Source organism: Panthera pardus, unplaced genomic scaffold (assembly GCF_024362965.1).
Source record: "Panthera pardus isolate Hobbes unplaced genomic scaffold, ASM2436296v1 HiC_scaffold_2, whole genome shotgun sequence".
NCBI lineage: Eukaryota > Metazoa > Chordata > Mammalia > Carnivora > Felidae > Panthera > Panthera pardus.
The window spans coordinates 141,093,882-141,651,054 of NW_026526765.1; the positions used below are offsets into that span (position 1 = coordinate 141,093,882).

Sequence of the window (557,173 nt, forward strand, 5' to 3'; positions counted from 1 at the left end):
ACCCTCTCAACAGTTCTCTGCTGCCCTTCCCCTGTCCAGCTCTCCCTGTTAGATGTATGGGCTACATTCAATTAACTATCCCTTCTCTTTTATCCTCAACCTCTCAAGTTCTATACTTCCCTTGCAAAACATAAAAATGCTAAGATTTTTTAAATGATATGAAATTAAAAATTCTCCAAGGACTCTGCCACCTTCCCTCACTGCCACCCACTTCACTAGGGCCATCTAGACCTGACAGGCCACAGGTGCTAGTGGTAGAAACCATGCAGAATGGCCACTGCCTCCGGGCTTACTTTAGGGGGCTGGGGAAGGGGACTCTACCATCTCAGGCGACTTGCATTACTGTCTTCAGAGAACTACCAGTCTTCCCTTTAACTCTGGCAAACACTTAGGACTCCACCTTATTTCACAGTGTAATAATATTTAGAAATTAACAAAGTAATTCACTTTCCTATCTTACTTGAGCAAATAGACACTTGAATCACTTCACTTTCAGACTAGCTCTTGTATATTTCCAATGTGGGATCATAAAAAAAAAGTATTACAATCTAGGAATCATCTAATCCCTAGTCCATTATTGAGTGCCTATAGTTTTAAATAATTGCAGCTCCATCTAGATTAATGTATCCTCCCAGACCAAAACTCCAACACCCTATAAATCCTATGGATTAGAGACAGCTAGATAGCTGGAAATACTTCTGTGCATACCTGGTTTTGCTTCTGCCCAGCTGAAGGTAGGAACTAACTTTAGACAAATTTGTAAGTTTTCAAAAATTTTCTGATCCAGTTTCTCCTATACTCTTCTCTTTTGTTGGAAGCCCCAACTCTGCTTACTCAGTGCCAGCCTCCTTTTTTCAGTGTAAGAAAATAACTACAAAGAACCATGAAATGTGCAGCAAAAATGTATGCACAGGGGCACCTGGGTGGCTCCGTTGGTTAAGGTCCGACTTCGGCTCAGGTCATGATCTCACGGTTCGTGAGTTTGAGCCCCGAGTCGGGCTCTGGGCTGACAGCTCAGAGCCTGGAACCTGCTTCAGATTCTGTGTCTCCCTCTCTCCCTGCCCCTCCCCCACTCACACTCTGTCACTCTGTCTCAAAAATAAACATTTAAAAAAAAATTAAAAATAAAATGTGTGCACAAATACTCAAAGGAGAGCAGAAGTGACTCACATTCTCAGGATGAATGGAGAAGTTTTCACAAAAGAGCTTCCATCTAAGCAAGTCAAAAAGGATGAATGGAGTTTTCCAGGCAGAGCAAAGAGCACTCCAGGAAGTGTGAAGAGGGGAGTAAGATATGGTCTAACATTTTCCAGCAGACCAAAAGCACTGAAGTGAGATGTGCACCTCAGACGCAGCCATGGGAATACCACCTATGTGTCCTTTGTGCTCTAACTATAATTTCATTTAAGTTTGTCAATGAATGTACCTGATTCAAAACATGGCTACGACTTCACCATCCCCAAAATCATTATCTGACTACCCACTGCTTCAACTCTTTCCAGTCCTATTTCTCTTTTCAAAGCATTATCTTAACATGTAATCTTGTCCTTAAGGTAACAATATGAGTCAAGAGTATGTATGTCTTTCCAAAAAAGAAGTCAAGGAGCAGATTGGGTAGGGTAGGAGAATTGTTCAATATCATGCAGACTAGAAACTCAGGATAGAATAAAAATTGGGGAATCAATGATCTTTCCTATTACTTCCATAGACCACAACCCCCACTCATAGCTAGTACAGATCACTAGTGATTATACCTTCATCACAGAGTATTTTTCACTCTTTATTCGGAATTACTTATCTCCTATAACATAGTAACTAAAACACAGATCTTCTGAAGAAAGCTTGCTAGAACTATTGCCTGCATCAAAGGATGGCTTTTTAAAACAAAAAAATTTTTTTAATGTTTATTTATTTCTGAGACACAGAGAGACAGAGCATGAGTGGGGGAGGAGCAGAGAGAGGGAGACACAGACTCCGAAGCAGGCTCCAGGCTCTGAGCTGTCAGCAGAGCCTGACGCAGGGCTTGAACTCACAAACCGTGATCGTGACCCGAGCCGAAATCGGTCGCTCAACTGGCTGAGCCACCCAGGCGCCCCTCAAAGGATGGCTTTATCCACAATCTCGGTCAATTCAATAAACCACCCTCCCCATGAAAACAAGTTCTCTGCCTGTTCCAGGTGTCCAATTTTTGAGCCATTCTGTACAGAAATAAAACTGCTGCCCCTAGTTAGAACCCATATTTTTCTGTGACTGCACCACTGGACTCCTTGTCTATGTGGGTTCTTCCTCACCTCACTTATTTTCTCCTTTTTGAACGTCTCGAACCTCACTTATGCCTATCCCAAATACTACAAAGGCTTGTTCTGTTTTGTCTTGTCTTTGGCCACACAATTCTACTCTGAAAAGATTCTTTCTACAAATATGGTCTAAAACTCCTGCTCTATTTATGGAGTTCTCGTGTGTACTTACCCATGAAATGTCTAGTCCAAGTTGGCAACCCTGTACTTGATTGTAAACAAGAAAGGATCAGGGTGCCTGGGTGGCTTAGTCCGTTAAGTGCCCGACTTTGGCTCAGGTCATGATCTGACCTGATCATGGGTTCGAGCCCTGTGCCAGCTCTGTCCTGACAGCTCAGAGCCCGGAGCTTGCTTCGGATTCTGTCTCCCTCTCTCCCCTCTCTCTCTCTGTCCCTTCCTCACTCATGCTCTGTCTCAAAAATAAATAAACAACAACAACAAAAAAAAATCAAAAAGGGGCGCCTGGGTGTCTCGGTCAATTAAGTGTCGGAATTCAGTTCAGGTCATGATCTTGCAGTTTGTGGTTTGGAGCCCCACATTGGGCTTTGTGCTGATAGCTTGGAGCCTCAAGCCTGCTTCAGATTCTGGGTCTCCCTCTCTCTGCCTCTCCCCCGCTTGTGCACAACATTAAGCTTAATGTTTAAGTAAACATTAAAAAAAATTAAAATAAATCAAAACAATAAACAGGAAGGCTCCTACCTTACTTCTGGAATACTCCCAGCACAGCACCCTCACCTGGTGGGCTATGACTCCCATGCTGTTCTCCTGCAATCACATCCCTTCTTTCCCTCCAATTACCAATCTGCAGAGAAGAGTTGGTGTGCTAGCTCCTTCTACGTGTGAATTATCTGTGTGTGTGTGCATGCACATATGGGTCTCTCTACCTAACAATGGCTTCATGGTTTTATTTTAAAAAATTATTCAATATTGTTATGAATTACAAGGTTCTCAAGGTAGAGACATAGCCAAAATTCTGTTTACTATGTCATTTTGTTGAGATCTCAGAAAGATTTCAGGGTGTACCATGTAGATCCTTTTTAGGAGATACTGGAATTTCTAAGAATCTTTTCAAAAATTTTTTAATGTTTATTTATTTTTGAGACAGAGAGAGACAGAGCATGAGCAGGGAAGGGGCAGAGAGAGAGAGGGAGACTCAGAATCTGAAGAAGGCTCCAGGCTCTGAGCTGTCAGCACAGAGCCTGACACGGGGCTTGAACTCATCAACTGCGAGATCATGACCTGAGACAAAGTCAGACGCTCAACCGACTGAGCCACCCAGGCGCCCCTGGAGTTTCTAAGAATCTTAATGTGGTATACCACAGCAAATTTGGAGGTAGCTCAAGTAGTTAGGAGGCTGTTTGAGAAAACAGCATGGGTGTGGCTTTCTTATGAGTGTATTACACACAGTTTTTAAAAGCAAATTTACTAGATTCAGCTTAGGGATGGGGATAGCATAAAATGTAAAGAGGACTTTGAACCCTGAAACTTCTCACCAAGAAATAGGCTGACACTCTTTTTCAGTTAAAAACATGGGCTATTTTTAGAAAAAGGCGAACTCAGTGCTTAAACCACCACCACCACCACCACTACCACCACCACCACCACCTCAAAAAACAGCTCATGGTGGAGGCAAGAGCAGTGGAGAATTAATCCCAGGCAAGAGGATTACTCAAGGGACTGGTGACTGGTGCCCATTTACACTTACAAATCTCTATGGACCAGGTACTACTCTGTGAATCCGATTTCCCCTCTTTTAGAATGGGAGATAGCCATATTATCTGTCTCACAATTGTGTTTGGTGTGTGGAAGGCACAGAAAGTGTCTCATTTGTTGATAGGTCTTTAGGCTGAGAAGTACTCTACACAAAGAACCTCATTCAAGGAGCCAAATGCACACTTGGACCTCACTTTGATAATGGGATCCTGGGGCTCAAGCCTGACCTGGAAGCAATAGGATGAAAATACTGGAGTTTTGGGAGGTATTGTGCACGTGGGAGGAATACAGATTTTAAAATGTATTTAACGCTCACTCGGGGCTGATACACTGTAGGGCTTAAGTTCTATTACATAGGTCATACCTATACATTGGGTAGACAATTGCGTACTAGTAAAGCATCTCTAGTGTGCAAATGGGTTGTCACACCAATTGTTTCTATCACCCATCTGTATTTGCTATAGGAGAACCTAAGAAATTTTTCTTTTTTCCAGGAGCTTTGTGAAACCATGTGATACTCTAACTCTGCATTAGCTCCCTGAATTATCGGCCAAATACACATAAGAGACAATGAAGCAAGGGGTGCCTGGGTGGCAGTGGTTGAGCGTCTGACTTCAGCTCAGGTCATGATCTCGCAGTTTGTGAATTAGAGCCCTGCATCGGGCTCTGTGCTGACAGCTCAGAGCCTGGAGGCTACTTTGGATTCTGTGTCTCCCTCTCTCTCTGCCTCTCCCCCACTCACACTGTTTCTCATTCTTAAAAAATAAACATTAAAGAAAAAAAAAAAGACAATGAAGCAAGCAGAAAGGGAAAAAAGTCATGAAAAACTGTTTAGCTTTGTAATTAACTATAGCAAAAGCTATACACATTTCTAAAAGACTGATAGGAACATTTAAATAATGTATGTTCCACTTTTTCTAAGTACTCCAAAGGTTAACATTTTACCCTTTCTACTTTAGTAAATCAAGCATCAAAATATCTCAACAACTCAGAGTGTATTCCTGACAAGAACTTCACTCAACAGAGCAGCTCTCAAAGTCATTAAATACTATATGGTTTAAAGACTGAGCTTTTCTGTCCGGTGTGAGCGCGCACACGCGCGCGCACACACACACACACACACACACACACACACACACACACACACACACACACCTCTCAGGTAATCTGTTGCTCAGTGGGGTTCAAAGGGTTTTTAGGAAAATATTACCTCCTTCTTCCCTTCTCCCATGTTAAACTTTTGTGTATTCTTCCATACATATTTGTCCCTACATACCTATAGGACTAAAAAAACCCTGAAATAATATGGGCTATTATACATTTTACTTAGAAAATTTTCTAACCTCTTTTCAGATCAACAGATACAAATCTGACATGCTTTTAGTGTTAAGAAAATATTGCACTGCAAGAATGTACTAAATTTATCCAACCATCTACCTAATTACCATTTAGATTTCCAGGGTGGGTTTTTTTTCCCTCCAGGTAGTTCACTAAATATCTTTGTACTTACACTTATGTGCAAGGTTGCTTTTATCCTGATAGGATAATTTCTCAAAAGACTGCTTGGTCCAACTGTGTGTATTCAATGTTAACACCAATCTAGGTAACGTTTTTGGAACGTACTTCTAGCAGCCGTGTTTCAGTGCACCCGTTTCCTTGTATCTCCACCAACACTGATGTTGCCACTTGACTTTATATGAATCTGGTTGATGAAAAGCGGTATCATACTGTTGCTTTTCCCCCCCCCCCAACATTCCTTTAACCATTACTGAGGATGAACATATTTTATACTTGCTGGCTTTTTCAGTGTCCTGTTCTGTGAGTTGATTTCTCTAATAATTTATCATCTTAAAGTTCTCTTTGCCCCCATTCATTAAAGTTCTCTTTGTATATATGGACATTAATAATTTCCCTATTACTATACAAATATTTCTTTTAGCCTACCTGTAGTCTCCTGTCATGATATTAAATTTTTTGATTTAGTAAAATATGTCTGTCTGGGTTCCCAGCCCTGTTAAAAAAAAAAAAGTGGTCATCACCACTTTCAGGTCATATAAGGTATTTCTTAAAGTGGGTATGTTTGTATGTGTTTTCACTGTTGAGACCAGTATGAGAAAATCTTGCAAATTTTTTTAAATAATTTAAAAAAAAAAAGGAGAAATGAATTTGGGCAAAATAAAGAGAGCAAGAAAGGAGGAAGGAACTGACCGTCTATAATTCTACAGAAGAAAAATTCTACATTTCAGAAAATGAGACTTGCAATGTTGTGAATTTTTCCATCATTACAAAGCCACATTCTCAGAAAAAACACAATTTAAAAAATGTATTTTGATGTATCCATTCCATTAATGTGGATGAAATTTTACATATATGTGCATCATTTTATATTTAGATACACATTCCAACTTTTTATTCTCCCCATTTTTGAATAACGCTTACCTATTAATTTAAAAAGATTATAAAAAAGGAAGAGCAAGGTATTTAGGAAAATTACTCAATGCTTCCTATATTTTACCAAATATAAATACAGAAATTCTCTATTTTAAAATGTCACATATACTTTAAGTCAACTAAAATTGCATAAATATTACTTAAAATAGTACCATGCTAAAAAAAAAGTCACTGCATGATTGTTTATTTAAAATATTATGACTCTGATGTAAATACATATGGGCTTACACAATTTATTACTCATATAAACCCTCAACGAAAATGCTTAATTGTTCATCCACAATGCCTTTTTTTTTCTATTAAGCATAATAAATCTTCTATCTCATTGAAAGTGTTTAAAGCCGTTTGAATCTTGATTTGTGAAATTACTGAAAAATAACTTAAGCTTAACTGTATCAAACAACGGCATTGTTTGCAATGCTGTCACAGATTTCTCCATGGCAAAATAGTCACATATTGTTATTGCACAATTATAGATACAGGTTATTATGTGCACATGAACTCTCTACATAATTAATGACAGTGTTTTCACTGCAACTAGCTTAACACATTTAAAATTATGAATACAATTTACAAAATCTTTAACAATATACTTTTAAGATAAAAGTATCCTGAGGATATTACAAAATTCATTTTACCAGCCCTTCATTTCTTCACTTTGACTCTTTAATTTCCCAGATAACAGTTGTCCATATTTTGTTACATAAAAATGTTTTTATAGTTCCTATTAACAAAATATATTTAAGCTAAATAGTATATAATTGTCCCTTAAACACTTAGTCCCATCTGCTTCCAGTCTCCTTGGCTAAAATCAAGTATTTATCAAGTTTTCTATAATTTTTAACCAGAAAAGGTATAGCACAGAACAGACAGAAATAGGTTTAGCACATTTAAGTTAAAAGCATTGTGCATTTTTAATATTTTGGTCATATTTTATAGTAAAATAATATATTTTGGCAAAAAATAATAAAATATAAGGTTTAATTTATTTTCTATTAGTGGTAGATCTGGCGGGTATTTTACATTTGTAAATATCATCTATTTAATTTGACTGTCTTCACATTTGTTTCTAAAAACACTGCTATAAGGTGTTCAGAACTTTGAGACTAAAAGCACCTAAAAAGGAAAAAGAAATGTAAGTAAAATGTTTGGTGCTCAAAAATCCTTTGACAAATTTATAAATTTACTTTTAGGTGTCTCTTGTATACCAACACCGAATCGTTATTGCCTGCTAAGACTTAACTGATTCAAGATAATCTTTAAAATAATAATCTTGGATGTCTTCCTGAAATTATTTGAAAATCAGGATGGGAATTCAAAACTTAAGAACAAAAAAACATGAAAAAAAAAAAAAGTTGCAAAGAAAGTTGCTATTCTAGTGGCAGTAATTATTATGGCACAAAAACACATGAAAAGACTTGTAGTTTTCTCTGATATATACACAAACTAAGTTCAAGTAAGATGTATAAGATACATATATACACACACACACTGGGGCTTCAGTAAGGACACTGAGGAGAACTTTATATAATAAGACTAAGGTCCTAATGACAGTTTTTAATGAATATGTTCATTAGGTTTTTTATTCTTACCCAATTATCATTTATCATTAATTAATAGAAGAGTTTGAGATGTTTATGTATGAAAAAGGAAGTAACAGTGGTGAGTCAAGTGATGACTGATGTCAACTGCCTTTACATAAAGGGTATTTTTACTGTTAAATAAATTCATACAGAGATTTCTGCAGAAGAGTTTATCAACAATAAGGAAACGAAAGTCCTTTAACACTACGACATACTCAGCATAACATACTATAAATATGTACTATTACAGTATTACTTATACATTCTACTTTAGGTAATATAGTCTAATTCTGAATGACCTTGTTAGTTTTTAAGGCATCAGTGCATCCAGGGCAAAGCTCCATAAAGTAAGTATGAAACCAAGAAAGCATTAGTTTATCTGTGGCAGAGACAGAGTGATCAGTGGACACTGTATGTGTTGGCCACTTCCAGGGAATAGGTAATCAATTATACACCCTATTGTCAAACTGTCAGAGCATAAATTTCACATCATTTTTCAACACTTCATTTAGTGGGCTAAACTGATCCGGCAGTATCCTCATCTTCATTGTACCATCGGCTCCACATGAGAACACGTGGTTTGCTGGCCCCGTCTCAATCTGCATCACTCCAGTTCCAATGTTCCGGAAAATGGACTGCCGAGCATGTTCATTAATAAAAGTGTGGAGAAGAGTAAAGGTAGACAGACTCCAAATCTAAAAGATATTAGAAACAAAATTAAAAATTGACGTTGATGATTACATTAAAAATCCAAATGAAAATTTTAAGCCGGTTTTCTTGTGCAAAGAAGGAATTTCTAAAACAAATATGGAAAAAAAAAATCTGTGTAGGCCTAAGGTCATAACCTTTGGATACTATGTTGCAATTTCCCAATTCCCTTTGATATTATCACATTCTTCAAAATCTACTCATCAAACAGAAAGGTAATTTAAACCTTGCATTGGAGATGAGAACTTAGGTACTAGGAGGTCAAGTGTACACAGCTAAAGAAACTTGTAATATTGTAGGGTCTACAATTAAGACTTCTTATCTTGGGGCACCTGGGTGGCTCAGTCGGTTGGGCGTCCGACTTCAGCTCAGGTCATGATCTCACAGCTCGTGACTTCGAGCCCCGCGTCAGGCTCTGTGTCAACAACTCAGAGCCTGAAGCCTGCTTGAGATTCTGTGTCTCCCTCTCTCTCTGCCCCTCCCCCACTCATGCTCTGTCTCTGTCTCAAAAATAAATAAAAACATCAAAAAAAATTTAAAAAAAGACTTCTGATCTCTCAGCAAAGCTTGTGCTGTGTAGTTTATAATGGGGTAACCCCTTATAATACCCAGCAAGGGATTAGACCCACTGGAAAGAAGGCCTCAGAAAAGGAAAAACTATGTTCCACCCGCAAGATAAATTATCACATCTTCAGCAAACTTAATTTACTAAGATTTTCTCTTTTTAGCCCCTACCACAATAAATGCAACTATTCCTCAAGTAAGTTACTTACCAAGTAATTTATAAGCATGTTCAAGTATGTGACGGACTTAACTGCTTTTAGGACATCCATTTTAACTTTAGGGAAACCAAAATAGTTCTGATTTTTTGAGATCCCTTTTTTTGGAAAACTTACTTTTTCCTAAGAAATTCATTAGTACCTATTACTCTAGATTTGATTGTTAAGTTGTGATTCCTAAACATGTATTTTTTAAATGTTTATTTGTTTTGAGGGAGAGAGCACACATGTGAGCAGGGAAGGGGCAGAGACAGAGTGGGGGAGAGAGAATCCCAAGCAGGCTCCATGCTCAGTGCAGAGGCTGACTTGGGGCTCGATCTCACAACTGTGAAATCATGACTTGAGCTGAAATCGAGAGTCAGACACTTAACTGACTGAGCCACCCAGGTGCCCCAAGTTGTGACTTCTGAATACTATGCAGTAAACTTTCAAATCTGTTTTTACTTGATTAAATAATAAACCTCCGAATCAGAGCACAAACTAATCTAAAGAACTAATCTAAAACCTAATACAACTTGTTCTAAACTGAAGGCAGTTCAAGAAAGAAACTAGCTTCAAACTGAAGGAAAATAATTATGTATGGAAGTTAGTGTATACATTTGATTTTAGGAAAAGCCTTTTCAGGGCACCTGTATGGTTCAGTTGGTTAAGTGTCCAACTTCAGCTCAGGTCATGATCGTGTGGTTCTTGACTTGGAGACCCACAATGGGCTCTGTGCTGATAGCTCGGAGCCTGGAGCCTGCTCTGGATTCTGTGTCTGCCTCTCTCTCTCTCTGCCCCTCTCCGGCTTGCACTCTCTCTCTCAAAGTAAATAAATAAACATTAAAAAAAAAGCATTTTTAAAATTCCACAATTCTAGTTAATTATTTTTCTGGCTGGCAATTATGAAAACAATATGCATGTTGTAAAAAAAGTAGCCCAACTTATTATTTCTTTTTCTTTCTTTCTTTCTTTCTTTCTTTCTTTCTTTCTTTCTTTCTTTCTTTCTTTCTTTCTTTCTTTCTCCTTCCTCTTATTATTTTAATGTTTGTTTAATTTAAGAGAGAGAGAAACAGAGCGTGAGTGCAGGAGGGGCAAAGACAGAGGGAGACACAGAACCCAAAGCAGGCTCCTGGCTCTGACCTCTCAGCACAGAGCCTGAAGTGGGGCTCAAACTCACCAAGTGACTGAGCTCAAGTTGGTCACTTAGCTGAATGAGCCACCCAGGTACCCCCAAACTTATTCTTACTTAGTAGTCTCACTAGGGGTTAAATTAATGGATTCTAAGAATGTAGACTCCTTCAGTGGGTTGCTGGCCATTACAATAACTTAGGGAGTAGTCTAAACTGACTTACCCCTAGAGATTTTTCCAAGTGTGGCCAGAGGACTCTCCAACAAAACTGTTAGGTATGTACTGTAAAAATGCATACTGGTACCTAGCAATAGTACTTCTGGGATGGGATGCATTTAATAAGCTGCTTAACATTTTAAAAAACCTCTAAGTTTTAAACACGGTGGAGTGTGAGAAGCACAGGGCTTATCTAGGTACGTCCCTAACTTCTGAATCAGGCACTGAGTGGCTGGATGCTAATACTATATAAATGAAAAAATGGACAGTATTCAGGATAAAGGAAAATATTACTGCATTTCACAGTATCTGAAACTGAATTTGGTAACTCTGAAAATGGGAGTCAAGACTAATTCTAATGTTTGAAATATGTTTTATCTGTGGAAAATCAAGTGCTTTTGCACATTAATTAAGCCTATTTGAAAACTGAAAAAGAGACAATTTCAAGTTAAATATTTCATTCATTAAAAGATTTATTAAATAGCAACAAACATACTGCCTACAAAGGAGTTAGTATTTCTACTACGTAAATAGAATGGTATCAATACGAGTAAACACTTAAGGTTTCTGAAGATTTCTCTTCATTTTGTAGACACTGTGGCATTACCATATTTACCTTTATGTTGCCTTCAGCAGATCCTGTAACAAAGTACTCTTCTGTTGGATCAATGGCAATGGCTTTAACAGGAGAATCATGGCTCTGGAAAAGCTGCCTCTGCTGTCGTTGCCGAAGGTCAAATGCACACGTAAAGCCTTTTCTGCCACCTGATATTAGTAGCTGGTGTTTTGGAGCATATGCTAAAACAGTAGCTCCACTATCATGGCAAGTAAAAGCTGAAAATTAAAATTGAAGTAAATCATGAAGTAAAACCCATTTAACAGTGTAAGCAAGAGACTTCTGACTTCTGGCCAAGGTAGAATGATAGATCACCAGATTCACCCACCTACCTCAAACCATTTAAAAAATTAAATGATATACAGGAAACAATGGTTGGAGACAATGGACACCAGGCAAAGAAAAATGATCTCTAAGAGATGGGAAGCAAACTGGGTGAGCCATACGACTGCCCCTGTTATTGCCTATGGAGGGTTTTCTGGCCATGGCGCAAGGGGAACCCGAGCTGGTCTGGGTTCCTGTTTCCACCAGTCATAGTGGAAAACCTCTTAATTCACAAAGGACAAAACAGAATACTCAGAAGGGTTCTGCCTCAGAAGCAGGTAAAATTTGTAATGCCTGGCATCTAATAAAAAACCAAGAGGCATACAAAGGAGAAAAATACAACCCATAATGAGAAGAAACTCCATCCAATGAAACTAACCCAAAAATTACACAGGTGATGGAATTAGTAGATAAAGAAATTAACAAGTCATTAAAAAAGAGATACAAATTAAAAAATCCAGAGATTAAAAACTACAATATTCAAATGAAACATGTACTACATGGGGTTAAGAGCAGATTAAACAATGCAAAAACAAAAATGGTGAAACTTGAAGACATACCAGTATGAGAACTAACAAAAATACAATGAATATTTTTTTCTTAAAAAAGAAGTGGATCTTAATAAATCTTAAAGAAAAAAAAAAGCCTGTCAATAGCTCAAAGACAACATGGCATAATGATGAAGAGTGAAGATTTGGGAGTTAGACTGTCAAGATTTAAATCTTGGTTTTTGCATGGATTTCAATATATACCTTAGGTAATTTTTTTTTTTAACTTACGTCTCAGTTTCATCATTTGTAAAAAAAAAAAAAAAAAAAAAAGGAGAAAACCCAGCCCACCTAATAGGTTTCTGTGAGGATTAAATTAGTTGACATATTTAAAACATGTACAGTTCCTGGCATATACTAAGTACTCAATAAAATTTAGTTACAATTACTCTAAGAATCTAAAGAGAAAATTACAGGGAAAGATTCTTTGAATGTGACCAGCACTTAGAGATATAACTTGCACAGAATAAAATGCTGAAATTCTAACTCGTGATGAAGTTTGACTAATGGATACATCTGTGTAACCATCATGCAGGTCAAGACACAGAATGTTTTCATCATCCCAGATAGTTCCCTCATGCCTTTTTGCAGTCAACCCTCCTCTCCCACAAAGGCAATCACTATTCTAGTTTTACCTCCGTTCTTGAACTTCACATAAATGGAATTTTATAGTACATACTCTTTAGTGACTGGCTTCTTTTCATTCAACATAATGTTTAAGAGATTAATGAATGTTGTCACATATATCAGCAGATTATGCTTTTTTTTTTTTATTGGTTAATAGTATTCTATTACATAAATAGACCACTTTCCTATTGGATGTGTTTGTGTTCCTTCTAGTTTGGGGCTGTTATAAATAAAGCTGCTAAGTTTTATTACATTAATATATTAATATAATTGTATATTATTCCTATACAAGTCCTTTTGTGGATGTGTGCTTTCATTTCTCTTGGGCATATATGTAAAAGTACATACTGCTGGATCATGCTAGGTCCATGTTTAACTCTATTAGAAAATGTCAGTTTTCCATAGTAGCTGTATCATTTTAGACTCAGCAAATCATGAGGGCCCCAGGTTCTTTATACTCTCACCAATACTTGGTATCCCAAAATCATTAATTTTGGACATTTTACTATATAGAGTAGTATCTTATGATGATGTTAACCACATTTCATATGCTTACTTGCCATTAATCATTTTAGACTCAGCAAATCATGAGGGTTCCAGGTTCTTCATACTCTCACCAATACTTGGTATTCCAAAATCATTAATTTTGGACATTTTATTATATAGAGTAGTATCTTATGATCATGTTAACCACCTTTTCATATGCTTACTTGCCATTAATATACTGAGAAGATGGTCATTTTTTAAAGTCTTGAATATATCATTTCTTTCATGGATTATGCTTTAGGTATTGTATCTAAAAACTCAAGACTAAACCCAAGGTCACCTAGATTTTCTTCTCTATTTCCTTCTAGAAATTTTATAGTTTTGAATTTCACATGTAGATAATTCACATTAAATCAATTTTTATGAAAGGGGTGAGGTATGTACCTAGGTTCATTTTCTACATGTTGCCATCCAATTGTTATAGTATATTTTGACCACTATGCCTCCAATGAAGTGCCTTTGTACTTTTATTAATGATCAGTCTATTAAATACGTATGGGTTAATAAATGGGCTCTCTATTCTGTTCCATGATCTCTATTCTAAAGCCAATAACATGTGTTTATTACTGTAGTTTTATAGTAAGTCTTGAAAACAGTAATAGTGTGAGTCCTTCAAGTTTGTTTTTCTTCAGGGGCGCCTGGGTGGTTCAGTCAGTTAAGCATCCAGCTTTGGCTGAGGTCATGATCTCACAGTTCGTGGGTTGGAGCCCCACGTCAGGCTCTGTGCTGACAGCTCAGAGCCTGGAGCCTGCTTCAGATTCGGTGTCTCCCTTTCTCTCTGCCCCTCCCCCACTCATGCTGTTTCTCTGTCTCAAAAATGAATAAACAAAAAAAAAATTTTTAAAGATTGTTTTTCTTCAGTATCCAGTATTTTAGGTCTGTTGCCTCTCTATAGAAATTTTTATTTTTATTATTTTTTTAAATGTTTATTTTGTGTGTATGAGAAACAGAGAGAAACAGAGAAAGAGAGAGACAGAGAGACAGACATACACCAAGCAGGAGAGGGGGAGGGACAGAGAGAAAGGGAGACAGAATCCGAAGCAGACTCCAGGCTCTGAGCTGTCAGCACAGAGCCCAACACGAGGCTTGAAGCCACAAGCCGTGAGATCATAACCTGAGCCAAAGTGAGATGCTTAGCCAACTGAGCCACCTAGGCACCCCCTCTACAGAAATTGTTAGAACCAGTTCGCTGGTATGTACAACATAGTTTCCTGGGATTTTGACTGGGAATGTATTTAATCTATAAAGTTAGGAGGCAGTGGCATCTTAATAACTTTCATTGAGTCTTCCAATATGTGTATATGGGCTATTTCTCCATTTATTTAGATCTTTGATTTATCTTTTTTATAGTTTTCCCCAACAGAAGCTATACATATTTTTTTAGATTTATGCCTCAGTATTTCATTATTTTGGGTGCTGTTATAAATGGTGATTTTTTAAAATTCCAAATGCCAATTGTCCATTGCTGGTATATATGAAAGCAAGGGACTTTAGCATGTTGACCCAATATCCTGTGACTCTACTACACTTACACTTTAGTTTCAAAAGTTTTTATCTTATTTTTGTTTTGTTTTTTTGTATATAGTCTTCAAGATTTTCTACATAATCAGGGTGCCTGTGTAGTTTAGTTGGTTAAGTGGCTAACCAGCTCAGATCATGATCTCACAGTTTGTGAGTTTGAGCCCCATGTTGGGCTCTGGGCTGACAGCTCAGAGCCTAGAGCCTGCTTCAAGTTCTGTATTTCCCTCTCTGACCCTCCCCCGCTCACACTCTGTCTCTCTCTCAAAAAAAAAAAACCCAAACATTTAAAAAAATTAAAAAAAATTTTTTTTCTAAACAATCATGTCCTCTGTGAATAAAGGCAGTTTTATTTCTTCTCCTCCTAATGTACACCTTTTATTTCCTTTTCTTGTCTTACTGCATTAGTTAGGACTCCGAGTACCATTCTGAACAGGAGTGGAGAGAATGGGCATAATACTGTACAATAACTGATGCTCACAAAGATGACCTGTGGCTATCAGATTCAAAGTAAAAACATATGATTTTTATATTATCTATGTTCCACTGTCCTTCATGAAGTACAGTGCAAAGTTAATTATATATGTTGTACTTTTCTGTTTTTAAACTCTACGCCATCATGGGCAAAATAAACCTCACAGGCTAATAAGTTTGTGTCATTAAAGACAAATTCATTAAAAAATTAGTTTATTGATTTTAGTCATTCTTGACTTTCAAAATTTGTAAAATGCTTTCAAAACTTACCATGGACTAAACTATTGGCAGGTGCCACAAGAGTATCCCACAAACATATATTTCTGAAAAAAAAAAAAAAAAAAAAATTACCTTTGAGTGACACAAAAATTTAACAACAGAATAAAAAGTAAGCTTGTTTCATATAGTTACATAACATTCAAACCTTGCTCTAACAAAAAATTCAAATACAAGTAACCAATATATTTATGTATGGTTAATTTTTACACAAAATTTTAAAAACTACTAACTTACAAAACTGATTAACTCTAGATTGACATGTATTTACAAATAATACTGTATGAAGTCTGAACATGGGAAATACCTTTTGTATCTGCTCATTTTGTAACCTAACAGATGGCAAATACCATTAGCAGGATACACTGAATTTCCCCGAACACCAATAAAACTTATTTCTGCTCTGAATGGGAGCACTTTTACTCCGTTCTATGAGTTACAGAAGAGACACAAATATATGTAAGGATTTCTATGGCAGATGGGCTGGAGACTCCATATTCTTACAATCCAATTTCTAGTGCAAAGTGAGGCCTCACAAATAAATGGAAAAACTCAGCAACCTCAGTAGACATTTACCTCAGAACTCAGCTGTGTGAGGGAAGTAAAACACGGGGGTGTGGAGACGGAGGCAGGAGGAGACATTTTCTTACCTATTTAAGGTTTTGGGGGAAATGTGGACAGGCTGCCACTTACTATCTGTCGTACAACTCAAAGAGGTCTTTGAGTTTCTCGTTATCGTGAAACACTGGTAATATCTATCTAAGAGAGCCACTGTGAGGATTAACAGAAGAGCAAGGTCAAGAAATAATGGTTCTTTCCTTTGCCTCAAGCTTTCTTAACACATAAGGAATAATATGGAGAAAAATTAATTTCACTATCAAATCATTTTTCTCTTTAAGTCTTAAAGTAAAAAACATCAGAATATTAAAAATACAGAAGGAACGGATGTTGTTTTTAATGCCACCAGAATTTCCTTGTCCTTACAATTAGAACACTAAAAATGCTCTAAGAAGGAAATCTTTATAATAAAAATATTGAAAAGCACAATTCTGCAAACAATCTTGAGATATAAGAACATAAAGCAAATAAGAAATAAAGCTGAGCTATAGAGACACACACTTACATTTCAGTTACAATCTCTTACCTATTGTCAGTTGAAAGACCAGCTGTAGCTATCAAAGAGGAGGAACTAACGAAGACAAAATCATTGGCTGTTTTGTTATGACACTGCCAGGTCTGGAATGGTTATGAAGAAACAAATGTTATTGCTGTCAGTAACAATTTTATAACCAAGTGGATGCATTCACCAAAAGGGATCATGTAATGTGTGGCTTACTTAAATCCCCTTGTATCTTTTTTTCACCCTGAACTTGTAGACAAGTTTCAAGAGTAAAAGAATTCTCATATATCCTTTACCAAGATTCACCAATTTTTAACATTTTGTCACATTTGTTTTGTCCCTCCTCCTCTTTCCCTCTCTCTCTCTCTCTCACATGCACTTTCCCTGGACCATATAAATAAGCTGCATTATAAATTCTTATGAGACCTTTTGCTTTTGTTCATCTAAAAGTTAAAAAGAAAACAAAAGGAGGTTAAACGTTAAATATTTCTTAGAATATTTGTGAAAATTTGTCTCTTAGAAAAAAACCAGAATTTTAGATTATCTGAGAATGAATTATTTTCAGAAATATTTAAGCTTTTAAATAATTTTTCAAATATGTGAATAAAAACATATTAAGAGTCAACAAATTCAGAAATTTTACATTTCTGAATATTCCAGTAACAGTGACTTAATATGAGAGGTTTAGCAAATTATAAAGTCTTCCAAGTTTTATGTGTTCAGATATTTCTCTTCAATAAAAAATGACTTAAGTATGTCAAAATTATCACATCAAATATTTTTCCTTTGAGTCACTTCCCCATTCCATCTGACCATCACTGGAGCTGGATGATCATAAGTCCTTAAAACAAACAAAATGTACTTTAACCCCACAAAGCCAATAATGTACATTTTCAATCCAATTTATCTTTTTAGATGTTAAAAAAAAAAAAGGCAGCCCCTTAGGGAATGTAAATTTACATATTTAAACCTTATGTTGGTTTTCTTTAAAAAAAAAAAAAAAATTCTTTTCAAATACCTCACCAGCCCTCTCTGCTTTGCTTGCTTTTTTTACTTAGATCGGTACTGTATTCCAGAATCTAACCTTGAGTGAATTACCAGAACCTTAACCCATTTCTTGATTTTTTTTTTAATAGGTACTGCTTAGTCCTATAAAGGGCTTCACTAAAGAATATATTAAATACAAACTCAGTGGGTTTTTTTTGCCCCCAAACTCATTGCTCTGTGAAGCTACAGGAGGTTCATGAAGCTTGTGCAGTCCTGAATAGAGATCATCAGTTGTTTCTTTCTTTCTTTTTTTCCAAAGACATAGACAAGAAAATAATAGTACCAGCTATCACATATCCTTTCCACTTTTTTCACAGGGGACCAACTGCAGAAAAACCACAGACTGATGATCTGATGATCACTCTTTTTAGGTATAATCTTTACTGCAGCTCAGTGAGGCTGGAAAAGGGCTTGAGTAACCCACAGGTCACATGGGTCTCTGGAGGTACCATGTTTGTTCTATACAAGTTAATCTTCCAAGGCACTAGAGACCAAGACCTCACAGATTAATTTTCACATAATACAAGGACAGGAGTTTATAGTAAAGTGACTGAATACACAGAACTACATTTTGGCTTTAATATTTATTGCCTCAAACATATATTCTTGTTTTCCTTAAAATAAAAATTGAAAAAAGTTTAAAGGTAAGAAAATTTGGCTTACCAGGTATGGCTTAGGCATGCTTCCAGTTACTGGACAACATTTCCAGTTTGTCTGATACAGGCTTAAATATCCATCAGCATCAACTATTCCAAACTTAGAGAAAAAAAAAAATTTTAAGTATTAAGTACATATCTACCCATACCTTCACTGTGAATCTCCTATTTTGATCTTAAACATTTAATTGATAAATTGACTTTTACTTCACCTACACATGGATCTAGTCCAGAAAAACATTTAGCTGCTGCTTAAAAAAAGTTCCAGGTGACACAGAAGAAACAAACAGACACATTGTATTATACTAACCAACAGCATAGTCTATATATTCTCTAAAAGTACTCAAAAAATAGGATACTGGATTTACACATTAAGACATGTGACAAACTTTTAGGATATATAAAATAGAAAAGTGTTCATTTTCAAAAAGACAAAATAAGGACTTCTAGAATATTCAGTAAGGAAAACATGCAAACAACAGTAGAAAGTAAAATGAAACACAGATTTTTACAGTAAATGAATTCCTACTATGGAAACTCAAGGTAATTTCAGAGGGAAAATGTCAAAATTATACAATGGGGAAGTATATGTCACAAATCTAGAAGGATGAATAAGAGTAAACATTTTTTTCTTTAGATTACAAAAATAATGTTACTTAACAGTTTATAAAATAAATGTCTATTCTGAACTCCTGCCTTCTCCCATCTCCATATCTGGCAACTATTAACAATCTAAGGTGTTCCATTTCAGATTTATTCTCTGATTATTCAAACATGCACACATATAGGGTTTTTTAAAAAAAAATTAAAATAATAATAAATACACAATTCCACAATTACATTTTTGACTTATTATGGCCATCTTTTCACATCAGTACATTTAATCTACTTCATTCTTGTGCTGTATTACACTATATAGTTGTATTATAACTTTTGAAAACTTCTCCCTTATAGTTTCTAATTTTCCTGATTACAAAGTGCTGCTTTAAATATTCTGATACATATATCTTTGAGTATTTACGTACAATATGTATCTAGAAATGGGAAAGCTTTATCAAATGACATCATTTAAAATTGGCAGATGAAGGGGCACCTGGGTGGCTCAGTTGGTTAGGCATCCAACTTTGGCTCACGTCACGATCTCACAGCTCTTGGGTTTGAGTCTCTCATTGGGCTCTGTGCTGACAGCTCAGAGCCTGGAGCCTGCTTTGGATTCTGTGTCTCCCTCTCTCTCTGCCCCTCCCCTGCTCATGCTCTGTTTCTCTCACTCTCACAAGTAAATAAACATAAAAAAAAAATTTTTTTATTGAATAATAAAAAAGAATGTAGTATCTTCCTGAAAATTGTTTCTCACAGGTCATTTACTCTGCTTAATGCCTATTTTAGGCTCAATGAATTCTGGTGGCCCATTTCTGTTCATAATTGACAAATTGATCAGCATTACTGTCATCTGTTCTATTTACTGTAGTAGCCTTGCCTACTAAGGGAGATAGCATGCTTAGTTGTTATGCTATTTGGCTCCATCATGGCCAAGGTAAATGAATGCTAAGTTGACTGTTAAATATACTCGGGTAGGCAATGGAAAACAGTTTTCTGTGCTTTAAAATAGCGTATGTGGAAGGCTATACTGAGTGTTAAGTGGAAGGCTATACTGAGTATTAAATCTATAGAATAATTCAGACTGTAGAAGGTACTGAACGGCAAGGTAAAGAATATTGGCTTCAGGGGCACATGGGTGGCTCAGTCGGTTAAGCGTCCGACTTCATCTCAGGTGGTAATCTCGCGGTCCGTGAGTTCAAGCCCCGCGTCGGGCTCTGTGCTGACAGCTCAGAACCTGGAGCCTGCTTCTGATTCTGTGTCTCCCTCTCTCTCTGACCCTCCCCCCATTCATGCTCTGTCTCTGTCTCAAAAATAAATAAACGTTAAAAAAATTTTTTTTAACAGAATATTGGTTTCATATATAATAAGGAGCCTTGAAAGGCTCTTGAACAGTCATGTTCATCTCCCTTATAATGTAGTTATATAACTATGTTATTTGTTATGGAACCGTGCTGGCATCATGAAGGATGCCTTAGAAAGGTAAGGGTTGAGGTACAGGGACGAGTTAAGGAGCAATATAATAGTAACAGTAAAAAAGCACGAGCCATACGTTACACAAATGAAATTACAGTAGTACTCTAAAAGCTTCTAGATTAAGTACCCTCAATTTCCCATTAAAGGGTAAAGAACGTTGCTAACTGATATTAAGAATCCACATTCTCTCAAACTTTGTTTCATAGCTACATGAAAAAATTGTCATTGACTTTTGTGAAATGGTAAGAGAGCTAAGTGATGAATATGGTAGGCAAAAAGACTGCAGCGCACCATGATACGAGCAACACACGAGGGGGATTGAAGGTTTGCAAGTTGAGAGGAAAGAAAGGAAAAGCAAGATGTCCCATCTGAGACGCCCCTGTGTGTTTTCCGTGAAGCATGGCTCTGAAGATGAAGAGCAGCCCGACTTCTCCTTTAATTGTTGTTTAAAGGGACAGTGAGATGCAAGGGGAGCAGAGAGGCAGTCAGATGAAAACAGGACTGTGCGAAGTGAAGACAGTACAAGTTCTATAGCAGGGCCGGCAAACTTTTTCTTAAAGGGGCATATAGTAGGCTTGCTATCTATAAAGTCTTTGCTTTCCTGAACTCCACTGTTGTAGTAGAAAAGTAGTCATGAAAACAAATAATGAGTGAGGTAGCTGTGTTCTAGTAAAACTTTATTTACAAAACATATGGCTAGGTCATAATTTGTTGATGCCCTGTTCTAAAGCAGTCCTCAAAAGTTTAATGTAGGTATAAATCACAAAAGAATCTGATTAAAATGCAGATAGCGATTCAGTAGGTCTGCAGTAGAGTAAGTAATCTGTATTTCTAATAAGCCCTCAGATTTTACTCACTACTTGTCCGTACTTTGATTAGGTTCCAGAGGACAAAGAAAGTACAAGTATTTTATAAAAAATGTGTAATATATGGTGGTCCTATAATCATTTGGTCCTTAAGCATCACTTAAGTGAATTTTAATGGATATATATACAGACATACACATACACTCAAACACACACACACACACACACACACACAATGTTGTTCCAGAAAGAACCAACTGAACATTAAGTGTTCTTGGGGAAGAATTTTATAAAACAGAATTCATATGGATTAATACTTTATCGTAAGTTCACTGAGCTGTTCTCTTCAGAAACCCAGACTAGTAACATTTATAAACCTCCAACATAATCAAACCATATTCCCATTTACATTTTCATATGCTACCTTGTTTCCTTGATAGTTAAATCTCATTCTTGTAACTCTTGAATTGCCACCAGATCGAAAACAGGTTATTTGTTGAGAATGGCCCCATTCAAACATTCTGACACTTCCATCTTGAGCTCCTGTCAGATCTGCAAAAAGGACAAATATTGTCAATTTATTACAGGAATCTTTGGTAAGTTAATTTGTGAATCCAATGTGCAAACCTTTATGACAGAGACACCTATGAAATAAATCACAGTCAATTGTTACGAAATTTCAATTGAATATTTTGAATCTTAAAAACAGTTTTATGATGACTTTCATTTGACTAAACACTACATGGCAGAAGCAATTAAATCAGACCTCTAAGGATTTTATTCCTTTTGAAATTATCTCAAAGAGGTTTTAACAGCCTTTAATAAATACTTTGTACAATAACCAGTTAACAAATCCTTGGGTGTACAAATGAGTCATTTCTTATCAGTCATACTATTAATGTTTAAATGTATACATTTTCTGTGGGAAAAAAAAGATTATAGGAAGTCTTGAACGTCATGCATGGTAAAGAAAGATATCACTTCTAATACTTATTCTGATTGACCGGATAGCCCAAATATATGTTGTATGTTTCACTGAGGAATATGAATAAGCTAAATAACTATTAATTCTTTACTTTGCCAATTCCTAATTTGGTGATACTAGGAACCTACTTAATCTCCCTGAGCCTATTTCATATTGTCCTGTAAAAGGGGAATAATGATATATAATTTCATGGACAGCTGTTAGAAGGAAATGAGATAAACCTTATACATCATTTAGAAATATGCCTAACATGTAGGACTCAATTTATGTTAAGTATAATTATCAGTGGTAAGGTGGTATCCAATGTAGTAAAAACACTGATTAATTTTTAGATTATTTTATAACTTTAGTATAAGTAACAAAAGTTACTCTCTTCATTTTAAATATAAACCCTTGAATCCTTTTGTTAGATATGGCATATAATTTGGAAAACAGGTGCTTGTGGCACTTAGAACAGTGAAGAAGAAAAGGACACTGGTTTTGTCAACTGTATGTTATCAGAGTATCCCTCATAAAAAAAAGTAGTAAAATTTTTTTATATGTTATTAAATTGAAGGGACATGAATACCTCTTAATTAACATGCACTATGCTTATTACTATAACTGAAATAATTAACTGAAAATAACATATCCTGCCTGAGTGTATAAGAACTTACGACTAACCATTTCCTATGCTTACTATTAATTAGTGTATCTGATAAAAGGCAAATGGACAAAATATTAATAAAATACAAACTGATTATGATGAGGCAATAAGTGACCACAATATCATTCTAATTTACTTAATAAAATATGGGAGTGATCCTATTAAAATAATAACCAGTAATGTTCAAAAATAAAATGTGCTAACTTAGAAATACGCAGTCAAAATGGTAAAAATTTACTGCATCAAGTTAGCCTTCTCTATTAATTCCAGAAAATATCTTTTTCTATTTTTATCTAATTTTGAAATGAAGATTTTATTTACTAGCACACATTCTCTACAAGAAAAGTAAAATACTTGGGGCGCCTGGGTGGCGCAGTCGGTTAAGCGTCCGACTTCAGCCAGGTCACGATCTCGCGGTCCGTGAGTTCGAGCCCCGCGTCAGGCTCTGGGCTGATGGCTCGGAGCCTGGAGCCTGTTTCCGATTCTGTGTCTCCCTCTCTCTCTGCCCCTCCCCCGTTCATGCTCTGTCTCTCTCTGTCCCAAAAATAAATAAAAAACGTTGAAAAAAAAAATTAAAAAAAAAAAAAAAAAGTAAAATACTTGACTATCTTTCAATTGAAACTAAAAGCTTCCTTTAAACTGCTTAGAACACTGGCTAATTATGATCAACTTACAGTACGGAAGAGTTGGATGAGAAGTCATTCTTCTGACATTATTAATGGCTTTCTTAATCATCTGTTAAGAAAGAAAAATTGTTCTTCTATAGTTATGCCAGAAAGTAGTATTAAAGATACAAATTGTGACAGGAAATTCAAATAACATTTATTTATTTATTTTTATGTGATTCCATAACTACCATTATGGGTGCTAAAAATACCAAGCACGGTTAGCAGAAATTAAACTTAATAGCTCAGCTCTCTTACATTTAAGTATACATACATTTTCTGCATCACTGACAAGGCTCTAAGAACAAATTCACCTTGAGAATTTACTCTTACCTCCTTTCTTGCCAATTCTTTTCTGATCCCATTAAATTTATTGGAATAATCCTGAATAGTATAAGGTTAAAAAGACAGGCAGAAGCATGTGAAAAAAAAAAAGAGGTAAACAGAAATTGTATAAATTTTTAATTGCTAGTTTGGAATTGTTTAGCTATCCATTTTTAAGTCATGCTTTGAATGATTTAAGTAGCCTGTCAAATAAGAATAAATATGCAAAATTAAAGGGATAATTTTAATTAATAGAACAATTCCTATTTATATAGCACCATAAGTATAATTATATGCTATCCTAGGTTTGTAGCATCAGTCTTGAGTAGATTTTTTTGTTGTCTTGTGAATTTTAAACTTCGCATTACACTGAAGTTGCGAGTAAAGTGGGGATTTGGTAGGGAGGGAAGAGAGCAGGACAGCACAAATGGTGAAGGACAAAAACACTGAAAGGTGTTTATGGTTGTAATTATATTCCCAAAGCAGAAGTTGGTCATGACAACTATTCTTTTTTGTTCGAATTTGTAATTGAATAAATCAGTAAAGAAAATATTTTATTAATCCTCCACAAAAAAAGAAAACTTGCTGAATGTTTCTTTTGTTTAGTAAATTTCGTGTTGAAATCTCATGTTCCTTTTAATTAAGAAATGCTTAAATACTCCTGTTCTTTTTCCTTCGACTAAAGTATCCAAGAAAAACCATAAGTAAAAAAATACATAAACAGAGGTTTAAAAAATCTCTCAGAGCATGTACAGAACATTATAAAGGAAATAAATTGTTACTTATTTTAGAAGATCCATATAAAAAACAACCATTGTATTATACTGGGTCTTTTACTTAATGAAATGGGGCTCGTTCAGCTCATTATGCTTACAAATCACGATCATCTCCATTAAAAACATGTCCTTATAAGATGCAGACAGAAAGAAAATTCAGTCCTAACAGGAATGACAAAGGTAAATTTCTGTATTATAATGCTTTGGAGTATAAACAAGTATTTTCTGAGCACTGACTATATGTTAAACACTATTCTGGTTAGAGATCATCAGTGTCTAAGGGAGGCATAATGTAATCTCTCAGGGAACTTACACCATTAAAAAAGACAACGAAAGAAAAGGCTGCTGGGGTGACTCAATGTCCTAAACATCTGACTCTTGATCTTGGCTCAGGTCATGATCGCACGGTTCCTTTGTTCGAGCCCCACGTCAGGCTATGCACTGACACAGCGGAACCTGCTTGGGATTCTCTGTCTTCTTCTCCCCCCCCTCTCTCTGCCTCTCCCCTGTTCACATGCTCACTCTCAAACTAAATAAATAAACGTTACCCAAAAAAGACAACTAAATAATAAACAGATAATATCAAAACTGATAAAGGCCATAAATATGATAAAATGGGATAATATGATACTGAGTGACTACAGGGAGGGGAGAGAGGAGCAGATGCTGTCACTAAGGAAGCAAGGGAAATTTCTGGGAATGTGAGTTGAGATCTGAAAGGTCAAAAAGAAAAAAAGGGTATTTGAAGCAGCAAGCATGGCAAAGGCTGTGGACAGGGCAGTGCACTTCATGCTTCCAGAGATGGAGACAAGGCCACTGTAAGCAGAGCAAAGTGAATCAGGTATAGAGTGAACAGAGGACGAGGCTGCAGAAGCTGGCAGGGGTCGAATCACACAGGACCTTAGCGCCATGTTAGGGACTTGTTTTTTTAAAGCTGTACCAGGAAATTTGAAAGTTTTAAACACCGGAGTAAGAGAGCACGTGACTCTTAATCTCTGGGTCATGAGTTCAAACCCCACAATAGGGATGGAGCCTACTTAAAAATCAATCAAACAAGTAAAATAAACAGTGGAGTGACAACCTAAATGATGCTTAGGAAACACCAACTCTGGCCGCTATATACAGAACAGAGGGAGAAAGTATGGAATCAGAGACCAGCAAGAAATCTGTTACAGGAAAAGCTGTAATACATTGTCTGAAACTGGAGTTGGAAAAATGGTCTTTTATGTCTATATTTTGTATATTCTCTTTAAGTTTCCCTTTAAAAGATGGTAATATCAGTAAGTTTTATAATTAATGTATTTTAATATATCTGTCAGTTGAAACAAATGAACTATAAATGACCAAGTCATTTGATTTGAATAATTACTATATTGCTTTTCAAATTCTTCAATACTTAAAACACTCCTACCTGAAATCCACGAGCTAAGAGGAACAGAAGACTTTAATATAATAAGCTCTACCACAGATTTGAGATAATGACCTAAGTTAAATCACTAGACCTTCTTGGAACTCAACCTTCATCTAAAAAATGGTAAGCAGGAGTAGTTATAACAGCCATCTCAACAGATACCTCAAAGAATAAAAGGGTTATATGACAAAAAATAAGGTTATATGACTGACAGAACTACATGAATATAAAACACTGTCAGGTATTATTAAAGATGATTAAGCCTTTACTTAAATAATTACCCTTAGTAAAAAAGTTTGGTGGGGGAGGCCAAGGAAAGAATACTGTAGGAATTAGGAAACTGAAAATAACCTCACCCCCAGAGAGCCACTGAAAGAATTACTGGTGCTGGGTTTCTCTGACTCTATGTATCATTAAGTATTAATAAAAGAATCTCATGGAGGTTTACACATGGATCACATCTTACTCAGGGCTCAAGAAAATCCTCAGACAAAATATAAACAAATTACTGTGGTTATGTTCCAATAAAACTTTACTTATAGACAATGAAATCTAATTTCATATCATTTTTATGTGTCACAAAATACCACTCTTCTTTTGACTCTTCCTGTGGCACTGAAAAATGTAAACTCTATCCTTAAGCAGGCTGTCTATACAGAAACAGCTGGTAAGCAGGATTTGACCCAGGGGCATCTGGGGGGCTCAGTCGGTTAAGCCACTGACTTCGGCTCAGGTCATGATCTCGCAGTTTGTGACTTCGAGCCCCACATCAGGCTCTGTGCTGACACCTCAGAGCCTGGAGCCTACTTCGGATTCTGTGTCTCCCCCTCTGTGTACCCGTCCCCTGCGTCTCTCTGTCTCTCAATAATAAATAAATGTTTAAAAAAAGTTTTTAAAAAATGTTGAAAAAAAATGTTGAAAAAAAAAAAAAGCAGGATTTGACCCTAGATCTTAGCTTGCTGAGGCTGATGTGTACCAATAAGTTCCAAATAATTACATAAAACGCAACTCCTTGTATTTTAAATTATTTATTTAAAATCATTTTATCTTTTTCAAGAGGAAACATGTTCTTCATAATCAAAATTTATAATTTCCAGTAATTATGACTTACTAAAAAGTTGGGAATTTTTCAAAAATATGTTTAGATCACCCCTACTCTATTAAGCTAGAGGGGAAAAAAGGACATTTATGCACTACATTTTTAACTTGACGTACCACAGAGGCTCCTCTGCCGGTCTGTGTACTTCCAAGCCATGGCATATTGATCGGAGTGCCGGGATTGCTGTGTGTATATGGGGTTGTACCTTGCACAGCTGTTAAATCATCCCGAGCATGTATAACCAAGAAATCTTCTGATCTACAAAAGAATGTCAACCGGAATGAAAGCAATCCCATCAGTTCTTCATTTCTTCTGTTATACATGAAAGCTCTAATATATGATTTTCTATTTCCCTCCAAAATTAATTTTCTTCAGCTCTTAACCCCCAACTCAAAGACAGTAACTTCATATGTGAACAATTTTAGGTCCTCTCACTTTATTCTCTTCTAACTCTCAATTCCTTTCTTTAAAGTTCCTGCCACCCCCTTTGCACTCTTTTGCATATTGGCAACCATTGTATTTACAATCTAGGAATATTCCTCTAAATATCTTTTGAAAGTTACAGTCCTGTGGATATCATCATTTTTAACACAATGTTACTGAATAAAAACAAAGTATAAAAGTACCCTTTGTTTTCCATTTCAGTATCATCATCTACCCAAGTATAGATCTGTGTAGCCAGAATTCCAGAAACATCCAGCTCTTGAACATCATGGCTTGAAGCAATTGCTATGCAGTTTCTATTTGCCTGAAAAACAAATCATATGGTAACTTTTAAATAAAAAAGCATGCATATGCGCTACTTCTGAAAATGGAAACTACAAAATAGCTCCTAGAAATGGTAACTTTAAGATACAGAAAAGATAGCATTTTCACCAACGACTCTATAAAATTAATTCTAATAATTAAATCTTGAGTGTAATAATTTTCAGCTTGATCTTGGAGATATGTTTATGTTCAAAGAATTCAAGAGCATCTAACAGAAAGCCTCCTCTACATGGTAACACATATACTACTTTATTTCTTCTCCCATCATTGTCTTTCCAGTTTGCTAGTATGGTACAATCTCCCCAAGGTTTTGACACAGTTCAGAAATTTGAAGGAGCTGTTGAAAAAAGACAGAAGCTCTAGAAGGTAGAAAAAGGTGAGGGAAATAAGGAACATCACACTAAAATAATGGTGCATTATTCAAATAAGGTAGTAACACTTTCACTTAAAGCTTTTCAGTCCTAGACAAGAAAAACACAATTTGAGAAATGGTCACAAAGAAGAGATGCAGGGAGTAGAAAAAGAGTGGGGACGTATGCCAGAATAAATCATAAATTAAATGCTGGTGAGATTAAATGACCTAAAATTTTAACCATCTATGAACTGAAAATATACACTTCTAAAAGAGAAAATGAAAGGATACTGACAGCAAAGAGAAAACGAGGTTAATATTTCCACTATGTAAAATGCTAATACAAACTAAAACAAAAAAAATGAATATCCCAGACATAAATGGATAAGGAATTCTCCACGGGTCCCTCCATTTCTCCATCTTTTCTGAGCGACTTACTGACTGCTATTTGTTCTGGAGGATGGCTACATACCTACAGTGTCTCTCTCCAGATCAAAGGGCAGGTATATGTAATGTTCATTAGAGAGATTTAGGTTTCCTAAACTCAATGTTCCTTTCCTTACCATACAACCCATTCTGTGCAGTTATCATTTGACCTTCTCCCTGCCACTCTGTGGTAATTTGAACACAGGGAACCAGAGCATAAATGCTAATATTCCTGGATACTACTTCTGCTATTAGTAATAAACTGTAATGGTCTGTGGTCCAAGAGTCTGTGTCTTACAGCATTCGTTAAACTGAAAAGCTAACTTGCTAGCTTGAATGCGGGGAAAAAATGACACAGATAATTCACAACTAAACAAATGGGAAAAAGTTCAATCTCATCAACATTTTAAAATAATGCAATTTAAAGCAAAAGGTATTGTTTCTCAACTACAAATTTAGCAAGATGTAAAACAATAATAAATCAGGAGAAATAAAAATTAAACAGGTACCCTATTCTTATATAGTGGAACACAGATTTTATATATGTGGATGATTGTTCATTTTTTGTTACTTATATACATCCAAAAAAAAAAAGAGGCTGTAATATATCATATTACATAGATATTAGAACTGAGAACTGCCTAGCTAAGGGGCTGTTTCCAAACTTGCTTGTCTTCAACAGAATCAGTCACTGTTTGGGGGTGTGTAGAAGAGAGAAACGAGACAAAAGACACAGGGAAAGATGAGGGCAGAATGACAAAGGAACTACCTAGGAGAAATAGAAAGAAAGACACAGAATAGGATGATGGAGAAACAACTGGTGAAATGATTAATGAAGGGGTAATGCCATAGAATATTTACCTAAATAATATTTAAAACTTATTTTAAAATTAGGAATACTTGAAAAAGAAGATATACATACTTATAAGTATATATATTTGTGTGTGTTGTGCGCGTGTGTATAAATAAAATTGTGCAGTAAAGCATTTAGGTAAGAGAAAAGAAGAAAATGATTAGAGTAATTTTTGACCTACATTACTGTATATCTAAGGTTATATCTCTTCAATAAGTAGCTTACAGACACTTTTGAGGAAGATGTTGAGTAGAAAACTAAGGAATGTAAAAGAAACACTAGTTAGGCAGCTACTACGGTTGTAAGTCAAAGAGAGAGAATTTCTCTAAGTCATATAAAAGCTTAAATTTGATCTAATATTAGTAATCACATTCAACATATTCATATAAGGAAAATAAAAAATCTTTTCTTTGGATTAAATGCTGTAATGTGTTATAAAATTCTCAAGGCTACTGCATATATAAATACTTGATATTCTCTCTGTGTAGTAATTAAACATTATTTTATCTCCTACATATGCAATATATAATTATCAAACAATATAATCATTTTATAAAATAAAATAACTTATTCAGATTGCAATTTAGGCAATGGGAAGTAGCTTTCAGACAGAAAAATACTAATACTGAATAAACTGACAAAACGGGACTTTCTTCAACCATGAATACTTAGTCATCAAAGAAAAAAAGTCTATCTACTTACTTTATTAACAGCAAAGGCAGTAATGATATCAGATTCCTTGTGAATAATCCTTGCTTTACCTCCAGGATATCCCAAGTCTGCTTCTATCTAAACAGAAGGAAATAGAACATAAAAATATAGTAATTTTAATCACAGGAAAAATAATATATGCAAATCTGTCATTTAATACTTGCATAAATTAAAGAAACTTTTTAAATATTTCATATATAAAGGTATTGTTTTACATGATACTCATCCCTAAAATAAAACTCATGTGAACGGGGAAATTTAAACTTTTTCAAGCTTGCCTTTTCATATATAAAAAGACAGATGATACAAAATACAACTTAATTGCTCACGTTCCCAATAAGTTAACTGCAATGAATTAACTTTAAAGGATCAAGACATTCTAATCATTAAAACAAGATTTGTTTACCCTATTTCTTAGTATTATAATCTTTTGATAAATATTAGGTCAGAAAGTAAATATTTTTATATGTTTTGCAAGTCATAGAAGATCACTGTTGTATATTTATCTTTTCTTTTTTTTTTAGAACAACCTTTTAAAAATATAAGGACCATTCTTAGTGTACTGCCTGTAAAAAACAGGTCAAATATGGCCAGCTTACTGAATCCTGGTCTAAAACGGCTTTTATTTATAAAAACAAACAAACAAACAAACAAACAAACAAACAACCTGAAACCCTGAAAGGCACAGTAATTTCCCCAGGGTCAGTAAGTCATTTTAGGTCAGTAGTCATTTTAATAGCTGAATAAACCATAATTCAATGTACTTTAGATGAGGGAACTAATCTGACCTTTAGCTTACCCCAAAGAAGGTATATACAAGGCCTTTGAACTCAGAAGAGAATACTGTATAAATCAGTATTTACTAAAATAAACAGAGGTAAAAAGAGAAGGCAATTATTAAGAATTAAAAATGTTAATATAGGATAGTGTTTCATCTTATTTTATATCCCTAACCTTCATTCTTTAAGATGAATTAGTATAAAATGGTTCACAACTCATTGAGAAGTGCGGACGTTATTAATCTAAGATAAGAATATAACAAATTTAATTCCTGCAAAGTTTAGATAAAAACATCACCAATGCCTGTCCAGTGTTTCACCAACAGAACTGAGTAGAATTAGCAGTATTTTTTAAATGGCAAATATAAAAGACTGTTGAATTGCAAAGGTGAGACGCCTAAGATAAAAACTCAAATAATCCTATGCCAACTAAACTCCTGGTCACTAGATGTAATGATGTCAAAGATGTTCGAATCTAAAATACAATCTGATAACAAACCAAAGATTTTCAGTGTTTGCCAAACATTTTGGTTGATTTGGGGTCAACCTCTTTTCTAACAAAAATCTTATCTCAAATTCTGTAATTTTATGACAAAATCCCAACTTAGTGACCTATCTATGATATCTGGTATCTAAAGTATACTGAGTGTCAGGGCGCCTGAATGGCTCAGTTGGTTAAGCGTCCGGCCTCAGCTTAGGGCGTGATCTCACGATTCCTGAGTTCGGCCCTGCGTTGGGCTCTGGGCTGACTGCTCAGAGCCTGGAGCCTGCTTCAGATTCTGTGTCTCCCTCTGTCTGCCCCTCTGCTGCTTGCACTCTGTCTCTTGCAATATCTCAAAAATAAATAAGCATTTAAAAAAACTAAAAAAATAAAGTATACTAAGTGTCTACTACTAGATTTTGAAGAAATTGGAAAGAGAGACAAATGATGTTTGCAGGCAGTGGAGGAGTATGTTATGTGCTGGTAACCGGTGGGTGGGGGGAAACATACTAGTTTTAGCTGCAGAGCTTTTTCCAACTTTACCTGATGGGGAAAAAGGCTCCTGCAGGCATAAACTTAAAAAGCTTCTTCAATGTGAAAATACATGCCTGTCCTCTCAAAATCTTTATTTAATAAAACATTATTTCTTAATATTGTGGTCCCAAGATCACCTGCTTTAAAATCAAGTGGAGGGAGAGGGAAGGAATGGTATTTAGCATCTCAAAAACTTACGTATTTAATTTAGAAAACAATGACAAGTGGTTGGAGATTGAATACCAGGCAGGATTCAGTTTGCAAAGAGTCTTAAAAGCCACAATGAAGAGTTCAGATTTTATTTTGGAGCTAGGAAGACACTGCAGGGTTTAGACAGTTCTGCAAGTTGTGAGGTAAAGTATAAAGGGTGTGAGAATGGTTGCCAGAAACAGTCAACAGGCTACTTTAGTTGCTGAAGAGGTAAAGGTGGGTTTAATTAGGGTAGTAGCAATGGTGGTAGTGACAGTTGGTTGGAATTAGGGTAAATTTTGCTAATGGAATGAAATTATAGTAAGAGTAAAAAAAAAAAGCAAGTATAACTCCTAGTTTTCAGACCTAAAAACTGGGTAAGTGAAGGTACCATTTAATGAGACAAAAGTGAAGGAAAAGTAAGGATTTAGATAAAGATGAGAAGATAGAAAATTCTACTCTTGACATTCAGGGTGAGGTAGCTATTAGATCAAGAAGTCAAGTCCAGAGTTCAGGAAATGACTGGACTAGAGAGATTTAAGAGTTATCGGCCTATGGAGGATATTTAAACCATGAGATAAACCAAAGAGAAAGTAAAAATAGGGAATAGAAAATGTTACAGAACTAAGTCCTGGTATACCCCATGTTTCAAAAAAGGGGGCAAAAGGTCAATTCGAAATGAAAGTAGTTTTAGGAAAGAGGAATACTGACAGAATAAACAGACAGAACAAGAAACATTTTCCAAGTATGAATACTAAATAATCAAAGATGATGTTAACAGAAACCAAGTGAAGCAAGAGTTTTAAGAAGGTGGCTGTGGTCAACGGTATCAAAAGATACTGAAACACTGAATTAAAGGAAGACAGAACCAACTACTGAATTTAGCATAGTGGGAGTCAAGGGTGACTTTGACTAGTAACATCTCAGTGTAGTGGGCTGGAGATAACACTTAACTAGTTTAAAGAGACACATGGTTAATAGGGAGGTAAATCCATTGGGGAAGATTCACAGAGGCACTCAAATGAATTGATAATATTTTATTTCTTAAACTGGGTGGTTCCTCCAGGGAGTCTCTGCATCATTATTCTTTAAGTCTTCTATAATGACTTTATAGGAAAATTCATTTATAGAATTGCCTATATATATTCCTATATTGCCTATATATATATATTCCCTCATTATAATACTAAAATATCTGCCCAAGGAGGAGCACAAGATAGGGAAATTAAAGCAATGGGATAGTAGACCGATTCAAAGGTAGGTTTTTTGGTTTTTATTTGAAAGAAAGACAATAAAATATATTTGCTTATGTAGAGAGTAATCAGAGAGGTAAATATTTATTAATGAAGACGGAGGTGGGGGAGGAGGGATAACTACTGAAGCAAAGTCCTTGGGTAGGTTAAGAGCCCATACGATCAGCGTACAAATGGAAGATCTGGTTTTGGACAAAAGAGTGACAGTCTATCTACTGTTAGAGAAGTTAATGAAACATCTGCATTTGGAGAAGATTTGGTGGTGGAAAGATTAGTCTACATTCCCGATGACTGCATTTATTTTGATGACAGAACAAGGTCATCGGTGGCAAACAGTCAAGGAGGACTGGAAGTTTGAGGAAAGAGATTAAAAGTGGGGAGAATGAAAAACAAAACAAAACAAAACAAGTACTACAGAGTAATTTATTTTGATCGTTGGGTAATTTGGGAATTGTGGCTATAAATTTTAAGTAAGGCAAACCCCCACTGTTTGTGCTTTTTCTTCATCCACGTTCAGCTCTTGAGGTGAAGATGTCACCAGCTAATCCCCAGGATGTGACCTTTACTATCCACTTGCTTGTATTCACTGACCTTTGTCCTATATTTTCTTCCTTAAGCTCTTCCTTCCAGCTTATCTCTTAACTGAGGCAAACAGAAGTCAACACTGCCCCTCTGGCAGTAGCAACTGCCCTGACAAGACTGGCAGGCCAGTCTGAACTTAACCCCTGACTCCAGACTACACAGATGGACCATAGAGGGATCTCTAGAATGACCCATCACTACCTTTCCCTCATTATAATACTAAAATATCTGCCCAAGGAGGAGCACAAGCCTTATACAATATACAATGTGTGTATAGGCACGTTTCCTTAAGGCACATGTGTGACCTTATACCCGCCCCTACATAGGATGATAAGGCTTCTCTATCTAAATATTCATCCTAATCCCAAATAAAAGGAACCCATCCACTCTTGTGCCAGGAATCATGGCTTTGGAAGCCATTCCTCACAATCTCCTTATTTGCTGCTAATAAAGTTTTCTTTGTGCAAAAATGCAACCTGATGCAGTTTGTGACTCATCAAGGAGTGAACTCATGTTCTATTACAAAGGCACAGAGTAGACAGAGAGTTGCATGTAAAGAGGTTTGGGGATTTTCAAGGCAAATACACCATAGAGAGAATGGCACAAAAGGGTTGAGGATTTTTCAGAATGATGAATCATGAAATCTAAGGTGGGAAAGAAAGGAAGTGGAAACATGATATGCTCAAAACAGAGAAACTGTATGAGCTATGAACATAATTTAATTTGCTAAAGGCCATACAATATAAAACCAAAGTAAAAAAAAAAATCACAATAAATACTATCTTAATGTAAAATTTAATGTATGTTTAATGTAAACCTTAATGAAAGGTTTCAAGCCATGGTTTAAAATCTGGTTGGGCTGCAAATGTCCATCGACAAATGAATGGATAAAGAAGATATGGTATATATACACAATGGAATATTACTCTGCAACAAAAAAGAATGAAATCTTGCCATTTCCAACTACGTGGATAGAACTAGAGGGTACTGTGCTAAGTGAAATTAGTCAGAGAAAGACAAATATCATAGCACTTCACTCACAGGAGGACTTGAACATACAAAACACATGAACATAGGGAAGGGAAGCAAAAATAATATAAAAACAGGGAGGGGGACAAAACATAAGAGACTCATAAATATGGAGAACAAAGAGAGGGTTACTGGACGGGGTGTGGGAGGGGGGATGGGCTAAATCGGTAAGGGGCACTAAGGAATCTACTCCTGAAATCACTGTTGCACTATACGCTAACTTGGATGTAAATTTAAAAATAAATAAAATAAAATCTGATTGGGCTGGATTCATGAGGAAAAAAGAATCCAAATATTAGTACTGGAAGAGATTTTAAGAGATTATACAGATCAAAAAAGAAAGAATTACCACAGATGACAGCAATTCCATTTCTGGGTATGTGTCCAAAAGAACTGAAAGCAGAGACTTAAACAGATATATACATCAATTTTCACAACAACATTACTCACAGCACCCAAAAGATGAAAACAACCCAAATATCCATTGATAGATGACTGGATAAACAATATATGTGACATGTACACAATGGAATACTATTTAGCCTTAAAACGGGAGGAGATTCTGAGACATACTACAACATGGATGAAGCTTGAAGATGTTATGCTAAGTCAAATGAGCCAGTCACAAAACGAAAGATATTATGCTTCCACTTACACAGACACCCAGAGTAGTAAAATTCATAGAGACAGAAAGGAGGACGGGAGTTAGCTGGGGCTAGGCTAAGTGGGATGGAGAAAGTGGAGAGCTACTGCTCCAGTTTGGGAATATGAACAAGTTCTGCAGATGTTTGGTGCTGATGGTCGCAAACAAAGTCAATGTACTTAATGCTACTTAACTATACACTTAAAACAACTAAAATGGTAAATTTTTACGTGTATATTTTACCACAATTTGTAAAAAGAGAACATTTTATACAGGTGATGATCTAAAAAATGTTCGGGTTCTGCAGACCTTCCTTTAAGAACTGAAGAAGAGAGGAACATAACAGACTAACTTCAGGACTTCACTACTATTTTAATTAGAGCAGTTAGCACGTTTAAAATTATCACCCCAGTTTTATACATTAGGGTAAATGAGGCTTCAAGGACGTAAAGAGCCCAAGGTCCCACAACAGAGCTATAGAAAAGCTAAGGTGAGACTCTAGGTCTCATTAGTGATTTTCAGCTACTATCACCTTCTATGATGTAAAGCTGAATGCTTGCACTTCAGCACTGCTCTAATGATATAATTAAATACAGCAGAGTAAAATGAGATCTAAACAATATCAAAGGCATATTGGAAGGAAATGGGAAGCTGGCAAGTGAATACAAAAGAAAACAAATACTCTAAATATTAGGAAATAAAAATACTCAAGAAGTAATTTTGTTTCCAAAATTAGCAGTGAAATGAGAGGTGACATCACCATAAATTTTCTTGTATATTAAAAGAATAGGGGAATATTATGAATAATTTTATACCAATAAATTTGACACCCCAAATGAAGCATATTTCTTAAAGACATGGACTACTAAGGCTCATTCAAGAAGAAATAAATAACCCGACTTGCCCTACATGTTAAAGAAATTGAATTTGGGGGCGCCTGGGTGGCGCAGTCGGTTAAGCGTCCTACTTCAGCTCAGGTCACGATCTCGCGGTCCGTGAGTTCGAGCCCCGCGTCAGGCTCTGGGCTGATGGCTCGGAGCCTGGAGCCTGTTTCCGATTCTGTGTCTCCCTCTCTCTCTGCCCCTCCCCCGTTCATGCTCTGTCTCTCTTTGTCTCAAAAATAAATAAAAAAAAAAGAAATTGAATTTGTAGATAAAAAACTCCAAGCCAAGATGGTTTCTCTGGTGAATTCTACCACTTAAGTAAGAAACAATACTAATTCTACACAATTTTTTTCCCAAAAAATTAAAGAGAGTATTTCCCAACACATTCTGAGTCCAGCTTTAGTTTAAAACCAAAAAAAGAACCCCAAAACATTATAGGAAAACTTATGTTCGTTCATATAAATGCAAAAATCTTAACAAGAATTTTAACAAATATACCAATATATAAAAAAAAAATAACAAATACAGCACGACCAAATGAAGCTTAGCCAGAGAATGCAAGGTTTGTTTAACATCAAACAAATCCATCAACGTATTTAGTCATATTTACAGACTAAAATAAGAAAAACCATACGAACATCTCAGTGGTAACAACAACAGAAAAGAGAGGTGACAAAATTCAGCAACTATTACGATTAAAAATTTTCAACAAGCTAGGAACAGAAAGAAACCTCCTCAATCTTATAAAGGGTATCTATAATAACCCTATAGAATACAGCATACTTAATGACAAAAGACGCAATGCTTTTCTTCAAGATCAGGAACAAGATAAAAATGTCTGCTTTCACCATTTCTGTTCAACATGGGACTGAAAGTTCTAGCCAGTGCAGTAAGACAGTGGGAGATTAGGATAAAGATAAATAGATCAATAGTCCAAAACAGAGTCCCTAACACACATAGGTCAACTGTTTTGTTTTGTTAATTTTTTTTCACCTTTATTTTTGAGAGAGGGAGCCAGAGTGCGAGCAGGGAAGGAAAGAGAGAGAGGGAGACACAGAATTCAAAGCAGGCTCCAGGCTTTCAGTTGTCAGCAAAGAGCAGACGCTTAACCTAACCGACTGAGCCACCCCACCCAGGCACCGTGTCAACTGGTTTTTTTAAAAGGAGGAAAAGGCAATTCAGTGGAGGAAAAGATAACTTTTTCATTAAACAGTGGTGAACAACTGATACACACATGGAAAAAGAAAAAAGCAACTGCAATCTATACTTTCTACTCATATTAAAAAATTGACTCAAAAAAATTTTTTGTAGGATTTAAACACTGCCTTCGTGTTATAATTTCTTTGTAGGGCAGAGTTTTAGATTTGTTTTTAACTGGACAGCTGTGGTAATGGAAGTAGTCTTCACTAATTGTAAAACTAACACTAGAGCAGAGGTGGAGAAAATCTTTGTGATTTTTAGGTTAGGCAAAGACTTCTTAAATATGACACCAAAAAGAACATCCACACACAAAACAAATTTTGATGAGGTTCAATGTATCAATTAAAAACTTCTCAGTTTAAAAGAAATTGTAGAGAATCAAAAGACATGCGAGTAGGAGAAAATATCTGCAAATGTGATACACCACTTATTTAAAAAATAAAAAGAACTGTTAAAACTCTGTCAAGAAAACAACCCAATCAAAAAAAAAAAAGACATTTGAAAACACACTTCAACCAAAAAATTATACAAATGATATAAAAAAGCACACGGAAGATGGTCAAAGTAAATTAAAACTAGTACACACCTACTAGAATGGCTAAAATAAAAAGGCTGACCATACCACGCCCTGGTGAGGAGGTAAAGCAACTGAGATACCATGTACTGCTGCTGGGAATATAAAAGGGTACCATCACCTTGGAAAATACTTGAGTAGTTTCTCAAAAAGTTAACCACACACATACAATAAAATCTGGCCATTCCACTCCTAAGCATTTGCACAAGAGAAATGAAAGCATACGCCCCACCAAAGGGACCTGTATATGACTAATGTGAGCTTTCTTATTTGAAACAGTTCTGAAATGGAAAGAGCTCAAGTGGTCATCCACACATAAAAGAATAAACAAATTATGGTACAGCTATACAATGAACGCACCTCAGCGATAAACAAGAATGAATTAATGAAATATCCAACATGGAGGAATATCAAAATAATTATGCTATGGGAAAAAGCATACATTGTATGATTCCATTTACATAAAATTCCAGAAAATGCAAGCTAATCTATAATATGAAGAAGCAGATTGGTAGCTGCTTGTACAGGAAGAAGGCACAGATGAAAAAAAGAAAGGAGTAAGAAAGAGATTAAAGTTTTGGGAGTGATGACTATATTCATTTTCTTGGTTGTGGTGATGGCTTTACCAGTGTATACATACTCCAAGATTAATCAAACTATACTTTAATAAATATGTGCAGTTATTTTAAGTCAGGTATACACGATAAAGCTATTTAAAACAAAATTATAGCAGATGTTTGGAAAATCCTGGCCAAAAATGGTTGATGTTAACTAAACACACAGAAGGACTACCTTTGAATGTAATGTGATGACTATAGAAATACCACATTCTGATTATATTTATTAAATTTATTAATATAATTATAAATATTTAGTATTTATTAAAATATTTGGATGAGATTTCATGATAATGTACAGACTAGTAATTAATGATAACTTAGGCAAGGAATTATTGTTAACTGATTAAAAGTTTCAACTATATTCTTTCAAAATTGCCAAAGGCCAGTAGACATTTCCAAAGTATGGACTAAATATATTTATTTTGCCAAACTTGAGTTATAATATACACTTGACAGCTAATCAGTCTTTTTTATTAATTATACAGAATTATTTTTCTTATTTTAACTAGAAGAATTTCTTTGGAAAAGAATTAGCAGGGGGAATTAGTAACCTTAAAAAATTATCTTCAAGAAAGTTTTCCTCTAAAAATTACTTTGTTGAGATGGTCTTAAAATCAGAGTAAGAAACACATGAGTGAGTTAAATGTCAATTTAATAAAACTCACATTTGAATATATGATCATAGAACATTTGGGAGATATTTCATGATTACACCAATTCCTACCATTCTTGCTCTGTTCTCAAGTGTTAGCAGAAATTGCTACACACAAGGCAATGTGCTATGTGCTATTCCTACCAGCACAATAAATGCTACATTTAGCATCTGATATATTTTAAGGAACTAACATCACAGAAGACATTGTTAACTTCCAAAATGACACTTGTAAAACAGAACAATACTGCTACAATTCTACAATGGCTATTGTAATACACCTTATTAAGAACTTCAGTAGCATTTACTCAAAAAAATGTGTAGCCAAAACAGGTTACATTCAACTCTCTTTAAAATTGCATTCTCTTATTAACAAAACAGAAACAATTTTTATGATTGCATATTTAAGCTACTGAAATCAAGTAAGAATAATCTGAGGGAACAATAATTTAATTGCACTGGAAACAAAGTCCGGTTCAAAACTCAAATGCAAACAATGTGTTTTTCTTGTGAAAGAATGCAATTTCTCATTTTAGTTGAATGATATTTTGTACCTTATTGATGTTTGGCTCCTCCACCATAGAATTTTTGATGGTTTCACAGTTGTCCTCTAATGACTTCATCAAGAAAGAATAACCACATGACAAAGAGTAAAGACGAGATATAACATGCAAAATACCGGGGATATTTTTATAATATTTTAAACTAAATTTACTAGAAAACAACACTGGACTGAGTTGTTATTTTTCAAGTTCATACATCTTAAAAGAAGCACATGTGGAGGTGCATGGATAAGGCTGGGCAAAACTGAATCCCTCAGAACTCATTAACCACCACCATAAATTTTATTTGCCCTTGCAAGAAATTTTAACTTACTTATTTTGAAATGTTGACATTAAAGCAAAATTGAGCCCCAACTTCTTAATATTACAAATTTCAGAGCTACTGATCCACAGTACTCTCAGCTGAAAATTAAAGTCAAATTGTTCTCTTTCACATATGCTACTATGCCTTGTCTCCATTATGGTACCTCACTCCTCAGGAAAACCTCCTGATTAGAAACTTTTAATTTCTAGGTTTCTAATTCTCTCCTTCTCTTGATTTAGCCAGAAATAATAAACTGCTTGGAGGCACACATCCTGCTAAAAAGGGGATATTAGAAAAAACTGGTTCAAGACCTCTGGTTCTCAGAAAATGAAAGAAAACAGAAATCCAAAGTGGGGACAAAGATGATAGCTGTCAAGTATTTTTTTCTGGCTGGGGATCATTCAGATATAGTTCATTTGCAGCCATCTGTATTCAATTTCCAAGTATAAAAAGGAAAGATCTTTTATTTTAAAAACGCAGTATAGGAAAAGAAAAGATCTGAGCATACACCAGGATTTAAACATCAGATGGAGAAAATTTCATTTTCACACACATAAGGAATAAAGAAACCATCTCAAAATTCTCCCATCCAAAATACAGAGCCTGTCATGTATCTATTTCCTAACTATATGAAAAGTCACAGTGACGTGGACTCAAACTATTTAAATATAATCATCATTTTATAAAAAAAAGACATGGAAGATAATTTTGTTAACATCAAGAACAAGCTAATCAACTTGCCAGTAAAGACTAAACATTATACTAACTTTATAGAGTTAATATTCTATTTAATTCCATCCCATCTGTGGTTCACCATACAAAGTTTTCATTTTCATATTCTCTTTATTAAAATGTCACTATTTTTAAAAAGTGAAGAATAAAACATGAAGAATAAAACAATAATGCAGTAGCAATTAATTTCTAATAACTACCATTAATGATGACAAGTTTTAAGTAAATAAGATCTACCGGTTAAAATATTCCAAATTAACTTTGCAGGAAAAAAACCCCTAAAATTCAGAGAAAATATTTAGCTCACTAATTACAAAGCTTTCTCTCAGTCCAACATTCATAAGCATGCATTTAATTACTAACAAAAAAATTAAAATTTTCTTAAGGTATCATCGAACTCTGAAAGAAAACTCAAAGTAAAACAGCAAAGGAATTTAAAAGGTGTTGTTGTACTCATTTCCCTGCTGTTCTTCCTCATGTATCTGGCTTAGTTATGCTACTCCCCTCCCTTAGTGGTTCTATTTCCGGATTCAACTAGACAATCTGGTGGTGAACAATTTTTTATTTTGTTTTGAGAATTATTTAATTTCCCAAATATATTCCAAATTCCCTATATCAGCAGTAGAGAAATGTTTTTTATATTTACAACTATATTAATCAAATATGGCCATGTTCTTTAAAAAATGATTTTGTACATTTTTTGTACAAAAAATGATTTGGTACATCTATACCTATACAAGGTAGGTCAGAGAAACCCAAGAAATAACAAGCACAGTAAACATACTTTTTCCACAGTAAGCAGGTATAAAGTGTATAAAGAAGGAGGGCTTTATTCACTATTATGGAAATGCTGTAACTTGTAATACATTATTTTATTCAAAGATATATTTAAAATAAAATCAGAAACATTACCTCACAAATGCACACACCCTAATTAATTAGTCTCTGATCCATTACATTTTTAATTTTACTTATCCCAAAATTTTCTTGAACTGTTTAATGGTAATTCATATACTAAATATTTAAGATAGGAAAGTTAAATAAAACTACTTTTATTTATTCTATCTATTTTATCTATTGTTGGCTTAGATTTCAATGTTCTCCTAAGATACATATTTCACAAGTTTTCTAAGTTGCAAAAAATTATGTATTTTGTTTCCTGGCTTGGCTAATTCAAATATATTTACATAACCAGATGAATGCTAAGTATCAGCACCCGCAGTTGCCTCTTATAAAATAGTGCTTAAACCGAGAGCCCATCAGATCTATGTAATTTTTCTGTTTTTCATTAAAGTTATTATATGCCATCTTGCTTTTTGCTAACTTGTCTAGTAAGAAACCACTTTAATGTATAAACATGCTGAGTCACTATGGTGTACACCTGAAATTAATGTAACATTGTATGTTCACTACACTCAAGTAAAAATTTTTTTTTAAAAATCAGGAAAAAAAGCCGTTCTACTTCCTTATTTCTCCAAGTGAAATACCTTCCCCCCCCCCCCCCCCCCCACTTCAAGAACCATACAAAACTTGCTTTCAGACTAGTTCAGTGCTTCTCAAAATACGATCCACACACCAGTTGAGGGTCTTGAGTCCATGAGGACATAAGGAATTAGTGTCATCACTAAGTCCACCACTGAGTTTACCGGGTATTTTTTTAATAGCAATACTGTCACAGAAAAGGAAGCAACATGTTAATCTACTTAGGTGCAAATTCTCCATAGCATCAAAATGGAACTTTTTAAAGCACTGAACTAAATGTGAAAAATAATCATAATGATAACATCAAAGTATAATTAACCACAGTATATTTATAAACTGCACTTACAAAATTCACTAAGAAGCATAATTGAAAGAATAAAAAGAAAATGTACATATTTGAAATGTTCTCAGTATACAAACCTAGTTTCAATAAAACTTCTAAGATAACTTCTTTTAACGATCACATTCTGAAAATCATGGGAAAATTCTACTTTATTTCCTAAAATGGCAATCATAACAACTCAAAGCACACCAAACAAGATACACAATCTTCACTCAAACAGTACCTTTTTAGGAAAAAAAAGTTCCAAATATATCTGAATTAGTTACTTTAAATTGACTTCAGAAAATAGTGACCCGTTCTCTCTCCTTTTCAATTACTGTATCTATTTATTAACTGCATAATATACGTTTATGGTATAAAAGTGGGTTGTAAAATACAACTTATTCTTTATAGGCACATAAAACAAGACTTCAGTAATTAAAAAAAAAGGTTTTAACTTATACAGACCTCATTTAGACATCTTTTCTTCGTGAATATATTTCTGATAAAAGTTTCCTGAATTTCTTCCTGCTTCACCAAATACTGCCAAAGTCTCTTCACAGACAGTGCCAGATGGTGTTTGGATCTACAGAGACAGGATATTTAATTATACACTTTGGAGATTTCTGATTAACTTGACCACATTTCCTTGGTGTTGTAAGAATGTTTATAATAATAAATAAACTAGAATCAGATCACATCATCTAGGCAGCAGTCTGCAAACTTTTTCTTAAAGAACCTGATTGTAAAGATTTTAGGCTTTCAGGCTACATGGTCTTTCAACCACTCAACTCAGCCACTGAAGAAGGAAACCACCCATAGGTAATATTAAAATCAAAGGGTGTGGCTGTAATCCAATAAAATTTTGTTTACAATGCAGGAGGAGGGGTGGATTTGGCTCTAAGCTGCAGTTTCCGACCCCCAGGAACAGAAGATCTACCAAAATAGTTAGACTTCCTGGAAGAGATCTAGAGGCAGAGCTACTCCAAGTGTCTGAGGACACATATCAGCCCACGAACTGTTACTGATGCTCACTATGGTTAAGAACTTGTGAAATAATGTGTATCAACTGTATAACTAAGCCTGTAAGTACAGTTTAATTCAGTTAACATTTGGTAGCAAGACTTTATTGATGAAACAAGCACTGCATCGATTTACCTTTTGGTGCAAATGCTTCATCTCCCCACGGACAGTAAAACAGTTTGCTAACTAAATATTTTGAAGGGCACTGTTCCAGAGTGGGCGGAAGTAAACTATGGCCCACAGGTCAAATTCAGCCTGCCTTTCATTTTCAAAAATAAAATTTATTGGATCACAGCCATGACCATTTGTTTACTTATTGTCTATGGTTGCTTTCACTGTACAATGGCAGTTTAAGAGCTGCAACAAGGATTCCAGGGTCTGCAAAGCCTAAAATATTTACTTTCTAGGACTTTGCAGGAAATGTTTGCTAACCTCTGGCCTACAGTATACATCTAACAAAGACACAGATACGAGCCAAGAACTGCAAATTAGACACAGAAGGCCTTAAGTATTTTTTTTAAATTACTAGTTGATAGCATTCTGATTTAGTAACTCTGACGTAAAAACAGTATCCATAGGGGGCGCCTGGGTGGCTTAGTTGGTTAAGCGTCTGACTCAGCTCACTCAGGTCATGGTCTCGCAGTTGGGGGGTCAAACACCACATAGGACTCTGAGCTGACAGCTTGGACCCTGGAACCTGCTTTGAATTTTGTGTCTCTCTCTCTCTGCCCATCCCCCCTCTACCTGTGCTGTTCTCGCTCTCTCAAAAAGAAGTAAATAAACATTAAAAAAAAAAATTCAAAAACAGGATCTATAGGAAAACCTACCTGAAAGGAGTGTTTGTAGGTTCCAGCAAAGCTTTATGGCGGAGAATTGCAGGGCCTGCAGACACACTCTCTTCAGAGGTATGACTTGAGATATAGTTTTGAGGTGGCCCACCATGGATTTCAAGTCGTCGGAGAAGAACTTGTTCCCAACACTGAAGAGTTTTCAGAACCGCATGACAAAGTGGTGAACTAACTGGAAGTTCTAAAAAGAGAAAATAAAAATGACCCACATTTGTCTTCTGCAGTAAAATGTTACATTCAACTGTAGGAAGGAGAGAAGACACGTTTTGGCAGAGGAGATGTGGAAGAGAGGTGGGCACAGAAACCCACAGGATTCAAAAAAAAAGATGTAATGAATCTTTATTTCAACATTATTAGGTGGCCCTTAGCAACAGAAAAAAAAAGAGAAATCTAAGTTGAAATTATATCATAGCTTTACAAGTATAACTTGGAATAATATTTATGACTTATGATATAAAGTATTGATTGCTATATCAATTACTGCCTCTGGCTTTAATTTCACAAGAAAAAATATACCTGAATATTATAAAAATATATTGGAGAGGAAAAAATAATAGCTTTTAACATTTAATTTCTATATGGTATATATTTCTATACAGTGTATGTGTGTGTTGTGTATGTATGTATATGTACATACATATGTATATGTATACATACATACACAACACACATAGACACACACACACACATACCCAAATCTATATGGGTATATTTAAAACTTGTTTAGAAAATTAAAATAATACACGAAAGTAAAAAAAAAAAACAAAAAACTTAAATAATATTTACCAGTAAATTCAACACTTTCTAGTTCTGTAAACTTTCATTCACATGACTCCTCATTCCCCTCTCAACTTTTATTTTATTAAAATTTTTTTAATGTTTATTTATTTTTGAGAAAGAATGAGACAGTGTGAGCAGGGGAGGAGCCAAGAGAGAGGGGGACACAGAATCTGAAGCAGGCTCGAGACTCTGAACTGTCGGAGCCTGATGTGGGGCTTGAACTCACGAACCGTGAGATCATGACCTGAGCCGAAGTCGGATGCTTAACCAACTGAGCCACCTGGGCAGCCCTACTTTCAACTTTTAGCTATTCCTATTTACCTCTGAAGATCTAAATAACATGATAATACTGTGAATTCATGATTTTTCAATTTTAGAAATGGCGTACTAATTTATTACTATGGAACATAAAAATAAACGGTCTCTCCATCACTGCAATATAGTCACATAATAATTTCTGGTTAAATTGATGTTTTCAGGTTTAACTTGTTATATCTATTTATAAATATAGATCATAGCTGAACCACGTGGTATACTATCATGTACCTTTCTGTACAATCTTTTCTTCCCCTGGAGTTAATAATCACTAAGTTTTTGCACGTGCTTAGTTTTTTTTTTTTTTTTTAATATATGAAATTTATTGTCAAATTAGTTTCCATACAACACCGAGTGCTCATCCCAAAAGGTGCCCTCCTCAATACCCATCACCCACCCTCCCCTCCCTCCCACCCCCCCATCAACCCTCAGTTTGTTCTCAGTTTTTAAGAGTCTCTTATGCTTTGGCTCTCTCCCACGCTAACCTCTTTTTTTTTTTTTTTCCTTCCCCTCCCCCATGGGTTTCTGTTAAGTTTCTCAGGATCCACATAAGAATGAAACCATATGGTATCTGTCTTTCTCTGTATGGCTTATTTCACTTAGCATCACACTCTCCAGTTCCATCCACGTTGCTACAAAAGGCCATATTTCATTCTTTCTCATTGCCACGTAGTATTCCATTGTGTATATAAACCACAATTTCTTTATCCATTCATCAGTTGATGGACATTTAGGCTCTTTCCATAATTTGGCTATTGTTGAGAGTGCTGCGTGCTTAGTTTTCTAAGTGTCTACTGCTATTAAATCCCTCAACACCTGGCTACAGCTATAAATAAAGTCTCAATACAGTCAATCACATCAGGTTCAGATCCCCAGCTTTCTTAGATAATGTCCTCCTAAGGGCACCTATATAAAATATTTATAGATGGTTGGTTTGGTTAAAAGAAACCTATCTTCTACAATAGTAAGTTACTAAAGTTTTTCTCCACTATTTGAAAAAAAATACAAAATAGTAATTCAAAAGCACTGGGAATATTAGTTCATGTTAAGATATTTATTACCTGCAAGATCGTGACCTGCAAAGGGATAGAAAGTCTTCAAATTGTTGAGTACCAACTGCACCATTGCCAAGCGCATCAATGACCAACTAAAAATAAAACAGGAGATGTGTTAAAAACTTACTTAGGGTTTTAGAAGAGTATACCACTCTTTAATCCAACAATTTCACCACCAAGAATCTAGTCTGCAGATATACTTTCCCAAAACCAAAACAATATATGCATGGAGTTACTCATGTCAGTTTTATCTAAAATAGCAAAAGAGCAGAAACAACCAATTATCCACCAAGAAAATACTGGTTCAAACACTATGGTTTTGAACCACAGAAAAAACAGTTGCCATAAAAAAGGAACAAAGAAGGATCTCAAAGTATTAAAATGAAGTGAACTCCAGTATGTATTAATAAATAAGCAAATTATAGAACATTATACACAGTATGTTTTTCCATGTAAGAAAGCAGGGAAATAAGATATTACACACACGCGCGCACACGATTATTTTGCAAAAAGGCAGATAAAACAGAAACTAATAAAAATGGGTGTAGAGGAGGAAATGAGTGGAAGACAGAAATGTGACACTTCCGATTTCACATTTTTATATAGTTTTTGCTTTTTTAATTGAAAAAAGAAATATTAGCTTCTCTTAAAGTGAAACACGTTTATTTCTTAGAGTACTGGCTTTTTACTACTTTAAATTGTGGTAAAATACACATACCACAGAGTTTACCATCTTAACTATTTTTTAGTTCAGTGGCATTAAGTACATTCATATTTTTGTGCAACCATCACCACCACCAATTTCTAGAACTCTTTTCATCTTGCAAAATTACAACTATCTCTATTAAGCAACAATTCCCCCATTTCCCCCTTCTCCTAGTCCCTGGCCACCACCATTCATAGAGACCTTTTGTCTCTATGAATCTGACTACTCTATGATACTCTACTAAGTATCTCATATGTGGGATTATACAGTATTTGTCTTTCTGTGACTGGTTTGTTTCATTTAGCACGCTGTCCTCAAGGTTTATCCATGTTATAACATGTGTTAGAATTTCCATCCTTTTTTAGGTTGAATAATATTCCACTGTAGGTATATACTATTATTTCTATTTATGCATTCATCTGTCAACAGACACTTAGTACTTTTACCCCCTGGCTACTATTAATAATGCTGTCATGAACATGTTTGTACAAATACCTATTCAATACCTTATTTATTTTAATTCTTTAGGGTATATATACTTAGAAATGAAATTGCTGAGTCATGTGGTAATTCTGTTTTTAATTTCTGAAGAACTGCCATAATGTTTTCCACAGTGGTGTCCATTTCACATTTCTACCAATAGGGCACAAAGGGTCCAATTTCTCCACATTCTTGCCAACACTGCTATTTTCTTTTTGAGAGCAGTCATGCTAAGAGGTATGAAGTGAACTCTCACTGTGGCCTCAAATTGCATTTTCCTAATAATCAGTGATAGTGACCACCTTTTCAGGTGCTTATTGGCCATTTATATATCTGCTTTGGAAAAACATCTATTCAAGTCATTTGTGTGCTTTTTAAATTGGGTTGTTTTGTTTTTGTTGTTATTAAATTATACAGTTTGACTTCTGAGCCATGTAAATATTTTGTGTATTCAAAAAACAAAATCAGGTCAACAGGAAATCAACAACAGTATACCAGTAAGGAAAATTCTCATAATTTTTCCTTTCGATAAAGGACTACTTCATTTTCCCTAATATCCTACTTATTGCTTGTGGAAAATTTCTATTTTTCTATCATACCATAACATACAATGTCTTAATAAAATGTATACACCTTTCAGACATATACAACATATCAACAGAGATAAGATAATACACCATTATCCATGCATGTAAGGATAATGCAGCTTCGGAGCCGAGGGTGAACATTTTGAACATTTATGATTTTTATAAAATGGGGAAGACATTTTTAAGACAAAAATCACTGACATGTTAGAGCATTAGTATTACACTGAAAAGATATTGTGTTTTCTAGGCTAAAACAGTGGGATTTGTGTATCTCAGGGAGCAAAGGGCAAGGAATAGTCTGATAGCATTTGTGAGGACTGATTCATACATAATAAATAAACTGTGAAATTATTGTTAAAGAACGGTATCTAACAATTTCATCTAAAGAAATTTGACTTAGGTGTTTTAATTCAATGAGCTATTAATTTTACATGAATTATTTTCAAAAATATTATGTATATAAGCCATGAGAAATTTCTAAAAAGAAACTTAAAATTAAATATTCCATACCTATATGAATTTGAATTAGAATGCTCTTGCAGATGGAAATCAGAAGCTAAAACATCATCATCATCATCATCATCATCACTCTCCAGACTCTCTTCTGAATCATATTCTGCTCTACTTTGGGAAGGAGGGAGAAAAGGCTATATAAAAAAAAAAAAAAAAAAAAAAAGTTACGGGATTTATCATTCAACTCCCTGATTTAAAACATTCAATGACAGAGTCTAATATTAACAATTTATCTCATTTTCAGGTACTTCATTGTAAGAAAGTAAAGTAACCAGTATTTGGCTGCTTCTTTTCTGACATTCTATGCCTCTGACTTCTCTTGACAGTATTCTTTATTAATTCAGCCATTCAACAAAAAATTTATCAAGTATCAACACATCAAAAAGTATACTTGCTATAAGAATTTTTGAGACATATACACAGTCACTGAACTCAAAGAGCTTACATTTTAGGGGGAAAACGGCAAAAAATAGAAAAGGAAGTACAAACTGTATGTAGTTGTGATATATGTATATACACACACACACACACACACACACACACACACACACAAAGGATGGCTGGGATGGAGAAGAGCAACAAGAACAGAGATGAGCTCATCATGAAAGCCCTCTTTGAAAAGTGGCGTGAGACTGCAGGGACAAGAAGTAAGCCACAGATCAGGAGGGAAGAAAAGCTCATTTTGAGCAGCAGAAAGAGTAGGTAGAGAGGTTTTCCTACGGGAAAGAGTTTGGTGTGGAAGGAAAGTAGTTTGACTGAAGGCCACTAATGCAGGAGGGTAAGTGTTGCGATGAACACTCAAGACAATGGTAGGTGACAGGTGGGGCAGGGTGTCTGTAGATCACAGTCAAGAGGGTAATGGAATGTCACTAGTCAGTTTTAAGGAGAGGACAGGTATTGAGATTTACATTCTAAGACTATTACAATGCCCCTCTCTTATGAGACAAAACTCAAAAGGCAAGAGTAGAAACGGAGACAGTAACTAAGGCAAGAGTTGACAGTCTGGATGAAACCACTACAGAAACGTAAAGGCAGATGGGAATTAAGATGGACACACTAGTGCTTCGGCAAGGCTTGCCTTTAAACTGAACAAATTTTTCTCTTCCTCATTCTTGAAGCCTCCCTCTTCCCTTCACGTGTTGTTCTGTAGAATCCTTTGTTCCATGAACTTGGTATCAATGTGGACATCTCCCTGACCTCGGTGCATAGCCAGTAACGAGACTCGGATGGCTGGGCCTGAGGTAGTCAAGAAACATGACCAACCCGCCTGGCATATGTGCCAGATTGTTCTCTAAACTGCCCAGATCCTGTATTTTCCTAAAACCACCCTTAACCTTTTATTACAGGTGGATCTGCAGCTTTGAAGGCATTAGCCTGCTTCAGCCTCCTTTGCCTGGCAAAGCATTAAAACCAGTGTTCCTCTTTATCCCCAAACTCTGTCTTCACGGTATGTTTTGGCTCTAGAGCACAGAGGTCAGGTTTCGACAACGTGGTAACAGGTGATGAAGATGGAGAGAAATAACATACTGATGGTGTATTTGGGGGAAAGCACTGCCAGATGTGCCAATAAATACGGAGAGCAAGGAACAGAGAGAAAAAAGACTATTTCTGGGTTTCTGGCTTGAGCAACTATTAGGATAAAGATGCCATCTACTAAATTGAGGGAGCTCTGGTTGTGAGAGGGAAGTGGTGGACAAAGTGAGTATCAAAAACCCAAATCTTGAGTAAGATTAAGATTATAGATCAGGTAGAAAAGGAAGGACAAAGAAAGGAGACCACAAAAGAATAGTAAATAGTAAATAGTAAATAGTAAGGCTAGGGAAAAAAACAGAAGAGATTGGCATTAAGAGAAGAAGACAAAAAAGTGTTTCAAAGGAGGAAATGGTCATATGTGTTGAATTTTGCTAAGAATTTAATTAGGACGATGATAAAGAAGTTTCAGTTACATGTGACAACAAGGATGCCCCCTGAATCTCAATAACAGCAGCTTCAGAGGGGTAGCTGTGTCAGAAGTCGCACAGTGGGGAACTATGAAAGGGACCTAAGGTAATAGGGAAAAAAATGTGTGTACAGTTTTGAAAAGTTGAATGGTAAGAGGAAGCAGAGAAATGGGGTAATAGCTGAGAAAAGTCTGGGGATCAAAGCAGGACTTGGAATGGGAGACAGAAGAGCACATTTCTGTCCCGATGGGAAGCAGCCTGTAGAGACAAGAGAACTGAAAACATAGTGAAGAGTAGACAGGAAAGCATGACGGGGATTCAGAACAGAAATGGAGCCTGTGACAAGAAGGACTCTTCTTCCATAATAACAGAAGGAAGGAATAAGATGTAGTTATAGCTTCATGATAGGACAGTGACAGTTTTGTGCGATTCTACCTTTCTAATGACTTGTAAGATGAGGGCATTAGTTAAGGGTGAGGACAGAGGAGGAGATGTGGGAAGTCTGAAGTTACTTTGGTCTAGGGCAGCCTGGTGAAGAAATAGCACGGACGGCAGAACTTCTGAAAGAGCTGAGTGAGGAGCTTCGTAAGTCCTCTCACCAGAAAGCAACAGGAAAACTGAACAATGTTGTAAAAAGGTCCTTTAAAAGAAACTGGAAATTGATCAATATATACAACACACAGAGAAGCACCTGGCATTTTGGCCAGGGTCTCTGCGACTCCATCCCTGCCACTCTGTGTGAGAGGGGTCCACTGGAGCCAGCAGGGCATCCGTGAGGATTGAGAACTCTGCTGCATGGCCAGAAGGGCTGACACTTTAATAAAAATCCCACCCCAATGGCACAGTCAAAAATGACAGAGATCTCATTACCAAATAGCTAGGAAAGGCTAACATCTCAATTAGCCTGAGGCTATGATATAAAGTGGGACAAGGGCAGAGCAGCCAGAAATTTAACAAGGTCCAGGAACACAGAGAGCTAAAGAAGGCCGTGCTGATCAAGAATCCTTTATCAACTCAAACTGTGCTTCAGAAATGAAGATGACATATATATATTCCCATAGCAACAATAAACATTTGTTGAATGAATGAATGAATGAATGACTCTGTAAAAGGCAATGAGGAAGAAGGAGATACGGATACCTGTCTTTAGCCCACGCATTGTACAATAAATGAAAAATAAAAGCTAACGCTTAACGTGCCTGAGGGACTGGTGTCACCAGAAAATAGTTCAGTGTCAATTAATACAACAAAATATTAAGAACATCTGGAAGTTGAGAATGTTAGGGATCGGGCTGATCATAGGAAAAGGAGAAGATACATTCAGGCCTTTTCTGCATGTGCATGGTAGCACAGGAATATGAAAACAACCATGCAAGCTGAAGTCACTGTGAGGCAATCTTTAAATTTTTTTCCTTTTTTTGACGTTTCTTCATTTTTTTTTTTAATGTTTATTTTTGAGAGAGAGAGAGAGAGAGAGAGAGAGAGTGCGAGCACTAACGGGGGAGGGGCAGAGAATGAGGGAGACACAAAATCCAAAGCAGACTCCAGGCTCTGAGCTATCAGCACAGAGCCTGATGAGGGGCTCCAACCCACAACGTTGAGAGCATGACCTGAGCCAAAGTCAGATGCCTAACTGACTGAGCCACCCAGGTGCTCCAAGGCGATCTTATTAAACAAAGGAAAAATTACAAATATTCTATGACTATGAAAAATATTTTTCAAAACATTAAAATCACTTATGGTAGGCAATAAATGTATAAGGAAATGAAAAAATAGTAAAAATATTTATTTAGAACACTGTAATTAAAATATTAGAAATATTGAGAATTAAGTGTTTTATGTCTTTATAAAAAATTTATCAAGAGTACTCTGAATAGTCCCTGCCTTCTAACTCTGTAATTTAGGATACAAAGCAAACATCTTTTCTAATCATTGGCAAATCGTCATCATATTTGTTTCCAAGTTTGTATCAGCTTCCAACATTTTCTTCTTCGCACCTTCAACGTCGTGAAATATTACCAGGAGTTACTCTAACATGAAGATTGTTTTTTTTGTTTGTTTTGTTTTTGGCAATTTCACTATCTCTAGAATATGGTCATCTTTTTGTCACACTTTCCTCATTCGTGTTGACAAGTCAGCCTTCCCTAAGTCTTCTGGTTGCACTAGAGTCTCTCGAATGACAGTAATGTCAGAGATCCCACAATTAGCTATTTTTTTCACAACTTCATTTATATTTGATTTGAATTTCACTTATAGTGCTACCACCTTTCACTGTTGTGTTGCACTTTCATCTTTGTGAGCCAGTTCCGTCTTGTGATTATGCAACTTTAGAAAATGTCACTTGAGTTCATCATGGGAGCCAAGACAGCAACACACTTTTCTGTCTGCATATGAACTAACAGGTACTAATCACCAATAGACTTTGAAAGAACTGTTGTGATTGGTCACTGAACATGAGGTACATCTGTTATTTCCATAGTGAACTGTGGACTGAGGAGCCAGCAGGGAGGTTTGTACTTTATGCAGTTATTCACAGTTAATATATTGTGGAAACTTTAAGCCATGTTGTTGAGGGACTCATGTTACTTACTGAAGGACCCAGCAACTATAATGTGTATACGAGAACAGTGCAGGACTGTCTGTAGGACAGAAAAGGAACGACAGCAGGAATGGCCCTGTGGCTTCTAGCAATCTTGATTTCTTAATTACAATCAAGTACATTAGCATTAAGGTGCTGACCAATTTATCTTTCCATCTAGAACTATTTTATCTAAAATAAAGAAATCATAACTTATCAAAGAACTGACTTAACTGATTGGAAATGGCCAAATGTTTTTGAGGGTTTTTTTGTGTTTTTTTTTTGGTTATGCAGCCTGATAAAATGAAAATTTTCTAAATCAGAGTGGGAAAATACTTGGAAGCAGCAGCAATTACAATTATTTTAAACATTTTCATTTCCATTTCACCGCATAAGTGTTGTTCTGGGTGGCACTTTTATTACCTTGGCTATGAAATAGTCCCAGATACTGAGCTCCGGTGGGATGAACTTCTCTTTGACTGTCAGTAAGTCCTGGCTGACTGGTGATGAGGAAGAGGTTGGTGGGGCAGATTCTCTGCAAGACATTTTTGATGGCCTAAAACGTTTGTTCTGTTTCTCTCCTTCTTCCACAAGTGAAGAAACTAATAAAAAGAAAAATAAAGTATTACTCAAGTAAGCACTATTTCCAGTGTACTAACTTCACCTATCTTTATATAAGATTTAAGGTTACAAATAAGCACACACACAAAAGTGAATTATTATAATAGTAAGGTAATAAAATAGAAGTGAGACAAAAATCACCATCAACAGCAATCTTTGCTTTTATCTCAACTTATTTCTCATTCTCTGAATGTTAACTTTTCTATTGCATATGTGGGTAATAGGATATAATATCCACTTATAAATGAGTCCACAATGGAGCTAAGATCATGAAAGAAAATTATCTATATCCCTCTACTTTGTGTTTAAGAATACCATGGAAGACCAAGAATATCATGGGATGTCAATATTAATTAAAAGCAAAAATTCACTTAGGAGGTTCTTTAGTAATCCCTTGGCCTTTTATCTCCATACAAAACTATATGTTTTCACTGAAAATATTAAAAAAATTCAAATATGTAAGAACTTAATTAAGCTGACTCAGACTTCTGGAAATGGGTTGCATATGGAATTTTCTGGTCAGTGGAATAACAAATACGAGGGAGAAAATGCAATCTTTGTTGTTTTAACTTTTAAACATTTAACAGTATTCTTTTAGTATTTTGCTTTAGAGTATTAAGGGCCTTAGTAAAGAAAAACAAGTTACACAAATCTTTGACAAATACTAAGTCAGTCACGAGATGCAAATCACCAGTAGAGAACCAAGGATCTCCCAGAGAAAAGCACAGGTCTAATCAACAGGCAAACAACTCCACAATCAGGCACACCCCAATATTTTCCTTCAGTGGTTTCAGTGAGAATTTACTTACCTCCCAAAGGAATGCAAATATTTGTTCTGTAATACAATTTTGTTTTATTGTTGGAAGCTACTCAGCTTGCATAAACAGCATGCTCATGCATCACATCAAGCTACAGCCAAGCTGAGTTTAACAGACTAATTTCATTATTTCAGATAAAAGGAAACTAAAATGAATAAAATTCCAAAAGATTGCTAAAAAGTGCTATGATTATTACATAACCTTTCAAATGATTTTAAAAGGAACCATCAGATTAAAATGTGTCATTTTTTTGTTTTTATAAGCAATTGATATTCAATGATCATTCTTCTAATATATCTGTTGCATACATTTATATATATTCTAAAGCTTCAACAGTGGTTCTACCAAATTCTGATCAAGTAAAAAATTTAGAATATAAAGGTATTCTTTACCTTTCAAAAAATTAATGCTGTGGTTTAAAATAAATTTATCATTTGACTTTAACATTAGTATTTGGCTTTTAATTTTGTTTTCAGATCAGAAGGCATATAAACATAGAAGCATAAAGGATCTCTAGAAAAATAAAACTTACAAACAATGCTAAATGAACACATTTTTGCCAAGATGGCCACGGGATTAAAAAAAATCAGAGTTTTTAAAGCAAAACCTAAGAAAATTTTTAGAAAGAAAAAACTTTGGAAGTACTGCCTGGGGAGCCCAGATACTGACATGAAAATAAGAAAGTCACCACACACTGGGGGTAAATGTTTAAAGTTACAGACTCAATGCCAGAAGTATAAAACTACTTCTTAAAATATTTTTGATGAACAAGGACAGAAAAAAAATGGCAAACAAATTCACAGTACTGAATGTTATGTTATTTCAAATGCTATAAATGTAAAAGGACCTGAGCAGTGCCTCCCAGCAAACAAGAAATAACCCGTAGCTGGTTCTTAGTGTAGATGCTCCTTCCTTTCCCTTCAATTACAGCAAGACCTAAGGCAACTTTATGCTTAATCACACGAGGTTAGAGCAGTCGTGAAGTACCAAGAGAGACTACCTATAGTGGCTGAGTGCTCGGCTGCTTACTTTTGAAAATGCTAATAAATATCAAGGACGTCTGCCACTCCTTGGATAAAAACTGACTCTACTATTCTATTACTGAGAGAGTAAATGGATACTTTACCAGTAACAGAAGAAAAAAACAACAAAAAACAGTATTAGAATTGAAAACGAAGTTGGATATGGAGTTTATGAATTATAAGAAATACAAAGAGGCTAGAAAGTGGGTAAGGAAAAACTACCATTCATGCACTAACATAAATTTTTAAAATAAATTTCTTAGCTGTTTTGGATTCACAGTACGTTTTAAAAGTATAACAATGGTAATTCAAAGGAGCACATGAACCCCAATGTTCAGAACAGCACTATTCACAATAGCCAAAGTATGGAGAGAGCCCAAATGTTCATCAACTGATGAATGGATAACGATAATATGGTGTGTACATGTGTGTGCGCGCACGCGCGCACACACACACACACACACACACACACACACACACACACACACACACACACCGGAATATTACTCTGCCATCAAAAAGAATGAAATCTTGCTATTTGCAGTATCACGGATGGAGCTAGAGTGTATTATGCTAAGCAAATGCTTAGTTCAGTCAGAAAAAGATAAATACCATATGATTTCACTCATAAGAGGAATTTAGGAAACAAAAAGATGAACACAGAGGAAAGGAAGGAAAAATAATATAAGATAAAAACAGGGAGGCAAACCCTAAGAGCCTAATAACTAGAGGGAACACCTGAGTGTTGCTGGAGGGGAGGTGGGTGGTGGGATGGGATAAATGGGTGATGGGCAATGAAAAGGGCACTTGTTGTGATGGGTACTGGGTATTATATTCAAGCGATGAATCACTAAATTCTACCCCTGAAGCTAATATTACACTATATGTTAACTAATTTGAATTTAAATAAAATCTTGAAAGAAAAAAAGTACTTTTAAAGTCAAGATAGTGGACTAAGCATGCAAATACACTTTCCTTCCCTCTTAAGAACCCCTATCCTCACTCCGCAGGGGTTTTCTTGGAAATATGGAAATGACTCCCAAAAGAATTCACAACAGAACTGGAGAAATGGCTAAAGAAGTTACAGTTGAAGAATGGATCTAGGAGGTACAGAGAAGTAAGAAAGACAACGTTGCTTTTTTCCACAAATTCTTCTGGACTACTAGATTTGCTACCATGCACATATATTGCTTTGATTAAAATCAAAACAGAAGGCGGCTAATAAGATTAACTTTTTTTGTTTGTTTATCAGACACAAAATTAATATTCTAAACCTAGACTTAAATGTTATTTCTTTTAAAACCTGACCTCAAAGTAACCAGGAGGAACGATCTCATTCCTTGCTCCTCAATCTAAGGCAACCTTATCCATGAGACTATTCATGAGTGTGCCAGAGACTGCAACGAAGCTTCAGGAGGCTTGAAGGTCCTGGACCTTCAAATTTAGCTCCAAAGTTTAAGGGGTGGGAGGATGAAGGTAAGTAACTTAAATAATGACTTAAAACATTTCATTGGAAAGAAACAAAGATATGTAGAAGATAAAAGTCATGTACGTTCAAGATAAAATAGATTTCAAATCTATTTGTTACTTTTGGCAAGATAATTCAGTGGAAGAGATCTCCTAAGAGATATGTATTCACTCTCCTTTAGCATCCACTTTAGGCAAAAAGTTTGAGAAGTACAAACATATGCCAACACAAATCAAATATTCTGAAAATTATATGTAAAACTTGATTTTACAGGTAAACTTCAAAGATTCTTAAAAGAAAAAGACCAAAACAGGAGATTAAAAGAATAGTAAATTTAAGGTACTTCTTAATCCTCAAAGAAAAAAAAATTGCTAAAAAAATGTCTGACAGGTGGTATTTTCCATATTTTAGAAAGACTGACTCTCAAGGTCTTCCTCAGATCATTACCTTGCACCTGCTTCATAAGCACCTATAAAAAGAAAACAATGAATGGGGCACCTGAGTGGCTCAGTTGGTTACGCATCCTACTTTGGCTCAGGTCATGATCTCATGGTTTGTGAGTTCAAGCTCTGTGTCGGGGTCTGTGCTGACAGCTCAGAGCCTGGAGCCTGCTTCGGATTCTGTGTCTACCTCTCTTTCTGCCCCTCCCCTGCTCACACTCTGTCTCTGTCTCTCTCTTAAAAATAAATAAACATTAAAAAAAAAAAAAAAAAAAGAAACAACTACCTTAGTAGAAAGTAGTGATCTATCTCCAAATCACAGGGCGAGTAGTCGCCAAGGTGGTTGGTGTCCAAAGTGATTCAATGGAATATGGAAATAAAATCTAAGTAGTAAGTAAATCCACTACTTACATTGAGTTTTTTAAATGAGTAGAGGTGGGAAAAAAAGGAAGAGAAGAGAAACAGGGTAAGAAGAGAAGCAAAAGAAGAAAGGAGTAGAGGGAGAGTGGAGAAGAGTGAGAAGGAGGCTGAGGGAAAGCAGAAGCATTAGGGCAAAGAAAAAAAAAGGAGGGGTGAAAAGGGGAGCAGACACGGGAGGTAAGTGGTAAGGGGAAGAAGAAAACAAAATTTGTTTAATATCTGGATCAAAAAGAGTACATGTACTTTATTTTAATTTTTTTTTTTACATTTATTTATTTTTGAGAAACAGAGTGAGACAAAGCGTGAATGGGGGAGGGGCAGAGAGAGTAGGAGACACAAAATCTGAAGCAGGCTCCGGGCTCTGAGCAAGCGGTCAGCACAGAGCCTGATGCGGGGCTCAAACCCATGAACTGTGAGATCCTGACCTGAGCCGAAGTCGGACACTCAACCGACGAGCCACCCAGGCGCCCCAAAAGAGTACATGTATTTTAAATAAGTAAGTACACACATTGTTGTTAAGCATAACCAAGCAGGACTTAGTTAAGCATGTTTTGTCACTAGGGTTATATAATAAAAAATCTAGAGGTAACTGTCCCATGATACTACTTTTAAACAGTCAATTAAAAGGATTTGGCATATTCACCTATATTTTAAATAGCTGTTTTCTATTTTAAAATGCTTAAGTCTTACCTTTTCTGGTCAAGAAATGCTGCTATTTTGTATATTTTGCTAAAGGAAGGATAGCAATGACATGTATAATCAATCACTAAATACTGAATACAAAACTTTTATTTTGATACAAGTTTGAGGGGAAAAAAGTAAAACATCTGGATTTTCTGATCCGTATTTAACATAAATAATCAAAAGGCAAAAACACACTTTAAAATGTCTAAAACATCATTAGCAGTCTCATAGTTAAAAAAAAAAAAAACAGGCTTACAAATAAAATACTCATTTTTTATTTCATGCCTCAAGCTGGAGACATAAAAAAAATTACTAAAATTTTATCAAGATAAAAATTCACAGTTCTCACAACTGCAAATATTACTACAAAATACAATAAAAATTCTTCAAATAAAAGAGTTTTGCTTTATAATATGCAATAAAAAGCAAAAGTATGGATTTCTAACTGTTAGCATAAAAAAATCATTTTTTGAAATTTGCTATTGCTTACCTGATTGTCTATTTTAAAAATTAACCATAACAAAAAAATTCCAAACTCCATGAACATACATCTACACTAGTTTTAATTACAAAAAAATGAATCTTTAACATATGATGTGGAATTTCCAAAATTAAATTTGATTAAAAAATAAATTACTGATTTATTACATAACATTTTTGTTAAGAATTCTGACCTGCCAAGCTAAACTCTAATAGAAATCATCTACCATGTTCTCACATTACAAAACTTAGTCATAGTTTTAAACTTTGTCGCTAAAAGAATTAGTACATTAAGTATATAAAAGACTTGTACAGAGAAATATAATTTAGTTCATGACACCATTAGTGCAAAGAAAATTAAAGTTAGAATTTAGACCAAAAGAAGGAAAACAAATAGTGACTTTTAAATACCTCTTCTAGTACTAAGCTACATCAATGATTGGTTTATAAGAGTTTCTAGGTTCTCAAAGACAGATGAGCATTACATAATCTGGGTCAGGCTATATCCAGCCCTACTACTAAGTGAACTACATATTTTAAGTATTCTGTGTTATTTGGCTACCAAGTCCCAATGCAAGGGATTAAATATACAGATGCAGATAATTTTTGGTCACCTTACTTACTTACTTACTTACTTACTTCAGTGACTGGTGAAATACAGTTTATGATGGTACCTCTAAGATAATTTAAGTAATGGTATTTGTATACGAAAAACTAAACCTGGTTAAACAATGAACTTATTAGACTTTGAGTAAGGTTCTTTACACATCTGTGCTCAGAAGAACTGGTCGGAATTGAGACATAGTGACTGGTAAGAATATTTTTAATTTTTTACAGGTATTTGGACATTCCATAGCTAGAATTTATTCCTTTTTAACATTTCACATTAATAAGATCAAAGTTTTAAGTAATTTTCTCTTAGAACACATTAAATAAGTTCTGAATTAGTGAACCATTTTTGCTTAATGCTTATCTCAGTAGAGCTCTATCTTATACACCCCTCTTAGACTTTGAAGGTTTTTCTTTAACTGAATTCAGATATCTGAAGTATATATATTCCCAGGCAAGTTTCATGAGAAGTTAAGTCTTTTTCTTTTTTTTGTCCATATAAAAAATAAAGCATGAGAAATTACTCTTTAAAAATTAGAAAACAGGTTATAAAAATTAAAATATTTTTTAAAATTTGAAAACTAAGATTAACACACACAGGCTAATAAATTACAAAAAGAAAACTTAACAGAAAGGTAGAAAGCATTATGAAGATTCTTTTCAGGTCAAGATGCAATATACAGAGTTTTACTATTAGAAAGTTTAGAAATAGGAATATAGTTGTTTAAAATATTTACTTTTCCTGGTATTATGAACACTTAGAAATCCAAATCCCCTAATGGCCAGAATCATAGTATGCAAAACATAAAGCAGCCACTTTGAAATGTTTTCCAGTCATTTCAAGCCATAGTCTGATTTACCATGATTAGCACTGACGTTTATTTCTACACATTTAAAATTATGTTAAGAGTGTAAGGAATAGATAACATCAAAACAAACAATTTAAGAGCAGATTGTGGTTTCTAAAAGGCTAATCATTGTTTTAAATCAAAAATATGGCTTGATTAAATAAAGGAAATTTCTTAATTTTCTACTGTTAAGTGCAAAACAAAATAAAATGGGCCCAAGGTACCCCAACCCCTTCAAAAAAACACAAAGCAAGCTGAACTGTAAAAGCCTATTTCTAAAGCTAGTATCTTGCCTGCAAGACTGGGAGGGCTATGAGAACTGATGGCTGAAAGAGCTTTGGTAAAGCCCACACATTCCATGGAGAATACCACTACCTGGTGGGGGCTAGGCATAGCAAAGTGCCTTCCTGCCAAAGAAAGAAGAGAGAATCTGTATTTGGGATAGAACAAAGACCACAGTTACAGTATATTTCAAAACAAATGATAATTTCAATAGTAAAAGATTTAAGAAAATTACATTAGACAGTTCTAATCAATGGTGCATGAGTATCGTAAAGTTTGGAAACTGCACCAGAAACTTCATACTGCGTTTTCACCATAAAACTATTTGTTCATGCTTTAAGAAAATGGTCTGTAATAAGAATTTTGTGTGAATAAGTTAAAACGTCATTACACTTGACAAAGTTATCATTCAGATGAATAAATAAAGTTCCAGTCTTAAAAATAAATAAATAAATGAAACCAATGAAAAACTAACCAGGTAAAGGTTTTGAGTGTGTCTGTTCTTTGCTGGGAACATGCGCACCTCCACCAAACACAGCAGACCACATTTTTTCATTTAGAGGATGGGCCACAATCCGAAATAGTTCATTACTAGAATGTGTCGCCAGGCCATGGATGAAGAGACTAAGATACACTGCTGTGAGAATCTCACAGAGTAAAACTGTAAGCCCTGACTGGGCTTCCTCGCCAGAAGAATTCAAAAGTCGAATTAGAGAAGTTATGCCTAGGACAAACAACAAACATAGCTACTAATGACAATAAATTAAAAAAAAAAAATCAAATATAAAAAACTTTATTACATCAGAATTAAAAGTTTTTCTTCTGTAGATTCACAGACTAGTAGAGGTTATTACAGTTAATGCACAAACACTGAGATATCTGTTCAAGTTAGAGAAATGATGAAGATCTATAAATCTGAAAGACAAAATTTAATTGCCATGACAAATGATCTCCTATTATAACAAAAGTATAAAAAGTGATAACAAAACATTTGAGTTATCTTAGTAAAATGGCTAAGGAAACACCAATGTTAAGTAACTACATAACTTATAACAAATCGGAAATACTCAAGTGGTATCAATTCTAACAATGTTAACTGTTATGTCAACAGTTACTAACATACAGCAAAACTATGCCAAATGTACTTTTTCCTCATCTAATTCAATAAGGCTGAGAAAAAACTCATATATGTATATTTATATATATTATTTGTTTACATATAAAAATATACATATACAAATTATTTGTACCTGGCCATTGTGCTGGTGCTGTATTAGGAGTTACTGCTTCGTCTAAGCTTCCTGTTTTCAAAGAATGTCGATGGGGAAGCAATACTGTCTGATACATCATTCCAGTAAACTGATTTGTTTGAAATGAACTACAGGAAGAAAACATTTAAATAAGAATAATTTACAATAACAATATAATAAAACAGTAAACATAACATACAATGATCTAAAATGAATTTCATATGTATTATTTCCATATTTTAGATCTAACTTCTAGGGTATCTTAAATATAAATTTATTAGTTATACTGTTATTACTGATCTAAGTACTGTTATCTATAGTCTAGTGTTATGTTAAAACCAAGTATCCTTTGAGGGTAAACGTGCAAATTTTCTAAATTAAAACACATGTGATGTTTTAAGTATTTAGTGAAAGACACAGAATACGTACAAATGAGAAAACTAAATTCCTATTGACCACAAACTACAAGCTATTCAATCAAATTTCAAAACAAGATTATCTAGTTGAAAAGAAAGTCAGTGTAGGTTCAGTGTGATATTTAATGGCTAGTCAGCCCTACATCAGGATAGGTTACGTCAGGTATATGCACCAGGTACCAGGGATATAATTAAAAATGTGGTTTCTGTCTCCATGAAATTTACACTCTGGTGGAGGTATCAGACACAAATCATTTTATTATATTGCTTTTAAAGACAAAATCTACGCATACAGGGCTATAAAAGCAAAACAGAGTAACATGGTACACAATTTGGGAAGTCAGGATAAGTTTCTCCAAGTAAATGGCACTTTAAGCTTAAAACTAAGTAAACAGAGGGGCGCCTGGGTGGCTCAGTTGGTTAAGCGTCCGACTTTGGCTCAGGTCATAATCTCAAAGTTTTTGAGTTTGAGCCCCACATTAGGCTCTGTGCTGACAGCTCAGAGCCTGGAGCCTGCTTCAGATTCTGTGTCTCCCTCTCTCTCTCTGCCCCTCCCTGACTCATGCTCTGTCTCTCCCTCTCTCAAAAATCAACATTTAAAAAAAATTAAACATATACTGATGAAAATAAAGCCACACTCAATGACAAGAAAATGAACTCTTGGAGGACGAAGGCCAAAGATATCAAGTTGAAGCTATCCTGGGAATACATAAGCAGAGTAGTAAGTTTACACTCTCATGAGAGAATTCAAGCACATAAAACAATAAAAAATCAACACAAAGGAAGAGTAACATCATGTAAGAAACAACAAACTCTGTGAATGACCTGCACCTAAGGAAGCAGATATACCAGAACATTACAGAATGTGCTTTATACTCAGAGAGGTTTAAACAATTAAGAAATAAAGACTATAAGTTATAAAAATAAAAGTGGTTATTAAAATCAACAAGGAGATCTTAAAAATGAAAAACAGAATTTCTAAAACACAAACTCAGATAGGCTAAATAAAAGGACATTGCTGAAGAATGAGTTAGTGTCTGGAAAACGAAGCTAGGATTTCTCCTGAAATGAAGGAAAAATGAATAAAATGAAAGCTAAAACAAAAATAAAAGAAACCTCTATGTTCCAATACCTGTCTAATAAGGAACAAAGAAAAGACAAAATATTTAAAGAAATGAAACAAAGCAAAGGATCATAGGAGAAAAAGAAGATGCAAACCAAGAAACAAACTTGTAACCACAGGGAAGGAAGTGATGCTTACTAGAGCGGGGGAGGGGATGGTCATAGGTAATAGGTAATGGGGATTAAGGAGTGCACTTGGCAGGATGAACACCAGATGATGTACAGAAGTGCTGAATCACTATATTGTACACCTAAAACTAATATTACACTGTTTGTTAACTAACTGGAATTTAAATAAAAAAAAAAAAAAAAAAAAAGAAAGAATTTCAAAGCACTAAGGAAAGATACCTAAGTGTCAAACAGTATGTTTTAAAAGTCTAGCTAAATTAGAGTGAAACTTAGGCTATAAAGAGAAAAATCATAAACACATTATTTTCATTTTATTTTTATTTTTATTTTTCATTTTTAATTTCTTTTTAAATTTACATCCAAGTTAGTTAGCATATAGTACAACAATGATTTCAGGAGTAGATTCCTTAATGCCCCTTACCCACTTAGCCCATCCCCCCTTCCACAACCCCTCCAATAACCCTCTGTTTGTTCTCCATATTTAAGCATCTTATGTTTTGTCCCCTCCCTGTTTTTATATTATTTTTGCTTCCTTTCCCTTATGTTCATGTGTTTTGTATCTTAAAGTCCTCATTTGAGTGAAGTCTTATAATACTTGTCTTTCTCTAATATCGCTTGACATAATACCCTCTAGTGCCATTTACATAGTTGCAAATGGCAAGATTTCATTCTTTTTGATCGCTGAGTAACACTCTATTGTATATATATATATACCACATCTTCTTTATCCATTCATCCATCAATGGATATGTGGGCTCTTTCCCTACTTTGGCTATTGTGGATAGTGCTGCTATAAACATTGGGGCGCATGTGTCCTTTCGAAACAGCATACCTGTTGCCTTGGATACATACCTAGTAGTGCAATTGCTGGGTCATAGGGTAGTTCTAGTTTTAATTTTCTGAGAAACTTCCATACTGTTTTCCAGACTGGCTGCACCAGTTTAAATTCCCACCAGCAGTGCAGAAGAGATCCTCTCTCTCGGCATCCTTGTCAACATCTGTTGTTGCCTGAGTTGTTAATGTTAGCCATTCTGACAGGTGTCAGGTGGTATCTCATTGTGGTTTTGATCTGTATTTCCCTGATGATGAGTGATGTGGAGCATTTTTTCATGTGTCAGTTGGCCACCTGGAAGTCTTCTTTGGACAAGTGTCTATTCATGTCTTTTGCCCATTTCTTCACTGGGTTATTTGTTTTTTGGGTTTTGAGTTTGACAAGTTCTTCACAGATTTTGGATACTAACCCTTTATCTGATATGTTGTTTGCAAATATCCTCTCCTATTCCATCATTGCCTTTTAGTTTTTCTGATTGTTTCCTTCACTGTACAGAAGTTTTTTATTTGGATGAGGTCCCAAGAGTTCATGTTTGCTTTTGTTTCCCTTGCCACCGGAGACGTGTTGAGTAAGAAGTTGCTGCGGCCAAGGTCAAAGAGGCTTTTGCCTGCTTTCTCCTCGAGGATTTTGATGGCTTCCTGTCTAACATTTAGGTCTTTCACCCATTTTGAGTTTGTTTTTGTGTATGGTGTAAGAAAGTGGTCCAGGTTCATTCTTCTGCATGTCGTTGTCCAGTTTTCCCAGCACCACTTGCTAAAGAGACTGTCTTTATTCCATTGGATATTCTTTCCTGCTTTGTCAAAGATTAGATGGCCATACATTTGTGGGTCCACTTCTGGGTTCTCTATTGTGTTCCACTGATCTGAGTGTCTGTTTTTGTGCCAACATCACTCTTTTTTGAAGTTTATTTGAGAGAGAGTGTGTGAGTGGGGGAGGGGCAGAGAGACAGAGAGAGAGAATCCCAAGCAGGCTCCATGGTGTCAGCACAGAGCCTGACACGGGGCTCGATCCCATGAATCATGAGACCTGAGCCAAAATCAAGAGTTGGTTGCTTAACCAACTAAGCCACCCAGGTGCCCCAACATCATTCTTCTGTGAAATTTTTCTCAATTCCAAGTCACTTACTCCCTCCTTTGGGCTCCCTGAGCCTTTTACTATCTTACATCATATATACTATAATTGTATGATATACATTACACATAACAGTATGTAGTTATATATAATTGCATATAATGACAATGTAACTATACCATTATACTCATGCCTCAAGTACAATGTCATGCTATATATATCACTTATCAGCTCACATGTATGTCTTTAACTAGAATGATCTTAAGAAAGGAGAACTTATCTCAGTGCACACCATGACTCCTAAGTTAGTTAAATGAGTTATACTGACAAGGGTCTACTTGGTATTCATTTACCAGAAAGGCATATACCAAAATTTCAAAGCTGGGAAAAAAAGTACTCTTCAGTTCAAATGCTTTCTGTGCTATTTAAAACACTGTCATAAACAGTTTTTCTAAATCTAGAGCATATAAATTCTGAAATGTCACCAGTTACTATAAGCATTCCTCAATTTCACAAAGATATTTACCTGCAGTTATGACTACCACAAAGGCACTGATAAATACAAGCAGAAAGTGAGGCTGCTAAAGTATGCATTACATATACCTGGAAAAAAACCACAAAATTACTTTAAGTATAACTTTTAAAAAATCAAACTTGTTTCAAGACCAACTATAATAAGCATTATAAAAAAGTGGAAAAAACTATTCTGTCCTTATGAACTATTTCCTTTTTTTCCTTAACATTCATTTATGCCTATACAGGTCTCACTACAGACAAATTAAAAACACTAAGGCTGTGGGCAGATAACATAAAACACACATAGGCTACCTAATTTCTATTTTAAGAGCAAATGGGAAAAGACATTAGCTATTCAGTAGTGCATCAGCCATGTATTAAAAGAAAATCCTTTGGGGCACCAGGGTGACTCAGTTGGTTAAGCATCCAACTTTGGCTCAGGTCATGATCTCTCAGTTCAAGAGTTCAAAGCCCCATGTTGTGCTGTGTGCTGACAGCTCAGAGCCTGGAGCCTGCTTCAGATTCTGTGTCTCCTTCTCTCTCTGCCCCTCCCCTACTCACGCTCTCTCTCTCTGAAAAATAAACATAAAAAAAATAAAATAAATAAAAAAAGAAAAAGAAAGCCCTTCAAGACTCAACCTTCTTCAAACAAAATATGTAAAAGCTCAGTCTGGTAAATAACAGTTTACCTATGGATAGGTCACTAAGAATATGCTACCACATATTCTAGCTACTAGAGAAAGCAAGGAACCTAAAGAGAGGGAAATTATTTAGGGAAAGAAGAAGGTATGAAAGACAGCAACTGAAGGGCAAACATTTGCACTGAGGAAGAAAAGGCTCTAAACATGGCATGACAAGCAGTAAAAGAAGTAGATCTGACAAGCATAACCCAGGTCAGAAAGCAAACTAGATTAGACTATTAAAAGACTAAGTTCTTCAAATGGAGGGTTGCTGGAACGGAGGAGAGTGGGGATGCACTAGATGCGTGATGGACATTAAGGAGGGCATTTGTGATGAGCACTGAGTATTGTATGTAAGTGATCAGTCACTAAATTCGACTCATGAAACCATTATTACACTATACATCAACTAACTTGGATTTAAATTTAAAAGAGACCAGGTTCTTGATCTAATTATGAAGTAGGACAGTCTTGGATGCAGATAAAAATGGGAGAGTCACAGATTAAAACCAAAAATCAAGGATATCATCATATTAAAAGAAGACAACAAAAACCACATATGGGAAACTGCAAAAATGATCAAAATATTTTTAAGTTTCTCCAATCAAAAAGTGGAGTCTATTTCTCTACTTACTGAACCTGGGCTGGCCTTGTGACTTGCTTTGACCAAGAAGGCAAAGCATTACATGAGTTCTGAACCTAGTCCTCAAGAGGCCTTGCAAATTCTCCTATTGCTGCTCTTTAAACCCTGCAACCACTATGTAAAATAATCTAGGTGGGATGGTTAATTTTATGCATCAACTTAACTGGACCATGGGGTGCCCAGACATTCGGGGAGACATTCTGGGTTATGTCTGTAAGGGTGATGTGGGATGAAATTAACACGGGTAGAAGTGGCAGACTCAGTAAAGCAGACTGCCCTCCCTAATGTGGGCGGGCCTCACCCAATCAGGTGAAGACCTAAACAGAATAAAGCTGAATATAAGGGAACTTCTGCCTGGCTGTACTGAGCTGGAACATTGGTGTTGTCCTGCCTTTAAACACTTGCTCCTCTTGGGTCTCACGCCTACTGGCTCTCACACTGTACCTTATACTACTGGCTTTTCTGGTTGTCAGGTCTCTGGACCCAGACTTGAACTACACAATAGGTCCTGGGTCTCCACCTTGATGACAGCCAATCTTAGGACCTCTCAGCTCCCATAGTTATGTAAGGCAACTGCTCTGTACATATACATACACAAGTCCTATTTGTTCTGTTCTGTTTTTCTAGAGAACCTAGACCAATACGTTAGGCTTGGTTGATAGTGGATGAGACCCGTATGATCCAGATTCTCCTGTCATCCCTGGAAATAGTGTGCCAACCACCCAAAATGCAAATAAGGCCATCCTAATCCAGAATCCAGCCAACGTACCAGCTGACGGAAGACAAATGAAAATATCCAGACATCAGTCAGTCCAGGTGGCCCAAATTAGAACTGAGGAGCCAACCCAGTGAATCATGAGCAAAATAAATGATGGCCATTTGAAGTTACTAATGTTTCAGGGTGGTTCTTAAGCAGCAAAAGCAAACTGATATACCAAGTGTATGCTCATTATTAAAATTAAATATGTGATACAGTTTAGCTAAAATGAGCAAAATCTCAACAAAATTAAATTCCTTACTGTATCATATACCATGTGGGCATTTATACTAGAGGAGGACAGGAAAAGTGGCAAAATTAAATTACAAGGGTTAAGGTTATCAAAGAGGGTAAGGCTGTAGGAAAGGCCAACATCAGGCAAGCAGAATATTGAACTGGTATGATATCGCAGCCTGAGAGGTGGGCGAGAACCAGACGACAGACTATTAAGAGAAAAGGAGTCCAAACTTGGTCATACTTTAAAGGATTTCAGTATGCTTGGAGAGTAAAGATGAAACATGGAATGTGATATTAACTGTACATAAAGTACAGTGGTGATGATGAAAAGATGATGTGCTTGACTAGATAACCATGTGATTACTTATGCATCAGAATCACCTGGGATTAAAAATCTTGGGACTCACTCTCACACACTGATTCAGTAAGTTTGGAGTCAATTTAAGAATCACATATCCTTAAAATATGTAATGTTTTAATATTAATAAAGGAAAACTTTAATTTTATACCATAATACTTAGTTCCTATTTCTAAAAATCAATCAGCTTCTCCCCTAATTGTAATGCTAAAAGAATTACTCATCTATCTGCATACACACCTATTACTCTTATCTTAATAAAGTGGCTAAATAACACTAAATAACTAAATTCAAAATTGAAGTACCCTATTGGGTATGAGAATACAAGTGAGGTCAGCCTGGCCTACAACCCCAAGTTCTCTTTGATCAAAAAATATAAACTTAGTAACGTGACAATCCCTATGTACAGTCTGATGTTTAAAATTGCTTCTAATAAGTGTTTCTTAACACTTAGCTTTCGGTTTTATCATAATATACAGGTAAGTTAAAAGAATGAACCAAGCATACTTACCTTATTGCTCTGGATGTCAGGATGGGGTGGTGAATCAAAGTTTATTATGGCATGCAGAATATCATGTGTGAGGTTACTAAGGTGCAGTAATGGATTGGCAACTACTGTTTTGGCACTGGCAGTACAAGCAAAGAGGAGGGGTACCGAGGTTTGCTCTGACAGAGGGCTAGGAAATATGGGTTCTGATGTTTCCTTAAAAACAATGGGAAAAAAAAGGTTAATCATCTATTTAAAGTGGTAATTCACTACTTTACTATTTCAGAAATCTCTTGGAAAAACTTCAAAATAATTCAAAATTAAAAGCATAACAGATTACAGAATTAGGACCTGAGGAGGTCAACATTCCACCAATTATAGAGGAAAATGAGGGGACAATACCCTTTTATCCTAAGGAGAAGTTCATCACCTCACAAGGCACTCACGTAAGAATGCAGAGTATGAATGCAGCAGATCACAGGGCTTGACGGAGAATGATCCTGAAACCATTATACACACACTACGCTACAAACTCCTAACACAAAACGGTATTCCTTAAAGCAACCATAATGAAGAAAATCAACAACTTTAGTACTTAAAAACCAAAAGAGCAGTATCAAAAACCATTTCTCATGTGTGTACTATTTCAACTGGCCACTGTGTAACTTACATACCTGCTGAGATTCTTGTAAAAGCAAAATCAACTCCATTCTCACAGATGCAAGACCCCCTCCGTGGGATCCATGAAGTATGCAGTAACTCAGAAACATCCTCAAGAGTGACTGATATTTCAAAAGCCACCGTCTTTTTTCCTGAAAATTTTCTCTCAGTTGTTTCACTTTTGTTTGCTGAAGCAAATCTTCAGAATCTTCATTTAATCCAAATCCATCTCCATTTTCGTCCAGGGCAGACTGTAATTCTTCTCCATCTGAACAATAGTCACAGGTCCTCTGAAGAGCTATTACCTCTCTTTCAAGCCAGTGGTAGAGTTGGTAACGCAATTTTCCACCATCTATTTCATAGCCAGTAGATAAAGTACGAAGTTCTACGGTGAGAATCTTTAAACATGCTCTAAATTTTAACTGAACTGCAATTATGTCTTCTGATGGACTCAAAATATCATTTTCATCTAGTGTGCTGAGAGTGTCTGTATAATTAGAACTTGTTTCATCTACTTTTTTCACCGTTTTTCTCTGTAAAGGTTTCAGTTCTTTCATTGAAATAGGGAGATCATCATTTTCTTCATCGTTATCACTGTCCCATTTTAATTCTAAAGAGTCATCCTGAAATACAACGCTTGGTTGGCTCCAGTCGAAAGAAAGAGTGGAGTTTGTCTGCTTCTCTGAGGAACCCTCTGAAGAAGATCCAAAACCATTCATCACTGACTGTGACCAATCAACAGCAGAAGACTTATCTTCCCTTGCATCCAAGTTCACTGGAGAAGAAGGAGAATAGTCTTTACTAGTATCCAGAAAACTCGATGTTCTACAAAAAGGTTTTGTTTTCTTGATTACTTTTGGCATCTTTGATAATACTTCCAAAGCTAACATAGGACAGCCAGCTTTTAAATGAGCACTGGCAGTAGTAAAAAATAATCTTCTTTCACTTAAATTGATTGTTCCTGCCAGTTCACTTTTTCCCGTTAAACTCATGTGTGTAGACAATACATCAGATGATCCAAAATGACGTCTCAGCAACAGAGGATGCGTTCTTAGATAATTGTAGAAATTAAAAACTGCAGGATTACAGGCTGACATCATGACTTGATCTGAAAGTAAATTAAGTTTATCAGCTAAGAAAAATTCAAGAGTTGTACTGCAGTCCTTTTTCTCTATGGCACCTTTACCCACCTGGTCTTTTGACAGAATTTTACTAAGAGATCACACTCACACATGGCACTGAACAGACAAGAACACGTTTGTCATGAAAGTGTTTTAACATAAAAGGAGAACGGAGGTTATACTGATTTCCGCCTCTTCAGGTAATAATTTAAGATTATTTGAACATCCACTTACACACCCATAGTTCGTATTCTCCTCCTTCCCTCAACATCCCTTCCCAGTCTGCTGTGCTAAATCTTCCTCATCTTCTCTACTTGAGGATGTTAAGAGTATCCTAGAGTTCAGTGCTTGGCTTCTTTTCTGTCTACACTCGCTGAGTGAACTCATACAGTGCCAAGGCTTCAAATACCATCTAGACATTGGTAACTTGCACATCTTTTTCAAGCCCAACTTCATCCTGTACATCTAGACTGCTATATCCAAAGGCCTACATTACATTTCCATTTACATGCAGATACTCTTTCCTCAAGGTCTCTTTATCTAGTGTGCTCTTAGCCTAAACCACTCTTTATCCAGATAGCTACTAGATAACTCACTCAGGTCTCTGTTCAAAGGTCAGCTTATCAGAGAGGGATTCTCTATCTAAAACAACACTCCCCCAAACCTGCTCCTGGTTTTCCTCATACCATTTACCTCAAGCTAAAAATCCAGGAGTTATCCTTGACTCTTACTCCCTTCACATCCAATCCTACCTAGTTTACCTGAAAATTATATTCCAAATCCCACCATTTTTCTGAGCCTCCGCTCTTATTATTCCAGTCCAAGCCACTATTACCTTTTAAAATTTTCTTCTAGAATAGAGAATTTGACTCTAAAAGTATGTGATCATTTATTAATCCCAAATCAAAATACACTTTTGACATGAATATGAGTAGGTATAAAAAAGTGACCGGCAAAGGCCTTTTCTTTTCCCCTTTCATTACAGACAAGTCAGTTTGGAAATCTTTAGCTCAGATGGCCAGGACATTTCAACAACTGAACGTGGCTTTCTCACAATTCTCTCACAGTAAGACTCGTGATATTCCTCATTAAATGATGCTATGTAAAAACCTATCAACTAAAATCTTTTCCAATTAGTACTTCAAGTGATATGACTGACACCAAGGATACCAGCTATTACAAATAATTCAATTCTACCTATGGAAAAATATTTGAAAAGCATATCCCATCATTTTTATATGATTTGATACAAAGATTCCATTTTATACTAACCTCTAGAAAAGCTTAAGCAAAAGGGATTTCTAAAACAAAAGGAGATCTTAAAAAAAGTAAATTATAAAAAATTCTCTACCTCACTCATCTCATAAAAAACTAATCCTATCACTTGTCATCTTTCTTTAAAGAATGTATTTTTATTATAAAAATTCCGAAACTAATTAACACACAAACTTGCACCTGAGAAAAATGGATTTTCTATCACTACTTTCCTCAAAATTTATATTCAAATGTTGATAATATTTATGTCGAATACACTGATTTTATAAAAACAGAAAATCCAAAGTTCTTGGTTTTCAAAGGATTTTTCTGAAAAAAGGATTTTCCTAAAAAAAAAAACCAAAAAAAAACTGTATATACATAACTCTGTGTCCCCAACTAAATCTTAAAAGTCTTAGACCATGTTTTCAACTTGCTTTGTATTACCCTTAGCACCCAACAGTGTGTTCTGCACCCAGCAAATACTAAAACAACTCTGTATTATTAACATCTTAGAAATGCAGCTTACCATCATCCTCTCTGACTGGTTGCTTTATTAATGTTTCCAGAGCACCACTATAATCTTCCAAAATCCAATATGCCATACTCCGAAGAAAAGGATCATAATGCATACTTATGTTCAATGAATTGAGTTCACTGACAGGAGAATCAATTCCCAAAATTTTTTTACGTAAAATAGATTTATATGTTGCAGATGTATCAAATTCAGACTCATAGAGTCTTGCTATTACAAGAGCCAACTGAATGTCATTCAGTTTCTCAAGACATACCTTCAAAAAGAGAAATACTGGTTATCAATAAGCAGAAGCATCTTTCATTTTAAGATAAACTCGACTGACTCACTAATAACAGATGAAAAAAAAAAGCACTGTTAGTATCTGAAATTTTTAAAAATATTTATTCTTGAGAGAGAGGGAGACAGAGTGTGAGCAGGGGAGGGGCAGAGAAAGAAGGGAGACACAGAACTGGAAACAGGCTCCAGGCTCTGAGCTGTCAGCACAGAGCCTGATGTGGGGCTTGAACTGTGAGATCGTGACCTGAGCTGAAGTCAGACACTTAACCAACTGAGCCACCCAGGCACCCCTAGATGATAGGATTTTTAAAAGTCACTATTAAATATTACTATGTATTTATTAACCTTATGCAATTTCTGCTATTCTTAAATCAAATTAAAAAATAAAAATTTAAGCCTACATAAAAAGCTTAAAAGGCTGACAATGCTTCTTTTCATGTTTATTTACTTTTGGGAGAGAGAGAGAGAGACAGAGTGCAAGCAGGGGAGGGGCAGAGAGAGAGGGAGACACAGAATCTGAAGCAGGCTCCAGGCTCTGAGCTGCCAGCACAGAGCCTGACGTCCGAAATCATGTCCCAACACACAAACTGCGAAATCACAACCCAAGCCAAAGTCAGACACTCAACAAACTGAGCCATCCAGGCACCCCAACAATGCTTTTATTAAAAAAGTTTCATCATTACCTCAATTGCATCTCTGAGGCAACCAGCTAAAAGAAAAAATGCTGCAGAATGTTCAAATCTTTGTTTGCCTAACAAAGAAAAGGCATTCTTTAAAGCTGCTTTACGCCATCTCTCATCCTCAAAATTGTGTCCAAAAAACTGTGTCATCTTGGTGTCTTTTTGGGATCTATAAAGAAAAAAAATGTATGAAAATTTTGAAGCACAATGTTTCCACAGTCAGAACCAATTTTATAAAGCTAGCCATTTACAAGTTAAGACTCAAAGGAAACACTTGCCCATGTATGGATTACTATACATCTGCCTGCCCACTGGAGGATTACTGGTGATCAAAACCTAAGGAATTTATCCTGATTCAAAACAATCCTAAAAGATCTAGTCTCTGAGAAAACTGACTGGTGCCCATGATTTTCCCCTCAAAGTTGTATTCATATAGATTCACGTGGAACAGAGTGTGAAATAAATGGTGAACTATTTTTAGTAATCATGTTTATCAAGTCTTGCTGAGAACAAGTGAAAGAGAAAATTCCAAGTGATCCTTGCTCAAGAGTGGGGTCAGGGCCCACAGGAGGAGGGTAGTTTGGAGGGATAGCCTGGTCCATGAATCTATAATAGGGCAGAGGGTAGATGCCTGTTCCAGATTCCACCAATTCGTCTTCTTCCCCACTACAGAGACAAGTCTTTGGTTTAGTTCTTTGTTCCAAAGAAGTACCATGAGAAGTTCTTACAATAAGTAAGAAAATGGTTTCCTGGACTGATAAACCTAAAACCTAAAGTGATATCATCAAGATTTTTCTATTCTGGAAAACACTTGGGCTTCTTTCCTATGAATGTCTCCCTAAACACAAAAGTAACTAAGAATGTACATGAATCACAATTAACAAGAACAACAAATCTTGACTTTATTTCATACACTTGTTCCTTACGAAAAGTTTTCCATTTTGAAGCAGTTTTCTTACCTACCTATATAAGCCCCAAATCACAGCTTTCTTTCTCATTGCAAGGTAAAAAATGGCAGCATCTAAAGGATCATTCTTTCTATAAAAGGCTGCTTTAGCTACCTATAATTAGAAAATGTTGGTCAAAATTTCACGGAAACAATTTTTAAACAAACAAAATAACTTCTCTCACATACCACACCGACACACATTATTTCAATGACCAATGAATTAAGAAAATATGTGCACGAATGCATGGATGTTTATGTATACATACGCACACATATACACGTATTTTACACTTGAACGCATGCATTTTTTATAATTTCAAAAGTAATTCAGGGTGGTGGCCTCCAAAGACACAGAGAGGTGGGAACACATCGACAATGCTCTTCAGTACAAGCTCCTCAGTACTATTTTACTTTTCCAAGATGTATACACATCATTTTGTAAAAATCAGACACATACTAAGTAAATGTATCAACTACAATGGAAGAATTAGAATATAAACATTAAAATCCTGTATTAATGAGATATTTTGAAATATCATGGCTATTTCAAAGCATTTTACTGATTCACTTAAAAAACAGAAACAAGAAAGGGAGTAAGGAATGTTCTTTAAAGCAACACCTAAAATACATTAATTACTTCATTTTTCTACCACAATAAAATACAACTTACCTTTTCTATGCACTTGCGTAAGGTGCGGGTGTTCCGGACCCACCACCCCACGCCCATGGCTCTCAGTTCTGACCAGGTGGGATCATCTTTCTGCATGGCCGGCAGCATGCTCAGCAGTTCCTCCTCTGCTACCGAGTGAAACGCCCAGGCAAAATGACTAGTAGACAGGCCTGAATAAATGTCAAAAATAATGTTCATGGGAAATATAAATATGTTTATATAATGATTATCAGAAATGCGTGTGCCATATCTGTCATAAGGAAGTCTCAACTCTTTATGGGACTCACAGAAGCACAATTAAGACTTTAGGGTTGGAGGAAATAGGTTTTTTCTTTCGTTGTTTCTCCTAACAACTCTATCACTTCACTAGTTTTTATAATAAGCACATATTTTCTATGATTAAAACACCTATTTTTAAAAAAGGTAAGAAAAAATGTTTTATGGAAAATGCTATTTTTCTGATTATTTTTGCTCTCTAGCTATTACCCATGATCTTTCCTTAGAAAATGAGAAACATTTAACGTACTATTCTATGCTGGAATGACTGTTATTCACAGCTGATTCTCACTTTCCTTTGGTCAATGTTTGTTTTGTGGATTGAATAACATGGAATTAAAACAGCATCAAGTAGATAGGACACCTCTCTGAAAAGAACTTAACAGGGTAGACTCTGGAATCAGATGATACAATAAACCCAGATCCATCCCTAACTATGTAACTGTGGACAAATTACTTCGACTCCTGATTGCTCAACTGCCTCATTTATAAAATGTGAATAATCACAGCACTACCTTATTACATTGTTGTGAGGATTAAAATACCAGAGTTTAAGCATTTAGAATAGAATCTTAAAGCATTTGAAATATCAGAGTTAAGGCATTTAGAATAATAACTATTATTACCCCTTATCACCACATTAGTCAGACACTTTTTTATGCACACAGTATCATTTACATCAGCAATTCTCTTAACCTACTGGCCCCTACATTTGGGGCTTACTGTTCAGCTTCCATTTGGTCTCTTCAGAGAGTTCATTTTCTTTGGTATTTCTGGGTGAAGTACATGCTTAATTATAAGATGTGGCTTTGAACATATATGGACTCAAAATTTTAATCTGATAGCAAATGCCAAGGAATCTGAAATGCCCACTATACTTTCTTTCCTTGGAAAGAAATATAGAAATTAAAAAAAAGAAAAACACCTATGCAGTAAATGGACTGCTATTCTGAACTGTTTTTAGATGTCTATTATCTCTCAACTAAGTTCAGTAATATTTCACAAATAATTAAACGATTAGATTTAGAATTTTAGTACTTTTCCAAAGCTAAATACAAAATGAAGGGAAGGAGGGAGCAGAAAGACAGAAAGAAAGGAAAAGAGAAAGCAAGAGACAGACAGACATCAATAAGAAGAGGCTAACCTCTGTCCCAATAACACTGTTTAACCCTGTAGCTCCAGTAATGCTGGAACCCAGCTGTACCTCTGAACTTCCTGGGCAATAAGCCAAGAAATACCCTGTTTTAAGTTACCTTAAACTTAAGTCAAATATTTCTGTTAATTTAAGGCCTAAGGTATATGAGAGTATCTGAAAGGTTAATGAACTAACATCTGAAATACACATTAATATTAACAGTAGTTTTGGGGTGAGTGAATTTTCCCTTTCTATGTTCTATACTCTTTATGTAAGACAATTAAAACTATTATTTCTGGAACAAAAATGTTACTCAAATTTTGGGTAGAAAACTGAACTTTGATAAATGTTAAATAGAGCAAAGAAGAAAATCTAAACAAGTTGAAGAGAATAAAACAGTATTAATTGGTCTTAAATGTATGACGCATTTGAAAATGTAACACAGATTATTTAACTGCCCAATACCCATTTCTTCATTAAGTCTTTCCATCTACCAAAAAAATTCCAGTATTTTAAGCAAAGAAAATTAAATGGAAATAAATATTTTTACAAGTAAGTTAAGGACACTTAAAATGTGTCAAATTTTCATTGTCATATCTGGGCAAAATGTTCTCAAGCCTCTCTACTTTTACTCTCTTTCCTTTTAATAGATTACTACCAAAATCACCTTGGTGAAGGAGCTGAGCTCGGTAAGCTGGAAGGGAAGTTGTAAGGAACGTATGAAGTCGAACAGCTAAAAGAAATTTTAACCCACATTCATCGAGAGTTTCTCCACCTATGAACAACAAAAACAATAACAAAGTATTTACTTTTTTGTATTTATAAGAAAACAATTTCATGACCAAACTTCAAGTAAATGTTAATAATTCTGGCATGTGGCATATGTCACAGCACCAAATACAGGAACAAAACATTCTGAAACCAACAAAAGTTACCGGTCTAATTATTATCTAATATTTCCTTTGTCTACACAAACAAACATCACAGACCAAAGTAGTACAGTTAAATATTTTGAAAAATATTAAAGGGAATGAATTGACTCGGGGTTAGCGATATTTTTCATAACTCAACCTCCTCCCAACCTCCTCTGATCTGATCTTGTTTAAATTAAAATGTAACTAAATTTTAAAATAGTTTAACCTTCAGACTGCAATTCCATGTTGATTCAAGCCATAGACCCATCCCAATAATCAACTGCTAACATAGGAAAAAATAGTTACGTATTTTCCTTTCAAACACAGTTCAAGGGGTGCATCCTACTGACCTATGCACAAGGCCAGACTTGTTAATTTCAAATCTTACTGAGATCTGATGGGAATTCTACCTTCCAATTTTTTTTTTTTTGTAACTCAGATTAAGAAGAAAAAAATGCTCTCTGGGTGAGGAAAAGACCTAATTTTATTATACTTATTTTTGTTATGCTAAGCAGGAGTATACATTACTGCTAATTTTAAAGAACCTCAATATTTTAAAAACCCATTAACAGGGGCACCTGGCTGGCTCACTCGGTTAAGTATCCAATTTATGGGTTTCTGCCCAGGTCAGGATCTCAAGGTCTGTGGGATTGAGCCCCGCGTCAGGCTCCACAATGATAGCATGGAGCATGCTTGGGACTCTCTCCCTCTCTCTCTCTCTCTCTCTCTCTGCCCCTCAACCTCTCTACATGCATGCAAACTCTCTTTTAAACTTAAAAAAAAAAAAAATTAACAGTGATTACAACAGGAGAAAAAGCAGAAAGCACCTTTTACTTTCAGGTATTTAAAGTGATTATTTAACAAGAAGGTTAACTTTTGCCAAACTCAAAAGGATTCGATTGGATCTTTAACATTATTAAGCAGACATCAGGCAAAAATGACTGGCATAGTGACTCTCTGCATACTCTCTCAAAGTACTATGATTTACGGAAAAAATAGTATCTATTAAAGTTAAAACTATCATGAAGGTATAGTAATAATGATTTTAAAAAACGTCCTGGGCATAATTTTTATAAAAATTACTTAAGATTATTTTCTGCATAAGTAAGTAGAACGGTGACCAGCTGTTCTGCCACTCCTGTACCTAGTTTAGTTTTACCTTGGCTTCTGTCTCTGCTTTCTCCGATATCAGTGCTGGTAGTTGCGATTGTGTCTGCTAAGGCCATCAGAGACATCTGCTCCATCCGGCTGAGTCCTGGTAAACTAGAATGAAGTAAGTGGCCAGAGAGAACCTGAGCGTGCTCAGGACCAAAGTAAGTTGGACTGTATTGTGAAAGGTCGATAACCCTGGGCTTTGTGTTTTCTTCATCTGTCTCTAACACATGATTATCAGTCATTAAAGTCGGGATCTGAAAAAGCTCATCATAACTTTCTTTTGACAACTGGTTTGAGTTGTTTAAAGTACTTTGATTACTAGATTTCTCTAAAGACGCATAACAGCTATCGTCATCTGCTGCAAGTAAGGCATATAAAGGAAGCGGAGGGACAGAATCTATTTCTGTATAATCTGTATTTTCACTTTTGTTGAAAGCCTGGGGATCTCTGGTAGTGCTTCCACTAGCACTGATGGTGAGAGATCTAAGGCGACGCTCATGGTTGGATTCGGCTTCATTCAGAGCCACAACCTCTCCAGCAATGCACTTGACAAGGTGCGACAAGATGGCCTTTGCTCTCCGAACTTTGCCAAGGTCCATGAGTTCTAAAAGCTGCAAAGGATGGTACTGAGGTAAAGTTGGGGAAAGAACATGAGCTGCTTCAAAAAGACCTGAATCTTCTGTGTCTACAGAAGGATCAAAGGCAGTTCTCTTTCCACAGATTTTCTGTGCAAGACTGGTCATGGATCGAGTCAGAGTTTTCTTTGGAGGATGTAATCCAGAACTTGATGAGTTACTCTGTTTTATTAAACTTATTATAGATGGAGTGCTCCCATTGTAGGACTCTGTGACAACGGGTTCTTGTTTAGAAGATGGCTGCCACTGGGAATATACATGCATTTCACAGTCCATGCCTACCACCAGGATGCCATCCCGGACCCATGACAAAGAAACAGGAAAAGGTGGAGAGCCTTCTACTGAAGAAACCAAATCCATACTTCTTAATAGCACAAATTTAGAAAGAGGCACAGCTTTAGTGCTTTCCCAGAGAGGAAATGCGAGGCTTTCCTTACCAGCCTGTTCTTGTACCTTGCCAGCCAGGGGTCCATACATAAAAAGTTTTGATCCAATTCCTACAGTGAGGATATGAGAACCATCCTCTCTGGACATCCAATCTAAGTGAACTAAATGCTTTGTGTTGGATGTGATACTCTCTTTACTGGAGAAATACACCTCTTGCTTATTGTAAGCCACTAAGTTGCTATCAATACTAATGCCAGAATCTAACACTGTATTTAATTCGTCTAAATGAATTGTCTGTTCAAGGACCCAACAGGAACCTCCTGTAGACTCACATTCAAAAATGCTTACATGCATCAAGAAGTCCTGAGAAGACCTACTATTAGATGCAGGCTGCTTATAAGCTACTGCTAACCGATTTGTATGTGCACAGCTAACTTCTACAGGCCTACCAGGGACGGTTATACTACTATTGCTATGAAGTCCATCCTCAATAAGTAACGGCCATTCTTCCCAAATGTATACAAGATCCATTTTTCCATTCTTCAATGTGGCAGATTCTCCATCTGTTACTCTGCATCTCCAGAATCTTACTTTCTCATCCGAGCATGAAGTTGCCAATAAATAAGGAGCACTGCACACAGGATATATGGAAGAAGAACTCAGATGTCCTAAAACAAAAATGATCTATTAACAAAATGTCAAATTGGATAAGTATTTCTGTTTTCATGTACTAAAGGTTTTAGTCTTTGTACGAACTCCTGTTAACAACGTGACAGCCTATATTTAGTTTAAGAGTCAACAAGATCAGTAAAATGCTTTCAGTGACGTCAAAAAGGTACACATAAAGGGCAATATTACCAAAACTGAGAACTGGAAGAGAACTCTGAGGTGGTCTGCTTCAATTCCTACATTTAATAGGTAAGGACCTTTGACCAAATGTATGATGTATCTTACACTAAATCAAACACAAGCTAGAATGACGCAGTTAGAAAACCTGAAATCTAATGCTGGTTTCTCAAGCCAGTAGTCTTTTCAACTCTGCTCATTTTATATATTAGTATGCATCTCATTTTAAAGATACCAATATATTTTTAAAACTGTGTCAACATTTCCTGGCTCCTTCTCTTTCATCTTTTTCAATACAATTTTGTAAGCAGCCCATGCTTACTGAAGTACTAGGTGAGCCCTCCGTAACTGATGTCTATGTGACATTACTGATGCTGAGAAGATTCTTAAGTGGGACAAAACATTTGCCATCCTTAATGTAATGACACACTCTTTTAATTTCCTAAACCACTGGCAAACTTCTTTTTCTTCAAGATGGTAGTGACTATTTCAGGTTCCTAGCCACAGGGTCTCTGATGCATCTATTCCACTCTAGGAGTCTAGAGCAAAAGCAGGTATACACAAAAGTAGACAAATACGAGTAGCTATGTTCAATCAAACTTATTTACAAAACAGGTAGGTAGCCCATAGTTCGCTAACCCATGAACTAATTACAACATAGAAATGTTATATAAGATATCTATCATATTTTAAAAGCATTTCAACATAATTTTAATAAAGTTTTTTTTAAGTCCTCATGGAGGATAGCAGTGTTGTGAAAGGACACAATTAGCATTGTCCATTGGTATGTCTGAGCTGAGTAGAGAGTAGCTGACCTTAATAGTTTTGATATTAAAAAAAAAAATTAAGACTAGGAAAAACGCTTTTTCTCTATGCTATTTTTTGCCAAACAAAATGAATTTCTCCTTTTTCCCTAGAACTCCTACTCTTCTGCCAAACTCAAGTTGGGCCAAAGTTAAATAAGAGGGCTGTTTTTAGAAATATTTCTCTTAGATTTCCCATATTATTTTAATTGGAGGTCAGTAGTGAAGATCCAACTATTCTGGCTAAGGGAACAGTTCTTAAAATTGTGTCAATACAAACATCATTCTTTTTCAAACTTTTTCTTTGCATTAATGCTTCTTTCAGTAAAATATACAAAGAAACAAAATTACAAGTTATTAAAACAATGTTAATACCCCAGCTCCTAACTTCACCAATGAGAAAAGTATTTGATAATGGCATGGCAAATTGAAAAGCATTCAAAGTCATCAGTTCAAAAAATGACAGAGAAGTAGAAAAGACCAAATGCACACTGTGACTATGAAACTCAAAGAAGTGCGTAATAAAAGGTGATTTTGTCTTGGTTTTCCTGATACCCTAGAATCGTGGTTCTTCATCTATTGTATGAATTAGAATCACCTGGGACCCTTGTTGAACCAGCCTGTGAGGTGCACCAGCATTTGTGATTCAGTACACCTGGGAGGGTGTAGCCCAAGAATTTTTATTTCTAACAAGTTCCCAGATAATGCTGATGCTGCTGGTCTGGAGATCACATTTTGAGAACCACTGCTCTAGATTAAAGATGATAAATATTACGAGGAACGACCCACTCAAAATCCCTCAGAGCACACAGCTCCAGGCAGCCACGACCAACATTATCAAAGTTGGCAAATAAGGCACAAACTTGTAACCATCTCTGCCCTGGAAACGCTCAGTTTTTCTTCATAAAGACATCATGAAAATTTGTTTTGGAAATCACTACTTAATGCTACAACTCGCTGACAAATGTCAGACATCTGAAAACATAATGAGAACCTAAGTTTTCAGTTTAAGGTAAAGAGAGTGTTTCCATTTCTGCTTCCATGTGCATTTAAGAACAGGTAGCTATGCCTCTTTTTAAATACCTTACTGAATATTCATAGATTACAAAGTTTGAGTAGTCTCTTTTTACAAACTTTACAAACCTGCTGATGGCTTAACACTTATTATCTCAACTCCTTCTGGCAAATTCAATTCTTGGCTATAAACCATTTCTGAAGACAGAGTTAACTTGCTGGTACTCTGGAGATTTGCTCTGCAAGCCTGATACTTCTGTGAAAAAGGAGACAGGATCTTCTCTGGAGAAGACGAATAATGTTCTTCTGGTTGCCAAACTGCTTCAGATATTTTTGTATCTACTTTTTCATCTATAAAACATAAGAAAAGAACCAAAAACCAGGGGGAAAGGGGGAATCCCTGTAAGTATTAAAATTACTACATTTTATAATCCAAAAGACTTATAAAAGATTTTAAAACATACTAATATGATTTTTTACAATAAGAAAATGAGAGAATCAGTTTGCTTTTTCAATTAATTGAATAAACTACAGTTACCTTCACTCAATAAGAATAGCTTTAAAAAATATGCAGTGAACTATCTAACCACATATAATTTGTTAATTTAAGCCTAAAGTTCAAAAAAAATTAAAAAGACTCACCTAATGAGACAGGAATGGACTTTAAATGTAAATTCCACATGTGTAACAATGATTGGTTGTCTTGGGTGCACTCTATTACAATTAGGTAGAATTTCTCAGAAAATCCATTAGGTGAGCTGCCTGTTGGTATTAATAATTTTCACCATTAACATGGATAAATGAGACAACTTATTAAATACACCAAGTTAAAATAAGTGAATTAAAAAAAATTAAAACCCTTACCTAAAATTCTACATAGAAAGTAACATTATAGAGTGCAATCAACTTTTTTACCACATGAATTTCTATCAACTTGAAATTTTAACAATTATATGTATGCTATGCTTAAATTTCATCTTTGAATTGACAGGCTTAAAAAATCACATATCACAGTCATCACTGTCACATCATTCACATAGGTTACACTATAATAAGGAAATTTCTGAACAGAGACGATGTGACACATACTTTAAATGAACACATAATGGGGTGCCTGGGTGGCTCAGTCAGTTAAGCATCAGACTTCGGCTCAAGTCATGATCTCACAGTTCCTAGATTCCAGACCTGCCAGGCTCTGTGCTAACAGCTGGGAGCCTGCAGCATGCTTCAGATTCTGTGTCTCCCTCTCTCTCTGTCCCTCCCCTGCCTGTGCTCTGTCTCGCTCTCTCTCAAAATCAAATAAACATTAAAAAAATTTTTTTTAATGAGCACTACTACCATGATTAAAACTGTGTTGCCAAACACAATTCAAAGTAAATAACTTCCATAATGGAATGATCTATTAATGATGTTTATCTAAGAACCAAACCAAAAAAAAGCATTTATTTAATTATTCATCATATTATTTAAGAAAATTTTTCTTGGTCAAAACTCCATGATTTAAGCAGGGCATAAGCTGCTCAAAATAAACCAAAAAACTGCAACTAAAATATAAAATCAGTGACTCATTATTAACTGAAATAAAATGGACCTGGTTTAATGATAAATTTTATCCAAGTCTTCTTGGTTACAAGCTAATCTTCATTATGTACAAAATTATGTAAAGAAAAATTATAGAAACTATTTAAAACCATACAGCATATAAAAATCAGGAAAAAAAACCACACACAAATCATATTGTGTTACAAGACTAAATGAAAAGGTAACTTTGGTAACGTGTTCCAGGTGAGTTAGGCATTTAAAGCACAAGAATTAAGGGGAGGGAAAGGATAAGGGATAATAACTAAAGACAAAAGATCAGAGATCAATCTATTTCTGATAATTTTACTAACAAGAAAGAATGTCCTATTAATGAAAGTATCTGTGAAATATTTCTTCTCTTCTTAACATTATAGCAAAATAAGATGAACATTTTGGGTGTTTTCTAGAAAACTGCAATAATGAAGATAATAGCTTTTGAGTAAAAGTAAGCATTCCCTGAATATTTTAAGAAAAACTAGAAAAAAGACTTAAAGAGAAAAAAAAAAGTTTAAAATTAAAGACTCATAGAAAAGAAAATGCTGGAATAGATTATGATCACAACAAACTCAACCTTAAGCATAAGAGAGTAATTTCTTTTAAAAACCTTAAAGAGATTTGGATCATTACAATATTAATATTATTAATATTTTAATATATGAAAGGAATTATAAAGAACATTTTGTTGATATAAATAACCCTTTATCTTGTACCTGACATCTTTATTTACCAATTTTAGTATCTTTCTATCCTTATATTCAGAACTTACCAAAGCACTGTGTTGTTGCACAGTTCATGAATTCTCAGAGAAAATGACAGACTAAGTGAAAACAGTGGTAAGAAATTAGATATTTGACATAATGGTGCAAAACTCAAAAGAAAAGAAAAATAGAAAAAGGTAGAATGAAGAAATAATGCACAAGAGGAGTAAGACAAATAATCAGAAACAAATATAAAATGAAAATAATATTACTTGAGGCTTAATAATGGACTTTTAAAAGCAACAGGCACAAAAAACCAAAACCAACCAACAAACAAAAAACCTGGAAAACAAAAGCAGCAGGCACAAGCTGTATGTATGGTTCATGTGCAAGGAAAGTCATTTCTGAGTTTGGTTTGGCTCCGTACGTGAAACTGATGACCAAGAAATTTTAGTTTCATTTTGTTCTGTTTTCCTTTATGAAAAGTAACAGTTAATTCTGAGTGTAGGAGTTTAATATAATTTTTTTAAATGTTTAACTTGAAAGTATTAAGACACTTAGTCTTTATAATTTGAAGTTTTAAGCTACTGCTTTAAAATTTTTTGTTTTAATGTTTATTTTTGAGGGAAAGGGGCAGAGAGAGAGGGAGACAGGGAATCCAAAGCAGGCTCTGCGCTTTTTTAATGCAAAGTCCAATGTGGCGCTTGAACTCACCACCATGAGATCATGACCCGAGCCAAAGAAGGACGCTCAACCGACTGAGCCACCCAGGTGCCCCAAAATACTGGTATTTATATGCTAAATAATATCAGAAACCTACATAGGAAAATTTTAAGTTCACATAGATGGTATGAAATACTATATCAACTTATCTTCATTAACTGCTTAATATACTCTAGATAATATTTCTCACTACATAAAAAAATTATTCTTTACCTGCATCAGACAATATTCTGTCTTTTCCCAGACTTTTCTTCTCGAGGTTATTCAAAATGAAATCTTCTTGAAAAACATGAAGCAGCTGGGTTTTTCTGCCTTGCTGAATGTAAATAAATACCAACATATATAAGTTGACATATGTGTTATTTACCTAATGCTAAGTGGCCAGAAAAATAATACTTACAAGTTTGGTAATGGGATCTAATGCGATAATGCATCCTGGCCTGGCTGTTGACTGCTGACTTACTATGTTAAACACTTCACCAACATATTTCTGTTTAAAAAAAAAAAAAAAATGGATATCTCCTTTATTAAACAATTAAATTAAAAAATAATTAACATGAAATTTCAGGCATAGTAGAGAAATAAGTTCAAGTGGGGCTAAATAAGTCCCTAAGTTGCTCTCATCATAAACATTCTGGGACTTTACCTTACCTAATTATGTTGGAATGAATAAGAATTATGGCTCAGTTGGTACAGAGAAAAACAAAAGCAGTGTGCGGTGACTGCTAGGGGAAAGAATATTTCACATCTATAAATATGAAGGACTGACTTCAATCTCATGGAAATATTCTAAGAATCAATGCTTTTCAGGCATTAATTTAAAAAAATTTTTTTTTTTTTCCGTTTATATATTACTGAGAGACCGAGAGAGACAGAGCCTGAGCATGGGAGGGGCAAAGAGAGAGGAGACACAGAATCCGAAGCAGGCTCCAGGCTCTGAGCTGTCAGAACAGAGCCCGGCACGGGGTTCGAACTCATAAACCGCGAGATCATGACCTGAGCTGAAGTTGGACGCTTAACCAACTGAGCCACCCAGGTGTCCCTTCGGGGATTAATTTTGAGGTAAGAAAGATGGAGCTAAAGAAACAAGCTGATATATTATGCCTATATGCTGATTTCTCAAGCTACTTATGTCCTGACTACTCTAGTCAAGGTCACATTGTTAAATTTGATCTTCAACACACTTAATCTATGAGCAGCATTTGATTCTGGTGATCACTCCCTTCTTGAACTGTCTTCACTTGGCTTCCACTATACACCACATTTACCCCACTTTCAACAATGGCATGCTCCAGGGTTCAATCCTATCACTTCTCCTTTTCTTCAGTGATCTCATTCAGCTCCATGCTTTTAAATTTATATTCTGACAACTACTCATTTTATATCTTCAGACTGGGCTTCCCTCTAAACTACAGACTAGCTTACTAGGTCTCCTAGGTGTCAAACAGTCATCTCAACATTAACATGTCCAACACCAGGCTCTCAAAAATCCATGCTCTTCAAAATCTGCTACTTATACATTCTTCTCAACTCAAGGTCATTCTATTCTTCCTTGTGCTCACACACAAATGTGGGGCATCATCCTCTTTTGCTCATACAAGCCCGAATCCAGTTCAGTCTTGCCTATTTGATGTTCAAACCACATCCAGATTTGTCCAATTCTTTTTTTTAAAATATAATTTCTTGTCAAATTGGTTTCCATACAACACCCAGTGCTCATCCCAACAACTGCCCTCTTCCCTGCCCATCACCCACTTTCACCTCCCCTGCACCCCCCAACAACCCTCAGTTTGTTCTCAGAATTTAAGAGTCTCTTACGGTTTGCCTCCCTCTCTCTCTGTAACTTTATTTTTCCCCCTTCCCCTCCCCCCTGGTCTTCTGTTGAGTTTCTCAGGATCCACATATGAGTGAAAACATATGGTATCTGTCTTTCTTTGCCTGGCATATTTCACTTAGCATAATACCCTCCAGTTGTTGCAAATGGCCAGATTTCATTCCTTCTCATTGCCAAGTAGTATTCCTTTGTATACATAAACCACATCTTCTTTATCCATTCGTCAGTTGATGGACATTTAGGCTTTTTCCATAATTTGGTTATTGTTGAAAGTGCTGTTATAAACATTGAGGTACATGTGCCCCTATGCATCAGCACTTCTGTATCTCTGGGTAGATTCCTAGCAGTGCTATTGCTGGGTCATAGGGTAGTTCTACTTTTAATTTTTTGAGGAACCTCCACACCGTTAAGATTTGTCCAAATCTTACCATCTTTATCACTACCACTTGCTACCATTACAAGCCCCTTTGAGACTGTCTCTTGGACTACTATAAAGATTCTTGGATTGGCCTTTCTGATTCCACTTCTGCTCCTATGTCTAATCTATACAACAGCAAGAGAAATCCTTTCAAAACCTAAGATCACATCAATCTGTCAATGGTTTCCATGTTCTTCAGATTAAAAGCCAAAGTTACCAAAATGGGCCATACAGCCCATTGTATGATCTGGCCAGGCTGATTTTCCAACTTTATCCCTGACTACGTTCCACCTCACTTACTCAGCTCCAGTCACAATATCCTCCTTGCTGCTCCTGTACATACTAAACATGCTCTGACCTCAGCATCTTTGCACTAGCTGTTCCTCTTCCTAACATACTCTTTCTCTAAATATTCACATAGCTAGCTCCTTCATCTCCATTAGATCCTTTCTCAAACGGTACCTTCTCTGTAAGGCTTATCCTGACCAGCCCCTTATTTGGCATTCTCTACTACTTCTGCGACATGGTTTCTCTCCACAGTATTTATTAATATATTTTTACCTTTTTTCCTATAGCCCTTCACTAGAATGTAAGCTCAGATTTTTGTCTGCTCTCTTCACATCTAAATTCCTAGCATTTAAATAATACCTGAAAAATAGAAGGCCCTCAATAAATATGCGTGTTTCTCCTATAACACTCTTGTATGTGTTTTGAAAAACCCTGCATTCTGGAAAACCACACATTAAAAATAACTTAGGAAAAAAACAGGATTGGAGCAGACCCGTGACGCTATGCAATTATATAACTAGAACATTAACAAAAACGTTAACTGGTAGCTGAGGAGATGGCTTGAATTCCCTGAACAATAAGCTCAGTGAGGTTGAAGGTTACCTCAGGGTTCATTTAAAAACACCAAACCCAAGAGTGGAAATGCTGGCTTGCTGGTGGGTTGCTATTAGCTGTGTAGAGGAAGAAGCACCACCTATCATAAGACAAAGGCTTTGTGATGAGTTGAAAGGACAATAACTGAACTGCAACGAAGTTGAGAGCTTTTTTCTTTCGTGGTTTAAGATTAAAATTCTACTGCTGCTACTCCAGCTCCCAGTGTCTTGAAAACACTACAGGTGAATCAACAGAACTTCCACATTTATCCTGCCAATCATCCTCATTCATTTCTGAGCAAAGAAGCATTAGAGAAACACATATTGTAGGAAACCAGACTTTACTTTTGGAATGAATAAAAGAAATGGTTTCTTTTTAAAGAAGCTAAGAATCACTATAATGGTACCTTACAAATGTGAAAAAAATGAAATAACTAGAAAATATACATCTATTTACTACAAATTGTATGTCACAATTCTAGAACATGCCCAATAAATATAAATTACTTATCTAAAAACATCATACTATACACTTAATTTTAAAAGCCATTTACTTACAGAAATTTCAGGATTGGAAAGCTCATATAGAAGTTTCTTGGCATCAATAACAGCTTCATATAATCTCAGATACTGCCCATCGCTTGCTACAAAGCATGCACTAGGAGAGTTGCAGTATGCACCTAGAAAGTATTTATGGACACTTACAATTTAACCCTTAAATAATAATGTCAGAAAATCTAAATCTCTTCAATAAGAATTAGAAAGCTCACCTAGACAGTAGCTGGGTATAAGAGTGGGCAGCCACGCCACATTGGAAAATGCAGAAACATGTAGAGAATTAATCCGGGCCAGTTCAGAAACACCTCCAGAAAAAGACAATGGCCCAACGGGATCAACCCTCCAAAGAATAAGCTCACTATAAACTGCATTGGGATCCTGAAATGTCACATCAATGCTGCTTTTATTCTGTTGTGCCACAGAACATTCTTCAATATTTACGGGATCATGAGGTTGCTTTTGGTTATCGACATCCGGTGTCCTTAGTGCATTATGGTGTGACGTCGTCAGCAGTAACGGTAATACTGAATGGCAAGCTAAATCGTTAAGATGAAACCGATGACCACAATATCTGGATTTATGAGAAATACTGAGAACTGTAGAAAAAGCAGATTCTTCAGCAAAACTGACCAGCCACTGATTCAGAGAGCCATCAGCATGCTTTGAGATCATCATAACATTAGGGGTAAAAATACTTAATTTTAAACTATTAGTTGATTTACTGTGACCAGAGGAGATTAGCATTGATGTGGACCGAGTGAGACTAGAAGGTTTTTGTTTTCCTTGCTGAATAGCCAAGTCAACATTCTTGGTGCAGGCATACATCACTATGCTTTTACAGAGAGAGTTTGCATCACCTGTGGGGAAAGCTACAGGAATTCTGGAAACAAAGGACACCTAGAATTAAGAAAGCAAGCATTAGAACATATGAAATAATAAAAAGAGGTATTACAAAACAGTACCCACATTTAACAAGAAGTAGCTCTCCAGAGATTGTAATAATAGTACCTGGACTTGACGAAACATACCAGGCTGGTATTCGTCCAGCCAATCCACATGCCAAACCAGCAAAGAACCATCCATGGGATGAATACTGAATAGCATGTCTGCATTTTTACTCCATTCAGACAGAAGTACTTCAATCTGATGATCAATGGCAGCGGAGGGTAATGGTACAAAACTTGAATTTGGTACCATTTTATCACTGCCCAATTCTTTTTTTTCATGATTTGCTTTCAGATCATCAACACCATCATCCATTTCTATGAGCAAAAGAATTCATGACCCAGTAAATACAATTAAGCTATTACTATAAATTAAGAAACACCTTTGTAAATACATTCAAGATTAAAAACATAACAGCTTTCCTATAAAAAAGAAAGTGGCTCCTTTTTAAAAATAACTTCGCTCCAGGAATATAAGACCATTAGAGTTAACTCTAGAAAGCCTATAGGACTGACTCAGTGGATTAATGGTAGAGTACTAATACTGGACTAGAAAATAGCAAAACTGGTTGTACCACAATTTACTCAGAAGTAAAACATACTACTTGTCTGGACCTTAGTTTTTCTCACAGTAAAATCAAGGAGTTAGAACAGGGGATATAATTCTGGGCTGAAATATATTATTGGAATGCAATTTGTATTTTCTTCATAATATTAGATTTTTAAAAACATGAGTCCACTGTACTAGTGATGCTCTAGGTGTATACACTCATAACTGATAGGACACCTTAAAGAAACTATTTTAAAGGAATACACTTAAAGTGCAATTTCCAGATTTCCTTCAATAACACAGGTAACTAAAACTGCTATACTGAACTATTAAAACAGGTACATATGCATATTGGGTGACCTCTATTTCAAAAATCCTGGCCTCTACTCTTGGTTAGGAAAATAGAGCCGTTCTTAAGAGAGACTCAAAAAATGGTAAGACTGTTTATCAGATTTAAAAAATTTGTTAAGACATACAAATTATTAAGAAAAAAAATTTAGGGGCGCCTGGGTGGCGCAGTCGGTTGAGCGTCCGACTTCAGCCAGGTCACGATCTCGCGGTCCGTGAGTTCGAGCCCCGCGTCAGGCTCTGGGCTGATGGCTCGGAGCCTGGAGCCTGCTTCCGATTCTGTGTCTCCCTCTCTCTCTGCCCCTCCCCCGTTCATGCTCTGTCTCTCTCTGTCCCAAAAATAAATTAAAAACGTTGAAAAAAAAAAAAATTTAAAAAAAGAAAAAAAATTTAACAGAAAAATAGGCAAAAAGCAGGAAGAGGCATACCACAGAAGAGCTAAAATAATTCTATTCAATTTGCCCCAAGAAAATGACATGTAAAACAAGATGCCATTTTCCCCATATCAAGTGGCAAAAATATTATGAAATATAATGAAAAGCTCCAGTGTTGGCAAGGATGTGAAAAAAGATTATGTGGATCTATTAGAAAAGGGTATTATAAACACTTCTGGAGGGTAATTTGGCAAAAGTTATTGAAATCTAAAATGTCCACACTCTCTGGCAATTCTGTATCTGGAAATCCTCTTATGTAAAAATTCACAGGAAGATTAAAAGATGTGTCATTGTACCATGATCAGTATAGTGAAAAATAACTTAAATCAATTTAAATGTCAATCAAAGAGAAAATACTCAAATTTTCTCTTGGTAAGGAATAATCAATAGCTGGTAAAAATCATGAGATGGAAAAGGGCCCATAAGTGAATTTAAAAAGCAAGCTGCAGGTAGATCAGTGTTTTTGTTTAAAAAATGAATACCTACAGCACAACTTAAAACAACAACAACCATATGTATGTTTGTATGAGCACAGAAAAGAATAGATCTTGGAAGTACACTCATACAATATACAATTATTTTCCTAACTGTACTGTTTGATTTCTTTTTTTTTAATGAGCCCATACAACCTTATAATCAAAACAAAACTTTTTGAAAACAGAAATATTTATGAACTACAAACTGTAGCAGAGATGGCTAGCTACCCACCACAAACTCATGCTTCCTAGTCCTCAGTATAGAATGACCACCCAGTCAGGGACTGCATGGGCCTTATGACTAGTCTTTGCCAGTTAAATTAGAATATAAATGTTTGTGATCTGTGCCAATTCTGAGTTAAAGATGTTGAGAAACAGCTAAACCTTATCCCCCTCCGCAGACTCTTCCAGCTCCCAACCTACCTGAGGCTGAATGCAGACTTTAAGGCCCTAGTACAATCACCTGAGGATTTCACTGAATTGCAGATTCTTAAAGATCGTGCATTTCTAACAAGCCTCAGGTAATGTCAATGCTACTAGGCCACACGTAGTCCTTTAAGTAACAAGGCCCTAGGGGCTGACAAGAGCGTAAGTATGGAGAATCCTGAGCCTCTATCATCCCATAAAAGAAAGCCACTTGCAACAGGAATGTTAAATGAGCTGGATTATTAAATGAGCTACTCCAAATCTGTATTACACCACTGAAATTCTGAGTTTCTGACAGGAGCTACTTTTAGCCAAATATAGACAATTTAGCTATTCTCAACAAAACTTGACATTTTTTTTTTTTTTTTTAATCCTTGTTAAAGCTTTACCTTCATCAGATTTTACGTCTGCCTGATTAGAGTCTTCTACACTGGGCTCAGAAGATGGCTGTTCAAAACTTTTTCTAAGTTGCTGTAAAAATACTTCCATGGACAAAGTAAAATGCAACTCTTTGTTGTTCAGCCAGTGTACCACAAAAGGCCCACTCTTCTCATTATTGTCACTTAGACTTAGAGATGTGATAGAAGGAAGAAGTGGAATGTCTATAAAGAACAACAAAACACACACAATATTTCTATCATACACAATATTCAGGTCTCATATTTTTACTATTAACTATTACATTTATCTTTACACTTCTGTAACACATTTTAAATAAGATTCCCAATATAATGTTTGCCACGATTATTAGTAACAACAGCTTTAAATGATAAATTTAACATGCCTATTATAAAGGAAAACAATTATGTATTCTAGGTCCTATAGCATAATTTATATACACATACAGATATTTTATTATCTTTTTTAATATGAAATTTATTGTCAAATTGGTTTCCATACAACACCTAGTGCTCATCCCAACAGGTGCCCTCCTCAATGCCCATCACTCACTTTCCCCTCCCTCCCACCCCCCATCAACCCTCAGTTTATTCTTAGTTTTTAAGAGTCTCCTATGCTTTGGCTCCCTCCCTCTCTAACTTTTTTTCTTTCTTCCCCTCCTCCATGGTCTTAAGTTTCTCAGGATCCACATAAGAGTGAAAACATATGGTATCTGTCTTTTTCTGTATGACTTATTTCACTCAGCATAACACTCTCCAGTTCCATCCACGTTGCTACAAAAGGCCGTATTTCATTCTTTCTCACTGCCACGTAGTATTCCATTGTGTATATAAACCACAATTTCTTTATCTATTCATCAGTTGATGGACATTTTGGCTCGTTCCATAATTTGGCTATTGTTGAAAGTGCTGCTATAAACATTGGGGTACAAGTGCCCCTATGCATCAGCACTCCAGTATCCCTTGGGTAAATTCCTAGCAGTGCTATTGCTGGGTTGTAGGGTAGCTTTATTTTTAATTTTTTGAGGAACCTCCACACTGTTTTCCAGAGCGGCTGCACCAATTTGCATTCCCACCAACAGTGCAAGAGGGTTCCCGTTTCTCCACATCCTCTCCAGCATCTATAGTCTCCTGATTTGTTCATTTGAGCCACTCTGGTGTGAGGTGATATCTCAGTGTGGTTTTGATTTGTATTTCCCCGATGAGGAGTGACGGTGAGCATCTTTTCATGTGCCTGCTGGCCATCTGAATGTCTTCTTTAGAGAAGTGTCTATTCATGTTTTCTGCCCATTTCTTCACTGGATTATTTGTTTTTCAGATATCTTCTTTAATTCAAAAAATATTTTCATTAAGAAATAAATCTGTGATTTGTGGATAGTTAATAGGAAAGTGTCCTTAATTTACATACAAACTGGTAAGAAATCTCTTTTAACCTAATCTACCAAAAAAAAATTCCATCAATATGATGTCAGAGGAACAAGTGATATATTTATCTTGATTTTAACCACTTTTTAATTTAGAGACTGACAGTAACTTTAAATGATGTACCTAACTCTAAGCTAGATAATTCTATTTATTAGCATCAAGATTCAAGTTGTAAAGGAGAAACTGAGATCCCTATCTTGTACTCAAGCAAGGCATTTAAGACAAACGAACTCAGCTAAAAAAAATTCTTTCTTGGTAGTACTTTTCATCTAATTGCTAAATTAAGTATACTGACGTACAAATTCAGAGCAGAATGTGACAAATGATAGTCCCTAATTAATATAAAGGTGAAGAAAAATTTGTCTATCATATTAAATCAAACCTAAATCTAGATCATGCAGATATCTGCTAAACAGTAAAGGCTAGATTGGATTCACAAAAGGTTAACAATTTTCCACAGAACAAATTTATTGATTTTTTTAAGGGAGAGATAAATAATTTGAATTAATGACCTGTGTCAGACACCAATGAAAACAGTATTACAGAGGATGAATGATAAAATGAAGAATAAAAAAAACCTTTCTTCTATCCCTTCTGCTGGAGGCAAATTCTAAGAGTTGACAGATATATCCAATCCAGGAACTCTGTTTATAACTGTACATTCATTACTGTAATTATCTGATTAGCATCTATCTCTTCTCTCCTGATTATATGCTTCATGAAAGCAAGGATCACATCTGTTTCTATTACCACTGTACCTCCAGCTCCTACCATATCTCTGGTTGCTATAATGGCACAGACCAAACACTCAATAAAAGTCTTGAGGTATTATATTGCCAGTTCTACTACCCCTAGGTGCCTATATATTAGTGTCAGGGAATGCGAGAGTGCCCTAAGAATCCTAATGAGTATGATTTTCTGATTTTCAAGCAACAATCAACACAAGAGAGATTGGCAATGCCTCTAGGAGATCACAGACCTAGCTGTTAAACACACAAGAAGGAGAGGCTAATGGAGGCTTTTAACAGAAGCATTCTGGGTTAAGACGAAACTTACATTTCTTCTGTCTCCTGACCTCAAAGAATTTCATAAAGCCATTTTTTTATGAGAGATCTTCAGGGAATGGGTATTAAGAGAACATTCTCTATGAGCTCCTTTCCTTTATCTATGGATGGGCAAATAAGGGAAGCTCTAAGAGTTTGGCCTTGAATAACAAACACAACATCCAGAAAGGTCATTCCAAAAGGTCTAAGGTGGGAAAAGAAGATCTCCATGGTGTCTAATCTAGCTGCTAATAATATTATTTTGCTTTGATTTGTTATATTCATAATGGCTTTTCATTAAGGACCTACACTCTAAAAGAAAGTTTTAGAGTTTTTCTTATTGGAAGGTCATCAAGGAGATGCTACATTGAAACTTAGTGTTTATTTTCTGTAACAACTCAGACTTTTCCATTAAAGCAAGAATCCAAGCTTTCTTTATTCTCAACATGTTGTCCTTCATTCAGAAGAGACTTTCAAAACTATTCCAGTGATCTCAGAGTTGCCTGTGGGTATTACAAGCACTGTCAGTATATGTTTTTTGATAAAGGTAATGGTATTTCCCAAGCCTAGGTAATGTTTTCATAAAACTAGTTCAGTGTCAGGACCCCCAGGTGACTCTGTCGGTTAAACATCTGACTCTTGATTTTAGCTCAGGCATGATCTCATGGTTTATGAGACTGAACCCCACGTGGGGCTCTGGGTTGGGAGCTCAGAACCTGCTTGGGATTTTCTCCCTCTGTCTCTACTGCTCCTGGGCTTGCACATTGTCTCTCTCAAAATGAATCAACATTTAAAAAAAAATTGTTCAATATTGTCCCCTTTCATTTTCTTGGCTCATGAATTATTTTAGAGCTGGGACTGTTGTTAACCAAATTTGCCAGTAAATACTCTTTACTCCTTCTGTAAATATCCCTATATTTAACTTACCAGAGCACTTCTCACTTTGATTCAGGTAACTAATGAACCATATTTATTGCTATTTTTCCTTGAAGAATGCAATGGTACAGCAACAATCCAGTATACTATATGAAAATAGGTTTACTTTATGCATAAGGGTATCTGCAAATATACAAAAACTCAATAGGGTTTATCTATGGCAGACAAGGACTAAGGTACGGCACAGGTGAAAGGAGGCTTTCACTTTTCACTTTCTGTACAGATGGTATTTACTATGCCCAAATACTGTTTTTAATCTTTTTCTCAGTAATATTCTAGTTCTAGTAATATTCTAGTTCTGCTTTAAATGTCCCAACTGTGACCACTTGTTTTTTAAACTCACAGAAAATATTTACTGAAATGATGAGCACTTTAATTTTAAAATTCAAAGATCCAGATACCCTAGATCTTTTAATCTAACAGTGCATTATCTCACTAGTAAGATAAGTTTAATTCCCATTTACAACTTCTATATATTTATGCCCTATTTCTGGAATGTCTCCTAAAATCAAGCATTAGACATAAGGGTTTTATTTTAACAACCATACAATAGTTACAAAATACTACTTTGTGGTGTTAACCTGTTAAGTTTTAGCTCAAATCTCAACTTTTTTTTTAAGCTTTATTTATTTTTGAGAGAGAGAGAGAGACAGAGTGTGAGTGGGGGAGGGGCAGAGAGGGAGACACAGAATCTCAAGCAGGCTCCAGGCTTTGAAGTGTCAGCACAGAGCCTGATGCAGGGCTCGAACGTTCGAACCATGAGATCATGACCTGAGCCAAAGCTGGATGCTTAACCCACTGAGCCATCCAGGCTCCCTGAACATCTCAACTTTTGAATGAACTGATTAAGAATCTCAATGACTAAAAAAAAAAAAATTTTTTTTTCAGAGAGAGGGAGGGGGCGCAAGTGAGCGAGGGGCAGAGAGAGAAAGAGAGAGAAAGAGAGAGAGTGAGAGAATTCCAGGAGGGTCAGAGACAGAGAGAGAAACAGAGATGTGGGGCTCGTGCTAACCCAATGTGGGACACGAATTCATGAAATGCAAGCTCATGACCTGAGCCAAAGTCAGATGCTTAACAACTGAGTCACCCAGTTGAAGCCCTACGACTTCTTAAGATTTTAAATCACAAACCAAGTCATAGCCTTAAAAAGCAAACAAGTAAACAAAAACCTATCCTATGTCATTACTGAGCTGGCTATAACAAAGTTAGGTGAACAAGTCACCTCCAATTTTTTACTTATTCAAAACTAGAAGTATAACTTATTTGTTACCAAATCAACTTACTCAATTCCAGCAACATTTTTGGAACAGTGTTCTCTTACCTGTGGCTGGGTTGATGCTGGCTGCAATATGAAAGTGGCAAAGTGCATTGGCGTGCAGGGGAGCATTCCTGTGGACATGATGAGGGTCCTGCTGGTGTGGCAGGTATCCAGTATGTGCTACAAGAGCAAGTGATCTCCTCCGACCTCTGCGAAAATGTCTCAGGTTGACCTGTGTGAATAAAAACAAAGTAAAACCATCATTAAAAGTAAAACAATCGTTACATAATGATTGCTTGACATTACATATACCCTATTTCATTTTTTAATTCTAATTAACTTTCAATTACAGTATAATTACAGCTATATTAGCTTCAGGTGTACAATATAATGATTCAACAATTCTATTGGTTACTGAGTGCTCCTCATGATTAAGTGTACTTTTAATCCCCTTCAACTAATTCACCCATGCCCCAACCAACTCCCCTCTGGTAACAATCCATTTGTTTTTTTGTCTTTTTTTGTTCATTTCTTGTTTCTTAAATTCACATGAGTGAAATCATATGGTATCTGCCCTTCTGCGACTTATTTCATAATACCCTATTTCAGATGAGTTTGAATGTACAAATATTTTTCAGTACTTCTGTGCAGCAAATTTGAACTTGAAGAATAAGCTTAGAACTTAACTGCCTAATTTCTTTTAACCATCACACAATACTTTGCGATTTTTATTTGGTTTATTTTCTGATAATTAATTAATTTTATAAAACAGAACTTTAACAACGTGTCTGTGGATAATGATGTCTCTATGTGTACTGTTCCCTTTGCATCCACAGTTTATACCCTATGAGCACAAAGCACTGAATAGTATTACCATCATACATTAGGATGTTATTCCATAACTTGCAAAGCTTTTTCAGATATCACTTCATGTGACCCACAAGGCAGACAGTACTGATTTTGTTATTCACATCTTTCATATGATATAATAGTTTCTACAGAACCCAAAGTCACCTAAACATAGAACAAGAGTCTTCAGATTCCTAGTCAAGAACTTCGTTCAGCTATTATACATAACCATTCTATTACTTGTTGAGTCTCCCAGAAATATATATGTAATTACATTCTGAGCCCTGAGAATACTCTCCAAGTTTGAAAAATAGTTGTTCCATAATCATACAAAGCATTCAAAGATAAATCACTTCAGAACACTTTGTTTTCAATATCAAGAAAATGGGAAACTGTATTATTAGTCTATGTTCAATTAGTCTACACATTAAAAATTTACTTTTACTTTTCACACTACTTAGTAAAATAGAATCAGACAAACTTCTTTTTTTTTAATGTTTATTTATTTTTGAAGGAAGAGAGAGCATGAGTGGGGGAGGGGTGGAGAGAGGGAGGAGGGGGGAGAGGGAGGGAGGGAGGGAGGGAGGGAGGGAGGGAGAGAGAGAGAGAGAGAGAGAGACAGACAGACAGACAGAATCCCAAGGAGGTTGTGGGCTCTGAGCTTATCAGCACAGAGACAGACATGGGACTCAAACTCACAAAACTGAGATCATGACCTGAGCTGAAGCTGGATGCTTAACCGACTCAGCCACCCACACGCCCCTCTGATAAACTATTCTAATCATTCCTATAATTATGACAAAACACCCCAACCTGTGAACAACAGCAAATATACATATATGCATATATATGTAAAAAAATTATTTTTAGAGTCAAATCTTTGCATTCTCAGATTTTCATTTACTTTGTTATTTTAGCTAAGTCAACTGTAATCTTTTTGTTATCATTAGTTAACTTAAGATTAACTTCATAATTATAAGTACTTTTATGCTCTAGGCAAATCCTTAAAAATATTTTTTAATATTTATTTATTTATTTTGAGAGAGAAAGAGCATGAGCAGGGGAGGGGGGGGGGGAGAGAGAGAGAGAGAGAGAGAGAGAGAGAGAGGGAGGGAATCCCAAGCAGGCTCCCCACTGTCAGTGCAGAGCACATGTGGGGCTTGATCCCACACACCGCAAGCTCAGGACCTGAGCAGAAATCAAGAGTCAGATGCTTAACTGACTGAGCCATTTAGGCGCCCCCTTAAGAATATTTTTTGAACGAAACAAATTATAAAGTTTTCTGAGAATCATTTTCCTAATATACATATATGTCTTCATACCTAACCATATAACTTTGAATATTAACTAGGATGAATGTTACAAAAAAGGCAATGTACAAGGGGTTTTAAAACTTGTAGGAAATAACATCTAATAAAAACACTTACATCTGAAGCATTTTGAATTCGTTCTTTACTAGAAGCATTTCTTTTGAAGTTATTTGTTAAATTAATTGGTTCGGTCCAATGGCTGCAGTCACCTCCATAGAGCAAACAATCATTTGGTAAAAAGGTCTCTACCCACAGACGACATACATTATCTTTGCAGCAAGTCAACAACACATTACATACAGAAGCCCTGAGGAATAAAAAGATTTTAGAGGCAAACATATAAATTTCATATGGTATAATATTCTACAGTGTTTCTGTAATTATTTAAATGCACACAACTGGAGTACCAATGAAGAAATGTCAATATACATTTATGCAATATATTTAGTCAAAACCATTAAAACTGAGTGGGTATTTGATCTCATCACAGCAAATGCCTGCTAACCTATTTCTTTTCTGCTTAGAATGTGGTACTTTTAAGAATCTAAAATTCACTTACATCCAAAGAACAAAGACTGAGATAATGCCATAATCCCTCAGTCAGTAAGCAAGGAAAAACACATTTTCTTTAAAAATTTTCTGATTTATCCATTGAATGGTTACCATTTGAATTCTTTCATAATGCTTTATTTTTGCTTTCTGTGAAGACTCATGCACATTGGTCACTAACAAGCTACACTATTTAGTATACTTATTTTCTCCATGCTTAATATATTCCAAAAGCAGTGAAGCACAAGAGAAGAAAAACCATGATAAAATAATTAGTAGCCACCTCCTTCCTTATTCTTGACTGTCAGTGAATTTACTATCTTTCCACTCACAAAAGCAAAATCAATTACATATATATTAATAAACCCCATAAGCATGAGGAGTTCAAAGGCTGAACTCATATCAACAAAGACTACATTCTATTGAGGAACTCCTGCAAAAAAAAAAAAAAAAAAAAAAAGGAAAGGAAGAAAGAAAAAGTCACAATATCTTGCTTGTAGTAGATACAGACTCAAACATATCAGAATTAAAAAGAACAATCAGTACAAGGCTTCTATCAAGTAACTCAGCAAGTTAAAGAAAAATAAAACGGAAATCAAAATTTTGTGTAGTAGTCAATTAAACGTTATCTGCTTGATTAAAAAAAAGAACAACTATAAAGGGGAAGAAAAAGGAAAACCGTGTATTGTCTGGGTTGCTCTCCCCTTCAGCTTCCCTCTCTTTTCTCACCTCTCCCTTCCCCACCCGCTTCTCTGTCTACTCCTCTGCCTTTCTCCCCTTTCCATCCACTCTCAGGCCTCCCTCCCTCTGCCTTCTCCCACAATTCTCTGCTTCTCAGCCTAGCTAGGCCATTCTCTCTTTCCACCTGTCCCCACTTGCTAGGGCACCTCCTTCTTTCCTTTCTGAATTCTGTTTTCCTACTCCTTTCTCCTTCCTCATGCCTCTCCTTCCTTTTGCATTTTTTCTCCATCCTCCTCTGATCTATCCTCTTTCCTTCTCAGCGTTTCTCTCTTGTTCATTCGCATCCACAAAGGTGGTGACAATGAGATTAAAAGCAGGCAATCAGAACAGAAGAAAATACATCAAAGGCAATAGGAAAAGTTAAAGGTTCACAGAGCCCATCTGTAACTGGCAGAATGCACAGGCTTATGAAGGAAGAGGAGAAAGTAGTAGACTGAAGGGCTGAATAGAGAACAATCAGAAGAGGCATTAAGAACTTAGGCAAAAGCAACAAAACAAGCAAGATACACAACTCAGAAGCATAGAGAGGCCTTTGACCTAGGAGTGTGGTGGCCCCAGGTGACCCTCCTCAAGATACTAGACCTTACAGACAATCAGTATAAAGAGGTGCCAGGTAATCTAAGAGAATGGAAGAAATTCTCTGCTCTGTGTGAGGCATTTCTCTAGCAATATGGCCTTTCCTCACTTTGTATCAGGGGAGCTCATTTGCTCATATTCAGGTATAACCACCACCCCTCAGTAAAAGGTATTACCACATGGAAGGCAAGCATGTGATAGGTAAGTGTCTATGACACCTGTGACAGCTACAACAAGACAGTGTGTCCCATCTTCATGTAACAACAGGCCAATTGTTTTTGCAACTAGTTATCTAGGGAAGGGTATACAACAAACCTTCCACTTATCCTACATTCATCGGTGTTTAGTGAAGAAGTATATGCTCATTACAAACACTTTCCCATTCTTTTCTCTCAAGCCAGCAGTACCCTCGCATAAAGTATTACCATTTGGCTGAGTATCTGAATTTTACGTGAAAAACAAAGCACCTGTATAGCACAGTGAAGATGCCGTATCAGAAAGAGCAATGGTTTAGTTGATAATGGGATCTCTGTCATTCTCAGAAGGGGTCAGCCTTCCTACCACATACCTGCAGGCAGCTGGTAAAACAAAAATGAAACCTAAAAGAGCTCAGGGAGATTAGCTGGTTCGTAAATGACATGGACCAAAAGAAAAATTCTTGAGACGTCTAAAGATACTGTAACAAACAGAAATTCTAGTCCTATGTCACAGTTCCTGTACAATGTAGTTGATAAGAGATAAAACGAACACAAGCAGAAAGAGAAATTGCTATGCCTCACTGGTGTTACTAGGCATTCGTGACAGCCCAGTGCAAGGCACCTGCCTCTGCCTCCACCACGATCCCTTTTACCAACACCGAGTGAATTAGGTCAGGTACAGATGTGACTGTCCTCTCTCAAAAGATAAATACTTCATAAGCCTCTTTTTCAGTATTCTGAGGGTCTCACCATGTGCAAATGAAAACACTTGGATGTATCAGAAGAAATCAGCCTCCAAAATGACGTAATCTTTATGGTTTGCAATGACAGCTATTTTTATTGTGGCCATTTGCAAATTTTTTTTTAAATATGTATTTTTTTAACATTTATTTATTTTTGAGACAGAGAGAGACAGAGCATGAACGGGGGAGGGTCAGAGAGAGGGAGACACAGAATCTGAAACAGGCTCCAGGCTCTGAGCTGTCAGCACAGAGCCCGATGTGGGGCTTGAACTCACGGACCGCGAGATCATGACCTGAGCCGAAGTCGGCCGCTTAGCCGACTGAGCCACCCAGGTGCCCCCATTTGCAAATTTTAAAAGGAGAATTAACACATACCACAGCTCATTACATTCTGAACACATTTTTGTATATGTGGGCAATGGTCTCAGAGGTACTGTAGAGCAACAGTTCACCAAGTGAAGCTGGAGTGAGCTCTTTTGCCAACAACAGACTGTCCACACCACTCTCTCCCTTAGCACACTCTGCCACATACTCCTGACACTACTGGTCCTACAGTGTCCTACTCCTATGCTTTATTAGCCTGGATGGCTGGGGTAGGAATAATGGTAACTACTGTACTAGAAAAGAGCTCAAAAGATCAGGTATAACAATGATGGAAACACGTCATCATACATTTGTCCAAATCCATACAGTGCACAACCGGAACTGAACCATACTCTCAACGATGGACTTTAAGGAACAATGTGTTGAGGTAGGTTCATCAGTTATAATAAATATACACTCTGGTGGGGGAGGCTGATAATAGGGGAGGCTATGCATGTGTGGGTGCAAGGGATAGATGGGACATTTGTTTACCTGCCACTCAATTTTGCTATGAATCTTAAACTACTTTTAAAAATCAGTCTTAATATACATTTTTGAAAAAAAAAAAATCTGGATATACTCTGCTGGCTCAGAAGAGCAAAACTAAAGTCAACAAATGATCCAGGTACCCTCCCACGGATCAGTGACAAAAGGTTAAGGGAAAAACTGTATTGTTCCATGGTGTAACCAAATTGAAAATGGCCATCAAACAAAAAGGGATTTCTACTTATACTTAAGTAATAGGTCTCTGTACCTTACTAAGTACAGGCAAAAGCTCAATGGGTTATCCAGTCTTGCAAGAATAAAGGAAAGAAAAGAAGTTATTAACAGGTGTACTTGTACATGACTGCATAGATTAAACTAATACCTAATTCAGAGAATAGTAATCTTTTAACCCACTCTCTTTTCCATAAAGATGTTAGATACAGTTAAAGAAATGTTTGAGGCCTCGTGTTATAGCCTCTCAATAAAGCAGCTTAAAAAAAAAAAAGGGATACCAGAGGAGATACACAGAGAAGGAACAAGATTGGGGACTGAAACGTGGAAAGGTCCATGTAAATGGCAATATAGAGAAGGACTAAGAGACAAAAGAACTGGATACTTAACAAAGAGAAGAAAAGATGTACAATTCTGTCACTTATAGACATGTGAGATGGAGATAAATTATCCTTTCCCATGGCTCTCCTGTGATATGTCAGTCATAGCTGACCCATGGCCAGACATCTGCAGGCCAAGGATTATCTGATATTACTAAAATCTTCATAGGCCAAAGTCCTATAGCTGTGGATTCTTAAAGCGAGAAGAGCACTCAATGTCACAAAGATGATGTTCTCTTAATACATAGATAAAATGACTAAATCGCTGACCTAGGCATATATTTGCTTGTTTTACGCCAGGAAAATCCATTTACAGCTCGAGGATGGGCCAGATATATAAAGGAAAAGTCCATTTCTCCTTGGGATTGTTTTTCTGAACTTTTATCCGGAGAGGTAACAGCTGTCCGCCAGTTTTCTACATTATACCATACCTTTAAAAGACAGTCATCCTAATGAAAAAAAAAACAAAAACAAAAATAGAAAAACATTTATATCAGAATTAATTTAAAGGTTAAGTCAAACAGCAATAGTAAGAACCTTCTCCCCACTTACAGGAATTTAGGGGTGTGAGGTGTAGTTGGCACAGAGGAACTGAGAAGAAAACATCTGATTGAAACTTTTCTATTAGCATTCCATAATCGTGCTCTGAGAATTAAGGTATGAATGTGTATATTTTGCAAGGAATGGATCAAGGAAAATGCTAGTTACCATACAGGAATCACTGAGAAAAGATTCACAGATAAAGGGTTTATTTTCCCACTTAGACAAATATCAAATAAGAAAGCATTACCACTAGCAGGCTTACGAGGACTGCCAATTTTTTTAAACAAAAGTTTTCATGAAGTATCATGTGAACGTTCAAAGAAAACGTTGAAGATAGTAATGATGAGTTAATAGCTACTACTATATAAGATATTCCAAGTTTATTTATTTTGAGAGACAGCCAGAGAGCTAGAATGTAACCAGGGGAGGGGCTGGGAGGGAAGGAGATGGAGAATTCCCAGCAGGCTCCACAACGTCAGTGAAGACACAGGGCTCCATCTCACAAACTGAACTGCGAGATCACGACCTGAGCCAAAATCAATCGTTGGTCACCTAACTGACTGAGCCACCCAGGCGCCCCAAAATATTCTAAGTACAATTAAAATCGCATCTGCTAATTTGGGAAGCATGGATAAAACAAGGGGCACTACAACGTACCAGGTTCTGCTTTTAAACTATAATTGCACTTCCACTGGTAAAGTCCATCAGAACAAACTCCATTTCTCTCCTAAAAAAAACCTCACTGAAGATTTAGGGTAGCTCACATCTTGGGTCTACAGAAAGGTTTGAACCATGAGAACAATTAATTTCAGACAATTATGTGTATATGAACTGTTTGGAGATCCAATGATTACAAATAAAATAATTCCAAGGAAAAATATACTGCTGGGACATCAGCACGGCAAAATATGAAAATGGTTACAAATGTCCTCTTAGAAAGTCGGTATATCCTTATATTTGCCCAAAAAAATTAATTACTTGCCCCAAATCAAAAAGTTGGTAAATGGCAGATTTACATTCAGATCTATCTTTAAGTCTATGTTTCAATTATACCATACTATCTTTTAGAACAATAATAGCCTGTTTTCACTATATTTTAAATATTTTTATTAGATTTTTTTTTAACGTTTATTTATTTTTTGAGACAGAGAGAGACAGAGCATGAACGGGGGAGGGGCAGAGAGAGAGGGAGACACACAATCGGAAGCAGGCTCCAGGCTCCGAGCCATCAACCTAGAGCCTGACGTGGGGCTCGAACTCACGGACCGCGAGATTGTGACCTGAGTCGAAGTTGGAGGCTTAACCGACTGAGCCACCCAGGCACCCCTAGAATATATTTTTAATAGAAAATATTTTCAACTTAAATAAAAGAATAAAGCCAGTTAAGGTTTTTGAAGTTTCAAAATAAACCAACAGCAATAGCAATTTCACAAGATTACCTTCCCAGCAGTGGCAAAAAATTCTCCATCTGGTGAAAATTTCATTAAATGAATTTGGGAAGCAGTTCTGTAAATTAAAGAGAAGAAATAATTTTTAAGGAAAATTAGAATTCTGTATTACTTCTCTAAACAATATTCAGGAACTTGCTTTAAATAATGGAAAATTTTCTGATAACACAAGTTTTACACTCAATTTTAAGTACATCTCATAAATATAAAATGAATACAAAATATAAATTTTTAAATTAAGTATAAAAATTATTTTTACGTGAAAATATCTATGTGTACGAATCATTAAAGGAAAGACTTCTCAGTCTTTAAAGCTTAAGACAAAACAATCATAGCTCTCATTGTCTTGGAATATAGATATCTAATGGCCCTGGAAATTAGATTTCCAAATTGAAAAATTTCAATTTCTCTTTCTCATATTCTATCATATATTTTAATGGACAATAAATCAGTATTTTGAAATGAAATCTCCCTTAAGGTGGCATTTACCTCATTGAAGATTACGTATGGGTTACTGGGGGACTTGCACGCATGAGGGAAGCCCGCCAGCTTCGCCTATGCACTTGGTGCACACTTGCCTTTTCTTCTCTGATGAACTTTGGCTCATTTCACGTCATTGCCTTCCCTTCTGGCTATGCACTTATGCTGATCTCAAGACAACCCTCACTGTCATTGCCTTCCTTTTCTTTACCCAATTTTGTGCTTAGATTCACCTCAAATTTATTTGTAAAGCAGGCCAAAGAGGAATTCTGTCACACTTCCTTCCAAATTAAAGTAACTTTTTTCTTAATCTTAAACGTAATAGCTACGTAACAGAAAGTATTGATACATATATATGAAAAGAAGAAAATGAAATCATCTACAGTTTCGCCACAACACCCATTCCCAGGCAAAACCACTGCTAACATTCTAATGCACAGACTTCTAGACCCATCTCTCCACCCTCCTCCTCTGTCTACTTTCTTTGGGAGAATATAGGGGAGGAGAGGATGGAGAGTGAGGTCATATTACATTACAGTTTGCTTTGTAACATTTATCTATTTTAAAGTATGTAAAGAACACGTTTGCATATCAATGTGTATAGATCTGCATTATTTTAGTGGCTATGTTATTCTATTACATATATATGCACTGCCTTAAAATAATTTTTCACCACCGTTTTCTCATTTCTGCTGCTACAAAATAAGTGGTGCAATGAACATCCTTGTATACACATTTCTATGGATCTGGCTAATTCTAAAGATATTCTTAAAACAAATCATTAAAAGTGCCTGATCTCCACTGCAATCATCTCCAGGAGTGTGACCTCTGTCCAGGTCTTCTCAAAAAAACTAAGGCAGTCCCTTTTAAAAAGGAATCAGTTCTCAATGCTCCCTCTGCTCAAAATTCTCAAGAGCTTCCCAACTCAGCACAAAAGGCAAACCCTCACAATAACCTCTAAGCAAACTCCCTGACCTTGTTCACTTTATTCAGCCACAAGCTAAGCACACTTCTACCAAAGTCTGCAGTGAATGTTCACTCTGCCTCCAAGATTCTTCTCCCAGAGATATCCCCACACACCTTGCTCCCTCATTTCCTTCAGGTCTACACTCAAAAGTCACCTCTACTCTTCTTCCTTTTACCTTAGTTTTCTCTATCATACTACTGATCTTCATCTAACGTGTATAACGGGTTTTAAACACATCACAAAAGGAATGTGATCAAGCTCAATGTTTAAATGTGTTCCAGTCAGTGTAATCATCAGCTGCTCCTAAATTGAAACCTGAGTCCCATGGCTTTTCTGCTTAATTAAATAACCATCCCAAATACATAGTATGTCTAGTCCAAGTTATCACCGTAGACTCTAATCTTGAATTAACTTAAGATTCTTCCCCTCTACCAAAAGCACAAAACACATTTCAAATTCTCAGTTCAACCCATGGAAGCCCTGAGGAGAAGGCAATATAACACTTTGCTGCTCCCCTCTCCCCAACTTTACATGGAAGACTCCAGAGCAAAGATAACTGTCTCTAAAGAATTTTCTTTGCAAAGTCCTACTCCCTCTCCATGTTAAGCCTTTTTAAAAATCACAATCTAGCCGAAGGGTACAAAATATATGGAACCAACTCTCCTGAAATCTTTCTAAACTCTATATACCAGGTCTGCCTTACTCTCTATTTGGTATCTCATATAGTTCTCTTCCTGTTTCATATAAAACGGACTCAGGAAGAATGCCACTTAACATTCTGTCATACTGGTTTACTGGTTGGTAGTCTCGGTCCCTACCTGGTCACTGCTATCTATATTCCAAGCACTTCTACCACTGCCTCAAACATGATAAACACTCAGCAAATAATTGCTGCATGAATGAATGAAATGTGGAGTTACTATCTCAGGGTATAAAAATTAAGCCTGTTGATTCATACTTCCAAATTGCTCTATAGAAAAATACCAATGCACTCCCTTAAAGAGGATTTAAGAGTACCTGTTCTCTAAACACTCACTAATAGTAGATATTATTCATCCTCTTCTTTCTGGATATTTCTCATTTCTAGATTTTGAAGTCCATCAACTGTCACTTAATTTGCTTATTATTCATATGTACTACCATTTAAAATTTTTCACTTGTCTATTTTTGTTTACTACAGAGATATTAATTTTTAAGACCTCTTTTTAAAAAAAGCATTAACTCCAAATTGCAAATACTTTCCTCAACTTTTAATATTCCGTGTGGTCTGTTTGCTTTATAGAATTTTGTTATTGATATGGTCAACAAATATTGATGTTTTCCTTTCCTTTCCTTTCAGTTTCTAGTTCTGGTATTATACCTAGAAAGTCTTTCCCTCATCTAAAGCAGCATTTATCCTCCAACAGTGACAGAACATAAATATCAAATGTTAAATTTCCTAGTAGCCACATTTTAAAAAGTAGTAAGAAACAGGTGAAATTATTTTATTTAAGTTAATACATTAAAACTACTATCATTTCAACATGTAATCAATAAAAAAAAATAACTGGATATTTTACATTTTTTTCCTTTGTGCTAAGTTCTTGAAATCCAGCATGTATTTTATACTTACAGCACAGTCAATTCAGACTAGCCACATTTCGAGTGCTCAAAAGTGGCATGTCACTAGCTGCTACCATAATGGACACTGTAATTCTAAAATAAAAAAATTCTCCTGTATTTTCTTCTAGTATTTAGTTCATTGTGTAGAAATTCAAGGTTTCCCTCTTTTGACACTTATTGTGGTGTGAGGCATGAAACATACTCTAATTTCATTTTCTTCTCCACAGAGTTACCAAGTTTACCCACTGATATAAAATGACACCTAATATACTGAATCTCCATGTGTAATTGGGACTAATTCTGGACCCTAATCTGTTCCTACATCAACAACAAACTGCTAGGCCAGCTCTAGCTTTAGAATTCATTTTTCTATGCTATCTTCACTATTTTACTTCTTACAGAATTTTCCTGATTTTCCCATATTTAACCTGTTAAAACAAGTTTAGAACTATGCTCAAAAGTAGAAATTCCAATGGGATTTTGACAAGGATTATATTCAATACATAAAGTAACTTAGGAAAAATATACTTCTTCACAACAGGGAAACGTCCAGTCAAAAGCATGGAAAGTGTCTCTGTCTCCTTTGGTAGAATTTAGCAAGTTTCTATTTAATGATCATCATACAGGCTTAACACATTTTCTATGTTTCTCCATAGGTGTTTTATTCAATAATTAAAAAAAAAAAAAATGGATCTACAGATTCACTTTGGGAAATAGTGAATCCTCTGTATTTATGAAAAGACCTGTTGCAGAATAAAAAGTCAATACTTTTAATGTTGTGTAGTTTCACAGAAACTAAAATGCATTTATAACAAAACCCACATGAACAGGTTTATCACTTTAATCCCCTAATTAATTGCTTACTTGCAATGCCAAATGCATCTCCAGTCCCCCAAATTAAGATCTGCTTTATCTGGATTTTCATCTTCAGTTGGCTTCTCCAAGTTAGCATTGGACCACAGTTGCAAACAGCTAGAACCAGTTAAAAGACGATTGCCTAAAAATACATATACATTATTCACCATTTATTATTTAGGTATTTAATTAATGAGTTAAGTTACATGGTTAAGAGTCTCATATAATACTATAAAAACAACTCAACTTCTAAAAAAGTTAAATAACCAACACATTTGCGGGGAGAGGGAGTGAGGGTGTATTTTAATTCTGTTGAAACAGTTTGGGGAAAATAGGGAAGAGATCATGTAATCGTTCATTTAAAAAACATTTAATGAGCATCTTCTTTGTACCAGGCATTGTGCTAGCCACTGACAGGGAACACAATGACAAATGAAAACTGTCCTTTTTCAAGACGATTTCATATTCTGGTAGAAACATTCTGTGAAGAGAGGCATGAATTCATGCAAGTTCAAATATATTCCCAAGAATGATTTATAATCTGGTTTATGGTTAAAGAATAAGGTGCACAGAAGACTTGGAAAAAATTCTGGTCAGAGACCAAAGCATTTTTGAAGTTTATAAGGCATCTGGTTACAATTAGTTACAATTAGTTGGGAGTGTTAAGTGTGGAGAGGTTACATAAGTGGATCTGTATTTTAAAAGAAGGGGTCTAAGTAGGATGGGCAGATATCAACAGATGGACTTGAAGAGGCCTCGTAAACCTTGTAAACCTCCCTGCACTGAGACAATATGCAGAAGTTATATGTAAAGTATGTACATTTTTCTAGAAAGATAATCCTTAATTTTCACCACACTTTCAAAGGCTCCAGTACACAAAGGTAAAGATTCTTTAAAAAAAAAAAAAAAAAAAAGTCTAGAGATGGATGAGATTAGAGAAAACGCACAGGGAAACCTGGTTAATTGACTATAATAATACACAAAGGAAATCATGAGAATCTCAATCAAATACTAAACTAAGAACCAAGGATTTGAAAGCCATTTCAAAAGCAGAATTTTCAAGGCTTGACATCAACTAAAAAACAGGAGATACAAAAGGTTTCAAGGAAAAATCTCAACTTGGGAAGTTGAGCAGAAGACTGTGTTGTCATCCAAACAAAGAACACAGAGGAACAGACACAACTGTGATCAAAAAGTTGAAAATAAATAAGGAATTCACTTTAGCAAATAAGGACTATGGATTTGTGTCTCCCCATAAAGATCACTCTATTTCAAGGAAAGTGGGTTTGTGACAAAACAGACTGTTGACCAGAAATCCCTGTGTCTACATCCTAAGTAAGTCACTTAATTAGTCATGTGAATTTAATCTTGGGCAAACTCTGAGCCTCAATTTTCTTCTCATCTATAAAATCAGAAGTGTTTACAGATTGGCTGTAATGGTGTCGTATGTATAACTGTGAGGCACAGGCTAGTATTGTACATATAACCGTGATACACAGGCTAGTGGGCTTAGCAGAAGCTCAATAAATAGCAGCAACAGGGTGGAAGGTCTCACAAACAGCTTAGAAAGCACCAATGAGGAATTTCATTTAAATTTAGTTATTATTAGCACTGCTAGGAATTTACCCGAGGGATACAGGAGTACTGATGCATAGGGGCACTTGTACCCCAATGTTTACAGCAGCACTCTCAACAATAGCCAAATTATGGAAAGAGCCTAAATGTCCATCAACTGATGAATGGATAAAGAATTTGTGGTTTATATACACAATGGAGTACTACAGGGCAATGAGAAAGAACGAAATATGGCCCTTTGTAGCAATGTGGATGGAACTGGAGAGTGTGATGCTAAGTGAAATAAGCCATACAGAGAAAGACAGATACCGTATGGTTTCACTCTTATGTGGACCCTGAGAAACTTAACAGAAACCCATGGGGGAGGGGAAGGAAAGAAAAAAAAAAAAAAAGAGGTTAGACTGGGAGAGAGCCAAAGCATAAGAGGTTCTTAAAAACTGAAAACAAACTGAGGGTTGATGGGGGGTGGGAGGGAGGGGAGGGTGGGTCATGGGTATTGAGGAGGGCACCTTTTGGGATGAGCATTGGGTGTTGTATGGAAACCAATTTGACAATAAATTTCATATATTGAAAAAAAAAAGAAAAAAAAATTTAGTTATTATTCCACTGCTTAGTTCACCAATGGACACCAGTTTTTTAATTTATAACTGAAAAATAACACTGTATTAATTTCAGGTGTACAATATAATGAATGACCTGATATTTGCATATACTGCAAAATGGTCACCACAGTAAATCGAGCCTACATCCATCACCATACATTGGTTACAATTTCTTTCTTGTGATGCAAGAACTTTTAAAATCTACTCTCTTAGCAACTTTCAAATATACAATATGGTATTGTTAACTAAGGTCACCATGCTGTACATTACATCCCCAGGACTTATTTATTTTATAACTCCAAGCTTGCACCTTGTGACCACCTTCACATATTGTAACCACCCCTCACTCCAGCCTCTGGCAACTGCCAATCCCCTTATTTATGTATGAGTTTGGTTTTTACAAGTTTTCTTAAACATAAACTGAAGTTGAAATTAAGGTAGTATAAGAGACTCTTAAAAACTGAGAACAAACTGAGGGTTGATGGGGGGTGGGAGATAGGGGGAGGGTAGGTGATGGGTATTGAAGAGGGCATCTTTTGGGATGAGCACTGGGTGTTGTATGGAAACCAATTTGACAATAAATTTCATATATTAAAAAAAAAAAGAAATTAAGGTATCCCATGAAGGATTAAGAAATTAATATAAAATACAAAATAATTAATCCCAGTTATGGAATGATACAAAGATAGCTAATGTATAATACAGTATATTGCTTTGAACACAAAGGGTGGAGGTATGAATATTAAAGTAGGAAAAAAGGCAAAAAAAAAAAAATCTTAAACAGAAAACCTCATGATTTAAGCTGGATGCAATAGTGGATCCGGAGAAAACACAAAAGCACTATAGTCAGTTTAGTAATGGCATCTGAAAAAATTTCTTTATATCCCAATAACTAGCAAATAGTAAGTAAATACTGATCAGAACAAAAATGCTAATATTTCATTTAAAATATTTACAATCTGTTTATAAATAAAGTTCACTTGCAAAAATAAACTAATTGTTCCCAATTATTTATTACAATAACCCGTTTCTCAACCAAACCATTAAATTTTAAACTTTTCAATTGTAAAAAGAAAAATAATTCGATCACAATTAAAGAGATAATGGTCATGAGCTGTTGTCAAGTCACTATTAGGTATGCTAGGAAAATAAGTAACTGTCTTTTATTTTCCTTTATTTTTTAGAGAGACAGAGAGAGAGCAGGCGAGAGGGTCAGGGAGGGAGGGAGGGAGGGATGGAGGGAGGGAGGGAGGGAGGGAGGGAGAGAGAGAGGATCTTAAGCAGGCTCCACACTCAACATGGAGCCCCATCTCATGACTGCCCAGCCCCCATCATGACCTGAGCCAAAATCAAGAGTTGAACCGACTGAGCCACCCAGGCGCCCCAAGTAATTATCTTTTAATACTACTCTCTAATGCTGATTTTAGAGCAATATTAATACTATCCTCTGAAGCATTAGTATTGATAAACCAATGGTACAGAATATCCAAGCAACTATTATGTTATTACTAAAGAAATATCACTCAAGGGGCGCCTGGGTGGCTCAGTTGGTTAAGTGACCAACTTTGGCTCACGTCATGATCTCACAGTAGGTGAGTTCAAGCCTCGCATTGAGCTCTGTGCTGACAGCTCAAAGCCTGGAGCCTACCTCAGATTCTGTGTCTCCCCTCTCTCTACCCCTCCCCTGCTCACGCTCTTTATCTGTCAATAATAAATAAAAACGTTAAAAAAAAATTTAAAAAAAATCACTCAATTGTTAAATGTTTTTATTGAAGTTAGTAGTCTGATACCTCAAGTAGCTAGTTTACCTGTTAACAATATTTTTAGAGGGCTCTTATATACCAAGTACTTTCAGATACACTGCTATACCTTATCATTAAAAAACTACCTTGTGAAATAGGTTATTACCTTAATTTCTAAGTGAGTTAACCATTCTTCATCTGTTAAGTACTTTTTTTCATGATAACAAAACTTACAGTCAAATATGTGAACATTTATTGAAAACCTAATATATGATGGGCCCCTAAAGATAAAAACATACTAAATAAAATAGTCTCAGCTCTATCTAACAAAAAATTTAAACCATGTAAACAAATAATTATAATAGACTGTAGGGCAATAAGAGAGTAACCATATAGTGTATCATTCAAATAGGAACTTTTGTTAGAGTAGAAGGTGACACTATTATCATATGAGAACAACAGGCATTAACTGGGACATAAGTCTCACTATAGTAACAATCGAGTTATACACCAAGTGCTGTACTAAATGAAATGTCAAATTTGAACCCAGGTCTGATCTCTCTCCACTGTATGTATAATATATACACATAGATTACCAGCTAGTAAGCATCAATCCTCTAACCTTATAAGAAAAAAACATTTTAAAACAATGATTTTAAAAAAGTATCTCAAAGATAATCTCCTTTATCTCCTAATTTCCAAAGTTTTCTAATAAACATTTTTTCTCAGCCATTTCAACCACTATATTAAAATTTAAACTATCTTATCTCTAAACTGATGATTTTTTAGTTCTGTTTCAAAAATAACTTCTTTCTTATATTCTAGAAACGTCTATCTTTTGGATATTGCTACATGATATGCAAGCATGTCAAATTCCACATGTCCAAACAAAATGTATGTGCCACTATCTGTAACTCCTGCATATCGCTGTTCTTCTGGGCACAGATATTCTCAAAATAATCTAAAATCCAACTGCCAAGTAATATCAATTCTACCGCCCGTGCATTTCAGATCTATGTATTCCTTGCATTAGTCATTCAACATTAATTAAGCACCAATTACATTAAAGACAGTGAAATAAATTCTTATTTCTCAGACTACTGTGAATCCATACTTTGCAAAGGTAACTATATATTTATCCCCCTCGTCCTCCAGACTCTGACCCTTCTAACTTACTGCTACCAGATAAATCTGGTAAAACCATAAATCAGCTTGTCTTGAGGCACTTCAAAAACCTGTAACAGTTTTTTGGACAGTCAAAAAGAATTAAATTCAAATACCTTCACATGACTTTAAAGACCTTCCACAATATGTTGCAATCTCATCTCCTTATCACCAGACTCACTCCAGCTTCAAAGTCCTATTAACAGAATGTATCTAATGCTTTCTTTTTCTGGGCCTTTGCCCACGGCAATGGACTGATAAAAACTGCTTTCGGATTTTTTTTTTTTTTTTTAATGCAGAAGTAGTTAAGTGATACATACACACATGACCTCTTCTTAGAATTCCCTTTTTGTCTCTTCTCATCTACCCCACTCTCAAAGCTAAAAATCTACCTCCTGACCAGTCAAAAAGCTCCTCTTCAATCAAACTTTGATTCTCCAGACAGAATTAATGTCTCCTTCCCAAATCAACAGGTATTCCTACCATAGGTAGACACTATTACAGTATTTGTGTTTATTTCAGTATAAGCTCTAAAAGAACATAATGTTTTACTTACTTTTTACTCCACACAATCTCACACAGAGCAGAACTGAAATACATGAAAGTAATAAAGGAAACAACCCAAACAAGTGATACTGTTATTTCATTTCAGTTAATCCTGCTTGTGTTCTTACCTGCAGGATCCCAAGTTATGTTGTGTGCTATTGATTCCAGAAAAAATTGGCCACTTTTCTGCCATTGACTATATAATTCCTAAAATTAAAAAAGAAGTCATTTAGCCAACTATTATGGGCAGCGTTTTTCTGTCAAATATATACATTCATTTATTATTATCACTTATTATTCATAGTAACACATGAAGTCATTTTCTTTGAGGTACAATCGACCATGCAGTCATTTTGAAGGAGAAGAAAATGTTCAATTCAGTCAAGAATAAGAAATATGTAATGGAAGAGAAGAGTGAGAGAATGAATACCCATTCATGGAGGTCCAAAAAAGTTTGTCTTCAGCATAAACAACCAGTAACTATATGCCACGTTGGAGAACATTCTCTTTAACCTCAGACTTTTAAAATTACAATGTTTACCATATTATTATAATAGTTACAAAGGTTTAACTTTAAATTTGTCTGTCTGTGCTGAGGCTTCCTTCTCTTTTAATGTTTCATCCTCACCTGAGATCATAAGGTATGTGTGAAAATTCAGAGTAAGAAATGAAACACTTCCATTATATTACATAATTTATGACATTATCATTTCTGAAAGCAATACTTTTCAAACTTTTTTACCTGTAGGCCACTAAGAAATGTATGTTGCAATAGGGCCCAAAACACAAACAGACATAAATGCAATCTAAGTTTACCCCCTTACTACATGTGATGCACAGTAACATCTTCTATTTTACCCCATTTTCTTTTAAATTCAGGCTATGGCCTACTAAGTTGATTTCACTAACCTCAAAAAGATTGAGACCCATAAATAATCTTTTAATGTAGTGGTTTTCACACTTTAGTACAATAACCTGAGATGTTTACTTAAAATTCAGATTTCTGAGATGCACATCCAAAGGTTTGGGCTCAAAAAATCCAAAACGAGGAATCTGTACTTTAAATCAATGCCCCAGGTGATTCTGATACAGGTGGTCTGCAGAATATGCTTTTATGAAACACTGCCTTGCAGGAATGGCTTTTGATCATAGTGCATGTCAGAACCCTCTCTAGAACCAGACACAGAAGTGCCTAGGCACAACCCCACACCTACAGATTTAGAAATCCCGAGGGCAGGATGGATACATGGACCAGCTAGTGATTCTGAAGTTGTCTTCCCATGAAGAACCACCACCTTAAAAGAATATTCCAGAATGCACAAAGAAAAGGAAATAGTATCTTTTTTATGAGGATCTACAGATTCTCTTAGACTATACCCAGGAATTACAGATTCTGTGTACCTTCCAAAGTCCATTTTTCTATTTGATCCAGTTTTTCCCTTACACATCAAGGTTTTTTGTTTGTTTGTTTTTGTTGTTGTTGTTGTTTTTTACCCTTTCTGCAGTCAGGGTTGCCTACCAATAAACCAACTTCTTCTTACTGACTTTTTTTTTTTTTTAAACTTTTTTTTTTTAACGTTTATTTAAGTTTGAGACAGAGAGAGACACAGCATGAATGGGGGAGGGGCAGAGAGAGAGGGAGACACAGAATCGGAAGCAAGCTCCAGGCTCTGAGCCATCAGCCCAGAGCCCGACGCGAGGCTCGAACTCGCGGACAGCGAGATCGTGACCTGAGCTGAAGTCGGACGCTTAACCGACTGAGCCACCCAGACGCCCCTCTTACTGACTTTTTAACAACATATTAAACAATTATAACCAGTACATGAGAAAATGGGCAAAAACTAAAATTCCTGATTCTACCCTTACTGATAAAGGTATTTTAACATAACTGATTTTTTTAAAAGTTTTAAAGTGAGTATCAGTTAACCTAAAGAAAATATTTTTCATTAACACAAGGTAGGGAAAAGAAAGTCCACACGTAGGAATCAATACAGCTAGTTTTACTTAGTTCTGTGGCTCAGCAGCTGTTTCACTAGTTAACTAACTTATTTTCTTTGGGCCTCTGTTGTCTTACTTATAAAAAAGAAATAACAGCTGTCATACTAAGTCAGAAGGAATTTGCAAGATACTAAGGAGCTAAGTGAAAATGAAATGAAAAATACTCAAAGATATATAAAGGTATGTCTATTATTAAAACACCTTAATTCTCTACATTTAACATACTTCTGCACAGTTTCTGACATCACGTCATCATTACAATATTCCCACAAAGAATGAATCGCTATTAGCCAATTTCAGAATTGATCAAAGAGCCTCGTAAGACTGACTTGCTTAGGATCAAATGGCTAGAAAGCAGCAGAGAAAGCAAGTAAGCAGTGCTCTTAAGACCATACTTTGGTGATCCTCTTTCACAGGACTTAAATCACCAGTTTAATCTTCAGTGGAAATGGGTAAAATAACCTGGTCTATTGTATCTAGGGCATTCAAGCACCCAAGAAATTTACTACATAACCTTTGTACTTATGAAATACTGTTTTAACCAGCTTTCAGAACTATTTCTGAATACAGTTTCTCTATAAAGAAAAACATTTACTGACCTGTTAACAGTTATATTACACGAACATAGTAAGTGCAAAAAAATAAGCCCTGGAGATATGTTAAGACTCTGCAATTAAAACATGTAACTTTAAGAACAAAATACACAAGAAACAGCAGAGAAACTATATAAAAGTAGATAATAAAAACCAAAAACAAAATAGTCACCCCACCTACATAATGGTGTTTGCCACTAGCAATAAATGAAGTGCCAAACTTAAAGCTGTTGACTCTTGAAATATTTATTATAAAAGAAAAACATCAGAAGAAAAAAAGTATTTTCAGGCAATTCATCAACACAATTTAGTTTAATTCTACTTCAATCCAAGATTTAAAACATATTTTAAATATGGAAGTGGCATTTAACACGTATCTACAATTATGGTATAATTTATACTGATTTATTTGATGATCACTCTGCTTCTACACCCTTAAAAAACACTGTCTTTGAATACTCAAGACATTTCAATGCCTAAAAGAAAAATGATAAATTACTGACCAAATTTTTCTTTTGCTTCGGTAGGTTAACTGGTTCAAACACAGAGATAACATTTCCATAGGATGCTGCAATCTTTTAAAAAGAAAAATAAAGAAAACTTATGGATATGTTAACTTACTTATGAATCAAAAGAGCAAAAGAAATTAATAATATAACTTAAAATAAGCCCCCAACCAACACAATTTCATTCATCAATACTTGAAATGTCAGTTTTAAGAGACCACCATACCCAAATCAGAATTCTAGTACTGTCACTTACCAACTAGGTAACTAGCAAGTTAATTTCTTTGTATCTTAGTATCTCTATCTATTTATCTATATTTATAATATGCATAATACTATCTTCCTAATGGAATTAGTTGGAGGATTAAAACAACGGCTATAAAATATCTAGCATATAATTATCTTATAAGATGCATGGTTAATATTAATTCCTTTCCTCATAGAAAAAAAATGTACTTATGTATTCCTCGTCAAGTGGAAATCAGACTTAAAACTCAATTTCTAGGTTATCTCTTTAAAGTTCAAAATTCTGTCACTGTATGTGTATGTAGCCTTTTAAAAACTTAGATCTATTCCTTTGTGAACTCTCTAAGAAATGCATTTTTTCAATACTCTATTTTATTTGGTATCTTTATAATTTACTCTTTTAGTCAATGGCTCTATTTTATAAGGTGGCTACTGTTACAGCTTGAGTGAGCCACAAATGAAGAACACTGAAGTATCAGAAATGAGATTGATAGATACAAAGAATGAATGAGGGACAAAAATAAGAACATATAATCAATCTAGAGAAGAGGGGAGTAAGTAATGAGGATGTAATATCCAATGGAAAAAGACTTTCAATGGCTCTTTTTAAGTGTTCTGCAAGGTTCATAGGATACAGAAATCATCTGCAATCAGTCGGTCTGCAAGGAAGTATTTAGTTTGAGCTTTTAAGCATGGGTAGGGTTTCAAAGAGAAAGGAATATTCAGTGTAGGAGCAGGGTATAACACAAATATGAACACAAGTATAAACTTTAGAAGAGACAATGTACACTTGGAGATGACTACTAGCCCAGATGGAACAGAGTGTCCCTTATAACAGAATAAAGGACACACATCCAAAAAGGTACATCCAATCCAGGTTGTACAGGGCCTCGGGCCAAAGTGAATGATTTGAACTTTCCCAAGGTACTGGGAAGCTAAGAATGTTCTAAGCAAATGAGTCAGATAAATGCAGATGAATATTCTCATGAAAATTAATCTGCTAGTACTACAGAGGAAAACAAAACAGTAATGCTAAAATACTAGATGTCTACAGTATTAAGCAGCATTTCCTTCTTAAAGGCAAACAGAAATCTCCAAGTTTCATAACCTGCAAATTTTCTTCCTGATATCATAAGGAGTCTTTTAATTGTACTAAGATCTGTGACACAAAGGAAATTTGCCCTTTATGAAAATGACTATAAAACCAAATAACCAGTTTAACCTGGACTGTCATGTAATATAGGATCTCATGAAAATATAAATCATATGTGAAGTTATTAAAATGAGATTTCCAACATTAACCAGGTCTGTTTGAGTCCAGATGGTTTAATCAAGTTTTTACACAGTAATGAAGATTATAGAACTACAAAGCTGGAGATCAAACAAACATGAAGGGGGGGAAAGTCTCAAGGATTTTCAACATTCCATAATAAAGATCATTTTCGTAATGTAGTAAGAATGAAAGTTGTGAACAAAAGAAAGATAGGTGAGAAACACTTGTAACTACAAAGGTAAGGGACCTAGGAATAACAAAGAAGACCAAAGAAACAGGTAAAGATTTCAAGAGCCAAAACTTATTCTACCACAAGTATCTCTAAACTATGTCCTAAGAGGTAACTTTTCAGACAGGCAGGTTCATCAGAAATGCTTAGATTAAAAAACAAAAAAAAAGATTGGGTCCATTTGATTCCTCACGCAAAATGTTCTGGTGGAATCATAGAGGCAAATAACCTTTTAAATATCTAGCAAAAAAATTAAATAAATTTGCACAGTTTAGCCTAGTCTAGTTACAAGTATACCTAGGCCTGGCCACCTATGCCTACATGGTGCTATATTAAGCTATACACTACTGTCTACTAGCTAGGACTCTACCAATTCTGCTACTATGTAGAACCATATTGCACCTGATACAGAATCATAACCTGTTTCTTTTGTTGTTGTTGTTCTTCTTCTTTCGAGGTCACTTTTTACTTTTCACATGCAAATAGAAGTCCAAACAAAATTTTTCATTTTTCTTACAGACTTGAAATAAATTGATGAAAAACTACGGACTTTAGAAGAGTTGATCTCCATTTTAGTATAAAGTTTATCCAGAAGTTACAAGGAGATACCTGCACAATGAAGAATGACTCTAACATATGATTTCTCCTCAGTAGTTTATGTGTAAACAGACTGAAGGTTTATTGTCATTCCTTTACCTTAATCCAATCAATTTTTAAATAAGTAACCTTTAGAACTGTTCTATGGGTAATGTTCACAGAAAAGATTATGCTATAACTTGAAATTATGTAAGAACAGAATTCTTGACAATCACCAAGACACATCAGAGAGAAACAAGAATTTTGTTCTCTATTATGCATCTTAGAGAGTCAAAGAAAATTGTAGCTACATTGTCCCTGAAACAAAGCAAGCTTCACATTCAACAGGAAATACATACTTTGGAGATTATCTTGACAAAAACCAAATTCAAAACAAATCTCACATTATAAGATTACAAACCTTGCCTTGTTGCATTGAGCAGTCTACACATCCTACTTGAATATTTCCATGTTTAGCTCCTGGGATTATTTGTAACCTTTCAAAATCACTTCCCAGTATAACAATGTCACATCCAGATGCATAAGCCTAAAAAAAAAAAAAAAAGAAAGAAAGAAAGAGAGAAAGAAAGAAAGAAAAGAAAAGGAATAAACTTGTGAAGAAAGTATATACACGTACAATACTGGCATTAATATTATGTTTTAACAGAGTGATTTTAAACATCCTTTTTTTTTTTTTAATCTGTATAATTCAAGAATATTTCCTTTACCTCTGATATTCAGTCCCATCAGCAAATTCAGCCAGTCCTGTCTGCAAAATGTTCACTTCCTTCATCACTAATGAATGGTACTGCTCTGGTCTAAACTATCATCATCTACCTCTTGCACTACTATTTTTTTTTTTTAAGTTTATTTGAGAGTGGGCACACTCATGCATGAGTGAGAGAGGGAGACAGAGAATCTCTCATGAGACAGAGAAGGAGACAGAGAATCTCAAATAGGATCTGTGCTGTCAGCACAGAACCCCACCCAGGGTTCGAACCCATGAACCGTGAGATCATGACCTGAGCAGAAATCAAGAGTCAGATGCTCAAATGACTGAGCCACTCAGGAACCCCCCTCCTATACTACTATTAATAGTCAGACTGTTTCCATTCTTGCTTCCCTCTAATTCCTTTCCACACACAGTCATCTTTTTTTTTTTTTTTTTTTTTTTTTTTTAAGTAGGCTCTAGACCCAACGTGGGGCTCAAACTCATGACTCCAAGATCAACAGTTGCATGTTCTATCAAGTGAGCGAGCTGAGCTCCCTGAAGAGTCAGCTCTTAAAAATGTTTATTAAAGCAAGTAATTTGCCCTGCTTAAAAACCCCTTCAATAGTTTATCCATTGGACATGGAATAAATCAACTCCTTACCATGGTTCAATGCCCTAAATTATTATCCCAACTCTCCAAACCCATCTCAAGCTACTGTCTCGTTCCCTCTTTTGGCTCCCGTCCCTACACTGCCCTTCCTTCTGTTCCAGGGGCATACCAATCTTTTTCCACCTCAGTGTGTTTTATCCACCTCTCTCCTGCCCGATCTTTGTCTAGCTAGCTTTTTTTCAATATTCGGGTCTCAGTTCCCTCTGTCTCTCTCTGTCTCTGATTACTTTCCATCCCACCACTATTTATTCTTCTTCATAGCACCTATCATAATTTTTAAGTATCTTGCTTAATTATCCACTTCAATTGCTGCAAGTTAGGTTTCAAGACAAAAAGAGAGCATCCAAGCATATCTTATTCTCTGCTCTATCCTCCAATTCTAACTAACAGGATTTCTTTATAAACACCTATGGAATAAATGAAGTATCTAACTTCAAAAAACAGCCACCACAGCCAAACAAATAAAAAGGTATCGTTCAAGGCTTGCTGGCAAGCGTTTTATACCTCTTTTCGGTTTTTACAATTAGCACAACTCTTCCAACCAGAACTGATTTTGCATCCTTTCTTTAACTTCTTAGATCACAGGAGTTTCTCCTGTTACAAAGTATGTGGCTGTCTTCCTAGAATTTACCTATATAAGCCAGCATGAAGTATGACACTAACAATAAAACATTTATCACAAACTGTTTCCCATCCAAAAATAAGTTCACAGTATTAGCAATTATTTACTTTCTCATCACTTTTGCACCTGCACATTTACCTTACTTAATGTAAAAAATACTATACTTAATATATACTTCATGACCTTAATTCCTATCAAAGCCACAATGTTTCTGTACCTGCCAGCAAAAGGTATTTGAAAAGAAATTTGAGAGAACATACAAATAAATCTGCTCACATTACAGATAAGAAAATGAGGCCTTAATAGGCTGACATAACTTCTAAGTGGCAGAATGGGCTTCAGAATCCTGATCGCTTTTGATTCTTCACCTAGCGCTATTTCCCTGGCACCATTAGGACTTCCATAGTTATTGTGCTTGCCCGAGTTTTCCTAGGAGAAATTAGTGACAATCAAGTATGGTTCTACTAGTGTCACATAGGGGAAAATCTTGGCTCAGTGAACAAACAAAAAAAATCTCATGATGGTCTGTAAAACGATATAAATATCCACTATCAGAACACAAGACTTGTCACAAGACTATTAGCAAGAATAAAAATTTTCACTTGTAACACACTAAATATCTTAATATTTTAGAAACTGATTTTCCCCTCATTATTAAATTTCGATAAAGTACTGATTGTCACCGTATCCCAAAACATTGTGTCAAATTCTGAACGTTTACAATTTAGATTTCCTTACTTGTTAACAAAAATTTTTTAGTTTCCATTAACTGGAATGAACATGTATGTTTTTTTTCTTTCTTTCTTTCTTTCTTTCTTTCTTTCTTTCTTTCTTTCTTTCTTTCTTTCTTTCTTTCAATATATGAAATTTATTGTCAAATTGGTTTCCATACAACACCCAGTGCTCATCCCAACAGGTGCCCTCCTCAATGCCCATCACCCACTTTCCCCTCCCTCCCACCCCCCATCAACCCTCAGTTTATTCTCAGTTTTTAAGAGTCTCCTATGCTTTGGCTCCCTCCCTTTATTTTTTTCCCCTTTCCCTCCCCCATGGGTTTCTGTTAAGTTTCTCAGGATCCACATTAAGAGTGAAAATATATGGTATCTGTCTTTCTCTGTATGACTTATTTCACTTAGCGTAACACTCTCCAGTTCCATCCATGTTGCTACAAAGGGCCATATTTCATTCTTTCTCATTGCCACGTAGTACTCCATTGTGTATATAAACCACAATTTCTGTAACCATTCATCAGTTGATGGACATTTTTTTGTAATTTTTTTTTAATGTTTATTTATTTTTGATGGAGAGAGAGACAGAGTGTGAGTGGGTAGCGTCAGAGAGAGAGACACACAGAATCCGAAGCAGGCTTCAGGCTCTGAGCTGTCAGCACAGAGCCCGATGCGGGGCTCAAACTCACAAACCGCGAGATCATGACCTGAGTCGAAGTTGGATGCTCAACCGACTGAGCCACCCAGGCGCCCCCATCAGTTGATGGACATTTATGCTCTTTCCATAATTTGGCTATTGTTGAAAGTGCTGCTGTCAACATTGGGGTACAAGTGCCCCTGTGCATCAGCACTCCTGTACCCCTTGGGTAAATCCCTAGCAGTGCTATTGCTGGGTCATAGGGAAGATCTATTTTTAATTTTTTGAGGAACCTCCACACTGTTTTCCAGAGGGGCTGCACCAGTCTGCATTCCCACCGACAGTGCAAGAGGGTTCCCGTTTCTCCACATGCTCGCTAGCATCTATATAGTCTCCTGATTTGTTCATTTTAGCCGCTCTGACTGGCGTGAGGTGATATCTGTGTGGTTTTGATTTGTATTTCCCTGATGAGGAGTGACGTGGAGCATGTTTTCATGTGCCTGTTGGCCATCTGGATGTCTTCTTTGGAGAAGTGTCTATTCATATCTTCTGCTCATTTCTTCACTGGATTATTTGTTTTTCGGGTGTGGAGTTTGGTAAGTTCTTTATAGATTTTGGATTCTAGCCCTTTGTCCAATATATCATTTGCAAATATTTGTTCCCATTCTGTTGGTTGCCTTTTAGTTTTGTTGATTGTTTCCTTTGCAGTGCAGAAGCTTTTTATCTTCATGGGGTCCCAATAGTTCATTTTTGCTTTTAATTCCCTTGCCTTTGGAGATGTGTCAAGTAAGAAATTGCTGCAGCTGAGGTCAGAGGTTTTTTTCCTGCTTTCTCCTCTAGGGTTTTGATGGTTTCCTGTCTCACATTCAGATCCTTTATCCATTTTGAGTTGGTTACAAAATTACTGTTTAATGTAAGTATTAAACATCTGCAGAGTTGAGAACCGCATAGTTATCCCAGAAATAAACACTTAGAACTCTAGATAGGAAAATGCCAATTTATAATACAATTAACCCTTGATCATTCAAAGATTAACCCAGTTCTGAATTACCCTTGTCCTTTTGCTGCTCCTGTATTACACTAGTATTGCCTGTCATTTGACTTTCCTTTAGTGACAGTAGAACATACAAAAGCTTTCTCTCTCTAGTTTTGGTAAACTTCAAATCAATTGAAAATGACTGATCTTATCTGGAATCTCTCTCTTTCAGTCCCCACTTTCTTCTCTTAGAGTTATAACTAATGCATAGCAATAAACTACTATATGAGAAAAAAAAGATTATAATCATCTGCAGTCTTCACTAGTCGACTACTATGCTTGGTGCTTATAATTAAGATTTTCTGGTATTCTTGACTACAGAACTTATTTTTCAGTTTATCTGCATAACTAAATATAGAATGCATTAAAGACTCAAACCATATTTGCATTATGTTCCGTTTCTCATTTTCAAGAATCTGTAAACGTCTCTCCTTAAAAAGTCTGCTGTGCATAGGAGACTAGTTAAATAAATATTGCACATACCCACAATGGAGTATAATACAGCTGTAAAAATAATAAGGAAGCAATCTATGAACTGAAATGCAGTGATTTCTTGGGGACATTTTTAAGTGAAAAAAAGCAAAGTACAAAAGGATGTGTTATTCGGGCAAGGAACAAGGAAAATAAGAAAACACACATGGATCTGCTTATTACAGTAAGAAACACAGGATGGATAAAACTAGACAGTAATAAAGCTGATTACCAACAAAGGTGGGGAGGATGAAGTGGAAGAGATACAGGAAAAAATGACTTTTGAAAACATGTTAACATAATACATATTCAAAACTTCAATCAGAGTAGGGGGCAGGTAGTGAAACAAAGGAATTGACTGCATTTCAAATAAAGAAGGCACAAAGGACCTAAGTAACTTATGAACACAGAGTATGACTGTGTAATATCAGTCTTGGACAGTGAAAAGGAAAACACTAGTCCACCTCCTGTGTTTCTCCTTTACTCACACACAACTACCACATTCTCAACACTTTTGACAACAGATGTGGGGTCTTTTAACCACAAGAAACAATTCTGTGACACAAACTGGGTCTCTGACAATTTAACTCAATTCTGACACTACGTACCTGGGGATAGTGTCTGATCCCATAGGTTAAGGGCTCAGTTTTAACTGAGACTGTCCTATACTTCACAAGCTAATCTCAAGTGGTGGGTCCCCAGGTTACCCATAACTTCTGTCCAATTTGGCTACATATCAGAAGTTCCCATGACCTCCTTCCCCTTGGATCTGATATGTGCTAAAACAAAACTTAGGGAAATACTTACTTACATTTACCAATTTATTAAAAGATATGATAAGGGATACAGAAGAACAACTTAGATAAAGAAATGTATAGAGCAGGATCTGGGAGGAGGTTCCAAGTACAGGAGCTTCTGTCCCCATGGAACTAGGGGAGCATCACCCTCCTGGTACATGGATATGTTCACCAACCTGGAAGCTCCCCGAGTGCCATACTGTTGGGATTTCACAGAAGCTTCCTTGCACAGGCATGTCAATTATTAACTCCATTTCTAATCCCTCTCTAGTCTCTGGAGAATGGAAGGTGGGGCTGAAAATTACAAGCTTCTAAATCTGGCTTAATCTTTCTGCTGACCGTCCCAGAAGCCATCCAGGACCCTACCTAGAGTTGCCTCATTACAACAAAAGATGCTCCTGGTTCCCTTGTAACTTAGGAATTTATAAGGGTTTCAAGAGCTGTGGTAGGTCCCAGGGTAAAGAACCAAATAAGTATTAGGGGGCGCCTGCCTGGCTCAGTCAGTAGAGCATGTGACTCTTGATCTCAGAATTTTAAGTTTGAACCCACATTGGGTAAAGAGACTACTTTAAAAAAAATTGGGCATGTGGGTGGCTCAGTTCCTGAAGAATCCAACTCTTGATTTCAGCTCAGGTCATGATCTTATGGTTCATGAGATCATGCCCTGTGTCAGGCTCTGTGCTGACATGGAGGAGCCTGCTTGGGATTCTCTCTCTCCCCTCTCTCTGCCCCCTTCCCCTCACTCCCCAACTCCATGCAGCACGCAGCACCTGGACACACAATCTCTCTCAAAATTAAATAAACATTAAAAAAATATTAAAAAACTGTTAAATTTAAAAAAAACAAATATTAGAACAAGTGATGCTCATAATGTTCTTATCACTTAGGAATTTAGAAGAGTTTCAGGAGCTCTGTGCCAGAAACAAGGGAAACAGACCAATATATGTTATCTTCTATTATCTCACAGGCAGGGTGGGGAGAAGTATGAACAAATCTTGAATGCTTTTTGTAGGTTGTTTTGTAACTGTAGTGGTATGGACAATGCAATTCTGAAACTATTTTAAATGTATTACAGAACTGAGCAAATTAGCCGAGGATCTCATGGTATAAGGAAGAACAAAGATATAAAATAAAGATGCAACAGAGTCGAGTAAGGTTGTACCGGAATTGGAAATATTGGTATAAAAATTATGCTTTCCAAAATATACATATTTCCCTGCACATATGTAAATATATTTGTACATGTGTATGTATGTGCATGCCATATGCATATACATGTGTATCATGTGCTGGTACTGTCAACTGAAAAGGACAAGAAGCATAAACATCCCAGTAGCAATGAGATCACCTAGCACCTTGATCTTGGTCTCTAATAGCATTCTCTACTAAAAGAAACCAGGGCTCCCTGAAGAAAGAGCTAATTACATCACTGGGGCAGGGTAGCTACAATAAGGGCAAAGAATACCCTCTTACACCAGAAAGAAGGTGCTTTAAAAAAAAAAAAAAAAGGACCAGGCAAGAATCATCATCCGTGGATATTCAACCTAGGAGAAAATAGGGACACTCAACTTAGGATATTTGCACGGTCTTAAAACTCTCTCACACACTGCTTATTAGGTACAAGAGGAAGGAAAAAAAAAAAAAAGAAATTTGTTGTACAGGGGAGAAACTGGGCAACACCTTCAAGAGTCATCAAAATTAACAACACTAATGACAGATATCACGCACACCTAGAGAAGAACACAACATCATCTATGCAGAATTTTGGCCAAGAATGCATAACCTCACTATAACCAAGAAGAAACATCAGAAAATGCAAAATGAGTAAAGGTTTGTTTTTTAAAAGTGGGAAGAACGTACTCTACTCTTCAAATGTCAAAGTCAAAATGAATTTAAAAAAAAAGAAATGATGCTAAAGAGACATGGTAATTAAATGTAATCCCATGGTCCGAATCTTGTACTAGAAAGGATAAATGCTGTATAGAATGCTGTCATATCAACTAACAGAACTGGAATACAGCTAATACGTTAGCTAAAAGTTTATCAATATATATTTATGAAATAGATTACTGTTATTATATAACAGAATACTCGTCTTACCATGAAATCAAACTAAAGTATTTGATTGTAAAAAATTATGACATATGTAACTTATTTCAAAGGGTTCAGGACAAAAAATTATGTAGGCATACACATATCCAAGGAGCACAAATGATAAAGAAAATGGGAATCAATTACTACCCATAGTCAAATCTAAGTAAAGAGAGTATGGGTGCTCCTTGTATTATTTTTATTTCATTAACTTTTTCTAGGTACGAAGTTATTTCTAAACAGTTACTTTCCATGTAGTGATGAAAACATCTAAAACTTAATTATTTTCAAAAATTTAAAACAAAAAATGCTGTGACTTTTTTGTGCTTTCTTTTATTTTTCACTTTCTATAGTGTTTTGGGCCTATTTTTTTCTCTTTGGCACTATACTGCAAGGCCAATTCAAGTGGTTTTCACTGTCAACAGATTTAATCCCTACAACAAATACTGTGAAGTACTCACTATAATCACCCCATTTTACTCATAAGCAAATTCAAGCTTAGACAGACTGAGTAATTGCCTTGAGTGTTAGAGCCAGTAGGAGGCACAACTGAGACTGAAACCAAGTTACAACTACTGGGAAAGGACATGCTCTTACCTGCTGTGTTAGGCTGCCACACGATGTCTTATAAACAAACAATGGCAATGAATTTAATAATTTTTCTCTAATTTCTTCCCATAATTAAAAATGTCTTATTTGGATTGTGAAGCAACCAGCACTCCCATAACTGTTGATAGGAATATAAATTAAAATGGTACAACTCAAGATGCTTTCATGGCTCAGTCAGTGGGTCGAGTGTCCAATTCTTGATTTCGGCTGAGGTCATGATCTCACGGGTCGAGACTGACCTCCTGTGCCATCAGTGCAGACCCTGCTTGGGATTTTCTCTCTCCCTCTCTCTTGCCCTTCCCTGGTGCTCAAAATAAATAAATAAACATTTTTAAAAAATAAAAAAAAAAAATGGTACAACTACTTTGGAAAACTAAACACATGCCTAATCAATAATCCAGCAATTCTACTCTTAAGTTTATACGCAATAGAAAGTGTCCATATTACACTAAAATACATGAATAAGAACATTCAAAACTATTCATAAACACTCTGAGGTAGAACCAACTCAAGCATCCATCAACAACAGAACATATAAATAAACTGTAGTATAATCATATAATGGAATACTAGAAAGCAATTGTTCTCAAACTCCCTGGTCTCCAGAATTCTTTGACCTCTTAAGAAAATACTGAGGGGCACCTGGGTGGCTCAGCTGGTTAAGCGCCCAACTTCGGCTCAGGTCAGGTCATGGTGTCGTCGTTCATGAGTTCAAGCCCCGTGTCCAGCTCTGTGCTGACAGCTCAGAGCCTGGAGCCTGCTTTGGTTTCTGTCTCCCCCTTCTCTCTGCCCCTCCCCACTCAAGCTCTGTTTCTCTCAAAAATAAACATTAAAAAAAAAAAAAAAAGAAAATATTGACGTTAACCATCCTCCCTTTTCTCTCCTCAAGGGCTTTAGTTTGTACATTATCACTATCAATACTTTCTCTTTTAGAAATTGAAACTGAGAAAACATTATACACCAATTGAATCAGTTATGAAAACCTTCCAACAACTAAAAGCCCAGGATCAGATGGCTTCACTAGTGAATTCTACCAAACACTTGACAAACAATTAATGCCAATCCTTCTCAAGCTCTTCCAAAAAACTGAAGAGTAAACATTTACAAATTCATTGTGCAAGGCCAGCATTCTGCCGTTAGAACTCTAGACAAGGTGGGGAGCCTGGGTGGCTCAGTCAGTTAAGCATCTCTCTCTTGGTTTGGGCTCAGGTGATGATCTCATGGTTTGTGATATCAAGCCCCACAATGGGCTTTGCACTGACAGCATAATGCCTGCTTGGGATTCTATGTCTCCCTCTCTCACTGTTCCTCCCCAGCTCACAGGCACACACTCACTCTCTGTCTCAAAATAAACAAACAAACATTAAGGGTGGAAAAAAAGTCTAGACTAGGGCACTACAGGAAAATTACATACCAATATGCTTGATTAACACAAATGTAAAAATCCTAAACAAAATACTTGCAAACCAATTTTAACAGCACATTAAAAAGATTATATACCATAATCAAGTGGGATTCAAGGACAGTTCAATAAAGGCCATACATGACAAGCCTACAATATAAACACCACATTCAATGGTGACAAGCTGAGGCAAGCTTTTTCCTAATTCTCTAAGATTAGGAAAAAGGCAAGGATGCCTACTCTCACCACTCACATTAAAAACAGTACTAAAAGTCCTTGCCAGAGCAATTAGGTGTGAAAAAAACAATAAAAAGCATCCAAATCAGGAAGAAACACATCAAAATGACTGTTTACACTTAACAAGATATCATATATTGAAATCTCTAAAGGCACTACCAAAAGAAAAAAACAACAACATTAGAAGTAGTAAATGAATTCAGCAAAGCTGTAGGATACAAAATCAATACACAAAAAATCAGTCGTGTTTCTATATATTAACAAAGACCTACTTAAAAAGGAAATTAAGAAAACTGACAATAGCATCAAAAAGAGTAAAATACTTAACAATAAATTTTAAAAAGGTGAAAGATACACTGAAAACTATAAAACACTGATTAAAGAAACTGAAGATGACACACACAAAAAAGGAAAAATATTTTGTGTGCTTAGAATGGAAGACTATTGTTAAAATGTCCATAGTACTCAAAGCAATCTACAGATTCAATGCAATCCCTATCAAAATACCAACGGCATTGTTCACAGGAAAAAAAAATCCCAAAATTCATATGAAGCCACAAAATACCCCAAATAGCCAAAGCAATCTTGAGCAAGAACTAAGCCTGAGCCATCACACTTCCTGATTTCAGACTATATTACAAAGCTATAGTAAGCAAAACAGTATGATGCTGGCATAAAGACAGGCACATAGACAAAAGGCCAACTAATTAGCCAACTAATCTTCAACAAAGGCACCAAGAATACATAGTGGAGAAAGGATAGTCTTTTCAAAAAATGGTAATGAGAAACTGCACATGCACATGCAAAAGAATAAAACTGGACCCTTATACACAAAAATCAACTCAAAATGGATCACAGACTTGAATGTAAGACCTGAAACCATAAAATTCCTAAAGGAAAACATAGAGGAAAAACTCCTTGACATTGGTCTTAGTGATGACTTTTTTGATATGACACCAACAGCACAAGCAGCAAAAGAAATAATAAATAAGGGGGGGGGGGGGACTACATCAAACTAAGAAGCTTCTGCACAGCAAAAGAAACCGTTCACAAAATGAAAAAGCAACCTACAGAATGGGAGAAAATTTTGCAAACCATCTCTGATAAGGAGTTAATATCCAAAACATATAAAGAACTCATATAAATCAGTAAGAAAACAGTCTGATTAAAAACTGGGTAGAAAACCTGAATAGACATTTTTCAAAAAAAGACATTGAAGTGGCTAATAGGTACATGAAAAAAAGTTTTTCATCACTAATCATGAGGGAAATATACAGCAAAACCACAATGAGATAGTGCTTCACACCTATTAGAATGGCTATCATCAAAAAGACAAGAGACACCAAGTGTTGGTGAAGATGCAGACCAAAGAAAATTCTTGTGCCCTCTTGTTGGGAATGTAAACTAATATAGATACTATGGAAAACAGTATGAAGTTTCCTAAAAAAGTTAAAAATAGAAGTACCATGTGACTTAGCAAAGTAACTTCTGGGTATATATCCAAAGATGATGAAATGACTATCTCAATGAAATACCTACACTCCCATATTTACTGCAGCATTATTCACAATAGCCAAGATATGGCAACAACCTAAGTGTCCAACATGGATGAATGGTTAAAGAAAATGTGTATATGATATATATACACAATGGAATAGTGTTCAGCCATTAAAATAAAAGAAAATCCTGACATTTGTGACAACCTTGACAGCATAATATTAAGTGAAATAAACCAAACAGAGAAAGACAAATGTGATATACATGTATTCCATACACGGAATCTAAAAACATTATACTAATAAAAACAGAGACTAGAAAGGTGGTTGCCAGGGTCTGAGGGCTGAGGGAGATGGGAGATGCTGGTCAAAGGGTACCAACTTTCAACTGTTAGATAAATAAGTTCCAGGGATCTAATGTACAGCATGGTGACTAGAGTTAACAATATAGTATTATGTCCTTGAAAGTTGCTGTGAGAATAAAGCTTTAATGTTCTCACCGTAACAACAACAAAATGGTCATTATGTAAGGGACATATTAACTAGCCTTACTGTGATAAACATTTCACGATATATACTTGTATCAAATCATCACACTGTATACCTTAAACTTACATGATGATGTATGTCAATTATATCTCAATAAAGCTGGGGAAAAAAAGAGATGTACAGGTAACCCAAACAAGGTATCATCCAAAAATCACTTAGAATAGACATATCTTCTTATGGATAGTTCTAATAGACTATTCAAATGAATTTAAATGAAAATTTAAAAAATAAAATTAATTCAATCTCTAGAGTATATACAACATGGTGAGGTAATAAGCATGGAATTACACCAGGCTCCCTCCCCCACCAAAATCAGGGAAAGCAGCTTTAAAGTGGGCTAAGTACGTACCACTAAATTCTTAAAATAATCAATCAACCTGGTTTAAATAAAAAACAAAGGAGTAATATAATACATAGTATTGCTAAACAAAAATTTATTAGTAGTTTGAAAGATTTGGCTAAAATAAATTATTCTCAAAACCCATTTGAAGGTGCCCTGACTATATTGTATAAGGTTATCAAAACAATAAGAACAGCACTGATTTATCAACTAAACTGTAATACAACTTGGTCTTCAAAATTAATATGCATATATTACAACTGATACATGAGCTGCTTCTATCAAGAGATCTGTAATCAGAAAAATCTATTACTATCCAATGATAATTAAATTAACAAATGAAAATTCTTTTCGATAATACATAAATAATAGGTTTACTAACTTTGAGACTAAACAAGATGCACAGGAAGAATTGAGTTCATATTTGTGCCATCAAGCATAGAATCATCATTTTTAACTTTAAATTTTGGCAGAGAACCTTCTCAAATATTCTAAATTCGAAAATTATCCGAGACTGTAACAGCCAGTATCTGAATTTGGAAAACAACTTGATTTTTTGTTTTCACTGATTCATTTTAACCAACCATACCAGGTATATATTCCAAGGAATTTCTTCCTGGTATATTTCCTGGTTAAATGACTTGAGTTTGGTATATTGTAATTAACATTTTTCTCATTTTTAACCGTATGTTAAAAATTAGTACTGCTTCAATAATCTTAACGGCATTAATACTATTTAAAATATAATATTTAAAGAGGGCCAGTTTTTAAAAAGAAGTCCAATTTAGTTCCACATGATGGCATATGAGAATCACAAAAATCTTTTTCCAGATATGAATAGTATCAAATTTTCCTCTCCTGTATTCTCTCCACTTACAAAGACCCACAAGCCCCTTCCAAAAACAAACAAAAAACCCCTTTCTATCCTCCCACCTATAAAGATTTCCCTAGAAGAACAAAACAAAAAGCTAAAGAAAGGATGCTTACTATGACAGAAAGTGTTGGCAGGAGAATGCTAATTCAGCCTCCATTTCTCTACCAACACCCAAAGAGCTGCAGTCAATCTTTTGACTTCTAATCTGGGTCCCCTTAGCTGTGAACACTGGGTTGTCTAACACAAAAGAGAGCCTAGAGCTCTAACATGTTTGCTTTCTCTTCTAAAGCAAAGATGTTTAAATTTCAAACTAGAGACAGGAAGTCCTAAATATTAACACAATCTGTCCCTTATAAATTACCTCCCTTTCCATTTAACTTGAAACACAGTTTCAACCCTAACTATAGATAAGCTATGAAAAGAAAAAAACAATCTATTGTATATTAAAGCATATATGTCATCAGTATTCACAGAAATACTAGAAAATCTAGATTCCAATTAACTGTGACTCTTTTTAACTTATCATTTGTCCTTTATAAACAAAATAGTTTTTATTCTAAAAACAAAAGTTTTCAACAGATCAGGACCAGGTTGCTCACATATTTTCACTCTAAAAGCAGTAGGAAATTAACAAGAAAAAAAAGAGTGAGGGAAGCATTCAGTTAAATAAAGAAAAAATAAAGAATTTTTGCTTAGTGTACAGGAAATTTTTCCCCGTTGTTCACCTGATATTGAAGGTAAAACACGTAACAAATAACTGAGAAAAATTTCAAGAAACTTTTTTAAGTTTATTCATTTATTTTGAGAGAGAAAGCCTGTGCACAAGTCAGGGAGGGGCATTAAGAGAGGGAGGATCCCAAGCAGGCTAAGCACGGTCAGCACAGAGCCCAAAGTAAACCTCACCACAGTGAGATCATGACCGGAGCCCAAATCAAGAGTTGAACCCTTAACGACTGAGCCACCAAAATGTCCCTAAAGGAACTTTAATAGAAATATTTTATTTGGACTCAAATATAAATTATTAAAGCTATTTTAAAATACAGCAAATTTTAATTATATCCCAATGTCTTCTGTATGTCTTATTCATCAATTCAACCAGTATTTATGTGCCAAGCATTAGAATAAGCATGACTTGAATTTTATAATAACTGTCATTTTTGAGGGTTTTACATAAACACTGAACATAGTACACTATGAATAGGTAACACTTTAGCTCTATTTTACAGATGAGAAAAAAAGGAATTTAGAGAGTATAAAAGAACTTGCTCATGGATATACAAAGAGCTGTAAGGAACTAGGCTGGAAATCAAATCCAAGTAATGACTCTACTAATAGGAGTCACCACTACTTTAATCACCGTTCTAGATGGTCATAAGGAAACCATGGGAGACACAAACAAAGCAATACTGGTTAATGATACAATGAAAGTACAAATAAAGTGCTTTGACAGCAAGACAGACGTGGTCACTGCCTTCTAGGAGTTCTCATACTAAGAGGGAAGTCAAAATATTTGATGCCAGTTTAAGTAGTAAAAGTGTATCTAATACTTAGACAAATTGTATTACTAAGGGCATATTTTAAAACCTAGAATTCATGAGAGCAGGCATTCAATTTCATTTCAATTTGAAACTTGTCAGACTTGATTTGGAAAACAGGATTTCATTTCTTGTAATCTTTGAAAACAAGAACAGTTAGTTATCTGCAAACATGCAAAGGGAGGAATTACAAACACAGGATGTCTTCACAAAAGGCATAAAGTACCAGGAGGAATAAAACCATTCTTCAAGGGGGCCTGCAACAGGAAGATCTCATGTCCCTCCCTCTAGCAATACTGAAATTTAGAGATTTTTTTAGTCTATATATACCATCTACCATTAAGGTCTGTTACCTTCCTATCAAGTACAAATCGGAAAATGTTAAAAACAGAATCCAAGGAGTAAACAATAAATAGATTTTGCTTTTTAACGTAAAAAACAACTTGAAGAGACATAAATTTAAGATGTATAGCGTGTCAAGGAAACTGAAGGCACGAAACTTGGTTTATAACACAACTACCAACTTAATGTTGAAGAGTCAGGGATGGATTGGGTACAAAGGAAGATGGCTGTTAATCCTTAAACTACCACACAAATTACAGAGAATTGTGATCTCTTTATACTAAACAGACAAAAATTTATTTTTATCGAATTCACTAGAATCCTTCCTTAGATCTGGGAGAAAGCAGCAGTATGCTTGGTAGGAGATGATTAAAGTCTAGTTTATGGAAACAGATTTTAAAGACTTTTAATTTTTTTTAATTAAAAAAAATTTAAGTTTACTTATTTATTTTGAGAGGGAGAGAGAGAGTGTGTGCCCAAGCAAGCATGAGTAGGGTAGAGACAGAGAGGGGAGAGAGAATTCCAAACAGGCTGCATGCTAACAGCATAGAGCCTGATGCAGGGTTCGAACTCACAAACGTGAGATCATGACCTGGGCTGAGATCAAGAGTTGGATGCTTAACCAAATGAGCCACCCAGGTGCCCCCAACTTTTTTTAATGTTTATTTATATCTGAGAGATCTTATGAGCATGAACAGGGGAGAGGCAGAGAGAGAGAGAGGGAGACAGAATCTGAAGCAGGCTCCTCGCTGTCAGGGCAGACCCCCACTTGTGGCTCAAATCCTGGAACACTGACATCATGACTTGAGCTGAACTCAGACACCCAACCAACTGAGCCACCCAGGCACCCCGGAAATAGATATTAAAATAAGGTCGCAGAACTGAGCAACAAGCTACATGATGGTATAGAATAACCATATATAGTCTCTGGCAAATTACCTCACCTCTTCTTTAAAATAACACGGAGGTGGGGCGCCTGGGTGGCTCAGTCGGTTAAGCGTCTGACTTTGGCTCCGTTCATGATCTCATGGCTGGTGGGTTTGAGCCCCAAGTCGGGCTCTGTGCCGATAGCTCAGAGTCTGGAGCCTGCTTCAGATTCTGTGTCTCCCTCTCTCTCTCTCTCTCTCTGCCCCTTCCCCACTCAGACTCTGTCTCTCCATCTCTTAAAAATAAATAAACATTAGAAAATAGTAATAATAATAAAAATAAAATAACATGGAGGCATCCACCAAGGTTTTATATACACTTAAAAGGATATTCTAGGTGTATAATAGGTCAGTCTATTGCATGTGCTTTGAAGTTCACACTATGGCTTACAGATTCTGAAAGCCTTCTTAGAGAAAGTTGCTAGAATTTACATTGGATAAAGCACTCATGTAACTTTAGGAGATGTTACCATCCTGTAATCTTCCACTAGGAAAACCTCCTTAGGGCGCTGTTTATTTCCTTCTAAATAGCAAGAACAGAGAGCAGTGTCCAGCTACAGAAAGTCTACAACAGTTCAGTGAGACCCTCAGAATTCAACCTCCTCCTAAATATTCAGGCTAGATTACCATTTAGAATTAGAATCTCCAAAAGCTGCTAATGTCAAATGCAAGCTAAGGTGTGTACTAGTATCTCCAGAGTGGAGGTACAAACTGTCCAAGAGCAAAATACTTAGTTGCCGCAGATCTAAAAGCACAATTTAGGGATGGAATACCTGTACCATGTCAAATCATGACTATTATTTAATCTAATACTTATTCTGACTGACAAAGACCACAAAACAATTCATAGAAGAAAATCTGGGGGATCTGCGAAGCTTTTTACTTTGTCTCACTGTTAATGTAAAAATAAGTTTTACTTTTCATCACAACTAAGAGAGAGCAACACAAGTTGTAGCAATTATAAATAAGTTTATATATAAGTTTATATATCCATTATAAAATATGTTTATAATATTATAAACATTATAATTATAAATTATAAATAAATAAGTTTATATATCCTCAGCATTATAAATAAGTTTATATATCCAATCCTGATTTACAGTTTGAAATTATAAAAACTATAGTTAAAGCAGAAAATGCCACTATACTGCTAAGTAGCCTGAAGTTTGGGGCCCTCTTCCTTCCAACATCTGAGGAAGACAAATGAAAAAGGAGTCACTTTCAGGTACAGAAGAGTTTTATTGAAAAACTGTAACGTAACTTTAAGTAATTGATGTGAGCAATCTAAAATAAATAACACTTTCCCAGGATTTCTAAACTGCTACACATGGAATTCAAAGGATGGCAGGAGCGAATTATTTACAAAAAATATTTTTTTCTTTCCAAAGTTATTTATGGGTGAATTTGAAGAGAAGTAAATGAAAACACCGCTTTCACTGTATCACTCAGCGCTAGATGTTGATAGCAAACAATCAGTAATTGTTTTAAGACACCCACTTAAAAAAAAAAAAAAAAACACAACTACAAAGATACTTGACCTTAACTAAGAAATGAAACCAATCCCAACTATTTCTAAATTTGACAATTTAAGCCGATAGAGCAGGGTAACGAAAAGCCTTCATACACATCACAACAACGATTTCTGGATAAACGATTGTGGGAAACCATCCCAGTCTTAAGGACGTCAGCCTAGAAACTTTAAAAATCCGACAAAACATTTTAACTTCCGAGCCAGTACCTCGATGACCGACATGTTTCTACCTCCTTCGCTCTCAAAAGCCAGGTCCGCCCGGTCCCAGGGGCGCGGACCCGGGGACCCCAGTGCGGAGGGGACCAGGCGTTCTTGGCCTCGGCCCCGCGATTCTGGGCCGCTCCCGGCTGACTCAGGGGCGCGGACCGGGCACGGGCGACGCGGGAGCCTCCCTCACTCACCGTGAAACGCTGGTCGCCGACGCTGCCCACGGAGAAGCAGTGGTCGCCAGGGTTCACAGCCCCGGTCAGCACCTGGTGCAGGTTCATGTCTGCGTCTTATTCCAGCAACGGACGCCGCGTCCGGCTCATGCCCAGGGTCGGCGGCCGCTTCCCTCCCTCCTTCCCTTAGGGGCGGCGGCCGCTCTTGGGCGGCGACGGAGGCAGCGACAGGCGCCAGGAGCCGGAGCCGGAGCCGCTCAGCCGGGGCCCGCAGTTCATCCCGAGCCCTGGCGGGCAAGGCCCGGAGGGGGCGGGCCGCCGAAAGGGCGCAGCGCCGCGCTCGTCCGCGCACCTGTCACAGCCAGCGGGAGGCCCAGGTGAAGCTCGGGGTCGACTCAAGGGCCGAGACCCCGGGCCGACTCACCGGCCAGCAGGGCCGCGGCGTCCACACACTTCCTCTGGGCTCGGGGTGGCTGGCCCTGACGGATCCCAGTGGCGCAGGCAGCACGCGCTCGCCTTCACCGCCTGACCTGTCCCTTCCCGGCTCCGGTGCCCGTCACCCCCACTGGCCTTTGCCGCTCACTACGCGTCGCTAGGTCCCGTCAGCCGAAATATCGCGAGGCTTCCCGCGATGAAGAGGGATACTGCGGTAAAGGACGCACTTTTTTTTTTTTTTTAACCACAGTTTACAGATCAGCAAGTGGCTACGAAAACGCCTCGTCTAGTCAGATGCTGGCCAATCCCGAGCTCCAGTCCACGTAGGGCCCCGCCCACCACTAAGGACAGGCCAATCTCGTTGAGTCTGGTAAGTGAGTCTGTCTGTCTGAGCTGATCCAAAGTAAGGAGCCTAGCAGAAACCCAGTGAACCCAGAATGAGGTGAGAGTTGTCAAAAAATGCTTTAGGTTACGGCTTAATCTGTCGGGCCAGAGAGCTTGAAAGGGAGAAGTGCATTATAAGTGGAGCTGCAGTGTCCTCTGTCCTGGTAGAAACTACAAGTCCCAACAGGCACTTCTCCGCTAAGGCGGCGCTTGTCGACTTCCAAGTAAATGTGACCCGTTCAGCGTCTGTTATCCCGGCGTGTGGTTTCTCCTGTTTTACGCGCGTTTCCAGCGCACCAAACGGGGTTAATTTGAAAGACTTAAATACTCGACAAGTGTTCAAATGGAGTGTTTTCAGCTAAGTTTTCCTTAACCTACGTTTTGAACTAATGCTGATAATAATATTGCAGCAGCCCTGCGTTGAGCGTTTGTTTGGGAAAAACCCAAGGATTCCAAAATGATTAGTGTCACAGTTACAACCGCTAGATATTCTCAGTGTATTTTGACCCAAGTTTTGTGTTATTATCGATAACGGTCTGTTTATATGTCTCCTTCCGTATATTTAAGCCTCTTGAGTACAGACTTTGTGGTTCGCCTCTGTATTCCGAGTGTGGGGCTCAGGGCCAGCTCCACTGTAGGTGTTGAGTAAATGTTAAACGAGTGAATGTAGATAGGAACTCTCCACCTAAAAGGAGTAGTTTCTTAAAAACTGCTAAACTGATTTTTATATCCTTTTGTTGGGGTGAAAAAAAAAACACTTTCACACTAATACTTGGACGGGAGGAGTATTAATTTTATTTATGCTTTGCCAAAATGTTTTGTAATGTGTACATTTAATTTTGCAATAAAAAGTTACTTAAAAACCAAATTTAAGAGCCATCTCCCGTTTTCAATTTGAAAGATGTAGGTGAATTCCATTATTTATCCCAGTTTCTTTATCAAAAGAAGGGACTTAAAACTTAATTTGTTTTAAAAAACTATTTTATTGATGTCTGACATACTTACAACTTAATCTGTATTTTAATTATTAACTTAAAATATTATTCAGGGTGGCTTTAACTTGATTTTATATTTAGACTCTAAATGACGTTTTCTCTGTGTTCCACATAAGTTGTATCTGGCCCAGCATGTTTTACTCATTCTGTCCTGCCCAGTATTTACTTTTCAAGGGCATGCAGTATAGAAGAATAAAAGAAATAAAGTGGCCTGGTAGTTAGGAAATCTGAGATCTAGTGTTAATCTCATGTTGGCTGTGTGACCTTGGAAAGGTTTTTGTTAACTTTCAGACTCGTTTTCCTCATCTGTAAAATCAGCAAGTTTAATTTATCAATAACATTTTCTTTCATTCCTGCAACTCAGTACATCTGTTAGTTTTAATTAAATTCCTTCAGCCTTCAGTTAGACTACCTGAGTCTGAATCCTGGCCTTACTGCTCACTTAGGTTATTTAATCTCTCTGTGCTTTACTTTCCTTATCTATGAACGGGAGATAGTAGTAGACTTTCTTCTTTTAATTATCACGAGGATTAAGTGAGAACAGTATTTGGTCCATAGAATTCAATAGATGTTAGCCATTATTACTATTAGTACTATTATTAAATGAACCTAACCTTTTGACATACACTTACTCTTTCTAAGGTTTTCCAAATAGTGTCAAACCCCAGCACAAATCAGACTTTCCAGGGAAGCTTAAGACTACCACAAAAGTTCTGAGGACGTTGTAGTCTATCTAAAACTATGGCACTACAATATCTGATGAAAAGCAAGGGTATTCTTTTGCTTCTTATTCATCAGAAATACTTCTACTTTATTAAATTGCCTATTAAGCAACCTGTCTTTGATATAAAGCAGATGAACTGTTTCAGTGACACAACTAAATGCTTGTAAGGTATCTTTTTTCTTCTACTGCAATTCTGGCCTACTGTCTGGTTTTATACAGCCCAGAGTTGAGAATGCTGTTTACATTTTTAAATATAAAAAAAAAATATATCAATAGAAGAAGAATATTTAATGACACATGAAAATGCATGAAATTCATATGTCCTTAAATAAAGTTTTATTGGGATACAGCCATGCATAGTCATTTAGGTGTTACCTATGGCTGCTTTCACACTACAAAGGCAGAGTTAAGTACACCTGACCATGGAGCAATGCGGGAGAAGTTCTAGTCTTAAAGGGGAAGGAGGAATTTCTTTATATTCAGTGGGTGGTGACAGTGTAAAGAACAACAAACAGGCTAACCTCTGAGATCTTGGAGGCAAAAAAGGAATATGTATGAAGCCAATTCAGATTGGGAAGCAGTCATGCCTGTTCTTCACTCTCTGATTTCCTGAAATCCTTCTCATGACCCTTAATGTAAATTTCCTACCTTCCCAGTGCATGTGCCAAGGGAGCCACCAGTTGGGGCATCCCGCCCCATTGCCAACACTCACTTGATGAAGGAGGTTGGAAGTAAACAGAGTCCCTCAACCTATATCTAAGGCTGAATTAGGGGGACTGTGTTGCTGGCATTTCATACAAGCATTATGAACTTACTATTTCATCAAAATAATATGAGGGTTTCTGGTGCATCTAAGACACTGCCTGCCCCAGGAACCCGCCTGAACTTTTAACAACAAGCTTGCTATCGCAAAATCTATCAGGGATATTACAGGTTACATAGATATTTGAGCAATGAAATAGGACCCTAATCATCATTTATAATATTGTTACCATAGAAAAATTAATTCTGATACCTCTTAAAATTTGGAGATTGTCATTAAATACTCTTGGCTCATACTCACTTGCTCAGTTGAGGAATTTTCCACCCATAAGCATTTAAAGGGCAGTTATTTATAAAAAGCTACTATTTTATTAAACACCCACTCTACACTGTCATAGGTGTTTTATTTATTTCATTTAAATCTCAACAAACTCTTGAGGCACCTGGATGGCTCAATTAGTTAAGCGTCTGACTCTTGATCTCAGCTCAGGTCTTAATCTCAGGGTCATGAGTTCAAGCTCTATATTGGGCTCCATGCTGGGTGTGAAAGCCTACTTTAAAGATAAAAATTTAAAAATCTCAACAAACCTATAAAGGTAATATCTCTGTATTATAAATGAAGAAACCTAAACTTAAAAAGAGACTACATATTGCCCAAGATCATATTAGATTTGGATCATATCACCACCCAAAGACTTGAACTCAGATTTCTTGGGCTGCAAAGACCCTCTAAGTGTTTTCCAAAGACCCCTGAATCCCAAAGTGAATACAGTCAGAGTCTATCACTTCCCTCCTTGCTAACAAGGTAAGAAGAGATAGGGAGGTGAGATGATTTCTTTAAGTCAGTCACTTCAGTGATTTTTCTAGTAGGAAGAACCATCTTCCCCAAACACTTTTCTCTTCCCCTTCCTAAAGATGGAAGAAAAGCTGACCTCCTTACCTTGACCCACTCCCAAACTATAAAGACCATGCTTTGTTGAAAGTTAAAATCAACATTTCCAACCAAAATACTCCTGATACTTAGCCAATTAGGTAGATACTCACTTGGTTAAAGGCAAATATTTCTAGGAAAGTCTTGGAATTACCAGTAAGTCACACACATCAGTTGCAGCTTTAATCAGACTGTGACTGTCCTCATGCCTATTGGGACTTTTCTTCAATGGGAAGGAGAAGTTGAGAGACGGGATTTTGCTCTCTCTCCCTTTCTCTTCCATTGTGGTGTGTGCCCTTGGCTGTTCTTTGCTGTGTCTTCTCACAAGACTTTGAAGATCAAACAATTCCTGGCCAAGAAACAAAAGTGGAATTTTCCCGTTTCCCAGTGGATTTGGATGAAAACTGGTAGTAGAATCAGGTATAACTCAAAGAGGAGACATTGGAGAAGAGTAATTTGGGTCTCTAAGGAGTCACATAGGATGACGCTCATTTATGCTGTTTCAAGATCACTTAACATCTTACTATCACTGAAAAAATCACTACCATCTTTACAGCTAGACATGTTTTATTGGGGGAATGCTTCTTTATTTTTTTATACTTCTGCACTAACAGGTTGGTTTCGTAAAAAATATGTGTGAGCTTTTGTTTGGAAAAAAAAGGGGAGCATACAGAAAGGAGAGGCCATATGGGAGACAGCAGCAGGGAGTTTTGTTTAACCAGGAGCAACTTGAGGGCTATGGAGTCTGGAAAAGTAATGAAGAAAAGGGACTTCCCAATGAAAATCCCAGCAAGTTATTTTGTGGATACTGACAAATTGATTCTAAAGTTTTATAGAGAGGAAAAAGACCCACAACCAGTGAACACAATATTGAAGGAGAAGAACAAAGTTGGAGGACTGACATTAACCAATTTTAAAGCTTACTATAAAGATACAGCAATCAAGACAATGTGGTATTGGCAGAAGAATAGACAAACAAATCAGAGACAGAATAAAGAGCCCAGAAATAGACCCACATAAATATAGTCAACTGCTCTTTGACAAAGGAGTAAAGGCAATACAATGGGGCAAAGATAGTGTTTGCAACAAATGCAAAAAAAAATCGACAACGGTGTGCAAAAAATTAATCTAGATACACCTTAAACCCTTCACAAATACTAACTCGAAAATGGATCACAGACCGTGGCGCCTGGGTATCTCATTCGGTTAAGCCTCTGACTTCAGCTCTGGTCATTATCATGGTTTGTGGGTCCGAGCCCCGCATCCGACTCTGTGCTGACAGCTCGGAGCCTGGAACCTGCTTCAGATTCTGTGTCTCCCTCTCTCTTTGCCCATCCCCTGCCCATGCTGTGTCTGTCTCTCTCAATAAACAAACAAACAAACATTGAAAAAAATGGATCACAGACCTAAGTGTGAAATGCAAAACTATAAAATTCCTAGATAACATTGGAGAAACCTAGATGCCCTTGGGTTTGATGTTGATTTCTTAAATATAACACCAAGGGGACGATCCCCGAAAGAGACAATGGATAAGGTAGACTTCATTAAAATAAAAACTTTTGCTCTGTGAAAAACATGTCAAAAGAATGAGAAAATGAACCATAGACTGGGGGAAAATATATGCAAAAACCATATCTGATAAAAGACTTATCCAAAATACACAAAGAACTATTAAAACTCAACAATAAGAAAACAAACAACTTGAGATATTATTATACATCTATTAGAATGGCTAAAATCTCAAACACTGACAACAGCAAATGCTGGTGAGGATATGGAGCAACAGGAACTCTCATTCATTGCTAGTGGGACTGCAAATTGGTACAGTCACATTGGAAAATAGTTTGGTGCTTTCTTACAAGCTAAATAAACTCTTACCATTTGATCCAGCAGTCGGGCTCCTTGGTATTTACCCAAAGGAGTTGAACATGCATGTCCACACAAAATCCTGCACACAGATGTTTATAATAACCTTATTTATAATTGCCCAACGTGGAAGCAACCAAGATGTGCTTCAGGAGATAAACAGGTAAATAAATTGTGGCACATCCAGACAATGGAACATTAGCCAGTGCTAAAAAGAAATGAGTTATTGAGCCATAATAAGTCATGGAGGCATCTTAAATGTATATTATTAAGTGAGAGAAGCCAGTCTGAAAGGCCACACATTGTATCATTCCAGCTAAATGACATTCTGAAAAGAACAGAACTATGAAGACAATGAAAAGATCAGTGATTGCCTGGGATCGAGGGTGGGGGATGAATTGGTGGAGCACAGAGGCTTTTCCAAAGGGCATTGAAAATACTCTGGATGATACTACGAAGATGGATACATGTCCAAACCTACAGAATGTACACCATCAAGAATGAACCCTAAGACTTTAAGGTACAAAACAGATAGATGAACATAAGAGAAAGGAAGCAAAAATAATATAAAAACAGGGGAACAAAACATAAGAGACTCTTAAATATGGAGAACAAACAGAGGGTTACTGGACAGGTTGTGGGAGGGGGGTATGGGCTAAATGGGTAAGGGGCACTAAGGAATCTACTCCTGAAATCATTGTTGCACTATATGCCAGCTTGGATGTAAATAAATAATAAATTAATTTACAAATATACAAAAAAAAAAAAAAGTGTGAAGCTTACCTAAGGTAAGCTATGAACTTTGGATGATTATTATGTCAGTGTAGGTTCATCAACTGTAAAAAATTTATCACTCTGGGGGCACCTGGGTGGCTCAGTCGGTTAAGCGTTCGACTGTGGCTCCAGTTATGATCGCACAATTCATGAGTTCAAGCCCCACATCTCTGCTGTCATCACAGAACCTGCTTCATATCCTCTGTCTCTCTCTCCCTCTCTCTCTGCCCCTCCCCTGCTTGCTCTATCTGTTTCAAAATTAAACAGACATTAAAAAACATGTATCACTCTGGTGGAGGATGTTTATAATGGAGAAGCTATGCATGTGACAGCAGGGTTATTTGGAACACCTCTGTTCCTTCCTCTTAATTTTGCTATGAAACTAAAACTTCTCTAAAAAATAGCCTTAAAAAAAAACAACAAAACTCTCTCTGCCCCTCCCTCTCCCTGCACACACTCACTCTCTCTCTCAAAATAAATAAACTTACAAACAAATGGCCTTAAAAAAAAAGAAGAAAGAATGGGGAGTAAGGTTTAGAAATCTTCAGAGCATACCACTTCCCCCTAGCTAGAAAGGCGAGAAGAGGTAAGGGAGGTAAATTAATGAACAAAAATGTTGGGAATGTTTCTCAAGCGTGGCAAGGAATAATTACAAAATACTGAAATATTCTGAGAGCAAAGAAAACTGAAGTTGCGTGCAGAGGTGAAAATTTTTTTTCCCCTCCGGTTAGAGTATAAACAAACTTATCAGGAACTAAGCTTGCACTCAATCATGTATGTGTTATGGAATAACTGATGAGGTAGAACATGAAATTTTCCAACAAAAGAAACTACCAGCCTCTTTTCTGCCTCAGACAACATAGCAAAGTGCCCTTGAAGCAATCTGTGTCTAGGTAAGAACCACTTAAGTGGCCCGTTTAATTATGCCATATAAGTGAGGCTATTTCTATGTAAAGGTAAGTGTATCTGAGTCACACACGATCCACCAATATCTAACTAAATAATATATGCATATTTTTTTGGTAATTGATTTATTTATCTTGAGAGAGAGAAAGTGTGCACACTTGCACTCATGAGCATGAGTGAGGGAGGAGCAGAAAGAGAGGGAGAGGAAATCCCAAGCAGGCTCTGCACTGTCAGCACAGAGCCCAACTCTGGGCTCAAACGCGCAAACCATGAGGTCATGACCTGAGCTGAAATGAGAGTCGGATGCTCAACCATCTGAGCTACCCAAACACCTGCCCCCCCCCCCCCAAAAAAAGTATTTTTAAAAACAGCACAATTTTGTCAGTAACAACTACATTAGGAAAGCAAAACAACCTCACAAGATAAACTAGAAAAAGTGATGGCCAACTGCACAAGTCCAAGTTTCTGCTGATGGTTAGCATGGTTCTCCCAGAAGCGGTCCTTGAAAGTTACAAACATGTCATAAGAACTCTCACACATAATCTCAAATTTAGAAAAAGGGGACTAAGTGTATCCTTATTTTTACCACCACCCCCCCCCCTCCTCCTTCTGCCTAGGGAAGTAGAAACAGATGCTAGAGAGAGATGGATGAAAGGAATACAACCTAAACTGCCTCTCTCTGGTCAGTGCTTAGGCTCCAGGGCCCTACCCTGTAGTGGAGATTAGCAGTGGTAGCTCTCAGGAGAACAGGATTATGAGCCTGGCAAGTGTCTGAGAGTACAATGGAAATAGATTACAGAAATCTACAAAATCCTACCAGACTATGTGCCCTTAATTGCTGAGCAGTACTGCTCACCTTGGGTTCCCTGGCCACTATAATTGATTCAGGAATGGACCCCGCTGCGTGGGTCAGGATCCTTCTCTGGGATTTTTCTACAACAGGTAGCAGGGAACTCTTGCATTGTTTAAAGAAAGAACCAGGATCCCTGAGCTTAGATGATGACTGAGTGTTTTAGGAAAGAACAAAGACAGAACAGTAGAGCTAAGTTCTATTTTTTTATTAAATTTTTTTTTTAAATTTATGTTTATTTATTTTTGAGAGACAGAGAGAGAGTGCATGTGAGGGAGGGGCAGAGAGAGAGACACAGAATCCAAAGCAGGCTCCAGGCTCCAAGCTGTCAACACAGAGCCTGACATGGGGCTTGAACCCATGAACTGTGAGATCATGACCTGAGCTGAAGTTGAATGCTTAACAGACTGAGCCACCCAGGCTCCCCAGCTAAGTTCCATTTTTATAGGAACTATGGGGACATCATGACAACCTCACTTGAACTCTTGGTCCAGTCCAGTGTGGTGCCTTTCCTGCCCAATTACGTGATTCCCAAATCTTCCCCACCTGCTTTTTTTTTTTTCTTAAGTGGGTTTGAGTTTTAATTCTGTTTCTGTCACTTTGAGTCCCAAGGTTAATACAGAATAACTTACACTCCAACCACACAAGAGTGCCAACTCTCCTGAATCTTTGGAAAATATTAGCATGTGAATTAGCAGAGAGAACGTCAGATAGGAAAAGAGGCAAGAATACCATTCCTGAAAAGTGCTCTCTATATAACTCTATATAACTTGGCGTGGTTGCTGCCACTAGGATTAAAAAAATAATAATAATAAAACTATAGACACCAGGTAGAAAATTAATTCCACATTAAACCATCTGGCAGAGCTCTGAACAAATAGAAGAAAGCAGAGATGAGGAATGTATTTCACCTGCTGATTTTTCCTTTTCTTTTTTTTTTTTAATTTTTTTTTTTAACGTTTATTTATTTTTGAGACAGAGAGAAACAGAGCATGAACGGGGGAGGGTCAGAGAGACAGGGAGACACAGAATCCGAAACAGGCTCCAGGCTCTGAGCTGCCAGCACAGAGCCCGATGTGGGGCTCGAACTCACGGACCACGAGATCATGACCTGAGCCAAAGTTGGACGCTCAACCGACTGAGCCACCCAGGTGCCCCCAATTTTTCCTTTTCTTTGTAGTAAAGAAACAGAAAATGTCTTTAGGAAGGAAATTCAGTAAACAGCTTCCTACAAACCCTTATTTCTGTACCTGAAATTGCTGGAGATTCAAATGGCCGTAGTACTTTTCTTTCCCTGTGTTCTAGAAGAATACTGCCCTATTCTCAGTGCAAAAGATTTTGATTATAGTTCTTGGATCAAAAGCATCCATAGAGAGAAGGTAAGCTCCAGGTTGTAAATAGTGCTTTAATTAATGCACATGTGTCTGAATCAATAATGGATTTTCAATAAATAGGGTCTTTGGCTTTCTGAATGTTAAAAACTCAAGGTAGATAAAAGAAATGCCTTTTTGCTATATATGAAAAAGACACTTATGCTGTATATATTTCTGAAAAAAAATCTCATCAAGTTTGTGTATTAAAAAATGAAATTTAAAAAGTATATAGGATGGTATTTTTACACGTTTCTAACTTTCTACTGTAGATGTTGAACTTTGGTGTCTAAAATGGTACATTTGTTTTTTCAGTCTTCTTCCTGGGAAATTTTCATCCTGCAGAAGAAGGGCTAGGAGATTTTGAAATTTTCTCATAGAAGAATAGGAATGGAGAGAGGCTGCTGATTAACAGAGTTGGGTGACTAAGGAACTGGCATTTTACTAATGTAGTAAAACAATGGGGAGAAAATAGCGGGACAAGCCTTTTTGAGTGGGTAAGGCCAAGGCTGATTTTCATGTTTGAATTTGAAGTAATTAGGTGCACTGGGTGGCTTAGTTGGTTAAGCGACCAACTCTTGATTTCAGCTCAGGTCATGATCTCACAGTTTGTGAGTTCTAGCCCCGTGTTGGGCTCTGTGCTGACAGCATGGAGCCTGATTGGGATTCTCTCTCTCTCTTTCTGTCCCTCCTCCCTCTCTCTCTCTCTCTCTCAGAATAAATACAGAAAGTTAAAAAGTGTATTTGAAGTAATCATAGGACATCCAGGGTAACAGAGAGATGGGATTGTAACTCAGGAATGATTACACAGCTGGTAACATGAAACCAAGAGGTATTCAGTAATTGTCAAGAGCTGACCCTCAGGAAATAAGGTGGTTTCCAGGGGAGAGAGGAGGAAGACAGCAAGCAGTGGAGAACCAAGAACTAAAGCTTAGTGACTATCAAGTAGTGGTCAGGGGTCAACTGCTGTAATACAGTCAGGTAGTAGGAAGGTCGTATAGGAACCATAGGAGGAGCTTTTAGAAGTATGTTGCTTGGGGGAAAAAAAAAGTTTGCTGTTCAGAGCATAAAAGAATTTAAGTCCAAGAAGAGAGTGTTGGATTTAGGATTTAGGTCATAGGTGACCTGCAGGAGCTCGCGAGAAGGATGTACGGATTCACTGGCTGGCAGCCATATCCGTAAATTGTCTTTGCCTTTGTATCTATTTGCTGTCCTTTTCTTAAGCTGGGTCCTGAAAGAGGAAAACAATGAAGAAAATTACAAGGCTCTGAAGAATTAGCCCACCATGAGAGAGAGTTCTCCAGCCAAGCCTTGAACCTGAACTGGCCACTGAGAGCTCTTGAATACATGAAGACGGACTATCTTTCTTTTTCTTTCCTTATTTCCTTCTTTCTTTTTTCTTTCCTTCCTTCCATACTTCTTTTAAAAACTTTTTGTTTGTTTGTTAAAGATTATGACGTACTTAAATTTCCTTGGTATCTCAAAGGTTCTGACAAGGAGAGGTGCTGACTAGAGGATACCTGGGCTAAAGTAGATAAGAGGGCAGTAGTTTCCAAGGCTTCACTCAGGGAACAAGTCCTTTCTAGCTCTCGCTCTGGACCACCATCCTAAAGAGTCTAATTAGTTTGCTTCTCTGACCTTGATTGCTACCTTGGGAAGAGGCTTTAAAGCCTGTTCAGTTTCCCAAACTTGCCAAGCCCTGCATTCTCCAAGTAGTCAGCAATCGTGCCCTGCCCAGACCTCTCGCTGTCTGACCACACTGCTTAGCTGACCTCATTTCTGTCACACCCTCTGTTGATGCTTCCTTTGGAAAGGCCCGTCTAAGAGGTAGCTCGGCACACAAATAGAAAGGCTTAAAAGATTCTTAACAGAGCAAAAACCAATGAGATAAGGAATCAAGGGTGGAGGGATTGGACTTGGGGATGGTAAGTGTAGAAATAGAGATCGGTAGCTTTCTAGGATGGGTGGAGGTGAAGTAAGAAAGGTTCAACTTGATAGTCATCAAGTCTTTCTACAAAGTTAAGACACAAATTTTTTTTTATGTTTATTTTTGAGAGAGAGAGTGCAAGTTGGGGAGGGGAAATGGGGGGTACAGGGGATCTGAAGCAGACTCTGCACTGACAGCAGTGAGCCCCATGTGGGGCTCAAACTCACAAACCGTGACATCATGATCTGATCCAAAGCCAGACATTCAACTCACTGAGCCATCCAGGTACTGGATGCAAATCCTTTTTGAAGAGGGAGTGTGAATTATATAGCATGTGAATTATGTCTCCTTAAAGCTATTTTGAAAAGGAATGAATGTACACAAAGAAATGGAAAGACATTCCATACTCATGGGTTGGAAGAACAAATATTCTTAAAATGTCCATACTACCCAAATCAATCTACGCATTCAATGCCATCTGTATCAAAATAACAACAGCATTTTTCATAGAACTAGAATAATCCTAAACAAACAAACAAATAAAAGGAGTGAATGTAAGAAATGGGATAAGATCAACAAAATATTGAGTTTAATACTATTTGCATGGCAGTTTCTTTTGTTTGAGAGAGAGACGGAGTGTAATTCAGGAGGAGGGGCAGAGGGAGAGGGAAAGAGAGAATCTCAAGCAGCCTCCACACAGGCCTCAATCTCAAGATCCTAAGATCATGACCTGAGCTGAAATCAAGAGTCATATACTTAGGCCACCTGAGTGCCTGAGTCAGTGGAGTGTCTGACTTCAGCTCAGGTTATCATCTCCCAGTTTGTGAGTTTGAGCCCCACATCTGGCTCACTGCTGTAAGCCTGTTAGCACAGAGCCCTCTTCAGATCTTCTGTTCCCCGCTCTCTACCCCTTCCCCATTGGCACTCTCCCCAAAATAAATAAATTAAGAAAAAAAAAAAAAAAAGAGAGATGCTTAACTGACTGAGCCACCCAGGTGCCCCTGCATGGCAGTTTCGAGTTACAGGTCCCTTTAATGATGTTTGTATATGGAGTCATTGCAGTTGTCTATGTGTTCTTCTTTTCATTCTCATTGAAATATTAGGTTGCTCCAAAGGTTTGCACAAAACCTATTCAACTGTATCATAGTCATTCTAGGAAGGAACAAATAGACCATAACCATACATTTCCTAATCAATAAATGCAAACATGATGGTTATACTAAATATTCCAAACATAAATAATATTTAGTAGGATGTTTTAGGCTGTATATAACAGACTATGCAATGATCAGTGCCTTAAATAATAAAGACATGTATTTGTGTCATAGGACAAAGATAGTTCCAAGATGGAACAGTAACACAACGTGGGCTTTCTCCTGATGGACACATGCTGGTTTTAGCAGCTCCAAATTTTTCCTCATCAGAAAACATAACAGGAGTGCAGGAAGGATGGGGAAAGAAAAAAAGGTATTTTCCTCACTTTGTTTACTTTTTCCAGTGAAGAAAATCTTTCTGGGAAGCTACCAAGCAAACTTCCTATTATATCTTAATATAAAAATGGGTCACAATACAAATCCCTGGATTTAAGGGAGGATGGGAAGTGAATAACTGATTTTTTTAGCTTTAAAGATAGAAGCGCAAGAAAGGAGGGGGCTGGAAATGGCTTTGGGGTACGTAACCAAACTGTCTGCTGCATTACACACTGGGAAAAAGAATAACAAACCCAAAAACATATTTGCTTGAGGAAATTTCAAGATGAGCAGATTTCATTTAAAATTAAGTGTCCCTGGCTTTGCCGGTAGTACTTACACAACCCACAAGCCTGCACCTCACAATATGTCAACCACAAATACCCTACACATATTGAAATTAGGGTTGTCAAATAAAATAAATAAAGCCCAGTTAAATCTGTGTTTCAGATTATTTTTGTTGTATATGTATGTTCTAAATATTACATGGGACACACTTACACTAAAAAATAATTTGTTATTTGTCTGAAATTAAAATTCAGCAGGGCTTCCTGTATTTTTTTTAAATGACTGTTGTTTTAGAACAATTTTATGTACATAGCAAAATTTAGAGAAGGATACAGAGTTTTTCCATATACCCACTTCCCCTATAGGGATGAAGGGGAGGCCATCCCCAGATGTGCCACTTTGGCATATTGATTATTTTGAATTACAAGTTACATAAGAAACAGCCAGTGCAAGAAGAACACTCTGACCCCTCTTTGTCTCAGTAAAGTAGGAAATAAATCTCCCATGTAAACATATCCTCCCTGTACCAGGAAGTAAAGAGACATCCTTAGTACCAGAGATAGGGAATTTAGTGCCAAGAAGGCTGTATAATAAATAAACCTTGTTACTTTTTACTATTTACTACCCCAGCCCGAGCTGTTTAGAATTCATTAATAATTTTAGCTCCCAAACATCATTTTTCTTTCTCTTGTCAGTTCTTCACTGATTATTTGTCTCTTTGTCTAAAAACTGCCTGCCTTAGTCATTTCTCTAGGTCTTAATTTCATTATTAGGCCTCTGTGTGCACATAACTAAACTGTTTCTTTCTCTTGTTAATCTGTCTCATGTCAATTTAGACAGCTTTTCTAGAAAAGCTAGAACTTTAAACAGCAGAGAAATTTTTTTTCCCCAATACCCCACACATACATGTCTTCCCGCATCATCAATATCTTCTACTAGAAAGGAGTCTTTCCTACAATTGACGTACCTACATTGACACATAATCGCATTATCGGAGACAACTATCAAGATCATAGTTTACATTAAGTTTTACTCTTGGTGTTTTATATTTTATGGATTTTGACAAATGTGTAATGACATTTATCAATGATTACAGTATCTTACAGAGCAGTTCCATATATGTGTGTGTGTGTGTGTGTACATATATGTATATATGTGTATATATATATGTATATATATATTTTTTTGAGACAGAGAGCAGGGAAATGGGGCAGAAGGAGAGAGAGAGAGAGAGAGAGAGAGAATGAGAGAGAGAATCTTAAGCAGACTCCCCACTCAGTGCAGAGCCCAACACAGTGCTCAACCCCACAGCCCTAGCATCATAACCTGAGGCAAAATCAAGAGTAGGAATATCAGCTGACTGAGGCACTTAGGCACCACAGCTTCCTATATTTTTATATGCTAAATCTGGCATCCCTGACCCGAAGGCTTCCACTCATCATGGGAAGTGCCTCCTCTCTCTCAGAAAGAGCCTTGCTGATTTGGTGAACAGTCTAGAGGTCAAAATATTGTGATCAGTCTCAGAGAAGGAAGGGCAAAGTTGGGATATTTATTGGGACTTTGAAGTTTGATTTAAAGCAGTTCTTTTAATTCCAATCCAGCAGGACGGAGCATGTTGATTAGTAATGGGTATGGATCATTGTGTAGTTTACATGTATGTTATAGTTTACAAGTAGTGAACACAAAAGGTGAGGATTTTCTGGCTGAGTCTTGGAATATGAACTGTTTTCTGATACCTTCTATTGACGAGTTTATGGTTCTCCCAGGAAATTCCACTATTTGATATTTCCCTTATATCCAAATGGTGTTTGTTTGCCTTTTCTTGGGAAAATCAACAATTATCTTGGACAATTATGCCTGGAATGTGACTCAGTCATACTTGTACTTTGCATAATTCTACAACCAAGGCCTCAAAGACAGTAAATTTCTCTGTGATTCTATCTATCAGTCCGAAGACTGATTCCAAATCTCTATTTACTGTTTTACCAGAAAGGTCATAAGTTTCCCAATGAGAATATACAGTTTTATCAGTCAGGTTCTTTAGTTAGGATATGATTTATATTGAAGAGATAAATCCTTTACTTCTGACAGATTATAGCTTGTTCAAAAGTTCATCAGGCCAGGAACTAAGACACAATTAAGAAGATTCTTGAGTGGCACTATGTTTTTCAGACAGTGGGGTCCTGATTCTTCTGAAATAACAGTATCTTTTTTTTTTTTTTTTTTTTTTTTAATTTTTTTTTTTTTTTCAACGTTTTTTATTTATTTTTGGGACAGAGAGAGACAGAGCATGAACGGGGGAGGGGCAGAGAGAGAGGGAGACACAGAATTGGAAACAAGCTCCAGGCTCCGAGCCATCAGCCCAGAGCCTGACGCGGGGCTCGAACTCACAGACCGCGAGATCGTGACCTGGCTGAAGTCGGACGCTTAACCGACTGCGCCACCCAGGCGCCCCATGAAATAACAGTATCTTTAAACAGTGTTGGGGATGCCTGGGTGGCTCAGTCAGTTAAGCGTCTGACTTTGGCTCAGGTCATGATCTCACAGTTCGTGAGTTTGAGCCCCACATCGGACTCTGTGGTGATGGCTCAGAGCCTGGAGCCTGCTTCAGATTCTGTGTCTCCCCCTCTCTCTGCCCCTCTGCCACTTGCACACTGACTCTCTCTCAAAAATAAATAAACAAAAATTAAACAGTGGCTGTTAAAAGCAGATGTATGACTTAACTAAGTCCTTGGGAAATGAAACTTCTGCTTTGGGAACCCAAATATGAACTGAACTTTTGCAAGTTAAAATGAGCCCTGCAACAGCCTCTCATTGTGGTTTGTGTAATAACAATGACCACAGAGGCTAAACTGCTAGACAGAGGCAGCCTGTTTTGGGGCCTCCTTTAAATCTGGTGTTCCTCCCTGCTGTACCATCTTTGATTTTCTCTGAAAACATACCACATTCCTTTTTTTTTTTTTTAATTTTTTTATTTATTTTTGAGACAGAGACAGAGCATGAGCAGGGGAGGGGCAGAGAGAGGGGGAAACACAGAATCCAAAGCAGGCTCCAGGCTCTGAGCTGTCAGCACAGAGCCCGATGTGGGGCTTGAACCCACAGACTGTGAGATCATGACCTGACCTGAGGTCAGACACTTAACTGACTGAGCCACCCAGGCGCCCTGAAAACATACCACATTTCTTAGCAAAGAAGCTTGCCTCCTATGAAATCCTATTACCTTCTCTGTTACATATTTCTGATCATTGTTATAGTACTTTAAATCCTGATACTTTCCTGGATCCATTACCTAAAAAAGAGGAAACTCACGACTCTCTGACCTCTGTAAAATCTATGTCCTAAATACATTTATTAGAAATCCTTTTAGAAAATGCAGACTTCACCTTGCTTTTCTGATGGGTCATACTGTGAAACTAAAACAGAAAAATGCTAGGTAAAATACATGGCAAAAAACAAAGTCATTTTGGTCCTAGAATATAGCCCTTTGCCAGAAGGAAAATTTTGCTCAGGTGGCAGAACTCACTGTGCTCACTAGAGGTTTTTGGCTAGATAAGAGCCTTAACATTTACAAGGATAATAGATATACTTTTTGGGTAGTCCTTGAAATGCTCTGGAGACAAAGAGAGATCTTCATCTCAGGAGGGGCCCATTTAAGAATGGTCAGCAAGGGGCGCCTGGGTGGCTCAGTCGGTTAAGCGGCTGACTTCAGCTCAGGTCACAATCTCGCGGTCCGTGAGTTCGAGCCCCACGTCGGGCTCTGGGCTGATGGCTCAGAGCTGATGGCTCAGAGCCTGGAGCCTGCTTCCGATTCTGTGTCTCCCTCTCTCTCTGCCCCTCCCCCATTCGTGCTCTGTCTCTCTCTGTCTCAAAAATAAATAAAACGTTAAAAAAAAAAAAAAAAGAATGGTCAGCAAATTGGGGGTGCCTGGGTGGCTCTGTCGGTTAAGTGTCAGTCTTTTCATTTCAGCTCAGGTCATAATCTCACGGGTTCCTGAGATCAAGCCCCAAGTTGGGATCTGTGCTGACAATGCAGAGCCTGCTTTGGATTCTCTCTCCCTCTCTCTGCCCTTCCCTGTTCACATGCTCTTTCTCTCAAAATTAAATAACTTTAAAAAATTAAATAAAAATTAATTTAAAAATTAAAAAATTAAAAAAATTAAAAATTAAAATTAAATTAAAAAATTAAATAAGCTTTAAAAAATGAAGCATAGAGGGGCCCTTGAGTAGCTCAGTCAGTTAAGCGTCCGACTCTTGATTTCCACTCAAGTCATGATCTCCTGGTTTGTGGGTTCAAGCCCCCCATCTGACTGTCTTCTGACAGTACAGAAACTGCTTGGGATTCTCTGTCTCCTTCTCTCTCTCTACCCCTCCCCCGCTCATGCTTGCTCTCTCTCTCTCTCTCTCTCTCTCTCTCAACAATAAATTAATTAATTAAAAAGAAAAGAATGGTCAGCAAATTAAAGAATTTTGAATGTTCTGTTTCCTAAGAAGGTAGCTCTTATGAAAGTAGGAGCTTATACAAAATGTGAAAGGAAATGCTCTGGCACTCAACTAAGATTCTAGCCTCATGACACCTCAAACAATTCAATCTTTGGAGACGTTCAAAAAATCTGGTATAGAAAGCCAGCATTCAGGATGCCTGGGTGGTTCAGTCAGTTAAGTGTCCAACTTCAGCTCAGTGTCCAACTTTGAACTCAGTTCTTGGTGAGTTCTAGCCCTATTTTTGGGCTCTGTGCTAACCACAGCTCAGAGCCTGGAGCCTGCTTCAGATTGTGTCTCTCTCTCTCTGCCCCTTCCCTGCTTGCACTCAGTCTCTCTCTCTCTCAAATAAATACACATTAAAAAAGAAAGAAAGAAAGAAAGAAAGAAAGCCAGCGTTCAACAGAGCTTACAGTCTAGCCAGGTGAGAACATTTAACTTAGTAAATACAGTAAGGGATATTATGCATTATGAAAAGTAACACATAGGCAAATTTTCAGGGAAATGGACTTTGGAGGAAATGGTCAGTTCTTAAACAAGGAAGGAGAGTACTAATGGATCTGGAACAGTTGCTCAAAGCAAGATACCCTTGAGTTAAGTCTTTGGAAGATGGAAACATGGAGTGTTTTCTAGACAAAGTAAGAAGCTCAAGCAAAAGTTGTGAAGTGGCTTGGGCCGTCCAGGGACTTGGAACCACCTTGCATGGCTAGGATATTTGAGTGACAAATAAGAGATGACACATCTATTGTGGACGATGTATGTATCTTAATCCCTTGATCCCTCGAATAAAGCAATTTAGTATATGTGCTGCTGAAGCGAGCACTCGAATAAAACAATTTAGAGGAAAGAAGTGATTTGGTAAAAGCATAATTCTTTATTAAAAAATAAAGTGTTTTTCTAATCTGAAAAGCTTCTGTTTTCATAATTATATCTTGATTTTGATACTTACTCATTTTTCAACTGCCCTAAGTCAGCTTTAAAAATTATGTCACATGTTCAATTCTGATACCCTTTCTCTCCATAATCTAGTCCCTGCAAATATTTGAAACTTCATTCTGGATAAGTATAAATTGATGCAAATGGATCTACTTTTCACTGGGTGCTCTTCACCTGGAAAAGTAGTCATGTTCTGATATTCAGGTGCACAAAGTAATTTACAGGCATGGTCAGTGAATATTCTATTTGTATATGTGTCTGTGTACGTGCATGTAACTGTTGATGTGTACCCACAAGTATCATTTCTATTTATGTAGTATCCTTTATAACATAAGCCTAAAACCAACATTCCAGACTATCAACTAATGGCTTCCTATTTATATTATTAAGTAGCATTGTTGTTAGTAAACACTGTACATGGAGAGAGCTATTACAGTAAACCAGCTAAACCACAGTTCAATGTCCTTACTCAGTGGGGTTTTATTTAGAACATAAGCAATGTCCTAGATAACCTAATGATAGACACAGGAGTGTGTCTTATCCTTGCATTCTTTTCCTTTCTTTGGAGTTCAGGTTTATAAGTTTAAGCTAATAATTGTACTTCCTTGTTCGTGGCACATTACCATCATTGCCTTCCTCCATCCCCTCACTTTTTAACATTTTAGGCAAGAGGGCTGTTTTTACATGTGTACTTCCATTTTCCAGGAAATGGAAGTCCTATGAGTCAGATCAGGATTTCGATCCTGATTCTTTGCCACTAATAAGCATGCAATTTTGGGTAAATGATTTAACCTCTCTGAGACTCCATTTTCTCATGTATAAAATGGGAATAGGGGTGCCTGGGTGGCTCAGTCAGTTCAGCATCTGACTGCAACTCAGATCTTGATCTCGCTGTTCATGAGTTCAAGCCCCATGTCGGGCTCTGTGTTGACAGTTCGGAGCCTGGATCCTGCTTCAGATTCTGTGTCTTCCTCTCTCTCTGCCCCTCCCCTGCTCACACTCTGTCTCTCTCAAAAATAAGTAAACATTAAAAAAAAAAATTGTAATGGGAATAAAACAGCTACCTCATCATGGAGTTACTTTGAGAATGGATTATGCACCTAGAGTACTTAGTACAGTGTATAGTATGTGGTAAGTGCTCAGTACAATCTTGCTACTGTTTAATAACTGTCACTGGCATTAGAACTTTGAATTTGGACAAATTGCAAGCCAAGATAGTAGTATCTACTACCAATTTGCTATGTAACTTTAAGTAAGTCACTTTGCCAAACTGTCACTTCCATTTCTGCACTTAGGGAATAGAAGTGGCATTGCAACTGTTTGTAAATAAGACTGTGAAAATTTAAAGCACTAAATAAATATTAATCATTTATATCACCTCATAAAAATGTGTAGTTATGTCTATAATCCTGAAGAGAAGTATAATTGATATTTTGTATGAATAGTGCACTGTCCACTTCAGACATTTCAAAGATGAACGAAAGAGCACTGAACCTACCCAAGGTTATAGACTCAGTAAGACGGGAGGAACAGATATTCTGTTAACTGATGGGCAATGACAGAAGAAATGTATCTTCTTTGAAGAATTTCATGTTTCTTCCTATCCAGCAAAGAGTGAATCTTAGCAGTTCCATCAAGAAGTAGACGGTGCTAATGGCAAGGTCTTCAGTGGGAGCTGATTCTGTGGGTTTTTAGACCACCTGAGTAACCTTGGCTGTTCCTCTCCCTTTCAATGCCTAATTCTGAACTTAAAATTTAGCTTCCCCAGTGGGTTAGCAACAAAGGAGGAAATGTTATGCTGTAAAAGTAATGGAAGTCCTGGGTCCTCTACATCTCTCTTCTTTGACGGTACTTCTCAAGGAGCAAGATTTGTCACAGTATAGGCTTAACTGTCAGGGCTTAAAATAGCACCTGCTTCATGAATTAGACCAGCCCCTGGACCATGCTAGAGGCTCAGTCAATATTACCTATTAGTTTTGCAAGTAAAAGTGTATGCCTAACCAGAATGTGGTTTACCTGAAAGGTAAAATTGGAGGACAAAGTTGGTTTAACTTGAAATAATTTATATGAGCAGACACCACCAAGATGGGTTCACCAAAGTGAATCACTACATAGTCACATAAATAACACAGCTTTATTTCTTTATTACTAGAATTACAAGTTAGCATAGCACAGACAATAAGTGCATGGGCTTTTAAGTCAGTTATGACACTGTGTCCTTGCTTCAGTTTCTCCACTTGTAAAATGGTTAAAAGTAGTACCTCCTCCGTGGAGTTGGTGTGAGGTTTAGATGAGATAATGCCAGTAGAGTGATTAGCAGTTTCTGACAAATGGTAAACACTTAATATTCTGTTATCAATAATAAATGTTAGTGGTTATTGCCATTTGAAGTAAAATAGCAAGGCATATAAGCCCCATTCAGATAGACCCAGTTGTAACTAATTTAAATGTTTGTCACATACATTGTCACAAATTTAAATGTGGTCAAAACTGGGGCTTCTCGTTGTAGATTTAGACATATGGAAAAAGTTCTAGAACAATTCTATGCCTGGGTCATAGTAGGCACTTATATAAATACTGATACATGAGTGCCTCTGTGAATACACTGATTGTTTTCCTCTGTGAACCTCACATCTCAGTGTCTTAAGGTTCTTTGTTTTGCCTTACTATTTCAGGTCAGTTTAGCTGTGGGAGGTTGTTTATGCCATCACTAGGGCTTGCTGTATCTAATCTGGTCTTGGTCTGAATCTGTTCGAAGCAGCTAAAAGAAGCCATAGCTAGTTGGCATTCACTGAAAAAAACATGAAGGCTTTGGGGAAAGTTTTTAAGAGTAACAGGAAAAGAACAGGATGTTATTAGATTGGATTTAAATGCCTGGCATGTATATTGGGAGTTTGGATTACCTTCTCTATGGGCTAACTCCTGCAAAATTTTAGTTAGCATTTTCCCTCCTACAATTTATTCTTAAAGCTCATTATCTTCTTAATAGATTAAAATTAATTTTAGTTTTAGCCCATGTAAAATTTAACAAGGACAGTAAACCTTTAGCTCCAGTTTTCTCAAATGCTTTACAAAGCAAAATGGTAGTTTTACATTATTATTTGCTCTCAAATATTCAAAGCTCCACTATCCATCATATAAACTGATAAATCCTTAAATTATAATAACAGATTAACAAGTGATGTTAGCAGAAAACATTGGCCACTAATTCCCAAAGAGAAGCAGAGTCGTGTTTACCCATTCATATACTTACAATATGTCATTTATTAAATCCCCTTTCCCTTACCACAACCCTTGATCCAAACTGAATGTTCATTTGCGGTGGGTGTAGGGTGTTGCTGTGGCAACACTGGAACTCAAGGCACCAGAATGTGGCCAGGTCAGAATACACCAGAATCTGTACCTCCATGTCCATAGCTCTTTGTTTATGGCATTTATCATTGATTTGCTCTATGTGATTTGTTTGGTTATTTGTGTACCTATCCAGGAGATAGGTCTGAGAAATACCACTGCCTGGAATCACATCTTCTTGGAAGAAAGAAAGGAAGGAAAGAAGAGAGAAAAGAAGGAAGGAGGATAGGAAGGGAAGAGAAGAGGAAGCGAGGGAGGAGAGGAGGAAGGAAAAGAGGAAGGGAGGATAGCATTTGTATGGAGCCAGAGTCAGAGATGTGAGTCTAGGAAAACATTATTATCTCTCCCACCTTCTATATACCACCCCAGTGGTTGCTTTTTTATGTCTCTATCCAATTTCTTGATGAACCTAGACTTAAAAAGAAGTAATCCTAAGATGTTTTCTTAGTTGTCATGAATGAATTCAGTAATTTTTCTTTTTTTAAGTTTGGTTATTTTGAGAGACAGAGAGACAGAGAGACAGACAGACAGAGAAAGAAAGAGAAAGCAGCATGAGCAGGGGAAGGGCAGAGAGAGGGAGGGAGAGAGAGAATCCCAAACAGGCTCAGCACTGTTAGTGCAGAGCCCAACAGGGGGTGGGGTTTGAACTCATAAACCATGAGATCATGACTTGAGCCAAAATCAAGAGTTGGTTGCTTAACCGACTGAGCCATTCAGCCTCCCCTGGATTCAGTAACTTTGACTCTCATTAGCAGTAGTTCAGTCAACTGGAAAAATTTCTTTTTACTTTAGAGGACACACATGTGTGAATGGGGAAGAGGGGCAGAGGGAGGGAGGAAGAAAGAGAGAGAGAGAGAGAGAGAGCAGCATGAGCAGGGGAAGGGCAGAGACAGGTAGGGAGAGAGGAGAGAGAGAATCTTAAGCAGGCTCCACGCTCAGTGCAGAGTCTGAGTCGGGGCTCAATCCTATGACCTTGGGATCATGACCTGAGCTGAAATCAAGAGTCAGACAATCAACTGACTGAGCCACCCAGGCACCCCAACTGGAAATATTTTTTATTGTAAGATTTGAAATGGGCTATGCTGAATAATTCACAGGTCTATCATATATGGTCATGTCTATTCTCCTACTTCAAAGTTTGATTTTTATGTTTCTGTCAGCTCCAGGAACTGTAAAGCCTTCTGAGACATAAAAAGGAGAAAACCTCAAAATTGCTTTCTTTCTATACTCTAACTTTCCCTTTTATCTATAGAAGCTAAAAGTATTAACTTTGGAACCACACCTATATTTTGCCCCGAAGACTGTATTAAATAATGTATGATGACATACAGTGAAGTACAGTTGTTGAAATGACTTTGGGAGTGTTCTTTGGCTCCAAAAGACATTTGATTGAGAGCATTCTTTCTGATTGCAAGATAGCAGAGCTCATTAACCCGAGGGACAGAATGACATTTGCTGTGTCTTTTACCGTTTCAAGAATAGGTTCTTCCCAGTAGATTATGCTCTTGTCAGTCTTGTTAATATTTTAAGGGAAATACATCAATCTAACTTTCAAAAAATTATGTTTCCTTCTTTGAATCGATAATATATTCATATGGTTTAAAACCCAAAAGGTACAAACGAGTATAGAGTGAGATGTCTCTCCTCTGCCCTTGTCTCCCAGCCATCCAGTTTCTGGAGATAACCACTGTATTTTGGATACTCTTCCAGACATGTCCTCATACTGATTTTTGACACATCTCTCTTAATCTAAACAGACATTTGGCTCAGCCCTGAAACGTCAAATTCTGTTATTTCCTAAAGGAGTTTCTCCCTGCTGGCCATTTGCTATAAACTGATTCACAAAATGGGAAAATTTAATATAATTAAATTCCCATTCAAATGACTTTGAGAAAGTGTCAAAATTGCTGGGATTAGTTGATTTAAATATTGTTTAAGAGAAAATCAATTGCTATAGAGTCCAGATGGCAACTCAAAAAAAAAAAAAAAAAAAAAAGAAAGAAAAGAAAAGAAAAAAGAAAGAAAAAGAAAAAAGACAAAAAGCAGTGTCTTTTGTTAGATTTGTCTGTCAATGAAGAGGATGACTTCTATATTATGAAATTACTTGTTTTTGTTGTTCTTAGCCTTCTCCCATAGTGTCCCCTCTATTACCTCTCCCTTTGTTTGCATGTTTTTTAGCAAAACCTTGTCTTTAGCCTACCTCCTCTACTCTGAGCTTTACATTTATATTTAAAAAAAATTTTTTTAATGTTTATTTAATTTTGGGAGACAGAGAATGAGAGAGAGACAGAGACAGAGCATGAGTGGGGGAGGGGCAAAGAGAGAGGGAGACACAGAATCTGAAACAGGCTCCAGGCTCTGAGCTGTCAGCACAGAGCCCAACGCGGAGCTCGAACTCACAGACCGTGAGATCGTGACCTGAGCCGAAGTCGGATGCCCAACCAACTGAGCCACCCCCAGGTGCCCCTGAGCTTTACATTTACATTTTATACTTTCTTAGAGCTGCCCAGTGATTCTAGCCACATGTGCCTCACTTTCTGTCCTTATCCTCTGTTCTGGAGCTCATCAATATCCCACAGTCACTCTGTATGGGAGTCAAACCATAAGAGACTTTTAAAAACAGAGAACCGACTGAGAGTTGATGGGTGTGGGGGTGTGGGGGGTGGGTTAAATGGGTGACAGGCATTAAAGAGGGCACTTTTCAGGATGAGCACTGGATGTCATATGTAAGAGATGAATCACTGGGTTCTACACCTGAAGCCAAGACTACACTGTATATTAACTAACTTGAGCATAAAAATAAATAAATAATTTAAAAAACAAACAAGAGAGGGAAGATGGCGGCGTAGGAGGACGCTGGGCTCACCACGCGTCCTGCTGATCACTTAGATTCCACCTACACCTTCCTAAATAACCCAGAAAACTGCCAGAGGATTAGCAGAACGGAGTCTCCGGAGCCAAGCGCAGACGAGAGGCCCATGGAAGAGGGTAGGAAGGGTGGCGAGGCGGTGTGCGCTCCACGGACTGGCGGGAGGGAGCGGGGGCGGAGGGGCGGCTCACCGGCCAAGCAGAGCCCCCGAGTCTGGCTGGCAAAAGCGGAGGGGCCGGACAGACTGTGTTCCGACAGCAAGCGCGACTTAGCGTCTGGGAGGTCATAAGTTAACAGCTCTGCTCAGAAAGCGGGAAGGCTGGAGGACAAAGGGAGGGAGAGCTGCTGAGCCCCCGGACGGCAGAGCTCAGCTTGGCGGGGAACAAAGGCGCTCACCAGCGCCATTTCCCCCGCCCATCCCCCAGCCAAAATCCCAAAGAGAACCAGTTCCTGCCAGGGAACTTGCTCGCTCCGCGCAAACACCCAACTCTGTGCTTCTGCGGAGCCAAACCTCCGAATCTGACTCCCTCCCGCTGCCACAGGGCCCCTCCTGAAGTGGATCACCTAAGGAGAAGCGAGCTAAGCCTGCCCCTCCTGCCCCCGTGCACCTTGCCTACCCACCCCAGCTAATACGCCAGATCCCCAGCACCACAAGCCTGGCAGTGTGCAAGTAGCCCAGATGGGCCATGCCACCCCACAGTGAATCCCACCCCTAGGAGAGGGGAAGAGAAGGCACACACCAGTCTGACTGTGGCCCCAGCGGTGGGCTGGGGGCAGACATCAGGTCGGACTGCGGCCCCGCCTACCAACTCCAGTTATACACCACAGCACAGAGGAAGTGCCCTGCAGGTCCTCACCACTCCAGGGACTCTCCAAAATGACCAAACGGAAGAATTCCCCTCAGAAGAATCTCCAGGAAATAACAACAGCTAATGAACTGATCAAAAAGGATTTAAATAATATAACAGAAAGTGAATTTAGAATAATAGTCATAAAATTAATCGCTGGGCTTGAAAACAGTATAGAGGACAGCAGAGAATCTCTTGCTACAGAGATCAAGGGACTAAGGAACAGTCATGAGGAGCTGAAAAGCGCTTTAAACGAAATGCAAAACAAAATGGAAACGACGACGGCTCGGATTGAAGAGGCAGAGGAGAGAATAGGTGAACTAGAAGATAAAGTTATGGAAAAAGAGGAAGCTGAGAGAAAGAGAGATAAAAAAAATCCAGGAGTATGAGGGGAAAATTAGAGAACTAAGTGATACACTAAAAAGAAATAATATACGCATAATTGGTATCCCAGAGGAGGAAGAGAGAGGGAAAGGTGCTGAAGGGGTACTTGAAGAAATTATAGCTGAGAACTTCCCTGAACTGGGGAAGGAAAAAGGCATTGAAATCCAAGAGGCACAGAGAACTCCCTTCAGACGTAACTTGAATCGATCTTCTGCACGACATATCATAGTGAAACTGGCAAAATACAAGGATAAAGAGAAAATTCTGAAAGCAGCAAGGGATAAACGTGCCCTCACATATAAAGGGAGACCTATAAGACTCGTGACCGATCTCTCTTTTGAAACTTGGCAGGCCAGAAAGGATTGGCACGATACCTTCAGTGTGCTAAACAGAAAAAATATGCAGCCGAGAATCCTTTATCCAGCAAGTCTGTCATTTAGAATAGAAGGAGAGATAAAGGTCTTCCCAAACAAACAAAAACTGAAGGAATTTGTCACCACTAAACCAGCCCTACAAGAGATCCTAAGGGGGATCCTGTGAGACAAAGTACCAGAGACATCACTACAAGCATAAAACATACAGACATCACAATGACTCTAAACCCGTATCTTTCTATAATAACACTGAATGTAAATGGATTAAATGCACCAACCAAAAGACATAGGGTATCAGAATGGATAAAAAAACAAGACCCATCTATTTGCTGTCTACAAGAGACTCATTTTAGATCTGAGGACACCTTTAGATTGAGAGTGAGGGGATGGAGAACTATTTATCATGCTACTGGAAGCCAAAAGAAAGCTGGAGTAGCCATACTTATATCAGACAAACTAGACTTTAAATTAAAGGCTGTAACAAGAGATGGAGAAGGGCATTATATAATAATTACAGGGTCTATCCATCAGGAAGAGCTAACAATTATAAATGTCTATGCGCCGAATACCGGAGCCCCCAAATATATAAAACAATTACTCATAAACATAAGCAACCTTATTGATAAGAATGTGGTCATTGCAGGGGACTTTAACACCCCACTTACAGAAATGGATAGATCATCTAGACACACGGTCAATAAAGAAACAAGGGCCCTGAATGATACATTGGATTAGATGGACTTGACAGATATATTTAGAACTCTGCATCCCAAACAACAGAATATACTTTCTTCTCGAGTGCACATGGAACATTCTCCAAGATAGATCATATACTGGGTCACAAAACAGCCCTTCATAAGTTTACAAGAATTGAAATTATACCATGCATACTTTCAGACCACAATGCGATGAAGCTTGAAATCAACCACAGGAAAAAGTCTGGAAAACCTCCAAAAGCATGGAGGTTAAAGAACACCCTACTAACGAATGAGTGGGTCAACCAGGCAATTAGAGAAGAAATTAAAAAATATATGGAAACAAACGAAAATGAAAATACAACAATCCAAATGCTTTGGGACGCAGCGAAGGCAGTCCTGAGAGGAAAATACATTGCAGCCCAGGCCTATCTCAAGAAACAAGAAAAATCCCAAATACAAAATCTAACAGCACACCTAAAGGAAATAGAAGCAGAACAGCAAAGGCAGCCTAAACCCAGCAGAAGAAGAGAATAATAAAGATGAGAGCAGAAATAAACAATATAGAATCTAAAAAAACGGTAGAGCAGATCAACGAAACCAAGAGTTGGTTTTTTGAAAAAATAAACAAAATTGACAAACCTCTAGCCAGGCTTCTCAAAAAGAAAAGGGAGATGACCCAAATAGATAAAATCATGAATGAAAATGGAAGTATTACAACCAATCCCTCAGAGATACAAACAATTATCAGGGAATACTATGAAAAATTATATGCCAACAAATTGGACAACCTGGAAGAAATGGACAAATTCCTAAACACCCACACTCTTCCAAAACTCAATCAGGAGGAAATAGAAAGCTTGAACAGACCCATAACCAGCGAAGAAATTGAATCGGTTGTCAAAAATCTCCCAACAAAGAAGAGTCCAGGACCAGATGGCTTCCCAGGGGAGTTCTACCAGACGTTTAAAGCAGAGATAATACCTATCCTTCTCAAGCTATTCCAAGAAATAGAAAGGGAAGGAAACCTTCCAGACTCATTTTATGAAGCCAGTATTACTTTGATTCCTAAACCAGACAGAGACCCAGTAAAAAAAGAGAACTACAGGCCAATATCCCTGATGAATATCGATGCAAAAATTCTCAATAAGATACTAGCAAATCGAATTCAACGGCATATAAAAAGAATTATTCACCATGATCAAGTGGGATTCATTCCTGGGATGCAGGGCTGGTTCAACATTCGCAAATCGATCAACGTGATACATCACATTAACAAAAAAAAAGATAAGAACCATATGATCCTGTCAATCGATGCAGAAAAGGCCTTTGACAAAATCCAGCACCCTTTCTTAATAAAAACCCTTGAGAAAGTCGGGATAGAAGGAACATACTTAAAGATCATAAAAGCCATTTATGAAAAGCCCACAGCTAACATCATCCTCAATGGGGAAAAACTGAGAGCTTTTTCCCTGAGATCAGGAACACGACAGGGATGCCCACTCTCACCGCTGTTGTTTAACATAGTGCTGGAAGTTCTAGCATCAGCAATCAGACAACAAAAGGAAATCAAAGGCATCAAAATTGGCAAAGATGAAGTCAAGCTTTCGCTTTTTGCAGATGACATGATATTATACATGGAAAATCCGATAGACTCCACCAAAAGTCTGCTAGAACTGATCCATGAATTCAGCAAAGTTGCAGGATACAAAATCAATGTACAGAAATCAGTTGCATTCTTATACACTAACAATGAAGCAACAGAAAGACAAATAAAGAAACTGATCCCATTCACAATTGCACCAAGAAGCATAAAATACCTAGGAATAAATCTAACCAAAGATGTAAAAGATCTGTATGCTGAAAACTATAGAAAGCTTATGAAGGTAATTGAAGAAGATATAAAGAAATGGAAAGACATTCCCTGCTCATGGATTGGAAGAATAAATATTGTCAAAATGTCAATACTACCCAAATCTATCTACACATTCAATGCAATCCCAATCAAAATTGCACCAGCATTCTTCTCGAAACTAGAACAAGCAATCCTAAAATTCATATGGAACCACAAGAGGCCCCGAATAGCCAAAGTAATTTTGAAGAAGACCAAAGCAAGAGGCATCACATCCCAGACTTTAGCCTCTACTACAAAGCTGTAATCATCAAGACAGCATGGTATTGGCACAAAAACAGACACATAGACCAATGGAATAGAATAGAAACCCCAGAACTAGACCCACAAACGTATGGCCAACTCATCTTTGACAAAGCAGGAAAGAACATCCAATGGAAAAAAGACAGTCTCTTTAACAAATGGTGCTGGGAGAACTGGACAGCAACATGCAGAAGGTTGAAACTAGACCACTTGCTCACACCATTCACAAAAATAAACTCAAAATGGATAAAGGACCTGAATGTGAGACAGGAAACCATCAAAACCTTAGAGGAGAAAGCAGGAAAAGACCTCTCTGACCTCAGCCGTAGCAATCTCTTACTCGACACATCCCCAAAGGCAAGGGAATTAAAAGCAAAAGTGAATTACTGGGACCTTATGAAGATAAAAAGCTTCTGCACAGCAAAGGAAACAACCAACAAAACTAAAAGGCAGCCAACGGAATGGGAAAAGATATTTGCAAATGACATATCGGACAAAGGGCTAGTATCCAAAATCTATAAAGACCTCACCAAACTCCACACCCGAAAAACAAATAACCCAGTGAAGAAATGGGCAGAATACATGAATAGACACTTCTCTAAAGAAGACATCCGGATGGCCAACAGGCACATGAAAAGATGTTCAACGTGGCTCCTTATCAGGGAAATACAAATCAAAACCACACTTGGATATTACCTCACGCCAGTCAGAGTGGCCAAAATGAACAAATCAGGAGACTATAGATGCTGGAGAGGATGTGGAAAAACGGGAACCCTCTTGCACTGTTGGTGGGAATGCAAATTGGTGCAGCCGCTCTGGAAAGCAGTGTGGAGGTTCCTCAGAAAATTAAAAATAGACCTACCCTATGACCCAGCAATAGCACCGCTAGGAATTTATCCAAGGGATACAGGAGTACTGATGCATAGGGGCACTTGTACCCCAATGTTTATAGCAGCACTCTCAACAATAGCCAAATTATGGAAAGAGCCTAAATGTCCATCAACTGATGAATGGATAAAGAAATTGTGGTTTATATACACAATGGAATACTACGTGGCAATGAGAAAAAATGAAATATGGCCCTTTGTAGCAACGTGGATGGAACTGGAGAGTGTGATGCTAAGTGAAATAAGCCATACAGAGAAAGACAGATACCATATGGTTTCACTCTTATGTGGATCCTGAGAAACGTAACAGAAACCCATGGGGGAGGGGAAGGAAAAAAAAAAAAAAAAGAGGTTAGACTGGGAGAGAGCCAAAGCATAAGAGACTTAAAAACTGGGAACAAACTGAGGGTTGATGGGGGGTGGGAGGGAGGGGAGGGTGGGTGATGGGTATTGAGGAGGGCACCTTTTGGGATGAGCACTGGGTGTTGTATGGAAACCAATTTGACAATAAATTTCATATATTAAAAAAATAATAATAAAATAAAATAAAATAAAATAATAAAAAAATAAAAAAAATAAAAAACAAATATTTAAAAAAAGAATTAACTGTAATAGTCTTGTTGGATACATCTGTGTTTGGGAACAGTACTTCTTTTTTTTTTTTTTAGTTTTTAAAAGAATGTTTTATTTCTTTTTGAGACATTGCAAGCAGGGGAAGCACAAATTCTGAACGTACAGCAGTGAGCCCGATGCTGGGCTCGAACTCAAAAACTGTGAGGTAATGACCTGGGCGGAAGTTAAATGGTCAACTGACTGAGCCACCCAGGTGCCCCGGGGAATAGTACTTCTATATGGGGTTTTCCATTCAATGCAATTTGTTGAACTGTATCACCTGCCTTAGTATTAATGGATCATTTGCTTGGATGTGGGAGTTGGTTCATTAAACAAAAACTTGAGTCAAACAGATTTTTAGTTAAATTGGGCTTTCCTTGATGATGCAGTTCCTAGAATCCACTAGAGTGGATTATATACGAGCTGATCATGCAGGAAGGTGCATGATCCCACCCATAAGGAGTATTGTATTCATGAAGGGTGTTATAGTGAAGATATAAGGCAAGGTATTTCCCTCAGGCTATGTGCTCTCAGTTCACAATAAGACAACTTTCTGAGGAGGCCTTTTGGGTATTTCTAGGAGTTAATCCTACCTTCCCAGGATTCAAAGAGGCTTTCCCTCATGCTAAACTATATACACACTTAGGGCAGGGTCCCAGGTTTTTATTAGTTCTGATACCATAAATTTATACTAATAGGACATGTACTAATAGAAACAGTGCTTTTATTTTTTTCATTATCGAGTATCAGAACTAGGCAACCAGGGATTTGATTAGAATCTGCCATTCACTTGACACAATTCTCATTGCCCTCAAGGTCTCTGCCAACAAGGTTAGAAACTACTGTGACAATGTTAAGCAGTTCAAAAACTAATGGATCATCTGTGTTAATATATTTTTCCCCCAGTGTGCTTCAGATCAAGTATTTTTCTACTTATTACTCATTTTAAAAACCATACTGCTTTAAACGGGTTATGTGAAATATAGTCTTACTAGCACAGGCTTGTACCTAGTCAGTTGAAAGCAAACTTATCTGGGCCCAAGCTATTTTGGGTATAAGTGGGAACTAATTTTAGTAAAAGTTTGGAATTGCATACAAAATATTGATGTTCTATTTCTGGATGTACTCTCGTAAGACACCTCATCACTAAAGGAAGGGGCACTGAAAACTCTGTGGTCAGATATTGTTTATGGCGTTCAAAAAATTCATAATTATGTTTTAGCTACAATGTTGTTACATTATAAGGTGGTTATCTTAGAAGCTAGGATACCGAGCTAGTACTGAGAGAATTAATAGAGAGCTATTGACTTGTCTAATATACTTCCTATATGTTAGTGGCGTAAGCCACGATTTGCCATTAAGAATAGCATAAATGCAACAGGTATTTGTCTCTATATATTTTCAAAGTTTTAAATGTTTATTTATTTTTGAGAGAGACACAGAGCATGAGCAGGGGAGGGGCAGACCAAGAATCCAAAGCAGGCTCCAGGCTCTGAGCTATCAGCATAGAGCCCAATGTGGGCCTTGAACTCAGGAACATGAGATTATGATCTGAGCCAAAGTCAGATGCTTAACCCACTGAGCCACCCAGGAGACCCTGTCGCTCTATTGTCTTAAAGGTGAGAACTGTATCTCAGTGTTTCATTTTGGCAATATCTTTAGTTAAATGCATCTCCTCAAATGTGGTTTCAAACAACCCACTATTGACCAACTGGTAGGAAAATGGCTGCTATTTTACTTCCTTACTGTGATTTCAGATGGTTTCTGTTTAAATAATTCTCCTGGAAATTGCCTTAGGACTGACAGGTAATGACTCAATGGAACAGTTCCACTTCTGAGTCACGGAGAATCTGGTATTAGTCATTTGACTCATCTGCTTCTCTCATTTAGGAAATGTCACTATAAATGCACCATAAGGTGCTTGTGAAATGCTCCAATGCGCATATAAAAGGTGCTAGAAAATTACAAGGTTAGAGAGTCTTACTTCAAAATGTAGTCTTATAAAACTTCAAACAGGTGTTTGGTTTCATTATAGACCAACTCTAGAATAACCTATTTATGTGTGTGTGTTGGGGGGGAACAACCCACCTCCTCTCCAAATGAAATATCTCATTAAAAAGTTTTATAGCTTCTGTAGGCTTTGATAATTAGGTTAAATAAAATAAATGGGAAAAAACCCCAAACATTCAGTGCTGGATTTAATTTAAAAATGTTTCCTAATTAAGTTTAAAAATCCACACAATGTCCAGAGCCTACCATAAATTAAATTAATTAAATCAGTTGCTTATTCCACTTTGGTTAAGTAGAATTAAACCTGTCTGCAGCCTAATTTTTTTTAAGATTAACAAATGTCAGTCTCCCAAAAAAGTATTTCCATTACATAGAAAATACGATGCAGTGTGTAAATGATACACTTTTATTAGAATAACTGACAACCTTTTTTTAAAATAATAAAACTTTATTTTTTGGAACAGCTTTAGATTTACAGAAAAATTGAGAAGGTAGTTCAAGGAGTCCCCACAAACCCTATACCTAGTTTCCTCTGTTATCAATATCTTACATTATTGTACATAATAAGATTAACTAAAGATCTGTATAAATTATAAGTCAAATAGAGATGATAAAGTGTATATATATTTTTAAACATTTTTAACATTTATTTATTTTTGAGAGACAGAGAACAGGGGAGGGGCAGAGAGAGAGCGAGACCCAGAATCCGAATCAGCCTCCAGGCTCTGAGCTGTCAGCACAGAGCCTGATGCAGGGCTCGAACCCACAAACCATGAGATCATGACCTGAGCTGAAGTCCCAATGCTTAACTGACTGACCACACAGGTGCCCAAGTATATTTTTTTATACCAAATTTATTTGGGTTATTGGCACTTCCTTCTATACTTGGGTGCTAAGCCATGGTGCCTCAGCTCTGTTTATATTTTCCTGTGAGCCCTGATTTACCTACCTCAGTGGCTAAGAAGAAACCAAAAATTGCTCCAACCTTTTTCTTCTTTTCTTTTTTCTTTTCTTTTCTTTTCTCTTTTCTTTTCATGTCTCAGCAGCAACTCTGCAGCTTGTTCCACAGCTCTTGAGGCTCATGAGAGCTGGTGCTACTGGGCAGACGTAAGTTCCTAAAACATGCATCTCTACCCTTGGCATTCCTGAAGGCATGGGCAAATCCAGATTTTGTGGGGCAGAAAGATTATACATTTTTGAAGGCCTCTTAAAAAGAATAGACAAAATTAGGTTCATTTCTTAGAAGGGGCCCATGCAAATGAAAAGCACTAAAGTTTAGCATTTGTTAACGTCATGGTTAAATCTGTTACTGCCATGGAAGTACCCCCAAAATGTGTGTGTGTGTGTTGTGTGTGTGTGTGTGTGTGTGTGTAAAACCCAAAACAGCACAGTCATAGGCACATATTATTTCTATCTGGGATTTTTGTCTTCTAGCTCCAATGTAGAATCTAGCATTAGACTGGACCACCTCAATGCTCAAACTCAACTCTCAGATTTCATAAGTCTTACATAAAATGAGGTCTAGAGCAATGAAAAATGTCAGAATGCAAAAGAGCAAGACATAACCTAAATTGGAGCGAGCTGGAATATTATTTATCAACCTAGACACTTCCCTGGGTGAGGACCCAGCCTGTTTCTCCTAAACACCTAGAACAAAAGAACTCTCAGAGAGAGGTGACTCCTCTAAGTTTTATTTACCTTTGAAAGCATCTTCCCAATAAATCTAGACCATCCTTTCTTCTATGGGACAAAGAATCACGCAGGAGCGTGGGGACAGAGTCATACAGCAGAGTAAAGAAGGAAGTCAGCTGGGGGGTAAAAGGACAGGGGGGCTGAATGGAACAGGCTTACTCTCCTGCCTTCACCATCTGCAGGCTTTAAAGTAATTCCTCCATTCATCCATCAACCCCCATGTGAGATTTAGAAACTTGATACTCATGTTACACAAGTATTCAGATTGTTTGCTCTGATTAATCAAAATGTTTAATTCACCTCTTTATATAGCATTGTTTTCTTTCTTTCTTTCATTCTTTTTTTTTTTTTGAAGTTTATTTATTTATTTTGAAAGAGAGAGCAGGAGAGGGGCAGAGAGAGGGAGAGAGAGAACCCTAAGCAGGCTCCACGCTGTCAGCACGGAGCCCTATGTGGGGCCCGAGCTCACAGACTGCGAGATCATGACCTGAGCCAAAATCAAAGAGTCAGATGTTTAACCCATTGAGCCACCCAGGCTCCCCAGCATTATTTTCTTTCTTTCTTTCTTTTTTTAATTTTTTTTTTATGTTCATTTATTTTTTGAGAGAAAGGTTGACAGAGTGTGAGCAGGGGGAAGGGCAGAGAGAGGGAGGAAGACACAGAATCCGAAGCAGGCTCCAGGCTCTGAGCTGTCAGCACAGAGCCTGACGTGGGGCTCAAACCCACGAACTACGAGATCATGACCTGAGCCGAAGTCGGACGCTCAACTGACTGAGCCATCCAGGTGCCCCCCTAGCATTATTTTCAAAAAAACAAAACCTCCCCTTAATTAAGAGGGAAGATAAAGAAGTTTCCTGTAAAGATACATACGGACATAGAAACAAATTATAGCTCCGTTTCTGTCTACTGGGTCATAGTTTCTACTTCCTTCTGGGTTTCTGCTTAGCATCTGCCTGGTGGCTAACTTCTGCTTACAGTTTCTACTTTTTAACTTCTGCTTGCACATAACTTGTACTTGTTATAGTCCTAGGCTGGGTGCTGGAAATACAGCAATGAATAAGATGACCCTGACTCCTCATGGGACTTACAATATGACAGGGAATAGACAGAGAGAGAGAAAGGGAGAGAGAGAGAGCAAGAGCGAGTGAGCTAGAGAGGTGAGAGGAGCGGAGGGAGGGAGGGATGTTATATTATGAAACAAGCACACAGGGTGCAATGAAAACCTACTTGAGGTCAGTGTAATATAAACTGTGGATCATGATCCATGAGTGGGCCCTGAAATCAACCTAGTGACTTAAGACCCATATATTTTTTTTAATGTTTATTTATTTTGAGAGAGAGACAGAGACAGAGACAGAGTGCAAGCAAGGAAGGGAAGGCAGGAAGAGAGGGAGACACAGAATCCGAAGCAGGCTCCAGGCTCTGAACTGTCAGCACAGAGCCTGATGCGCGGCTCGAAACCACAAACCGTGAGATCGTGACCTGAGCCGAAGTCGGATGCTCAACTGACTGAGCCACCCAGGCACCCCTAAAATTTTTTTTAATGTTTGTTTATTTTTGAGAGAGAGAGAGAGATACAGAGTGTGAGCAGGGGAAGAGTAGAGAGAGAGGGAGACACAGAATCTGAAGCAGGCTCCAGACTCTGAGCTATCAGCCCAGAGCCCAATGTGGGGCTCAAACACACAGACCGTGAGATCATAACCTGAGCTGAAGTTGGCTGCTTCGCTGACTGAGCCACCCAGGCGCCCCTAAAACCAGTATTTTTTTTAACAAAAGAAATAAAAGAAAATATCATAATAAATCACACATAGTAAGGATAAGAATTGTGAAACTTTTGTTGCAGTTTATATTACCAGTGAGTAAACAGACAAAACTCCAGGTTCTTGTGGAGTGTGCTTTCTAGGAGAAAGATAATAACATAGTTTAGTAAAATATAGAATATGTTAGAAGATGATGAACTGAAAAACAAAAGGCAAGGAGGAGTATATCAAATGTCAGAGGTAAGGACTGAAATTTTAGAGACAGCAGCCAGTGAAGACTTCTGTGAGACAGTGTCTTTTGGGTAAAGACCTTAAAAAATTGAGGGACTGAGCCAGACTCACTGTTTGGAGGAAGGACATTCCAGACAGAAGGCATAGCCAGCATAAAGACCTTGAGCGGGCCTGAACTATTGTTTGAATTTGTAGATGAAGCAAGGCCAATGTGACTGATGGGGAGTGAAAAGACAATAAGGAAGGGAGGCCAATGGGGGCTCTGGGTCATGTAAGGAATTGTAGTTCAAAGCAGGGGTTTTGGTTTTGACTTTTGAGTGAGATGGGAAACCACTGGGTGATCTTGAGCAAGAGTATCATCTGACTTATGTTTTAATAGGATCATTCTAGCTGCCGGATTAAGAATATTTTTAAGGGGGGCACCTGGGTGGCTCAGTCGGTTAAGCACCTGACTTTGGCTCAGGTCATGGTCTCACAGTTTGTGATTTGGAACCCTGCTTTAGGTAAAAAACATGAGCCCTGCTTCTGTCTCCCTGTCTCTCTCTCTCTCTCTCTCTCTGCCTCTCACTTGTGCCCTCTCTCGCTCTCAAAAAAAAAAAAAAAAAAAAAAAAGTTTTAAGGAAGGCAAAGGCAGAAGCAGGAACAACAGAATGTAAGCTCTCTCCAGGGCAAGAGTGTTTCACTGTGGTACTCGCTTTGTGTCCTTAGTGCTTTCTAACAGTGATGGACGCATAGAAATAATGATTTATTCAAGAATGAGTATTTGCCAGGGCACCTGGATGGCTCAGTCGATTGGCTCAGTCGATTGAGAGTCCAACTCTTCATTTTGTTTCAGGTCTTGATCTCACGGTTGTGAGATCGAACCCCCTTGCCGGGCTCCGCACTGAGTGTGGAGCCTGCTTGAGATTCTCTCTCCCTCTCTCTCTTTTTCTGCCCCTTCCCCCCTCCCTGCCCCATCAAAATAAATAAATAAATAAATAAACATTTAAAAAGACAAGTATTTGCCTGTCTGTGCACCAGGCCATGAAATGTATTTCTTACTGTGAGTCAAAGTCATAAGGGTTTAAAGCTTTTGTCTTAAAGGCAAGTGGCCTAGTCTTGGTCTAACAAAAGGGTCTCTGGGAATTGACATTTAGGCTGAGATCTGAAGAATAAGCAAGAGGAAGTTCGGGAGGAAGAGAAAACAGGAGGTGTAAATTTGGAAATTATCAGCACATGCAGAGTATTTGAAGCACTCTCCACATGTTTCTGTCTCTGTGGAAAGAGGAGCAAAATTAAGGCCATTGCAAACCACCCCACTTGCCCATTCTTATTTTTTGTACTCATTTCTTCTAACATTTGTCCTATTGAAAAGTAGTATGTAGCAGTCACTTTTTTTTCAATAAATTTTTTTTAAGTTTATTTATTTTTGAGACAGAGACAGAACATGAACGGGAGGGGCAGAGAGAGAGGGAGACACAGAATCAGAAGCAGGCTCCAGGCTCTGAGCCATCAGCACAGAGCCCGATGCGGGGCTCAAACTCCCGGACCGCGAGATCATGACCTGAGCTGAAGTCGGCCGCTTAACCGACTGAGCCACCCAGGCACCCCACTTTTTTTTTTTAAAGTAGAAATCTTTAAGGCAGCCTCCTGTGTCATATCATAATAATAGGAAAAGTTAGTAAACTGCAAAATTCCTATTTTGTTTTTATTAAAGGTTTTTTTTTTTAAACTTTTTTAATGTTTATTTTCGAGAGAGACAGAGCATGAGTGGGGGAGGGGCAGAGAGAGAAGGAGGCACAGAACCCGAAGCAGCTCCAGGCTCTCAGCTGTCAGCACGGAGCCTGACGGGGGCTTGAACCCACAATCCGTGAGATCATGACCTGGGCTGAAGTTTCATGCTTAACCAATGGAGCCACCCAGGCACCCCTAGCAAATTTCAATTATATATAATGGTGTTGTCAACTACGGTCATCATGTTTTACATTAGATCCTCAGACCTTATTCAAGTTCTTGCTAAAAGTTTGAACCCTTTTACTAACCTCCCTTAATTTCACACACCACCCAGTCCTTGGCAACCATTTTTCTACTCTCTGTTACTATGAGTTCGACAATTTGTTTGTTTGTTTGTTTATTGAGTCCACATACAAGTGATATCATGCTGTGTTTGTTTTTCTTTCTCTGCCTTACTTCACTCAGTATAATGCTCTCAATTTCTATCCATGTTGTTGCAAATGCCGGGATTTCCTTCTTTAACTGACTGAATAACATTCCATTGTGTATATATACAATATCTTCTTTATCCATTTGGCCACTGAGAGAATCTTACATTGTTGCCATGTCTTGACTATTTTGAATAATTCTACAATGAACACAGGAGTGCAGATATCTCTTCAATATCCTGTTTTCATTTCCTTTGGATATATTCCCAGAAGAGGCATTGCTGGATCATATGATAGTTCTATTTTTTATTTTTTATTTTTTGAGGAAACTCCATACTGGTATGGTTTCCGTAGTGGCTACACCGATGTACATTTCCACCAACAGTGCACCAGGGTTCTCTTTTCTCCATATCCTCAAAACACTTGTTATTTTATTGTTTTTTAAAAGTTTTTTTAACATTTATTCATTTTTTGAGAGACAGAGAGGGACAGAGCGTGAGCGGGGGAGGGGCGGAGACAGAGGGAGACACAGAATCCGAAGTGGGCTCCAGGCTCTGAGCTGTCAAGCACAGAGCCTGATGTGGGGTTCTCATGAACCCCTCAGATCATGACCTGAGCCGAAGTTGGACACTTAACTGACTGAGCCACCCAGGCGCCCCAATTTTATTGTATTTTTGATGTAGCCATTCTAACAGGTGTGAGGTGACATTTTATTGTGTTTTTTTTTTTAATTTTTTTAATGTTTATTTATTTTTGAGAGAGAGACAGAGTGCAAGCAGGGGAGGGGCAGAGAGAGAGGGAGACACAGAATCGGAAGCAGGCTCCAGACTCTGAGCTGTCAGCACAGAGCCTGATGTGGGGCTCTCATGAACAATGAGATCATGACCTGAGCCGAATTTGGACTGAGCCACCCAGGCGCCCCTATTACGGGTTTAATTCGCACTTCCCTTACAATTAGTGATGCTGAGCACCTTTTCATGTACCTGTTTACCATTTGTGTGTCCTTTTTGTTTTTGTTTTTTTATTTTTTTTATTTTATTTTTTATTTTTTATTTTTTTAACATTTTTATTTATTTTTGAGACAGGGAGAGACAGAGCATGAACAGGGGAGGGTCAGAGAGAGGGAGACACAGAATCTGAAACAGGCCCCAGGCTCTGAGCCATCAGCACAGAGCCCGACGCGGGGCTCGAACTCACGGACCGTGAGATCATGACCTGTGCCGAAGTCGGCCGCTTAACCGACTGAGCCACCCAGGCGCCCCCGTTTTTGTTTTTTAATATTTATTTATTTATTTTGAGAGAGAGAGCTGGGGAAGGTGCAGAGAAAGGGGGACATAGAGAATCCCAAGCAGACTCCGAGCTGTCAGTGCAGAACCCGATGTGGGCCTCCAACTTATAAACTGTGAGATCATGGCCTGAGCTGAAATCAAGAGTTGAGCACTCAGCCTGCTAAGCCACTCAGGCGCCCCTGTATTTTGGAAAAATGTCTATTCAATCCCCATGTCCATTTTTCTATTGGGTTGTTTGGTTTTTGCTACTGGTGTACATGAGTTCTTTATATATTTTGGATATTAACCACTTATCAGAAATACAATGTGCAAATATTTTCTCCCATTCTGTAGGTTGCCTTTTCATTTCATTGGTGGTTTCTTTTGCTGTGCAGCTTTTCAGTTTGATGTAGTCCCACTTGTTTATTTTAGTTTTTGTTGTCTTGATTTTTGGTGTCAAATCCGAAAAATCATTACCAATACTGTGTCAAGGAGCTTACCTTCTATGTTTTCACCTGGGAGTTTTACAGTTTCAGGTCTTACTTTCAAGTCTTTAATTGATTTTGAGTTGATTTTTGTGTATGGTAGAGGATAGAGATCCAACTTCTTTCTTCTGCAACTGGCTATCCAATTTTCCCAACGTCATTTGTTGAAGAGTCTATCATTTCTCCATGGTGTGTTCTTGGCTCCTTTGTCTTAAAATAATCAACCATATATGCTTGGCTTCATTTCCAGGTTTCTATTCTGTTCTACTGATCTAAGTAACGGTTTTTAGGCCAATACCATCCTGTTTTGATTATTATAGCTTTGAAATATAACTTGAAATCACAAAGTGTAATGCCTCCAGATTCATGAATGTCTCAGATATTGCATGTTTTCTCAAGCTGTTTCTTTTTATCTTTCATCCATGCTTTAATTTTGAGTCGGTAAGAGTGTGATTCCTGTGTACAGATGGAAGTATAGTTATATAAACTGCCCAAGAGACTAACAATGCTTTTCTCCTAACTCTTCATCCACAGTGTTCACTACACTGATTTGATTTGAACTGATGCTAGGTCAGATTCTGCTTCTGTGGTGATACACACACGTACACACACATGCACACCCATAATCTCAGCAAATTTAACTCCCAAGCTGTTCACTTAAAGCAATGCTAACTAAACATACCTTTGGTGTATGTTATTTTCCAAGGGAAGTTCAGTGTCCTTCATAACTTTCTAGTATTTGTCAAAGTGTGAAATAGAATTAAAGTACTTGAATATGTTGTTTAGAAAAATATCACGATTTAAACTACAATAGAATCCAATTTTAGCTTTCCTAATTAAAATTCTGTAATCTTTGACTTGTCTAAAAAATCAAACTGGAAAAAATATTTAACTTGTTTTAAAGAATTTTAATAATAGTTTCAAAAAACTTTTTTCTTATTACAAGGTAAAACATTGTCTTTGTGGAAAACATAGAAAACTCCTAAATGTATAAAAAAGAAAATAAAAATCACCTGTAGTCATATCATTCAAGTGTAATGTCACTATTCACATTTTATAATATTTTCTTCCAGTTTCCATACATACATTTAATGTATGTTTTTGGTTTTTTAGTATACTATGGTACTAATACGACCATTTCTTATGAGCTGGCACCACACTAAATATTATATATATATATATATATATATATATATATATATATATATATATGTGTGTGTGTGTGTGTGTGTGTGTGTGTGTGTGTGTGTGTGTATTGTTCCATTTAATTGTTACCAGGACCGTATATAAAAGTAGTTACTATCATTCTCATTTTGTAGACAAGAAAACTGAGGCTCAGACAGGTTTAGTAACTTGTTCAAGGTCATACACTTAGAAAGTGTCTGGGCAAACTGTAGAATGTTGGCTGATCTGACTACAAAGCCTAAAACCTATATTCTCCACCATTATCATGACCTGCTTTTGTCATTTGCCATTAGATTATATGAATCTTCCCATGTCACTAAGTGTTCTTCATCAAATGATTTTAAGGGCTGTAAAGTAGTCTGTTTTGTCAGGCATACCATAATTACTTTGACCATGTCTCTTTGGACATTTAGGTTGCTTCTAAATTTGAAGGCAAGGATCATCTGCGAGTCATTGCTGTAGCCCCCAGCATCCAGCAAAGTATCTGGTGCTTTGTTCAGGCTCAAGATGTCAGCTGAATGACTAGGTGGAGAGAGGAAAAGCAACATCCTGTAAGATAAAAAACTAAATATGGAAGCAGGCAGAAGTGAAAATGGCATGTTTGTGGGAAAATGAAGGAAAAATCCTACTCAACAGGAACAGAAAGAATGCATATTAGAGGGGTTGGTTTTCATTAGACTCTTTGAGTTGAAATGAACAGAAACTCATTCAGGCCAACTTTCTTAAGATGGTAATTATCATTAACAAAAACAGTGATACCACAGGAATTCAAGTCTGTAACTGTAATGGGCTCCCTCTTAATATGACCCTACTACTTTCTTTGAATCCATTTCAGGGTGTCTGTTTACTCTTTCTCTAATTACCAACTGGCTCACATACTCTTTATTCTCTTATGCCCATATAGTTTCCTCACCCCTTGGGGTAAGTCAACGTTTTAGCTCACTCATGGCTCATTAATGCCCATCTGTCCTCCTTCTACTTTGTGATCTTCCTGATTTTGCTTCCAGAGCCGAACTGCCTAATGCAGGCTTAAGAGGCATAAAGTTTGACATAATCAGGATAGTGGGTCTGGGAATGATGCCGGAAGGAGATGGTAGGTGTGAACAGGCCTTTGTTATCTCTTCACTGCAGCCACAAAAGACAATCTACGACTCCATCCCTTTGAATATAGTATAGTGTTCCCTCTTCATGAAATACACAGCTTAAAAATGTCATTCTTCTCCCATAGTAGCCTTTGTACACCTCTAGCATAATACCTGAATTTCCTTATTGTAATTATCTACTTACCTTGTCATGACTCTATAAAAGCTATTCAATGGCAAGGAGAATAAATGAATGAATACATTAGTCAAAACTTATGTACATTTATTTTACAGTAGCATCCATTTATTCACTCATACCGTAGTTTATTGAGTGTCTGTCTATGCCAATGTACAAGGGAAGCTCAGTTAGGGGTGCCTGGGTGGCTCAGTTGGTTAAGTATGCAACTTCGGCTCAGGTCATGATCTTGCGGTTTGAGAGTTTGAGCCCTGTGTCGGGCTCTGTGCTGACAGCTCAGAGCCTGGAGCCTGTTTCAGATTCTGTGTCACTCCCTCTCTCTGCCCCTCCCCTGCTCATGCTCTGTCTCTCTTTGTCTCTCAATAATAAATAAACTTTAAAAAAAATTAAAAAACAAAAACAAAAACAAAAAAAACAAGGGAAGTTCAATTACCCGGATTGTAAAGAATGGAAAAGCCCCTCTGCTTAACCCATGGGTAGATCCCAAACTATTACAACTATGTCAAAAGCTCTCACAGTGTCTCATAGTAATATACTTTTAGGGGCACCTGGGAGGCTCAATCAGTTCAGCCTCAGACTCCTGATTTCGGCTCATGTCACCATCTCAAGGTTGTGAGATCGAGCCCCACATTGCGCTCTGTGCTGGGCGTGGAGCCTGTGTAAGATTCTGTCCCTCTCTCTCTCTGTGCCTCTCTGCTTGCACATGCATGCACACTGCTTTCAGCCTCCAAGAGAAGGGGAAAATGAGAGAAAAACAAAAATAATATAACCAGCACTGGTGGAGTTATCCTGCACCTAAAATGCTTAAGAGAGTCTGGCCACCCAACTTGTTCATAGTAGGAGCTCTGGCGTAACACACAGGCAGACCTGCCGGGAGATTCCGAGGCACAATTAACGTTTTTGCCACCTGCCTCCTGTATGACACGTTCCTTTAAGGCCAAGGGAATGGTTTTTCAGTGTTCTACACGACACCTGGCATCTTACCTATTCCTTGCTGCTTTTCCCATAGTGATGAAGCAGTCCACCCTAACATTTTTTAAAAGTGTAGAATAGTCTTGAGATAGGGCTGTTTCCTAAATAACTTCATAAGGGAAAAACAAAGGAAAGGGTGCGGGGTGCCCTCGATCATGTTATTACCTTTTTAACTTTGATTTTTATTTTCCAAATGTTTTCACCTGTAGGAAAAAAGGCAGATAAAAGTATTACACGATGTTCAGCACATTACACAGTGTGCACATTACAGGAGATCAAAACAGAGCAAAACAAAACACCACCTGCATGACCCAGGCTGTACGTCCTAGGAATGTGCAGTGTATTAATTCGATGATATCATTAGAGGCTCGGGATGTTTTCATTTTTCACTCATTCATCATTGGCATGTCTTTTCTTGCTCTGAGCCTTGTCTCCTTATGACCACAAGATGATGTGTTATCAAGGTGAGGAAGAGGAGTCATTTTCTTCCATGGGCCTATTATTATCAGCTAGGAAACTTCTGCTGAACACCCCCTACTAGGTTTCTTGTCATGTCTCATTGTCCAAAATTGCTTCCCTTGCCCAAGCCTAACCCAGTCATTGGCAAGAGGAACTGAATGACAGTAATCAGCATTCGTCACGATCACTGGGGCCGGTGGGGGAGGAGTCTAGCCTCCCTTAAATGACAAAGCTAACTTAGACCTGAGCAAGCAGGGGTTCTCTCAGCAAGGAAGAAATCTAAAGTATGGGCTGCAGAGAAGCATGGCCTACGGAATCAATAGGGTCTGCTGTACATGTCTCCAGCAGAGCAAAACAAGACACATACAGTCAAAAGCACAGTGGTCTGGACCATTTTATGCAAGGGCAAACAGCCCCACATGTAGTATTCATTCTGAGGGATATATTATGTGGCTCTCTAGGGTGGCAAATAGGACATGGGCTTTGGAATCAAACAGGACTGGTCACTTAGCAGTGACTTACCATTAGAGAGGTTACCTTCTATGCAATTCATCTTGCTCCTTTACAAGGTAGGGATAAACAGTGCCTGCTTCTAAGAGCTTCTGTGGATTAAATTCTATGATGTGCCTAAATTACCCAGAATATTACAGGCATTCAAGTGTAAAGTCCTTTCCCTCTTTACTGAAATTACAATAATTCAAAATGATGACTCCCAAGTATGTTCTGTTTGGACTCGGATATTTAGATATATTGGACATGTTTTTGTCTAATCTGTTTCAAATAAGAGATTTAGGCTCATAAAATATAAAAAGTCAGTTACCCAGATGCCCAAAATAGTTCATTAATAATAATAACTGAGAACTTATTAGTTTTATGTACTTTGTATACATTTTCTCATTCTTTTTTTTTTTAATGTTTTATTTATTTTTAAGACAGAGAGAGACAGAGCATGAGTGGGGATGGGGCAGAGAGAGAGGGAGACACAGAATCTGAAGCAGGCTCCAGGCTCTGAGCTGTCAGCACAGAGCCCGACGCGGGGCTCGAACTCTCAAACTGTGAGATCATGACCTGGGCCAAAGTCGGACGCTCAACCGACGGAGCCACTTGGGCGCCCCTCATTCATTTTTTTAAAATGTTTTATTTATTTTTGAGAGAGAGAGAGAGAGATAGAGAGAGAGAGAGAGAGAGAGGGAATATGAGTGGGAATGAGAGAGAGGGAGACAGAATCTAAAGCCTGCTATCATCACAGAGCCTGACTCGGGCTTCAACTCACGAAGCGTGAGATCCTGACCTGAGCTGAAGTCGGGGACTTAACCAACTGAGCCACCCAGGTGCCCCCATTTTTTTTTTAAACAGGAGTGAGAGCACACAGTGGCTAAAGATTACAGATGCTGCCGAATAGCGTACAATGCACAAAGACAGCTCGGCACAACAAAATATATCTCATAGTTTACAGTAACACTGTGGGTTATGTATTACTGCCCTTGTTCCATCAACTGACCATCCAAGAGGCTGACAAGCCCACAAGCACACAACTAGTAAGTGGAGTACCTGGTTTTATCTGACTTTAAAGATCACACTCTTTCAACTCCAATGCATCGCCTGAGTAGGGTGAGAGAGCGTCAGTAAACGTGTTACTGAAGATTTAGAAGATGCATTTATAATGTCTACAAAATATATGAAGTCCTTGGCAATGAATCATTAAAAAATGTTGCAAGATGGGGCGCCTGGGTGGCGCAGTCGGTTAAGCGTCCGACTTCAGCCAGGTCACGATCTCACGGTCCGTGAGTTCGAGCCCCGCGTCAGGCTCTGGGCTGATGGCTCGGAGCCTGGAGCCTGTTTCCGATTCTGTGTCTCCCTCTCTCTCTGTCCCTCCCCCGTTCATGCTCTGTCTCTCTCTGTCCCAAAAATAAATAAACGTTGAAAAAAAAAATTAAAAAAAAAAAAAAATGTTGCAAGAGAGGCACCTGGGTTGCTCAGTCGGTTAAGCTTCTGACTTTGGCTCAGGTCTTGATCTCATGGTTCGTGAGTTCTAGCCCCGTGTCCAGCTCTGTGCTGACAGCTCGGAGCCTGGAGACTGCTTCAGGTTCGATGTCGCCCTCTCTTTCTGCCCCTCCCCTGCTCGTGTTCTGTCTCTCTTTCTTAAAAATAAAATAAACATTAAAAAAAAATGTTGCAAGAGTCCCTTGAGGAGAGAAAAACACAAATGAAAGATATTAAAGGTGATTTAAATAAATTAAACCAAATGAAATATACAGTGATCTTAGGGCAATGTGGTATTGTTTGAGAATATTCTGCTATAAAAGAAAGCAAATGAGATCAACGAAAGCCTTTCGATGTATTAAGTATGGATGGGAAGTTAATATGTAGCACACATGCGTGTTAAGTAGAAAAGGATGAAAGAATCAAGAGGTACTTAATATTCATGAGGCACTAAAGACCTAAATATTCATGATATATTAACTATACAAGAGGCACTTAATATTCAGGATATCCTAAGTATACATCCTGTATGAAAACACTCAATATTCTTGAGGTCTTTATTCAACCACCCATTTTTAAAATTTTTTTTAAAATTATTTTTGAGAGTGAGAGAGAGTGAGTAAGCGAGCATGAGCGAGGAAGGGGCAGAGAGAGAAGACACAGAATCCAAAGCAGGCTCCAAGGTCCAAGCTGTCAGTACAGAGCTTGACCAGTGCTTGAACCCACGAACTGGGAGATCATGACCTGAGCTGAAGTCGGACACTTAACTAACTGAGCCACCCAGGTGCCCACCAACAACCCATTTTTGACCCTTATTCTGGCCCCATGTATCTTGTATTGAATAATACAAATAAAACCCAAGATTACTCAACACATTAAATTGAAATGTTAAAGCTGTGACCAAGGGTACTTGCCCTTGTGTCTCTCCAATAGGGCAATTATATATCGTTGGTCCTGAGCCACTTTGCTCAAACCTCCACTCTGGTCCTCAAAACCACACCATCCATCCACATGGGGAAGGCTTATGTGGTAGATATATAGATATAGACATAGATATAGATATAGATATAGATATAGATATAGATATAGATATAGACATAGATAGACAGATGCAGGGCTCAAACCCACGAATGGTCTCACTGTGCATTTTAAAGTGATTTCATAAACCATCTGAGCTTTTTAAAATTAGCCTTGGGCCTTTCTGTTCTGTAATGTCAGAGATAGCTTGTCTGGTAGAATACTTGGCGGCTGTGGCATCGAGGTAATTCTGCGCAGGGCAGGAAGATTCGGTATATGAAAAAGTCAATGGATTCAAAGACATTTCAGTTAGAACCTCAGTCTAACCTTTTCCTTGTAACTAACAAGCTGATTCTAATGGCAAAGATCCAAGATCACTCAGGACATTCCTGGAGAAGAAGGGGGAAAAAGAGAAATAGGTGAGTAGACACACTTGCCCTATCGTATAATAAGGCATATTACAAAGCTTATTTATTAAAACCCTGTAGAACTGGCATATGGCTAAATAAATGTACCAACAGATATATAGCAGTATGTGGGAACTATGTTGCAACTCTCCAGGGGTGCAGAGAGGGTGGATACAATATCCACTAGCAGGGATGATTCTTTGGGGAGGAAAGTGGCAGCAGCTTGGGCTATCAGCAAGCACATATTGTTTCAATCAGCTGAAGCAGTACAGGAAAATGATGGATACTGTTGTGCATACAAAAGAACACGGTAGAACAGAGTCACCCACCTGAGGACCCCCAAACAGTCTGGCAACACTTTAAGGAGCTGGAGTTTTCTTGTCTGTTTCTTCTTTTGTTTTGTTTGTTTTTTAATGTTTATTTACTTTTGAGAGAGAAAGAGAGACAGAGCATGAATTGAGGAGGGGTAGAGAGAGAGGGTAACACAGAATCTGAAGCAAATTCCAGGCTCTGAGAGTCAGCACAGAGCCCCATGCAGGACTCGAACCCACAAACCGTGAGATCATGACCTGCACTGAAGTCGGACGCCCAACAAACCGAGTCACCCAGGTGCCCCTGCTTATTTTTTTTGTTTTAGAGAAACAGACAGCTAGAGCTGGGGAGAGGGGCAGAAGGAGAGAGAGAATCCTAAGCAGGCTCCACGCTCAGCATGGAGCCTGATGTGGGGCTTGATCTCACAACCCTGGGATCATTTTGTCCTAAGACAAAATCAAGAGTCAGAGGCTCAACCAACTGAGCCACCCAGGCGCCCAGGGCTGGGGTTCTTGCAAAGTGGTTAGAGGTGAAGTCAGAGAAATATGGTTGTTGGACTGTTACTCTCTTTTAGTCCCAGGCTGATGATAAGATTATATGGGACTAGATAGATTTTTGTTTTAGGTCCTTTGATACGAAAAGAATGTCTTACATAAGTTAATTCTTTTAATTACTGTGCTATGGGTTGCATTGTATTTCCCCTAAAAGATGTTGAAGTCTTAACCCCTGGTATCTGTGAATGTCATATTGTTTGGAAATAGGTATTTGCAGGCGATCAGGTTAAGATGAGGCCTTGGCACAAAAAACTATGGACATAATTGAGAAAATGACCTATGATTTCATCCCCTATTTGATAAATATTATGAGGTGTTTTCTTCCATTAAAAAAAATTTTTTTTTTACATTTTATTTATTTTTGAGAGAGAGAGACAGAGCACAAGTGGGGGAGGGGCAGAGAGAGAGGGAGCCACAGAATCCAAAGCAGGCTCCAGGCTCTGAGCTGTTAGCACAGAGCCCAATGCAGGGCTCGAACCCACGAACTGTGAGATGATGACCTGAGCTGAAGTCAGTTGCTTGACTGACTGAGCCACCCAGTCACCCCTCTTCCACTTTGAAAATGATGCAAATATCTACCTTTTCTAGCAGATTTGGAAACCTGGCTTTTGTGTGTTCAGTTTTGTTCATTTAATGATATGATGTGTATTTTCTTACATCATTAAATAAACTTCAAAATGTGAAAATAAAAATATAGTTACATCTAGGTTCATCAATTGTGTGACAATTAAAGATGTCGATACTGGGGGAGGCTGCTCACGCAATCTCTGTACCTTTCCTTCACTTTCGCTATCAAACTAAAACTGCTCTAAAAAAATAGTTTTTGGGCACCTGGGTGGTTTAGTCAGTTGAGCGTCCAAGTTTGGCTCTGGTCATGATCTCACGGTTCCTGGGTTCGAGCCTTGTGTTGGGCTCTGTGCTAATAGCTCAAAGCCTGAAGCGTGCTTTGGATTCGATTCTCCCCCTCTCTCTGCCCCTCCCCTGCTCTCTCTGTCTCTTTCTCTCTCTCAAGAATAAATAAACATTAAAAAAAAAATCCTTTGGAAACTTCCTTTATCTCTACCCCCCAAGATATATGTTGGCAATCATACTCCAGGTATATGGCTCCCTGATATACATCTGAAGGGTCTCATGATTTTACTAGAGGGTCTCACTAGATTTTACTAAACAATAATAAATGACTTTTTCCTAACAGTAGCTAGCCCCTTCAAAGTCCTGGAAACCTTGCTTCCAAAATTCCTTAGAGATTTCCGCTATCCCTAATCCCCTCCCAGCCTAAGGGTATATAGTCAGTCACCTGTCACAATCCCAGTGCAGCTCTTTCTGCCCACAGGAACTGTCCCTGTGCTTTAATAAACCACCTTTTTGCACCAAAGATGTCTCAAGAATTCTTTCTTGACCATTCGTTCCAAGCCCCAACATTTCCACATCATTTATAAATATCAATATGTTCAGACTCTCATCTACTTCTTCAGTAACTGAGCAACACACCCAGAGCAGAAGTGTTCCCAACTTTCAGGTTCATTTTCTGGAGTTCTCAATCTCCATGTTGACCCAGTTCTTCATGCACCCGTAGTGTGCTAATGCTCACCATCAGATGTTTTCTGTTTCCTGCACACTTACAGGCTTAGTGAAAGGGCTCATTTGAATGATCTTATCTGCCACTCATAGAATCCCGATTGATGCAGGCAGGCTAGGTCCAATGACCCAGAGAGGGCGTCCCACAGGACTAGCTAAGAGGGTCCTTGGCGTCACATAGGATGGAATCAAACGTGAGCCAGTAGGAGGTGAAAGCAGAGTTTACTGAAGATATATAGAGAGACATATAAACAGAGCATCTGGGAGACTCGGGAAGGATAAGAGCATGACTCTCTTCTTTGCTTGGGGTCTGGGGTTTTTATTGGTGGTTGTGGTCTGATGCCTGTGTCCTCTTAGGCTTCCAGGATCTGACAGAACAAGGAGAGGGTCCAGGTGTCCTTCATAAGTCATTCATTCTCTGCAGCCAGGCATCTCAGTGTCAAGGTGTTTGGAACCAGTGGTCTTGGAGCAGGTTTGTGATGACCCCACCTGTTTACCCCTTACAGGTTATCATTGTGCTGAAGACTCCAAAGACGTCATTATCTCTCTGTCCCTTACGGGAGGGCTTATTCTATTTGCGTTACAAGGGATGTGTAGAATTGGGTGGGGGGCGTACAGGTCCTAGCAAAAATAGAAGCTGCAAAAACAATGAAGGAAAAAAAGTGGCTTTTTTTCCCCCATGGGATCCCTTCAGTGTCCCCATCTCAAGATGACCTCATTCTGTGTGTGTGTGTGTTTTTAAGTTTATTTATTTATTTTTAGAGAGAGATAAAGAGAGAGAGAGAGAGAGAGAGAGAGCAGGGGAGGGGCAGAGAGAGAGAGAGAGAGAGAGAGAGAGAGAATCCCAAGCAGGCTCTATGCTGTCAGGGCAGAGCCCAATGGAGGCTTGATCCCATGAACCTCAAGATCATAACCTGAGCAGAAATCCAGAGTCGGATGTTTAACCAACTGAACCACCCAGGTACCCCGACTGTTTTTTAAACAAAGGACCAAGCCTTTTATTTGATGATCTGCTTCCTATTACAACCCTCTTACTTATCAAATTGAGTTTGTGTAATTAGTCCCTCATGTTTATACTATAAAAATGAAGAAAAGCTTCTTTTATGGCAAATGCTATCCCGTTTTCTTGAACTGGTTAATAAAGAAGTGACTTCTTAGGCAACCTCCTCATTAAATAAAAATGCATGGAGTGCCTGTGTGGTCAGTCACTTAGGTGTCCAACTTTGGCTTAGGTCATGATCTCGCAGTCTGTGGTTCGAGCCCCGCGTCAGGCTCTGTGCTGACAGCTCAGAGCCTGGAGCCTGCTTCAGATTCTGTGTCTCCCTTTCTCCCAGCTCATTCTCTCTGTCTCTGTCTCTGTCTCTGTCTCTCGCAAACATAAATAAGCATTTAAAAAAAAAAAAAACTAAAGAAAATAATAAAAATGCAAAATATGTCCTGCTTGGAGCAGAGAAGATCTCTAGAAAGATACTGGCCAAAAAGGAAGAGAAAACGCTCCAGGTTTTCCCTTTGGGAATTTCTCACATTCTTTTAGACTGCTGCTACCTTTCTTAGCTCCCTCAGATACAGGTTCTTCCCTGTAAAACGTCCAGTCCACCCAGATGTAGACGAAACTTCAGTCTCTCACTAGATATGTGACCACTGTGGATTTTTTACAAATTATGACTTCATACTAATACTAATAGTCCCAATCAAATACTACAGAGTCTTTCTTCCCTCCTTCCATATTTATATCCATCTTCCTTCTCCTTCAGGAAAGCCTTGCTTCTCAGTGGGAGGACTCAAAACCAAATCCTACCTGTCTGCCAGTGTTACCTAGCAGAATTGAGCCTCAGTTGCCCATAGCTGTAATTTGCTTAATAAAGGCTAATTGTATTGTCTTCCTTTTTTTCCCTGCCTAGTCTCACCTTCCCATCCCCCTCCCGGTGCTTCTGAGATTCACTTCCCAAGTTAACTACCAGCACTCAAATCCTTATCTCAGGATTTCCTTCTAGTGAAACCTAATCTAACACACATCCCATCTCCCTACCTCTCCATCAATCCCAAGTCCCACAAAATGGTCTTGTGAAAACTACCAAAATACAGGTTCAAAGCATAACGTTAAATTAACAATATAGTAAGCAGTATTTAGAAAGCAAAATGCAGTACATGAGTTCAGTAAGACAAAAGTACTTCTCATTTTTATATTCTCATTTTAACACTGAGACCTTCCATTTTTCATAAAATATAACTTTACTATTAATATAAGGTATTTTTGTGAGTTAAATTATAGGTTGTTTATAGCCAAAGGAAAAAGAAGGGATAAAGAAAAGGAAGCAAAGGAGCAAGAAGGAAGGAAATGCAAGATAGAAGAACCAAATCTATCTACAGGGTGAATGTTCCATTTTTAAATGGCCTTTGTGAATCACACACATTAGCAATGCGTCATTTGACCCACAATCCATGCCTTCAAGGATCAAATGTAGGAACAAATGAATACTGAAGCCTAGGTTTTGATCTCAGGCAAAAAAGGAGATAATATCGCTTCATCAAATGAGCTATTTGTGGAAAAAATTTTTTTTGGTTATTAAAAAAAAGCTGTTTTCTTTCTTACCTGTCATCTCTGGTTCAGTTTTAGGAGAGAAAGAAATGAAAATAGGAGTATTCTCAGATCGGTACTAGCTTCATAAGAATGGTTCTTCACATAACACAACATCTCTCTACCTTTTAGAGAATACAAGAAAATACAGGTCTTTGCTCTAAATATACGACAGATAAAATGAGAACCTAACAGAGAAAACTATAAACTTAGTATAAGGAAGTCTGTATTTAAAAATGAATTATAGGGTGCCTTGGTGGCTCAGTCGGCTAAGCATCTGACTTCAGCTCAGGTCATGATCTCACAGTTCATGGGTTCAAGCCCCCCCGTTGGGCTCTGTGATGGCAGACCAGAGCCCAGAGCCTGCTTAGGATTCTGTGTCTCCCTCTCTGTCTGCCCCTCCCCTTTTCACGCGCGCTCTCTCTCTCAAAAATAAACGTTAAAAAATTTTTAAAAAATGGATTACAGGGGTGCCTGGGTGACTCAGTTGGTTAAGCGACTGACTTCGGCTCAAGTCATGATCTCATGGCTTGTGAGTTGGAGACCTCCCTTGGGCCCTGTGCTGACAGCTCAGAGTCTGGAGCCCACTTCAGATTCTGTCCCTCCCCGTCTTGTGCACATGCTCTCTTTCTCTCTCTCTCTCTCTCTCAAAAATAAATAAACGTTAAAAAATAATAAACATTAAAAAATAAATAAAAATGAATTGTAGTTAAAAATTAATTGGAAATTAAAAAAAAATACATGGGGTAGTTATTCATGAAAGTACTCATGATAGGAGTCCTTACATGTAGTGTATTTTACAAACAAAAACGATATTATAAATTAGTAGGAAAGATCCAGAGCTCTTAAAGTAGAAATGCCCTTTGATCTTCTGTATTTGTACAAAAAAAAATTTCTTCATAAGGAATCTTTCTGGTGAAGAACAAAGAGTAGGTTCTTTATGAAGCTGTCCTTTAATTCAGCTAATGAGTTTAATGGAAAAGGTTTCCTGTGGCTTGCTTTGTGAGTCCCTGAGGTATTCATCTTCCTCAAACCCTTATCTCTGCCTGGCGTGTTGTGAGTGGATCCATCACTTGGAACCAGGATGCTGGCATTTACCCACCTGACTGTCACCTGCCATTTGAACACACGAAAACACAAATAAGTCATGTGACACAACCCCAAGTTTGCCATGACCATTGGATTTGACTGTCACCTTCACTCAACAAGGGCTTCCTGTCCAACTCCTACCTGGCTTCTGAAGTCAAAAGACCTGGATTGGAGTCCTGTCTCTGCCACTATTTTTGGTGAATGAGTAAAGAGAAGCTGGATTGTCCAGTAAAAGGTTCTACAAGTTCTTTCTGGGTTGTTTAGAGGAACCAGCTGGAACAGGGATGCGTCTCCCCTTAGCAGCGGAAGGGGCTATGTCCGAAACAAATTCTTGTGACACCAGTGGTTTCCTTTGTCTCCAGTGGGAAGAACTATACCCTGAACCAACTTCCAGGGTGAGCTACAACTAGTGTTCACAGACAACTGGCTCCCAAGCTCAGACCATTTAATGCTCAAGCCCAGGCTTTCTGTCCCTTGCTTAGATGTCCGGTCTTATCCTGCCTTCTAAAAGGGAGAGCACCAGGGGGTGGGATCCCTCTGTTGAAGCACAGCCCTGTTACATATCCAGTTGCACCCTGGCCCTACCTAGCTCACCTCTTTGCAAGATGCTCAGAGAATGGGGGACCCTTCTGCCGGTGGTATGCAGCAAAGGATAGTCTGATGCTCGTGAACACCCTTGGCCTTCAACATGATATTTAACTTCTTTGACCTTTAGTTTCCTTTTCTGTGAAAAATGAAAAAAAAACAACAACAATGCTTATCTCACAGGACTGTTTTGAAAGTTAGATTTATTCAACCCATATACACATTTGCTGCACACGTTAAATAAAATGAATCACCCCTGGGGGCACCTGGGTGGCTCTGTCGGTTGAGCTTCTGACCTCGGCTCAGGTCATGATCTCACGATTCCTGAGTTCGAGCCCCATATCAGACTTGCTGCTGTTAGCACAGAGACCACTGTAGATCCTCTGTCCACCTCTCTCTGCCCTTCCCCCGCCCCAAAATAAATAAATATTAAAAAATACATAAATAAAGTGAATCACCTTTGACTTTTGTTTCATGAAAAGGACAAAGCTTTTTTTTAAAGTTTATTTTTTATCTTGAGAGAGAGAGAGAGAGAATGCATAGGAGGCACAGAGGGAGAGGGGGAGACTGAGAATCCCAAGCAGGCTCTGCACCGTCAGCGCAGAACCCGATGTGGGGCTTGAACCTACAAAATGCGAGATCATGACCTGAGCCGAGATCAAGAGTCAGATGCTTAACCAACTGAGCCAGGTGCCCCAGGACAAGGACTTCTGAGTCACAGATTTGGCTTCACATTGTGACTTTGTTCCTTCATTCCCCTATGACCTAGCATAAATCCTTAACTCTCTGAACCTAAGAAATGGTGTGAGTATTACATGAGATGAGATGATGTCTATAAAAGCATTAAGTACTTACTTGGTACTTAGTATATGCTAAATAAATGGTTAATTTGCCTCCCTGCCTCCCTTCCTTCTTCCTTCCACTCATGCTTCCTTGCTTGCCTTTTCTGCCATCTGACTTCATTTTGTTCCACCTATCCTGACTCTTTTCCCCTCCAAGTCTTCCCCAAATGGATATGAAATGCTTCCACAAATCCCACAAATTCCCCATAGACTGCAGGGAATGTGAATCCCCGGTTATTGTGGGCATAGGACCGGGTGTGCTTTGTGGAGATGCCTACCACACATGGAGAGGTTGGGCAATGAACATGCATCCATCTTTGTGGTAGTTGCTGTTAACTCATCAAAAAAGTACAGTTACCCCTCACATCAGCACACATCAGATGTGCATCTCACACACATCTGGGCTGTTCTTTGCTTCCCTCTTCTGGTGAGTTTGTGTTCAGATTTCTTCACAGTGCAGCTATCATTTGGAGGGATGTAGGACTTAAGGCAGTAATTCTCAAGTGGATCCAAGTATCGCCCCCCAGTCCCCCACTTTCTTGGCGTCTCAGATGTGTCCTCATTTCACAAATGGGCTTGCTGAAATCAATGGAGCCAGAAATACCAGGAGAAATCGAGACTTGAAATTAGACTTTCTGTTGAGGTACGGGGTAAACAGAACCAGCTGAGATGTTGATGAGAGCTCTGTTGGGTCAGTGGAGGGGCTCTCTCTCTAGGTCTCTAATTCAAATGGCTCCAAGTCCCAGGCATGTGAGCCAATTAATAAAGGGGTTGGTATAATACAATAGGGAGTGACAGAGACTATGGCAAACTGGAGAACATCTTCTAGGCCTAAGGACATTCTTTTTTTTTTTTTTTTTTGGAGAGAGCACATGAAAGCAGAGGAGGGGCAGAGGGGGAGAGAGAGAGAGAGAGAGAGAGAGAGAGAGAGAGAGAATCCCAAGCAGGCTGCTGGCTGCCAGCACAGAGCCCGGTGTGGGGCTCAAACTCATGAACTGTGAAATCATGACCTGAGCCAAAACCAGGAGTCGGATGCTCAACCTACTGAGCCACCCAGGTGCCCCCAAGACATTCATATTTAAAAACAATTTTTTTAAGTTTATTTATTCTTGAGATAGATAGAATATATGTATACACACACACACACACACACACACACACGCACACACACATATATATATATATAGAGAGAGAGAGAGAGAGAGAGAGCATGAGTAGGGGAGGAGCAGAGCAAAAGAGGGACACAGCATTAGAAGCAGGCTTGAACTCACAAGCCGTGAAATCATGACTTGACCTGAAGTTGGATGCTTAACCAACTGAGCCACCCAGGTGCCCTGACATTCACATTTTTAAATTGCAGGGTCACCTGGGTGGCTCTGTCTGTTGAACATCTGACCCTTGATTTCAGCTCAGGTCATGATCTCATGGTTGTGAGCTTGAGCCCCACATCAGGCTCTGCACTGATAGTGTGCAGTGTGGTACCTGCTTGGGATTCTGTCTGTCCGTCTGTCTGTCTCTGTCTCTCTACCCCTGCCTGACTTGTGCTCTCTCAAAATGAGTAAACTTAAAAAAATTGCAAATATCTAGTATGCCATACCAATTACGTTAGAGGGCCAAATTTGCCCTATGGGTCATCAGTTTGTTACCTCCCTGAGACTTACAGAACTTGGTCTGTGGAGACAGGTAATCATGGTGAGCCAGGAAAGTGGTCACCATCAGGAAGGCACAACCAGATATAAAAGGAGTGGCCTAAGGGTAAGTGTTGTTATGCCACGCAGTATGAAGGAAGTAAGCCAGCAGTTAACAGGGTTCCAGTTGCAGGGATGAGAGTGGCAAGAACCAGGCTCATTGGAGGGCCCCAAGCCCTCTGTGATATTAGAGGGAACAACACCTAGGGTCTGAGGGTGGTGATCACTCCCAGGAATTTGGAACTGGGAGGCAACAATGGCAAACAGCCTGAAAACAGGCTTCACTTATTGCTGAATCCTTTGCATGCTAAGCTAGTGATCCTTAAATCCCTTAAAAATATTTTTATTGCTTCTTCTTTTTTTCCCCTTCCATATGTTCATCTGTTTTTGTTTCTTCAATTCCACATATGAGTGAAACCATATGGTGTTTGTCTTTCTCTGGCTGACTTATTTCGCTTAGTATAATACACTCTAGCTCCATCCACTTCACTGCAAATGGCAAGATGTCGTTCTTTTTGTTGGCCGAATAATATTCCACTGGGTACATATATCACATCTTCTTTATCCATTTATCAATTGATGGACATTTGGGCTCTTTCCATAGTTTGGCTATTTTTGATAAAGCTGCAATAAACAAAGAGAGAGGGTGGAAACAACCATAAGAGACTCATAATGATAGAGTGTTCATGGAAGGGAGGGGATGGGTGGGGAGCGGGCTACATGGGTGGTGGGTACTAAGGAGGGCACTTGCTGGGATGAGCACTGGGTTTTGTATGTAAGTGACGAATCACTGATTTCTACTCCTGAAACCAACATTGCACTGTATGTTAACAAACTAGAATTTAAACAAATATTTGAAAAGAAAAAAAAAGTATTGCTTCTTAAAAACTGATTTTTAATTGCTTATTTAGAAAACACAGAAAAGCAGGGGTGCCTGGGTGGCTCAGTCAGTTGAGCGGCCGACTTTGGCTCAGGTCATGATTTCACGGTCTGACAGTTCGAGCCCCACGTGGGTCTCTGTGCTAACAGCTCAGAGTCTAGAGCCTGCTTTGGATTCTGTGTCTCCCTCTCTCTCTGCCCCTTCCCCACTCATGCTCTGTCTCTCTCTCTATCAAAAATAAATAAACATTAAAAAAATTATTTTTAAATAAAAAGAAAAAAAAAGAAAAAAGAAAACACGGAAAAGCATAATGAAAAGAACTTCTGAACTGTCTGTCCTACTGAAGGGAAGACCCAAAGCTTGGAGCCAGGCAAGGAACCAGAGCTTCTGTCTAAGTAAAGAGGATTGGGGATATGGGGGCAGGAAACTGGAGTAAGAGCTAGAATGGGGCTAGCCAGGCTGTAGGAATTATCTAGAACAGGACTAATTTCAGACTATTCATGAAGATCTTTGGTTTGAAAATACTGCAGTTAGGAACCAGAATATCAAACTTACCTCTTATCTAGTTGGATCTTCCATATTCATAATATAAATTCATCTTTTTTTTTAGGACTCATGAGCTCTTGGAATGTCAAATATTTGTACCCTACTAATATGTGTGTTCTAGATTCCTTTGTGGAGATATGGACTATTTTCTATTACATACACCACTCATCTTTCACATCATGGATTATATTGTCTTAGAAAGATCCTGGTTTGGCTAAATATATATACAGAAGAGTATAAATCTTTTTGGTTTTCAACTTGTGACCTGTTTTATGTAACAAGTTGTGTTTTTAGTGTAGGAGTACTCCAGGACAAGTAACAAGTTAATCGAGACTATAACCATATGCCTCAGGCCCAAATTAATTGTTGTCAGCTGATATGGTACCATACTGAATTCTAATTCTGGAGTTTGCATTCAGAAGCTGTAGTTTCTGAATGCAAGAATGAATCATTTTTAACCGAGAGAGAGAGAGAGAGAGAGAGAGAGAGAGAGAGAGAGGAGAGATTTTAGAAGAGAAACCATGATACATACAGAACATTTTAACTTGAGATTTTCAAGGCTAGTCTTAAACTACACTCACACTTCTTCTAAAATAAACAAAATAAATCATTCGTCATATGTTCCTGTAACGGCATTTTCACTGAATAGGGGCTTTGTGTATAACATGTCTCCAGAATGTAAAATGTGAGATTTCCCATGTGTGACTGCCAGAGTGAGTCTACTCAAGCATTCTAACATCTGATATTCTAACATTATTATTATTATTATTATTATTATTATTTTGGCAATAACCACATCTTCAGCAGTTTTGTGATTTTTTAAACTTCCTTCTGCAGAAGGGTTTTTAAAACATGCATGTTGCTTGTATAATGCAACCATCACGTCTTTGTAAGCTTGAAAAAACATGTAGTAAAAGCGGTTAAGATACTGTTAACTAGAGGCATTCTGAGAATTGGTGCCAGGCCTGTTTTGCTCATGGGTTTTAGCTCAAGGTATTTAGGTTGAAGAGACAATGATTTACAGTGGTGAACATCTCTACGTGAATGATTAGTGAATGTTTAATGGATTAGTTAAGAAACAGCAACTCAGGAAATACAAATTCTTATTTTAGCTCTTTCTGATCTAGTTTCATGATGTCAAGGCATTTGTTTTACTCTGAGTTATCTCAGCTTGGTATACTATGAAATTGGGTATATTATTAATAAATACCCGCTCAGCAGTATAGAAAAAATGAAAGTCTTCATGGTATCTGAGAAAGAGAATCAGTCCCAGAGTTAGAAGATCTGGCTTTTAAGCAGAATCTTACCACTTAAAATATCCATGTTCATTTAGACAAGCCACTTCATTTTCCAAGGCTGTCCTTTTTCCTTATCTGTCAAACAGAGACAATAATATATGTATCTTCTTGGGGTGCCTGGGTGGCTAAGTTAGTTAAGCATCTGACTCTTGACTTTGGCTCAGGTCGTGATCTCATAGTTCGTGGGGGGGATTCTCTCTCTCTCCCTCTCTCTCTCTGCCTCTCTCTCTCTCTCAAAATAAATAAATAAATGCTAAAAATACATAGATAGATATACACATATGTATGTATATATATATATATATATATATATATATATATATATATATATGCATATGTGTGTATATATGTATATCTCTTCTTTACCTTGTCATGGGAGGGAAGAACAAAATGCAATAATATTGGTAAGAGTGCTATATTAAACATAAGTTGTAGTTTCAGAAATAAAACCAGGGCTTTGCTAGAGTACCATCTGCTTTAGCAGGGAATTCAACGTCCTGCTGCTCTGTTTCAAACTGTTCAAAGGAGTATGTCAATTGGCGAGGCTACCTCATGTTCATCTTTGCAGGAATTTTGAGGTTGGTAGTATAATGAAATTCAAAGCGTCTTTATTTTAGCATTCTATTTCTGTTAAGTCATTTATATGCTAGTTCAATGACTCACATTTGTTTTGAGAAATACCACAATTTTTCCCTGTTCATATGTTTCCCATTCGTTTCTCCACCAGTCCTACCCCCATGAACAATAAACTGAAAACAGATATTAGAAGCACCAATGTTTCCTACCATTTGGAAATATACAACACAAAGGGTTTTCAGAAGATATCCTGAAGCTAGCTGTAGTAAAAGCTATAAAAAGTACAGTGATAGCTCATTTTATTTGCTTCTGCTTCTGAAATCAGATAAACGCCTGGTATTTCTAAGGTATAGTTGAATCTCTCTCTCTTTTTTTTTTTTTAAACAAAAGTACATTTAATGGTATCAGCATTAATTTCAAACCTGTGTTTCCAACCTTGCCCTCTCCCTAATATTCCGGATTCTTCTATCCACCGCGCACTAGAGATCTCTAACTGCAGTGATGGTGCTTGAAATGTGGCACGGACAAAACAGAATTTTGGGCACTCTGTTTTGGTACCCATCTCCCCTAAACTCGTTTATCACCCCAGTCCTCCTTATCTGAATTGATGACACCATCATCACTCAGTTGCTCTGACCAAAAACCTGTGAGTTTCCCATGATTTTCCCCCTTCAGTCTGTATATCTAAACCATCAGCCAATATTTTGACTTTACTTGCAAAACACATCCTTAATCTGTGCATTTCTTGTCATCTCTCTCTTATCATTTTGGTCCAAGTCATGTCTGTGTCTCTCTCTCCTCCTCCCTCTCACTCCACCTACACAAACACATTTTTCTTTTAATGTCTAATTATTTTTGAGAGAGAGAGAGAGAGAGCGCAAGCCGGGGAGGGGCAAAAAGAGGGAGACACAGAATCCGAAGCAGGCTCCAGGCTCTGAGCTGTCAACACAGAACCCAATGCGAGGCTCGAACTCACAAACCACGAGATCATGACCTGAGCGCAAGTCAGACTGAGCCACTCAGGCGCCCCCACAAACCCATTTTTTTTTAGCCATTTAAGAGTAAGTTGCAGACATGATATCTCATGCTGTTATACTTCAGTGTGTAATTCCCCACTACAAGGATATTCTCTTATACAACCACATACAGTTTTTCTTAATGTTTATTTTTGAGAGAGAGAGGGAGAGAAAGAGTGTGAGTTGGGGAAGGGCAGAGAGAGAGGAAGACACAGAATCTGAAGCAGGCTCCAGACTCTGAGCTGTCAGCACAGAGACTGACGTGGAGCTCAAACCCAAGAACCATGACATCGTGACCTGAGCCGAAGTCAGACGCTTAACCAACTGAGCCACCCAGGGGCCCCAACCACGTACACTTTTTAAACAAGAAAATGAACGTTGATTTAATAGTGTTATCTAATCTATGGACCTCATTCAGAATTCCCTAGTTGCCTAATTAAATTAAATTAATTTAGGGCACCTGGGTGGCTTAGTCAGTTAAGCATCCAACTTCAGGTCAGGTCATGATCTCACGGTTCATGAGTTCAAGCCCTAGGTCAGGCTCTATGCTGACAGCTCAGAACCTGGAACCTGTTTTGGATTCTGTGTCTCCCTCTCTCTCTGCCCCTCCCCCGCTTTCACTCTGTCTCTCTCTCTCTCTCTCAAAAAGAAATAAAAACATTAAAAAAAAAAGATATTCACACTTGACTGCCTAAATCTACAGCAGATGGGTAAGTCCTGTGTCCTGTCTATCCTGGAATGATTAGTCCATAGATAGCACTATGACAGTCTGATTTCCCCTAATTATTTAGTTGATGTTTTTAAGAAAATACCTGGAAGGAAGCAGGGACCTGGCTCTATCAAGCACTGCCTTGCAGCCAGATCTTTCATTGGTAACTTAAAATATCTGGTCCTATTCCCTTAGCTATAATATGAGTGAGTTATAGAGGGTTATCTTTGAGGAGGCCAGTGGTTCCAGAATTGCACAATTCTGTGATGATGGTTTCTGCCTCTATATTTTCATCTCAGGCTGAATTCTAGCACCATTTTGAGGCTCCTGGTTCATGACATCAAGCAAAGGATGATTAAAGGCACAGATCTTGAGCTCAAGGTCCTTGCAGGTTACTAGAGGAGCTCACATACAGGGTTATTGCTTTGGGGAAAGCTGATGAGCAAAACGTATCCTCTCTGCTTAAGGATTCTGACACTAGATAGTGATTATAAAACTTCAACTTTAAAACCAGAAGTTTCTTAATAATTACTTTTGCAACATTTCCCCTCAAGTATATTTAAGGATGAAGAGCAAAAGATAACTTTCAGGATGCTTTTAAGAAAAAAGTTCCCATTTCCCTCTACACTGTATTTCAAAACAGAAAAATGTAAACAAGAGAGTCAGGGTGGGGACAAATGACTTCTAGTTAGGAGCACAAACTAGGAATTGCCAATGATCTCTGGGAACCAAAGCTGTCAGGAGGGAGTTTGTTTCTTAAGGAATTTCAAGGTTGAGATCTTTATCCCTTTTGGTAGTTGAGCATAGGAAAGGACATCCATAAGCCCAGACCATAGATGCCAACTTTGGAAATCCCTGATGGGGGCAGTGGGCGGGGCAGGTAGTGGCTGTTCCCAGAGACACATGGGGATTTATCCTTCATCGTCTTTTGTGGGGTCTCCCCATCCATCTTCTTTGAACTTTGCTTTTCTCCTGCTTTCTCTCCATTTTCCACCCTCATTGACAAGTGCTTTATTTAGCATTACAGGTAATTATTTTCTTGGATGCTATCCTAATCTTCTTATATTAGACATTTTTAGTTAATAATTTTCTCTGTCATTCTTCCAGGCAAAGGCTGAGGTAAACTCATTTAACACAGTTGTAGGTCAGTAGGGGAGGGAGGGAGATGGTTCTTCCTACTGCTAGTAACAATGCTTTGGGACGATATCTATACACTCAAGGGTGATATTAAAATATTTAATAATCAGTACCACCTAGGGCCCGATTGTCCATTCAGAATAGATGCAATTAGCAGGCTGGCTGTGGGTCCCAGAGGCCTCCTGCAGTGCCAAATGTACCTCTCTGGGGGCTGGATCAAGAGTCGGGAAGGTGGGACTCCGGGCAGCAGATATGATAAACCAGCTTTTTAATAAAGGATATAGCATATTGGCTGATTACCAGGTCTGCACTCAATGGTTTCATGATATAACCCCTCCAAATCTTTCCTTCCCTCCCGTTAGTAATTACATTTAAGTTAAAGGCAAATGGCCCTTCTTTATGGGTTTGAAGGCAATAGTGGATTTTGTTACATTTCCAAAAATTTTATTAAACCGTTTTTGGCTTGCAAATGTTTTACGGGTTCATGTAACCATATGAACACGTATCATATATGCTTTTGTGGTACTGCCCTTATGCTTACAAAGACCTTCCTTATGGGGTGCCTGGGTGGCTCACTCGGTTAAGTATCTGACTCTTGTTTCGCCTCAGGCCGTGATCTTGCAGTTCCTGAGTTCAGGCTCTGCCCTGGGCTCTGAGCTGGCAGCACAGAGCCTGCTTGGGATTCTCTCTCCCCCTTTCTTTCTCCACCACTCATGCTGTCTCTGTCTCTCTCAAAATAAATAAATAAAAACATATATATATATATATATATATATATATATATATATAAAACCTTCCTTATATCAATATCAGCTGAACGGTAAGCTGTATTTTCTCTGAGTTATTAAGGATGGTACCATTTTTTAAAGTTTATTTATTTACTTGTTTTAGGTAATCTCTACACCCAATGTGAGGCTTGAATTCACTACCCAGAGATCAAGAGACACATGGTCTTCCAACTGAGCCATCCAGGCACCTCAGGATGATATCATTTATTTGTTTATTTGTTTGTTTATTTATCTATTTTTAAGTAGGCTCCATGCCCATAGTGGGGCTTGAACTCAGACCCTGAGATTAAGAGTCATGTGGTCTACCGACTGAGCCAGCTGGACATCCCAGGATGATGTCACCTTAAAATTCAGCTCTTGTTTGCTACCTTTTAAGTATCTTTTAGTTTGTGATGTCATGTGCAACTCTAACCTGCTTTTTATCCAAAGATCCAGTCTTCTCAACATCATAATTTGAATAATGTATGATTTTCCCATTGATTGAGTTTATATTCTCTTTGAGGTTATATTCTTTATCATGTTTTAGATGAGTTCAGGAATTATCTATTTTGTTCCATTAAGTGGCCTTAATTATTACAGTTTCATATGCATTACTGTCAAGGAGCAGAATAAATTGACGCCTGGAATTGTACAACACGACAGCCTTGTCTAGAAGGGACTGGCAGTATTGAATTTTACCTGAGCCTGTGCTCCTGCCAAAGAGCGGAGGTTAAGAAATTGTCCACCCTTTTGTGTTCCAGAAGGGGCTTGGTGGAAAGCAGCACCTTTCCCATACACGTTAGATAAGACTAACCGATTTTTTTTGTTGTTTATCTATGACAAGGCCACATACAGATCTCCAAATTCCCGTTCATAAACAATTCACTGAACCGTTTTGTCCCACTGATCAATGGGAACAAAATGCTTGTTAATCACCCGGTTAAGATTCCTTCCCTCCTCCAGGCCCCTGAGCTTTGAGGCACCCACAGCCTGAGCCAGTATACAATCCCTCTTTAACAGCCCCTCCAGAGAATTAGGCTAGCCTCAGAGTAAAAAACAATTTTTCAATCCCACTCTTACTTCACTACCTCACACTACCCCTTTCTAACCTTGTTTATTCCTCCTCCAAAAAAACAAATTCTTTTTACTCTGGAGAAGCTTGCAAATCTTATGGTAATGAGTTCTTACTATTGCAGTCTTTCCTTCCCTTTCTTGAAATAATCCTTTCCATAAAATCTCTCTTTGTTAAATCTCCACTTGCTTGCAGGCTCTGCCCTGTCGTGGGGCTCGATCTCATGAACCATGAGATCATGACCTGAGCCAAGATCAAGAGTTGGATGCTAAACCTACTGAGCTACCCAGGTGCCCCTTCATTGGTTTTTTATTTGGAAGGACTCACTCATTACCTTTTACTGCCAAATTTTTCTTTCCTGTTCTTATATACTCATAAGAAAAAAATTATTTTGCTAAATCTGTCCCCTCTCAATTTAAGCTTTTTAAAAACTTAAACCAAAAAAGCAGAAACAGATTCATGAATACAGAGAACAAGTTGATGGTTGCCAGAGGTGAGGGAGGTGGGGGGTGGGCAAAATGGGTGAAGGGGCATGGGAAGTACAGTCTTCCAGTTACACAATGACTAAGTCATGGTGATGAAAGTCAGCGTAGGGAATGTACTCAATGGTATTGTAATAGCGTATGGTGACAGATGGTAATGGACATGTCAAATCACTATGTTTGACACCTGAAACTAATGTAACATTGTGTGTCGACTACAAAAAAATTACTGAGGCATAATTTATACACAGTCACTACATCCATTTAAAGGGTACAATTTGAAGATTTGACATGTGTATAACCTCTGTGAAACTTCCAGTACAATCGATACGTGGGATATTTCCGTCACTCCTAAAAGTATCCTTGAGTTACTGTCTTTTAAAAAAAAAAATTTTTTTTAACATTTATTTATTTTTGAGAGACAGAGCGTGAGTGGGGGAGGGGCAGACCGAGGGGAGACACAGAATCTAAAGGAGTCTCCAGGCTCTGAGCTATCAGCCCAGAGCCTGACAGGGGGCTCAAACCCACAAACGGTGAGATCATGTCCTGAGCCAAAGTAAGACACTTAACTGAGCCACCCAAGTGCCCCTGGGCTACTTTTTTATACAACCCTTCTGCCCTTGGCCCCATGCAAACACCTATGTGTTTTTTGTCACTTTGTCATAAAATTTTCTAGAATTTTATGTATGTAGAATCATACTTAGCATGATGATTTTTAGATTCAAAGACATTGTTGCATGTATCAGAAGTTCATACTTTTATTCTGTTGTTGTTTTGTACACTTCTGTTAGTATGGGTGTACCATGTTTTGTTGATTCAGTGGTTTATTGATGGATATTCATGTTTTTCCCAACTCAGTTTTTGAGTATTATGAATAAAGCTACAGTGACCAGTTAAATCCACATTTTTGTGTGAACATATGTTTTCATTTCTTTTAGGGGGAAGTAAAAAGGCAGGTATATATTTAACTTTTAAGAAACTGCTGTGAAACTACCATCTTATGTTAAAAAAAAATGTTTATTTTGAGAGAGAGAGAGGAAGAAAGAGAGCGTGAGCAGGGGAGGGGCAGAGAGAAAGGGAGAGAGAGAATCCCCAGCAGGCTCTTCTCTGTAAGCACAGAGCTGGGCCTGGGGCTCAATTTCATGAACCATGAGATCAAGACTCGAGCCGAAAGCAAGAGTCGGACATTGAACTGACTGAGCCACCCAGGTGCCCCACCATTTTACATTTTAACCAGCAGTGAATAAACCCCATTTAAGTTTGTACTAACATACAGTTTGGGAAGAAACAACCTGTTTATCATATTTGGTTTTTCTACAAAGGTGCTATACATCTTTAGTTATCAAATCTTTTATATCATTCAGTGAAGTTTTACTTCTTTTCATCACATAGGACTTGCTCGCTTCTGATTAGGGTTAGTCCCAAGTGTTTTATGTTTCTGTTATGACAGGGAACTTTTTGTAGCTTATGTTTTGACTGCTTACAATTGTCTTTAAAAAAAAAAAACAACTTTATTTTTCACAAAGGTTTTTGATTTATAGAAAAATTTAAAGCTGGTACAGAAAGTTCCTCTATGTCCAGCACCCAGTTTCCCGTTATTAACATCTTACATTATTATGGTATATTCATTACAATTCATAAGCCAATATTAATGCATTATGTATAACTAGAGTCTACATTTCATTCTGATTTCCTTTGTTGTTATTCAATGTCCTTTTTCCGTTCCAGTGTCCCATCCAGGGTATCATACTCTATTTGTAATCAGGTGTCTTTTGTCTCAGCTGTGAGTTTCTCAGCTCTTTTGATTTTGTTTTGTTTTGAAATACTTTGACAGTTTTTTTTCCCTTTATTTTTCTCTTTATTTTTTTTTAAAGTTTACATCCAAGTTAGTTAGCCTATAGTGCAACAATGATTTCAGGAGTAGATTCCTTAGTGCCCCTTACCCATTTAGCCCATCCCCCCTCCCACCACCCCTCTGGTAACCCTCTGTTTGTTCTCCATATTTAAGAGTCTCTTATGTTTTGTCCCCCTCCTTGTTTTTATATTATTTTTGTTTCCCTTTCCTTATGTTCATCTGTTATGTGTCTTAAAGTCCTCATGAGTGAAGCCATATGACATTTGTCTTTCTCTGACTGACTAATTTCACTTAGCATAATACCTCCAGTTCCATCTACATAGTTGCAAATGGCAAGATTTCATTCTTTTTGATTGCCGAGTAATACTCCATTATATCTATGTACCACATCTTCTTCATCCATTCATCCGTTGCTGGACATTTGGGCTCTTTCCATACTTTGGCTATTGTCGGTGCTGCTATAAACATTGGGGTGCATGTGCCCCTTCGAAACAGCACACCTGTATCCCTTGGGTAAATCCCTAGTAGTGCAATTTCTGGGTCGTAGGGTAGTTCTGTTTTTAATTTTTTGAGTAACCTCCATATTGTTTTCCAGAGTGGGCTGCACCAGTTTGCATTCCCACCAACAATGCAAAAGAACCTCTTTCTCCACATCCTGGCCAACATCTGTTGTTGCCTGAGTTGCTCATGTTAATCACCTTGACAGCTTTAAGAAATACTGGTTAGGTACTTTACAGCAAATTCCTCAACTGAAATTCATTTGCTGTGTTTCAAAGAACAGTTGCCATGTTCCTCACTTCGGTCTCTCATGGTGACTAATGAGTGTTCATGTTGACCTTGATCATTTCACCGAGGTAACAATGGCCAGATTTCTTCACTGAAAAGTAACTCTCCCTGCATTCCCTTTCCGTATTGTATTCTTTTTCAGAAAGTCACTCTGCACAGACTACACTTAAACAGTGGGCGAGTTATGTCTATACAAATTATTACATAACTACATATACCATTTGGGATTTTTCTGCATGGGGGATTTTTCTTCTCCCTCATTTTCCTTTTTTTACTTGGCTACTTCTGTATATCTGTATGAACTCACAGATTTTTATTTGTATATCAGGTTATTTATTTTGTGGCTCAAAGTGTTCTGGTTTTGGCCAGTAGGTTCTCTTTCAGTTGGTTCCTGTGTCCCTTTGATGGGGTTTGTGGGGTTCGGAGCTGACAAAAGACAATTCTTGAAGACGTCTTTGGTGCAAAAAGGTGATTTTATTAAAACGTGGGGACAGAACCTGTGGGCAGAAAGAGCTGCACTGGGGTTTTGACGAGTGGCTCCTTATATATAGCCATGGGGCTGGGGGGAAGTGAAGTCAAAAGGGAAGCTTCCAAAGAGATATTCTCTGTGCCGAAGAGGCAAGGTTACTGTGCGAAGAGGCAAGGTTACTGGAGGCCTAGCTATTGTCAAGCTAAGGTTGTTTTTCCCCTCTAGCAAGGCATTAACATTAAGACAGTAGGGAGTTCCTGGACTTTAGGCTACTAATGGGATTGCCTTTTTCTTGTACAATGGCGGACACTCTTAATCAGTTTCACCTTTTGTTTTTTGTCCCTTTCTGTTTTTGAGTAGCCGGCAGCGGCCAAGGAATATCAAACATATTCCACCTGGGGACGGGTGTGTGCTAGCTTGTACTTCCCCTTCAGCCTGCCTTATGCTCCCTCATCACCTTTTACATATCCCCATTATTGTGTATGTTTTAAAATTAGTTTTGGGGGGCACCAGGGTGGCTCAGTCAGTTAAGCGTCCGACTCTTGATTTAGGCTCGGGTCACGATCTCACAGTTCAGTTAGTGAGACCCAGCCCCACGTTGTCAGCACAAAGCCTGCTTGGGATTCTCTCTCTCCTCTCTCTCTGCCCTTTTCTGTGCTCACACATTCTCTCCTTCCCAAAATAATTAAATAAACATTTTTTAAAAATAACATTATTTTTATTTTTATCACTTCCTTCCTTTCTGGCGCTATAAAATGCTCTAGGTTCATTTTGTATATTTCCTGTTTCAGTCCTAGAATTGTCCATTTCTCCAAGGATCCCTGGTTTCTTTTATTAGAATAACATTAGAAAGCAAGATGTGGGTGTAGGTGTGTTTATTGCTGTGGGGATGCTATGGCTCTTGAACCCTGTCAGCTGACAGAGCATTACATGTCTATACATATTTCTATCTATCATCTGTATCCATCTTAAGCTAAACATGAATTTAAACTGACATCTCCATGGGGTGCCTGAGTGGCTCAGTCGGTTAAGCATCTGACTGCAGCTCAGGTCATGATCTCAAGGTTTGTGAGTTGAAGCCCCGCGTTGGGCTCTGGGCTGACACCTCAGAGCCTGGAGCCTGCTTCAGATTCTGTGTCTCCCTCTGTCTGCCCCTCCGATGCTTGCACTCTGTCTCTCACATTGTCTCAAAAGTAAAAATAAACATGAAAAAAATAATAATAAATAAACTGATGTCTCCAATTCTGATCCATTACCATATGTATCATTCAAACCTCTACCTCTTCTTACCTATAAACTCACGTATTAAAGTTTCTTTCCAAAGATTCCTTCTCTGCAAACCTTAATAGCTTTAATCACACTTTAGAAATTTTTTTAATCCCTCAGAAACTTTAGTTTCTTCTGAAAACTAAGTTATAAGCAATTTTGAACTGTTATACCAACATTCTATAGATTTGCAAATGTATGAATATATTCCATAATTTCTAGAGCATATGCCTTTTCCACTTTTCTAATAATGAAGCACTAATGATGAGAGAGCATAAGGCACAAGCCAGCATACCCCACCCCCCCACCCCTGGGGGGATATGTGTGACATTCCTCAGGCACTCTGGCTGCCCAAGAACAAAGGAAAGGACAGAAAACAAATGCTTAAGCTGATACAGTGTACAAATACCTTAGTGATATTACAAGAAAAGGCCAATCTTATCAATAGCCTAAAGTCCAGGAACTCCTCCCTACTGTCTTAATATTAATGCTTTGCTACAGGAAAAACAACCTTAGCTTGACAATAGCTGGGCCTCTAGTAATCTGTGAGTCTTCTTTAGCATATGAAAATCTCTTTAAGAAACTTCCTCTTGACTTTACCTCCCCAACTCCATAGTACATAACTAGTGACTTTTCACAACCCCAGCGCAGCTCTTTCTGCCCAAGGGTCCTGTCCCCGTGCTTTAATAAAATCACCTTTTTTGCACCAAAGACATCTTCAAGAACTCTTTCTTGGCTGTTAGCTCTGAACCCCACCATCAGTCCAAAACCTCATCCCAAACACAACCAAATATCTTTTAGTTTCTCTAATAATAAGCCAAAAATAGATAAACCTATGCTTTGTAATGAATGTTTCAGTATTTTATCTTATTTGGAAATGATCGAGAAATGTAATTGTAAGCAGAAAGAGTTAGGGTTCCCTGGGGCGGGGGGGGGAAGATACGACACAGCTTTCTGGACATAAGAAAAGTCATTTTAGTCTCCCCTATACCTTGTGATCTGTGCCTGACCAGCTCTATTGGCCCAAAGCACATTTCTTGCAGAACTTCCTGGGATATGTGGCAATTGTAGAATGGACCTCAGCAGTCTGAATAATTTTAAGGGAACAACAACAACAACAAATGTAAGAACAAACAGCTATTAGTAGGCCAGGAGATAGCCTAAATCATATCAGGGACGATAAATCAGGGGTAATACTCTCACTGTTGGTTTAAAAGTAAAGATCTCCATGAAGCACATTCTTGAGTGATCTTTACAAGATTTAAACCCCTTGGAGTACCCAGATGCTGGACCAAGTAAAGGTGACTTCCATCCATTAAGACCTGGACTCTGTCACCTTAAGATGACCTTTGCCCCAATTTCATGCCCATTTCCCCCATTGCTCAAGCCCATTCATGAATGTTTATGTACCCTTAGCTTAAAAGCTCCCTAGTTTTGTTGTTCCAGGAAACACTACTTTGGGAAATATCCCTGGAGTTCTCCTTTTCTTGCAGCTGATAAAACCCATTACTTTTCCTATTCTTTGGTTTGGTTGTGTCTTTTAGCTCAACATGCAGGAACAGGGAAACCTAGATCCAGGTGAATATAATGACAATGATCCATCATTTAATTTAACTTAGCCAAACTCCAAGGTTTTAAGTTACCAAAAAGATTTGGGGAAAAGTATTTAAGTCGACATAAATATTGCTGAAAATTTCATTTATAAACTTTGATCTTGCTTACATTTATGTAATTCACTTGTTCTTAACAATCACTTTTAGATTACCTATAGAAATTTTATTAAATGTCAGATAAAATCAACCATTATCCCAAATTAATATTTGTTTGGTTGACAGATCCTTTAAGCCTTTTATTTGCTTTATATTTAACGCTGATAACTTTAAAGACACGTCTGTTTTAAGTAAACCACCAACCTAATCTAGCCTTCATATGGAATATTTTCCCAGATCACTTGAATCTGAAACTTATTTGGGTTGATGTCTATTCTATTTCTGATAATTTTTATGAATACTAAGTATACAGTCACTTGTTTAAACCAGTTACACAGAGCTCTTTTACAAATGAATTTTGGTAATACCATCCAGAGGTAAAAAATTTCACACATCTACTGTCACCAGTTAGACCTCAAGACCTGACCTTTAGTGCCCACTTGCACATACTCACCCACCTCTGCCCCACATTCTTCCTTAAGCTCTTCTTTCCAGCTTATCCCTTAACTCAGGCATATGGAAAGAAAAACCACCCCTCCAGCAATAGTGACTGCCCTGACAAGACCTCCAGCTGGCCCAGACCACCCAGACCAGTTTGAGCTTAACCCCTGACAGCTATCTGCACAGATGGACAATGGACTCATCTCTAGAATGACCTATCACTACCTTTCCCTCATTATAATATTAAAATCCCCACCTGAGGAGGAACACAAGACTCATATACACAACATACAATGTGTGTATAGGCAAGTTTCCTTAAGGCACATGTGTGACTTTATACCCGCTCCTACATAGGATGTTAAGGCTTCCCTATCTAAATATTCATCCTAATCCCAAATAAAAGGAACCCATCCACTCTTGTGCCAGGAGTCATGGCTTTGGAAGCCATTCCCCTTGGTCTCCTTATTTGCTGCAAATAGTTTTCTTTGTGGTAAGTTACACTACTACACATGTATAGACACACATGAACATACAGAGACAAACAGAACTTATAGCTGTGGTTTTAAATTTAAAGTCTTGAATGAGATAGGTACAAAACTCACTGGATATAAAAGAAATTGAATTTAAATTAGTTTTTCTGGAGATGGAATAAGTTAAAATTGTTTAGTCTAGATGGCTAAACCTTTTTCTGTTTAATATTTGTGGAGAAGATTTTGGAGATTTGTGTTTTTCCCTGGAATTAATCTTAAGGACATTGTGCTACAGTTTGGCCACAAAAGTGTGTTTGGTAGTTCTGATGGGGTTTTGGGGTGATGGTGGGGTTTGGAGGGGATGGCCAAGAAAGAATTCTTGAAGATGTCTTTGGTGCAGAAAGGTGTTTTTTATTAAAGTGTGGGGATAAGACCCATGGGCAGAAAGAGCAGCACTGAGGTTATGAAGGGTGACTGGTTATATAATATGGAGCTGGGGAGGTAAAGTCAAGAGGAAGTTTCTTAAAGGGATTTTCATATGCTAAAGAATATTTACAGATTACTGAAGGCTTAGCTATTGTCAAGCTAAGGTTGTTTTTCCCTCTAGCAAAGCATTAATGTTAAAACAGTAGGGAGCAGTTCCTGAACTTTAGGCTATGGATAAGACTGCCCTTTTTTTGGTAACTATACTAAGATACTTGTAAACTGATGAAGACTCTTAACAATTTAACCATCTCTTTTCTATCCTTTCCTTTGTTCTATTAAAAAAATTTTTTTTAATGTTTATTTTTGAGAGAGAGAGAGAGTGCGAGCACTAGCGGGGGAGGGGCAGAGAGTGAGGGAGACACAAAATCCAAAGCAGACTCCAGGCTCTGAGCTATCAGCACAGAGCCTGATGAGGGGCTCCAACCCACAACGTTGAGATCATGACCTGAGCTGAAGTCTGACGCTTAACCGACTGAGCCACCCAGGTGCCCCCTTTCCTTTGTTCTTGGGCAGCCAAGAGCTCCTGAGGAATATTACCCATATCCCACCTTGGGGAGCGGGGTGTGCTAGCTTGTGCTTTGCCCTCAGCTTGCCTTATGGTTCCTCATTAGTTCTTATTTTTGTTTTTTTATAAGATTATTTATTTATTTTGAGAGCAAGAGGGGGAGAGGCAGAGAGAAAGGCAGAGAGAGAATCCCAAGCAGTTTCCACATTGAGCGGACTCAGAGCACTACATCTTGAACCATGAGGTCACCTGTGCTGAAATCAAGAGTTTGGATGCTTAACCAACTGAGCCACCCAGGTGCTCCTTAGTAGTTCTTACTTAAAGGCCTCTCTCACCTTTTTTTTCTGTTTCAGGTAGTTGTGGACTGTGTTTACATTTCAAAGGCATGATAAGATTAATAACTTCAAGGGACAGTGGAAGAAGGCAAATCCCTCCAAGAATGATTGGCTTTCCTAAGGCCAATAATTTGGAAGCCTTTGGAGATAACAGAATTTTTGCAGCTGGAAAAAGGAATAGGTTAATTTTGAATTGCCTCCAGAGCTGACTTTTGCTTTGCTAAAGATTTGTAAGAAAAAGACAGTTATTCTCAATTCCTCAGAAAGTTGGGTTGTAAGTTGGTCCATCTATCCAAGTACATTATCTTCAATTTTCTGCCTTCTCTCTGGGTACAAAGTTCTAATTTTAAATATTTCTGACAGTACTGAATAACTCCCCTCGCATGTAAGAGGGGTCCCCAAAGTGGATGCAAAGGATACTATTTTCCCAAGATCCAGAGTCAATTCCATGGATAGCTGAAAGAAAGAACCAATAACTGACATGTCCCAAGCAGGCAAAAAGCCAAGCCCATTTATGTAAAATAAGACAATAGCTATCCCTGGGAGAAAAAAGATCAATAACCGATGGGTCTGGATTTGGACAGGAAGAGACAACTTGAAATTTTATTTTCCTCTTTCGACTGGACTACAGACAGACAATCAGAGGAACTGGGTCTGGTATGAGTTTTCACCCTTTGCTGCCTTTTGCCAGATTTTCCAGGATCCTCTCAATAGACTCTGGAATCTACCAGAGTTTCCCTTCAGCTGTTTAAAGGAGCAACATAGCAGTTTACCAGAAAATCCCTCAGTCTCGTGAACTCTGGGAGGGGTCCATATGGGAGCCCTCCTTTGAAGGTAGATATGAGGGTATCTACAAGGTCATTAACTCGGTAGGCTTTTGTTTATGGTTGTGTAGTCTTTTTTGTTTTAATGTTTTTATTTATTTTTGAGAGAGAAAGAGAGAGAGACAGAGAGACAGAGCACTAGTGGGGGAAAGGCAGAAAGAGAGAAAGGGAGACACAGAATCAGAAGCAGGCTCCGGGCTCTGAGCTGTCAGCATAGAGCCTGATGCCGGGCTTGAACTCACTCATGAAACACGAAATCATGCCCTGAGCCAAAGTTGGATGCTCAACCAACTGAGTCACCAAGGTACCCTGTGGTTGTGTAGTCTTTTCAGAGTAGAAAAACAATTCAGACAGAGGATTAGTAGAATAAGTACTTAAAGGAGGAAAGAGGGGAGCACTAGGAGTTAGCCAGTCTTACAATCTTGGTTTAGGTACCTCTTACATCTTCAATTTTTCATTAGCCTTTTGCAATGAATGAATCTTTCAATGACACTGTTTTGGAACTGTGAAACCTTTTGGAGGCTTGTGCTTGTCATTTAAAAGAGGTATCCTATTCTGTTTAATTTGGGAACCCTTGTTTTCAAGCGCACTTTTTTTTTTTTTTTTTTTGAGAAATGGTGCAAGTGAGTGAGGGGCAGCGAGTGCGAGAGAGAGTCCCGTAAGGGGCAGAAACAGAGAGAGAGAGAGAGGGAGAGGGAGAGAGAAGCGGGGCTCGTGCTCACCCAAAATGGGGCATGAGCTCACCCAAAGCAGGGCTGGAGCTCACCCACTGTGGGACTTGAACTCACGAACCTTGAGATCGTGACCTGTGCTGAAGTCAGATGCTTAGCAACTGAGCCACCCAGGTGCCCAAGTGTACTTCTTAAATTATCATACCTAATTGGAACATTCCCCATAAAGGCCATTGTATTTCTAGGCTGTAATTCCTCTGAGGGCTCACAGCCGTTTGGTAGGATCCTAGGTGTCAATGGAGTTAATGCGTATTTCTTTTCAGCCATAGCTAGCTGCAAATAGGGTGCAGCTCACACATCTGTCTAGCCTTTTTTGGATGCCCCCTTCAACTTGATGGTTACCAAGCCAAAGTCTTTAGGACACAAAATGAGCTTGTAGATTTTTTATAGCTCCTGGGACCATAGTTCTTAGATATAAAATAAGCAGGTGTGCCAGAAGGTGGAGGGCTCAATTCTTTTGATTTTAAGGATCCCATTCTACTATTATTTATTACTTTTCTGTTGGCTAAGCCTTTATCTCATGTGCACATTAACAGAAACCAATAGTACAAAGGAAATGGAGCTGTGGATGCCAGCAGTAACTGTAACTGAACCAAGGAACCAATGTGAATTTTCTCCTTCGTGAGTCACAAAGTGTGTCAGGTTGAGTTGTGGCACAAAGAAAACTTTATGAGCAGCAAATAAGGAGATCACAGGGAATGGCTTCCAAAGCCATGACTCTCAGAGCAAGGGTGGATGGTTTCCTTTTATTTGGGGTTAGGATGAATATCTAGATAAGGAAGCCTTGTCATCCTGTGTGAACGTGGCATAAGGTCATGCATGCACCTTAAGAAAACATGCCTATTGGGGTGTTGGGGTGGCTCAGTCGGTTAAGTGTCTGGCTCTTGGTTTTGGCTCAGGTCATTGATCTCACGATTTTGTGAGTTTGAGCCCCACATCAGGTTCTAAGCCAACAGCGCAGAGCCTGCTTGGGATTCTGTCTCCTCTCTCTCTCTGCCCCTCCCCCACTTGTGCTGACTCTGTCTCTCTCAAAATAAATAAATAAACTTGAAAAAAATTTAAGAAAACATGCCTATACACACATTGTATGTTGTATAAATGAGGTTTGTGTTCCTTCTTGGATGGAGATTTTAGTATTATAATGAGGGAAAGGTAGTGATAGGCCATTTAACATTTAAAAAAAAATATTTATGTATTTTTGAGAGAGAGAGAGAGAGAGAGAGAGTGAGCAGGGGAGGAGCAGAGAGAGAGGGAGACACAGGATATGAAGTAGGTTCCAGTCAAATCCCAAAGTGGGGCTTGAACTCATAAACTGTGAGATCATGACCTGAGCCAAAGTCAGATGCTCAACCGACTGAGCCACCCTGGCACCCCAGTCATAGGTTATTCTAGAGGTCACTCCACAGTCCACCTGTGCAGGTGGGAGTCAGGGGGTCAATCTCAGATTGGTCAGGGTCGTCTGGGTCTGCTGCAAGTCCTGTCAGGGCAGTCACTATTGCTGGAGGGACTGTTTTGCTTTCCATATGCCTGAGTTAAGGGATAAGCTGGAAAGAAGAGCTTAAGGAAGAATGTGGGGCAAAGGTGGGTGAGTACGAGCAGGTGGGCAGTAAAGGTCAGGTCTTGGGGTCTAGCTGGTGACATAACCAAAGAACTAGGGACTGGGGAAAGCATTGAACCAGCAGACCTCAAGAATGTGGACTGCTTTCCATACCAACAGAGAGGTATAGCTGCTACTGGCCCTTCCCACCCTGGAATCTGAGGACAGAAACAAGGGCTGGGGCTTAGAACTTACTGGGGACTGTCTGAGAGAAGGCACAGAGCACACCACTAGCAATTTCCAGCAAGGACTATACCAGCAGACTCCACTAATGGACACTACTGACTGGAAATGGGGAGAGGGGTAAACCAGCAAACCCCAGTAAATCGGGACAGTCGATTGGAACTGGGGAAGGGATTCCAATGTGGAACTGCAGGCTGAACCAGGTGGTCAGGACTGGTGTTCTAGGATAGCCTAAGCTGACCCAGTAACAGATGCTGCACTGGAAAACCAACCAGGAGCTCAAACACAGAGTGAAACTCCAGTCAAGAGGGACCAAGAGGGACTTACCAAGGGCCCTTAGAAATAGCAAGAAAGACAGTGAACTCAAAGGTTCACAGGCATCATGCCCGTCTCTTGTTTCCCTGAATGCCGTCCAAAGTTCACCTCAGACTCCAAGTCTGCTGCTGCGTCTGTTAAATAACAAAAATGTACTGAGTAAATTTGAAGATATAATTGTCTTTATTGATTGATTCATGGATCACTCAGCACCCCATGTAGCAAGTCGAGTGGAACTCTAAAGGGCTGCAGAGAAGGAAAGGTTCTTAACGGCAGGATCAGGAAATCATAAACAGAAAAAAGGATTATTTCAGGGGACGTCATCTTCATTTGGGGACAAATGGGTTCTTTTATGTGGATGGGTGGACAGGTTACTTCATTGGTGCAGATCAGAAAATTCCTGACTGACCAGGTAGGACTACATTTCTGGGGGAGGCTATAACAGCAATGTAATACTGTTAGGTATTACACCCCAGTTTGGTTGACCTGGCTTCAGTGACACCATTTGGGCCTGTGGTTTTCTTTTTAATGCTACGGAAGAAAGAGCTGGAGAGATTTGAATTAGAACAGCGACAACATGCCATTACAGTCTTAGAAATTCAGTACATGCCACCCCAAAACATATTGAACTTTGGCATATTGACTATTTTGAGTGAAAGGCACTTGAAAGACAGCAAATACGAGAAAAACACTGACTTTTCTTTCTTTAAAGATGAAATTCCTATGTGAACTATGTCCTTTCTACAACAGAAAGTGAACACATTCTAATCATCAAGGGCAGGAAGTTTAGATCAAGAGAATTCTGTACAAACAGATCTTGTTAAAATAATTCTGATCTTGCCTTAGTCTGCCCACATAGTTGAGTCAATTTTCCACCATTGCCCCTCTTTGTTCAACCTAACATAAAAGCAAATTGGTTTCAGAACTTCTTTGGATCCTCATCCCTTATGAAGGCTCCCAGGTCATGAAAAACTTCCATTAAATAAACCTGTGTGCTTTCTGTTGCATCCACACACATTGCATGCACATAAAGCATGCCCAACAGAATGCTACGGGCACCAGTGACAGTCACGACAAAATTTATTGCAATGACAGGCAAGGCCAACCGATCGGGACCGACACTCTTGACCAGAGTGTCGGTCCCGAACAGCCGGGGTACAGAGTTTTTATAGCCGACCATATCGTCTTATCATCACCTGGGAACAGAGCAAAGAAACAGTTCCCAGATGGGGATGGAAACAGTTCAGACATGCTCTTGCCCCAATCCAATCAAACACTAATCCAGTTGATTTTCCTTGAACTTTTGTTCCCTTGATTGATAAGACAAGGCTGTTATCTCTTAATCTGTTATTTCCTAAGGCTACAGGTTAGCCCTACACTACAATTTAACCCTTACACTTTTCTCCTGTTAATCTGTTTTATGTCAATTTCATTCTAGGGCCAAAAAGAACCCTAAGAGATTTAGTAAAGGTAACAGTTTGCTTCTACAAGTCAAAGGACATCAGTGACCTCTAGAAGCTGGGAATAGCCCTCAGCTGATAGCCAGGAAGAAAATGACAACCACAAGGAACTGAATTCTGCCAAGAACCTGAATGATGAGCAAAGAAAGGGATTCTTCTTTAGGGCTTCCAAAGGAATGCAGCCTGCCACCACTTAGATTTTAGCTCTATGACATCTATGGCAGATTTCTAACACACAAGTATAAGATAATACATGTGTGTTGTTTTAAGCCACAAAATTTGTGATAATTTTCTTACAACATCGATAGAAAGTGAATACAGCAGGAAATGTTGTATCTTTATTTCATTTAAATCAAAGTTTATCCAATTTTGAATCTTCATTCTGCTGAGCTGACAGGGTGTTCAATCCCAGACATTATTGAGGACATTTTCCTTACCAGTGACATTCAGGGTCTCAAGGATCTAACCAGGTGTTGAAACCTCAGGGAGGCTCCTGGAACTGTCTGTCATCATTTGCCACAGTCAGATGCCATTGTCTTTGACTATCTGGTCCCATGGATTCTGGTGGTAGTATTAGGATCTTTACTAGGCTGGAATCGGTTCATCCCCTCTATAGAGGCACATGAAATCATTCCCTCATTTGTCCTATTTGGATGTTAAATCATCTCTGGGGAACATGGTGGGAGTGGGGATGTGACTTTGGTTGCTTTCTGTCCCACTCCCAGTTAGGACAAATCTTTCCCATAGGAGTTTTTGCTTTTACCCAAGGGCACTTACCCATCGGCACCCTAACACACACATACACATACATGCACACAGACATACACCCACACAGTGGCCTGATATTGTGATCTCTAATCAGTTTTTACCATTCACACTCTCCTGAGGCAAAGAAGACAGGTTACCTACTAGGATTTGGGAGATAAACAAAACAAATTAGCATTTTAATAGATTATCTTGCAACATTCCTGCACTCATAAATTGATAGTGTTGCTTAAAGGAACTTTCGCGCTCCTTCTTGGTGTCTAGGCATTTCCCAGATATTGGGTCACTGATGGTCTTCATTCTGACATGAGTCTATTCCAGGAGGGCAACCTCACATAAGGTAGCAGCTGCTGGGTAGGTGATACATATCCTTGGGCTTCTCAAGGCCAGGGTTAACGAACTTGAATATTGGGCGAATTTCTTGCTTTCCAGAGGGCTGAATGACTCTTTTCTCCTAACTGTGGCTGCATCCCTGCTGCATGGGAGTTTTCTTTGATTCTGGTTAACCTCTGGGAGAACAGATTTATAGAGAAGCAAGGGTGGAGCAAGAGACCATTTATGTACCTATGACAATATTCTAAGCAAGAGATGATGGGGGCTTGAACCAGGGCAGAAGTAATACAAGAGGTAAATGACTGGATTTTGGTTACTTTGAAAGGTAAAGCCAGACATCTGATTGGGTTAAAGGGAAAGCCAAATAGAAGTAGGCTTGTCAGGACTGATTTGCCCTCACATATCTCACAGCTGGGAGGAATTTTAAATGACTTAAGAGAACATTTCACATCTTGAAACCAGAGAAAAGTTGTCTAAAGGTTGTCACACAAGAATTTAGTTTTGGCAGTTAAAGAATTGGTTTTCCAACCTAAATCTGCAGCCAATATTTCATTATTTTCTGATTCACCTCTCTTTCTACAGTCTCTGGGTTTTCATTATCTCACAATTTTGGATGGCATTAAGTGTCAGTTCTTTCTCCCTTCCTACATCCATCACCAGGTGAGTCTGTCAGCTTTTTTCTCTTTCTTAGAGTACTCCAAAAAGAGATGAGAGGTACTGTTTCCAGGGGGAAAGAATGCAGAATAATTAAAAATAATAGCCCTGTATTCCATTCATCAGCTTGGTTTTAAGATGACTGAAAACCTCACACTGAAATAAACACCCTAAGAAATACACAATACTCCTCTATTACTGTTAGTGGTAAATCTACTTTGTTTTATATTTAATTCCTTCATAGCTCTAGAATCAAATAATTGTGATTGCAAAACTTGAAGAACTGATGAAAACTAAGTTTAATTTTTAATTTTTTTTTAATGTTTAGTTTTTGAGACACAGAGAGAGACAGAGAGACAGAAACAGAGACACAGAAAGAGACAGTGCAAGCGGGAAAGGGGCAGAGAGAGAGAGGCAGACACAGAATCTGAAGCAGGCTCCAGGCTCTGAGCTGTGACACAGAGCTGGAGGCAGGCCGGAACCCACTAACTGTGAGATCATGACCTGAGCCAAAGTCCCACGCTTAACTGACTGAGCCACCCAGGTGCCCCTAATTTTTTGTTTAAACGTTGAATACTGGTAGAAGTCACATAAAACTTTAATAAATCAGCACCCATTTTGGGCAAGTAGTACTTCTGCTTTCATTCTATGGTGGACTTCATTTTTGCTTTTAACAAACTGCAGGCTACATTGCTGTTATTCAGAAGCTGTAAATAACTTGGGCAAGGTCGTTATCATTCTATGGTTTTTTCCCCCCTCATCCAGAAAATCTCAGCCCTCTGTTTCCTATTTTAGGGGCCCCAGATAACTTAAAAGCCTCATTGAACATTTGGTGTCTAGTGCAAAATAGTATGCTTGATGCCGAGGAGGAATACCAAGATGTACAGGACACAGAGCCCTGCCCTTCTAGAGCAAGAATTTGGATGAAGCGGACCATCGGAAAAACCAACCGTCAGTCGGCATAACCTCTCCTTTTTTGGCCTTTCGCTATCAAGTACATCCAGTGTGTATCAAGTGTGGTGTGCACTCAACTAGTTTAATTCCCAAACTGCCATCCTAAGGTGGGAAATGCAGAATTCTATTTAATTTTCACTTTTAAAGGAGTGATTATGGGTTTGCAGTCTTAGGTGTTTGCGGAGGGATTTCCTTTTTCCTGGAGAGGCGTACCTAATTCCCACCTGCTTCCTAAGACAACCCACACTCCCCTTCCTGGTCTAAGAGCTCACTGAGCACTGACCAATAGGTTCGGCCCGATTTCTCTGAGGGGCGGGACCTCGTGCCTGGGCTTCGGAGACCTGCCCCCCGTACGTGGCCTGCGTGCGTGACGCCGTGCGGCGCGAGGCAGTTTCTCCAGAGTGTGGCGCCCCCCGGCGGCAGCGAGAACTCAATGTGACAACCGGATCTGAGCGCCTGCCATGGAGCCGCAGAAACAGGCGCGAACACCCGGGGACCCCGTCGCGTGGCCGCGTGGGCCCTCGAGGTCTCAGACGCCGGACGACGAGGAGGGGCCGGAGGGCAACACAGCGCCCGCGGCGGCTTTTCTGGGCGCGGAGGCGGACGACGCCTGTGCGGACGCGCTGTGGGAGCTGCCGGTGGAGCCCGCCGAGCGGAGGCCCGAGTGCAGCCGCTGCAGGTGACCGCAGAGCGGGGGGGGGGGGGGGGGGGGGGGCGGGGACCGTGGCCGGCGGCGGCTTTCGGGGGAGGCTGCAGCGCCCCCTGCCGGGAAGGCGGCTACTCAGGCTCCACCCAGGGGAGCGCTGCCTCTGGCATCTCCGCGCGTGTGTCCGCTGGTGACCTTGGAATCACTCTGTGAAATTGCCCTGTAGTAAGAAGCCGTTTACTCAGGTTCATGAGCGTTTAGCCTCACTTCCTGCAAGACACTGAACGTGTCATGGAATGAGAGTTCTGTTGACAAACAAGAGTATGATACGGGAAGTAAGAGGTAATGACAGTAATGCTTACATTAATGAACACTTTCCTGCTCGAGTGACATAGTCATCTCACAGTAAAAAAAGCAAAAGTAATTAGAGGAGACAGTCAAGGTGGCTAGGAGAATAGTTAAGATTGTTTTTTCTGAATTCTGAATTCATTTATTGAGCACCTGTTGTGTGCCAGGCACTGTGCTAGATCTGGGGAATTCAGGCACGGAGAACACAGACATGGTCTCTGCCCTGATTGGGGCACTTACAGGCTAATGAAGAGACAATTTATTAAACAGGTAACGATAACTAGCCCTGAATGCTCACAGTATGCCCAGTTGTTTCAGTGATACCTCATTGTGGTGGTGTCCTTCAGGATTGCTTTCCCTGCTTGTTTGCGTTTCATGCTGTTCAGATACACGATTCTCTTTAACTTGTGGGTGTTCAGGATCTTTTCGCTTGGTTACTGAAGGTCTCCATCTATCACCTGTCTTTCTGTTGCCTTCCACAATCTTAACGGTTAGATAGTGCCTCTGCTTCCTCACCTGGGAATGAATAGCTCAGCAGTTTGTCATCACGTCCTGCACAGCCCTGACAAGGCTCTCGTTAAAGTCACCAGTAATCTCCCTCAAATGAAATCCACTGTATCTTTTTCTCTTCACTTTTATACTAGATCTCTTGGTGGCATTCTGGAGTTGAATGCCGACTTCTTGAAACACTATTTCTTTGGTTTCCCTGTGGTTTATCTGCTTTGTCTGCCCTCGTCGTCTTTGCCTGTTCTGAAAATCTAAATGTTGGGCTTCCTCAGCTCTTGATTCTAGATTCTCTTATCTTATAACCCTACACATTTTCTGCAGGTGATCTTACCAGTTTTCATGGTAAGATCGATACCCAAATACTTCTAGCTCAGACCTTTGTCCTGAGCTCCAGACCTATGCATTCATTTAACCAGTGTTGATGGAATGCTTTGCAGATTCTTGGTAATATGGTGCATTCTGTGCCCTCATGGGTTGTTCAGTCTGTTATTGGATACAGATAAGAAACCAGCAACCAAATATGTAATTATGGAACAGAAAAGCAAAAGCAAACAAACAATGAAGCGAAGGAATGGGATGCTGTGACATAAGATAGGATGGTATCGGGAAATACTTCTGAGGAAATAGCATTTATACTAAAATTTGAAAGATGAGAAGAATCCAGGGAAGAGAAAAGAATTCAAAGAAGGAGAACAGAAGGCCAGACTGGTTTCATGTCTTTACTACTTGATTGCTTGGAGTATCTTATGGTGGACATTTTGGGCTTTTCCCAGGATTGGGTTGTAAGACCCCAGAGGAAGGGATCTTGAGTGTAGGGATCTGTTTATCTCCTAAATGTACTATCGAGAGTAAGACATTCAATATAGACTTTTGAGGAGGATGAATAATTTGTGTCTAGAAGGGACTGCATGTTTGATTGGAAGGGGTGTATGAATACAATTTATTTAAACAAGCTCCCTAAAGGTGTTAGGAGATAACACTTAACAGTGCTGCAAAGGGGTCACTAGGATGCTAAAAGACAAGTATTACAAATATAAACCCAAGGCTAAATTATCATGCTAGCTTTATCATCTAGTTTTTGCTCTATTTAGAACTGCTGATTATAAATGCTATAGTTTTTTTTTTTTTTAAGAAAATTAGTCTCCTACATTTAGCAAAGATTTATAGTTTTTCCAGTCCACTCCCTGCTCCACTTAATAGATTTTATTTTTTAGGGAAGTCTTAGATTCACAACAAAATTGAGTGGAAGGAGTAGAGACCTATCTTCTGCCTCCACCCTGGTATCTTCCCTCATTAGTAGCATCCCCTGCCAGAGCAGTACATTTGTTAAAATGGATGAACATCATCATAATTCAATGCGCATAGTTTTACATTGGGGTCCACTCTTGGAGTTGTACATATTTTGATTTTGGAGAAGTTCATAATAATATGTATCCACTATTATAGTATACTATAGAGTATTTTTACTGTCCTAAAATTTTCTTTGCTCTGCCTTTTCATCCATCCCTACACCCTAACGTAATCTGCTTTTTAGAAAATAAGAATGACTTTGATTTTAGTTTATTTCCAGTTACATTCAGTTAATATTTTAGGATTATGATTCATTCCAACATTTGTGCACTTTGCTTCTCCTACTGAAATTTTGTACCTTTTAAAAGTTCTTCTCCCCTTTGGCACAGTATGCATTTTATTTTAATGGGTTTAACTAATTTTATTATTATCTTTTTACATTTTTTAAAATGTTTGTTGTTTTGAGAGCGACAGAGAGAACATGAGCACAGGAGGGGGAGGGGCAGAGAGAGAGGGAGACACAGAATCCGAAGCAGGCTCCAGGATCTGACCTGTCAGCACAGACTCTGATGCGGTGCTTGAACTCACAAACTGCGAGATCACGACCTGAGCCAAAGTCAGACACTTAACTGACTGAGCCACCCAATGCCCTGTTCAACTAATTTTAATTGGTTAGATTATCATTCTAGAAGTCTGGAGAATATTTAGGTGTTATCAGTAGAATATAAGCTAATTGATGGCTCTTTATATTTTATTTCATTAAGCTGTTAGGGTTATACTAGTTTCCTGGATGAACTTACCTACATTTATGCTTATAATAGTTCTTAAAACCAAAATGCATTCTTAGATTTGAGTGATCAGCAAGTCACAATTATTTGGCCATTTACTTTAAGCAGTATTCATTTCTCTAAACGTATTACTGTAATTGTCATAGTCTTGGAGTTCCAAAAATTGGTTTTATTCAGAAAGTACAAACTCATTTTAACTTCACAGCAGAATCTTGCTAGTTGGAAATACAAGTTCTCTGAAACATGAATGGGATATTCTTTCAAAGATCCCAAACTAATTTGTTATTGCTGGATACATATTAAGAGTGTGTTCCTCTTGAGGGAACAGGATGTACAGGAGTACAGTGTATAGAGAATAGCGTATTTGGACAGCTTGGTGGAAAGGAGGGAGTGGAAAGAGGCAAACCTGTAGAGATTAGCGGTGGTTGCTCTCGGAAGGACCAGGTAAGCAGTTAGGGAGGTTAAGAAAAATTGTGCTGAATGTACTAGGAACCAACAAACCAAGCACTGGAGTATTTTTTATTTTTTAATTTTTTAAATGTTTATTTATATTTAAGAGGGAGAGAGAGACAGAGTGCAAGTGGCAGAGGGACAGAGAGAAAGGGAGACAGAATCCGAAGCAGGCTCCAGGCTCCAGGTTGTCAACATAGAGCCTGACGTGGGGCTCGCACACACCAGCTGTGAAATCATGACCTGAGCCGAAGTTGGACGTTTAACCGACTGAGCCACCCAGGTGCCCCTGGAGTATTTTTATATTTAGATGATTGTCACAAGTTCAACTTCATTAGGTGGCTTTTAGCTGTAATAATTTATATTCTATTTTATTAAAAAAATGCAAACTGGTTGGTGATATGGTGGTAAAAGTCTTGACTGGGAAGAGTTAAGGCCTCATTCTAGTAAAGATGCTAGGCATCTTAATTATACTTATACATTTTCTATAGATAAGGCCATGGGTCTGAGGATAAGACTTAGAAACCACTTGCAAGTCATTGGCCCTAAGAATAATGGAATAATGTCAAAATATGCAGTATTTTTTAATTTGTCTGAGGGAGGGAAACAGTGGCAAGGGCATGCACACAGAGTGACACAGGCCCTGAGGCAGAAATTTTTCTTTCTCCAGTGCTTTCTTCCCCCAAAAGTAAAAAATTATAACGATTATAATATACCACACCAGTATATTTAGTATGTATGTATGTATTTATTTATTTAGTGCCCATATGTGTGCATGAGCAGGGTAGAGGGGCAGAGGGAAAGAGAATATTAAGCAGGCTCCACAGGACTGTGAGATCATGACCTGAGCCAAAATCAAGAGTCAGATGCTTAACAGACTGAGCTACCCAGGTGCCCCTAGCACACATTTTTTGAGCACTGACCACATGAAGGTTACCTATCCGGCCTAGGTATTTTACATGCAATATTTTATTTATTTCTCATAACAGCATTCTAGAGTTGGTGATATTGTTAGCTTTTAAATAACGAGAAGGTACAACACCAAAAAAATAAATAATTGGATTAAAAATGGGCAGAGAACCTAAACACATATTTTTCCACAGAAGACATACAGTTGGCCAACAGACACATGACAAGATGATCAACATCACCCATCATCGGGGAAATATGAATCAAAAACCGCAATGAGATATCACTTTACACCCAACAGAATAGCTAGAATCAAAAATTCAAGAAATAACAATTATTGATGAGGATGTCGAGAAAAGGGGACTCTTGTGCATGCTGGTGGCAATGTAAATTGGTGAAGCCACTGTAGAAAACAGGATGGAGGTTCCTCAAAAAGTTGAAAATAGAACTACCATATGATCCATTAATTCCACTACTGGGTGTTTACCCAAAGGAAATGAAAACACTAATTTGAAAAGATACATGCACCCCTGTGTGTTTTGCAGCTTTATTTTTAATAGCCAATATATGGAAACAACCCAAGGTTCTATCTATAAATAGATAGATGAAGGATATGTTATGTGTGTATACATATGTGTGTGTGTGTGTGTGTGTGTGTGTGTATTATTTGTAATATTATAACGTGATATATTTTTTGTACATATGTAAAATGGAATATTTCTCCGCCAAAAAAAGAGAGATCTTGTCATTTGCAACTACATGCATGGACCTAGAGGGTGAAATAAATCAGACAGAAAAACACAAATATCATCTGATTTCACTTATATGTGGAATCTAAAAAAAACCAAATGGACAAAGAGACAAACAAAAAACCCCCCAGACTCTTAAATATGGAAAATAAACTGGTGGTTGCCAGAGGGGAGGTGAGGGGTGGGTGGTGGTGAAATAGGTGAAGGGGATTAAGAGGTGCAGACTTGCAGTTATAAAATAAATAAGTCATAGAGTTGAAAAGTGCAGCATATATTGAAATATATAGTCAATAACATTTTAATAACATTGCACGGTGACAGATATGACTACACTTCTCATGGTGAGCCCTTAGTAATGCGTAGAATTGTCGAATCATTATGTTGTAGTCCTGAAGCCAGTATAACACTGTAGGTTATTTATAATTCAGTAAAATTTAAAGATAAATGATGAGAAAGGAGTAATAATTAGGTAACAGAATTCAGTCTCTGCTCCAGTCCATCTGGCTCCTGAGCTCAGCCAGCACTTGACCTGGCTCTTTGTTTGCTGAAGAAGCCTTATGATTTTGTTGGTAGAGTAGGTGTAGTCACTAGTTGAAGTGGAGCCACCAAGGCTGCAAGATTTTCATATTATTTATTTATTTATTATTTATTTATTTTTAAATGTCAGTGGGGGAGAAGCAGAGAGAGAGGGAAAGAGACAAGCAAGCTCCTTGCTGTCATCACAGAACCTCACATGGGGCTCAATCTAATGAATCTGGGAGATCATGACCTGATCTGAAACCAGGAGTCAGATGCTTAACTGACTGAGCCACCCAGGTGCCCCTTATTTATTTATCTTTAGAGTAGGCTTCACACCCAATGTGAGGCTTAAACTCATGGCCCTGAGGACTAAAGTCTCATGCACTATGGACAAAGCCAGCCAGGCATCCCTGATTTTCTTATTTTTTAAATTGAAGTATGTTCAGAGGTGCCTGGGTGGCTCAGTGGGTTAAGCGTCCGACTTTGGCTCAGGTCATGATCTGGCAGTTGAGTTTGAGCCCCGTGTTGGACTCTGTGCTGACAGCTCAGAGCCTGGAGCCTGCCTCTGATTCTGTCTCCCTGTCTCTCTGCCCCTCCCCCACTTGTGCTCTGTCTGTCTCTGTCTCTCTCAAAAATAAATAAAAACATTAAAAAAACTTTAAACTGAAGTATTTTTACTTCAAGCTTAGTAAAAAGATGCCTGTGCTTTAGTATTCTCTAACTCCTTTTTTTAAAATTGAGATATTATTGACATAACATTATGTAAGATTTGATACATTTATATAATGCAGTATGATTAGCACTGGTAGTGTTAGCTTTGATTACATAATTATTATATCTTTTTTTTCTGGTGAGAAAAAAGAAGATTTAAGATCTAGTCTCAGAAAATTTGAAGTATAGTCCCTGACTTATGATGGTTCAACATAGGATTTTTCAACTTGACAATGGTCTGGGAGCAATACGCATTTAGTAGAATCTGTACTTTGAATTCTTAATTTTTACTTTTTCCTGGTCTGACGATATGTGGTATGATATTCTCATGATGCTGGATGGCAGCAGGGAGCTGTAGCTCCCAATCAGCTGTGTGGTCATGAGAGTAACAACCAATGCATTTGCAACCATTCTGTGCCCATATAGCCATTCTGTCTTTCGCTTTCAGTACAGTAATCCATAAATTATGTGAGATATTCAACATTACTAAAAATAGTCTTTGTTAGATGATTTTGCCCAACAGTAGATAAGTGTTCTGAGCACATTTAAGGTTGGCCTGGCTAAGCTATGGTATTTGGTAGGTTGGGTGTATTAAATGCATTTTGAATCAGGTTATTTTCAGCTTTGATATGTTTATGAGAATGTAACCCTGTTGTAAGTTGAGGGAGATCTGCATATCGTACATTACTGTTGACTCTAATCACTATACTGTGTATTTGCTTTGTAGAACTTCATCTTCTAGTTCCAAGTTTATACCTTTTAACAACATCTAGCTCCTTTATTGAAATTTTTAACCTTTCCTTATTCTTTAGGTTTGGATATTCTGGAGAAAAAAAGTGGTGGGGATAAAATCATGAGAGAGGGATGGAGGGGAGACTGTAGGTGTTTAAGAAGAATGCAAGAGCCACACATTGGCAGCCAACAGATGTTTTGCTTTGAATTGGTATTTTACCAGCTTTTAAATTAGTTCTAACAGTTAAAAATCAAGATGGTTTATCTCAAAAATCCAGATTTCTGGCTTCCTTGAGAATACGAAGATCTAGCAGTTCAGGGAGTACCTTTCTGAGCAGTATTGGTTGAGCTGAGTATTGGTCATGACCTCGGGTTGGGCGAGATCTGTCCAGGGCACCATAGCTCCTTAGCTATTACTGCTTGATTTATTTTATTAACTAGTAGGGATTTGCTTTTTGATTCTGGGTCTCATGTACACTATTGTGACTGGTCTGCTTAAGCAGTGGGGTGAATCAGACTGCAAGTTTGGTAGGTACAAGTGAAAAATGGTGATTCCTAAGGGAATTAGTTTAGAATATACTAAGAGTATTGAATTGGTATCAGCACTTAGGTTTAGAAAACAAACTATTTTGGTAAATTTAAAATCAACTAGATTAAAAAAATTTTTTTAAATGTTTTTTTTAATTAAAAAAATTTTTAATGTTTATTTATTATTGAGAGACAGAGAGACACAGAGTGTGAGCAGGGGAGGGGTAGAGAGAGGGGGAGACACAGAATCTCAAGTAGGCTCCAGGCTCTGAGCTGTCAGCACAGAGCCCGACGTGGGGCTTGAACTCATGGACTGTGAGATCATGACCTGAGCCGAAGTCGGTCGCATAATCAACTAAGCCACCCAGGAGTCCTTTAATGTTTATTCTTGAGAGAGAAAGAGACAGAGACAGAGACAGACAGAGAGAGACAGAGTATGAATGGGGGAGGGGCAGAGAGAGGGACACACACATACACAGAGTCCGAAGCAGGCTCCAGTCTCTGAGCTGTCAGCACAGAGCCCGACGTGGGGCTTGAACTCACGAGCTGTGAGATCATAACCTGAGCCGAAGTTAGACGCTTAACCAACTGAACCACCCAGGAGTCCCTAAAATCAACTAGATTCTTGATGATGATTTTTAGAGTAAAAAATTAGATAATTTGAAAATTTAATTCTTTGTTCATATCAAAAGTATCATATTCCTAAGAGAAAAGTATGAAGTTAATTTGTTCTTTCCTATTGGTATAGAAAATATGTTTATTCTTTGAAGTAGTTCATTTGTAATATATGTGGAAAGCTAACTGATTCACAAATTACTGTGCAAACTAATCATATGTTCAAAGTTGAGCAAAGATGATATATGTTAAGAGGGAATTTTTTTTCTTAATCTTAAGTCTCCAAAGAGGAGTGACCAATTTTAAAAACCACGTTAGAGCTTTCTAAATGTTTGATTTATTTTCCCCAAGAAAAATAAGAATTATATCATTACCCTCTGATGGATAGAAGTTTTCTTCAAAGAACATCAAAGCACATTAATTTTTAAAGTACATTTGCCCAAAATTAATAATTCATCATTCTGTTCGTGCTTATGTAGTGAGAAAAAATATTCAGAAGTAGTCTAGTCGAAAATTTGGTATCATTTAAAAAGGGTTTACAGGTTACAAAGTGCTTTACCTGTGCATTTTAATTTAATACATAAGACAACTTTGATTTAAAGTTATTCCTTTTTATAGACTCTCAGGGTCAGGTGACTAGTGAGGGGCTTTCATACTTTTATTCCTACACCATATAGTAAAAGATTATATTGAAGCGAGCAGTATGACTACTCTTGTTTTCCTGCTGCATATAATAAATATTTCCAGTGAGCTGTTTCTTCGTGGTCTTTGAATCTGTAGATTCTTTTCCTGTTCCCTGGCTGTTTTTAGTTATTTTGGGATGAGAGCTTTTTAATTACTGTCTTTTTTAAGATTGAGCTTTTATTTCTTGGATCCTTTACCTGCCTAAGGTCAGTTTCTTATTTGTCAGTAGGTCCTCATTTTTCAGTCAGAAAGGCAAATTCGAAGATATTACTGATTAGGAATTTATTTTGTTTTCCCCTGTTCACTTATTTGCTTGCTTCTCTCTGTCTCCTCTCTCTCTCTCTCTCTCTCTCTCTCTCTCTTTTTTTTTTTGGCTTTCTCTACTGGAAGCCTCATGAGAAGGCTGTGGGAAAAAAGGTAGCAGTGAAATGAAGTAAGTAGAAGTCTTCCAGAGTTCCTTGGGGGAAAAAAATGAAGCTATAGAATGAGTCTCTGGACTTTGCAAAGGGCGAGAGGGGTTAACCTCTTGGAGAAATATCTGACTCTTTGCCTATGTAGACGTGTTACCTGGCAGGCTACTTTTTTTTTTTTTAAATTGTGCTAAAATGTACATGTATAATACTTATGATTTTAACTATTTTTTAAAAAAATTTTTAACGTTTATTTATTATTGAGAGACAGAGCATGAGCAGGGGAGGGGGGAGACACAGAATCTGAAGCATCAGCACAGAGCTTGACGCGGGGCTCGAACTCACAAACTGCGAAATCATGACCTGAGCTGACGTTGGATGCTTAACTGACTGAGCCACCCAGGCGCCCCTCATTTTAATTATTTTTAACTGTATAACTCAGTGTCATTGATACATTCGTAATGTTCTGTAACCATCACTACTATCTGTACGCAACACTTTTTTCATCATCGTCAATGTTGACTCTGTACCCATCAAATAATCACTTCCCATACCTTCCCCCCCACCCGGCCCAGCCAGTGGTAACTTCTATTTTATTTTGTATTTCTATGAATTTGCTTATTCTAGATTCTTCATGTAACATACAATACTTATCCTTCTGTGTCTGACATTTCACTTAGAATGTTTTCAAGTTCTCTCCATGTTGTAGCATATCAAAATTTCTTTCCTTTTTATGGCTAAATTATATGTATATACCACTTTTGTTTATCCATCATTCATTTTTTTTTCTTATTTGTTAAAATAACAATGGTTTGTTGATGAACACTTGGTTTGTTTCTACCTTTTGGCTATTGTGAATAGTGCTGCTGTGAACCTTGGCACACAAATATCTGTTTTTGTTCCAATAATTTTGGGTATATACCTAGGAATGGAATTGCGGGGTCATGTGGTAGTTCTGTGTTTGACTTTCTGAGGAGTCGCCAAACTGTTTTCCAGTTCCATTTCAAACAGAGGTCATTAGATTAAAAAAAATGTTTATTGATTTATTTTGAGAGACAGGGTGTGTGTGCGCACACGTGTGTGAGCCAGGAGGAGGGGCAGAGAGGGAATCCCAAGCAGGTTACGCACTGTCAGCACAGAGCCTGATGCAGGGCTCAATTTGCAGATGGTGAGATCATGACCTGAGCTGAAATGAACAGTCAGACCCTTAACCAACTGAGCCACCCAGGTGCCCCGAGGTCATTAGATTTTTAACATCTGGGTCTGCTCATTTTATTCCTTTCCTGGAGACCTTCCATGCTTGTATTTCAGGTACACAGTGGAGTCGAGGCTCTAGTGTGTCATCCAAAGCCTTTGCATCTCTTCCTCCACCGTACCCTTCCCATACCCTCTCTTCTAACCACCTGGAATGGGTCCCTCGAACAGGTGTTTTTCATGTTCTGCTTTATGCCTTTGTTCTCTTATTTCCTCTGTACCAAATGCTCTTCTCTCATCCCTTCTTTCTGAAATGCTACACTGTTTCAATGTCCAGCTCAAGTACCCTGTCTTGCCAGGACCCATTTCCATAAGTTTTGCTGACTTCTAAGTCTGAATCGTTTGTTCTTTTGACTTCTGTTTTCTCCATGACACCAGTAGCTGTCTGTGGCTTCCTTCTTGGTCGTCTCTTTCAGACTCAGGTTTATTTACCACCAAATGTTTTAATGCTAGCATTAGGCCTTCTGAGGCCTAGGGAAGCGAGGTACAATTACATGGTAAAACTTTTCACTGATTGTTAAATGCTCATATACATAATCCACAAAATGGATTGCTTCAATGGTGTGCGTTTTGGAATCAGAACTGAGTTCTAGCCCCACCTCTCCTTTCTTGAGAAAGCTACTTAACCTCTCTAAGCCTTGCTTTCTTCATCTGTAAATTAGGACAGTAATACTACCTGTCTTTGACAGTTTTTTTGAGATTAAATGAAGGGGAAGTATTTATGATAGTGCCTGTAACATAAAAGTGTATGGCTAGCATTAAACTCTTCCTCTTGACCTTTTCCTCCTCGTTCTTTTCTTTCTTTTTCTTTCTCCTTACCCCCTTTCCCTCTTCTTCCCATTTTCTCCCTCTTTTTTTGCCTCTTCCCTGAAATATCAGAATTGTTATTTATGAAATTGGTCTATTTTACATTTAGTTAGCTTTTTCTATGTTAGAGTAGCTCTTTTTCTAGGTTCAGAGATTAAGGGCAAGTAAATAATTTTGCATGTGTTGAGCTATAGGTCACCACAAATAAATTGCCTCTTGATAGAGATTTTGTCATTCTTGGGCTTTCAAAAGTACTCACTTTGCAGCTACAAATAAATGTTATATTGATGACAAACACTTTCTTAGGGCATCAAAATCAGTGTTTTATCTTGTAGTATTACTATATTCTCTTTTTTTAATGGTTTAAGTACTTATAAGTCCTTTTTATTTTTTTATTTTTGTTTTTTATTATATATATAATTTATTGTCAAATTGGTTTCCGTCCAACACCCAGTGCTCATCCCAACAGGTGTCCTCCTCAATGCCCATCACCCACTTTCCCCCTCCCCCACCCCCATCAACCCTCAGTTTGTTCTCAGTATTTAAGAGTCTCTTATGGTTTGCCTCCTTCCCTCTCTGTAACTTCTTTTTTCCCCCTCCCCCTCTCCCATGGTCTTCTGTTAAGTTTCTCAGGATCCACATATGAGTGAAAACGTATGGTATGTGTCTTTCTCTGCCTGACTTATTTCACTTAGCATAATACTCTCCAGTTCCATCCATGTTGCTACAAATGGCCAGATTTCATTCTTTCTTATTGCCAGTAGTATTCCATTGTATATATAAACCACATCCTCTTTATCCATTTGTCAGTTGATGGACATTTAGGCTCTTTCCATAATTTGGCTATTGTTGAAAGTGCTGCTATAAACATTGGGGTACAAGTGCCCCTATGCATCAGCACTCCTGTATGCCTTGGGTAAATTCCTAGCAATGCTATTGTTGGGTCTATTATATTCTCTCAAAGTACTTAAGTAACACATTTTCTCTCTTCTATCAAAGAAACTTCTCAGTTCTGTTTTGAGAATTTATGCAAAATTACATATAAATTTATTTAAAATTAGGAAGAATACTTCCTTAATGAAGCAGGTATATAAAATCTGTACTTTAAATAATATTTATTTATTTATTTATTTTAACGTTTATTCATTTTTGAGAGACAGAGTGAGAGTGTGCGAGTGGGGCAGGGGCTGAGAGAAAGGGAGACACAGAATCCAAAGCAGGCTTCACTCTCTGAGCTGTCAACACAGAACCTGATGCAGGGCTCAAACCTGTGAACTGTGAGATCATGAGCTGAGCTGAAGTCGTATGCTCAACCAACTGAGCCATCCAGGCTCCCCTAAAGGGTTTTTTTTTAAAGTTTGTTTATTTTTGAGAGAGATTCCCAAGCAGGCTCCATGCCATCAGCACAGAGCCCAACGTAGGGCTCGATCCAGTGAACCATAAGATCATGACCTGAGCCAAAAGAAATCAAGAGTCAGATGCCTAACCCACTGAGCTACCTAGGTGCCCCTAAAGTCTGTACTATTCTTTGTAAGATATCTCTAATGAAGATAGCTGGTCCTTGGGACCACTTTAGTGTGAATTCTTGCTTGTCAGAATGGACATTCATGCAGTTCCCTTTCCTTCGCCAGTGGATAAGAAACGGAATTCTATTACACACGGACCTGGAAACTCCGTTTTAGATGTTCTTTATTCATTCAGTCATTATTTATTCAATATCCAGTGTCCAATAAATGCGTAGCTTAGGTCATAGAAAATGATTGAGAGATTGTTTCCTCTAAAATTGGTAGTGAACTGAGTGCAAGAGAAAATATGTCTAAATAATATTTAAGACAAATTATGAAAGTATACAATAAAAGCTTACAGAGGAAAGAGTGATTGACTTAATTTGCTAAGAAAGATGTTTTGCTATTTTTTTTATAACTGTTCATTTCTACAGAAGAGGATAAAGTATAAAATAAATAATAGGATAACTGAATGTAGGTGATTTTTATGGTAAGAGTCTTCAGTGTTAGTTGATCTGTCACTTTGGCATTGCAGTTTTAGTAGGGGCTTTATATGTCTGCCCTGTATAGTCATTTCTCTGGACACATGGCTTTGTTTTCCAGGGATCTGCCTCCTCATAAGTCTTCTTTAATTGTAATAAAAGTTACTGAAAATTTTCTTAATTGTAAAACCTATAGTTGGAACAAGCTTATTTCTAGGCCAGTGATTCTTAAATTATTTTGATTATATACCACAGTTAGTTAAAAAACGTAGGGTGAAATTCTAATAGGTATATATATTTATCTATGATTATGTACATTTATTATATACTAACGTATGATGTGTCCCATAAAACATACACACACACGAAAAGATTTTCAAAAGGAAGAGGCAATGGTGAAATAAACCATTTAAAAATGTCTTGTTTATTGTGATGGAGTCACGCCAGCATTATTATTTATTTTGAAGCATAATATACACGTATGGTGAGGTTCATTGTTAAAGACAGTATGATGTGAGTCTACAGATCAAGTAATTTTTATATTGCTTTTTAAAGTTACTGGCATAAACCATCATAACAGTAGAACAGATCAATGAAACCAGGAGCCGATTTGTTGTAGACTCTGGGTCTGGAGTTCTTTCTTGTCCAACAAGACAGCAGATGCAGATTTAAATGTGAGAGAGGCTAATGTGCAGAAGACAAAAGCCCCAAGTAAGGGTCCTTGCTTCTTTTTTATTAGGATCAGAAGGCTTACAAACATGGTGATGGACGTGCACAAAGAGACAATAAATCTGTGAACATTAACTCATGGACGTGAGGAAAAATGGGTCTTGAAAATATGGGGGGTTAGGCCTTTGGGTTAATACGAAACAAAATCCTGGCGCTGGGCAGCTGGGCGGAAGGTTGTTTACAGTGGACATGAGGCATCACCTCTGTTTGTCTTAGCTAGCCAGGGGATGAGACAGAGCAAATAACCTCAGGGTTAACAAGGTACCTTTTCTGATTAGAGCCCTAATCAGCTCTGCTCTGGGCAGCTTCACCTGCAGCAGTGGTCTACAGTCCAATTCACCTGTTTAGCTAACTTGGTCCTTTCCTCCTGTTAAAGCAGCTTTCTGCTATAGTACTAAATTGGGGGGGCGCTTCCGCCCTGAATACCTAATCTTGGTTATTTCATATACATATGTTCTTTATTGGGGACTTTCCTCCGCTCTCTCTATACTGGGGCTTTGGCCCCACCTTCTCTATACTTATTTATCTAATCTTGTTTACCCAAACTTGGGTGTGAACATCCTATGGCTTTCTAATTCTTTATGCCTTGTTAACCCATTGGTGTAAGTCCAGGGAATTTCTAAGCTTATTCCCCACACTGGTTCTTTGAAAAGATCAACAAAGTTGAGAGATCTGTAGCCAAACTCACCAAAAAAAAAAAAAAAAAAAAAAAAAAAGAGAGAGAGAGGACTTAAAATCACAAATGAAAGAGGAGAAGTAACTGGTAACACCACAGAAATACAAATAATTGTAAGAGAATGTTATGAAAAATTATATGCCAACAAACTGGACAACCTAGAAGTAATGGATAAATTCCTAGAAACATAAAATCTACCAAAAGCTGAAGCAAGAAGAAATAGAAAGTTTGAACAGATTGATAACCAGCAATGAAATTGAATCAGTAATCAAAAACCTCCCAATAAATAGAAGTCCAGGACCAGATGGATTCAAAGGCAAATTCTACCAGATATTTAAAGAAGAGTTAATCCTTATTCTCAAACAATTCCAAAAACTAGAAGAGGAGGGAAAACTTCCATATTTGTTTTATGAGGTCAGTGTTACCTAGATACCAAAACCAGGTAAAGACACTACAAAAAAAAAAAAAACAAAAAACAACAACAACTATGAGCCGGTATCTCTGATGCATTTAGATGCAAAAATCCTCAACAAAATACTTGCAAACTGAATCTAATAATACATTAAAAAAATTGTTCACCATGATCAAGTGGAAAATATTCCCAGGATGCAAGAGTGGTTCAGTATTTGCAAACCAATCAATGTGATACATCCCATCAATAAGAGATCATCTCAATATATGTAGAAAAAGCATTGGACAAAGTAAAACAACATCCATTCATGATAAAACCCCTTGGGACACATGGGTGGCTCAGTTGGTTATGTGTCGACTCTTGATTTTGGCTCAGGTCATGATCTCACAGTTCATGAGATCAAGGTCCGTGTTAGGCTCTGGTACTGACATCATGAGCCTTCTTGGGATTCTCTCTCTTCCCTCTCTCTTTCTGCCTGTCCCCAGTCAGGTGCATGTGTGCACGCTATCGAAAACAACCCCCAAAAACAAAACAAAACAAAAAATCCCCAAAACCTCAACAAAGTAGATTTAGAGGGAAAATACCTAAACATAACAAAGACCTTACATGAAAAACCCACAGCTAGCATACTCAGTTGGGGAAAACTCAGAGTTTTTCCCCTAAAGTCAGGAACAGGACAAGGGTGTCCATTCTCACCGCTGTTACTAAGCGTAGTAATAGAAGTCCTAGCCACAACAGTTCGACAAGAGAAAGAAATTAAAGGCATCCACACTGGGAAGGAAGAAGTACAATTTTTACTCTTTGCAGATGACATAGTATTATATATAGAAAACCCTAAAGGCTCCACCAGAAATCTGCTAGAAATGGTAAGAAGTGTATTCAGTAAAGTCACATGACACGAACTCAGTGTACAGAAATCTCTTGCATTTATGTGCACTAATAATGAAGCAGCAGAAAGAGAAATTAAGAAAACAATCCCATTTACAGCTGTACCAAAGATAATAAAATACCTAGGAATAAACTTAACTAAAGAGGTGAAAGACCTTTACTCTGAAAACTGTACATCATTGATAAAAGAAATTGAAGACAGCACAAAGAAATGGAAAGACATTCCATTTAACAAATATGTAACAAACATTGTTAAAATGTCTGTACTACCCAAAGCAGTCTATAGATTTAATGAATCCCTATCAAAATACCAACGGCATTTTTTTGCAGAAGTAGAACAAATAATCCTAGAATGTGTATGGAACCACAAAAGACCCTAAATAGGTAAAGCAATCTTAAAAAAGAAAGACAAAACTGGAGGTAGCACAATTCCAGACTTAGAGTTATATTACAAAGCTGTAGTAATCAAAACACTATGGTATGGGCACAGAAATAGACACATAGATCAGTGGAGCAGAGTAGAAAACCCAGAAATAAACCTACAATTATATGGTCAATTAATCTTCAACAAAGTAGGAATGAATATCCAATCAGAAAAAAGACAGGTTCTTCAACAATTGGTGTGGGGGAAAACTGGACAGTTACAAGCAAATGAATGAAACTTGACCACTTTCTTATACTATACACAAAAGTAAGCTCAAAAAGGATTAAAAACCTAAATGTGAGACCTGAAACCATAAAGATCCTAGAGGAGAGCACAGGCAGTAATGTCTTGACACTGGCCACTATAGTATTTTTCTGAATGTCTCCTGAGGCAAGGTAAATAAAAGGAAAAATAAACTATTGGGACTACATCAAAATAAAAAGCTCCTGCACAGTGAAGGAAATAATAAAACTAAAAGGCAACCTATGGAATGGGAGAAGATAATTGCAAATGACATATCTGATACAAGGTTAGTATCCAAATATAAAGAACTGTTACAACTCAACACCCAAAAAACAATCCAATTAAAGCATAGGCAGAAAACATGAACAAACATTTCTCCAAAGAAGACCTATACTATAGATGGCCAATAGACCCATGAGAAGATGCCCAACGTCAGTCATCATCAGGGAAATGCAAATCAAAACTACAAAGAGATAGTGCTTCACACCTATCAGAATGGCTGAAATCAGAACAACAAATCAGAAAATACAAATCAGAAACAACAAATGTTGGTGAGGGTATGGAGAAAAAGAAACCCTCTCGCACTGTTGGTGGGAATGCAAACTGGTGCAGCCATTGTGGAAAACAGTATGGAGGTTCCTCAAAACGTTAAAAATAGAACTACTCTACCATCCAGTAATTGCACTAATGGGTATTTACCCCCCTCCCCCTAAAACAAAAACACTTAATTAAAGAGATACCAGTGTTTATTGCAGCATTATCTACAATAGCCAAATTATATAAAGAAGATGTGTGTGTATGTATACACGCACACACGTACATACAATGGAATGTTATTCAGCCATAAAAAGAATGAAAGCTTGCCATTTGCAACAACATGGGTGGAGCTAGAGAGTATTATGCTAAACAAAAGAAGTCAGAGAAAGACAAATACCATATGATTTCACTCATACGTGGAATTTAAGAAACAGAACAAATGAGCAAAGGGAAAAAGAAAGAGAGGCAAACCGAGAAACGACCCTTATCTATAGAGAACAAGTTGATAGTTACCAGATGGGAGGTGGCTGGAGGGTTAGAAATAGATGAAGGGGATTAAAGAGTATACTTATAATGAACACTGAGTAATGTGTAGAGTTGTTGAATCACTATCTTGTACACCTGAAACTAATATAATACTGTATGTTAACAACAGTGGAATCACAATAAAAAACTTAATTAAAAAGACAGTTATTGTCCCGTCAGATTCAATTTTGTACCTCTAATGAAGCATTTGAACCAGGAATAGGTAAGAAACAGCTCTGCCATAAACTTATTCATTTGTGATTTTGTAACCAGAACAGTATAGATTCAGTATGGATTCTTCAGTATAGATTCTTTACAAGTGTGTATGATTTCTTTGTGGGTGCCATTGTGAACCCTACCTGTTATGGAATGCCTCTTTTTATTTCAGGATACCACCTATCCTAACATATTACCGTATGACATACCACCTAAGGAGGGAATGTTATTCTATATGCTAAATACTAGTAATGTTTAATTCAAAGTGAAAGTGGTAATGTTTTCTTTTGGCATTCCTTTGGGTCATTTTACTTAATCTGCTTTGGAAACCACTGCTCTAGACATGCCGTCTGGGGCACAGGTCTCTGAAAGTCTCATCTAAAGATATTCTCTTCATGGCGTTACTTCCTCTATCAGTGTTTTTCTTTTCTTTCTACACCTATCCTTCCTCTACTCCTATTTGGTGGGTATGAGAATATTATTGTTATTTATACTGGAAGCAGAGCATCTTAACAACTGATAAGATGTTACATGTTTTTATTACCTTTATGACATGAAAATTTATTTAATACTGTATTTATTATACTAAATTTTTATTATAATATGTTAATAATGAAAATGTGTTTCTTCTTTCATTGGTTATGCTGAATATTGTTTTCAGAAATTTAAAAAGTATTTTATAGATTATTTAAGTTTCTTTAAAGGGACGGTAGAGGGCACTGTGGTATTTACTTTTTCAAAACCTATTTTAACATTAGAAAGTTTGGCATTTTTATGTGTAATGCAGTGTATCTCTTCAGCTAATCTATTGAAAAGCTATAAAACTCTTTGTTCTTTGCCTTTTCAGTCCGTTGGGACGATAAAAATTTTGTTGAGTACTGGAAACTTTGAGGTGCACTATTTTTCTGGGTTCTACATTTGCTTTTGTTTAGTAGATAAAAGAAATCCTTTAAAAATAATAATTCTTGTAAATCTATTCACTAATTTTTAAAGTTTGCCTTTGTGAGATTTTCTTGATTAAAATCAGTCCTATGAGAAAAATAGCTTTCAGTGAATATTATATAAGAATTTAATTAAACTTTGGAAAGATGTTTTTTCTAAGTCCTAGCATTGCTAGTCATATGTCAGATACGATTTTATTTGCCTACAGCCTGTCAGAGATACCACGCCCGGAGTGACAGAGTACCCTTGTATTATAGCATGCACTGAGGAAGCCAGTCAATCTTAGTCTGACAGGAAACCTACATATTTATTCCTACATCTTTAATGAGAAAAGAAGAAAAAGCTTATTTCATAAAATTTCCTCAGGGAAATTATTTGAAAATTTCATTTATATTTTAAGAATGTAATAAACCTTAATTGGGTTGTATAGATTTTAAAGAAGATGAATCTTAATGATGGAAAACAGTATTTATAATACATTGCAATGCATTGTAAAATTTTCTCTCTTCTGCTTTTACAAGGCATTGAAAATGTAGAAGAAAGAAAAATCTCAACTCCTCCTTTGGTCATTCTATTATAAATTAGCTGAAAAATACTAGTCATAAATGATTATGTTTTTTATAAGCTTTGCCTGCGATTTGGGAGTTATTCCCCAGAACTTTCTTGGTGTGTGACCAGCTTTGTGAAGGAGGACACTGAAAACCTCTGATGTACTTAAGATCACCTAGCAAGATAATGAATGACCTTGTCAGTGACATATCTTAATAGTTATTCCCCAAACCTGTACCCATTTGGCCAGTTGATATTTCTTCAGACATTAACATTTCTTCTCCAGATTTACAAAAATTCTGGAAGTAGCTTGATTTTTATTTTAAAATGAATGTCTACTATTATAAATAATCACTTTTGATGTGTAGTTATTTGGTATTTATTTTCCTGTCAACTGTAATAGTTCATAGGAAGCGAGGAACTTGTAAAAAATTCCTTCTGGCATAGATAGATAGAATAGGCTCCATGAGGGCAGGAATCTTTGTCTGTTACATTGCCCCAAGTGCCTAATTCTGTCACAGAGTTAGGTATACAATAAATATTTGAATAAAAATTTGTTGAATTTATATTTAATCCATTATCAACTTGAAATATTTAAACCTTCAGGAGTTAAGTTTGGATGTAGGGAAGCTTGTTTGTTCTTCAGAGAAGGTTTTAGAATGAGGAGAACAATTTCTCTGCTACTTATCCAGTAGTTTGGTAAGAGATGGTTTAGCACTTGAGCAGCTAGTCACCAGCGCAGTGCATGCAAACCACTGTGGAGGAGGAAATTATGAGCGAACTTGCTGTTAAAGTAACAAGCAAGCCCAAATTTATATTGTAAAGTAACTTGCTAAACATAAACTTGATCAGTTGGAATGCAAAATGTTTTAAAGAACTATAGTTTTATTAGAGCTTATTAGAACTAGAATTAGGTTAATAGAGGGGACATGCTTTAAAATAAATAGGTAATGATGTTTTATGAGCCTGTCAAAGTAGAAACCAAAAGAATTAATTTTAGCTTAAATCATCATTATGGTTTTTACACATAAAATGGTGTTTTTCTTTTTTGCTTTTGGTATTTCCTTCGGTAAATCTTTTTGTCTCAGGTGTTATTGCTTACCAGGATGGTCACAAATTACAGCAAAGGGAGATCTGAGACTCTGAATTTCATTTGTAATACAAACTAATTGCTTAAATATTAGAGAGGAAAGGAAGGAGAGATCAATATGTGATATGTTAGCAAAGGGAGGGGTAGGATGAGGAATTGTGTAGGAGGAGAATGGTGTCCCAAGGTGGAGGCAGGAGGGAATGCAGAGGGATCCCATCATGTATTCTGCAGTATTCATTGGTAGCTTGTTATGCTAGGTGATGGGGTGAAAAGTGGAAAGGCCACGTCTTTGCCCTCCTGCAGCCTACATTGTAGGAAAGGAAGCCCCCCCTTCACGTAACATAATGCCGTCTAGTAGCAAAATGCCTGTCTCTTACTTAATTTAGGTTGAACATTATTTTTCCACCACATTTTCACATTTTTAAAAACAACAGCCTTATTAAGATACGATTCACATATCGTGGCATTCATTCTTTTAAGGTATACAACTCAGAGGTTTTTATTAAAGAAGGCCACTATCGCAGTAGTTTTACCAGGGTTCTCTTTGAAGGTCTCTTTTCTAGATCTTTCCCTTAAGATGCCTTCTTCTTTTGGTAAAACATCCTGCTTGTTAGGCTCCACTAATTACCGGCTGATTGTCCTATCCTTTCTATCCATTGCCCTAGGCTATACATATCTCAGCGGTCTGATCCACTTACATGCAGGCAGGGGTAGTTTTTGAGGCCACTCTTTGAGGTTTGCTCGGACTGCAGGTGGGTTCTTCTTAAGCTGTCTCTTTCCATGGTTCTTTCTGATCCCCTGTCTGGCTTATGATACAGCTTGTTGGTCTCTATTAAGAGGAGTTATTGTCTTTGAGAGCACCCTTAGGCTTGAACTTGCTCACACTCTGTTTCAAATGAAGTCAGTCCCTTTGGGGAGAGCTTCAGAGCTCTCTTTTCTTACAGTCTGCCTCTCCTGGGCAGACTCTCCTAGCCAGTGTTCTGGGTACAGGGCTGAGCAAGCCTGTGGCTTGCTGCTTCTGGTGTCAAACTTAAGTTCTGTGAGCAGACTAGGTTGAGGACGCTTGGAGCTCTAGCATCGCCAGCATCCTGCACTACGGTAAAGCTTGTTTTATAGGAGGAAGGCTGTGTGGAGGAAGGCAGCCTCTGCTCTCTTGACCACACTTGCCAGGAATTTAGCCTGCTTGGAGTGGAGGGGGTGAGAAATGCTGGTGGCCTGCCTTGTTTGTGACATAAGGGATAAGCCTTGATTAAGAACTGGGAGGGAGTGGGGCGCCTGGGTGGCTCAACCAGTTAAGCGTCCTAATTGTCCCACCTTGGCTCGGGTCATGATCTCACGGTTCATAAGTTCAAGCCCCACGTTGGGCTCTGTGCTGACAGCTCAGAGCCTGGAGCCTGCTTTGGAGTCTATGTCTCCCTCTCTCTCAAAAATAAATAAATATTAAAAAAAAAAAAAAAAAAGAACTGAGAGGGAGGTTGGTTCTCTTGGTCACACCTACATGGAGTGGAGTTTGTCAGCTTGACCTGGGGCAGGGTAGGAAATTGGTTATGGCTCAGATGCCACAAATGGTCCCAATACCAAGTTTTAGTAGATTTTCTTGAGTAATGTTTCTTTGTTTGAATATGCCCTAGAAAATTGCAAGGGACTTACAGTGATTGTTTTTTGTTCTTAACTTTATATTTTAATTCCACTTAAGTTAGCATAGTGTTATATTAGTTTCAGGTGTACGATAAGGTGATCCAAACATCCATGCATGACCCAATGCTCATCACGACAAGTGCACTCCTTAATCCCCATCATCTATTTCATCCATCCCTCCACCCATCTCCCCTCTGGTAACCATCAGTTTTCTAAAGTTAAGAGTCTGTTTTTTACTTTGTCTCTTACTCCTTTTTTCCCCCTTTGCCTGTTTGTTTCTTAAATTCCCCGTATGAGTGAAATCATATGGCATTTGTCTTTCCTGACTGACTTATTTTGCTTAGCGTTTTATTCTTTAGCTCCATCCATGTTGTTGCAAATGGCAACATTTAATTCTTTTTTATGGCTGAATAATGTTCCACTATATGTATGGATATACACACCCCACACCTTCCATCATTCGATGGACACTTGGGTTGTGTCCATATGTTGGCTACTGTAAATAATTCTTCTATGAACATAGTACATGTGTTCCTTTGAATTAGTGTTTTTGTATTCTTTGGATAAATACCCAGTATGCTGGGTTATAGGGTGTTTCTATTTTTCAGTGATCGTTTTTTAAAATAGTTTTGGTCAGCTTTGCTTATTTCACTGGACTTTTGGTCTGTGAAGCAGCTTTTCCTGTCCTCCTGGAAGTGGAACTCTCCAAACTACTTAATTCTAAATCCTCCTAAAGTTCAAAGATGTGTTCCTAGGAAGGAAACTACCATTTCAAGTAACTGAATTTTTTTTTTCTTTTTCTTTTATGAACAAAGGTTTTGGTCAGACATGAAAAGCAGAGCAGTTCTCTGCAGTGTCTCAAGTGTCATGCTGAGGACTTTTATAATCACTATATGTGTGATAAGCTAAAGATGTTATTTTCAGGGTTTATTTTACCTAGTGTTGTAATGCCCACAGAAATCTATAGCTTCTACCCAGGTTGTTTACTTGACTGGATTTTTCAATTTTTTGAGTTTACTGATACGTGAATGTTTCCTATATAGGATATTTGATTTTTTTTTGTTTTTGTTTTTGTTTTGCATTCTTTCATAGTCTAAGTGTCAAACAGCTTACAGGTATTTAAGGTGATATCCATTTAAATTCTGAATTTTTTTTTTTTTTTTTTAATTTTTTTTCCAACGTTTTTTATTTATTTTTGGGACAGAGAGAGACAGAGCATGAACGGGGGAGGGGCAGAGAGAGAGGGAGACACAGAATCGGAAACAGGCTCCAGGCTCCGAGCCATCAGCCCCGAGCCTGACGCGGGGCTCGAACTCACGGACCGCGAGATCGTGACCTGGCTGAAGTCGGACGCTTAACCGACTGCGCCACCCAGGCGCCCCATAAATTCTGAATTTTTAAATTGCTTTCGTTTGATATTAAATTACATTTTACAAAAGAATTTTAGTGACATCGGATTGTGCATTTTACTTATGTAGAGTTTCATATAAAAAGTCAGCAACTTAAAATTTTAGAATTTGGATGTATTTCATCCTCCTGCTCAGTGAGGAGTCTTTTCTAATTGCAGCCTTTGACCTCTTTGTCAATATACCTAGTTCTGTCAACCATCTTTTCTCCTCTCTGTATTTACTTGGTTTACTCTTCTTATGACCACTGAAAGATGCTCTCCATCCCTATAACTCTGCTCCCATTCTTAACAGGGAATCCATTGTAGGGCAGAGTAATCATACTGAATCATGTCAGCTATCACTGGAAAGTGGATTATGATGGTTTTCCTTGGATTGACCATCCATTCCAGGTTCCTTGGTGGAGAGGGGAGGCGTGGTCATGTTGTGCAATATGTTTCTCCATTTAAGATATCATCTAGATAATTTCTTCAGCAGGAGCATAGGTTTGACACTTTCTTACAGAATGAGGTGGTAGATTTAATTGAACCAATTTACTCACACTCTGGTTTATTAATGTAATCATTTCTTACTTCAGGCTGTAATTCTACATAAGTTAAACTGAAGAAGGAATTGATAACAGTTTTGTAGTAGTAATAGTATGCTGTTGGGAATTTCTTTTAAGATTCACTGTGTACTGTTGTAATTGCATGTAACATTTGCCTGTAAGAGTGACCTGTCATGAAAATGTACTCCCATGATATACTGTATCTGGCTGTTTGATGAATTTTATATTGGAAACACACACATCAAATATAGGTTTTAATGGTAAAAGATCCATGTATATTCCTATAATACATTTGGAAGGACACACAAGAAACTGATCCCCTAGGTTGGAGGACCGATATGGAAATGTATACTTTTATCTCATTTGAATTTTGTAATGAGTATAAGTGTTACTAAAACAATAGTACATCACTAAGAGGTAAGTAAAACAAAAATGACAAACAATAACAAAAGGGAAAATAAATGGATAAGGCAGACATTCTGTGGATATAATTCTAGCTAAATGTAATCTGGTGGCCCATTTGGGTTTCTTCTTACAATTGGTAAGCTCTTTGTGTCGATTGATGGCAAGTTTGATTAGAACTCTTTTCTAGGTGGTAATTGTATTCCTATTTTTTATCATCATATTGTTCCCTCCAATATCAGATGATTTAGAAGAGTTGCCGAATTTCTCTTTGACATCAGATCTTTTCTTGATTTGGAATGCAAGTTAGAAGTGTTGCCTCAGGAATAGAAAGACCATGTTGATGGCTTATGAGTATTCTTCGCTAATAACTCAGGCCAGATTTTTTTGAGTTACTTTGATCTATATAGATGGTAAAGAATTTACTTGAATCTTTTTCCAAATGCTCATATCTAAAGTCTAATTGATTGAATCACTCTTGGTGTTTCATTTTAAAAGAATGCAGCTTTGGCAAATGTCTTTACATAGAGAAGAGGGATTATGTTCAGGTTTTGGGTTATTGTTCTTTCATTGTATTTTAAGCATTTACAGGTTTTCTTTTTCTTTCTGCCCTTTAGCCGGCCTCAGAAAGTATGTTTGTGTCCATTTCTACCATTGCATCCTCTGCATATCTCTACTCATTTGTACATAATTCAGCATCCAGCAGAGGTAAGATTTTATAAAATACATAATTGCAAATAGAATATTAGTACATAAGAGAAAACACACCAATGAATATCCTCATACTTCCCAGCTCTTTAACATTTCTGAAAATAAATTGATGACAAATGCTTTGTCTTTGGGAAAAAATAGTTTCTTTTGTATGTTATATCATAGTATAGTGTCATATGCTTTAGAGACAGATAAAAATGGTTATTTCATAAAACATTATTGTTTCACAAAAAACTGTAATTGAATAGTATAGAAATTGAGAACCCCAACCATTTTGCATGAAGAAAAAATGAGATTTTTGTGATTGAAGAACTAAGAAACTCGTTGCTTTTTAAATTTTGATCATAGTTTATATTTCTTAATGTTTCTTGATAAGTAGAAATAATGTCAGCATTTTAGTGTTAGAAAATGAATATATAAAGTTTTATTTCTTTAAATGAATAGAACAAATATGTATATATTATAGCATATGTGTTGTATATAAAGACTTTTTAATTAATATTTTCTTAGAAGCATTTTTTTTTTTTTAACGTTTATTTATTTTTGAGACAGAGAGAGACAGAGCATGAACAGGGGAGGGTCAGAGAGAGGGAGACACAGAATCTGAAACAGGCTCCAGGCTCTGAGCTGTCAGCACAGAGCCCGACGCGGGGTTCGAACTCATGGACCGCGAGATCATGACCTGAGCCGAAGTCGGCCGCTTAACCGACTAAGCCACACAGGCGCCCCTTAATTAATATTTTCTTATATACGTGAGAATTATGCATGTGCTGGTGTTTGTAACTCTTGATTAGCTGCAGTAATGAAGAATGGAGGGAAGGATTTGATTGATAACCATAAAAGAGAATCATTATAAAATTAGTTGATGCATGGTACAGAATGGGTTTAGATTAACTGAAGTTAAAATTCTTCTAACATTTGGGAACTCAGGATATCATCTATTGAATTAGGCTTTTGAAGAAGGGATTTTTTTTTTCTTAAATTTCTGAAGTATATGCTATTTTAAATCTTTAACAAAGTCTTTAAAGATATCAGTCTTTTTCCTTTTCCAAATGATGAAAACACTTATTCTTTTATTGTAAATTATTAAATATTCCATTTATTGAGCAGCCCTTTTTTCAGTGTTAACAACATGCTTTTGTTAGGATTTGAACAGTTTGGTCACTATAATTATTTATGCTGTAATTATTTATTTATTTATTTATTTTTATAAAAAGTTTTTATTTTTTATTTTGAGAGAGAGAGAATCCGAGGCAGGCTTTGAGCTATCACTATAGAGCCTGCTGTGGGGCTCAATTTCACGAATGTGAGATCAGGACCTGATCTGGAATCAAGAGTTGGACACTTCACTGACTGAGCAAGGTGCCCCATTTTGCTGCATTTAAACTTGCAACACTCTGCAACTCAAATTTATAACAAAAATGAGTTTATCAGCAGTAATGGTTTTGGATAAAACTTCACTTTTGATGGTGAATGCTTTTTTCATTTTGCAGTGTACGTAGTATCATGTTGTTTCATTATTTTGTGGTTCCGGACATAATATGGCATTTAAAATATAGGTGTTTTCATTGATGTGTGGCAATTTTAATGTTTTCAAAGCCTTCCACATTGGTAAGAAAGAAGTGAAACTGTCATTTTTGAGATTACATTGTACTACAGAAAACCCTAAAGACTCCACCAAAAAATTACAAGAACTAATAAATGAATTCAGTAAAGTTGCATGATACGCTAGTATATAGAAATCTGTTATGTTTCTGTACATTAACAATGAAGTATCAGAAAGATAAACAAAGAAATCAATTTCAATTATAATTGTACCAAAAAGAATAGAATACCTAGCAACAAATTTAACCAAGGAGGTGAAAGACCTTTAGCATGAAAACTATTAAGATGTTGATGAATGAAATTGATGAGGACACAAACAAATGAAAGGTATATCATGCTCATGGATTGGAAGAATTAACATTTTTAAAATGTCTGTAATGCCCATAGTGTTCTACTGATTCAGCGCAATACCTTTTAAAATACCAGTAGCGGTACCTGGGTGGCTCAGTTGGTTAAGTGTCTGACTCTTGATTTTGGTTCAGGTTATGATATCACAGTGGTGAGAATGAGCCTTGCATCAGGCTCTGTGCTGGGTGTGTAGCCTGTTTAAGATTCTCTCTCTCCCTCTCCCTCTGCCCCTCCCCTGCTCTTGTTCACATTTTCTCTCTCTCTCTAAAGTAAAGTAAAGTAAAGTAAATAAAAAAAGAGACACATATATCAATAGAACAGGATAGAGAGCCCAGAAGGAAACCCACACTTCCATGGTTAGTTAATCTACAAACAAATGAGGCAAGAATATGCAATGGGGAAAAGATAGTTTCTTCTACAAATGGTGTTAGAAAAACTGGACAGCTACATTCAAAACAGCGAAATTGGACCACTTTCTTATGCCATACACAGAAATAAATCCCAAATGTTTAAAGTCCTAAATGTGAGACCTGAAACCATGAAACTCCAGAAAGAACACATTGACAGTAAAGTCTTGGACGTTGGCCTTAACAGCATTTTTATGGATATGTCTCCTCAAGCAAGGGAAACAAAATAAAAAATATAGTGTAAAAAATAGTGCTGGTAATGCACCAAAATTAAAGGTTTCTGCGCAGTGAAGGAAACAATAAACAAAATGAATATGGGAAGGTGTTTGAAAATGATAAATCTGATAAAGGGTTAATATCCAAAATACATAGAGAATTTATTCAACTCAACATCCAAAAACAAATAATCCAATTAAAAATGGGTATAGAACCTGAATAGAAATTTCTCCAATAAAGAAATACAGATGTCCAACAGACACACAAAAAGATGCTCAACATCACTTATCAGGGAAATGCAGAGCAAAACCACAATGAGATATTACCCCATACACCTGTCAGAATGACTGGTATCAAGAAGACAAGAAATGACATGTTGAGAATATGAAGAAAAAGGATGCCTTGTGCACTTTTGGTGGGAATGTAAATTGGTACATCCAGTATGAAAAGTATGGAGGTTCATCAAAAAATTAAGAATAGAGGGGCATCTGGGTGGCTCAGTCGGTTAAGTGGTTGACTCTTGATCTCAGCTCAAGTCATGATCTCATGGTTTGTGGGATTGAACCCCACATCGGGCTCTATGCTGACAGCACGGAGCCTGCTTGGGATTTTCTCTCTCCCTCTCTCTTTTTCCCTGCCCATCTTGTGTGCACTGTCTCTGTCTCATTCTCAAAAATAAATAAACATTAAAAAAATTAAAATAGAAATACCATGTGACCGATAATTCCATCTGTGAGTATTTACCCACAGAAAATGAAAACACTAATTTGAGTAGATATATGCACCTCTATGTTTATTGGAGCATCATTTACAATAGCCAAGATATGGAGGCAACCTAAGTGTCCATCAGTAGATGAATGGATAAAGAAGAGGTGGTGTACACACACACACACACACACACACACACACTTACACACTATGGAATATGATTCACCTGTAAAATAAGGATGAGGTCTTGCCGTTTGTGTGGCAATGTGGGTAGACATGGAGAGTATATTATGCTAAGTGTAACAAGTCTGACAGAGAAAGACAAATACCATATGATTTCACTTACACATGGAATCTAAAAAACAAAACAAATGAACAAATAAAGAACACAAACAGACTCATAAATACAGAGAACAAACTGGTGGTTGCCAGAGGAGAGGGGTGTAGGGGGATGGGTGAAATCGGTAAAGGGCATTAAGAGGTACACATTTCCAGTTATAAAGTAAATAATCATGGAAATGAAAATTGCAGCATAGGGAATATAGTTATTAATATTGTAATAATGTGCAGTGACAGATGGTAACTACATTTATTGTGGTGAGCATTGTGTAATGTATAGAATTGTCAAGTCGCTGTATTGTATACCTGAAACTAATATAACATTGTGTGTCAACTATGCTTCAATAATAAAAATTAAAATAAAAAGTGAAAGTTCAGAAAAGTAGGTGTTTTCATTGATTTGTGGCAATTTAAATGCTTTCAAATATTTTATTCATTCCTTTATTCCTTCATTTGTTCATTCTTCCTCACCTTTTTTGCTTCCTTCCCTTCTTTCTTTCATGGTTAGTTCATGGTGTAGGTGGTCCATCTACAGTTGTGTGTGTTTTGTACAGTTCTATGCAAGTACATCCATATTGTTTTCCTTATCATCCAAGGAGCTTTCTAGTTTTAATCTAACTCAATAATACTGGGTTGCCTTGTGCTTAATGTCAGCACACTTTTTTTTAAAAAATAAAAATGTATTCAAAATTAAATTGATCAAGACCACTTGGGTAGGCTTTAGGAGGGGGGCTGTGGAAAAAAAAGATTTGGTGGAGCGGATGATATGGAGGTGATATGACGGAGCATTTCAAAGAGTAGATATATGTATGTAGAAAATTACTTAAGGATAAAATAAAACCCTTACTTCAAAATAACAAAAATATTTACAAGGAGGACATGTTCTGTGAAACCACATGACCGTTTGTGAACAGTGTATATGTAACCATAGTGATGTAAGCACTGTTGATTGATTTAACTAAAAATATTAGATGATATGAGAGTAAGGAGTGATGGAAGAAAGGTAAATCCTCATTTATTCTAAGGGGCTGTTGTGACACAGTGCATTAATTAAGAGGAAGGGCTCAGGAGCCAGATTGCTTGAGTTTAAAGCCTTAATAGCTCTGTAAATTGTAACCCTGGGCAAGTTAATTAACCTCTCTGTGCTTTCGTTTCATCATTAGTAAAATGGACATGATAAAAGATATACTTCTTTATTGGTTTATTGTGAGCATTACATGTATCAGTCAGTGTATTATTATGTACATTTAAGTCAGCTATTATGATAATAAATGGTAGTTTGTAGATAGTATTTAAATTTGATAAATCAAAAATTAATAAGACATTATATAGAAATATGGAGATAACTACCAAAGGAAATAGCTGAAAGAGTTAAAGTGATTGCTTCTGGGAAGTGGTATTGGGGAGCGTATCTGGGAACATTATAGATCTTTTGGCACTATTTAATTTGACATTTATCTGTATGTTGATAGAAGTTCGGAGAGTGGTTTAAGAATGTATCGTAGTCTCAGAGGTTGTAAGGAGGGAAGAAAACAGTAGGACACGCTGGAAAATGTCCTAAACCTCTCCTCCCCCCTCCTCCCGTCCCTTTTCTCGTAGGAGCTACTCCACATTAGTTTCAGGCTCCCTCACAGCTCTGGCTTGCTGCATTTTCTTTTTAGTTACAGTTCCAGCAAATTCTGACTCTCCTATTTCGTTTGCCAGCTTTTAGGTTGATGAATTTAACTGTCCCCAGTCTCCTAGGTTGGAGAGAGAGGGGGACAGAGGGTCCGAAGTGGGTTCTGTCCTGACAGCGGTCAGCCCCATGTGGGACTCGAACTCGTGAACTGTGAGATCATGACCTGACCCATTGTCAGATGCTCAAATGTCTGAGCCACCCACATGCCCTAAAGGATAGGATTCTTGTGACAAAAAGGTGGTTTTTAGTGCTAGAAGCTAGGACATTGGAAAAAAATCACTGATGATAGTTAATGGAGTTTATAGGAATGGTCACCATATTTCCCTACTCTAAAGTTTTTATATTTTTCCTCTTTCTATACCCTTTATTATTTGGAAGTAGGCCATAAATCCAGTCTGCATTCAGGTGGGTAGGAGAGATTAAGCAAGCTCCACCTGCTGTATTATGGAGTACTTATGTTTATTACTTGGAATTCTTCTGTAAGGAAGATTTGTCTCTCCTCTCCTATTTATTTTGCATTTTGGGTCATAATCCAAATAGTTTGCTACGTACTTTGTTACTCACATTGTTCCATTTTGGTCATTGAGAGCTCTTTAAATTAAGATTGGTTTCTGTGTCCCTTTGATATGACCCATTTTTTTTTTTTTAGCACTTTTTTTCTGGACATAAAGATTTAGGCAGTTATCTTCAATTGGCGTACTATAAAATATAATTACTACTGAAATGTAGAATAAATTATTCAATTTAGTTAAACACAAATTTCGTTTTTCATAATCTTAACCAATAGTTAGCTTAATGTTATTTTATTTGATTAGTAAACCTCGAAACACACCCAAGTAGAGGAAAATGTGCACTTGTATTCTATTAATACTGATAACTCAGAGAAACTAGCTCTTTTTATTCAGCTGTGGTCTGTAATACAAGTTTTGTGAAAGTTATCTATCACGTAATGAATCAGATGTTCATCATGAAAGTTTTAAAAGTGTGTTTGTCTACGTGCAAATCTGTGTTTTGATTAATTTTTTAATTAAAGGAAAACAAAGTGTTGCGGACAGTTCCCCTTTTAGCAGCATGCCTCCCCCAGGACAAGTGTAAAGTCAAGATTGGTCGTCGCTTCAGTGAAGAAAGGTAAATTACTTTTTAGGGCACTTTAGCATAACTCTTAGCTACACAGAGCTTTAAAAATGATTTCCTTTACCTTATCCTTCAGACCCAGAACATGGTACATTGGCAGAGGTAAAAAAATATATATATAAGACAATCAAAACAAACAAAAAGACCCTCAAAAAACACGAGCCAGAGTGCAATAGACAAAGGGATTATCTGAATTCCATAGTAATATATGTTGAGCCTTTTAAAGGCATATTTTCCTGTTTATTTCATTTTGGTTAAAACTGCCTTTGGGATGATAGAGTACTTGTATTAGATTTAGTTTTGTTTTTTCTTTTTTTAATTAACAATTATATATGATATACATTTATGTAAATAAACACATATTTATCCATTTTTAGACCATTAAAGCTTTCTAAGGCAGAGCGACTAGTACTATATCTAGTATTTTTGTTACAGCATGTCATGTTTTTTTAAAGGATAGAATGCCTTCTCCTGTCACATTTAAAATATTCTTTTTGATGAAGACCAGTATTTTTTATAGACAGTAGCCCATTAGTTGATAACTTCACTGACACTTCTATAATGTGCTTGGATCTTATTTCATACTCTATTATATAACCCATTATCAAAATATAAATTATATATTATATATTTAAATTTTTCTACAAGTCTTTTTTTAACTTTGAAGCATTTTTTTTTTTTTTTTTTTGCTTTTCTGCCCATTCACAAAGCCTTCACAAATTATTCTGATCCTAACACAGTTAAATCTACTTTCATACAAAATTTAACTTTCGAAAATATGAAGATTTCAAAAGAGTAAGTAAGACTCATACTGGCTCCAGGCTCAGGGAAGTGACCAGACTTTTTCCTTCCTTTATTGTTTTGGGTTCCTTTATTATTTGGCTTCATATTATGAAAATAACATTTTGTGTTTTCCCTTCTCTGAAACTATTGTTTTTTTTTTGTTTTTTTTTGTTTTTTTAAATTTTTTTTCAACGTTTTTTATTTATTTTTGGGACAGAGAGAGACAGAGCATGAACGGGGGAGGGGCAGAGAGAGAGGGAGACACAGAATCGGAAACAGGCTCCAGGCTCCGAGCCATCAGCCCAGAGCCTGACGCGGGGCTCGAACTCACAGACCGCGAGATCGTGACCTGGCTGAAGTCGAACGCTTAACCGACTGCGCCACCCAGGCGCCCCTGAAACTATTGTTTTAAGAACACTTTCTCATATAATATTTTCTTATGCAAACTTTTCATTGCCTTGCCCTCAGAGGTGAGATTTGCTCTGAGCTTGGTGCTGCTGTTGGGAATTTTGCCATTTGGTTGGGAATGGAAGTGAAAACCAGAACTCTTCACATGGGGGAGTGTCCACATCATTTACATTGTGACACTTCTTTCATATAGAGACTCTTTATAATGAATGATAGTTTGTTTCTCTATAATTCTTGGGTGAATATAGATCTATCCCAACTTGATCCAACTGCAGCTTGGATCTAATTAATCGCAAAAGTGGTGAGCATTTATAGTGGTAGAAATAGCAACTATTTGGGTCATCCTTGACATTTGGCCGTCTAACCTGTCCACAACTTTGTTTCTGGATGAGAAACTTGACCCTTTTTCAGATAGCTCATCCATTTTGAACCATATTAAGTGCGTGATGTAGTGCTTATTCAGGAAATTATTATTTGCTGATGGTTTTTAAATGAAAGCCAATTAAGATTATTGATTTAATATTAATCTGGCAATGGAATGATTAATTTAAGCTTTTGTTAGAGTACATGATGTAACCATGAGGAATCGTTCAGAGACCTACTGCTTTTGGTGTCCTTTGTAAATGGAATTTAAAAATGCTGGTCTTCAGTTTTTGGCCTCTAGTATATTGGAAAACAGGTGGGTTTTATGTATCAACCCCCAGTGACTTTCTAAATTCATTTGGTATTTATTGAAATTGTTCTGTAGCTTACCCCTAGAACTTTGTGTGGAGATAGCATATCTAGAGATAAGGTCATTTTTGACCTTTATGCCTGTTACTTCTTTTTCTTGCTTTATTGCAGTAACTGGAAGCTTTAGTACAATATGTATTAGGAGTGGTGAAAGCCAGCGTTTTTACCTTGATCCCAGTCTCAGGGGACGTTGTTAAATATGATGTTGGCTGTACATTTTTGTGGATGCCATTTATCAGTTGAAGAAGATGCCATTAATTATCTTTAATTGACTCTTCAACTTGTTTCCTTCCCTTCGAGGATGTTTTCTTACTTTCAGACAGTGGCTGTCTCTTTCCTTATTACATCTCCAGTACCAAAATGCTTTGGTGTATATTTTTGAAGGAAGCACACTAAGACTAATAAAACTTCTTTCCCTTCACAAACTACTAATGATTTTTTTTTTTTTTTTAATTTTTAGAGATCCTGAACTTTCAACTGTTTGTCGGAAGTCTGATACATTAATATTATATCCAGGGGCTGAAGCTGCTAATTTGGAAGAATTTATATTAGATTCTCCTATTTATCCTTCCACAATCATCATCATTGATGGTACATGGAGCCAGGCTAAGGACATTTTCTATAAGAATTCTTTGTTCCGCCTGCCCAAACAGGTAACCTAGTATTTTAACATAGAACAAATGCAATTGTATAATTTTGTATGTTGTATATGCTTTCTGTGAGGGGTCACACTTACATTTTTATATACGTATTTGATAGTATTTATGTGCGTGAATGCATGTACATAGATATGTATATGCTTGTGTGTGTTTGATATATATATATATGTGGAAAATTTGAAATTTGTTCATCTTTCTCAATTCTTACCACCAAACTTCACCATAGTTAAGGTATTTGACTATATTAAGAGTATCTCAGACATTTAATCAGTGAAGTGTCAGGACTAATTATTTCTATGTGAATTAATGTTTTTGTTAAGTGTTATGTTTAAATACTTCTATTTGGTAACTAAATACCCTCTTCTTGTTAGGAATGACTGAATTTTCATTTATTATTTTAATTAGTTTATCCCTCAATTTGTTGATGATGATACATAGCTCGTATTGAGCCATTCTTTTGTGCTTGGAATGAAGTCCACTTGATCATATATATTATCCTTTTGATAGACGGCCAAATCTTATATTTTATTAAATGCCATTTGGACTGCCTGGGTGGCTCCGTCAGTTAAGTGTCTGACTTCCGCTTAGGTCATGATCTTGCAGTTCTTGAGCTCGAGCCCTGCATCCGGCTCTATACTGACAGCTTAGAGCCTGGAGCCTGCTTCAGATTCTGTGTCTCCCTCTCTCTTTGCCCCTCCCCTGATGATGCTCTGTCTCTCCCTCTCTCTAAAAAATAAACATTAAAAAAAGTAAAAAAAAAAAAAAATATAGCATTGGATTATAATTTGTATATTTTTTGTACTTTTATTATCAGATTTGGTTATGAAGATAATCTTAACTTTACCAAATGAATAGGAGAGATTTTAATATTCTTCCATGGCCTAGAATAGTTTGAATAATATTGGAATGCCTTGCTTCTTAAAAATTAGATGGAACTTGGGGCGCCTGGGTGGCTCAGCCGGTTGAGCGTCCGACTTCGGCTCAGGTCATGATCTCACGGTCTGTGAGTTCGAGCCCCGCGTCGGGCTCTGTGCTGACAGCTCAGAGCCTGGAGCCCATTTCAGATTCTGTGTCTCCCTCTCTCTGCCCCTTCCCTGTTCATTCTCTGTCTCTCTCTGTCTCAAAGATCAATAAACATTAAAAAAAAAAAATTAAAAAAAAAAATTAGATGGAACTTATAGGTGAAACCCCCTGGTCCTGGTCTTTTTAAACATAATAACTTTTAAACTCTTCTTTCAAACTCTTATGGAAATTATTCAAACTTTCTTCTTCTATTTGGTTCACTTTTTAAATAACTTTTACCTTTTTTGGGGGAATTATTTCTTTTTCACCTGAGTTAACAAATTGCCTGATATATACCTGAATGTATTCTTAAATACTTATTTTAATTTATTCTGAATATGTCCTTTCTCCTTTCTAATCATATACTCTCACTTTTTCTCCCCATGAACATGTTCAAAAGATGTTTCTACCTTTTTATTTAGCTTTTAAAAGTATTAGCCTTTAGACTATTTTGATGGCTGTTATACTTCATTCTTATTTCCTTCATTTGTACTTTTATCTTGATCACTTTCTTTCATCTTTTCCAGCTTGTTCTGTTTTTGTAAGGTTTTACTGTGTACTATGTTCCTTTACTAAGGTGAGTCCCTTCTTTAATAATAAAGGGAGAGAAGGCTGCCATATTTCTTCTTAGTGTAACATTCATTGTATCCTATAGTTTGGGGTTGATGTATGTTTGTATTTATAGCATTGATATAATTTGTAATTTGTGTTGATTTCTTTCTACCCATGGATTATCAATGACTTCTTAATTCTCATGCATTAACAACACTTTTGTCCCTATTTTATTTTTATTTCTTATTTTGTTAGATTGTGATAAAAGAAGGCTGCCTGCAATATTTTGAATATGTTTATGATTTCTATGTGGGTTAGTACATGGCAATTTTTTGTATCTTTTCTGTGATGATAAAAAATTCACGTTTTCAAATGATGAAAATATTTCCCTTTTTAAGGTTTGTTATTTGCATTTTTCTTTATACTTTTGTTTTTGTCATCTATGGGGTGTTTGATACTGAAAAAGGTGTATGAGAAGCTTCCGTTCAGTCTTTTAAATGAAGTTATCTCTACCTTTCCTGTAGTTTTGTGTATTTATCTGCTCCGTTGTATACATAACAAGACATGCACTTAGTGAAAAATAATATAGATTTTAATAGATTATTCTAAGATAATAGTAATAGATGCTGACAATCTAATCTCAAATTCTTTGTAGTTTTCATTCCCTTTGGTTAAAATGCAGATATGGTTTTTAAATGAGACTCAACTATGCAAAAGTAGTTCAAAAAAATAGCTAATGTGTTGAGTGCTTTGAATGGGCCAGCCCCAATTCCAGGTGTTTTCCATGTATTAACTTGTTTAAATCTTCCTCAAAGGATTGTTACTGTCTTAGGTAACATGTAAGGAAACTGAGGTGCATGTGTCTTAAATAGTTTGCATTAGATCACATAACTGTTTCACAGCAGAGCAATTTCAACCCATCTAGTTTCGAGTCAAAGACTGTGGTCTTACCCAAAGTGGCATGATGCTTCTAAAAGGGAAGCTTCCATCGAGGATACTTACCTAGGATAGCTTCTGTAGGTTTATCTGGTTTCTTAAGTGTTCTGTGTTCCACAAGAACCAACTCCTAAAGGCATGGTTGCTGTTAGGTTGTGTCACATTTTAGCAAAATTTGTGTTCATATTACAATTAGATATTGCCCAATATACAAGGAAAGTTTAATGAAAGTCTTGTATCTGTAAAATGTCTTAGTGAAAATATTTGAATTGTTTTTCCTTTTCTGCATGCTTATGCTATGTCTGTGTCTCTCATCTTTCATTTTGTGGTAGCTACGTGAATGCCATAGAAATAAACTACAAAGTCACCGTAAAAAGATTAAAAGATATTTTAAAATTTATTATTTACCAAACCTGTTTTCTTCTTTAAATTGAGTAGCGGATAAGGAAATAGGTAAATTAAATCGTTTCCTCAGTCTGACTGTGCTGTATGTTTTTTATCACTTTTTCCTTTTCATGTTTTCCCAAACCAGAAGCAAATATAGTTGGATATTTGTTTACCCTTGAAAAGGATATATTACAACCATCAGATAAAATAAAATGCTTAAAAGAAACATTAAATAGATTTGAGTACACGGGGGAGAATACCACCTTAAACTAAAGTGAAAGGCAGATGGTTTTCTGGAAAAATGTGAATCCAATAAAAGCTTCATAAGCTTAGATTTCTTACAAATGAATAAGGTGAAGGTGAAAATCTTAAAAAAAAAAAAAAAGGGGCCATACATATGAAAACAAAGTTCACAAAAGAGAAAATAAATGTATTTATAAAAATCATAATTTAACCTTTATGTTGAAAGAGGTTTCAGACGTCCAGAAAACATCCTGTATTATCCAGGAATAATACAGACATCCCTCAAATGCCCTTAAGTTTTAACATTATGCATTATTTGCCTTATCAGTCTCTCTCTGTGTATTTTATACTTTTCTGAGCCCTTTGAGAGTAAGGAATAGATATCTAAATTTACTTTTTGAAATTGAAATGTTGCTAGTTCTAGCAAGAATGTCTTTTCCTAAATATTTTTTTTTTGGCCCGAAATAAAAAAAAATAGTAATTTAAAGCCCAACACAATTTACAAAAATGTGTATATTTTGAGATAGTTTCATCTTAATATACATGGGAAATGTGGGTCATTTTAGGAATAATAATACATATGGCTTTTTAGAGTGTCATACAATACCCAGCCCAAACATGAGTGTGGGTTGGTTTGACAAAATATGTTTCTGGAAGTTGTTGCAAAAACCAGTGAAATATGTACATTTACTCTTTCTGAAAAAAAAAAAAAGATTTTTATCTGTATACATACACATACATATACACAGATGGATAGGTAAGTTGAGATGAAAAAGGGATTGACTTAAAAAAAATTTTTTTTTAACGTTTATTCATTTCTGAGAGACAGAGAGCGGCAGAGCATGAGCGGGGAAGGGGCAGAGAGAGGGAGACACAGAATCTGAAACAGGCTCCAGGCTCTGAGCTGTCAGCTGTCAGCACAGAGCCCGACATGGGGCTTGAACTCACGGACTGTGAGATCATGATCTGAGCTGAAGTTGGACGCTCAACCGACTGAGCCACCCAGGTGTCCCAATGGGATTGATTTTTTAAAATGGAAATATCTTTAGACATCTATAAAATGATACTGATAATTATAGTGGTTTGGTAATAAGTTCTGAACTACCTTCTGTAACACTAAATTGCTTATTTTTAATATATTTTCCCATTCTTGAAAAATTTCCCATTCATATGTAATGATTTTTATTTAATTAGTAACTGTTCCCCAGCTTTTCTGGAAAACAATTTTATTACACAATAGACTTTCCCAGTGGCCCTGCTTTAATAAGTGAATACACTTAAGCTATAGGTAACATGCATCGTTCATGAGTAATTAATGACAGAAGTCCATCTCTAACTCAAACAAAAAAGCAAAGTATACAGGTCATGTAATGGGGAAGTTCAGAATGGGTAGTTGCAGCTTCAGACTTGCCTAGATCTGGTTCTCAAGCAGCTCTCTGTTTTGGAGGTTTGTTTCCTTTTGTGTTAGCTTGAATTATCTCTTACACAGAATGGACTTCCTCCCTGCTGCTGAAAGACGTCTGTGGAAAGTAGCAGATTGGTCTCCCCTTGGCTTTATTTATCTTAACAGAGAGGTGATTTCTCTTCCCCAGAGCAGAATCCCCCTACTGTTGACGTAGGGGTGAATGGTGGTACCACTGTTGACAGCAGGACCACATGAATCTGGAAATTTCTTCAAGGACTTGGGATGTTGTTATCAGGACTATTTAAAGGCATGGATGGGCAGACAAAAAATTTATAGATAACCAGACTATTATACATCAGTTGTTTACTTATGAAAGTATGTTTGTTTATAGATATTTCTTGATTCATTCAAAATTAGTACTGTATAGAAATATTTTCATAATTCTTTCTTGTGGTCTTGTTCGGCAAGGGAAAAACAAAAATGTAAAATATGATATGAAACTTGAGTTCTTGCCTAGGTTTCCCAATCTATAAATAACGTAAGTTGATTAGATTTTATTTCTAAATGTAATTTGTCAAATTTTTTTTTTTTTTTTAACCACACCATCAGTACACTTATTTCCACTTACCTGCTTTTTGGATAAATTTGTCTTCACAGTTACTCTTAGTTTAGCTGATCCATTCAGTTTCTGTAGTAGCATAAAAATTTTGCTGTAAGTGCATAAGAAAAAATGGCAGAAAGAAAAAAAATAGAATTAAAGTCCAAAGTATTGCTTTCTTTACAGAAAAAATACACAGTTTTTTCCTCCCAAATAAAATAACCATATGTAAACTTCATAGTTAACCTATTTGAGGACTGAAAGAATTGTAATATTCTGCCATTAAATTAGTCTCTTAATTTTAATCTGTGTTTCTAATATATCCAGACCATTTGGCAGTGAATCTCTTCCCTCAGAGGAATTGTACACAGGAGATTCTTGACATTGGCTAGGAATAAATCCAAGGTGAATATGGAAATATTTGCAGAGGCTCCCAGCCTTTTTCATAAACTTATTTCTAGTGAGTTATTTGCATATTCTTGCTCTCCAGCCTTAAAACTTCACTAGCGCTGAATTTCTCATTTGATAAGCAGAGCACTGTTGGGACCACTCAGGGACTAAAACATTTTCATGAAAACTGTTTCTTGTGTCTACATGGACCTATTATAAACTGGTTCATGTTATATATCTAATCTGTTGCCAAATTCAGAGTCATCATTATCCTGTTATTTTTTTATTGAGATATAATTGATAACGTAATATTATATTAGTTTCAGCTGTACAACATAAGGCTTTAATATTTGTATTTATTGTAAAATGATCTAAGTCAACATCTGTCAACATAAATAGTTACAAAATTTTTTTTCTTGTGATGAGAACTTTTAAGATGTATTCTCTTAGCAACTTTCAAATGTACAATACAGTATTATTAAGTGTAGCTGCCATCACCGTGACTTACTTATTTTATAACTGGAAGCTTGTACCTTTTGATCCCACTCGCCCATTTCATCTCCCCTCCACCCTTCACCTCTGGCAACCCCAGATCTCTTCTCTGTGTCTGGAGCTCATTTTTTAAAATGAATTTATTTTAGATTCCACATATAAGTGAGGTTATTGTCTTTATTTGCCTGACTTATTTCACTTAGCCTCATGCCCTCAAGGTCCATCTGTGTTTTTTCAAAGGATGAGATTTTCTTAAAAAAAAAAAAAAAAAAAAAAAAAAAATTTTTTTTCAATGTTTATTTTTGAGAGAGAAAGACAGAGTGTGAGCCGGGGAGGGGCAGAGAGAGAGAGGGAGACACAGAATGCAAAGCAGGCTCCACGCTGTCAAGCACAGAGCCTTAGAAGGAGCTTGAACGCACCAAACCACAAGATCATGACCTAGCTGAAGTTGGACACTTAATGACTGATCTCCCAGGTGCTCCAAGATTTCTTTTTTTTAATGGCTGAATGATATCCATTGTGTGCGTGTATGTGTGTGCATGTATGTGTGTGCGTGTATGTGTGTGTGTGTATATATGTATATGTATATATATGTATAAATATGTATACGTGTGTGTATATATATGTGTGCATGTATATGTACATGCCGTATTTTCCTTATGCATTTATTCATCTATAGACACTGAAGTTGTTTCCCTATCATGGTTATTGTAAATATGCTGCAGGGAACATGGGCTTGCAGATACCTTTTAAAATTTTTGAGTCTTTGTTTTCTTCAGATTATCTTAAAAAATTTTTTTTAAGTTTATTTGTTTATTTTGAGAGAGACAGAGACAGTACGAGTGAGAGAGGGGCCGAGAGAGATGGAGAGACAGAATCCTAAGCAGGCTCCACACTGTCAGCACAGAGTCTTGACACGGGGCTTGAACTCATGAAACCCTGAGATCATGACGTGAGCTGAAACCAAGAATCCGGCGCTTAACCAACCAAGCCACCCAGGCACCCCTTCAGGTTATCTTTTTAATTTTATCCAAAATTTCAGTTTTCTTTACTTCTGTCACCAGCACCAGCATTGGGAGTAGGCTTACTTTTTAATACCCTTTTCCTTTTCAAAAGAAATAGCCTTTTTTTTTTTTTTCAATTTCACAGAGTAATGTGTAAAAGATTCTCAAAAACTGGGGCACATGACAGCCTCCTTGAGACCTAGATTCTGAATAGTCTGTTTTACTTACTGTTTGTTAAGTGACTGTTGTACCGTATCTTCCAATAAATGTGCTTTAAATTAGTGCCATAGCGCAGTAAGTATTTCATGTCATGAAACTTCAGTATCCTTGGGGCATAGTAAGAAGAGTTGAATGTTAAATGCAGAATGCCGGAGGTTTATTATGTCAGTGATTAATTTTTTTGATCTTTGCATATCATTCGTAATTTTGATGACAGACTATATCCATACCTCTGGGTCTCTTCTGGCTCGTGTTTTGGGGTGTTTGGGTACACATGAACCCTGAGGCTTGTCTCCAGCATTGTAAATGGCATTATATTTACATACAGAACTTGAGTTAACATGCTTCTATTGGTTGTGTGATTCCAGGTAATGGAATGTGAATTCCCAGGAACTGTGATCTTGCTATATGTAAAAGGGTAATTTAAAGAAAATTATCAGAGGGGCTCCTGGGTAGCTTAGTCTGTTACGTGTCTGACTCTTGATTTTATCTCAGGTCATGATCTCATTGTTCGTGAGTTTGAGCCCTGCATTGGGCTCTGTGCTGACAGCGTGGAGCCTGCTTGGGATTCCCCAGCGTGGCTTAGCTGGTACAGCATGCAACTCTTGATCTTGGGGTCATGAGTTTAAGCCCCATGTTGAGCTTAGAGCTTACTTAAAAAAAGAAAACAAATTAAAAAAAAAAAAGAAATCTCTGCATGAAATTCCTTGCCTCCCTGCTTCTGTCTGTTCCTCATTAAGTTCTTAACTGTGAACTTACTTGTCTTCCTGGGAGAAATTCTCAAATCCCTTGGCAGCTAATAATGTAAATTTGGAACCGGAAGGAATCTTAAAGATTTGTAAATCTTTAAGTGTTTCAGAAAGGAGGAAGCTACAAGCCAGTCAAAAAATGAGTCCTTGGAAGTTGCGGCCAGTTATGGGGAAGAACCAGGCGTGTGATCTGCTTCTCCTGCACTGTAACTCAGTATATCAGGCTAGCCCTAGAATATGCTAATTAAGAAAAATTTGGATTGCATTTCTTTTAAAATTGACCTAAATTTATGATTTTGTGTCACAGATCATTTGGTCTGACTTGGTGCCTAACTAAATTGAAGACCTTGCAGTTCTCAGGTAAACTAAGTCAGGTAGACATGTACAGCAGCAGATGGTGCAAGGTGTGCTCCTCCTTCCTTGTCACAGTGCACTTCATGGGCCAGCAGCACGGGCGTCAGTGGGGATTTGTGGGAAATGCAGAATAGAAGCTCCCACTTGCGCATGACTCAGAATCCTCATTTTAATAAGCTACCCAGATAATTCTGGTGCACGTTAAAGTTTGAGAAGCACTGCTGTACTAGGTATTTTTCCACCGAGATAATTCACAGCCTTTAAACTTAGCCCTTCAAAGCGTACAATCCAGTGGATTTTAGTACACATTCAGAGTTGTACACCTGTCACCACTGTCATACTCCACAGTGTTTTCATGTTCTGGGGTTCCTTCCCCCGACAAGCTCTGTGTCCCTTAGCAGTCACTTTCCCATTTCCCCTGTTCCCCAATGCAGGCAACTCACTGCTCTATTTGTTGTCTCCGTAGATTTAAAAAATTTTTTTATTAAAATTGTTTTTTAAATTTTATTTTTTATTTTTTAAAATTTACATCCAAATCAGTTAGCATATAGTGCAACAATGATTTCAGGAGTAGATTCCTTAGTGCCCCTTACCCATTTAGCCCATCCCCCCTCCCAGAGCCCCTCCCATAACCCTCAGTTTGTTCTCCATATTTATGAGTCTCTTCTGTTTTGTCCCTCTCCCTGTTTTTATATTATTTTTGTTTCCCTTCCCTTATGTTCATCTGTTTTGTCTCTTAAAGTCCTCATCTGAGTGAAGTCATATGATTTTTGTCTTTCTCTAATTTCACTTAGCATCATACCCTCTGGTTCCATCCACGTGGTTGCAAATGGCAAGATTTCATTCTTTCTGATTGCCGAGTAATACTTCATTGTATGTATGTGTATATATATATATACACACACACACCACATCTTTTTTATCCATTCATCCATCAATGGACATTTGGGCTCTTTCCATACTTTGGCTATCATTGATAGTGCTGCTATAAACATGGGGGTGCATGTGTCCCTTCGCAACAGCACACCTGTATCCCCTGGATAAATGCCTAGTACTACAGTTGCTGGGTTGTAGGGTAGCTGTATTTTTAGTTTTTTGAGGAACCTCCATACTGTTTTCCAGACTGGCTGCACCCAGCTTGCATTCCCGTGCAAAAAGTCTTAATGTCCCTAGGAGCAGTATCTTAAAACTTGGTTTATGGGTTTGGGGATTAAGAAAAATTGAAGCAGGGTTATTACCATTCTTCATAAAATGTTATTACACTGAAGATAGTTTAGTTGATAATTTGGACATTTGAGTACGTAAGATACAGTATGTGGTATAGGATGGAAGTCATTAGAAGAAGCAAATGCCCTTAAAAATGTGTATCTAACTTAGAAAACTTCTTATTTGAAATGAATATATGATGAGACTCCATTGAAGATTATACTAAGTCTCACTTTATTTTGCATTAATGGAAAAACATCATTGCCTGGGGTTACCTGAAAACTAAAAATAACAGGTTATATGAAATCTTAAATATTTATAGTTGTAAACACAATAGATACATTTTCCTTATGAATTCTTACATTGACAATGAGAATTTTTATTGTAAAGTCATTTATCAGGAATGGGAAAAACAGTCATTCAGTAATAACAGAAATTGGAATTTTTATTCCTCAGGAGTTTCTTGTTGATCTTTTAGAAATACATATAAAGCAATGGGTGCTTGGGTGGCTCAGTTGGTTTAGCATCTGACTCTTGATTTTGACTCAGGTCTTGTCAGGGTTGTGGGATTGAGCCCTGCATTGGGCTCCTTGCTGACAGTGTGGAGCCTACTTAGCATTCTCTCTCTCTTGTACTCTCTCTCTCTGCCTCTCTTACCCACCCCCCCCTCTACTCCCCAACTCTAAAAATAAAACATGTAAAAACATTAGAAATATGTATAGCAAGACAACTTTCTGTGAAGATTTGTTATGGTATCTTCTGTAGATACCAAAGGAGAGCATGCTGTGGAAGTTCACTTTCCATCTCCCTGTCCTTGATTTTCCTTTTCACATTCTCTTTTTGTGCTATGTCAGAGTACAGTAGGTACATAATCTGCAATGGTAGTTTTTTGAATTGTCCTTTATCATTTGCATTATCCTGCCTTCAGCATAGTGCATTGGTCTATTCTGGTACCTTTTACTTGTCCTTAGCAGCTCAGTAAACCCATCATCACTACAGGTTCCTTGTTGGGATCCTTGTGGTGAATAGATGCCTCTAAGAACAGTCAGCACGTAGTTACCTTTCTTTCCATGAAGCCTCTTAACAATTTCATGTATCATTGCCTTGTATTTATTTTGCGAATGTATAATCCTCTTTCCCCTTTAAATTTTATTTTGTAACTCTCATGCAATAAACTGCCCATGTTTAAAGTGTCCAGTTTGCTAAATTTTGGCATAGTATGCACCTGTGAAATCATCACAATGAAGGTAATAAACATATATCCATCACCTACCGAATTTTCTCAAGCTTTGTCTTCCTTTATCTCCCTCTGCCCCCATTCCCAGACAGCCAGTGATCTTTCTGCCACTGTCAGTTTGCATTTCCTAGTAATTTATACAAATAAAATTATACATTCATAATCATTTTTTTGGTATGACATCTTTCACTTGGCATAACCATTTCGCCACTCATTCTTTTTGGCGCCTACCAGAGCTCCATTCTTTTTTATCACGTGGATACATTACACTTTGTTTATGCAGGCATCTGTTGATAGGCTGTTTTCGGGTTTGGGGCTGTTACAAGTAAAGTGGTTGTGCACATTCATTACAGATCTTTGTATGGATGTATGGGTTTTTTTTTGTTGTTGTTGTTCACCTAGTAATGGAATGCTTGGATTCATATGATAGGTGATGTTAAACTTAAAAAAATTTTTTTTGGCAACTTTGGAAAACTGCCAGACTGTTTTCTAAAATGGTTGTATCGGGGCGCCTGGGTGGCTCAGTCGGTTAAGCATCTCACTTGAGCTCAGGTCATGATCTCACGGTCTGTGAGTTCGAGCCCCGCATCTGGAGCCTGCTTCAGATTCTGTGTCTCCTTCTCCCTTTGCCTCTCCCCAGCTCATGCCCTTTCAAAAATAAATAAAACTTGGCAGTCTTTATTTATTTCTTAAAAATTTTTTTAATGTTTATTTTGGGGGGGGGGGGGCGCGTGAGTGGGGGAGGGGCAGAGAGCTAGGGAGGCACAGAATCTGAAGCAGGCTCCAGACTCCAAGCTGTCAGCACAGAGCCTGATGTGGGGCTCGAACTCACCAGTCGTGAGATCATGACCTAAGCTGAAAGTCGGGCCCTTAACCACGTGAACCTCCCAGGCACCCCGACAAAGGCAGTCTTTTAAATTTTAGCCATTATACTAATTGTATAGGGATATCTTCCCTAAATTGGCTAAATTTGCATTTACCTAATTATTGCTGATGCTAGGCGTCTTTTCACGTGCTTGTTTGCCATCTGGCTTCTTTGGTAAAGTGTACTTCAGATCTTCTGCCCATTTTAAAATTAGCTTCTTTGTTTTCTTATTAATGAGTCTGAGAGTTCTTTTTTCTTACCCCATCCCGCTGCAGGTCCTCGAGTCTGACAGTTCTTCTTTTTTTTTTTTTTAATTGTTTTTAAATGTTTTTTAAAATTATTTTTGACAAAGAGAGAGACAGAGCATGAGCAGGGGGAGGGGCAGAGAGAGAGATGGAAACACAGAACCTGAAGCAGGCTTCAGGCTCTGAGCTGTCACCACAGAGCCCGCACGGGGCTCAAACTCGTGAAATGTGAGACCATGACCTGAGCTGAAGTTGGACGCTCAACCGACTGAGCTACCCAGGTGCCCCTGAGTCTGGCAGTTCTTTATGTATTCTGGGTACCCGTCCCAGAATATGTAATTTGAAAATATTTCCTCCTAGTCTGTGACAAGTCTTTTTATCCTCTTAGTATAGACTCTCTTTGGAAGTACAAAATTTCTTAATTTTGATGAAATACAAGTAATACATTTTAAAATACATGTACATGATTTTAAAGATAAAAAAATCTACCAGATAAGTTAGCTTATGTTACCTTTATGCATGGTGGATGGAAAGAGATAAAGTTTCAGATTGTGGTTAACAAAACTATGTTACAAGTATATAAATCTTCAGAAATAGAAATGAGAGTTAAAAATTCTTTTACCAGGCCAATCACTTATCAAGCAAGGCAACCAATTAAAAAAACAGATTTGTTAGATAAAGGCTAGAGTCACAGGACATGCTAGGATTCTTCGAATCCAGATGACTTGAGACTCTTTTGTTACAAGTAAACATTTGTAAGGATGGTTTTATCATAGAAAATAGAGCAGCATGATTACAGTTGTAACTTAACAGACATCCTGTGTACTAGACCTGTGTTCTTGTGAATGCTTTCGTTCTGTGTGTTATTGGGACAGACCCTCTGACTCAGAAAGTTCTGCCCCCTGCAGCTATGCGATAAAGAGCCTTAGCATCTCTTCTTATCTTTCTGAGATTCCTTTCACTAGCAGTTGCTAATTAGGAGGGCTCCTGTTCTCAAAGATAAACCAGAAATTGCAGTAGTTACTGTCCCTTGGAGGAAAGAGCAAGGCTGAGAAACTGAAATATTAATAGTGTGAGATAAAAAAGAAAATTTAACAAATCAAATAGGGATAACTAATGTTTTATATACATAAATATATAACATACATTCATAGACACATAAACATACACACACACAAGTATATAATGTAGGTATTAATAGAGGATATTTTGTCTTTTGAAGTTTAAGTAAAATTGTCTCATGTTCCATATCAAATATGCTGCGGAAGTTTTCTGCAAAAATGTTATAATCACCTCTTGTGCTGTATTCCTACTGTTATATTCTGTGGATGTTGTCTCTTCTGAGCCTTGTGTCTATCCAGATGGGGAAGGTTATGCCTTTCCTACTAGTTACCCCACATCATTCAAACAGAACATTCATGTGTGTGTAGAATAGACTCTAACGAATGTTGCATTAGATGAAGTCATGGGGCTTACAGAAGGTTGTGATGAGGTGAACTATTCAAAATTGGTTGTTTAAGGGCGCCTGGCTGGCTCAGTCAGTAGAGCATTTGATTCTTGATCTCTGGGTTGTGAGTTCAGTTACCATGTTGGGTGTGGAGATTACTTAAAAAGAAAATATTAAAAAAAAAAAAAAAACAAAGGGTGCCTGGGTGGCTGAATCAGTTGAGTGTCTGACTCGATTTTGACCCAGGTTCTGATCTAATGGATCATGGGATCAAGCCCTGCATCAGGCTCTGTGCTGGCAGCAGGATACCTGCTGGTATTCTTTCTCTCTGCCTCTCCCCTGCATACGTGTGCATGAACTCTGTCTCTCACAATGAATAAACATTAAAAAAAATTAAGTAAAATTGAATGTTCAGTAATTCTGTTCTTTCTACGCATACTTCTAGTTCTTTTGACATAGTTCTTTCTCCCTCTGTCTCTCTCTTTTTTTGTGCATGTCTGCATGTCTGTCTGTTCTGTTTTCGCTTCTCTTTTTTTTCAACTTGCCACTGCTTACAAATTCGGTAGAGATTTAGGTATGTCTTTAAATCACTATTTCTTTATATATCTCATTTTGTGGAGAGAATTTTTCTGAACCCAGGCAGAAACCTTAATGTTACCTGGTTAAAAAAACAAAAACAAAAAAAATGCTTATTCCTAACACAATTATACACATTATCCTGGAATTGGTGTTTTGTTTTTTTTTTTTTCCTGTATGTGACATATTGTGGGTCTTTTTCTGTGTCAATACGTACATAAGTATGATGATTCATGTAACCATTCCTTTTACTGGACATTTAGGGTGTGATTACTATATTTTACTGAACATCTGAACACATTAGCTTTCTGAACATGTGAGAATTTTTATTAGGTTCCTAGAAGTGGATTTTGGGTCAAGAAGTATGCGCATTTTAGGGGCGCCTGGGTGGCTCAGTCAGTTAAGCATCTGACTCCGGCTCAGGTCATGATCTCGCGGTCCGTGAGTTCGAGCCCCGCGTCAGGCTCTGTGCTGACAGCTCAGAGCCTGGAGCCTGTTTCGGATTCTGTGTCTCCCTCTCTCTCTGACCCTCCCCCATTCATGCTGTCTCTCCCTGTCTCAAAAATAAAATAAAAACGTTAAATAAAATTAAAAAAAAAAAAAAAAGAAGTATGCGCATTTTATATCTTGAAAGATACTGCCAGGTCAGTCTCCAGTAACAGTTTATGAAATTGTCTCTGGTCCTATTCTCTCAACAGCCCTGGGTATTATGTTATTTTAACTTTTGCTGACATGATGAAGTGGTATCTGATTATTGTTTCACATGTCTTTTTAATTGAATCACCTGTTCTTGCCATAACTCCAAATTTAAAAATAGATGCCAATGCTGTGCATTAAAAGATGTTGATTATAGGGGCACCTGGGTGGCTCAGTCGGTTAAGCGGCCGACTTCAGCTCAGGTCACGATCTCGCGGTCCGTGAGTTCGAGCCCCGCGTCGGGCTCTGGGCTGATGGCTCGGAGCCTGTAGCCTGCTTCCGATTCTGTGTCTCCCTCTCTCTCTGCCCCTCCCCTGTTCATGCTCTGTCTCTCTCTGTCTCAAAAATAAATAAACGTTAAAAAAAAAAAAAAAGATGTTGATTATAGTCCTCAATAAGGAAATAAATTTTGATCCTGTATTCTTTGTGACATATTTTTTCATACTAATATGTATGCAAAATTATCTAAATATAAATGTTGCATTTTAAGGCAAAAGTTATTTCTGTTTAGCTCTTTCACTTCATTTGATTGAATAACAAATATGCATTAATAGATGAGATTATGGTGATGCTAAAGATGGTAGAGATTCTACTATCATTATTATTATTATTGATTTATTTAAACATTTTTGGTACATAACTCTTTTTACATTTCTGGGGAGCTCAGTTTTATTTTTAATGGGATTTTGTCTTCATAATGACAGTACATAATGTTTATAATACTCAACTTTTTTTTAATTAAAAAAATGTTTTTATTTTGTCTACTTATTTTGAGAGAGAGACAGAGACTGCAAGCAGGGGAGGGCCAGAGAGAGAGGGAGACAGAATCTTAAGCAGACTCCGGGCTCTGAGCTGTCAGCACAGGGCCAGATGCAGGGCTGGAACCCACAAGCCATGAGATCATGACCTGAACCCGAAGCTGGACGCTTAACTGACTGAGCCACTATCGCACCTCTATAATACTCAGCTTTTAAAGAACATGTAAGACTGCTAAAAATCTCCTTTAGATAGTCAGCTAGAGATTTGGAGGTCCTAACGCTTTCCGTGAAAATTCTGATAGGCTTCAAAGGACCAGATCATACTTGTGTTCTCAAAATATTTTAAAGCCAGCCTCAAGTGTTACTGGGTTTTTACTGGGTAGAATTGGAATCCTTTTAATCTCTTAACAATGATTATTATTCCCATTAGATTATAGTTTATAACTAATGTTTTTAGGAGGCTGTTTATTTTTAGTTACTATGATGTACAATGTCCATTTCTCTCTCATAATTTCTGTCTTTATCTTTTGAAAAGAAATATTGTCGACATTCTTTGTACTTATGAAAACACATTTAAAATCATTACTATTTATGTAGCAATTAGTTTTCAAAGCTATATAAAATTTCTCTCCAATGTTTTCTAGAAAAACCTTTTAGGCAGTATTGTTGCCACTGTGTTGTAAGAATACTGACTTCAGTTTATATCATTTTGGACAGTGAATATTAGTAACCAAATTTTTGCTGAAAAAGTGGGAGTTTTACGATGTATTATTTTCACGGTAATAATTTAATGACTAAAAATGAAGATCAATTAGTAATAAGACCTGGTTTCCATTATGATGTGATACAATGTATAGATGCACCCAAAGAATGTAATTTAATTTCAAGTACATAGAACAATCACAGAGTAATACAAACATTTATTTATATGGCATAAAAGGATATAAACAACTTTTTGACGATTTATAAGCCTAAAGCATCTGGTCCTTTGATATTCATTAACATCTTTGCATGCAGTTCAAATCTTGAGATCCATACGGCAATCAATTGTGTATACATGAAAGAAGATATCTCAAGAATTATTACAGGCTTATGAGTTCTAGGAGGTTTTAAGTCTACTGTGAATAATATGCTGATTACCATATAAAGTAACAGGTTAACTTTTCCCAAATGGATGCTTGTAGAGGTGATTGTGGTTGAAAAAACTGTAGTTCTTGTTTTTACCCTCTACATTGATCAGAAACGTTTTAAATATAAACAGTATGTTCTCTAAGTATGAATAAGATCCATTGAGATAATTATGCTGAAAAAAATTATGATAAATGTTTGGATATAACTATAAATTTAACTGTGAGTATTCAGTCTTATCTGGAAATGTGATTTTTTGGTTTATGGAAGTCTGAGTACTCTTAGCAGTTTACGATATATGATTTGATTTTTGTTTGAGTATAAATGGATTATAGTTGTCATATATGCATGTGCTTTATAATTTTAGCTATACATTCCCACAGATGTATCTACATCTTGTAAATATTTATTGAGGTCCTACTGTGTTTTAGGTACTATTCAATACAAAGGACACATTTAAAAAAATCTTTTTGCCTTTGGACATTTGATAACTGATATTTCAAGTCTCACATTTGCAGCTTTCCACTATTCAATACTTCATAAAGTCAAATTATTATCTTTTCAAGAATTATTTTGTTTCTCAGAGGATCGCTGCATACAGTGATATGTATTGATATAGCATAAGGTAAGAAAAGGTATTGTAAGTAGTCATGTAGACAATTTCTTAGAATATGTTTCATGGTAAATTGCCCAAAACATAGAATCAATAAAAGGGAAATAAGTATGAATCATTAGTAAGAATACAGGAGTATAGTGAACCATCTAATTTAATTTTGAGTGTAGCTTATGTTAAAAATAAATATTCCTAATGAAGTCATTTTGCTCTCTTGATGATCTGAATTGATAATTTACTTTATGGATAATATTTACTTTATTATCTTAAAGCACTTATAGCACTTAAAGCACTTGTCTAGTTTATGTTGACAGGTCTCAGACACAACTTGCAACCCATTGTCATGCTTAATCAGATACCATATATCATTTCTGTTTAGACTCACATAGTGTACCCCAATATATGCATTCCAGTTTATATAGTATTTCCTTCAATTACGTGAAAAGTGTGATTTAGGCAAGATAATAAGCATTACAGAAAGAATCATCACACCCATTTTGGTCTCTGTTTTAACTTGATTCTCAGTAAAAGTCAAATCGTTCAGTTCAAAAACTGAACTGGTCACGATTGTGAAGCCATTTAGTGTCTGGTTTTCTCCAAATTTGATTGTTTTCTCTTGCTTCACTATTTATGTATTTAAACACAGCTTAACATTTGGCAATGTTAGATTGTCAGGCACACTTATGGTGCAGTGTATTTACTTACATGGATTTGGAATCCTCACCCCCTGTTTTTTCAGTGTTTGGAATTGTGCACTTTAGAGAGAGACCATAGGTTGTTGATAATACCGTGGTTATCAAAATATACACATAGTATCTTGGAAAATATATAAACTGGTACTACAAGTTTTAATAGTCTTTAATATAACTAATTATAAATTTAATTTTATTTGCATATTATATTTTACAATACAGTTATATCCTGAGGGAATATAAAATATATGTGAATAAATACTAGAGTAGTGATAATGATTTTGAGACCCTCTGAGAATTTTTTAATTATTGGTTTTTGTTTGATCTATTAACTCTGTTGTCCAGTCTATCTTAAGGCAAAATGCTTCATCTTTTTTATATGTCAGGATTGTGACTATGCTTCCTGGGTGGTTAAAAGACTTTCTTTTCTGCAAACTGAGGTAGCCTTTATTCAGTTCATTGGTACAATTTTGCCCTCATTATCTTCAGAGTAATACCATATCTGCTAAACTTGCTCAAAGTTTTATAGCATTATTCTGTTTACAGTTACTCATTTAGGGATGTTTACATGACAATAAGTAACTTATATTTGCATTTAATATAATTTATTTAAAAAAAATTTTTTTTTTTCAACGTTTTTTATTTATTTTTGGGACAGAGAGAGACAGAGCATGAACGGGGGAGGGGCAGAGAGAGAGGGAGACACAGAATCGGAAACAGGCTCCAGGCTCCGAGCCATCAGCCCAGAGCCTGACGTGGGGCTCGAACTCACGGACCGCGAGATCGTGACCTGGCTGAAGTCGGACGCTTAACCGACTGCGCCACCCAGGCGCCCCTAATATAATTTTTTTTTTATTAAAAAATTTTTTTTTAACATTTATTCATTTTTGAGACAGAGAGAAACAGAGCATGAATGGAGGAAGGTCAGAGAGAGAGGGAGACATAGAATCTGAAACAGGCTCCAGGCTCTGAGCTGTCAGCTGTCAGCACAGAGCCCGATGCGGGGCTCAGCTCATGGACTGCGAGATCATGACTTGAGCCGAAGTCGGACGCCCAACCGACTGAGCCACCCAGGCGCCCCACATTTAATATAATTTAAATGGAGCGGCACCTGGGTGCCCGAGTCACTGAAGCATCTGACTCTTGATTTCGGCTCAGGTCATGATGTCATGGTTCGTGGGATCGAGCCCCACATCAGGCTCCGCACTGACAGTGTGAAGCCCTGCTTGTGATTCTCTCTCTCCCTCGCTCTCTGCCCTTCCCCTGCTTGTGCTTGTGCTCTCTCTGTCAAAAATAAATAAACATTAAAAAGTAGAATTTAAGTGGAAACGTGTGAAGTCAGTAGGCTAGAAAGTAAGAATATTTATATTAACAGTATTACAGTAGCCTCAATTCTCATCAACAATAGAATAGATAAATTGTAGCATATTCATTGGAGTATTCCACAATGATAAAAATTAAACTATGGGTAACAACATGAATGAGTCTTATAAACATAATATTGTTACAAGAAACAAGACTTTCTGATTCCATTTATATAATGTTTAAAACTGGAAAAACTATGGTTTTAAAGGTCAAGATACAGATCAGTTTCTTTTGAGGGAGTGGGAGGGTGAAATGAAAGGGGCATGTGAGGTTTTTTTGGTTTCTGGTTATATTCTGTTTCTTGATTTGGGTAGTGGTTACAGAGGCATGTTCACTTTGTGAAGATTCATGGAGTTGCACGTTTATGGTTAGGACCAACTTCTCTCTCTATATATTAAACTTGAAGAAGTTTATATGCACAGTTGATTCTTGATACCTGTGATAGTTAGGTTTTATAAAATTACCGTAAACACTGGATTATCACTAGGCCATTGGCCCTAGGGGAAATACAGGATTCATTTCCTACAAAGCTCTGGTCACAGAAGTTTTGTCAGTCAGTCAGTGCACAACCTTGTTTTCTGTGTGTTTTTGTTTACAGACACTTTATTTAATACATACCATTGATTGATGAACTGAACTCACGGCCAACAGCACCACATAACTCATGCCAGAACGAAGCTTATCTAGCACACGTATCACAGCCTTCTTGTGCTTAGGAACGCGAGGCAGCACTTTCGTACGATGCTGGGGGCCGTTTTCAAACAGTGAAATCACCAACTAAAACCACAAAAATACACAAAAATCTGGCACTCAATACACTGAGAAAAGAATATGTGAACAGTATGAGAGTGGAAAACATGAAGGAAGGGCATCACTGTGTTCTCCCTCAACTGGGATAATATGTGCTTTGGGCAACACACATTTTTCACTCTTCTGTGCCTGAGAACGTTTACAAATGACTGTGAAACCTAGCATACTGATTTTGGACTTAAAAATTAATTTTAGCAAGTAGATGAATTTTCCAAGTACAGAATCTGCAAATAATAAGGATTGCCTGTTTATACGTGATTCCTGTACCTGAGTAAATATTTTTAGGTCAAGTATGCAAGAGGGCTAAAGATAATTTTTTGCCTCTTTGAACTAAATGTTTAAAAAAAAATTTTTTTTTAATGTTTATTTATTTTTGAGAGACAGAAAGAGACAGAACATGAGTAGGGGAGAGACAGAGAGAGAGGGAGACCTGGAATCCAAAGCAGGCTCCAGGCTTTGAGCTGTCAGCACAGAGCCCAACGTGGGGCTTGAACTCACAAACAGTGAGGTCATGACTGGACGCTCAACCGACTGAGCCACCCAGGCGCCCCTGAACTAAATGTTTTTAATAAAAATTTATGTAATTAAGATTGGAGCAATTCTGTTTTTTTTTATCAGACGACCAGTTTTCATAATAATTTTTGATGACAAGGTTCGTGAGATTTAAAATATTATCTTCCGATTCTTTACTAATTAGGAATTCATTGTAACATTTACATTTATTTGTTTTTGCCCAGTAGCAACTGACCATTAAATTATTAATTTTCAAATGGTGTAATATATATTTTTCAGAGTAAATTCTTATCTAAGTCAATCTTTAGGAGACTTGAAATGTACCACTGTAAAAGACTGAGTTTAAGAATTAATTTTCAAGTAGCAATTTTACTCTGAAGTTATTTGCAGTGATGCATATTTCAAAAAGAAATATTTTTTAGTACATTTAGTTTTATACCCTGAACCCTTTTAACCTCTTTTTAAGTTTTTCATAGAAAAAGAAGATGTGCCGTTTTGGATTAGGTCTGGCTGGTGGTTTGTACAACTGGTGTACTGTTTTTGACAGTGATGTGAGGCTCTTGTTCCAGTCATCTTTGCTGTATGTACAGAAAGCAATTCACATAGTAGGCTTAAGACTGCTGTTCTTAGAAACGTGCTTCCAAGAGTGGTTGGCACCTGGGAACGTGAATGGTAAATAGTTTCCTACACAGAGATAAAAGTTTCCCTAAATGACAGTGGCTTGCTGTGCTTAAACTCTTTGTGCAAACCATGGTATATAGTGAACACCTGCTTTTCTCTGGGAGTCTGGAATTTAGTCTGAGCCAGGCACAGGGCGCCTACGTGACTGACCTCCAGTAAAGGCCTCGGCACCGTGTCTGTAATGAGCTGCTCTCGCGGATGACACTTCACACAGGTTGCCACAGTTCGCTGCTGGAGGACTTAAGTGCGTCCTGTGTGACCACCGGGAGAGGTGTCTTGGAAGCTTGTGGTCGGTTTCCTCTGTCCTGTGCCACGTGTGTCTTTTCTTTCACTTTGCTGATTTTGCTTTATGTTCTTTTGCTGTAATAAATCTCAGCCATTAAGTTCAACTATAAGCTGAGTTCTGTGAGTCCTAGTGAGTACTGAACCTGTGGGTGGTTTTGGGGACATCTGACACACTGCTTAACAGAATTTCACAGAATTTAGTATCTTAAAGCACCCACCATTGTACTGTACCTCACAGTTTTGTTGGTGAAGAATTCAATCATGGTTTGACTTGGTGTTGGCAGAGGTCACTTGGTGGTTTTCATCTCATATGCGGTCTGGACTGGAGGATCATGAGCTTTATGCACATATCTGGCACTTTGGCAGTGATGGACAGGAAACAGTTGGAACTGTCTCCTGGTGTGCCTATGTGTGGCCTCTACCAGTGGAGTCCTGAAATGCCAATTAAGAAATCACAGTATCCTGAACAGATCATTCATTTATTTTATATTTCTGAAATAGCCCATATTTTTATTCTTAGCTAGAATAATTGGAATAATGCGTTCCATATATCACCACATATTTTATAAAGCTGTTAATTCCTTTTATGGGTCCCAGACCACCTTCTACAAGTTAAAGAAGTTCTTTTTGTTCTGCTAAATCATTCTTTGTTCATGTTAGCCATACTGTATGTGATTTTATTAACATGTAATATCTTTTCTTGGCTTTCATCTTTCTAAGGAGTATAATTTTTTATTATATCCACTTTAGAGAGAGACTGTTTTAGTTGATTTTATCATACTCATTTCCAGGTTCTTTTTTTTTTTTTTTTTCATTTGAAAATGAAAAATCTGACCTGCATGCAGTGTGATGGACTCAGATGCACCAGAATGTTTGTTTTCCAGAAGAACTATGGAAGCATGAATTCCCTTCGCAGAAAATATTATTGCTTTTTATGCTAGAAATTATTCTTACTTAATATGGAAGATTTTCCAACCTGTGATGAGAAATGTTTACTTGTTTACCCGGAGGTTTGTTGTTTCTAGAGAACTCTTGAAGCCTTTTTTTCATGGATAACGTGAAACATTCTTGAGTGCTTTCTGTGCCTATTTTGTGTTTTAGCTCATAGTTTGATATTTTCACATTTGAGTTCCTTTGGAACTCCTGAGTTAATGTTATTCAATTCTAATTTATTTATTTTCAGTAATCATATTTATTCTTCAGCATTAACAATAAATGGCATCTCTATCGGATATTACTGCAAGTTAGAAAATAATTTAGCTTGTATTCTATAATTTCATTTTAGCAGACCATTAAGGTGGTTTGAATGAGTTTTATTAATGGTCCCATGTCATAGACAAGGAACCTGAGGCTCAGGGTGTTTTACCAAGCTTGAAAATGTAGGTCAGAACTGGAATGAGAATAGAGGTTTCATTCTTGTCTTTGCTATCCATGAGCATCCACTCAGTTTTAGGGGCACCTAAAACTTCCATCGTTAGTCTTGGTGTTTGAGTTTTTTTTTTTTTTTTTTTTTTTTTTTGTTGGGGGTCGGGTAGTTATTCTTGCTCAGAGTATGGTAGGATATAAGGCACTCCACTTGCATCAGCTTTGGACAGTTGATGCTTTGATTTGAGCTTGATATTTGGGTATTCAGGGTGAATACTAAAACCCATGGTCACACGTAGGGTGCTTTTGCTCATTTAGAGTGCTCAGTGTACATGACTGAATTTCAGCCTTGATTTCTTTTTCTTTTCTTTTTTTTTTCCAGTCTTGATTTCTGATTTAGGTTTCCATTTTCTGCAGTGGGACTGAACTCTGAAATCCCTACCTTCCTGATTCTTGCTTTTAGAAATTGAATTACAAAAGTTCCACCCACTGGCTGGAATCTTGTTCCGAAGAAAGAATCATGATGGTGCCCATCTGATTCTTCTGACCTTGTCCTGCTGAGTAGTTGGAGTACTTCTGGAGTACTATCAACCATTTCAGTGCCACTAAAGACACCGTAATTTACACTGGAGGTCACACTCTTTTGGGGCTTGCTCATACCACCTTCTTTTTTTTTTTTTACTCACTAGCATATATTGTAATTGATGTCATAGTGAAGACTTTCAAATTGTTTCCATACAGGTATGCTAGTTTCTTAGAAAAATCCTAAGCTATTAATTAGATGTAGAATCTTTGCACTTAACCATGTTTTCATAGTGTCCTCTGAACTGTTCTCATTAAAATGAAATTGAGAATTCAGAATCTCTTTAAGGTAATAATTTTCAATCTGGAATTTAAAGCAGTGGTTAGAGCCTGAGATATGCCTTTTTAGGTCATTTCCAGGTGGGAACTAAGTGGAACCAGGCTATGGATGATGTTATCTAGAATGAGAAAATAAGGTGAAAAGAGTAAGGTTGAGCCTTGAGGAGCTCAAGTAGTTAATGGCCAGGGGAGAAGGTTAGAACCACAAAAGAGACAGAGAATGTGTACCCAGATAATAGGAAAAACAGGGGATTCTGGTGTCTTGGGGGAACGAAAGAAGAGTGTTTCTACGAAATCGTTTAAGATCAGAACTGAGAAGTATGCATTAGTTTTAGTGACACGGTGCGCATTATTTATTGAAAAAAAAATTTTTTAATGTTTATTTATTTTTGAGAGACAGTGTGAGCCAGAGAGGGGCAGAGAGAGAGAGGGTGATACAGAATCGGAAACAGTCTCCATCCAGGCTGTGAGCCGTCAACACAGAGCCCGAAGTGGGGCCAGAACTCACAAACCATGAGAACATGACTTGAGCCGAGGTCAGACACCCAACTGACTGAGGTGCCCCTCATTATTGGTTTTAATAAGAGTGTTTACTCTTGGTAAGAGTGATGGGTGGAAATTAGGTAGCATACCTTAAGGGACAAGTGGAGGTGAAGAAATGAATCCTGTTAGTGTAGAAAACTATCTTAAGTAGTTTGGGAGGAAGAGAAATGAGATGGAAACTGGATGGAATTAGATGTTTTGTTTATTATTTTTTTCAATAGGAGAGACTTAAGAATAATTACAAGCCAGTAGGAAGAATTAGGTTGAGGCAGAGGTCAAGTGTGTCCTAGAGAGAAAGAATGTTTGGTATTTGATAGTACCTGTTTCCAAGGAGGCAAAAGGGATGAATAATCAAGCTGGTTTGAGCAATCTTTTACAAGTTTGTTTTTTTTTTTTTGTTTTTTTTGTTTTTTTTTGTTTTTTTTGGTATGCTTTCATCTCTCTTGGGTAAATACCTAGGAGTGGAATTTCTGTCTTTTGTTTAACTTTATAAGTAAAGACCAAACACTTATCCAGAGTGGTTATACCATTTTATTTCATCAACATTGTATGAGAGTTTCAGCTGTTCTACATCCTTGCCAATACTTGTGTTTTCAACTTTAGCCAATCTAATGGCAGAGTAGTGGTATCCCACTGTGGTTTTGATTTGCATTTCTCTGAGATTAATGATTTTAAGCATCTTTTCATGTTCTCATTTGCCACCTGTATTTCTTATTTCATGTAGTGTCTATTCCTATTTTGGGGGGATTATTTGTTTTAATATTGAGTTGCAGTAGTTTTAAATATATTAGGCAGAAAGGCCCTTTCTCAGACTTGTATGTTGCAGAGGTTTTCTCTTGATCTGTGTTTTGGTTTTGCGTTTCTTAATGTTGATTTTGAAGAGGGCAGAAGCTTTTAATTTTTTTTTTTTCAGTTTATTTTTTGAGAGAGTGGGAGAGGGAGGGAGAGCACAAGCAGGGGAGGGGCAGATAGAGAGAGGAAGAGAGAGAATTCCAAGTAGGCTCTGCACTGTGAGCGTAGCACCTCATGTGGGGCTCAGAGTCATGAACCGTGAGATCATGGCCTGAGCCAAAATCAAGAGTTGGACGCTTAACTGACTGAGCCATCCAGGCACCCCTAGAAATTTTTAGTTTTAATCAAATCCAGTGTACCAGTCTTTTTTCCCCCCATGGTTTGTGTATTTTATATACTAAAGAAATCTTTTTCTCACTAGAGTTGACAAAGATTTTCTCTAATTTTTTCTTATAGAAGTTATATTTTTTTAGCTGAGTGATAAATTTTGAGCTGGTATTTATGATCTGAGTTATTTTGTGTGTGTGTATGGTATAAATAGTTTTTATTAAAAAATATGATACCTAGTTCTTCTAGCATCTATTTGTGGAAAAGCTTTGTCCTTCTGTTGAATTACTGTTACTCATTTGTTGAAAATACTTGGACCACATGTATATTAGTCTGTTTCTGGACTGTCTGTTTTGTTCTATTTATGTATGTGTCTGTCATTAATGTTAACACCATACTACCTTGATTATTGTGGTTTTGTAGAAAGTCTTGAAATCAGAGATTATGAGCCTTTCAACTCTTCCTTTCCTTTTCTTTCTTTCTTTCTTTCTTTCTTTCTTTCTTTCTTTCTTTCTTTCTTAAAATTGTTTTGGATTTCCTTTGTATTTCTGTGTACATTTTCAAATCTATTTTTTATTGTCTAACAAAAACCTGCTGGGTTTGGATTAGAATTTTATAGAGTCCCAAGTGGCAATGGGTAGAAAAAGTGAAATGGCCTTTTCCAATCACATTTTCATTTTGGAAAGCTCACTCTTCTGACAGAGTGCTAGAGAGTGTTGGAAGACAGCAGGATTGAAGGCAGAACAATTTATAGTCCAGCTGGTAGATTATGAAAACTAGAAGAAAGGCAGTGGGGGTGCACTGTAGACAAGTAAATACTTTTGAAACCTATATCAGTTTTTAATTGTTGCCCTGGAAAATTACTACAAATTTAGTGGCTGGAAACAATACATAATTATTATTTTACAGCTGACAGTCAGAAATCTGATACAGTTCCTGGACAAAAATCAAGGTGTAGGTCTACTGTGTTTCTTTCTCCTGTGTTGCTTTCTGGAGGTGCTTTCTTTATAACATCTGTCATTTTGCCTTTATAATTGATGTTCAGTTTTGAGTTAATTTTTGTATAAGGGTGACATAAGGGTTGAGGTTCATTTTCTTTTTCCATGTGAATATCCATTGTTTGTGCTGGCACCATTTGTTGAAAAGATTATCTTTTATTCATTCAGTTACCTTAGTGTCTTTAAAAAAAAGTCAATGAAATCTGTATGTGTAGGTCAATTTCTGATGCTATATTCAGTTCCATTGATCTGTAGCTTCCCATACCCTGATGATACACCATCCTGAATATTGTAGCTTAATGCAGTAAGTCTGGTATTGTAGGTCATTCAGTTTTTGTTCTTTTTAAAAACTGATTTGGCTAATATTCTTATCATTTGTACTTTCATGCAAATTTTAGAATGTTCTTGTCAATTTACACCTGCTCTCACTTTGATTTGGATTACGTTAAATCTATAGATCAATTTTGAGAGCATTGACCTCTAAGAAAATTGAGATTTCTAATCCATGAACATGAACACGGTATATCTTATTACTTTTTTTTCTTTCTTAATATGTTTTAGCAAATTTGTGGTTTTTGTGTTTAGGTCTTGCACATATGTTGCTGTATCTATGTCTAAATAATTCCTTGTTTTGATGCTACTATAATGACACTGTATTTGTTGATTTAGTTTTCAAATTGTTGCTCATGTATAAAAATATAATTCAATTTAGTATATTGACCTTGTTTCTCACAGACCTTTCTAAATTTAATTATTATTGGCAGTAGGTTTTTAATAAATTTCTTGGATTTTTAAAAACTAACATGATCACATGGAAGTCATTTTTAATGGTGAGAGGATAGAATAAACTGTTATTTTTTTGTTGTGGAAATTTTGTTAGAAAATTATGAGAAAAATAATAAAAAAAATTTTCCCCAAAAAGGAAACATTTTCAGTTAAGTCTCCATATAATTGCTCATAGATAACTTTCTGTAACATCAAACATCATTTGGTTCCAATTTTGATAAATTGCAGATATTTTTATTTATCTTTAGATTTCATGTGATAAAGAAGACATAGCCCAGGGGCACCTGGGTGGCTCAGTCAGTTAAGCGTCTAACTTGGCTCAGATCATGATCTCACGGTTTGTGAGTTTGAGCCCCACATCAGGCTCAGTTCTGACAGTTCAGAGCCTGGAGCCTACTTTGAGTTCTGTGTCTCCCTCTCTCTCTGTCCCTCTCCTGTTCATATCTGTCTGTCTGTCTGTCTCTCTCAAAAATAAATAAACATTAAGAAAAAAAAAAAAAGAAGACATAGCCCAATTAATAACACTGGGTAAAAAAATACTTTGAGTTAAGCTCAAATGTAGAAAGATTATCAATTTGTAACCTAAAAATTGAACTCAGAGCATAGATATTTTTGGATCCAAAATCCATCAAGAATTTCAGCTAAATATGAAAAAAAAATTTCATATGCACATTGCTTCAGCTATTGATGGTAAAGATTTCAGTTTTTTAAAGAATTTTCAAGCAAGAGGGGCACATGGGTGGCTCAGGTGGTTAAGCGTCTGACTTTGGCTCAGGTCATGGTCTCATGGTTCGTGAGTTTGATTCCCGCATTGGGCTCTGCTGTCAGCTGAGAGCCTGGAGCCTGTTTCCGATTCTGTGTCTCCCTCTCTCTCTGCCCCTCCCCCACTCATGCTCTATCTCTCTCTGTCTCTCAAAAATAAATAAACATTAAAAAAATTAAAAAAAAAAAAGAATTTTCAAGCAAGAAATTGTTATCTTTATTGCTTCATTTCATCATATTATACATATTGAAAATATTTGTACCTTGGTTTTTTAAAGTAGTCTTTCTAAAAAGTGTCATGGATACAACTGTTAAATATATGTGTATATACATATATATGTGTGTGTGTATACACACACACACACACACATGCTGTGAATTATCACTGGCTTATGGAACTATTGAAAGAAATAGAGGACAATGAATTTAGTCATTTTGTGTTACTTGCCAACATTTGTTGGTTATGTGGTAGAAGGGTTTTACAAAGACTTTTCTGTATTCTTAACTCCAAGTTAAAATGTTTGCCACATGTTCCAAAATCAAAAAAACAAAAAAAAAATGACATTACACTTGAAGTTTTTATATCATTATAATAGTTTCTATGAGTTAGGTAAATTTGAAGCTCAAGGAAAGGAAACAAGAAAAAATTGAAGAGTGCTTTGTTGATATTACAAATTTAAAGTTACTTTTCAATTTATGCAATACCCCCTTGCATTTGACATTAATAAACTGAGTTAACATAAGATTTAGTGACTTTACTCACTAGACAGTCATATTTTTTAAATTGATACGCTTTTGCTTCTGAGTTAAAGCTAAGATTTAAAAAAGGTGGTCGGTTTTGTCAATGTGGTTACATATGTTGAAGGAATGTATTTATGTGGCACATGATTATGTTATTCGAAAATTTTAAAGTGTGTTTGGAAAAAGTTATGTGAACTGCTTTTTAAATTCTATTTGATAAATCTACCAATTATATTCATAATTAAAATTTAGCTTCCTAATTAAGATGTTCTGTATATTGAAGTACACAACAAATTTCAAATTGGACTTAGTTTTAGGAAGAGAATATAAAATCTCTTAATTTTATAGTGATTACATGTTAAAATAATATTTTACTTTGGATCCTTGTGGGTAGATACATCATTAAAATTAATTTCACCCTTTAGATGTTGCTTTTTAAAATGTGACTGTTAGAAAATTTAACGTTGCGTATGTAGGTTGCAGTATATTCTCATTAGCAGTGAGCTAGATTATTGTGTTATATTGCTTGCAGGAAGGTTTGTGGGTGTTTCCTGGATGCTTGAGGTTTAGAGAAGTTTGAGTTAAGGGCAGTTTAGTCTTAATTCAGTCACTCCTAATTTCTTGATTATCCTGGTTATGTCTGCCACTCTGTTAGTACTGCATTTTATTAATGAATAATGCATTTTATTGATTAAATATGAATGTTGTGATCCAGTGAATCAAACTGGGTTGCTGGCACATGAGAGAGTATGTAGTAACACGAGATGAATTTGTGTGCGTGTATATTAATCACTGTAACTTCCAGTGAGCCGTATTAAGATACTGGTGGTGTTTAAGCCTCTGGATGGCTTGCATCCTTTCAGAGGAGTACATTATTCAGAGATCTTTTGCACTGCCACAATTGAGAGTTGGCTGTGAGCGGCGGCCTATGCACTGTAGACTTTCTTGCAACAGCTGTCACCATTGGCAAAGGTAATGCTGGAGAAGCACTGCATTAAATTGGCCCAGTGGACGTAATTAATTCAGAGAAAGAAGAGTTGTTTGCATAGCAGGCATGCTTGGCATAGTTTGGCAGCTGGTACGATTATGTGCCTCAATTATAGGGCATGGTGGGTAGAACTGCTTCTGTTTATGGAGTGATGTGGATTGTGTAGTGGGAACAGATGGCTAAAAAATACTTGACCTTCTGATACCTTGCCATGCTAATAATGAAGATAAGTTTTTTTTTTTTAAGAATCGGAAGAAATTTTTATAAATTTGGAAAACATCCTGAATACAAATGAAAAATTCAGCCAGATTAGTCAGAAGAAAGGGGTGTGTTAAAAAAAAAAATCCCTTTTATGTAACGGTTGCTAATGAAACCTCATTATTGAGAAAAATTGTTATATAAATACATAAATATATAAAATTGTTATATAAATACATAAGAAAAATTGTTTGATTCTGCAAAATCTTACATTGAGCCCACCGCGCATTTTTGCTCCATTCATTTACCTGCTTAATAATGATCTGTACACATTTTTAAAAACCACTTTTTACCTGTGCATTTATTTGACTTTTGAATTAAAGAGAGTAATTAGGCCACAAACCTTGTGAAATTAGGATTTTTGTACTTTGGTGACTTGCTTTATGTCTTTAGGATTGCATGCTGTCTAACAGTAAAGTCCACCAATTTTCAAAGATATGTATAATGAATGTATAATTAAATGAATTAATTCAAAATCGAAGAACTTGATAGTTTACAAAATGTGAATTACTGAAGAATATATACAAGACTGTCTTCTTAAAACTTTATTGTACGTAGTGCAATGAAATGTGTGGGACAAGCCATAAGGCACACTGCGTATGAGTCTGGGCCCTGCTGTTGGGTTGTCTGGCTTTATTTCTGGCTCCATAACTTACTTGCTGTTTGACATGGCCAGTTGTGTCTCTGCTCTTAGATTCCTCATATGGAAAATGGAAGTAATGATAACATTTATTTGGTGGTTGGTTTTAATATTTAAATGAAATAATAAATGTAAAGCATTGAGCAAATCTCCTACCTTGTAGTGAGTACCATAAGCTCAAGTATTATTTATTGCTCATGTATATAATGAAATTTAATTACTAAACTGAATAAAATCATTTTAATCCCTTTTTTAAATTAATAGATTGTACTTTACCTTACATTATTACCAAATAATAACAGAATGAAGAGTATATTCCTGAAGCTTAGAGGTCTTGAATTTCAGTAGAAAGCTCAGTAAAGTTTTCCATTCTTCCCTGAAAAATTGTATTTCTTAAGGAATACGTTTTAGTCTTTTTTTTTTTTTTTTTAATTTTTTTTTTTAATGTTTATTTATTTTTGGGACAGAGAGAGACAGAGCATGAACGGGGAAGGGGCAGAGAGAGAGGAAGACACAGAATCAGAAGCAGGCTCCAGGCTCTGAGCCATCAGCCCAGAGCCTGACGCGGGGCTCGAACTCACGGACCGCGAGATCGTGACCCGAGCTGAAGTCGGACGCTTAACCGACTGAGCCACCCAGGCGCCCCGAGATACGTTTTAGTCTTAAAAACCAATGACTTAATCACTTTCTTGCATCACAATAATTAAATACTTCTTGAAAAGACTATAATTATCCAAATTTTTGGAATTTAATTTTTAAAAATGTTTATTTATTTTTGAGAGTAAAAAACAGAGAGAGAGAGAGAGAGAGAGATCGATCGATCAATCGATCGATCCAGAAAAGGGCAGAAAGAGATGAGGTCAGTGTCCGAAGTGGGCTCTGTGCTGACAGCAGCGAGTTCGAGTGGGGCTCGAATTCACAAACCCGTGTGATCATGACCTGAGCCGTAGTTGGACACTTAACCTACTGAGCCACCCAGGCACCCCTGTAATTTAATTTTTTATAAAAGTAACATATTGATATGGCTGAAAATACAAAAGATACGGAAGAGCATACAGTGAGAAGTTTTCCTCCCACTTTTGTGCTCTGTTGACCCGGTTCCCTTTCCCAGAGGTGACCAATAATTAAGATTCTTGTGTGTTCTTCCACATTTATTCTATTCGTGTAGAACTAAATATAATACATATATCCCCCTGCTTTTAGATATGTGGTAAGTACCTATTGATGTATTCCTTGCCTTTTTCCTTTAGTAATGTGTTTTAGGATCTGTTCTGTATCTGTATCTAAAGAGCTTTCACATTCATTTTTAACTGCCTTGTAACTCATGTATGGATATACTGTAATTTATTGTTTGATGTTAAATTAATCTTCCTTTGCCATTTGCAGTTTTCTGGTAATAGCCTTGTATAGATCCTGTGCTGGTTCCTTTTTTCGTTCTTTTTTCTTGTTTACTCATTTTTTTTTTTTTTAATTTTTTTTTTTTAACATTTATTTATTTTTGAGACAGAGAGAGACAGAGCATGAACGGGGGAGGGTCAGAGAGAGAGGGAGACACAGAATCTGAAACAGGCTCCAGGCTCTGAGCGGTCAGCACAGAGCCCGACGCGGGGCTCGAACTCACATACCGCGGGATCGTGACCTGAGCCAAAGTCGGACGCTTAACCGACTGAGCCACCCAGGCGCCCCTTGTTTACTCATCTTTATATGAACTGAATTTTTCTTGGCCTGTTACTTACAGGAGGCACCTGTGAGGGAAGGGCCAGAGCCCTGGGAGGTTTTTTTGTTTGTTTGTTTTGTTTTGTTATCTTGGGTTTGTCCAAGATTTCACCAAAAGCACCATTTATAGAACAAATTGTCTTGGACGTACATCAAAATTAAAAACTTGTGTGCGTCAAAGACACTATTAGGAGAATGAAAAGACAAGCCACTGAATGAGAGAGGATATATGCAATGAATAGATTTGAGAAAGGAGTTGTATTTGGAATATATAAAGAACTTTTAAAACTGAATAATAACAAAGACCAAACATCTCAATTATAAAATTGGCAAATGTTTTTGAACACTTTATCAAAGAAGATAGCTGAATAGCAAATATGCACATGAAAAGATGCTTAGCATCATTAGTCACTAAAGAAATGAAAATAAAACCAGAATGAGATACTATTACACACCTATTAGAAAAGCTGAAATTCAACACCATGACTGGCAAAGCTGTAGAGTAACTGAAACTCTCAAACACTCCTAGTGGCCATATGAAATGATGCAGCCATTTTAGAAAATAGTGGGTCAGTTTCTTAAAAACCGAAACATACATCTAATATATGTTCTAGTCATTCCAGTCCTAGGTATTTACCCATGAGAAATGAAAATAAATGTCCATATAAAAATTATACATGAATGTTCATAGCTATTAGGAATAGCCCCAAACTAGGAGGAACCCAAATGTCTCTCAGCAGGCGCATGGATTAACAGTGTGTGGCATGTCCGTATCATGGAAAACTCCTGAGCAGTAAAGAGCAGTAAATTACCCATATACACTGCTACTTGGTTGGATCTGAAATCAGTTACTATTAAAAAAATGTTTTTTAATGTTTATTTTTGTGAGAGAAAGAGACAGAGCGTGAGTGGGAGGAGGTGCAGAGAGAGAGAGGGAGACAGAATCTGAAGCAGGCTCCGAGCTGTTAGCAGAGCCTGATGTAGGGCTCGAACCTTTGAACCATGGAATCGTGACCTGAGCTGAAGTCAGATGCTTAACCGACTGAGCCACCCAGGCGCCCCTGAAGTTAATTATTCTTTTTTTTTTTTCCATTAGTTTTTTATTCTTTTTATTATTAATTTTATTTTTTTAATTTACATTCAAATTAGTTAGCATATAGCTAACTATATAGCTCAACGCCTCCATAACCCTCTGTTCTCCATATTTAAGAGTCTCCTCTGTTTTGTCCCCCTCCCTGTTTTTATATTATTTTTGCTTCCCTTCCTTTATGTTCATCTGTTCTGTGTCTTAAAGTCTTCATATGAGTGAAGTCATATATTTGTCTTTCTCTGACTTTGCTTAGCAAATACCCTCTGGTTCCATCCACGTAGTTGCAAGTGGCAAGATTTCATTCTTTTTGATATATACTCCATTGTGTGTGTGTGTGTGTGTGTGTGTGTGTGTGTGTGTGTGTATGTATATATACTACGTAGTATATACTAGTATATACTACGTAGTATATATATGTGTGTGTGTATATATATATATATATACACACACACATATATATACTACATCTTCTTTATCCATTCATCCATCGATGGACATTTGTGCTCTTTCCATACTTTGGCTGTTGTGAATAGTGTTGCTATAAACATTGGGGTGCCTGTGCCCCTTCGAAATAGCATACCTGTATCCCTTGGATAAATACCTAGTGCAATTGCTGGGTTGTAGGGTAGTTCTATTTTTAATTTTTTGAGGAACCTCCATACTGTTTTCCAGAGTGGCTGCACCAGTTTGCATTCCCACCAGCAGTGCAAAAGAGATCCTCTTTCCCCGCATCCTTGCCAACATCTGTTGTTGCCTGAGTTGTTCATGTTAGCCATTCTGACAGGTGTAAAGTGGTATCTCATTGTGGTTTTGATTTGTATTTCCCTGATGATGAGTGATGTTGAGCATTTTTTCATGTGTCGGTTGGCTATCTGGATGTCTTCTTTGGAGAATTGTCTATTCATGTCCTTTGCCCATTTCTTCACTGGATCATTTGTTTTTTGGGTGTTGAGTGTGATAAGTTCTTTATAGATTTTGGATACTAACTCTTTATCTGATATGTCGTTTGCAAAAATCTCCCATTCTGTCGGTTGCCTTTTAGTTTTGCTGATTGTTTCCATTGCTGTGTAGAAACTTTTTATTTTCATAGGTCCCAATATTTCATTTTTGCTTTTGTTTCCCTTGCCTCTGGAGATGTGTTGAGTAAGAAGTTGCTGCAGCCAAGATCAAATCCTCTGCTTTCTCCTCGAGGATTTTGATGCCTTCCTGTCTTATATTGGGGTCTGTCATCCATTTTGAGTTTATTTTTGTGTATGGTATAAGAAAGTGGTCCAGGTTCATTTCTCTGCATGTCGCTGTCCAGTTTTCCCAGCCCACTTGCTGAAGAGACTGTCTTTATTCCACTGGATATTCTTTCCTGCTTTGTCAAAGATTAGTTGGGCATACGTTTGTGGGTCCATTTCTGGGTTTTCTATTGTGTTCCATTGATCTGAGTGTCTGTTTTTGTGCCAAGAAGTTAATTATTCTTAACGAAAGAAGGCAGATAAATATGAGCACATAGTATATGATTCCATTTATATAAAGTTCTAGGATATTCAGATTAATGTATACTGTCATAAAGGAGACCATTGCGTGTCTGGATGGGATGGGGTGGGAAGTGGGGGAGGGACAAGAAGAGATTTGCAAAGTCTTAACTGGGTGGTGGTTTTTAGTTCATGATCTTGATTGTAGAGATGATTTCACAGATAAATACATATAAACTTATGTCAAAGCTTATTAAATTGTATAATTTCAATATATTGTAGTTTGTCCTATGTCAGCTTAACCTCCAATTAAAAAAAAGTGAAATGAACACAAGTCCATATTGTGACAGGGATCAGTGTCACAGTCCCAGACCTCAAAATTCTTGCCATTGTGTGTTTAGTTGCAGATGATAATGTCAAGAGGGTCACATTAATAAAACGTCTACAAGTTCTGCTTTTCTCCTTTGGCCCAGTCTTTTATATGCAAAAGGCTAGAGCAGTATACTGATGTGGATGTGTGCAGCGAACCATCTCACGTGTCTGGGTGTACTCCGTCTGTCTTGTTGTTGAGCAGTATGTACTGTGATAGTATAGATCTGTATACTTGGATGTGAACACAGTCTTAATTGATCATCCTCAGCCTTCCCAGAGAGTCAAAACCTGGTCCCAGCACATGGCTGCAATTAGTGCCAGGTACCCAGAACAGGAGTCAAATTAACTGGAAATCTCTGTGAATCATTTTATGGGCCCTTGGATTAGCTTTATTAATGTTCACGCCTGTATCTCATATTCTTACACAAACTTCTAAAAGGTCAAATGTTGTCACAAATTTTAAGTTAAAAAACCACCTAGGAGGTTGACAGATCCAGGATTTGAAACTTTCCACCATACCATCAAGCCACTCATACTCACTTTCCCTAACTTCTTCCTTTTGGAAGAACATTCACAATAGATCACTACTTTTTAAAAATAGAGAAACATTGTATTTTTCCTGTTGTTGATTTGTACTTTTTGATTAATACCAACTTCTTACCTAAATTTCACACCCTTATAAAATTATTAGAATCAGGAAATCAAAGGATTATATTTTCTTACTGATACTGTGCTCCAAAATTTAATTCAAAAAAAATCCTTAACTAGCTTTTATGTGTGTTCCTTAATGCCTTTACAAAATTATTATTCCTTTTTTCCTTATGCCTTTTATTCCTGTAATTTAAATATGTCATAACTGGAATCCTGTGTCTAGCTTTTTAAAATTAAACTTTTATTTTATTTTTTAATTTTTTTAATGTTTATTCATTTTTGAGAGACAGAGAGAGCATGAGCGGGGAAGGGCCAGAGAGAGGGAGACACAGAATCTGAAGCGGGCTCCAGGCTCTGAGCTGTCAGCACAGAGTCCAACGCAGGGCTCGAACTCACAAACTGTGAGATCATGATCTGAGCCAAATTTTGGACGCCCAACCGACTGAGCCACCCAGGCGCCCCAATTAAACTTTTATTTTTAACAGGGTAGATTCACATATAGTTGTAAGAAATACTTTAGAGAAATGTACAGGTTTTTAAAACTTATAATTTCAGTATAAACCGAATATAGCTGATGGGGTACCTGGATGGCTCAGTCGGTTAAGTGTCCGACTTTGGCTCAGGTCATGATCTCACGGTTCGTGAGTTCAAGCCCCACGTCGGGCTCTGTGCTGACATCTCTGAGCCTGGAGCCTGCTTCAGATTCTGTCTCCCTCCCTCTCTGCCCCTCCCCTGCACATTCTCTGTCTCTCTCTCCCTCTCTCTCTCTCGCAAAAATAAATAAACATTAAAAAAAAATTTAAACTGAATATAGCTGAAAAAATAGTGGATAGATACAGAACTTGGAGTACACAGTATCATCTCTTTCCGCTAGCCCTCTGAACTGTCTACTAAATAGTTTCTTTGTGGTTCCTTGACTCCTTCATGAATTTTCTCATCTCTTGGTTTTACATGACATTTCCTGTGTCTAGAGGCCTCATTCCCCATACATTCCTCTAATTAACTTATACTTGTCCTATAGGTCCGGCTCTCAACTCTTTTTTTCTCTAATTGACTCCCTTGATGCACCTCTGCAAGGTTAGGCTTTTCTTCCTGGTATTTCCATAGCAACCTGTAGTAAGATCTACAAGTTCTCCTGTCACAGGGACCTAATACATGCTGTAATAATTGCCCACTTATTTGCCCTTGTTTTTCTACACTGCATGATAATTGAGAAGTGGATAGTCTGTTATTCATCCTTGTATCCCCAGTGACTGTTAACTCCTTAAAGACATATACTTGTTTTCTCTAGAGTGCAGGACAATGCCTGTCACATACAGGAGCTGAGTAAATATTAAAGGATGCATGAGAAATTATGGAGCAGAGATGAATAGGCAATGATATTTTAGCTGAATAGTAATTCCACCGAATAAACACAGTCTATAATAAAATACAACAGAAACCACACTAGACTGTATTGTGGTTGCTGTGTGGATCTGGCTTATTAGGATTTTAACTTAGTTTTTAAAATGTTATTTTAACTGCCCAGAGAGAAATGGTATAGAAGGTGTTAGAGGATATTTGAAGAAATAATTTTTGTGAAAGGAAAAACCTGTGCACATGATTTTTTAAAACTTTTAATTGACTAGAGTTTAGCGGTGAGATATTTTCAAGAACCAAGCTTTTTTTGGTTAGCTAAAATAATAGAGTACCCTGTTAGGTAAATTAATAGAATGCTCTATACTATGATATATTTAAATATGTATTTGAGAGGATCCCCACTGTTACCATTTGATTAAGATAAGTGTTTTTGAGCTCATTAATTTTTAACACAGGTTGTTGCTGATGACGGGGAATCTAAAATTCTATTTATAAGAAGACATGTCTTAATTTTAGAGATATTAAATGTGGGGAGAAAATGTGTTTCTAAGAATCAGTAAAATACGAGATTATTGTTCACCAGCGAAGAAGGTCAAAGAACTTGTCCAAAATTATAAAAAGTGATTAACATTCTCGATGTGAATTGAGCTGTAGTGTGGCTTTAGAATTTTGTGTCTTAACCAGTAGAATATAGGGCCTCACCTGTAGACATCTTTGTAGATCAGTGCATATGATAAACAACAACAACAATATAACCTCCCGTGTCATGGGATTCCAGTGAATAAACGTACTGTCTAGCATTTCCCTTTAGCTTTATATTTAATTTGTGTCCGTCTCTTTGCTATTATAGAAGCAGTGCTCCTGTAAACCTCCTAACGCATGTGTATACATGAGTATTTATCTGTGGTAGGTAAGGAGCAGTGAAATGGCCAATCAAAGAGTATTCATAATCTGAAATCTGATAGAAACTACAAAGCTTCTGTATCAAGGCTGTGCTAATACAGTGGAGGATCTGTTTTTCCACATCCACTAAAATAATGGTGTTATTTTACCTAAACTTATGGTGGAAAATAACCTCCTGCTGTTTGAATTTGCATTTTCCAATTTAATTTGGAGAATGAGTATCATTTTGTGTTTATTATTATTATTGTCATTATTAAAAAAAATTTTTTTTAACGTTTATTTATTTTTTGAGAGACAGAGACAGAGCATGAACTGGGAAGGGGACAGAGAGAGAGGAGTTACAGATTACGAAGCAGGCTCCAGGCTCTGAGCTGACAGCACAGAGCCCGACGCAGGGCTGGAACCCGTGAACTATGAGATCATGACCTGAGCTGAAGTCGGCCGCCCAACTGACTGAGCCACCCAGGAGCCCTTGTCATTATTTTTAAAAGAGGGGCACTCCTGGGTTTTAGGTTGCAGACCTAATGGCTCCACTGCTGAGAGGTGAGGGTGTGGAGGGGGCTCTAGTGTGGGTCTGAGTGGCGTAGGCTCATCAGCATTGATGGATTACCCTAAAGATTGCTCTAAATCTAGATCCCCATTGACCTTTGTGGTACTTCTGATTACTTCTGAGTTTAGAGTCTCTGTGGATCTGCAGTAGTTTTCTCCAGCAGGTCTGGGATGTGGTTGACTTCATTCTTATCAGTCAGCCCATCCACTTTTTAGCTATTGTCTGTCCAAACAATTTCTGATCAACTGATAGCTTTTTTTTTTTTCTTCTGGTTTTTATTTTATTAAAAAAAAATTTTTTTTAACGTTTATTTATTTTTGAGACAGAGAGAGACAGAGCATGAACGGGGGAGGGTCAGAGAGAGAGAGGGAGACACAGAATCCGAAACAGGCTCCAGGCTCTGAGCTGCCAGCACAGAGCCCGAAGCGGAGCTCGAACTCATGGACCACGAGATCACGACCTAAGCCGAAGTCGGCTGCCCAACCGACTGAGCCACCCAGGCGCCCCTTTTCTTCTGGTTTTAAAAAGAGTTCTATTCCATGCAAAATTGAAACTCTGTACCCATTAAACAGTAGATTCTCATTCCCCATCTCCCTCAACCCTAGGCAGCTCACATTCTACTTTCTGTCTCTATGAATTTGACCACTCTAAGTACCTCATAAAAGTAGAATCATACAATACTTGTCTTTTGGTGACTGGCTCACTTCACTTAGCATCATATCTCCAGGGTTCATCCATATTGTAGCATCCCTCTGCGAGATTTTCCTTCCTTTTTAAGGCTACCCCTTTATAAATATACCTTTTTAAACTACCCCACATATATATACCACATTTTTTCTCTTAATGGACACTTCAGGTTGCTTCCCCCTTGTGGCTTTTTGAATAATGCTGCTGTGAACATGAGTGTAAAAATAGCTCAAAACCTGCTTTCAGTTCTTTTGGGTTTATACTCACACGTGGAATTGGTAGATCATACGGTATTAAAACTTGGGTGTGGAATTACTGCCCTCACATACATTCCTCACAGAGTCATGAATGTAAAAACACTGCTAAGTCCCTTTCCACAAAACAGGTTCTCTACCATACAAAACCTCAATGGATAGTATTTTGCATTTTCTTACCATCTTCTGTATAGAGCTTTATAATTAGAATGCAATGAGACCAAATAGAGCCTTTGTCTTTGCTTCAAATGCTAAAATATGGCTAGATTCAGTTACATATTTTTTTCCACATCATGCTAGTGTAAAATTTTTAATTTAGCCAAAGCATGGAGATGTATTTGTGTTTTCCAAGTTTTCTTTACTGTATTTCTAAAGTGTTTACACATACACACCCGTACACACCTTGTTAGCAAATGTATTTTCATCACCCAATTTCTTTGCTTTTTAACTAGATAAACTGGAAAAGCCTGTTATTTTTGAATATGCTCCTAGTATATGATTTGTGACCTAACTGTGGAGAAAAATCTATTTATGTCTGTCTTTGAAGATTCAAATACTTGTAAATTCTGGTCCTTGGCAGTAAGCAAGTCTGTATTTTATTAATCCAAAAACATTTACCATTTGCCTTCTTGCTTTGTAAGGTTCATGGAAATATTTATTGCCTCTAACTGGTGATGTTTTCTTTGTAACTTAAAAGGTATAAGGCACCTTTTCCCCACATTTAACAATGTTGAAAAAGTAGCAGAAGCATCACATTAAATTTGAATATTTTTGTTTTAGTCTTTATATTTTAAACTAACGTTTATGGAACTCTTTGTTTTTGTGAACGTATAATTAATTTTTTGCATAAAGAAATTATTCCTCATCCCCAGGTCTTTTTGTCTATTTTCATAGCACAATTCATTTTGAAGAATTTCTTCATCATTTTATACAGCTGATAGTAAAAGCTGTACAATTATCCCTAAGTTATATATATATGTGTATATATGTGTGTGTATATATATATATATATATATATATATATTTAATTTTTTTTAATTTTAGAGAATGAGAGAGCATGAGTTTGGGGAGAGGGGCAAAGGGAGAGAGGTAGAGAAGCTTAAGCCAAGTGTGGAGCCCAGTGCAGGGCTTAATCCCACGACCCTGGGATCATACCTGAGCTGAAATCAAGAGTGAGATGCTCACTGACTGAGCCACCCAGGCGCCCCTCCCCCCCCCCCCCCCCCCCGCCCCCAGCTGTATTTATTTTAAGTAGGAAAAACAACCCTCCAAAAACAAACTCAAAGAACAGTGTCTAGTATGGTATCGTTCATGTAAGAATGGAGTTAGGTGAGAAGGGGACCCTATGGAAGAGAGCATCTATACATTTGCTTTAAGCACAGAATATCTCAGGATGCATTGTCAAATTAAATATAAAGTTAACGTTAAAAGAAAGCCAGCGTAGTGTCGCCTGGGTGGCTCAGTCGATTGAACATCCAACTTTGGCTCAGGTTGTGATCTCGTGGTTTGTGGGTTTGAGCCCTGTGTTTGGCTCTGTGCTGACAGCTCAGAGCCTGGAGTCTGCGTCAGATTCTGTGTCTCCCTGTCTTTCTGCCTCTCCCCTCCTTGCACTTTCTCTCTTTCTGTCTCTCAAAAATAGACATTAAAACAAAAAATATTAAAAAAAAAAAAGAAAAAAGAAAGCCAGCATAGGGGAAGGTGGAACCAATTCTTAAGCTTCAGAGAATGGTGCCAATACATAGGTTTCCTTTTTGGTGTTAAAATAGTTCATTTTCCTTCTGAATTTTAAAGTTTTGTGGCATGACAGCATATATAATTACATTAAAAAAACTCTATGACTTTCTTTATTCTTACTTCTTTCACGAATTTTGATATCATCTTTTTTTTAAACTTCTTTTTTGGAATAATTTACAGGAAATTTGCAAAGAAAGTACCGAGAATTTCCATTCACCCTTCACCCAGCATTCCCTAGTGTTAACGTCTTACATAATCATGGTGCGTTTGTAAAAACTAACAAGTTAATAACATTGGTAGAGTATTGTTAACTAGAGCGCAGACTTTGTTCACGTATCACCAGTTTTTCCGCCCATGCCCTTTCGCGGTTTCTGGATCCAGCCTGGCCTGCCCTGTTGTGTGGAGCCACCATCTCCGCAAGCTCTGACAGTTTTGTAGCCACTGCTTTTTGTTGTTGCCATTTTTTCCGTAGTCTTTGTTTCCATGGCTTTGACTCTTTTCAGGAGTACTGGTCAAGTGTGTTGTGCTCGATGAGGGCTTATCTGATGTCTTCTCATGGTTACACCATGGTCATGGATTTTGATAAAGAATACAACAAAAGTGGAGTATCTTTCCGTCTTCTCTCGGGGCGTACTTGTCCGTGATGGGGTTAACTTTGATCATTTGCTTGTTGATGGTGGTGTCTGCCATCTTTCTCTCATGTGGAGTGACTATTTTTCCATTTCTGTTCCCTTTTCATTGGAAGTCAGTCGCTGAGTTCAGTTGATGTTCAAGGAGAGGCAAATTAAGGTCCATCTCCTTGAAGAAGTATCTAAATATGTTATTTGGAATTTTCTGTAAGGCAATATCTACCAGTATTCCCTTCTCCCTCATTTTTCAGTTCTTGCTTAGTCATTTATTTATATCAGTATTGACTCATGATATTTGTTTTATATTTTGGGTTAAAATCCATTTCTGTCCTTATTTCTTTGTTGATCACAGCGTTTCAGCTTTGGCCATTGGGAGTTCTTTCTTTTTGGTTCATGTGTCCTTTTGAAATGGCTTATCTCTTTCTTTTCCTCCTTTTCATTTCTTTTCTTTCATTTCTTTTCATTTCATTTCTTTCCTTTTCATTTTTTAATTTTTAAATTTTATTTTAGAGATAGAGTGAGTGGGGGAGAGGGTCAGAGGGAAAGAAAGAACAAGAGAGTTTGAGAGAGAATCTTAAGCAGGCTCCACGTTCAGCTTGGTGCCTAACATGGGGCTTGATCCCACGACGCTGGGATCATGGCCTGAGCTGAAATCAAGAGTTGGATGCTCAACTGACTGAGCCACCTAGGCGCCCCATCGCTCTCTGTCTTTTCTTAAGTACTTCCTTAATTTCTGTCACTAAAAGGTGCTTTCCTGCCCCAGTCTTAAAATTTTTCCAGCTCAGCTATTTCTCCTAGTATCCCTGGTTCTTGTTGTTGACAAATTGTGTTTAGCAACCAAGCTGTGGGCTGTAGGTGTACTTGCTGCTACTGGGGTGTTAGTTTTCTAGACCCTGTCGGTTGCCAGCCTTTTTAAAAAAAGATACTCATGTATACTAACTCACGGATATACACATCTCTAATTATTTCCGTATGTAGCTGTTTCCATATGTAATAAAGCAAGTGAGTTCACAGTGCAGTCTCCAACTGTAATCCAGCACCATGGGATTCATTCCAGGCTTTTTCTCTTGCTTGTTTGTAAATACTTTCTCAGACCTTGAGAAACCTGGCTCCCATTATCTACACTTCATTTGTCTGTTCAAAAAGTACACCTGCAAATGAGTTCCATGATTTTTTTTTTAATTTAATTTTTTATTTTTTAAAATTTACATCCAAATTAGTTAGCATATAATGAAACAGTGATTTCAGGAGTAGATTCCTTATTGCCCCTTACTCATTTAGCCCATCCCCCCTCCCACATCCCCTCCAGTAACCCTCAGTTTGTTCTCCACATTTATGAGTCTCTTTTCTTTTGTCCCCTTCCCTGTTATATTATTTTTGTTTCCCTTCCCTTGTGTTCATCTCTTTTGTCTCTTAAAGTCCTCATAGAGTGAAGTCATATGATTTTTGTCTTTCTCTGACTAATTTTACTTAGCATTATACCCTCCAGTTCCATCCACGTAGTTGCAAATGGCAAGATTTCATTCTTTTTGATTGCCGAGTAATACTCCATTGTATATACATACCACATCTTTTTTTTTTTTTTTTTTTAACATTTATTTATTTTTGAGACAGAGAGCATGAACAGGGGAGGGTCAGAGAAAGAGGGAGACACAGAATCTGAAGCAGGCTCCAGGCTCTGAGCTGTCAGCACAGAGCCCGTCGCGGGGCTTGAACCCACGGATCGTGGTATCATGACCTGAGCCGAAGTCGGACGCTTAACCGACTGAGCCTCCCAGGTGCCCCCATACCACAGCTTTTTTATCCATTCATCCGTCGATGGACATTTGGGCTCTTTCCATACTTTGGCTATCGTTGATAGTGCTGCTATAAACATGGGGGTGCATGTGTCCCTTCGCAACAGCACACCTGTATCCCCTGGATAAATGCCTAGTAGTGCAATTGCTGGGTCTTAGGGTAGTTCTATTTTTAGTTTTTTGAGGAACCTCCATACTGTTCTCCAGAGTGGCTGCACCAGCTTGCATTCCCATGAGTTCCATGATTATTAACTCTTTTCCTCATAAGAAATATAGATACCAACCAGAGTCCAGTGTTTATAAATAGTTCTTTTTGTCTTCAGCCTAACAGTATCAAGTTAAAATACCATTTTCCAAACTTACTTAGGTCAGGTCCATTTTCTTCCCCCGTTATCTTCAGGGAGATTATTTTATATCACTTCTAAACATTAATTATTAAAAATATGGTGCTGCATAAAATAATGACATATGCATGATAATTTCAAATATTTGCAGAAAAATAGATAAGAAACCTTTTGTCACTTTTATTTAAAGTAATATTTTAACATGGATCCATTATAAGATTTCCAGGAAATACAGATACTTGTTTTGTTTTTCTGAGTAGTTCTCTTTAATTAGGAATTATTTTCTCATATGTCCCATGTTTACTACATTTAAAAGTCAAGATAAAACCCAAAGTTTGAAAGATATTATGAACTAATTATTATTTTTTCTAAAATAGGAAAACAGTGGTATTCTCAGATACAGTTATTCTTTCCTAGATTTGTAGAACATTAAAGACAAAGAAAATGAGTTAGGAGAATAATGAAGACAAAGAGCGTTCCGTTTGTACAGGTCTTTAATTAATGGGAAGTCATTTCCTAAGTCAGCTAGGGAATTTTATTTACCTTCATTGTTCTATAGTTTTGAACGTCTTGCAGTTCTCCTGTTAAAGATTCATTTAAAAAAGATGAGCCAAATGTGATTAAGTCACAGGAGTTGCCATTTCATCACCCCCTTAACCAAATTCAAATGATTTTTTTTCTACTTCATGTATTTCTGTTCTTACAAAGTGGCCTTTTCAACAGCAAGTAAGAATTTGGACATAAAATATAAACTCTAGTATATCACTGAATATAGCATCACTGTGGGAAGCAGTTCTGTCTTTTCTTGAAATTGTTTTTAGCACTTTTACTTAAATTCTTTTTACCATTATGCTAAATTGTCGATAAGGAAATCTCCTCACTGGTGTTACATTTTAGTGTTTTCTGCGTGGTCTGCTTACGGGTCCAGATTCCTTGGCCTTTTCTTACTTTTTTTTTTTTTTTTTTTAATGTTTACTTGTTTTTGAGAGAGAGAGAGACAGAGTACAAGCGGGAAGGGGCAGAGACAGAGGGAGACACAGAACCTGAAGCAGTCTCCAGGCTCTCAGCTGTCAGCACAGAGCCTGATGCGGGGCTCGAACTCACGAGCTGTGAGATTGTGACCTAAGTGAAGTCGGACGCTCAACTGACGGAGCCACCCAGGTGCCCCGGCCTTTTCTTACTTTTAATAGTAAGCCCCATAACAGACAAAAAAATTTATTTGGAGCCATGTGGTATTGTGTGATTCAGAGCACTTATTAAAAAAATTTTTTTTTAATTATTTATTTTTGAGAGAGAGAGAAAGACACACACAGAGCGTGAGTGGGGGAGAGCAGGGAGAGAGAGACACAGAATCTGAAGCAGGCTTCAGGCTCTGAGCTGTCAGCACAGAGCCCAATGTGGGGCTTGAACTCACAAATAGTGAGATCATGACCTGAACTGAAGTTGGCCGCTCAACCGACTGAGCCCTCCAAGTGCCCCGATTCAGAGCACTTCTGAAGAGCTCTACTATTGTATAAATTAAAAAAAAAAAAAAAAAAAAAAAAAAAAAAAAAAAAAAATTTTTAACGTTTATTTATTTTTGAGACAGAGAGAGAGCATGAACGGGGGAGGGTCAGAGAGAGGGAGACACAGAATCTGAAACAGGCTCCAGGCTCTGAGCTGTCAGCACAGAGCCTGACGCGGGGCTCGAACTCATGGACCGCCAGGTCATGACCTGAGCCGAAGTCTGCCGCTCAACCGACCGAGGCACCCAGGCGCCCCTGTATAAATTTTTTTCATAACTGTCACTAAGTATCTTCGTTTAGAAACTACTTCTCGGGGCGCCTGGGTGGCTCGGTTGGGTAAGCGTCTGACTTCGGCTCGGGTCATGATCTCACGGTCCGTGAGTTCGAGCCCCGCGTCAGGCTCTGTGCTGACAGCTCAGAGCCTGGAGCCTGTTTCAGATTCTCTGTCTCCCTCTCTCTCTGCTCCTCCCCTGTTCATGCTCTGTCTCTCTCTCTGTCTCAAAAATAAATAAACGTTAAAAAAAAAAAAATTTAAAAAAAAGAAACTACTTCTCTACTTGCTACCTTCTTAAATCGAAGGCATTTTTCTATCAGTTAGTGAGCTCCTTCTCCAGGGTGCTTTCCTCATTGGTGAGGAAAAAGTATAGAAAAAACTAGAAAGCAGAGCTCCTGTCTGTCTTGGGAAGAGAATGTGACGGGTTGGCTTGTATGTTTATTTGCTTATAGGTGTATTTATAAAACAAAAGTTCATTCAACACTTTTTATGTGTCGGGTCCTTAGGTATCATGAACGTAAGATGAGCAGACAGCAAGTTATCGTTTCTTGAGGAGCACCGCTGAGTTGGGAGAGGCAAGCACATAAATTTAACTATAGTACAGTGCTCCAAGAACAATGGTAGTAGGTATTTTGGGAGAATAGAAATATCATGTATCCCAGTAGGGGCAGCGATGGAAGGTTTACTGTAGGAGTGGTATTACCCACCTAAAGAATGTGTCAGGAGTTACCCATGGGAGAGCAGTAGAAGGAAGCATGCCTCTGTGAAGAGGGGAAAGTGGGAAAAGAGCATCAGAGAGCAGAAACAGCAGCATGTATGTAAGGAGCTATAGGTAGATCACGGTCTTTAGAAAATGGTGTACAGGTAATGAAATGGTAAGAAAAGATGCCAGAGAATAGGAGAGGGCCTGGATTGGGGACTTTTTAATGCCATCATTGGATTAAAGCCTGGCATTATGTACTGGAAAGATCCTTTCCATTTTTTATTGGGTTAGAATACACAACAGCATTTACTATCTTTATCGTTTTTAAGTGTACATTTTTAAGTGTTTAGCCTTAATGTTTATTTATTTTTGAGAGAGAGATAGAGAACGTGAGTCGGGGAGGGGCAGAGAGAGAAGGAGACACAGAATCTGAAGCAGGTTCCAGGCTCTGAGCTGTCAGCACAGAGCCTGACGCAGGGCTTGAACTCACAGACTGTGAGATCATGACCCCTACCGAAGTCAGACACCTAACCGACTGAGCCTTCTTAATTTTAGATGGCAGTAGACAATTTGATATTGAAATACTGCAAAGCTCTGTGGTCACCTTAGGACCCAAAATCTTCTTTATGGTAGGAATGTGTATATATACTGCCACAATAAGTCTGTGAAACAAACAACCACACGTATTTTAATAACATGTAAAAGTAAGTTTGTTGGTCACAGGGTGAGCTGTGTATGCAAGGCAGCTCTGCTGGTCTTGGCTGGGCTCGCTCTTATAGCTGGTGTAGACTGGCTCTTGGATAGATAGATCCCTGAATGTGGTTAGCCTTTTCTCCACTTGTTTCTCATCCTGTAAACTATTCCAGGTATATTTTCATGATGATGGTGGCAGATGCATAAAAGGAAACAAGCAAGTACTCACGTGCTCAGTCTAGTGCTATTTATTCCCTATTATGGAGGAAAGGCCCTTTCGTGTACTCTGTTCAGTACCCTGTGGGTCATGAGATTTCCTCTTCTGGCTGGAGTGAGCAGACACATATCCAGCCCAGTGTGTCAGCCAGGAGCCATTATCACTCATCCTTTTAGGTGACTTTGGTGTTTAAGATTCCTTAAACATAGTATGGAAAGCAGTAACCATAAAGTAAAAGGTTGATAAATTTTACTTCATTAAAATAACTTGTAGCCATCAAAAGAAATTAGGAGACTGAACATGCAATGGATAGAAAGTATTTGTGATATATGTTATAAAGTATCCTATGAATCAGTAAGAAAGAGGAAGAGCACCCAATATTATAAAAATGGGAGTGCACATATATACATGCACACACACTGCAGGTTATCAACGAGTAAAAGAAAAAGAAAGAAAAAACAAAGCTTACGCATATAAACACATAAATATAAAGTAGGAACAGTCACCGAATTAGGGACAGAATATTGACTACTGTTGAGATCTCTTAAAAATTTTTAAACTTTTCTATTTTAATTGCAGCTTTAATCAACTTTCTGACTTCTAAAATTATAAATTTTATAACATAGATATACAGGTTTGAACATTATCAGCATTAACAGTATCACTAATTTTTTATGTTAGTAAAGCAGTTTACATTTTACAGAATGCGTTGCCATACTCATTTTCATTTGGTCTTTCTCTAATTCTGCCATGCACAGCAGATGAAGGAAACGGACACAGAAGTTACATGGCTTGGTCTGGGTCATAAAGATGTATTTGGTGATCCTAGGGTTGCCCAATCCCAGTCCCAGTCCCAGTCCCAATCCCTTTTCTACTTCACCTGGATATCTTTCTAAAAACATTCACAAACCCATTATTTCAAGATAATGTCAGATGGCAAGTATGCTAAGAGGTACAATACAGCCCATCTTCATTGTGCAACAAGCAAGTAAGTGGTAAACCAAGATTCCTCTGCTATCCTGGGCTTGGGTCCAAAATGAGGTCCTTGTTAGTAATAATCACCTTTGTTTCACTGGTTCCTGCTTCTGCCTAATAAGGTCTGACCACAGTCACCAGCAAATCATTCACCATTGCTGTTTCCTAAAAATCCCTAAATGGTGCCCTACCTGAGCTCCCCAGTTTGGTCAGCTTCCCAGAATTATTCCTTTCTTATAACTCTCAAGTTCTGTTTCTGAATCAAGCTTGTGGCTTTTTTTCCACCTCTCCCCCCCCGCCCCCCATTAAAAGGTGTGTGTGTATCTCTAAGCCTCTTATCCATATGTGTTTCTTTTTAAAAAATTTTTTTTCGGGGTGCCTGGGTGGCTCAGTCGGTTGAGCGTCTGACTTCGGCTCAGGTCATGATCTTGCGGTCTGTGAGTTCGAGCCCTGCATCGGGCTCTGTGCTGACAGCTCAGAGCCTGGAGCCTGCTTCAGATTCTGTGTCTCCCTCTCTCTCTGCTCCTCCCCTGCTCATGCTTAATCTCTCTCTGTCTCTCAATAATAAATAAACGTTAAGAAAAAAAAAATTAAAAAAAAAAATTTTTTTTCCCAATGTTTATTTTTGAGAGACAGAGACAGAGCGTGAGTAGGGGAGGGGCAGAGAGAGAGGGAGACAGAGTCCAATGCAGGCTCCAGGCTCTGAGCTGTCAGCACAGAGCCCGATGCGTGGCTCGAACCCATGAACCATGAGATCATGACCTGAGCTGAAGTTGGTTGCTTAACCGACTGAGCCACCCAGGCGCCCTTACAATCTATTTCTGTTGGGATTTTTTAAAACTTTCTTTAAATAACAACAAAAAATGCATACATCTGCTTTTCTTCATTTGTAAAATGGATAATAAAATTCTCAGCCTTATTGCAATGAAAGTGAAGGATATAGGGGAGCTTTTTGAACTGATGAATTGAGTAGAAGAAAGAAAAAATACAAAATGCCCTGAGAAACTATTTTCTACCCACTAGACTGGCAAACATTTAAAAAAATCTGATGACCTCAGATGTTGGAGTTGATATGGAGCAAATGGAATTCTTACTACTGAAGAGTGTATAAAATGTAACTACTTTGGAACAGTCTGTCATTGTTTCAAGAGGAAAGTATAACCCGGTACTTTGATACTGGTTTCACTTCTATCTGTGTACTCTGGTGAAGCTTGTGCACTTCTATACTAGGACACATGAACTCCTATTATTTTGTTCATAATAGCAGATAACTTTAAAGATCACATGTTTCAATGAATACATAAATTGTGACAGATTTGCAAACAGAGGTATTGTCAGACAGTAATGAAAATGAATGGACTAAAGCTATAGGAATCAATATGAATAAATCTCTGAAATATTCTGAGAAAGACAAGTCACAGAAGAAAAATTACCTTTTCTATAAAGCCTGAAAATAGAGAAAGTTGAGCAGTGTCTTATTTAGGGTACCTAAAAATAAGAGAATTATAAAAACTTTACAGTAGTGGACATCTCAGAGGAGGTCAAGTTGTTTAGGAGAACTTGTGCTGTTTTACTATGAACATTCTTAAGTGAACTTGGATGTATGGATCTTTCTGTCTGTCTCTCTATCAGTTGGTCTGTCTATATTTTTGTGTCTGTGTGCAGCATACAGAGAAGAGTCTCCTGGGAGCGTCAGTCATTTTGGTTATATTCTGTTTCTTAAAAAGTTATTAAAAGATTCAGGGCTGTCAGTTTTAGTCTTCTATTTGATAACTCAAATATTATGTATTTTTATAGATATTAAAAATTCCACAATTACATGTTAAAATTAAGGTGTGGAAGAATAAATGCTATATGGTACATAGTCATTGTCTAGGTCGTGAAATTACCGAGTACTTTCACTTTTTATATTATGCATTTCTAAATCTTATAGGTCTTTTATAATGAACATGTAATTTCTTTAATCCACAATATTTTAATTTAATGTTTTTAAAATTTACATCCAGTTAGTTAGCATATAGTGCATGTTTTCCATATTTAAAAGTCTCTTACGTTTTGTTCCCCTTCCTGTTTTTATATTATTTTTGCTTCCCTTCCCTTGTATGAACATGTAATTTTTTATATTTAGAAAAGACATTAATGATTATAGAAAGTAAGCACAAATGCAAAATTTTTCTAATATGTTGCTAATATAGTGACCTTGAGTTATATGCTTTCATGTATTAATCGGTCATGTCAGAGTTAATACTAAAGATTCTTGTTTCTGAAAATCACTAGACCAGTAATTATTTTCATTTCAGACTTTCAGCTAAACATCATTATCTTTCCCCAGAATTTTGATAAGTCCAAATTTAGGATGATGTTTTCTATACTGGTATAACATATAGCTAAATTTAGAAATAATGATGACCTCTGAGTAGTCAAAAGACTGTTAATGTATGCTATGTTGTTACAGATACTTTAGTATCCACTCATATATAATATTATTAAACAATTCCAAAAACCGCTCACACTAAATATAAGTTTCTAAGTTGTGCAACAAATATCCTCTGTCTTCATGACATGATCATTTTTAGGATTTTTTAAAATAACCTTTAACCAAATGTAAATGTGTTATTATGAAAAGTTAGGGTAAGAGATTATAAATATTGTAATTTTAAAGGAACAAAATGTAAATTCTGTGGTTATTAAATGAGAGTCTTTATGATTATTTAAAACATATATTAAAAAAATTCTAACTTAAGTAAGAATGTTTGATGTCTTAGAAACGTCTGAATGATATAATCACGAAACACTAACTTTCCCTGTTACTGACTTGAACATACTTCTTGGGTTGGCAGTTTAGAAGCTTTCGGTTTTTTCATTTTTATGGTAGAAAATAAATATGTGTGTGTGTACATATATATGTGATTAGACAAATATAACAGTTGTAAAAAAGGTTTTTTTCTGACATCTGTTTTCCTTATATGACTATACAGTTAAAAAAATTGCATGACATTTATTCCCTTTAGTATTTTTTTCCTCCCAAGTGAGTGCTCTAAAAATGTCACTTTGAATTAAAGCATAATGTTTGGAAGAGATAATTTATTTATGTTCTTAATGTAGATTTCAGTAACATGCTGAGTTTACTCTGGTTGAATTTTTCCTTTATCCCAAAAAGAAATTGCTGAAAAGACAGATTTTCCATTGTAGAAAAGTGTTAAAATTGCATAGAATAAAGGAAACTGATCCTTTTCATATTCCTAGAGAAGGATTGGATAAACACACACATATTTTATAATTAAACATGGTTCATATTTGGTTTATAAAGTCTAAGTGCTTTCTATAGATTTCTCAGCTTAAATGGAGTGTATTCCTTTTTCTACAGTATGAACAATTGGCTAGATTTCTAGTTCTTGTAGGATTTATGTGTCATCAGTGGGCTTTCTCTGCATTATAAACAGTAAATTCCCTCAAGAGATAAATTATGATTAATATTTGTTTCCCAATTTCAACTTTTCTGTGTAAAAATTAATAATTGGCTAAAGCATTTGTTTATCAGCTTTATAAGCTTAAGTCAGACACAAATCCCTAATCTCTGTATATAGATTTATTTTCCCCTTCTCATTTCTGCATCTACTTCATTAGTAATGTCACAACCCCCCCCCTAAATGTATGTGTTTACTGCTGGGTTTGAATGCATAGCTATGGTTGTTTATTTTCTAATGATGATAATCAGTGTTCACTAATTCAACCAATATTAATTGAACACCAGCCACTGTGATTGTCACTGTTCTTGAAATTAGATAGAATATAATGGTAAGTAAAATAGACAGTTTATGTCCTAATGGAGTTTACATTGTGTAGAAAGAAATAGCAACTTAGATCAGTATGTGATTACAAATTAAATTCTGTGAATGGAATATAAGGAGTACTTCAAAATGGAGGTTTGATTGAAGCTGGAGACTCATGAAGACGTCTGTAGCATTTGAGAACTGAAGGAGCTCAGCCAAAGCTGAACTTGGCTGTAGTTAGCCAAGCAAAGTGAAGAGTGAAGACATTTCCATACTTAGTGTGGCTGGTATGTAGTGACAGAGGGAGTGGGAAGGGTGGTGTTATGTAATAGGTGATTTACAGACTGTGTGAAGGATTTTGCTTTGTGTCAAGTTGAGGATTTTCATCTGAGTAATAATGTGATCTTTTTTTTTTTTTTTTTAAAAGAATCACTTGGCTGACACATAGAGAATGATTTACAAGAAGACTACAGTAGACACAGGATGTCCAGATAGGCATTTGCAGGGATTCAGGCTAGAAATGATGGTGTATTGGAATTGAGTACGGTCTTTGGAGAAAAAGTTATTCAGACATAGAAATCATACTAACAGTTACAAAGATTTTGTGTCTATGTCTCTGGCTTAGAATGTTGACCTTGTCTAGTAGAAAAGGAACTAATTAATATAGATAGAGTTAGGTTCTCTAGATATTGTCAATAAATTAAATATATACAAATAGCTTTTCTAGGGATTAAGCAAGTGATGGGAATCTTAATAAGATGATAGTAAGTTAAACTACAGGAGAAGCTTTCATTAAGCAGATGGTGAAAAACAACATAACAATAAACCACAATTTGTTAAATATTGCATATCATCATAGTTGATGCTTTCATTGTAACTAATGCTTTCCACAAAGAAGTGTGGAATTAACATGCCACTGTTTTGATTAACCATCTAATAGAATTTTCACTTAAATCGCTTGAAAAGATGAATGATAAGTTTTGGGAAAATTCAGTTTTGATTTCAAATGATAATTGTTTTTCTTACTGAGTAGAAAAGAAATCCCTGTAATTTGATGAGAACTCTCCACTTCATATTCCTTTTTCCATAGTCTTCTCATTCTCCCTTGCAGTTAACATTGTTTCACTCCTTTTTGGGGTACAGATTCATCAGCCTTATATGTGTCACTAAAAATGCATTCATTTATTTTCTTAAGTTTATTTATTTATTGAGAGAGAGAGAGAGAAAAATAGAGACAGTGTGAGTGGGGGAGGGGCAGAGAGAGAGGGAGAAAGAGAATCCCAAGCAGGCTCCACATTGTCCACGTAGAGCCTGAAGTGGGGCTCAAACCCACGAAACCGTGAAATCATGACCTGAACCAAAACCAAGAGTCAGACACTTAATTGATGGAGCCACCCAGGAGCCCCAAAATGAATTCATTTCTTAAGGTCCATATCTGACATTTATGTACATATTTTTCACGCTACAAAGTTGACAGAATTATGCTCTCTCTGAGGGGAATGTATTGTATCAATGACGATTACGCAGGGCTTTTATGTCACCCAAATTGTGTTTGAATGAATTCATTTAAGAAATACCGGTTCACTTTTTGGATTTCACTAGCATTCTTAAATAGTCTGAGAAAATGAACAGAGCAAGTATAGGCATTAGCCAACATCTCAGTATGTTGACTACACTTGAATGGACAGTGGTCTTAATAAAGTTAAATTCCATAACACCACAAAATATAATGCATGTTGTATTTCTCTTAGCACCTTTTCAGCTGTCAGACAGAGTGATCATTGCATATTTGAGTTTTAAAAACTTATTTATCAGTCAGCAGCTATTTACATTCCTAGAACTCTTTTAGGCTGACAAGAAAGTAGAGATCACGGTCACAGTTTGGCTGATTATTGTTCTTTACATAATAGTGAAATAATACTATGTTTGCACATACATGTATTTGATATTGCATATGCAACTTTTTCCACTTTGCCGTACAATGAAGAGTGGAGAGAATAAACATGAGATTTAATCAGGGCCCTGATAGTGTTTACCTAAGTGATGGGAGATAATGAGAAGCCAAGAATTTTAGTGCTTGAAAGAATCTCAGAGATAGATTTAAATCAATTATTTTATTTAGTAGTACAGTGAGACCCTGTAACCGAAGTAGCCTACCCAAGGTCACACAGCTAATTACTAACAACTATCCTCTGTTTTCTGTTGATTTTAGTGTTTTGTATAGCAGAGAAAACTTCTAGTGATAAAGAAGGAGTATTTATGCAGCTAATGCTCATCATGAGAATTTTTAACAGCGTGTTTTATTTTAAGATGTGCATACACCATGTTTAGAGGCAAGAAATACATAATCCTATTGTAACTGCCATTCAAGTCAAGAAATAGAACATTGTTGGCACCCCAAAAGGCTCAGACCCACTTTCCACCACATGTCCGTACCTCTTTCACTACCTTCTTTCTTACGGCCAAAGGTAACAGTATCTTGACCCCTATCATAATTATCTCTTTGTTTTTTATTTATAGATATATGTATTCCCAAATGATCCACTTTTGCCCAGGTTTTGAACCATACTGTGCATTCTTTTTTTTTTTTTTTTTTAAAGTTTATTTATTTATTTTTGAGAGAGGGAGAGAGAACACAAGTGAGGGAGGGGCAGAGAGAGAGGGAGACACAGAATTTGAAGCAGGCTCCAGGCTCTGAGCTGTCCGCACAGAGCCCGACACGGGACTCGAACTTGGAACTGTGAGATCATGACCTGAACTGAAGTTGGACACTTAACCGACTGAGCCATCCAGGTGCTCCTATCACTGTGCATTCTATTGTTGATAAACATTGGGGTTTTCAGCTTGGAGCTATTATGATAAGTGATGCTCTGAATGTTGTTGTGCATATGACTTGATGTACATATGCAAGAGTTCCTGTCAGTGTATACCTAGAAATGAAATATATGGGTCATGGGTTAAGCATAATTTCTGTTTTACTAGATTTAACCAAAGTGTTATAAAGTGATTGTAACTGTTTACATTCCCACCAGCGATGTCTGGCATTTGCTCTCTCTAACATTTTGGTGATGTCAATGTTACAGATTTTCTGCCAATCTGATGAGTGTGTAGTATCTTCTCATTTTGTTTTAATTTTTTCATGATTATTAATGTGATTTAACACCTTTTTATATGTGTATTAGCCACTTAGATGTACTCTTTGTTGAAGTGCTTGCTTATTTTTTAAAATATATTTTTATTTTTTAATTTTTAATTTATTTTAATTTATTTTATTATCATTACTATTTAAAAAAATTTTTAATTCAAGTTAATTAACCTATAGTGTAGTATTGGTTTCAGGAGTAAAATTTAGTGATTCATCACTTACATATAACACCCAGTGCCCATCCCAACAAGTGCCCTTCTCAGTGCTCCTTGCCCATGTAGCCCATCCCTGCACCCAACACCCTGCCAGCACCCCTCAGTTTGTTCTCTGTATTTAAGAGTCTCTTATGGTTTGTTCCCTCTCTGTTTATATCTTAGTTTTGCTTTGTTGAAGTGCTTCTTACATCTTTTAACCATTTTTCTTTTGGGTTTTTGCGTTTCATTCTTGTTTGTTTCCAGGAGTTCTTTATATATTTTGTATCTCAGCCATCATTTGGTAGTTGTATATATTGCAAATATATTGTTTTTCCACTCTTTTTATACTGTGTTCTTGTAAATGGAATTTTAGATTTTAATGCCGTTGAATTTCTCAGTTTTCTTTTTTTTCAAGTTACCGTCTTTTGTGTTACAGCATTCATTCTTCCCTCTCATATTCTCATCTTATCTTCTAAAAATTTGGAATTTTATCTTTTATGTTTGTATTTAATCTACCTGTAATTGATTTTTGTGTTTGGTGTGAGCTGTGAGTCTAATTTCACTTTTTCCACTCCCATTTGGCTGTCTGGATTTTTGCACATTTATTTTCCCAGCACCATTCACTGAAAATGCCAGTACAAAACTCACTGTGTTGGAGTGCCACCTCTGTCATGTATCACTTGTGCACTCATGTGAGAGTATATTTCTCTGCTTTAAATTCTTTTCTGTTGCTTTGTAGGTTTTTGCCAGTTCCACACTGCCTTAATTAATGTTGCTTTACACTAGGTCTTACTGGTAGAACAAGTTCTTCTGCTGGGTTTTTCTAGAATATCTTTGTATTTTTTCCGCTTTGCATTAACACGTAATTTCAGAATCAGTTTCATGAAACTACACTAACACCTCTTCAGATTTTTATTGAAATTTAATTGACTTGTAAGTCAAATTTTGAGAATTAACACCTGTATAATATTTCGTTTTCCATGGTATGAACATAGTGTATGTCTCCTCTTATTTTGGTTTTTTGCAATGTTGCTCAATAAAATACAGAATGTATTTGGTTCAGTTGTACACAAAAAGTCGAATTATTATGTATAAATCAAGTCAGGTCTTAGCAGTTATGATACTCTGCAACCTGTAATTTTTTACTGTTTAGGTGTCCTGAACTCTGTATTGTTCAAAGAAACAATCCTGTTGTTGACTAAGTCTTTTTTATGTATGTCTGCACTGTTGTAAAATCACTTAAACATCACAGATAAGTCACGCATGTGAAGAGGAAGAGGAAGATAAGAAAATATTTTGAAAGCATTGGGCAGATAGAATACTCATGCAAGATCATGCAAGAAATGGAAATTTTTTCTTTTAAAAGTGATTTTCAAAAACTCTAACAGATTTCTGGTCTGTCTTTTCTGTTATATAGGGTTGTGTGGGAATGTTTTAAAGAAATATGTAAAGATTTGGTACAAGATCTAATAACTTCAGTGATGATTGCACTTTTTTATTGAAGCTCAGCTCACATACTTAAAAGATGAAAGAGTAAAAACCTAATATATTCCTTGTCTGCAAGTATATTTTTAGTGAAAATATTTCTGCATTTCTTTTTTTACAGGCTTGTAACTCTAGGAATATTTTATTTATCTGCCCAGATAACTTGTTCTTCTCCAGGATTCAGTAAAACCTCTCTTATCTCTCCTGCTTCCGAGTCTGCTTTTTCTCTACCTGTTCTGTAGGTTTCCTCCTTCCATCCTGTGAAAGTTGACTTCTGGCTCTGTCCTAAATTCCATCTCATCCCTCACCCTTGGCCAGGCTCCTCGTGTGGCTTTATTGCGGTAAAGCTGAGAGCTTCGCCCTTAGTCCTTTAAATTAGGAAGGAAACATTGGATATCGTCAGTGCTGCCAACCTTATTCCCATGACACCACCCTTATCCACACCTTACCTGTGTTGAGTGCTTATTGTATGCAGCTGTTGCTCAACACTTTGTATATGGCAGCTCCTTAAAGCTGTTAATGTTTTAGGCTCTGAGAGTTCAAGAAACTTGCTGGAGGTCATACCACTCTTCTGTAGATTTAAATGTAGGTGTGTGTCGCTTCCCATCTCATGCTTTTTTTTTTTTTTTTTTTTAATTTTTTTTTTTTTTCAACGTTTTTAATTTATTTTTGGGACAGAGAGAGACAGAGCATGAATGGGGGAGGGGCAGAGAGAGAGGGAGACACAGAATCGGAAACAGGCTCCAGGCTCCGAGCCATCAGCCCAGAGCCTGACGCGGGGCTCGAACTCACGGACCGCGAGATCATGACCTGGCTGAAGTCGGACGCTTAACCGACTGCGCCACCCAGGCGCCCCTCCCATCTCATGCTTTTAGTGGTGCTTCCCTGCCTCCCAGTCCACACACATTATTTCGGTTTGAAGTTACAGAAGAGACAAATGTTTTTAATCAATAAAATATCATACAGTTTAACACAGAGTAAATTTTAAAATAAAAATCTTAGGTGGCAAACGAACTTATGAAGTAATAGTATAATGTGTGCTTTATTTCACACCCGGCCTAATTGATCATTCATTTTTCTAGAGCCATTTATGAAGCCATGACAGCTTTTGAAACAGATAGAACTGCTAGTTATTTTTCTCTAAATGTTTGTTTATTTTTGAGAGAGATAGTGCAAGCAGTGGAAGGGCAGAGAGAGAGAGAGAGAGAGAGAGAGAGAGACAGAGGAGAGAGGAGAGAGGAGAGAGAGAGAGAGAGAGAGAGAGAGAGAGAGAGAGAGAGAGAGAGAGAGAGAATGAATCCCAAGCAGGCTCTGCACTGTCAGCACAGAGCCCTATGCAGGGCTCAAACCCATGAACCATGAGATAATGAACTGAGCTGAAATCAAGAGTCGGTTGCTCAACTGACTGAGCCACCCAGGTGCCCCAGAGCTGCTAATTCTTAAATGAAATTTATCTTTGGTGAGAAATGTTTGACTAGCAAGACATTAGAAAGTTGACTATTGTTATTTAGATAAGACTAGTTCGTTCATCAATTTCTCATATCCTAAATAAGTTTCTAATTTAAGTTTCTTGATAAAGGATATAAACTGATATAAACCTAATATGAAAGAATGCATATCTGTAAGCATATTTAAGTTGGACAATTTTTTTTAATGTTTATTTTTGAGAGAGAGAGCGAGAGAGCAGGGAGGGGTGGTGAGAGAGAGACGGACAGAAGGTCTGAAGTATCTGTACTGACAGCAGTAAGCCTGATGTGGGTCTTGAACTCACAGCTTGAGGTCATGACCCGAGCTGAAGTTGGACGCTCAATTGACTGAGCCACCCAGGTGCCCTACTCTTTTTACTGTAAACTGCCATTTCCATCACTGCTTTAGAGAAATCTGAGAAAAGATAGGAAACTTTATTCAACCCTTGACCCTAAGACAAATATCTTTTAGAACCCTGTAGGCCTAAATTTTAATAAGCTCCACTAGAGGGCAGTTCTCCAGGTTAACATGAAAGTTTTTGTATGTTGGAGAATTAGCACGGAACTTTATTTCTCATTTTGATGTATAAGAAAGTGCTAAGTTTTAAACCAAATCTATTCTATAAGTTTTTTGTTGTTGTTGTTTTGGAAACAGATTTTCCCATAGAAGTTCTGTTGTAAGATGAAGTTCCTCAAGCCATCCTAGAAAAAGACAAATAATCATGTATTTTAGGAAGTAGCAATAATATTACCATTTTATCTATAACTAATGCCTATTTTAATTTTATTTTTATCAGTTTTCCTGAGTTTCAACTTTAATCCTGAAATCTCTACCCTATGAAAAAGTTTTGCAGGCTTCAGAGTGCAGCAGGGCTGGAGTAAGACATGGACACTGATGTTTATGAGTACTTTTCACTCTTGGGTAGAGGACGCTTCCTCCTATATCAGTGTTGTTAAAACGATGTTCAGAAGAACCCTAAAATTCTTGAGGGGGTGCCTTAGTCTTGCTTTACAGAATAGCTTTGTTGTTTTTGTTTCACGTGTTGAGGTTCACCTAGCCTTTAATTATTAGCCTGGTGATAAGAGTTCCACTCCTGAATAAGGTTTTATAGATTCACGTATCTGCTTCACCACGACTGATTTTAGAACTTTGACTTACTTAACTTCACCCTCTGCACTTCAGTTTCCTCTTCTGTACAATGGAGATCATAGTAGTACTTACTTCACAGGGTGTTTGTGAGTCTTAAAAGAGACAATATGAGTACATTATCTGGAAGGGCACTTAGTGTCCAGTAAGCGCGTAAAACTTTGAACATACGTGGGTCAGTCTGTGTCAGATCTGGCAACTGTCTGATGCCAAAGTTGGGCTCTTCCAACTGTTAGATCGTATTGTTGAATTAAACTAAGGGAATGAAAGGAATGAAAGGGATTGAAAGATTGAGGCTAGGAGAAAAGATGTTCTGCCTCTCAGAGGTTTGCTCATAGGCTCAGATGATGAATCTTGCTTGTGGAAAGTCGTAGAAGAAAGGCTGCTGCAGAAAGGAGGGTTTTTATGTGTGTCTTCCAGTGGTGAAGACTTCAGGATGCTATTGAAAGGGAGTTTATTTCAGCCTTTTCCAGACTAGAGTTGTTTCAGAATGCCTGGGAAGTAGATTGCTTTTCCTAGAAACCTGTAAGAAAGCTGATCAAGTGATTAGAAAGTTTTGTGACTCTTAATAATTGAGAAGCACAATAGTTTTATGGAGTAATGACGCTTGCCTTAAAATCGCCTGAGCACAGGTAACAAATAATTGCCATCAAATTATAAAAATATAACATTTGTGGGGATGGGAGGTATGAATTAAAATTTAATTTTGAGGTCTTATTTTAGTGTGTTTTGTTTGATAAAAGAATTAACTAATATAATAGTAAGTTATTTTAAAAATGCATATGTTTTATTATTCAGAGATGCCATGGCATGTTATTTCCTTGGATAACGTACTGACTTATTTTGTGCCCTAAAAGCAATGACTAAACCACTGCACGTGCTATGTCACCCAGACTTTTAATGATATAAGACATTTATATCAAGCTAAAGATGTACTTAGGAAGGAGACATTTGAAAAAGCCCTTTTTGAAGGCATCTGAACAGTGATCATAGCCATCAAACTATTATCTTGCATTTCTTTTTTGTTTCTTTTATTTTTAAATTTATTTATTTTGACAGAGAAAGAGAGAGAGAGAGAGAGAGAGAGAGAGAGAGAGAGAGAAAGGGAGGGGTGTGGGGCTGAGAGAAAAGGAGACAGAGAGTCCCAAGCAGGTTCTGTGTTGTCAGTGCAGACCCCGATGCAGGGCTTGGTCTCATGAACCATGAGATCATGACCTGCGCCTATAAATCAAGAGCTGGATGCTTAACTTACTATCCAGGTGCTCCTGTTATCTGCTATTCCTTTATTTTTTTTTATTTTTTAAATTTTATTAAATTTTATTTTTTAAATTTACATCCATTTACTTAGCATATAGTGCAAAAATGATTTCAGGAGTAGATTCCTTAATGCCCTTTACCCATTTAGCCCACCCCCACCCACAAACCCTCCAGTAACCCTCTGTTTGTTCTCCACATTTATGAGTCTCTTATGTTTTGTCCCCCTCCCTGTTTTTATATTATTTTTGCTTCCCTTCCCTCGTGTTCATCTGTTCCGTGTCTTAAAGCCCTCATATGAGTGAAGTCTTATTATATTTGTCTTTCTCTGACTAATTTAACTTAGCATAATATCCTCCAGTTCTGTCCATGTAGTTGCAAGTGGCAAGATTTCATTCTTTTTGATTGCCGAGTAATACTCCATTGTATATATATACAAATCTTCTTTATCCATTCATACATCGGTGGACATGTGGGCTCTTTCCATACTTTGGCTATTGTCGATGGTGCTGCTATAAACATGGGGGTGGATGTGTCCCTTCGAAACAGCACAGCTGTAGCCCGTGGATAAATGCCTAGTAGTGCAATTGCTGGGTTGTAGGATAGTTCTATTTTTAATTTTTTGAGAATCCTCCATACTGTTTTCCAGAGTGGCTGCACCAGTTTGCACTCCCACCAGCAGTGCAAAAGAGATTTTCTTTCTCCACATCCTCATCAACATCTCTTGTTGCTTGAGTTGTTAATGTTAGCTATTCTGACAGGTGTGAGTTGGTATCTCATTGTGGTTTTGATTTGTATTTCCCTGATGATGAGTGATGTTGAGCATTTTTTTCATGTGTCGATTGGCCATCTGGATGTCTTCTTTGGAGAAGTGTCTATTCATTTCTTTTGCCCATTTCTTCACTGGATCATTTGTTTTTTGGGTGTTGAGTTTGATCAGTTCTTTATAGATTTTAGATACTAACCCTTTATCTGATATGTCGTTTGCAAATATCTTCTCCCATTCTGTTGGTTGCCTTTTAGTTTTGCTGATTGTTCCCTTTGCTGTGCAGAAGCTTTTTATTTTGATGAAGTCCCAACAGTTCATTTTTGCTTTTGTTTCCCTTGCCTCTGGAGATGTGTTGAGTAAGAAGTTGCTGCGGCCAAGATCAAAGAGGTTTTTGCCTGCTTTCTCCTCGAGGATTTTGATGGCTTCCTGTCTTACATTGATGTCTTTCATCCATTTTGAGTTCAGTTTTTGTGTATGATGTAAGAAAGTGGTCCAGGTTCATTTTTCTGCATGTCTCTGTCCAGTTTTCCCAGCATCATTTGCTGAAGAGACTGTGTTTATTCCATTGGATATTCTTTCCTGCTTTTTCAGAGATTAGTTGGCCATGCATTTGTGGGTCCATTTCTGGGTTCTCTATTCTGTTCCATTGATTATCTGTTCTTGTGCCAGTACCATACTGTCTTGATGATTACAGCTTTGTAGTATAGCTTGAAGTCCGGGATTGTGATGTCTCCTGCTTTGGTTTTCTTTTTCAAGATTGCTTTGGCTATTCGGAGTCTTTTCTGATTCCATACAAATTTTAGGATTGTTTGTTCTAGTTCTGTGAAGAATGCTGGTGTTATTTTGATAGGTACTGCATTGAATATGTAGATTGCTTTGGGTAGTATTGACATTTTAACTATTTGTTCTTCTTATCCAGGAGCATGGAATCTTTTTCCATTTTTTTGTGTCTTCTTCAGTTTATAAGATTTCTATAGTTTTCAGTGTATAGATTTTTCACCTCTTTGGTTAGATTTATTCCTAGGTATGTTATCTGGTATTCTTATATATTAAATATATATTTAAGATTTAATGTTAGAAAAGAAAGGAAGGCATTATAACAAGTGTTTCCAGGAATTCCAATTTTAGGCAATTCAGAGAATCATTGGCAAAGACTGAATGCAGGATCTAGAACTGGAAGAGTTGGGTGTTTCTAAAATGGGAGTTATAGTATAGGCTTAGAATCCATACCAGTAGAATTCTAAACCCGGCACTGATTTTCCTGTTCCTCAAGAAGAAGTTACAGCAAGAGTACTCAAACAGTCTAAACCCTTGGAGAACCAAGTTCCAAAAAGATCAAAATTACTGAAGTGTTCTTTGAATCAGCATGGCTTCTAATATTTGGAAATTAAGTTTTATGTAATATGATATATCAATATTACAACAATCATATTAATTATATTATAACTTGAAATTATTAATATATAATTAATTGTATTGTGATGTAATTAATATATAATTATAGTTAATAATATATATTATATGTAATCTTAGGATTAGGTTTTACACCCTCAGGTCCATGTATCTGATTTTTGTCAATGAAGAGGAACTGAGAAGCAAAATTACCTTATTGAAACTAATTGGTTAGCTATTGTCAGGTTTGATATAAAAATCCTGGTCTTTCCATAGAGCCTCATACTTTCATCAAATTTTAATTTTTTCTTTTCTGAGAATTGTAAATTTTACCTCGGATTTCCTTGAACTTTTATTTAAGAAGACAAGTCACTTTCTGGGGCACCTGTGTGGTTCAGTTCGTTGAGCGTCCAACTTCAGCTCAGGTCATGATCTCACGGACTGTGGGTTTGAGCCCTGCAATGGGCTCTGTGCTAACAGTTCAGAGCCTGGAGCCTGCTTCAGATTCTGTGTCTCTCTCTGCTCCTCCCCTGCTCATGGTCTGTCTCTCTGTCTCTCAAAAATAAAGAATAAAAAAAAGTTAAGGAAAAAAAAAAGGCAAGTCACTTTCTGACAAATTATTATTGTGCCTATGACTTCTCAAGAAGATGGATTGACAGGATTTCTTTTTGTTCCCACTCATCATATCAAATGTGATGAAGGTGATACAGCACATGTGCATAATAGACATTGTGAGAAGATCCCATTAACGTGCTATATAACATGTCTGTTAATCATAGTACAGACTTTAGTTATTTACTCTTAATATATCTGGTTACTGGATAATTCCTGGAGAGATAATTTGTGAAGGACATTTTGAAGTCTTCTAACACTCGATAAATTTCAGATTCTGAATTTTCATGCAGTCATGTGGGCCGTGGTAAGAAGTAAAGCTACTCACTGAAATAAAAAACTTCTTCTTAATTTATTTTTATATTTTTTAATTTCGGTTTTTCCAAACTTATTTTTTAAAAATCAAATTTGTTCCAATAAACAAAAATCACTGTGGATTTTTCATGTTTCCCAACGATTTTGTTGTAATCAGATGTTTATTATAAATTTCTCCAGTGATGGAACTGAATATTGAAAGCAGTAGTTGGCTGTGCTCGGTTTTCTAGTTGACCTGATGACATATCAAAGCAGTTGGTAATTATAGTTAATCAGCATTATGAATTATTCTTACAGTTATTTAATCATGGGCTTTCTTTGATCATTGCAGTTTCTCAACCATTTTTCTCCATCTCTTCCCTCCCTCCGTTTTCCATCTTTTTACGTTGGTAGAAATGCAGAGTGATTTTAACTAAAATGTTATTAAATATGTTTTAAAGAATGTATTCCAAAATTAAACACATTCTGTAGTGAATCTTTTATTATTTACTATGTATGTATGTAAATTTATTTTTTGAGAGAAAGAGAGCATGTGAGCGAGCAGGGCAGGGGAAAGAGAGGAGAACAGAGGATCCATAGTGGGCTCTTCACTGACAGCAGAGAGTCTGATGTGGGGCTCGAATTCATGAACCATGAGATCATGACCTGAGCTGAAGTCGGACACTTCACCACTTAACTGAGTGAAGCACCCAGGTTCCCCTGTAATGAATCTTTTATGATGCCCACTTTACTTCTCTCCCTCTCCCTTCCCTTCCCCTTCTCTTCCTGTCCTCCTTATCTTCCACCTCTGAGGAGAGAAAGGATACAAGTTGTAGAGAATTCTTGGGACAAAATGCATTCAGAGAAACAAGGGAGGAAGAGGACTGAGGGACAAGGGTCCAGAGACGGGGCAGTTTTAATGCTGTAAAGGAATGAGAGACTGTTAGAACTTCAGAGATACCAGAAAATGAGAGACAACACCTGATTTTATTAAGTGACTACGTGGTAAGAGTTGGACACCGCCACCTCATTCCACATGTTTACATATTTAGTGAGTAAAAACTTAAATTCTTATCTACTCACACATCCTTAAGTGTGATTCTTTTCACAGTGTGGGCTAGGAATACGGTTTTATGAGTGTGAGATTACTTGAGTTTCATTTAATTAAAATAGGAATCAAAAGGCCAGAATGTTGACATTTGGTTTTCTATTGCTTTTCCCATTTCTGACTGTCAGTCATCAGGTGTCAGTCACCTATGTGTGTGTGTGTGTGTGGGCACACACATCTCTTTATACACACTCACCCCCATACAGGCATACCCCTGTCAGTCTATATTAAGAAACAATGGAAGACTAAACCATACAATAAAAAACCCAGTTGTCAATTCTCCAAAGTGATTAAATCGTTTTCACTTCTACCACAGTGCATGAGGGTTTCATTTGTTCCATATTCTCCCCATTTGGTGGTGGTAGTCGTTTTGATTTTAACTGTTCTCGCAAGTGTGAAAAGTTATCTCATTGTGATTTTAATTTGCATTTAGTCGTGTTGAGCACTTAAAAAAATTTTTTTTAATGTTAATTTATTATTGAGAGACACAGAGAGAGCATGAGCATGAGAATGGGAGGGGCAGAGAGGGAGACACAGAATCTGAAGTAGGCTCCAGGCTGTGAGCTGTCAGCACCAAGCGAACATGGGGCTTGAATTCATAAACCGTGAGATTATGACCTGAGCTGAAGTCGGCCGCTCAACCGACTGAGCCACCCAGGCGCTCTGTGTTGAGTGCTTTTATATCCTATTTGCCTTTCTTATATTTTCTTTTGTGCAGTGTCTTTGCACTTGTGCCTCCTGGGAAAGGGTTATTAGTCTTTTAATTTATGATTTGTAGTAATTTGCATATATTCTGGTTATATTTTCATTGTGAGATATATGTGTAACTGTCCTCTGAGTATTTAACAATAACTAGAGGATATTATGTATAGAAGATATTAATACATTTAATATTTTTAAACTGGCGATTTTGGAAGGAAGTGAACTAGTATTTAAAACACAGACTTTATAATTTTTTTTAAGTTTATTTATTTATGAGAGAGAGAGACAGCATAAGCAGGGGAGGGGCAGAGAGAGGGGGAGACACAGAATCTGAAGCAGCCTCCAGGCTCTGAGCTGTCAGCACAGAGCCCGATGTGGGGCTTGAACTCTTGAACTGCGAGTCGTGACCCAGGCTGAAGTCGGACGCTCAACCGACTGAGACATCCAGGCACCCCCCACAGACTGTATAATTTTAAATTTAAAACAAAACTTACATTCTGTTTTTCTGTGTTTTGGTTTCAGGTGCAGTTAAAAACTAGTGTTTCTAGTCAGTATGTAATTCGGACACAACCGACTAATAGGTGCCTTTCTACCCTGGAATGTGCAGCTGCTGCTCTTTCCATTTTGGAGAAAAATGATTACATACAGGAGGTATGTCTTTGGAAGGTTATATTGTTTTTGAAAGTAAGCAGTTTGGTTAGATTTTATCTAGAAATTTAGAAACGCATAACCTATGAAATTTGCAGCTCCAGTGTCAAATAGAGTGTATCTGTAATAGAAATTTGTGTACTGTTATAACCTTCTTTCCCCCTCTGGTGTTTTTCTGTGTTAGTTCAGCATCCAGATTGCGTTATTTAAATATTCATTCTAAGCTGTGCAAACAGCATTTATAATAAGCTAAATTGCTTTTAAGTAGCACAACATTAAATACAGTTTTTTTGTTAGATTTTTCTTTTATTATTTTGTATTTCTCTTTTAGGATTTTGTGTTTTCTTGTACACAACTTTTTTTCTTTTTAATTAAAAGAACGTTTTACAGCAACTTTTTTTTTGCATTGGTGCTTTTGAGAATGTACCAACTTTCTGTGTATCTTATTAACTACTTGCTGAGAGCATAAAAAAGACAAGTTTTTGAGAAAAAACACCTGCAGAATATGAAAAGGTTATAACCTGCAATCATCATTTTATTTAATTTCCATGAAAGCCTGATGATTTCATATATAATTAATCATCAGTAAAGAATAACGTTCAATGAGCCCACAAACGTCTCAGTCTTTTGGAGTGTGTAGGAAACTGCACTTAAGGCCAAAGAAGAAAGAATAGCAAAATAAAAAATTGTTAGGGTTTTTTAATCACCGAAGGAAGGTTTTTGATAAATACAACTCAAGAAGATAAGTCGGAGGATAATGAGCGTAACTAAATGGAGTTTTATAACTCTCCCTTCTGACGAGCACACACACACACAGTACTTATTCCTGCCTTCTTTCTCTCTCTCTCATTATACACTATGGTTACTATTATTATAAGAATGTGCCTTACTCATTGAGGAAATTTCATTGATGGATAAAAGCTCAGGTCAGAGTAACTGAATTGGTTACCAAGAAAAAGAACAAAAGACCCCCAGAACACAGAGCGTGAAAGAATGCCAGAAGCAAGCCTTGAATTGCTTTTTCCCTCTTCCCTACCCTAAGCTATGGAAAATGCTCTGCAGAGTTGGAGGCTTTCCTTCTTTTGAAAGAAGTAGGCTTTCTTGAGTAGGTTTTTTTCCTATGTGTATCTGTGTAAGTAGACTTTGTACTGGGTCTAGGCAATTTCTCTTTCACTGTTCTCTCTCCTTTGAGAAAAAAAAAAAATCATGAGGGGCCCTAGATCTTTATTCCAAATGAGCAGAGAGTGTTCCCTGACTTTCTCCCTCCATTGTAACCTTGCCATCTGCTCCCATGTACCTAACCATTGACATAGCGTTTAATACACCTCTATAGTCCTTTCTCTTTTTTGTTTATACCTTCTTGAACACAGATAATATACTGTTTCTAGGTATCTTATTTTATAGCTTATTTTACACTATTGTTTAAACTTGCTTTCTGCACAATAAACTTGCACTATTGTTTGAACTTGCTTTCTGCACAATCTTTGTAGTTTCCTTTTTGTCGATGTAAAACTCTAGATCAGCCGACATCAGACCAAGGACCCATTAAAAGCTCAAATCTTGAGAGGAAAAATGTAATATTCTTTGGCTTTGGATTTGAAACTTTATCCCCTCTCCTTCTCTGGGTTCTGAAAAGAATTGTCTGTGGATTTGTATGTCTTATTTCTACAATTGGTATCAGATCTTTACTTAAGTTCTAAACAAGCTTTAATGTTCTTGGTGGTGGTGGATTTCCTAACATTGTAATACAGTAGGGCTAGGGTTTGGATGGCGATTGTCCTGCTACTGCTCCGCCCTTCCCAATTTCATAAGATACATGATTCTGGTATTAGTCAGTGTACCGTTGCAGCAAGGAAGCTTATCTTATGTTCTGAGTAGAATGTCTGATAACAGGCAAAGTTCAAGATACAGAAGGACAACAGGATCTGTCGTCTCTTCAGCTTTTGTTATTGTTGTCTGTGGATCAAGCTGAATGTGAAATCCCAAAGTCACGGTGAGGTCCTGAAGTTCACATTCTGTTTGCTTTGGTCACCAGGAGTAGTCATACTTTAGTGACCAGGAGTAGAAAAAGGATGTTTGGCAATCATACGTGGGATTTGGAAGGTGCTGATAAGATTATTGGCTGGAGCATGAGCTGAAGAAATGCATAATGGACCATCCCACACTGCTTATTATTCCAGCTGACCAAAAATTAGCTTTCTCGGTGGAGAATCCCAAGTCAAGCCTGTTCACATCTAGCTACAATTTAAACAAAATACCGTTTCATTCCCCTGGGAAATACAATTACCAGCTGTTCTGAACTTAGGTGTTTTCTCTCCTTTCTGGGGAGGAAAGCTATGACACACGTTTTTTTCCTTGATAACCTTTTTTTAAGGGGTCTCCTAAAGAAACACCAATACAGTGGGGGAGAGTGGTAATTCTTCAGCTAGCTTTATTCTATGGAGGTAGGTAGGGCTCCTCAAAATAAAGAGCTTGGCATGGAATAGCCTTCTTAGTCTGCTGATTCATCCTTGTCCTTTATTCCTGAGCAGTTTTTCACACACTCTGAGTAGCACAGTGTGAGCTTTGAAGCAGGTTTGAATTAAACCTTCATCACTTACCATCACCACTTTGTGCCAGTGGGCAGTTCATATAATCTCCTGTGCTTGTTTGCTTATCTATAATACACCAGAAAGAGTTACCTCTTACTTATTGGTGTGAGAATTGGATGGAGTAATTTTTGTTAATCGCCTGACACCAGGCACTCCAGAAGAATTAACCCCTTTGTTCTTTCTTGCCTGCCCCCCCCACCACACCCCTGTTCTTCCCCATAAATTGACAAATTTGAATTAAATTTGACATATTCCCCATAAATTGACAAATTTGAATTGAATTTAAAATTGACAAATTTGAATTAAAGATTGGTGATTTTCATTCAGTTACTATAAAATTTACCAGGGCTTTTCAGACCTTGGAAAGCTCAAGCTTGGGTATTTTTTGAATAATAGAACCGTTTCTGCTTATGAACCTGTATAGCTAGATGTGGTAAAAGCTTTGTGCACAGTCTAAGTGCCAGTAGTTGGTAATCATGGGCTGTTCAGAACTGTCACTTTATACCTGCAGACAAAAGGGTTTAAAAAACACTGATTTTGCCCCAAATAAATTTTTAGAAACAAACTTATTTCTTTGTTCCTCTGAACAAATATATAGCTTCACGTTGCCTCAGATATAATGTTGTTAGTTTATACAGAAGCAGTATCACTTATTATCACGCAGTGTGCTGAACATGTTAAATGCATCCTCTTAGTCCTCTTAGTGTAACCTAATAATGACGTCGTAAGGTTGACAATGTTTTCCTCATTTTATAGATGAAGAAAATGAGGCAAGGAGAGGTTTATGTGGCTTATCCGGGAACACCTAGCTAGCAAGTGATTACGTCAGTCAAGACAGGCCAGATGCAGCTGCAGTAACCTAACACTCCAAAATCAGAATGGCACAACACAACAGTGGTTTGTGCCTCTCTCTCACTGTCTTTGGGAGATTAGCGGGATGACTTGTGCTCGCTGCAGTTGCTTAGGGGCCCAGGCTGATGGAGGCACTGTGTAGATAGGTCATTCTCCTTTCATCAAGGAAAGCATAAAGGGAGGTGGTGAATTGTACGTGCTTTTCGAGCTACTGCCCAGAGGTGACACATGTTATTCGTGCTCGCGTTTCCTTAACCAGAGCAAGTCATAATGGCCATACCTAACATCAAAGGGCGTTTGGAAAATGTAGTCTGACTGTGTAGCAAGAAGGAGCATCAGTCTATTTGTGAACAGATGTATTGACGATCACACAGATGGAGTACGGGTCTAATCCAGATCTGTCTCCAAAAATGATTCTCTTAATTACCTCAGAGAATTGGTAGAGTCTTATCTTCAGGAGATAAAAGTTGGAGGCCCTTAACAATAGGAATATTAGCATTCTGTCCATTAAGAATCTAACGAATGTCTTAAATAGCAATAGAACCTTCCTTCAGTTGTCTCCATCTGTATAATGTCCTAGGTATGTTTTCTAGGGATGATGTTTCAGAATCCAGTCAGTCCACTGTGTTTACTCAGGAAGGAAATATATAGTCATTTCCACATTCCCTCTCTTATTTGAAGAAATGAAGACATTAAAGGAAATTATGATAACATACAGATGGGGCTTTCCAAGATAATGTCCTGCAGAACTTTTCCACGATGTTTATCTCTTACCTATTGGGGTATGTCAGTTTGATTGCACGTAACAGAGCCTTTATTGTGGGGATTGAACCATGTATATAGAGGCTTCTTTTTCTCCTGTAAATAAGTAATGTGAGGTGAGCAGTCCAGGGCTGGGGATTTCTTCTCTCTTTCTGCCCATCATCATATGTATTTGACTTTAATCTTTGTCTTTATTGCATTGTAGTCACATGATGGTTATCCCACCTCTAACAGTCCTGTTCCAGGCAAGAAGAAAGCACAAAAGCCCCTGCCTGCTGAGTCTGTCCCATTTTAAAGAGTGTTTCTGGAAGTCCCACCCAAGGACCTCAACTTACCTTTCCTTATATGGACTGTGTCATTAGCCAGTTAGTATTACTAGCTGGATACATTGGCACCTTGAATGACATTTGGAATGATAAAAAGAATGAGTGTGGAGAAGCAACCACCAGTGACTGCCACGATGTCTGAGTTCATTGTAAAATTAAAACCTTTAAGTTCTTTGCTGCCACTTACCTTGTATGTGAAAGGGAATAGATTTTCACATAGACATTGTAACATTTTTGCAATTAAATCTATCAGTTTTTTTCATTGTTCCTTTTATTTCTAAAAAACAAACAAACAAACAAACAAAACAGTTTCCTTAGTCATGTTTGCTATTGTTGTTTGGAAGATTTAAATCAGGGGTCTCAGGCCCCAGGAAAGCATCTGACTCAGAATGTTTTAAATGCATGACATAGTGGGTTTTTTGTTGTTGTTGTTGTGTGTGTGTGTTTTTTTAAAAAATTATTTTTATTTTTGACCTTGAAAAACTTTAGGTAGGGCATTTGCTCTAGTTGTTTTTTAACTTCTACCATATTTGTTATCGTATGGGTCCACCCGGCTTAAATGTTTATGTTATATGGCTGGCTCTGTAGGTATTTGAATGTAGACAAGTACAGATACAGTCAGAAAAACCCCAGGTTTGGGTATCTAACTTGTGTGTAGTCCTTGGACCATTGTAAGAGAATTCGTAAACCTGTTAACCTTCATCTGATTGTTACAGGTAACAGGAAGCTTGCATCAGTCTGTGATTGAAACCACATTAACTAATTTGTGTCTAAAGGTCTCTTTTACTCTATTTGTTACAGATTTAAATGTTATAATGGCAACAGTTTCTTGAGGTGTTTGAATGTATTAATGTATAAATGTAGATTTGGACTTTAGTATCTGTATGGGAAATTAACTATTTGTGTCTTTTTACCGGAACTCCTTAGCAGTATGTAAGGTATGAGTTAAAAGAAATTGTATATTTGGATGTCATATATTTATATTTAGTAGAGTGCCTGTTACTTTTCATGGTTAAAAGCCAATAATAATAAAAATAAACATAATAATCCCTGTTTCTGAAGAAAAAGTTAAATAGAATATGATGATTTGTTACAGACCCTATTTCAGTATCTTTTTTTATCTTCACAGACTTTGCTTCGCCCTCTTCAAGCTTTGTGCTCTTTCCAGCTGCAGCATGGTGCTCAAATTCGCCTCAGCAAGGAACACCTTCTGAAAAATGGATTATATCCTAAGCCAATGCCAAAGAACAAACGCAAGCTCAGGAAAATGGAACTGTTAATGAACAGTGTTAAAATTTAGTACTGTTGTTCCATGGTGCTAGTTATGGTGTCTTCCGCTGATAAAACCAGGTGAAGTTTTCAGAAAATTTAAGTCTGTGGGTTTTTGACTGTCTAGAGTGAGAGTTGCATGCTCAACTTGCCCAGCAGAAGGAAGTCAACCAAATAGCCATAAAAAAGCAAACAAAAAAAAATTTCGCGGACCCAGTAAAAACCAAGGTTTCATACTGAGTTTGTTTAAAAAAAAAAAAAATGTGCCTCTAATACATTTTTCCAGATCCATAGTTTGGAATGTGTTTGAAATTAGTTGTTGAGTGAGGTTAGAAGGTTTTTTTGTTTTTTTTTGTTTTTTGTTTTTTTATGTAAAATGGAAAGAAATTATTGTACCTGATTGGGACAGTATTGTTTTCATGAATGTTAATAGATAATTAGGTGTATATAATAGAGGATACTTATGTCAATATGCAATATTGTACATAAACTTTATAGTTTGAAGTAATAATGATCACCAAGTAGTTTAGATTGAATTTATTTTTTTTATAGAATAATATAGCAGATTAAGGGAACTAAATAAATTACTTAGGTACTAAACTTGAACTCAGCTATTATGATTTAAGTGTTACTATTAATTGCCCCAGTTTTGTTGTATTTGGGTATACTTGGAACGTAAGATTATATTAGTTTCAGGTGTTCACCATAATGATTTGATATTTATATACATTGCAAAAATAATCATTGTATGATAAGTCTACCTAACATCCCTCATACGTACTTAAAAGATTTTTTCTTCTGATAAGAACTTTTAAGATAAACTTTCTTAGCAACTTTCTAATATATGGTATTTGTAATTTTGCAGAATTATTAACTACAGTCACCATGCTTTATAGTACATCTTCATGAGGTATTTATTTTATAACTGGAAGTTTGTTCCTTTTGACCCCATTCACCCATTTTGCCCACCCCACAGCCACCAGCCTGTTCTCTGTATCTGTGAGCTTGTGGTTTTTTTTTTTTTTTCCTTTCCTTTTCTTTTTTTTAAGATTCCACATAAGTGATATCAAATGATAATTACCTTTCTCTGTGTGACTTATTTCACTTACCATTATGCCCTCCAGGTCCATCCCTGTTGTTGCAAATAGCAAGATTTCATTCTTTTTTATGGCTGAATGATATTCCACTGTCTATATACACACCACATTTTCTTTATTCATCCGTCGATGTCTATTTAGGTTATTTCCATGTCTTAGCTATTGTAGATAATGCTGCAGTTAACACAGGTGCGTCTTTTGAAGTTAGTCTTTTTGTTTTCTTTGGATAAATATTCAGAAATGGAATTACTGGATCTTAATGGTATTCTATTTTTTACTTTTTGAGGAACCTCTATACCTTTTTTCATTGTGGCTGCACCAATTTACATTCCCACCAACAATGCATGATAGTTCCCTTTTCTCCATATCTGTGTCCCTTTTTATTTCTTGTCTTTTTCATTATAGCCGTTCAAACAGGTGTGAAGAGGCAGTTCTTTGGGGTTTTGATTTGCATTTCCTAATGATGAATGATATTGAGCATCTTCTCATATGCCTGATGGCCCATCTGTATGTCTTCTTTAGAAAAGAGTCTGTTCACTTCCTCTGCCCATTTTTTTTGCCCCCTTTTTATTCAAATTTTGTGTGTGTGTGTGTGTGTGTGTGTGTGTGTGTGTGTGTTTGCTGTTGAATTGTAGGAGTCCTTTATTTTTGTTATTAACTTCTTATCAATATCTGACATACAAATATTTTCTCACATCCTGGGGGTTGCCTTTTTCACTTTATTGATGCTTTTTTTTTGTTGTGCAGAAACTTTTTAGTTTGATGTGGCCTCACTTGTTTAGTTTTGCTTTTTTTGTATTTGCCTTTGGTGCCTGATTTAAAAAATCATTGCCAAGGCTGATGTCAAGGAGCTTACCACCTTTGTTTTCTTTCTAGTTTTATGGATTTCACATTTTACACTCGTCTTTAATCCATGTTGAATTAATTTTGTGAGTGGCATAAGATAGCAGTCCGGTTTCATTCTTTTGCGTGTGGCTCTTCAGTTTTCCCAACATCATTTATTGAAGACTGTCCTTTTGCCATTAAATGTTCTTGCCTCCTTTGTTATAGATTAATTGAGCATACATGTGTGGGTTTATTTCTGGACTCTATTCTGTTTGATGGATCTCTGTGTCTTTTTTTTTCATGCCAATACCATACTATTTTGATAACTATAGCTTTGTAGTACAGTTTGAAATCAGGGAGTATGATGCTTCCCCCTTTGTTTTTCTTTCTCAGGATTGCTTTGGCTTTTGGGGTCTTTTGTGGCTCCTTACGAACTTCAGGATTGTTTGTTCTATATCTTTGAAAAATGCCTCTGGAATTTTAATATGGATTGCAATGAATCTGTAGATTGCTTTGTGTAGTAGCCCTAATTTTGAAAAAGGTGCATGGAATTTTGACACAGCACACATTTTTATTTTATTCATCAAGAAGGCTTATTGAGTGTGATAAACTAGTCATATGGAAACAACTGAAATAGAATATAACTATAATTTCAACAACATATTTCTCTAACTGGGGCTATTTAAATATTTTTTCGTGAACAAAAACTTTCAATTTCAGAGAGCAAATTTTCCCCAACCTTTTGGGAAAAATATTTACTGACATTTTATATACTAGTAGAGACATGTATGTAATATATATTTGTATCTAACTTAAATCTACTGCAGTCGTATACCCATATTGGCAAGGAGAGGGGACTTTGTTTTCTTTATTTATGACTTCTAGAGTTTTTTGAATCCAGTATCAAGTTGTAAGGAAAAACTAAATGTGCGACCTAAAAGTAGTCTTGTTATAAATACATGTGCATGTATATGAATGGTTATTTCTGACCATTTTCATTCTTATTTATTTATTTTTATTGTTGGCCTAGATTAAGCCCTTCTTAAAAGCTTTAATGCTAGTCAGAATGATAGTAAATGTTTGGGGAAACTATGTAGAAAATATTTTAAAATATTAAACAAAAGTTAGATTTCTATCCTGTATTATTGACTTTTTAAAAAATTAAAACACAGTTTGGCTCATTTAAAAAAATGTTTATTTATTTTGAGAGAGTGGGGGAGGGGCAGAGGGAGGTGGAGAAAGAGAATCCTCAGCAGGCTCCATCCACGATAAGCTCGATGTGGAACTTGATCTCACGACTTAGATCATGACCTAAGCCAAAATCAAGACTTGGTTGCTTAACCAACTGAGCTACCCACTACTATCAAATGACTATCTAGGTATAATAGAAAAGAAATAGAAATAATAATGTATAATGGTCTCCTAACAAATGGGTTAAAATAGTCTTACAGTAATTGTTTTCAGATTAAAATTAAATTTTGCAAATTTCTTTTATCCACTATTATTGCCTTTAAAAAAAAGATATTCCAGTATATGACCCATATAAGTCTTTAAATTGTATTTTAATTTATATTGATTTTTAGAATAATTACTACCTTTATCTTTTAACTACAGAATTAGGGTAATTTTTGAACACTTACAAAAGCTTAAAATTTAGTATTTTTGGAAATGTATAAGCATTTTTAAAATAAGTTTATATAGTTTTCCAAATTATTTTACTGACTTCTTAAATTACTTAATTAATTTTTTATTTCTTACTGATCTCCTGACAAGATTATTTCATTTACTCCTCTCTGGTATTCATTGCTTCTTTAGTCACTTGCTCTCATCAGGCAGTTTTAGATAACATTTAAAACCATTGGAGTGCCCCGGTAGCTCAGTCGGTTGAGTGTCCCAACTTCAGCTCAGGTCACGATCTCACAGTTGGTGAGTTCGAGCCCCATATCAGTCCCATTGCTGTCAGCTTGCACTCTCTTTCTCTCTCAAAAATAAATAAAACATTAAAAAAACAACTATCACTAGTAGGTTTAGTTATTAAAAATACTTATAATGTGTAGTATTATGTGAAGATTTTAACTGAAAATTTAACCTGGCTTTTAAAAGTTGTTACTTTTTTGGGGGCACTTGGGTGGCTCAGTCAGTTGAGTGTAGGCTCCTCATTTTGGCTCAGATCATGATCTCGTGGTTGGTGAGACTGAGTCCCACGCAGGGCTCTGCACTGCAGTGCAGACTCCACTTTGGATTCTCTCTCTCCCTCTCTCTCTGCCTGTTCCTCAGCTCGTGCATATGTGCTCTCAAAATAAATAAGCATTTAAAAAATAAAAAAATAAATAAAAGTTACTTTTTTATTGTGTTAGTTGGCTTTTAAGTTCAGATGCTTTTTATTTGTTTGATTTGCCTGGACTAGTTCCATTTTTTGGGGGATTTATAGCTGATAGTAGTCTTTACATACAAACTTGAACTACACTTTGATGTTGGGTAGATTGTTTTGTGAATTGTTACTTGAACCACGTAATTTAGAATGTAGTATTTCTTTATACACAAGGTGATTGATTATGCATTTAACACAGTACGTTGTTGAAAATCACCATATAATGAGTGGTGTTATTTTCATTTTCTTGTACTTGAGTATGAAGGGTTGAGAGCTATACTGAATGAAGCAAGTCACAGTACTTGGCAGATTTCCCTAGGTTAGCTTGCAAGATTTCTCAGGTGAAAACACGAGAGTTATATTAAAAATTATGTTCTGGGGTGTCTGGGTGGCTCAGTCGGTTAGTGTCAATCTGTTAGTGTTAGTGTTAGTGTTAGTTTGGTGTCAGTCGGGGCGTCCCGCTTCGGCTCAGGTCATGATCTCAAGGTTTGTGGGTTTGAACCACGCATTGGGCTCTGTGCTGACAGCTCAGAGCCTGGAGCCTGCTTCCGATCCTGTGTCTCCCTCTCTCTCTCTGCCTTTCCTCTGTTCACGCTCTGCCTCTCTCTGTATTTCAGAAATGAATAAACATTAAAAAAAAAAAAAAAAAGAAAGAAAAATTATGTTCCCCCTATTTTAAGACTTCAAACCCAACTTTCTTTAGCCGTGACTACTGTAGCCTTAGATTTTAGAAGGAGCAAGCTCTTCACTACCACCTTAATGAGTTATATAGAAGAGTACTTCTTCATAACTTCTTCAGTTTCTTCATCACATATTCCCACTTGCCCTAAATTGGCTATTTAAAAAATGTGATTGTGTTATTAAAGAATCCTTTCCATTGAATATTGATGAATTTCAGGAAAGTAAATTGTTGACCCTTGGATACAGTTGTCATTGGTATAGAAGTAAATGTTGATGCCCTAAGTAAAAAAACTAGATTTGACTAGGTGAACTCAAAAGTTTTATCTAATGGGCCTTTTATTATGTAGATTTAGTCCTTAAAGATAAGTGTGAGTGGATTTTTTTATAGGTAAATAATACTATGGTTTAGATGTAATGAAACTTTGCATTTAATTGTGTCCCATAGCATAGAATGAATCACAACCTCTTAACATTTTTCAATCAAATTTTTATTTACTGGATTTGCTTAATATATTCTCTTTCCTTTTTCTTTTTTTTTTTTTTTTAGCTTTATTAAGGAATCATTGACAAATAAAATTGTGAGGTGTTTAAAATGTACAACATGATGATACGATATACATATTCATTGTAAAAGGAGTCTCTCCATCAAGTTAACACATCCATCACCTCACATAGAAATGTTTTCTCGTGTGTGTGATAACATTTAAGTTCTACTGTTGTGGCAGATTTCAGTTATACGGTCCAGTGTTATCGACTACAGCTGCCATGTTCCCCCTCCTTTCTCCTCATACTTTCTTCTTCCCAGATTCCTCCTCTCCCTTCTCCTCACTCTCCCTGTCCTCTTTCCTTTTCTAGTATCCTTATCCTGTCTACTGTTGTGTTTTTTTTAAATGTGTACAAATTATTTGTGTATCCTTGCATAAGTGGTTTTTTTAAAAAGATCATGTAGTAGTCTTCACAGCTTACAATTTTATTTTTGAAATTTGTGCAGAAAATCAGGCACTTACTCTGTGCTGCTGACTTGTCTCCCTTACTCTACTCTACTCCCTTACTCCCTTACTCTCCCTTTCTCTACACTAGAGAAACATGTAATCACTTACTAGTCTTCAATAATTGTTCACGTGAATCAACAACATAAGAATTTTTTAAAGAAACTTTTTAATGTAAGAATTTTTAAAAAACCGAGGTAGGTAGCCTTTGAATAAGAAATTATAGTTTACTCTTATTTAAAGGTATGTTAAGAAATGAAAACATTCTTCTTCATTCCCTTATTTTAATTGAAGTATAATTGACATAAAACATTAATTAGTTTCACGTGTTTTTAGTGATTTGAGTGATATTTGTATACACCATGAGATGATCACAGTAAGCCTAGTTATCATTTGTTATCGTATGAAATTATAAACTTTTTTTCTTGTGATGAGAACTTTACGATATACTCTCTTGATAACATTCAAATATGCAATACAGTATTGACTATAGTCACTATGCTGTACATTACATTCCCATGACTTACTTATTTTATAACTGGAAGTTTGTATCTCTTGAACACAGCTACCCATTTTGCCTACTTCCCAAGCCCCCTCTCCTCTGGCAACCACCATTCTTTTCTCTTTGTGTTTTGTTTTGTTTGCTTTTTAGATTCCATAGGTAAGTGATATCATATGGTATTTGTCTTTTGTTGTTTGGCTTATTTCATTTAGTATATCTTCAAGGTCCATTTATGTTGTTGTTGCAAATGGCAACAGTTCATTCTTTTTTATGACTTAAGTAGTACTCCATTATATAATTCCACATCTTCTTTATCCATTCATCCATTGATGGACCCTTGGGCTGCTTCTGTAATTTGGCTATTGCAAATAATGCTGCAGTGAACATAGGGGTGCATGTATCTTTTCAAATTAGTGTTGTTGCTTTCTGCAGTTAAATACCCAGAACTGGAATTTCTGGATTGTATGGTAGTTCGACTTTTAATTTTTTAAAGAAACCTTGAAACATTTTTAAAAGTATGTCTGCCTCAGGATTTTTGTCATTACCCCATACTCCTCACTGATTTTGCATACTAATAGCATTTAGTCATCTCTCTCCACATATGTTATTTACAAGGTGAAAAATCGCTTATTACATTTTTTATATGTAATTTTATGGGAAACATTAGTTGATATGAAAATGGCAATAATTTACAATATGGTCATCAGATTTTATAAACATAACTGCCTATCATTTTGTATTTATTAAATAGTTTTACTTCTAAAGTTGCCTTTTCTTAATAAAATCAGTGAAGAAATTTTTAAAATGTACATGAAAAACCTGGATCTAAAATGTAAGCTTACCTTTTTCCTGTTTCTGGAATATCTGATATTATGGAAATGAAAGAAATGTTTTAACAGCATATTTTAATACTTATTTTGTTAGTAACTCTCAGAACTCTCATACGTTCAAATTCTTTGTGGCAAATTCCATGCGGCAGGTACTTTCACCTGTGACATATATAGTCTCATATAAAAGAAAAATATCCATTTAATGAATAAGGTAAAAGTAAAGATTAGTTGAAATAAGGAATGTTTTTAAGGTAAAATGCATTAACAAATTGATTGTTCCTTTAATTTGTGAAGTGTTTATTCAGTAACTTAAAGTAGGAAAAATGGTTTATGATGTCACTTTGATTTTTCATTTGTGCTAATTGATTTTATTATTTTTAAGAGTATTAGTACTTATTTTAGCTTGAGAGTTTGTTAATGTCTTTACTCTTGGTACATGATAATAGTGTTTATTTAGAACTAGACATGTGTGATTTATAATACCTAATATTCACTTAATTATTAATGCAATGTTAAATTTAATTTCCACTTTAAAAGAAATAGTTAAGTTCCTAATGACTCAATAGTTGTTTTGCATAATGGCTTTACTATTTTTTGTTGATAGCAAACATTATTTGAAATGTTTTTGAAAATATAATTGCTATGTTTTATTTTCTTGGTGATCCTCAATAACATCATTATTAAAATATCATAAATATTTAATTTGAAATGTATGAATTATTCCTAGCATTAAAGAACAGGGTCTGTTGGGTAATACATCTCTGCATGCACCTACCATTATTTTGAATAATGGACGTGATGATATTAGTAGCAAAATAGGCTTGGGCATCCATAAGAGGTTTTAATAGTATATAGTAAAAGTATCTGTAATCTGTGTCTTTTATGTGTATTTGTAGATCTTTGTTTACTTCTTATTTCTCACTAATCAGTCCAATAAACTATTTATTTGGTAGATATTTTTGTTTAGCTTTTACTCTGTGTCAGGCACTGTGTTGGGTGCTAGAGTGATGTGGATGACAGAGTCCCTGTGTCTGAGAAGTTGAAGTTGTGGCTGTTGGAGACATATCATGATAACATAATTTTAGATATTGATAACTGCTATGGAAGAGCATCCTAGAATAGAGTATGATGAGACTTTAGTCACAGTTGGGGAAGGCCTTGCTAGAGGAAATGAAATTCAGGTCTGTGCTAAATGATGAGAAGGAAGCAGCACATAAATAATTCTTCAGGTAGCTTTTTTTTTTTTTTTAAATTAATTCCAGTATCATTAGCATACAGTGTTATATTGGTTTCAAGTCTATAATTTAGTGATTCAACAATTCTATACATTACTCAGTGCTCAGCAGGGTAAGTGTACTCTTAATCCCAATCACCTATTTTACCCATCCCTTCACCCACCTCCCCTCTGGTAATCATCTGTTTGTTCTCTGTAGTTAAGAATCTGTTTTTTGGCTTGTTTCTTTTTTGTTTGTTTTGTTTCTTAAATTTCAGATATGAGTGAAATCATATGATATTTGTTTTTTTCTGACTGACTTATTTTACTTAGCATTATACTCTTTAGCTCCATCCATGTTGTTGCACATGGCAAGATTTCATTCTTTTTTATGGCTGAATAATATTCCATACACACACACACACACACACACACACACACACGCGCGCGCGCGCACGCACCACCTCTTCTTTATTCATCATTCGATGGGCACTTGGACTGCTTCCATAATTTGGGTATTGTAAATAATGCTGCAGTAAACATAATGGTGCATATATCTTTTCGAATTAGTGTTTTCTTATTCTTTGGTTATATACCAAAGAATGATGGTATGATTACTGGATCATAGATAGTTCTGTTTTTAACTTTTTGAGGAATCTTCACACTGTTTTCTCCAGTGACTGCATCAGTTTCTGTTCCCACCAGGAGTGCATGAGTGTTCCTTTTTCTCTACATCCTCACGAACACCTGTTGATTCTTGTGTGTTTTTTAAATGTTTTATTTAAGAGACAGAGAGAGAGAGAGAGCATGCGCACATGCATGAGTAGGGGAGGGAGAGAGGGAGAGAGAGGAGAGAGAGGGGAAGGAGGGACAGGGAGAGAGAGAGAGAGACAGAGGGAGGGAGGGAGGGAGAGAGAAAGAATGAATCCTAAGGAGGTTCTGTCATTTCAGGGTAGAGCCAAATGTGAGGCTCGATTTCATCAACAGTGAGATCGTGACCTGAGCTGAAATCAAGAGTCAGACACTTAACCAACTGAGCCACATAGACACTCCAGACTCTTGAGTTTTTGACTTTAGCCATTCTGACAGGTGTGAGGTGATATCTCATTATGGTTTTCACTTGCCTTTCTTTGATGATGAGTGATTTTGAGCATCTTTTTGTGTGACTGTTGACCATATAGATATCTTCTTTGGATAAATGTCTGTTCCTATCTTCCACCCATTTTTTAATTGGATTATTTCTTGGTGTTGAGTTGTATAAATTCTTTATATATTTTGGATACTAACCTCCTAAGGGATTTTTTAAAAAGGCATTATTTTTTTAAAAGAAATCTCTACACCCAATGTGGTGGGGCTTGAACTCACAACCCCGAGATCAAGAGTTGTGTGCTTTACCAACTGAGCCAGCCAGGCACCCAAGGAATTTTTCAGAAAACTAATAGTTCATAGGGATTAAAGGAGAAGAATTTTTAAAGACATATGGGTTATTAACGACAGCTATCTTGGTAGACTGGTAGACTTGTTTGAAGGAAAAAGACAATTTTTATCTAATTGCATTTTTTATAGTGAGGAAAGTGGCAAAGTTCTCAAGGAGGCATGAAGAGGGATACTGAGATGTATGTATGGAGAGAGAAGACATGAAATATTTATCTAGAGAGTGGATTTACCAGAGGAGGCAGTAGGATTGTTTGGCATTGTGGTGTGCCCCTTTCAGATACGTGAGTATGAATTTGAAGTAGATCTGGTCACGATGGTTATGTGATTTATGTATGTGTGCACGTGCCGTGTTCTGCTGTGGTATGTAGTTCCCGAGTAAGCACCCCATTGGATTGGGGTGTTGTTAGATAAGCACAGGGGAAGGAGAGAAAGTAAGGTAGTGTGTCAAAATGCTAGACCATAGATTCTAGGCTGGATAAGGAAGGAAGAAGAACATCTGGACCATGGATACTGAAACACTGGTGTGGTCATTGATTGGAGGTCTTAATGAGGTAAAGAATCAAGAAGCTATAGAATTGGATGGAAAACTTTTCGGATATGGACGTCTCCAAGGATAAAACTAGTGGTGGAATGTAGGTATTGAATTCATCAATGAGTGAGGGGAAGCGAGTGGAGGTTAATAGATGATGTCAATGAGGAAGCTAAGAGGTAATAAAGTCAAATAATACATTGCAGATGGGTAGAGGTTTTTAATGAAAAAGGAGGAGGGAGCAAGAGAGTTGGATGGAAAGTGACAGTGGCCATCAAAGAGGAAACTGTGACAGGAAAAGCAGCCTCCCCTTGAGAGGGCTACCATTGAAGCAGTGTCCCAAAGGGACAGCAGGTTGTAGTTATGGTGAGGGAAACCTTCAGAAGGTGGGAGAGTTAATGGATAATTGGGTTGATCATCTAATTTATTATATAAATGAAGATCATTCCATCTGTTGGACGGGATACTGGAAAAACAGTAAAGAGACACAGTAATGTGCAAAGTGTAACACAGTCACCCTGTTGATGACTGACCATGAATTTTAAAAGATAGAGTGCAAGGGTTTGTTCATTGTGTGTGTGTGTGCTTTCCTCACTGCCAAGCAATTAAGTCAGTTCTCTGTGGACACTGATCTGGTGTTCCACCAAATTTAACTCAGTTTTGATACTACCTGGAGTTGGTGTAACGTGATCCCACACATTAAGGTCTCAGTCCTACAGGACCTCCGCCTGTACCCGCTGCCTCAGACACCAATCTCAAGTCCAAGTTGCCACCTGTGCTTCTGACCAACCAGCTGTAGATTGGAATTTCCAACGATCCTTTCCTTAGGTTTGATTCATTTCCTAGAGCTGCTCACAGAACTCAGAGAAACATTTTACTTACTAGATTACCACCTAGATGGAAGAGATGCCTAGGGCAGGGTATGTGACAAAAGGCTTGAAGCTTCCTTACTCTCTGAGTGCACCACTCTCCCTGTATCTCCAAACTTGGGAGCTCTCTGAACCCTGTCCTTTTGGATTTTTATGGTGACTTCATTACATAGGTATGATTGATTAATTCAGTGGCGATTGGTTATTGATGTAACTTCCATCCCTTCTCCCTTCTCTGGTCTTTCTCTTTCTGGCTTATTTCACATAACCTAATGTTCTCTGGGTTTATTCATGTTGTTTGTAAATGGCAGGATTTCCTTTTTTATGACTAAGTTATATTTCATTGCAGGTATGTATATGTATACATACACATAAGGACACATGTACACGTATGGACACATGTATATGTATACATACACACACATACCACATTTGCTTTATCTAGGTTGTTTCCATATCTTGGCTGTTGTGAATAATGCTGCAGTGACATGGGGTGCAGCTATCTCTTTGACATTCCAATTTTAATTCTTTGGATATATACGCAGGAGTGGGATTGCTGGGTCATGTGTTAGTTTTTTTGAGGAATTTCCATACTGTTTTCTATAATGGCTGTACCATTTTACATTGCTACCTACTGTGTAGAAGGGTTCCCTTTTCTCAACATCCTCAACAACACTTCTCTCTTGTCCCCTTGATGATAGCCATTCTAGCAAGTGTGACATGGTATTTCATTGTGGCTTTGATGTGCATTTCCTTAACCATTAGTGATCACTAGTAAAGCTAGACCCAACTGTATGCATTTTATAAGAAGCACCAGTCATGACAAAGACAAGGTTAAAATTAAAAGGATGGAAAAAGATATACCATGCAGACCTTGACTTTCTTCATTTTTTAATTCACCTTATCATTCATTCAACAAATACACAGTTATCACCTAGCTGGTGTCAGGCACTGTCTTAAGTATATTGATGCACATAAAAAAATCTATTTGAGTTTTCCAATATTTTGGATTTTAGATGGGAAAATTTGATACTGATAGGACATTTATAGGATCTAAATGCTTATTTCTAAAAAACAAGTCTTGTTCTTAAAAAAGCCAGCTTGTACACCAGTTCATTCTCCAGTTAATTCTCTTTTTATAGTTATAAATGTCTACTGGACCAAAAAAAACCCAGAATACTCTTAATCACAGTGGTGGGCATCAGTAGTTTTTAGCAAATTCTTTAATCCTGTCTGGATCTTTATAAGGAAGGCTACCACAATAGTAATATTTTAAATACCTTGTTTGATTAAAATATTTGCTTCAATTCTTGTGATCTGGTCGTTAATTCTTTAATTTATCATTTTAGAAACCATATCACATCCACTTCCTCTTTGAATGGGGAATAGAATCTGATTTTTCCTCCCGAGCCCAGGATGTTGCTCTCCACATGTGGTGCATCTCTGTCAGGAGTGAATAAAAGCTCCATTAGATGTTTCTTATAAAGAAAATTAATTTTCTTTTCTTAACGTCCTTCACTTTATTATCATCAGAGTAGAATTCAGAAAAAGGACTGTAATATATGTTGACAGGGCCTTCCTGTAGAGAGGCTGTTCCAGTTAACTTGCTGATTTCTACAGGAAAATGCCTTGCCTAGTGCATAATTCAGGGAAGATAGAAGCAAGGGATTGGACTGACCAATGATTTCAGTGAGGAAAACATGTTGGAACCAAAATATTCTATGTAAAATGTATGATGTTCTTAATGCTCACATTTAATATTTAATAGCTCCAGTCCTGCAGGGTAGTCTTTGAACTGCAAGTTCAGCTACCTGACTGGCATTTCTGTATGCCACAATTAGAGCTGTCAAAACAATCTCTTTTAAAATAGAATCAGAAGGAGCTTGAGTGCTTGTTATCTGGAGTTGTTGCAGCATTACTTGATGTGAATACAGAGTTTTCCCCAAAAGGTGAGGCTAGAAAAATATTTTCTGGTTAGAAGTACTTCTTCTATACATAACACACACCAAAGGAAGCGACGCATCTTTCCAGGCTAATGGTGAGATCTTTTTCTTTAATTATTTAGATATTTATGAATAGGCAGGCATAAAAAAATCTATGAAGAAACACGTAGGCAAACATTTCTCAAATATATTGTTATAATATGGAAAAGAAAACAGGGCGATGTAGGAAGAATCCTAAAATAATTGTTCAGTAATGAGCATCATATGTCTAACAGAAATGCTTTTAATCTTTTATATTAGACTGCATAGAGTAAGTAAGCGAAGTTAGGTAAGAAATGGCTCATAGATCTCTGATCTCTTCTTTCTGCAAAACATTTTCTCAAATGATTAAAATATGAATCTGGGTTTCCTAATTCACAAATACAATTCTCATTGTGACTAGCAAGGATATCCCCAATCAACCATACAAAATTGCAGTATTTCAGACGATACACTTCTTGCATCACCTTCCTGTTCCTCTTTGAACTTATTTGCCCATATATTTGAAAAAAATGTAGAAAAGTTCTCTCTCTCCTTCTCTCTTTTTTATTCTGAGAGTGACTTTACCTCGTTGCATTATAAACCAGGCTTATTATTGTCAGACTTTAAAATTCCCAGTAGAAATTCTGCAACAGATTCCATGTCATCACCTCAAACATCATGTCAACGGTGGATCTTCTCCCATTAAGGAGGAAATGAATGACAAAACCTATATTATAATATTGGGAATTGTGCTCTCAAAGTGTCGGACTTGCTCAAGAGTCAGGATGCACAAAGTGAAACAGTGCTCCCTGCATTATGTGGAATTTAAGAATGTGTGTGCTGCCTTTTGAAGGAGAAAGGCTAAATTTGTTATTTAAGGGTTTTTTTGCTTAAAACCTTGCTGTCCACTCCCCAGTTACTCCCCCTTGGCTTTATACTGTGACTATTTCCAGTTGAGTGCCAAAGATGGACCGGCTAATAGTTGGCCATTGGGTTAGGATACAAGGGTCAACCCCGCCTGAGGAGAGCTGTTAGAGTGAAGCTCTCAGGACTAGGAGAGGAGGAACCCTTAGGAGCATCTGACAGGTACATTAGCGGTTACGGCACACAAAGGAAGCCCTGTGGAGCCCAGAGCAGGCCGACTCATACGCACATCCTCCTCACACACAAAGTGTGCTCTGGATGTGGAGACGCTGCCTGGGGTCACAACAGTCCTGTGGGCTGTATTAGGGTTGCCTTTCTAGATGGGGTTTTTTCCTTATTGTGTCTCCGGAGCTCCTGATGCGAGAGAGATGTGCTCTCTCAAAAAGGCCAAACACACGTGGTGAAGAAAATAAAAATAGATATTCCCTAATGTATAAAGACCCTCCTAGACTGGAGGTAGGAGTGAAGCGGGGAATGGAAGGTAGTTCAGAGGAGGGAGACTTTAAGCCCCCGAAATGCTATCCTCGTAGCCGTCAGTCTTGAGAATATTAAGCCCCTCCTTGCGTCACACAGATTCTTTTATGTATTAATTACTCATGATAGAAAAGTTTTTTAAAATTACTGATGTGATGTCTTTAAAAACGCCTCCCTATATATACACCCCAAGGTCCCCATCATAATAATCAGGTCAGGAGATTACATATATATTCTTCAATATTTTAGAAATCTTTCTGGAATATTCTTAAAGATGAGAAAATTATTTGTTGATTTATTAAGGTACCCCAAAATTTTAGCCCAGAATAGTAGAAAATGGAACTCAACCTACTTTTACTGTGAAACTACAGTGAGTAAATTATAGTTTGTTGCTTTTGAGTTAACAAGAAAACCCAAGTACTTCACCATTTCTATACATCAAGCCTAATTGCCCATGTAGCGTGAACTCCTCATGAAGGATTCCAGCGATTTGAAAAAGCCAACATTTACATTACTTATGAGTCAGGCACTTCAACCTTGTAAGGCTTCAGAGAATTGGGGATTTATTCTGATGTGTTTGATTACTAACCTTTAATATTTTCTGTAACATTCAGTTTTTTTTGGCCAGGAAAAAAAAAATCAAGTCTTCATGTTTTGCTCAACGTCTGTGACAAAATAATTGCTAAACCTTTTTTATGTTAATTTTATTTCACAGTTATCTGTTCTTTTCATCTAAATTCAACTCCTCAATAATGCACTCTGTCTTAATGAACTCAGTAAGTCTTACCTTTTCAGCATTTTCATGAGTCCTGCAGGTAATTAGACAACTTACCATTTCATTTATAATTGTGGTTATCTTTTCTTCTTACTTGAAAACTTCAGAAGAGCCCAGAGACCTGTCTCTCCCTTACCAAAGGAAGGTGAATCTTTTAACAGGTCAAAATATCTTTCTAGAAAAACTTACTCTTTTCTGACCAGTATTATTACCAGCTACTTTTCTGCTGACCTGGGACAGCAGGAATGTATAAAACAATAGCAAGACTCCACTAACTGGTCTTGGGTGATCTTGAAGGTTTAGCTGCAAATTGTAATGTTTCAACATTCCTTGCTTTTTTTTTTTTTTTTAAGTTTATTTTGAGGGAGCAAGAGAGAGCAGAGGAGGGGCAGAGAGAGGAGAGAAAGAGACAATTCCAAGCAGGCTCTGCAGTGTCAGTGCAGAGCCTGATGCAGGGCTTGATCTAATGAACCATGAGATGACGGCCTGAGCCAAGGTTGGGAGTTGGATGCTTAACCACCTGTGCCTTCCAGGCGCCCCTCAACATTCTTTGGTGTGATCAGTCCTTCCTGTAACAGAAATGCTTATCTTCCCATTCTTACTTGTGAATCTGAGTTCACTTTCCTTCACTGGATCCTGTCCTGTCACTGATTACCAGAGTTCTGACCCAGGGAAGTTGCTAGTGATGCATTTGTGGCTAGATTTCTGCCTTCTCTATACCCCTATTTTACCTTCAGCCCTAGGGAGCTGGGCTTGACCATATTTAAACCTCAGAGACTCTCTTAATCCACCTTATCTGAAGCCTAGACCTTGCTTTCTCCCTAAAACCTCAGCTAGGTCCACTGAAACACCTCACAGGAGTGGCTGACCAGAGCACCCCCAGGCCTGTAATGATGTGTATTGGAGAAAACCTGGAGGAGGGGAGGAGCAGAAGGAGAAGTGAATTTCTCATTGTTCTTCATCTTCTGGAGCAGAGCACAGAAATGTAGGAGTACTGAGTGGCAGGCTCTGGGCTAGGAGCCTAGACAAGGGCACGTAGGAGTTCGTAGATAAATTGTTGAGGGAAGAATCAGTCCTTCCCTCAGTGTGATCAGGAGCTGGGATCCAAGCTGTTAGGGTTCCAGCTGTATATTGTGGTAAGATATACTCCAGCCTTTTTCCCTCCCCATAGCATTCTGTGCAGGTGTCTACAGAAGGCCAGCCACTTTTCTATAAAGCCTGTCTGCGTTCTTAACCTAGTTCACCTTGATCTCTCACACACTGGGGATGCCATAGATAGATACAGTAGTCCTATCAAAGGTGGTCAATGGGGCACAATTTTGTGGGACTTCTTTAGGTTTTGTCACAGATGCATTCAAGAGAATTGCTCCCTGATGGTAGAGGTGGAGGGGCTATGATGAATGATTTTTAGATATGTTGATATGACAGACTGGTGGCTCATGAAATAACATGCTTTTTACAACCTGCACACTGTTTAATTAAAAAAAAAAAAGCTGCTAACACTTCACATGGGGAATCTTTTTAAAAAACCCAAATTTCTGGCTTCTTTAAAAAAATTAAAAGATTTCGCCTCATTGAGCCTATATTCCTTCACAGCAACAGTTGGATGGTCATTGTGGTCTGCCCTCTTTATGTAGGCTGGTGTCTCCTTCTCCTTGGCCTATTGGTCACTTGTGTGACCTTACCTCTCTGGCTCCTGGTATCCTTTGAGCCTACAGATTTTGTTTTAAAATCCACCGAGTACTTACATAGAACTCCTTATAGGCAAAGAGGATACCAAGAGAAGTGTTTTCATATTCCCGGTGGTATTGTTAGATTATTTATTATTGTATGTATAGCTGCTGACATATTGCCCTTACCATGTCTACCAAAACAGTACAGAAAATAGATTAACAGTCATAAGAGTATTGTTTCTAAGTTTTTTTGTTTTTTTTTTTTTAGTATTCACTGTGGGCATGGAAGGTTGCTAGATGTGTTAGTGTAAGTTTGTGGTAGAAAAAAAACTTCTGTTTCAATATGAACGGAGTTGCTCATCTCAGATTCTTTGCTCCTGGGAGCCAAGGCAGGGCCAGTGTGGACATAGTCTGTTGCTTCTGTCTGTACTTGAAACGTTTTACACAATTTTGATTCCAACTAGAGTCCTTGTGGAAAAATTTCATTGTATAAGAATGATGAACTGAGTGCCCCGAAGGAAGAGTGTCTGTTTGGAAGAGACACCAAGGAACGTATAGTAACCTGGTTAAGAATAAACAAACCCTTTAAGGGTTCATGAGTTGTATCATAAGGGACAACGGGAAGAAGCAGTGGAATGGAGGAGGCCTCCAAAGCCCTGGATCGGACTCACCTCAGATTCAGAAGCTTCTCACTTTGGGTTGTTCTTTACACCTTCCTAGAATTGTTTACATCTGGGTGAGAGTAGGGGCTAATGAAGATGCATGCCAGAGACAAAAGCAAAAGTGGTTACGTTTCTGTTGCTTTCCTGTAAATCTGCAAAGGTTTCATGTGAGATCTTGGTGCTTTATTTTTATTTTTACTCCTATATTCAGACAAGGTGTTAAAAGCAGATGCTACAGAGGAAGCATGTGAACTATTCTACATTAGAAGTATTGTAATTCTGGAAGATGAATGTAAGAGAGTTGAAGTGGTTAGTTTCTCTGGAGAGAATCAAGAGTAGGGGGGTTGTGGTGCAGTGTTTGAGGGAGGGAGAATATGGGGGAAGGAAAGGTTGGGAGAGACGAGGAACAGGAGGGGAGGGGAGGAAGGGAGAGAATGGGTGTGTGTGTGTGTGTGTGTGTGTGTGTGTGTGTGTGTGTGTTTGAGTGTGAAGGATTTCAGAGAAGAATTCAGACTGAATTGGAAATAACTCCTGTTGCCTGTGAGTTGTAGCTGAGTATAGTTGAAATGCCAAAGCCTTCTCCTGTCTCCTTTTCTACACATCTGCTGTCCTGGCTGCTGCTGACATTTCCATTTGTTCTTTTCTTTTCTTTTCTTTTCTTTTCTTTTCTTTTCTTTTTTCTTTTTAAAATTTTTTTAGTCTTTCACGGAATTTCGAGGTAGAGTTAATTGATCGGATCAGTAAGAATCACTCAAAAGATGGGCCAAATAACAGTTTCGTTGACTTTTTGAAACTGTTTATCTAAATTTGAAGTAGCGTCTAACAGGCAAGCAGGGCAGAGCTGCTGACAGATTGTAGAGCATTCATTTCCAAGGCTATCTGTTTATTTCAGAGAAGTCTGCAAACACTGCACAGAAGTACCCATTTCCTTTTTGTTTGCAACTTCTACCAAACCGTTAAGCTGCACTATGTTTTAGAATCACTTGTCATTCATGATCTCAAAGGGATAGAAGTTGAGCTCTTAAATATGCAGACTTTATAAAATAGTTTTATAGGATTATATTCTTGCAAAACATCCCCTCCCCCCATTTGAAGATATAAAAATGTACTGATGAGCTTATTTGGTTAGTTACAAAACGATCTAAAATAATGACAACACATTAATGATAAATAGTGTAATACAATGTGTCACCATGGTCCTTGTATTTTGTACTAAATGTTAAGGGGGTTCGAGACTTGGTTAGAATGTTTAAAAGCTGATGTTTAATTGAGATCGTTGTTCATCTAAATGTGGTTGCTTAAAGGGAAATAATAATGAAACAGAGGAAACCTTCTAGGTGCTAGATCATTTTTTTTTTTTTTTTTTTTTTTTTTTTTTTTTTTTGTGCTACATCATCTTAATGGAACCCTGAAGCCTGAGAGGTGAATCATCTAATGTTCTGGTCAAAGGAATGCTTTTGAAACCCTATAACTGATATAGAAATCATCATGGTTATGAGCCCATATTCAATTATAAGGACACATTTTCTTTTTTCTTTTTTTAATGTTTATTTATTTTTTGAGAGAGAGAGAGAGAGAGAGACAGAGCATGAGCAGAGCAGGGGCGGAGAGAGAGACACACACACAGAATCTGAAGCAGGCTCCAGTTTCTGAACCGTCAGCTTAGAGCCCGACACGGGGCTCGAACCCACTGACCGTGAGATCATGACCTGAGCTGAAGTCAGACATTTAACCGACTGAGCCACCCAGGCACCCCAATAAGGACCCGTTTTCTAAACCAGCTTCTGGTGTAATGATGTAATCTCATTAACCCATGCATCCTCTATTGTCACACTGTAAATATTCTTCTGTTTATTTATTTTAGAGAGAGAGCATGAGGTTGGGGGGAGAGGGGCACAGGGAGAGAGTGAATTTTTGTTTTAAGTTTATTTATTTGAGAAGGACAGAGACAGCATGAGTGGGGGAAGGACAGAGAGAGAAGAGAGAGAGAATCCCAAGCAGGCTCTGTGTGCCCCCCACCCCCCCATGTGGGCTCGAACTCATAAAACTGTGAGATCATGACCTGAGCTGAAACCAAGAGTCAGATGCTTAACTGACTGAGCCACCAGGCACCCCAAGAGAGAGAGAATCTTAAGTAGGCTCCATGCTCAGTGTGAAGCCTGATGAGGGGCTTGATCCCATGACCCTGGGTGGAAATCAAGAGTGGATGCTCAACCGACTGAGCCACCCACATGCCCCAAATATTATTAAATGAATGACAAGAACAATAAGTGATTTATTTAGATGCTAAGGTTCTGGTTCAGTGGGATGGCCGTTAATAATTCAAAGAAATTTACAATTTAAACTGTGTTAGTGGATGCCCAAAACTCTGACTTACATAACCAAAAATTTTGTATGATTAAGAAGACAAGGGGTGCTTGGGTGGCTCAGTTTTTAAGCATCTGGCCAGCTCAGGTCATCATCTCACGGTTTGTGAGTTCAAGTCCCACGTTGGGTGAGCCCAAGCCCCACTTCCGGTGATCAGTAGCCCCACATTGGGTGAACCCTGCTTCCTTCTCTCTCTCTCTCTCTCTTTCTGCCCCTTGTGGGATTTTTCTCTCTCTGCACCTCGCTCACTTGTGCCCTTGCTTACTCTCAAAAAAAAAACAACCCAATTTAAAAGCCCTGTGGAAGCCTGATTTTTCTGAAAGGAGTCCTAATCAGAGAAGGAAAGGAGACTTTGAGGAAGCCACGCTATATACTTTCCCTTTCCCACCTGGTATTTTTTTTTAATTTTGTTTAAAAAAAATTGTTTTTTTAATGTTTATTTAAAAAAAAATTTTTTTTAATGTTTATTTTTATTTTTGATAGAGACAGAGACAGAACATGAGCGGGGGAGGGGCAGAGAGAGAGGGAGACACAGAATCTGAAGCAGGCTCCAGGCTCTGAGCTGTCAGGACAGAGCCCGATGCGGGGCTCGAACTCACAGACTGTGAGATCATGACCTGAGCCGAAGTCGGACACTCAACCAACTGAGCCACCCAGGCGCCCCAGTGTTTATTTATTTTTGAGAGAGAGACAGAATGCAAGTGGGTTAGGGGCAGAGAGAGAGGGAGGCACAGAATCGGATGTGGGGCTCTTACTGACGAGCCATGAGATCATGACCTAAGCTAAAGTCGGACACTCAACCCACTGAGCCACCCAGACGCTCCTCCCACCTGGTATTTTTATTTGGGTGCAATCAGATGAATATCATCATCAAACAAGTCCCGAAAGAATGGGGTAAGACTATAGGCAATGAGAGGAAGTCGTCAGTCATTGTGCCTAATAGAATACATGTGGAGGGGAGGCAGTGCCTGTTTTGCTCAGCCCGCTTTGTTTGTAATAGGGCTTTTACGATTGATGTCAAATCACAGAACTTTTCGAATGCTGGTTTCTGGAGCTTCCTTCTCCCGGTGCACTCCCCTCGAGAACTTCTGCTCACTCAGCGGTTGTGGAGTGCCCGAGAGCAGAGGTCAGTAAAACTACTGCTCAAGGGCCCCACCAGGCCTCCCACCTGGTTTTGTAAGGCCCTGGAATTAAGGAATGGTTTTTACATTTTAAGTGGTTGGGAAAAAAACTCAAAAGAGGAAGAATATTCAGTAACATGTCAAAATCGTATAAAATCCAAATTTCAGTGTTGACAACCACTTTTTTTATTGGCACATAGCCACATTCATTCATTTACATACTGTCTGAGCCTGCTTTTGTGCTACGACCGTGGAGATGAGTACGCTCACTGTAGAGACTGAATGGTTGGTGAAGCCTAAAATACTAACCACCTGGCACTGTACAGAAAAGGTGTGCCAACTCCTACCCTTAAAGCATGGGACTCAGGAAGAACACCTTGAGGTTCTTTCTCAAAATCTGGGCACCAGTGGTATAAAATCACTTGTGGCAGTTGTCAAAATGCAGATTTCCCTGTCCTGATGTCATACTTTGTACTAATCAGAAATCCACAGAGCCATGCGGACTATGGAGTGCATTTTTTTAATGTTTGTTTTTAAGAGAGAGAGTGGGGACAGGTGCAGAGAGAGAGGGAGACACAGAATCCAAAGCAGGCCCTGAGTTCTCAGCATAGAGCCCCGTGCAGGGCTCGAAGTCATGAACTATGAGAGCATGACATGAGCTGAAGCTGGATACTCAACCGACTGAGCCACCCAGGCACCCCTGGAAAATACGTTTTTTTCTTTTTCTAATAGATATATGATGTAATATTTTATTATTTTAATTTGCATTTCACCAAAATTGTATAACATTGAACATCTTTTCATATGCTATTTGCCACATTTATGTTGTTTTTGGTAAGGTATCTGGTTCAAATCTTTTGCTTATTTTTATTTTTATTTTTTAATTTTTATTTTTTTTCAATATATGAAATTTATTGTCAAATTGGTTTCCATACAACACCCAGTGCTCATCCCAAAAGGTGCCCTCCTCAATACCCATCACCCACCCTCCCCTCCCTCCCACCCCCCATCAACCCTCATTTTGTTCTCAGTTTTTAAGAGTCTCTTATGCTTTGGCTCTCTCCCACTCTAACCTCTTTTTTTTTTTCCTTCCCCTCCCCCATGGGTTTCTGTTAAGTTTCTCAGGATCCACATAAGAGTGAAAACATATGGTATCTGTCTTTCTCTGTATGGCTTATTTCACTTAGCATCACACTCTCCAGTTCCATCCACGTTGCTACAAAGGGCCATATTTCGTTCTTTCTCATTGCCCTGTAGTACTCCATTGTGTATATAAACCACAATTTCTTTATCCATTCATCAGTTGATGGACATTTAGGCTCTTTCCATAATTTGGTTATTGTTGAGAGTGCTGCTATAAACATTGGGGTACAAGTGCCCCTATGCATCAGTGGAAAATACATTTTTAACTTGTGTTCTGAGTGGTTTTTCTGAGCACTTTGGAATCAGAATGATTGCTTTGTATGGGGAAATGAAAGTGGGTTTCTGGATGCCTAGAACTGATTTAGTCTAGGCAGACCTTCTGGTTCTATATGAAATGTCATTTATGGATTGAGATAGGCTGGAGGGTTCTCTCCGAATTCTACATTATTCTGTGTTTCCTCACTTGCAGAGCTCTTAGGAATTTTGCTATTGAAATAAGATCGTTTGTCTTATTGTACAAAATGATGGTCTCCAAGGGGACTGTGCATACGCAAAGTCCATAATCTTACTTCCAGGAAGAAAATATTAGAATAATTAATTTCCTCTGTAACTTATTTTTTTAATTTTTTAAAAAATATTTGTTTATTTTTGAGAGAGAGAGAGAGATACAGAGCATGAGCAGGGAAAGGGCAGAGAGAGAGATAGGTAGACACAGAATCCGAAGCAGGCTTCAGGCTTTGAGCTGTCAGCACAGAGCCCGATGTGGTGCTTGAACCACAAACTGTGAGATCATGATCTGAGCCAAAGTCAAATGCTCAACCGACAGAGCCACCCAGGCACCCCTGTAACTTTTTATGTGAATGAAATACATAAAGCTTAAAAATTAAAAAGTTTCTGATAGAAACATAGAGTTTTCAAGTTACACCCGTTGCCACTCTCATTCCTTTTCTCCAGGGGCTGTTTCCTTTGCCATTTACTTCCTTATCTCTGAATGGTGAGCCCAGACTGCTCTTTCTGTTTTTCAGCTGTAGACGTTATCTGTTGACTTCTATGAAAGACAAGAATTTCGCATTCTGCTTACTCATGCTCTTGCCTTCCTTCCATTGTCCCAGTATGATTATATGTAAACGTTTGTGTGATAGTCACTGTTTAGATTATTATGGCAGTGGATTGTTTTCTAGATCTGCTGCCTGCCCTTCATCTTGGAATTGCCTTTGCCTCTTTTTGTTGCTATATCTTAGACCTTCCTTTTTCTGACTTTTGTCTCTCATTTTGGTGGGTCCCCTTCTCCAATTGCTTCCTGATGGAAGGCACGGGGCGAAAAGCTTTTCAGGAACTTGCATGTCTGAAAATGCCTTGAGTGATAGTTTTGATGAGTATACTATGGTTAAGAAATATGTGTGTGTGTGTGTGTGTGTGTGTGTGTGTGTGTGTGTGTATTTTTTTTTCCCTCATTAAGGAATTGTTTCATCCACTTGTAACTTCCTCAGTTTCTATCAGGAAAGCTAATGCCATGTTGATTTCTGACCCTTTGTTTTTCTTCTGGAAACTTTTATAAATGTTCCTTTTCCCTCCAGGGATCTGAGATTTCAGGATGATATGCCTTATTGTAGACACTCGTATCCTTCAGTTTTGAAGACTTTTTTTCTTGTATCATTTTTGTTTTAGTTCTCTCTCTTTATTCTCTGTTTTTGGAACTCTTATTCATTAGATATGGGAACTTCTATATTATTTTAATTTTCTATTTTTTCCCCTTTTTTCCATCTCTTTATTTTTTAATTCTACTTTCTGGTGTATTTTGTCACCTTTTTCTTATAGTCCTGTATGGAACTATTTTTTGGCTAACATTTTTGTCTCCAAGATATCTTTCTTTCTTACTTAATATTCTTTGCTTATAGCATACTATTCTTGTTTCATGGATGTAATATATTCCCTTAAACTCTGATTACTGTTTAATTTTTTTTTTTTTTTTTGCGAGAGAGAGAGAGAGAGAGAGGGCACACAAGTAGGGGAGGGGCAGAGGGGGGGCGCTGAGTATCTGAAGCAGGCTGTGTGCTGAGAGCAGATAGTGTGATGTGGGGCTTGAACTCATGAACTTGTGAGATCATGACTTGAGCTGAAGTTGGACACTTCAGTGACTGAGCCACCTAGGTGCCCCCCTCCCCACTCCTTGTATGGAATTTATTTTTTTCATTTTTTAAATGTTTATTTATTTTGGGGAGAGAGAGAGACAGAGAGTGAGCAGGGGAGGGGCAGAGAGAGAGGGAGACACAGAATCCGAAGCAGGCTCCAGGCTCTGAGCTGTCAGCACAGAACCTGATGTGGGGCTCAAACTCACGGAATGTGATATCATGACCTGAGCCCAAGTTGGACGCTTAACAGACTGAGCCACCCAGGTGCCCCTGGAACTATATTTTAGTTAACCTTTTAATCTCCAAGATATATTTTTCTGTTTATATTCTTTGATTATAACTTATTATTTTTGTTTCAAGGGTATGATACATTCCCTTAAACTCTGATTACTGTTTACCTTTTGTTGTTGTTTTTTGTTGTTGTTTGCCTTTTATTTATTTATATTTTAACCTGTGTTGTGTTGGTTCTGAGAGCCTTTTTTTCTGTTAAGGGTTTGATCTCTGTTTTTCTTGTCTGAGATCTTTCTGAAATTTCTGATGGTTTTCGTTCTTTGTTTATAGTCAAGAATGAGATACTAACAAGCTTAATGAAATTTCTGTGTGTATGATTGAGGTTTAATCAATCTGCTGGTGAGCTTCATAATGGGATAATAAGGCAATGGGCAGGTTTTTTCACTCTGGAATTGCCAAACAGTGTACCTATTCCATTTTTTTTTCTTTAAAGCTTATTTATTTTTATTTTGAGAGAGAGCAAGTGAGGGAGAGGCAGAGAGAGGGAGAGAGAGAGTCCTAAGCAGGCTCCCCGCTCTGAGTGCAGAGCAAGATGGGGGGCTCAATCCCAGGGAACTGTGAGATCATGACCTGAGCACAGATGAAGAATCAGATGCTCAACTGACTGAACCATCCAGGCACCCTTCCTGTACCTTTTCTTCGAGCAGTTCTGTTTCTTCACAGGAACCTCCAGTTTCATGCATGGTTGGATCTTGATGTCTAGTATTCCAGTAGCTGAGTAAAGTCAGGGGTATGGAGGTCTCCCCTTTTTGTATGTAGAATTTAACTTAATCATCCCCAGTAGAGTGCCTCACCCAACCACACAATACTTTCTAGAAAGTATTTTCTTTTGCTAGAATGTGTAGCTTGGGATGAGGCATGAGGGGAATCATTTAGCTACATAGAGTGGCAATGTTTATTGTGTGGTATAGCACTCTTTATTTTTTCTAAATGATCTTATCAAAAGTTGACATTAACATAGGTCTTGTACAGTGGCAAAAAACTATACATGTGTATAATTTATAATTTTTCAAGTTGTGAAGGTATGCTTAAAGACAGTTACTAATGGAGGTATTAGACAAAACACATATAGAAACTACTCATTTTAAGGATATATAGTGAAAGTTTTGAAAAATATTTGTGTATAAAGATAGAAATTAAATCAGAAGTACTAAAAATTTTGCTAGAGCAAAACATAACAAAGTACAGTTATATGGCTTTGTTTGCACACAAAAACAAATGTGTGGGATTAATCACACGAATTTCTAAAAGTGTCATTGGGTGGAAACTTCAAGAATCATATTCAGCCCCAATTTATGGGAGAATTTTCTTACACTTAGAGCTATTCAAATATGAAATATGCTGCTTTGAGATTTTATTTTTTACTTTAATAATTTGCTTTTTGCCTTTTTCCTTTCATCATGCATTATGTCCAATCTCCAGGGATAGTGTACGTGAGGTTTCTCTTTGGGGTGATTTATTAGTCTAGAAAAGTTCTCAAGTCCTTCCTAAGTCTAATATTCTATGATTTAAACTCAGATCTAAAGTTATAAAGTACTGGAGTCAGTTTGGAATAAACAAAACAGAATTCAGAGTAACAGTTATATGTTTAGTGTATTTTGTGGTTATAACTTCATCTTTACTGTTTATAGCTGCAAGTTTATCTGGCCCACGTGACTTACAGAAGGTGTTCCTCAGTGGAGCTTACCCAGAGCCCCTTGACACTTTCACAGCAAAGGCTTGTGTTGGTGGAAAAGGCATCTGTCCATTTCACTGGGCTCTTTTTCATGTGGAACGAAAGTAATTAGATGTCTGGCTTTAGTAGTATAGTATTAACTCTTATCTGGAGGACACCTAAGGTTTATATAATACCCAGGCATCAGTCAATTAGACCAAGAAAAAACAAGTCAATTTTATGAGTCTACATGAGTCAGGCATTTGATTATCCTGAGAAAACAGGGGTCTGGCTCCTTTCACTGAAGCTTTCCTTCTGCAATCGATTAACTGCTGACTCTTGTTCTATTGACCCTCACTAATTTTGTGGCATGGGCTGTCATTCCTTATCTGGAGCGCAAGGGAGACTCCTCTGTAAATATCAACAGCTGATGAGGTTAAGGGGGGCTCCTTCTATTCTGCAGCCAGGGTTCACGATCTGTGTTGATGTGGAGGACCGGGTCTGGAGCTTGTTGCCTAGTCCATTTTCCAAGACCAAATTACAAGTTACAGCTCTCTCTTTTCTACACCCAACAAATTGTTGGATGGCCAACACCAGTATAGGTTATTTACAAATTAAGATTTGATTTCGTCTTGACTTTCTTCTTTCATTTTTTATATCATATTCTCACCAAAGTAAAATCCTGCCTTTATGTGAAAATGGAATTTAGTGACTCAATAAATAAATTACTCTTGCCAGCTAAGGATTAGCTGGTGCTGTTTCATTCTCCGCTCTATTTCTTCATATCAAAAAATTTAGTGGCTTGTTTGGTGGTTTGCAATCCCTTAATTAGTATAAACAATTAGTACATTCACAGAAAATATGCTGCTGGTTTTATGTTACTTGTTGGCTATCACTCAGATCCCTATATCCATTTCTCAGATCATCTAAAAATTTTGTTTGTTGGGTTAAGTCATATCTTATTCCTATTGATAACTTTAAGAAAATATTTCTAAGATCTAGCTGAATTATATGGCAAGACACAGAATGATGAATCCTTTGGAATGAACTAGTTGCCGAAAAAGGTGTCCAAAGAGGGATGTGTTCCAATACTGCAGCATACTGCTCCCCACCTGGATACTTTACCTCTAAGGTCAAGCTGAAATATGACATTTATAAACCAGGATGCATTTAGATCCAGATACATGGACATTCTAGAAAGGCAGAGTGGTGTAAGCTTAAGAGCATACTCACTTCTATCCTTACTTTCCCACATGATGTCTGTAAAATGGAGATACTGAGAATTTATGTAGTCCTTATCAGAGTCTGAAAAACTTTAATTCTGCTTTTCTCTTGCTTGCCCTTGTATTGGAGAAAATCATGTGCAGGTTCCTGAACATCCTCTTTTGTTTCTCATCTGTACACCATCGTTTCCTCCAGCCTGTAGAATCTTTTTCTTCATAGTCTGCCTGGTCATGTTTTTTAAGGCAGAGTTCATGTGAAATTTCTGACTAACCAAAGTAGAGTAGAGAACCCCTTCCTTTGTGCCTCCACCTATCAAATATTACAGCCATTGTCACACTGTATAGGTTTTGTGTTTGTTTTGTTTTGTTTTTGTTTTTTTTTTTTCAATTAACACATGAATCTCTCCTTTAGGGCCGTAGGATACTACTCTAAGTGCTCAGTAAATGTTGAAGGAATGCTGTTTTTTATGCCTAGAATGTGCTGGATCAGTTGTCAGTTGCTGTGTAACACATTGCCTAGATTGATGGATGAAGGCAACACTGATTTATCTGCATGGTTTTTCTGTTGGTCTTACTTATGTTTTACTTGTGACTGTGGTCGTTTGGCAACTTGACTGGGGTTAGGGGCTCCATTATTGCCTTACGCATGTGTCTGAGGCCTTAGTTGGATTAGTTGGGATGACTGATCTTCTCTCTCTTTGTGATCTTTTTTTTTTTTTAAGTTTATTTATTTAGAGAGTGCGTACACAAACAGGGGAGGGGCAGAGGGAGAGGGAGACAGAATCGTAATCAGGCTCTGTGCTGTCACTGCAGAGCCTGATGTGGGGCTTGAACTTATGAACCACAAGATCATGACCTGAGTGGAGATTAAGAGGATGCTTAACTGACTGAGCCACCCAGGCGCCCCTCTGTTTGTGATGTTTCATTTGAACTTGTGTGAGGGTGGGCAAGTCCTAATGGGCAGTTTCCTGGAGAGCCTCCCCGGTGTCCTATTTGCTGATATTCCCTTGGCCCAAGCAGGTCACATGGCCCAGCTCAGAGTCAGCATGGGAAAGGACTGTACAGGGTCTGCATACCATGATGTGTGGTGTGTTGGGGGCCACTAATGTAACAGTCTTGCATGTGCACTTATCGTCATTGTCTAACTGTTGAAGCACTTTTGTTCAAAGCTTTTGATCACTTTTCTCCTCTAAAAAGCCTTCTATGTCCTCTCCAGGGCTTTTCTTACATTTTCTTATTGTACATGGGGTTGTCTTCAGTTATTTCCCCTGGGAGCAGCAGTGAGGTTCTCCTCTAGAACTTAGCGAGACTATATTCATTTATACTTCACCTTGTTACCAAAAACATGTGAGGCATCAACTTGGAAATAGAGGACATGGGGTCACGTAGGAAACTTTGTGTGACATATAAGATTTAATGCATATTGTCTCCCAGGTCAAGTCAGTCTTACTGAAGGTATTAATATAGCCAAAAGAAATATATTGTTTTTTAAATTTCAATTTTGAAAAGATAAAAACAAAAAAACCCAATACCCTGTGCTGTGGAATTGAAATTGCAATTGTTTTGTGAAGCAGTTTGGAGGTCTGTGCTGAGACCTTAAGAAGTTCATGTTCAAGTCCAATGATTCCACTTGCTGAAAATCATTCTAAAGGAATAATCAGAGATGATTTTGTGCAAAGGTGTTTACTGATGCATTATTTATGCAGAGAAAAGGGAAACATCCAAATTGGGAAATGATGAAATTATGGAGCAGTTGTGTAATGGAATATTAGGCAACCAGTAACAAGGGTCTGCAGGAAGAAATTGTTATGATTGGGAAATTGGTCCCAATGTAAAATGCAAGTGATTCAAAGGTATATGAGGATTGATTCAATTCTGTTAAAACCGTGTGTGTGTGTGTGTGTGTGTGTGTGTGTGTGTGTGTGTGTGTGTTTTCATTGATCAACAAATGTTTTAAACACACTGTGCTTGGTACTGGGGCCCTGTTGGAAAGAAGAAAAGACATGTTCACTTCCTTCACTGTGCTTCCAGATTAGTGGGGAAAGTTGATGCTGATTGGTGCTGATGCTGATGGGGAATAGTCAGATTCACACTGCAAAAGGACCAAGAAGAAGACAGAGCAAGTAAGAAAGTTTATTGGTTTGAAAAAACTGAGTGAGTTTTGAAGGGAATAAATTTTTGGGGGGTGGGAGAGAATTGTAGGGGTGAGACACTGAGACAATCAATCAAATGAGGTAAGAGGGTTTTTAAGAATTTCTGCTAAATATGTTCCTGTTTTGTTTTTTCCTTTTTTAGCAGAAGACTATTGGAAATACTTAAGTTACTTGTCAATTATTTTAGATGCTGAGCTGAGATATCTTTGGGTATGACACCATGCTGACATGAAACATTCCAGAGCCCTTAGCTTACCACGGTACATATGTAAATATATGTAGATGGGTGTATGTGTGCAAATATATACATACATGTATCATCTGTCTGTCTATGCAAATGTTATAAGGATGGAGGGGTGGAAATGCTTCCCAAAATCTAGGAGATCACAGGTAATTTTAGTTTTGTTCTTAATTTATCTGTAGTCAGAGAAATATGTTCCATATAAAAGTTATATACATAAAAGTCACGTATATTTAAACTTTAAAAAAAGTTGGTAAGGAAGTAGGTTGGTCAGCAGGAAAAGCATGCCATTGCCTTAGCTGGGGGGAGGGTGACTATTGTGTTAACCATCCAGGTATTCTCAGCAGGTCTCACCAGTGTGCACATGGATTCCTTATGCCGCCATAGCCTGAAGTCATCAAACGTGTTACATTTGCATACTTTCTCTAGCTTTGACTCTACTTACCTAAACATTCTTATGGGGTGCCTGGGTGGCTCAGTCAGTTGAGCGTCCGACTTTGGCCCAGGTGTCGATCTCATGGCTCATGGGTTCAAGCCCCACATCGGGCTGCCAGCACTGAGCCTGGAGCCTGCTTTGGATTCTGTGTCTGTGTCTCTCTCTCCCCCTCCCCTGCTCACATTCTTTCTCTGTATCTCTTTCAAAAACAAATAAAACATTAAAAAAAAATAAACACTCTTCTGAATACAATCGAGGTTGAGAATGTGTATGTAGAGCTGTCTTCAGAAGCAGAGTAAGGTGGCTCTTCACCTCCTCAAGCCCTCTGTCCATGATACTCAAGACAATGCAAGTTTCACTGTAAACTTGTTAATTAGAATTAGAATTCCCAGTTAAGCTCAGTTAATAAAACTTAATGTCCCAGAGACAGATTCATGGTCAGTGTGCTGACAAAATCAGATATCTGAGCTTCCCAGGGAGCACGGCAAGCCTCGTACCTGGAGATTTACCAAAGTAGAAAATCTTGAGAAGCTTCTTGGCACTTAGCCATGTGACCTGTTCTGTTAACACTTGTACCTAAATATGTTCATTCTCCTTAATATTCTACACTCTTCGGTTAAACTTTATAGAGTTTTGTCTATTTTCTTGTTTTCCTTACCAGAGGGAGAAACTTTTGAGGGCAGATATTCCTTTTCTATTTTTTTTTTTTTTGTGTGTGTGCATGTGTATTTAGTACCTCGCACAGTGACTGACAAAAAAATATGCCATTTAGTTAATATTTACTGAATGAAAACAAATACACCAATTGACAGACCTACTTAACCATATATACATAGGCAAATATAGCTAGATTTTGGAACATCCACTCTTTTGGATTATTTATACCTTACTTTACATACATTAGCCTAATAATCCCATAACTGCATTTGTAAACTATTACTCTGTTTTCTTCCCATGTCCTGTGTAGTCCCCTATGTGAACTGTGTTGCCGTGTTATTAGAGGTGGGTGGTATTTAAGGATGTGTTAGGCCATAAAAGTTCTGACAAGGCCTCCCTTGTAAGAAATGACAGGGCTTGGGGGGAAGTAATCCACTGCGGCTCAGGTAAGAAATCAGTCTGTCTGTGAACAAAGCTTAAGTCTGTTCCGATGACATTTTGTTGTTGTTGTTTTAAAAGTCTGCCCTTCCATGCAAAAATCTGCAGAATGAATTTGTTGAGGGCTCAAGGATGAGGAGAGCATTGGCATTTTCTCTCCTCCATAAAACAAATGGAAACAGACGGTGAAGAAAGGTAAATACCTGTGACCTCCTCTCAATAGGCCTCTGGTGAAGTCATTTGTAATGAAATGAGGCCTGCAGTGAAGGCTCCTCCGGGAAGCCCCCTCATGCTTCCCCTCCTCCCAGGGGATTCCGTTTTCCCTCTCAGGAACTCGTACAGCTAATAAGCTTAGATATGAACAATGGCTTCCACACATATTGTGCACATTTCTCAAATTTTGTTCGCACAAAACTGCTGAATGGCACACTTCCTCAGCTGTAGCTACTGTCCGTACCTCTGGGGAGTGTGGGCAGAGTGGCGAGGTCAGCCCCACAAAGAGGAAGTTTTCTTGGTTTCAGTAGGCACTTTATGCCCATTTGGAGAGCTTACTTCAAAGGCTTTTTCCATTTCAGGGCATATGAGCTGTGTTTGGTTGAACCAAGGGGATATGAGTAACCTTGCCAGTAGGTCCCAGGACTGGCTCTGAGGTTGACGTAGGGTGAAGTGAGTTTCAGGCTGACTCACCCTTTGCACTAGACCCATATCGGTGGGTAAGGACATTTGTGAAATGTGTTTATTATACGTGCAGGCAGTTTTTCTTTTTAATTTTTTTGGTTGGTTTTGGATTGGGGCCCTACTCACTTTTTAAACAATTTCCATACATTTTATAATTATTTCATGTTATATATGCTGAATGTAATAATTATTTTTGAGAATGATCCCTAAGACTAATTTATGAATTATTCATCATTAAAATCCCACTGTTTTCAGTCATTGCAATTTTCTTTTTTTTTTTTTGTTAGAGTTTATTTTTATTTATTTTGAGTGAGAGAAAGAGAGCAAGTGGGGGAGGGGTAGAGAGATTGGGAGGCAGAATCCCAAGCAGGCTCCACACTGTCAGCACAGAGTCCAATGTGGGCTTAAACTCACGAACCGTGAGATCACGACCCAAGCCGAAGTCAAGAGTTGGATGCTTAGCCGACTCAGCCACCCACGCGCCCCAGTCATTGCAATTTTCAGAGAAAGTTTTTATTGTAGAGGAAATGTTTCATATTTGATTTCAGTGAAGAAGAGTTAAGGAAATTTTAAGAGAACATTGAGGGAAATTCTAGTGAGAAAAAAATTAAGGAAAATTCAGTGGAAAAAAAATTCTGATTTCAGGGTTTTTAAAGAAGGCAATAAGAAATATTCCAATGTGCTGTAGATTACAGCTGCAAAACCTGGGAGTCCTGTCTTCAGGAAGAACTCATAATTCCTGAGGTTTAGCATAAGAAGAAAACATGATTTTGAGATATAAGTGAAAAGTATTAACTGATGTGCAATTATATTGGCTCCATGAATGTTCATTTCTATTACTAGCATCTCATTTATCTGAAATCATTACAGCCATTGATTTTAGTTGTTATTAACGGAAAACCAACATAGATGAGCTTAGCAAGAGGGGCATTTAATGCTTGTCAAAAGTGAGAGGTCTGAGTCCAGCTGTTTGAGGACAGGGCTTAAACGGTGTCACCAGGACTCTGTTTCTCTCCATCTCTCATTTCCTTCCTCTAGATTGTCTTCCCTCTGTGGTCAGCCCCCTTGCTGCAGCTTTAAGCCTCACTACCGTCTGCCTCTTTTTCAGTGGATCCTGTAAAGCTTATGCCATTCACGCTGATGGAAATGATTTGGATCACATGCCCACCTCTGAACCTTTACTGTGATGTAGGGAATACTACACACTGGTTGACTGAGGCTGGATCATTGACTTCCGTTGGGTCAGTGGAACCCTCAGGAGTCCAGTGGATAGAAAGACAGCAAGGGATAAGTTCTCAATTGAAAATCAAGGTCATAGGAAGGCATAATGGAAGCTGGAAAGGCAACGGTAAATGCCTACCCAAATGCATCATATTTAAAAGCATGTACTTTTCTTGTCCCCCTAGATAGTTTATTAAAAAAGAAATAATATTTTGTAAAAGCCCTACCTGGGTTAATAAAACTTACTGTTTTCAGTACTTGATAGATTTTCCAGTTTCCATACGGATTTGCCTAAGGCTAATCATATTTAATATTCTTCACATATAAGCTTTTCTGAAAATGTTTATTGGGATGGAGTGGACTAAATAGGAAATGTGCTTTTTATATTCTGTCTCCTCCCCGTCTCAGTCCTAGGAGTCTCAGTGAACCTCTCACAAATGGTGCTCCATTAGCAAGGGTGTCTTTTTGATGCAAGCCCACTAGAGGTGTGGTGTGAACTCTTCTTGTCAGACGGGTGGTACTTTGCTGTCTGTGGAGAGGAATACCTGTATGAGCGTACCTATGTCAAGGCCAGATCGAACTAAGCAGGTGAACTGGTACTAGAAGACCTCTACCCGATTCTGTCAGGAATCTCCAAGCTCTCACACCCACCTCTAGGCTTTAAAATTGAGGGACTGTCACCGATATGTCAGCTTGGGGGTTCTCCAATCTGTTCTCTCCGGAATCTTTTTGTGTCATATTATTTCTACAGTAAATCCCCTGTCCGTCTTTGTGTTTGTTGGGAGATACTTGAGGCCTCTTCATGTCTGGATTTACGTGAGGTATTAATCCTTTGCGCATTAGTTTTCCCTCGTGCAGCACCTTACTGGTGATGGCTTAACCTCTCACGAGTCCAATCATGAATGCGGTGGCAGTGTAATATTTATTAACTCTATCAGTGCGTAGGGATGCATTTGAGATATTAAACAATTTCTCTTACTAGAAGGACACCCATATAGGACACACACAATAAAGGTCGTGAGGCTTCATTCGAGGTCAGTATTCCTAGAATTATTTCATCCCATTCTATTCTTTTCCCAGTAACTTTGCCTCAGCCGTGAACTTCTGCTTTCTGTGTCCCCATGGACTTTGAAACAACTAGAGATCTTTTCCTCTGTGCACATGACCCCAAGTTGTTAAGCTCTCTTAATTTTGTAGTATGTCTCTATTTCTGGTAACTGTCACTTCTGAGAACTGTCAGGGTACCTGCTTCTAAGAGACTTCTGGGCTTCCTTCTTAGTTTCTGTTTCTAAGCTGGGAAGACCTGAAATGCTGGCACATAATTCAAACGCATGTATTTCATGCACTGACTTTGGAGCATTTCTTTTGGCTTCCTGGGCATCCCCCCGCCCTCCCTCTGATTTTCGTAGGTTCTGAGTATGAAAGAAGGTGAGGGGAGATCAGCTCTTTGCATTTTGCAAAAGGCAAATGTCTGCGTTTTAGATGGAAGGTCCTCAGATAAACCAGTCTAATCATCGCAACATCATGCCTTATGAATGAACAAATGGTCTCCTTTCAGCTGTTCTGTTAAGCAGCATTTTTTCAAATGATGGAAGGAACTCACTGAATCAGTGCATGTTTATTTTGCTGTTGGCAAAGAGATGTGAAATAAAGCAGCAATAGACCGGCCTGGCCCTCGACTGAACTATGATGTGGATGAGGTTTGCCTAAGGGGCCCTCAGACCTCCCTTCCACTGCCCCTCTCCTGTTTCTGGGGCTCGTCCTCATTCTCTACCTGTCCTTGCCTCCAGATGTGCGGGGTCCTCCCTGCTCTGCCTGCCTAGGCCCGCTGGCCCTAGGTGGTGCACCTTGCCCTCGTCTGGCTCCCCCAAACAATCATCTAAACTAAACAAAGAAGATACCTGATCTTGCAGCCTGGATCCCTGTTAGCTGTCACTACTGAAAATGAGTACGTCTTCTGGAACCAAGCCTCATTAAGCTATTAATGCACTGTAATGCCTAATGTATTATTTCTCCCAAGAATGCTGACATTTTGATAAGAAATACTTAAGGACCGTTTACATTTAAGCCAAAGGAATGATCATCCTGAAGTGGAATTGCAGGCGTCGCTGGTCCAGTAGATATATCTCCCTTGGGGTAGACAGATCCTTTTTCTGGGCTTTCTCCACATCTTGCTCCTTCAGTAAGGTTTTGGGAAATCCTCCCTTCGAGCCAAGCTGGCAGGGGATTGATTTCTGGGTGTATTCCTGTCAGATCCACATCCAGGGTTTCAGCCTTGTTTGCAAACATCCCCATCAGTTCTTGGAAGGATCTTTCTCGGTTATAGATGTACTCCAGATTCACCCCTCCTACCATTTCCACCCCATTTGCCCATTGGCCACATTCCCTCTGCATCTTGGTGATTAGAACCCTGTTGCTTCCATCTGGAATAACTCCAGAAATGCCCTATCTAGACTAGGAACTTACTTGGTGAATAGCAACACCTCCCTGGGGCTGCTGATCCTTTCCCCAGGTTTCCTAGTTGTGCTACCCAGTTCTCTCTAGCCCTGGCTCTGTGTCTTCCAGTATGCTGTGTTGCTCACCCTGCCCTGTAGATATTGTTGCAAAAAATGGAGTTACAATAGAGAGCATGGTAAGTGCATGTGGGGGACACAAAAAATTTTGTAGTAAGGAAGATTCATGATTTGAACCTTGGTTGCCTCCAAGAGAGCACTCATTCTACTCTATCACCAATGCATACCTCCTTCCCGTCTCCACCCAGAGCCTTCATTTTTCTAAGATAAAACATTCTTTCCCCCCTAGGACAGGATTACCAGATTCTTCGTCATTCTGGCCATTTTGTTACAGGAAAATCCACTTTGTCAATGTCTCCCTGAAAATTTGGTGTCCAAAAAGGAACAAAATATAGGCAGCTTGAGAGTTCACCTAAGTGTTTTATCATCCAGCCCACATTTCTCCACCTTGTCCACAAAGATACCAGGGGAGACTTTATAAAAATGCCTTGCTGAAATCCTTGTGTGGATTGGCATGTCAAAAAGGAAATCAGGCTATCTAACATAAAACACACACTAAGACACAGGCACAGGTGAGACAACATTTATATATTACAACTTAAATGTGCAACCCCCCCCCCCCCCCCCCCCCCCCCCGCCAAAACCAGTACTCTTTATTTTCCGTAAGTGACCTCACCTTTTCCTCAATCCCTTATTCCATTTGGGAGCAAGAAAAATAAATCTAAAACTTGCCAGTTCTTAGTATCTTGGTAACTTTGTCTCTTCTGTTTTCTTTTTTTTTCTAAATATTTTTTAATGTTTGTTTATTTTTCTGAGAGAGAGAGAGAGAGAGAGACAGAACACAAGCAGTGGAGGGGCAGAACGAGAGGGAGACACAGAATCCGAAGCAGGCTCCAGGCTCTGAGGTGTCTGCACAGAGCCTGATGTGGGGCTCGAACTCATGAGCTGTGAGATCATGACCTGAGCTGAAGTCAGACGCTTAACTGACTGAGCCACCCAGTTGCCCCTCTTGTGTTTTGAAATAGTCTCTCTTAAGTTAGCTCAGGGTCTTTGGGGTAAATATTCATTTCATTCAAGATTCAAAGTTAGGTTATTTCTCTCCTTTTGAATATTTGCCTCTTCACTTTCTGTTCCAAGGTGCCATGTACATATCAGCACAGGGTACCTTAAGGAAATCGGGATGGGATAGCCAGTCTTTGGGTCCCTGTGCTGTTTTTGGTGTCTTATCAGGTCATTGTGGAGATATTCCCTAACTCTCTTGATCATCGAGTGTCCTGCTGGCTGGCTTCTGCTGGAGGAGTCTGGTGAATTCCCTGTCAAGGCTCAGGATAAAACATCTACCTGCTATAAATTGTAGACCCCTTTCTCACCTTGGAAGGGTCCAAATAAAAAGTACAGGAGACAGAAAAACTAACAGTGAGATGATGACTATGTGGGGCTGAGAATGGGCAGTGCACTTCAGGCTGTTGACTTGGCAAGAGGTGAAACAGCTACCATGGTTCCAGCTGCAGGAAGAGCTGTTGGTAGAGGCAGCCCCGGCCATCCTGGTCCATTTCAGCTGGGAGTTTGGAGGGGTCACTTGTTTGTAAGCGTGAGTCTGTCAATCTATGATGTCAATGTGGAAGTCTGTCTTTCCAGTCTTCAGTTTCCAAAATGTGAGAATCTCAGTACATGTACTCATGTGCAGGCTTAATTTCATGAGAACAAACCAACTGCTCGAATCATGGAAGCTGGGGGTGAGTGGACTGAGACAGAACTGGGTTTATTTCTGCCTACTCCCTGTTGACCTTGGGAAAGTTACTGAACTTTCTTGAACCTCAGTTTGATTATCTGTAGAACAGGGGTAATAAACGCCTCTATGATTAAAGGAAAACAGTGTCCATCAACAAATGGCAGCTATAATTGTAAATGATAACAACATCTTCTAAACATAAACATTATTTTTCTAACATTCTGAAGAGATTGCAGCTTGCTTCCTTTACCATTGGTTAGCTTCATTAAGTATGACATTTCCCCCCAGTACAGCCATTTTTCTTTGAGACAAATGCCTTTTTTTCCTTAGAGGGATGTGTTTCTCCCTCTTCCTGACAGAGCCCAGAAGATCCCTGTGAACATCCTTCCTTTCCCTCCCCTTGGGGATCCTGGGCCACAATGGCCCTGTATCATTGCCATCATCACTCCACCCAGGGAGGACTGGTAGAAACTCCCTTCGTGACTTGCTGACGTCAATTCTGAAGATGTGCAAGATGGATTACGAAAAGGCCCTTAATAGTTTTTACTTTTCAGGAAGCCAAATGTTTTTCAAATCAGAAGCAAAGGGTTTAGCACAGGCAGGCCAGGCTCTCATCTCAGTCAAGGAAGACACTATGAAACTTTCACTTTCCCCCCCAGGCCCTAATGTATTTCCCACGGGGCCTCACCTCCCTGTCCTGCTTTAAGCTTTCCCTTCCTGATCTTCCTCCTTGAAACCTTGTGGCCGGGCCTTCCCTGCTCTGTATCCAGAATGTGACTGAGGATGAAGGCAGATAAGGCAGAGAATGTCTGTGTGTGAAGAGCAAGGCTGGTTCTATTCCTGTGGTTGTGTAGGTGGGCTTTTCCCAGTAGGTTCTGGGCACTTCCTCTGTTTATTTCCTGAGACTCACTTCTGCAGCAAGTGTTATAAAACAGAAGAGAAACTACTTCTCCTACCAACCTTTGACTCCTAAAATGCTCTCATGAGGAGCATGGCAACCTGCCTAAAGAAACCTGGTTCCAAACCCAAGAGTCCCTTTCTTCACTATCAGGGAAAAGTGGCTCCAAACAGTAACATACCTCTCATCTTTTTCAACTTGTCCAATGACTTCCCTTTGCCTGGCTATCTTTGGGGCATGAAGAGAGCTGTGAGGGGGTGGAAGCCTAGTTGTATAATCCTATCTCTCTGGTTTACAGAATTCTCAAGCTTTTGGAGCCAAAAAATAAGGTCAGAAGCGATTCTGGTCTTTCCAACGTAGCTACCCTGTGGTCTCAAAAGTCAGTATTAAACGTCAGCACGAAGGCAGGTTGGTCTGGGGTCTCCGTGATCTGTGAAGATCTGTAGAGAGCTCTGCAGATCTTTTTTTCTATTTAGTCCATGATTCTAGGACACACGTTATTCGGTGGCTTGGGGGAAATGAGGCCAAGATGGGATAAGGGGCATGCAGTAGCATCAGAGGACCAGAAGGTGGCACTAGTAGTATTTATAAGGCGCCTCCACAGACCATTAGGTAACTGATACGGCACTTGTTTCCTTCCAAGTGGCTACCAGTGAAACAACTGTGTTTTGTTAGCACCATGTTACACAGTGTTACACAGCGCTTTTTTTTTTTTTTTTTTTTTTTTTTTTTTGGTGAATTTCTGCTATTACCCAGACTCTTGCAGCCTACTTTCCTTCATGTTATGTGTGTTACTCACAATGGATTCAAAGGCCGGAAGGTTTTGTTTGTTGAAGTTTGCTCCATGTATTTATGATGCTTTGTATTCTTTGAAGTTCTGACAAAAACAAAGCCCCCAGTTCTCTGGGAAATAAGAGAACCCATTTGTTTGCTCACTCTGGGAATGTTCCAGAGATCTACATGCAAGGATGTTTTTGTCTATCTTGTCAAGTTTTTTTTTTTTCCTTGTCAAGGATTTTAATATTCTTTGTATGAGTTTAATGTAAAAAGGCACCAAGTTAATGCTGCATTTACATGACTAATAGACTGCTTCATCAATAAGTAACCCTGCCTATATATTTTTAATAGTTAAAAGAAGTTATTTAAAAGGGACTTGAAAGCCACCAAGAAACTTGGGAGGAACTCAGCAAGAAGCCTCTAACTGTGCCACTTTGTTTAGCAAAAGAAGATTTTTCCAGAGAAAGTAGTTGGCAGAAGTCCTGCTAATGGTGTTGTAGATATCTGTCTTCTTACCTACTTGCTTGAGGCTTTCTGGACTGGAACAAGGGGCTGCTAGTCATGGGAGGAACATAGCAGAGGTTGCATTTTTTTTTTCTTTAAAGATCCAAATAGTAAATATTTTAGGCTTTGTGGGACATAAGGTTGGTGCTCCCCCCTGCCACTGTACTTCAAAAGCAGCTGTAGACAGTTTGTAATTGTGTGGTCATGGCTTTGTTCCAATAAAACTTTATTTATAGAAACAGGTGGCAGGCTGAATTTGGCAGACACCATTCACCAATGGGCCATACTTTGTAGATCCCGGAACTAGAGGAAGGGAGACTTAACTTTTCCTTCTGTGATGCGGCCATTTCCTTTTTGATCCTTTTTTTTTTTTGTTAGGGTGGTAGTTGAAGGTTGACCAGATGTGTTTGGCTTTGTCCTCAGGTTTCTCACTGTTACAGGAGCAAAGGGGAGGTACAATTTCTATTTCTGTGGTCACTGTAAGGAAGGAAAACCACTGACAAAAGTAGGGGATTGTGGTGGTTTGTTTCATCTTCTCAGTTCTCGAAAGTAAGGGTTGCGTGAAATCAAGCAGATTCGGCAGAATCTTCTGATGTCATCATATTTGGTCACCAGTCATCCTTTAAAGAGGAGTTGGCACAGAGCAGCCTGTGGACCAGATCTGGCCCTCCGCTTGTTTTGGTAGATAAAGTTTTGTTGGAACAGTCATGCTCATTTGCTTACACTTTCTTAATGCTTTTGCTTTATAATTGCAGGTAAGTAGTTGCTACAGAGACTTTATGACCTACAGAGCTTAAGATATTATGCTTTATGGACTGTGTGGTCCTTTTTAGAAAAAGTTTACTGACCTTTGCTCTAGAGTAGGACTTTTCAGACTCTCTGATGAAGGAATTTTCTTTTTTTTAATCCATCATGATGATGGGGGGTTCTGCTATCCATGACTGGTGGCACACTGTGCCTTACACAGCTCACCACACAAATGCTGAAGCCCTACACTGGTCCATTGCCTTTGAAGGACATGAGTCCATCACTCATGTGCTTGGATATGGCCAGAGTGTCACATGTATTTGAATGCTTTAAGTGCTGACACCCACAGTCTGTATTTATCTATAGTGGACTGGGGACAGGCAGGCTGCAGACCAGCAGCTTGCTTCTAGGGCAGTGCTGCTCAAAGTGCGTCAAAGTGAGTGATTAATTCAGTAAATCTGGGCTGGAACTTGTCATTCACAATTTCTAACAAGCATGAAGATGATGTTTATGCTACTGCTCTGTGACTCTACTTGAAGTGGCACTGTTCTAGAGGAATTTCTACAGGGGTGAGTGGTGTTGGCTTTGAGTCCCACTTGACTGATGAGGACTATGTTACATAAAGAAGTGAGGCAGTTTGCACTGGGCAACCAAGAATGAAATGCAGATGCCATTAACCAAGGGATGCCTAAAAATGGAGATACCGTCATCCTACCCCCTACTTATTTTCACCTGGAAATTACCTTTCCTAGTACTGACAGCACGCTTGCTTGCAACTTAGCTGAAACCAAATCAGTAGTGATATTGATGATAGGCTGTTAAACAAGTATGGAACACAAGAGAAATGCAAATTGCTCTTACCTCCCCCCCCCCCCCCCCCCCTTCATTTCCTTCCTCCTCTTGTGTTATTATGTGTTGTTTGGAGAGTCTCCAAATCTTTGGACCTGGAAGACATTGGGAGAGAATATATCAAGCAGGAAATGGAATTCTTTTTTACATTCTTGTAACATTAACACGTGAAAAATATACTTAAGAGATCAGGCGAATGCCTTTCTGTGTCATTTGGGGGCACTGTCGTAGCCACATATGCCAGGTTTTGGATTTGCATTGAGATTTATGTCACGAGAGCTGAATTTTGCCCCTTTTCTGGCCTCCCTTAGCTGTTGTTTATCAGGAGCTTTTTGTGTATTTCAACTGCTGCTGCTTATTAGTTTAAACGATACGGGCCACTGAGAAGAACAGAAAAAGAGGCTAATAAGGGGAGCTTAACTTCCCTGATTGCTTACCATGAAAAGTTTATTCAGGAGCCAAATCTCCTTTTAAAAGATTCCCTCCATATAGTATGTTAAAAATGCTATTGTTGTGTGCTCAACTGTACAGCCACTACCCTTTTGCTTTTGTATCTATACTTTGGCTGCACAGCTTTCCTTTTCAGAAAGGCTTCCATTGGAATGAATTCATAATGCATCAAATAAAAATCATAGCCATGTTTTCTTCTAAGATAAAGTTAGCAACCTGGGGCAAAGTCATTTTTATCAAATTCTTTGATAGGAGTCCTTTCTTCTTTTTATAGTACCTTGGCCTCTCTCATGTTTTCTTTTTAATAGTTTGCCAGAGATAATATCAAAACCATGACGACTCTTTGCTGGTAATTTGGCCAATGTTGGAGTAATGTCACAATGGTATTTGAAAAGAGGGATTCTAAGCCACCAACAGAGCCCAACGGTGTTGTTTGTGGTGTTTTGTTTGTTGAACAAGTCCCTTGAGGTGGTAGCGATCAAAATATAAGCATCTTTGTTGCTTATGATCTCAGGGCATCTCATCCTTGGGAATTCCAGAAAACTGTCCCAATGAAAGAGATCTCCATAGGTTGAGATTTTAAATTAACCAAGGAGAGAAAGAAGGCATCCCCAATTCGACATATGCAGGTTTTTCTCCTTTCCAGACACAGAACGTGATTGTTCATCTCCTTGTGCATTTGCTGTGAGTTGCAGGGCCATTCCCCCAGGCTTCCTGTATACATTCCATTCTGTTCCTCTTCCTCCTGCCTGTCCTCCAGTTCAGGTGCTTTTCATCATCTTGTGCCTTGACTTCTGCCATAGCTCCCGAGTGAGCCACCTGACTTAAGTCCTATTCTTCCCCTGTCCTCTTACCACCTGTCTGAAGCTCAAATCCCCTCTGTCATTCTCTTTCTGAGACTTGCCATCACTAAAGAGATGATGTCCCTTCGCCCGTGCATGTTCTACCAGACGCTCCATTATCAGCCTCCCATACTTCTCCTTTCCTCCCTCCCACCACTTGCTGCCCTGCACTGTACCTCATGCTCCGGTAATATGGGACTATGTGTAGTTTTCACAATGTCATCTGTTTTGTACCTTGAACCTTTGAGCATGAGTCCCCTCTTCCTGTAAGAGTGGCATCGGTTTTCAACCAGAGGCGATTTCACCTTCCTGGGAGATAGTTGGCAATGTCTGGAGACATTTGGAGGTGTTATATCTTGGCGAAGGGTGCTACTGTCATGTAGTGGGTAGTGGCCAGGGATGCATGAACGGCCTCCTCCAACAAAGAATTAATCTGGCTTAAATGTCAGTAGTACCAAGGCTGAGAAGCTTTGCTCTACCTGTACATTTCCAGCAGGATTGTTTCGGCTTTCCAATCATGATGTAGGGGAGACCATCTCTTCTGTAGCAAATTGTTCTGAACCTTCCTTTCTTGGTCTTGGTGAAGTGTCCCTTCTCTGTATTATGAAAATGTTCTTTATGTATACCTCTGCCATCACCATACAAGTCATATATTATTTTTACGTTACGTTACGTTACGTTATGTTATGTTATGTTATGTTATGTTATGTTATGTTATGTTAATAATGGTATTACAGATACAACCACCAGGCTTCCAGTTGTCCCAGAATAATGACTAAATCTCACACTCTTGGTTCAGAGCAAAGCCAATAGGTGGTTCAGCTACCTCCCCTCGGGTGTGAGATAGAAACAAATACAGAAACCAGCTCTACCCCAAGGAAAAGACAAGCTCTCCCTCTGTTCCCTTTCTGCGGAGGAGATGCTTTCTTTTTGCCAGGCCAAGTGGTGGTTCCAGAAGAATTCTTGTCTTAAAAAAAAGGGGGAAATACAAAAAGGGTGACTTTCACTTTTATTCCCTTTTTGGATGTCTGCTTTTCCAGAGAACTGGGGACAATCGGATGGGGCCAGTTCGCTTTCTACGAGCGGACCATTTTGGAGACACCACCTGTCCACACCAGCCAGCAGTAGTGTGTATACAATGAGGGAGAACAGCAGGAAGGTGACCCGGCCCAGTTAAGAGGGTATTTTTTGTTGTTGTTGTTCTTTTTCTTACCACCTCAGCCCTACCCTGACAGGGAAGGAAGCAGCAGTGGGTATATGAGGGGGAAAGAGGAAATGTAAAAGACCACGCGGCCCCCATCCATCCGTGTCAGGTCAGTCAAGTCAAAGCTGTGGCATGTGCTTGGGATGGGGGTGGGTTAGATAGAAGAGACTGGAATCAATGCAATATTAAAATTTTAGACTAAATAGGGCTGAGCTTTATAGACCCAAAGGATACTGTTTGTATTAAGTCAGAATGTCTGAAAACTTATGGATTTAGGTCAAGATAATATAAAGGAAGACATTACTTACATAAGACATCTGGGAATAGTTACTGGCAAAAAAAAAAAAAAAATCAGGTTTATGTCGTAATGAGTTGATATTCCACAATAAGCCAGTGTGTGTGTGTGTGTGTGTGTGTGTGTGTGTGTGTGTGTGTGTGTATGTGTGTGTGTATGTGTGTGTGTGTGTGTATGTATGTATGATAAAAATTTCAAACAGTACAGAAAGAGATAAGAATTATGTAATAATGAGATAATCTGGTTTTCAACACAACATGGGGTAGGGGGTAACCTTGGGTTCTTTATTCTTCTCATGGGCCTGTCTTTAGTACAGTTGGGTGAGTTGTGAAATTTCGGGGGCACCTGCATTGTGGGAGACTCTGTTACTTCAGAAAGCCTCCTGCACGCCTGAGGTGTGAGGCGATAGAGAGGTCAGCACCAATGACTTTCTCCACTGGAGCTCAGAAAGAAAGCAGCCAAAGCAACTTGCCTATTCTAGCCATTGCCCCACCATCTCCATCAGACTTAGGTGATGCATTCTAATATCAATATATAAGCCTTTTTTTTTTTTTTTTTGAGGGGTTGAGTATTCTAAGAAAGACTGTAAAGGTCAAAGTTCTAGTTAACTCAAATGCTGTCTTGTCCTCCTCAAGGGAAGGCATTTCAAGTTATGACCTATGTATCCTGCCTCTACCCCTGACCAGTTTCATATTGCACCACATTGTGCTCATACGTGCTCTATCATGCAGCCCTTTCTCTGGGTTCCTTGGTCTAAGAGGACAACTCCTTTCTATGGGAGATGTCTCTCCCTGAATTCCTTTTGGCTTCCTGCAATTTGAGAAATGTCTTAGACTGCATCCTTATTTTAATTCTTTTTAATTTTATTTATTTTGAGAGAGAGCATGAGTGGGGGAGAGGCAGAGAGAGAGAAAGAGAGAGAGAGAGAGAGAGAGAGAGAGAGAGAGAGAGAGAATCCCAAGCAGGCCCCATGCTGACAGCTCCATGCTGACCAATGCTGGGCTTAACCCCATGAATCGAGAGGTTATAACCTAAGCCAAAGCTGACGCTTAACTGACTGAGCCACCCAGGTGCCCCAGACTGCATCCTTTTGAGCATTACCCTTATTCGCTGCCCTTCACACAGGCTCAGGAGGAAGAGGCTGTGTCCTTCCTGCTCTGTAGGACTGGTGACCTACCTCATTTGCTGAGCCTAGTATAGAGTGATAATGTGGGAGCTCTTGTTGAAAAAACTACCAGGATTTTCCAGATGGTGACGACAGAGCACTAAACCAAACACAGGGACCCTTCTGAGCACAGGGTACCTGTATGACTGGGCCTTACACCTCTGGGAGAGCAAGAGCCCAGTTGATGCCTTTACTGGGTCACCTATAGAGGGAGCATGGTTTTCATAACCATTAATTAACTTTCCTCAGTGATAATAATGTAGTCATGTATATCTCCAGGGAGGAACATTTCCCTGCTGGCATGACTCTGACTTTCCCCTCCAGAATGATACATGACCCACAATGAGTCCCCCCAAGATTTGAATCTTTACCGCCTGCCTGGGCCTGATAGCATCCCTATGGGAGAAACCCACACACTGGCTTTTCATGCTTCTTCCTTGTCCAAGGAATGGTCCTGGTGCCATTTGATTTATTTTGATTCATTCTACCTCTGACAGAAGAAGGGGAGGAGAGAGTTTCTATTCCTTGTCTTTTTCTATGTGTGCTAAAATATACATCACATAGAATTAACCATCTTTACTATTTTTAAGTGCAGAGTTCAGTGGCGCAAAGTATATTTATACTCTTGTGCAACAGCACCACTACTTATCTCCAGAACTTTTTCATCATCCCACATCTAATCTGTTTTATTGCATCTATAACCCTGGAGCAGAAGCCCCATGAAAGCTGAGAACAGGACTTTCTCATTTTTGAATTTCTATGGCCTTTCATAAAGTATACACTCCATATGCTTATTAACCTGCATTTACATTCAACAGAGGGAAAGAGAAAAGAAAGCTGGTGTTGTATTACCCATGGCAGTGAAAGGAAGCCAGTGATACAGTTAGGAGTGTTGGCTTCTGTTATCGATGCCACCCTTCCCTTTCCCAGGAAATAATGAGAATAGAGTTGTTTTCTTCATATATAAGTTGTTATGGCCTTTGTGATGTCCTGCTGGCTTCTAATTAAAGAGAATTCAGGAATTTCTAGTAAACTGAGTGATATGCCCCTAAATATCTAACACTGTGTCTTAAATCCTTGCACAGGGAAAAACGAAAGAAAAAACACAACCAACCCAGGGGATAATTAACAGCTAAGCTTATACCTATGTCTCTTCCTGGATTCTTTCATGGGTCTGATCTTTTTTCAAATGAACAAGAATTCTGTTCTGCCTAAGTTGTTGTTGTTGTTGTTGTTGTTGTTGATGATAATGATGAATGTGACGAGACAACTTTTTATTTGTTTGAAGACCATTTGGTCAAATATGTCTAAAATATAAGTTTAGGAACAAAAGGGCTCAGTCCAATTAGCTTCCCCCTCTTAAAAGATCACCTCCAGGAGTTTGGTAAGTATTTTTATATGATTCTTTGAAGTTCAGAGGCTGGAGAGACGACTAGCAAATTAGTAAGACCAGATGCTGAAGAAATTTTCTAATGAGAGGAAAATGGTCAGAGGGTTCTCATAGTCCTGGCTTAAAATAAGTAGTTTGAAATAAAAAGTGAAAAGATACAAAGCAAATATAGGAAGGGAGGAATGTTTTGATTGCCAAATGGAGGCATGCCCCCTAAAATTACCCCTTTATGATACCTTTATGCTGATATTCACCAAAATAAAGCTGCCTACTGGGTTTTGAAGCATGATCGCTCTGATCACGAGGCGCCTGGGTGGCTCAGTCGGTTAAGTGACCAACTTCGGCTTAGGTCATGATCTCATCTCACAGTTCATGAGTTCAAGCCCTGCGTCAGGCTCTCTGCTGACAGCTCAGAGCCTGGAGCCTGCTTCGGATTCTGTGTCTCCCTCTCTCTCTGCCCCTCCCCGCTCGTTCTCTCTCTCTCTCTCTCTCTCTCTCTCAAAATAAATAAAACATTAACAAAATTAAAAAAGTAAGATTTCTCTGATTACTACTGGGATCTCTATCTCCTGGGAGCATTTTTGGATGTTAGAAAAGACTGCGGGGACGTATTATAGTCGGCCTAGGGAAGGATTCTAGTGGGACTGTTGTGGAGGCAGGCTGCATTTCTCTTCTTCCTCATAAGAGGAATCATTATTACCTGTTGGTCACTTTTCTTGAGAGCCCCCATTATGCCTGGAAATTTATCTTAGTTTTCAGAAGTGTGGGGAAAAAATGGAGAGCCACTTGTGTATAAGAATCCCATTGTTGGAGTCAGCAGCTAATCAGCATCATATATATGATGCTTATTCAGGACTGTCTCCACATCTTGCCCTGAGTGGCACCCCTTGTATTTTGTTCTCAATCTTAGCTCTGTTAGAGAAAGATTTGTAATCATGCAAGTATGTGCATTCGGAATGTAGCTCTCGGAGCGCCTGGATGGCTCAGTCGGTTGAGTGTCTGACTTTGGCTCAGGTCATGACCTCATGGTTTGTGGATCTGAGCCCCACGTCGGGCTCTATGCTGATGGCTCGGAGCCAGGAGCCTGCTTCGGATTCTGTGTCTCCCTCTGTCTCTACCCCTCCCTTCTTCACACTCTGTTTCCCTCCCAAAAATAAACAAAACATGAAAAACAATTAAAAAAAGGAATTTAGCTCTCGTATTGGTTAGAGTAACAGCTGCGGAAATAAATAAGCTGCAGAATTTTGGCCACTTAACACTTGTCCATTGGTAATTTGGGGGCCCAGACTTCTCTTGTCTTGTGGCCCTACCATCTCCTAGGGTTTCAAACTCTTTGCTTAAAGCCAGTGGAAGGGGGAAGCCTATACGGCAAGGCACACGTACTTCTTACCTAAGTTGTCTCGAGATAACACTAAGATGTGATCTTCCAAGTTATGAAGGATAATGTAAATAATTAGATTTGTGTGGCATTCTTCAAACTCAAAACTACTAAGATACTTTCTTGTTTACCAACTTAAGACAAAAAATTCTAACAAATTTAAGGAGAAGTTTAGCCTTTCTGAATTAATGTAAGTAAAATGGGTTAGCATCTGTTTCTTTGCTGGTGTATCATTCAAGTGCAAAAAGTACTCATGTTCAAAAACAAAGCCTGGAAAAAAATATCTGTCTGTAAATTGATTGAGTTTATATGCTTCAAGGGGTTTGTCAATCAGAACCAATTGTAATACATGTTATCATAAAAATGAAACAGCCCAGAGTTTGTCACTATCCTCATTATTCATAATATGTTCTTATTCTCAGGGTAATCGCTGATCAAATCCTTAAAAATTAATTTTGTAGTGTGCCCTCAAAAGATCTCACTCTCCATGCTTTTATTGTAGATAGTACAAAAATTGACCAGAAACATTTAGTCCTATCTCCCAGAAATGTTTCTTCTTTTTCCCTTTTTCCGTGAAAGCCATCTGCTATAAGCTGAAGATGAGGAAATCAAATTCTTGGAAGGAATAGCAAGAGAATGGGTATCAGAAACACTTGACTGTTGATATACAGGGACTACATTATTGGGTACCGCTATACTGTATGGGTTGTGTCACAGGATTTATGGGTACCTGTGACTGAGTCAGGACTTCTGGTATGATTTGGGTCCTGAAGCAGAAGACAGAGCCCAAGACCATCAGAACCCAGGCGTTTTATCACTGGGCAGGTGTAAACGAATCTTCTCTAATTATTACTCCCACTTTACAGCTAAGGAGACTGAGGCTCAGACTGTCTAAGGAACTTGCAAAAGTCACTGATTATTGAAGCAGAACTGTGGAGTAGAGGACTTCAGTATGTCTGATGGCAGTTTTTGTTTGTTGTTTGTCTTTTAATTAGTGGCAAGCCCAGAAGGAACAAAGACTAATGGATGATTCCTGAGGGACTGGAAAGGGCTTCATTAAGGGGAACGCTTTGGCATCTGGAAGTGGATTTGAGGTTCCTGAAAAACAGCTGAGCATTCAGAGACCTGGGCTGTAGGTAGAGAAGGCCTAACTGGACTTTGTCTTTTAGTGTCAAGGGTAGTGAGAGTGTGAAACGAGCTAGGGAAGGGGGTTTTCTTTCCCTGCCTGCATACTTCCGAGAGCATCCAGGCTCCTAGGCAGTCTGATTCTCCTTCACGTGAACTTGGGATGTTAGTTCTGTGGTTCTTTCTTTTGACTACAAAGGAAGGCATGCTCTGTCTCATTATTAGTGTGATCTTTTTTTTTTTTTCTTCAGTTTATTTTTAGAGAGAGAAAGAGAGAGATAGTGCTGGGGGGGTGGGGCAGAGAGAGAGAGGGAGACACAGAATCTGAAGCAGGCTCCAGGCTCTGAGCTGTCAACACAGAGCCAAATGTGGGGCTCGAGCTCACAAACCACGAGACCATGATCTGAGCCGAAGTCGGATGCTTAACTGACTGAGCCACCCAGGTGCCCCATTATTAGTGTGTTCCTAAAGCCAGTGTAGTTGTTTTGAGACTATTCTTTTCTTAAAGCCAAAGTAGTTGTTTTGAGACTACTCTTTTAAATATTTTCATTAACTTTTATAATATTAGCAATAAACGATTTGTAAGAAATGAAAATCCTTTCTACTTCAAATAAACCATTTATTGTAAATGATAATTTTTCTTGCTGTTAGCTTAAAGAAAATTAGTAAAATATTTTAGTTTTAGAGAACACGTGAAATCAGTTAAGAGGTAACTATGTTTTTCTTTTCCACAAAATGGTTAGATTCTTACTTTTTATCTCCCACAGTAGACTCTCCACTAGGTTTTACGTTCCTTGTTTCCATAGGAATCATCAGCAAACATTGCTGTATCTATGTGTGTACATTTTTATTTCTATATCTGTATCTGTGATGATCATTATATTTTTATTTTTGTTAAAAAATTATTAACGTTTATTTATTTTTGTGAGAGAGAGGGAGAAAGAGCATGAGCAGGGGAGGGGCAGGGAGAGAGGGAGACACAGAATCTGAAGCAGGCTCCAGGCTCTGAGCTGTCAGTACAGAGCCTGACGTGGGACTCGAACCCTTGAACCAGGAGATCATGACCTGAGCTGAAGTTGGACACTTAACTGACTGAGCCACCCAGTTGCTATTTTTAAATTAACTTCCATGTGACACTTTTTGTTCTATTATTGACTTATTGATTATTTGTACCTTCATTCCACAAACAGGACTTAAGATGGCTAGAACCTACTTATCTGGTAATATATGATCATAAAGGAGAAAGTTGGGGAAAAGAGAAAAACACGAATAAATTGAGAAGATGAAGTCAGGGGTAATGTCTTACCCAAATATATGCCACAGGTGCTGAAGCACGTGTGCACCTTGCCGTAGGTGGGCTACAAACTTAGTCCCCATTTCTAACAATTGATTTAAATGTTACAGAACCTACTGCGATCCTAAGACACAAAGTAGCAAGTTAAGGGAGGCACAGCTGTCCTTAGCACTGAGGTCACAAAGTACACAAACCATGAACATTTGTCCAACACTCACTATGTGATTACACAGAATGCAGAGATGGCTTCTGACCGAAAGGACCTTCTCGGGACACAATATCACATCCAATAGTTGGGAATTTAAAGCTGGCCCCTCAGTGGATGCTCCACCCTGCCTGGTATCTTTGCTGTGTGTGTTTCTCCTCAGTCTCCCAGTCCTTACGATGACTTTCTAAAAACCCCCTCTACTCTCTTCAAATTCCCTAATCCTTTTTATTCATCTCTTACCTTCCCCTGTCTCAGAAAATGACCTACTGCAGAGACAAAACGGAAGCCATCAGCTGGGAACCGAGTCTTTCCACTACCGCTGCAAGGGGCCTTCCTCTCTTCTTGGCAGGTGCTAGTGGAGCCACTCCACCCTGGTAAGGATAATTCTCCCACTTAGGCTACCCCTTCTTTTGCTTCTCAAAAGCCTGTGCTCAACATGACTCATTCTCTCTTGTGTAGTCATCCTCTCTCTTTCATTAGCACTGAAATATGCCCAGACTCCTCAATCTTAAAAGCAAAACAAAATAAAAAAGCCTCCTGGATTCTGCATCTCTATCCTGGACCAAGTCACTCTCAGTGACCTCCCCATTTACAGCCAAAATTCCCAAAAGACACCCTGTGCTCACTGCTTCCTTCACCCTACGTCCTGGTTATCCTTCGAGCCATTTCACTGTGATCTACGCTTATAAACTACGCTTATAAGATCACCAGTCACCTGAGTGGCACCAAATCCTATGAACATCCTTCAGCTTTGTGATTTCTTTAGTTTATTTTCCAAACAGTCTTCCTCTTTTTTTTTTTTATGCATGAGGCAGAGTACACTCTAGTGGCTCTCACAACTAAAGACCCTTACTGATACTCTAATGCCTCAACCCTGTCTTACACTTCTCTTCTCTTTGCTCTTCCTGGTCCATTCACACTCTTTTTTTTTTTCCCCCTTCCCTTTTCCAGTTCCTTAAGTAAGCTCTCTTATTTGCTACCACAGGGCCTTAGCACATGCTGTTTTGCCTGTCTGGAAATCTCTCCCTCTTTAGTTGAGAGTTTTAATTCTTTAGATTCAGACCAAATGCCCCTTCTTCTGAAGAGCCTTCCCTAGATCCCCTGACTTGATAAGAAACCCTGCTATAGATTCTCAAAGCTCAGCAGTGCAGTTTAATATTCTGATAGAGTATTGGCTAGCTTTTTGCCTGGCTTGGTGGTAGGATTTTAATTTTAATTCCAACCACATTCTGACATTCCAAAAACATATTTGATGGATTATTCAAGTAGGATGTGTGTGGCCATTGTTTAAACAGTGGGTAGAACATCCTTTCAAGTCAGAGTGTTTGTCCGGATGACTCACGGGCCTTCCAAGGCTGTCTGAGAACATCTCTGCCTATCGTCTTTATTATGATCATGACACTTGCCGAAAAACAACCAGGTCAGAGGTCCTGAGCCAACGCAGAGGGAGCCTACCTAGATGCTGCCATGGAAGGCCTTTACCTGAGTGATTCATGGTTGCTGCCTCTGGCTGTTGTCCATATGGCTGCAGGGAGATTTACTGGCAGGTCCTCCAATGCCTTAGAGTCAGGCTCTTCATCACAGTACACGCTTCCGTCCCCACCTTTTGTTTTTCATTATCCCTTGAGTTGCAAAGAGTCCTTGTTCTGGTGTGCTTGCTGTGTAGGTGTAGGAGGAAGAATACATACAAGTAATATTTTGTTCAGGATTTTGAAATAAATATTAATTTGACACTGTAACCCAGAGGAGGAGTGCAGGGGCAAAGGTACATTCTGCATTGTCCACATGGGAGAAACAGGTCAAGTTAGCAATAACTATGAAGACAGTTGTAGAACCTGGGCATGCTGACTTTAAATGTAGTTTTCTTTTCTCCCCTACCATCGATTTAAAAGTGTTTTAAACTCTTCATCATCTTCTTTTCATGTAAGTTCTTGTGTATGTTTACATTATTATCCATTTTCAACTCAGTGCAGCAAAGATCCATTGAGTGTTGGCTGTATTGAAGATTCTGGGGGGTATGCGACAAAAAATGGAAGTTCTTTATGCTTATAATTTGGTGGGAGTGGAGGTGGAGACAGGATAATGTCACGTACTCTGTGACTTTGGTGCCTCATGCCCACCCTGCATAGAATTGATCGGGATTGGTTTAAGTTTAGCTTGTCTAATATCCCATTCTTTAATTTTTATATATCTTGTGAAGATCTATTCACCTGTTGGACACCAAGTCAGATGACAAAAAAACTTACAAAAAGAAGATCCTGCTGACAAATGACTTTGTCTCTTTTCCTAATCTTGATCCAAAGGGAGGGACAGATGGCAACTGAGCGTCAAGGTGGGTCTGAAGGTTGGCAAAGTCGAAGAATTATTTATTAATATTTCAACTTTTCAATATTTCACTGTACAGTATTTCAATATTTAAATTACCCAGCTTGAGGACCTACTGAGAAAACTCTGAGCTTTGTTTTTCACTTCTGCCAACCCATCATGAAAGAGTAGAATGAGTGTTCACTCTCTGTGACATAATACACTGTTAATTGCCTTCCTCAATATACAACCTAGTCATGTGAGATAAAGACTACATTTTCTAGCTTCCATCATGAGTAGCCTGACAGTGTGACTATGTATTGGCCAATGAGATGTAATGGCAGATTATGGCCGCCTGAGGGAATCTTAAAAGACACGTGGCAGGGCGCCTGGGTGGCTCAGTCGGTTAAGTGGCCGACTTTGGCTCAGGTCATGATCTAACAGTTCGTGAGTTCAAGCCCCGTGTAGGGCTCTGTGCTGACAACTCGGAGCCTGGAGCCTGAAGCCTGCTTTGGATTCTGTGTCTCCCTCTCTCTATGCTCCTCTGCCTATCTCTATCTGTCTCTCTCAAAAACTAATAAAAATTTAAAAAAAAAACAAAAAAACAACACGTGGCACACCCCCTTTACCTACTTCTGTATGGTCAATGCGCGAACAGTTGCCTTAGGTCATGGGATGGCATTGAGACAGCTGGTGGAATGTTCATATAGAAGCCTCTGTACCAGATCGGGGGGCTATCACAGAATTTCCTTTAAGGGGGATAAAATAAAAATCAGTCTTTTGAAGGCCATTGTTATCTTGAGGTTTATGTCACAGTCTGCTGAACCCAATGCTAGCTCAATTCCTCCCACTCAGTCACCATTATGACCGTCCTAACGCCTGTATTTTTTATTTGTCCCCAGAGAAAGACAACCCAGATGTTTCTGTATGTCTACGCCCTGGGGTTTATCCATATATAAGCGCAAGCCATCAGACACTATTATGGCCAAACAGATACAAATAATTTTTTGTTTATTTGTGTGATGTGAAAGGAAAGGACTCAAGGGGAAAATGGAAGGAATTCTGGGATATTGGCTGGATACTTGAGCACTGGGAAGTGAGTTGGGGTTTATAGTTTCAGTTAGTAGTAGGGTTCTGATTTCACTGAAAAGCAATACATTTGTGGATACAGGATTTCTCATGGAGGTGGCCATGTGGATGCCCATGTAGACCAGACACTAGATGTTTTAGTCTTGAGAGCTTCAGTGAAGATCTCTGCGCCTGAGGTTGGAAGGAGAAGTATGGTGGTGCCATATCTTGTACCGCAGGTCGAGAGCGTCAGTGACCAAAATAGACTAGCATTCTTTTTTTTTTTTTTTTTTCTGGACACCATAGCTCTAGATTTCTTGTTTAAAAGAATGGAAGGGGAGGTAATCCAAGAAGGTGACTTTTTTGGATTTCTCAAAATGTTTGTTCTCCGGGGACATTGAGTCAGCTTTGATTCATTTTGGAACCCAAAGAAATGTTACGTTGCTTGCCCCTCATGGAATTATTCACACCATTAGTGTAGGATGGAATGTTCATGATCTCCTTTTCCTCTTTTCTCAAAGCCCACAAGATGTTTCTCCATTAAAAATGTACATCTCATTTCAACCTGCCAAGTATAAAGCATTTAGGATAAACATGTACAGTAGGAGATTAATTACTTAATAAATTCAACACATAAATTGAACGTATGCTTTGTGCCAGGCACTGTTATAGGTCATTGGGATTCATCAGAGAGCAAAGACAAATCCCTGCCCTTCTTGGAGCTCACCTTCTATCTGGTGGACAGACAGCAAACACAATACATTGCTAAATAGAGAATGCTAGAGGGTGATTTAGTAGGCGTCTCAGAGTGAAGAGACACAACATACTTTTGTTTCCTGGCTGCTTTAAACCCAGAGAGAGGCGAATCTGTCTGTCTTAGTGAAAATGTACCAGATGAGAGAGTACAATCCAGAGCATTTTAAGAAAATGACCCTTTGTAAGCTTACATGGAGAATTCCTGGAATTGTCCAAAACAGTACCCTTAGGTATTACTGAAAATCCTGCCAAAAGTAGCAGGTTTGAGAAGCAGACATCTGATCCCAAACATTTTGCAGCTTATAAACAGAGCAGCACATTGACAAGAGGTAAAGACATTAAAAATACAACAGATGAATGAATTTCTTGCTTTCCCGAGGCTAAGGACAGTGGTGAACTTGGGGTGTTAGTGACGGTCTCCAAGGAGAGAGATTGATTTCTGTTGGCCTTTGAAATTTTCCCTGTTACAGCAAACTTCCTGAAATGTGTGCAGATTGAGAACACTTTCATCTGGTTAACTAAGAGTGATTATGCTGTGTATTGGCTTTTCTATCGGTCCTGGTCGGTTCAGAGTGAGGATGGGCTTGGCAGCTGCTGTTGGGATGGATCTGCTGAATTTGGAGTGTTTGTCTCAGCAGGTGGCCCTGAGAGAAGGGGCTGAGGAGTAGATAACTAGATGTTATAAGAAAAGATAGAACCACTGACAGCGTGAGGATATAGGACAAGGATTAAGGGTCCCTCAAGTTCCCTCCATTTTGGACAAATGGAGGATGGAAAAGAAGGGCTGGTAAAGGCAAGAGCTGGGAAGGCATTATTTAATATGCCCCGAACTGAGCAGGACCAGGCCAGGGAGAGGGTTCAAGGGATTTGTGGTTTCAAGGAAGGTTGGAAATGAGGGTTCTCCCCTTGGAGTTGAGAGGAGGTGACTCGAGGGGGAGTTTTGACTCGGAACCGAGGGCTGAGTTGGAAGGATGACAAAGAACATTTAAGGGATTCTGAGGTTTATAGGCTGACTCAGACCACTGCCATAAAAGAGCATTTTCATCCATGCCTGAAGGGTTAAAAATTAGCTGGTAAAATAAAGTATATGCTCTGCTTTGACTGTGGCATAGTTTTTAAAGAGAGAGGTTGACTTTATCCTGGATGTGGGTGTCTCAGGTTATAAATGATCTGACGTATGCTGTCTGCACAGAGCAGGCAGTCTAAATGTTTCTGGATTTGGGGATTCAGAGTAGGTATTGATTCAGATCTGCAGTTCACTGTCTCACTTACTTTCTGCCGTTTTGTCCTCCACTGAGAAATCAGAATATGTTTTCTCTTGGCATAATACATGAAAACTTCACTTAGAACCCACAGATGTTGTTTTCTTGCCATTTTGTATGTTTGTGTGTGTGTGTTATAGTTATATATAGTATACATATATGCTATATATAGTTACAGTTATATATTGTATATTATTCTATATTATATAGTATGTGAATATATATAGTTATATACTGTATAATTCTATACTTATAGTGCCTGAATATATAGTTATATATGGTATATAATTCTATACTTATAGTATGTGAATATATATAGTCATGGTTATATATAGTATATAATTCTATATTATGTAGTCTGAATATATATAGTTATATGTGTATATAATTCTGTACTTATAGTATGTGAATATATATAGTTATAGTTATATATAGTCTGTAACCATATGCTATATGGTATGTGAATATATATAGTTATAGTTTTACATAGCATATAATTCTATAATATATAGTATGAGTATAGTTTTATATAGTATATAATTCTATACTATATAGTGTGTGAATATATATAGTTACAGTTTTATATTGTATATAATTCTATAATATACAGTTATGTATATATAGTTATATAGTATATAGTGAATATATATAGTTATATATAGTATACAACTATAAGCTATACGGTATGTGAATATATATAGTTATAGTACCGTTATATACTATAGTATATACGTATAGTATATACAGTTATATATAATTATAGTCATACATATAAGAAACAAAGTGATAAGAAATATATATAGTTATATATATTATGTATATAAATTATATGTATGTATACATGTTTTATATGTTATATGTATATAAATATATAACTATATAATTATAACTGTATATATATATCCATATAGTGTTTCGTAACTTTAAAACATTTCATGTGCTTTTAAAAAGATTCATTTTACTCTTTAAACAGCTAAACTTACAGTTTGGAAATGCTATCACTAAGCAGCAGATGCTTGGTGTTTGAGCCACAGGATTTAAATTTTTCCCAATTCAGATGAGGTTTTCTGTTCAGGCTCCAGAAGTAGTTTTCCTTCTCTCTCTCTTTCTCGATCAGTGAAAACATAAATGTAAACACACACACATAAATATATACAGAGATATATATGCACTCATATATACACACATACATGTTCACATATCTACCTTTAAAAGACCAGTTGAACGTTGGGAACATTGAAGAAAATAGCCTCACTATGTTTAAATATGGTGCTTTGGAGCAATTTTCTAATGAAATAATTTGGCACGTTTTTCACTAACCTTTTATCTGTCATCACTTTTTCTAATTTTAATATATTTCACACCCAGAGTTGGATTACCACATTTGATTTAAACTCACCCGATTTCCCTTCCTGGGGTGATTTCATGACTCTGGGAACTGAAGCTCTTGGATCAAAGCTTTGCTACATCTCAGCAGCTGTCTTAACCACTCTAGAGAGAGCTGTTTGAGTTCTTCCAAGCGCATCAAAGAGAAGGTGTTAGCTTGCCTTTCTCACCCACCCTGCTCTCAGAACATCTGCTTCTCGCCTCCCATATGCAAGACTCTAAAGAAAGTGTCGTAAGAGAGGGCAATTCTGTTGAGAGGGTATATGTTCTCCTGACTAGGACTTTTTCAATACTGAAGGATTTTCTTGCCATTTTGCTCTTAATAAGCTTGAGAGCAGCTCATAAATCATGTTGTAGTGGCAAGGGTGCTAGGTAAGGAATCAGGTGGTCTTAATGACTGTCAGCTCTGCCGTGAGGTAGCGTTGTCCTTTTGGGCAAATCATGGGTTCTCTGATTCTCCATTTCTTTATGTATGAAAAGACATGGTAGGATGTAATGGCCTTAAATTTCTTTAAAATTTTATGATAACAGTCCATTTTTGACACCCTTATTATCATATTGATCTTACATGTATGGAGTAATATTTTGCCCTAAATCATTGCTAACTTCATTCCTAATAATTTCCTTGGTTTACAGTCTTTTTCTTTGTAAAAATTGAAATTACAAGTTTTGTGCATATAGTGAAAACCATTTGAACACATTTAAACAGAAGATTTGTCCAAGTTTTGTTTTATTTATTTTATTTTATTTATTTTATTTATTTTGTGTTTGGTCTAAATTTTCCTACTAAAGTATCTTTATCAGATGGCTGTTGAAGAGTTGTCATTACACATTTATGTGCTACAGTGTTGACAACATGATCATGAACATTCGCTATAATGTTACAAATTACCCTTTGAAATGAAAAATGTAAGGTCTTATGACTAACCACTGAGTGATTATTTTAATAAATGCAGATGTGATTTTCCAAAAAGTCTTATTAGTCGGACAGAAATAAAAAAGTCCTGAGAGTTCCCAGCTTGGGTGGAGTGTGAAGATATGGAAATGGGTCGGGGCTCCTGGGGAGGGTGGTGGGGGAAGGCAGCAGGGAACCCCAGGCATCCTTAACATTTTAAAGACGTGGTAGAGTTTGGTGACTTCTTTATAGGTTTTGGATAGTAGCCCTTTGTCCGATATGTCATTTGCAAATACCTTTTCCCATTCCATCAGTTGCCTTTTAGTTTTGTTGTTTGTTTCCTTTGCAGTGCGGAAGGTTTTTATCTTCATGAGGTCCCAATAGTTCATTTTTTGCTTTTAATTCCCTTGCCTTTGGAGATGTGTCAAGTAAGGAATTGCTGCGGCTGAGGTCAGAGAGGTTTTTTCCTGCTTTCTCCTCTAGGGTTTTGATGGTTTCCTGTCTCACATTCAGGCTCTTGCACTGTTGGTGGGAATGCAAATTGGTGCAGCCACTCTGGAAAACAGTGTGGAGGTTCCTCAAAAAATTAAAAATAGATCTACCCTATGACCCAGCAATAGCACTGCTAGGAATTTACCCAAGGGAAACAGGAGTGCTGACGCATAGGGGCACTTGTACCCCAATGTTTATGGCAGCACTTTCAACAATAGCTAAATTATGGAAAGAGCCTAATGTTCATCAACTGACGAATGGATAATGAAGATATGGTTTATATATAGAATGGAATACTACTTGGCAATGAGGAAAAATGAAATATGGCCTTTTGTAGCAATGTGGGTGGAACTGGAGAGTGTTATGCTAAGTAAAATAAGTGAGACAGAGAAAGACAGATGCCATGTGTTTTTGCTCTTAATGTGGATCCCGAGAAACTGAACAGAAGACCATGGGGGAGGGGAAGAAAAAAAAAGTTAGAGAGGGAGGGAGCCAAACCATAAGAGACTCTTAAAGACTGAGAATAAACTGAGGCTTGATGGGGGTGGGTGGGAGGGGAAAGTGGGTGATGGGCATTGAGGAGGGCACCTGTTGGGATGAGCACTGGGTGCTGTATGGAAACCAATTTGACAATAAATTTCATATTAAAAAAAGAAAAATAAATACAGACATGGTAGAGGAAGAGGAGACCTTAGACTGAGAAGAAGCATGAAGCAGGGGAGCAAGGAGGGAGAAACTTTCAAAAAAGAGAGAGTGGTCAGGACTGCAAAATCTTATAAGGAGGCAGTCTAAAATAAGGTTTTAAAAGGGTCTTTTGCTAGAAAGAAATCCACCCATGCTACAGTAATTGGGGTTTGCTTTAAGGATACTTTATGGGGTTTCAGGTAAATTCAAGAACAAACCCCAAACACAACTGGACAACAAAAGGACTAGCTGCTGGGATTTGGAAAGCCACCAGGAACCAAAGCTGTTCTCTCCACCCCTTTCCCAGGGGCCATCTCTAAGCAGCTGCTTAGTTATCTGTACCCAGCCAACTCCTTTCTCTGTGGTTTCTTGAATATGGCCACAGTGGCCTCCTCACTAACTGCCACATGTCCTTTGATCTTAGTTCATATTCATGGGAGAGAGAACCTAGCCAAGCTCTTCTTTTTGAGTCTGTACACACATATCGCAAATTTCTGGCCTATCTTACGGGTTGGCTGTCTTTAGATCACATGCCTTCTCTTGGTTAATCCCTGGTGTCTGGGCTGGGAAGTTGCCTGGGGGAGTCTGGTGATAGAGAGAACATGTAGGTCTACTTGATAAAGCCTGTGGGCCATGGCACAGCAGATACATCCTGAAGGGGTGTGGGCTGCTACTTTAAGTCCAAAGGAGAGGCTCGTTCAGCAGGTGAATTTATCAGCATGTCCAGTACAAGATCCATTTGATTTAGCTACTGAATTGTACCTCTAATTTTGGAAAGAATGCTTTCCATAGAATGGTGTCAGGTGGCAATCAGATTGTATTGGAATGAGGAGTGAACAGGAGGTTACAAGCGAGCACAGTATTGACTATATATTTTTGCTGTATATAAGCGAAAGAAATAAAAGATGGAAGCCAAAGGAAGTATATAGACCTGATAAAGGACATTTTTAAAAGATTTAATGTATAAAAGTAATTTTACCTTTTTTTTTTTTTTCCTGAATGGAATGAAGGAAAGGTTGAAGATACGTATAGAAAGAGGATGATGGATGTAGTGGAAGGATATATGTAAGATGGCAGGAGAGACCACGTATTTTGTGATATGGGAGGAAAAATGTATCAGCGACATAGGCTAGATTATGCTGCAATAACAAAAAACCCCAAAATCTTAGTGGTTCTTTAAAAAGGCTTAATTCTTATTCCTGCTACATGTTCTACTTTAATCTCTCATCATAGTTACCCTGATGGTGCCAAATACTTCTAGTTTCTGTCTGTGCCAGAGGGGAAGCAAGGTCTGGAGGGTTTTCCATTGTCGGTTAAATGCTCTGGCCCCAGAGCAACATGTGTCATTTCCCCTCACCCCTGGTAAGAACTAGTTAAGCCATCTCGCAGTACAAAGGGATGAGATACTGTGATCTTAACAAGTGCCAGAAAGGTGGATAGTTGGGGTGCTTGATGAGCAACCTAATGACTTCAAGAAATAAAGAAAATGATGAGATTGAATGCATGTAGCTCTGTGAGTGGTGCTGAGAAATCAAGGGAGTCCTGTTAGGCAGAAGGCAAGGTGTCCATGTACAGGGAGGGTGAAGGCCTAAAATAGTTGTTGGTGAGGGAGTAATGAGGTATGCAAAGAGGCATTGTAGGTTATTCTTAAGAACATGACCGAGGATGGTGACACTAATCTGCTGATTCCGGATTACTTTCTCTGGTAATATTCATGAGCCCATATATGGATGGGAAATGTGGATGATTGGTTGATCCAGGATGGGGTTTTCTTGGACACGTGCAGCAGAAGGACATGTGTGCAAGGGAGTTGAGAATATTAGTAAGTATGTGGTTGAATGATGGGTCGTGTGATCTAGGCTAATAGGGAATTTCCTGAAAAGAAGAAAGGATGGTTGGATTAGAGACAATGGAGGAAAAGCAGAACAGGCTAAATTAGAAAAAAATATCCTTGCCTAAGCATCTAAGAATTATTTAAGATAGCAAGTCGGTTAGGATGCTTTGAGCGGGCATTTAGCAGGCAGCCCTATTTTCATGGCTGTCAGTGATGAGGGCTTTTATTACTCGCTTACTAAAAAGTATGGAGATAGCCCATCTGGAAATAGGCCCAGTGACTCAGTGATATCATCAAGGACCCAGGTCCGTTTCATGTGTCCACATTGCCAGCCTCCGTGTATTTGCATTCCTTCACAGGCTTGTTACTTCATAGTTGCAATGTGGCTGCCACAGTGCTAGGTACCATATCTCCACACAAAAACAGGAATGGAAGACAGAAGATGAGAGATCTTTGTCCTTGCATTTTTCTGTGTATCATGAATAAAATACTCCCTTTACGTCTGTTAGGTCAGAAGGAGACACATGCCCACCTGTAGACCAGCCACTGGCTAAGAGCAATGGGATTTCCCTGATGGATTTCAGGTGGATCGTTGCTCATTCCATGAGACTTGGGCACGTGGTTGCTTGAACAACATTGGGGTTATCTTATCAAGGAGGATGGGACAAACCCCTACTAGAGAACTAATAGTGAGTGCCACAAATAGGGATCTCCCTTGCTGGTAAACGACAAGACTGCATGTCCAGGGTATAAAACTACTATCATTGCTTATTCAGATTAAAAAAAAAAAGTATAGATACAAGCTTTGAGCCAGCTAAGAAATTCTCACCAAGGGGAAGACATAGTAATATCATGTAAAATTTGAATTTATTTTATACAAGGTTGATTTAACCCCTCAGGACACCTACTGTTTCTTATGTGAAGCTTGTTCTTTGCAAGAACTTCCGCTGGCCGGCTTGCTCTAAGTCAAAATGGCTACCACAAGCCTAGTAAAAGCCTGCCATCATGGAACTAACAGTTCCAGAATAGTAAATGTTCACTAGTCTAGATTGTTCTTTCAAAAACCTAATGTTTCCTGGCCTTTCATGTAGTGCTTTACAAGTTTTGCGACCTGTAGTGAGGGATAGAAAATTAGTTTGCTCTGTTTTACTTCTTCCCAGTTTGAATAGGAACAGTACCAAATTTACCAATATTGTTCCATTCAACAGACATTCATTTTGCAATTTCAATATGAAAAGCGGTTTTTAGGTGCTCCTTGGTATGTAAAAATGAAAGACCCACAGGGCCTGCTCTCAAGGAGCTCCCATCGTTGCTGCTAATGCTGCTTTAATGACCTGGTGGGTGTAGGTAATTATTTGAGCCCGCCTTTCTCCACTCCCTGCGCCTTTCTCCACTCCCTGAAACGCTTAGTTTTTAAAGACCCAACATATTCTTTGGATGTGCTGCCATATCTTTTTTCATATTTTTTGTCTCAATGCTTGATCTGACTGCAGCTTGTTTGTTGGAAAAGCTGAATGTTTTCTTATCCAAGAACTTGTATCATCTCAATCACTGTAAAATTGTTTGTTTTCCATGGTTCATTCTCTCTTCATGGGATTTCTGGTTGTGAAACTGAATAGTGACTTAAAAGATCACATCCTATACCCTGAGTCTGTAGGTTGCTTCTTTAATGCCCCTGATCTTTGAGTTTATGAATCCTGTCTCCTGGGGTCTGAGAAAAATGAGTGGGACTCTGGGTCTTTACTGTGCAACCCACCAGGATGCCCACCATGTATTCCGCCTCTTGGGAAGGGCTCGAAACCAAGGATCATGCTAACCGTGCACTTGATGAACGATGGACTGAATTTTATTTTATTTTATTTTTTATTTTATTATTATTTTTTTCAATATATGAATTTATTGACAAATTGGTTTCCATACAACACCCAGTGCTCATCCCAAAAGGTGCCTTCCTCAATACCCATCACCCACCCTCCCCTCCCTCCCACCCCCCATCAACCCTCAGTTTGTTCTCAGTTTTTAAGAGTCTCTTATGCTTTGGCTCTCTCCCACTCTAACCTCTTTTTTCCTTCCCCTCCCCCATGGGTTTCTGTTAAGTTTCTCAGGATCCACATAAGAGTGAAACCATATGGTATCTGTCTTTCTCTGTATGGCTTATTTCACTTAGCATCACACTCTCCAGTTCCATCCACGTTGCTACAAAGGGCCATATTTCATTCTTTCTCATTGCCACGTAGTACTCCACTGTGTATATAAACCACAATTTCTTTATCCATTCATCAGTTGATGGAAAAGTCTCTTTATCATTTATCATTTAGGCTCTTTCCATAATTTGGCTATTGTTGAGAGTGCTGCCATAAACATTGGGGTACAAGTGCCCCCATGCGTCAGTACTCCTGTATCCCTTGGGTAAATTCCTAGCAGTGCTATTGCTGGGTCATAGGGTAGGTCTATTTTTAATTTTTTGAGGAACCTCCACACTGTTTTCCAGAGTGGCTGCACCAATTTGCATTCCCACCAACAGTGCAAGAGGGTTCCCGTTTCTCCACATCCTCTCCAGCATCTATAGTCTCCTGATTTGTTCATTTTGGCCACTCTGACTGGCATGAGGTGATATCTGAGTGTGGTTTTGATTTGTATTTCCCTGATGAGGAGCGACGTTGAACATCTTTTCATGTGCCTGTTGGCCATCCGGATGTCTTCTTTAGAGAAGTGTCTATTCATGTTTTCTGCCCATTTCTTCACTGGGTTATTTGTTTTTTGGGTGTGGAGTTTGGTGAGCTCTTTATAGATTTTGGATACTAGCCCTTTGGACTAAATTTTAAAAACAGATGCTATATTTGAAAAACTAATTCTAAAAGAAAAAAAAAAGAAAGAAAAATGAATTCTAGCTAATTACATATAGGGTTTCTGAAGGCTGCATATATGGATATAGGATCTTCCTCTGGGCACCTACAGCACTAGGTACATTGCTTTTTCATTGCTTTCTAGTTGTTCAGTTTTCTATGTCTTCCCCAAATATTAAATTATGACAGCAGCTGCTGTTTTCCTTGACTGTGAGGTGGACACATTTGCCATTATGTCTTTTATGCTGTGTTCTGAGAGCCTCACATGCCATGTTTCAGCATTATTATTTGTTTACAATTAGCCTTTTGCTCATGGAGTGAATTTGTGATTCACTGCCCCAACTCATACTTTCCTCACCCCAATTTCTAGGCCAAATCCAAGGATAATTTGCTACCTTGGCATAATTTAATGAATTATGTAATGAACTAATGAGGTTACTCCATTCTCTCCTGGATCACTAGGGTCCACAATTCCATCATGGAAGAACTATTCCATCTTTCAGTTTGGGCTGTTGTAACAAATTACTGTAGACTGGGTGGCTTATGAACAATAGAAATATATTTCTCATAGTTCGGGAGGCTAGAAGTCTAACATCAAGGCACTGGCAGATATGGTATCTGGTGAGAACCAACTTCCTGGTTCAAGGATGGCTGTCTTCCTGCTCACATGGCAGAAAGACATAGCTCTGGTCTCTTCATCTCCTTATAAAGGGCTTCACTGTCATGGCTTCATCACTTCCTCATGGACCCACTTCCTAAAACCATCACATTGGGAGTTAGACTTCAAATACAAGTTTTGAAGGGGTATAACTAGTCCATACAACCCCACTGGATTAAGGCATTGCCTTCTGTTATTACTACTTCTGTAACATTCCCGGAGGCTAACCCATTTGCCTAAGACAGATTATACTGGTTCATTGTGCTTGCTTCCACTGGCCATGGTGATCTATAGTCTAACCGACCCATGGCTCCGTGGGCCAGAGTTGTGGGTTATTGCTGTGCTGGTTCTGGCCCTTGGCCAATTTGTTGTGCATAGTCAGACCATTGACTGTCAACATAAAGCTCAGCGAGTAAGGGAGAAAAGCTTTGCTGTTCATAAGGCATATGAAGCCACCTTTTCCACTCCCTCTATCCACCCCTCCCATAAGTGTTTAGTCGACTCTGCCTCCAAACCTCCCTCCTAGATCAACTATCTTTCTGAGAAAATGATGTTTCAGAATTTTAGCACATTTAAGTCTAAATGATATGGTTTGAAGGTAAACATATGTGAAAGTTTGCTCTACCTTGTGCAACAGCTGTTTATGTGAAAAATTATTTGTCAGTTGAAGTTTTGGAAATGTAAGTGTGTTTTAAAGGCTCCAAGGGAAATTTTTACTTAAAGGAATCTAGGAGTGAGGCTCCTAGAAAGTAAAGACTCCCATTTTTCTGGGATACAATAATCACAAACTGTTCTGTGAATTTGGAGTTTAGAGGGTTTCTCTCTCTGTCTCTGGATTTTCATTTTTATGGGTGATATTCTGTGTGCACAAACTGAGATTGTGTTCTTATCACACCATTGGGGGTTATGTTCAAATCATGAAGCAATAGTTCACAGTACAAACCTGAGTTAATGCTCAGACTTAATTAATGAATCCGTCAAACTCTATTTCTGTCTCTGTCTCTCACACATGCTAAAACACACACACACACACATTTGTGGCATAAATATAGCTATAAATTATACTGCATTTGAAGTGTGGAAGGAAGAGAGGGACTGTTTAATTAATTCTGACTACAGAAGGAGGCGGAGAAACTTGAGGAATTTTGAAGAGTGAAAGTCATAATTGACAAAATGATTTGCAGATCTTGATAGGAATTTTCTCTGGGGACTGTTTTGTCTCTCAGTTATAGCTAGTTTGAAATTTTTTTAGACGGAATGTGAATTTCTTTTTTAAACCATAATGACTCCGGATTCTCTTAGCACAGTTGGTACTATCACTTTGTGCTTATGTTTCATCTACCCAGGGGAATTTATCAAGGAGTCAAAACCTGTTTTTTTTTAACAGGTCTTTTTGCTAGACTACAGTGATGTTTCTATTAAAAACAAAACATATATGGGCAAGTACATTTAATCTCTGTGTATTCTGAAGTTGCCTTTTCTTTTTGATATTCACTTTGTTGTATTTAATAACCTAATTGCTCAGACTATTAAAGAAACTGGAAAAGGAGGATGGTTTTATATTCCAGGTCTTTAGACATCTTGCTGTATTTTTCTGCTTCCAGATAGCCAGGGGATCTTGGCTTAGAAGGAGGAACTTGACAGATGACTGTTGTCCATCTAAATGAAATCAGTAGCATGTTGTGGCTGAGCACAACTTCTCCTGACATAGAATTTGATTAGTCTCTTTTAAGCAGATTGCAGAGGCATAGAACAATGCAAACAATACCTAAGCAGAGGGTATCAGTTGTATGTCTCCTGCAAAGAACACAATTGCTGCAGAATGGGGAAGATTCTCTCCATAGTTGCTTTGTATCATCTTAGCCACCTGGCTTTGAATTCTTCATAGGACATAAAACCCAGAAACTAATGAGAGTATTCAGATTTGTGCTGTATTCCACTTGTGGCAACCCAGAGCTTCTGATAGATCTGAGAACAACCAAACTTCTCATGGGAAATCCCAGCGTTTATGGATTTTGCTAAGCACAGCTATAAATAATATTAATTATGTGATGGTGGTCACAGAAGCAGATCACTTCTGAAGTTCTCATTTTCTTTTCTTTTTTTTGATTATTTAATTTTATTTTAATTCCAGTTTGGTTAACACACAGTGTTATACTAGTTTCAAGTGTACAATATGGCTATTCAACAATTCTCTACAACACCCAGTGTTTATCATGACAAGTGAACACCTTAATTCCTATCACCTATTTCACCCATCTTCCCATCCACCCACCCTCTGGTAACCATCACTTTGTTCTCTAGAGTTAAGAATATCTTTCTTGATTTCTCTCTCTTCCTTTGTTTTGTTTCTTAAATTCAACAGATAAGTGAATTCATATGGGATTTGTCTTTCACTGACTTATTTCACTTAGCATTATACTCTGTAGTTCATCCATGCCATTGCAAATGGTGAGATTTTATTCTTTTTTTATGACTAAATAATATTCCCTGGTGTGTGTGTGTGTGTGTGTGTGTGTGTGTGTGTGTATATATACACATACATATATATATATATATACACATTACATATTCTTTATCTGTTTATCAGTTGATGGACATTTGGGTTGCTTCCATAATTTGGCTATTGTAAATAATGATGTTATAAAGATAGGAGTGTAATAAAAGGATGTAAAATATGATACAACTATTTGAAATGTTAAGGGAAGAGGAGTAAAATATGACTTCAAAATTAAGTGAATATCAGCTGAAAATAGACTGCTGTATGCAGAAGATGTTATATATAAACTGCATGGTAACCACAAATTAAAAAACAGTAACAGATGAGCAAAAAATAAAGAATAAGGAAGCCAAGTATATCAAGAAAGCCAGCAATCCATGAAAGAGAAATAGAAAAAAGGATCAAAGAAAAACTATAAAAACACCCACAAAACAAAAAAAATCAATAATAACTTTGAATGTAAATGGACTAAATGCTCCAATCAAAATACATAAGGTGTCAGAATGGATAAAAAAAACAAGACCCATCTATATGCTGCCTGCAAAAGACTCATTAAAGACCTAAAGACACCAGCAGATTGAAGTGAGGGGGTGGAGGAACATTTGTCATGCAAATGGATGTCAAAAGAAAGCTGGAATACCAATACTTATGTCAGACAATTTGGACTTTAAAACAAAGTCTGTAAAAAGAGACAAAGATGGACACTATATAATAATAAAGGAGACAATCCAACAAGAAGATATAACAATTCTAAATATATATGTACCCAACATGAAATTGCCCAAATACATATCATGGTTAATAACAAACATAAAGGAACTAATTGATAGTAATACAATAATAGTAGGGGACTTTAACACTTCACTTACATCGATGGGCAGATCATCCAAACAGAAAATCAACAAGGAAACAGTGGCTTTGAATAACACACTGGACCAGATGGATTTAACAGATATATTCAGAATGTTCCACCCTAAAATAGCAGCATACACATTCTTTTTAAGTACATATGGAACATTCTAGATCACATATTAACACAAAACAAGCCTCAACAAATTAAAAAAGATTGAAGTCATACTATGCATCTTTACTGACTGTAACGCTATGAAACTAGAAATCAGCCACAAGAAAAAAATCTGGATAGCACATAAATACATACAAGGTAAATAATCTGCCATTAACCAATGAATGGGTCAATCAAGAAATCAAAGAAATCAGAAAGAACATGGAAGCAAACAAAAAAAAGCAGTTTATATGAGGGAAGTTTATAGCAATATAGGCTTACATCAAGAATCCAGAAAAATCTCTGATAAACAACCTAACCTTACACCTAAAGGAGCTAGAAAAAGGACAACAAACAAAACACAAAGCCAGCAGAATGAAATATAAAGATTAGAGCATATATAAATGATACAGAAACTAAAACACACACACACACACACACACACACACACACACACACACACACACGAACAGATCAATGAAACTAGGAGGTGTTTCTCTAAAATTCTCATTTTCTTCAGTGACCATAGAGTAAGGGAATTATTTTACATCATTCTTTAACAAGATATTAGTCTAATCCCAGTGAAACTACAAATATGATAATGGAATATTACAAACTAATGGGAAAGCAATAGATTAGTTCACAGTGTTGGGGAAATCAGTTAAAATTAGTCTCCTCTTCCACCTCATATATCAAAATAAATCCCAGGAAGGTTAAAGAGTTTACTGTAAAATATGAACATAGAAAACAAACAGAAGGACATACAGGTGATTATCTTCTTCCATTTGGGCTGCTATGGCAAACTGGGTGGCTTAAACAAACAACAGACAATTGTTTCTTACTGTTCTGGAGGCTGGAAGTCCAAGATCACAGCACTGGCAGGTTTGTTTTCTGGTGAGCCTGCTTCCTGGTTTATAGGTGGCTATCGTTTTACTGTGCCCTCACATCCAGAGAGAAAAAGGGGCCTCTCTCAGGTCTCTTTTATGATAGCACCTAATCTTGTTCCTGTGAGCTCCACCTTTATGACAAAATTGCATCTCCATGAACCCATCTCCTAATAGTATTATATTGGAGGTTCGGGTTTTAATATATGAATTTTGGGTTGACATAAACATTCAGTCCATTGCATGATTAAACTAAAGGATCAGATTTCAAAGCATGAAAACCAGTAGAAGAAATAATGGAAGAAAAATTGCTTTGTTTGACATTAACATTTGACTTGCTTTGGAACCATGGGAAGATGGCCTCTAACAAGTGTGAAGTCTACTTAATTTCTGAGCTGTGGATGAGCTTCTGTGTTGAAACTTTCAAGGGTATGATTCTCAGAGCCATGGCTGGTGGACTTAATAAAGGTAATGTGCATGCCCTGGACTATGAGCTGGGAAAAAAGTCATGAAGTAGCCTTATAACTTTGTTGTAAGTCTACGACTTTTTGAAATTGTATGGGAGTAGCACAAATTGTGCTCACTTCAATATTCTTAATGTGTTCCTTCCACTTCTCTCCTACTTTCCCTATTAGAATAACGTGTCACAATTCAGTATCTTTGAAAGTACAACAGTGAAGAGTGAAAGTGGAGAGAGGAGAAGAGAAAGCATAAGAGGAGAGGAAAGAAGAGGAAGAAGGAATGAGGAGCAGGAAAATGGGGAGGCAGCTCCTCAAAATGAGGTTGGGAAAACAGACTGAAGGATAAACAAGCAGGAGAGATGGAGAGTATGTGGAGTACATGGGGGTAGAACTAGAATCTTCATTTCAGTCTTTGACATGACCTTGTGGTCCCACAGCTAGGAGCTAGATTCCTCACCTACCTAATACCTCTGTGTGGGACCCTGTGACCCTTGGTTCTGTTCTTTGTTGCCAGTGTGTTGCAGGTGTGTCCTCCCCTCTTGGCATTCTTGGTTGGCACCCCTTTATTCATCTTTCAGGACTTGGGCCTCTTCTGTATTAAGGCCTGAGTTTCCCCTGGACATTCCTCCTTGGCTAAGTTGGAAAACTTTTCTTCTGTACAGACCCCAGACACTGTCCAGCTCTGATCTGTGTCAGCTGGTCTTCCAAAGGACACCGATATTCCTGATGTCATACATTTCCCCATTTCCCTCAATTTGCAGTCTGTTGCTGGTGTAGCTTGCACTTTGCTCTGGTATTGGCCTCTTAGAGGGATTCTTTGATGCCTTAACAGATTTTTTGGAGCAGAAGCCTTCTTTACCTCCAGGTTGACAGAGGGTCTTGGTTTGTGTGGTCACAAGTCAAGCATTTGGTTTTTTCTTTACAGCTTGGTTCAGATTGCCATCCTACTTCTTCCTATTACAGCTCTGTCTACAGGGCTGTAAATCAGCCTCCTGAAGAGTTGGAAACTACCTGGCTCTATTCCTGAGAACCTAATTTGCCCTCTAGTTATGTTATCCTACCGCCCTAAGTGACTGCTACCCTGGGCAATGGCAGATGGTAGTTAGGGAATTGGGTGGCTTCTAGGTGACTGGTGTCCATCAGGGCCAACTTACCTATGCTAGAGATGGAGGGAGCTGGTGAAGAACAAGGTGTTATCTATCCAGATAGCTAATATATGTAATTAGCTGGTAATTAGCACTGTTGATTTGGTTTGAAAGATTTTTACAATGTCACAGGTTGTTTTAGCTAATTAATATTCTTCGACTTTGGCTACAGTATCTGGTGTGAACTAGCTGTGCTTGAGAAGGTCATGGTCATACGGTGCAGTGGTGTAGAAGCACTTGCTCTTGGGTAGAATTGATGAGACTCTAAATAGAATTTCAAGACCCAGTTTCAGTGTCAGTCTTGAAAATTGCCTTTTTGAAAAATGCCTTTACCAGTTGGGCACACTTACATTTCCAACTGCTTTCCATTATGGGCATGTGCTTTGTATTGTCTTTATTCTTCAAAAGACAAAAGCTACCTGCCTAGTATTTTCAAACTGGCTGAGAAGCTGAGGTGAAGTTAGATCAAGGGACATTTCCCTTGAACAGAAAGCTGGACAATTGTCCTTGAAGATTGCCAGCTGAGTGTGCAAAAACCTAGGCTGGCCAGGGAGGGCAGTTGTTTCCTTCTCCAGGATTGTATAACTGGCCCACGTAGAGTAACTCAGAGGTTCTATCTACTTCTTTCTGGCCCTCTCCATGCATTTTGATTTTGCTTCCTTTTGCTGTTTGCCTCCCCCCTCCCCCCTCCCCCCCTCCCCCACTTTCTAACATCCTGTGTTCTCTTGTGAATGCCTCTCTCTCTTGTGGTAGGCTTTTTGATTTCTTAAGTGTGACTTGTGAAACTTCAAGACCATGGGTCTTTAGTTATGACTTTGCTTTGATCTTGGGCCAATGCTTTTCTTCTGAAAGGATCTTCTGGTATAAATACATTAAAACTGGGAAGGGATCCTCCCCACTTTGACATGGTGAAGACAAAGGACTGCTCCTTCCAGAAACCGAGATTCCCAAGGAACCCTGATTGGCCTCCTGTTCTGAAGATTGATGTGGCTCTTGAACCACAGTGGCTCAAGTACCCACCTCTCTGTATTTAGCAGAGTCTAGGCATGTCAGAAGGATGAGCTGCATTGGGTAAATCACATAAAAGACAAAAGTCTGGAGGCCAGGAAGGGATCAATGAATAGAAATTCAGGATATAATTATGGCTCTTGTTTTTGTGAGAGGAAAAAAATAGGACAGTGTTGGCTGGAAAATTAAAAGCTCTCATACTTGGAAAAGTTCTCCAAGGTAGGCAACTGATAATGATAGCACCCCATATTTAATTCACTTGAAAATGAAATCTGTATAATAGTCACCCTCAGAGTCTGGGGTGTTTGAAATTACTTGTGGGGCTCATATTCTGAAAATGTACCAGTTGATATCTCTAATTTCTCTAAAGATTTGGTTTGCTAATAATTTGTTTTTTAAGCCATCAGCAAACACACGTGTGAAAAGACAGTATTTTAAAGAAGGTAAACATATATTGAGTGACTAAATATGATACAGCTGCAAAGTTTCATATTGTGACATTAGTTGGTATTACTGTTGTGTGGCACAAGTAAACTAGTTTTCAAAGTGTGGAGTTAAAACTGGTCTGAAGTGTGGAGAATTTTGTCTGCTGTTTGATTTGTATGAGTAGATTATAAATTCCTATCAGAAAACAGAAAGAATGCTGGAAATACGAAGTTAAAACTGAAGCACAAATTATGCTAAATTTGAGGTACAGGTTATGTGGATGCTAAATAGGATGAAGGAGATGTTCAGAGACCCAGACATGGCCATGAATGACTGACTGTTATGTTGCTCCTTAAAGTAAACATGAGATGATTAGAAAAATCTCACAATTTTTTTTTTTTCTGAAGTTGTGTCTGTAGTTTCCCATTATACTTTAAAGTATAGAAATATTATTGGCTCCTGAAACACATTCTTTTTGGCAATGTGCATCTCTGAGGCATGCTTACATGTATTTATCATATTAAATTCATGTTTAAATTGTTTTTGCATCTCAGAGATATATTTCAATTATCCATCACACCCCCATTTCCCTCATGTTGCTCAAATGTCAAATTTGATTCCACAGTTGTAAATTTCTATGTAGTAACTTACAAGCAAATATAAACATACCTCGGAGATAGAGTGTATTATCAAAACTCATTAATTTGTGGGGCACCTGGGTGGCTCCGACTTTGGCTCAGGTCATGATCTCGTGGTTTGTGAGTTTGAGCCCTGCATCGGGCTCTGTGCTAACAGTTCAGAGCCTGGAGCCTACTTTGGATTCTGTCTGTCAGTTTGTCTGCCTCTCTCTGCCTCTCCCCCCACTCAAAACTAAATATGCACTTAAAAAAGTTACAAATATCTGCTCGCATTTTGTCAGGTGCCTTTTAGTTTTGTTGATTGTTTCCTTTGCTGTGCAGAAGATTTTTATCTCGATGAGGTCCTAATAGTTCATTTTTGCTTTTATTTCCCTTGCCTTTGGAGACATGTTGAGGAAGAAGCTGCTATGGCTGAGGTCAAAGAGACTGTTGCCTGTGTTCTCTAGGATTTTGAGGGTTTTCCGTCTCACATTTAGGTCTTTAATCCATTTTGAGTTTGTTTTTGCATATGGTGTAAGAAAGTGGTGCAGTTTCATTCTTCTGCTTGTTGCTGTCCAGTTCTCCCAACACCATTTACTGAGGAAATTCTTTTTTCCATTGGATACTCTTTTCTGCTTTGTCAAAGATTAGTTGGCCATACATTTGTGGGTCCAAGTCTGGGTTCTCGATTCTATTCCATTGGTTTAGGCATCTGTTTTTGTGCCAATACCATACTGTATTGATTCCAGGTTTGTCGTACATGCTAAAGTCTGGGATTGTGATGCCTCCAGCTTTGGTTTTCTTTTTCAACATTACTTTGGCTATTTGGGGTCTTTTGTGGTCCCATACAAATTTTAGGATTGTTTGTTCTATCTCTGAGAAGAATGAGAGAATTTTTTGCAAATGACGTGTCGGATAAAGGGTTAGTAACCAAAATCTACAAAGAACTTACCAAACTCAATACCTGCATAACAAATAATCCACTGAAGAAATGGGTAGAAGGTATGAATTGATGCTTTTGCATAGCAAATATCCAGGTGGCTAACAGACACATGAAAAGATGCTCAATATCACTCATCATCGGGGAAATACAAATCAAAACCACACTGAGATACCACCTCACACCAGTCAGAGTGGCTAAAATTAACAACTCAAGAAACTACAGATGTTGGTAGGAATGTGGTGAATATTCTGTGTGCTGTTGGTGAGAATGCAAACTAGTGCAGCCACTCTGGAAAACAGTGTAGAGGTTCCTCAAAACATTAAAAATAGAATTACCACGGGGCACCTGGGTAGCTCAGTCAGTTGAGCGTCCAACTTCAGCTCAGGTCATGGTCTCACGATTTGTGAGTTTGAGCCCCATGTCGGGCTCTGTGCTGACAGCTCAGAGCCTGGAGCCTGCTTCGGATTCTGTGTCCCCCTGTCTCTCTGCCCCTCCCTAGCTCACACTCTGTGTCTCTCTCTGTCAAAAAATAAATAAGCATTAAAAAAAATTAAAAATAGAATTACCTTAGGACCGAGCAATAGCACTACTAGGAATTTATCTATAGGATACAGCAGTGCTATCAACAATAGCCAAATTATGGAATGAGCCCAAATGTCCATCACTAGATAAGTGGATAAAGAGGATGTGGTTTACGTATACAATGGAATACTTGTTGGCAATGAGAAAGAATGAGATGTTGCCATTTGCAACAACTTGGCTGGAACTGGAGGGTATTATGCTAAGTGAAATAAGTCAGTCAGAGAAAGACAAATATCATATGTTTTCACTCATATGTGGAATTTGAGAAACTTAACAGAAGACTATGGGGGAAGGGAAGGGAAAAAATAGTTACAGAGAGGGAGGCAAACCATAAGAGACTCTTAAATACAGAGAATGAACTGAGGGTTGATGGTGGGGGGACAGGGAGGCAGGAAAAATCTGAGATGGGCATTGAGGAGGTCACTTATTGGGATGAGCACTGGGTGTTTTATGTAAGTGATGAGTCACAGGAATGTAGTCCTGAAGCCAAGAGCACACTGTGTATACTGTATTTAGCTAAGTTGACAATAAATTATATAAAAAAAAATTTTTTTTAAATGCATTAATTTGCTTAGTAGAAAGAAATCAACTGTGATGTCAATTCCATTGCCTGTCCCAGGCTAAACTGCTCATTAGCGATCAGTCTTTTGCTCATTTCAGGGGAATAAGTTCTAATTCAGAGAAGTTGTAGTGACTTGGTGTCTGTCTCAGCCTAGTGATAGGCATGCTGTCAGCTAGAAATGCTTGAGGCACTTGCCTGGACCTGTGTTACTTGTGGTAAGCTCCACAGAATTTTCCTGGACAAGAACCAAGGTTGGGTTGGCCCTGTGGTTCTCGTGTTTTCAGGATGCACCTCAAGAGCAGTCGCCAGGGAACTTGGAGAAAGCAAGGTTTATTACTCATGGATCCTATGGGGAACATGGCATGCCTCAACACCACGCAGCAAGGTTGAAGTCAAAAGGGAAAAGAGGGAGGAAGCTTGGAACTGGGATTCTGCCTTTCTTAGCATCAAGGGTTGGGGTACCTAGAGTTTTGAGGGTTTAACTCTTTATTAGTGAATTTAAAACATAAGAGCAGGAATTAGGGAGCAAGAAGGCAGAAGTGGAGTTGCACAAGTGCTCAGTTACATAGGCTATCCAGGGGCTTCTAAAAGGGGAACTTCTTGGATAGGGGTTGCCTTGTTTCGTATCTAGTTGGCTTGCTATTAGGTATTTCCTCTAGCTGGCAGTATGTTTATTTGAGATGGATATCTTTGAAACGGATGCCTCGGCACTCAAAAGCTTAATGTTAGGAACCTACATTACACTTGATGACAGACAGGATTGCCACAGGAGAACCTAGCTCCATGCCCAGCCCTCTTGAATGGCTACTAAAATCTGCTGCCCTTTCCATAGTACGTACATTTTCAGTTTTTTTTTTTTTTGGGGGGGGGATTTTTATTAAAATACATTCTATTTGGAATTTCAAAGAAAAATGAAAATTAGAATGCATTTTTAAAATGAGAGGATGCTAACTTGCAAGTTATGTCATTATGACTAAACAATTTCATTTTGGGTTGAAGCTCCGATTTAAGCTTGGCAGGAGTAAACCATGGCCCAGGTAGATGATCAGTGTGAATAAATCATATATGTTGCTTTTTGGCATGACCTTTAATGGGAGAGACAAGGGGTTTATCAAACATCTGAAGGGCAGAAAATTCAATTTAAAAACTAATTCTTAGGAGGTCAGCATTTTCCATAAAATCCCCTGTACCTTTGCCTTTATGAGTCTGACTAAGAAGGTGTTCTAAATTCATCTATTTTGTGAGAGAAGTCTCATCTGTTAAGGTGAAGAATGGTTTCCTGCCCACTTCTTTGCCAGTTTTCATAATAGCTGTGGCAAAGAGCCTGCTGGCAGGCAACTGGTAGTTCTATGAATGGGCTTTATTTTTTAATCAGAAAACTTGTGATCCTTGACAGGTGGACTCCAGCAGCTTGGTGTTTGATGCATATACTTGAACTAAGGAAGACTGGATTTCACTCACCCAAGAGAAAGAAATACTCTAATCAGGGCTCCAGTGGGGATTGATGTTCAGGAAGCTTTTATTGTGTGGTACTGTCACTTACTTGTGATTTTGCATGAGGAAAGGGAAATGTATATGGTGTGAGCCTAAAAACTGTGAGGGCAGAAAATGCAGGATTCTTTCCTTTATTCTACCTTGTACTGCAAGTACCCAGTGAAACCTGTTTCAGTTGATTAAGATGCACAGCCACACTATGGAATATTTGATTCGCAGACATTTCACTGCAATCTAAATTTCACCTTCTTTAACGAAAAGCCTTGTACAAGATCTGTTGGATTGAATAGCAAACCAGTCCCAGTCTTGACCGAGAGCCTTTTATGTGCATAAGGGCAGAGAACTGTTTGAATATACTCAAATCCATTGGTTTGTGTATTTCAAAAGAGAGAATTGTATGGTACGTGAATTATATCTCAATAAAACTGTTAAAAAATAATTTCAAAGACAATTCTCATGCAAACATCTATCAAGTAAAGAAATTTAACATTTATTTATTTGTTTTCATAGTTGCTGTCTCCTTACATCAGTTGATATTGGTTTTCCATTTTCTGTAGTCATGTGAAACTTTTTTTCAAAGAAATCTTGTTTAGTACAACCAGTGGGCAATATGAAGAAAAATACTATGGTAGAATGCAGATAACTGAAGTTTGGGAAACCCAGAATACGCATGATGTATCGTTTGGAGTTCATTTGCTTCCGAATGCAACCATTTTCATTGCTTTATTCCTTCATTTAGTTGTTTAGTTTCTTTAAAAAAAATTTTTTTAAGTTTATTTATTTATTTTGAGAGAGAGAGAGGCAGAGAGAGAGGGAGATAGAACCCCAAGCAGGCTCTACACTGTCAGCACAGAGCCTGATGCAGATACCATGAGATCATGACCTGAGCTGAGATCAAGAGTTGGATGCTTTGCCGACTGAGCCATCCAGGTGTCCCAAGTTGTTTAGTTTCTTGACTGCCTACCATGCATCAGGCTATGTGCTAACTTCCTTTCTAGAGCTCAGTGTGTAGTAGACGTGGTAGGGCAGACTAAGTACCTTCATCAGACTAAATCCCGAGATGCAGGGTCCCCTGTTTTGGGGAAGATTGGTTGTAATTTTTAGAAATATGTGACTAATAGGAAAGAGAGTAAAATTATCAGGGAAATAAACACAGATGGAAAACACTTTAAAGTATAGGCGTGCTTGGTTTTATATTGCTTCGCTGTATTGTGCTTCAAAGGCATTGTTTTTCTTTTCTTTTTTTCCCTTTCTTCTTCTTCCTCTTCTTCTTCTTCTTCTTTTCTTCTTCTTCTTCTTCTTCTTCTTCTTCTTCTTCTTCTTCTTCTTCTTCTTTTTCTTCTTCTTTCTTACAAATTGAAGGTTTGTGGCAACTGTGTCAAACAAGGCTTTGACGCCATTTTTCCAGCAGTGTTTGCTCATTTCATGTCTCCGTTTCACATTTTGCTCATTCTCGCAGTATTTAAGTCTTTCTCATTATTGTTAGATTGCTTGTGGTGATCTGTACTCAGTGATTTTGGAGGTCACTAGTGGATTTATTTGGGGACACCACGAACCTCACCCTTATAAGATAGTGAACTTAACTGATAAAAATGTATGTGTTCTGAATGCCCCACCGACCAGATGCTCGCCTGTCTCTTTCCCTCTCCTCAGGCTTCCCTATTCCCTGAGACACAACAGTATTGAAATTAGGCTAATTAACAACCCTACAATAGCCTCTAAGTGTTCAAGTGAAAGGAAGAGTCTCACGTCTCTCCCTTTTAAATCAAAAGCTGTAAATGGTTGAGCTTAGTGAGGAAGACATGTTGAAAGCTGAGGGAGGCTGAAAGCGAGGCCTCCTGCACCAGTTAGCCAAGGTGTAAATGCAAAGGGAAAGCTCTTGAAGGAAATGAAAAGTGCTGCTCCGGTGAACACATGAGCGATAAGAAAGTTCAAACAGTCTCATTACTGATACAAAGAAAGTTTTAGTGGTCTGGACAGATCAAACTTGCCACAATATTCCCTTAAGCCAAAGCCAAATACAGAGCAGTGCCCTCTCTTTAATTCTATGAAGGTTGAGAGGTGAGGAAGCAGCAGAAGAAAAGTTTGAAAGTAGCAGAGGTTGGCTCACGGGGTTTGAGGAAAGACACCTCCTTAACAGGTAGAAGGTAGAGCAGCAAGTGCTGATGGAGAAGTTTTATTGGAAGAAAATACCTTATCTTTATTGGAAGAAGATGCCGTCTATGACTTTCATAGCTCAAGAGGAGAAGTCAGTGCCTGGCTTCGAAGCTCCAAAGCTCCAAAGCTCCAAAGCACAGGCTGACTCTCTTGTTAGGGACTAATGATGCTGGTGACTTTAAGCTGAAGCCATTGCTCATTTACCATTCTGAAAATCCTAGGGCCCTTAAGAATTATGCAAAATCTACACTGCCTGTGCTCTATAAATGGAACAACAAAGCCTCTATGACAGCACATCTGTTTACTGCAAGGTTTACTGAATATTTTAAGCCCGCTGTTGAGACGTATTGCTCAGAAAAAAAAAAAAAAAGATTTCTTTCAAAATATTATCACTCATTGATAATGCACCTGGTTACCTAGAGCTCCAATGGAGATATACAATGAGATTTATGTTGTTCTCAGGCCTGCTAACACATCATCCATTTTGCAGTTCAGAATCATTTCGATTTTCAAGTCTTAATGAAATACCTTTTGTAAAGCTATAGCTCCCATAAGTAGTGATTCCTTTGATGGATCTGGACAAAGGAAATTGAAAACCTTCTGTAAATGATTCCCCATTCTAGATGCCATTAAGCACATCCATGATTCATGAGAAGTGGTCAAAATATCAAAATTCACAGGAGTTTGGAAGAAGTTGATTTCAACCCTCAAAGATGACTATGAGAGGTTCAAAACCTCTGTGGAGGAGATCACTGCCGATGTGGTAGTAATAGCAGAACTAGAATGAGAAGTGGAGCCTGAAGATATGACTGAATTGCTATAATCTTGGGATAAAACCTTAATGGATAAGGAGTTGCTTCTTATGGACTATCAAAGAAAGTAGTTTCTTGAGATGGAATTGACTCCTGGTGAAGACACCATGGAGATTGTTGAAATGACAACACAGGATTTAGAGCATGACATACACTTAGTTGATAAAGCAGGAGCAGGGTTTGAGAGGACGTATTCCAACTTTGAAGGAAGCTTTAGTGTGGATAAAATGCTATGAAATAGCATCATGTGCTGTTAGAAATTGTTCCTGAAACAAATGTCACTCAGTACAGCAAACTTGACTCTTGTCTTATTTTAAGAAACTGCCACAGCCATCCAGCCTTCAGCAACCACCATCCTGATGGGTCAGCAGCCATCAGCATCAAGGCAAGACCCTCCACTGGACAAAAGATTACAACTCCCTGAAAGCTCATATGATGGTTAGCATTTTTTAGCAATGAAGTATTTTTAAATTAAGGTATGTATATTATCTTTTAGACATAGTGCTACTGCACACGTAACAGGTCTATAGTGCAGTGTAAGCATAACTGGAAAACAAAAAGAAAATTCATTAGACTCACTTTATTGCAATATCTGCTTTATTGCCATGGTTTGTAATCAGACCTGCAGTATCTCTCAGCTGTAGGCAGTGCTTTGTCAAGTTCTTCCTTTCTCCCCACTCCCACTTCCCCTTCTCTCTTTCCCTTCCTTTTTTTCCGTCCTTCAAAAGATAAACTGGGGCATATTAAAAATGTTAAGAGTTTATTTGAACAAAAATCGATTGGAATTGGGCAGCACTCAACCACAAGTGGTGAGGAGGAAATATTTATGTAGAGAAAGTGTGAAAGAAAGAAGGGACATTGACTGGCTATAGCTTAGAGCCTAGTTGGCTGTTTGTAATTGGTCGTCATTAGCATTTTGATTTCCTAACCTTGAGCCATTTATTTACAGGCTTAGATTTTGGTTGCTTAAGTAGGCTACCCCAGCATTAGAGCCACATCAGTCTAATGGCTTCCTTGTTTAATTAGACCTTTCTTCTCTTCCTTCCTTCCGTTCTCTCACTCCTTTCTTTCTTTTCAGTAGAATCCATGTGGCTTTTAAAAATTTAATCCTTAATAAGATTATTTTGAGTTTCTCATCACTTCAAATGAAGCCCAGTACTTGAGCTACGTTTAAAAAGCTATACAAACAAAAATCTACAACAACCATAAAACTTAGATTTTTTAAAAAAAGTTTTATTTATTTTTGAGAGAGAGAGTGAGAGAGAGAATGAGTGGAGGAGGGCCAGAGAGAGAGGGAGACACAGAATCCGAAGCTGGCTCCAGGCTCTGAGCTGTCTGCATAGAGCCCAACGTGGGGCTTGAACTCACCGTGAAATCATGAGCTGAGCCGAAGTTGGACGCTTAACTGACTGAGCCACCCAGGTGCCCCCATAAAACTTTAACCTAAGGTGAAAGTTGGTGAAACCTAAGGATTCCTTGTTGGTAAATGTTTCTGGATTCCAGCTTACGTTTAGCTATTGAGCCTAGAAAGAATAGATGCTTTTATTCTGAGATGTGAAGCCCTGCCATTTAGAAATCCTTTCCTTCAATATTGAAAAATAGATGTTTTTCTAGGCTTAGTGGTTTGAGATTTCTGACTTTGCAGGAGTGTCTCTGTATTCCAGGTGAAATCAATTACATTCATTGACATTCCCACTACAGTGAATGGGATATTCTTGTACATTTCCAAAAGAGTTGAAGTCAGAGCAAAGCCAGGTAGCAAATAGTCGTTGTTAGTCTGATTTGATCTACAAAAATGACAGATGCATTTTTAGAGCTCAAATTAAAAATGTGAAAAGTTAGGCCTGGATATTATGATATATTGTAATGCAAATAACCAAAATTTCATCTAGTCATAGCTCAAACCTGTTTTATTTAATCAGTCAACAAATATTTATTGCATATTTGTTGGATATTGGAAAACGAGCAAAGTGTCACAGAGCTAAGTTCATTTTCATTCCCTGCTTTCTTCTCTTTATTTCCCTATTTTTGTTGCACTTTTTCTACTCCTAGGGGCCCACTCTCATTTTTAGAGCTATATCTAATCTGCTAGAATAATTATAAAATTTTAGTCTTTTTCTACACACATGCATGCCATTATCCCTGTCCTTTCATTCTAAATCAGACAGTTTTTCCCTCAAACATGGGCCATTGCCCTTGCTCCCTACTGGTCTCTGTGCTGTTGGATGAAACATATTTTTATCTTTGGGATTCACTTTCTGAAGAGGCAAAGGAATGGCTTGGCTGTTGCTAGGTCAGAGCAGACCCCAGCGAGGGCTGTGATTAGAGTATGGTAGAATACTAAACAGGACAAGTGATCTGGAAAGACTACAGAAGAAGGCGAGAAGAGGAAATCAGGATGGATAAGCTGAAGAGCTGGGAGGAATCATGGTCACAGGCAACAGGCTGAGATCAGAGAGGCAAGTTGGTGTCATGGGGTCCTGTCAGCAGATACTGTAAGTCTCGAGTGCAGTGTTAGGACTCTAGATTGTATGAGGATGGATGAGAGCAAACCCTGGCACTTTATATATCCTTCCCAAATTAGACTGATCTCCAACTCTGTGCCCCAGCCAAGCTCATACACTTATCTGTCTCCATGTTTATTTTGTTCTTCTCTTTCATGTATTTATTACTTCCTTTTGAAATTCTATCCAGTTTTCAAAACCCATATTAATTCTAGCTGTTTCTTTAAGCTTTTCCTGATCACATTGACCACAGGTATTTTTCTCTTTGAAATTCACTTTTTCAAGAGTCAAAGGAATGAGCATTTATTTGAGTGTCTATAAGTGCAAAATTAAACATTTTTTTTAATGTTTATTTTTTGAGAGAGACAGACAGACAGAATGTGAGCAGGGGAGGGGCAGAGAGAGAAGGAGACACAGAATCTGAAGTAGGCTCCAGGCTTTGAGCTTTCAGCACGGAGTCAGACATGGGGCTTGAACTCACAAACAGTAAGATCATGACCTGAGCTGAAGTTGGTCGCTTAACTGACTGAGCCACCAGGCGCCCCAAAATGTGCAAAATTTTTTATTTGACCTTTCTTTGTCTAATCCTTATTAAAACCTTATATAAAGGGTATCTCTGATTGAAAGATGTGAGGACTGAATCTAGAGACTGATAATACTTTCTGCCTTTTTGAGTTGTAATGATGCATCCATTAGGATTCTGAAAAAACATGAGGAAGTCTTGGCTGCATCTCCTAGGAGATTTTGTGGGCCACATGATGTTCAGCCTATTATGGGACTCAGATAATATCCTGGTATAACTTGACTGAAGAGAAGAAAATATTTGTAATAAGTTTATAAGACTTATAAGACTTACAGTCTTTCCCTGGTATCCTCCCAGGACTGACTCATTGCATCTGCACATACAACCAAATGGTGTAGCACCAGACATTCTGAGATAGGATCACCCATGGAGAGAGTAGACAGAGAAGAGGGGGCCCACAGCTAAATACTGCTGTGTCCTCACATCTAGGGGGCATTCACTTGTGTCAGAGGCGAGATTGACTAAAATGAGGGCAGAAAAAGGAGTTTGTTAGGATAGAGATTCATGGTTGCCTTGATAGAAGCCCTTTCTAATGAAATGGAGGACAGTAACTTGATCAGAATATATAGATAATAGCTGTAGAAAGCTTTTCTATGAAGGGAGGAGAGAAATAGGCCAAAGCTGCAGAGAGATATGGATCAAAGGATTATTTGTTGACATGGGAAATAATACAACAGAATTATGATGGAAATGATACAGGAGAGAGTGATAACCCCCTCCCCACCATTTTTTTTTAAAGCAACATGGGGGATTAAAATCCTTGTGTAGGGTTGGGTAGGGGGGGTGGAATCCATACACATGGAGGGGTTGACCCTAGATGGGGTCAGGGCATCTCAGACGGGGTCAAGGCTACCATTTTCTTTATATTAGGAAAATCAGGGAAGTATAGGCACAAAGTTTTAAATGGATTTGGTAGGAGAAGATAGGTCGTTCTTACCTGATTGCATTCATTTTTTTTGTTTCTCTGAAGAATAAGAAGTTTGTTGAAGAGAGGAGAAGGTATGAAGTGGTTAACTCAAATAGTAGGAAGGCAGATTTTCTTGGTAGGTGTGGCAGGATGCTGGTTAATAATGAGAACCCTTTCAAGAATTGTGGACATACATTTAAAGGATGACTTGTTTTAGGTGATCTTCTCCTGAAATATTCAGTTATGTTGAAATAGTCACATGGTATCTAGAGAGTTGGGATTTTCCAAGATTTTGCCAGATACATACAATGCCAGGGGAGGGGGCAAAGGAGGTGTAGCCTTTTCAAGGAAGTTATAAAAGTTTTACACTGTGGAATCTAAGCTGGTTAGGGAGGATGGGAGAATATGGAGGGAGGGTGAACACCATCAGTGGATTGGAAGTCCCTGTAGGGAGAAGTGATTGAAATCAGGCACATTAAAAAGTCCTGTGGAGTGCTGGAGGTAACAGTCAGAGAGAGTGGGTACTTTAAATCACAATTTTGGAGGTGGTGTGATGGCAAGGTCTGGAGCAAGTGGATAAAATATGGAAGAGATTTTTGGAGGGAAGGATGTTCAGGGACTGATGATCCAGGGTATAGGAAACTTGGCACACATGGATAATGAGATCGCCAAGAATGTAAAAACAGTATGTTAGGGAAAAACACATTGATCCAGATGTGGTCTTTCCTGAATGAAGGAAAGTGACTGCAAGTTCAGCACATGACATCAGCAAGTAGCTGGTGATACAGCTGTATGTCTTGAGCTTCAGAGAAGCAAGGAGAGGGGGGAGACAGGCCGTATCTTGGCGTGGTAGGTAGGTAAGGATAAGACATTTTCAACTCAGGGGTTCATGGGCTGTGGGAGAAAAAACAGCCACCACTTGAGAAGGCCTCAGGAGAAGCAATCTTTTTTGAGGCTTAGTCAAGTTGTTGTCAGAGAAAGAAGATGTTAAGGATAAAGGGAGTCTGTGGATAAGTGGCTGTGAATTTTATAGGGTACAGTTGAGGTTGTAGGTGTTTGGGGAAAGAGACATTGAGGACATATTAGAGCATATGCACATACAGTGTAGGAGTAAAAAGCAGAGGGAGGATGAATAATGTAGAGGTTGATTTAAGTTGGAAATATTGGGGCACTGGACACTGATCATCCAGTAGGTCAGGGGGCATGGTGGCTTGGGAGAAGATGAGGTCCTCCTCTGTAGGGAAGTTTTCTGGATAGCTCCTATGGCCATGGTGGCCTGGAGGAGGCTATCATAAGCAAGGTGAGGACATCTGTGTTTTATGCCTTTTAAAACCATTCTGCCTAGGAGAGATAATATAGGTCTTTGACAATGAATGGGAGATGGGAAATACTGCATTTTTTTGCTCCTATGTATACTAGATATATGTACACTAAAATATACCTGTTAATGTTCCTTGCCTTCTGTCAGTCATAAAAATGGCACCTGATGTACAGCAAAACTGTAGAAATCAATGTGCTCAGCTCCTAGAGACTTGACTAGCAAGGAGTTCTGACTTTTCTTGCCTCCTGCTTCTCCTTTTAAAGGTCCTTGGAAAATAGAGCTTCTTGCATGAGAGAGTCTGCTCAGTGATCTGCTGTCAGTCACTCTGTAGCTCATGGTGGCTAACCTAAGTGCTACCTGTGTCAGAGCCGACCTCCTCCAGGTCCATTGACTGTTGGCTCTTTCTTTGACCAACCAACCAGCCTTTTCTGTTCCTGTCCACATAGATCCATCCTAAGTGACCTTATAGATTTATAGACTGTAGTGGGAGCCACGGATTCCCCTAATATTCAGGCTTACTGTTCAGTCTTGACCCATGCTGCTGGCCTTCTTTCTGGGAATATTCTTTAAGGATCCCATTATCACACTCTTTATCTGGCTTGAAATCCAATTGGGAACTGTATTCTCACCCTTTTCCATGAACTCAAAAACCCTGGGCTAATCAATGTGTCTGGCTAGATATCTGTTTTAGTGTCTGCCAATAATCAATAATCTGTTAAGAAACTCCTGAGTAGTCAATGACAGCTGGGAGATTTGTTAGCCTTAAACAGCGGTTCTCAGATTTTGCCCTGTTCTGAATTATCTGGAGAGCTGTTTAGATCACAGATTATTGGACCCACCCCCAAGGATTTCAATTCTCTAGACCTGAGATGGAGCCAGAGAATCGATAAATTCTCAAGTGATATAATGCTGCTGGTTATTGAGTCACAGTTTGAGAACCACTGGATTGGAACATACTGAAGGCATCTTTGAAATTATATTGCCTAATTTCAGTGCAAAGTTTCAACTATGGCTCAGTCAAAATGTTCATATATTAGAAAAGTTAAATAAAAATGGAATCTATATTCTCAATTGTAATCTTAAGAATAGTTACCCTTTCTTTTATCTCTGTATCCTCTATAGTAGCCTTCAGAATCAAAAGAGCAACGTAAAATCCAAGTTGAAGGGATATGGTTGATGTCCTTGCGTATGTGAAATATGGATACATCCAGGGAAATAGTGAATGATTTCAGAGCCTAAGACTTGTGGGAGGGTCAGCCTTTCTCACAGGGAGTTAACATTCATCTAGCCATCAGTCAATCTCATCTCTGGGTGGATTGATCAATCTTACTCCTTTCCTCTTCACAGACAGATGAGGTCAATTTTGTTGAAATGAGGGTTTTGCCCACTGGATAATTTGAGTGAGAACAAATAAAAGCACTTACTATTCTAGCCGGTTGAAACAGAAAAAAAAGTTTTTGTTTTAACAAAAGATGACAATTCGAGAAGGGACAAGAGGGCTAAGAAAATAATACACCTGTAATCAGAGCCCATCATCACACATCCCAGAGAAACAGGAGTGTTGGGGCTGGAGAGGTCACTAGTCACAGTGAGTAGGTAGCATTCGTAGCTTTTCTGTCCCGGAGGAGAACAAAAATAATCATATCACTCTTGTAATTTTTAGACTTCTCATATCTTAAAGATTCCCCTATTATTTCCTTAGTTGGCTAGATTTAGAGCCAACTTCTCAATGTAACAGTTTTTATCATTTAAGAATATGCAACCTGTCTTTGATTCCCTTGCCCATCACTGGTCATCAGCCTAGTAGACACTAAATTCCACAAAACGGAATAGAAAACTTTGTAATTATTCTCACTACGTTAAGATTCATACCTGGTTCAGCACGGATGGGATGAAGGGGAGTAGAAAGAGCAGGACACTGAAGTGAGTTGTAGACAGAGGCCCCAAGGGGGTCCTTAAGAACTGGGGGCAGTAGTGGAGAAGGGAGAACAGAAGAGAGAGATGTGTGGGAGGGGAAGGTTCAGGGCTCTGAATGCATGTCTTTGAACTTGGTTTTAGTAAATTCTGTAATACACAGTGTTTTCCCACCATGGAAGTACAAGCCGGTGGTTTATGTTTTGGCAAATGAATAGCAACATAGAATTGAACAGTGAGTCATTAACTCGTGAGGGAGAATCCAAACACTTGGTGGGATTTGTTTTTGTGATGCTTCATTCTGTCACAAGAATTAGCTGGGGGGTTACTCTCTCCACTTCATTCCCAGTATCAGTATCTCTAGTGCACATGTGGAATATGGGAATTGACTTCAGTTGCTTTTCTCTTTTTCTTTAGGACCCCCTACTTTCCAATTCTCATTTCCAAAGGCACTTGTTTAGTGGTTTTGAGTTTCTGTTATCAAAACTCTAAGTTCAAAAGGTAGAATCAATGTCACCGCATAATAGTTCACCAACAAGATCCATTTATTTGCAATGCTTAAAAAAGTTCTGACAACTTAGCACGGTTTGAGTTTCGATAAGTGATTGCCTGGCATATCTGATACCCTAGCTGAGGTTTTCATCTTGGCTAATATCTTCCTGAGATTACTTTCCAGTCCATTTACTTGGGCAAGGGCTAAAATGTCCTGAGTTTCTAACCATGTGTTAAGGGTGAATGTGAATATTGAAGTAGAAGGCTAGAAATGTGAGTTTGTTATTCTTGATGTTGTTGTTCTCTAATGTAATTCCTCGGGCTATATGTTTAGGAACAAGAGGCAGAGTGCCTTAGATGGTCCCACGATTATCATATCCACCCCTCAGCAGTCATAGAAAGCATGGACAGTAATTCTCCAATGGCATTTATGCTACAAGTTTTCTTTTACCCCACATGGCTTTTAGGTGGCTATGCTTGGGGGTCCACTTAAAACTTGGTGAACAACTGTTTTGGCCAAGTGATAGATGGGATGTTTCCATCCAAGTTATGCTATTCATAAGAGGACTAATCACTCTTTATCAAACTTTATGCAAATAAAGCCAAATTGGATTTATTAAGGTGATGAAAGAAAATAGGGACTTTTTAATGGGTAGCAATGCTGTACATTATCTAAATGCAATGCAGATGTAATGATGCATTAGAAATGCCGAGAAAATTTAATCAGTGTAGAAAAAAATATAATGAAATGGTTGTTTAAACACTGTAAAGCTAATGTTAGAGTAATTACTTCCCATCGAGCAAGGCGTGGAGTGCACATTACCCAGGCTCTGTTTGATTAGTCATCCTGGCTGCAACATCTGGCCCTTTGATCCATTTTGAATTTAATAGAATTTCTAAACTTCTAAATTTAAGTTTTAGAATGAATGAATAAATAAAACAACTTCTGTAGGAGCCGGAGTTTTTTACTAGCTCATGACAGATTAAAACCGTGTCCCTGACTCACTTCTCCAGTTCCATTGGCACTGTGTTCCCCTTTACTTCTTTATGTGAAAGAGAACACTGAAATCCAGAAGGGCGAACTTCCTTGCTTTGAAGATTAGGTAGCAAATACTTAAAATAATACTTTGGCTTTCTTTGAATGGTCTCTTTTTTGGTGGAAATAGGGGTGGTTTTTAGAACAATTATCTTCTTACCTATTGATAGGAGGGGAATGGAAAGAATGTGTTATAAGAACATATATCTCCTTCCTCTTAATGAAAGTTTACATTTCTTGTTGAAAATTTAGAAAATAAAGGTAATAACCATGAGAAAATAAATATCACCCATAATCATATTCCTCAGAAGTAAATGTTATTAACGTAGTAAACGTTATTTGGGAGGAATTTCATACTAAAAACTGACAGTTAATCTATTCTATTCCTCTAGTCTAATAATTGTATAACTTAACAATTAGCATTGTGGTTAAGAGTGTGAGAGATGGAGTCTGGGTCACCTGTGTCCCAAGTGCTGATTTCACCTTGGGCAAGTTACTTGTTTTCTTTGTGCCTCATTTTCCCCAATTATAAAATACAGACAGAAATAGTATCTGCGTCATAGCATTGTTGTGAAAATTAAATGAGGTAATTAATATATGCAGTGGATTTGAAACAATGCTAAACATGTAATGAGTATTTATAGATGTCAGCTGTTATTACTGCTATTATCATGAATGGTTTCTGATTATAAGAATTGTATTCTCCATGTATTTGTATAATATAACTTTTCCAGTAAGTAATAGCATCTAGCCTTTAGGTCAGTAGATGTTCTTTTACAATATACGTTTCCTATGGCATACATTATATTCCATTATAAGGACCATAGTTTATTTAACTAGTCTCTGATGGATTTTTGGCTATTGTACAATTTAAAAAAATTTATAAACAATACTTGCTTAGAATTCATCTTTAGGAATAAAATTACTGGATCAAAATGCATATACATGTGAAAATTTTTGATATGCAGAGTAAAATTGCCCTCTATAAAGATCTAAGCATGTCCCTTTTTCTCCTCCCTCTCCAAATGTGGATATTCTTAGCTCCTAGGGGGAAAAAACCAAAACAAAACAGTCTAATGGGTGAAAAGTGGTATGTCATGGTTTCTTTAATTTGCATTAATTTTTTCCTCTGTATCCTGGGATTTTCTCTTCTGTCAATTTCCTATTCATATACTCTGTTCTTATGTCTTTTGGAGATGTGCTCACTTTGGCAGCACATATACATATATCTTTTGGAGCATTAGTCTTTTAGTTTTTAAATTGTGGTTATTTTTTAGAGCTTACGGAGAGTAACTTTTTGCCATATATATTGCAAGTATTTTCTTCAGTCTATGGTTTGCCTGTAATCTTGTTATATGGTTTATATTTTGGTTATATAGACCTTCTAAAAGTTTTCTGTAGTCAAATTACTAATTATTTTTGTTTATGATTTCTAGTTTTGGAGTCAAATTTAGAGAATTTAGAAAGTACTTACATGCATTTTTAGGTAACATTATTAAGGTTTTATTTTGATGTTTAAAAATTTTAATTTTTAAAATTGTTTTATTTATTTTAACATTTTAATCTATCACATCAATTTGAACTGTTTTTGTGTATAGAGTGAGGTGGGAACCCAAGTCGCTCATTCTATCTATCTATCTATCTATCTCTCTAAATTCTTTTCAGTGTAGTTTTAAAATTAAGCTCCTTTACCCATTTGAAACTTTAACTAAAATTTTCTGCATGATACTGGAATTTCAGGTTAAAATTCTGAGAATATTTTTATATATGCTGTTTGGACACATGAGTAATTATATCACAAAAGTGTATAGCATCTACTACCATGTGAACAATATTCTTTACAGTTTCATGGCAGAAGAATTTGTGGTTGAGGAAGAGATAGTTTGGGGACTCTCTTTTAGAAGAAGAATATACAATGGGACACCTAGGTGGCTCAGTTGGTTAAGCATCTGACTCTCGGTTTCGGCTCAGGTCATGATCTCATGGTTCATGGGATTGAGCCCTGCATTGGGCTCTGTACTGACAGTGCTGAGCCTACTTGGGATTCTCTCTTTCTCTCTGCCGTTCCCCTGAGTGCTCTCTCTGTCTCTCTCTCAGAATAAATAAATAAAGTTAAAAAAAAATAAAAGCGAGTTTTATACTTAAAAACACACTGTTAGGTACTGATTAGATATGGATGCTTATTTAGAACAAGAGAAAAAAATCAAGGGAAGTAACACATTTAAGAAAAGCTGACCAATACTCTAAACCTCCCATAATTTGGAAAATAATGCGATACTACTGTTAACAAACTGCACGACCCATTTTGGCTGCGTACTTCTGCTTGCATTTTTATGACAATTTTATAATCTAGCTTTCTATAGAGACAGAGTGAGATATATCAGCTCTTCTGGAATGCTTTGTTTAAGGAGAGCTTTGAGGGGGAAAGAGGACACATAAGTTGGGAAGGCTAGACGGACATGTGGCCTATGGCACCTGGCACTGTGCAATTGTGTACGTGGTGCAAGAGATGCATGGAGATGACTGTAAACCACATAAATATATCCCACTGATCTCAGACTAAACATATTCCTACCCAGCTTTCCCATGTCGGGATCCCCAAAGTACCTGCAGCAACTTCGGTGGCTTTAGTATATTCAGGGTTGTGCATACACCATTAGAATTTTAGAACTTTTTTATTTCTCCCCAAAGAAATCTTGCACCCCTTATTCATCCTTCTCTGAGTCCCTATCTCGCCATCCCAAGGTAACCACTAATCTACTTTTCAGTGTCTATAGATTTGCCTAATATGGACATTTCATATAAACAGAATCTCAGAGTATGTGGTCTTTTGTGACTAGCTTCTTTTACTTAGCATGCTGTTTTCAAGTTCATGCATGTTCACTTGCTTTTATTGCTTAATAATATTTCATGTTATAGATATGCCACATTTTATTTATCTAATTATCACTTGATGGGTATTTGTATTATTTCCACTTCTTGAACATTATTAATAATACTTCTGTATTTATGTACACATTTTTTTTGTTATATGTTTTTACTTCTCCTAGAAGTGAAAACCTAGAAGTAGAATTGCTGGGTCATAAGGTAACTCCATGTTTAACATTTTGGGGAGCTGCCCATCTGATTTCCAAAGTGGCTGCACTATTTTACATTTTTACTGTGGTGTATGAGAGTTCCGATTTCTCCACATCCTCACCAATTCTTGTTAGGTATATTTTTAAAATTTTATTCTAGTCATCCTAGTGAGTAGGAAATTCTGCCTCAATGTGGTTTTGTTTTGTATTTTCCTGATGGCTAATGTCAATTTTACTTTGTCACAGTTTTCTTGATCCCCAAAATGCCTGCAGAAAAATCTCTACTTTTCCTTCCTTGCCTTTTGCTTTGTGTTCTTTATTTTTTTTTTAAATTTTTAAATGTTTATTTTTGAGAGAGAAAGACAGCATAAGTGGAGGACAGGCAGAGATAGAAGGAGACACAGAATCCAAAGCATGCTCCAGGCTCTGAGCTGTCAGCACAGAGCCCATCGCGGGGCTTGAACTCACAAACTGCAAGATCATGACCTGAGCTGAAGTTAGACGCTTAACCGACTCAGCCACCCAGGTGCCCCATCTTTGTGTCCTCTCTCTCTCTATTAGTCCCTAACTCTTGTATTAACCCCTAATATTGGTCGAGTCAGGTTAGAGCACAGAAACCACTCTCGGTATTTCAGTTAGAAGGATTTAATATATGGAGTTAGAGATTAGAAGGAACAGAAGTAAGGGACTGCCTTTTGTCTATTGATTTCAAGGGTTTAGACTGTGGCTGGAATCCCAAGACCAGGAAACCGCTCCAGCTATGGCTTCTGTTGCTGCCACAGTTGCCTGTGCCACCAGGGAATCCTGAGCTGGCAACACAACCTCAAGTACCCTTGCCCCTTTTGGTCAGCAGCAATAGCAGCAGGATGATGGCCTTTTCCTCACTCCCAAAACTCTTGCAGTGCGTCTAATTGTAATAACTTAATTGTTTAAGCCCCATCTAAACAAGGGAGTATGTAGAAAGGGATGGGAATGAATCCTAAGTGTTCACAGACCATAATCAGCCACTGTTCATTCCTTACGACCTGATTGAAAGCATTGGTTTATGAATATTCACAGTTTCTCACTTCCCCATCTCCTGAATAGAAAGGATCTTCTGCTGTCAGTGGCAGCAGTGGGTCTGGGCTTTGGTTGAAAGTGTAATGGATAGAAATGGGAATCAAAAGGAAGTAAGAAAGGTTAAATTTGCATCAGATTTACATGGGAATGGGTGAAGAGTTAATATTAGAAGAAAGGCTTACTCAGAGAAATCCTGACTAAAGGGGGCAGAAGATCCAGTTTGGGCTGAAGTTGAAGGACTATTTGTTGGGAGGCCCAAAAGTAAGACTGGGAGAGTGGTTGGTGCAAGTGCTATGATGTACTGAGAGCTGTCATACACACAAGGCTGGAAGCGCTGTTGAACATAATGTATAGCAATCCCTTTAGCATTTTGCAAGGGACTGGATTAATGATTTAAATTGCCTTTCAATTTTTTATGGGTTTCAAGTTTAATTTTTTTTTTTTCTAAATGTGACACCATGGTGGGCCTGGTTGAGAAGCAACGCCCTTTATTCTGGATTCATCCTCTTTTTCTGATTATTATTAATGAGTGGCTCACTCTTTATGTGAACTGAACTGAAATTTTCATGGTTGGGGGAAAATCATCCAGATATAAAAATAGCAGAAGTTCAAGTGAGAAATGCTTATAGCTAGCTGGATCTGTCTTCTCTCACACCTGCAGCAGAGGCTACTTGGGAATACCCCACCTCCATAATATGTATGAACTTCTTAGTTGGAATGCAGAAGGAAATGGGGAAGGAAGGAAGGAGACATTTGACTTTCAGTGGAATAACACGCATTTTTCCAAACCTATTGAGAAACTGTTCTGTAACTTGTATTTAAAGCCTGTTTTCTGATATTCAAAACATGCTTAAAGGTATTCATTGTGAAGAAGATTTGACACTTCTAAGAATAGACTCAAGAGAAACATTTTCTCTTAGTAGAATAAAATTACTTCAAATTGAAGGGCCTTGAGAGTAGAGTTAATTAGTTATTGTTTAATACAGGGCTCAGTAGAAAGTGGTCTCACCACACTGATAAGCTTCAGAAGAGGCACTGCTTGATTGTATGTTTGTCAAGTGGAACAAAAAAGAGTGAACTTTGTTTTTCTGCTGGGGAAAAATTGATCATAAGGATGCTAGATTCTTTGCCGTGGTCTCCTTTTTTGTTTTAGGTATTGGTTCAGGTTCAGTAGCATTCAATCTGACCACAGATCCCTTGGAATTTAGGAGAGAGAAAGATTAAATTAGAATAGATTGCAAGGCAGACATGGTGGGAAGCTCTCTTTCCTCTAAGATTCCAGGATCGCACAGAAGAATTTGTGGTGTATCATAAAAGCATTTCTTTTAGCAAAGAGATTGAATGTTAGAATCAAGGGCAGTTTCAGAATTTTAGGATTGGAATGGACTTAGGAACTTATGTAGTCTTGGGGTGCCTCGGTGGCTAAATCGGTTGGGCACCCGACTTTGGCTCAGGTCATAATCTCATGGTTTGTGAGTTGGAGCCCTGCGTTGGGCTCTATGCTGGCAGCTTGGAACCTGGAGCCTGCTTCAGGTTCTGTGTCTCATTCTCTCTCTGACCCCCCCCCACCCTCCATGCTCTCTCTTTTTGTCTGTCAAAAATAAATAAATGTAAAAAAAAGAAAAAGAACTTATCTAGTCTTGTTTTCTCATGTTTCGAAGGAGGAAGTTGAAAAGTGCATGAGGATGATAAATTTCTCCAGGTCACGCAAGCTGAATTTTGCCTCTAGTCTATTGGATCTTCTTTTGCCCTGCGATCTATGTACTGACAGGCTATAATTGAGTTTAGTGGTGTGTCCTTTATGTGGAACTAGAACTTCCCATCAGTTAAGGGAAGTAGAGACACTCAGAGCAATGCATATGATCTAGAAGTGTTCAGTTTAAGAAAAGATCTAAGTATGTTGCTATCCACACCTGAGCAACAAAGACTGACAATGTGTAGAATCAGAGTGAGGGTTGTGCCTCCGTAATATCTCTCTGTCAGTTACTGAAGCTTGTAGCCCTGTGTTAATTTCTGTCTTATGGAGAGTAGTTTGCAAATTAAGATTTTAAAATACAGTAGTACCCTCTTATCTATAGTTTTGCTTTCTTCAGTTTCAGTTACTGGCAACTGACCACGATCTGGAGGCAGATGGTCCTTTTTCTGATACACGGTCAGAAGGTTGATGCTAGTAACCTAACGCTTCATCACCTCACTTCATCTCATCGCGTAGGCATTTTATCATCTCACACCATCCTACAAGAAAGGTGATTTCAGTACAGTAAGATATTTTGAAAGAGCAAAAGAGCCCTTCTTCTGTCTCCTTCACATAAGTTGTATTACAACATACTATTGTAATTGTTCTATTTTATCATTAGTTCTATTTTATTATTGTTGTTAATCTCTTACTGCACATAATTCATTAATTTAACTTTATCATAGGTATGTACCCATAGGAAAAAACATAGCAGATGTAGGGTTCAATAGTATCTGTGGTTCCAGGCCTGCCCTGGGGGTCTTGGAACATATTCCCTGCAGAGAAGGGGAATGTACAATACTCAACTGAGTTGTCTGTTTTTTAGCTTGGCTTTCAGTTCATCATGTTCAAACTTGAAGATACCTGAGTTTTAGAGTCTTGTCACATACAGAGTTTTTGCCCATAAACTTTTTGTTTTCCTAATACGTTGGAGATGGCAGTTGCTTATGTATCAGAGGGCTTCTTGTGCAAAGATATCTCACCACCTGGTCCATTAGTGATGTCTGAGTGCCATCAATAGAGAACCATTCCTTTGATTTATTAGGCTTTTCTTCATCTGGCCATTTTTGTTTTAAAACTCATATGCCCCTGGAAGGGATAAAGAAAGCAAAAGTGAGTGTGAGAAAACAATTTTCACCTACTTGAGGATATGCCCAGCATTCTGATGTTTGCAATGACAGCCTTCAGGAATTTGCGAGATCCTTTTTTTTTTTTTTTCATATATATTTTTTCAGTTTATTTATTTATTTGGAGAGAAAGAGAGATCAAACAGGGGAATGGCACAGAGAGAGGGAGAGAGAATCCCAAGCAGGTTACATACTGTCAGCATAGAGCCCGATGTGGGGCTCAAACCCACAAACCATGAGATCATGACCTGAGCCAAAACCAAGAGTTGGAAGTTTAACCGTGTGAGCCACTGGGGGCCCCAGGAATTGCAAGATCCTAAATCATTATCATCTTTATTCTGTCTACTCCTGTTACCAGAACAGGTTCTGGTTCTTAAATTGGATTTTGGGTTTATGTGTGTTCTTTTTTATTATCCAGAGCACATATATGTTTCACGTGTATTCTTTTGCATATACCAAAATACTGAACAATAAAATTTTAAAAATTCACGTATGCAAGACAAATTTGCAAATAGGGGTCATTTCAAATTTTTGTTATTGTCAGCATTTTAAATACAGCACTTAAATATCTTGGCCAAAGCACATTATACTTTGAAGGCCAGCATCTGAACAGGAAGCATCTTTGAATTCTTTTTGTTTTCAGTTGATGGTTCTTGCTAAGGTCCAGTCTAACTAGATAGTGCACTGACTTAGTGAAAAGAGTCACAGTTGTTCTGAGGACTTTGGAAATGCTCGATGAAGGTTCTGGACTGGGTATGTGACTACTATTGGCTCTACATCCAAACTGGAACTTGTAGAATTTTCAATATCATAAGAGATCTAATTTAGAGTAGGACTAATAATTTTTTCCCAAACGCTTTGCATGATATTTAGTAGATGTGTAGTCCTGGGTCTTAATGTTCATCAGAGAAACAGAATTAACAGGATACACACACACACACACACACACACACACACACACACACTCACACACACACACACACACACGTATGTATGTATAAATATAATTTGTGTGTGTATGTGTGTGTACAGATAGATATTGAGATAGAGTGGTGGGGGAGAGAGATTTATTATGAAGAATTGGCTCGTGTGATTATGGGGGCTCAGAAGTCCCACCATCTGCCATCTGCAAGATGGAGACTCCGGAAAGCTGGTGTTATAATTCAGTCTGCATCTGAAGGCCTGAGAACCAGGGAGCTAGTGGTGTAAATCCCAGCCCAAGGACTGAAGAAGATGAGATGAGATGTCCCAATTCAAGCAGTGAGGCAGATGAAAAAAGGGGTGAATTTTTCCTTCTCCCTTTTGCTCTATTTAGGCCCTCTGTGGATTGGATAATGCCCGCCCACCTTAGAAAGTGCAGTCTCCTTTATTGAGTCCACCTATTGAAATGTTAACCTCATCCTGAAACACCCTCACAGACACACCCAGAAATAATGTTTAATCTGGACACTCTGTGGCCAGTGAAATTGACAGATAAAATTAACTATCACACCTGTTTTTTTTTTTTTTATTTTTTTTATTTTTTAATATATGAAATTTACTGTCAAATTGGTTTCCATACAACACCCAGTGCTCATCCCAAAAGGTGCCCTCCTCAATACCCATCACCCACCCTGCCCTCCCTCCCACCCCCCATCAACCCTCAGTTTGTTCTCAGTTTTTAACAGTCTCTTATGCTTTGGCTCTCTCCCACTCTAACCTCTTTTTTTTTTTTTTTTCCCCTTCCCCTCCCCCATGGGTTTCTGTTATGTTTCTCAGGATCCACATAAGAGACTATCACACCTGTTTTATGACTACAGTCTTCCCGTGGACAATTGATACTGGAGTTTTCTGTACGTATTGTGTGCTTTCCTATCAAGCAACTAAAGTGAACCTGTCATGAGTACAAGGTATCATATAAAATGGTCCAGTAGTAGTCTTCTACATGGGTGAAGCATTTTACGTCCTTCTGATATGTGTTCTCATGCTTTGTTTTATCTGATCCTCCAACAACCCTGGTAGTTCCATGGCTCAGTTTTTCTTATTCCCATTTTATGGTTGTTTCGACTGAGGTTCAGAGAGGTGAGGTGACCTGCCCAAGGTCACTTGCCCATTAAGTGGCAGAGCTGATCTAGATTACAGATTAAGTCATTGATTCTTAACATAGTTTTCTCTCCCTGTTAATAGCCATACAGACATGCTGTTGCTGGATTGACTAGTAGACCGTGTGCTCCAGTAGCTGCATTCTTTCAACTTCTAAGGGGAAGCAGGGAAAGGAAGAAATGCCACTTGACCCTAATGCTTCTGTAGACGAAGATGCTTCACATCTTATTCTATTTATTTCTTTAAAGTGCCTCATGTAGAACCATGGAGACTTTAGTTTGTGGGAGAAGGTTGTTCTCTTGTTCTTTGTTTTATGGTATTACTCTGCACGGCCACTTAAAGTGGATATGGGCCCAGTGGAAAAACTTGGGAGTCTCCCAGCAAGGGGGAGACATGTATTGAAATACAAATAGTCTATCAGAACCACCTTGTTGTGTTTCTGGGTCACCACCAAAGTCTGGGTTTATACCTATAAGCAAGGAGGTATTATCAACAAGGCCTGATAATTTGTATTTGCTTCTCCCCATTCTCCTTTCTTCTCAGCCCTGATGTATTTTTTTTTTAATTTTAATAATTTTTAAAAATTATTTTGAGATAGAGAGCATGAGCCTGGGAGGGGCAGAGAGAGGGAGTGAGAATCCCAAGCAGGCTCCCTGCTGTCAGCTTGAATTCACAAACTGTAGATCATGACCTGAGCTGAAGTCAAGAGTCAGATGCTTAACCAACTGAGTCACCCAGGTGCCCAGCCCTGATATATTCTTAGGTGGGTTTATATTACTTGGTTTTTCTCAAGGAGTGAACTTATCTCTGGTTCCAGGGACAGCAAATGCTGGGTATATTTGTATATTTGGAAAGGCCCAAACATTACTGTACATTCTTCCTGCGACTCTTGTTTTGACACGCAGCTATAGTCAGTATTGTAACACTTCCTAGATCACTGATCTGTCCTAAGTTTTAACTCCAGGACCTCCTTGTTCCTGGTGGCCGCCTGCTAGGCTGGGCTGGCAGTGCCTTTAGTTTCCACGTAGACCACAGGTGCACTGAATTGTTGCCTTATGTGTTTCCCTGCGTCCAGTCACCAGCTTGTGGTCATCTGTGACAGCTCCCTGAGGAGCAGCTGCTCAGGGCAGATGTTGGTGAGGTTGATACAAATAAAAACAAGAAAAATGAAGCCTTTAAAAAGGGGAATCAAACGTCTCAAAATAAAACTGTTATGTAATCACATATTCTTTTGCTCTCATTGAGGTGGAAATGATAAATGTATGTACATAAAATGAAAACTCTAAGACAAACCGGGAGAATTCAATATAGCCTATTTCTACAGCTCCCAGGTTTAGGGTGAAAGGCTGCCCTCCCTCCCTTTAAGCATCTATCTCAGGAGACTCATTTTTATTTTTATTTTTTAGTTTATTTATTTATTTATTTTGAGAGAGAAAGAGAGCATGCATGTGCAAGTTGGGACAGGGCAGAGAGAGCAAGAGACACACACACACACACACACACACACACACACACACACACAGAGAGAGAGAGAGAGAGAGAGAGAGAGAGAGAGAAAATCCCAAGCAGGTTTTGTGCTTTCAGCATAGAGCCTGACTCGGGGCTCTAGCACACGAATTGTGAGATCATGACCTGAGCCGAAATCTAAAGTCAGATGCTTAACCAACTGAGCGACCCAGATGCCCCGGGAGACTCATTTTTGTACAGTCATCCCTCTTGTTTTCCCGAAGGTTACCAAAGTTAAATATTGACAGGGAACAGCAGGGAACAGGAGCAAATGGTGTCGCCTGGGTGTCAGTGAACCGCAGAGCACTGCCACACCCAAAGCAGTCAGCGGCTGCTCTATTCTAGCAGACTGTTGGCCTTTACTAATCCAGGCCCTTGTGTATATGTACCACATCTTCTTTATTCATCTGTTGGTCAACGGACATTTGGGCTCTTTACAATGGAGTATTACTTGGTGATCAAAAAGAACGAAATCCTGCCATTTGCAACAACGTGGATGGAACTAGAGTATACTATGCTAAGTGAAATAAGTCAGTCAGAGAAAGATACATATCCTATGATCTCACTCATATGTGGAATTTAAGAAACAAAACAGATGAACATAGGGGAAAGGAAGGAAAAAGATAACAACAGAGAGGGAGGCAAACCATAAGAGACTTAAATAGAACAAACTGAAGGTTTCTGGAGTGGCAATGGGTGGGGGATGGGTTAGATGGGTGGTGGGCATTGAGGAGGGCACTTGTTGGGTTGAGAACTGGGTGTTCTATGTAAGTGATAAATCACTGGGTTCTACTCCGGAAACCATTATTACGCTATATGTTAACTAACTTGGATTTAAATTAAAAAAAAAATCCAGGCCCTGTGTTGCCATACCTTCTGATTTCAACTCAAATTGGAAATCTGGGTTTTAAATGTTGGTGACTGATCGAAATTAAAATTAAAAAAAAAAAAAAGAAAATAACATTGAGAGTAGACCAATCAGAACACATCTGTGGGCCAAGATCACTGGTGTGCTACCTCTGTGTTTTGCTTTTCTCAGACTGTAGTCTGAGAAATTACCTTAATAATTTTCTGTGTTTGTGGCACCTGGGTGGCTCAATTGGTTGAGCATCTGATTTTGGCTCAGGTCACGGTCTCACAGTTTTGTGAGTTTGAGCCCCATGTTGGGCTCTGTGCTGATGGTACAGAGGCTGCTTGGAATTCTCTCTCTCCCTCTGTCTCTGCCCCTCCCCTGCTTGTGCTCTCTCTGTCTCTCTCAAAATAAATAAACTTAAATTCCTTTCTCATGTGGCTATGTGACAGTCAGTTGTTGACTGAAAATACCACAGACGTGTAAGGTAGGAGGGCCTCTGTACAGCCCTCTGGCCCTTTCCAGCTTATGCTGTTCTTCTCCTTGCCTCTGTGTATAGCCTAATTTTATTTTTTAGCTTTTTCTTGTTTTACTCCTGGTCTCCCCAGATCCCTCTCCCACCACAGGGTCACTCCTGTAGGTTCCCGGGCTTCAAACCTGGCTTCATTGGAGCCACACTGGGGTGTTTCCTGAGTGGCTGGAGTTTTTCATCTCAGCTGGTTCTTCTCCCCGTCTAGGACTCAGTCTCCGACTATTCCAGAACCCAGCACACTTCTCTCAGGGTTGTCTCTTGTGCTCACATGTCTTCATTTCTCCAATGCCTGGGCCTCTCTCTCTCCTTTTAATCCATCCTTCTATTTCCTGACTGAAGCTCTCCTGGCTCATGGTCCAAGCATTACAGATGATGAGACACATTTTTACTACTGTACATCTAATGTTAGGTCTGTGACTTTGTATATTCATAATTTTTGCATATGACAGAATTAACATATTCCAACATTGCAACACCAATGACAGTATCACAGTGTCCCTACATTTAGGTGGCTAAGTGTTGTTAACCCTATATAAATAATTTTATTAAATACTGAGTAGGTGCAAAGGGATACTACAATATATATGGAAGATATCAAAAGTAACACCATCACACACATATATGAGTCCTGCTCAGTTTAAGATATGGAATTTGTCAGAGGCCCCTGGGTGGCTCAGTCAGTGAAGCATCCAACTCAGCTCATTTCGGCTCAGGTCGTGATCCCACGGTCTGTGAGTTCGAGCCCTGCTTTGGGTTCTGTGCTGACCGCTCAGAGCCTGGAGCCTGCTTTGGATCCTCTGTCTCCTCCTCTGTCTGCCCCTCCCTGCCTCTCAAAAATAAGAATAAACCTTAAAAAAATGATACAGAAGGTTTCAATACTTTTGAAGGCCCTTGTGTATCCCATCCACCTTTCTGAGGAAGCTGATATGCTTAATTTTGTGTCTGTTATTCTTTTTGCTTTGAATATGTAAAACTTTGTTGTTCAGTGTTGCAGGTTTTGCATTTTATGTACAAGAAATTATGCCATATGTAGTCTTCTTGGCTATAGTTTTGATGAGTTTTGTAGGTTTTGGAGATTTATCTATGTTGATGGGGATACCTGTCATTAATTATTTCCTATGCTAATACTACTTCTATAGCATTTTATTGATTAAAATTTCTACAGTTGGTCTTCCTATCTACTGGTAGAAATAGGGGAACTGGCTCCCTTTATTTCTCTATTACAAAAGATGTTACTAAGAGTTACTGTATAGGTCACTTGCCATAGCTAGCTAGGAGAGGACTGTATGTAGAGACTTAGGATTGTAGGATATACGCATATACAATACACATGTGTGCAGTAATGCCAAATTGTTTCTCAAAGCAATTGTACAAATTTACACTTCCACCAGCAGTGTGTATAAATTTCTGTTGCTTTAAATGTTTGCTAACTTTTGACGTTTTTAGGCTTTTTAATCTTTGCCTGTCCCACAGGCCTAAAATAGTATTTTCTTTATGGTTCTAACTTGTGTTTAATGAGGTTCAGGTTGAACATCTTATCAGATGTTTGTGTTTCCTCTTCTTCAAAGCGACTGCTCCTGTCTTTCCCCCCATTTTCCCACTTTTTGTGTCTTTCTAGTTAATTTTGGAGTTCTTTATATATTCTAAATATGGATCCTTGGTCAGTCCTATGTGTTACAGTTTTCTTTCAGTTTATAGCTTGTGTCTTTATTTTCTTTATGGTGTCTTTCTGCCTGAAGTTCTTAATTTTAATTTAGTCAAATCCATTAATTTTTTTTATGACTTCTGCGCACGTGCGTGTGCATGTGCGTGTGCGTGTGCACGTGCGTGTGCGTGTGTGTGTGTGTGTGTGCCTTTTGAAAGAAATCCTTCTGGTTTCAAGATCATATCTTCCCCTTGGCAATACATATTGATATCTGGTGGGGCATCCCTTTATATTATTCTTCTTCTGGAATATCTTGGCTACTTTTGATCTTTGTTTTTTAGGGTCAATTTTAGATCCAGCTCATAGGGTTTGGAAAAAGCCTGGATTTTTATTGGAATTATGTATTCCAATAAATACAAGATCATTTTAAGAGTTTACTTCTTTATGATTGCAAGTTTTTCTAACTTTGAAATATTATATTTGTTGACTTAGACCTTTTTTTATTTAAAACTTTTTTTTATATGTTTATTTATTTTTGAGAGAGAGAGACAGAGAGAGACAGAGCATGAACAGGGGAGGGGCAGAGCGAGAGGGAGACACAGTATCCAAAATAGCTCCAGGCTCTGGAGCTGTCAGTGTAGAGCCTGATGCGGAGCTCAAACTCACAGACCATGAGATCATGACCTGAGCCCAAGTCAGACTCAACCGACCGAGCTACCCAGGCACCCCTATTGATTTAGATCTTTAATTTCATTTAATAAAGTTTTACTTATTTTACATATAAGGTCTCACATATCTTTTATTACATTTATTTCTAGGAACCTTATATTTTTGTTGCTATCGTAAATGGTGTCTTTAAAAAACACATAGTAGTTAAATGGTTTTTTGTGTGTGTGTATAAAGGAAAATGGTAGAATTATATATATTGATTTCCATCTAGCTACTTTGCTAAACTAATGACTCATCTGATTCTCTTGGGTTTTGTACATGGAAAATGAAATTATCTTTAAATAAAGACAGATTATTTCTTCTTTTCCAGTCCTTATCTATTTATTTTCTGTACCATAATGTGTGACCTCCAGCACATCATGGCAAAGGAAATAATAATGGTGATAATGGGCATTCTTGTGTTACTTATTCTTGATTTTAATGGAATTGTTTTCAGTTTTGTTGTTATGTATGATTTTTTTCCTCTGGGCCTTTTGTAGATTCTTTTCATCACGTTAAGGAAGTTTTCCTCAATTTGCTTGGATTAAATTTTCATGATAGCAAAGAGATTGTTGAAGTATATGGAAGGTCTTTTTCTTCATCTACTGAGGTGTGCATTAGGCGTGAAAAGTGCAGCCAGAGCCATCTTCACAGAATGACTTGCTCCCTAGCTAAAGTGCAGGGACACAGACGACCTCTGTCAGTCAGATTTTATACAGCCTCCTGGCCCAGGGTCATCTCCTTTACAGAGCGGCCTGTGTCCCATGGCTGAGCGACATGAGGGAAGAAGGTCCAGTTCCCTCCAATGTGCAATAACTCTGCTGGTTGGCCAACATTTTATGGGGTCTACGCTGCAGTATGAATTGTCTCTATGCCCGCTCCTGCTTTTCCTCCTTTCCTTCCTTCCTTCCTTCCTTCCTTCCTTCCTTCCTTCCTTCCTCCCTCCCTTCCTATTTATTTATTTATTTATTTAGAGAGTGTGCAAGTAAGCAGAGAGGGCAGAGAGAGAGGGAGACAGAACAACAGAGAGAGGGAGAGAGAAAATCTTGAGCAGGTTGAGTGCAGAGCCCGACACGGGGCTCTCTATCCCATGAACTGTGAGATCATGACCTGAGCCCATATCAAGTGGACGCTCAACCCACTGAGCCAGCCAGGCTCCCCTTTCACTGAGCCAGCCAGGCTCCCCTTTCTCCTTTCCTTTCACAGGTGTGTCATTCTAATAAAAACTTAGCACCCCAAATTCAGCTGCAGTGTTTGCTTTTGGGGAATTCACCTTGTAACAACAGGATTTTTTTTTTCCTTTCACTCTGCTCATGTAATGAATTATAGTTTTTTTTTTTTTTTGTTTTGAAACCAACCTTGCATTTCTGTGATAAACTCTAATTTGTCATTATCATATCATTATACATTGATGGATTTTGTTTGTTAATTATTTTTCTTATTTTAGATTTTTATCACCTGCAGTTATGAGATTGGCCTAGCATTTCCTAGGCATCCTGTCCTTTTCTGCTTTTGTCACTGAGGTTTTTTCTAGACTCATTAAATGAATTGGGAATTTTTCCCTTTTTCTTTATCTGGCAGAGTTAATATCAGAATGTAATTTTTAAAATAGCTTAGCTGTAAATTTATATATCTGGTGTTTTCTTAGAAGATTTTTTTTTCATAGTTAGATTATTTAGTGTCCTTTATGAAACCTCCCTAAAAGTAATAGGTCCATGAGCTCCTGGGTGATTCAGTCGGTTGTGTGTCCGACTTTGGCTCAGGTCATGATCTCGTGGTTCATGGGTTCCATCCCCGCCTTGGGCTCTGTGCTGAAAGCTCAGAGCATGGAGCTGCCTCAGATTCTGTGTCTCCTCTCTCTGCCCCTCCCCTCCTCTTGCTCTGTCTCTCTCTCTGTCTCTCAAGAATAAATAAACATTAAAAAAAAATTTTTTTTAAGTAATAGGTCCCAACAGAAAAAGATTTTCCCTAGTGATTCTCCTTAAATGGAACACAATTAGAAAAAAATATCTGAGAAAAATTTCTCAAGTTGATCAACTAAGGCAAGGTTAATGAGCCACTCTTCTGTGTTGTCCACCATAGATAATTGTCTGGGGATTCCAGGTGGGCACTCTTGTTCTTTTCCCATACCTGTAGGGATATACTGATGTTACATTTCAGAAAATCTTCCCCGTGAACATTGTTGAAGGCAGAAATATCTTCCAGGTTAGACTCATGAAACATATGCAGTGCACTAACCCAACACTCAGTGTAGGCATCTGTATATCTGGAGTCTAGTTTTGGAGCTACTATAACTGTTAACCTCAGGCAAGTGATGAAGCCATTATGTGGGATTCTTTGTTTGTGACATGAGATGTTATATGCAATGCTCTTGGGATATTTTAACCTACTGATTTGACTTATTTAATGCTTATGGGAAATCAGATTTTCCACATATTTTTGAGTCAGTTTTGTGTGCTACATGTTTTTCTAGGAATTGAAGTTTTACCTATGGCTGCACATTTGTGGGCACAAACTTTTTTATAGTATTGTTTTATAATTTTTCCAGGGGTTATATTGCCCTTTTCATCTGGGTTACTATTATTTATACTTTCTCTCTGTTTTTTATGATGACCATGTCAGATATTTATCCATTATGTCTTTTATTTATTTATGTTTTTAAATTTTATTTTTTATTTTTTTAAAATTTACATCCAAGTTAGTTAGCATATGGTGCAACAATGATTTCAGGAGTAGATTCCTTAGTGCCCCTTACCCTTTTAGCCCATCCCCCTGTCCCATTATGTCTTTTCTAAAAAACCAAATTTGACTATGTGGATTTTATGTTTTTTATTGTGTCAGTTTCTGATCTGATATACTTTTTCTTCTATCTGTTTTTTGGAGTGTGGTTGGAATTCTTTTTTACCAAATTCTTTAATTGGATGCTAATTAATTCATTAATTTTCAGCTTTTCTTCTTTTCTTATATAAAGTCTTGAAGCTATACAGTCCCTTGTAAGTGCCAAGCTTCATCGTACATATTTTGATACAAAATATTTTGATATGTAGTAATTTTAACATTTTATGATTTATTTTTAACTTACATGTTATGTAAAAGTATGTTTTGGGGGCACCTGGCTCAGTCGGTTAAGTCCGACTTCGGCTTAGGTCATGATCTCGCGGTTCATGAGTTTTAGTCCTGCATCCGGCTCTGTGCTGACAGCTCGGAGTCTGAAGCCTGCTTTGGATTCTGTGTCTTCCTCTCTGCCCCTCACCTGCTTGCCTGCTTGCTCTTTCTCTCTCTCTCTCTCTCAAAAATAAATAATCATTAACAAAATTTTTTTTAAATGTGTTTTTAAATTTTCACACCTGTGAAATTTTCCTTTTAGTGCTCTGTTGTTGATATTTAGCACAATGACATAATGGTCAGAGAATATGTTCTGAGTAAAGGCTTTGTGTTCATAGAGGCTCTGTTTTTATTTCTACCAACTTGCTTTGTGCTTTCTGTTTGCCTTGGCTTTTCTGTATTTCTTTTTTTTTCTTTTTTCTTCCTTTCTTGTCTTCTTTAGATTCACCCTCTTTCCTTCTTTCACTTTTCCCCTTCATATTCTAGGTCACAAATTATACAGTCTATTTGTTTAGTAGGTAGATGGAATATGTATGCTTATTGTTGCCTAAAATGAATATCTTTACTCTCCTCCAGAATAATACATGAACCTGAGGATCTTAAGTTTTGGTTATCTCCCATCTGACTTATATTCCATTGTTGGACTATATTCAGTTTTTTATTTTCATTTTAGATAATATTGTTATTTTATATTACAATAAAATATAAAAATTGTTATTTTATGTTAGTTTTTGATATTTGTCCACATATGTGCTCTGTTCTTTCTGTACTGTTTCATTTTAAATTTCTGATCTTCCTACCTTTTTTTTTTTTATCTGCCTGGAGTACATCCTTTAGAATTTCCTTTTAGAGAGAGTCTGTATTGCCAAACTCAGTTTTTGTTTGTCTGAAAATATCTGTATTTTATCATCGATTTCTTTAAAGGAGATTTACTATACAATCTTAGTTTGGAGTTCTATTCTTTTTTTTTTAAAGTGTATTTATTTATTTTGGGAGAAAGAGAGAGCATATGAGCAGGGGAAGGGCAGGAAGAGATGGAGAGAGAGAGAATCCCAAGCAGGTTCCATAGTCAGTGTGGAGCCTGTCATGGGGCTTGAACCCATGAACTGTTAGATCATGACCTGAGCTAAAACCAAGATTTGGATGCTTAACTAACTGTGCCACCAGGCACCTCTGAAGTTCTCTTCATTTAAAAAAAATTGTTTTTAAGTTTATTTTTGAAGGAGAGAGAGAGCACAAGTGAGGGAGGGACGGAGAGAGAGGAGACACAGAATATGAAGAGCTGTCAGCACAGAGCCTGATGCTGGGCTCAAACCCACAAATTATGAGATCATGACCTGAGCTGAAGTTGAATGCTTCACCGACTGAGCCACCCAGGCACCCCCTAAAGTTCTATTCTTTTAAAAATTTAAAGATATTGTTCTACTTTCTTCTGGCTTCCAATGTTAGTATTAAGGGATTTGCCGTCAATTTGATGCTACGTTCTTTGTAGATAATCTGTATTTTCTTTTTGACTTGTTTCAATATATTATTTCTCTTTAATATCTTCAGATTTCCCTATGGTATGTCTAAATGTTAAAAACTTATCCTTCTGGGCATTCACTGCACTACCTTAGCCTCATTTATTATCTTACTTCTACTTTGGGAGCCTCTAAGGCATTCTCTCTTTTTATGTATTTTGTCTCCTTCATTCGTTCTTTCCTGCTGGAAATCTTATTAGAATATGGTAGACTTTTTCATTGTATCTTCCATGCTTTTTAACGTCTAATTTACTTTTTGGGATTATTCTGTTTGTGCTGCAGTTTTAGTGTCTTCAAATTTGTCTTCTAGTTTGCAAATTCTCTCTTCATCTGTGTCTAATTTGTCATTGTTTTCATGCATGGATTTTAAAATTTCAAGAATTAAATTTTCATTCTCAAAGTTTTATTTTTTCAAATTTGTTTCACTTATTTTATATGTACTTTCTTCTCATTATTTTAGGTATTCTATTTTATAGCTTTAAATTTATTAAACATGTTTTCTTTGTTTTTTTAAATATTTATTTTGAGAGGGAGAGAGAGAGAGAGAAAGAGAGAGAGAGAGGCAGAGAGAGAGAGAGAGGCTGTGCATGAGCAAGGAAGGGGAAGAGAGAGAGGGAGAGAGAGAATCCCAAGCAGAGCCTGACACAGGGCTTGATCCTGTAAATATGTGAGATCATGACTTGAGCCAAAATCAAGAGTTGGACACTTAAGCAACTGAGCCACCTAGATGGCCCTGTCTTTAAATTTATTAAATATCCTTATTTTATAATCCAAACTTGATAATTTTAGTTTAATTTAGTTTGAATAAATTTAGTTTGATTCAGGTATTTATAGCTCTGATTTCTTGTAGTTCTTGTTTTTTCATGTGTTTTGTTATATTATTAGATGGATTGTGAGCTTATATCCCTCAGAAAGTTGCTTAATGGGAGTTATTTATTTTTGTAGTCTGAGAAAAATACACATCCCTTCAAAAAGGATTTTTGTTTGTTTTTGGTGGATGTTTGATGACACTACTTAGGTAGGAAATTAAGTAATTAGGTTGATGTTTTTTTGATCCCAAAAGTAGTGTTAGAACTCAGGCTAGAAGCCTATGCAGGTGGTGGGTAGTTACGAAATAACAGAGGAGACCACTGTCCAGGTAGAGAATGGTAAGTTTCTTTTCCATCCCATTCTGAAAGGAGTGTTTATTTCTGTTTTACTCTTAAATAGGTCTATGGAGTCCGACTACCTACCTTCCATTAAACAGCTCTAGGTAGCTCTAGAACTGTTTCTTTCCTCCTTTCAAAACTCAGGCTTATGGTCATGGGGTAATTTGATGACCTCAGGATGAAAAATTTCCTCAGAGATCTGCTCACCTTTCTGGGTTCCAACTTTCACTTCTTTTTTCCTGCTCTGAAGAGTCCTTATTTGCTTTCTGTGTCATTGATCAATTTTGAAAGATTTTTTTTTTATTATATATTGTTCAGTATTTTTTTGTTATTATCACTAGGAAGGCTGTTCACGGTATGTGTTCCACCATACAATTGGAAATTAAATCCAGTTATTCCCATGTTTAAAGATGAGGAAATTCAAGTTTAGAGAGGCCAAATGTTTGCCACAGGTCATGGGACTTGAAGGAGTCAAGGTGGAGGATTGTTGACCCCGTGCTAATTGTTCCTGCCATTTCCTGGGTCTGAGAGCTGCAACCATCCGTTTGAAAGACTACACATAATAAACATACAATTACAGACATCATTTTTATGAGATTTTAAAGCATTTTTTTTAATATTTGAAAAGATGCTCAAAATTTGATTCTTTTTTAAAGCCTTTATTTAAATTCCAGTTAGTTAACATATAGTGTAATATTTCTTTCAGGAGAAGTGTTGTATCCATACAACACCCAGTGCTCATCACAAGTACACTCCTTTATCCCCATCACCTGTTGAACCCACCCCCCCATATGCACAATTTGATTCTTAATGTTTATTTTAGTTTTGAGAGAGAGAGAGAGAGAGACACCACAGGCAGGGGAGGGGCAGAGAGAGAAGGGTACAGAGGATCTGAAGTGGGCCCTGTGCTGACAGCAGTGAGACCAATGCAGGGCTTGAACCCGCCAACCGCAAGATCATGACCTGAGATGAAGTTGGGTGCTTAACCAACTAAGCCACCCAGGTGCCTTATTTTTTTCCCCCACAATTTGATTCTTAAACAGCCTTTTATGAAGAAAACAAAGTAGGTGTTAATATTTGTTTGTTTGGAGACAGACATAGCATCCACAACCACCTTAGGATAATGCATGAGGTTTATTTTTCCATGTCATTTTTGGGAAGTTTGGAAGTAGCTTTTGATTTTCACATAATTTAGGCAGAAATATTCAAAATAATGCATGGTGATCATTATATAATTTTGGTATTTCCCCTTGGAAAGCAAGGAGCAAATTATGCAGGTATATTTTCTAGACAACCAACAACTTGGCAGTTTTTAAAAGGAAAGCTTTGTGACTTTGAGGAGCACTTCATTCTGAAGAACGTGCTAGATGATGCCTTTGATACATTTCGAGATTTAAGGCAAACTTGTCTTTCCTTAGATGATCCTGTGAACAATGATCAGAGCATATGAGGTGAGGAAAAAGTAACAGCCAGTTCTGTGTCCCTGATGTCCGGGTGCCAGTTGGTACAGTTGCTACTTTTGGTACAAACCCTATAATATGAAAGGCAATTATAGGATAATTTGAGATGGGAACAGGTGAAGCTCAAATAATTTCAGGCTGAGGAGAGATGAGCAAATGGCAGCTATTCCAAGCGGCCCTGGCGCAGTTACTGTAGTGTTTGGACAGGCATGTCTCCTAACGTGATTTCATTATGCTCAGGTTAAAGACTTGGGTTTTAGATCAACAATGTGCAAATTTGGTTTATCACCTGTGTTCAAAAAAGGGATGACAGAATTCCAGCAGGAGAGCTTCAGTGTTTGCCAAGAGCACCAGCAGAAACGTTGTTTGGTTTATGTCTCTCATAGAACAAAAGGTCTCACTAGAAACGTGAAATTATTTGTATTAGAGAGTAAGGAATGGCTAACATTTCAAGAATACTCTTGAAACAGTACTCTTCATGTGCATGCATTTTCTGCATGCTTACTTATTTAAAAGTAAGCTTTGGACTCCATTTGGTGATTTTAGCCTATCCAGGACTTTGTGATTTTTGTAGTACTTGTACTCAAAGTGAATGAATCACAGAGCAGTATTCAGTGGTGATCCCACCCAGCTGGTCCTATAATCACCAGCCCAGCAAAGGATAGGGAACAAATCCTGCAGCCTGATTTGTCCTTGTCAGAAGAGCAGCAATGCTCAGGAATAAAATTCAAAGTTATACATGAGTCTAAAAAGAGCAATTTGTCAAGCGTTTCATTGGCACAAATTGAAATGAAATGAGGTCTCGGGCTCTTGAGGTCACTTTGCAACAGGAAGAATTCATTATCTAACTATACACAGAGGAAAATGCTTCACAATTGTATTTGCTTTTAAAGGATGAGTGCCCACATATAAAGCCAAAGCAGCAGAGGTCACTTACAAGGAATACACTACATGAAAGCAGAGATTCAAGGGTCCCCTGGCTCTAAGCTTCTTCCTTCTCCTTCCAGGTCAGGGTTGCTTTGGGGCATATTGCTCAATGGACTGAGGGAAATACTTGGGAAGCTCTTTGTTGTTAATACAAAATCATTTGTGCAGGTCCTGCTAAGTTGTCTACTAGAAGCACAATGCAGTCTTATATGTCTTTTTCCCTTGGGGTAAGAAGAGTTTGTTCCCCATTGTTCTCCATATTTTATATCATTCTGAAGTGTACATTTCCTCTTAAGGCATTTTATGGCATTCTCCCCATTATGTGGAACAGGTGCAGCCTGGAATGTTTAACAGCTCATTGGGTGGTTAGTGATGGGACATTGGTTTCAGTTTAAAAAATAGGGAGAAAGGAAGTGCATGTTGAACACGTCAATTCTGAGCATTGCATTTTTCAAGACATTTATAAATAACTAGGAACAGAGAATTGATTATTACATTTTTGTTGAAGAGCCTTGGTGATAACTCAGAAGATAACAAAAACCAAAGTCATTTGAAATGAAAACGAAAAATAGCATGGCTAAAGACAGTGGATTTAAATAAGGGTGGGGCAAGGAAGTAGATGTGGAGATCTACTCCCTTAATCTCTTTCCATACCTGAACCCCCCCCAAACTCAGACATCAGAAGAGAAGGGCTAGAGAAGCTCACATGTCAAGATCAGCAGCCATTTTTCACTCCTGCTCATTTTCTGTCATCCAATCAAATCTCCTAGCCTTTTTTTTTTTTTAGATCTTTTCTGATAATGTGGCCTCTAATTTATTCTCTTTCTAAACTTTTTATGACTGCCTGTTGATAGGGATTACATTGAATCTGTAGATCACTTCGGGTAGTACAGACATCTTAACAATATTAGGTCTTCCGATCCATGAATATAGGATGTCTTTCCATTTGTTTTTGTCTTTTACAATTTCTTTCAGCATTGCCTTTTTTATGGTTGTCAAGTGTTGTTAAAAGTGACTGCGTGTTTGTGTTATAGTTTTTCTCGAGTGGTTGGTGACTTGGGACATGATGGTGGTGCCCTTCATTGAGATATAGGATACATGAAAAGAAGCAGTCTTCAGGGCATGGGGGAGACCATGAGACCACTACTGGCCCTGCTGAGTTCTAAATAGTCGTGTGGCACCTACAAAATGCACTTGGATGCAGATATTTGGAGCTAGACATTGGTGATGGATAAAACCATCAGAATGGGTAAAGATGTTTAGCAAATGTATTTACAGAGAAAGAGAGAAAAATCAGTTCTCCTTTCCTTTGTATTGTCCCAATAATAAGTCATCCAAGTGATATAATATTCCAAACTGCCTACCCTACTTCTACTTTGATTACAAGCCACAGCAGACAACAGGAGAGGGGGAGACATTAAAAGGAAATTTAAGACAAATAGCACTAAATATCAAGGTAGCAAAATCACAGGTATCTGCTTACTGCATCCTTCTAGCTGCCTGAAAACCATATGTAACAATGATGTTTTATCCTATAAGATCTCCCTTGTGGGGCTTGTAAGTCACGCGATTCTTTTCTGATTCCCCCTGACAGAAATAACTTGGCCTAGAAGGCTTGGTAAGTAAGAGACTTAACTCAATTTCTCCTTGTCTGATCATTTTTATTACCTCTCTCTGGTCCTCTGTTCAATTGACATGCCCAAATGATTTCATTAAGCCATCTTTTCTTGCCCAATAGAACTCAGTCTCCTTAAAATGCTCCGTAAGACCTTTAAAAGTGATTCTCTCCAGTGATCATGACAATGGTGATCATTTTCCCCATAACACTTATGATAATAGAGTATTATATTTTATATCTAAGTGTTACTAGAATGTAACTGCCATGAAGGCAGGACCCTGCCTGTTTTGTTCACAACTTCATCTGTGGTGCTGAGAAGAGTGCCTAGCACATAGTAGTCACTTGGTAGAGAATTATTGAAGTAATTTTTGTGTTGATCATGTGTTGGGCATATGTTCATTTGAATTTAGAAAATATGATAACTGTGGCCATGTGACTTTGCATTAAACATAATTATTGACATATTTTATTTTGTAGTTGCTTTGATGACATTTCTTAATATCTTAGTTCACCATTGGATCTTGGGTCTGCAATTGGATAGTGCTATCAGATGTGAAAGGATAGTGTTTTTTTGGGGGGGCAAGTTTGATTTAGACCTTGCATGTATTGTTACTTGTCTGGTCTACAAAGAGACCTTGATAATTGACAGTTGTATTCAAGTCCTAAAAGAACTCAGAGAGCTGGTGATTAGGGGTGCCTTCTAGCTGTCACTTTGATTTCAGTGGGATTGTACTTCAATGCTTTGCTTTGCCTAGAAACACTAGGAGAAAAACAGTTTTTCTTTACAGGCTCCCTGTAGAAAAACTTCACCAGTGTGGGAGAAAAAAAATGACACTGGCTGACTTACTTTTCATCTGGAATTAACACAATCAGAAAAGTCTAAAGAAGGTAGATAAGGCGTGTTTTCATTTCAATGAAATCTAGATTTTCAAAGCTTTTGAGCTACTAATCCTGCTCCCTCCTTTCTGCTACTTTTCCTCTTTTCTCCAGTGCAATGTCTGCATCAAAGCTACATTTCTGACTTGAGCAGAACAATCAGAGGCGAGGTGAAAATGCAAGGCATGATGATCGAACACTGTTACTTCACAGAGAGCGCAGATCTGAGATGGGTTTCCAGTAACGTCCTATCCTGACTACCAACACACCAGAAGTGGAATGAAAAATTCCAGGCTAGATTATCCTGGGGCTCCTTGGTAGCCCTGGAACTTGGTATACTCTTTAATGACAGGTGAACCCCTTAAAAAAGTCAGATGCCAGAAAATTGAGGGGATACGAGGTTTTTTTTTTGTTTTTTTGTTTTTTCCCTCTGTGGTCAAGACCAGTTTCCATTTATCCCTTCGTGGTTTTTGGAAATGACATTGGCAATTGAGAGTAAAGGGGTTGGGGATGGGGCAGGTGGGGAAATGCTCTGAGGATCAGGTGCTCTGGCTTCCTAAGTAGGTTCGAGTCAGGTAGTGTGACAGGTTTATAAAGGAAATACTGTTACAGTAGAAGAGGTGGCTGTGAATCCCACAGCAGAAGCAGAAAGAAAACAAAGTCAAAACAAGTTATTATATTTAGGAACGCACAGTTGTTTAAATCAGCACTGGACAATTTTGGCTTTCTATATTGTGGAAATTGGGCTCACTATTCAAAGAGTAGAAGAAAATCCTAACTTGAAAACTTTTTTGGCCTGTGTGTTATATAGAAATTGATCTCTTAAACATTAGTTTCTTAAATTGGGCAAACAGTCTTTGACCAGATTTAAAAAGAGCCCCACTTTTCAGCTGGGAGAGCCAGAGAGGGGGTTTGCTCTGTGGATCTCAGTTTCTTTCTCTCTGATCTTCATCTGGGGAGCTCAGGATGTCTTAACTGCTTGCTGCATGTCTGACTTGGCATGCCACTGAAAATACTTTGCAAAAGGGGAGGTAGATGGAGTTGGCAAGGATTCTCTTAATATGAGATCTACTCCCCAAAGACAAAGGGCTGTATACCTCTCCCTTGTTTCATTAAAATTGTTGATGGAAGTTCAGAGGCAAAATCTGTACCCAAACCATCTACCTACTGAAAAGGCCTAGAGAAGAGGAGGTGTGTAGACTGTGCTAGAAGTCTCAGGGAATGGCTAAGGCTGGAAGATAGTGGAGTGAAGCACTCAGAAGCTCAGACACTGGTGCCTTTCTGCTTGGGTTTGTATCCCTAGCATGGGTCCTTGGGCGCTTGGACAAGTTACGTAGTGTCCCAGGCTGGATTTTCCAAGAAGCAGACTCTGAGATGAGTTTAGCATGCAGGTTGTTTATTCTGGACTGTTGTTGATCCACACCTGAGGGACAAAGGGGACAGAAGCAGAGTTGGGCAGAGGGACAAGTCAGGCAGCCATTCAGCAGGGCTCTGGAGCTGGAATGGCCCTATAGAATTATCCTGAGCTGGGCAGAGATCCCCTCACACTGATCCCATCGGAGATGGGCCACCGGGGGAAGGGGTGTGACTATAGGCAAGCTCTGCCAGTGAGGTATCTTTGAGGGGCTAGGAGTGGAAGGGTAATAGGTCCTACTATGAAGTGAGACTTGGGTGGCATCAGTGTCCATGGTGCTTAGTTTCCTTGGGCCCTCTGTTTCTTCAGAATAGTTTTTGGAGAATCAAATGAGATGGTACATGTAAAGTGCTTAGAACTCTGTTTGTCATGGAGTCAATAATTATTGTCATGTACCTGGCAGAGGTTAAATAATTTTCCCAGGGTCTCCCAGGTGGTCTGTGATGTGGATGGCCTTGGAACTGAAGCCTGACTCCTTCCAGCTTGTTTTTAGCTTTGATATCAAATATCTATAACATGGTAGAATCCGTATTGGTTTGAATAGGTTTACTTTCTTCCCTTGCCCCCATCTCTGACTTCCCACCTGTTTCTGGGGATAAGCCAGGACATGATTTGGGGCAGGAGAGTTGGCCTAAGTTGCAAGGGTGGAAGGAAGGAGGAGAAAGGAAAAATCATGGACTGTTCTCCCCATCTCCAGACCCATGGCACCCTGCCTTTCTCTCCCACTTTCCAGTCTCCTTTTCCCTCCCCATCCAGGCTCTATTCCTTATATTTCATGCCCATCCTTGGTCCAGAAATGAAGTGTTAGAGTACTCTTTGTGAGGTGGGATGCTAGAGTTTCCCTCTGAAGCTCCGATGAATCTTAACTCTAGTTATTGTTGTATCCAAAGATGTATGCTGTGGGTCTTCTGTGGGGAAATCTTTCCCTAGCACCCTAAACTGATGTGAGAATGGGTCTTTGGAACGCACCCTATTTGTAAGTTTAGCCGCCTCTATTTTCTCCCTCCCTGAGTTACAAGTTGGATAGCCAATGAGTTCTATTTTTGTTTCTGTTTTTATTTTTTGCTCACTAGTTCTTCCTCCATGTATGCACTGTGGGAAAACATTTATAAATGAATTACCATATGCAGAGTATACTAGGGAATACCACAAAGTAAAAGAATGTATTTTCAAAGAGCTTACAGCCTTCTTTAGGGTTGTAGTACACAGAAGCGGGGCTGATTTTTCAGAGGACTCTGTTGATGTGCTACTTAGTTCTGGGTTTGCAGCACAAACTGAAAACTGAAAAGTTTTAATTGTTGATGTTAAGGAAACATCAAGATAAGAGAGCAATAGGAATGTAAATTTTTTTTAATGTTTATTTATTTTTGAGAGAGAGATAGAAAGTGAGCGGTGGGGGGAGGGCAGAGAGAGAGAGAGAGAGAGAGAGAGGGAAACAGAATCTGAAGCAAGTTCCACCCCATCCTTCAGAGCCCAAAGTGGGGTTCAATCTCATGAACCATGAGATCATGACCTGAGCCAAAACCAAGAATTGGATGCTTAACCAACTGAGCCATCCAGATGCCCCAAGAATGTAAATAATTTGTAATAATTGAGTGCTCAACCCAATGCTGAAATCTCTCAGCTGTCCTCAGTCATACCAGAGCTTTCTCTCAGGACTTTCCAGGTCTCATTCACCTAAGAGTCTTAGCAGGTAGAGGGCCAGGATTCTGTGGTCTTTTGCCACCCTCACTTTCTCGTCCCCAGGGAGCAAGAGTGACTTAATTTTATTGGTGACTAAAGAGCAGGGGCAGAGACATTCCATTCTTTCTTTTATCTTTAGGGCAAGACATGCTCATAAAGTGCCTGAGTTCTTCTACCACAGGGAATCCTGTCTTGGTGCAGCACTTCCTAGATCTGCTTGTTTAAGTTTAATTGTGGAACTTGGGGTTGTGAAGCCCATTGACCCACATATAGAAATCACATTTCTCCAATGTCAGCTTAATAATGATAATAATTTATCATCGGTAAAATGTTGATGCTGTATTTGGAAGCTATCTGTCTTATTCCTATCTTATTCCCAATTTGAATCTCATTGGTTCAAATCCTAGGTGGGGTTGAGGGATGTCATTTATCAGTCTCCACTCAATTCTAAAGGTCAGGTATTAGGGTTTCCTAATGCATTAACTCCAGACTCAGATCACTGCATACTAGATGGATCAGCATTTATCCAACAGCATTTTGTGTGTGTGTGTGTGTGTGTGTGTGTGTGTGTGTGTGTGTGTGTGTATCTGTCTGTCTGTCTTCCAAAGAGAAACCCTTGGAAGGCAAGAATTAGGTAAAAACTGCTAATTTGAGTAGACCCTCTTTAATTCAGCTGAACAAATCCTTATTAAGGTCCTGAGACGGGGTGGTTGGTACCCCAGGCCCAGAGGATGCAGATTAATGGGACGTGCCCAAGAAGCTTTGGATCCTACAAAAGATAGTGGCATAGGGAAGTGGAGGGAGGGTCAGGGTGGAGGAGTGGTTACTCTTTTTCTCTATAACACTTCCTGAATGAGCAGCACTTGGGTTCGGGTGCAGGGTCTAGTGTCACCCTGGTGATAAGAATAATGGAAAGTAGTCTGATGTTCTCCTTCCCATGCCAAGTTTTGGATAGCGTAATCCTAGAATTCTATAGAGATGAGAGATAGAGTATGTGCTTTGGAGTTTGACTGACTAGGGTAAGTGACTTAACTCCTCTTTGTTTCTGATTTCTCACATGAGGAAACAGGGATGATAGTATTACCTGCATCCTAGCATTGTGGTGAGGAATAAGGGAGCTAATCCAAGCAGAGGCTGAGCCAGTGCCTGGCACAGAGGGGTTCTCAACAGAGGGAAGCTCCTGTTGTCATGACCTGTTGTCAGGAATGTGCATGTGTGTTGAGAATTTAGCTAAACCACTCCACTGACATTGCCGCCTTGGCATCTATTTCATGTGGCCAGGCAGCCTGCAAGGGCCTTGAACTGTCACTACTCCATCTTGCGATTGCACAGCATCACAGGCAAGTATCAGCCCATCGTACAACTTCCCCAGCAGCCCTTGTGAATAACAGTCTCCTGGGGCTTTCCTCTTTTGTGCCCCTTAGATAAGACCCCTTTGGAGCTTACCAAATCTCTGCTCTTTTTGAATTCACCAATATGAGCTTTGTATGGGAATCCCAAACACTCTAACCCTGGCTCCTAATAAAGACATGTGCTCCAGGTCCCATCACTTTCTCTGCCTGCACCTTGCCTTGACCCACCCATGTGGCACCTCCAGGCATGCTCTGTGCACTTCCTCCAGGACCTGTGAGTAATAATCTTCTCTTTTTCCTTTTTTTTTAGTGTTTATTTGTTTTGAGAGAGAGAGAGAGAGAGACAGTGTGAGGGAGGGAGGGGTAGAGAGAGGGAGAGAGAATCCCGAGCAGCCTCCGTCTAATGCGGGGCTCAATCTCATGAACCTTGAGATCATGACCTGAGCTGAAATCAAGAGTCAGACTCTTAATTGACTGAGCCACCCAGGTGCCCCAATAATCTTCTCTATTTCACTTTTGCTGTGGTCTTTCATTGGACCTAGGTTCACCATCCAACACCCTGGGTCTCTACTTAACAAATGTTAACAAAGTCACGACAGTGTGACATGGGGCTGGGGAGGAGAAGATAAACCAAGAAGACAAGAGAAGTGGTTCTTTTTAGCTCACTGGAAGGCTCTGGCTCTAAGACTTTCTTTACAGTTATGGTGGGTACACTTAATAAGCAAGAGAGCTTCCATATCCAGAGAGGAAAATGAACTACCATTCAGCCTCTTCATTTTATCCTAAGTATTTTTTTGTCATTTACCTGGAATAGCAGGAAAGTTTGGTGCTTGTCTGTCACCAACAGTAATAATAAGGTCAGCATGTAGCAGCAGGAGGCATAATGGTTTCTGGTTTCGCCAAATCCTGCTTGTTTTAGATGAGTGGTAAAAACCATAGCCAAACCTTTGTGTTCTTTGTTCACTTAGAGGCTACAGATATTTATCTCAGATGCCCATTCTGATGGTGTGAAAGCTGGACAAACTGCTTATCATATAATTGAGATTGGCATTTATTGAATGCCTACTAGGTATTTAGGTCTGTCCTGGGAACTTAGTTATTATATGGTTTAACTTCATAAAAATCATTTGAGGTAGATGTTTTCTTGGTTTTATAGATGAGGAACTTAGAGTTCAGAATTTTTGCAAAGACAGTTAAGATAGAAGTTGCTGGAATTTGAACTCAGGTCTTCAATAAGATTGAAAAAGAATTTTTAAGTGTTAATTTTTGAGAGAGAGAGAGAGCACAAGCCGGGGAGAGGCAGAGAGAGCCGGACACACAGAATCTGAAGCAGGCTCCAGGTTCTAAGCTGTCAGCACAGAGCCCAGTGCAGGGCTCAAACTCATAAACTATGAGATCGTGACCTGAGCCGAAGTTGGATGCTTAAGTGACTGAGCCACCCAGGGGCGCCTGCAATAAGATTTTTTTTAAAGTTACATAGATTTAATGAAGTCCTGTCGTGTATTATTGGCATATTGCCTACTACTTTTATGAATTTTAGGGAATTTTAAAAATACAGAAAATCATCATGAAGAAAATAAAAATAATCCATAATATCACAACTCAGAAAAAGCCACTATTTAAATTTTGAAGCATTTTCATCCAATTTTAATGCATATATATATATATATATATATATATAGTTGTTGTTTTATTTTGTTTTTTTTCCCCACAAAAGTAAACTTCTTTCTGTATTGTTTTAAAAGTCTCCCTTAAAAATATGTTAGGAAGGGATTTTCATGTTATTAAATAGTTTTCCAAAACCTGATTTTAAATTGCCACATTTGATTATGTGGATGAAGAAAGCCCTTATTGTTCAAATGTATGTTTCTATTTCCCCCTATTTTAAACATCTTTGTATATAATTTTTATGTATATTTCTGATTATCCCCTTAGAACAGATTTCAGAAGAATAATTACAAGGTTAGAGGTTTTTCCAGTTATCCGATGCTGTGGAACAAACCAACCCCAAACTTAGCTGCATTAAACCACCACCATTTTACTGTGCTCATGGATGCTGTAGGTTAGGAATTCGGTAAGGGCATGGCAGGGATGGTTGTTGTTTGCTCTATGATGTCTGGGATCTCAGCGGACACACTCCAAGGCTGAGCATAGCTGGGACTGTTGACTGCTGTTCCTACATGTGGCTTCTCCAGCCTGGTGATCTCATTGTAAGGGTACAATTTTGTGACTTGGCTTAGAGCTCCAAGAGTATTTCAGTAGCACAAGGTAGATGTTTATGGGCGTTATGAAGTAGCCTTGAATGTTGCATGGTGTCACTTTTCCTGCACTCTGTTGGTTGAAGCAGTCATAATCCTGTCCCAGTTCCAAGGTAGAGAATATGGACCCTTACCTGTCAATGGAAGGGGTGTCGAAGAATTTATAGCCAGGTTTTAATACTGCCAGAGATGTTATAAACCACTCTCAAGACTTCCACATATATTATCAGGTTGCCCCCAGAAACGTTATATAAATCAACTTTTTCTAGTCATACCTGATAGGTACACTCTTAACCCACCCTGAACATTTCAATTTTAACAGGTATTTGTCAATTTGAGAGACAAAAGATAGTATATCATGTCATTGTAAATTTCAAGTATCTGAATACTAGTGAATTTCTATATGTGTTTTTTTTTTTTCAGATGCTTGTCAAAATTTAATGTGAATTTTCTAGTTTTTGCTCCTTTTCATGTTGGAGTAGTCATCTTTTTCCTCATTAATTGGTAGGTGTTGTATACATATTAAGACTAAAGCAAGGTGATCTGAAACTAAATTGAATTTTTCTACTACTCTACCTCTTAACAACTCTAATAAATACATATTTTTAGTGCTATGTGTAAGGCACTGTTTTTTTGTAATCCTTACTCTGCCTCTTCTAAATTGTGTGGCTTTAACAGTTTATTTAAGCCTCTTGGACTTGGTTTCCTCTTCTGTAATACTGGGATGATAACATTTCTATCTCACTAGTCATTGTGAGGGTTCAGTAATGCCCATGTGAATGCTTAGCAGAAGACTTATTGCATATTAAGTGTCCAGTAAAGATAAGTCGTTATTCTTGATGTGATTACTGTCCCCATAGTGGTTGACAGTGACACCCAGACGCCGTGAGTAGTTTAGTGATTATCTCATCCTGTCTCTTGGCCAGTTGGTAATTGTATAACTGCTAGTCATGTCAGAGCCATTTGGTTTCTAAATTCAGAAGAGTCATGGTTGCTCTGGGAAAGGTCCCATCTTTTAGTTGTTATTTAAACTTGGTTCGCAAGTTTTCCAGAGGAGGCAAGTCACTAACAGGGCAGGATGGGCTTTGGAGCAGGGGAGGGGAGGCCATCTTAATTAATTGTTGAGACACTTGGAAATAATCACCGACCTTGATTGCCATGCCAGTACAATGGGAAGGACATGGGGCAAGGACTCATTTCTTGGGGAAACTCTTGATACAAGAACTAAATCTGATTGCATTTCCTCTTCCTTTTTTATTCATCTTCCCATCCATCAGACTGAATGCAGAATCAAGCACTGTGGAGCCGCACTGATGAAAGAAAAGTAAAACTCTCACCTGAGTTGTTCATTTTAGCCTCATTGTGGTTTTGACTTGTATTTCTCTGATGATGTGTGATACTGGGTGAGAATGCAAGCTTGTGGAGCCACTCTGGAAAACAGGATGGAGAATCCTTAAAAGATTCAAAATAAAACTACCCTACAGCCCAGCAGTTGCACTGCTAGGTACTTATCCAAAGGATACAGGAGTGCTCATTTGAAGGGGCACGTGTTTATAGCAGCACTATCAACAATAGTCAAATTATAGAAAGAACCCAAGTGACTATCGACTGATGAATCAATAAAGAAGATGTGGTATATATATACAATGGAGTATTACTCGGCAATCAAAAAGAAGGAAATCTAGCCATTTGCAACAACGTGGATGGAGCTAGAGTGTATTATGCTAAGCAAAATAAGCCAGTTAGAGAAAGACAAATAGCATATGATTTCACTCATATGTGGAATTTAAGAAACACAACAGATGAACATAGGGGAAGGGAAGGAAAAATAAAATATGATAAAAAGACAGGGAGGCAAACCATAAGAGACTCTTAAATACGGAGAGCAAACTGAGGATTGATGGAGGGAGGTGGGTGGGGATGGGCTAATTGGGTGATGGGCATTAAGGAGGGCACTTGTTGGGATGAGAACTGGGTGTTGTATGGAAGTGATGAATCACTGGGTTCTACTCCTGAAACCAATACTATGCTGTTTGTTAACTAACTTGAATTTACATAAAAAAAACACAAACAACAAATTAAAAACAAAAAGGAAAGTGAAACCCTTTTCTTTAGAAGAAGTCCCAAAGGGCTCTCATTGCATCGACTGGGGATAGGCCATGGAAGCAAAAGGCCAGGGCCTGGGTCTCAGGTGGCCAGAGGCAGGGCTGTGCCCCAGCTCTCATTCCCCCTGAGCATGTGCTTTCCTCTTAGTCTGGCATAGCCTCTTCCTGCTCTTTCCTTTCAGAGCCTCACGGGGGTGTAGGAGTACTATGCTTGGATGTGTGGGGGATGGGGGTTAGGGGTGTGTGTGTGTGTGTGTGTGTGTGTGTGTGTGTGTAGTGAGGCCTGGTGGCCTGTCTCCACCACCCCTGGGGGCAGTGAACATTTGTTGTCTCCAAAGAGGGCTTCTCTGGCTTCAGCCCAGCTGTCCCTATGTGATAACCACCATGGCTAATACTGTACTGATGAGCCACTTCGGGTCTCCGCCTCACCGCCTCTGATCACTATGAAATATGAGTTGGGGGAACTTTCTGTAACAAATGCCCGCTTGACTGAGCCCCTATTCAGGCATCCGGTGTCAGCACTTGACGCAGACAGCCGCTCTGGCCAGACAGTGACAGATTCAGCCTCCTGTTCAGACTGTCAGGGGAGTCTCCCCGTCAAGCTTGGGCTTGTCACAGGATTGCCTGGCTGAATCCTGCCAGGGCTGTGGGCCGCACCTGTGTTTCCAAATGTCAGTGGGCTTGAGAGCCAGCCGCTTGCCACCACCCTTTCTGTCAAGGTCAACTGGCAGATGGGGGAGGGGTGCTCCTGAAGGGAGACAGACCTGCCTCTTTTGTCCTTTACTGACTTTTCAATACCAGGAGGTCCAGGACTTGTGAAAGAAAGCATTTGAGGCAATCTTGGATAAAATTAAAAAACAAAACAAAAAAACAGAAAACCCCCCCAAACTACCATAAACAAACAAACTTGCCTGGAGATTGGCCCAGGCAAGTTTATTTTTTTGAAATATCATTTCCAAACTTCCTTTAACATTATCTTGCTAGTCTTGTTTGAATACGAAGTGAAGAAGAACAAAGCTAGTCACGGATGGTAAGAAAGAAAGAGTTCACATTAGTGGCTACTTTTGGGATTCTGCCAGGGGTGGCCATATGGTAATCATAATGATGATTTATAAATCAGAAGTTGTAACCTGATGGACTGAATTTGGCACAGAGGATTTTTATTTGGCCTAGAGTGTTTATCTGTTTCTAGTAGAACTTCATGCTAGTATTTAGAATTCAGAATATTTCACACACAAACATGATTTCTGGCCTTTCTTGAAATGCTAAGTTCTGGCAACATTGGGTTTGCATTCTCGCATAGGGATGATTTGGGTAAACTACACTATTGCCATTGCTTACTTTAGGAAGGGCAGATACTTTTTAATTTGCCACAGTCCTCACCTCTCCCGGTTGTTATATACAAACTGCTTATTTAAAAAAATTTTTTTTTAAATATTTATTTATTTTTGAGAGAGACACAGACAGAATGCGAGTGGGTTAGGGGCAGAGAGAGAGGGTAGAATCTGAGGTAGGCTCCAGGCTCTGAACTGTCAGAACAGAGCCCGACGCGGGGCTCGAACTCACAAACCGTGAGATCATGACCTGAGCTGAAGCCGGACGCTCAACCGACTGAGCCACCCAGGTGCCCCTCTCTTATTTTTATTACATGAATGATTTCTGTAGATATTTGGCTTGAGTACTTGGCCTGGTATGAATGCTGAGCCTTAATCCTACACTCAACCTTGAGTGAGTTCTACTTAGTGTTGTTTTTTGTTTGTTTGTTTGTTTTCCCCCTTCCTGGTATGTGACAGGGCATTGCTTGAATTTTCAAGATTTAAGTGCAATTAGTATTAGGAAGAAGAAAAATAATGGTTTTATTGATAGGTGAGGGCCATAGTTAACTATTGCCAGGCCTTAGCTCTTGATTTTAGACAAATTTTCCATGAGTGATAAATTTCATGACGAGTTTTGGTATTGCTACTGAGAGGGGAAGAGAAATATATTAATTGGAACCTGTTATATTATCTCATTTTTAATCCTTACACAAATCCTTCCCAGTTAGCATTATGGTCTCCTTTCCATGAATGAGGAAATGGGGTTCAGATTTAAGGACATTTCTCAGTGTTTTAAAGCTGGAAATTAAGGGAACCAGAGCTTCTATTTATGTAAAAATCTTTACTTTTTTCTCCAACATACTACCCTAACCAATAGAATCATGTATCATCTATATAGGCTAAAATTTAAGTATTGCTGAAAAGATAAACTGTACTGTCTTTGTTAAATAGGTTGCATTTGGATTTTGGAGCATATATTTAAGAGTCTTTGATGATGGTGATAATAATAATAATAATAATAATAATAATAATAAACAACAAATGAAAAGTACTTGTTAATGATGAGGATTTTTTCCTTAAAATAATGTTTTTTTTAAACCCATATGAGGTGCAGATTAAAATGATACTTTATTGATTTTGACATTGAAAATAGTAAGAGCCAACCTTACAGAGCACTTATTGTGTGTTTATATAGACTACCTTATTTAACTGTCTCAACAAGCATACAAAGTAGGTAAAGTTATTATCCCTATTTTATAGATGAGGAAACTGAGGCACTGAAGGGAATTCGGAATGACTTGAACAAACTGCTTGATAAGCCATCAGATGGGTTCGGAGCAGACTCATTAATACAGTTTAGCCTTCCACCGATGTGACCTTTGATGAATATTAGCCAAGATACTAGACGTGCTGTAAACCCTGCATTTCTATAGTTTCTTTGTATCTATGCCAATCGGCTGTCTCCTGTTCTACGGGAGGAATACTGGAAGAAGCCCTGAGAACTTATTTGACCAGATAGAAACTTTAGAAGTGCTTCCACAAACGATGTTTTAAGAAGGTCATTAGGAGTTCTGATAGCTGTGAGTAAGATGTTTTGTAGTGACGGCTATGGGGTGGATCACTTATGGTTAATTGGTGGGACAGGGTAATGGACCGAAGCTTCAAACACAATGAATTTTGTTGATTATGAGGAAAAAAACAACAGTGTTAGATGATAGTAACTCTACTGTGTGAGGGTTGTTGTTTGAAGTATCCATAGATGGGGGTGGTTTGAAGGTTTAAAGTACTTGAAATGAATGCATTTGAAGTCTAGGAAAGCAATGAAATCTTCTGTATGCGTGTCACTGGGGTGCCGTATGGGGCCACCTTGTCTAGCCTCAAGTGGAGAAGTGACCTCGGATAGATTTGAAGGGCTTGTTCCTAATGTCTGCCTTTGAAGGATTTCTTGTCACTGTTTATTCTTAATGCAGTTAGAGGCTGGCCTGTGTCTTTTGGAGTCCATAGCCCAGTGACTACGCTGATGCCGTGCTGTCACAGAGCACACGTGAGCAAGTGTTATCACTCTGCTTTTCGTATCACTCAGCCCCATGTTCTGGGGCTAAGTTGGGATCTAAGAGGAGTCCACGATGCTTGCGTGCATGCAGCCATACCAATGGTTACTGTCCTTTTTTTTTTTTTTTTTTTTTTTTCTTTTGTAGTGACCAAAGTTGTCTTATTTTGGGCGGAATTAGGTGGAAAATAGCATGAACAAGTCATGGATAAGGCATAATGGAACCTCTCACTACACATTTAAGTGGCAGCCATTTGACACACTCTCTTTCCCTTCCTTAGAGATATAATGGATTAGAATCATTAGAAAGGCTGTGCTTACCCTTGGTTTCCTCTCTGCCTGTTTAGTAGCAGGCAGGTTGAACCCAGTACTTTCATGCTATTACCTGCCATATTTCCTTGTGGGCTGCTTTTCTTCTGACAGCATCTTACATCTCGCTGTTCCCAGGGTTCCTCTTGTGCCTTTTCTTATGGCTTCCTTTCTGTATTCTCCAGGATGATTTTGTTTAAAAATCACCCATATTTTTAGCTACTTAAAAGCTATTGGCTCCCAAAGAAAACAGCTTCAGACCTTTTCTTTCCCCTGAGCCAGAGCCCTATATTATCTGCTGCTCATCAAATCCATCTCTGTGGGTGTTCCCCTGGCTTCTCAAAAACAACAGGCTTTAAACCAAGCTCATCACCTTCCTTCCTATTTCACCAGCTCTGCTTTCTGCTTGTCTTACTTTTTTGGAGCATGTTTCTAACTTCATCATGCATAAATTCTGACTCATTGAAACATCGAGGATGGGGTGAGGAACCGACACTGTTTACAAACAGCTCTAGTGATTCTGGTGTTCGTGGTCCACATACAACACGGAGAAAAGCAGCTGTGTGAAGGTGACTCTCTCCACCTGGCCACATGAGCTAGAAATGTTGGAATCATTCTAGTCTTTTTTCTTCCGTCCAACCATTGTCCAAAGGGCCAGTGCAGCCTACTGATTCTACTTCCTCGGTGTGTTTCAAATCTGTCACTTCCTCTCTATTTTACTGCTGCTCCTTTCCTTCCATCATAGATCATCCCAGCAATCTCCTTATTTCTCCTTGACTTACTCTTGTTCTCTTCCATCTACTTTCTACCATGCCACTAGAGTGATCTTTCCAAAATGCAAATATTGTATTGCTATTTTCCATCTCAAAACTTTTCAGTGACTCTATTCTGAAGGATAAAGGCTGACCTCCTTAGCGTGATTAGTAATTCTTTTGTGATTTGGCCCTCGTGTATACATCCAGTTTCACCTGTTTGTCAATCCTTTATTTCAGCCCGAATTCCAAATATGTTAAGCCATTTGTAAGCCTGAACATTTTTTAGTCTCTGTATTCCCCATGCTATTATGCAGGTTAATCTTTTTGCTTCTAATACCCTTCCTTTTCTTTGGCTGGCTAAGTTTTACTCTGTCATCCAATGAATCAAGTCAAGCATTTCCAATTTAGAGAAGACATCCATAATCTTTGCTGACTGACTTAAGGATTTCTCTGGTTAAATTTCCCTAGATATTTGTGTCTACAGACATCAGAGTATTTATTACAGAGTGCTATATTTACTGGTTTACTTCTTTAAAATTAGCATGGGAGTTTCTTGAGAACCTTGACTATATCTTCAATTTTTGTATGTCCAATACAGTGACTGGCATTTACTGAACAGGGAAAAATTCTGGAGAATGAATGATTGGCCAAATGTTTTTAAACAACTTGGTAAGACTTAGACACACTAAAATTCAGAATGAGAGGCGCCTGGGTGGCTCAGTTAGTTAAGCATCTGACTTCAGCTCAGGTCATGATCTCATGGCTCATGAGTTTGAGCCCTATGTTGGGTGCCTGGAGCCTGCTTCATATTCTGTGTCTCTGTCTCTCTGCCTCTCTCTCTCTGCCCCTTCCCTGCTCATTCTGTCTCTGTCTCTCTCTCTCTATCTCTCTCAAAAATAAATAAAAAAAAATTCACAATGAAGAGGAATGTCCTTGTGCATAACTCTTGAAACATAGGTGATTCTCTTGTCTTAGTAAAAGAAGGTTCCCATCAATTTCATTTTGTTCCTCCCAAGGATGGGGAGGTTTATGTGAAGATTAACTTATTACCTGGTTACCCTTCCCAAAATTCTTTTACCAGGTCCAAGTTCTTAGAGTAGGCAAAGGAAGGTGGTGTTCTACTGCTAAAATGTGGAGCCTCCTAAAATCTGAGAACAAACTGAGGGTTGATGGGGGGTGGGAGGGTGGGGAGGGTGGGTGATGGGCATTGAGGAGGGCACCTGTTGGGATGAGCACTGAGTGTTGTATGGAAACCAATTTGACAATAAATTTCATATAAAAAATAATAAAATAAAATGCATAGCCTCCAAGATGTGGATTTCAAGCCTAATTTGTACGAAATCAATGGGATATTTCAGGGAGGCTGCTTTCAGTTCCATGTAAGCACTTGAATTTTCCAGAGCAAGGGAGTCAGATCCAAATAGTGAAATAACTTCTTGTCACCCAAACTCACAGAGAAACCACGCTGTTGTAAATGCAGTTCCTCCTTTGGGCAGGAATTTGGGGCTGAATGGCAACTTGCTTATCCAAACATTGTGGAGATCTCTTTGGCTATCCAGTGTCTAATTAAGAACAGTCATTCAGTCAACATTCAGTTGCATTCATTGAGTAAGTATAAAGGCTCTGGAATTGTGTCATAGGTGTGATGTTCAAAGGTGAACAAGGCACTGTTCCTGTCATGGAATAGGCCAGCATGGAAGCAAACAGTATAGCTTTTAGAAGTCCCTTACTGGCAATTTCTTAAAATCCTCCTCCATATCAAACAAGTAAGAACAGAGTCGGGAGTCAGGATGAAAGAAACTTTTGTTTTCTGTTGCGTGAGAAGAATTCCTTTAAGGAGAGGTGACATCTGCAATATTTTAAATGAGGATGTACCAGTGTTCTGGGGCTCCTCATTTTAATTTTTTTGAAAAAGCATTTCAGAAGGCAATTGTGTTTGCTTGATACGATAAAAGTGACCCTAGAGAAAGTAATGTTCATGGAACCAGAAAACCAGTGTGGCTTTTGTCCAACCAAGGCCTTTAGATGGAGGGCCCATATGGAAAGAGTTTCTTCAGGGCAGAGCTAGACTTCGAAAAGGCTGGAGAGAGGGCTCAGTGTCTTTCTGAGAGCAGCCCTAATGGAGACATGTGATCAGGCGACGTCGCAAATAGGAATTGGTGGGGGATATCTCTAGTTAATTAGGAATTTCATCATATGTATTTGAATCTTATTTTAGATTTTAAGAGTATGCCATGCCTCTAGTTTAAAGCCATTTTTCAAAAGAAGTTAGTTGAAGCTAGTCTTTGAGAGAATGTGGAACAGTTGATATAAATAAAGTAGAAGAGTCTGGAACCATTGGTCATGTTCTTCACTTTACATCAGACTTATTTGTTTATTTATGATTTTTTTTCCCAGAGAGAAATGATTCTTCTGTTTTCTCCATAAAATACATTTATGTCACTGATGAGTTGGCTACGGATTCTGTCTCTAAATAGAGTGTTCCTTGAATATGATATTACCCGTTCACACATCTGGTGTTTTCAGGATATTTCTGGAGGCAACGTTGCTCTGTTCCTTCCTACGTTGAGGAGTAGGACACATCGAAGTGTTTCCAGCATTGCTCTCTCCTCAGGGAAGCTGACTTCTGGGTGACCATGGGTGATTAGATGACGGAAGGCAAAGAACTTTTTGCTTGATTCACATGGGACCCCAAGGAACTGTACTGTTGCCCTTACCATGGAGCCAGGAGAGCCTCTTTCAGGGAGTAGAAATCAGCTTCTTTTGGAACTCAGGAAAAGCCTCAAAGATGTGTTATTAAACAGCATAACTCATGTTTTTAAAAAATTGATGATGGGGTGCCTGAGTGGCTCAGTCAGTTGAGCATTCCAACTTTGGCTCAGGTCATGATCTCACAGTCCATGGGTTCAAGCCCCACGTCGGGCTCTGTGCTGACAGCTCAGAGCCTGGAACCTGCTTCAAGTTCTGTGTCTCCCTCTCTCTCTCTGCCCCTCCCCTGCTCATGCTCTGTCTGTCTCCCTCTCTCAAAAAATAAATAATAAACATTAAAAAAAATTAAAAAAAAATTGATCATAAATTTTAACTCTCATTCTTGTCCATGCCAGAGGCCAAAGCAAGAGCTGGGCAGTCACTCAAGGCTTCCCACTGAACACGAAGGCCAACAGAACATCACTCCTTGCTGGGGGACCCCTCAACCAGCTGTTGCTGAACAATCAGGGGCCTCTGTGTACCCTCTGGCTAACCCCAGTGTCCCTGACTTCCCTCTGCTCCCATGTCCCTGCAGCATGGAAGGAGCTGGGGGTTGGGTTCACCTTGCAGAGGGAATATTTGTAAAATATCCAATCCACTCAATTTTACCAAATGCAGCAATTTGGATTATAACCTACCATTAAAATAAATCTGCACAGGAACTAAATGTGGTATTAGGAATTTATGTCAGTTATTGTTCCACAGATAATAGTATTATATATCAACTTGGCATATGTTACTCAATAGATCAGCACCAGGACTTAGAGGAGTGAGCTCAAGATATGTCTCATTGCTCTTTATTATGCTAAACCAGAAAGGGGGTGTTGTGGGGACTGTGATGGTGTAGTACTTGTTCATGCCCATTCTTTCAATATAGACTGAGAGGAAATTGAAAGAACAGTGTGAAATCCTTAGAGTGGGTCTCTACATTCTATGATATACCCAGCAGAGTGGGCTAAAGATGGGCTTTCCTCTGGAGGGAACACTGCCAGTGTGCAACTGAATTTTAGTCTGATTTGAGGCCAGAGTTTTAAGGAGCCTGCCCCAAAGAAGAAATGATCCCCTTCATGGTGGATTCTTAAAATGTTTGGTGTTTATGAGCTCTTGCTGGGGTATTTAAGGATCGAGGTTTACTCAAGCTGGGATCCTGATTGTCAGTCAAGTAGTCACTTAACTTCTTTGGGCTCCATTCCCTTATTTTTTTAAAAAAAGAATGTTAAATTTGTTGCTATATCGGATCATTTCTTTATCCCAAGTTTACCTTCGTTTAAGAAAGCGAATACATTTTTGATGCTGATTCACTTTTCTTTTCTTTTTTTTTCAAATGTTTTATGTATGTATGTATTTATTTATTTACGAGAGGCAGAGCACAAGTGGGGGAAGGGCAGAGAAAGATGGAGACCCAGAATCTGAAGCAGGCTCCAGGCTCTGAGCTGTCAGCACAGAGCCCGATGTAGGGCTCAAACTCATGAGGTGTGAGATCTTGACCTGAGCTGAAGTTGGACGCTCAGCTGACTGAGCCACCCAGGTGTCCTGATTGACTTTTCTCACTCACTTATTCCGTAGATCCTCATAGACTGCATACTTATGTTTTAAGCACTAAGGTAGGTTGAGGGATATGCCTTTAATAGTGGATAGCAGAGTCTGGCTTCCAAGGAACCCAACATATAATATTATGTTGTGAGTGTGTGGGGCATGATAAATGAAACAGATAAATCATTAACAAGTACATAGTATAATGCATGATCATCTATGAGAAGTATAGGGTGCTTTGGAAATGCAAAGGAGGGGTACATCACTTAGTGTTAGGAGCAGATAAAGGCAGGTTCTAGGAGGAATTGACATTTAATTTCAGCCCTGAAAGAGTTCTGCTGAGCAAGAGGATAAGGGGTTGGTACTGCGGCGGGGGGGGGGGGGGGGGGTCATGTTCAAAGGAAAGGGTTTGCACAAGGATTGAGAGAGAGAGATAGAGAGACAGAAATAGAGACAGAGACAGAAATACAGACAGAGGGGGAATGAGTGATATTCTTATGGGGCTGGAGGAACTTCTACATGAAAGCCAGCACATGGACAGGAAGGGAGGAAATGGCAGGAGATTGCTGAAAAGTATGGTGAGGGCAGGTCATGAAGTCCATTGCACTTTGAACCATGAGGTTTGGATATGATTCTGAAGCTCATCAGAGAAATGGGGGCTTTTCAAACAGAGCAGTGGAGCTATCAGTACTTTGCTTTAGAAGGATCTTTGGCTACTGTGGGTAGGTGGTATTATGGGGATGGGGAGGGGGCTTGGCTGGGGAAGGCTGGACTGGAGGGGGAAACCAGAGAAGATGCTTCCATTTCTTGACAGGGCCACCAGCTGTGTAATTGGAGTTTTCCAGCCTAGTGGATGCGGATCCTGAGGCTGTTGAGCTAGCAGTGAGTGATGAGAGGGTACCAGATGCCGCTCTGTAAACCGGGACCCCATCTGAGGGTGCCTCAGCAGGCAAGAGAGGAGCTGCCCACTGCCTCTTCTAACCTGGGTGCTAACTGAGGCATGTCTCCTGTCCAGATTGGGGCTGGCATTTGCAGCCTCACCAGGAGTGGAAAAAGAAGAGCCAACTCCCTTGCAGGCTGATAGGAAGGAGCTGAGGCTCCACAGGACACCATCAGTCAGGATTTGCTCATTGTCTGTCTGAGTTGTCCAAAGGGGCCCATATGTCCCACAGTTCCTGTCCATGCCCTTGAATGACCTTGTCACTCTCAGCTTTTACTTTGTTGCTTCATACAATACTTGGATTTTCCAAAGGATGTGCAAACCCATTCTTTGTTGGAAGTGGACGTCTTGGTCATGATTGCAAGGGGCTCCAGGGCCCTGGACAAGGGGCCTACAAGATACCCAGAGAGAGCAGGTTACAAAGGAAAACAGGTTTGGCCACGTGTCTCAGGGCCCTCCTGAGTCCCTGTAGACAGAAGAAGGGCACATGTATGAGGACACCAATATCCAGCAGCTGTCCCACATCCGGTTTACAGCACATGGAGAGCAGCAAGTCCAGTCAGGTGGGCTGGGTTTAGGGAATGAGGATTGTCAGTCCCCCTACCTAGAGGAATCCATGCTTGTATCTCTTCTCTGCTGAGCTTTACTTCTGGGCCCTAGGTATAACCTCTGAGTGGCAGTCCTTGACAAGTCTGTGCAAGACCCATGGAAGGGCCCGTGCTTTCTGAAGGGGCTCTGTGAATGTGTTATCATGTTGTCTGTCACCATTGCATATGACTGTATGTTTAACTGCCTCGGTAGGTTATAATTCCTTGAGAAAAGCAAATTCACTTATCCCTCCTGGTTTTCCTGGAAGCAGAAAGCAGGTGCCTTGCATGCAGGACAAGCCCAGTAAATGCCTCTTGGAATACCAGCAACTATGCACTATATTCTTAGGTTTGCTCACTCAAGTTTTACGAGTTTAATAGGGAAGGAAGGTCCTGTATTCAGGGTATGCTGCCATCAGTCGTATGCTTTAAATTACTGGATTCTAATCTTTGGTGGTTTCCTAAGATAGGTGAGATCCTAGACACAGAACAGTTAGTGGGGGGCTCACAGCCCACAGTTGTGGGCAGGTCCTTGAAAAGCATAGTTTCATGTATTCACAGTGGCCTTGGGGACCATTCACTGATCCTGAGCCATCATATTGCAACATGTTCCCCACATACCAGGCCTCAGTGTCAGTCCCAGTGCTAAGTGCTCTACATCCAGAGCCTCTGCTCATCCTCACCACAACCTGTGAAAGTAATGTTGCTCTTTTTAAGATGTGGACACCTATGCCCAATGGGCATTAATGGCTTTTGCCCAAGCTTTAGTCATGTTAAAGCTGGGATTCAGACCTACGTTTGCCTGAGTCCAGAGCTTTTCTCCTTTCATCACGTAGCTTCACTGGTTGTATGAGTAGGACAGAATTCTGGGAAAGTTGTCCTGTAAGCTTCACTAGCCCTGCAGGACCAAGCATAGGCATGTGTGTGTGGGTGGAAATGTGCTTCCCAGAAGATGCCACAGCAAGTAGAGCACTACCACAGATTCTAAACTCCTTCTTCCTCCCTGGGATAACTTTTAGTGTGCCCAGTTATGATACAGAACCGAAGAAAGACATGTGATTATGGCAGAGGGGCCGTTTCTGGGAGGGATAGTAGAAAGTAACGTGTGTGTGTGTGTGTGTGTGTGTGTGTGTGTGTGTGTGTGTGTGTTGGCAGAGATTCTCAATCAGACTCCATGCTGTCAACAGTTGGCCTGATGCAAGGCTCGAACCCATGAACCGGAAGACCATGACCTGGGCCAAAATCCAGAGTCAGACGCTCAGCCGAATGAGCCACCCAGGCACCCTTAATTTTTATTTTAGATAGAGAGTGAGTGCAAGCAGGAGAGGGGGGCAGAGGGAGAGAGAGAGAGAGAATCTTAATCAGGCTCCACACTTGGCATGGAGCCTGACTTAGGGCTCAATTCCACAACCCTGGGATCATGACCTAAGCCGAAATCCAGTTGGATGCTCAACTGACTCAGTTACCCAGGTGCCCCTGTGTTTCAGCTTCTGGGTCTTTATGACAGGTAGAGTTATTCCTTCATCTTAGTACTGTGGGTACATGGACAAGATAATATTCTCTAATGCACTCAAAGTTTGGCAGAATTGTACGAATCCAAGGTGTTAGTACTATGATGTAGCAATCTTTGCTTTGCCAATAGCCCTGATATTTTCTTGTGAACATAGTCCAGAAGTTGAGACACAATTTTCCAAAAATGCTGAGGTTTTTTTGGAAAAGTAAAAGATGCTTATTGGTGTCACATTTACAATTCTAGTGAAAGTTCTTTCACCCCCGAAAGTACCCCCTAGACTGTGTTTTGAAAGATGAGGATAGAATTACAGAACTGAATAAGTAGCTTAATCTGTTCACATTATTATTTTTTTTTTTCTCAGTGGGAGGGAGAAGGCATTTTTGTTTAAAAAGTATTTGGAAAACAAACCCTCAGGCTAATGAAAGGCATTTTCCTGGTGATGTTAGACAACGTTTCTTAGATATCTTTGCCATTGGCAGAAGAAATGTTTGGAATTCTTTTTGGTTATCTGCCAACAGCACTGAATTAGCTATTTCTACCTGCATAGTGAGCATACAGTAGGCCCTTTCATCCTCGTAGGCTTAATTCTTCCAGTGAGCCTGTGAGTGGTCACTTTTAGGTATGGCTCTGACATGATCAAGGCCACCATGAAAGGGAAAAAACAAAAAAGATATATTGCAGTCATTCAGCAGAACAAATGATTATAGCCCTACCTGGCTTCACTCCTATTCCCTCTAACAAAACAAGTGCGGTGAGAATTGATCTGTTTACAGAGAGACAACTTTAAACTATAATGACCCATTCCTGGCACCCCACATACCCTAGACTCATTAAATCCATTCCAGTCTTCTTTCTCCTTTGTTGAAAAAGCTCTCAATAGCACTACTGGCTGAAACAACTCAAATTAGTAACTTGGTTTTTGCGATTCTTTTATTTGGTTGCTATCTGCATAATTCATTTAACTGAGTTAAATTAAAGAAAATTGCACCGGAGTTAACCTTACCAAACAAATCAATGTGAAACAAACTTTTTGGTTGCATTTTGAGTGCTTTTTAAAAATAGTATCTCCTGTCTTCTAGTCCCTTTTAGACTGAATAAAATCCATCATTCTGAATGGCAGTAGTTACAGCAACCAGATCTTACTTGGATCAGCTCTTTCAGGCAAATGTGCTTCTGTGGCCTGCATTTGAAATCTTCAGTTTGTCCTTCTTTTCTGGAGACTCCAATAATCAGCAGACCTCAGATATAGGTTTTAGGGGGAGAAAATCCATGCTCCGGAGACGTGAAATATCTTGACATTTTGCTCAAAAGATAATTGGGTGCTTCTTAAATATTCTCTTACAATCATTAACGTGATTCATAGCTAAGAAATGGATACCTAAGAGTAGTATGATGGTGAACTTCTGGCTTTCTGCTGCTTCCAGTTCAGTAAGAGCCTGGGGGCAAGAATGCGTCTGTGACATCAACAAAATAAAATACTTTTGTGATTCAAAGGATACCATCAAGAAAGTGAAAGGACACTCCACAGAAAAGGAGAAAAGCTTTGCAAATCATATCTCTAATAACATGCTGGTAACTAGAATATACAAAGAATTATTACAACTCAATGATAAAGAGATAACTCAATGAAAATAATGGACAAAGGATCTGTGTAGACATTTCTCCAAAGAAGGCATACAAATGTCTAGTAAGCACATCGTGTGTTCAACATTGTGAGCCATCAAGGAAATGCAAATGAAAATCAAGTGAGATACTATTTAATACTCACGAGGACAGCCTTAGTCAAAAAGATGGTAAACAAATTTTAAAATGATAAAAAAAGATAGTAAGTGGTGGTGAATAAGTAGAGAAATCAGAATCCTGATATATTGCTGGTAGATATGAAAATGATGTAATTGCTTTAGAAAATAGTCTGGCAGTTCTTCAAATGGTGAAACAAGAGAGATTTAAAAATAATCCACTGGAAATCTTGAAGGGAGAAAAATACAGAGGTTATATATGAAACCTCCAGTGTTCAAACTTACTTTTTTTAAAGTTTATTTATTTATTTTGAGACAGAAGGAGAGGGAGCGAGAGAGAGGGAGAGAGAATCCCAAGCAGGCTCTGCGCTGCCAGCGTGGAGACCAATGTCGGGATCGAACCCAGAAACTGCAAGATCATAACCTGAGCTGAAATCAAGAGATGGACAGACACTCCACTGCCTGAGTCAGCCAGGCACCCCTCCAATGTTCAGACTTCTGACCAAGCATGGTTATATCCCAGAAGTAGCTGAAATGGCACAAAAGAATTGTCTTTCAATGCTTTCTGTTTTTTGTAACCAAGGAGAAAATCTTGTAGGAATTATGGGAGTTAAATAATCCCAGTAATGGCCAAAGCAGGAAGTACACAGACTGGGAAATGAAAAGAAAAGAAAAACAGAGAGGAAATGACCCATTCTAAAGTGCAAGAAGCCTTTGAATCTGATGTTTTTGTTCTTCCTCCTTCCAGGGCCTGGTGGTCACTTTCTGTAGGCCTGTGTGTCTGTCCTTGGGAGATAAAGTAGCTCTGCCCATGGCTACTCTCCTTAAAACTACACCTTACTGAAGGTTTTTGGGTCACCTGCCTCTGTAGTGTGTTTGGGACAGAAACTGTTAAAAAGAAAATATAACAGTAAATCCACAGGCCAAAGCAACATTGGAAATCGTCCCGGCGTCCCACGGAGCATGCACAAAAGAGATGTTGAAAGCAAGGCTTCGTTGTGAAAGAAAACCCTTAAGGGAACGCGTTTTAAAATTCTTTAAAAAGTCTTTGTTTGGCACATGAAAGTGAAATGACCAAAGGGAAGACTGAAGAAGTTAGACGCAGTTGAAGTCCAAACTTGAGGGCACTTCCCTGTTTTCTGTTCTTCCTTCTTGTCTTCCTCATTGGATCAGCTATCCTGTTATCCATTATGACTTGAGTGATTGATGAGTGAGAAAAAAGAACTCCATAAGCAAGTGGTGTAAAGTCCCTGTCAGTGAATTGGATTTAAATAGCACCCAGGTGGCTGGCAAAGAAAAAAACCCCATAACACAATCAATCAAAAACCTGCTGCACCTTAGAAGCGCATATTATATGTCTTAAGCACGGGATTCAGGATTATTGGAATTTTTGCCCTCCTACCCTTTCTCTGTATTTGGTACATTTGGTACAAGTGTGTGTTTGAAGAGCTTAATTAAAAAATATAAAAAGTATTGGGGGAGACTGAAACAGAAGTCCTTCAGAGCCAAAGCTCAAAGCTTCTTGCCGTATGCTTTCCTAATATGGCTTATCTGTGCTGTGTGCTTGTTGGCATATTGTTGTATTAATTGGTGTTGGCTTTTCTGCATGCTAATCAGTGGATACAGGCAGATATTGATGTTAATTAGTGTTCTGTTAAAAACACAAAACAAAAACAAAAACCCTTCTCACATGAGGCACTTCTTTGGAATGAGCACTTGTATTTAAATTGGCCCACTTGGGCTGACCTCTTAGGACATTAACAGACAATTTAGATTAGCGTAATACCCTTTGTACTATAGATGTTTCTACAAAGGAATTTACACCAGGACTGTAGAAAAGCCAAGGGGCCTGTAAATATTTGCTGTGCATGTCAAAATAGTTGTTCACTGGTTGGGCCTTTAGTCTTTGGGAACAGATAGTGGGGGTGATTTTGCTGTATCTCATTTCAGCAAGACACAGGGAAACAGGTGGACACCTGTACTCCAAGATCACATCATTGTACTCACCTTAGGCCTCTGGTGTACCTAGCACCTGCTGATGGGGAGTTGTTTCTCAAGTGGGATCTAGAGAACTTAGATTCCAGATGTTGGTACTTTGATCTTGGACAAGTCCCTTAATCTCTTATGAACTCCAGTGTCCCTTTTTGAAGTAAGAAGATTGGACCAGAGGAACTCTTGCATCCTTTCTAGTTCTTGGATTTCTTTATTCTATGATTTATATGCTGCTCTCTCAGGACTACTATTCTCAGAACAGGTTAGGGCTAATCACATAAACTAAAATGTAGACTAGGTAAAGCATATGGGACAGGGACATTATGCTTACCTTTGTTTTCCTTAATAAAAAAGGAAAATATGTTTGCATGTGCACAGATACATAAACGCCATAGACACATAAATAGTCTTTTTTATTAGCGATTGAACCGAACTTTGCAGATACATTTTAATTGCATTAGCCCTATTATTTGTGGCTCTGTTACAAATTTCACCAGCATGCAAAACCAGTAACCCACCAAAGCCAACTACTATCAATCCCTTTCTCAATTAACAAGCAGTTATTGTGCATCCAATATGTATTCACACTGTGCTAGGAACTCTAGGACAATTGAAGAAATTTAAACTTAGCCCAGTTAAGAACAAACCAGTGCTACATTCTTTGGTGTTAATTGTATACATGATAGGGTTTTAAGACAGAGGAAAAAATAGAAAGTGGTTTGTTTCTTAAAAATACTATTTATTTTCAAATTTATTTATTAAAATTCAAGTTAGTGAACATATAGTGTAATATTGGTTTCAGGAACAGAGCCCAGTGACTCATCACTCACATGTAACAACCAGTGCTCATCCCAAGTGCCCTCTTCAGTGCCCATCACCCATTTAGCCCATTCCCCCACCCATCTCCCTTCCAGCAACCCTCAGTTTGTTCTCTGTATTTAAGGGTCTTGTATGGTGTTGCTCCCTCCCTGTTTTTATCTTACTATGTTTAGAAAGTGGTTCTATTTAGAGAAGATGTCATTAGTGTTTGTAGCCCGTGAGTTGAACTCTGAACATTGAGTGTGGCATGGGCATTCTGGTAGGAAGATGGGAGACATAAACATAAGCAAATGAATGGGGATGGTACCAAGCATTCACACAAAATGTGTTGCTATGGGACATCACTGGGAAGGTGTTTTGACTTGGAGGAGTGGCCAATATGGACAAGGTGTTTTGAAGAAATTACCAGGAGTGTGTAGAATGAATCCTCAGGCCCTGAGATTCCTTCCTCTATAGAACAGCCCATATGTTCTCAGATGGAATTAAAGTGGACCCTGCTTGCTCTTTTTCTATTTCTTTTACAAGTGTTCGGTTCCAATTAAGATGATGCTTGTTGAGGAAACCTAAAATATCTGAGACCTACCTTGGCCCAGCCTACTTCCTTTTTAGATCTTCAAAGGACATATAGTACACAGAGGGATCTTTTAAAAACAAATCATATAACATCACTCCTATGCCTAAAAACACAAAGTATATAGCATCAGCTCCACTCTCATATGTAAAAAACTTAGGGGGCACCTGGGTGGCTCAGTTGGTTAAGCATCCAGCTTCGGCTCAGGTCGTGATCTCACGGTCTGTGAGTTTGAGCCCCGCGTTGGGCTCTGTGCTGACAGCTCGGAGCCTGGAGCCTGCTTCAGATTCTGTGTCTCCTTCTCTCTCTGCCCCTCCCCCGTTTATGCTCTGCCTCTCTCTCTGTCTCAAAAATAAAATAAAACATTAAAAAAAAAACAAACTTAGTCATGACTTTCAATCTTACAACAAGAAAAAGCCAGACACTCTGAAAACCAGTGACTTTTTTGGGACCTGTCAGAGAACTGAGGTCTCCAAACAACCCACCAGTATGAAATCTGAAGAGAAAGGTACATCTAGAGAATCATGGCTAATATCTATTTCCCTCAAGCAGAAGTTGCTGGAGCCATAGACTAGAAGGAACACTTAAATGGTAATTTTGATGAATGGTTAGATACTGAGTGTGGACTGTTTGAAAGTAAGAAACATCTGGGAACCACACTTGATGTGCTTTACCTCCAGGAACCACATGTGGTTCTTACCGTAAAGATATGAAAAAGATCTTTGTATGTCTCTGTCTGGAGCCCTCTGTGTAACCAAAGGACACTCTCCAGGGGGAAAGGCCTACCATGTCCCAGCTGAGGTCAGGGCATTCCTCACCCCAGCTCCCTCCAGCCTACCTATCTCATGTAAGGGTGGGGTGTTGGTAGTGGTGGACACAGTTGACAGGGCCAGGGGGAAAAGGAAGCTATCTCTGAAGAAGCACTGTGAAGATCACAGCCCGAATATGGACCAACCAGAAGACTAGCAAAGTTTAATTGGATGATTATGGAACACTGCTTCTCTCCATACTTTATCATCACACCAGTAGGGACCCAGTATAACAGTTGGGTATACTTGAAAGAGCTTCAAGACCCAGACTGTTTATGGGGAGGAGAATACTCAGTGAAGCAAAGATTGGGGGAGGGAAGGGAGATATAAACAAGGACACTGGAAGAATATTAAGCTCTGGCACCTATAATTGCATCAGTCAGATTAACATAACTACTCACACTGAAGGGCCACATACCTCAGTTCCTATTACCTGATACATGTGAAACTTTCAACAGAACATTGCAATGCATGACAAAGGTAAGAAAGAAAAAGTCTAAAGAGACAAAGCTATCCTCAGAACCGGATGCAGATATGACACACAGTGTTGGAATTGTCAAATGGAGAATTTAAAATAAAAATTTTAAGAATAGAGATACTTAGTATCAAAAAGAAATACGAGAAATCAAAACAGAAATGAAAAGTGCCTTTGATGAGTTCATCAATGGACTCAACATGGCCAAGGAAGGAATCAGTGAGCTTGAAGGTAGAAAATAGAAACTTCTCAAATTGACATGCAAAAAGAAAAGTGAAAAATATCACAATAGAACATCCAGGAACTGTGGGACAATTTCAAATGGTGTAATGTGTGTAATTGGAATAACAAAGGAGAAAAAGGAAAGGTATATTTGAAGCAGTAATGGTTGTGGTCTTCCTAAATTAATGACAAATATCAAATCATAGATCCAGGAAGCTCAGAAAACACTAAGCAGAATAAGTAGCAAAGAAACAAAAACAAAAAACCAAAAAACCTTCCTACATCATAATATATGATATTATAAAAATTACAGAAAACCCAAAACAGAATATTTTTGACCAGATTAAAAAAAAAACAAAAACAAAAAACAAGAGTACATGTATCATGGTGAGCACTGAGTAATGTATAGAATTGTTGAATCACTATATTGTACACCTGAAACTAAAATAACACTGTATGTTAACTATACTGGAAATAAAATAAATTAACCCCCCCCCCACCAAAATTTTTTTACCTAGAGGAGCAAGGATAAGAAACCATGAAAACAAGAGGAGAACATAATGAAGTATTTTAACTGTTGAGAGAAAAATTCCAACTAACCCAGAATTCTACATCCAGCTAAATTATCCTTCAAACTTAAAAAAATAGATTTTCTCAGACATACAGAAACTGAGCGAGTTCATTTCCAGCAGACCTGCCTCATAAAAGAATGTTAAAAGATGTTCTACTGGGAGAAGAAAAATGATAAAGGCCAGAAACTTGCGAGATTCCTGGATAACCCAGTTGGTTAAGCGTCCAACTTTTGATTTCAGCTCAGGTCATGATCTCACGGTTCGTGAAATCCATCCCTGCATCAGGCTTTGCTCTGACAGTGTAGAGTGTTCTCTGTTCCTCTCTCTCTGCCCTTCCCCTGCTCCTGCTCTCTTTCTCAAAAAAAAAAAAAAAAAAAAAAACCCAAAAAAAACTTGGATCTTCACAAAGAAAGGAAATATATTGGAGAAGGAATAAATGAAAATAAAATAAAATATTTTATTTAAAAGATAGTGTTTTCTTGAAAGTGGTGATAATAATCATTGGGTGATTATAACAAGGCTAAGTGAAATGAATGACAGCTGTGTCACAGGAATAGAAGGGAGAAAGTGGAATATTCAAATACAAGTTTATGCACTACCTGTGAAGTAGGATAGTGTCATTTGAAGATGGACTTAGTTAAAAAGGCATGTTGCAAACTCTATGACAATTACTGAAAGATTTAAAAAAGAAATATAATTGATACGCTGAAAGAGGAAATCAAATGGAATCATATGAATGCTCAATTAAAAGCAGATGAGGATGAAAAAGGTAAGGGACAGGGAAAGGAAAGAATAAATGCAGTGAATAGAAAATGGGTACAAACATGGCAGACATTAACCTAACTTTATTGGTGGTCATTTTAAGTATGTATGTATGTATGTATTTTAATTTTTAATGTTTATTTTTGAGAGAGAGAGAGAGAGAGAGGGAGAGAGACAGACAGACTTCGAGTGGGGGAAGGGCAGAGAGAGAGGGAGACACAGAATTGGAAGTAGGCTCCAGGCTCCATGCTGTCAGCCCAGAGCCTGATGCGGGGTCAAACTCATGAACTGTGAGATGATGACCTGAGCCAAAGTTGGACACTTAACCAACTGAGCCACCCAGACGCCCCAGATTGGTAGTCATTTTAAATGTAAGTGGTTGAAATATACCAATTAAAATACAGAGGAAAAGTGGATTAGGGAAAAAAAAAACTATGTCAACTACATGTTTCCTACAAGAAATCTATTTATTGGGGCGCCTGGATGGTGCAGTCGGTTAAGCGTCCGACTTCAGCCAGGTCACGATCTCGCGGTCCGTGAGTTCGAGCCCCGCGTCAGGCTCTGGGCTGATGGCTCGGAGCCTGGAGCCTGTTTCCGATTCTGTGTCTCCCTCTCTCTCTGCCCCTCCCCCGTTCATGCTCTGTCTCTCTCTGTCCCAAAAATAAATAAAAAACGTTGAAAAAAAATTTTTTTAAAAAGAAATCTATTTATTATTTATTTTTTTAAGCTTGAATATAGTTGATACACAATATTACATTAATTTCAGGTGTACAACTCAGTGATTTGACAAGTTTATATGTTATTCTGTGTTCACCATGAGTATAGCTACCATCTGTTGCATTATATCACAATTACAGTATCATTGACTATATAAGTATGGCTATTCCGGCTTTCTTTTGTTGGCCATTAGCATGATAGATGGTTCTCCATCCCCTTATTTTTAATCTGAAGATGTCTTTAGGTATAAAGTGGGTCTCTTGTAAATAGCATAGAGATGGATCTTGTTTTCTTATCCATTCTGTTACCCTGTGTCTTTGATTGGAGCATTTAGTCCATTGACATTTAGAGTGAGTACTGAAAGATATGAATTTATTGCCATTATGATGTTTGTAGAGTTGGAGTTTCTGGTGGTGTTCTCTGGTCCTTTCTAATCTTTGTTGCTTTATATATATATATATATATATATATATATATATATATATATATATACACACACACACACACATGTATATACACGTGTATACATATGTATATATATGTATGTATATATACATATGTATATATATATGTATGTATGTATATATGTATATGTGTATATATATATTATATATATAACATATATATGTAATATATATATAATATATATATTCATCTTTTCTCCCCTCAGAGAGTCCCCCTTAAAATTTCTTGCAGGGCTGGTTTAGTGGTCACGAACTCCTTTAATTTTTGTTTGTCTGGGAAACTTTTTATCTCTCCTTCTATTTTGAGTGACAGCCTTGCTGGATAAAGAATTCTTGGCTGCATATTTTTCTTATTCAGCACACTGAATATATCCTGCCACTCCTTTCTGGCCTGCCAAGTTTCTGTGGATAAGTCTGCTGCAAACCTGATCTGTCTTCCCTTGTAGGTTAAACCTTCCCTTGAAGGTTCCCTTCCCCTTTTTTTCCCTTGCTGCTTTCATGATTCTCTCGTTGCCTGAGTATTTTGTGAATTTGACTATGATATGCCTTGATGATGGTCGGTTTTTGTTGAATCTAATGGGGGTCCTCTGTGCTTCCTGGATTTTGATGTGTGTCTTTCCTCAGGTTAGGAAAGTTTTCTGCTATGATTTGCTCACGTAAACCTTCTACCCCTATTTCTCTCTCTTTCTCTTCTGGGACCCCTATGATTCTGATGTTACTCCTTTTTAATGAGTCATTGATTTCTCTAATTCTTAAATCATGCTCTTTTGCCTTAATCTCCCTTTTTTTTTTCTGCTTCATTATTCTCTATAAGTTTGTCCTCTATATTGCTGATTCTCTGTTCTGCCTCACCCATCTTTACTGCCACGGCATCCATCCATGATTGCAGCTCAGTTATAACATTTTTTATTTCATCCTGACTAGTTTTTACTTTTTTTTTTTTTTTAATCTCTGCAGAAAGGGATTCTAATCTATTTTCGACTCCAGCTAGTATTCTTATTACCATGATTCTAAATTCTGGTTCAGACATCTTGCTTGTATCTGTGTTGGTTAAATCCCTGGCTGTGGTTTCTTCATGCTCTTTCTTTCAGGGTGAATTCCTTCGTTTTGTCATTTTGAAGGGAGAAAAGGAATTAATGAGGTAGAAAAATTAAAATTAAAAAACATAGGGGCGCCTGGGTGGCTTGGTTGGTTAAGCGTCCGACTTCGGCTCAGGTCATGATCTCACGGTCCGTGAGTTCAAGCCCTGCGTCGGGCTCTGTGCTGACAGCTCAGAGCCTGGAGCCTGTTTCAAATTCTGTGTCTCCCTCTCTCTCTGCTCTTCCCCTGTTCATGCTCTGTCTCTCTCTGTCTCAAAAATAAATAAACGTCAAAAAAAATTAAAAAAAATAAAATTAAAAAACATAAAATTAAAAAAATATTAAATTTATAAATACACACACACAAAAATACCGAACAAATGATGCTAAATCCTAGGTGTGGTTTGGTCTGGTTGTTGAAAGTGGCTTGACACATTAGAGAAAAAAAGGTGGGGGAGGGGGGAAGAAAAATCGTTTGAGAATTTGGAAAAATGAATACAGTGAAGTAGACTAAAGTGAGGTGATGGGAGTAAAATAGAATTTGAAAAAATTTACACAGAAGTAACGAATATAGTAGAAAAAAAGAAAAATAGTTTCAATAAAAATTAAAAATAAAAATGAATTTTTTCTTTTTCTGTATTCAAGAAAAAGAAAAGAAACAAAAAAGAGTAAAAAGAGAAAAAAAGGAAATCGTTTGAAAATTTGAAAAAGTGAATACACTGTAGTAGACTAAAATAAAATGATAGAAGTAAAACAGAATTTTAAAAAATTTACATAAAAGCAAAAAATATAGTAAAAAATAAAGAAAAATATTTTAACAGATTGAAAGTAGAAATGAAGTTTTCCTCTCTCTGCACTCAAGAAAAAGAAAAGAAACAAAAAAGAAAAAGAAAAAAACAAAATCGTTTGAAAATTTGAAAAAGTGAATACACTGAAGTAGAATAAAATAAAATGATGGAAGTAAAATAGAATTTGAAAAATTTACACAAAAGTAAAAAATATAGTAAAAAAAATTAAAATATTTTTAATAAAAATTGAAAATAAAAATGAATTTTTTTCTCTTTCTTTTCTGTATTAAAGAAAAAGAAAAGAAGTGAAAAAGAAAAAAGGAAAGAAAATTGAATAGATGGACCTAACAGATTGAAATAGGACTGAAATTACTTCGTTTTCTCCTAGAAGTTAGACTGTGAAGCACTTTATAGTCCATAAACTAAGTAGGCAGTGAGACTTGTGTTCTTGAAGAATAAGGTTGGCTGAGTTGGGCGGGGCTCAGTGTAATGGCTCCGTTTTCCATTAGATGGCGCTGCTAGCCTACTGGGGTAGAGTATTGTGGTGCTCGTAGGTGTGTATGCACATGCGCGGGAGCAGTGAAAATGGCGCCACCGAGCTCCCCAGTCTCTAGTATCGGAAGTCTCTTCTCCCTGATCAGCAATCGCGTACCCATCCTCTGTCTTCAACTTTTGTCCACTCCCTGCTTTTTCACTGTCTGTGACCAGGCCCCAGGCAGTACCTCTCTCCCGAGTGTTGTCTCAGATGCGGCTGTTTTCCCTGGCCCCTTACTTCTGAAGGACTGTGGCTTTGACCTGTTCCGCCCCTCTGCTGGAGGGTCTCACCAAGCAATGGCTGAAAAATGGCTGAATGTCGGCTGCACCCAGGAACACTTGCTGGACCCTGCTGCTGCCGGTGCCCTGAGACTGCAGCCAGGTGCCTGCCTGCCCCAGAAAAAAGTTTGCGAGATAGTGTAGCAGCAGCGTTTCAGGGATTATGGAAAATCACAACACACATCTGGCACCAGGCTTCACCCTTAACGACCTTGTTCCAGCACCAGCGAGTGTGGCTGTTTTCTGGGGTCTGCCGGGACCAGGTGGCTTCAACAGTCTCTACCAAATGCCCTTCCAGCAGTGGAACCGCTTTTCTCCATGTGGCCCAAAAACCTCCTGGACCCTACTCTGCTCCTGGGGATTTGTCCTTCCCACCAGAGCACTGCCAGGTATCGAGCTGTGGATTTGCAGCCTTTGTGCTCCCCTTGTTTAGGTCTTAATGTAATTTAAACCCTCTCCTTTCTCCTTTCTCCTTTCTCCTTTCTCCTTTCTCCTTTCTCCTTTCTCCTTTCTTCTTTCTCCTTTCTCCCTTTTTAGTTTAGTCCCTGTGGCTGTTTCCAATTTTCCACTTTCTCTCTAGCTGCTTTTGGGGATGGGTACTTTTCCCGTATTGTCCCTCCCTCCCCAGTCTCTGTCCTCTCTCTGCCTACAGAAGCAGTTCCCTACCCTCCACAGCTTCTCCCTCCCCATATTCAAGTCTATGTGCTGCATACCTGCTGAATTCTGTGGTTCAGGTTGTGCAGATTGTTGTGTTAATCCTCCAATCAGTTTTCTAGGTGTGCAGGATGGTTTAGTGTTGGTCTGGCTGTATTTCATGGATGTGAGACACACAAATAACTTCCATGCTGTTCTGCCATTGGCTCCTCCCCTGAAATCTTAATTAAGAAGCCCTTTTCCACCTGCTTTCTTAAGTTCTACTTTACTGTACATAGATTTCAGGTCTGCTTACATTTATTTTTTCCTTGAGCATTTGGCCCCAAAATGGAATTTTCCACATACACTTTATCTCATGACCTTTGTTTATGCTGCTTCCTCTAAATGTGATGCTTTTTACTTAGATGTTTCACTTCCATGCTGCGTTTAGCTCATTTTTCCGATGGTACTGCTTCAGAAGGCCTTCCATGCTCTAGTGTTTAAAATCTTTGCTTTCTCTCCACCACTTCCTATGTCCTTTTCCTACTGCATTTTTCCCCCTTAGCTATAAGCCATCTGATGTTCCTAGATTTTACTTTTTTGTTTCCAAAGTGCCTTTATCTCCTAAAACCAAACTCCATGAGGTGGACCTTTCTTTGCCTTTCTTTCTTTTCTTTCTTTCTCTCTCTCTCTTTCTTTTTCTCCTTTCTTCCTCCCTTCCTTCCTTTCTTTCTCTTTCTTTTTCTCTCCTTCTTTCTCTCTCTCTTTCTTTATTTCTCTTCTTTATTTCTCTTCTTTCTTTCTTTCTTTCTTTCTTTCTTTCTTTCTTTCTTTCTTTCTGTCTTTCTTGAGAGAACATGTGCACACAAGTGGCAAAGGGGAAGAGGGAGACGGAGACAGAATCCCAAGCATGTTCCGTGCCCAGCATGGAGCCCAACATGGGGCTCAATCTCATGACCGTGGGATCATGACCTGAGCTGAAATCAAGGGTCACACGCTTAACCTAGGTGCCCCATCCATGAGGTGGATTAAAAAAATTTTTTTTAATAGTATATATCCAGGGCTTAGAATAGTGCTTGGTACAGAGTAGGTCTTGACAAATTTGTATTGCATGTTTGAGGGAAAAATGGATATGTTGTTAAATGCCATGTCCTCAGTGCCTAAAACAGTTCCCAGAAGAATGGGAGCTGAAAAAATACCTGTTGAATGAGTGAAAGGAACACATTATTAGGTGAGTTGTGGACTCAAATTCCAGTAAACTCCAGTGAGCTAGGATTCTTTTTACTTGGGCCTCAGACAGGCTCAGATCAAATAGGCCTTAAGATCTGCTGGAATATTACTTGGTGATCAAAACGAATGAAATCTTGCCATTTGCAACATGATGGAACTAGCATGTATTATGCTAAGAGAAATAAGTCAGTCAGAAAAGATAACTATCATATGATTTCACTCATACGTGGAATTTAAGAAACAAAACAGGAGAGGGAAAGGAACACATAAGATAAAAACATGGAGGGAAGCAAACTGTAAGAAATGCTTAAATACGGAGAACAAACAGGGTTGCTGGAGGGGAGTTGGGTGGGGAGGTGGGCTAAATGGGTGGTAGGAATTAAGGAGGGCACTTTTGGGATGAGCCCTGGGTATTTTATGTAAGTGATCAGTCACTAAATTTTACCCCTGAAGTCATTATAACACTGTATGTTAACTAACTTGGATTTAAATACAATTAAAAATTAATTAATTATTTAAAAAATAAAAGAACTGCCCTATGTTTCCCCAGTGCCCTACCAGTGCTGTGTTGGAGCCAGTTTGTACCAATTCTGGAGAGACCTTCATTTAATACTTAGGAATTATGCTAGCTAGCTGTTAAGCTTGAAACTTGGCCATGATGGGAGTATTTATAGCACAGTATTTATACTCTCCATCCTCCCATGCTCCCTTCTCACTATGGGCTTGGAGAGCTGGTCTTTTACTGGCACATCCGTGCTTACGAAGGAAATGGGAAATTTATTTTTTTCCCTTGGGAGTTTGCAACTGGGAGCATACATTTTTTTTTTTTTACCTGGTGAACTTAAAATGCACACACGCATGCACATGCGTGCAGATTTCCAATACCTGGGTTCTATTCCAGACCTACTGGCAAAAGCAGTGATATATTCATTGCCCATTGCTGCTGTAACAAATCAACATAAACTTAATGGTTTAAAACAACATAAACTTATTCTTCTATAGTTGTGAAGGTCAAAAGTCTAAAAATAAGGTGTCAGTGTCAGCAGAGCTCTGTTCCTACTGGAGGTTCTAGAGAGAATGTATTTCCTTGCTTTTGAATGCTTTTTCAGCATTGACAGGCCACCTCCGCTCCTTGGCTCCTGATCCTTCCTTCACTCCATCCTCTTCCTCCTATTACCATATCTCTTACTACTGACTCTGAATGTCCCACCTACATCTTACAAGGATCCTGGCGGTTACACTGGGCCCACCTGGGTGTCCAGGTAGTCTCATCTCAAGATCCTTAACATAATCATATTTGCAAAGCCCCTTTGCCAGTTAAGGTAACATATTCATAGTTTTTGGGAATTAAAACATGGTCATCTTGGGACAATTATTCTGTCTACCATAGAGGTTTCAACCTTGACTGAACACTAGAATCTCATAGGGAGCTTAAAAATTCTTATGCCCAGGCTATGTCCCAGAACAATTAAATCAGAATTTCTGGACTCAGACACAGTCTTCTCTTAAAAACTCTTCAGGTGATTCTAATGTGCAGTAGTGAAGGTTAAAAAACATGGGCTTAGAGGTGCCTGGATGGGCTGCCAGATACATGTTAAAAAACACCTCCAGAGGTGAAATCTGAAGAACACCCTGATTTAGAACTCCTGCCTTTAAAACTGAGAGGATTTATTAATTTATATTCTGTTTATGTGTTGGCTTAACAACCTAAGCAGACGGTGAGCAGCTTAGGTTCAGGGCCATGTTTTTGCTCATCTCTGTCACCGCAGGACAAGTATTTGTTTAATGCATGAATATATTTTTTTAAAAAAGCAGTCTTATTTATGCATTTCTTTGCCCCGACACTGTCTTCTACAAGATGCATACATCTTTCCCATGTTCCTGGACCCATACAAATTTATTAGGAGTGCCAAGACGGGATAGAGAAGACTGAATCATTTCAGTGGGAGAACCTTTGCCCTGTTCTCATCTCTCTTGCCTGGTAGCTAACTCATTTTCTTCACACATTTCTCCCTCTGCTGTGGACCACTCAGTGTCTGCCTTTTCCTAGTATATCCTATGGGACTCACAGTCTGTTCATTCAGAGCGAGGATAATTGCATGCCCCCAGAAATATGAGTGATAGAAGTTTAGGAAGATAGCCCCCATCTAGAGGAGGTCATACAAAGTAATGTGTGTCAAGATTTTTAAAATTGACCTGGGCAGCCTTTTTTTTTTTAAAGGTCTAGGAACTACCCACACACAGATGCATATTATCATGTTTAAAAGGGATATGATTCTATTTTGAGTGGGAGACACTGTCCATCAGCAAGTAGAGAAGACTGGGTGATGTTCCAGAGGGGTCTGCTCTTCCTCTGTTCTGGCCACACAGGCCAGTCTTCACTCACTGAATGTTCCAGACAAGGTCAAGTGCCCTTCAGCCTAAGAGCCTTTGGTTGAGCTGGCTGCCTTTTCCTCTTGAATGTACTTCTTCAAGATGTCTACTAGGCTAACTCTCTTGCCAAGTTCAAGTTTCCTCTGGGAGGTTACCTTCACTATACTCCTGTTCACCTTGCCCTGGTCTACTTGTCTCTTTTTTTTCTAAGGTACTGACCACAGTCTAGTAACATTTAAGCTGGATGTTCATTTTTTAATTGCTTTGCTTCCACTTTCTAGAATGTAAGCTCTGAAAAGGTGGGGATCTTAATCTGTTTTGTTCACCAACGTACCTCCAGCCCTTGAACAGTTCCTGGCACTTTGTTGGTGCTCAGTAAATAGATGTTGGATGAATGAGTGAATAAATGAGAGAAAAGGATTCCAATAGTAAATGGAGAAATGAGAGAAGCCTAGAGCATGGTATGGAAGAGATACAAGGCAATGTCCAACATCTGTAGGAAGAGAGAAAATTTACATCCAGGCCAGTGTGAGAGGAGATAAAGAGAAGTCAGCAATGAGGAAGGAGGTTGGGATGTCAATGCGGTTTTGATTAAGGTTAAAAGGCAGGAATTATGGTCCAATGGAAGAGACTTATTACTCCTGAGGATTCCAAAAAAAGGCTAAAGATGGTAATTTAACTTAGGAATTGAAGGGGGAAGTGTATAGGTACTAATCATTTATAAGCTAAAAGTTCAGGGCTTTGGAAATAGGGTAGAGAAGACAAAAGGGCATTTAAAGAGACTGCCTACAAGCAGTGCTTGTAAAGAATTGTGCTTAATATATTTATACCTGAGCTGTCACCAAAAATGGTAATGGTGCGATTGAGTGCTTTAATTAAATCTGAGCTGTGCTGACCATACACTGCAAAAGTGTAAGTGTTGTGGTGCTTCAGTGGGATGTGATCTGGGTGAAATTCCCTCACTCTGGCTGCTCAGCTGTCTTGTCACCCACTCAGCTCCTGGGTGATGATGCAGGAGGCGGTATAGGGGGAATAGCTTTAGGGATATTAGAAACAGGGGAGCAGGGATGCCTGGGTGGTTCAGTTGGTTAAGCATCTGAGTCTTGATTTCAGCTCAGGTCCTGATCTCATGGTTTGTGAGATTAAGCCTTGCATTGGACTCTGCACTCACAGCATGGAGCCTGCTTGGGATCCTCTCTCTCTCCCTCTTTCTGCCGCTCTCCTGCTTGCTCTCTCTCTCTCAAAATAAATAAATGAACTTAAAAAAAACCCCGTGATTTAAAAAAAAAAAAAAAAAGAAACAGGAGAGCAAGTCAAATCAAGAGTATGCAGTAGTACAGGTAGGCATATACACTTACCTTTGCACACATGCCTGCACATTCCTATAATGGCCAATCAGGACCAGTAGCAACCATATTTTACACTATTCCTGTTTGCCTTGTGGTACTTAGGAGTGGTAAGAAAGCCCTCAAAATTGATAACATTGATGTTGGGGATGGCTGGTAGCACACAGAGAATTTTTTGCAAAGGATTCAAGGAATGTGGATTTGAAAGGTTGCTGCTATAGTTCCCTGCTCCACCCTGCCTTGTACTGGAAATAAGCAGGCAAATGGACCCCAGGACTATTAGGTAATAGCACCCGATGGACAGCTTAGACATCGGTGCTATATGTCTTCCCAAGGGGAGAAATTTCTTTAAAATCTGCCCACCACTATTGGATCCTACATGTACATGAGCAACAGTTGTCTTTTTTTTTTTTTTTTTTCTTTGCTAGTCTGGGCTAATCATGTGTTTCTGGTAAGCCAAACAGTTCCACCCCTGTCCCAGGACTGGTGATCTGGAAGGAGTAGAGGGTGAGAGGGCTGGAGGGTTAAGGTGAAATAGCACTGGTATATACTTACAGCTTTCTCCTTAAGTTTATTCCTCAGATGAGTCCTTCTGAAATGGCTCTTACAAATAAGCAAATGGCCACGAAGACTACTGTGCAAAGTCTTTTACACTTACAACACCCCTTTCTCCTTGATCCCTGAATCTCACCGAGGAACTTTCATCTCCAGCCTTGTCCCAATTTTGTTTGGCTTTGATTGCTGACATCATGGATATGTTGTTATTTTCTGTAAGCTCTGCAAGTAGGTCTTAAATAAGCTAATTAGCATTGAGGTTAATTAATAGGGAGGAGATTGGCTTCATGATAAAAAGGACAGATATGTATACCATGTCATTACACATCGAAGGCTGGAAACTGAAAGAGGAAAATATAGAATGCTGGGCTTTAGGATTAATGAGGCTAGGCTCTGTTTATGTACTTATTGAGAAGTGTAATACTTACCTGATGTGAAGAACATTCTGGAAACAGCTAAAATCCTCTTCATTAGCAAGATACTATGGGAAGCTTTTCTCTGCTAAGTTATTTCCTCTTTAGTGCTATGGAGAGATAGGATTTTAAAAGCTGGAAGACAGAACACCATGCTCTCCCTGGCCCCAGGACGTATATAAAGGGATAAAAAGAGACCAACCTAGACAGCATCAGTGGATTAGCCCTGTGGGTATGCACTGTACTAAAAAACAGCAGAGAAATATTGGCTTTGTTGGAACAAAAATACATGGAACTTGTAATGTCAGTCATGGCTCAGTTTCCAAATGGAAATCACTATATTTTTTTGCTCCCTAAATAAAAATTATGACAGAAAAATGACTCCATAGTCTGGATATCATACTGATACTTCTAAACAGTGAACCCAGACCAGTATGCGTAGAACACAGACTGGTTTGTAATTTCATTCTCGCCCCGACAGGGAACCGAAAGGACACGTGCTCTCCCATTCCTTAGGTCACCAGGCTTCTGTTGTCAACGCTTAATATAAACAACAAGCAATTTTACTACTTTTATTGAGTTCCCTAGGAGCTTCCATTATTGAGTACATTAAGCAGTCTGTTCACAAAAAACATTATGATGGAGGAAATTGAAGAGCAAAGACCAAAAGTACCCTCAGATCCAAAGTATTAAGACAGATTTAAAGTATGAAAAAAAAAAATCCGGAAGTGGAAGCAGGAAGTATAGCAAAGAAAGGGTGTTGCAGGAATTTCAGAGAAGTTGTTACACTTCTCGGGCAATTTTATTTTATTTTTTATTTGAATTACTTTTATTTTCTTTTATTAAAAAAATGTTTATTTTGAGAGAGAGAGAGCAAGTGAGAGAGAGTGGAGGAAGGTCAGAGAGAGGGAGAGGGAGAATCCCAAGCAGGCTCCACACTCGAATTCAGTTCAGAATTCAATGTGGGGCTTGAACTCATGAACCGTGAGATCATGACCTGAGCCAAAATTAAGAATTGGACACTTAACCAACTGAACTACCCAGGCGCCCCTTATTTTTTATTTTGTTTTATCTTATCTTATTTTATTTTATTTTATTTTATTTTATCTTATTTTATTTTATTTTATTTTATTATCTCATCTCATCTCATCTCGTCTCATCTCATCTTATCTCATTATCTTATCTCATTTCTTTACCCAAACCTCATCTATTACATTTTAACTCACCAAACTTAAAAATTTTTAAATAATAATTCTAGGCCCCAATCTAGACCATGAACCTACTATCAATTTAAAAAATTTTCTGGTCTTCCTAAAAGAAGTGTGGTGATGTGGGCTGATAGATCAATACCATAGATCAAACCTATTGCCTGATACACATAACACACATCTTGACCTGGTAACATAAAATCATTCTGGTAACCTAAGAGTCTCTGTGCAGCACCTGCAGAAAGTCGTCGGACATAGTGCCAAGAGGTGCACCAGGACGTGTCACTCCGGGGGACAACTAGGCCTCTGCGGTGGTGGCCTTGGGAAGTTTTATTTTCAGCAGACTTGAAAAGGTAGAAAATGGTAGCTGTGGATCTGGTCCCAGAGTATCCAAGGTAACACTGGCCAGGAAGACGGCTGGGGGAAAGATGCACACAGTGTGGGAAAAGGATTCAGGAGGCAAAAATAGATTTGGTTTTTCTGTTTTGTCTAATTTCTAGGCAGAAACTTCTTTTGTGTGTGTGCCTGAGAAGAGATGAACATACATTCCCTCCTACCAGGCTGAACGTTTGGCCAGAAAACACAACTCACCCGTTGGCGGCTGACAATCTAGGTACCCTTAGCCAACCCATGTCTTGATAGTACAGTGTGTGGGGACACCTGGCTGCCCAATGCTGCATCTCGACGCTTGGAATAGTGAAGTTAAGACTGTTGACCTTCTTAAAGAACGGTTTTGCGAAGGCAAGAAATGCTCTCTGCTTGTGTTCACAGACTGCTTAGTTTTAAGTTGCTCTCAAGGGCAGTGTTTGAGGCTTCCCACCATCTCTGATGGCAGCTGTAAAGACATTTGCAGTTTTATTGTACTTTCTTACTTTTTTTCTTTTTCTTTTTTCTTTCCCTTTGGCTAGTCTTTCAGTTCAGGACATTTATCAGGGCCCATTACCTGCTATTTACATTGGCTTGTTACTTAAGCCTCCTTGGGCCTTGAAAATGTGAAGTCTTGAGAAGAAACGAATCATAGATTTTTAGGGCTGGAAAGAGACCACGACGGTCAACATTTATCATTTTTATTTACTGTAAGGTTCTTAAGACATTTTACAAAGATCATTGCGCCTGTGCTGGTGAATGAAGTGGGGCTAAAAATGAAGAATCTAGCAACTCATGAGTTCCAAATTTGCTTTAGGGTCTAGGTTCCCTACTTTGGGTTTCCACCGTTCAGGACTATTGGCAGAATCCAATCACTTGGGAAAACAAGGAGTAACAACCAATGGGCCTTTTAGGGGCAAGTGTGACAATGTGCCAAAGGTGCCTTTGAGGGGGATTTCTCTCCTGCAGGCATTAAGTGGGCTGTGCAGTGTGACGGGAGAGTAATGTGCACTATCCGGTCTTTGATACTGAAACATAGGGGAGACCCCATAGCTGTGTCTAGCACCCATAACAGGTGGCTGGTCTTCCCTACACACTTAAAATAGACATGCGCCGTTTCCTGGAGAGACTGGGAGGCAGTTTAATGCTACTGAAACAGGAGGAAATTTCCTTAACTTGTAGCAGCAAAGAAGAAATGCTGGAATATGCCCAGATCTGGTACTGAAATTTAGCAGGTGGGAAGAAAGGCTGCATATTACGGAGTTATTTAATGATCTTGCTCAGAAATTGTATCCTATTGTAGACCACCCTGGAAAAGGACTCAGGAGTCTTTCTAACCTAAGGATCTCCTATTGCTAGCTGGGAGGCAAGATAGTGAGGACTCATGTGCATGTACATGTCCTATCTGTCAAATGGGTTGAATGGAACTGGAGTTTGTTTGGACCTGCCATGTGGCAGACGCAGTGCTAGACCCTGGAGATGGAAAAACAGAGAAGACTTAGTTCCTGCCCTGAGAGGGAAAGCCAAAGACAGGCATAGATGGGTATCCTGCTGCTGATGTCATTCTTGTCACCCTTGGCAGAGTAAGTTGTTTTTCAGGCACTCGAGGTAGGTCCCTTTTGCCAAAGGCAGTCATAGCCCCAACCCTCCCTGCCTCAATTTAATTTCCCCTACCAAGGAGGCAGGTAGGGTTGATAACCTTTAGTAGGTGAGTGGAAAGCCCTGTTTTCCAGGATAAACAATGTAATCGGAAGTCTATGGGGATGCCCCTTGTGCACGACTGCTAATGGTATGGTGTGTGACTTGATTATCTGGGAAAGGAGAGGGACTGACACATTTTGCATTTCAGGAGATGAAGGGGAAAACAGTTTTTACTTTAGGTGATGAGAGTCTCCTAGGAGGAAAAGGGGGTTGAGACCAGGTCTGTAAGGGCAGACGATGAATCTTTTCTGACACGGCATTCCTGATTTAGCTAGTGCATGGGTTCTGGGAGATATAGGGTTCTCAAAGCCTTGGGAACTCAGGCCTGGGGCATTCTTGGCTGAGGTTAACTTGCGAGGAGTGGATTTATGCTCTTATGTGATTCCTTGGATGGCCTGTGGAAAGCCTTGGAGCCTTGCCCTCAACCTCAGCATAGGACATCCCAGATTAATTAGGATCTTTAGGTGAGCACCTTCTTAGCTTCCAAATCTCACTTCCTCAGCTTGCCTGATCCCCTTCTTTGGTAGTACAAGTGTTCCTTCCCCTGGCAGAGTCCAGGCCTTCCTGTCCTTCCCAGTGCATTCCATGATTAGCCATCCCCTCTCTAGCTTGTGGGTTTACCTCTAGCTTCATCTCATTCCATATCCCAACCCCCCTCCTCTTTCAGGTTCTTGAAAACATTAAGTTTCTTCTGCCATGGGTTCTTCTTTTCTTTTTTTTTAATTTTTTTTTTTTTTACATTTTTATTTGTTTTTGAGAGACAGAGACAGAGCACAAGTTGGGGAGGGGCAGAGAGAGAATGAGATGCAGAATCCGAAGTAGGCTCCAGGCTCTGAGCTGTCAGCACAGACAGAGCCTGATGCGGGGCTCGAACTCACAAACCATGAGGTCGTGATCTGAGCTGGAGTCAGATGCTTAACTGACTGAGCCACCCAGGCACCCCAATGCCATGGGTTCTTTGCTTGTGTCATGCACTCTGCCTGGAAGATCTTTCCTACCTGGGACTATACCACACTGTAAGGGAATACCCTTGCGGTTTGAAAAAAATGTGGATTGGAACTCAGCTTAGGTCATTTTCAGTTTATTTGTTATTGATCAAGTAAATGTAGATCAACATTTCATGATGATATGAGTGGTGTCCTCTTTCTCTCATGCAGAAGGGGAACCCAGGGAGTTGAATGACAGAATAGGGCCTCTTTTCGGCTGGATGTAGGAGAGGGCAGCAAACATCAGAATTCAGTCATAAAAGGAATTCCTGATTGTACCAATTATGTGTTTCTGGGCTTATTCACTGTTCACTATGACTGGATATGGCCTCCCAGGCTCTCTCATCTTGATAGCTTCTTATCAAGGTTCAAGGTTCATTGAACCTTTACTCTTTCAGAGAAGTCTCTAGATTGCTCCTTTGCCTTTCCTTCTCAAGCAGTTTATACAGGGGATTCTGTTGCACATCTCAGGACTGCAAATTTGCTTAGTAGACTCAGATGTGGCCGGTGTCCCTTTGAGTTAGATACAACAGCTGCTCTTGGCCTAAATACTGAGGCCAATTTATTATCTTACATAAGGGATAGATGTGTATGTATGCTGGGGGAGGGGACTTGAAGTTTGCTTAATTCACCTCAACGTTCGCATCAGCCTTTGTCTACCTTTTTTGTTGTGTCATTTTAGTTTTCCTCATGGCTCCCAGATGTCTGCCACAGAACATACACAGTGAAAGAAGAGGAACTGGCCCTTGCCACATGTGTCTTTGTATGAGCAGGACCCTATATTTTAGGTGTGATGGTGGCAGTCTTATCTTCAATATCATGAAGCTGTAGGCATATATGTGGTAATTGTTGCAAAGGTAATGGTGTCATACTTGTTGACATACTCCATTGCAGACTTGGACTTGGGCTCACCATAGGATCTGAGTCATATGGAGGGAGAACACCTAAGTAGAATGAAGACTCTTCCACCCAGGAAGAAGAGAGAAGAGGCTGTCGTGCAGGCCACCCACTGTGTTGGTGACACCCCCAGTCTGCGAGGGTACTTTGTACAAGCTCTTATAGAACTGATTCTTTTCTCCAGGGCATTTCTCTCAATTGGTCATTACATATTTACTAGTGTTACTGCTCAAGTGGTCTCCTTAGCCCATCTAAGTCTTCCCTGAGAATAAACTGGTGATTCTCAGTCCCTGGCACTTTGCACAGAGTCTGGCTCGTAAGAGGCACTCAGTAAATGCATGTAGAATGTACGAACCAATGAGCCACCCTCTTCCTCTGGCTTTCCCTTCTGGATGCCTTAAGTCCCTGGGGATCTTGGACCATGATGGGGTGAATCCTTAAGGGAGATCCCGAAATTCTACCTACAGTCAATCCTCCTCATTTGCAGTCTGTCTTTTTGAGTCTGCTTGCTTACAAAATGCGTTTGTACCTGCCTTCCCCTGCCAAATTAATAAAGCACTTTTGTAGTCATTTGAAAACATTGCAGAGAGTGACAGAAAATTTGAATTGCCTGATCTACATGTTCCCTGCTGAAGTACAGTAAGGTGATGCTCTGTCTTCTTGTTTCAGCTCTCATTCTCCAAGTAAGTGTCATTTTTATGATCTATTTAGTGGCACGTTTTTCACATTTTTGTGCTTTTTCTTGGTGACTTCACTGTTTAAATGGCCCCTAAGCATAATACTGAAGTACTATCCAGTGCTTCTTAGTGTAAGTAGGCTATAATGTGCTTCTAGAGAAATTACATGTGTTAGAGAAACGTCATTAGGTATGAGTTATAGTGTTGTTCACAGTGAGTTCAATGTTAATGAATCACCAATATACATAAAATAAGGTGTCTTTAAAGAGAAACACACATAAAACAAGGTAATGCTTTGATTGGTTGATGAAAATATTGTGACCAGAAGCTCACAGGAACCTAATACTATATTTCCTATAGGAGCAGAGGTTCAGTATTTGCTAATTCAATGTTCATGGCAACTTTATAGACCATAACTACTATGAATAATGAGAATCGACTGTACTTTGTTTTCTTTTTTTAATTTTAGTAAAGAGTAAATGAGATAGGACTGTATTAGTATTTGTAGATTATAGAAATATTCATAAAGTTAAATGGTTAACACTAAATCTTTGTAGATACTCTGACAGAAATGATGTATACAGGCATGCTCCTAACATTTTTGGACAAGAGAACAAGTGGTTTTCCTAATCTAATTTTTTCCTGTCTCTGGTTTTATCCTACACCATACAGAGCCTTACATGTATGTGTGGACAATTCAAACTCTATGTCCAAGTTCCATTCATACTCCTTGCAAGTATTTGCCCCATGGTGATATTTATGGTCCAGGAGTGAGTATGCTGGTGGCATTGTCAGTACTTGGGAGTTGGGCCAGAGAAAAGGCTTCTGCAAGCCATAGAAGAGAGCTCATGGCCACTTACTGGATCTGATTACTGGGTCTAGAAGGGGCAGGGAGATGCAGACTTTGGGTACTTGAGTCCTCTTTACTTCTCCTGGATCTTTGTCCCAAATGGGAAAGTCACATGCATTTGGACAAAGTAGGACCTTCTGGAGTACTGGGCCCAACATAGGAGACTGAGTTTGCTAAGTCTAAGGTAAGTACTGTGTATGGAGTATGATGTGGCACAAAAAATGGCACAGGGAATTCCTTACAGAGAACCAGTATTTTAACTGAGTTTTGAAAGATGACTAGAGACTTTCCAGGTGTGCCAAGATAAGGCCTGGGTTGGGAGGAGAAAATATTTCAGGAAGTGTGAACAAAATCAAAGAACCAAGTAATGTGATAGTAGTTTCAGTGAACTGTGAGTAATTCAGTAGGGCTCCAGCATTTTATGAGGGGCAGGTGGTGGTCGGGGGCTTAGATAGTGTCAGGGGCTGGGTCATGGAGGGCATTGCTTGCTGCATTGGAGCGTTTCTTCCTTACTTTGCTGGTGCTGGGGAATTTTTGAGTGACACAATCCCATCTCTGTTTTAGTTATAGCAATATACATATTGGCTTGGAGAAGCATGGGGTTGGAAAGAGGACTTGGGAGGTAGTTATAGGTGTATTGTATTTTGTCCAGGTGAAAGATGAAGAAGGGCTGAACCTTGATGATAGCACCGTGGCGTAATGAAAATGTGCAAGAATGATGAAAATATATTTATTATGTAAAAGGAACTGTCCCAGGTGTTTTACAGACATGATTTAATCCTTATATAGCATCATGAGCAACCGGTGCTATTATTCATCTCTACTTTATAGATGGAGAAGTTTGGGCAAGGAAGGGCTATAAACTGCTTACTATAGACTGAATGTTTCCTCAAAACTCAAAGGTTGAAGACCTAAATCTCCAATGTGATGGTATTTGGGAGGTGATTAGGTGTGCAAAGGTCATGAGAGTGGACCCTCCATGATAAGGAGAAGAGGAGTCCAGAGCGCCCTCTCTCCACCATGTAAGGACACAGCAAGAAGACAGCCATATGGGAGCAGGAAGAGGGCTGTCACTGAGAACCATGCTGGCCCCTGGTGACAGACTTCCAGCCTCTAGAACCGCGAGAAATAAATGTTTCTTGTTAAGGCTTCCAACCTAGAGTAAGTATTTTTGTTATAACAGCTTGAGCTAAGACCCTGCTCAAGGTCGTATTTCTAGCAAGTTTTGGAGTCAAGATTTTAACTAGATATGACTCTAGAGCCTACTTTCATTACCAGCAAGACGAAGTAAAAGTAGAAATGAGACAGAATTTGAGAGGTTAGAGAGAGGTTGAATCTTCAGAACCTGATACAGACTAGATATGAAGGATGAGGAACAGAAGAAGGTGGTTCTAGAGTTGATTCCAGGTGTGACTTGAGAAGATACCAGTGCCCATTTGAAATGGAGAATACAATAAGTGGAGTGATTCCGGGAGAAGAAGCCATGTAGAGTTGGAGGCATTCTGAGTTTGAGGTGAGGATGATGCGTTTGACTGGAGACATTGAGCTGGAAGTTTCTGGAGCCCAGGGAATAGGTCAGTCAGGTGGTGGCCCGTGGCAAAAGGTAAGGGCTTCTCATCTCTGACAAGCAACCTTTAGCTATCAGAGGAATGGAGGAAAAGTGGACACATTTAGCCTTGAAGTGACTTGTTTGCCCAAAAAGTAGCATAGAATGGGCAATAGGACAATAACAATATAAACTGTGAGCTTTATCACCTACCAGCAGTCCAACCACAGTGAGTCGTTTAACCTTTCCAGGTCTCACTTTTTGAATCTGTAAAATGGGGATGATAAAAAACTGCCCCACATAGTATGATCATGAGGATTCATGAGTTCATACTGGAAGCTATTCACAGTAGTGCTTAGTTTATAACGAGGGATAAGCAATGCTTTTATTAATGGGAGATTTTTCTACAAAGACACTAATTCCAAAGCAGAGTCTCTCTCTTCCTGTCTCTGTCCCTTTTTCTCTGCCACAATATGACAATATTTTGGAAGCAAGTCAATCATAATCCAGGTCTCTGGAAAACAGATTCCTTTATGCCATATTGACGTCAAGTAATAACAGGTACACACTACATTCAGGTGCTCATCCAAAAAAGTCGCTTATTTTTTTTTCTATAAATTTCTTCATCTTCCCGAGCCCTGCCCTGCTGAGTGCATGAAATGAAGTAACATTTAATCCAACACACAAATTTTAGTTCTCTTCAAAAACTTAAAGCAGTGATGACTCATCGCCCTCTCAGATAAATGCTAATAAATTCAGACTTTCTTCCTCTTCCTGTTTTGTCTCCAAGATGGAGTCTGGGTTATTAGTGTTGGGGTGGAGCTTGGACACCTTTGAAGTGGCGAGAAGGTGGCCTGAGACCCATTGTGGGGCTTTATCCTTTCCTCTGGGCCTCTGGTTTCTGAGGTCATCCTTCTCTGCCTGGTGTTGCCATTTAATCCTCACGTCTATATGACTGGTGAATTCATGATGGAGTCTGTTGGCCTGATGAAGCACAGGCTTAGTCCTTACTGGCGCTGGCCCACTGCCTGAGCTCTAGTTATGGCTCTTTTAAGCCCCCAGGCTGGCTGACCTGCTCTGAAGCCCTGAACGACAGCGTTGTTTCAGGCCATCACGACAAATCCTGAGATGACCTCCTGAGATGGACCAGCCTTGACTTCTCTCTGCAAGCCCATGGTATAGGAAACTCTCCAGGTCCACGGTGGCTGGAGAGCCCAACCCAGCTGCTTTCCCTTGCTAAATGCTCTGTCCTGTCACCTCCAATCTAAAGGAACAGGTGGAGTTGGGTGTGTGAGGGTATATGCTCTCTTAGACACAAACAAGAATGTGGCCACAGCTCCAGTCTGCTTTGACTTTTCTCTTCAATTTAATCATAATTTCTTCTCCATGACTTGAGCCTCTAGACTATGTGTTCAGGAAGGCCTTGTCTCCTTTCCCCTTATCTCTAAATCCAAAGAGGATGTAAAGAACAGGCTTTTCATCTCCCCTTTTGTTTTGTGGGACATTCTCCATGTCATATCCATTTCCATAATGGTGTTATGTTTTCTGCTCCTCTTTCCTGGAGCTAAGGGAGAAACGAGAATAACATTGATTTTTCCAGTGATACCAGTGAGGGGAGCCTGTGTTTCTGATTAAAGATGGGTTGTTATAAGCCACCAGAACCCTTGAAGGAAAATAGGATAGCCATAGAACTCTACAAACATGTATGTAATGAAGCTGTTCTAAGTCTTATAAAGTTATTTTAACACACTTTATACCTTAGTACATGTAAGGGATTCTTAGTACACTATCATAAGTGTTACTTCAACAGATAAAAGGATACTCAATTGTGTCATAAATTGGGCCTCTTTAAAACCAATATGCTAACATAATAAGCATTCATTAAATATTTAATTAGCAGAAATCTAGCCTGCTTTTAAGAATGTGCTTATGTCTCCTATGGGCAGGATAGTAATTAATGCATACTCTTACTAATGTGTTCCTAAAAAAGTTACTTAGCTCTTTGTCCGTAAGATGCCCCAGTTGTTTGTAAAATGGGTATATTAATAATACCTACATCATAGGGTTATTGTGAGGATTTGATTGGAATAGCACCGGCACTTAGTAGGTACTATATTAGCATTTGTTACATACATTATGATTTGGGTAGGCTGAGCCTTAATCTCTTAACCAATGCTTTTCCTTCATTGCTGCAACCATGGGTGTTAAAATTTATCTTTTTTGATGATTACTATTTTTATTCTTTTTTACTATATGTCATTGCAGCTGCTGAACATTTGAGATCACCTATGATACCTGAGGGTGTAAGAGTTTGGAAAACAAAAGTAACTTTCCTCAATGTACAGCTTCATTTCCATTCCTTCACTGTGTTTTAGATGTCTGAGGTCCTATCCATTCTGGTATGCCATGATTCTTTTTACCTCTTTCTTTCTCTCTCTCAAATTCTTTGAACATGAAATAAGTCAGTTAGTACAATGATTTTTAGTCATTTTCCACTCTATTTATATTCAGAATTCTTTCAAATGGTAGAACATAGGATATCATAGCATTTGCTAACCATAGCTACACCCTTAAAGGTTGTATCCAAGATGAGAAAAGCTAGAAGACATGAATGTTGGGTGTTGGAGGAAGGAGAGAGCATTACACCATTTTTTTTTGTTTAAATTTGCCTTTCTGGGATTACTAGGGAGGTGGGCCCCTCCCCCCATTTGTTTGCTCACTATTTGATTATTTTCTTTTCTAAATTCTCTGTTCCTGCCCTTGTCCATTAATCTGTTGGGATTCTTACTGGTTTGCACCTTGATTTACATGAACTCCTCAAAATGATTAAAACTTTCTTGGTCATATTTATGGCAAATATTTGTTTTTACCAGTTCAGATATGAAAAAGTTTTGATATTCCCCATCACGAAATCTGCAGACCATGTGTTTTGAGACTGCTTCTGTTCCTTTAAAGACTGGATGATTTTCTTCTCCCCTCCTTTGGCAGAGTCATTTATATTATTCTAACATTGGTGAATTTTGTTTTTTTAAACGATTTAACTTGTTTATATCCTTGGAGCTTATACTGCTCGCTGATTAAGATATATATATATATATATATATATAAGCATATCAAAAGGGAAATTGTTTGCTTACCACTTAATGAGTTCATGGCTGTTTTTTTTTAATCACATTTTCTCTGTACCTGCACTGCCCAACACTTTAGCCTATAGCTGTATGTGACTCTTGAGCACTGGAATATGGCTAGGCCAAATTGAGATGTGTAAAATGCATACTTTGAGACCTTAGAACAACAGCATAACAGCAGAATGTAAAACATCTTGGGGCCCCTGGGTGGCTCAGTGAGTTAAGCATCTGTCTTTGGCTCAGGTCATGAGATCACAGTTCATGAGTTCAAGTCCTGCATGGGGCTCTGTGCCGACAGCTCAGAACCTGGAGGCTGCTTCAGATTCTGTGTCTCCTTCTCTCTCTGCCCCTCCCCCACTCATGCTGTGTCTCTCTCTCTGTCTCTCAAAAATAAAAATAAACATTAAAAAGTAAAACAAAAAAACCCCCAAATCCCACCTCAATACTGTTTTGATACTTATGACATGTAAAAGTGATAATATTTTGGATGTAATAAAATATATATAACATGACATATATTAATGACATGTAAATAATGTAATCTACACTATTAAAATCAACTTCACTTTTACCTTACTGTTTAAGATGTGAGTATTAGAAAAATCTCAATTCTCTATGTAGCTTATATTGCATTTTCATTGGACACCTGCTCCATACCTGAGGGTTTGTTTCTATAGAATTGTGTTTTTTTTTTTCCTCATGCCTTTTTCAGATTCAATGATGGTAGCTTTATAATATGTTTTCAGATCTGGTTGAACTAATTTCATTTCTCTTCTTTAACATTTTCTTTCCTATTAATATTTATCTGTTTGTTCTTCTAGATAATTTAAGCATTTTTGCCAAATTTCAAGAAAATTAAATCCCTCTGAGTCTTTGATTTAAATCAACATAAAGTCTGTAAAGTTATTTTTAAAGAAGTGATATCTATACAAGGCTAATTCTTTTTTTTTGTCCAAGAAAATAGCATCTCTCTTTATTTTTCTCTTCTGTGTTTACATCTGTCTAGCAACCTTTGTGTTTTTCTTTATATAAATGATAATGCACATTTGCTCTTTGGATTATTGGTAGGTATCATGTTTTTATTGCTATTGTACATATCATTATGTACAATAATATACATATTATAATAATTGTATAATATTACATATATATAATACATATACACATTATAATAATATGTATAATAATAATATGTACTTATTATTCCAGTACATTTTCTAATTGGTTTATGTTAGTTTACAAAGAGTTTGACTTTTAAAAATCAACCTTGTAAGTTTTTTTACTGAGCTTTTGAAAAGTTAATTCTAATAGTTTTTCAGCAGACTCTCTTGAGTTGTTTGCCTTTTCAAATTAAAATGCCATATCACACTAAGCTTCACATCAGCTTCTAGAGTTCCCTCCCAATTTTTAGCTGTAGAAATCTAATTTTTGAAAAAAAGTGGAATGTTTAGGTGTAAAATCCTATTGTTTATTTTAGATGGTGTTTTATCAGAATTTATCAGTAATGTTGGAAATCACAGAGGTGGAATGTTTCTCTACTGTGTCTTTCTTGTTTCCAAGGACTTGATCCAAGGGCTAGGGAAAATGGTATATGATACAGCGACCATAGCTAATAAATTAATAATGTGTGCCTGTGTAAAGACTAGTTCTAAGGAGGGGCACCTGGGTGGCTCATTTGGTTAAGTGTCCGACTTCGGCTCGGGTCATGACCTCGCGGCTCAAGGCTTCGAACCCTGTGTCGGGCTCTGTGTTGACAGTTCAGAGCCTGGAGCCTGCTTTGGATTCTATGTCTCCCTCTCTTTCTGCCCTGCACCCCACTCTTGTGCGCATGCAAAAATAAATAAACATTAAAAAAGAAAGACTAAGGGAGGGAGGCAAACTATAAGAGACTCTTAAATACTGAGAACAAACTGAGGGTTGATGGCGGATGAGGGAGAAGGGAAAGTGGGTGATGGGCATTGAGGAAGGCATCTGTCGGGATGGGCACTGGGTGTTGTATGGAAACCAATTTGACAATAAATTTCATATTAAAAAAAAAAAGCTAGTTGTAAGGAAAAATTGTTGACTTCTGATAGTTGCCTTTTGCTGGGCATTTCTGCATTCATCACCCCAGATCGTTACAATGGCTAGCTGAATTATCTTCTCAGTTGGGATTTCACCTTGAAACTCTCAGCCTTTCTCCTGGATCTCTGAGAGCCTGGGACTTAAGTTTAATTCTTGCTACATAATTATAGGAATTCAATTTTTTATTTTATCTTAAACATCTTTCCTTTCTGCTCTCTCCCCATATCTTTTTACTAATGCCTTGAAAAAGCTTTCTCTCTTTTGTGGGTTGCATGAATAACACTTTTATTTCATTCAAAAATAGTAGTTTATTTTTAATAAAAATCTTTGAGCACAACATTGCTGAGGTATTACAATGGTTTTAGTCATCTCTGAATCTACTCATATCCAGAATTATTTCTAATCACAGAAATTGTGAGCTGTTGTATTCCATCATAGTAACTGCAGGAATACAGGGCAAGGCAAGAAATAAAAGGGCCTGAGGGGAGGGCCATGTCCTCAGTAGAAAGGAATGTGGATAATCAGCACCATTAGAGATCAAAACAAATTAATGCCATCTTTCAAAAGATGACACATATTTTTAGATTACCTTCAACCCTTGCCTTAAGGGGGAAAATCAGTTTTCTCTGTTGATGTATTTAAACAAAGTTACATGACTACCCATAACAAAAGGTTTCCTCTCTAGGTAACTTATGGGGCAAAGGGCAGGCTCCAGACTTTCCATGTGTCCATGTGAGCATGTACCAACTTCCCCCACTCCCTGCCCCGCGAGATTTCTATCAGCGCGCTGCCACCTGGCTGGCAGGAGACCCCTTCGTTCACTGGGGTGGATTTTTAGCATCCTTACATGGAGGTCTCCTCCTTGGGTGCTTTTGTTAGCCCCTGCCTGGTACCAAAGGGAGAACATGAATGTGACCTTTGGAAACACGAGATAGCTGTTACATTTTATATACTGTGAGAGTATACTCATGTGTGCCCGCCCAAGCACACATACACAGGTACATGGTGTGATGTGGAATGAAATCTTTAATGAAAAATGTTATATTGACATGGTACAGGTGTGTGTGTGTGTGAGCGTGTGTATGAGTGTGTGTGTGTGTGGGGGGGTGCTGGTGGTGGTGGTAAAGCTATAGCATTCCCACCTATTGGGATTTGTATGTAAAGAGAGTTTATTTGTATGTGGGGGGTATGGGACTCTCCTGCCAGGTACTCAGGTTGTTTGGCTTATTTCCTGTGTAATATAATTAGAAAGGCAAACCCCACAGAATTTAAGGTGTTGCACATCTCTTCAGCTCTGAGTAAGAAATCACTTGCCACGAGACAAGAATATATTCATTTTTATTCCAAGCAGAGATGGAAAAATATCTTATAAATTTTTAATCCACCAAGTGGCATGTATTATCCTGAGCTATTGTCCCAGGTCAGGTAGCATTTTATACCTGCTTGTCCTCCTTTTGGAAAGGAGACAACTGTGATGCAGAAGACTGAGTCACTCCTTCCCCCAACTCTCAACCTCACTAAATACCCAAATGATGGGTTTTAAATAGGGGGTAAAACTACTGGGGTTTATTCTTATTCATAACCTTTTCTACCAGTAAGTTTCAGTGAAGCAATGTGGATTTTTCTTTCCTCCATCCCAACACTGAACCCAAAATGTATTCGAAACTGGAAAAAAAAAAACCACCTCACAGTAAAGAAAGGAATGTATACATATGTATTTTAGGGTATGTTTTAAGATAGAATATATTATATTACTACAGTAGCAAGGTTCTGACTACCTCAAAGATATGAAAAATGGAAAGCATTATCAATAATGATCAATTATTAATTTTAAATGATTAATAGTATTTATTAAGATTAAGTATAGTCTTAATAAAATACATCATTTTTTAATTATTAAATTCTATCACACAAATCAATCTTCACCAATTAAATCCAAATGTTTACAGAATAGAATAAGTGTTTACAGAATAAATTACTAAAAAGTTATATAATATCAAATAGATTGTTAATTTTCTTCTGCCCACTTATTTATGGCCAGGAGTAGGAGATTGAAATATCTTAGGAAATCTTGTAGGTGAGTATGAATATATCTTGCAACCAAAAGGCAAATGAGGATATATAGTACTAGGACTGGATTTGGCTAGGATTGTTTATATAATTCAGGTGTGGAATTTACATATTTTAGGGAGGGTTTGTGTATTTCAGGGAGAATTTATGTATTTCGTGTTTAGAGTATTTAGCCCACTGGATGTGTGTCTGAGCTTAATAGTATGGTAAAAAGAAGATACTCTAAATGGTTGAGTGGCTTAAACTCTCCTAAACCCTGTCCTCTACCAATTTCTCCATTGTGATTTCGTGACTTAGGGTCTAGTGTAGTGCTAATATACTTAGTTATTCAGGCTTTTCCGTCAAGGATTAAGGATATTTTCGGAGGATGGAAAAGGGATTCTCTGGGAACATCACTGAAAGAGGAACCAGGAAGAATGTTTCCAGCCTGAAATGTCTTGTTGAATGATTCTGCCGCTGGCGTTCATTCTGTGAACTGTGATGATCGCAGACGTCAGAGAAAGATGCTTTTGTTATAGTGAAGTGTTCTTAAAACAAGCGTTCTTATAAAATAGCATTTGGCTGTCAAACCCACGATGCAATAAAATGTCTTTAAAATTGTCACTGATTAGAGTTCACCGGGCATCCTGGGTTATGACATCCTTCTCTGAGACAGAAGGTCAGAATTTCAGTGGTGCCAGAAATGACGACCTAATGAAGCGTTAGGTCATGGGAATGGTCTGGTCCACAGTGGGAAGAGGAACCCCCTGACGGCCAAGAGGACCTTTGATGTTTTGCCCCCCGCTGGCTTTGCCTCACCTCTGTTTCTGATCTTAGACCGAATAACCTCCTGACTAACCTAATTGGTGGTCCAGCACCCTCCTCCTGCTGGCTCCCTCCAACTCAAATGAGGAATGGCTGGATAATTAAGCCCTTTCTTAGCTGCCTCCATCCTGGCCTTTGTGACAGCGTGGCCAGCAGGCTGGCTGACCCTGCAGGGCCCCTTTGCCATCATCCCCTCAGTTCATTAAGGTGGATTTTTGGCATCCTTGCACGGAGGTCTCCTCATTGGGTGCTTTTGTTAGCCCCTACCTGGTGCCAGGCAAACCGCTCTCTTAACACTGGACATGCCCAAATTATTAAAGTGCCTTAAATTACATCCCACGGCGGCCTCATACTTGACTGCCTTCTACCCTTACCTTGTTCACCTGCTACGACCCTGTTTGAATAGCCATTCTTCATTCTACATTCTTAACAAGGTTATTTGCTCTGCATGCCCAATGAGATTGTGCCTTATGTGATAAGTTCTCAGCTTTGAGATTTGCCCGAGAGGGCAGACTTTTCAGCTGCTAAGAGAATTAACCTTTTAGTTGAAGATGGCCCTTATTGCTAGATGTGCCTTCATAGCCTGAGTTTGTGACCATTTAAGAATGTCACAGTGGTATACGGTGACTTTTACATGCCCACCATCGATCAGTTTCACGAGTCAGGGTGACCAGGGGTGAGTAACAGTCTGAGCCAGCTGTGTGGTTACGTATGCCAATTTATTTTTAAAAAATGGCTCTGTAGAGTCACCTCGATTATTTATAAAAGTAGGAGAAAGGAGTGACAGTGATAATCAGAATCCACTCGTAATTTGAGACCTTGTTTGGGTGAGTCCAACCCACTGTCTGGCTGCTAGAGGGGTGGAGAAGAAATAAATGGGTCAGGTCGGGGGCTCAATAGATTCTCAGGATCCTTGAGTACTAGAGAAAATGTTTCATAGTTTTGTAACCATGAACTGAGTTGTTTAGACAAATCTAGGGCTCAGCATAGGGTAGGTATTCTCCAAATTCTAATTCCCTTAATGGTTCTTGCCTTATGTGTGTGTATGCTGGTATGCTGGATGCATTTATTTACCTTGATAACAATTGAATACTAGCTGTGTCCCAAATACTCGGTACTAACGTTTCTCTCTGTCTCCACTTTAGATACAGTAAAACCTTGGATTGCGAGTCACGTGTTCTGTGAATGTTCCGCAAGACGAGCAAACATTTCTAATAAATTTTAACTTGATAAATGGGTGATGTCTTGCAATGTGAGTAGTACGTGATGCCAAAGGTCACACGATCACAATTGAACCAACGGTTCTTCTCTCTCTCTCTCTCACACACACACGTACATGATGTAGGTTTGTGGGTGATTGTCTCCCATGCTCTGGTGCTCAGTCTCAGGCTGCGGTATTTGGCAGAAATGAGTGATTTTTTAGAACATTGGAGGGTGTCTACAACTGACACTAGTGTATTTTTTGTCACTTCAAAGCACCTATGGACAGTTCTTTGCTTTTCCACACAAGAGCAAGCTTAGGAATGCTTTGCTTCATTCTAGGTCAGGCTGCCTGCAGAAAGAGACCCTTTCCTCTGCCACCTTATTGCCAGTTACACTAAATACAGTGGATGATAAGAGTTCATTAAAACTGTACCGTAGTCAACATCCATTTGTGATAGTGAAAATTGTCCTACACAATAACCCTCCTCTCTCGTCTCCCTCATACCAGCCACAAAGGTTTTCAAAGGGAAGTGCAAGTTAATTTATTTTTCTTTCTGTTTTGTATTTTCTGTATTATTTTGTATTATATAACATATAATCATTTTTATATGAATATTTTTGGGTGGTGGAATGAATCATCTAAGTTTCCATTATTTCTTATGGGAAATTCGCTTTGATATAAAAGTGCTTTGGATTACAAACATGTTTCCACAATGAATTATGCTCACAAACCAAGGTTTTACTGTACTGTGCACAAAGGGGGCCCTCTTACAACCTTAGACACAACGCTTCTATTCTCTTCTTCCTCTTTTGTCCCAATGTATTTCCATTTTGTTCTTTCTTGCTTCTCAGTCACGGAATAGAGGACTAGTCCCCAGTGGATGGCAGTGAACAAGAAGGACAAGAGACGGCAGCAAGAAGTAGCATAAAGGCCTTAAAACTTGGTACAGCTGCAGACTTTTTATCTTCAAAAGGTGCCTCTTGAACATGCGTCAAGTGGTTCTTGCACTTTGTCCCTACTTTTTTTTTTTTAATTTTTTTTTTTACGTTTATTCATTTTTGAGACAGAGAGAGACAGAGCATGAATGGGGGAAGGTCAGAGAGAGAGAGAGGGAGATACAGAATCTGAAACAGGCTCCAGGCTCTGATCTGTCAGCACAGAGCCCCACGTGGGGCTCGAACTCACGGACTGCGAGATCATGACCTGAGCCGAAGTCGGACGCCCAACCGACTGAGCCACCCAGGCGCCCCTTGTCCCTACTTTTGACGGCACTTGAGGGCACCATCGTGATTACAGGGTCAAGGGGGAGTAGGAAAATTGCACAGAGTAGATTCAGAATCATCTCAAACACAAAATAGGAAAACAGTGATGTCACAAAATTACTGCGTGAAAAATTCTGAGCGTGGAACTCTACTATGTTACTCTGGAGCCTGCACTTAAAATGGAAAAAAGGCACACACCCTTTGGCTCTCTGGGCCTTGTACCTGCCCCTCTACAGTGAGGCAGTGTTCTAGAATTGAAGGTTTGTAGAGAGGAAGGAACGCCAATCCGGTAGAAGGAGGAAATGGCAGCTTTGTGTGGCTCTGGGGAAGGAACCACACTGGGGCTGCTTGCAGATTCATCTGAAATTCTCCGAGTTATTCTCCTGAATAGAAGCATTCTCTTTGCTAAAACAATCATGGAGAACAGTCTATTATTCAACAATCTATTGAAAGACAAGTTAATGGGGAAAAAGGTGTCAAATCTTTGGCTTCTGCTGCTGTTTGTAGTAGAATCTGGAATAGGACAGTATATAATTTAACTCCAAATGATATCATTTTATTTAATTTTCTTATTTTATTTAAAAAATATGTATTATTTATTTTGAGAGAGAGAGGAAGAGCATGAGCAGGGGAGGGGCAGAGTAAGTGAGAGAGAGAGAACCCCAAGCAGGCTCTTCACTGTCAGCACGGAGCCCTACGCGGGGCTGAACTCATGAACCGTGAGATCATGACCTGAGCCGAAACCAAGAGTCGAATGCTTAATCCAGCGAGGCACCCAGGCGCCCTACAAATGATAGCATTTTCATCTCAGCAGCATGCCATCGTGCAGTGCTCTGAGAGAGCTCCTTGTTGTCATCAGTCCTGCATCTTGGAACACAAGATGTAGTTGCAGGTGCACAGATCTTGGCCTTAGAGTCCATCCTACATAAGCCCTTCCACTTCCTGGCTTGCTCTTCCTCAGGGAGCCCCTTCACCTCTCTGGATCTCAGCTTTTGCTGAGATTTGGCAACTTGGGATACTAGCAACCACAGCATCGGGGTCGTAGGTAGGATGGTTAGTTGCAGTGATGCACGTTTCAAGCGTTCAGCCTTTGTCATGGTGTGAGACTTGTATCTGTGCACAGTATAGGTTTTTACTTTTTGTCTTTACTTTTCCTGAACAAGTACCAAAATCCACAACTGAACACAGTTTTTCTTTTCAAGATTTTTTTTTTTTTAAATTTTAGAGAGACAATGAGCACATGAGTAAGCGGGAGGGGGCAGAGGGAGAGAGAGAATCTCTCCACAGCAGGCTCCACAGCACACCCAGCAACCCAGTGCAGAGCTTGATCTCACCATCCTGAGATCATGACTTGAGCAGAAACCAGGGGACCAATGCTTAATCGACTGAGCCACCCCTGTGCTTGGAGGAAACACAGTTTTTTAGGGCATTTGGATTTCTGTCAAAGTAACCTAGGCCAGTGTTCTCAGACTTTCATGAAATCTTGCAGATAAAATGGAGCTTAGGTAGGGGACCTAAGTCTCCACTGTTCAGTCTCTCAAGCAGGATTTACATGGTGACCTGTGGACAGCACTCCCAGCTCCTTGGAAAGAGTGACCCTGGAGTTGTGCACTGAAATGTATTTAGTAGAACTACTTGTTCTCCCCTGATTTGCTTATTTCTCTGAGATATTTTAATGGTACCACTACTGGATTCCCAAAGAATATGTTGGAACTCTGCACCACACATTCTCTCTGAAACCAAAGGGGGAGAATCTCATGCTTAGGGGATTCTGAAGCACCACGTGTTTGGACCCAGGATATGCACCCAAGATATTTCCTTGAGGGCATTCCGTTTTTAAGCAATGCAAGCCGACTATCAGCACAATTTCTCAAGGATTATGACTTGTCCTTGGGTGAACTCTGACACCTGAGGTCAAGATGAGCTAGAATATTTACTCAATCCCTGGCATGTAGTGCCTTTCCTGCTGATAATTTGTAAACCATGGATTTTAGTGGAAAGTTACAGAATATTTTTCTTGAATAGCCAAGTTCCCCTATATGTGCTCACTGATGCGTACTCAGTGGAACATCAGTCCCGAGACTATGAAATCCTTTTTACACAATTAGATTGTACACTTTATGCATACTAATAAGGTGTGGGTATGGGATGTTTATCTCCTTCCTGAGGATTATAAATTCTTTTGTCAGGTACTGTCTCTTTCTATTTCACTGTGTAATATGTGCCCGGAGGCAACTATTCTTTGTCAGAGTGCATGCTCCAAACAACCAAAATCAGTGAGGCTAAAGAATATCCTGAAATGGGTGTCTTAAATATGTTGCATTTTCCCTCGCTGGTATATGCACCAACCACTTGGTGGCTTTCCTCCAGCAGCTGTTATACTTATCATGTTGGTTTTCAAGATAGATTGTTTATTTTATGATCATTTAAAGAAGAAAACTGAAAATTGGTGGAGTATAGAATGCCGTACTTGGCTTTTGATTTGGGACAGATACTTAAATGGTGAATGCGAGAGCCAAATTAAAAAAAAAAATTTTTTTAATGTTTATTTATTTTTGAAAGAGAGGGAGACAGAACAAGGGAGGAGCAGAGAGAGAGAGAGAGAGAGAGAGAGAGGGAGACACAGAATCCAAAGCAGGCCTCAGGCTCCGAGCTGTCAGCACAGAGCTGGACACGGGGCTTAAACCCATGAACCGTGAGATCGTGACCTGAGCCGAAGTCGGACACTTAACTGACCGAGCCATCCAGGCACCCCTGCGAGAGCCAAACTTTCTTTCTCAACTGCAGTCGGCGATATTTTGAGGTCTGGAAGATATTCTTATGCTGTCACTGTATTTGGTTTTCCTTTGCCTGTTTTGCTTTTGGCCATCTTGTATTTTTGAACTGAAGTAAAGGTTTTGGTTACCAGTTCCTTTGATGTTTCCAAGCCAGTCTAGATCAGGCAGTTGAATGAGAGGTCATACCTTTGGAGTCAGAGTTCTGGATCAGCGTGCTCTCAGCCTATTCTTAATCGCAGGGGAGTAGCTCTGGGTTATAGATAGATAGAGAAGAAGAAGGAGAAGGAGAGGAGGAAGAGGAGGAAGAGGAAGAAGAAGAAAAACTCTCATGAATCTGCATGTTCTGAATTCAGTGGCCCATATGACTGTCCCAGCTGCCTGCAAGTGGTCAGTGCTATTTTGTGGATATTATGTAAGTCGACATCCACCAGTGTAGTTGTATATTTTTTGGGTCATTGTTACAAATTTGAAAGCAATGGTGTGCTCTCCTCTCTCATGATTTAGTAATAGATGCTGCATAATTGTCTGCTAGGCATCCAAGGTTGGGCTCTCACAGTTGTGGTGGGGACTGTGTGCTTACTACTGGCAGTACATCAATTTGACATACTGGTTATTTGCTTCCTCCACTCCGCTAACCACAGTGGATCTCAGCCCTTCTATGCGAAGCCGGCAGAAGTGATTTGAAATGAAAATGAATATTAATAATCTATCACATAGGTGGCTGTTGGCTGTAATTCATTCTGAGTAATGCTGGCGAGGATTCTGAACACATGCCTGAGAGTCTTCAGACATACAACCAATTCTATCACACAAAAGCGGCTCTGCACAACTACGCCGTGGTAAGCGTCAGTGTGTGTCTGCCTACCTCAGTTTTAGGAGCATCATTTTCTTATATCTGATATCACCAAAGATAAGCATGCCCTCATTACTCTTGTCACAGAGATCGATTTTGGGGTGTGGTGGTATTATACATCTACTATGAGTGCCAATAGGTTTTAAATAAAGGTCTGATAATTGTAGACATTATATTCATTTCAAGGATGAGTAATTTGGAAGTTGTGTGGAAATAGTGCATGCCATTATATATATATATAAAACGTAAATATATATATAAATATATATATAAATAGTGTGTGCCATTATATATATATATAAAACATAAATATATATAAATATATATATAAATAGTGTGTGCCATTTTATATATATAAAACATAAATATATATAAATATATATAAATAGTATATGCCATTTTATATATATATATAACATAAATGTATATATAAATATATATATATATAGTGCGTGCCATTTTATATATATACATATAACATAAATATATATAAATATATATAGTGTGTGCCATTTTATATATATAATATAAATATATATAAAACATAAATATATAAATATATATAAATAGTGTATGCCATTTTACATATATATAACATAAATATATATATAAATAGTGCATTCCATTTTATATATATAAAACATAAATATATATAAATATATATATAAATAGTGTATGCCATTTTATATATATATATAACATAAATGTATATATAAATATATATATATAGTGCGTGCCATTTTATATATATACATATAATATAAATATATATAAATATATATAGTGTGTGCCATTTTATATATATAATATAAATATATATAAATAGTGCATTCCATTTTATATATATATAAAACATATATATAAATATATATGTAAATAGTGTGTGCCATTTTATATATATATATAAATATATATATTATATATAATGATATATAATTATATATTATATAAAGATATACATATACTTATGTAAATATATAAATTTATTATATATTTATACGTTTGTGTATGTGTATGCACATATATCAAAATTGCATGTTTAGGGGCACCTGGGTGGCTCAGTTGTTAAGTGTCCAACTTCGGCTCAGGTCACAATCTCACGGTTTGTGGGTTTGAGCCCCATGTTGGGCTCTGTGCTGACAGCTCAGAGCCTGAAGCCTGCTTGGGATTCTGTGTCTCCCTCTTTCTCTCTGCCCCTCCCTGGCTTGTGCTCTCTCTCTCTCTCTCTCTCAACAATAAATAAATAAACTTAAAAAAAGAATTGCATGTTTGGGAAAAAAACACATTTTTTTCCCCCTGCATTTGCATCAGAGGTCAGGAAGGAAAAGTAGAAGCTTGTTCACCTTATGCACAAAGAGATAAATTCAATGGTGTTGGGGCTTTCAGTGGGGAAGTGAATCCTAGAATGAACTGGGAAAGGTAGCTGCCAGAGGATCCGGAAGCGATAAGGGCAGGGACAGGGCTGTTCCTGCAGTGTCTCACGGACCCAGGGAAACCTTCTACTCTCCTGTCTCTTTGGTGCAGAGGTTGGTAATTTTTCTTCTTCCAGGCAAGAAGGAAGTGTGTGGAACAGAAAAAAAGAAAAAAACAGTGCAAGGGAGGTACGAGGAACCGGGAGAAATGTGAAGGTAAATCTTTGCAGGTTGTTAAAGAAAATCCTCCCAGAGCACCGGTGCTGAGTTTGTGCAGTGGACAGCTCGAGGCCCTAGGGGGATTCCAGCCCTCAGCAATAGAGCAAGTAGCAATAACAGTAAAAATGACGAAGGTAGCAGCAGCGACTGATCGTATGGGCGGCTGACATTTATGGGACAATCTCTAGGAGGAGGTTACTGTGGTTAGCATTTGACATGCATGATCTTATTTAATAATACAGTTGCCACAGAGAGATGATATTATACCCATTTTACAAATGAGGAAATTGAAGTGCTCGATTAAGGTCATACAAGTAGTAATAACAATAATTTAAATTTAATCAAAGAGGAACCAAATTGCTTTTAGGTGTTTGTAGCTCTATAGGTTTTTTTTTTTTTTTTAATTTTTTTATGGAAGAGTAAAGAAATTGCTTCCCAATTTCAGCTATGCTTTAAATTTTTTTTTAATGTTTATTTATTTTTGAGACAGAGAGAGACACAGCATGAGCAGGGAAGGGGCAGAGAGAGAGGGAGACACAGAATGTGAAGCAGGCTCCAGGCTCTGAGCTGTCAGCACAGAGCCCGACGTGGGGCTCAAACTCAGGAACTGTGAGATCATGACCTGAGCCCAAGTCCGACGCTTAACCGCCTGAGCCACCCAGGCGCCCCTCAGCTATGCTTTAGAGTCATTTGGGGGAACTTGAAAAATTGGTACCCGATCCTACCTCCCAGACATTCTTTAGCTCATCTGAGGTGTGACTGGGAGGTTTAAGAGCTCCTGGGGAGATTCTAATGTGCTGGCCAAGGTTGAAAACCCCAATAGGTTCTCTTCTGTTTTGCTCTAGACTTTCATTGGATGCCATCATTTAATTTCATCATAACTGGGCACATTTTATTTATTGTCTGATAATGTGTTTTGTCTGTCCCTCCTAGCACAACATAGACTCCATTCCTGTATTCTCAGAGTCTAGTTTAGTGCTACATAAATGAAAAATGAGTGTCATCTCTCTGTAAAAATTGTTAATTACCAGTCAGAAAGTATCCATGCGTCAACTTTTTTAAGGTTATATATTTTGAAAGAGAGAGAGTGAGCAAGAGCAGGGGAGGGGCAGAGAGACAGAATCCCAAGCAGACTCCACGCTGTCAGCCCAGAGCCTGATGTGGGGCTTGAGCTCACGAACCATGAGGTCATGCCATGAGCCAAAGTTGGACGCTTAACCAACTGAGCCACCCAGGCACCCCTCCGTGCTTCAGTTTTTAAAGCCAGCATTTAATACTTTTCTTGAAATAGTCATTTACTTAAAGGTGTGAGGGGTGCTGGCAGTTTCTCCTTACATGCGACCATATGAGATAGTCCAATGGAGGAGGAGATGGGGAGGAAGAGAAAGAATGAGAGCCCAGTGAGGTCAGTGGTGTGGTGCTGTGTTCCTGAGAGGGGCATTCATTATACAAGGATTTTTCAGGATGAGAAGTGGGCTTTTATTTGGCTTAAAATGACATTTTAAACTTCAATCTACTATTTGACTCATACTCTCATAATCAAGGGACCTTGATGGACTCTGCAGGATGGGTGAGGACAGGGTGGATAGGGATCCTTTGGTTTACCCAGTCCTGCAGGGACAGGAATCTACTTTCGCCCAGTGCAAGCCGGTATGGGCTGGGTTGGGCTGTGCAGAAGCAGCACTCTCCCGTGTCTACTCTAGTTCTGGACTAGGTGATTAATACAACCAAAAGGCATCTTTCAACCTCGAGAATAATTCAGGCCCCAACAGCTCATCAATCTGCTATTGCTTTGCAGAGCAAAAATTTAATACATAATAAATAATTTCTCACGGCCTCAAAAGGAATGAAACTTTCTTTGTAAGAATATTACCGATTTTAAAGTTAACCATCATCACACCATTAATGCTTGATCATGCACTTAATTTGAAATCCAAATACTAAAGATTTAAACTGAAATTCTACTCATGAAATGAAATGATTAACTTAGTAAGTTGTGATTTCTGCATGTAGTTCCACTACTGACAAAGATAGGATGTGGAGGAGGAACTGGAAGTAAAGCTGAGTGGGAAACACACTGAGTCAGGATATGTGTTTATATAATTAGTGTCATGGACTATTTTAAATTTTACTTAATAGGCATTTGAATAATACTTAGTATGTACCAGGCACTATTACGAGCACAGTACAAATATTAACTCATTAAGTCATCATGTCAGCTCTATGAAATAGATAATATTGGTATCATTCCTATTTTATAAACAAGAAACCAAGGCACAGAGAGGTTAAGTGACTTGTTGAAGATCACACAGCACATGAGTGATACAGCCACGACTCAAACCTCAGTTGTCTGGCTACAGAGCCTGCGTACCTAACTACTGTGAATATCGCCTCTCTAGGAAAAAGCCTCTCACGTTCACATGATCCCTTGTTACAGGTGAGAGATTGCTTCCTATGGAAAAAGGTGATTCTTGTCATTTGAAAATGTCCCATGCGTGACATGAAATCTGTAAGATGTTGAACAGTGACGATTGGCACCATTGGTTCATTCTGAAGGAATAGCCATCCTGGCTGTCAGACATTCCCTCATCAGATCAACCCTCCCATCCCTGGTAGTTGTGGTTAAGACCAGAAAGGCGAACTCAAACACTGGTCTGCAGGTATGCTAAAAGAGAAAGAAAACATATAGGGGAGGGATACAGAAAAAATATCCTTTAGGAAGTGGGTTGTGGGATGTGGCAAGTTGGAGACTCACTTTTCCTTATATATTTTCCATAATGCAGAAGTTTTTCTTTCTTTTTCAAAACTGTGCAGGTGTTAGTTTCATGATGTTTTCATTGAAAAGGGTTATCACTCTGTACATGTGTCAACTGGGGTAGGACTGGAGTCAGGGAGGCTAGGTGGCCTTTCCAGTGATACATGTAGAAATTGTGAGCATCTGAGCAGAGGGAAAGCAGGTGAGGACAGGAGGGTTTTGGGGTTTGGGGCTGTTAGGGAGAAGAGCCTTGAGTCCTCAGTGACTGGAGAGTTCTACCTCATTGAGCTACACACCTGCTGGTAGGAAGGTGAAGTGCATCTGGCATGTTTAAGTGCTAGTGATGATAGAGCAGATGGAGGCTGAAGAGATTCTGGAGAAGGGGCACACACAGGTTAGGATTCATGACATCTGTGGGGCCAGTTGGCATCTGCAAAAGTGAGAGACCCAAGTGACATCGCTACTTGATGCACATACACTTGTTTGGACTGTGAACCCTGGGCAGACCTTATTTGGACAACTCACTGGTAGCAAATGTCCATGGGAGGTAGCCTATGCCTGTCCAAGTTGACCGACATTTTTGCTTATGGGCATGTCTTTAGGTCTAATAGGAGAATTAGGTGTCATGAATATATTAGAATACATACAATTAAGTATGTTTCTAAAGCTGTGGTTAATCAGATCATGACAGAGTTAAGTGAATAAGTTTAAACCCTTATTAATGCTTCTGATGCTAAGCATTTACAGTTAAAATCAATATTTTTCTCAAAGTAATGACTCTAGGTACTGGATTATATCATTTAAGCATAAAACTTTCTGTGATAAATATGCATTGGGAAATAATTTCACTTCTAACTTTTCTTTTAGGAGAAGTGGAAGACTTAAAGGGTTTGCAAAACCACCCACAGCAATTTATTTTATGTAGAAATAATTTTTTTCAGTAATTAATATGCATTTAAAACATTGTAAAAGTATGAATTCTGTAACACTACGAATTCTAAGAAGGTAAGAAAAATAATTGTATTTTTTTTTTAATGAGATGGCCTTTTGGGGTGCCTGGGTGGCTCAGTTGGTTGAGGGTCCAACTTCGGCTCAGATCATGGTCTCATGGTTCGTGAACTCAAGCCCTGTGTCAGGCTTTGCGCTGACATCTCAGAGCCTGGAGCCTGCTTCAGATTCTGTGTCTCCTTCTCTCTCTGCCCATCCCTCGCTCACGTTCTGTCTCTGTCTCTCTCTCTCAAAAATGAATAAACATTAAAAAAAATAAATGAGATGGGCTTTCTTATTTATTTATTTACTTATTTTAATGTCCACCTATTTATTTTAAGAGAGAGAGAGCACAGGGGAGGAGCAGAGAGAGGGAGAGAGAGAGAATAGAATCCCAAGCACCCTTCGTGCTGGAGCCTGGCAGCATGGAACCTGACGTGGGGCTCGATCTCATCAATGATGAGATCATGACCTGAGTCAAAATCAAGAGTTATACCCTTAACTGACTGAACCACTAGGTGCCACAAGAAAAATAATTGTTAATCTACTGTTGGATTAACATTTATTATAACTATAAATTTATGTTTAGAATTGTCAAAATATGATAGAGTGGAATTGTATATTTTATATGTTATAATACTTTGGGATACATCATGTAAGTAATGTGTCGGCATTAATAAGAATATCCTTTGAAAATGGAGCTTAACCATTTTGTTCTTTGCATTCTTTGTTTCTCTATGTGAATGTAAAGTATAAGTTCTTTCTGCCTTCAAGTAAAGAGGAATTTGGAAAGTTTGTTGAATTTGATAATTAAGAATGTGAGCTCTAGAAACAGATTGCATAGATTACAGTCCCACTCCAGTATGTACTAGCTGCATTGCCCTGGGAAAATTATGTATTTTTTATGTGCCTCAGTTTCCTAATCTTTAAAAGGGGAATAAAAATTGTACCAACATTTATAGATCTGGGAATTATATGAGTTAATAATAAAGCAATTAGGACAATGCATACATATAGTAAATGTTCAGTTAACATCAGATATTACTATTTGTAAAAAGCTAGTGAATGCTAATAGCTCTTGGTGAATAATAATATCTCAACATTTTTGATTCAAGATCTTGGAATAATGTGCTATTAAGGCCTATTATGAAAGACTAAAGAGAGAATACCAACTCACTCTTGTTGAGTGCTTACTGTGTATCAAACTCTTTTATAGGCATTTCACATGTATTCTTTTAGTATGTGTTCAGAAATAAGGAATAAAAAGGAATTAACAGGCATAGAAAAAATGTCATAGATAAATATAATGGAGACGAATTTTCCCTAAACCTAAAAGATCCCCTAAGTTGGCATGAGAGAACTTGGGTCCTGGTAGGAGAATGACCTTTGGCCCCAGCTTCTTAGCAGCACAGCCCAAAGAGATACGGTTGATTGGTGTTTCTGAGCCCATGAGACCATAGGCACTTTTGTAAAAGGTTCAGAATGGAAAGATTTCCATCGTGGAAACCTCAAAGGAGCTTCAAAGTAGGGTCGCCGTTCCAACTCATCTAGTACTGCAGATTGGACAGCTGTCACTAGAGGGCGCACCGCCCACGTTTGCACATAAAGACTAGGGCGGCTCTCCTGTACATGGACATCGGGGAAGATTTCATTTAGAAATCTAGGGCACTGCTTCCATCAGGAGAGGTACCTGCTTGATACAGAGACTGCCCTACTCCGTGTGTACATCCATCCTCTTCTCACACACTCCAGCACATCCCTGACCAGAAAGGGTGGTGTGGCCCTGATCACTCAGAGGAATGGGCTGTGTCCATTGTGGGGTGTCACTGAAGTCACTTAAAACCCTGAGGTCAGACATCATTTAATGATCCCTACCTACACTGCATTAATATTTGGTATATATTTATGCTTATTTCAGAGACTTTAAAAAAAAGTATACTATGACCTATAGCAAGACAGAAGAGGTAGATTCTATACTTAGATTTCTCTAAATCCATGTGGACCTAGGGAAATCATTTAATATGACTTGTTTTCTTCATCTTGAAGAATCAAGGGCTGGATTATACGATGATGTTAAAAATTTCTAACAGTTATGAATACTCTGTGAGTTAGAACTCAGTTGATGATTTTGAATGCTTGTAGAGGATCAGGGTTAAATTTGGGAAGCAAGATTGTAATGTAGGGCTATGATTTGCAGATTGACAAGGATGAGGGCTGATAAAAGGAGAGCAGCTTTTGGGGACAAGGACAACGAGCTGATCAAGGAAGGGAAAACAATAGTCTGGAGAATAGAAACAGGACGGTAACTGCCGCAGAATGTGATTAAGGGCCCTGCCCTCTGGTGACATCGGACAGGGGTTTGGAAATCTTTGTGCCTTGGGTAGATTTGCAGGATGATTTTTTGTTTGTGGACAAGACAATACATTTACAGCTTCTTTCTGATTTCCTTAAGTTATTTGATTTTCTTAACCCCAAGAACTTAAAAGAATAGAAAGCTATGCATTGGGTACCTGGACAAAAGGAAAAAGATAGGAACAGTTGGAAGAAATAGTTTCTTTGCTTTCTGGACCCCAGTGCTTGGCTCCAGGATGCAGTCTTCCACAGATGCAGGCATAGTTTCTTTAGGGAGGAATGTGGCAGAGTGAAGGGATATTAATCACTCCTTGTGGACCATGGTTATAGCTGTGTGAGTGGCACATATAACTGTGACCTTGAAGAGAAGCAAGGACTAGAAATAAGTCTCAGGGGATAGATATCACGCCAGCTGTAGCCCCTGTGGCTCTCCCATCATTTGTGCATCAGAGTTGACCATCTTCTCCCTGGTTTTTCTTCTCAAAAGCATCAAAGGTGCATGTTTATCTCTCATTGGCTTATTTCTTCCTCAGACTCATAAAATGGAGAATGCATCTAATTACTTTCTCTTACATAAGGATTCACTGTTTTATAAATTTAAAAGGCACTTTTTTGGAGGGGGTTGGTCACAGCATATATCTTTTGATATATAATACTTTTTAGATTTTTCACATTGTTGTACTGTTTTTTAAAATAAAAACAGATAAAAATATCCATAGCGGGATGTTTCCTTACTGAAGCTGAAATCTCTTATTTATTTGTTTGTTTTTTTGTTTATTATTTTTTTGAATGTTTTATTTATTTTTGAGAGAGAGAGAAAAACAGAGTGTGAGCAGGGGAGGAGGAGGAGAGAGAGGGAGACACAGAATCTGAAGTAGGCTCCAGGCTCTGAGCTGTCAGCACAGAGCCTGATGTGGGGCTCGAACTCACGAACCGTGAGATCATAAGCTGAGCTGAAATCAGAGGCTTAACTGACTGAGCCACCCAGGCACCCCTGAAATCTCTTTTTTTAAAATTTTCTCACTCTAAGTACTTAGGTCCAAACAACACGTATTTATACTAAACAACTTAATAGATGTTTGAAAAAATAATATACATGAATTAAAAAATTTTTAAATATTCTTTAAAAAATTTTTTTTAACATTTTTATTCATTTTTTGAGAGACAGAGAGAGGCAAAATATGAACGGGAGAAGGGCAGAGAGAGAGGGAGACTGAGAATCTAAAGCAGGCTCCACGTTCTGAGCTGTCAGCACAGAGTCTGTTGTGGGACTTGAACCCACAAACCATGACATCATGACCTGAGCCAAAGTCAGATGGTCAACCGACTGAGCCACTCAGGTGCCCCCCAAAATTAAAAAAAAATTCTCAAAAAACCACAATTACTTACTAATGGGATATGTATGTCTGTTTGGCAATTCTCAGTTTCTCAAACTTTGGAATCAGACTTCAAGTTGCATATTGATTTTCATAAAATACTTGCTGTTTATTTCAGCAACTGCCCCAAACTGTAGCTTTGCAGAGATGTGACCATCATCAAAAGGAATAATATAGTGTGACCTAATGTCAACAATATGCACTATCTCAAGCCAGGAATTTGTGTTGTGTCTGAAAGATATCAAATATCATAATGTTTTCCTCAAAAAATTAAAACACCCGAGATCACTGTGGTGTCCTAGGGCACCTTGGTGCACGGTTTGGGAACTGTGACGCTAAGGTTAGATGGCAGAGCTTGAAAAGTGGAATTTAAAGCAATTCCACCATAGTAGAAAGTTAAACAACTAACAACTTCTCCATTGCCTGTCACTCTCCAGATGGTGGAAAGTTGAGAAATACTATTTGAGCAACCAGGAAAGCAGGTGTTATACTAGTAGGGGGAAAGGATGATGGCTGTCTTGGGAAGGGGCTGAGGAAAAACATCTTGGCTTATTCTGACTCAAGGAATACAGTGAAGGTCCTAGAAAGGATAATTTTTTTTTGCCATAATTTTTTAAAATTTAAATTAAAGTCAGAGAACATATAGTATAGTCTTGGCTTCAGGAGTAGAACCCACTGACTCATCTCTTACATATGCCACCGAGTGCTCATCTCAAAAAGTGCCCTCCTTAATGCCCATCACTCATTTAACTCATCCCCTGCCCCCCAACAACAAACCCTTAGTTTGTTCTCTGTATTTAAGAGTCTCTTGTGGATTGCCGCCCTCTGGTTTTAGTTTATTTTTCCTTCCCTTCCCCTATGTTCATCTGTTGAGTTCCTGAGATTCCACATATGAAGGAAAGCATATAGTTGTCTTTCCCTGACTGACTTATTTCACTTAGCATAATACTCTCTAGTTCTATCCACATTGTTGCAAATGGCAAGATTTCATTCTTTTTCACTGCCAAGTAGTATTCCATTAACCTGCATCTTAAAAAGTTAATATTTGAATAGACATTAGGTGATCAGATCTCTGATTTATCTGCTACTGTGTTCTAGGTAGGATTACAACTTCTACCTTTTTGAAACTGTAGCTGTGGGAAAGTGCCATCTCTGTTAAGTTGGTTCTTTTGCATATTAGTTTTCTGTAATGCACGATGGTTAAAATATGGATCATCTGTCTAGTATTATTGATTTTCCAATATCCTGATGCTGAGTTATGTCTATAGCATAGTCCAGAATTTGTGGAGGATCTCCTTCAAGTGAATGCTTCTAATTCATTCGAATATAACAATGCATATTTATTTCTAGGCATCTGTAAAGTCTCCAAGCCTATTAATACATGCATATTTTCCTTTAAAGTCCTAATGATATGTTGTTCACATAAGTTTGTGCTCCCCATTAAAAACAAAACAAAACAAAACAAAACAAAACAAACCCTCTCTCTTATCTATCTTTTAGACAAGTTGGGGGGAAAACACCAGAAAATGCAGAGACCAAAGTATTACAAAATATAGCAGATATGGTTTAAAGTCTGTTAGCTCCATGGTCATGTTAATCTTGAACACCAAAATTAGGCAGACTTAACCATTCAATTCAAGTCAGCATTAAAGTGAGGCAATCTTCTCCCTGCAGAGGTAGGCCCTGCACAGTTTATGCCATGGGGGAGTAGAGGAAAATGTATGCTTTCCTCAGATGAAGCCCGGTCTACCAAAGAAGGATGGGGTGAGCATGCCTCTTATGCTCCCCAAATTTCTCAGTCTCTAGGAGTAATGTGAGTCTGGGCTGGCAAATGATCAGGGCTTACTCTGATTAGCACCCTTCGTAGAAGGGAAACGTTGGGAGTAGGGGAGAAATATTCCCAGTCATATCTAAATGTTAATGGGAAGGGCTCAGGGAGTCCCCATGTGGGGCTGAGATCATCATGTCACTGTTTAGAGGTTTCCAATTCCTGACTCAATATTTTGAAGGTTTAAGTTTTGGAAAGCTTGCTCTAACAATTCCAGACTCTTACAGAAAGCAGTTGTGTATCTAATCTTTTACTTATGGTGGTGAGCAAGGACCTACTCAGTCTAAACCAGAAAAAGACCAAGCTCTAGCTACCAGCAACAGATGACAAGAAATGGGAATGATGGCCCTGTGCTTATAAAAATGGCGACCATGAGATTTCACATAAAAGACTATAAGGGCATTACTATCTGGCGTCAGTGTTTCTCTTTCCCATATAAAGGATGTCCAGCTTGGCGTTGAGGGGAAGCTAATTAAGAGCATGGTATTATGCTAACAGCATGGGCGCCAGCGCTTGGAGGCAGGCCCACTAGACTGCATTCTGCGTGGCTACCACTGGGGGGCGTGGTGGTGGTGGGGTAGGGAATTGGGGAGGTGGGGACAGGCCATTCATTGCGCATGCTCACTCCAGTAACAGCGCGGCAGGTGCGCCTGCCAGCCCCTAAGCTCTCATTTCTCATGAAGGTGGTTTAACACCTTAGTTAGGACTCCTTTTAAGTTAGCCAGGTCTCTTTTCAAAATCAAAACCACTGAGCTGGTGAGAAGGATGCTTTCACATTATGAAAATAATTGGTAAGGGCTTTTGTTATAAAACCGTTTGAGAGGTACTAGAGCCTTGGACCACTGGGAACATTTAGTCTCAAGTTAAGAATTCAGGACAAGTTAAGGGACGCCTGGTGGCTCAGTCGGTTAAGCGACTTAAGCTCAAGTCATGATCTCATGGTTCATGAGTTCAAGCCTCACATTGGGCTCTGTGCTGACAGCTCCAAGCTTGGAGCCTGCTTTGGGTTCTGTGTCTCCCTCTCTCTCTGTCCCTCCCCTGATCCCTCTCTGTCTCTCTCTCTCTGTCTCTCTCCCTCTGTCTCTCACAAAAATAAAATAAACATTAACAACAACAACAAAAAGAATTCAGGGCAAGTTAAAAGAGGAGTCTGTGTAAGCCTGTAGTAGGAACCCAAGGTGAGAAACAAAATTTGTCACTGGCTGCTAAGACTTAGTAAATGAAAGCAATAGCAGTCCAGACACTTGTATTTCTTTACATCTTATTTTAATTGAATGTCTTAAAAAATATAGAGAGGCTAAGAATATTGTTTAAAATAAAATTTAGTAGACTTAATATTGAGTTTCTTGGTATTTTTATTTTCTTTTTTTAGATCAACAGGATTATTGAGTAGCAAAAGTATCCCTTCTTCTGTCTTTCCGATTTCTTCTGTTGAGTTCACCACACTTACAGCAGTACTGAATATACAAAATTTAGTGCCTTAACCATATATCCTTCCTCTTTCTGATCACCACACATCCAAATAATAGACAAAATATCTAAGAAAAATTAGTCTCTTTAGTGTGGAGTTTTCGGTCTCAAATACATATAATGAAAATATGTGTCTATATAGTGGGAGTAAGGGTTTACAGAAATTGAAATACCAGATGTGTAGTCATGATTATTTTTCCAGATAAATCTAGAAAAAATAAATTTATTTCATTAAAGAAATGAGGAAAAATTTCAAAAGGACTTATTTAATTAAATACTTTATTTTACAAGTCTTATTCAGGGTAATAGAGGTAAGGGCTAGAAGTTCAGGACTAGGGAGAGCCCATTTCTGTGGACACAGATTCTCAGGATGGAGGGTTATTACATGCAGGGACTGTGAAGTTTTGCTACCTGGATTTGAATATGGCAGCAGTTAATTCTGGAAACTGAAGGGCATTGTCGGAGGTCAAGCTGACCCGCAGAGAGCGGACTGGAAAAGAGCTGGGAGGAACAGAGGCTGCACCCAGCACAGCTAAAAGAATTTCACTTCTCCCACACGCTGGTTAGTGACACACAAAATCAAGCATGAAAACAGGAAAAAGTGGTTTTGAAGCTGAGGCAGTCCAAGCCACCCACGATCACTTTGAAAAACTTTTAGCGTTCACCTCAGGAAGTGACCCTTCACATTTCTTGTTCACGTTCTGGCTGGGAGCCCAGAAGCGGGGGGAATCAAGGAAGATGATTATAAAATTCAGAACTCGCTTGAGTAAGGCCAGAGGAGTTTGCGGGTTTCATATTAAATTGGTCCGGTGGCGTGGTGGGAGTGGGGGTGATGGCGAGGAGTGGGAAGGGGAGTTAAGATGGATGGTTTTTAGTTTTGATGGTTTTTAGCTTAGTGCTTAGAAGTGTATTGTCCAAAGTCTTTTAAGAGTTAATTTTGACTAACTGGAACACTTTATAAAATATTTCAACTTTGACATATTTGACACAATTTGGGGTAAGATTGATGGAAATGTTAACTCTGTGGATGTTGGGTGCTCGGGTGGACATCTGAGTCACAGAAGATTAACTTGGGATACATTCTACCTGCCCTCCGGCCCAACTAATAAACTCTGTGGTTGTGGAAATCCTATCTTGGAGAAGTTCAATTTCTAAAAATCTTACCGTGACTAGCACCTGAATTATTTGTCTTGGCATCTGGCGCTGGCTGTCCTTGGTCTGAAAGGCCTGAAACAATGGTATTGTTACATTGTCTCCCAGGCTAAACTGTGGAATCTACAGCAGGGGCCTCAGAAGTTCATGTCTTGCTGAGTTCAAATGAATATAATTGCAAAGTTTCCAAGTCCCCATGGATCTAAAGGGAGTGCTATAAGTAATAGGATTTCTTCGGATAAAAATTTTAAAAGTTGAATGGAAACCACTTTCCCCAAAGTTAAGTGGGACATTTTTAATCCTTGGGTCAAACAGGCCACCTGGAATGGTGAGATCTTATTGAACCAGATGGCATTTCTGCCAAACGCGTTTAGTTTACCTTGAGCCCTAACTGCCTTTGGCTGAAAGTGATAACTAAAGCACTTCGGTGAGCCTGTGATTGGCCCGTTGAGGCATCCATTTGTGCAGATTCCTGCATCTGTCAGTAAATGTGTCCTAAATCACCACTTTGGATTTGGCAGGGTAGCCCTGACAACCCAGATTTTCATGTGGGGTTGGGACATAAGTTCTGTGCACATGGGAAGTCGTGTCACCCTGGGCTCATACAGTGGACTCGTGAATCCTTTCCTTTCAGGAATCTGACCCAACTACCAAACTGCAGGTTTCCTTTAAAAAGTCACATTCCAGCCTAGCCATACAAACTTTGGACACTTCTTACTGAACTCTCACACTTTGGTTTGCCTGTGAATTGCAAGGTTGTGCATATTGGCATAAGGAGAGGGAACTTGGGGCTGGCATAGAAAGGCGTGCTGAAGGTATATGAAATTCAACTCAAGACTTTTTGCAGGGAAGCTGGAAGGGAGAGTCAGCTGAGAAGAAATGGAGGAGGAAAAGGAAGAAGAAGAGGAGTGGGGTGAGGAAGGTGACGAGGAGGAGGAAGAGAAGGGGGGGAGAATGCGTAGAGACAGTAAGTGTTGTAGTCATTAGAGTCCTGTGCACCAAGAGTGTCCAGCTCTCCTTGCCTTTGAAAGTGGATAATTATGCTTCTCCGTTTCTGATGTTAACCATGGCCTTGTGGCTTGCTTAGCTCCATATAACCTGAGTGGATGTGCTATGTGCCCCTTACGGGCAGAGGTGTAAAGAATGTGGTTCTCCACATTTCCTCAGCAGGCACTGCTGAGATGAAGCCCTGTCAGCTTCATCCCTGAGTGACAGTCATGAGCACAGTCCCTCTGCCGAGCTGCATTGGACATGTTGTGTGAGCCAGGAAATAAACTTGTGCTAAAGCATCGAGATTTTGTTCCCATACCGTAACCTGACATATCCCATCTCATGTAGAAATTAGGACCTAGAAAGAGGAAGCTGACATAACAAAACTATAAAACAGGTGGTCTTAAAAAAAATTTCAGAAGCTGGACAGGCCATGATCCATTTTATATAGTGTCAAAACATTTGGTAGAAGTATTGCTTACAGTAACTTTGAACACCTATAAATCACTAAAGAAAACTCCAGCAGAACCATAACGTGTTATACAAACATGAACAGTTAACATCTTAGTCTGGATCCTCTGGGACATGGATGTCAAGACAGGATTACATGTGCGAGATGGAATGCATTTGAGAGGAAATGGAAAGGGAGCTGGGAGAGGCCGGGCGGTTCTCAGACCACGATGTGAATGTGATGCTAAGTGAAAGAAAGTTCGGGCAAAAGTGTCCTAAGCCACTCTACCATGTAAAGAAACTCCTGCAGGATTGTTGGAGAGTCCCTGACCGAAGTCGCCCTCGGAGAAGTCTCATGGAACAGACCTGCCCCAGTGTCCCTGCCATGCTTGGTCATTGGCTGGGAGCAGAGGGCGACAGCTGGGACCCTTGGTTCCTTTCAGCCCCTGTAGTTGTAGGTCTGCAAGAGACGCTCTTCTGGTTATCACTGGTAGCTTCAAGATGTTATTCACAAGACAAGATGGTAACCTTCCTCATACTGAGTGGATTTCAAAATAACACAAGAAAAAATTTTCATCCCTCATGTAGGTAAAATATTAAAACTATTCAATAATATATGATGGGGACTCTCATCCTTTATTTCTGAGAATGTATATGGATATAACCTTCTCAGAGACAATTTTCCATAGCTTTCAAAATCATACATGCGTATACCTCTGGCCTGACAAACCTATCTTTCTAGTCTATCCCACAGATGCATTCACACATGCACAGAATGTTATGTCCTGAGATATTTACTTAAGCAGTGATTGTAATGGCACAAGAGTGGGGACAAATTAAATGTCCATCAATAAGGAACCAATTATATAAAGTATGTCTATCCATAAAATTAAATGGGTACCTTTAAAATAATAAGGCAGGTAATGATAAAGGCACACTATCTCAGATTTATGTTAAAAAAGAAGATACACCGTTGATAAAACATGCTGAAATTTTTGCTTTAAAAAGATAGAGTCCTATAGATACATGTCACTTGTATCCCTGGATGACCACATAAGGAACTAATGATGGTGGCTATCCCTGCGGGCATATCCAATTATGGAATATTAAAGGATAGGAGCGGAAAGGAGACTTAACTTTTGCTCTGTTTCCTTTTAGTCTCATCTGAATGTTTGACTATGAATATGGATGACCAATTAAAAAATTAACAATTAAAAGATAAATAACACAGTAAAAAATTTTTTTCTCTCCCTTCTGCCACTCACAGCCACTGTGTCAGAATTATTTCTTATCATCCTGTTCCATGGTCATGTAGAGCTGTTCTTGGCTGGCATTAGTACATATTATTAAATTGAAAAGGAAAAGAGCTGAAATGTTATTTCAGCCACGCTGGAATCTTGTAGGAGGACATTTTTTGCTGTATTGGGAAGATTTGCCTTTTACTGGGATCTGCCCAAGAATGAACAGTGCTACAACAATCTAGACAGAAACCAGAATATGGTTTTATAATCAAGTTTTGGGATATGGTTTTAAGCTTCCATATATCATTTTTCCAAAGATTTTTTTGAAAACAAAACCGAACTCCACATTTCTCTTGAAGGTCACACACTAGTATGAAGGTGGGAAAGCTATTAACAAAGAACAGAGTGTGACACACTCCACTGTTTTCAAGGAAAATCAGAACAAGAAGCGTTATTTACTTTTAAATGTTTATTTATTTTTGAGAGGGGGGGGGGGGGTAGGGCCAGAGAGATAGGGGGACAGAAGATCTGAAATGGGCTCTGTACTGACAGTAGCCAGCCTGACGTGGGGCTTGAACTCACGAACCACGAGATCGTGACCTGAGCCAAAGTCAGACACTCAACCTACTGAGCCACCCAGGCACCCTGAAACATTATTTTTTTAAAAAAGGGTATGACCCATTATTTGTATTGTTCTTTTTGAACATCTCTTCTAGGCTCCTATCTGCATGTCTGAGATACAGTGTTCCAAAATCACGCAAATGAAGGGATCTCAGAGATCATCTGTTTTTCTCTGCTTATTTTACAGATGAAAAAACTGGGGCCTAGAGAAATTAAATAAATTTTCCAAGGCCACACAGCCAGAGGTGTCCGTGTCCAGTTTTCCTGTATTCGGCATCAGAACAGTTAATGTTAGCATGGCCCCATCTTTACAAATGCAGTGTCCCTGACCACTTCTGACCACACATCCAGAGGCTTGGGAAATGATTCCGGTGGGCTTCGTGTGTATGATGACTTTCCCACCTCTGCTTAGGCATTTCCAGAAAGACTATCTGTTGGTACACATTTGCTGGTAAACCAGATCCCAAGATCGGCCTGAAGAATGGAGACTGCTTGTTGCCCTCCACTTAAAAATTTATCTTGAGCCCTTTTTTTCTTCTTTTTGTGATTACCACATGAGTATTGATTTTAATTAGTTCTGTCTATTAAGATCCCCCTTAGGTTCAAAGGCCAGCCTGGTAATTAACTGTTCAGCTTTCCTCTTGCTGGCAGTATTGCTGGGTGAGTTACTGCCCTCTGCCATAAACTGGGATTGATGTTCCTCTATGGATCTGCCCTTAAGACTTCAGACCCGGATGGAGTCCCTGTCTCAGGTGGTTTTCCCTGTCTTGTTACTGACACGGGAGTAGGAGAAGGTGGCTCTCAGATTCTGTGATGCTTTTCCTATTCATTAAGGCAGATATATTTGTACCAGGCCTCCAAATGGTGTGTGTGTTGTTGGTAAGTATTGCGGTGATGTGCATGGACTTTTTGAAGCTTGCCTGATATCAAAAACTGGCAATGACATAGTATCAAACCGCATCCCTTTGTGTTTTGTGAATAAACTTGGTACTTTCGCTGGGTGGGTCAGGGCTTGGAGCAAAGGTTTATGGTCCATATTCTCTTCAGCTTTCCCGCCATCTTGAATTCTGGGAAAGGTAGAGAAGGCTCTTCAGTAATTTGTGGAATGTGTGAGAGCTAATCTCCCAGAGAATGTGTGTGATGTTCAGGGTTTTAGAATAATCTGGGGGGCCTCAACTCCCAAAGTGAATATTCTGTGCTTAAGCAGATTTTATCAACCAATTTGTGTTTGGGTCTGTAGTTATGTTATAATAGGTGTTTGGGATGATGATGGTAATTCTGGACTTTGTTTACAGCTGATCAATTAATACTTGAGTGACAGTCCTTTTAGATTAAATCAAACTCTCTGCCATTTTCTGGGGTCTATTACTGAGTGCAATTCCTTATTTTTAATGAAACAGCTAAACGGTTTAATGTACCCTTTGTAATGTTCACAAGCTCTGGATTTACTGAGACAACAAAATTCTTTGTGTTTTCCTGAGCAAATAGTGAAGGTGGAGAACGTCCAGGCCCATTGCTTCCTTACGTGCTGGGTGCCCTTCCTTTATAACTACCCTTCCCTCCTACAGTGTCCTGTCTGCCTCCCAGACTCTCTCTTGGGTACCTTGAAAACTTTGCAGTCCGAGTTTATTTCCTAAGGTTGGTAGCGATAATATTTTTAAATAACTATCATCTGGCAGGCTGAAATGAGACACTGTGTGTCCTCTGTCTTATGTTTAGCAAAATATCACTGGACAAGAAAAATACGGGAATGCATTACCATGCATTGTGAGTCCAGTTAAGCAATTTACTCTTTGATTATTATTTATTGAGGGCATAGTGTTTATATAAAAACATCATGACACATATAAAATAAACTATGGATTTCCTTCCCTCAAGGAGAACATAGCTAGGAGCGATGTAGTGTGATCAAAGACAGAGAGCTGTCTGTGAAGCAAATGAATGGAAGTAGACCAATGGCGAGTCTGTGAGCAGCTGTCACACGGATGAGCCGGAGGAAAGAGTATTCGTGCACTCAGCTCAGAAAAGACTTGGGTCGCATGTAACTGCGCGTAGGAACATGACTCACAGCTGGATTTTAAGGGCAATTATGCAACTATGACAATACTAAGCAAAATCTGATTTCCCCTCAGACTGGAGTCCTGCAAAATAGGAATGTGTTATCTATCTCTTTTCACAGCAATGCTTAATGATGTGTCTGTGCCACAACAGAACAATCCTTTAAGGGAGAAAGTGAGTGACAGTCATTGACAAAACTTGCTGGGAATTAATTTTCGGCAGTTCCCTAGTGAGCACATGCATTTTATATTTCAAGATCATTGTTGCAGATGAAAGAAAGGTAGGAAAAATGGGCTATATTCGATTCATGTTAAACATAATACTTTATGCTTCCAGGGGAAAAATGTTCACATTTGTTCCAAAGAAGGTTATAGAGAGACTACAGTTGCCAGTAATGAAACATTAAATGTTTGAGTACTAACCCACCTTGAGATGGTTTAATAGTGTTACATTCTGAGGCCTGATTGCTTCAGGTGTCTGATGTATGGTTATTTCCAGTGTTCCTCTTCGAGAAGATGGTACTCCTGGGAAGAATAAACAGAACTAGGAAATAAGTTTTTTTTTTTTTCTTTTTTTTTGCTTTTAAGTTAGTCACAGTTTATCCTCTGAAAAAATTGCATTAGAGAAATAAACAGGAGGCTAAATAGGACCCGAATCCAAGTTTGGTATTACCAAATGACCCTAAAATAGTATGGTAGATTAAAACATACCTCTGGCATCAGACTGCTGGACTGGCTTTGAAATGTGGCTCTGATGCTTGTTAGCTGTGTGATTCTGGCCAAGTGAGTTAACCTCTCTGTTCCTTAAAAGGCCTATCTCATAAAGTTGTTGTGAGAATTAAGTAAGTGTAATAACTGTAGCTGTATATCCGGGACGTATTGAACATGTATTGGAAATAGTCTTGAGTATTTCTGCCTTAGAGGAAGTGCTCAAAAAGTGTTGTCGTTGAACTTGAAGCTAACATAGCATTGTGTGTCCACTCTACTCAAATTAAAAAAAAAAAAAAAATTAAAAAAAAGTTTTTTCAAAAAGGGCTGTGGTCGCGCTTGTCCTTATCTCAAACATTAGGCATTCGCTGTTCTTTCATGCCCAAGGCCACCAGAGTTCATGTCTGTCAGCGGCTGCGTGACTTTGCAGCCCCAGAAACATTTTTAGCGGCCATGGAATGATTACGATTCCTTACCTGAAGGCCTAGGCTAATTTCCCGAGGCCTCCGCCTCTTTCCCCAATGTGACACGTTGGATAAGTTTCCCTTTGTTTACTTTGTATATAATTTATTCCCCGTTTCCAAAAAGGATTCAAAGTGTTGAGGAGAGGCCTGGGCCCTCCAGCTGCATTGGCATTTCCTGGTGGGTCATTTCACAGTTGAGCACAGAGACCTCATTGTTCTCTGCGGCCAAACGTGACACAATCATTTTCTTGTTGGAGGCGAATCTGTGGCGGGTTTGCTGAGTGTGGGATTTCTGTTGCGAAATCTCATGTGGGGTCTAAGGGATCCTCTTTGGCTCCACAGAGATTTCAGTTGAACTGATGTCGGAGTGTTTGGACACAAAAGCTACCGCCCACCTGACCCAGGCTGTGGATATTTCCTTAAGCACCTGCTGTGTGCAAGGGAGAAAATACTTGTTTGCTTTCAGGACATCGATTTCCAAATCAGAAAGCACGGCGTGTCAAACTTTCCCTGTGGGGTGCCAGAATAGATGGGGTAGAGAGTTTCTGTGTATTGTACAGAGCGACACAACAAGACAAAATGTGGAACAGTGACTTTCTCTCAGTCTCACCTGGTAGGAAGTATCCAAGTGTATTAGAGTGCCAAGACTAGGGCAGTTAGAGAAAGGGCAACAAGACAGGGTGCCCAGGCCCCCTTATTTGTAGAGGGTGTATGGAGACAGGCAGTAGAGCTCCCCTCCACCCTTTGCCCATTGGTTGGTGGTTTCCATCATCACTACACCCACTGGTAGACTGTGCCCGCCATTATGTCCTCTGCCTCCCCCACTTCTTGGGGAAACCAGCACTCTTGGACTCCTTCTTCTTCCCTATAGAAATCTTGTTAGGCTCTGTCCCTCTGCCATTTTCATGCTCTGACAGCAGAGAAATAAACAATGTTACTCACATTGGTTACCTCGAGGTCATTTTAATTCCAGAGTAGGCTGTGTGTCTGTGTAGGCTGTGTGTCTGTGCATTTGTAGGAGCTGGGAGAGGTGAGGATCCACAGATATTTAGGAAAGAATGTAACTGTTATTCTGTTTCTATTCTTTTTATTTTTTTAATGTTTATTTATTTTTGAGAGAGAGAGAGGAGAGAGGGAGGGAGGGAGAGAGAGAGAGAGCGCGCACAGTGGGGTAGGGGCAGAGAGTAGAGAGAGACACAGAACTCAAAGCAGGCTCCAGGCTCTGAGCTGTCAGCACAGAGCCTGACGTGGGCCTCAAACTCATGAACCATGAGACCATGACCTGAGCCAAAGTTGGACGCTCAACCGACTGAGCCACCCAGGTGCCCCAATGCTATTTCTATTCTATGTTATTGTTCCTCTCAATAAGGTAGGACACTGAATGTTGACTGGATCTATGTATCTATCATCTATCTATCTATCATCTATCTATCTATCTATCTATCTATCTATCATAAAGCACAGTTTGTCCATTATTCTACTGATGGGCCAATTGGTTGTTTCCCAGAAGAAGTATTTAAAGAGATGTGCAGATGAAGTTGAAGTATACCAGCATGCATGGGTTAAAGCAAAAAACTCTCAGAATATGGAGGGAGGGAGAAAAGGAAAGGCTGTGTCTTTATTTTGTTTATTTTTTAAAAAGCTTTCTAAATGATCTCATCATGTGTTAGTTATCTTGACAAAGAAAAAGAAATTCACCCTGACAGTGTGTGGGGACACATTCTTGATCTGTACCTGAGTGCTTACCCTGCTGTATGCTCTTTAGAAGCCATGAAGCCAGGGCTCCTGGTCATGCCCTCCACTGTCTCTTTCTCTTGGTCAAGGGGAGATTTCTCTCACTATCAGACCCATCCAGGGGCAGTTTCTTGGCCTTTAACTGCTGTGAGGCCCAATGTCAATGTCCTTCTAGCTTCTACTGCTCTGGAAAGGAAGTCAAGAGGACTGCCACATTATGTAATTTAGAATCAGAATGATCCTAGGGGATCCAGGGCACAGACAGCAGGCAGTGTTGCAAAGTCCTGTACTGGCTTACCCCCAGCCGCCACTGCTGGGTTGAGGAGGAAGGGTACCTGTCAAAGGTCTTTTCAGCCTGGTGTCCTCCCCCTGATAATGGGGGACCACCATCCACGTGGCATTATTTACAGGTGTTGATAATCTCTTTGCTGGCTCATTCATTTTTCTCTGACATTTGGCTTGTGATATGGATATTATTTTATAGCTATACATTTACCTTTTGTTGTTTACAGCTAATAGATCTACTCATTTAATTACACACAGTGTTTTGGCTTATAATTAAGTACAAAGGGATGGAATGCAAACGTGGAACAAAGATCCACGGGAGCAGGATTTAAGGGGAAATAACAGGAAGAGTACTGGACTAGGAACCCCAAGGTTTGGATTTGAATCCTGCTGTCCAAGTTCCCATGTCTTGGGGCTGGTGCAAGGATATCTGAGGCTCTGTTCATGCTTGGTTCATTCTGTGTAATCCCTGTGTTGTCCCTGTCTCTATTGTCTTGACCAGCTACATGTTGACTCTCTTTTGATTCCTTATAATTTTTCTAGACCAGAAGCAGGGTCAACTCAACTCAACTCTTCCCTCCCCTCCTCTCCTTCCCTCTCTTCCCCTCATCTCCTTTCCCGTTCCCCCCACCTCCCTTCCTCCTTCCTCTCTCCCATCCTCCCTCACTCCCTTCTTTCCTTCCTTCCTTCCTTCCTTCCTTCCTTCCTTCCTTCCTCCCTCCCTCCCTCCCTTCCTTCCTTCCTTCCTTCCTTCCTTCCTTCCTTCCTTCCTTCCTTCCTTCCTTCTTGTTTTTATTATCGTTTATCAAGCTTCCCAAGAAGGGGATGGGGAAGTGAACCAGAATTTACTGAGGGTCTTCTATTTTCTAGGAACTTGACCTTTATCCTATCATTGGATCCTTGAAACAATACTGAGTGATTGGACTGATTATTTTCACATTTTTATTATTTCAAGAAGAAGGAAACTGAACATAAGTGATGTTGAATACCTTGGCCAAGATCACATGGTTGGTGTTGGCAAATCTATATCTATCTACATCCAATACTCTATGATCTTCCCATCCAGAGCACTGCCTCCCCTTGAGAGTGTCCTGCCTCTGGGCCTTCCATTGCCTTTAAGAGTTAACCATGTTCCAGTTTTGATGACTAGAATTTTGGTGCATCATCCAGGGCCCTTCTGTCATCCCCATTCCTAATTCCACACTAAGGCAAACAATTCTAATTTTTTTTCAGACTCATCAAAATAAATGTGGGGTCCCCTTCATCTATAGAGGTCAGTATTCTTTTTTTTTAACTCTTATTTTTTAAGTATTTGTTTATTTATTGATCTATTTATTATTTTTTTAGAGAGAGAAAGAATGCCAGTGGGGGAGAGGGGCAGAGGGAGAGGGAGAGAATCTCCAAGCAGACTCCATGCTCAGCACAGAGCTCAGTGTGGGGCATGATCCCATGATGCTGGGATCATGACTTGAGCCAAAATGAAGAGTTGGACTCTCAACCAACTGAGCCACTCAGGTGCCTCACAATCAGGATTCTTAACCTTTTACAGGTCATAAAGGTAGAGAATTTGATGAAAATTAACCTTATGAATTATCGCAGGTGTTCATGTGTGGTACACACACACACACACACACACACACACACTTCACACTTCATACTTTTGCATAACAGTTATGGGGAATTCAGAGAACCCCAGAGGCCTCACTCTGGACCCCTGTTAAAGGTTGTTTGATCAGGAAAATTACTTTTCACTGGTCAGGGCCTGGGATAATGTCTCATTTTCTCTATCCTGGGTAGGAAAGGAACTCATTTTCAGCATCGCTCGAGGGCATGGTGGACATTCCTTACCTCGGGTGGCTTTTTTCCTAGGTGGGTACTTCCTGTGTTCTGCACATTTGCTGGCTTCCTGGGAGTGGTCAGCTCAGTGGGGCCATACACTAAAGAGGATCAATATGTGTGGGGTCCGTATCCGTGTGCCACCTTCTGCACCTGAAATATTAGCATGATTCCTGTTTTCTCTGCTTCTCAGGGTGAAAGCAAAATGGGATAAAATATAAAAGCACTTTGAAAGTAAAGCTCTGTGTCCTGGTGTCACTGAAGAAGATTTTCTGAGCTTGGCCATTTTTTTTTTGCATGGTCTACTCTTCCAACTCTTCTTCTTGAATCATCTTGATTCGAAACAGCTGTCGCTGACATTTCTGAAACTTTCTGAAGGAAGGGAAAATTTGGTATTCCACCTGAGGCTTTGCTAAGGCCCAGCAGCCTGCTGTTGTACTTCCCAGCTGCTCAAACCCTTCATTTTAAATGCACTCTGAGGCTTAAATTGGACAGACCCTTACATTTTGCTTTTTTTTTTTTTTTTTTCTCCAAGAGCTACCCAGTGCTGCTGGCAAATTTATAGCTGGCTGGTTTGGTTAATTAGGAAAAAAGTCTGATGCATGAAGATTATGTAAGCCCTGAGCACTGTAAAGTAAGCATCTTTCGGAGTTCATAATCAACCCAGGGAAACATGACACCTGTCCTTAAAATGCCTGACACGGTAGTTTCATGTTATGGATTTGAAGTTTGGGATATGTCATGGTAGTCTTCCTGCTGGGCGGTTAGATGTGTCTCCTGCATTAGGTAGAGACACGACGCTACCCAAAGCCATAACACGGTCTTATTATAGGAATGGCTCTGGAGTCTTCAACAGAGTGAGCAATTCTGATCCATTTTCTCATTGTGATGCAAAAGATACTTGCAACTTTTATGCGGTCTTTGCTGCCCATTGGAGCCCTTTTTAGGACTAATCATTTGACTTTGCGCTAATGAGATTAAACCCAGCAGGGGCAGATATTTTCCTTTTTAATTTTCATTCCTGTTATTTAATTGGCATTACACACACATAATGAGACCAGAAAAAAAACACCCTGTAGCAATCTGTTCAATACAAATAACTCAGGCAGATGCAGCCAGATGTATCCATGGTGACCTCCTTGACTCTGTCACTACCTGCACATTAGGGAAGATGGCCCGGAACACTTAACTCCTTGTTTGCTGAATGTATCTCAAAGGCTCTTCCTCCCTTCTTCCTTCCATAGGAAAAGGCATTTAGCCAAATCTATGTGTTTCTCCGTATTGGGAGTTGTCTGCTCAGCATCTGTGTGAGTGATATAGCCTGGGGTTCTGAGTGGGTGCTGGTCCCTGGTGTTTGTGCTGGCTCACTGCCGGTTCCAGTGATGTGGGCAAAGACATTATCCATCTGTTCCCAAGGCTCCATCTTACAATATGGAGGAGAAATACTGAACCACACGTGAAGCCATCAGAACAGGTAATAAGCAGAACACATCCTTTTCGTGTACTAGGTTTTTATATCAAGACCAGTCTTCTCTTCTGAAAAAAGACATTGTCTTTTCGAGTCTGATATGAGGAGGTCCACTCTCATGAGCCATAGTGGTTTTAATCTTTCTGTACTTAATAATTCAGGATCCCAGGGTCAGCCTCATGATCCCCTGGTGTCCAACAGTGCACCATCACATGGTGGTGACCATGGGGCTTCCTTCAATGCACCATAAATGCCTCCTTTCTTCCCCAAAACATCAGGTGACCATTAATGTAAGCTCCACATCCCATGGAGCAAATTGGGTGATTCTGAAATGTATTTTGGAACTTTCCTTTGTTTACACAGCATGTGGAACATAAAAGTTTCCACGCCTATAATAGACAGGACATTAACATGTTACTGTCCATCTTGTCACTGAAGGAAAGATACAAAGGCAGGAATCCTCTTGCCACTTCATTAGGCTCTGTTCTCTCTTGGGATTTTCTCTGCCCAAAGCTAGTTCCCTTCCAATGTTCTCTGTTTCCGTGAAACGTACCAACATCCTGGTGATATGTTTCCGTGAAATGTACCAGCATGCTGGTGATATGTGTCCGTGAAGTGAAACCTACCAGCATTCTGGTGATGGGGAAATAGGAGGCATCTTTCAGACTGCTTCCCTCTGGTCAGTGCGTTTACTCGTTTTCACTTCTGCCATGACCACGCACCTCCTGTAGTATGGGACCAGGAGAATAACCACCCAGTTGTTCTTCTTTTCCAACTCTTGCCCTTTCACTGTCCATGTCAGCAACCTGACTGCTGTTTTAGAGACCTGAGTCAGATACATTTCATTTTAATATTCATGACCTTTCAATGGCTTCCCTTTGCACTTCAGCAAAACAAAGTAAAAAACCAGACTGAAGCAAAACCAAACCCCAAATACATTAAGTCCATACCTTGGCTCACGGGGCCCTATGTGGCCTGGGGTCTGGCTCTGCTCTATGAAGATGCCACCATCTCTTACAATTGCATCTTACTGCAATAGTCACCTCTTTATCGTTTCATCCTCAGGTGAAAACAAAACGATTAGCGTCCCTCCCTGGCTGTGCACTGTCTGTCCTTTGACAGACACCCCAGCCTCACCTTGCTCTTCATTATCTCTGTTCCAGCCACTTCCCTCTGATTTCCTAGTGCTGGTCCTCTTCCTTCCAGGACTCTACCCGCTTGGGACTTTACCTCGAACATCCTTCACAATCCCCTGACTCACCTGCTTCTTGCCAGCAGCTTAAGGTGTGTTTCTCCAGAGCCGCCTTGCTGGCTGTCCAGGCCACATGCCACGCTTTGTCATTTGGTCTCCTAGGACAACAGTAGTCATTCCTACTCACCACTGGCCATAAGCTTCCATCTGTAAGGTGGCCCCGATCTTCTCTTTTCTCAGTGAGAAGATCTATGTTTGTTTTTTTTTTTTTTTCTCAAACAGGAATAAGTAAACTTGAAGAGCTATAGATGAGACAGTCAGGAGCCTAGATATGGGGGCACCTGCATGGCTCAGTTGGTTACCTGTCTAATTTTTGGTTTCAGCTCAGGTCATGATCTCATGGTTTCATGAGTTTGAGCCGTGCATCGGGTTCCGTGCTGACAGTGCGGAGCCTGCTTCTGAGTCTATGTCTCCCTCTTTCTCTGCCCCTCCCCTGCTCACGCTTTCTCTGTCTTTCTCTAAATAAATGAAGGTAGAAAGAAAAGAGCCTAGTATGGTATTTAATGTAGCCATGCTACATGTTTACAGTCACATCGTACAAAACAGTGTGACTGTGGACACGTGGTTTCTTCTCCTTTCATTGTTTCCATGCTCTTCATCCTTGACCTCGTGTCTTTGTCACCGCGAGAGCCATTTTTTGAGTTCCCTAATGCGGTTTTGTGAGCCATGTCACCTTCACTTCTATCTAAGTTGTTTGACATACAGCACTTTGTGAATCATGCATGATGCTGTCGCTGGAAATTTATCCCGAGCCACTGGAACCCATTTGTGTAACATTAGGATAGGTTTTTTTTTTTCCCCCTCATTCGTCCCATGAGTATGTATTTATGATGGCTGTGCTCTGGACAATCACTGGATTGCTTTAAAAGTGATCTTTAAAAGGCTTGTTTACAATGACTTCTAGCATTTACAATTGTTAGGTCATCCCTCAGGGACAATTACGAAATCTTCGTTAATTCCACTCCTTCTTTATTGCCAATTATGTCCGTTCTAGGTTAATTTGCTGAATGACAATTCAGTGAACGACCAATTTGCTTAATTTACCTGTTTCTTTTCACCATTTAATTTTTAGCCCACAGACTTTTTTTTCTTTCTTCCTAACAGCACTGTAAGGGATGTGAAATTGGTCTCTGCCTCAGTTCCCTCTTGGACTGGATACTGTTTGGCCCCTCGGCACCCTCCCACCCCTCCCCAACACTTTTTTTTTTCTAATAGAACCTCCCTTTTCTTTAGGTAACCGCCCCTCTCTCATAGCCTTGGACCCTGGAACCACTGACCCCATCTTTGTTTTAAGCATATTACCTTGAGTGAGGTAAGGTGAGGCCAGATGCGGACGAAGAGAGAGAAACCAGAGTTTTACAGTTTTGTTAGACCACAGACCCCTGGGGAGAGCACAGTAGGATACACAGGAACAGTTAGGGGAAGCTCTGAGGGCCTTCATGAGGCAGGGCGAGGAAGCAAAAACTGTGGGCAGGCACGGTGATTATGGTGTTTCAGTGGGAAGGGACACGAAAAGCAGAATAGGCGATTTTAGGACTGGATTTCTGACTTGAAAGTGGTGATACCCCCTCACCCCCTATGGAATTCATGTTCACTGTGATGTTAGAGTATATGGTTTGGGGCTCTCTGAAGTTTCAAGATGTTTTTGGGCGAGTCTGTGTTTATTTGGGAACAGCTAGTAGCCATTTCTGTAGATGTTAAGGTGTCGATTTTCATAAATGAAAGAGAATGCCTAATCCAATCCCTGCTTCGTGTGTGAGTCCTCATGAATGCAAGCCATATATGGCATTTCCCTGGTGATATATGCAGTGTTTGCCCAATCCTACTTTAGGTTGAGAAGAACTCGGAGAGCAGGACCTGGCTCTCTAAGGCAATGGTGGGATTGTGGACTTCACACTGGATGCCAGTATGGAACACTGAGATCCAGATGAGACAAATTACATCTTAGCAGAGGCCAGTGTGGGCAAAGAATTGTCATGGCCATGTTTTCCCATTCCCCCTGGTGCCGGCAGATCGTACACAGGGCATAGATCACCCCCAGGGAGAAAAGAAGGAGAGGTGAGAGGGAATAAGGACTTCATGTGTATCCAAATGAGTCTGTGCCAGGGAGGGGGGATGGGCCCGGGGTATTGGAACTGACATGCTCAGCTTTCCACCAGGAGGGTCTGAGAGCTAAGCTGAGATGTTCAGAAATAAAAGAAGCAAGACTATCACATTCATCCCTGACTGTAGGAGACATTCTATCTTGACATCTTTAAATGGCCTTTTGTGTAGAAGTTCATAGCCACATTTCTTCTTGGTAAGTCTGGTGTTTCAGTTGGCTTTACCTATATTTTGGCCTACTCTCTGTTCTTATAGTATGGGACCCCTCGTGGGTGTTTGTCGAAACTAGCGGGGTCTAAGCCATCAGTGACTCGTGTTACGTCAGATCTCCTGGTTTGGCTGTAGTAAGTGGAAGTTGACTAAAGACAGCCTTGTCAAATTATTTATATTGGCTCTTTTGAGAAAACAAAATGTCAACATAAAATTCTTTAGTCTTTCTGTGGGGCGCTTGGGTGGCTCAGTCGGTTTAAGCGTCCGACTCTTGGTCTCGGCTCAAGTCGTGATCTCATAGTTTGTGGGTTTGAGTTTGGCACTGGGCTCTGTGCTGGTGGTGTAGAGCCTGCTTGGGAGTCTCTGTCTCTCTCCCTCTCTCTGCCTCTCCCCTTCTCTCTCTCTCTTTCTCAAAATAAATAAATATTTAAAAACAATTCTTTAGTCTTTCTAGACTAAAAGGCCACAGTATTTCAACCTCTAGGTGGATGTCAGTGATGGCCTGTCAATCACCCAGCAGGTATAGAGGCTTGCAAACATTTTTTTCTTCTCTTTCCCTCTCTCTGTCTCTGTCTCTCTCTCTCAGATATGTAGATATTATGTGATAATACTCTTCAGATTAAGTCCTACTTTCATATTTTTACATTATCACTTAAAATTTTTCATTATATATTTAAATGTTCCAAAGGATATAATTTTGATTATTTGGCAAATATTGACATCTGAAAATAAAGTTTAGATGACTCTTCTAAATGTACCCAACAAATAGGAATGCTATAGTAATTTGATTCTCACTGTCATCTCAAAAAATTTTTTTTAATGTTAATTTATTATTTTGAGAGAGAGAGAAAGAGAGACAGAGTGCGAGCAGGGGAGGGGCAGAGAGATAGGAAGACACAGAATCCGAAGCAGGCTCCAGGCTCTGAGCTGTCAAGCCTGATGAGGTGCTTGAACCCATGGACCGCAAGATTATGACCTGAGCCGAAGCTGGACGCTCAACTGGCTGAGCCCCCCAGGCGCCCCCTCACTATCATTTTTTAAAAAAATGCATGAAGAATCTTTTTTGTAACAGCAGGGAATCTTGCATCATATCTTCTTGTGCTAGGAATCGTATTGTTGTATTGTTCACAGAAATGTATTCTAACATAATACATTGTTATGTTTGAAAGTCTTTCACCTCATTCTACTTTTTAGGATTTAATGTATTTAAATTTAAGTACATTTAAATTAAAAAAAACATTTCTATGACCTTAAGACTTTAAAATGTGAATACTTTTCTTCTAGATGGACTTATCATTATAATAATTCATACACACTGGATCAGAAAACATGCATTTATTACAAACTGTGATCAATTATCATACACAGAAGTAAAAATTGAAAAGTTTATTTATTTATTTTGAGAAAGAGGGGGGGGAGAGAGCAGGGGAGAGGCAGAGAGAGAGAGAGAGATTGGGAGAGGGAGAGAGAGAATCTGAAGCAGGCTCTGCCCTAGCACAGAGCCCGACCTGCGGTTTGATCCCATAAACTGTAAGATCATGACCTAAGCCGAAATCAAGAGTCAGACACTCAACCCAGTGAGCCACCTCAGGGGCCCCACATAAGTAAAATTTTTATTGAAAATGCATTCCATAATGAAATGTATTAGGGGAGATGGTTAAGATGCCTTTTGCTTAAAAGAACATTCATTTCGTCTCATTTTTCAGTTACCCAGTTTGGCCCTTTGGGAAAATGGACCGGGGTGAGACTGGCCATGTATTGTGAAAGGCGCCGTTCAAGGAAACCAACGTTAGGAACGTGTGCCTAGAGAAGTTGAGGATTGATAATCTGCCTCACACTTCTCAGAGTGTCTTCATGTTATCCTTCGGGGTGTCCATAGCCTGCTTTGAAGACCAGTGTCTTTCACTGTGGGAAATGTGGCAGAGATGTATTTCAGCAAAATATCACTTTCCACTTTCAGGATCCTCTCATTTTGGGGAAGACGGATACCAGAACAAGCCTTGGTCTACTCTGCAGACTTGGGATGCTTACCGTGGCAGTTAGGTACCTGAAGTAAAACGGTGATTCTGCATGGCTGAAAGAGTAAACTCATATATTTTTTAACATGAAAAATTTCTGGAAAGCAAGTTAAACATGATAGATGACCATTCCTTGGAGAAGAACCAAAATTTTCAGGTGCTAGGGAATTAGCATAACTCAGTGAATGCTAAAACTGAACTTATTTTTAGAAATCTATACAGATTTGTTCTGATACAAAGCAACCGTATTATTATGAAGGGTAAAATAACCCCAGAAATCACAAGATGTTCTGAGGTCCAAATCAACAAAATATCAGAGCGGATATCAAAGGGAAATCTGAAACGATTTATCATGAAAGGCAGGAATGCCTTCGGGGAAGGTTTCTTCCCCCCAGGTTAGCTGATACACAAGTCAAGTGGATATGTCAAATGTAAGACAAATAATGGTCTTAATAGAATTGCACAACTGAACTGCTTTGATGGAATTGGATCAAGGGAAAGCAAGAAAAGGAACACATTTGTACAGGTGAAGTATTATCTTGGCATACATTGTCTCATGAGATTTGGCTTTCAAAATGGGCTCAATTTAATTTCGTGAATGGCCGTTTGAATTGAAAATAAGCCTTTAGAACCTGAAGAGGAATAATCAGAGCACTGGGTTGAGACAGTCTGGGGCTTTTACTGAGGTTTCGTGGCAAGCTTTCCCTGGACAGGTCTGGTGTTCCTACTTGTGATTTTGACAGGTGCACATGCTGGACCACTGTGCCAGATCTCTTCCTCCAGGTCCCAATCACAGGACACCCTCCTTGATAACTTTCGTATTGGGCAAACAGTTACACAGTAGCTAAGATCGCCAGTGACCTTCTGCTTTCACTTTGGTCTTTTGGCAGATGTGATATACTATTTTAATATAGAAAGTGTTATAGAGTGTGAGGTTCTGGACACTTAAGCAAATTTTTTTTTTTTTGTGGGCAAGTGCAAGGGGTTTTTCTCTGCTTTTATTTATGTTCTTGCTTTCTGATGATGGACCTTTATTGAGGAGATGTAAACATCTGTTTCTGTTCATTTATTTTCTGATATCTCTGGTGGTGGTGGTTTTGTTTTTGTTTTTGTTTCAGTTCTGCTTCTAAGGAAGGTAATTGTCTTGAGATTCTGTTATTTTCTATCCTTGGGGGTTTCTGGTAATTGAAAATGATGTCATTAAGTACTTGGAAGGAGAAATAGGTCATTATTTACAGTTAAAGGGTATACTTTAAAAAGTATTGTAATTATCTACAATAATTCTATGCAGTTTTTAGTATCTTTTAAAAAATATTTTTATTTATTTTGAGATAGAGAGAGAGATAGAGAGAGAGAGAGCAGGGGCGGGGCAGAGAGAGAGAGAGAGGGAGAGAGAGAGAATCCCAAGTAGGCTACTTGCTGTCAGCGCAGAGTTGGATGTAGGGCTCGAACTCAAAAACCATGAGATCATGAACTGAGCCAAAACTAAGAGTCAGACGTTCAACCAACTGAGCCACCCAGGTGCTCCTCTATGCAGTTTTTAAACTCATTATATGACAGTAGTTTATTATTATTATTTTTAACGTTTATTTATTTTTGAGACAGAGAGAGACAGAACATGAATGGGGGAGGGTTCAGAGAAAGAGGGAGACACAGAATCTGAAATAGGCTCCAGGCTCTGAACTGTCAGCACAGAGCCTGACGCGGGGCTCGAACTCACGGACCGCAAGATCATGACCTGGGCCAAAGTCGGACGCTTAACCGACTGAGCCACCCAGGCGTCCCTATATGACAGTAGTTTAAAACTCAGAAGTTAAGTAAGGGAAAATGGGTTACATTTCCTAATATTGTTGTATTTTGCAGAATCCAGGCTCTTCTTTGGGAACACCATAAATATTCGATGAAAATCTCATTGATCCAAATAGTATTTACTGTTTGATTCCATGAATATTCTAGCCACATGCATGACAAATGTATAGTATCATCATATTCATATTCAAAGTAATTATGAGAGTCATAGATATATGACTTGAATTACTCCCCTCAGAATTTTGCATATTCACACCATCAGGTCACCTTGAGCAATAATCACTAGAATATTTCCATTTTGCTCCTGCTACAGGTACAGATCACAATCTCCAGGAAAGCTAAAGGGAACAGGGAGAGGGGTGGTAAAGACGGGACAGCTTCATAGTTAGCAAAATGCTTACTTGGGATTAAATGACCTTTCCTATAAATCAGAAGGAAGGCTGTCAGCTGGGCACTTTCTCATTTGCAGCATGTACAAGCAGCAGGAAAATGAGGCAAAGCATTCTGTGAAGCAAAACATTACCTGCGACGCGATCTGTACTCACTGTTGTCTCTCTCCTCCTAGAAGCCATTAGTGAAGATAAATCAGGTGAGGCCCCAGTACATCCCACTCGTCCACTGGCGCTTCCTAATAGCAGCATCTTTATTTTCCTACCTGAAGCGCTCTTGTCCTTCCAAGCGACAGGAAGGAGATAAGGTGAGCTTATGCTGAGTTGGCTTTCTCGGGGGAAAAAAAAAAAAAAAAAAAAAAAAAAGAAAGAAAGAAAAAAGAAAAAAAAGAGAACATTTTGCAATACTAAAAACAGAACGTGTTTGGGTCACATTATTCCAGAGGATGGTAGTAAGATGCTTTTAAATTTCTCCAAACTGCAAAGTGACAGTGCTCTGTTGTTCCCAGAAATCCTACGTATCGGCCTGGAGCCATGGGAACCTTCCGGGTACCCTCAGGAAGTCCCACCAATCCTGGCCATCATTTTAGACCCCTAGAAAAAGATCGGCAGTCCCAAATGGCCACATGAGAAATGTCCCAGATGTTAGACTGTCTTCTTCGTTCTCTGGGGAATAAAAAGTTTTATAGTTCACTGCTCATTTTCATGTCGCTCCCCCCATCTGTCCAAGCTTATTTCTCCTGACATTGGATTTGCTGCTTCTTCTCCACCAGTCAGGCCATCTTCTTTTCCTGGTGGTTCACTTATCATGCTCTTGTCCACTCTAGCCCCTGCTCATAGCCCCCTTTCTGCCTGGCTGATCCCCTCAGCTGTCCAAATTTTGTGCCCCCCACCCACTGCAGTGAGTGCCTAGGGACCTGGCATTTTCTCTGCAACCCACACACTCTCTACAATGCTCATTGTCTTCTCCAGGGTGAGTTACTTTAGGGTGTCGGTGGAGAAAACACTCCTAGAGAGCCACAGGTGAATCTTACCAAGAGGGGACAATAATGAGATGTCCTAATAATGGCCAAAATTAGATTGTTCGCTTATTCTCCTTTGATGCCCATTTTGTCTTGAAAATCATGTCCCTGAATCCATGTGGCCCCATTTCAGCAACCCATAAATAGAAAGAGCATTGGAATGATGCAGTCCTTCTAACGACCCTACAGAAGTCATCTTGCCTGTGTTTAAAGAAAATGGTCATCTTGCTTTTTTTTTTTTTTTTTTTTTTTTTTTTTAAGGGAAAATTAAGCTCTGGTCTTGTCTCCCGGAAACTCTCTCATCCCATTCCTGTGACTGGGGCAAAATGAGAGAGGGTTTTCAGGGACTCTGACTGTGGTGTGGGTGGACGTGGAGGTCTGGGTGCTGTGCTCAGCAGACGCCAGTGGCTGCTGTGCTACAGGTAGAAAACCCCAGTCTCTCCCCAGTTCAGCACCTGGTGCCCAGACCTCTTGGATTCCATTTACTCTCTGGTTCCTTTTGTCCCTGGATAGGCCATAGGACTTGAAGTTTCTGCATCGTGTGTTTTGGCAGAATTGACTATATTAATTATATTAATTGTGAATTCCCTTCTCAGTAAGGAATTGGCACACACTTTTAATTGGGTTGGGTTAGAAAGAATGCCGTAGCTAATAGGTGCCGAGCGCTTATGCTGGGTGTTGATTTGCATGAGCTCATTTCCTCTTTGTGATGACAGGAGGAAAAGATGAGTGATTTTCGCCAGGTCACTCAGCCATTGAGAAGTGGGGCTGGGATCTGTCTCTATCAGCCTGACCCCAAAGCCGGTGATCTCACCCACGGGTGTCCCTGGTGGTTGGAACTAGTTTAGTGACTCAGAGGTGTCAGGGCGAACACCTCGGCCAGTCTCCTGAGCTTTCCCTCGGAGGTGGCTGCTGTAGTTTCTGCTTTCCCCTCCCATCTCCAAGGCTAGGAAGAAGAGGGTGGCTGGCATTGTGAGATTTCCAGATAGGTCTCATTGGCTAGAGCTCTGCCACATGGGATCTCTGGCTCTCGAGGAAGCCACCAGGGTGAATGTATAGCTTTTCAACCTTTACACTTGTACAAGTAAAAGGGCATGGTTTGGGCCCAGTGACAGTTGATAGTGTCATCCACGTGCCTGATTTTTTAGAGGTCTCTCTTACTTGGCTTTGAGGCAGGAGCCGGGGAGAGAGCATTCTCTTTCCCTGAACACTACTTTTCCTTGTGGAAAACTGAATAATGCCCCCCACTGATATCCAGGTCCTGATCTTGGGAGCCTGTCTTTGAATCCTGGTAGCTCTTAGATGGCAAAGGGGACTGTGAAGATGTCATTAAAATTAAGGATCCTGAGATGGGGACATTGCCTGGATTATCCACATGGGACCTGAATGGAATCACCAGTGTTCCTCTGAGGGGCAGCTGAGCAAGATTTGACTGGAGGGTCAGAGGTCACGTGGTGACTGAAGCAAAATGTTGTGCTTCTGGTCTTGAAGTTGGAGGAAGGGACCATAGGCCAAGAAATGCAGCTCTAGGCGCTAGAAAAGGCAGGAAGCAGATTCTCCCCAGGAGGCCTCTGGGAGGAGTGTGGCCTTCTTGACACTTTGATTCTGATCCAGTGAAACTGGTACTGGGCTTCCGCCCTCTAGAACTATAAGAGAATAAATGTGTGTTGTTTGAAGTTACTAACTTTGTGGTAATTTGTTGTACAGCAGTGTGTGTGCGTGCGTGTGTGTGTGTGTGTGTGTGTGTGTGAAAAAGAGAGAGACAGAGACAGAGAGAGAAATAGAAAGAGAGAAGGCAAGACACAGTGACGTGGAGTTGGCCACAACTAATGGAAATTCTCTGCCCTGGAATGTGGTTGCTTAATGCCTTTGTTCACAGCTATGGCCCTTAGTAATTAAAGCTGAGAAAACCGGGGTTGGGGGGAATCCCATCAGATTCCTTTAGGCACTCGATACTATCCTGTGCCATCTGTAACAGTGAGGTCTATCTAGAACAATCGGGCCGGGAACTTTTTCAAAGACAAGAACCTTCATATGTAAGTACAAGGGGTCGGTTATCTAAGTAAGGTTTCTATTTTTCACTTCCGCCCAGACTCAGGTAAGGGATCCATTTGACAGCAGGCAGTACCGTGATTATGTAATCAGCTGTCAAAATGGGAGTCTTAATTTTCGCCGGGGTCCTAAGGGCCGAGTAGAAAACAACAGAAACCCCACATTTCAAAGTGTCAGATCTCCCACGCAGGACTGGCTGAGGAAGTGGCTGAAAATCGGTTTCACCACCTGACCTGGAGGGCATCCAAGAGAGGGGCTGAAAGGAGGAGAAAGACCATGGAAGAGCCGTGGGCTTCTCTTCCCTCCTCCCTCACCGCCCTCATCTCACGCTGAGAGGGGTTTCAAGAAGTCCGCTCGCAGGTTGCCAGCTCTCCTGTGGAGTCCGTGGGCACGAGGGATGGGTGTCTCACCACTGCTGAGGAGGTAGCTAGAGCTGTGTACCTGGTAGCATGACACCCTCAGAAGCCTACGTGGGAGCCATTTCTCCCCCTTCAGTAGCAAGACTGAAGGCATGCATCTTCCTGGGGTGCTTGTGGGTCTGCAAGGCTGGCGGCGGAGAGGAGCTGACCAGGATGTGGCTAGGGAGCCCAGGTGATATGACAACACAGGAGAGTCTGCATGGGTGGTCTGCTAGGGGTCGGGGAGCTGAGAGGGTCAGAAGTGGCCTGTCAGTGGAGGTGGCATCGCCCACATCTGAGACCTTGCTTCCAGGGGGTCTCCGCGTTCCCCTCCACCGACCTCACGAGACAAAGAGCAGGGTTAATGATCGCCAAATGTTGGATCACCAGCCAGGCTCAGACTGTGTCCAATTCCTGAGTGCCTTCCTCCCTTGGGCTGGACTCTGGCTCGAGAGAGGAGGCCTGGAAGTGTAAAGCTGGGAACGTGAGAGCCAGTGCAGCAGGCCTCCCCTCCACCCCCCTTACATTTATTTCTAGGCCTAAACAACAACAGTGGAGATGGAAAGGGACTCTAAATTAGATAGTTTGGTGTTGATTTTCATGTTTAAGTAGGCAATCATTGCCAAAACAAAACTGTTCTTGTGCTTCAATCAAACTGAAAAAAAAATTGAGGGCTTTTCCGGAGATTTCCTCCAAGAGGCAGGGAAGAATGAGCGTGCAGATGAGGTTTGAATGGGTAGCAAATGAAGCATCAGTTGTTTTCGGCTTGTCCCCTGTGGCATGTGACTTGTTCCGTTATGTGAGTAGAGCGGTTGCTGTGCGACTCCTGGTTTACCAATGCAGTGTCGCTGGGGTGCTCTAGATGTTCTGGGTCATCTTTGAAAACGTACTTGGCCAAAGCATAAGAGACTCTTAAAAACTGAGAATAAACTGAGGGTTGATGGGGGGTGGGTGATGGGCATTGAGGAGGGCACCTGTTGGGATGAGCACTGGGTGTTGTGTGGAAACCAATTTGACAATAAATTTCATATTAAAAAAAAAAAAGAAAACATATTTGGGCAGTCTGAGTAAAGGGGAAAGCCCCATGCATGCTAGGGGAGCTTTGCTGTGAGGCTCCCTTGGGTAACTCCACAGCAGATCAGGGCAGGGCATACCCTGTCTCCCTGCCAACCCCTGAACCCACAGCTGGCCTCTTCTTCCTCCTTTGTTGATATGCAGGCTCAAGACCTTGAGTGCTTTGCCTCTGATCCCATTAATGTTCTTAAGCGTACACCGTGTAGAAATTATCTCTGTCCTACTGTCCGCTTTGACCCTACTTTCCTTCAGTCATTGCCTGAAGTGTCCTTTGGATATAACAAGGATTGAGGTGAAGCTTGGTAGCAGATGGGGGTCCTAGTCAAAGCCGCAGCCTGGGAGGAAGATGAATTTCCCTTTCCGCTGTTGTTATGGGGACTTTGGCCGAAATAGAAGGAGGATAGGGGGTGAAATTGAGGAGGCGGTCCGTATAAAAGGTGGGGGATCCATTTTTGGCTCAAATTGTGAGTTCATCTCAGGGAAAGACCGATTCCTGTATGCTTTTTAGAGGAAAAAAGATGGATTCAGTGAGTCATTTCTGAAACGCACTGCAACATGCATTTGTAGGCTCAGAGCTGTGCGATGGATTGATCCCGACTTAATGCAGTTCAACAATGCTTGTTGAAGCAATCACCGTTAAAAGGATACACTAGCAATGCTGAAAAGCTGAGGGTTGAATGGGTTTCAACTTTCCTCAGCACTGAGCCAGAAACTCCTCATTTGTTTTCCCTTTCTGAGAATCACCTCATGCCATTCAGACAAGGTGACAACCGTGCCTCAAGAAACTCTGTTAAGCCAATTTACCTCAGGCGTGTGGCTGCTGCAGATTTCAGAGGAAAGCTGTGAGCAATGAGAGACTGTTTTCCCAGCTTTCCAGTGACCAAATAACTGAGCTCTTTTCCTCAAAAGAGTCGTGGGGTTACCCTGGTGACTCTATTTCCCCTTCTGCCCCTCACAGGCTGTGTGTGTGGCCTTGGGAAGTCATTTAATCTGACAGGTCTTGAGTGACTTCATGTAGAAATGGCAGAAAGTGGGCTAAAGCTGGAGGCCAAGTGTTCGACAGTTCTCTGATTTCTTTTCTGTTGCGAGGCAGTGTGAATACCTGGGTGATTTTCACCTTACAAGGGCCTGTATTGTGACATCACAAATAAGCCTTGGTGGCCGAGGTGGTCTGACTGGCAGGTTCTCACCTTGGTATTTGAAGACCCACCCAAGGTTTCACCACTTTCATCATCCTGCCTCTTGCTGCCCTGACGGGAACTGCATGCAGATTCCTTATTCAGAGAAATAGACCGAAGTATTTTCTTTTGGAGTGAAAAAATAGATCCTGGAAGGGCACCTGGTTGACTCATTGGAGCATGAGACTCTTGATCTTGGGGTTGTGAGTTCAATCCCCATATTGGGTGTAGAAATTGCTTAAAAAGAAAATCTGGGGCACCTGGGTGGCTCAGTCGGTTGAGCGGCCGACTTCGGCTCAGGTCACGATCTCACGGTCCGTGAGTTCGAGCCCCGCGTCGGGCTCTGTGCTGACAGCCTGGAGCCTGTTTCAGATTCTGTGTCTCCCTCTCTCTGACCCTCCCCCGTTCATGCTCTCTCTCTGTCTCAAAAATAAATAAACGTTAAAAAAAAAAATTAAAAAGAAAATCTTTAAAAAAGAGATCCTGGATTTCCTTCTTTCTCTCTCTCTCTTTTTTTTTTTAACGTTTATTATTTTTGAGAGACAGAGGGAGACCGAGCATGAGTGGGAGAGGGGCAGAGAGAGAGAGGGAGACAGAGAATCTGAGGCAGGCTCCAGGCTCCGAGCTGTCAGCACAGAGCCTGACACAGGGCTGGAACTTGTGAACTGTGAAATCATGACCTGAGCCAAAGTTGGAGGTCTAACTGACTGAGCCACCCAGGTGCCCCCTGGATTTCTTGTTTTTAAGTATTGAATATTACAACACAGTGTTGTAGTATTTCCATCAACCCTTTAAAAGAATTATATAATCAGACTCAATTCATTATTCCTAGATAAGATACAAAGGCTGTATGTATTATTGGTTTTGTTTAGTGGACCTTTGGTTGCTCTCAAACCTTATTTTGGGGGGAGGTGATTTCACCTCCTTCCCTCTGCTGGGTGTCGTGATGTGTGCTGAGAGCGATAAAACATGACTCCTGTTCTAAAACACTGATGAGAGAGCTGGAGATAATATGTATGAACCACAGTTCAATGACATAGAAAGGAGGTTGCTCACCAACAAATATAATGCTCCCAGGTGTGGAGGGCCCAGAGGAGGACTGGGTGGTATGTGAGTAGGTAGAGATGTACTCAATAACATGTCTCACTATGTATGGTAGTGGATATTTCTGCAAAGCCTTGGTTTCCTCTGTCCCTCTACCCACTGAGAGTGTGTGGTCTTTTGGGTCAGTTAAGTCTAGGAGTCTCTGCCTTTGGAGTCTCCTTAGCCCTTTCTGTGTGTCCCATATTACCCTATACTTTCCCAAAGGGAGTTGTTATACCCTTGATTCCTTGTCCACTTATCTCTCTTACCAAATTGCTATACACCCCATGGAGGGTCAGATCTATCTTGCTTACTATGGTTTTCCCAATGACTGGCATTTATTGATTGAAGTACTTATTGATTGAGAAAAATCATTGATAATTTAATAATCTGCTACTCTTGAAAGACTACTTGAAACTTTCCAGGATAGGTTTAATGATTTTCTTCAACCTGGCCTCTCTGTAGCTCTATTCCCTTTCTCCCATGGTAGATTGAACATATTAGATGCTATTTATTAATTCAAGATAAAATGATTTTGTGTATCATTTTGTGTAATCATTTCTATGTATCAGGAATGGTTCTGGTTCAGAGTTTAAAGGGGTGAACAGGAAGGAGACAAGAAAATCCTTGCTGTCTTGGAGAGCAAGAGAAGAGAGACAGAAACTAAATAAGCAAAGAAATAAACAAGGACATTTTAGATAGTTCTCTGTGCTTTAAAAACAAAAAAGGCAGTGTGATGTTGTAGAGATTGATGGGGTGGGTGGTATGGGAAGGCCTGAGGAGAGAATTCTTGACCCCTGAAAGATGGGGAGGAAACAGGCATGTAAATGGCTGGGAGTGGGGTAGGGTAGAGGGGATAGTGTAGGCAAAGACAAAGGTCTAGGGATAGGACAAGCTTGAAATATTTAAGAACCATAGAGAAAGCCCAAGTGGCTTGGGAGGAGGTGAGTGAGAGTGGTTTCAATAATATGAAGTGGGAATAGGAGGCAAAGGTCAGATCATTCAGGGCATTTTAGGCCATATGTGGCAGGAAACCAAAGGCACACTAAAATTGGGTTATTTGGAGAGGGTTTTGATGTGGGCAGGGTTAAGGTAAAGCAACAGGGGTTATTGCAGTATCCCAGGGCTGGTGACTGTGAACTGGCAGGGAGGAGTCTTATGGGGGGCGGAGGGAACCATCCCTTCATTCCCCTCCGTGTTTCAAAGCTCCCATCGATTCCTCCTGCTGGTGAAAGGAACCAGAAGCAGGAAGGCAGGGGAACCCAATGATTGGAGGCCCAATGATGGAGGCCACCCAAGAGGAGCCCACCATGGTCTAGACAAGAGTCTAGCTCACCCTGCTTACAAATTTGGATTTTCATCCCATGAATAATGGAAGGCCACTGAGGAATACTGACAAGGGGAGTGACATGGTCTGATGTCTGTTTTGAAGACATTACTGCAGCTGCTGTATGGAATATGGCTGCAGGCACGCTGCCCTGTTAAGAGACCCATCCAATGGCCCATGTTTGCACACCCCCCCACCCACCTTGCACAACAGGATCCAGTCACTGTAAAGGGCTGCTGGCACTCCCTTTTGTGGCAAAGCTGGTGGATCAGCTGTTCAGGGCCACCCATAATGGCTGGATGTCTCTTGAGGTTCATGAGTGGCATGGGGGAGGTGGGATGGTAATCACACAGCTGTGTGGAGGACAGACCATGGCACTCTTTCTAGTTTTCAGTTTGGTCTGAAACTCAACTCTGGGTTGCCTGGCTCACAGTGGCCTTCCCTCACAGAAACTACCCTGAGTGCTGCATGTCCCTCAATGTGCAGGCAGAGGGCATCATTGAGGAGGAGCTCAGCTGAAAGGGGTCATCTCTTGTCCCGCAGTAGGGACTGTTTGCTAGGGCTCTTTGCTCTTGTTTCTGTTTATGGCATCATGATAATCTTGGCCATTCCAGGGATGTGATCTCTCTCAATTGGGCTTTCGTGAAGGCAAATTGGATCTGAAAGAAATTTTTTTGGAGAAAATGTCATAATAGATGGGCCATCCTGGAAAGAAAGTGTATAATATGTGTGTGTGTGCCTATGTGTGTGTTTATGGGGAGTTGGGGGCAGAGCAGGAGGGAGTGGCACAGAGGGAGAAGAGAGAAAGTGCAAGGTTTTGACAACAGTTTGATGAGTTCAACTTACCTTCCAAAAATGTTTTGTAGAAAATGTCATAAGTTGCCCAGATTGAGGATAAAGGCAAAATTTTTGAAACTTAAAAAGCAACACACACATAAAACTTTACTTTTGGGTTACAAGTGTTTGACTTATCAGTCTGAGGCATTGTGATGCTGCTTATAGTTTGTGTTGCTATCTGTACTTCTGATTTTAAGGGAGGGTCACGCTAAAAATCTATAGAAGGAGTATTTATTGTAGAGTCAAAAACCAACTTAACTTTTGACTCCATCACAAGTCTCAGGCTATCCTAATTTGGTTGGAAGCTTGAAGTATGAATGATATATTTCTGTTGTCAAATATAATTTCGATAACATAGAAAAAAAATGACTAGGTTTTAAGTTAGTTTTAAAAGATATTTTTAGGGGCGCCTGGGTGGATCGTTCAGTTAAGTGTCTGACTCTTGATTTCGGCTCAGGTGATGATCTCACAGTTCATGGGCTCAAGCCCTGCATCGGGCTCTGTGCTGACACTGTGGAGCCTGCTTGGGATTCGCTCTCTCCTCTCTGCCCCTCTCTTGCTCACACTCTCTCCCTCCCTCTCTCTCAAAATAAATAAATAAATAAATAAATAAATAAGTAAATATTTTTTTAAATAAAAAAGACATTTTCAAAGACAGATCACAGTTTTCCAGATTGGAATTACTAATGAATAAACCAAATGTTAACGATGGGTAGTATTTTAACACTCTGTTACAGATACATTGATCTAAATTGTTCAAGAATCTTTGAATAGTTAGTTCGTATTCAAGGGACAGCTATCATGTAATGAGATGGCTTTTAACAAACTCATTAAAACGCATTCAATTGGCAAAAAATAAATTGAATGTGGACTATTTGTAAGGCAAGTGAAGGAAACTGAAATGCATGAGCCACAGTCTCTGCCCCCAAGGAGTGTATGTATTGTAATAATTTTGCACTTCAGTATAATCACCTTGGGAAGCTATCACTTTTTTCAGTGAGATCACTTCTGCTAAATGTCTAGGAACTCCTTTGGATTTGGCTTCAGAGCACTTTAACACATTTGCACATGTGCATGCACACACACACACCCCATCACACATGCAGGTGTACCTGTTGACACTTTCCAGTCTTTAGAAAAGGGTTCAGCCAAATAGGGCCTCAAGTGAAATCCAGCCTACTGCCTGTTTGGTATGACTCCAGAGTTAAGAAAGGTTTTTACATTTTTAAGTGGTTGAAAAAAAATCAAAAGAAAAATAATATATTGTGACACATGAAAATTACATGAAATTCACATTCCAGTGATCAGAAGTAATGTTTTGTTGGAAGACAGCAATGTTTATTCATTTATATACCCTCATATATGGCAGCTTTCATGCTACAATGGCAGAGGTTAGTAGTTTTGACAGAGACCATATGGCCCTCAAAGCCTGAAATATTTATTATGTGGTCCTTTGCAGAATCCTGTTTTTAGGATCATATCTAATTTGTTTTTTAAAGATTTTTCAATTAGATCCTCTACCTTCTTTCAAAGATTCGAATCTGAGTTACTCTTTTACTCTTCTCCCATTTTCAAAAACCTCTTTCTCAGAATTAAAAGATTTCATATCACTTTATGGACATTCAGGAGAATCTTGATCAGGTTTTGAAGTAATCCCCAAAAAGTTCCCAAATACTGTGAGCAATGGTCACATTATTACTACACTGATGGAGGAAAGTCCCTGAGTTCGTTAGGATTTAAGGAATATGGAGTAGAAGAATCCCCCTCAGTAGACCCCCAAGAAGACCTCAGAGATATATGGAACAGTGTTCAGGTACCAGAGAAACATATGAGTCCACTCTCTTTGCCCTAGTGTGTCTCTGCCTCTCTGTTGTGTTCACTGTGATTCTCTCCTTCTGAGGCTGTTGACTGCCATCTCTCTTTCCTACAGTTCCCTACCCCATGGCCTGTATTTACTGGTGGCTTCCATTGTCTCATTGCTTTGGCTTCTTCTCTCTGGGTCTTTTGTATCCTTCTTGGTGTCTCATGCTCAGATGTTCTAGAAAGGATGATCTTAGTGGGTCTGTCAGTCACTACCCAGTGAAGTGTATCTTTGATGCACAGAGTGATTGATGTAGGTTCCTCCCACTTAGTGGGTCAGTCCATAGATGACTGTAGGGCAGGGAGAAAAAGGAGCCTGAATAGTGACATGTTATCCCCATTTGGAGCCTGTTTTCTCTTAGTCATCTGTTTGTCCTTAATATGCACTGGCATATGGATGTCCAGGCATCAGGGATACTGCTCAAACTATAGGTGTCCTCCCCATTATTGAGGTCAACAACCAATGGATATCAACTCGGTGAATCAATATGGTGAAGAAATGCTAGCTGTGGCCCAATTACTGGGAGCTGACTATAAAATATTTCAAGAGGAAAACAAACGCAGATGTCATTAGGCATTATATAGGTAAGTTGAAAGGAGAGCAAGTCAGGTTAAGGCAAGTTTGAAATACTCAGTAGTGGTCACCCTGTAACATTTAAACTGGGATTCCAGTATAGCCTAACCCAAACCTGTTTACATATCTGCAATTTTAGTTCCCTGCAGCAAAAATTTGATTTGGTTTTTAATAAGTTCATCAGAAGATGCAGAGGTCCTCATTTGAGATCAAGAAATTTGAGCCTTTAAAATAAACCATCTGTACTTTCAAATTCCAGCCCTATTTACTATCTCCTGGACTCATCCCTCTATCTGTTGTCATTTTCTCCCATTTTACATAGAGTCAAAGTAAACCAGAAGATAATACATTCATTTCAGAGACAGTTTGCTTTGGTCTAGACAAGGGTCTAGGACACACAGAAATAAATGTGACTTCACCCCCTTAGGCCACATTAGATCTTCCCAATGGCTCTGCACAGGTAACAATCCCCAGTTATTGATTTCTCTGTGACAGTCACATCTGCCTTTCTAGTACATCTGGGACCCTCCAGTGGTGTAGATGGGATTCTCTCTGGAGAATTTAGCCCTTTCTAATGCTGTTTTGAATCCATCTGGAACTTGGATCTCCTCCTTTGGGAAGCAAAGGAGGTGAAGGAGGTGGCCATAAACACTCTGACCTTGGTACTATCGCAGGACCAAGTGGCCATGACTTGGACAGTATTAAAGGTAGATACCCACAAGGATTATTGTGAATTAGGAATTAAGAATTAAAATGCTTCTTAGGGTTGTAGCACAGGAAGATATATACATTTTGGGAAGGGTAAGGAAAGAGGTTATTTATACATTCTTCTATGGCATTTTTAAAATTTATTTTTATTATTTATTTTTTCAGTGTTTTTAATTTTATTTTTCTTATAGCAATGGTGGTCTCTGTCAAACTGTTTCTACTTTGATGTTTTTTTTTAATATGAAATTTATTGTCAAATTGGTTTCCATACAGCACCCAGTGCTCATCCCAAAAGGTGCCCTCCTCAATGCCCATCACCCACTTTCCCCTCTCCCCTACCCCCCATCGACCCTTAGTTTATTCTCAGTTTTTAAGAGTCTCCTATGGTTTGGCTCCCTCCCTCTCTAACTTTTTTTTTCCCCTTTCCCTCCCCCATGGTCTTCTGTAAGTTTCTCAGGATCCACATAAGAGTGAAAACACATGGTATCTGTCTTTCTTTGCATGACTTATTTCACTTATCATCACACTCTCCAGTTCCATCCACATTGCTACAAAAGGCCATATATCATTCTTTCTCATTGCCAAGTAGTATTCCATTGTATATATAAACCACAACTTCTTTATCCATTCATCAGTTGATGGACATTTAGTCTCTTTCCATAATTTAGCTATTGTTGAAAGTGCTGCTATAAACATTGGGGTACAAAGTGCCCCTATGCATCAGCACTCCTGTTTCCCTTGGGTAAATTCCTAGCAGTGCTATTGCTGGGTCATAGGGTAGATCTATTTTTAATTTTTTGAGGAACCTCCACACTGTTTTCCAGAGTGGCTGCACCAGTTTGCATTCCCACCAACAGTGCAAGAGGGTTCCTGTTTCTCCACATCCTCTCCAGCATCTACAGTCTCCTGATTTGTTCATTTTAGCCACTCTGACTGGTGTGAGGCGACATCTCAGTGTGGTTTTGATTTCTATTTCCCTGATGAGGGGTGACATTAAGCATCTTTTCATGTGCCTGTTGGCCATCTGGATGTCTTCTTTAGAGAATTGTCTATTCATGTCTTCTGCCCATTTCTTCACTGGATTATTTGTTTTTTGGGTGTGGAGTTTGGTGAGTTCTTCATACATTTTAGATACCAGCCCTTTGTCCCATATGTCATTTGCAAATATCTTTTCCCATTCCATCCGTTGCCTTTTAGTTTTGTTGATTGTTTCCTTTGCAGTGCAGAAGCTTTTTTTTTTTTTTTAATGTTTATTTATTTTTGAGACAGAGAGAGACAGAGCATGAACAGGGGAGGGTCAGAGAGAGAGGGAGACACAGAATCTGAAACAGGCTCCAGGCTCTGAGCAGTCAGCACAGAGCCCGATGCGAGGCTCGAGCTCACGGACTGCGAGATCATCACCTGAGCCGAAGTCGGCCGCTTAACCGACTGAGCCACCCAGGCGCCCCTGCAGTGCAGAAGCTTTTTATCTTCATGAGGTCCCAATAGTTCATTTTTTGCTTTTAATTCCCTTGCCTTTGGAGATGTGTCAAGTAAGAAATTGCTGTGGCTGAGGTCAGAGAGGTTTTTTCCTGCTTTCTCCTCTAGGGTTTTGATGGTTTCCTGTCTCACATTCAGGTCCTTCATCCATTTTGAGTTTACTTGTGTGAATGGTGTAAGAAAGTAGTCTAGTTTCATTCCTCTGCATGTTGCTGTCCAGTTCTCCCAGCACCATTTGTTAAAGATACTGTCTTTTTTCCACTGGATATTCTTCCCTTTGTCAAATATTAGTTGCCCATACATTTGTGGGTCCAATTCTGGGGTCTCTATTCTATTCCATTGGTCTATATGTCTGTTTTTGTGCCAATATCATACTGTCTTGATGATTACAGCTTTGTAGTAGAGGCTAAAGTCTGGGATTGTGATACCTCCCACTTTGGTCTTCTTCTTCAATATTACTTTGGCTATTTGGAGTCTTTTGTGGTTCCATACAAATTTTAGGATTGCTTGTTCTAGCTTTGAGAAGAATGCTGGTGCAATTTTGATTGGGATTGCATTTAATGTGTAGATTACTTTGGGTAGTATTGACATTTTAACAATATTTATTCTTCCAGTCCATGAGCATGGAATGTTTTTCCATTTCTTTGTATCTTCTTTAATTTCCTTTGTAAGCTTTCTATAGTTTTTGGCATACAGATCTTTTACATCTTTGGTTAGGTTTATTCCTAGGTATTTTATGATTCTGGTGCAATTGTGAATGGGATCAGTTTCTTTATTTGTCTTTCTGTTGCTTCATTATTAGTGTATAAGAATGCAACTGATTTCTGTACATTGATTTTGTATCCTGTAACTTTGCTAAATTCATGTATCAGTTCTAGCAGACTTTTGGTGGAATCTGTCAGGTTTTCCATGTATAATATCATGTCATCTGCAAAAAGTGAAAGCTTCACTTCATCTCTGCCAATTTTGATGACTTTGATTTCCTTTTGTTGTCTGATTGCTGATGCTAGAACTTCCAACACTATGTTAAACAACAGCGGTGAGAGTGGACATCCCTGTCGTGTTCCTGATCTCAGGGGTAAAGCTCTCAGTTTTTCCCCATTGAGGATGATATTAGCTGTGGGCTTTTCATAAATGGCTTTTATGATGTTTAAGTATGTTCCTTCTATCCTGACTTTCTCTAGGGTTTTTATTAAGAAAGGATGCTGAATTTTGTCGAATGCTTTTTCTGCATTGATTGACAGGATCATATGGTTCTTATCTTTTCTTTTATTAATGTGATGTATCACATTGGTTGATTTGCAAATATTGAACCAGCCCTGCAGCCCAGGAATGAATCCCACTTGATCATGGTGAATAATTCTTTTTACACGCTGTTGCATTCAATTTGCTAGTATCTTGTTGACAATTTTTGCATCCATATTCATTAGGGATATTGGCCTGTAGTTCTCTTTTTTGGCTGGGTCTCTGTCTGGTTTAGGAATCAAAGTAATGCTGGCTTCATAGAATGAGTCTTAAAGTTTTCCTTCCCTTTCTTTTTTTTGGAACAGCTTGAGATGGATAGGTATTATCTCTGCTTTAAATGTCTGGTAGAATTCCCCAGGGAAGCCATCTGGTCTTGGACTCTTATTTGTTGGGAGATTTTTGATAACTGATTTAATTTCTTCGCTGGTTATGGGTCTGTTCAAATTTTCTATTTCTTCCTGTTTGAGTTTGGGAACTGTGTGGGTGCTTAGGAATTTGTCCATTTCTTCCAGGTTGTCCAGTTTATTGGCATATAATTTTTCATAGCATTCCCTGATAATTGCTTGTATTTCTGAGGGATTAGTTGTAATAATTCCATTTTCATTCATGATTTCATCTATTTGGGTAATCTCCCTTTTCTTTTTGAGAAACCTGGCTAGAGGTTTGTCAATTTTGTTTATTTTTTTTCAAAAAACCAACTCTTGCTTTCATTGATATGCTCTATAGTTTTTTTTAGATTCTATATTGTTTTTTGCTGCTCTGATCTTTATTATTTTTCTTCTTCTGCTGGGTTTGGGGTGTCTTTGCTGTTCTGCTTCTGTTTCCTTTAGGTGTGCTGTTAGATTTCGTATTTGGGATTTTTCTTGTTTCTTGAGATAGGCCTGGATTGCAATGTATTTTCCTCTAAGGACTGCTTTCGCTGCATCCCAAAGCATTTGGATTGTTGTATTTTCATTTTCTTTTGTTTCCATATATTTTTAAATTTCTTCTCTAATTGCCTGGTTGATCCAGTCATTCTTTAGTAGGGTGTTCTTTAATGTCCATGCTTTTGGAGGTTTTCCAGACTTTTTCCTGTGGTTGATTTCAAGCTTCATAGCATTGTGGTCTGAAAGTGTGCATGGTATGATCTCAATTCTTCTATGCTTATGAAGGGCTGTTTTGTGACCCAGAATGTGATCTATCTTGGAGAATGTTCCATGTGTACTCGAGAAGAAAGCATATTCTGTTGCTTTGGGAGGCAGAGTTCTAAATATATCTGTCAAGTCCATCTGATCCAATGTATCAGTCAGGGCCCTTGTTTCTTTATTGATTCTGTGTCTAGATGATCTATCCATTATTGTAAGTGGGGTATTAACGTCCACTGCAATTACCACTTTCTTATCAATAAGGTTGCTTATGATTGTGATTAACTGTTTTATATATTTGGGGGCTTTCTTATTCGGAGCATAGACATTTATAATTGTTAGCTCTTCCTGATGGATAGACCCTGTAATTATATAATGCCCTTCTTCATTTCTTGTTACAACCTTTAATTTAAACTCTAGTTTGTCTGCTATAAGTATGGCTACTCCAGCTTTCTTTTGACTTCCAGTAGCATGATAGATAGTTCTCCATCCCCTCGTTTTCAATCTGAAGATGTCCTCTGGTCTAAAATGCGTCTCTTGTAGACAGCAGATAGATGGGTCTTGTTTTTTTTTTTTTTTTTTTTTTTTTTATCAATTCTGGTACCCTTTGTCTTTTGGTTGGAGCATTTAGTCCATTTACATTCAGTGTTATTATAGAAAGATATGGGTTTAGAATCGTTGTGATGTCTGTACGTTTCATGCTTGGAGAGATGTCTCTGGTACTTTGTGGTCCTTGCAACATTTCACTCATAGAATCCCCCTTAGGATCTCTTGTAGGGCTGGTTTAGCAGTGATGAATTCCTTCAGTTTTTGTTTGCTTGGGAAAACCTTTATCTCTCCTTCTATTCTGAATGACAGACTTGCTGGATAAAGGGTTCTTGGCTGCATATTTTTTTCTGTTCATCACATTGAAGATTTCCTGCCATTTCTTTCTGCCCTGCCAAGTTTCAGTAGATAGGTCTGCTACTACCCTTATGTGTCTACCTTTGTAAGTTAGGGCCTGTTTATCCCTAGCTGCTTTCAGAATTCTCTCTTTATCTTTGTATCACAATTTCACTGTGGTATATCTTGCAGAGGATTGATTCAAGTTACATCTGAAGGGAGTTCTCTATGTCTCTTGGATTCCAATGTCTGTTTCCTTCCCCAGATCAGGGAAGTTCTCAGCTATGATTTGTTCAAGTACACCTTCATCCCCTTTCTCTCTCTCTTCTTCTTCTGGAATTCCTATGATATGGATATTGTTCCGTTTGATTGCATCACTTAGTTCTCTAATTCTCCCCTCATACTCCTGGATTTTTTTATCTCTCTTTTTCTCAGGTTCCTCTTTTTCCATAATTTTATCTTTTAATTCACTTATTCTCTCCTCTGCCTCTTCAATTTGTGCTATGGCAACCTCCATTTTATTTTGCAGCTCATTTATAGCATTTTTTAGCTCCTCCTGTTTCTTAGTCCCTTGATCTCTGTAGCAATAGATTCTCTGCTGTCCTCTATGCTTTTTTCAAGCCCAGAGATTAATTTTATGACTCTCATTCTAAATTCTTGTTCTGTTATACTGCTTAAATCAGTTTTGATCAATTCGTTATTTGTCACTACTTCCTGGAGTTTCTTTTGAGGAGAATTCTTCCGTTTTGTCATTTTGGGTAGTCCCTGTGGTAGCTCCAAACTGCAGGGCCCTTCCCCTGTACTGTCCGGAGAAACATGTGTTGGTGCACGGAGCCACCGTCAGACCCAATGTCTGCCCCCAGCCCACCACTGGGGCCATAGTCAGACTGGTGTATACCTTATCTTCCCCTCTCCCAGGGGCAGGAGTCACTATGGAGTGGTGTGGACCCTGTATGGGCTGCTTGCACACTGCCAGTCTTGTGGTACTGCTTTGATGGGATCTGGCCAAGGGCGTATTAGCTGGGGTGGATCCGCAAGGTGCACAGGGGCAGGAGTGGCAGGCTTAGCTAGCTTTGCCGTATGCCTTTTTTTAAAAGAAATTTTAAAAATGTTTATTAATTTTTGAGAAAGCACAGGTGGGGGGAGGGGTGGAGAGAAGGGAGACAGAACATCCAAATCAGGCTCCATGCTCACAGCAGCAAGCCCGATGTGGGCTTGAACTCATGAACTGTTAGATAATGACCGAGCTGAAGTCAGATGCTCAAACAACTGAGCCACCCAGGCATCTTCTATGGTATCTTTTAAAACGTAACTATTATCATTTCCCTTTCTAGTGTCCTCCCTCCAGATGATCTTACCTTTGCCATCAAATGGCCTGAGTTGTCTCAAACACATGAGTGAACTTTGAGTAGCTGCCACTTTCTACCTCACCAAGTAGTTACCACCTAAATGCTCCTCTTCATGAGAGAATAAAAAGCAAAAGCAAAAACAAAAACAGAAACACAAAAAACCAAAACCTACCACAGCCTTATCCCCTTGGCCATACTTGTTTGTCTCTGTAGGAACATGGCGGAAGGGGACTGCTGTGGTAAAGCTAGACGCCTGGCTGGTAGCGCAGCTTAACAGCATGCTGGGTGAAGTTAATTAACCCATCCAGATAAGAGACAGAAGCAAGAAGCACATTTCAGAGCGCCAGACAGTCTTGAGCATCAGGATAATTTTGGAGGGAGTAAGATATTTTGAAGTTATGCAGGGATCTCTATTAAAGTGATAACAGCTGGTACCAGCGTGACGAATCAAGGAATTTTTATAAGAAAGACAAACTGCACACTTCCTGTGAAACACAGCCAGACTAATATTATCAGGGATCACGGCAAAAGCACTTGCTACTGTCAAGTCAACACACGGTCTCATTGACCTTTTAGAAAAGGATGAAAATAGGTTTAGCAAAAGCCAGCAAACTATGTTGAAAGGCCGGAGGTGAATGGTGGGAGGTCTGAGCAATTTTACTAAACCAGCCAATTGACAATAATGGGTAAACGGTCTTCTCCTTTGAGAACCTGGGGATAGATGTGGCCGCCCATTGGTAAGCCTGCGCGTTGCTTGCAGGGCACTTTACTGACTGTCTTTGCCTTTTTTGGAAGGCATTTCTTTCATGAATCTGAACCTCGTGACTGATAAGTGTTCTTTGGCCTTGACAAGAAAGGCTCAGCTTTGCTTCAGGATTTGTTTTCTGCCAAAGCCATGGCCTTGAAGCCCCGAGGTATCTGCCTCGAAGCCCAAGGCCATTATCCGGGCAGCACATTTCCATTTCCTTGAACATTATCTCTTAAAGGTGTAATGAACCTTTGTGAGGAGATCCCACCATAGTTGTTATCTTTCTAGGGGGCCGTAAGGAGTTTTGTCAGTATAAGTCTAATTTTGTTGCCTGTTGCTTGCCTTTTTCTGTGTCAGGAACACACACACACACACACACACACACACACACACACAGCCGGCCTCTTATTGTACTTGAATACAATTCTTTCGTTTCTTCTTCCCACCCTCAGCCAAAGGTAACAATTGAATTAGGTCCCGTGGTATGAAATCCATTTCTCATTTGTGAGCCCGAGCCCACTTCTTCTGCTGAGTGCAGAGCTCACAGAATTCCCTGAGTGACCCTCCTCAGGAGACTTGACTCCAAGGGCAATGGGGCCGTCCTCTCCAGAGGAACTGGGATGCCGATGGCCCCATCTTTCTCTGTGGCTCAGTAATGAGGCCCATTATTGACAGTGCCCTCTCTGCTCACTGACTCGCTTAGCATTTTTCTTTTCAATTTGGATCTTGGCCCGCACTGTGCCCCTCTCATGAAGCACGTGCCATTAGGATTTTAAAATAATGGGGAGAACGCTATGGCACCGCTTGCTGGTGATACGACTCTCAAACTGTCTACAGATTGCCGAGTCAGTGAAATGTTTTGACAGAGAGAAATATGTGTTGTCAACATTGCTTTCCCCGTGCTTGAGAAGGGAAATTGAAACTGTTCTTCAGCAGGGTTCAGATGTTGATGACTAGAATGATCTCCTCAAAACAAATGACTACAGACCATTTTGTTTTCCTTTATGCCTCATTCTTCTCTAATGAAATGCCCAATTAAAAGCAGGGCTCATGTGCTTTAAAAAAAAAAAAGGCTTAGGAAGGATTCTGGGAAGCAGCTGTGACAGGAGCCATCCCTCATCATGGGAGAAAATCACAGTGCCATTGTGAAGAAACAG

General features: G+C 38.6%; 2 protein-coding genes across 10 annotated transcripts; one reads left to right on the forward strand and one right to left on the reverse strand.

The window, feature by feature from the left end:
- Positions 1-6,629: 6,629 nt before the first annotated feature.
- Positions 6,630-140,564, reverse strand: DMXL1 (Dmx like 1). Of its 6 annotated transcripts, XM_019469584.2 has the most exons (46): positions 139,967-140,564; positions 122,379-122,504; positions 119,631-119,702; positions 116,665-116,743; positions 110,917-111,049; positions 106,995-107,061; positions 105,283-105,461; positions 100,864-101,053; positions 98,651-98,819; positions 93,917-94,129; positions 91,358-91,611; positions 90,562-91,246; positions 90,350-90,471; positions 87,059-87,148; positions 86,872-86,974; positions 84,299-84,418; positions 83,786-84,007; positions 79,976-81,661; positions 78,570-78,677; positions 76,492-76,661; positions 75,836-75,933; positions 74,876-75,041; positions 73,908-74,169; positions 71,018-72,111; positions 70,368-70,559; positions 67,192-67,268; positions 63,096-63,223; positions 62,321-62,569; positions 61,857-61,970; positions 54,577-54,755; positions 49,633-49,769; positions 47,356-47,441; positions 45,179-45,380; positions 43,797-43,914; positions 40,480-40,542; positions 30,497-30,583; positions 28,022-28,143; positions 27,512-27,653; positions 24,119-24,169; positions 23,795-23,855; positions 21,914-22,041; positions 18,618-18,710; positions 16,932-17,023; positions 15,782-15,834; positions 11,475-11,692; positions 6,630-8,739 (listed from the first exon to the last, which is right to left on the reverse strand). In XM_019469584.2, the coding sequence occupies exons 1-46, from the start codon at positions 140,051-140,053 to the stop codon at positions 8,515-8,517; spliced, it is 9,312 nt and encodes a 3,103-aa protein (XP_019325129.1). In that variant the 5' UTR covers positions 140,054-140,564; the 3' UTR covers positions 6,630-8,514. The 6 variants fall into 6 exon arrangements, with proteins under 6 accessions (XP_019325129.1, XP_019325132.1, XP_019325131.1 ...); XM_019469587.2 differs by lacking the exon at positions 61,857-61,970 and having other exon boundaries at positions 139,967-140,563; XM_019469586.2 differs by lacking the exon at positions 40,480-40,542 and having other exon boundaries at positions 139,967-140,563.
- An 81,238-nt stretch (positions 140,565-221,802) lies between these two features.
- DTWD2 (DTW domain containing 2) lies at positions 221,803-442,948 on the forward strand. 4 transcript variants are annotated; one of them, XR_002085884.2, is made up of 10 exons: positions 221,805-222,630; positions 247,727-247,817; positions 254,155-254,249; positions 256,639-256,831; positions 323,185-323,313; positions 328,971-329,191; positions 358,888-358,979; positions 380,307-380,425; positions 423,817-423,969; positions 442,677-442,948. XR_002085884.2 is itself a non-coding variant. In XM_019469591.2 (6 exons), the coding sequence occupies exons 1-6, from the start codon at positions 222,413-222,415 to the stop codon at positions 327,808-327,810; spliced, it is 816 nt and encodes a 271-aa protein (XP_019325136.1). In that variant the 5' UTR covers positions 221,803-222,412; the 3' UTR covers positions 327,811-328,053. The 4 variants fall into 4 exon arrangements, 2 of the variants coding, with proteins under 2 accessions (XP_019325136.1, XP_019325135.1); XR_002085885.2 differs by lacking the exons at positions 423,817-423,969; positions 442,677-442,948 and adding an exon at positions 382,252-382,482; XM_019469591.2 differs by lacking the exons at positions 328,971-329,191; positions 358,888-358,979; positions 380,307-380,425; positions 423,817-423,969; positions 442,677-442,948 and adding an exon at positions 327,721-328,053 and having other exon boundaries at positions 221,803-222,630.
- The last annotated feature ends 114,225 nt before the right edge of the window (positions 442,949-557,173 follow it).

What these genes read in the sequence shown, in the direction of transcription:
- DMXL1 (XM_019469584.2), bottom strand. Translation starts at nt 140,053, where the DNA reads ATGAACCTGCACCAGGTGCTGACCGGGGCTGTGAACCCTGGCGACCAC. An exon ending in ACAAGCAAATATATGCCTAG is followed by an intron (nt 101,054 to 105,282) that starts GTCAGCGATTTA and finishes TTTATTCCTCAG; the next exon opens with GGCTTCTGTATGTAATGTGT. An exon ending in TCATCCAACTCTTCCGTACT is followed by an intron (nt 22,042 to 23,794) that starts GTAAGTTGATCA and finishes TCCTTTTTGCAG; the next exon opens with ATCTGACAGGAGCTCAAGAT.
- DTWD2 (XM_019469590.2), top strand. Translation starts at nt 222,413, where the DNA reads ATGGAGCCGCAGAAACAGGCGCGAACACCCGGGGACCCCGTCGCGTGG. An exon ending in CCCGAGTGCAGCCGCTGCAG is followed by an intron (nt 222,631 to 247,726) that starts GTGACCGCAGAG and finishes TCTGCCCTTTAG; the next exon opens with CCGGCCTCAGAAAGTATGTT. An exon ending in TAATTCAGCATCCAGCAGAG is followed by an intron (nt 247,818 to 254,154) that starts GTAAGATTTTAT and finishes TTTTAATTAAAG; the next exon opens with GAAAACAAAGTGTTGCGGAC.